The sequence below is a fragment of the Myxocyprinus asiaticus genome, chromosome 3 (assembly GCF_019703515.2).
Source record: "Myxocyprinus asiaticus isolate MX2 ecotype Aquarium Trade chromosome 3, UBuf_Myxa_2, whole genome shotgun sequence".
Taxonomy (NCBI): domain Eukaryota; kingdom Metazoa; phylum Chordata; class Actinopteri; order Cypriniformes; family Catostomidae; genus Myxocyprinus; species Myxocyprinus asiaticus.
Genome location: NC_059346.1, coordinates 32,182,851 through 32,708,519, shown reverse-complemented (window position 1 = coordinate 32,708,519; position 525,669 = coordinate 32,182,851). Strand labels below are relative to the sequence as shown.

Here is a 525,669-nt window from a genome sequence, read left to right as displayed (position 1 = left end):
AAATTTGGGTATTCTAGTCCTCCAAGCCTTTTTGGCAGTTTAAGAACTTTCAAATAAAAAAATCAAATCAAATCACTTTTATTGTCACACAACCAAATACACAAGTGCAATAGTGTGTGAAATTCTTGGGTGCAGTTCCGATCAACATAGCAGTCGTGACAGTGATGAGACATATACCAATTTACAAAAACATCAAATTAACACAGCACAATTTATAGTCTAATATACACATAATTACACACAACACAATATACAAATAATAACATACACTGTACAGTATACAATACACATATTATAGAATACACATTATACAATAAAAAAGTATATATAGTATATATAAAATGTACAGTAGGTTGTATTGTACTGTATTGACATTCAGGCTGTCGGTTGATAGTAAGTTGCCAGTGTGTTGTTAAGAGAGAATATAATATAATAATAATATAATTTATGACAGTCCGGTGTGAGATATAAGAGTAAGAGTAATAAAGTGCAGTGCTGATGTATTTTGATCGTGGGAGATCAAGAGTTCAGAAGTCTGATTGCTTGGGGGAAGAAGCTGTCATGGAGTTGGCTGGTCATGAGGATGTGGCGGTTCATTCCAAACTTCCTCAGCCATCTCAGGAAGAAGAGGCGCTGATGAGCCTTCTTCACAACGACTTCAGTGTGGATGGACCACGTGAGTTCCTCAGTGATGTGGACACCCAGGAACTTGAAGCTGCTGACTCTTTCCACTGGTGCTCCATTGATGGTGATGGGACTGTGTTCTCTGTCTTTTCTTCTGAAGTCCACCACAAGCTCCTTTGTCTTACTGACGTTGAGGGAGAGGTTGTGCTCCTGACACCAGTGTGTCAGAGTGTGCACCTCCTCTCTGTAGGCTGTTTCATCATACATCATTTTGGGCTCTCTAGAGCCATCTGTGGTTGAGACCTAAAATGGCAAATAAATTATGGTGGAACATTTTATGTCATTTGTGTTTCCACACTGCTCTTCTGTGTGGATGAATTTCATGGTTTGAGGTTAGCTGAACTTTGCCTGTGATCATCACTCGAATACATTCACCTGCAGAGCCGGAATCATAACGTGCTATTTTCACTTTTATATTATGTTATTCTATTAAAACATTTAAAATTGTGATATTGCTAGCTTTGTTGAAGATAAACAACACTTGTGTTTACATAATATGATTATTCAAACGTTTCATCCATCACACATTAATGTTAATATTGTACTACATATATCCCAAATTTAAGAGAGTACTTTTACACAATAAACCTGTAAACTAAAAACACAAAATGAGAATTCAAAATGATGAGGATGAAACATAATTAATTAAACATGAAAAAATATGCAATAAAATAATAAACTTACAATAATAAACAGTTTCTTTAAAGTTCCTTAAAGTAGTAAAGTTATAATAGAGAGATGGTTACATGCAAAACAAATTGATGGACTGAATTGATGTACATTACTGTGCTATGAAATCGGTACATTATAAACAACTTTGAGTTGAGATGAGAATACATTCATGGGCAACTACCTTGTAGTACCTTGTAACTAATGGCTTTTAAACAGACCATCTGCTAAAAGGGCTATAGAAAGTGAGAACATGATGTGCATTTCTGTGACTGGGGTAAAAGAAATGAGCAATGTTATAAAATACTCAGAAGAAGTTTTGAATATTAGTAAACATGTTACAGTAACTTCACTGGAAAATGTAGCCTATTAAACACATCGCGATCGGTATACACAATAAACCTCGGTAATGTTTGATTCATTAGGATGACAACAATTATAAGCTATAACAACCCTACCAGAAAACATATCCAAGCATTATAGCAAGTTTAATAAAAAAAAATCTTCCATAGTGTAGCTTAATTTTTTCTTTTTTCTTTTTCTTTTTTTTTTTTCTAGTTTTTAAAAGTACATCTCAATACACCTACATTCCATTATTTTCTGTAGCACTGGGTTTTTAAACGCAGTAACGCTTCTTTTGTGAACAGCCCCATACCCACATAATCAAATGCAATAAATGACTGACTCCCCATCTTTACTGGGTGTACTGGCTCTGCATTCTCTTAATAAACTTGCCTTGTGATTGAACTCACCTGGTTAGTGGCTGCTTTGTAGTTAAAGCGCAGAGGAATGTCTTTAGGTGAAGGAGTACTGGCTCCTCTAGATTATCTGCCCCTTAACACTCCTCCACCCCTCCTAGTTTGATTAGATCTCTTCGTGAGAGAGAGACAAGGAAAAGGTAAACAAGGAGGGACTTACAACCAATGAATCAGAAGTCAGTTATTAGGTACATTCACTCGACAGGTGCAGGTTTAGCATTTGGCAGGGAAACTCTCAGTGTTGAGCCAGATGGAGCTGTTCTTCGTCTTCAAAAAATGTCCTGTATATATTTTATATTTATTAATAAATTATCTCATTATTAACTCACCCTCATGCCATCCCAGATGTGTATGACTTTCTTTCTTCTGCTGAACACAAATTTAAGAATTAATATCCGAGTTCTGTAGGTCCATACAATGCAAATTAATGATGGCCAGAATTTTGAAGCTCCAAAAAGCATTTAAAGGGGTCACGAAATGTTCTTTTCTTTTTTATAGTTTCAATATCTTCCCTGAGGTTCCCTGATAATGTTAGTAAATATTTTCTATTATTTAAATTTTCCACCGTGTCTCTGACCATCTTTCTGAAAAGCTTGATTTTTGCCTCAGCTCCTCCTTTAAACTTCAATGTAAACGCCCTCTGTTATGATTGGCTAACAGTGTGCAGTCCCTCAAATTCAGCCATTTCTGAAACTCAGTCTGAAGAGAATAAACAAGCACCAAAAGATTAGAAATGTACATTTCATGGTTTACACATAACGCACATCCAACACATGTTATCCTCCACTGCAATCTCCCCCATCAACGTTCTCAGGAAGGCATACATGAAAACTCGTTCAGTGGGAGACGCTGATATAAACACAGAGAAGGTGTGCAATGGTTAAATCTGTCCGCTCTGACAGCTGATAGAGGCACAGTGAAACGTTAAGCCCCGGGGCCCTGGAGCACCTTAATACGGCCCTGTGTGCCCATTGTAGACAGTGTGTCAGCATCATAAACAATCATGACATTTGAAATATTAATGAATGGAACTGTTTACTTACGTTTTTAATCGGGTCCAATACTGTTTTTAACTGCCCCATATCCTTCAGTAACAATTCCTTCGTTTTATGATGGCTTCTCAAGAAGCACACATCCAGTTTATCATCCTGCACTGAGGTGCACATCACCAGAAACAAATCAAAACGGTCAAAGACATCCATCTAGTGTGTGTTTACATACACCAACAATTAAAAACAGTGCTGATAGGCAAACAAACAGTTTGTTGAGCAGTTTAACAATAAAACAACAGAAGCCACAGCAGCTGATGAAACGCATCTTCTTTTCAGAGTTGAAACTTGACACCGTGCCTTTTTAAAGCGTGCCAGAGAGATGACAACAGTCAAAGACATCTATGCCGTACATGTTTGTATACAAAAATAATTCAAAATAGTCCAGATGGGTCCCCTTTTGTGTTCAGGAGTAGTTTCGTCCTTCTCTCTGTTTACGAGCCAAGTGAGCACCAGAGGGCGGGACTATGGGTGCGATGATTTTAAAATAGGCCTTGATGTTGTTGCCGTAGAGGCCATCTTGAATTAGTGATTAATTAATGTGATGTAGAGAAGTAGAGAATGGGGTGTTTTGGCAGCTTGGTTTCAATAAATGCTTTCATTACACTGGGAATTAAGTTTTGAGTTCTGGAATTTACAGTATGTTTTTATAGTAGAATGGCCTCTTATATGCCAAAATATCAAGGAAAATTTTATTCCTCATGACATGACCCCTTTAAAGGCAGCATAAAAGTAATCCATAAGACTCCAGTGGTTAAATCCATGTCTCCTGAAGGGATATGATAGGTTTGGGTGAGAAACAGATCAATATTTAAGTCTTTTTATGCTATAAATCTCCACATTCATTTTCACTTTAACATTCTTCTTCTTTTGTTTTTGGTGATTTGCATTCTTTGTGCATATTGCCACTTACTGGGCAGAGAGAAGAAACCACTAGAGTAGTATGGATTACTTTTATGTGGCCTTTATATGCTTTTTGGACCTTCAAATTTCTGGACCTTCAAAGTTCTGGCCACCATTCTCTTGCATTGTGAGGACCTGCAGAGCTCAGATATTCTCCTAAAATCTTTGTTTGTGTTCAGCAGAAGAAAGAAAGTCATACACATCTGGGATGGCATGAGGGTGAGTAAATGATGAAAGAATTTAAATTTTGGGATGAACTATCCCTTTAATAATAAGCTGCAGTTGCCTAAGTGTGGTGCATCATCCTCTTCTCCTTGATGATGGAGAAGCTACACTGAGCATACCTTGGCTGCATGAAAATATTTTTGTGGCCTCTCTTTTTTGCTGTCAGTGTTTACAGTTAGACAGAAACCAAAGAGTTGTGATTGATTCCAATGCATTGGAAGACAAGCTCCCAGTGATGACTAGTTCTCATGAGTTACTGTTTCCGCCTGCACAGCTGTACCACTTCTCTTTTGCTGATTTTGGAATTGTGGAGAAATCTAAATCTTCAGAAAATACTTTGGATTTATTGCAACTCAGACTAAGTTTCTGGATTTTACTGGTCCTATAAGTTTGGATAAAACACAAAAGCACAATATTCATGAATTGTCCCCTCTTTAGTACTTAAAAGTGCTGCACTGGGAGTCAAATGTGAATCACATTTTAAGATTAAACAGTTTAAAACACAGGAAGGTGTGTTGAACCTGCTCAGTCTACCCCATCTTCCTCTACCTCATCCTCTGAACACCCCCCTTGATGTGAATGTGGTCTGATCAAACTGTCCACCTGTCTTTGACAAAGAGAGAGCAATCACAGTAAGAATCTTTTTTTTTTAAGTCACAGTATTAAGATAATAAAATTGAAAAACTCTAAATTTTCAATAACCTAAAATGTTAAACACAGAATCTTTCCGATGGCACAAACCATGGCACTGGCATCAGCTCTGTTCATTGCACCTCCTCTCGACACCATGCCCCTCCTTGATCCCCTTTGTCTCCGCAAACCTCTCATCCTGCCAGGCCCAGGCATGTGTTTATACTTAGTCACTTTTCCCTATTAAAATAGATCATACAAGCTTGATATTCGGCAGTAGTCAGATGTTCATAGTCTGAATTTATACAGTGGAAACATAGGACTTACAGTAAATTATAGATAAGACACAGAGATAACAAAATAAATGTATGGATAGATAAAGTGGATGTCCATTCCAAAGCAAACAACTCTTTCCCCCTCCGTTTCATCTACTCTCTTAAAAAAAAAAAAAAAACAACAACAAAAAAACAAACATTATATTGTCTTTTTCTCCAATTGAATACATTCACTAAGACTCTATAACATTGTTATCACATTTCACATGCTTGCCTTGGTTCTGCTGCGCCCCTCCATTGAGTTTCTACAGGACATTGTTCCTATTAGCAGCACGTTTAGTTTTTGCTCTGTTCGTTTTTTGCTCTTTTTTTATTCAGCTTTATGTTGTCATCTGTGGAAAGAAAGGAATAGATTGATTCAGCTTTAGTTCACTAACTTCAGTCTCAATAAGAGCAAACATCTAAAGCTAAAGTAATTTGGACACATTAGATTTAAGTTTAATATATAGATTTAGAGGTCTGGGCACACTATATAGTAAATGTGAACTCATTTAAGCAAAGTAAAGTCAAACCCATGGGTGGGGTCAATGAGCATCAACAGGTTAGGGTTATTTAGCTCTATGTGGATAAGTTTTGACTCAGTATTGGTGAATTATGAATAGTCATACATATCAAGTCAACTTTTAGAGACTTGATTGTTAACCTTATTTAACTGGCATGACACAAAACTTTAATTAAAATAATCAGCTCTTCAGATGGCAGTAATCTTGAAATAGTGAAGGTCAGTCTTAATATTGTGTGAACCAATATTTCTAGAAAGGCATATTTGTTATAACATTCATCATGTAGCTGGAGATTTGAGGGCATTAAAAGACTGAATATAATCAGCTTCTTGTCTCTTGTAAACACAGACTGAAGCCAGCCAGAAATAAGCAGAAAGAGTGTCTTCTTGTGTTTATCCGCACTCATGCCACAATTCAGCCGATAACATGTTTTTTTCTTCATTTGGTAAACCAGACTCAGCTCAGATCTCAGCAGATTTTTGTTGACCAGCCAATGTTCAGCCAAATTAATGCCTTTCTTTGCTTTGTTTCGTTTAGTTGACTGGACTCACACCAGACTTTAGTCAGATGCTTTTTCACACAAAGGCGTTAAAATTCCACTGCCAGAAACAAACCAGAAGTGCCAAATGAAAGACAGATTTGGCCCATATTCTGTTGCTATCTGGGTATAGTAGTATGACTGAAATTAACAAGTGTAAGTAATTTATTGTGGCTACGGATGGTTGGCGATTTAGTAAATCCAGGTTTTATTTTATTTTCACTATATTCACCGCATTCACAGTCACTTCATTTCAGTTGTATTATCCAGCCAAACCCAAATCAAACTTTTAATCTGTGGGCATGACCACGTAGGTCATCCATTTTTAAACATGAATGCGAAACTGACGGATCCTGTCAAGTGTGCCCACACATTCAAATCATAATGACTTGACAGCAAACTTAAAGTTAATGTGGTTCTCTCTTTGAAATTACTAATCCAATGACAAGTCGATTTTGTCCAGTCTGGAAGTGTGAGACTCCTGCATTTGCTCTGTACTCTCCATCTGCACTTCATTCTCCCCCATTACTTCTTTCAGCACGCCAACGTTTCACAGGCGTCGCTTGTCAGTAACTTAAAAACTTAACCCAAAACAGAAACACCAATGACAAAACAGACTGTGGAACTTTAAAAAGTAATCCGTTTTCAGTGCCCTTCTTCTAGAAACAGTGTTTATGTCGTTCAAGTTAATGGTGAGTTCTGGTTGGTGTGACCCACCCAGCAGCGCTATGAATCTGACGACCAGTGTGACAGCAGCCCGAAATAGCTCAGTCTGATTAAACTATCCACAATAGTCTGATGACACTTTGCGGGCAATGTGAGTGGAACTTCCGGTTAAGCGGAAGCAGGATGCTCATGTATTACAGGACTCAGGCGATGAGACTGTCATGTTGCCATTTTTCGGATAAAGTACAATTATTTTGCGGGAGATGAATGTGTAGTAAGCTTAATCTAGCTTTATAATTATTAGTTTACATACAATATCCGTATCTAAATGCTATAACCTACATGAAATGTTTTAGTGTTGACTGAACAACTGATCCTGTTGATAGATTGAATTTATTGTTCTAGTGTAGGAAATAACAATGTATTAGCAGCCACACAATAAACTGTACCATACAAAAATAACTACATGCAATACAAATAAGCATATTTATTTGGACATACATTATAAACATTGTACACAAAAGTTCAGTGTTCTCTGTAAAGCATCTATAAAACAGTATGTATTATTAAAAGCACTGTACAAATAAATTTAAGTGATACTGAATTAATGTCCACACTGTTTTCCAAATCACCATTTCCCCTTAAGGGAAGACATGCACATTCTGCAAAGACATCAAAAGAAAGTGAATTGCAGGCAGGAAAAATGCAGGAAAGAGGAAAATCAGAATACAGTTAATTTCAAATGTGATAAAACATCTCACTACTGTGCATCTAATGTCTCATCTAATAATTATGGTCTTCCACTGTAGAATTTATCAATTTAGAATCACAGCATTAAAACATGGTCACTACTCGCAGACAGTACAGGAAAACACTGTTCCTTTTTATACTCAGTAATAATGCATTTCAAAACATGTGAAGCATTCACAAAAAAGATACTAAATAGAAATGAACAAACTCGCAACATTTCTAATGAACTTTCAGCACATGTACACACACCTGTTAGCACAATAATGCTATCGTTTGTATGCAATTAATTGCGTTTCGTTTCTGGATGTCTATTGTAGCCGGACCGTAAGGGTGGATAATATAAGTAATCCCCGCTGTTGACTTCTTGCCAATAAAGTGAAAAGAGCACACAAACAAATTATTCCAAATCTTTTTCAAACAGACATTGCTAAGTCAATGCTTCTGCAGGCAGCCGATGGAAGAAGCAGCATGGGACAGGAGCGCTGTGCTTTGCGAGTGGTTTCTATTCATAACATGCTGTTTTAGATAAAACTTTAGTTTCGCTTGATTATTAGGATAACCATTAACTGTACACATTGTCCGGGAAATTTTTGAGGCATTCTACAACATTTAAAAAGCAAGAATATAACCGCATGACACGCAAGCAAGCAGTGACCGGCTACACACAAAACGCCAACCAATCGCACGTCCGCTAGCAGTGTTGGGGAGTAACGGAATACATGTAACAGGATTACATATTTAAAATACAAAATATAAGTAACTGTATTCCACTATAGTTACAATTTAAATCATTGGTATTTATAATAGTTACATTCAAAAAGTATTTTGATTACTGAAGAGATTACTTTGCATTTTATTGTCATTTGTTTCATTTCATATTTAGTCCTTTCAGTTGGAAAACATTTATACATATAAATGATGCGATCCAAAGTGCATTTGAACAGCGGTGAAACACTTTCTTATGATGTGTTACATTCATACGAGCAGACAGAGAAGTAAGTTTGAAGTAAGTTTGGAGCAGAAGAAATAGAAATTAACCTTGTGTAAATTGTCAGCTTTACGCTAAGCTAAAATGCTATTTCTAGCCATTTTACATGCACATGTTACCAGGCATGATCATATCTGTTTATCAAGAAAATTCACATTGGATCATAATTTCTTTTTTTCTAGTAAGACCTTTGATATTAGGGCAAAAATCATATTCTTGATAATAATTTTTGTATTGTTTTCCTGTAAAAATATCTAAAAAATAATTAAAACAAGATCAATTTGATTTATCTTGTTTTAGAAGCAACACTGCATAATATATTTAGGTTTTTCAGAGAATTTATTTTTAACATGTGTATTTTGTCTTACTGTACTGGCAGAGTTTTTATAGTCAAAACAAGTGAAAAAATCTACCAGTGCTGAAGAAGTAATCCAAAGTATTTAGAATACGTTACTGACCTTGAGTAATCTAACGGAATACGTTACAAATTACATTTTACAGAATGTATTCTGTAATCTGTAGTGGAATACATTTCAAAAGTAACACTCCCAGCCCTGTACGCTAGCTAACCGGAAATTCCGCCCACCTAGCGAAATACAGTGAACTCGGTGAGAATATTGTGGATATATTCATTTTATACAAAGGAAATTCATTTAAAAATTAAATGTAATCCAGTTTATCAAAGAATAAGACACAAATTATGAAGAGTCTTGCTTACTACAGCAAAGTTTTAATTGTTAACGTCTTCCTGAGGGCATCACAGCTGCTATACTCATTCCATTCTCTATGAATTATTAAACTGCTACATCACAGATAAAAAATACAGGTTAAATCCATTTTTTTTAATTGATTAATGCAGATGTCTTTCTTTCTTTCTTTCTTTCGTCTCTTGATTTTCGTTTCAGATCAGTATATTTCCGTATTCAAAAGAAGTACACTCACACACGTCACATAGCTACATTTATCCGCCAGGGGACGCCTCTGAGATCAGAAAACATTGCTCGTTCGTTGTGCCACAGTAACCACAACCTGAAAGACAGACACCACGTGAAACAAAATAAAACACTCCCTAAAAGCAAAGTCATTAACCTATATCTTTTTTTCCTTCACATATTTTCAGTCAGTGGTCATCCACTAAAACAAATGCAACAGTGCTTAAAGTATGACTAAATTAGATGTCAAGGTGGGTCATTCCGTTCCATCTTTTGTGTACGTCATTGACATTTTTTTTTCAAAGTCTTTCTTTGTGAGAATGCCTTTTGGCCTGTCCCTAGCCCTTTGTTTCCAACTTCTTGAGTATTAGCAAAATGCACATTTTGATTGACAAAACAAAAAAACATGTCATTGTCATCCCTGTTACCATGATTTTGTACAGAAAACAACTGATAATTAGGTGGTATTTCTAGAGATATCAGCATTAAATTCTCTTTCTAGTAAACACCTTTTAATGTCATGACCTTGAGCATAAACCTACTAATGGCTAAATTAACTGTAAAAATGTCAACCATGTTACCCTGTTAAGCCATATCTACAGTATATCCCAACCAGTGTTTGTTGTAATCTTATGACAAAGTAATTAGTTACTGTAATCTAATTATTTCAAAAAGTTTTTACTTCCATGTTCACTACAAGTCAAAAAGTAGTGTAATGACTTTCAGTTAAGTTAATTGCTTTTAAGTACATTACTTGGGTTACACATATTTCTTAAATAATATTATTTGTTTAGAATGCATTTAAAACATGAATTATGTTAATATGTACATATGTTTGTGTTTCCGTGACAACATCAATGAACTAGGAGGGAATATAGACATTATTTTGAATTTACTGAGGGAAAAAAAATCTTTCTGTGTTTTAGAAAGTAACGTTAAAGCAATTAGTAATGTGATTACTTTCCCATGAAGTTATCAGTAAAGTAATCTGATTAAAATTTTTGGAGAAGTAATTTGAAGTTAATTACTATTTTCGAGTAATTAACCCCAACATTTATATAAAAAAAAACATTAGCTTGAGATGGCACAGTTTAATTTAGCAACATGTGAATCAGTGGTGGGCCGTGCATTTAAAGTCTAGGTCTTCAGTGTGATTCATGCCATTAAAACAATATAGTTTCACCCTATGTCTTTGGGCATCATACATTATGTTGCAGATAACTAGTAATACCACTTTACATTTTAAAAACATGTCCACGCACAGAAGCCAGAACTTGAAATGACACTTAATGCTCAAGCAAGCCTAATTTTAAACTGCAGCATGACTGTTTTGTTAAATGAACGTCTTCCGAACAGACATTCAAAAATCATAATTTTTCATATGAATCTACCAAGGAGGTCTATAATACCTGGAAAAATCGTTCTAATAATATTTGCGATTTAAATGTTGCTTGCAATAAATTTCGTTTCATCAGGGTACACGGTTATGCTGCGTTCCATTCAGGTTGGATGAGGGATATTCATACTTGATATCTCCGACCATAAATGCATTCCATTCCCCGATATTCGGAACTGCAACACAGAGATGTCTCCTAGCAACCCAACTGATAAACAATTTGATACATTATCAAAAGAGATTATAATGTTTTATACACCTGTTTCTGCAGGCGTTTGTTAAACAAGCTTTAATATCATGTAATGTGGAAACAAACTCATTTATCGAAATTACTAAATAAAGTGAACGTTTATCACTTACTTTGTATATCTCCCTGAGTGTTGACATGTTTGTGTGACATCATGCCCCTGCATCTCGGTGAAATCGGAGTTGAGAATTTCTGCACGAGCCTACAAGTTGTAATTCTGACTTCAAGATGCATTCCATTGCACTTTTCCTAGTAGGAAGTTGTAAAATCTGACTTTCCGAGTTGAATGGAATGCAGCACTACTTTTCAAAACTTGATCCGACACTGAATGCTCCAGCAGCCTAATTTACACTTAGAAAACTCTTGATGTTGCTATAACAATGCAAAAAGCACTTACCAATTTACTTGAAGTGAAAATCAGTCCTCCTTTCCTGTTTAATAAATTAAGCAATCACACGGTCATGCAGAACATCTCTGGTGATTGTAAATGAGAACGCGCTGAAGTTGTTGACCGACCTGGGCAACTGCCCATGACACCCATGCCTGAATCCGCCACTGGCATCAAGGAATAAATTCTGACTGGATAAACTTTTCGTTTTATACTATTTGTTTGTAGATTAATTAAGAGTGGAAAGCGATTAAAAATACATAGGCATAAAGGTAAGTGAGAATGAAAGGATGGAAAATATTTATTTATTTGGCACGTTAGGCCGGCAGAGAAGGCTTTGCTGGCCCTGAGAATTCGCCACTGATGTGAATACATTCTATGTCTGATAGAGCGTTTAAAATTCTTCAGAAATTTACTTTACAAATCACCTTATTTAAAAATGGAAAAGGCACTGATTTCTCGTAATGACCTGGGTGCCGAATCCATCAAATAATAATGGTTTATGTTTTTAAAAATAAAATGTATTCCATTTGTTACATGATATGAGGTAATAAGCAAATTAAATGAATGATTTCTCTGCCGTATTTATACCAGCTGCCCCGCCCCATTCCTGAAGCCCATACCCTCCTATCTCCGTCAGCGTCCTCTGCGCATGCGCGTTGTGGCAGTCAGCCCCCTATTATTATAGTAAGAATAATATCACTTATGAAAATGGCGGCTAGTCAGGGAGGTGTGGGTCCTGCGGCGGCTCTTCGGAGCCAGCACTATCTGAATGTTGTTCACTGGAACCCGGGCGTACTGCAACAGCAGCAGCAGCAGCAGCAGCATCCATTGCACACCGCCCGCAGTTTGGAGCGCGCTCTGGAGGACGCCGTCTGCTCCGGGATGCTCAACATCAGCGGCAGAAAATTGCGCGAGTACCCGGGGCTGAACTACGATCTGACCGATACTACACAAGCAGGTGGGTCCCTCAGATGTGGTTCTAATCTCCTTGCATGCTCTACTGACCTGCTTCTCGCGATTCATTTTGTGGAAGGACAAAATAAACTGAAGAATCCCAGCGATTTTTGGTGTATTTGTACATATTGTCAGTGCATGTTGGTTACAATAGCACATGGTGCTGGTACAAGGAAACCCGTTATTATCCTGTCTTATCTCTCCTGTTTCTCATAGGCTGTCGTGTAAAATTTAAACACAAATGCTTGCTTCAGTGTAACACGCGCTGGTGTCACTGGTTGTTTTGGTTCCTCATCCCATTTTTGCCAGAGCATAATCCATGCATGAATCTAACTGGAGAGTGCATTTCATATGGAGCGATAGGAGACCATTTACACTAACATTTGGTCCAGTAATCTGGTTTTTAACGTACAAGCGTTTTGAAGGCACACGTTATACGTAATAACCACATTGCATCCCAGCTTTACTGCAAGCACGCGACAAAACTAGAATGCTCCCATTGTAATCGATAAAGCAGTTTCGTTGAGTATTATGGGAACATTCTAGTGTGTGGTGGCTGTGTAAAGCGATGGTGAAAAGCATTTTTAAATGTCGGTAAATGCAGATATGGCTACGCTCTCCTGTAATGCCAGACAAAAGATGCTGCCGTCCGTCTCTATAGAATCACGCGCCTTTCTTCATCCTCATACACATACAGAGCACTACAGTCTTAAGTCAGTGTGGCAGCAGGCAGCCGATATTATAATATGCATCACCTTCAACTGATGTTCATTATTAGGAATCAGATATTTATTTGTAATAAGAGTATAAGCAAATTTGTATCTCATCATGAGTAGTATACATTAAATGCATTGTTCTAGAAAGTACAGTATAAAGTGGGTTAGTTAAGTTTTAAATCGTTTATAGAGATAGTGTTAGGAATTAAATGGCTGCATCTTTTTCTGAGGTGTCTGTGGTGTGTAATGGTTGTCTTGCTGCAGCAAACAGCCATTCAGAAGTGATGCAGATGGTGGGAGGAGGGACACTAATCCATTCATTCATGCACACTTTACACATAGCATCATGTCTACACTCCCATTCAACTGTACTAAATTACACTACTGAATAGGTCTTTTATGCTGTGTGAATCTTTAGCTGTGTCTCAAAACCTAGTGAGCATTTTAGCTTTATAAATGGTTTGTTTATATCTAATCTTAGTTGCTCTCACACAGCCTGTAGGCGAAAAGAAGCCCATGGCTGTTGCGGACAACACTGGACGTTCAGTGATTTCACTGTTTCTTTCAAGGTAGTTGCATGCAGATGGCACCCTGATAATATTATAGGGCTCCTTTGTGTGTGCTTTTGTTTGTGTGCATGTGTTAGAAAGAGGAAATAGTTGGATGTGCACCAGACTGAGCACCTAATGCTGTATTTAAGAGGAAGTGAATTTATGAGAATGAATGAGTGCCGCTGACTCAGCAGGAGATTTGTGACTGTGTGTTTCTGCATAATGGGAAGAGAATCTGTTTTTAAATTTGTGAGAAGGCGAAAAAGAGATTGCTTGTGTGCTTTTTAGTTTTTGTGTGTGTTTGTTTCAGTTTGACACAGTATGTGACTAAACATATGTGTGTGGTTTGGGTCTGTTTGTGCTCCAGTTACCCACTTGGCAGTCCTCGATTTTAATATTGGCTGAAGGTTCAGCATGGGGATAGTGTTTGGCCACAAACATGACACTAGTGTATGAAGACACCCTGAAATCTCTGATGCTAAAGTGTGACAAACATTTTAAAAAGGAACTCTCTCTTTTCTTTCTCAAGCTTTCTTTTTGTTTATTGTGTGTCAGAGTTAACAATTAAAACTTTGCTGTAGCAAGCAAGACTATTCATAATTTGTGTCTTATTCTTTGATAAACTGGATCACATTTAATTTTGAAAAAAATTATTTGTATAAAATGAATATATAGTTTATATTGTGCTTTGACATAGGGCTTATAAAATTTTTATTACGTGACCATGGTAACATTTTTGCTAAATGAAATTATGTGCCTTATTACACGTTTGGTTACAGTTTCCCAGTGAAATGTCCAGTGGGAGGTGCCAAAAGTGAGTGAATGGTGTCTTAATCAGACAAGGCTTTTAAGGTGAATATAAGATGTAGGTTTTAAAATGTTGTTAACCGTACCTAAAACTTTAACCTAAACCTATCCAAAAGTAATTTAAAATTAAATGAGAGTTAGACACAAACAGACATCCTTACCCTTAACCAACACCTAAACCTAACCGACAGTTTCCAAAAAAAAAAAGAAAAATGAAAGCAAATTTTCTGAAGCAACCGCATTATTTTGTCTCATGTGTCAGCTTGTGTGCTTGACTGATCTCAAGCCTCAGTCTTCCGAGTCCATAGTCCAACACTCTATCAAGTGAGCTACCGCATAAGCTTATCACATTGTATTAAGTGTGTTAATATTAGGGCTGCCCCCGACCAAAGATTTTCCTAGTAGTCATTAGTTTAAGCCATTAGTCGACTAGTTTTCGCACATTTATGATATTTAATTATTTGAATATATTTTTTTATCAAAAAATGGTTTGAGTTCCAGGGCTGAGAAAGAATGTTATAAGTAACATTTCTAACACTGTTCTACATTACAGAGAGATACTAAACCATAATAATGAGCCTTTAAAATATACATTTTACAAGCACACGCGTGAACCTGCAAAAGCGGTAATGTGTCGTAAAAACCAGCAAGGAGACTGTCTGAACATTTTGTTAATTTATGGAGAGAAATGCACATTAAGTTAAACATGCAGTAAGCGAGGTACTAATTTAGCTTCCCCATTCCCCACGAACACTTGGATAAGCCTAATAGCACATATTTATCTAGGTTATCTAACATTAGAGTGAGCGGCCATTCTAAGTGACTAACATTAGGCTACTTACATGTTTCAAATGGTAAGCCATATTTAACGTTTGCCTGCAGAGTTGCATGTCACCTTCTTGGGGTCATCCTTTACCCTCTCGAAATGATCCCACACTTTGGATTTTCTGCCTAACATAATTAATTACCGCATGGACCAGCCATGTAAATGATCATGTCTGTTCGTCACTGACTGCGACTTCGCCACTTCCTGTGGAGTTTTTTTTTTGCTGTGACCAAACGACAAATCAAACTTGGTCAACCAAGACTCTTCTCATCGACTAACGTTTGGTTGACTATTAGGGGGCAGCCCTAGTTAATATAGGTGAGTCTATTAAACAAAAATTATTTCGATATCATAACATAGTAATATTGCAACAAATAAGTGTTCATAAAGTTATAATCAGAAAATGTAGTCGTGATTTGTGTGAAAGTGAATAAAACACACAGTTGTTGTAGCACCTCTACGAAACTGTGACGAAGCGTAGAAATCGGCGCATAAGTCAGTTTTCTAAAATGTTAGTGGTGCACCGATCAGGAAATTTGAGGCCAATTCCAATCTCCGATTTATTTAACAATAAGATTGGCCGATACCGATCTTTTAAAAAGTTTTTTAACTTTATAAGCTTTGCCACACTTTTGCAAGTTATATTGTGCAGTTATATGTTTATGCGCCACACAGTAAAATTACGGTAACACTTTACAAAAAGGTTCCATTTATTAACGTTATTTAACAACATTACTTTAGTTAACATGAACTAATGAACTTAATGTTAATTACAACATATACTAGTACATTTTTTAAATCAAAAGTTGTATTAGTTAACATTAATGCACTATGAACTATCATGAACTAACAATGAACAATTGTATTTTTATTAATTAACATTATGATTAATAAATGCTGTAAAAATAGATTGTTCATTGTTTGTTCATGATACCTAATGCATGAACTAATGTTAAAGAAATGAAACCTTTTTATTTATTAAAATTACATTATTAATTGCTAATAATTTTTTGTATTGAAAACTGTTATGAATAGTTCTTTTGTCAATATCAAAAGGTCATTGTGACATACTGGCAACCAAAAACCATGAGAGCATCACACACAGAGAGGTACTTTCAAAAGAGAAAATAAGAAAAATATATCCATTACAAGCTCTAAAACTGCTCCAGTGAGAATCTATGATTTGTTTACTGTCTTTAGCGTCTTGCAGTAACACATCACTAATTAATGCAAATGCGTGAAGACGTGGTGCTGTTATTGAAGGTTAAACAGTTACATCTGTTATTAGTGGCATTGTGACCAACATTAATCTGATTTAAATTGGGATCCTCACAGAATAGCGCTGGGATGAGTGACTGATGATGAGATATTTAGAGCACCTGGAGAGTTTGCATGTTTGACTGACACAGAGAGTGCTCCTGTTGAAGGGAGAAGCTCAAACAGTCTCTATCGCTCCACACAACGTCTGATTGTCATGACCCACGTTCACATGTACTCAGATTTATATATGCATGTTTATTTGTTGTTTAATTCATTTTAATAAACGTTTGCATCCTATTTATCCTCTTCCTGCTCACTGTGCAATGAGTCAGAATAACTACCGTAGTGGCTCTAGAAAATGGTCAACTTAATATTCATACATGTGTAATTCTTACACATTTTAAAAACAAAACGGCATATTCATGTGAATTACATCATGTATGAAAGTTTAAATTCATGAATGCTTAGAATTGTGAACAACTCACCCTCCAAAGGCCACTCTCATGCTTCAAGGAAGAAATCACTCATTCATTAGAGGAGCAGTGTATGTGTGATTCCCTGCATGCTGCAAAAAAGATTGGCCCTAAATATAGGCACGATCGGCCGATCACGGATTTAAGATTAATATCGGCCAATTTTGATCGGTGCCCAATCGATCGGTGCACCCCTAAAAATTTAGTTAATTTAACGTTCATTCTATGAGTCTAGGTTGACAAAAACCGACCATTGGCCTTTGTTTCTGGCAAAGACCACATGCATGCAGTGCAACAGAGTTTAACAGTAGCAGTAATGGTTAAAGTGTGTATAGGCCTATTTATGTCATTGTAGAAGTAAGGACTAAATGGAAAGCTAAAACTCTTTTCTGAACACAGATATTTAAGACACTGAATTTGATGCATTCATGCAACAGCGATTGGCCTGATGTGAGAGGGGTGGGTTTCACACGTTTGAAAAATGGTCACCTTTCTATTGCCCTACACATTTAGGCTAATTAAAATGTTGTGCTGAGAGAATGAATCACAATAAAGATATCCTGACACAAATGTTAGATAAAAATCTCCACAAAGATGTAAAGTACAAATTGACTTGAATGCGTGGAGATACACAAAGGAAATAAGATAAATATAGCTAGATAATTGATCAATGTTGTGCCATTGTAAAGCATCAGTGGGACTTGATATTGCACTATGCAATATACACATGCAAAGTTGTCTTTCATAAAAGAGCTTACACTGAGGAAGGATTGTTTGTAGCTAAGCAAGTACATGAATTTATGTATGTGTTTTCTGTACATTTGGTGTTAGCTTTTAAGATCCATGTGGTAAAGGCCGATTCAGATATTATACATCAACCTCAAGTGTACAGTGTTTCACCACCAATGAGGGAGAGTTGACAAGGATGTTTTACTTTAATGAGAAATGAATAAACAAAGCCTTATTTAGGCTAGAGACAAAAAGGGCTTCATAGTCTCCTACTTGTGTGAGAGTGTCAAAGGAATAGTTCACTTAAAAATTTAAATGTGGTCATTATGTTGTTCCAAATCAGTACTGATTATACACAAAACGGAAAAGGAGAAATTCTAAATAATGTACTGTAGGGCTGCAACTAACGATTATTTTGATAATTGATTAATCTAACGATAATCAGAAGAATTATTAGATTATTCTGCGATTATTGCAACGATTAATCATTAGCTCTTAACCGACTATTCAGCTTGAGCCCCGACTTAAAAGGTTGTATTAAACGTGCTTACTAACAATAAAGAGGACAAAATCATCTTCTCAAAATACCTCTAAATGACATTCACTGAATTAAAGGGAAAAATACTTTTTATTAAGTTTAATTTAGTAAAGAAATTCACTGCAAAAAATCATATTGTTATCAAGTGTTTTTGTCTTGTTTTCCATTTAAAATAGTCTAAAAATCCTTAAAACAAGATACATTTACTTGAGAAGCAACATATGAGATATTTAGACTTGCTTTAAGAGAATGTATCTTGAATATAAGTGTATTTTGTATATAAGTGTATTTTTTCACTTGGTTATACTTCTGCGAGTGCAGTAAAGACAAAATATACTTATATTCAAGATCTATTCTCTAAAAGCAAGTCTTAAAATCTTATATGCTGCTTCTCAGGTGAACGCATCTTTTTTTAAAGGATTTTTAGATATTTTAAAATATTTGTATTTTTTATATTATATTCAACATTCTCAGATAACAATTTTTTCTTCTGTAGTATAGCTGCTAAAGAAAATTGATGTTGTTTTAAAGGAGTTTTAGATATTTATATCTGTAAACAAGCCAAAACAAAAACAAATCAAAAACATATTTTGTTTCAGTGTATAATGGGGCGAAGACTATCCTCTCTCACCTTTGTTCACTTCAATTCATCTTTAACTCACAAAAAACAAACTCTCTCTTATTAATAAAGCTGCATATTGCCAATTTTCTTCACGATAAGAAATGCACAGTGACATATTATGATTCAAGAAGTCGCGAGCCATCATGTTATAATCTAGCTGCATGAAGCGTGCGTGCTCGAGGGATGAGCATCCCCACGACAGATTGTGCCTCAGCCGGGTGCAGTTTCAATCTTTCCCCGCTTAGATCGGGACATATTCAACTTATAGAAGAGGTGCTGACTGAACAGAGAAATGCCAATTTCGGAGTTTGTAGTTATTTACATGATCTGCTTCCATATTATTTGAACTTTAATAAATCTATAACGCATTAAATATAACTGCATTTAAGATGTAATGCCGGGGTGTTTCCTTTTAAAGATGCTCGACACGCAAGTTTTGGTTCAGCGTAGCGGCAGCTCCACTTCGAGAGTGCTTCTGTATTTACTTATTTTGGTATTTTTGCATTATAATTCCCTCATACTTTGTGATCTACATCGCCTGAAGCTGTTTGGAAAGTTTAGAGAGCATCTGAACTGTGAGCTCTGTAATTCTTCCTTTTCTCTGTCAGGCGCGAACTGCAGTGCTGCTCTCACACGTCATCATTAGAGTTTAATGTGATCTCATGTTACGTTAAATGAGATCAAACGACTGTTCGACAATGAAAATTTTTGTCGACAGTTTATTATTGTCAACGTTGTCGATAACGATGACTAATCGTTTCAGCCCTAATGTACTGGTCACTTTAAATTCAGATGGTTGTACTGGAATATCTGCAAATGAAAAAGCAAGATATTAATTTTACATGAATATTTAAATTTTTACAGAAGTGTCTTAACAGACACGAAATACACTCAATCTCTAAGCAGAACCCTTGGGGTCATGACATCATAGTGCTTTAGAGGAAGTGGTCAAAGTATGAAGATCTAATATTTGTAAAAGAAGTAACAGGAAGTCCCAGCCTGGGCTATTTATACCTGTGGCAGTGTGATGAGTGTATAAGCATGTCTATTTAATTCCTCTCTCTGTAAGGTTTTAAGAACAGTCGGGACATTTTTTTGTCCAGGGCCCTCATGCATAAAACATGGCATATATTTCATCCAAAAAAGTGGAGCTTTGATCCTGGTGTCCTCCATCTGTATTGTTGTTGTTGCTGCTGCTGTTGAATTGTGCGTGCAAATGTCAGAAGTAAAATGGTTGACACTAGATGATGTCACTATGGGGGTTCCTTTGTCTGTGCGAATGCAAGAGAGGGAAAAGTCTCTAAGTGTGCCGTTCCTCTTAATAGTTCTCATCTAGAAAGTTCGAGGGGGAAGTACCGGGACTGTATGTGGCGAAAGTAACTCAAGTTGAGCAGTGTTGCACGTGTTTGCAGCTGTACAGTACAGTGTTTCTGATAAGACCAATCAAGCCGATCACCTGTGTTTCCAATGGTCCGTTCGACTTTTACCTCAAAACGTGATTTCTATAATACAACACAATTCCAAACCGATGGCCTTTGGCAATCGAAAATATCATGAGCCAAGAAATCCTTGCTGTCATTAGAAGCACGCTCCCTCTGTATGATGCCACTGGAAAGTCTTTCAAAAGCAGCGTATCCATAACCATCATTTCCTTTTTAAAGACTGTAATTTAATGCATTTTCAAATTAGTTACGTGAAATTATAATAGCCTAATATTGGCTACATATCAAATACTTCTGATTTGAGTGCTTTACTCCATACTTTTTTTATTCAAAATATGGGTTATTATATGAAAAGCAGAGTTTATAATAAGTCTTTTCAGTTCATGACTTGGCCAGTTGGAGTCGCAAATTCGCACACACCAGTAAAAGAGTCTGTACGCACGGTGAATAGTGTGCGGACGGTGCGCACATGTAAATCCTGATGTGTGCATGGGAAATTGCATGCACACATTTCAATGCCCATTTTGTGCATACGCAATGTTTATACATCAGGCCCCTGGTCTCTGATAGTATGCTGATATTTGTGTAAAGATTAATATCTTGAAAATCAGTGTCTGTTTTAGGCTCAGCTTTTAAATCGTCATATACTTGAGCACCTCTGCTGCTGGAATATCTCAGTGGATGTCTATTATGACTCATTAAGTTGCATTGCTCAGCAAGTGTCTTGTGAACTTGGTCCACAACACTAAGATTATGCTCTGCAATGGCAGTTGAATGTGAGTGGCAAGAGTCAAGAGAGAAAAAAAGGTGTTTACAGGAACTTTTTAAAAAGCTTATAGTTGTGTTTAAAGGAATGACTCTTGTTTTGATATTTTCTTTGGAAAAGTCATTGGTTCAAAGAAACAAAGTTTTAGAGAGTAAGTTCTTATAATGCTGCAGACCACTACAGTTTAGTACAGCTACTTACTAAAAGTTTTCAGCATCCGTCTTCCATCCCTACCCCAGTAGGTGATAATAAACTCAGCAAAAAAGAAATGTCCCCTTTTCAAGGCAAAGATAATTTTGTAAAAATCCAAATAACTTCAATGGGTTGGGGCACTCCATAAAAAGAAGGAAGGTTATTACTTTACTTAAACGTAAGAAATATGATATTGTGTTTCGTCAAGAAACACATCTCTCTCCTCAGGAAGCTGAAAAATTTGGGAAGATATGGGGTGGACATGTTCTTTTTAGTGCTGGCTCAAGTAAGAGCAAGGGAGTCATTATATTGATTAATAAACATCTACAATTCAAATGTCTCAAACAGATTAAAGATAGATTAGTGAGAGTCATTATTGTTTTAGCTAAAATTCAAGGGCAAAGGTTGATTTTGGCTAATATTTACGCACCTAACGCTGATGATCAGGGCTTTTTTATAGATCTTGAAGGGATGCTGCAAACTGCTGGCACCCCTCATGATATAATATTGGGAGGAGACTTTACTCTTTTGATGGACTCAGTCCTTGATCATAGTGAAGCAAAAGTGTGTAAACCCCCTAGAGCAACATTGACGCTTCACAGGATGTGTAAAAATCTTGGTCTTATGGATATTTGGAGACTTTTGAACCCATCTGGTAGGAATTTTTTAGATCCTATGCTACAGAACTGGCTCCACTTTTGTTAGAAGTTTATACTGAATCATTAAAGAATGGAAAGCTTCCTCCAACCATGACACAAGCCCGGATCAGTCTGATTCTTAAAAAAGGACAAAGATCCAAGTGAGTGTAAAAGTTACCGTCCAATCTCCCTGATCCAACTAGATGTAAAAATATTGTCAAAACTGATTAAGTAAGGTTATGACATCTCTTATACATATAGATCAGGTGGGGTTTATTCGGGGCCGTTGCTCTTCTGATAACATCAATATCATGTGGTCAGTAGTGAATGATCAATCTTCGGTCGCTGCCATCTCACTTGATGCCGAAAAGGCATTTGATATGGTAGAATGGGATTATCTTTATATAAGATTTTGGAAATGTTTATTGGTTGGATTAAGTTACTTTATAGACACCCTTTAGCAGCGGTACAAACAAATGGATTAATTTCAGATTATTTTACTCTGGATAGGGGCACTCGGTAGGGCTGCCCTCTTTCCCCTTTATTGTTTGAGATAGTGAATTGGTGGGTTTTTGTTAAATGTGAGCCAAAATCATCACAATTAAAAGAACCAAAGACTTAAACTACTTCAGTCTGTGTGCATAGAATTTATTTAATACACGAGTTTCACAATTTGAGTTGAATTACTGAAATAAATGAACTTTTCCACGACATTCTAATTTATTGAGATGCACCTGTATATAAAAAATTGGGTTCTGACTGGCGTGATGATTGGTAGACAAATTATTTTAAGGGGATAGTAGCCAGACGGAGCACCACCATTTCCGGAGTGGTGTGCGGAGATGGGGAGGGTGGCGGCTTATGAGAAGATGATAGATGGAAGGCTGGGGCTGGAGGACTTATTTTTCAGGAAGTGGGGTAGGTATTTGGCAGTTTTGGAGGACTCTAGGGGAAGGGATGAGGAGGGAGACATTTAGTTTAATTATGCATGTTTATTATATATTTTATTTTTTATTTATTTTTATTTATTTATTTTTTTATTTTATTGTTTGTGTGTGTGTGTATTATTTTATGTGACCACAGGGGTGTTCTTTGTGGTAGGGTGGGGTTGGTGTTTGGGGAGGGATGTTAATGAGGGTTAAAAGTTAAATGTTGATTCGGTGTGTATATGTTGTGTTTTTCTCTGTTGTGTTTTTTCTTTGAATCAATAAAAAATGTTAATTAAAAAAATAAAAATAAAAAAATTAAAATAACTTTACAGATCTTTATTGTAAAGGGTTTAAACAATGTTTTCCATGATTGTTCAATGAACCATAAACAATTAATGAACATGCACTTGTAGAACGGTCATTAAGACACAAACAGCTTACAGACGGTAGGCAATTAAGGTCACAGTTATAAAAACTTAGGACAATAAAGAGACCTTTCTACTGACTCTGGAAAAACACCAAAAGAATGATGCCCAGGGTCCCTGCTCATCTGTGTGAACGTGCCTTAGGCATGCTGTATGGAGGCCTGAGAACTGCAGATGTGGCCAGGTTAATAAATTGCAATGTCCGTACTGTGAGACGTTTAAGACAGCACTACAGGGAGACAGGAAGGACAGCTGATCATCCTTGCAGTGGCAGACCATGTGTAACAACACCTGCACAGGATCGGTACATCTGAATATCACCAGTTACACCAGGAACGCACAATCCTTCCATCCGTGCTCAGACTGTCCGCAATAGGCTGAGAGAGGCTGGACTGAGGGCTTGTAGGCCTGTTGTAAGGCAGGTCCTTACCAGACATCACCGGCAACAACGTCGCCTATGGGCACAAACCCAACTTCGCTGGACCAGACAGGACTGGCAAAAAGTGCTCTCCACTGACGAGTCGTGGTTTTGTCTCACCATGGGTGATGGTCGGACGTTTATTGTTGAAGGAATGAGCGTTACACTGAGGCCTGTACTCTGGAGCGGGATCGATTTGGAGGAGGAGTGTCCGTCATAGTCTGGGGCGGTGTGTCACAGCATCATCGGACTGAGCTTGTTGTCATTGCAGGCAATCTCAATGCTGTGCGTTACAGGGAAGACATCCTCCTCCCTCATGTGGTACCCTTCCTGCAGGCTCATCCTGACATGACCCTCCAGCATGACAATGCCACCAGCCACACTGCTCGTTCTGTGCGTGATTTCCTGCAAGACAGGAATGTCGGTGTTCTGCAATGGCCATGTTCTGCCGAGCCCTGATCTCAATCCCATTGAGCACGTCTGGGACCTGTTGGATCAGAAGGTGAGGGCTAGGGCCATTCCCCCCAGAAATGTCCGGAAACTTGCAAGTGCCTTGAAGGAAGAGTGGGGTAACATCTCGCAGCAGGAACTGGCAAATCTGGTGCAGTCCATGAGGAGGAAATGCACTGCAGTACTTAATGCAGCTAGTGGCCACACCAGATACTGACTGTTACTTTTGATTTTGACCCCCCCTTTGTTCAGGGACACATTATTCCATTTCTGTTAGTCACATGTCTGTGAAACTTGTTCAGTTTATGTCTTAGTTGTTGAATCTTTTTATGTTCATACAAATATTTACACATGTTAAGTTTGCTGAAAGTAAAAGCAGTTGAAAGTGAGAGGACATTTCTTTTTTTGCTGAGTTTATATACCTTAAGGCTTATATAGAGTATAAACCCTGAAGATTTTATTATAAGGGTTATTCGATTTTAGGATAAAGGCATCAACTGCATATTTGTATTATGTGTCTCTAACAAATGTTAATGTTGCTTGAGTTTCCTTCCATGTCCTCATATGATGCATGCGCTTGTCTTAAGATTTCATGCAGTCAGACCTCAGCTGTAGGCAGGAGACCTCTCTGCCCTTCACAGATGAGCACACACATTAACACATACACACACAGGACTCTCCAGAGACTGACGTAATTACACTTGATCTGACATGCTGGTCCCATCTGTAGGGTGTCAACTTTAAAATCTGGTGCTCAGCATTTTGGTGTTAGTAATTCGGATTAGATCAGTGCATGGTGAACGTAAATGCTTTGCAGCATATTGTAAAAAGACATTCAGGGAGATATGATGAATTGAAAAGTAAATAAACTGACAGATTGATGAAACTGGATAAATGCAGTACAGCCATTAAGGCTGTTAAAATAAAAATTAAATATTAGTTGAACTGAAAATAAAAAAAGCACATTAAAATGCTAACATGAGCATTTGAATTTTGAAGGTGTGCCAAGCACTGATGATGACTTTCATTGTTGGGCTAGAACAGATGCAGTACAATGAAGCAGAACACGATTGATTCAAGACACGTTTTAAAGGTTGAAGTTACTTTTAAATTTTAAAAAATGCATCATTACTGCACAAGACGCTGAAAAAACAGCGAGACATGACGCAACGGTTAAAGATGTCGCAACGGTCAAAGATATATCTAGTGCATGCTTGCATAGAAAAAGATGTACACAATCGGAGTGAACGGCCCCTTAGGCGAAGGTCTTTGGTGGTTGTGTCTTGACTATGCCTTGCTCTGTTATCAGCATCTCACTTCATAAGCATTAGGAACGTAAATACAATTGTATTTTATGAAAAACACAGTGGTACTGCCGGTATCATTGAAGGGGCATTCAGTAGTTCTCCAGCAATCTTGACCCGCTGCAGTTTGCTTACCGCAACAACCGCTCCACTGATGATGCCATTGCATCTACAATACACACTGCTCTCTCCCACCTGGAAAAAAAGAACACTTATGTGAGAATGCTGTTTGTAGACTACAGCTCAGCATTCAACACCATAGTGCCCTCCAAGCTAGATGAGAAACTCCGGGCTCTGGGCTTAAACAGCTCGCTGTGCAGCTGGATCCTGGACTTCCTGTCAAGCAGACGCCAGGTGGTTAGAATAGGCAGCAACATCTCCTCATCACTAACCCTCAACACTGGAGCCCCGCAGGGCTGTGTTCTCAGCCCACTACTTTATTCCTTGTACACACATGACTGTGTGGCAACACATAGCTCCAATGCCATCATTAAGTTTGCTGATGACATGACGGTGGTAGGTCTGATCACTAACAATGATGAAACAGCCTACAGAGAGGAGGTGCACACTCTGACACACTGGTGTCAGGAGCACAACCTCTCCCTCAACGTCAGTAAGACAAAGGAGCTTGTGGTGGACTTCAGAAGAAAAGACAGAGAACACAGTCCCATCACCATCAATGGAGCACCAGTGGAAAGAGTCAGCAGCTTCAAGTTCCTGGGTGTCCACATCACTGAGGAACTCACATGGTCCATCCACACTGAAGTCGTTGTGAAGAAGGCTCATCAGCGCCTCTTCTTCCTGAGACGGCTGAAGAAGTTTGGAATGAACCGCCACATCCTCACACGGTTCTACACCTGCACTGTAGAGAGCATCCTGACTGGCTGCATCTCCGCTTGGTACGGCAATAGCACCGCCCACAACCGCAAAGCACTGCAAAGGGTGGTGCGAACTGCCAGACACATCATCGGAGGTGAGCTTCCCTCCCTCCAGAAAATATATACCAAGCTGGATCATCAGATCATCAGAGACTCCAGCCACCCGAGCCATGGGCTGTTCTCACTGCTACCATCAGGCAGGCGGTATCGCAGCATCAGGACCCGCACCAGCCGACTCCATGATAGCTTCTTCCCCCAAGCAATCAGACTTCTGAACTCTTGATCTCCCACGATCAAAATACATCAGCACTGCACTTTATTACCCTTACTCTTATATCTCACACCGGACTGTCATAAATTATATTATTATATTATGTTCTCTCTTAACAACTGACTATCAACCGACAGCCTGAATGTCAATACAGTACAATACTGTACATTCTATATATATATATATATATATATATATATATATATATATATATATATATATATATATATACTTTTTTTTTATATATATTTTAATTTTTAATTTTTATTGAATAATGTGTATCTATATAGTAAAAAAACAAACAAAAAGAAAAACAAAAACAGCGTATTGTATACTGTACAGTGTATGTTATTATTTGTATATTGTTGAGTGTAATTATGTGTATAACAGATGTTTAAATTGTGTTGTGTTAATTTGATGTTATTGTAAATTGGTATATGTCTCATCACTGTCACGACTGCTATGTTGATCGGAACTGCACCCAAGAATTTCACACACCATTGCACTTGTGTATATGGCTGTGTGACAATAAAGTGATTTGATTTGATTTGATTTGAGCTAGCGTTAGCATTGCTCTTCTTCTTGTACTTTAAGTACTGATATGACAGTGGTGTTAGATGCTGTGCTGCCATCTATCGACGTGGATCAGCACTCTCTAAAAAATTCTGGGTTAAAAATAACCCAAATTGGGTTGTTTTTAGCCCAGCTGCTGTTTAAATATGATATGATGCTATTTAAATATTTTTACAGGAGAACAATACAAAAATTATTATCAAGAATATGATTTTTGCCTTAATATCAAAGGTCTTACTAGAAAAAAGAAATTATGATTCAATGTGAATTTTCTTGATAAAAAAATATGATCGTGCCTGGTAACGTAAAATGGCTAGAAATAGCATTTTAGCTTAGCGTAAAGCTGACAATTTACACAAGGTTTATTTCTATTTCTTCTGCTCCAAACTTACTTCAAACTTACTTCTCTGTCTGCTCTTATGACACATCATAAGAAAGTGTTTCACCGCTGTTCAAATGCACTTTGGATCGCATCATTTATATGTATAAATGTTTTCCAACCGAAAGGACTAAATATTAAATGAAACAAATGACAACAAAATGCAAAGTAATCTCTTCAGTAATCAAAACACTTTTTGAATGTAACTGTATTCTAATTACCAATGATTTAAATTGTAACTGTAGTGGAATACAGTTACTTATATTTTGTATTTTAAATATGTAATCCTGTTACATGTATTTCATTACTCCCCAAACCTGAATATACACTATATGGCCAAAAATATGTGGACACCCCCTTCTAATTAAAGAGTTTGGTTACTCCGTTTATACCAGTGAAGATAAATCATAATTCTGCTCCAAACAATGGCATTCTAGGGTATTCGGTGCTTCCAACTTTATGGCAACAGTTTGGGGAGAGCCCTTTTCTATTTCATGAAAATAGGAAAATGCCCCTGTGCACAAAGCAAAGTCCATAAAGAAATGGTTTACTGTGTCTGATGTGGAAGAAATTGACTGGCCTGCACAAAGCCCAGACCTGAACCCCACTGAACACCTTTGGGGTGAATTGGAATGCCAACTGAAAGCCAGGCCCCATCGCCCAACATCAGTGCCGGACCTCAGTAATGCACTTGTGTCTGAATGGGAACAAATCCCTGCAGCCATGTCACTACATACAGCATAGTGTAAAGCCTTCCCAGAAGAGTGGAAGTTGTTATTGCACCAAAGGGGGAAATTGATGCCTATGGTTTTGAAATTGAAGGTTCATCAAGTACATATGGTGTCCACAAACGTTTGGCCACGTAGTGTATCTCTGTATACAGCCTGCAAAGGCAGCGTTTTTGAGCTTTCGGTTGTAGCCACTGTCACATTTGTTTTTAAATTGTGCCATTCATCAGTAACGGCTAAAAAAATGTCTGTGGTTCTCCTTGCTTTTAAAGAACTAATGATTTGAACTTTGTTCTTAGCTGTGCTTCTGTGCTGTGGGTCTAAAATGAAATAAAACCGATGAAGTGTGAGTTTGCTGTTCTCTGTTTCTTAATGTAGCTTTCAAGCCTCTGATAGCTTTAATAACATAAACACACTCATTCTGATATGTAGGCCTAGGCTTTTGTAAGGCATGAATTATGTCTTAAAGACACTACCACACTCTGTTTTTATCTGGCTGTTTTTCTTTGCCAGTTTCTCCCTGCAAAAAGATTGTGTAGTTTAACTATTGCTTAACAAAGTTCATTTTAAACTCAAACAAAATGAACATTTAAACTGAAAATCTGAGTTTGTCTTGTACTTTTTTGATACACATCAAAAACCTGCAAAGGTATAGTGCTTATGAGGTACCAGACTGATCTCACAGTGAAACTGGAAACAGTAGGTTGACTTCTGTTTAGTTAAATTGTTCTGTGCTTACCAAAATTAGAATCACTGCTCCCAGTGACCAAAGATTTAAAGGAACATTTGGGGTTCAGTACAAGTTAAGCTCAATTGAAAGCATTTGTGGCATAATGTTGATTAGCACAGAAAATAATTTTGACTCTTACCTCATTTTCTTTAAAAAAGCAAAACAGTGAGGCACTTACAACGGAAGTGAATGGGGCCAATTTTTTGTAGGGTTTAAAGGCAAAAATGTGAAGCTTATACTTTTATAAAAGCACTTACATTAATTCATCCGTTATAACGTATATTTTTGGAGCTGTAAAGTTATTTCAATCGTCGTTTTTACTGTAGTTTTAGGGTTTATGGTGTTACTTCATGGCAACGAAGTTGTCAGATTGGAAATTACTTTACACAAAAGGTTAATAAGTGATTTTATCACAGTAAAATCATGTAATTGCATATATTGTTTACGTCCTGTGCCTATACCTTTGAAACAGTGAGTATTGTAATGTTTATAGATTGGCCCCATTCACTTCCACTGTATAGTGTCTCACTGTAACCCAGATTTTTTAAATCATTTTTTAAGAAGAGGAGAGAAATTGATTTATTGTGGTAATCAGCATATTGCCATAAGAGCTTTTGATTGAGCTTAACTTTTATTGAACCCGGAATATTTCTTTAACTGTTCTTGAATGTATGGGCACGAGTGAGCTCTGTTTTCCAGGTGAGATGTCCATGGAGATGCGCCAAACTCGAGTTGTGAAGTGAGTTGTTTTTAGCTGCTGTACAGGATATAATACAGTGAAGAGGACTGCATATTTTATAAACTAAACCCATCAAACCTAAACCTAACCATCTGTGGAGTAAAAATTTTACGTTAGAGGGGAAAATTCAACGTCCGAATCGCGCTTGTCACTGAAAACTCAGTTACTTCCTGGTTTCAACGCGGGATCTGAACCCGGGTCTGCCACGTGCCACAAGGGAAGGTAAGCACTCTTGAGCTGATGCAAAAATGTCTGATGGGAGACAGAGCTTTTTTTTTTTTTTTTTTTATGCACAACAGTCTCTAGAGTTTACTCAGAATGGTGCCAAAAACAAAAAACGTCCAGTGAGTGGCAGTTCTGTGGACGGAAATTCCTTGTTGATGAGAGAGGTCAACGGAGAATGGCCAGACTTGTTTGAGCTGACAGAAAAGCTACAGTAACTCAGATAACCACTCTGTTCAATTGTAGAATAGTATCTCAGAATGCACAACACGTCAAACCTTGAGGCGATTGGGCTACAACAGCAGAAAACCACGTCGGGTACTTTATTAGGACCATAGTGTTCCCAATAAAGTGCTCAGTGAGTGTAATTAGATCAGATAAAAGCTTTTTATTTTGAGGGATTGTTGTGGTTTAAATCTGGTTTGCTAGAACTTGTCTTGTAGGGTTGTCTTGCAGAGTGTTCTGCATGAAGATTAATATATGCATGCACTACTGCAGCCCTTAGAAGTCCTTTCTGAAAGTCACACAAGTAGAGGTCGACCGATAGTGGATTTTACCGATACCGATAACTAAGTTGGGCTGTACCTGCCGATAACCGATTAATCAACTGATAGTTTTTAAATTGATACTGAACGAAAAAATAACACTCAAAGTAAAATAGTGCTGAACTTTATTACAAAAATAAACAGTACTGTCTGAACTATGAAAATGTATTGTACTGTTTAAAAGTAAATACATTTATAAATATTAATATATATGAAATAATATTTGAATTTTAAAGTCAGCTGATTTTTAAATTGACGTTTCCACAAGAGGGTGCAATAAATACATAAACCATTCAGCACTGTTATATTATTGCATAGAACATTCCTATCTTGGCTGTTAAAAAATAGCATTTCATTTTCAACTAATGTTTATAAAATAAATAAATAAAAAGTTTTAGACGGTCCATATTCTCAAATGTTAATTCAAAAGTAAGATGGGGGGGGACATGCTTCAATAGACAGTTCACATGGTGTTACACTTGCACTGATTCCTACTACTTAAGACTCAAGCTTCATAATAACAGCGAAATACCACATTGTTTTTTATTCAGTACAGTTGTATGTAGAGTAGCAATATTCACAGATAGCAGTGGTATTCGGCTGAACTCAGTGGTGAAGCGGCTCAGACTATGAGCCCAGGCCAGGAGCTGTTCAATCAATCTTGAGACACACATTTCCAAGTTGAGCATCTTTCCTGACAAAGAATTTAAACAACTCATTGCTTAATCTGAGAAACACTTATAAGAGAGCAAGACACAATGGCCAAAGACCTCCACCAACTGTAAGAGGCTGCTCACACCGAATGCTTTTGCAACCATCCATTTGTTTTTCTATATAAATGCGCGCTAGACGAACTTCTTTTTTTCCCTTTGTTTTTGTTTATTCAGCGTCTCGTGCAGGAGTGCTGTTTTTTTTAGATGATGTGTCTAATTAAAAAGAACTTTAAAAGCATATTGAGACACTTGCTTTCTGTTAAACCATATTTGTTGCGCTGTGTTTAGCCTTTTTTAGCACAATAATGTGATCGATCTGAAGTCATTGATTTAATTGAAATCAGATGCATTTCTGATTTGTTTATACATTTCTCTTGGCTGCATAAAGATATTAATTTGCTTTCTCACATCACTAGTTTTAAATGTGCAACTTAGCTGGCTAACAAATGCATAAACGTGACCAGCTGGATATAAACTAATGCAAATAGTGGGTAATAGATGGTAACAATTGTGACATTTAAACATCTGAGTAGGACTTTTTGTTACATTGTTCTAACTGATTGAGGTTAGCTTTAATGTTAGCATCCTCTCAGCCTTTTCGGCAAACATACTGCTGTTCTCATCTAATGCAGCATCTCAACAAATTAATTACTTTATAATGATATGACAATGTGTACTGTATACATACCTTTTCATTGTTGATGTTTTAAATCCGCATATGAAGTGTTCCGCTCCATGCAGATTGTAGTCTCGTGTCAAAACAAACACCACAAGGCATCAGTGAAGTGACCTACAGGTAACTAAATGTTTATAAAATAGGCTAATTGTGTTTTATGTGGTAACATCTAAATTAAAGACCTAATGAAATTCCTTTCATTTTCTGTGTTGACATATTTCCTATAGAGCTGTTCATTTGTCCTAAAACGCGCTTCTGGTCACTCCACAGGGGAAGGTAAACATTGCTGGAGCAGATGCAAAAATGTCTGATAGGAAATGGGCCTTGTCAATGAGTCAGTATAATGGTCATACCTATGTTACCAGAACTCTCAGAAACAACATTCCACCTTCTTTTGTGATCATGTCGTTATGTGTCTGTGATGAGGAGGAGGCAGGAACTGGCTGAACAGTCAACATAAAGTTTAATGGCCAACATAAGGACACACACACAACGCGGGCGCGGGCGTCTCACTCTCTCTCAAACCGGCGTCTCCGGCTGCCCCTTATCTCGCTCTCCCGCTGATTCAGCGCCGGCCGTGATCCATCATGGTCTGGCCATGCCCTCCTCCTCGTCACACTCCTTCCCCGCCCGATTCAGGCCGGGACCACTGCCTCCTGCGAACCTGGGGGAGAGACGAGGGGAGGCGTGGGGAGAGGGAAAGGGCAAGTGGAGACACACAGAGAGAGGAGATAGAGAAGAACTTGCTCGCCGGCTCCCGGATGTGCTGTTGCCCGGTCCTCAACTGCTCCTCCGCCCTCTGGCGGATGCCAGCTTGCTCCTCCCCCGGTGGATGGCAGCGAGTCCTCCGGCCCCTGGCGGACGGAACCGCTCCTCTCCTTCTCGGCAGACGGCCACGGTTCCTCTGGCTCTCGCCGGACGGAAGCAACCCCTCCATCTCTCCCGGGTTTCGGCACCCTGTAACAAGTAAAGGTTGGGTGAGGAGGAGGCAGGAACTGGCTGAACAGTCAACATAAACTTAACCACCATAAAGCATAAGGACACACACAACAAGGCCGCGTGCATCTCTCTCTCTCTCTCTCTAACCGGCGTCTCCGGCTGCCCCTTATCTCACTCTCCCGCTGATCAGCTGATTCAGCGCCGGCCGTGCTCCATCATGGCCCGGCCACACCCTCCTCCTCATCACAGTGTCCTATGTAAAGTTAACAGTTTTAAACATGCCACCTTCAAAAATCATCAGTCCCACTGTACTGTACTTTAAAATTGCAGCCAACTTATATATAAAATATATATCTTGATATTGATAAGTTCCAAATAAGAAAATATCTTATTCATTCTCAGTCTCTTAAAATGCAATCGGTGCATCACTGTATTTTGTTGTAGGGTAGTTTGGGTATTTGGGTGGATAGTGTTTTAGGTGTGTGTATGTGTTGTTTTCTACCACCAAACCTCTCCTTTGCCCTTGCATGTTGCATAATAAGAAAATCTGCATATAATCTTAAAACTGGTTAACCGGTTAACTCGCACCATGGCTTCCCTTATCCCTACCCCTGTGCATTTGTTGTGTTGGTTTTAAGTTCAAATATGCTGACAGCCAACATTTACTCAACCTTGAGTTCTTTTGGTGTTTGTGCCTGAAGTATTTTATACACAGTTTATCACTCTGGTCTTGGTGGAATATGTTTTACTACTTAAAAAAATAAATAGGAGTTTTTATGTGAGCTTGTTCATCCACATAAAGGAAATTCAGTGGAATTTCAGCAGTTAAACACAAACCACAATTAATCTGTTTCTAAAACAATCTGATGTTTCAGTTAAGAAATACATAAAAGTCAGAATAAATATACAGATTTGTGTCAGCAAGCCCATTATCATATTCATGGAACACATGGGGCACTGCCTGGGTTAATGTGTGTGTGTGTGTCTATGTGAGTGCCAGACATTTGAGTACTACCCCTCTGATGAAGACATTAAGAAAGCCTGTACCACCTCCATTGGCCTTAAATCCAAATGCAAAAAAAAAGCTCATTGATTTCTCATTTGTGTGTGTGTGTGTGTGTGTGTGTGTGTGTGTGTGTGTTGTGCAATGGGGGTCCGGTCCCTTCTGCTAAACAGCTGTGCCTCGGTGAAAATATTGTTTGAGTATAAAAGAGGGAGATCACAAAACGAAAAGAGAAATGAAGTGATCATAGTCGAAAACTATCAAACAGGATCTGAGACCATATACAGGGAGAACAGCATAATTTTTCCCCAGTTTTTTTTTTTTTTTCCCTTTTCATTGGTTTATACCAAAATACATGAGGTACACACACACACACACACACACACACACTGAATACTATAATACTGGCGATGCTGAACTGATATTAGAAATGTCGCTGTCTTGAGGAATTCCCATCAATTCATACCTCTGTTGCTTCCTCTCTCCCACTCCCTCTCTCTGTGTCAACAGTCATTTGCACACACATACACACACACGCACAGTTCCTAACAGTCTCGCTTTTTCTCTACACTCAATCACTCTCTTACTCTGTCTGTCTGTGTCTCTCTCTCTCTCTTTACAATCATGACTCAATCTCTCTTACAGCCTTGCTATCTCTCTCAATTCAGTTTAAAGATCTTTATTTCCATTGGCATGACAAAATAGTTTGGTATAGCAATAAGATCAAAATAGAACAGAGCACGAGAATCATAGAAATTGAAGAAATTAATAAAATACATAAAAATATGTCTAAACATAAAAATACATAATTATGTGCTAAATTAGGGGTGTGCGATATACTGGTAGACACGATAAACCGGTAGAAATCTGACAAACGATGTAGGAGGAAGGCGGAGTGGCTGCTTGTTCCTTAAACCCTGTGAAAGAGAAGATGAGAAGGAGATTCAATTTCACTGACTTTCATCCACCGAATCAAATTCAATGACATTCATCTAGTGTTCTAAATATGCTTCTCATCTGACATGCAGCTTTGTTTCACATTATTATCATGCGCTTGCTATATCTGGAGCATGCAAGTGCATGTGAGTCCAGCTGACTTCCCGTTTGTGCTTCAGAGACAGGAGAGCGCAGAGCAGAATCACTTGCGTTACTCAATCTGGTTTCTTTCGATATCATGGCACATACCACAAAACTTACTATATGCGACCCAGTTGAATTCAAGCGCTATGGAGGAAGTCAAACATCTCAAGAGTCTAGACAGCCCGACATTCTAACCAACACTGATGAGGAAAAGAGCTAAAACAATGTGTTATGTGCCAAGAATTATGTGGCATGCGGGTTTAAGTACACATCATCACCTTAATTAAATTCTGTTCGACTGATGTTAGATATTAGGAAACAAACCGGCCATGTTTGCCTTCAGATATTCATATATTCTCTATAGAGATTACTTAATGAAGTATTGATTTTCATATTATTTCTTTTGATGCATTGCTTTTAGAAGATAATGAGTTTCTTGAGGAAAGTTTATAATAGTAATACTAATCAACAACATCAAAAGTGGCATAATGTGAAATTTAACATTATGGTAAAGTTAATTTTAAAACCAAATTGAGTTTTTTGTTTTTTTGTTTACTTTGACAAACAAAGTAACTATGTTTGTCAAGTTGGTGGATTGTCACGGTTTGGCTGGTGACCTGGGCAGTTTCTGCTGGTAGATGCTGCAACTACACCATTATTCGGACAAAAGCCTGTCTACATTGATGGCCATTTAAAAGTAGTCGTGTATTCTGATTAAATAATTTTTTTCATTTTGTCAGTGACAAAAGCATTTTTTCCTTTCTGCTGCCTTTGATGTCACAACTCAGGATAGTTCCTAGTGAAGGGCTTGGGACTGCATATTTTTGTGGTGCCATCAACCGATCAACATTGTCAGCATGTCAGGATATAATTTTCCTGGCAATTCACAGTGGCATTTACAGCTCAGGTGATTGGTTTAAAAAAATCTCCAGGACAACGAGTAAAGATGGCAGCATACAGGTTGTGTAATTCTTGAAATGCATGCACCAGCTGAGCAACTGCCATTGATATATATGGGAATGCTAACGGATCTCTCTACAAGTATAGAGATCCTTGCTTATGACCCTATGGCTTTTGTATGATCAATGGTATTCTAAATATTGTCTGAATAATTATTTTGCACCTAACAGTGGAGACAGCTGGAAGGAGGTGGAATGGAAGAGGGATGCTGAAATTAGAGTGAGGCATGTGTCTGTTTTAAATGAGAAAGTCATGTAAATGGATTTGGCAAGGAATTACATAGGTTGCTGTTTGTGAGTTTTTATTTTTATTTAGTTATCAGGGCCTGAAATTCGGCGCGGATTGCAGGTATAGCGAACAATTTTAATCATTCCCGCAAGTTCTACGTTCATAGCGCGTGAAATTCCGCACACTTTTATTCACTTTACAGTCCAGCTGCAAATTATTAAACCAATAGATACAGATGAACAAATCAAATCAATAAACTTGTTTTTGTATCAAACTGTAATTCCAGAAGATGCGCGAGTAAATCCGCTCTGTCTCTCCCTCTCTTTCAAGAGCAGCTGTCAGCAGCACGTTAAGCGCTTGTTGAGTTTAGTGTGAGCGCGCGCAGTGAGAGAGTGCTTTGTCGCATAGTTACACAGTGTAAGATGTTACAGATGTATAAACCTTTCTAAACCTGTTAATTTGACATGCAAATGTCATTATTCTGTGTTTCCGTTGCAAATGACGTGACAAAACTATCACTTCTGTTTATAATTAACAAAGCTGCAACATTGCAAGCGTGTGACGTTGGAGCGATCTATAGGTTTGAGGCAGCACATTTGACAAGAAAGGCAGAAATTGCAAAAATGCTTTGTGTACCAGCTGCATGGTGAAGAGAGACACTTAAACACCTGTTACATCTCTCATCTCCATCTCTCTAGTGTTCCATCCAGGGTCGGAAATTAACGGGGGCTCTTGGCAAAAATGCCCCCTAAATTCAAAATATGGTTGCAAAAAATGCCCCCACAAAGAGTTCCTGTTGTTTTATTAATACAATCTGATATAGGCCTAGTCCAAATACATACATCGCGATCTTCATTTGATTTGTGTCGTCTGTTGTGCACATGTTGTGTCAGTGGCAGATGCTCACGCCATAAACGCACACAGATAAGCACTCCGCTTCTCATGCTCCGCATCAGTTTAGTGTCGTGCTCACGTGCTAAATTACGTGACTGTTCGGTCCTTTTATTCAAAACATATTGCCCTAGTGAGTAACACCTTCGCTCCCTGTGCTATAGCCTACATACCTGCCCACCATTTCATCTCACTTATGCATCTGTCTGTTTGAAAAGCCTCCTCACCAGCTAGAGGCCAAAAGTGCAGGACGGATGTTATATATTAAGTTAATAAATTCTGAGAGAACAAAATATAATGCAACCGAATGCTACAATGTAGTTAATAATAATAATAATAATAATAATAATAATAATAAAAATATTATCTGGATAAATAGCCTTGATGTTAAATAAAACATTATTAATGATACAATAATAACTTTACATTAACCACTTAGTGTATGAATCATGTCTTTGACTGATTTTCATTGTGAAATGTTTATTTTTGCATTTTATTTTTTTTATCAGTTGGCATGAAGAAGTTGCTACGTTTTTTTAAGCTCCTCATTCCAAATCTGGAGAAATGCTGTCATCTCCTCCTGTATGTTGGTGCCTTAGTTTTGTAGGCTATGTTAATTTAATTGCAAAAACATTTGGAAATATGTGAATGAGAAAAAAAGTTGTTTTAGTAACAATGCGCATATGCAATGTACAGATCAGTAATTTTGTAATTATTGAAACATGGCATTTTTCAAATTGAATTGTTTAAATTATAACATAAAATAATGGCAACATCATTTTATAAGGTTAGAATAAAAAAAAAAAGCCCTTGTAAAGGTAAAAAAAATGCCCATATAGGTCAAATATTGCCCATTAAAAAGTAGATATCTGACCCTGGTTTCATCTGACCTATACGAAAATTAAGAAAAGTGGCGCCCCCGTGAGATTTAGGTGAGTTTGTTGTAAAATTTTGGATGTTTTAGTGTTACGAGTTTCTCTCTCTCTCTCTGTGTGTGTGTGTGTGTGTATACATGTGAAGAAAGGGGCATATGTTGTAGAGTGGGGCCCTTATCTCTGGTACTTCTCCAGAGAGAGATAGCATACTATTCTTACTATTCCTGCAGTTTAAATTATGTAGCCTATACGGTGCATGCACAGCAGGCAAATTTCCTGTATGCATGGAATAACCAGATACTATAACTTACAATGCAGTGTGCTTGATTTTAACGTCCAATTCCAGTGTAATGAATGAAATGTAATATCAGATGATTTTTTTTTTTCTTGACTCATTATTTGATCTGTGTGGCAGAAGTTAAAGTTTAAATATGTTATTTCTGTGCCACTAACGGTTTGACATAACATTGAATGAACAATGAATGTTAAATTTATATAGCGCTTTTCTGACACTACACTCAAAGCGCTTTACACAGTGAATGGGGCACTCTCCTCATCCACCACCAGCGTGCAGCATCCACCTGGATGATGCGACGGCAGCCATAGTGCGCCAGTACGCTCACCACACACCAGCTATTAGTGGAGAGGAGAGAGTAGAGTTATAGAGCCAATTAGTGGATGGGGATTATTAGGAGGCCATGATTGAGAAGGGCCAATGGGAGGAATTTAGCCAGGACACCGGGGTTACACCCCTACACTTTATGAGAAGTGCTCTAGGATTTTTAATGACCACAGAGAGTCAGGACCTCGGTTTAACATCTCATCCGAAGGACGGTGCCTTTTTTACAGTATAGTGTCCCCGTCACTATACTGGGGCATTAGGACCTACACAGATGCAGGGTGAGCACCCCCTGCTGGCCTCCCTTATACCTCTTCAGGTGGTGCAACATTAATTGGCTCAACCTATGGCGTGAGTTTGAGACAGGACAACCTTTTCACCAAACAATGGAAGACCAGGGGTGTGTTTGGGAAACCAGTTTTTGCAATTCTGTTTGGTGTTATTAGTGGCGAAGATATTACACACTTTAACCTTTAAGACGTTTTTACAATGCAGAATAGCTGTTTTTATTTATTTTTCTGATTCTGATTCTTATTGATTCATAAAAAGCTTTTCTTTGTTATATATATATATATATATATATATATATATATATATATATATATATATACAGGTGCATCTCAATAAATTAGAATGTCGTGGGAAAGTTCATTTATTTCAGTAATTCAACTCAAATTGTGAAACTCGTGTATTAAATAAATTCAGTGCACACAGACTGAAGTAGTTTAAGTCTTTGGTTCTTTTAATTGTGATGATTTTCGCTCACATTTAACAAAAACCCACCAATTCACTATCTCAAAAAATTAGAATACATCATAAGACCAATAAAAAAACATTTTTTGTGAAATGTTGGCCTTCTGGAAAGTATGTTCATTTACTGTATATGTACTCAATACTTGGTAGGGGCTCCTTTTGCTTTAATTACTGCCTCAATTCGGCGTGGCATGGAGGTGATCAGTTTGTGGCACTGCTGAGGCGGTATGGAAGCCCAGGTTTCTTTGACAGTGGCCTTCAGCTCATCTGCATTTTTTGGTCTCTTGTTTCTCATTTTCCTCTTGACAATACCCCATAGATTCTCTATAGGGTTCAGGTCTGGTGAGTTTGCTGGCCAGTCAAGCACACCAACACCATGGTCATTTAACCAACTTTTGGTGCTTTTGGCAGTGTGGGCAGGTGCCAAATCCTGCTGGAAAATGAAATCAGCATCTTTAAAAAGCTGGTCAGCAGAAGGAAGCATGAAGTGCTCCAAAATTTCTTGGTAAACGGGTGCAGTGACTTTGGTTTTCAAAAAACACAATGGACCAACACCAGCAGATGACATTGCACCCCAAATCATCACAGACTGTGGAAACTTAACACTGGACTTCAAGCATCTTGGGCTATGAGCTTCTCCACCCTTCCTCCAGACTCTAGGACCTTGGTTTCCAAATGAAATACAAAACTTGCTCTCATCTGAAAAGAGGACTTTGGAACACTGGGCAACAGTCCAGTTCTTCTTCTCCTTAGCCCAGGTAAGACGCCTCTGACGTTGTCTGTGGTTCAGGAGTGGCTTAACAAGAGGAATACGACAACTGTAGCCAAATTCCTTGACATGCCTTGACCCCAGCCTCAGTCCATTCCTTGTGAAGTTCACCCAAATTCTTGAATCGATTTTGCTGGACAATAATAAGGCTGCGGTTCTCTCGGTTGGTTGTGCATCTTTTTCTTCAACACTTTTTCCTTCCACTCAACTTTCTGTTAACATGCTTGGATACAGCACTCTGTGAACAGCCAGCTTCTTTGACAATGAATGTTTGTGGCTTACACTCCTTGTGAAGGGTGTCATTGATTGTCTTCTGGACAACTGTCAGATCAGCAGTCTTCCCCATGATTTTGTAGCCTAGTGAACCAAACTGAGAGACCATTTTGAAGGCTCAGGAAACATTTGCAGGTGTTTTGAGTTGATTAGCTGATTGGCATTTCAAAATATTCTAATTTTTTGAGAGTGAATTGGTGGGTTTTTGTTAAATGTGAGCCAAAATCATCACAATTAAAAGAACCAAAGACTTAAACTACTTCAGTCTGTGTGCATTGAATTTATTTAATACACGAGTTTCACAATTTGAGTTTAATTACTGAAATAAATGAACTTTTCCACGACATTCTAATTTATTGAGATGCACCTGTGTATATATATATATATATATATATATATAACAAAGAAAAGCAAAACATATATATACAGAATCAACCTTTAATCCCACTTTTACCCCTCCCAATCCCCAACCCCACCCTGACCCTCAAAAACATCCCCGTGGTCACAAATGATTGCTTGAAATAAGAGAGGGGGGCATCTACAGGGAGATATATAATAATCACACAGATTTAAAACTAAACTTCTCTCTCCACTGCCCCTCCCCGAGAGCCCTCCAAAAACACCAAATAACTGCCCCATTTCCCATCAAATGAATCCCAACTCCCCAGCCTTCTACATGACTGTCATGATTCACTGTTGTGCTGCCTTGTGTTTATCCTCTGTCTGCTGTTTTCCCTGGACTACACTTCCCAAAATGCACTGCCCTTATCTCTGTCAGCTGTTCCCAATTGTTCTCACCTGTGTTCCATTCCCTCATTAGTCCTGATTATGTCCTAATGCACTGATTTCTGTTCAGTCTTTGTCAGTTGTTGTGTTTTTTCCTGTTCATGTATCGGTTCCCATCGTGGATGTAAAGTTTTTTTTATTTCCTAGTTCCTAGTTCTGCCTTGTTCCAGTGTTTACCGTGTTTATGTACTTTGCTTTATTTTCTATTAAACTTTAGCTGTATCTAGATGCTGCTCTCGTGACTTCCAAACATTACAGAACAACTGACCACCAAATGGATCTAGCGGCTATATTCATCCAGTTGAGCCGGGAGGATTTACCCATAAGGGAATACTCCCATCGTTTCAGTGCCATTGCCAGCTTCACTGGATTTGCTGATTCCCACCTTAAGTCAATTTAACGGATCAGTCTAACAGCTCACCGGTGGAGGGAATTGCTGGAGATGGGAGACTACACGTGGGAGGAATACGTGAAATTGACAGAAATTCTGGCTTCAGAGGATCCTCCTCTCCCTACCCCGATCCCGGCTTCCATGCCTTCCATGCCTTCCACGCCTGAGTCTGCTCCACGCCATGTCACAGCCATGCCAGAGCCTGCTCCACGCCATGTCACAGCCATGCCAGAGCCTGCTCCACGCCATGTCACAGCCATGCCAGAGCCTGCTCCACGCCATGTCACAGCCATGCCAGAGTCTGCTCCATGCCATGCCACAGCCGAGTCTCTGCCCATGCCCACGACCACAGAGGTCTTTCCTGAGTCTCTACCAGTGTTCACGACCACAGAGGTCATTCCAGAGTTTCTGCCAGTGTTCACGACCACAGAGGTTATTCCCGAGTCTCTGCCCTTGTTCACGACCACAGAGGTCATCCCCCAGTCTCTGCCAGCATTCATGACCACAGAGGTCATTCCCAAGTCTCTGCCCATGTTCACAACTACAGAAGTCGTTCCCGAGACTCTGCCCATGCCCACGACCACGGAGGTCATTTCCCAGTCATCCAGGACTCTTTGTCTCAAGCCTCCCAAGGCTCTGCCTTCCACGGCTTCGCCCCTCATGCCTGCCACGGCTCTGCCTTCTACGGCTTTACCCCTCAAGCCTGCCACAGCTCTGCCTTCTACGGCTTTGCCCCTCGAGCCTCCCACGGCTCCGCCTGCCATGGCTTTGCCCCTTGAGCCTGCCACGGCTTTGCCCCTCGAGTCTCCTGGGTCTCCTGGGTCTCCTGGCCATCCACCTGATTTGCTCTGGTCTCCTGGGACTCTGGGTCATCCGCCTGATCTGCTCTGGTCTCCTTGGTCTCATGGCCGTCCGCATGATCTGCCCTGGTCTCCTTGGTCTCCTGGCCATCTGCCTGATCTGCTCTGGTCTCCTTGGTCCCTTGGCTGTCCGCCTGAGCTGCTCTGGTCTCCTTGGTCTCTCGGCCTTCTGCCTGATCTGCTGTGGCCTGTTTGGTCTCCAGCTCCATCTTGGCCTGCCTCCCTTACCAGCCTTCCTTGGTGGGGGACAAGATGGAGCCGGATTGAGAAGGGGGGGGTTCTGACATGATTCACTGTTGTGTTGCCTTGTGTTTATCCTCTGTCTTCTGTTTTCCTTTGACTATACTTCCCAAAATGCACTGCCCTCATCTCTGTCAGCTGTTCCCAATTGTTCTCACCTGTGTTCCATTCCCTCATTAGTCCTGATTATGTCCTAATGCCCTGATTTTTGTTCAGTCTTTGTCAGTTGTTGTGTTTTCTCCTGTTCATGTATCGGTACCCATCGTGGATGTAATGTTTATTTCCTAGTTCCTAGTTCTGCCTTGTTCCAGTGTTTACCGTGTTTTTGTACTTTGCTTTTTTTTCTATTAAACTTCCTTCCAAATGTTACAATGATGCCTCCACGAAAGCCGCCACCCTCCCCATCTCCGTGCACCATTCTTGAAATAAGGGCACTCCAGCTGACTTCCATCCCCTTAAAAATGAAATTTGAGTGCCCAATACATCAAACATAAAACTCTGAACCCTCAACCACAATTCTTGGATCTTAACACACCAAAAAAAAAACATGGGTTGTGTCTCCATCTTCTGATTGGGATCGCCAGCAGGTGCGTGTGTCTTTAAGACTAAACCTATACAAGCTAGAGGAGGTCCAATAGAATTGATGTAAATTCTTGAATTGCATAAGGCAATTAAAGGCACACTTGCATCTCTAGATGCAGGCTTAATGTTTTTTAGAATCCTAGACCACACTCCCTCCTCCAATACTAACTTTAAATCTTTCCCCCATAATCTCTTGCGAAAAGTTGAAGTTCCATCCCCCAGACACTGAATTAACAGGGAGTAATACACTGATGCCTCATGACCTTTTCCAAAAGCAGTAATCACCACTCCCATAGTATATGCCACTTTAGGGGGGGTGTATGCTACTCCCAAAAATAGTACAGAGCAGGTGGTGCAGCTGTAAATACCTAAAGAACTGAGATCTGGGAATCTCAAAATGTTGAACCAAATTTTCAAAGGATCGCAACACTCCACTCTCGTATAGGTCACCGAGTGTATTAACCTCCCTCACAATCCACTCTGACCAGCGGAAAGGGGACTTATTAATACATAATTCTGGGTTTAGCCATATGCTCGAGGCGACATTTAAATAAATGTCTGAATTAAACACTCTGCAAATGCAAGATAATGGTGTGAAACTTAACTTTTCCGATTAGTTTGATAGAAAGGCTTTGCAATGGCGAAATAGGGGCAAGAACTTTCTGTTCAGTACAAAACCAGGGAGGGGCTCTCTCAGGTGGAAGCAACCAATGAGCCAAATGTCTGAGACTGAATGCATAATAATAAAACAAAATCTTGGGTAGGCCTAGCCCACCTTTGTCATCGGCCTGTGTAACTTACTAAAATATAATCTGGGATGTTTACCATTCCAAATGAAGGACTTCACTATGCTATCAGATTGCTTGAAATAAGAGAGGGGGGCATCTACAGGGAGAGATTGTAGCAGGTAGTTAAATTTTGGAATACAATTCATTTTAATAACATTAAGCTTCCCAATCATAGATAAATGTAATGAAGCCCACCTGTCCACATGTCGAAAACCTTTTTATTAAAGAGTCAAAATTGAAAATGCCCAAATACATAATGCCCTGTTTGGGCCATTACCGGGCAGTACGCTGTCAGAGCCAAAGCTTTGGATTTAGACCAATTGACTCTGTATCCTGAGAACTTATTAAAGGAAAAAATAATTATGTGGAGGCAAAGCATAGATCTAGTAGGGTCGGAGACGAATAATAAAATATCATCTGGGTAAAGCAAAGGTTTATGCACCACACCTCCCGCCACCACCCCTGGAAAATCATCCTCCTTTCTTATCGTGGCTGCTAATAGTTCCAGGGCAAGACAGAACAATAATTTTTCCTTCCAATTCCACGAGTCCTGGAAAAAAAGAACACTTATTTGAGAATGTTGTTTGTAGACTACAGCTCAGCATTCAACACCATAGTGCCCTCCAAGCTTGATGAGAAACTCCGGGCTCTGGGCTTAAACAGCTCGCTGTGCAGCTGGATCCTGGACTTCCTGTCAAGCAGATGCCAGGTGGTTAGAATAGGCAGCAACATCTCATCACTGACCCTCAACACTGGAGCCCCACAGGGGTGTTCTTAGCCCACTCCTGTATTCCCTGTACACACATGACTGTGTGGCAACACATAGCTCCAATGCCATCATTAAGTTTGCTGATGACATGACGGTGGTAGGTCTGATCACTGACAATGATGAAACAGCCTACAGAGAGGAGGTGCACACTCCGACATACTGGTGTCAGGAGCACAACCTCTCCCTCAACGTCAGTAAGACAAAGGAGCTTGTGGCGGACTTCAGAAGAAAAGACAGAGAACACAGTCCCATCACCATCAATGGAGCACCAGTGGAGAGAGTCAGCAGCTTCAAGTTCCTGGGTGTCCACATCACTGAGGAACTCACATGGTCCATCCACACTGAAGTTGTTGTGAAGAAGGCTCATCAGCGCCTCTTCTTCCTGAGACGGCTGAGGAAGTTTGGAATGAACTGCCACATCCTTACACGGTTCTATACCTGCACTGTAGAGAGCATCCTGACTGGCTGCATCTCCTCCTGGTACAGCAATAGCACCGCCCACAACCGCAAAGCACTGCAAAGGGTGGTGCGAACTGCCAGACACACATCATCGGAGGTGAGCTTCTCTCCCTCCAGGACATATATACCAGGCGGTGTGTGAAAAAAGCTCGGAGGATCATCAGAGACTTCAGCCAACCGAGCCATGGGCTGTTCTCACTGCTACCATCAGGCAGGCGGTATTGCAGCATCAGGACCCGCACCAGCCGACTTCATGATAGCTTTTTCCTCCAAGCAATCAGACTTTTGAACTCTTGATCTCCCACGATCAAAATACATCAGCACTGCACTTTATTACTCTTAATCTTCTATCTCACACCAGACTGTCATAAATTATATTATATTCTCTCTTAGCAACTTACTATCAACCGACAGCCTGAATGTCAATACAGTACAATACAACCTAGTGTACATTCTATATATACTATATATACTTTTTTTTATTGAATAATGTGTATCTATATTGTGTGTATTGTATACTGTACAGTGTATGTTATTATTTGTATATTGTGTTGTGTGTAATTATGTGTATATTAGACTTTAAATTGTGTTGTGTTAATTTGATGTTATTGTAAATTGGTATATGTCTCATCACTGTCACGACTGCTATGTTGATCGGAACTGCACCCAAGAATTTCACACACCATTGCACTTGTGTATATGGCTGTGTGACAATAAAAGTGATTTGATTTGATTTTGAGTTCTTGTGCTTTGGATGTTTTGGTGAATGAGGCATACTGTATGATCCGGTCCCTAAGAACCCCCTTAAGTGCCTCCCAAGCCACCCCACAGAGGATACTGAGGACCAGTTGGCCTCCATATAAACACTGATTTCAGCCTTTAGCATTTGTTGGAATTCAGGATTTTGCAAAAGGGATACATTAAAGCGCCAACTACATGATTTCTTTTTCTCCGTATGTGGCAACACCTCTAAACATGCCAGGGCGTGATCTGAGACTAAAATGTTTCCAACTGAGCAATCAACAACAGATGAAATGAGGGACTTAGATATAAAGAAAATCTAGAGTAAATCTTATTGACTGATGAAAAAATATATAGTCCCTACCAGATTGTTCAAAAGTCTCCAAATATCTGTAAGACCAAGATTTTTACATATCCTGTGAAGCGTCAATGTTACTCTAGTATTGTAGATGTTTACTTATCAGTGTAATGACTCCCCGGCTCTTACTTGAGCCAGCACTAAAGAAAACCTGTCCACCCCATATCTTCCCAAATTTTTCAGCTTCCTTCTTTTTATGGGGTGCCCCAACCCATTCACATTCCACGTGGAGAGAGACAATCCACTCATATTAACATCTGACATTTTGACATATGAGAAAAAATATATTGTGTGTCAAAAACAAAATTATAAAGACCACATTCCAACATTAGAGCAACAATCAAACCCTGAACTTCCCCCAGAACCAAACAAACAGAAAAAAGAAAAATGTGCGCATTAACCCCACGCACGACAGCGCCAACTGGCGTCCATCTCTCTAAACTCAAACAGTCCATGTACGCCTACGAGAGCCCCCATGACACTTTTGCCATCGGAATGCTCAAGTCTGGTGTTTCTATAAAAATTTTGTGAGATGGAATTACACAACAAAAGATCTATAAAACGAACTCCAGCCAATAGGCGGAATAAACGCAAAGAACGTGTAGAATCATCCACATAACTGTCCCGAAGGTGACAATAATAAATAAATAAATAAATAAAAAGCCGATCATTTTCCTTGGACAGTCAAACGAATGTTCAGTGAGCCAGCCCATTCGATTGCTACATGAGTGCAACAAATGACCTAATCACTCCAGTGTCTTGCAAGAAATACTCCACAAAACAAACTCCAGCCAATAGGAGGCATAAGCACAAAGAACATGCAGATTCATCCACAACACTGTCCTAAAGGGGTGTTATTCCACAAAACAAACTCCAGCCGCTAGGCAGAACCAGCACAAAAAGAAACAAAAAAGGCGCTCAGTTCCTTGAACAGTCAATTGAATGTTCAGTGAGTCAGGCCCACAATGTGAGTACCTCAAAATAACTTACTCCATTGACAATATGAAGGACAATGCTTGCTGTAGGCATGTGTGACGACTTGACGTGGCTACATGGCATGACGTGGTAACATGGTAGGGCAGTATCCTGACTTGGCCATGGTAGGCGTGGATGCTGACTCATTGGCTGTGGCAGGCGTGAGCACTGGCTCGTAGAGCGGAGGCGGGCCTGGACCGTGGAGCAGAGGCGGGCCTGGACCGTGGAGCAGAGGCGGGCCTGGACCGTGGAGCAAAGGCTTGCTTGTGACATGGCATGGAGCAGTCTGGGGCTTGGCTGAGACATGGCGTGAAGCAGACTGAGCCGTTATTGTGACAGGCTCAGGCGTTGCTGTGACATGGCATGGAGCAGGCTGAGGCGTTGCTGTGACGTGGCATGGAGCAGGCTGAGGCGTGGCATGGAGCAGACTCGGGTGTGGCTGTGACATGGAGCAGACTCAGGCGTGGCTGTGACATGGCATGGGGCAGACTCTGGCGTGGCTGTGACATGGCATGGAGCTGACTCTGGCGTGGCTGTGACATGGCATGGAGCTGACTCTGGCGTGGATGTGACATGGCATGGAGCTGACTCTGACGTGGATGTGACATGGCATGGAGCTGACTCTGGCGTGGCTGTGACATGGCATGGAGCTGACTCTGGCATGGCTCTGACATTGCATGGAGCTGACTCAGGGGCAGAAGGTGGCACAAGCTCTGCAGCCATGATGTGGGATCCTGGCTCGTTGACCGTGACGTGGACCCTGGCTCGTCAAGCGTGATGTGGGACCCTGGCTCGGCGGCAATGACGTGGGACTCTGGCTTGGCCTCCACCTCCCCCACAGTGAACGATGAACCACATATAAGTAGGGCAAGGTCGATAAATTGAGTCAGGCTGTAGGTACTCCAAGGAGATTGGCTCATTCAGCCCAAAGCGAAAACAGTCCTTGGGGGCAATCTCATTAAAATCGACCCTGCTGGCCAGAGCACAAAATTCCTCTACATATTCCTCCAGGGGATGATTCCCCTGACGTAGATGAAGAAGCTGAACTGCTGGGTTCATTTTGCGGTCAGGTATTCTATAATGTAGGCTGGCAACAAGGTAAATGAAGAGACGATGACGTGTGATGAACCCAAGTGCAGTTTTATTAACAACCGTGAAATCCAAAAACCCGTACTACAAACGTGAACAAAACTTGACTTGACTACCAAACAACATTACATTAACACAATACCTGACAAAGCACCATGGCAAACATGAGGGTATAAATACATGGACAAGGGTAACAAGACAACCAATGAACAGACAGAACTATAAACAAGATAAGACTAATAAACTTAAACCAATGACATACTAGAACTAATAATGAGTTAACAAGACAATAAACCAATGAAAACAAGACACATGAACATGGAGGGAAACAGGATGATCATATGACTTGACATGGAAACAGGGAATCACGTGACATGGCAGGGAAACAGGAAATAACATGACATGGAACCACATGACCTGAACAGGAACTAAACTTAAAAAAAAAAAAAAAAAAAAGACATGAAAACAAGAACAAAACACATATAAACGTGACAGCAATGACCTTCGTCAGCATTGCCGATAAGTTCAACAATTCTCACCGATTTTTCCGTACTTCTCCGGCCAAATCGTCTCCCTGGTACGCAGCCTTGTCAGGGGCATCAGCTTGAGCACGTAATTGTCTTTTAATGTCTCCAGAGCCCGAAGATTTTGAATTCTTTGACATTTTGTCTTCCTAGAACAGTTATAGAACAGGGTGGATCGAATCTCACCGGTTTATGACAATAATAGTGTTAAAACTAGCAAAGTGCACAGAGCTCGCCGTTCACACGTCCGAACCTCGCATGGCCTAATGTGACTTCTGCTGTTTTTATTTCTGAGATTTATCATGCACATAATGAGGTCATGTGTGCACAATTTTGTAACATACTACTGCTTGAAATGTTGATTGTTGTATAATGTATACTGTTCCACATACTTAAAAAAAAAATTAGACAGTATTCAGTGTATGCTGTGCACAAAGCAGTACTCTTATATTCCATTCCAAACATATCTCAGTCCTCTCAATCCTAATAGCCTACTTCTTGCACAATTACTGCACTGATAGCTCTCATTCTGGTGTTGACTTGTGATGCTGTTCCGGTTGCTGAATTATTATTATGGACTTGAGTTCCAGCTCAGTTCCTGCTATTTATTATTCATGTTTACTGCCTGCTTGTGTGACTTCTGTGGTCTGGAAGTTCATGCTGGTCTTTTCAGCTAGATGTGCCAGACTATAAATCTGAGCCACGAATACACTTCTCCATCCAAAGGAATTTAGATTAATGTTACCTGTCTTGCTACCAAGTGCTACAAACATGTACACACAACCATGAATGCAGTGGTGCATAAGTAATGGTTTTGCGGTTGGCTTATTGTTTCATTTTTGTGACAGGCTGTCTAAATGTGAATGCCACTGGTAAAGCTTTCTCTTTCTCATATGAACATTTGAAAATTATACTACTAAAATAAACATCTATAAAACAACTATATAAATTGAAAACTGGCTTGCTGATATTTCTAAAAAGCATGAGGATTTTACAAATGAAAAGTGCATTTGGGTGCAAATAATATGTGTTAATGGAAAGCCTCTGTGTTAATGTGTGTTTGTGTTCATGCATGGCTGCTGAATAAATGTGACTGTGCTCCTCTCTCTTAATCTGCTAACTGAAGGTTGTCCAAGAGGAATGTCTGAGGTGCAGTAAGCACAGTTTGGGTTGGTAACGGTTGCCAGGCAACACTGCTTCGGTCTGTGGTTGCCAGGCAGCACAGCTTCAGGTTGGCAATGACTGCTGCACAAATGTGGGTTATTGTGGTTTCTTATGCTTACCTCTCATTAGATAAAAAAGTGCCAAGCCCATATTAGTGTATGAATTCTTATTTGATGGCATTTGGCCTCCTAGGATGTGATATCTAATATGCCCAAAAAAAATCTGAAGTGCTAATGTATCATTCCAAAAGGAGATGATTTAATGAATATTTTCCAGTTCTGATTGGTAGAAATTCTAAACAGTTGCCTGTTTGAGCTTGATTTTGACGTCCATTAATTTTAAGGACAGTGGCTAAATAGGTTCAAATGGAGTTTGAAGATGAGTAAACATACAGTTCAGCATATTCTTGTTTTCAGTGTTGGGTGTAATCCAATTTCAAAGTAATTAGTTACTGTAATCAAATTACTTTTTAGTCAAAAGTGGTGTAATGTATTACTTTTATAATTCCTGTAATCAAATTAGTACTGACTTTCAATAAATTACTTTTAAGTACATTATAGGGTTATGCATATTTCTGATATATTATTTATGTAGAATACATGAGTTATGGCCCCGTAACGAGTTATTATGGAGGAGAAATGTTAGGTGCTGTGTAGGGTTGCCACGGTGTACGGTGTTACCGGTTTTACTCAGTCCAAGGGACAACACCAGTGTGAAATTTTTTTACCGGGTAAAAGGGGGAAACATTATAAATGGAAATTCCAATATCAATACAACAGCCTAATGAATAGAATAGCCTTAAATAAAGAATAGTTGCCTAATGAAGAGTTTGTGACCCATGATAATTAAACCTAAATAATGCATTGAAAGCCAGATGTTCTTTACCAACGTATCAAATTACACGGGCAGCAAAGTACGCGCACTGACAGAAGACGTTTAATTGCAGGTAGCAAATATAATGTGCATGGTGGGTAACTGTAAGATGTCTCGGATTCATAATGACACAAGAAATGCTGTTAGACACACAGACATGTGCTTGAAGAAACACACTTTATTATATTTTTAAGAACAGCAGGGCTCAAGGCTAAGTATTGTTTTCTACTGGCCCGGTTGGGCCAGTGCTTCAGATTTTTACTGATCCTGCCAAAATTTTCACTGGCCCCAACACAAAAATGAGAAATAGCTGTTTTACCATCATGGCTTTAAAAAATATGTCCAAAGATAAATATTTTTTCCATATCTTATGTTTTTAATACAATGCCTCCCAGGGGCCTGGGTAGCTCAGCGAGTAAAGACGCCGACTACTGCACCTGGAGTCGCAAGTTCGAATCGAGGGCGTGCTGAGTGACTCCAGCCAGGTCTCCTAAGCAGCCAAATTGGCCCGGTTGCTAGGGAGGGGAGAGTTACATGGGTTAACTTCCTTGTGGTCACTTGGTTCGCACTCGGTGGGGCGTGTGGTGAGTTGTGTTTGGATGCCGCGGAGAATAGCATGGGCCTCCAAACGCGCTATGTCTCCGTGGTAACGAGCTCAACAAGCCACGTGATAAGATGCACGGGTGGTTGGTCTCAGATGCGGAGGCAACTGAGATTCGTCCTCCGCCACCCAGATTGAGGTGAGTCACTATGCCACCACGATGACTTGGAGCGCATTGGGAATTGGGCATTCCAAATTGGGGAAAAAAGATTGAATCACATTTATAATTTGCAAGATATGATTTATGCCTTATGTAATCCCATATATGCGCTTTACAGATATAAATTCATAAATACATCATATTAACCTCAGCCGTCCTGCCATTTACACGTGTTTTTAAGCCAAGAGTTCTGTGGAGGAGATGATGGGTTTTCGGTCACCCGTTTAGTCATGCTGTCATGCAACTTTTGCCCAAGTGTAGTGTTTTCACACAGAGGATCAAAGATTATTCACTGAGTTAAAGATCTGATTATTGGCTGAGAGAACAGACTTGCTACTAAATCGGTTGTGATGTGTAATATACAGTAGGTAGATATTAGGCCTAATCTGTGAATTAACAATGTGTATATAACATGAAATCGGACAACCCAAACAAGACCAACACTGACTGATATACAAAGAACAAAAACAAAAATACCTGTATGGTCCAGAAATGAGACAGGTGTTTTATGAGGATGATATGAAGTAGACTGTTTCAAATATTCATCTTCACCCTGCAGCTGAACAGCTCTGATAATAATAGCCTAAAGCCATAGTGATCTTACTTCTTTTCATATCAAACGCCATTATCATGTCGAATTCATGTTTACGTTTTGAAACATTACCTAATTAAATGTATACTTACATTTTGGATACTGAGCAGCTTGTGATTTCCAGACACATGTATAACTGGGGTTTAACAAAGTTTATTACGTCTCATTCGGAGCTTCATCTCTAAAGGTGAATTAATGAGAGAAAACGATCGGGCAAGTGACAGTTTTAGCAACTGGCCCGAATCTTTCTCACACTGGCCCCGGGCCATCGGGCAGTCCTTATTGTCGAGCCCTGAACAGATGACATAAAAGCCGTCTATGCACGCGCTGTTTGTTCGGAGGCGTGCAGTCTCGTGGAACATGTGTAAGTAGAGTTCTCACTCTTTCTTTGTTTCAGTCTTCTGAAAATGTTTTGCAAGAATAGTATCTTCTATGAGTGCTGCAAATGACCTCAGACCATCTCAGCTCAGGAGGTGTTCTGAGTTCAGTTCACTTTATTTCCACAGAGCAAGTTTATTGTGACCACAACTCTGCATCTGTGATTAAAACATAAAATAATACAAAAACACGTTCACCTCGAACCATGATTTATATTTCAGTGATTTATTATCATCATTATAATTATTATGTTTACATTTATAATTGTTTTTAGATCTTAATTTGTATTAGTAATTTTCTGCCTGTTGTAATAGATGGATACTTGCGTGACGGTAAATGGAAAGGTGGTTATATATGATTTTTGATTTTTTTTTATCACTTTGTTATTTTAATTGCTTTTTAGTTTCGTTTGAAGTGCAATTTGAATTTAGAAATATCTTTTGGTTTAAGTTTTTCATTTTTTTAAATAAATTTATTTTCTTTGGAAGTAAATACATGACTAAAGTCTTTGAAGAATAAAAGCATGTTGAATTGCTCTAATCGAAAAAAATGCATTGTATTATCAGTGCTTGCATTTAAATGCATTGAATTTATAGTGCTTGCATTTTGGGAGGCTGAAATTTAACATGGTTGTATTTATAAGCACTGAATATTTCACAATTAATTTCATTATTAAAAATTCAACAATAAATATTCACCTTCCAATGGTCGAAAGATGATACATGAAACATTGCAAACGCACATTTGATGAACAAAGCATTGATTGTGTAAAAACAGTAGATCATAGTGTCCAGCACAAAAATTATTAAATTTGAGGGGGAGTCATGTGATGCCATGCAAGGATCAGACGTGTGAACGGCGAGCTCTGCACACTTTGCTAGTTTTAACACTTTTAATTATATAAACCAGTGAGATTCGATACACTCTGTTCCGTAACTGTTCTAGGGGGACAATATGTCAAAGAATTCAAAATCCTCGGGCTCTGGAGACACTCACGTGCTCAAGCTGACACCCCCGAGCAAGCCGCGAGCCTGGGAGCTGATTTGGTTGGAGAGATGCGGAGATGCGGTGAGAGATGCTGGGCATGTCAGCAATGCTGACGAAGGTTGTTGCTGACTTGGAGGATCTTGCTGTGATACATCGATCGATCACTGCCATTGAGACGAAGTTCTCTGAGGTGGTTACAAGAGTGGGGGATGTCAAGAAATGGATCGATTATCTGGAGTCATCGGAGAGGAAATTATCTGCTAATCCGCTAGCAACCAAGGTGGATTTGCAGCATGTCTGGGAGAAGTTGAAGGCCATGGAGAACCGCAGCCGGCGGAATAACGTCCGTATTGTTGGAATTCCTGAGGCCGAAGAGGGTCAGGATATGGTGAAATTCCTGGATGGGCTCCTTCCGAATCTGCTCGACATAACAGGCCACAAGCTGGAAATCGAGCGAGCTCACAGGGTTCCGGCTCGGAGATCCACAGAAGGAGACAAGCCCCGATTAATTCTGGCCAAATTTCTGAGATCATCTGACAAAGATCTTGTGTTACGCGAGGAGTAAAGGAAGGCTTTCTTGGAAAAAACCACAGCATTTTCTTGTTCCCAGACTTTGCGAATTCGATGAGAGAAATGTGATCAATTCAAGGAATGCAAGAAACTTTTACATCAACGGAAGGTCGCTTTTGCACTGATATTCCCGGCCAAACTGAGAATAGATGCTAAGGATGGCTGTAAAACATTCACATGCCCACAGCAAGTGATGTCCTTCAGTCAATGAAGTGAGTCAATTATCTTGTGGTACTCACATTGCAGCTGAGCCAAGAAATTCTATAATTTGTATAGAAACATCAGACTTCAGTAATCCGACGGCAAAGTTGTTGCGGGGGTTCTTGTAGGCGTGCATGGAGTTTGAGTTTGGAGGGATGGACGCCAGTTGGTGCTGTCGTGCGCGAGGTTAATGTGCACATTTTTCTTTTTTCTGTTTGTTTGGTTTTGGGGGATGTTCGGGGTTTGATGGATGCATTAATGTTGGAATGTGGTCTTTATAATCTTGTTTTTGACACACAATCAATTTTTTCTTATATGTCAAAATGTTAAATGTTAATATGAATGGATTGTCTCTCTCCACGTGGAATGTGAATGGGTTGGGGCACCCCATAAAAAGAAGGAAGGTTATTTCTCTTAAGCATAAGAAATATGATATGGTGTTTCTTCAAGAAACGCATCTTTCCCCACAGGAAGCTGAAAAACTTGGGAGGATATGGGGTGGGCATGCTTTCTTTAGTGTTGGCTCAAGTAAGAGCAGGAGAGTCATTATGCTGATAAGTAAACATCTACAATTCGAATGTCTCAAACAGATTAAAGATAAATTAGGAAGAGTCATTATTGTTTTAGCTGAAATTCAGGGGCAAAGTCTTATTTTGGTTAATATATATGCACCTAATGTTGATGATCAGGGCTTTTTTATAGATCTTGAAGGGATGCTGCAAGTTGCTGGCACCCCTCATGCTTTCCGCGTGCCTCTCATTGAAAATGAACTAGATACTCGTAAAAGCAAACATTTTAAAGGCTTGCTAGTGTGTAACAGCCTTTATAATGTTCGATTTGACGCATCCGGTGTAGACAGCTTCAAGCCATTGCGGCACATCGCGGACCCGGTGTAAACAGCAACATTGATTATGCCAGACAATCGTCCAGATGTCTGAAAAAAAAGGACAGGCTCAAGTAAAAGAGGATGCGGTCAGCCTATTACTGCTCATATGTGGCTGTTCTTTGTGTGTGGGATGTTAAGTAGCATACTTCGATAGAGACAAAATGTGATCAATTATCTGCTGAACGGAACAAACCGATTCTGTGAGAAGCGCGACACGTCCCATTTCAATTAACCAAAACCATATCAATTTTCTTATTTGAAATAAAAAAAATTTTTCTATATACATTTTCTAACAGGAATATGATGAATATCATGAATATCATGTGAGCTATTTAGCATTCGACAAAATGCAGTTTATTTTTATTTGCAAACTATTAGTATATTCTGGCAGATTTGATTGGGTGGATCAGCCGTCAATTTGGGTGGACCAGTGCTCGTCATAGGAACATCATTGGCTGTGTCTCGTTTGGAAGGCTGCATGCTAGGTAGGACATGTCCTTTGAAGGCTGCAGTATACAGAGTGTCCTCCTTTAAACAAGCCTCGTTTAAACGAGACGGACTTCCTAGGACAAATGGAAACGGAACTTATCATGGTTGCTATGACAGCATGCCACTCTTTAACAAGCGCGAGCGCTTTGAGTGAGAAGGGAACAAAGTCCCTTTATAAGGGAATGTATGAGGTACATTTTAGGAGAGTTATAATGATGTAAAGAGAAAAGAAAATAGATTTTACAGGGGTACTTTTAGTCTAATACTTTATTTTAAATATATATTAATATAATTATACATATTATATACTCTGCACCCATCTACTGAGGTACTTCAACTTGGGAATTAACATTCCTTGTGTTTGAACATCATATTTATGGGCAAATTGACGTAATTTTTTTTTTTAGACATATGATGTTAATTTCTGTTGAAGCAAAGAATTGTGGGTTGCGAGTGCCCACAAAGGATACACCTCATGTATCCTCCGAATCTCCGTGAAAGAAGGATGCATTCGAAGGCTGCATTCGGAGTGTCCTACTCGATTTTCTGAAACGAGACCGCCTCGATGATGTATGCGGCCGACAAATGCGACCTCTGGAAGGCACATCCTTTCAAACGAGACACAGCCATTATATTTGTGCATAACTTTATAAACATTTGTAATTTACCTCCCTGGAAATGTTTAAAGAGATATTCATCCTAATTAACTACATAATTACATTTTGTTTTGCAGTTGTTTTTTGCAGAACGATTGTGTATTTCTTTTACACAATTAATGCTTCGTTCATCAGGTGTGCATTTATGTGCATTTGCAATGTTTAGTTTTGACAAATTGCTCTGTGGGTCAAGATGAAAGCTTCCAGGATCAATGAATATCAGTGGAGGTCGTATAGTCCTGCCAAGGACATTAATTGATTATAACGTCATGGTTACTTGTGTAACCTCCATTCCCTGATGGAGGGAACGAGACATTGTGTCAATGTAGTGACACTAGGGGTCACTCTTGGGAGCCCGAGACACCTCTGGTCGTTGATAAAAGGCCAATGAAAATTGGCGAGTGGTATTTGCATGCCACTCCCCCGGACATACGGGTATAAAAGGAGCTGGTATGCAACCACTCATTCAGATTTTATGCTGAGGAGCCGATATAAGGTCCAGCCATTTCAGCGGGTAGTTCAGCGTTGTGGCAGGAGGGACACAACGTCTCGTTCCCTCCATCAGGGAACGGAGGTTACATAAGTAACCATGACGCTCCCTATCTGTCACTCACTCGACGTTGTGCCGATGTAGTGACACTAGGGGTCCCTATACGAAACGCCACAATTGGCTGATCTGTGTTACTTGAACTGGCAGTGTGTGGTGGGCAGACTACTGTGTGCCTCATAGCCAGCACACCAGGTTGACACGTAACCTCCCCCAACATAGTTATGAGTGTCGAACGGCCCTTTCTGGGGACAACTCGACTTCCCAAGAGATAGAGACAGGCTTAACCCAGTCGTGGCCTCTTTTCCCCTTCTCTTTTTTCCACTCCTTAAAAAAGAAGGGAGATTATCCATCTGGGCCGCCAGGTCTAGTCGGGGGTGTCCCTCCCAAGGGGAAGACACAGCGGAGACCACACCTCGCCCAAAGAGAGGGGGGGATATTTAAGTGGAAGGATATGTTACATGGTCTTTCCAACCATGTGGAGAGTCTTCAAGCTAGATCCTGCCCAATGGGGGAGGAGTTACTACAAACATGGAGACTGGGGCAGAAGGGCTCTGCCCAAGGAAGACGCAGTTTGCCAACAGGGAAATGAATTAGCGGAAGATATATATCGCATGGGGTTAGCCTTACAACAAACCGCCACATGCGGAGCACCTACCCCAGAACAGGACTCTTAGTTAGCACGTGTACTGGGCCGGCATCGAATCTCTCCAAAAACTCGACTGCCACAGGGCTCGGAGGAAATCAACCAGGGAACAAACTTGTGAACACTACTGGGAATTAATGCTGCATGTCTTCAGCTCAAAAGGAGGTGGAAGGCGCTATGTGCAAGCGATACACCCGGCCGGCTATCCCGGGCTTATCCACTTGTGTTGCGTGCCACTACCTGGGATGAAACCGGTTCCACCCGGAGGTTGTAGAACCTTGCAAAGGTGTTGGGTGTTGAGTGTTGCCCAGCCCGCTGCTCTGCAAATGTCTGTTAGAGTGGCACCTCTGGCCAGGGCCCAGGAAGCCGCTACACCCCTGGTAGAATGGGCTCGTAGCCCTACCGGGGGCGGCATGTCCTGGGCGAGATATACCATAGTTATGGCGTCAGTGAGCCAGTGGGCGATCCTCTGCTTGGAGACAGCGCTTCCTTTCCGCTGTGTACCAAAGCAGACAAAGAGCTGCTCAGAGATTCTAAAGCTCTGCGTGCGATCCAAATAGATGTGTAAAGCGTGCACTGGACACAGCAACGACAGGGCTGGGTCTGCCTCTTACTGGGGCAGGGCTTGCAGGTTCACCACCTGGTCCCTAAAAGGGGTGGTGGGAACCTTGGGCACATTGCCTGGTCGGGGTCTCAGGATCACGTGAGAGTAACCCGGACCGAACTCCAGGCACGTTTCGCTGACAGAGAATGCTTGCAGGTCACCTACCCTCTTGATGGAAGTGAGTGCAGTCAGGAGGGCAGTCTTCAACGAGAGTGCCTTAAGCTCGGCTGACTGCAAAGGCTCAAAGGGGGCTCTCTATAGACCCTGAAGAACTACAGAGAGGTCCCATGAAGGAACGAGGTGCAGTCTGGAGGGATTCAGCCTCCTGGCACCTCTTAGGAAACTGATGATCAGGTTGTGCTTCCCTAAGGACTTACCGTTGACTGCGTCGTGGTGTGCTGCTATGGCGGCAACGTACACCTTCAAGGTGGAAGGGGACAGCCTCCCTTCCAACCTCTCCCGCAGGAAGGAAAGCACTGATCCATCTGCGCATCTCTGGGGGTCTTCACGTGGGGAAGAACACCACTTAGCGAACAGACGCCACTTAAAGGCATACAGGCGCCTCGTAGAGGGGGCCCTAGCCTGAGTGATCATGTCTCCGCTTAGGTTAGGTCTTCCACGTCCCGTCCAGGGGCCAGACATGGAGATTCCAGAGGTCTGGTCGCTGGTGCCAGAGGGTGCCCCGTCCCTGAGAAAGAAGTTCCTTCCTCAGGGGAATTCACCAGGGGGGAGCTGTCGCGAGGAGCGTGAGGTCCGAGAACCACGTCTGGGTGGGCCGAGAAACCGAGAAAAGAGATGCTCTGAACCGGGAGGAGCTTGCTCTTTTCCCTGTTGACCCGAAGCCCTAGTCGGCTGAGGTGTGAGAGCACCAGGTCCCTGTGTGCGCACAACATGTCTCGAGAGTGAGCTAGGATTAGCCAGTTGTCGAGATAGTTGAGAATGCGAATGCCCACCTGCCCAGCCTCTGCGACCTTCGTGAAGATGCAAGGAGACAGGGACAGGCCGAAAGGGAGGACTTTGTACTGATACGCCTGACTCTCGAATGCAAACCGCAGGAAGGGTCTGTGTAGAGGAAGGATCGAGACGTGGAAGTACGCATCCTTCAGGTCTACCGCCGTGAACCAATCTTGATTCTGGACGCTCGTCAGAATGCGTTTTTGCATCAGCATCTTGAACGGGAGTCTGTGTAAGGCTCAGTTCAGTACTTGGAGGTCCAAGATTGGTCGCAACCCACCGCCTTTTTTCGGTACGATGAAGTAGGGGCTGTAAAACTCTTTCTTCATCTCGGCTGGAGGGACAGGTTCTATGTGGGGCCTCGCGGCGGGGCGGAGCACGAGGTGCCACACCACGTCGTGGTCGTGCTGAGTCTAGGGACATCGAAGCACTTACCTGGCTCCTTGTGATCACCCCTGGAACAGCCTGGGATGGGGGAGGAAGACACCTGTCCTCGTAACCCGTGGAGACTGCCACATCGGGGGTGGCTGTGTGCCACAGCTGGGCGTTCAGGGGCGGAAAGGTCACGGCTGGAGCGCCAATCCTGCAAGAAAAAACCCATGGACGGTAGTTGTGGTGATGCAGGTGATGCAAGCATGTCCGTCATTTAGGCATCGGCCTGTGTCTGGGCAATCGTCCCCGAAGGGGGAAGCCCAGCTGAGGTTTCTGCCCGGGGCAGACGAGCGTGCTGGGGAATGGGAGGTCTGCGGGGGGATACCCGGCGGAGACAATCCCATTGGGGTCCCCAAATCGCCCCCAGTGCTAGCTGCTCTGGCCTCATACCCGTAGGTAGAAGGACCGAGGCGTGGAGCCGCTGGGGTGGCTTGCTTGCTTACGAAAGCAAGCCATGACCGCAACGTTGCCATGGTCATGTTCTCGCAATGAGAACATGAACCATCCTCAAATGCTGCCTCCATGTGGGTTGCGCCCAGACATGAAAGACAGCGATCATGACCATCCGAAGTTGAGAGATAATGACCGCAACAGGAATAACACACAATCGGAAAGGCATCTTTAAAAAGACGCGTCTTTAAAAAAAAAAAGACATACCGTGTGCCGCTCTTTTTGAGAAATATATACTCTTTTGGAGGAGAAAAAAGCTCTTTTAGAAAATATACTCTCTTGTTTTCTGCCGAAGCGCCCAGGGGTGTTCTCTGCAGTGCACCAGTGCAGAGGAGGGAGAAGCCGCTGAAATGCGCCGTCAGATCCAGCAGAGGTGAATGAACAGTAGAATTCAGCTCAATGAGCTTGACCGTTCGGCTCCGAAGAGAAAATCTGAATGAGTGGTTGCATACCAGCTCCTTTTATACCCGTATGTCCGGGGGTGTGGCATGCAAATACCACTCGCCAATTTTCATTGGCCTTTTATCAAAGACCAGAGGTGTCTCGGGCTCCCAAGAGTGACCCCTAGTGTCACTACATCGACACAACGTCGAGTGAGTGACAGATAGGGAACTCCCCTTGTTATTACAGAGTGCCAAACAAGGAGACATGTGGAACCTGCGCTTTAGGGACATTCATCAATCGAGAGGTCTGCTCTTTACTCCTAGAGGTGATAACGGTGACAGAAATGTGGTGCTGCACAATGCTCTCTGATTTTATTTTATCTATTCAACCCTTTATCAATCTATTTTATGCATTATTGTTGTTTTTATTATTATTATTATTATTATTATTATTATTAACCATGGCTGGGTTTCCCGAAGCATGTTCACTTTGTAAAAACGTTTGTAAATTAACACCCTTGAACCGCTCTATTAAGTGCAAATTAAACATATGTTTCTGGCATCTTTCACAGTTTATCAAAGACAATGGGACATTTAATAAATTTTGTTAATATATTTTGATATTTGGAAAGCCATTGTAAACTATTTCAGAAGATAAAAAAGTGTTGAAAAAATCGCTATGAAATCAATAGGCAGTCTCTGCAGTCTGCACATGCGACGTGATAGGTCTAAATTACAAGACACATAATACAGTATAATGTTATATTAGCCTTCATTGATAGGCATAATTGTAATGGCAAAAGAAAAATGGCATGTTCTTATTAAACAGATTATTTAAGAAGACGTGAGTAATGTGACCACGCAGTTTAAAAATTAAATAAATATGCCTAATAAATAATTGAAATATGGTTAACAGAGGAGACTAGAGCAAGAGTGTGCAATGAGAGATTCCCTCTCTCTCTTCCTCCAGTGGATGGTTCAAATTGGCTCACCTATAGTCTTTTTACAAGGCAGTAACAAATTGCATGATGCGTATTGATGCCTAATTTCTTTATTTAAATTCTGTAATTTTTGGGTAATACATTATGGCACCTCGACAAGATTACAAACAACGTCCATGTTTGTCAGTATTTCCATCTTATTTTCATTTTGAGAAGACAAACACCTGGAAATGCTGGCCAAAGTGATCAGCACCTTTGCACTGGACAGCTCCCGTAATGAAGCACTTAAGTTCAACTTTATAACGAGCAATATACATGCTGGTTTGGGAAACAGGCGTTACTCCATCATAAAATAACAAGTGACATTAGTTAAGATGATCGTTAAAGCTTAAGTTGCAATGTTATCGGGAAACCCAACCCTTGTTTATTAAGATGCTCTTAGCTCTGTACGATTACTCCAGAGCACTAAATCTAGAAGCATTTTCAAGTACTACTTAAGTTATGATGGCTTTGGGAAACAGGAGGCAAAACTACGATGAATCATAAGATGTATTCTACGATCTAGGCTTATGATGCTTTTGGGAATTGAGGCCCAGAGCTGTGCAGTGCGCTCACATTTGCAATTAAAAATGTGTGATTAGAAATTTGAACCCATTCACATGTGAGCGATAAGTTTTGTTTCTATCTTGGAAAATCCACAAATTTAGCATATTGACAGCGTTGCAACAAAAAAACTTGTAAAATGCGTCTGACGTCTACTTTGCTATTGCAAAATCTCAGACATGTCTTCTGGGTGGAGGTAATGTTCCCTCTGCACTTTATCACACAGCCGTGCTCAAGAGACGCAGTCCATAATTTAATGAGCTGTACGCAAAAACAAGAGCAGGAGAAATTGAGAGGTGATCAAATAAAATGCAAAATATGATTCTGTTTGCCCAAACAGAATGATCTAGATGCGAGACTTGAAGAGAACAAGCGAAAAGATGTTGAACTTTGACACGGTACCACGGTTCTTGTAGAAACACTATGTCATGTGTTCCTCTAATAGACAATTCATATTAGTAGTTGACAGATAATGTATAATTAATATAATAACATTATAATGAATATAATGTATAATGAATGTTAATAAAAATATTTATTAAAATTGTTGTATTTATTCTTGTAGTGTTTACTACAAAGCAGGAAATAGGAAAATGCATATTCTTTGGTGTATTGGAGTTTCAGAAATGGCTAGAATTGATCTGAACATGAATATTAATATAAGTATGTCATTATTATTTCAAAACATGGTATGGCTATGGGATTGATCATTTTGCACTCCCTATATTTTCATTTTTGTACTTGTAAAACACTAAACAATTAAGTCAAGAATGTTTGAAGGTGAATTTAATTTGGTCAGTGCTTAGGGTTAGTCTCAGTCTCAGAGAGCATGAAATGGCCACAGACCATTCACAGCAAGCATGATGTAAATTGCAGCATAAATTGCAAGCTGTCAGAAAATCCATTCTGATTGGCTGGCAGCTCTTATGAGGTGCACAGGTTTTTATCATTTTATCAGATAACAAAATGTTGTTTAGAATTTACCAGGTTACAACAATGAGCACCTCTGTGGAAGAACTATAGTCGAAAACTACTTGACTTTTGATTAGATTTGCCAAAGCTTACAAAAATTAAAATAAAAAGCAGTTAAGAGTACTGCTTTAAACAGATTGTTCAATGATTATTTGAATGAGCTACCACTTTGTTGAATGTCATGCCGCATTAAATAATAAAAATAAGTTTAAAAAAAACAAAAAACATTCGGGGTGCCTCCAAAAGAAGTTGCCTAGGGCCTCTCAATGTATAGAACCGGCCCTGAATCTCTGATTGCTGTGTAGGTAGACATAGGTATAATGAAGTAGGGTGACCACAATTTATTAAATTAATATGTAAGATGAAATTATTCCATGAATATGATTTGCTGGAACATATATTGTTTTTTTTATTTAACATTGTACATGGTCACGTTCTTTGTTCTTAACGCCTCCTATTGGTTGGAGTTTGTTCCTTTGGAATGTTTCTTTCAAAACATTGGAGTGATTAGGAGAATTAAAAAAAAAAAAATTTTGCACTCTTGTAACAGCCAAGTGAGCCTGACTCACTGAACATTCACTGTCCGAAGAACTGAGCACCTTTTTTGTTTTTGTGCTGGTTCCGCCGAGTGGCTGGAGTTTGTTTTGTGGAGGAACACACCTTCAGAACAGTTATGTGGAGGAATTTACACGTCTTTGTGTTTATCCCGCCTATTGGCTGGAGTTTGTTTTATAGTTTATTTTCTGTTGTGTAATTCTGTCTCACAAAATTTGTACAGAAGCACTGAACTTGGGCAATCCGACAGCAAAGATGTCGCGGGGGCTCTCATAGGCGTACATGGACTGTTTGAGTTTGTAGGGATGGACGCCGGTTGATGCTGTCGTGCGTGGGGTTAATGCACACGTTTTTCTTTTTTTCTTTTTTGTTTTGGGGAAAGTTCGGGGTTTGATTGTTGCACTAATATGGAATGTGGTCTTTATAATTCTATTTTTGACACAATCTATTTTTTCTAATATGTCAAAATGTCAAATGTTAATATGGGTGCATTGTCTCTCTCCACGTGGGTTGGGGCACCCCATAAAAAGAAGGAAGCTTATTTATTTTCTTAAACGTAAGAAATATGATATAGTGTTTCTTCAAGAAACACATCCTTCCCCGCAGGAAGCTGAAAAATTTGGGAAGATATGGGGTGGACATGTTTTCTTTAGTGCTGGCTCAAGTAAGAGCCGGGGAGTCATTACATTGTAGAGGCCGACCGATATGGGATTTTTGAGACCAATACCGATTTTAGAGAGGGAAAATTCACTGATTACATATATGGTGATGGCTAATTTTTGAGCTGGAATGAAAACAGACCTTTCCTATGTGGATTTTTCACCGATTTTGCACCGATATGACTATGCAAAGGTACTCAGAAGGCTGCTTTCTTAAACAGATATTTTTATCAAAGAACATTTGACATTATTATTATTATACATTGTCAACAAATTCTAGAAATGATCACTGAGAAAATAAAGAATAAATAAAAAATACAATAAATAGCTTAATAAACATCAGTACTGTTAGTATAAGTCAATTGCTGACCACTTAAATAAAGAATAAATAAAATAAATAAATAGCTAAATAAACATCAGGGGCCGGTTGCACCAGCTATACGTAAGTTACAACTTAGCCTAGTTGTGGCGTAAATGGGCACTTAGTCACAATTTACGCACTACTAGGTAACAGCAACTAGGTAACAGCGAAGCGTGAAATCGACACTAAACAGACACAATCTACCACTGCACCGTTGTCTGCTGAGCTGCAAAAAGATGCTCTGATGTTTACCTTTCAATCTGCTACATTACTTACTGCACTGACAAAATATAGCTGGCAAACAGTTGTGATAAACATGGGTGACATGGTTGTCAAGGACAGGGTTAATGTTATATTAGTTATATAAAATGATGGGGTCATTTTTTATTAACTTTCCAGTATGTATTTCACAAACTAGTTAGCAATTTAAGGAAAAGAGGCCGCTCAAATCCACACGGTTTAACTCCGCCCTGTCTGCAGAGCCATGGTCAGCTCTGTAAACAATGGAGTCGGTGCGCGCTCTGCTGGACAAACTACGCTATGACACCAATTCTAAAGCATTGTTTTCTGCATTATATGTTCTGAAAAAAAGTTTTCATATCGGCGTTTATTGGTAAAATATACGCTGATACCGATATATCGTGAAAGGCTAATATATCGGTCGGGCACTATTACATTGGTAAATAAACACCTACAATTCAAATGTCTCAAACAGATTAATGATAAATTAGGAAGAGTTATTATTGTTTTAGCAGAAATTCAGGGGCAAAATCTTATTTTGGCTAATATTTACGCACCTAATGCTGATGATCAGGGTTTTTTATAGATCTTAAAGGGATGTTGCAAGCCGCTGGCACCACTCATGATATAATATTGGGAGGAGACCTTAATCTTTTGATGGACTCAATCCTTGATCATAGTGAAGCAAAAGTGTGTAATCCCACTAGAGCAACATTGACGCTTCACAGGATGTGTAAAAATCTTGGTCTTATAGATATTTGGAGACTTTTGAACCCATCTGGTAGAGACTATACATTTTTTTTCATCAGCCCATAAGATTTATTCTAGAATATTTTTTTATATCTAAGTCCCTCATTTCATCTGTTGTTGATTGCTCAATTGGAAACATCTAAGTCTCAGATCACACCATGATGAGTTTAGAGGTGTTGCCACATACAGAGAAAAATAAATCATATAGTTGCTGCTTTAATGTATCCCTTTTGCAAAATCCTGAATTCCAACAAATGTTAAAAGCTGAAATCAATGTTTATATGGAGACCAACTGGTCCTCAGTATCCTCTGTGGGTGTGGCTTGGGAGGCACTTAAGGCAGTTCTTAGGGGTCGGATCATACACTATGCCTCATTCATCAAAAAATCCAAAACACGAGAACTCGTGGAGTTGGAAGGGAATATTAAAAGTGCCGAGGCAGAGCTGAAGCGCCAAATGTCGTATGAGGACCTCGGAGAATTGACCCGGTTGAAATACAGATATAATACTATTTTGTAGCGGAAGGTGGAGTTTTGTCTGTTCAGGGCAAGACAGTCATACTTTGAGTCGGGGGATAAAGCAGGGAAGCTATTGACTAGATATGTAAAGCACAGAGAGTCTTTTTCTGCCATTCCTTCAGTGAAAACTGCTAGTGGTGAAATATTTACTTTGGCAATTGACATTAATAATGCTTTTAAAGAATTTATCTTGATCTTAACAGTTCCACGTCTTCGTCTGCTGATTAAGATATTAGAAACTTTGTGGAACCATTAGATCTTCCTAAACTGACGATTGAGCAAAATAATTCTCTTGATTCTGAGATAACCTTGGAGGAGCTTGACGAGGAAATTAAGGCCTTGCCTACAGGCAAGGCTCTGGGGCCAAATTGCTTTGCCGCTGAATTTTTTAGATCTTATGCTATAGAACTGGCTCCACTTTTGTTAGAAGTTTATACAGAATCAAAAAGAATGGAAAGCTTCCACCAATTAAGACACAAGCCCGGATCAGTCTGATTCTTAAAAAGGACAAAGATTCAAGTGAATGTAAGAGTTACTGTCCAATTTCCCTGATCCAGCTAGACAATAAAATTTTGTCAAAAATGTAGGCTAACTGATTAAGTAAAGTTATGAAATCTCTTATACACATAGATCAGGTGGGGTTCATTCGGGGCCGCAGCTCTTCTGATAATATTAGGCATTTCATCAGTATTATGTGTTCAGTGGTGAATGATCAGACTTCGGACGCTGCCATCTCACTTGACACCGAAAAGGCATTTGACATGGTAGAATGGGATTATCTTTTTAAGGTTTTGGAAATATATGGGTTTGGAAATACTTTTATTGAATGGATTAAGTTACTTTATAGACACCCGGTAGTGGCGGTCTTGCCCTGGATCCATTAGCAGCCGTGATAAGAAAGGAGGATGATTTTCCAGGTGTGGTGGCGGGAGGTGTGGCGCATAAGCTTTTGCTTTATGCAGATATTTTATTATTCGTCTCTGACCTTATTAGATCTATGCTTTGCCTATACATGATCATTAATTCCTTCTCTAAGTTCTCAGGTTACAGAGTCAGTTGGTCTAAATCCGAAGCTTTGGCTCTGACAGTGTACTGCCCAGTAACGGCTTTTCAACTGGGTGCCTTCCAGTGGTCCAAAGAGGGCATTAAATATATGGGCATTTTATTCCCAGCAAATTTGAGTGATTTAGTTAGAGCTAATTTGGACCCTTTAATAAAAAGGTTTTCGAGTGATGTGAGTAGGTGGGCTTCATTACATTTATCTATGATTGGGAAGGTTAATGTTGTTATAATGAATTGTGTTCCAAAATTCAACTACCTGCTACAGTCTCTCCCTGTAGATGTCCCCCTCTCTTATTTCAAGCAATTTGATAGCATAGCGAAGTCCTTTATTTGGAATGGTAAACATCCCAAGTTACATTGACAAAGGTGGGCTAGGCCTTCCCAAGATTTTGTTTTATTATTATGCATTCGATCTCAGACATTTGGCTCATTGGCCTCTTCCACTTGAGAGAGCCCCTCCCTGGTTTTGAACAGGAAGTTCTTGCTCCTATTTCACCATTGCAAAGCCTTTCTATCAAACTAACCAGAGAAGTTAAGTCACACACCGTTATCTTGCATTTGCACGTGGTTTGGACTAAAGTATCCAGAGTGTTTAATTTGGACATTTATTTAAATGTTGCATCGAACATATGGCTGAACCCAAAATTATGTATTAATAAGTCCCCTTTCTGTTGGTCAGAGTGGATTGAGAGGGGGGTTACTACACTCGGTGACATATATGAGAGTGGAGTGCTGAGATCTTTTGATCATTTGGTTCAACATTTTAAGATTCCTAGATGTCAGTTCTTTAGGTATTTACAGCTGCGCCACCTGTTCTGTACTATTTTTGGGAGTAGCATACACCCCCCTAAAGCGGCAGATACTCTGGAAGTGGTGATTACTGATTTTGGAAAAGGTCATGAGGCATCGGTGTATTACTCCCTGTTAATTCAGAGTCTGTAGGATGGAGCTTCGTCTTCTCTCAAGGGATTATGGGAGAAAGATTTAAATTTGGTATTGGAGGAGGGAGTGTGGGCTAGGATTCTAAAAATCATCATGATGATTTGTACATCATGATGGCGCCACGGATGGCCGCCTCGGTGTGGAGCGCTCCTATTGTTTTGTTGTTTTTGTTTGTTTGTCCTGTGTTTAGTAATCTTTTTCCAGTCAGTTTTACCAGAGACAAACTGCTGAACATTTGACAGCTTATACCAGACAGTCTTTTCCCGGTTTTTGAATATTCAGACGTTTTGCTAGACATTTTAGTTGGAGGCGCGGCTTTGTTGTTCAGGAGACGCAGGCGAGGAAGACGAGCCGATGCTCTGGTCAAACTCCGTCGGCGGGGCTTTCGAATAACGCTGCTGAGCATTCATCTTGCGAATCTCCACTCTCTTCCTAACAAATGGACGAACGTCATCTCCTCACCCGCACAAACAAGGACTTTTCAACCTCTGCTGCCTTGTGCTTCACAGAAACCTGGCTGAGTCCATTCTGGACAGCGTGCTACATCTGCTGGGCTTCCAGCTGTTCAGAGCGGATCGCGGAGTTAACGGGGAAAACGAGAGGCGGCGGAACATGCTTTTACATCAATGAAAGTTGGTGTACAGATGTTACAACATTAAAGAGGATGTGTTGTCCTAATTTGGAAGCGCTCTTTATTAACTGTAAGCCTTTCTGCTCGCCACGGGAGTTTTCCTCATTTATTCTGGTGAGTGTGTATATCGCGCCAAACGTGGAACAACAATACCCAGACTCAGTTATTATTATTCTTGGGGATTTTAACAAAGCAAATTTCACATGTGAACTGCCCATATACAAACAGCACATTACATGGCCCACCAGAGTCAGGAACATACTGGATCATTGTTACACAACAATAAAGGATGCATATCACTCTGTCCCTAGAGCAGCTTTGGGACTATCTGATCACTGTCTGGTTCATCTTCTTCCAACCTACAGGCCAGTAGTAAGGACTGTAAAGAGATGGACCAATGAAGCAGAGCAGGAACTACAAGCCTGCTTCGATTGCACAGATTGGAGTGTTTTTGAGGCTGCAGCCACAGACCTGGACGAGCTCACAGATACTGTTACATCATATATCAATTTCTATGAGGATATGTGCATTCCTACTAGGACTTATTTAAAGTTCAACAAGGACAAACCGTGGTTTACAGCAGAGCTCAGGCAGCTTCGTCAGGCCAAAGAGGATGCTTACAGGGGTGGGGATAAAGTCTTGTATAATCAGGCCAGGAACATACTGAACAAGGAAATCAGAGTGGCTAAAAGAAGATACTCGGAGAAGCTGAAAAACAAGTTTTCAGCTAACGACCCTGCATCAGTGTGGAGTGGTATGAAACAACTCTCAAATTACAGGACTCCTACCCCCAACCCTGTGGTGGATCAACAACTGGCTGATGACCTGAATGTGTTCTACTGCAGACTTGAAAGGCCCAATCTCACACCCCACACCCACTCTGACCTTCACTTCACACAAACACCAAGACCTCCTGCAACCCCCCTCCTGCTACTCAACCTGCACTTAAGATCTGTGAAGATGATGTGAGGCGCATCTTTTGGAAACAGGCCCAGATGGCGTCTCACCAGCGTGTCTTCGATCCTGTGCTAACCAGCTGGCCCCCATCTTCACACAGATCTTCAGTAGATCACTGGAGCAGTGTGAAGTCCCATGCTGCTTCAAACACTCAGTCATTATTCCTGTCCCAAAGAAACCAAAAATCACAGCATTTAATGACTACAGACCTGTTACCCTGATGTCTGTGGTTATGAAATCATTTGAGAGACTGGTGTTGGCCCACCTAAAGAACATCACTGGACCCTTTCTAGATCCCCTTTAATTTGCTTATCGAGGATGATGCAGTCAATATGGGATTGCATCATATCCTGCAACATCTGGACAGACCAGGAACATATGCAAGGATACTTTTTGTGGACTTCAGTTCGGCTTTCAACACCATCATCCCAGCTATACTCCAGAATAAATTACACCAACTCTCTGTTCCCATGTCTATCTGTCAGTGGATTACCAGCTTTCTGACGGACAGGCAGCAGCTTGTGAGACAGGGGAAACTCACTTCCAGCACCTGTACAGTCAGCACTGGTGCCCCCCAGGGATGTGTGCTCTCCCCACTACTCTTCTCCCTCTACACCAATGACTGCATCGCCAAGGACCCCTCTGTCAAGCTCCTGAAGTTTGCAGATGACACCACTGTCATCGGCCTCATCCGAGATGACAATGAGTCTGCATACAGAAGGGAGGTTGAACAGCTGGCTGTCTGGTGCAGTCAAAACAACCTTGAGCTGAACACACTCAACACAGTGGAGATGATTGTGGACTTTAGAGGAACACCTCAACACTGACCCCCCCTCACCATTCTAAACAGCACTGTGGCCGCAGTGGAGTCATTCAGGTTCCTGGGCACTACCATCTCACAGGACCTGAAGTGGGAGACACACATTGACTCCATTGTGAAAAAGGCCCAGCAGAGGTTGTACTTCCTTCGCCAGATGAGGAAGTTCAACCTGCCACAGGCGCTGCTGATACAGTTCTACTCAGCGGTCATTGAGTCTTTCCTCAGCACTTCAATAACTGTCTGGTTTGGTTCAGCTACGAAATCAGACATCAGAAGACTACAAAGGACAATTCGGACTGCTGAGAGGATTATTGGTTGCCCCCTGCCACCCCTTTTAGAACTATACACTTCCAGAGTGAGGAAAAAGGCTGGAAAAATTGAGCAATAACCATTGAGCAATAACTATGTGCAATAAACAGTTTAGTCTTTTTTATATTTATCCAACACATCCAACCTCTTCTGCCATTTCAAACATTTTGCACTGTTCATAACAGATTTGTATTTGCACTGTACCTAACAGATGACAGATTTGTATTAGATTGCACTATGTATGTGTATGTGTATATGTATGTATGTATGTGTGTGTCTGTGTGTGTATGTACGTATGTGTATAACTATTTTTTTATTTTTTATTATTATCTATGTCTTGCTGCTGTTTTTGTATTGTTGTACACTGGAAGCTCCTGTCACCAAGACAAATTCCTTGTATGTGTAAGCATACTTGGCAATAAAGCTGATTCTGATTCTGATTCTGATCAAGTCTACATCTAGAGATGCAAGGGTTCTTCCGATGCTATTTAAGATTTTGCATCGATTCTACTGGACCCCCTCTAGATTGTATAGGTTGGTTTTTAAAGACACACCCACCTGCTGGCAGTGCCAATCAGAAGACGGGGTCACAGCACATGTTTTTTGGGGTTGTGTTAATATCCAGGAATTTGGGTTGAGAGTTCAGGGCTTTATGTATGAGGCATTGGACACTCAATTTTCATTTTGCCCCAGACTCTGTATCCTGGGTGATGGGACGGCTGTTAATATTGGGGACAGATATTTAAAAAGTTGGGTCCTAGCCGGAGTCTTGATTGGCAGAAGGGTCATCCTCAGGAGATGGAAGTCAGCTGGGGCACCCTCGTTTAGGGAGTGGTGCGGGGAGATGGGCGAGGTAGTGTCGTTTGAGGAGATGTTTTTTAGAAGGCTGGGGAAATGGGATTTGTTTGTCAGGAAGTGGTGGGGGGGGGGGGGGGTATTTGGCTTTTTTGGAGGGTTCTCGGTGAGGGGCTGTGGAGAGGGATTTGCAGTTGGGTATGTGTATTATTGATGTTGTTTGACTGTATATCTTTTTTATTTTTTTATGTTCTAGTTGTTGGTGACCACAGTAGTGCGTGTTTGTGGGGGTTGGGGGGGAGGGGTTTAATGTGAATAATTTATTCCATTTTTTATGTTGTGTTTGTATGTTTTATGATTGGAATCAATAAAATTGTTAATAACAAAACATTGTACCATGGTGAAACTGAGCCTTTTTTATTTATTTATTTATTTATTATGTGTTTATTTGTGTTTCCTGAACTACGTCAATATCTGAGTATTAATGTCCGGTGCTGAAGTAAATAATTCCAAAAAACCAAGGACTTCTACACAGTTGAGGATTTTTAAAATCAGAAATGTAATTGACCGACAAAAAATGTAATAAACATTCAAATAATCTTATCTAGGCTAACAGTATATTAATTTCTAGCAGAGACATATCTGCCTATATCTGCCTTGTAAAAGTCAAAGCTCAGTTTTCAGCTTTTCTAATGTTAGAAAAAAAAAAAAAGTTCCTGGGATAGGCTCAAGTACCTTCGCGACCTTACATAGGATAAGTAGGAATAAATTCATGTGTATTTTTTACAACAGAAATGTGTATATATATATATATATATATATATATATATATATATATATATATATATATATATATATAGGCTGCAACTTAAACTTTTATGATCATCTTAATTAACGGCGCTCGTTATTTTATATAGAGAACGCCTGTTTCCCAAAACAGCACTTAGATTGCTCGTTATAAAGTAGAACTTAAATGCTTCGTTATGGGAGCTGTCCGGTCCAACGCTGAAACCTTGGCCAATATGTCCTGAAGTTTGTCTTCTCAACATGACAATAATGCGAAAATACCGACAAGCATGGATATGATATGTAACCTTGTTGAGACGCCAAAAGTTAATGACGATCAAAGCATTTCATTAAAGAAATAATGATGACTTTGGTAAGACGGGGTTTTGGAATTTTGGAAATGAACTTTAGAAGGTGAATATTTATTGTTTGATTTTTAATAATGAAATTAGTAGTGAAATGTTTCCAAATGAAATATCCAATGCTTAAAAATACAGGTGCATCTCAACAAATTAGAATGTCGTGGAAAAGTTCATTTATTTCAGTAATTCAACTCAAATTGTGAAACTCGTGTATTAAATAAATTCAATGCACACAGACTGAAGTAGTTTAAGTCTTTGGTTCTTTTAATTGTGATGATTTTGGCTCACATTTAACAAAAACCCACCAATTCACTATCTCAAAAAATTAGAATATGGTGACATGCCAATCAGCTAATCAACTCAAAACACCTGCAAAGGTTTCCTGAGCCTTCAAAATGGTCTCTCAGTTTGGTTCACTAGGCTACACAATCATGGGGAAGACTGCTGATCTGACAGTTGTCCAGAAGACAATCATTGACACCCTTCACAAGGAGGGTAAGCCACAAACATTCATTGCCAAAGAAGCTGGCTGTTCACAGAGTGCTGTATCCAAGCATGTTAACAGAAAGTGGAGTGGAAGGAAAAAGTGTGGAAGAAAAAGATGTACAACCAACCGAGAGAACCGCAGCCTTATGAGGATTGTCAAGCAAAATCGATTCAAGAATTTGCCACCACACACAGACATGTCAAGGAATTTGGCTACAGTTGTCGTATTCCTCTTGTTAAGCCACTCCTGAACCACAGACAACGTCAGAGGCGTCTTACCTGGGCTAAGGAGAAGAAATACTGGACTGTTGCCCAGTGGTCCAAAGTCCTCTTTTCAGATGAGAGCAAGTTTTGTATTTCATTTGGAAACCAAGGTCCTAGAGTCTGGAGGAAGGGTGGAGAAGCTCATAGCCCAAGTTGCTTGAAGTCCAGTGTTAAGTTTCCACAGCCTATGATGATTTGGGGTGCAATGTCATCTGCTGGTGTTGGTCCATTGTGTTTTTTGAAAACCAAAGTCACTGCACCCGTTTACCAAGAAATTATGGAGCACTTCATGCTTCCTTCTGCTGACCAGCTTTTTAAAGATGCTGATTTCATTTTCCAGCAGGATTTGGCACCTACCCACACTGCCAAAAGCACCAAAAGTTGGTTAAATGACCATGGTGTTGGTGTGCTTGACTGGCCAGCAAACTCACCAGACCTGAACCCCATAGAGAATCTATGGGGTATTGTCAAGAGGAAAATGAGAAACAAGAGACCAAAAAATGCAGATGAGCTGAAGGCCACTGTCAAAGAAACCTGGGCTTCCATACCACCTCAGCAGTGCCACAAACTGAACACCTCCATGCCACGCTGAATTGAGGCAGTAATTAAAGCAAAAGGAGCCCCTACCAAGTATTGAGTACATATACAGTAAATGAACATACTTTCCAGAAGGCCAACAATTCACTAAAAATGTTTTTTTTTATTGGTCTTATGATGTATTCTAATTTTATGAGATAGTGAATTGGTGGGTTTTTGTTAAATGTGAGCAAAATCATCACAATTAAAAGAACAAAAGACTTAAACTACTTCAGTCTGTGTGCATTGAATTTATTTAATACACAAGTTTCACAATTTGAGTTGAATTACTGAAATAAATGAACTTTTCCACGACATTCTAATTTAAAGAGATACATCTGTACAACCATGTTAAATTTCAGCCTCCCAAAATGTAAGCACTGTAAATGAAATGCATTTAAATAAGGGATGTATTTGCCTGGACAACGAAATACCAACTGGTAGCCCATGATGGAGAGAATGCACGGATGAAGTAGGTTCGTTGCCAAAGAGATGTTGCCCTTCACAACTGTTGAAAAGCCATCTTTCAAAAAGTTGAACAACACACATTTTAATTGCACTTCATTTTTTTCAGTTTAATTAGAATTTTCTGTTAAAATAAATAAAAAATAAAGTTCAAAGTTTGAATCAAGCTGCCTTGCATTATTTTGTATGCTATTGCTTAACAAAAATTACCCCATAGTACAACTTTGCATCCAACCAGCGGTAATACTGGTTTTAGTCGGTTTGAAAGTGAACCGCACCGGTGTGAAAATTATGATATCGTGGCAAGGATAGTGCTGAGGGTATGACTTGTGTGTAACAATGAACAAAAAAGAAATAGACATTATTTTGAATTTGTGAAGTAATTAGTTAATGAATTAATGAAGTAATTAGTTAAGTAATCTGATTACAATTTGAGAGAAATAATTAGTAATTTGTAGTGGATTGCTATTTTTAAGTAACTTACCCAACACTGCTTGTTTTCTATGAACTTTAAACCACTTAAACTGTGAAAGTGAATCTAATCTTTCACTTTAGACTCCAGGGGATCCCACTTTCAGAAAAAGTTGTCCAGAATCAGAGACTGTTATGATGCTTTGAATGTGTGTTCAAGTCTGTACTATATTTGTGGATGAAACATTTTGTGATATGTCCCAATCTGAGTGGTGGAACAGGGGAGATTATAACTAACTAACTAACAAACTAACTAACTAATAACACAGCTAATTTTCGATTTTGTAGGCTACATGTAGTCTGAATACTCTCTGAATAAATAAGTGCCAGAGTCTTGACTCTGGAGGTTGTTCTTCACACAAATACACCATTAGCACACATAAATTTAAATAGCTATGACATACTGTATACCATACATAATAATAATTATTTATCACACATTATACATTTGCACATATACAGTGAAATTCTTTTTTTTTCACATATCCCAGCTAAGCTGGGGTCAGAGTGCAGGGTCAGCCATGATACAGCACCCATGGAGCAGATAGGGTCAAGGGCCTTGCTCAAGGGCTCAACAGTGACATCTTGGCAGTGCTGGGGCTTGAACCCCCAACCTTCTGGTCAGTAACCCAGAGCCTTAACCGCTGAGCCACCACTGCAGTAATTTTAAGTTGTTGTTTAAAGGTGCATATGATTGTAATTAATGAATTTATTAAATTTATATAATTTTTTTAATAAAAGAATGTTAATGAAATAACTTTTCCATCTCCATTTATGTCACCCTTTCTCTGAACGGTTTGAAGGTGCTGACTGCATGCCACTGCTGTATACTCATTTGCCCAGTGAAAAACTTAGGGGGATGATTTTTTTTTTTAATTATTAAAAGTAAGGGCCACACATCCCCTTATTTTGATTTAGACCATGCCGACACACTATTCCAGCCATTTCATTGTTAGATGTCATATCAGGGATCAGGATAGGTAGTGACAGAGCAGTCTTTTCACTACATCCAGAATATGTAATGCCTTGACAAATCAATAATCTATCTATCTCTCTCCTTCTTTCTCTCTTGTGTTTTCTCTCTCTCTACTCTCTCTCTCTCTCTCTCTCTGCCTGTCTGTCTGTGTGTGTGGGTTGGGTTTTGCTTACATTGTGGGGAAAAAAATATCCCAACATGGATAGTAAAACCTAAAATCACCTACATTGTGGGTCCACACAATGAAAACGGTTTACATACATACAAAATAGTCATAATGAAAATCTAATAATGCTGAAGGTTTGTGTGAGGGTTAGGTTTAGAGGTAGGTTTAGGGGATATAAAATATAATAAGTTCTGTATAAAACAATAGAAGTCAATGAAAAGTCCTCACCATGATATAACAACAAACGTGTTTGTGAGTGTGTGCATTTTCGTATATGTGTGTTAAACTGAATCTCCTTTTATATATCTGACAAATCACTAACTTGGACACATTATCAAACATTTTTCCTGTTGTTGATCAGTGTAGCAGGGGCTTCACTTTTCCAGTTTGTTTGTATATACAGTACATTAGTATATAGACACTTAAAATTTAAATGTGTTATGGTATTTTTGTAAATTAGTAAGTATGTATATGTTTCTATATATCTGTGTGGATCTTTCAGTGGAAGAACTTTTCTGCTGCCTTAAGTTAACTTGATCTTTTTTTTGTTGTTGTTCTGAACAGACTTGTCAAGAAACCGTTTCTGTGAAATGCCTCCAGAACTCTGTATGTTTGCACCACTGGAGTCATTAAACCTCTACCACAACTGCATAAAAGTCATTCCAGAGGCCATTATCAACTTACAGATGCTCACCTACCTGAACATCAGGTAACACCAACACAATGATCTCTATTTTTTTTTTTTTTTTTTAATTCAGTTGTTGATCCATCTATCTATTCACCAGTCTTTTAATATGCCCATTTCTAAAAAAAAAAAAAAAATAAAAAAATATTTCTCTCAGGTTACTCTATTTTTTATTTTTTATTATATGCATACTACACCTGTATTGCATACTGAATTTCAAACATGGTGGTATGGTAGTCTACTTGAATTTAATCTCCCTTTAGTATATTACAGGGTCCTTTTGTTAACAAGCACACAGATTCCTGAAAGTTTGTGTTCACACCACTGTATCTTTTTCATGTCTATTTATCTGAACCTACTAACTACTTACTATAACTTTACGTTGAGCAGCTTTCTAGGTACATATAAAGTCCTGAGATAAGTTATAATTTCAGTAGCGATTCTCCAATGAAATCCCTTAATAGTCTTAGACAACATTACATTTCTGGGAAATCATCCATACAGACGGATTTTCGGAATACTTTTCATCAAATACCAGTTGTAGAGTAAAGCAATTAAAGACCGTGAGAATTCATCCACTACAGGGAATTTTACCATGGTTTAAGGTGCTCTAGGTCGAAGCAGTACAACCTAAAGTGGCTTATTGCTTTTATAAAATGATGGCAACAACAATACAGTAGATTGGGAGTGAACAGCTAAAATAGGCTGTTTACAGTTGCCAAGCAATGTTTCAAAATAACACATAAATCTAGAATGGGCCATCACAGATGTGCTTTTATCGGTATTTACTACACGGCTCATCTGATCAGAATTTTAGGGTGGAATTAGCTCCAGTGAGTTGTCTTGTCTTGCGATAGAATGAAACATTTGAAGCTGACAAAAGCACCCAAAAATGAACTCTTATTATTTACTTACCATTAAGCCATCTCAGATATGTATAACTTTCTTTCTTCAGCAGAACCGAAGTGAAGATTTTTATAAGCACATTTCAGCTCTTTTTGTCCATACAATGGAAGTATACAGGTGCCATCAGTCTGCTGGCTATTTGATGGTCCAAAATTCATATTTAGGCAGTATAGAAGTAATCCACACGACTCCAGTCGATCAGTTAATGTCTTCTGAGGCAAATCGATAGGTTTGTGTAAAAAATAAATAGATAATTAAAACTTTAACTTTAAAAAAATCGCTTCCTGCCAGCAGTCAATGCATCAGTGACGTAAGCACAATGGCACGTTCACATGAGAAGTCGCAAGCGCGCGCTTTGTATACAACAGAAGAACAAACGTCACGCGAAAGTTTGGTCATTTCAAACAGCAACTGGAAGCAACAGTTAAAAATGTTTTAATTATTGATTTGTTTCTTACACCAACCTTGCTTCAGAAGACATTCATTGTTTGACTGGAGTTGTGTTGATTACTTTTATGCTGCTTAAATATGACTTTTGGACTTTCAAGTAGCCAGCAGACTGATGGCACCTGTATTATTCCATTGTATGGACAAAAAGAAATGTGCTTATAAAAATCTTCTCTTCGGTTCTGCTGAAGAAGGAAAGTCAAACACATCTGGGATGGCTTAAAGTTAAGTAAATCATGAGAGGATTTTTATTTTTGGGTGAACTAACCCTTTAATTATGATTTATGATTAACTTTTATTAATAAGTCATTAAGAAACATCATAAAATGCGTAACAGATTAGAAGTTGATTCAGAAGAAAGCTGTAAAGGAGGAAACAGTGCTGCTCTATAGAGGGATCTGCCACTTACGACAACTGCAACAAAACAATAAATTGTCCAGCACAGATATCACAAATCATAATAATGCAAACTAGCGAAATGAAAACTCAAGCTCGACAATTCCTCTGTATTAGATACTACATCCATGCAGCTGCAAGTTGTTTTCCCCATTTCCAAAAAGAAGAAAGGCTTTCATAAAGTGTTGGGGACATAACTGCATAAATGCACAATCAAGTTCCTGCATTAGTTTGAATTAAAACGCTCTGAAGTGGCATTATACAAGGTACCCAAAAATGGCTCTTCCACGTGCAGCAGTTTAATAGTCAAATATGTGTTCGAGAAAAACGTAAAGCTAAAATTACATTTAAATTTCACTTATTTTGTTTTGGGAGGGCAGCTGGGCACTGTCATAGCCCACAAAGCTGGTTGACCAGCATGATCTCCCTGATGAAGCTGGTTAACCAAGAAGGTCTTAAGAGTTAAGAAGCCTGGTGGGAACAGCAGCACACCAGCATCCAGAAAGCCACATGACTGTTGACAAGTCATGCTGGTGTTTTAAGATGTGCACTACTCAACTTATAGTACCTGCTTCTAAAAAAAGGTGACAAAGTTTAATGGACTTCAATCTTTGTGGGGTTTCCTCATTAGAGACAGACAGAGAGACAGCAAGAGAAAGATGATGTTTAATGAGGATCGAAGGTAATCCTTGATGTTTTGATGTTTTCAGTCGAAATCAACTATCCGTGCTCCCCAAGTATCTCTTCAATCTTCCTCTGAAAGTCCTGGTGGTGAACAACAATAAACTCCTGTCTGTTCCTGAGGAGATCGGCAAGGCCAAAGACATTATGGAGCTGGTCAGTGTGTGTGCATGCATGTGTGATATTTATTTGTGTGTATATTACAGTGTTGTTTGGTGACATTTGTGTTTTCTCTTTTCAGGACATCAGCTGTAATGAGATCCAGGTGCTTCCTACTCAGATGGGGAAACTCCTTGCATTACGAGAACTCAACATACGAAGAAACTGCCTTCAAGTGCTACCAGACGGTACAGACAAACACAGGACACAAAAGCTTCAACAAACATACGCATCATTGAGATTAAAATTCAAAAGGTCCATTTGATTTAAATGTAAAAATAGATTCAGTGTGTATGTACTTCATTATATGTTATTTCTCATTCAGGGTTCCCACTGTCATTGAAAACCTAGAAATATCAGGGAATATTAAAATTGTGATTTCCAGGCCTGGACATTTTTTAAATGGTAAAATGCAATATAAAATTATTAGATATAACATTTTCAAGTTTTAAAATTTTCTCAGCTCTAAAATATGTATTTGTCTAGAAAGTGTTGTTTGACAATGGAATCCTTATTCTGTGTTCACAAGCGACTGGCAAAGTTTTGGAAATTGGTCAAAAATGTGTGGAAACCGTGCTTATTACATCTTGTAAAGAGATCAACTTCATAAATTGACTAAATTTTTTCCCTCTCTTCCTTTTTCCCTCTCTCCTTAACAGAGTTGTCTGACCTGCCGTTGATCATGTTGGATTTCTCTTGTAATAAGATTACTGAGATTCCCCCATCTTACCGCAAACTCAAGCAGTTACAACACATTGTTCTTGACAACAACCCCATGCAGTTTCCACCCGCGCAGGTGTGTCTGTACTTATTTGTTACTGTGTATCTGTTCAGACTGTATGGAGCTGAAGATTATCTTGGATGTTTCTACAATCTCAGTTCAATAGTTAATTATTGCATGTTGGCGCCATCCAGTGGCTGGCAATGTTTAAAACACTCTACAAGGCATATTGATGCAAAATTGAGCAAGATATTTAATGAATGATTGTAGTTTTTTCATGTTGTCAGTGAAAGACAATATACATTGCTTATAAAAATTATCCTATTGCACTTTTCCCACATTTATTATTTCCACATTTTATTCCACATGCATAGAATTATAAGGTTCTCTATAGTGTAAATAAAGACATACATACAGTTGTTTCTACTGAATAAAAATATAAATCAGAAATTAATGCAATTCACCCCTTCTCAGGAGCACCTTTGGCATGATCCTAGGCATGAGCACTGCTGCATGTTTTCCTCTGGGATTTTTCTGGGCACTTAGTCCATTTCCTTTTAATCTTTTTGACTTTTCTTGTTTTCTAATGAGAAACAATCACCAAACCATGTTGCAGGGGGTGCTGTGGTGCAGTGCAGTGGTTCAGGCTCAGGGCTAGTAACTGGAAGGTTGCTGGTTTGATCCCTGCATGGACTAAGCCAGGAGACATTATGTCCTCGAGCAAGCCACTTCACCCAAAAATGTTGTCATCATTCACTCACTTTCATGTCATTCCAACCTGTATGACTTTCTTTCTTCTGTGGAACACATTTACATTTACATTTATTCATTTACAGATGATTTTATCCAAAGTGACTTACAAAATGAGGAAGGATACAACACAAGCGATTCATCGTAAGGAGACAGTAACACGAAGTGCTGCATTACAAAGTTTCAAATGTATTAGAAAAGAATTAGCCAAGACAGAGATTAAAGTGCAACAATTTTTATTGTATTTTCATTTTTATGAATATGTTGTGAGTGTAGGGTCAAATGCTTATGAAAAAGTCTTCAGCCGTTTTTTGAAGACAGAGAAGGTGTCACGGCTTCAGTGAGTTTGTCAGTTTGTTTTGTATGTTTTGTTATTTTCTCTCCCTCATGTCTCGCAGGCACAGCCGGCATGCATGATCAGTGTTTCCATGTGAACACTGATTGTTCCCGGGGGAACGCTGATCATACCACTAATTAGCATGCCAAGCAACACCTGTTCTTCTCTAATTCACTCCCTTCTTAAGCCCTTCATGTTCTCAGTATCTTTGCTAGATTGTTGTTTGTTGTTAAGGAACTAGCCTCACTCTCTATGCCTAGTTGGTCCTGTCTCGTGTATCTGTTGGTTGCCCGCATGGTTTCCTTCCAGTTTGCTGGTGTCAGCGGATCTTTCACGAAGGATACTTTGTCTCTGCCCACATGTTGGGAGTGTGGATGCTTTCCAGTTTGCTGCATGTCAGCGGATCTTCCATGGAGGATACTTCATCTCTGCCCACGTGTCGGTAGTATGGATGCTTTCCAATGTGCTGTGTGTAAGCTGGTGTTACACGGAGGATTCCACAACTCAGTTACTACCCACATTTATTATAAATTAATCCTTTGAACTGTTCCTCTGCATTTGGGTCTGTTTGTCTTTCTGTCGCTCGTTACAGAACCATCTAGCCAAGTATGGACCCAGCGGAGGAATCCGCTCCGCCCTCTATCAGCAAGGATCTTTGCTGGGATGTCAGCAGGATCAAATCTCCGCATTTAACCGGGCTCTGGAGATGATGGCTATGCAGCTCGCTGAGCTCAGCTCTGTTGTGCAGCAGCTCCGCCTACCTCCCAATGTTGGCCCCTCTCAGGAAGCATCTTCACCTTCTTGCCCCTATTTCGCCATTGCAAAGCCTTTCTATCAAACTAACCGGAGAAGTTAAGTTGCACCATTATCTCGCATTTGCACGTGATATGGACAAAAGTGTCCAGAGTGATTAATTCAGACATTTATTTAAATGTTGCTTCAAGCATATGGCTGAACCCCAAATTATGTATTAATAAGTCCCCTTTCTGCTGGACAGAGTGGATTGTGAGGGAGGTTAATACGCTCGGTGACCTATATGAGAGTGGAGTGTTGAGATCCTTTGAAAATATGGTTCAACATTTTGGGATTCCCAGGTTTCAATTCTTAAGGTACTTACAGCTGCGCCACCTGCTTTGTACTATTTTTGGGAATAGTATAGCCCCCTCTAGAGTGACAGATACTCTGGGAGTGGTGATTACTGCTTTTGGAAAAGGTCATGAGGCTTCAGTGTATTAATCCCTACTAATTCAGTGTCTGGGGGACAGAGCTTCAACTTCTCTCAAGAGAATATGGGAGAAAGATTTAAACTTGATATTGGAGGAGGGACTGTGGGCTAGGATTCTAAAAAACATCAAGTCTACATCTAGAGATGCAAGGGTGCACCTTATGCAATTTAAGATTTTACATCGATTCTATTGGCCCCCTCTAGATTGTATAGGCTTGGTCTTAAAGACACGGCCACCTGCTGGCGATGCCAATCAGAAGATGGGGACACAACCCATATTTTTTGGTAGTGTGTTAAGATCCAAGAATTTTGGTTGAGGGTTCAGAGTTTAGGAGGCTAGGCAACTTAGATTTGTTCAATAAAAATGGGGCTGCTATTTGGCCTTTTTGTAGGACTCTCAGGGAGGGGCAGTGGAGAGAGAAGTGCAATTTTAAATGTGTGTGAATATTATATATAACTCAGCAAAAAAGAAATGTCCCTTTTTCAGGACACTGTATTTTAAAGATAATTTAATCCAAATAACTTTACAGATCTTTATTGTAAAGGGTTTAAACAATGTTTTCCATGCGAATTCAATGAACCATAAACAATTAATGAGCATGCATCTGTGGAACAGTCGTTAAGACAATAACAGCTTACAGACGGTAGACAATTAAGGTCACAGTTATAAAACCTTAGGACACTAAAGAGACCTTTCTACTGACTCCACCACACCAAAAGAAAAATGTCCAGGGTCCTTGCTCATCTGCGTGAACATGCCTTAGGCATGCTGCATAGAGGTATGAGGACTGCAGATGTGGCCGGAGCAATAAATTGCAATGTCCGTACTGTGAGATGCCTAAGACAGCACTACAGGGAAACAGGAAGGACAGCTGATCGTCCTTGCAGTGGCAGACCATGTGTAACAACACCTGCACAGGATCGGTACATCCGAATATCACACCTGCGGGACAGGTAAAGAATGGCAACAACAACTGCCTGAGTTACACCAGGAATTCACAATCCCTCCATCAGTGCTCAGACTGATCGCAGTATGCTGAGAGAGGCTGGACTGAGGGCTTGTAGGCCTGTTGTAAGTCAGGTCCTTACCAGACATCACTGGCAACAACGTCACCTATGGGCACGAACCCACCTTCGCTGTACCAGACAGGACTGGCAAAAAGTGCTCTTCACTGACGAGTCGCAGTTTTGTCTCACCAGGGGTGATGGTCGGACTCGCGTTTATCGTTGAAGGAATGAGCATTACACCAAGGCCTGTACTCTGGAGCGGGATCAATTTGGAGGTGGAGGGTCCATCATGGTCTTGGGCGGTGTGTCACAGCATTATCGGACTGAGCTTGTTGTCATTGCAGGCAATCTCAACACTGTGCGTTACAGGGAAGACATCCTCCTCCCTCATGTGGTACCCTTCCTGCAGGCTCATCCTGACATGACCCTCCAGCATGACAATGCCACCAGCCCTGTGTGTGATTTCCTGCAAGACAGGAATGTCAGTGTTCTGCCATGGCCAGCGAAGAGCCCTGATCTCAATCCCATTGAGCACGTCTGGGACCTGTTGGATCGGAGGGTGAGGGCTAGGGCCATTCCCCCCAGAAATGTCCTGGAACTTGCAAGTGCCTTGGTGGAAGAGTGGGGTAACATCTCACAGCAAGAACTGGCAAATCTGGTGCAGTCCATGAGGAGGAGATGCACTGCAGTACTTAATGCAGCTGGTGGCCACACCAGATACTGACTGTTACTTTTGATTTTGACCGCCTCTTGGACAGCTGTATTTGCTCTCGGCTCCCGAGAGGCAGACCATGAACAGGTATATCAATGATTCTCTGGCAGCCTCATCGCCGGCAGGGGTGGGATTCTTCTTTGTGGAGAATTGGGTGCTGAATATTTGGTTATGCCTTTCGGATTGGTCAACACCCCCGCCGTCTTCCAGGGGCTCGTCAGTGACGTGCTTAGAGACATGGTTGATCATTTATCTTGACGATATTCTGATCTTTTCCCAGAATATCCAGGACCGTGTTCAGCACGTCAGGCAGGTGCTTCAGCAATCGTCTGTTCGTCAAAGTAGAGAAGTGTGCTTTTCATGCACAGTCAGTTCCGTTCCTGGGGTTCATCGTTTCGTCCGAGGGAGTGCGCATGGACCCGGCTAAGGTTAGAACCGTCTCCAATTGGCCAACCCCAAATTCTCGCAAGGCATTGCAGAGTTTTCTGGGGTTCGCTAATTTTTAATCAGAGGTTTATTAGGAATTACAGCCAATTCACCGCACCTCTGACGGACCTCATCTCCACATGCCCTGAGGCCGCGTTTTCAAAATTAAAGGATCGGTTTTCTACCGCACCCATCCTCGTAACTCCTGACCCTGCAAGTCAGTTTGTGGTGGAGGTGGATGCGTCTGAGGTTGGTGTCGGAGTGGTCCTGTTGCAGCGCTCTTCCTCAGACAGAAAGATGCATCTGTGTGCCTTTTTTTCACACTGCTTAACATCAGGTGAACGGAATTACGACATCAGCAACCGAGAATTGTTGGCTGTCCGGTTGGCCTTGGGGGAGTGGTGTCACTGGTTAGAGGGTTCAGGGGTACTTTTCGTGGTCTGGACAGATCATAAGAACATATTCAAGAGTATATCCGTACCGCTAAATGCCTCAACTCTAGACAGGCTCGCTGGGCACTATTTTTCATGTGATTTAATTTTGTCGTGTCGTATCGCCCGGGCTCTAAAAACGTCAAGCCCGACTCCTTGTCTCGATGTTTTGAGGTCGAGACCTCCACAGTCCCACCAGATACCATTCTACCTGCCACTCACGTGGTGGGCATGATATCCTGGGAGGTGGAGGCTAAAGTCCGTGCTGTGATACGAAACACTGCGCCACGCGCTACGTGCCCAGCATGCCGGTTATTTGTTCAGTGATCTGTTCGGGGGTCACTCTTCCAAGGTCGCTTGTCATCCAGGGGCGACTCACATCAGACACTCATTAGACAGCGATTCTGGTGGCCATCGCTAGCGCAGGACGTACGTCGATTCGTAGCTACTTCCACTCCCCAAATTACCTTACCGTAGGGATCCAGTAAGGCCAAGAGGTCTTCGGGATTTCGCTTATTTAGTAGCTCTGTGGACGCTGGTTCATGGTCGCTGTGCGACACCCCCTAGATGATTTTTGCAGACACACAGTGCATTTCCGCATCGACCGGTGGGTCCCCTGGAGACGACCAGAGGTGACCCCAGTGGCCACGCTACTAGTGGTCAAAAACTGATAGTTTTTCTTGCAGTTCTGCAGCCGAACGCTGGGTGTCGCCACCACGTCCCACAGCAGGCTTATTGCAATGAGCTCCTTATCCATTCAAATAAACCACAGGCTTTTTTGGGGAAGGTGGGGGCTGACCATGAAAACCCTATCTGTCCAAATACCCACTATTTTACAGGACTTTGTCCCTGGGGGACCACGGACCCCTGGAGTGTGTGTGGTAGGGGACAGGGCTGACCACAAAACAACTATTTGTCCATTTACCCACTAAATTGAACAACTTCCTCACTGTTGGTCCAAGGAACCTCGGTGTGTGTCCAGGAGGCAGTGGGGCTGTCCAAGGACAAATTATTTGTCCACTTTGACCACGTTAAAGTATTTATGATTTGTAAATGGGTGCAATAGCACGGGGGGATGTGCTGAGTGCCGTACTGTTTTTCTCAAAATTACATTAGATTAGATTCAACTTTATTGTCATTGTGCACAACCAATTAAATGCAGTTAGCATCCAGCCAGAAGTGCAAATAGTAATATATTATAAAAAACAGATGCAGGTAAAGTGCAGTTGTGAATGAGGTAGATACAAAAACGACTGTCCATGAACCATGTATTTGCATCCATTAAATAAGCTGCAGATGGGACCTTCCTTTTGGACTTAGAATTTTTTGAGGAAAAATTGCCACACTTTTTATATATGAATTTATTAGCATTCAAATTAAATATTATCAGTCAAACATAATGTATGGCACTCAGGACACTGCATGTATGGAACTTAAAAAAAGTTTACTCTTAAAAAAAAGAACAACTCTTAAAAAAGTGTAATTAACTTAAAAAATGACTGTCAACAAACCATGTATTTGCCACTATTAAAATAAATTTTACGTGGGCATTTCCTGCATGACTAAGCAAAAAGACAGGAAGTGCCCACATGCAATTTATTTGAAGTGCAGCAAATTGGTGGTATATGGACAATCATGTTTATGGCTTTTCTTGCCATTTGCATGTAATATTATCATTCAAAAATCATGTATAACACTCAGGGCATTCTTATAAATGCATTTATGTAACTTATAACTTCTAAAAAAGTGTAATTAGCTTAAAAAATGACTGTCCACGAACCATGTATTTGCCACCATTAAAATAAATTGTACGTGGGCACTTTCTGCATGACTAAGCAAAAACACAGGAAGTGCCCACATGCAATTTATTTTAATGGTGGCAAATACATGGTTCGTGGACAGTCATTTTTATGGCTTTTCTTGCTATTTGCATGTAATATTATCAATCAAACATCAAATTTCACATGCTGACACGTCGAGTGCCCCTTGTCGACATACTAAGAGGACTAAGGCCTAGGATGCAAAAAAGTATTTTTCATTATTTTCAATAGATCATTCTGCCTGTCATAGAAACCTATGAGACAGACTGCCTGAGAGGCCTAAATGCACCAGTACATTCATCAGATAATTTATAGGTATTAGGATGAGTTTTGGGATTAAACCACATGCACGCGCTCAGGGCTTCCCATTGAACATGTTTACATAACCCACAAGTCTTAAAAATGTTGATTTTGCATGAAAAATGACTGTCCACGGACCACCTATTTGGCGGCCTTGAAATAGATTGCACATGGGCACTTCCTGTGTGACCTGGTGAAAATAACCTTAAGTTTTGTGCTAAGACCTGGTGGCTTTGAATGCTTCATCACTGGGCCATTAGAAACAACATATTAAAAAGCCGTGTCCGTCAGAGTTTGGGAAGTACTTTTAAAAAAAGAAATAAAACTATTATAGAAAAATAACTGTCATTTTTCATTCACAAGTCAGCCAATTAAGCACTTAACGAATTCATTCAGACTTCAAACTTTGCACACTGTCTAAAAGGCCCCTGAGAAGCTAGAGATTTCAAATTGGAGTCATTTGGAGCTTTCTGAGGGGTGTCCATGAAACACCAATAGAAATGAATGGAATAAATTGCTCACGGGATACGCCCTGGCAGCATGCCCAGAGGTCCCAGAGACCCCAAATTTCACAGAATGACCCCTCGTGGGCCTCTTGAAGACATACAGAGAGGCCTAACGATTTCGGTGAAGTTTTGGTCAAACATCAGAAAACACCTTAAAGGACTCTGAACTGGCACAGCGGGCACCCGCTGTGTACCCCATGATGAAATGGATTAAAAAAAAAATAAATTTGTGTCAGGAACACCTAAAACACAATTATAGGGGGTATATGGGATGCCTGGGTGCTGCCCGGCATGAATTAGGGTGTTGTATGGCACACTGGGGGCAAAGGCATGCCAAAGTTGTATTTAGTGGGTAAGGGGACAAATAGTGGTTCTGTGGATGGAAGGAAGACTATGAGTAAAAATAGTGGGTAAGGGGGACACAGGAAATGAGTTCGTGGACAACAGAAAGCCCATTTAGAAGAATAGTGGATAAGGGGGACACAGGAAGTGTGTTTGTGGACAAGAGGGAGACTATGAGGAAGAATAGTGTGTAAGAGGGACACAGGAAGTGAGTTTGTGGACAAGAGGAAGACTATGATGAAGAGTAGTGGGTTTGTGGACAAAAGGGGCTCTGTGGATGCTGGGCAGTAGTTGGTTCGTGGGCACGCCCCAAAGTGACCATGACAACTCGAGAGTGCCCCTAGAGGTGTCCATACGGCGAGTTAAGGAGGAAAATGAAACTTACCCCATAGTAATGGCAAAGTAACAGATGGCCACCAAGTTAGTGGGCAAGTGGGAGGGGGATGATCCATCGCCCCTACTATGGGTCCAATGGCAATTTAAATGAATAGGGCTTAATCCCAGGAACCACCTAGGTTCCCTTACTTAAGCGAGGGAGACAGCGGTAGCAGTCATTAACCACCTCTTCCGCGTTCATGGCCTCCCGGTCGAGGTGTTTTCTGATAGAGGCCTCCAATTTGTGTCATGTTTTTGGGCAGAATTCTGTTGACATCTGGTGGCTACAGCTGAGTTTGTCCTCTGGGTTTCATCCCCAGACAAAGGGGCATGCGGAGCAGGCGAATCAGGAGCTGGAAAAGGCCCTACGCTGTTTGGCCTTCTGTAATCTGTCTTCTTGGAGCGATCATTTAGTCTGGGTCGAGTACGCCCACAACTCCTTGCAGTCATCATCTATGGGGCTGTCACCCTTCCAGTGCAGCCTCGGTTATAAGCCCCCTCTGTTCCCCGCGCAAGAACCTGACGAACAGGTTCCATCTGCCCACACCTTCATTCAGAGGTGTCAGTGCACCTAGAAAGCCACCTGAGAAGCCCTCATGTGGACTGGAACTCTCGTTAAGAGATCAGCAGACCGGCACCAGTCTGAGCCCCCAGCTTACTTGTGCAGGCAGAAGGTTTGGCTTTCCTCTAAGGACATCCCGCTCTGACTCCCCTCATGTAAGCTGGTTCTCAAGTTATGTTAGGTCCCGGCTCGGGACATCCTGGACCGCACCCTCATAGATCAGTTTCACCTCCGGCGAGGCATCCCTGAGGGGGGGTACTGTCACGGCTCCGGTGAATTTGTCGGTTTGTTTTGTATGTTTTGTTATTTTCTCTCCCTCGTGTCTCACAGGTGCGGCTGGCATGCATGATCAGTATTTCCATGGGAACATTGATTGTTCCTGGGGGAATGCTGATCATGCCACTAATTAGCATGCCGAGCAACACCTGTTCTCCTCTAATTCACTCCCTTCTTAAGCCCTTCATGTTCTCAGTATCTTTGCTATATTGTTGTTTGTTGTTTAGGAACTAACCTCACTCTCTCTGCCTAGTTGGTCCTGTCTCGTTTTTCTGTTGGTTGCCTGCGTGTCGGGCGTGTGATTGCCTTCCAGTTTGCTGTGTGTCAGCGGATCTTTCACGGAGGATACTTCGTCTCTGCCTGCGTGTTGGGAGTGTGGATGCTTTCCATTGTGCTGCGTGTCAGCTGGTCTTACACAGAAGATTCCACAACTCAGTTACTACCCATATTTATTGTAAATAAATCCTTTGAATTGTTTCTCTGCATTTGGGTCTGTTTGTCTCGCTATCGCTTGTTACAGAAGTTGGGAAGGTCATTCCACCATCAAGGTACAGTGAAGCTGAAAGTCCGGGAAAGTGATTTGGTGCCTCTTTGTGTTGTTACCACAAGGCTCCGCTCATTTACAAACACTGCAGCCTTCTGGTGGGAACATGGCTCTACAGGAATGCTTGTAGGTAAACTGGCGAGACCAGACGTGCTGCTGCTGCATTCTGGATCATTTGCAGAGGCCTAATTGTACATGCAGGAAGGCCGGCTAAAGAGCATTGCAGTAATCCAGTCTAGATATGACAAGAGACTGAACAAGGAGTTGTGTGGCATGTTTAGAGAGGAAGGGTATTATCTTCCTAATGTTGTAGAGTGCAAATCTACAGGATCGGGCTGTTTTTGAGATATAGTCACAAAAGGAGAATTTTGAGAAATGGGTGCAATTACAACTAATGGAGACTGGAGCTTTCAAGCTTCAAAAAGGAAATAAAAGCACAATAAAATTATCATATTTGTGTCCATACATCTTGTGTTCTATATTTTAAATTCAAGTGCTTCAGGGGGTACTCTCCCTGTAATCAGCTCTTGGTACCATTCTATGGTGATATTACATGAAAGTGATGGAAACAAAGTCTACCAGACCTGGTTGTGTGGCAATAAATATATATCGTAAGACGCTTGTTTTACAGCTGGTATGGTGCTATGTGGTGTGATGTGCAGTGTTATACTACAGTTAGTTCCAGTTCCCTAATCTGATTGGACAAGCGGCATTCCAAAAGCTCTATTTAGTAAATAACAGCACTGGGACACTTCACTGTGTGTATCATTCCACTTGTCAGCCAGACAGGCTGTTGATCTTTGCGGTTTTTCAGCCGTGACATGCAACGGTTGATCCTACTTCATTTGAAACAATTTAGTTAGTGGAGGAAAAATAGACAAAATAACTGCTCCATATTTTATCTTAAATGTAAGTTAATTGATATTAACTTATTGCCTTGTATTCAACAGTTCTGTAAACAAGATCACACTCACACAATTTAGTACAACAGCACTTTTGCACGTGTGATATCGCTGAATTACGTTTGCACCAGTCATTACAATGTGACCTGAACATTCAGATATGATCTCATGCAACCATAATCTCCTTTACATTGCTGAGTCCTCGCATTCTGGGGGGAAAGTCCAACTGATGTGTGAGATACTGAGATTTGCAAGGAGTTTTGTTGAAATTCTGCAGATGAAAGCTATGATGTTAAAAAAAAAAAAATCCAGGTGTTCTGTGAGACAAACTGAGAACTCAACAAAAATTCACTTTGTTTACTCTTACTATCACTCTTCTTGCTCCAACATGCAGTTTTTGAGTTCTTTCCTTATTCTTCCCTTGACTGAAATTAACCTTGTTTCAGATTTGCTTGGAAAGTCCCTTGTTCCTTGTGTAGTTATTCCTTGGAAGTGCACTGTGGTGATGCTCCCAGACATAAAACAACTGTATCAGCAGCACACTGGTGGACTGCAATCAAGTGATTTTGTAGTACTTGGAAAAATAGTTGATTATTTAATTTGATTGTTTATGGTCAATTAAGGAGGTTTAATCAGGTTATTTATAGAAGGTGATTTGATCTTTGATTAAAAAAATGTGACTTGGTAATGACGTTAAGCACTTTGTTTTCTAGGATGAAAACAAACACACACACACACACACACCTTGGTTCTAAACAACACAACAAAATGTGGAAAATTCAAAGGAGGGTCAATACTTTATAGGCACTGTTATATGAATCGCAGGGTTTATTTTAATGTTGTTTTGTAAAGTTTCATTTTGTTTTTATAATTCTTTGTCTTTGATTACAGATCTGTTTAAAGGGGAAGATTCACATCTTCAAGTATTTAAACCTGCAGGCATGTCGCCTGGATAAAAAAACAGACACTCTTGACCTGCCCTTTCTAGGAAAACGCTGCTTACCACAGCAACTGACAGACAGGTACACCCCTTCCTGCATGTCACCCTATATGTTTGTCACCTTTTGCTTCATACTCTTGCAGCACACTTATATTTTCTCAACAAAGAATAACAACATGTTGTCCACAAGCTGTTTGTAACTGATCAAGTATTTCCTGCTGCAATAGTGATTCATATATAAATGTGGGTCACTGTACACTCACCTTCTTTTACCATGTTTTTCATCATATTCATTCACTGGCCTGTTGTGGTTTTGATCTGCATGTTAGTTTAAGATTTAGTGTTTTTTATCTGCAGTCATTTGTATGATCCAAAACAACGCATTAAAATAGTAACAATAATACAACCCCAATTCCGAAAAAGTTGGGACAGTATGAAAAATGCTAATAAAAACAAAAATGGGTGATTTGTAAATTATATTCACCCTTTGCTATATTGAAAGCACTACAGCTACACATTATATGATGTTTTATCCTGTGAATTTCATTGTGTTTTTAAATGTACAGTAATTTCAAATCAGATGATTGCAACACGCTCCAAGTTGGGACAGTCGAGTGTTTACCACTGTGAAACATCACCATTTGTTCTAATAACACTTATTAAGCATTTGGGCACTGAAGACACAAGTTTTTTAAATTTAGAAAGTGGAATTTTCCCCCATTCATCCATTATGTACACTGGCAGCCAAAAGTTTGGAATAATGTACAGATATTGCTGTTTCGGAAGGATATTTGTACTTTAATTAACCAAAGTGGCATTCAACTGATTACAAAGTATAGTCAGGACATTACTGATGTAAAAAAACAGCACCATCACTATTTGAAATAAGTTATTTTTGATCAAATCTAGACAGGCTCCATTTCCAGCAGCCATCACTCCAACACCTTATCCTGGAGTAATCATGATAAATTGCTAATTTGGTACTAGAAAATAATTTGCCATAATATCAAACACAGTTGAAAGCTATTTGGTTCGTTCAATGAAATTTAACATTGTCTTTGTGCTTGTTTTTGAGTTGCCATAGTATGCAATAGACTGGCATGTCTTAAGGGCAATATTAGGTCAAAAATGTCAAAAAAGAAACAGCTTTCTCTAGAAACTCATCAGTCAATCATTTTTTTGAGGAATGAAGGCTATACAATGCTTGAAATTGCCAAAAAAGATTTCATACAAAGGTGTACACTACAGTCTTCAAAGACAAAGGATAACTGGCTCTAACAAGGACAGAAAGAGATGTGGAAGGCCAGATGTACAACTAAACAAGAGGATAAGTACATCAGAGTCTCTTGTTTGAGAAATAGATGCCTCACATGTCCTCAGCTGACAGCTTCATTGAATTCTACCTGCTCAACACCAGTTTCATGTACAACAGTAAAGAGAAGACTCAGGGGTACAGGCCTTATGGGAAGAATTGTGTAACAACTTCACAGCAGAAGGGAAGGAGAACACAGGGAAGCGGGTTTTCCAGGCTCAGGTAAGACTTTTAATTGGCCACTTCAGTGCTTTACAACTTCACAAACTCATCAGCTTCACAGGCACGTAGTTACTTAAACACATCATCTTCACAAATACAACAGAACGAACGTAAAAGCTTCAGGTGCACCATGGCCTTCCTTGTGCCAAACTCTCTCTCCCCTCTGCTGGTGGCGTGGCTGCTTATATGCCGCTCTCCCCATGCTCACTGGAGTTAGAGACAGGTGTTACACATAATCTAGCTCAGGTGCAAGCGCCCTTACCGCTTTCTCTCTCTCTGGACGGATGCTTGACCACGCCCCCGCTGCCACAGATTGCAACAAAAAAAAGCCATTTTTGAAACAGAAAAACAAAAAGAAAAGGTTAGAGTGGGCAAAGAAACACAGACATTGGACAACAGATAATTGTAAAAGAGTGTTATGGATCTTAACCCCATTGAGTTTTGTGGGATCCGCTAGACTGTAAGGTGTGTGAGAAGTGCCCGACAAGACAGCCACATCTATGGCAAGTGCTACAGGAAGCGTGGGGTGAAATGTCACCTGGGTATCTGGACAAACTGACAGCTAGAATGCCAAGCTGTCATTACTGCACATGCAGGATTTTTTAATGAAAACTCTTTGAAGTAGTTTAAGAAGTTTTTTTTTTTTTCAAATTGTAATAGTAATTGATTACGGAATTAATGTCCTGACTGTGCATTGTAATCAGTTGAATGCCTCATTGGTGAATAAAAGTACCAATTTATATCCAAAAGAGCAAAATCTGTATATTATTCCAAACTTTTGGCCACCAGTGTAGGTCTTTAGCTACACAATTGTACGGGGTTTTCATTGCTGTATGGTGTGCTTCATAATGTGCCACACATTCTCAACTGGAGACAGGTCAGGACTGCAGGCAGGCCAATCTACCACCCACACTTTCTGCTTACACAGCCATGCACTTGAAATCCAGGCAGTATGTGGCTTGATGTTGTCCTGCTGGAAAATGCAGGGACTTCCGTGGAAAAGACGGTGCTGGATGGCAGTATATGTTGCTCCAAAATTTGTACATATCTGTCTGCATTCATGGTGTTCTCACAGATGTGCGAGTTACCCATGCCATGGGCACTGACACACCCCTGGCCCATACAGACACTGGCTTTTTTTCCCTCTTTGACCCGGATAACAAGATGGCTGTGTTTTTCAAAAACTTCTTGAAATGTGGACTCTTCAGACCTAAAAACACAGTTCCACTGTTCTGCTTTCCATCTAAGATGAGACCGAGCCCAGAGAAGTCGGCAGCGCTTATGGACAGTGTTGATGTAGGGCTTCTGCTTTGCATAGTAAAGTCTTAACTTGCATATGTGGATGCAGCGGTGAATGGTGTTGACTAACAAAGGTTCACAAAAGTTTACCCAAGCCCATGTTCATGATATCCATTACAGATGAATGCCATTTTTTAAAACAGTGACGTCTGAGGAATCAGAGATCATGCACAATATAGAAGTGGTTTTCGTCTTGCCCTTTACGCACCGATATTTGACAAGATTCCTTGAATCTTTTAACTATATTATGCACTGTAGAGGGTCAAATGCCCAAAATCCTTCCAATTTGTCTTTGGGGAACATTGTTCTCAAAGTGCTGGATTATTTGCTGAAGCATCTCTTGGCAAATTGACAAGATGAACGATCCTTGCTCTTTAAGGACTAGGCTGTTTTTGGAGGCTTGTTAAACAGTATATAGTACTATGATACAATTGCCTCACCTGTTTAACATCTCCTGTTTCACATCGCCTTATTTCAACTTGTCAAATTGTTATTAGTCTTAAATTGCCCCTGTCTCAACTTTTTTGGAGCAATCAACTGATTTGAAATTACTGTACATTGTCAAAGGTAAAACATCATATAATGTGTAGTTGTATTGCTTTCAATATAGCAAATTATGAATATAATTTACAAATCACTTTTTTTTTTGTTTTTATTAGCATTTTTCATACTGTCACAGCTTTTTGGGAATTGGGGTTGTACAAGTTTCAGAATTATTGGTGGTGATGACACAAACAACACAGTTCAACATGTATCCTAATTAACTCTCAACATAGTGCAGAGTGATGATGTTGTGTGTGTCCTTGTGTATGTGTTTTTGTGTAGTATGGAAGATTTCTATCCCAGTAAAAACCATGGCCCTGACTCAGGTATTGGCAGTGACAATGGTGACAAAAGGCTGTCAACTACAGAGGTAAACAAACAGAAACACTCACACTCAATACTTGCTCTGCAGACTCACTGTTAGTAGTAGGTCTTTTTTATTTGATTTTATTTATTTTTTCAAACTTTTTTTCTGTATGCATACAGCTGTCATTTGTAACAGTGTTTGGATAGTGATTGTTTAAGTGATGAGCTAGTTTATCGACATCATGCTTTGGATTTAAATTTGAACATATTACTGACTTAGGGGCTGTTCACCCCATACATGTTTTTGTCCATATGCGCTGTTTTTATTATTTTTTTTATATGTAAACATGCGCTAGACTGATTTCTTTGACCATTGCACCACTTCTTGCTTTTTCTTTCAGCCTCTCGCAACATGATCTGTGCATTTATTTACACGCAGTACAAGGTTAACAAGAACGTCAACTCTTAAAATCGAACCTTAGAGACATGTGGATTCGGTTGTATACGTTGCACTGTATTTAGTTTTTTTTTAGTGCAAGACATTTTTTGGTCTGAACGGCTCCTTACAGTGTCTCTGTTATGCTTTAAGAGAATTTCTTCTGAAAAACTATAACAAACCCAAAGATTTGGGGGTTAGGCATCATCCAAGCCCTGTGAAAAGGAGACACAGATCACCACATCCAGAACTTTAAAGACTTGAGTGAAACTCAAATATAGTACCTTGGGCAGACATGTTAATCCAGCATTTTTTGTGTATGAGAGTGGCTATAAATACTCAGACTGATAAGGAAACTTATATGCTCCACTCCCTATTGGACCTGTGTTGGAACACCTTTTCATGTACAAACATATACTAGAGACAAACTCAATATTATCCCCAATTGTACTCAACACACTGTTGGAAACAGCAGCACAGACCTGGTTCAGATGCATAAATGACTTTAGGGTCGAAATAAGCTTAGGCTGGTTTAAGCTGTTTTTTCCGGCAGAGATAGTGGATGATTGATGAATTCAGTCATTTAGGATTAAAACACAACTACATACATAGAAGTCAGGCATGTAAAAACTAAACAAAATGATACAAACGGACCCCATTTACACATGGTATTTAAATGCATCTCAGATGATCCGATCACATGTGGTCAGGGAAGACATATCGCTGTTTACTCCTGATGTCTCCTGTGACCACTTGTTTTCAGATTTCGGGGTAGTGTCTCTGATTTCAAATTCATGATGACATACATCAATCACCATGCCAATGTGCACGATATTAAGCCGCAAAAAGTCAGAGATAAAGAAAGTACTTATAAAACCAGAGCTCTGTTTCTCCCAAGTGTTTTTGAAATTCACTCTAAGCACAAATGCAACATTTCGAGCAGAATTATCCATTATTTTGGTGGAGTACCTGCATTAACCTGAGCTTTAGATGTGTGTGTTTGTCATCTGTGTCACTGCATGTTGATATCAGACACACTTAAGAAGTTCTGTGAAGTTCTCATGCTTGTATGTGTATTCGCTTTTTCAAATTTTCAGAACGGACCGTTATTTCCGGGTTTTTTTTCATCATAACCGGCAAAGTTTAAACTCTTATTGTAGCGCAGCGTTTAATTGACAGGTGAGGCGTAGCACTTCACTGCTGTCCAGGACGCATTCAGGACAGATAGCGTTTACACCTCTCCCGTTTACATCTGTATTTAACGCTGACCACTTGTGATCGGATCACCTGAAATGCATCTTAATATCAGATTTAAAGGGGGTCACAGTTGAGCAGAACAGCTTTGTTGATCTTTGTTCCTTCCTTAATCGCTGTTTTGTCTCCCCTTCTTAATGTTGACTTCTAGCCATCTGATGATGACACGGTTAGTCTCCACTCTCAAGTATCTGAGACAGCGTGGGCTGATGCACATATACTTCTCACAAAGTTGGACTCAAACAAAGGTTTGTGTGTGTTCAGTGTTGGTTTTTGCCACAGATGATTATTTGTATAAATATTGACTAATCACAGTTTTTTTTTTATTTATTTTTTTTTAGTTTTATTTATAGTAATTACTCCCCTCAAAAAAGTTAAATGAAAACACTGTTTCCATTGAAATATGGACATTTCTCACATATTTTCACCTATAATGTGTAGACACCAAATTGTAACATCTTGAGGCCAACTCATTTTTTTTTCTCTAATTATACAAGCCAGTAATAGAGCGTAACAGTCTGGTTTCCGGAAGTAAAAATCCCATTAATTCTTTCCATAGATGAATAGATTTTCAATAATAATTTATAAATCTTTAAAGACAGACCTACCTTGAGCTCTGAGGTTGTTCATCAATGGTATATGTTTCCGTTGAAGCCATCCATCTGCGTTATTTCAAATTCATTGTTTAAAAATCGTGTTTGATAGCGGAATTTGTGGTAAACAACAACATTACCCATGGTGCAGCAGAGGAAGCTTCACCAATCAGAGAACCGCGGCCAACGAAGCCTGCGAAACATGCCTCGGAGCGACCGTGCACTCCCGTGACACTGTGAATGACGAAATTGAGTTGGTGTCTCTTTACCCTTAAACTACTTATCTATATGTACATATCAGAATATATTGTCTCTATACTTATACAACGTAATCAACAACCTAAAATCAATAGTTTTATATATTACTTAATTTTTTTATTCAATGACATCATTCGCAATGCTTCATGGGATTGTAGTTTGTGCCCTCATGAAAGACGGTAAGAACACAGTCTTGTATCTTTGTCTTTTTATCTTATATTCAAATACTTTTTTGCTTTAAATTAAAGTTTGTAATGTTGTGGTTCACCTTGGAGCTGGTTGGGTTGGTTCATGGTTTGGAATTTTTTTGAAAGTCAGTGGGAAAAATTAACGGGAAAAATACTTTCGGAACTGACACAGCTGAAAAAGTGGGTAGGCAATGTTGTGCTCTATTGCCAGTTATTTGGACAGCTGAATAAAGCATAAGGAAACTACCATAATGACTTTACCCACAAAGCCAGTTATGTCACCAGAAAGGCCAGACATGTATCTCTGTAATTAAAGGATTAATTTACCAAAACAAGAAAATACTTTCATATTTTAATAACCCTCATGACTCATTCCAAACATGTATGACTTTCTTCAGTGGAACAGAAAAGGAGCAATTTTTAAGAATTGTACTGGCCTCTCATTTCTGTGCACTTGAATGGGGACTGAGGTATCTCATGGACCCACTGATCCATTCACAGCAGTTAACAGCCCACTGAATGGGAGGATTATCAGTGAATAACAACTTAAATTTAAGTATGTACTCACACAAAGCTTTTGACTTCAGAAGACTTGGAATTTAGCTCTCAAATCATATGGACCACTTCAATGAAACTTTTATGGTGCTTTTGCATCCCATTCCTCATGGGGACTCATTGCATGGAAAAGAGTGACCAGTACAATTTTCCTTTTGTGTTTTACAGAATAATTACAGTCATACGGGTTTGAAAAGAATTAAGGGTCAGTAAATAATGACAAAAAAATGTTTGTTTTGGGTGAATTAATCACAGTCATGGCATACAGCCATGTTCCTCCTATACACTGGAAATCTTACGAAAATAGTTACTTTGCTATGACATAGTTTGGTGTCTTTGCACTCAGTAATTTTGTTAATTGCTAAACATTTAAACAGAAAGTAGCAGTAATATTAAAAGAGTATTTTTTTAAAGTATGGTGAAAATGAATAACACTCGCATGAGATGAAGACTGTAGTCATATTAGTCTTAAAGAAAAAGCTGCTTTATTCTACACATGATGCTGTGTGCACATTCTTGAGCACCACCATGTTGATCATGTCGAGATAATATGACCAGTCGAATATAACTGATTCTATCACAGTAATCCCCATGTAATCAGACACTTTCGCTGAATCAATGAATCATAAATGACTGCTAATAGCAGATTTACGTTACAATGACCTCAATAACTGAGAACTTCTGTTTTTGTGTGATGCTGAATCTATGCTGTTAAGTGTCAATGAGCATAAACACAATTTTTACACTTAATTTTGCACTTTTAAAGTGTAAATATCTTGTCTTGGTGTTCTTATCTCAAATATTTTGCAATGAATATGCAGATCAGGACCTATACGACTTTATTGACCCAAATCCAGATGAAGAGGCTACACTTTCTGAGGGAGATATGCAACACAATGCACCCTTTGTGTCTTGTATAAAGGTATACATAAAAAGAGATGTTCACTTCCTTCACACACTAAACCATATGTTGTACATGCTTCATCTTTCCTACCAAGAAACAGATTACACGCTTGAGTACAGGTATATACACACGCTCACCCTGTTGAAAAGACCAGCATTGCCTTTCACCAGCATATGTTGTGTTTTGGATGCAGACCCAGGCTTCTTTTACCTTTGTCAGCCAGCTTCATCAGAAAAACCATTCTGGAAGACCAGCTTTTTTTGCACTAGTATATTTTCCACCAGTGAGATTAGCACCAGACCAGTATAAACCTGCTTGGACCAGCATGGAAATGTATGCTGGTCTAAGCTGGTCTTTTCAGCAGGACACTCAATAGTGCATTCACCCACTGCATACTGTAATAGACTACAACTGATTAGAGCTTCCCTTCTCTTGTCCCCAGGAGCTGGAGAGGGTTTTAAAAACACACCAAAGCAAAGACAAAGAGAACTGTAAAGAGGAGTCTGGGTAAGTCTGTCTCGTTCAGGGTGCATTCCTGTACTTTAATAGTATGTACTAAATTCGATGAAGAATGTCTTAAATACTGTATATAAATACATACTACGTCCACCATGTTAGCATTGTTCTTTGACCTGTGATTTTTGGACCCATGACATACTAACAGCAAGCGCAAAAATAGTTTGCTCTGGTGATGTTAAGCGAGTAGGATACATCCATGAAAAACATTTTTTTTTTTTTTTTTTTTTTGGAAAAGAAACCTTCCTCATGGTTCTGTATTTTCCCTATTTTTGAATCTGATGGCCCCTCTACTCTTGTGGCCTTATGAGATAGCAAAGTCCACATGTTGCAGGCTTCAGAATCTCAGAAGATGCAGTAGGTTATTTGGGTATCATTTCCCTATCAGTGTGAGGTCAGCTAAAAAATTTGCTTCATGTGGTAACATCTAAATAACTGGTTTTATTCAAGTAAAAAAATGTATTTAATCTGACTAAATCAACCTGAATACATTAGGTTACACTAACTAAAGTCATTTTTAAGGGTTAGATCACTCATTTGATGTACTGTGTTGCATACTGTGCAGCAGGGAAGCATGGACACAGGAATTGTGATAGGTACATTCCTGCAAACAAAATCAGTGTTGAGTTAATATCCATGTACAGAGTTCATTTAACACTTTATGGACAAAGTATGTGGACACCCCCTTCTAATTAACGTGTTTGGCTATTCCAGTAGTTTCTGTAAAAACAAAGTTAATGTTTCTTCACAAATGACATTCTTGCAAATTGTGTGCTTCAATCTTTGTGGAAACTGTTTGGGGGTGGGTCCTTTTCTGTTCCAGCATGACAGTGCCCCTGTGCACAAAGTGAGGTCCATAAAGAAATAAGGTATTAAGATCTTGACTGGCCTGCACAAAGCCAGACCTAAACCTCACTGAAAACCTTTGGGATGAAAAAAGTGGGGTTTACTTAAAAAAAAAAAAAAAATCCTAGGAAACAATTTCTATGCAGAAATTGCTAGTAAATTTTACAGGCCATATTTCCAAGTACAAGTAAAAATTTTCAAATTTATTTTGCAATACTCTGTTTCAAGTAAAATTTTCTCACTGTTGTATATTTTACTATGTAGCACTGAAATATGCCATGCTTTTAAAAGTGTAAAAGCATTTCATCTATTTTTTTACATACCTAGTCATGTACCACATGAGAGACAGAAGCCTTCCACAGGAAATCTTAATGCATGTTATGTTGTCTATTAGACAACATCACCTTGCTTTAATGGTGATAGAAACAAATTCCAGAGCTGTGCACGCAGACCTGAACACTTGGTACACAAAACACAATGACGGTAACAATAAACAGATAATTGTTTTGATTCTGAACAGGTAATTTTGAGTAGAATATGAACTTCAGACTTAAAAAAAGAAGTAACTAAACGTAACAACAAAATCAACAATAAAAACGGTGTTAATCAACTTGCAAATAGTGAAACCATGCAAGCTCATTAATTATTCAAGCCTGGTGCATACTGGGAACACCAGCTTTGAAATGTTAAGTAAAGTTTACTTATTTTATTTACCTATGAAATTTACACAAATTGGCAAATAATTATAACAAGGTTTTCTACTTTAGGATTAATGTATGATGACAAATTGTACATATAATAAACAATCACAAATACTATTTACTTATAAGCTGGAGCATTCATTGTTACATTTAAATTTAATGCAAATGTATAATTTACTTAATATTTTCAAGTTCACGCTTAAAATAACTTATTCAATATAGAAAGTACTTAATCTTTTCTGCTTTGTTGTTAAAAAATGTTTACTTCACCAAAAAAAAAAAAAATGTCAGTGTTTCCTAGAAGAGTAAAAGCTGTTATAGCAGCAAACGGAGGGACTAATGCCTTTGATTTTGAAATGTAATGTTCGACAAGCACTTATCGGTGTGGTGTTCGAGTGTCCACATACTTTTGAGCATTTACTGTAGTGTATGTCCATTATAATCAGTTCCTGCCTATAAAGAGTTCCTATTCATAAAATCCAGCTGTGTATTCAAGGTCAGTACTCATTCAAATAATCAAGTTCCTTTCATAAAGCCTTCATGAATTCCCACCCTCAAAGTCAGAGTGAAGCAGTTCCTATACTAACAAAATGAGTTCTGTCTTTCTGCATTTTTTTCTCCATATTATCATATTAGCCAAGATAAAGGGAAGTGAAATTTGTACTCTAATTGTCAAGCATTTGAGCTGCTGACGCCAAGTTGGGGTGACTCATGAACTGGTGTGTTACAGTAGGTTGCTTCAGGAAGACTTCCTGTAGATTGTGTGCTTAAAGTCACATCATCCAAAGCCTTTTTAGTTGCAAGGCAAATAACCATAATGAAATCATTAAGTAGAGATGAAAAGTCTCCAAATTTTAAAACCGCTTACAGCGTGATGAATTTTTAATGGTAAACAAAGTGTTCCAACCAAACTATTTAATAATTTAAATTAAAACAAACTATTTGTTTCTAAAAATAATCAGTCGTTTGGGTTCAGAAGAACTTTATTTGTCGAATGGAGTCGTGTGGATTATTTTGGTGCACCCTAAATATGCATTTTGGACCATCAAAAAAATACATTCACTTGCATTGTTTAGAGGAGGCCTGAAATGAAATCCTAAAAATCTTAAATTCTGTTTTGATGAAGAAAGAAACTCAGATACAGCTTGGATGGCCTGAGGGTGAGTAAATTATAAGCAAATTTTCATTTTTGGGTGAACTATTTCTTTAATATGAATAGATTCCAGACATACTTCATCCGGGAATGTGGGATTTGTCCCGTGACCCGAATATATGCTGTAATAACAACAATTAAAAAAATAATCTACTTTGGTTTTGATAAACAAGCACCATTTAAGCACAAGGAACAACTTTCTTGGTGTGTATATATATATATAAACTCAGCAAAAAAAGAAACGTCCCTTTTTCAGGACAATGTATTTTAAAGATAATTTAGTAAAAATCCAAATAACTTTACAGATCTTTATTGTAAAGGGTTTAAACAGTGTTTTCCATGCTTGTTCAATGAACCATAAACAGTTAATGAACATGCACCTGTGGAACAGTCGTTAAGATATTAACAGCTTACAGACCGTAGGCAATTAAGGTCACAGTTATAAAAACTTAGGACAATAAAGAGACCTTTCTACTGACTCTGAACTGCATTACAGGAAGTTTTATGTGCAACATAAAACAAATGCATGTGTCATTTAATAAATTCAGAGTTAAAGATGCTTGCAGTGTTGTGGTGCTCCTGCCGTGTGTGCATATGAATGGGTCTACCTGCTGCTATGGGAGCTGTCTACGGAATTTGGTTCATGATTTGTCTTTGCGGTTCTGGTTAGTCGATGAAAAGGTTCAATTTTTTATATGGTAAAAAGGGTGGAGTAAAAGGATGGACGATATGTGGTTTGTGTAATTTTTGTGTAATTTGTGTAATAACCAAATGCACCAGTCAGATCATTATTTCCTAAAGGAGAATTCTTCCCCATAAATCTTTTTTCCCTATTATTTCACTATCTATCTATCTATCTATCTATATATATATATATATATATATATATATATATATATATATATATATATATATATATACACACACACACACACACACACACACACACTTTTTACGCTATTAAATTCCAATCCCAAAATTGTTCTAAATAGATTAGATTTTTTTAAACAAATTTCAGTTATTTTAAGTGAGTATTCAGCATTGTTTAAATTAAAAAATAAGAGCCAGTCCCTTCAAAGCAGTTGTAATGAAGGAGATGAGCCTCTGTTATTTCTGTTTAGCCTTGATTTTTGTTATACCTCTTTGAAAACTCCAGATGTGAGAATATGAAGTGATTCTGGGCTGTGGCCAGAACAATTTTAATTCATGGGCAAGTGGTTTTCAGGGTTCTCACGAGCATGTAAAACCTAGAAAATGTCTGGAAATTTTTAAATTGTGATTTCAAGGGCTGGAAAAATCACAGAAATTACAGTTGTGCTCAAAAGTTTGCATACCCTGGCAGAAATTGTGAAATTTTGGCATTGATTTTGCCAAAGTGTCTTTTATTTAAGGATAGTGATCAAATGAAGCCATTTATTATCACATAGTTGTTTGGCTCCTTTTTAAATCATAATGATAACAGAAATCATTCAAATGGCCCTGATCAAAAGTTTACACACCCTTGAATGTTTGGCCTTGTTACAGACACACAAGGTGACACACACAGGTTTAAATGGCAATTTAAGGTTAATTTCCCACACCTGTGATAAAAAGATATCCAAAGCCTTGAAAATGCCAGTCAGTACTGTTCAATCACTTATAATCAATTATTATACCTGTGGGTAGAAAAACCCACAGGTAACCTCAGGAGAAATACAGGCTGCTCTGGAAAAAGATGGTGTGGTTGTTTCAAGGAGCACAATACGATGATACTTGAACAAAAATGAGCTGCATGGTCGAGTTGCCAGAAAGAAGCCTTTACTGTGCAAATGCCACAAAAAAGCCCGGTTACAATATGCCCGAAAACACCTTGACACCCCTCACAGCTTCTGGCACACTGTAATTTGGAGTGAGGAGATCAAAATAGAGCTTTATGGTCACAACCATAAGCACTATGTTTGGAGAGGGGTCAAAAAGGCCTAAAGTGAAAAGAATACCATCCCCACTGTGAAGCATGGTGGTGGCTCACTGATGTTTTGGGGGTGTGTGAGCTCTAAAGGCACGGGGAATCTTGTGAAAGTTGATGGCAAGATGAATGCAGCATGTTATCAGAAAATACTGGCAGACAATTTGCATTCTTCTGCACGAAAGCTGCGCATGGGACGCTTTTGGACTTTCCAGCACGACAGTGACCCTAAGCACAAGGCCAAGTTGACCCTCCAGTGGTTACAGCAGAAAAAGGTAAAGGTTCTGGAGTGGCCATCACAGTCTCCTGACCTTAATATCATCGAGCCACTCTGGGGAGATCTCAAACGTGCGGTTCATGCAAGACGACCAAAGTCTTTGCATGACCTGGAGGCATTTTGCCAAGACGAATGGGCAGCTATACCACCTGCAAGTCCCAAAGTTCAGGTATGGTAGACATCACATCTGAAACTTGGTTGTACCGCAGGGCTGTCTCCCAATACATACTGACTCCAGACATTTGAATTAGGCCCATCTTCAAGTAAATTCCAATCACTTTCTCGATTTCTTTTTTACTGGTGTTAACAGATCTTCCAGTCTTTTGAAAGCTGTACTCGTTTGTGTTTTGTGTCAGAGCCTGAAGCATGTCTTCTGACACGAACCTCTGGAAGTACTGCAGTGGTGTGTGGATGGAAACATCACCATTCCAGAAAAATCAGTATTGGGACTGACAAAATCCCTTTTCAGCCAGCGATACCGGTCACAGGGCATGGTCGGTTTCTTTGGTTGTAGCTCAATGTCCTCATAATCATCGTCTGGGCAGTCAGTGGGTTCAGTGGGTTGTTGGTTTTCTTTGTCCACTTCACTGGCATCTTCATCTGTTTCTCTATCACTTGCATCACTGTCGTCTGAATCCAAATCAAGGCCACTCTCTCCATTTTGGATGATAGCAAGAACATCCTGCACACTATACACAGGTCCTTTCCTTGCTGGTGGCATTCTGAAATCGGAAAGGTAGTAATTATTTAAAAACTATTCACACAATATTCACAAAATATTGTATTATTCACTAAATCATTCCAGAGCATTAATTCCAATGCAACAACCATCAGCTAATTATAACAAAGAAAACACACATTCTCACAAGCCCCAGAATTATGCTACAACTATCCTCTAAAACATTCAAAAACATCCAGAACCTGTTTCTGCCCAACTGTTTCTGACTATCAAACAAAGCTCAGGGCCAGTTCAATGTAATTTTTTACAACTAGAATGTAGTCATTTATTCAGTTCAGGTCTAAATTCAAAATGTTAATAAAGAAAACGCATTTAGAACTTAGTTGTAGTGAATAATCAAAGACATTATATCTCTATTAGTATTAGTTTTCCTTTTGGGCACATGTGAGAAGTGCAATGTGCCCCCCACCCATGAAAAAATGCTACCTGACTCAACCAGTTTTATAAAATAGCAACACAAATATAATAAGCTCAAAATCATTTCACAGTAGCTAAACATCTACATGTTGTACACATTGTAATAATCACTAAAAAAAATATTTATTGTGTTCTTACTTGAATCTTGAGCTATTCAATCCAGTAAAAACCGGTTATGTTGCTCCGAGAAAGTTCGCAGGTTGAGTGAGCTTTGGGTCAGATGGTCCGGCACCTTTATACATTTTAATAGCCAATAGGATTCAGAGGCTGACCAACATGACCCATTGATTATTTAAATGTGGTCTGGAAAAAATAAAAAAATAAAAAACGTAAAGATGTTTTTTTTTAGGATAGCTCAAAATAATTGTTGTAATATTACAACCATGGCCCTCACAGGGATATATATGATTTTCTTTTCTGCTCTGCTTTAAAATGCATGCATAGGCTAGATATAGGACAAAACTTATCCACAAGCCAGCAGGATAAAGTTGGTCTGTCTGTTGAGGGTCTTATTGAGACATGCAGTATGTACACTATCAAGTATAACTGAAACAGCAGTTACATTTCGTAAAAAAATCCTTATCCAGTAATCATGAACAACTGGAAAGTTCATAGTAATTTACTGGTTAAAAAAAAAGTGTGGAAACCCTGGGTTTTATGTTACTGTGGGAGCAGCTGCTAGTTTGCAACACCTAATTGCCTAATTAATGCTAATATTTTAGTTTTGAAGAGAGAAGTCATAAACATTATTTTAATTTAAGAGGGTTTTGAACAAGGTGTTTGAAACCAATAGACAAAACCACTGCTAGAGACACATTTATGTAAGTGGACTTTTGCCTCAGAACCTTATAGTTACTGACATATAGCTCTTGTGACAATTTCCTTGCCTAAAAAGTAGCTCCGGTTTCCCCATTCTTCTTTACTTAATTTCCTTCAGTTATTGTAATGTCAAGGTTACTGATTTCCTGGTTCCCTGAAAGGAGGGAACGAGACATTACTTATGTCAAATGACGACTAAGGGTCTGTTAGTAAAATACGATTCGGATTCTTTATTCTGCCCTCCTCGCAGTCACTTTTCAATCAGGAGATTAATTCACCGGTGGGAAGAAATACAAGGACACAGAATGTCACAAGCAGTTCTTCGATTTGTTAAAGGAAAGCATGGGGTTATATGGTTCTTGTCACCCAAGGCTGGTTACACCCTTAACCTTGAACCCCCCCCCCATCCTCCATATATGGGGTTGTTTCCTCTCGCTTACAGAAGTACATTCTTATCAAGTACATTTTGTGCTCAAGACAGTGCCGAAAACATACAAAGCAGATATGCAAGCATCAGCATAAAAAGGTCACGTTGTTCCATCTGAGGCCTATTTCTCACAGGGTCACTCCTGAGTCCCTATCTCTCTGATTAGTTTTCAATCACGCCAATTCTGATTGGCAGATGTCTTTCGAGATACCGCCTCCATGCTCAGCTAGCATATAAAAGGCTGGTAGAAAGATGGGCTCGTCAGGACCTTCTTCGACTGAAGCAACAATAAGATCTCAAGCAACTTTTCAGGAGTAATCAGTATCATGGCAGGAATAGGTAACGTCTCGTTCCCTCCTTTAAGGGAACCGGGACTACGTTTCAGTAACCTAGACGTTCCCTTTCAAGTCAGTCACTTGACGTTACTTATGTCGAATAATGACTAGGGGTCCCTATGAAATAATGGCATAATACTGATATCACAGACAGCCCATTGGAAGAGTCCGAGACAGCGAGTGAAATCTAGTGACACTGCCATAGACGAGGTTTAGCCAATCTTTTCCATTGAACTCATGTCCGTTGTGGTGACGAACTGTTGGAAGGAAGACTGAATCACTGTCTTTCAATCCTGGTTATGAAAGTGGGTGCCTTCTGGGGCACCTTAAACCAAGCTAAGGAAGAGTTTAATCTTCCCATATGAAATCTAGGAAAAATTCGCTAGTTAAATAAATGCCCTAACTGCCTAACTTTCCGTGAGGCAGATAAAAAGGAGTGACCCCTAGTCGTCATCCAACATAACGTCGAGTGACCGACTTGAAAGGGAACTTGTATATTTGGAGGAAAAAAATGAAATAAATAGGTTAAGGCAGACATCCAAGTGTGATGTTTGATAAGAGCCTTTATGGGCGATAAACTATAGTAATTTTAGTAGTTAGATTACAACATTCTTTCACTCACTAAACAAATATAAAAGTTTATCTCCTTGCAAAATGCATGCATCACATCAGTGTGAAGGCCTTATTAAAGTCGTGTTTTATGGGGCCTGGGTAGCTCAGCGAGTAAAGATGCTGCCTACCACCCCTGGAGTCACGAGTTCGAATCCAGGACGTGCTGAGTGACTCAAGCCAGGTCTCCTAAGCAACCAAATTGGCCCGGTTGCTAGGGAGGATAGAGTCACATGGGGTAACCTCCTCGTGGTCGCTATAATGTGGTTCTCGCTTTCAGTGGGGCTCATGGTGAGTTGTGCGTGGATGCCAAGGAGAATAGCATGAAGCCTCCACACGTGCTATGTCTCCGCAGTAACGCGCTCAACAAGCCACGTGATAAGATTGCGGATTGACGTTCTCAGACGTGGAGGCAACTGAGATTCGTCTTCCGCCACCCGGATTGAGTCACTACGCCACCACAAGGACTTAGAGCGCATTGGGAATTAGCCATTCCAAATTGGGGAGAAAAGGGGAGAAAAATAAATAAAAATAAAATAAAAGATATCCTACAGGATAATGTCATCAAAATTGTGTTTCCTTCCTGCCTTCGCGCAGTTGGTGATACATGTGACTGAAGGCAATCAATGCAGGGCTGCTAGCTAAGACTGCATTATCTTTGTTCCAAATAAAAATCAGTAATGGGTCACCTCAAATAAGATGTATAAATTCATTGATGCATATTGAAGGAAAATGTCTTTCCCATTTTATTATGATTTCCACTAATTTATGTATTATTTTAATCTTAACTTCAGAGGAAATTAATTCACCTGGTAGCTGAAATTGTTTTTTTAAAGCCAAGCAACAGCCAATGAAATTGCCAGAGATAAAAAGAGTCTGAAAGTGAAGTAGTTTTTTTAGCCAAAAAAGAAAGAAAAAAGAATGCTTTCATATTTTTTATAATAATAGTTTTCATCTGTTATTGTACTTTTTCCCACCGCAAATCACTGCAAAAATGACTACAAGCCCTTTCTTCATTTTGTTTGATGTCAAGAATCAACTCATTATCGTTGACGACCTTTAATAACTGACATACAGTCTGCGATTAGTTTTGTAAAATGCGCACCAACACGACAGAAAACAAGGAACTGTTAGGATGTCTAAACGGTTTACCGGAAAACCTTTATGCACTTGTTAAATAAGAGTGTGTGAGGATAGACCTTACTTAGAGTTGTGCCATATATAATTTTTGACAAGAATGAAAATGAGGGTGTGAGGGGTAGAAGGATCTTCAGTGGGTTGTACTGTGGTTTAAATTGTTTTTGATCATTCCTCTGACGAGACATTGAAAGAAATCTTTCCCCCAAAAAAATAAAAAATCAGTACATAAAAAAAACTTTAGAAAACATGAGTTGTGAAAATTGGATTTGATCTAAATTGCCTTTATTCAGTGCATGCCATAAGTCTATCCCTCACAGCCTTGTTTTCATTCCCATCAAAAATGTAATATGACACTACTCTGAATACAGCCTATATGGGCATGTTAAGAACTTAGAAACGGTCTCCATTTGTCTCTCTTTCTTCCCAGTTGAAAAGTCTATTGCTGGTCACCAGCTTGTTTTTAGATACTGGTATGCTGGTGTACCCACCAGTCTTCCTAACTACGTAGCTTAAAGGGATGGTTCACCCAAAAATGAAAATATTTTCATCATTTACTCACCCTCATGCCATCCCAGATGTGTACGACTTTTAGAATATTTTAAGAAGAATATCTCAGCTCTGTATGTCCACACAATGCAAGTGAATTGTGGCCAGAACTTTGAAGGTCCAAAAGTCCCATAAAGGCAACATAAAACCAATTCATACGAATCCAGTTAAATCCATATCTTCAGAAGCAATATGATAGGTGTGTGTGTGTGAGAAACAGATCAGTATTTAAGTTTTTTTTTTTTTTTACTATAAATTCTTCTCCCTGACCAGTAGGTGGTAATATGCATGAAGAATTCGAATTGCCAAAAAACAAAAGAAGAAGAATGTGGAAGTGAAAGATGAGATTTATAGTAAAAATGACTTAAATATTCATCTGTTTCTCACCCACACCTATCATATCGCTTCTGAAGACATGGATTTAACCACTGGAGTATTATGGATTACTTTTATGCTGCCTTTATATGCTTTTTGGACCTTCAAAGTTCTGGCCACCATTCACTTGCATTGTAAGGACCAAATGAGATGAGATATTCTTCTAAAAATATTTGTTTGTGTTAAGCAGAAAAAAGAAAGTCATGCACATCTGGGATGGTGTGAGGGTGAGTAAATGATCAGTGAATTTTCATTTTTTGGTGAACTATCCATTTAAGCAGCAAGCCTCCCTTGGTAAGACCAGCATTAACCAGAATAAACCAACTTGGACCACCATTCATGATGGTGGTCTTCTTTTTTTTTTTGTCTCTTTTTCTTTTCTTTGTCTCACTCTGTCTCTGTCCTTTTTTCAGGTCAGAGAAAGAGCAGTTAGCTGAAGAGGAGGAAGTGTTGGATCTGAGGAAGATCGCAGTACAGCTGCTACAACAAGAGCAACAGAACAGGTGATATGCATGCAAAATCACTCAAGATTATAGTCCATCACACATGTAGACAATTTACAGTATGTGAATGTACAGATAAAGACACTGCTTCCTTCTACCATCAGACAGCCTAGGGGTGTATATCTTTGGCGAGAAAGGGCTAGTTTACCCAAAAATACAAATTCTGTAATCATACTGGATACTAACCCTCATTTTGGTCTGTAAGAAAAGTGAAAGGTGGCTGAGGCAGTCACTTCCTAACATACGCCTAACATCTCTATTTGTGTTACACGGAAGAAATAAAGTCATAAGGGTTTGGAATGATATTAGGGTGAGTAAACATTATTTTGATTATTTAAGTGGCTTGTTGCCAAATCCTGTGGCAAGATTCTGCATTAAAATGGTTTTAAACTTGTGTCTGTTCTGACCTACCTGGAAAAAAGGTATTAAGGGGTAAAATAACTTATAATCAGAGGCAGCTTTGTGGCTTTTGTTCTGTGTAAATGGTACATCAGAGTGACCTTAAACAACCGTTGTCATTTTAGCTCCCTCTTATTTGGTTTTCTGTGGCTGTACATGTGGAATGATTAGCTTTCGAGCGTGTGATACTTGTGTCCAGCGGTTGTGATTCCGGTGTAAATACATTTATTCCCTTTAAATCTAGAGTTAATGATGCAGAACTAAGTTGTTTGTTTGGTTAAAATAAGGCTTATGCAGCATTTTTGTCTTTGGTGTTTAAACTTATCTGAAAGCTCCAAAACATGTTTCTTTGCACAGTGTATGTGAACATTTTCATGGAATAAACAGTTTACACATGGTCCTTAAAGTGCATAAATTTAGCTTTTTGAAATGTATGTATTGCAGTACCAGGAAAAATGCTTGCTTTGTTGAAAAGTGCTTAAATGAGCTTGAAATTGAAACGGAACTTTGCAGTTAGCATTTCTGAGAAATAAATTAATTTTCTACACTTCTTTGATGATATTCGCGATATCCCCAGTACACAGTGCAAAGACGCCACCCAAGATTGGAAGGGGGGCTGTCTGACCGACACGAAAAGCACACTCCATTTTCATTGAATAATGTCGCCATTAATATTCTTTTCTGTTCTTTATAGTCAGTTGTTCATCAAAAAGTAAATAGAAACCTTAATTCTAATTACACATAGCATGGACGCGATACAGAAACTGTGCGACTCCTCTCTGTGCACTCAACTGAAACACTTAAAGGCTTGGGATGCTCGCTGAACTGGAGCTTTTCCCTAAAAGAGAGTACCATTTTAACATTTATTATATAAACAGGGTTTCACACAAAGTGCTTAAAGTGTTTGAATTTAGCTATTAGAATTTAAGTACAAGAATACCTGGAAAATCGGCATGTTTTGTTAAAAAGTGCTTAAAAGTGGTTGAACTTAAAACCGCACATTACTATACATTTAGCCTGCCTGAGAAATACATTTTCCACATATCTTTAGATTGTATTTGTGATATCCCCTGCTCACAGTACACATACCTGAACCACCCAAGATTGGAAGCAGCTATCTGACTGACATAAAAAGCAACCAATCACAGCTCGATTTGATTTTAACGTGATGTGTGGGGCGGGTAAACAAAAAAGATTTGTGCTTTGTGTTTTTGCCAAATGTCAATGTGGATGCACAGACTTCTAAAGCTCACATATATGACCAGATTTTGCGCTCAGTGACGAAAATGTATGTCATTAGACACTGACTAGTGATTGAGTTGTGTAGTCGTGAAGAACTTTTAACACCAAAATCCTTTCATTACGTGTTTTGTCGCATGAACGCTTACTCTAATTAAATAACTGTACATACCCCTACCTTTCACATATATTACCACTTGCACATGTGCATACGCCATTCTATATCCTATTTATACTCCTATATACTCTTACCTTGTTTTATATTCTGTGTCTCACTGTAATGTTCTGTATGCACTTGCTTGTTTCTCCTATCACCATAACAAAAAAAACCTTGTGTACGTGGGCACACTTGGCAATAAAGCTCATTCTGATTCTGATTCTAAAGGAAATTTACCTCATGGAATGGCTATATGTAATGTCACCATTGCATTATGCTGGGTTCACACATCATCTGTGAGCGGCGCATGAGCGGGGCGGTCGCGTTGGACGTTCACATTGGCCACGTCTTTTCTGCAAGGAACAGCAGCACCTCTGCGCAGAAAATAAAGATATCTATGGGGTCCTACGCCAAATGTATTTCTTTAATATGGTCATAATAAGCTGAGGTTGTTGCTGCTTCAAGGACAACAGCGGGCAGTCACGTGCACTTCATCTTTATCAGCACACTTGGTTGTGATTGGTTAATGTTGTGTCTATACTATACATCTATATACACAGAATGACAAAATGTCTGGCAGTTTATTCATTATTTCCTTTAAGTTATTTTATTTAGTTTACTTGCATGCAGACATATAAATTGTAGTGCACTATAGGTTCGGTTTGAATAATTTTGACTTGCTTTTGTTTCTTTTCTATAATCTCCTGATTATTTTAGTGTTGTACTGCACCCATGAGCCGCGTGGCAAAAATAGACTCAACGCCGAAACAATCCGTTCACTGCCACCTCTGGGACGCTTCTGGAACGCGTCACCTCGCGACTCACGCTTGCAGTGTAAACGGTGTCATCTGTTAATATGGGCACCGAAATGAAAATGCGCCGCTCACGCCTCACTCACAGAGGATGTGGGAACCCAACATTAGTTTGAGGCATGATATGCCATAGTTACATTTACACTGCAATTAATGAGGTCAACTTTGATTTTGGTTCAACATTACCACATACAGGATTCACAAGATTCTCCCTTTTAACTTACATGCCTTAACAGACGAATGTAACATTTAGTATGTAAACATTTAATTTTACCTGCTCCATTTAATGTGTGTCCATCATAGATTAGATCCAAGCACTCATCATTTACACTGAATAATGTCTCTCTTAATATCCATTCTGTTCTTTACAGTCAGTTGTTCATCAAAAAGTAAAATGAAGCATTCATTCTAGTCAGACATAGCGCAGATGCGATAAAGAAACTGTGCAACTCTTCTCTCATTAATGTGCATTCAACCAAAAAGCGCTTCTGTCAGACACTCGCTCTAAAGTGCCAGTTTTCTTAAAGAGACAGTACCATTTTAGCGCTTGTCAAATATTTGCATATAGTAAATATTATTTCAAATAGTGACAGCTCATCATGGATAACATGACCTCATATGTCTTGACATCATGAAATGTCATGACATCATGTTAATTGATAAAATGTAAAAAAGCAAAAATGTGATTATAATAATGATGACAAGCAAATTCGAAATAAATATAGATACTAAGTAAAGAATATATATAAATAATTTATATGCACTGATGAGCCAAAATATTATGACCACTCACAGGTGAAGCGAATAATGTTGATCATCTCCTAACAATGCCACATGTCAAGGTCTGGGTAGATTAGATGGTAAGCGAACAATCATTTCTCATGGTCAACTTGTTGAATGCAGGAGAAATGGGCTGGAGTAAAGACCTGAGTGACTTTGACAAGGACCAAATGGTTAAGGCCAGATGACTGGGTCAGAGCATCTCTGAAACGGCAAGGCTTGTGGGGTGCTCCTGGTCAGCAGTGGTGAGTACCTACTGACAATGGTCCGAGGAGGCACAAGTCACAGAAAATGTTAATGATGGTTATGGGAGGAATGTGTCACAACACAGTCCATCGCATCCTGCAGTGTATGGGGCTGCGTAGCTGTCAGAGTGCCCATGATGACCCCGTCCACCATCGAAAGTGCCTACAATGAGCACGCGAGCATCGGAACTGGACCTTAAAGCACGTGCCACCTACCTAAACATTGTTGCAGACCAGGTACACCCCTTCATAGCAGTGATATTCCCTGATGGCAGTGGCCTCTTTCAGCAGGATAATGTGCCCTGCCACACTGCACACATTGTTTGGGAATGGTTTGAGGAACATGATGAAGAGTTCAAGGTGTTACACTGGCCTCCAAATTCCCCAGATCTCAATCCGATTTAGCATATGTGGGATGTGCTGGACCAACAAGTTCGATCCATGGCGGCTCCACCTCGTAACTTCAGGACTTGAAGGATCTTCTGCTAATGTCTTGGTGCCAGATACCACAGGACAACTTCAGGTGTCTTGTAGAGTCCATGCCTCGGCGGGTCGTTGCTGTTTTGGCGGCACGCAGAGGACTAACAGCATATTAGGCAGGTGGTCATAATCTTTTGGCTCAACTGTGTATATACACACTTTCACATACTATATATAGTAGGTTTCTTTTCTGACCAGTTACCTCCTATATGTTTGTTAATGTTCATGCCATGTTGGAATTACTGTAATTGCAAAGTTTCCGACTTGTAAATATTGTTCTCTTCACTCGTAATACAAGATGGGAAAGCTTTGAGTTCTTACTTCTGTAAAGTCCTTGAAAATTAAAAATTGGTGCTGGAAAGTACTTGAAAATCCTTGATTTTCATTCAATAACGCCTGTATGGACCCTGTAAAAATGTATGTAAACTAAATGTAAATACTTGTAAATTGTACAAATGATTTCAAACAGTGGCAGCTGATATCATTATTTGAGGTGGGAATCTTCACTCTTGCCTCACGATTAGATTACGATTCAAAGGGTAACGATTCGAATATAAAATGATTCTCGATGCATCACGATGCATCTTGTCCTTCAGTTTCTTTCTTTTTTCAGTTTCTTCAATTTATTTTTACTCTCTATTTTTTCCCTTTCAGCTTTTTATTTAACAGCTGTTTTGAAAAATCTGAACGAGTCACATTACATAAACTGGCCTCTTACATTCAGTATGAGCTGTGAACAAAACATGGAACATCCACAAGATTAAATAAATGGTTCTATAGTTTAAAAGAATACCTCAGTTTTTCAGTTTCTTTCTTTAGAACCTTATAAAAAATCTCTTAAAAGCACAAGAAAAAAAATATTGGTTCTCCATCAGAACACACTGAATACTATTTACTTATAATACTTCAACTGATTATATTATATTTTTTTAATTTTTGTTTAAGCATTGTATATCATTTAATAGTATTTAATTATTATTTAAAATTAATCTATGCCATGCTATTCATTTTAATTTTTAACCACAACTGGAAGTTGCTGGTCCAGGATGAGAGAGATATCTGCTTCTATGAGAGAGCAGCTGTCAGCTTCTCCTCTCTTCACCTGCACAGGTGATAGTAAAGCGGTTTAAATAGTGTAGCTGTTGCTTCAGAAATGTATCAAGTGTCTCGTATGCACTGTCCCATCTGTTTGCTCTGCGAGTAGAAGATCGCCCGATGGATTTCAAACCTTTATCATCAGGTGTGCGCACTGTCCTGACAAGCGAGTGACCAGCAATAAAGCAAAAGCCAATGAAATGGAGAGCACGCAAGAGTAGAGAAAGGCATCGGGGGAAAAAAAAATTATTAAATGAAAACATCACCAGCATCTCCCGAACCGTTGCCTCGTCATTATTTTCTTCTGTGTTTCCCCTGTTGTGTGCAAATCAGTGCAATAATGGGTGCGAGCTCATCTTTCATGTTGTTTGTTGGCTTCTTATCACGAATAAACTCTCCCGTTGCTATATGTGTGGGTTTGTAAAATAATTTCGGGATCGTAGTTTCATTCGGGCACAAATGGTCATGTGTTTGATACAGCTGGTCTGCAAACAGTCATGTTTGTGCACTTGACTTTAGTGTATGCACTTAACTCACGTCTTTGTTTCTACATCTGTCTTTGGTGCACACCACTGCTCTGCCTTAATTTAAACTGAACTCAGAATCGATTCGGATTCTTTTGAGAATCGATTCAGAATCGTTTGAGTATGAATCGCAATGCATCGCTGAATTGATTCCCCCACCCCTAATCTTTATTATATATACAATTTCATGACATCATATTAATTGATAGAACGTGGAATTTAAATACTTAAAAAAGCTTAAATGTGATTATAATAATGATGTCAAGCAAATTATAAAATAGAATAAAATATACAATTTCACATTCTGTAAATATATAGCATTTTAATTTTACTGGCTGGTTACGTCTTTTACACATTTGTTAATGATCCGTTTATGCAATGTTGGAATTACTGTGATTACAAGTTTCTGAATAAATACCGTTCATGTCACTCGTAATGCAAGTTGGACACTTATAATTAAATGAAAGCTCTGAGTTTACTTGCATGAAGTTCTTGAAAGTGAAAAATTGTCCTGGTTTTCATTTAGTGATGCCAGTATGAACCCTATAAAAAAAGGCACTGCAGATGCACCCTACATGTGGTTTCTGCAGTGTTGCACATCACATCGCATGCCAGTTATCTGTATCGCTAATGTTTTGTCCTGCTTGTTTGATCCAGAATTGTTTGAGAAAGAATCACAATGCACTTGTGAATCGAGGCCCAACGCCTATCTTCAAGCTCTATAATATACATATATACTTTTAATACAAGCTTCTCCTCTCCTCTGCACTCCTCTTTTTTCTTTTTCTTTATCATGGGTCTCATCCCAACTGCAAAAATGACTCTACTCTCTTCCTCCTCTCCATTTATTATATTAGATTTGTCTGTGAGAGATTCACAGATGAAAGCCAGTCTGTTCACCATTGCTTCTGTGGCAGAGAGTGGACTGCAAGTCTATTCTCTGTTCACTAACAGTTAAATCACCATATTCCTCCCTCTCTTTTGCTTGCATCTCCTTCTTCATCACCTCCTGCTTCGCCACCTATTCCTGGGATCTGATTGGTGCACACGTGACTCTCAGGAGGCGGTCCCTAATTTGCAGGGCAGAGAGTCTAATACATCGTAGAAGAGCAGCGGGGAGAGCTCACAGGTAGAAGGAGATGTGTGTGTGTATATGTGTATATATATTTTTTTTTAGATGGTGGATATGTATCTTCAAGTAGAAGGTCTTTAAATGTCCAGTCCATCTGGTCATGTGTTTATATTTGCGTTTTGGATGGTAGTAAGAATGCATGTTTTTATGATGTCTTTTTACTTAGATTTGGATTCTTTTTTAAATTGCATTTTGCTGTGTTGCCTTGTCATTTTAAATCTATGTTTAAAGCTTCTGAAATACTGATAGTAGCATGGCATGACGTTGCATACAGACACCACATAAACACGGTCCACAAGCATGCCACAGTTTTCCACAATAATTTTGGCCAAGACTATTGATGTGTAGATGTGGAAACAGTCTCCTACATTTCTTGGTCCAGAAAAAGAAACCGACTTAATAAACGTACTTGGAAGATTTTTTTAAATCCTATTTCAGAAATGGCTTTGTCAGCTGAAAGCTCAAAAGTGTAACTGATCACTCAAATCAAGACTGCAGTATTCCAAAACTCAGGCTGTTTTCTTTAATGTAACTTTAGCAGGGAGCAAAGACACACGTAGTGGGAAAATCATGTAAACTACCAGTAAAATGTCATTTTGTGACCTAAAAAAATAAATAAAATAATGCAATGTGTTGAAAGTTGCAAGCTGTCAGCATGGAAAGGGAGGATGGAAAACGTCTTGGTTACTGTCGTAACCTCCTTTCCCTGATGGAGGGAACGAGACGTTGTGTCGATGTAGTGACACTAGGGGTCGCTCTTGGGAGCCCCAAGCACCTCTGATCTTTGAGAAAAGGCCAATGAGTGGAATTTGCACGCCACTCCCCCGGACATACGGGTATAAAAGGAGCTGGCTCGCAACCACTCATTCAGGTTTTGTGCTGAGGAGCCGAGACTGGGTCCTGGACATTCCAGCGGGTAGTACAGCAATGTGGCAAGAGGGACACAACGTCTCGTTCCCTCCATCAGGGAATGGAGGTTACGACAGTAACCAAGATGTTCGCCTTCTGTCACTCACTCGACGTTGTGTCGATGTAGTGACACTAGGGGTCCCTATGCCAAAACGCCACAACAGCTGAACAGTGTTACGTGAACTGCCAATGCAGGTGCAAGCAAGATGCTGCATGCGTAATAGCAGGTGCATCAGTCTGCACGTAGCCTCCCCCAATGCCCCAGAAGACGTTATGTAGTTCCCTACACCCATGAGGGGGGGAAGCAATGTAACTAGCATGGGAGCAGGCCGCGCCAGCTGCGGCCTTTTCGCTCTGTTTTCTCTCCACAGAGTATTAGATTAGGCTGGGGCCATCTAATGTTATTTGTTGCGCCGGGGAAGGTGTTCTTTTCCTTTCCTATTCTTTCAGGGGGAAAAGACCCCGCAGAGACCACATCCTGCCCGACGGGGAGGTAACATGTGGCAATACGTCACGTGGAAGAGGCACGGTGGTAGGTCCTGCCTCGAAGGGGAGGAGCTCTACAAACACAGCGACCGGGGGCAGAGAGAGCTCTGCCCAAGGGAGACGCGGGTCTGCCGATAGGGAGACCATACCGCGGAATATACATCACAGGGTGTTACTGGAGTAACCGGCACCTGTGGAGCACCTATCCCAGTACAGGGCATATTAGCGCACGTACTGGGTCCGGCTCCAAATTCCTCCGCTGAATTTGCGAGCCACAGGGCTAGGGAGGAAGGACATCCAGGGTTCACGGGTTCGTAAACTCGCATGGGAGTAGAGCACACGTCTTCGCTTCATGGAGGGGAAAGGTGCTATATGCAAGCGATACACCCGGCCAGCTGTTCCGTATTCCCAAACTTACCTGTTCGTACCTGACAAAACACGGGACGAAACCACCTCAACCCGGAGATTGTAAAATCTCGCAAAGGTATTGGGTGTTGCCCAGCCCGCTGCTCTGCAGATGTCTGCTAGAGAGGTGCCATTGGCCAGTGCCTATGAGGATGTCACACTCCTTGTAGAGTGTGCTCGTATTCCCAAAGGGATGGGCACGGCCTGGGCCTGGTATGCCAGAGCTATGGCATCCACGATCCAATGGGCAAGCCTCTGTTTGGAGACAGTGTTCCCTTTCCGCTGTCCGCCGAAGCAGACAAAGAGCTGCTCAGAGCGTCTAAAGCTCTGCGTGCGATCCAAGTAGATGCGCAAAGCATGCACCAGACAAAGCAACGACAGGGCTGGGTCTGCCTCCTCCCAGGGCAGCGCTTGCAGGCTCACCACCTGATCCCTGAAGGGGGTCGTGGGAACCTTGGGCACATAGCCCGGTCGGGGTCTCAGGATCACGTGAGAGTCTACCGGACCGAACACCAGGCAAGTATCACTGACAGAGAACGCCTGCAGGTCCCCAACCCTCTTGATGGAGGTGAGCGCAGTCAGGAGGACCGTCTTCAAGGAGAGGGCTTTCAGCTCGACTGACTCTAGAGGCTCAAACGGGGCTCTCCGAAGGCCCAGGAGGACCACGGAGAGATCCCATGAGGAGAAGAGGTGTGGCCTAGGAGGATTCAGCCTCCAGGCACCTCTGAGGAACCTGATGATCAGGTTGTGCTTCCCTAGGGACTTAACTTCCACTGCGTTGTGGTGTGCTGCTATGGGGCCACATACACCTTCAAGGTGGAGGGGGACAGCCGCCCCTCCAGCCTCTCCTGCAGGAAGGAAAGCACTGACCCGACTGCACATCTCTGGGGGTCTTTGCCTCGGGAAGAACACCAACTCACGAACAAACGCCACTTCAGGGCATAAAGCTGCCTCATAGAGGGACACCCGGCATGAGTGATCGTGTCTACCACTGCCGGTGGCAGGCCACTTAGGTCTTCCACGTCCCATCCAAGGGCCAGACGTGGAGGTTCCAGAGGTCTGGGTGCGGGTGCCAGATGGTGCCAGGGGAATGGAATTTGCCAGGGAGGTGCTGTCGCGAGGAGCATGAGGTCCAAGAACTAAGTCTGGGTGGGCCAGTATGGGGCCACGAGGATGACTTGTTCCTCGTCCTCCCTGACCTTGCACAGGGTCTGTGCAAGTAGGCTCACTGGGAGGAACGCATATTTGCGCAGCCCCCAGGGCAAGCTGTGTGCCAGCGTCTGTCACAGGGGGGGCTTCTGTCAGGGAATACCAGAGGATTCCCGGGAAGCAAACAGGTCCACCTGTGCTTTGCGGAATCGACTCCAAATCAGCTGGACCACCTGGGGGTGGAGTCTCCGCTCTCCGCTGAGCGTCACCTGCCATGACAGCGTGTCCGCTGTGGCGTTGAGGCTGCCCGGGATGTGAGTGGCCCGCAGCAATCTCAGTCATTGCTGACTCCAGAGGAGGAGATGGCGGGCGAGTCGCAACATGCGACGAGAACGTAAGCCACCTTGGCGATTTATATAAGCTACTGTCGCTGTGTTGTCCGTCCGGACCAACACGTGCTTGCCCTGGATCAATGGCAATAGCCTGCGCAGGGCGAGTAGTACAGCCAGCAACTCGAGGCAGTTGATGTGCCAACACAGCTGCGGTCCTGTCCAGGAGCCAGCGGCTGCGTGACCATTGCACATGGCACCCCAGCCTAACTTGGAGGTGTCTGTCGTGACCACTACGCGCCTGGACACTGTGAGGTGAGCTGGTCTCATCTCGGAACTCGATGGGTGCAAATGAGCATGCTGGGGAACGGGAGGTCCCCGGGGATTTACCCGGCGAGACTACGCCCATTGGAATCCCCAAATCACCTCCAGCGCCAGCTGGGCCGGCCTCGTACCCATACGTAGCGCGGGGGGGTGGCTGGAGTGGCTTTCCCCCAGAAGAAGGAAAGCGCGACCGCAACGTTGCCATGGTCATGTTCTCGCAATGAGAACATGAACCATCCACGAACGCTGCCTCAGTGTGATCACGGCCCAGACACGTGAGGCAGCGCCCGTGGCCGTCAGAGGCGGAGAGATAACGACCGCATCCAGGAATCACACAAAGATGGAAAGGCATCTTTAAAAAGATGCGTCTTTAAAAAGATATTCACGTCAATGTGTTGCTCTAATAGAGAAAATATACTCTTTGCAGAAATATATACCATTTTTAGTGCTGTCGAAGCGCCCAGGGGCATATCCTGCACTGATCGTGCAGAAGGAGAGAAAGCTGCTGGAATGCTCAGTATATCCAACAGCATACACTTCTTCGAGGTGAATGGACTGGCAGTGGAATTCAGCTCGCTGACACACAACCGCTCGGCTCCGAAGAAAAAATCTGAATGAGTGGTTGCGAGCCAGCTCCTTTTATACCCGTATGTCCGGGGGAGTGGCATGCAAATTCCACTCGGCAATTCTCATTGGCCTTTTCTCAAAGATCAGAGGTGTTTGGGGCTTCCAAGAGCGACCCCTAGTGTCACTACATCGACACAACTTCGAGTGAGTGACAGAAGGGGAACTAGAAATTCTTCTCATCATAGTATCTTACTGTGATGATAAACTCGTGAGGTGCCTGATATTTAAAATTTGTTTTTGATGATCCGATCACAAGTGGTCAGCGCTAAATACAGGTGAAAACAGGTCCGAAATGTTTTGTAATCGGATCACTGAAACCAAATACGGAGGTAGTCAAAAACGCATGTGACCATATAGCATTTGAGGTGTGAAATGCTAATCAGTCCTGAATGTATCCCAGACAGCATTGAAGCACCACCCCTCACCTGTCAATTAACTGCTACACCAAAACAAGAGTTTAAACCTTGCCGGTTATGTGTGGCTTTAAAAGGAAATAACCGTCCGATCGAAAAATTTGAAAAAGCGAATACATTTACATGCTTGAGAACTCCACAGATCATCTTAAGTGTGGTATCAGCATGCAGGGACATAGATGACAAGCACACACATCTGAAGCTCGGTTAATACAGGTACTTTACTAAAATAATGGAGAATTCTGCTCAGTGTTGTGTTTGTGCTTAGATCAATTTTCCGCTGCATGTGGGAGAAACAGTGTGTCATTTTTTTCTGTGCTTTCATTGTATTTTATGACTTTTTTGCGGTTTATTAACACACTGACATAGTGATTGATATATGTCGACATGAAATCAGAGACCTTCAAATCTGAACACATATGGTCACAGAGACGCATTTGAGATGCATGTTAAAACCAGGTGGAAATGGTGATGCTTCTTGGCTTATCACATGCGGTCGGATCATCGAAAACACATCTACTAGGTAGGAAAAGGGCCTGAGACAGCATGAGCATTGGAGGCAGCACTGTGTTTTACACATACTGTATATACCGGTGTCTGAAAACACTCACTCATTTACTATTCACTGTATAGCAATGCCTCATAAAACAGAAAAAATCCCATAGACTTGCATTGAAAGAGGGACCTGAAAAATATAAAGGACAGAAAATCATTGAGACTTGTGTGTGGTCTCTTTGACTTGGGGCAGGAAGCAATCATCCAAAACACTCTTGCAGCCACGTAGCATAGGATTGCTAAGGACATCCTGTATTTTGGCTGAATAGGATGCCTTTCTCACAGGAGTGCCATCTTTTACCGGGAACACAAGAGGAGAGGAACAGCTTGTGAGTTTATATTTGGATGAGAGCATTTCAAAGAACATTAAACTGGTGCAAAAACAAGAACCAAAGTGCCTTTATTAAGGGGAGGGATTTTTACCAGAAGTTTTAATCTCAAGCATCTGTCTTTTTTACTCAATAAAACTTAAAATTAAAAGACAGAAAGTCCTTCAGTATGTCTCATACTGAGTCAGATGCAATGACAGCAGGATGTGATGAATGTGTGAAGTGCTATTAAAGACAGTATGGTTGTTCTAATCTTACAGATTTCTCAGCCACTCAGGAAGCAGCAGCAAACAGAGATCCCCATCTCAGACTGGTAGAAGGTATTATGACGGACACACACACACACACACACACACACACACACACACACACACGTTGGTGCAGCTATCATTATGAGGACTCTCCATAGACATAATGATTTTTATACTGTATGAACTATAGATTCTATCCCCTAACCCTACCCCTAAACCTAACCCTCACAAAAAACTTTCTGCATTTTTACATTAAAAAAAAAAACATCATTTAGTATGTTTTTTAAGTGATTTGAATTATGGGGACACTAGAAATGTCCTCAAACCACATTTATACCATAATACCCTTGTAATAACCAGTTTGTAACCTAAAAAATTGTCCTTGTAAACCACCCAAACCCACACACACATGTATACAAACACCTCCCCCAACCACACACACACATACAAATCTATTATAATAGATCTACTTTATAATAACTTTCTTTAATTAAATTAAAGAGATAGATCAACCCAAAACTTAGCCTCATATTGTTCCAAACCAGTATGACTTTCTTCCATTGAACACAAAGGAGGATGTTAGGGACTGACAGCCTCAGTCAGCATTCCCTTTCTTTGTATGGAAAATAACCTTTATTCTTTTTCTTCTTTGTATGGAAAAAAGGTACAAATGTGAATGTGACTGAGGCTTTTAGTTCCTAACATTCTGCTTAATATTTACTTTGTGTACCACTGAAGAAAGAACGTCTTAGAAGTTGATGGAACAACATGAGAGTGAGTAAACGCTGACAGAATTTTCATTTTGATATGAACTGTCACTTTAACAAACATTATTACATTATGTGTTGCTTAACAGTTTGATGATTAATGAATAATTAGAAATCTTATGAAACTTAAAAATTTTTTTTATTGTTCATTAGCAACTGACCTGCTAGTGACCAGTAAACGTTATTATAAAGCGCTATAAGTGACCTTCATACAGTACATGCAGATTTATAAAGATTTTTACAATGAGCATGTCTGGGGTGAAAAACCCACAGGACTTTTCAGATCTGTTGTTTGTGAAAACACCCTTATTTGATTTTTAAAGAAAAAAAGACTTGGAGGAGTTGAAAGGGTGGAGAAAGGTATAGATATCTTGACAGTTAAACAGGTAGCAACATGTATGTATACACCCAGACCTATGCTATTACATATTTTTAATCAGCATAAAAACAACACCTTCATATCCTTTTCTGTGATTTCTTGATAACAATAGCCTCCGATATGATTCTCGGAATATCTGCGGTAAACTGTCGGATTGTATTTTTTGTATTTGGAATGCCCATTTCCCAATGCATTCTAGGTCCTCGTGGTGGCGTAGTGACTCAATCTGGGTGGCGGAGGATGAATCTCAGTTGCCTCCACGTCGGAGACCGTCAATCCGTGTATCTTATCACGTGGCTTATTGAGTGCATTACCACGGAGACATGGCACGTGTGGAGGCTTCACGCTTTTCTCCATGGCATCCACGCACAATTCAAGCGCGAACCAAGAGTGAACCACATTATAGTGACCATGTGGAGGTTAACCCAACGTGACCCTACCCACCCTAGCAACCAGGCCAGTTGGTTCTTAGGAAGCCTAACTGGAGTCACTCAGCACACCCTGGAGTCGAACTTGTGACTCCAGGTGTGGTAGTCAGCATCTTTACTTGCTGAGCTACCCAGGCCTCTTTACTTGTTGAGCTACCCAGGCCCCCTGAAAATCTTAATATTGGCAGGAATGCAAACTGCTCGCCTTTCAGCTAAAGTCACCTTTTCTTAAGCTAATTTGCCCAAATTATTCGGTAGAATTTTCTACTTTTTCCTTCACATGAAAAGGTTACTTTAAGCTTAAACATTTCAAAAAGCTATAAATACAACAAAAAGCTTTAAATACAACAGCCAAAACACCTGAAAATATACTTCTGGAACACCTGCTATGATTTTCTCACCTTTTTCACCTCTCTTGAGTTTGCATCCCTGGGGTGGTTTCAGCTCCTCTTGACACCACATAAGCATTGTATCTGGATGTTAGACCAGAAACTGAGCTCTGCATAGTATCTGGGAAATACTTTGTTTACTTTTTTACCATCACATCTCATTATGATTGTGGTTTAAACATGCATTTTGAATATGCCTTAAAGTATTTAGACTGAGGATTATGTATTATCATGGACTCTAGGGCCGTTTCTGAGCAAATGTGGGTCCTAAGTGAATTTCTACTTGAATCGGGGCTAGGGTTAGGGTGTATAACTGCCAGTGGGGGACCAGGACACTGCACCGGCACTTATATAAGCACATATGGGCTGCCCTGTGAACACGCACAATAATTAACAGGCAGAAAGTCTTCTGATTGGCTAGACAAAGGATCTGACCATGGCCCACTGACATCTGTTTCTTTGCTGTTTACTCAGCTTAAGGACACGTGTGATATTTTTATGGCACCTATTTCAGTGATATCTGACAGGTGATAGGGATGTTTTATAAAAATAAAAAAAAATCACTTACAGCACCTTTAATGTGGCAAGTTGCTTTGTTGCTTGGCAACTGTAAACAGCCTACAGCTGGGAACTATTTCTTGGTTGAAGAATTGTTTACTCCGATAATCATTAATTAAAGCAATAAGCCAAGAGAGGTTCAAATCAAATCAAATCAAATCACTTTATTGTCACACAGCCATATACACAAGTGCAATAGTGTGTGAAATTCTTGGGTGCAGTTCCGAGCAACATAGCAGTCATGACAGTGATGAGACATATACCAATTTACAATAAACATCAGATTTACACAACACAATTTACATATCTAATATACACATAATTACACACAACACAATATACAAATAATAATATACAATGTACAGTATACAATACACACAATATAGAATACACATTATACAATAAAAATAGTATATATAGTATATATAAATATACAGTAGGTTGTATTGTACTGTATTGACATTCAGGCTGTCGGTTGATAGTCAGTTGCCAGGGTGTTGTTAATTATGACAGTCCAGCGTGAGATGATAAGATTAATAAAGTGCATTGCTGATGTATATTGATCATGAGAGAGCAAGAGTTCAAAAGTGCGTTACATTGATTTTACCATGGGTAAGGGATGTTTTTAAGGCATGACACAAAGCAGCAGCAAAAGTAATATGATAAAAGACATCAATCTTTAATTAATTATTATTATTCATTTATAATTGATAGTTATCTGAATAAATTATTATTGGAATAAAGATTCTTCCACCAAATTATGTAGTTAATTAACTCATCTAACTGTATGCTGTTTACAGTTTCCAAGAAATGTAGTAACTTAGCGGATTCATTAAGAATGTATGGTCACAGGTGTGCATTTAAAGTCTTGTGGCTCATTCAATCAGATTTTAGAGTTGGGACTATCCATTTTATAAATGTAAATCTTTTTTTAAAGGTGCTGTAAGCAATTTTTTTCATTGAAAATTATGCAAAAAATGTTACTACTCCCTTTAAGATATTAATGAAATAAGTGTCTTGAGATATCTCATCGGGCTCTGTGACAGCTGTAGACTTTGTAAACAGCAAACAAAAATGTGTCCGCGAACCGCGGACATTGACGCATTTCACCTGTCAATGATCATTGTTCTCATAGTGTTGTATTTGAAGCAGATCATTGAGACTATGATTCATAATGTTTGTCAGCTGAGGGCGCTATTGTGCCACTGTTGAATTTGACAGCCACAGGAACAAACAATGCTGCTCTTTTGCTCTGTTTTGGTCATAAAAATTATCTTTCGAGGGTGGGGTTTTGGAATGAGGGGGTGTGGCTGGCTCAGTCACATGAAATCTTCAGAATGCTAAAAAACGCTAAAATCGTATATGTATGATACAGTATGTCTGTGTCCATACAATGCAAGTCAACAAGGTCCAACACTTTCAAGCTCCAAAAAGGACATAAATTCAAAAGGTAATCCATACGATTCAAGTGGTGTGAAGCAATATGATCGGAGAAACAGAAAAAAATGACCTCCTTTTTCACTATAAGTCTTGACATCTGCTGTCTCCTTTTTCGGTCAATATTTGAATCTCGATTACACTTCCTCGTGCTTGGCGCAGAGCTGGTTTAACATGGGCTAGAGCGCGTGCATTAAGCTTGAGGAAGTGTAATCGAGATTCAAATCTTGATCACCAAGGAGACTGCAGATGGCAAGAACTAGGTCATTTTGGTCTGTTGCTCACCCAAAACCAATCGTATCGCTACAGAAGACATGGATTAAACCACTCGAGCCATATGGATTACCTTTATGCTGACTTTATGTCCTAATTAAAGCTTGAAAGTGTTGGTCCCCATTGATTTGCATTGTATGGACAAAAACAGAGATATTCTTTAAAAAATGAATTGTTTGTGATACACAGAAGAAAGTTAATTTTTTTCAAAACTCCTTTAATGTCACGGTGCCAGATGTGATATACAGTCATGGGAAAAAGAAAGTACACCCTCCTTGAATTCTGTGGTTTTACATATCAGGACATAATAAAAATAATCTGGTCCTTAGCAGGTCTTAAAATTATGTAAATACAACCTCAGATGAACAACAACACATGACACATTACACCGTGTCATGATTTATTTAACAAAAATAAAGCCAAAATGGAGAATCCATGCGTGAAAAACTAAGTACACCCTTACTGCTTCCATAGGAATTAAGAGGCTAAGTAGTAGCCAGGTGCTGCTAATCAAATGCCCTTGATTAATTGATCATCAGCTAGTGTGACCACCTCTATAAAAGCGGATGTTTTAGCAGTTTGCTGGTCTGGAGCATTCAGGTGTGTGTTAACACAATGCCAAGGAGGAAAGACATCAGCAATGATCTTAGAGAAGCAATTGTTGCTGCCCATCAATCTAGGAAGCGTTATAAGGCCATTTCCAAACAATTTAAAGTCCATCATTCTACAGTGAGAAAGATTATTCACAAGTGGAAAACATTCAAGACAGTTGCCAATCTTCCCAGAAGTGGACGTCCCAGCAAATTCACCCCAAGGTCAGACCGTGCAATGCTCAGAGAAATTGCAAAAAACACAAGAGTTACATCTCAGACTCTACGGGCCTCAGTTAGTATGTTAAATGTTAAAGTTCATGACAGTACAATTACAAAAAGACAGAACAGGTATGGTTTGTTTGGAAGGGTTGCCAGGAGAAAGCCTCTTCTCTCTAAAAAGAACATGGCAGTATGGCTTAGGTTTGCAAAGTTGCATCTGAACAAACCACAAGACTTCTGGAACAATGCCCTTTGGACAGAGGAGACCTAAGTGGAGATGTTTGGCCATAATACACAGCGCCACGTTTGCGAAAACAAACACAGCATATCGGCACAAACACCTCATACCAACTGTCAAGCACGGTGGTGGAGGGGTGATGATTTGGGCTTGTTTTGCAGCCACAGGGCCTGGGCACTTTGAGTCATTGAGTCGACCATGAACTCCTCTGTATACCAAAGTATCCTAGAGTCAAATGTGAGGCCATCTGTCCGACAGCTAAAGCTTGGCCAAAATTGGGTCATGAAACAGGACAATGATCCCAAGCACAACAGCAAATCTACATCAGAATGGCTGAAAAAAGAAAAGAATCAAAGTGTTGCAATGGTCCAGTCAAAGTCCAGACCTCAACTCAACTGAAATGCTGTGGCTGGACCTTAAGAGAGCTGTGCATAAACAAATGCCCGCAAACCTCAATGAACTGAAGCAACGTTGTAAAGAAGAGTGGGCCAAAATTCCTCCACAACAATGTGAGAGACTGATAAATTCATACAGAATATGATTACTTGAAGTTATTGCTGCTAAAGGTCATTCTACAAGCTATTGAATCATAAGGTGTACTTAGTTTTTCACACATTGCTTTTCCATTTTGGCTTTATTTTTTTTTTTAAATAAATCATGACACTGTGTAATATGTCATGTGTTGTTGTTCATCTGAGGTTGTATTTACCTAATTTTTGGACCAGATGATTTTTATTATGTCCTGATATGTAAAACCATAGAATTTAAGGAGGGTGTACTTTCTTTTTCCCATGACTGTAGACCATTTGTTTGCTTATGTAATGACCTGTTAAGAGTACTTTTACATTTATGCATTTTGGCAGACACTTTTATCCAAAGCAACTTACAGTGCCCTTATTACAGGGACAATCCCCCTGGAGCAACCTGGAGTTAAGTGCCTTGCTCAAGGACACAATGGTGGTGGCTGTGGGGATTGAACCAACAACCTTCTGCTTACCAGTTCAGTGCTTTTGTCCATTACACCACCACCCCTAACTTTTCTTGTGAAGAGTACTGTAATCATATGTGTGTGCAGGGTCACACTCATCATGAATTGGAAATAGCGCGAGAGTAGTGTGTAGTAGTTCTCTTTGAATGGGATGAAGGATTAGCATTAAACTGTGTTAGTGACTCACCTCATTTTCATCATCCAGTAAAATCTAGTAAAACCTGAAATCACCTACATTGCAGCCAGTTGTCCCCAGGAAAAAAAACACTTAAACACACAAAAAAATGTCTTAGTGAAAAATGTAAAAAATTGGTTTAGGCATAGAATATATCATTAGTTCAGTATAAAAATAGTTGCCGTCTATGGAAAGTTCACACTATGTTGAGGGGTAAAAAAAACAAATATTTGAATGTACAAGAGAAGTCTAGGTCCTCACATGTAATACTGTGTATTGTATGTATGTGTTTTGGGGTCTGTGTGACTCAATGTAATCTGTTCTGTTCTTTTTCACAGTGCATCACTAGATGAGGGAAGCAGCTCAGCCTCTGCCCTGAGTGGACAGGTACAAAGATACAACACATCTGTTCAAAATATACATACAAATAAGAACCCACAATCGCACAAACCTGCCTGCATTGATTATTGTAACATCCTTTTATCTCCCTTTGATTTGTATTTGAATATAATAGCAGAGTTTACAAAGTTGTTGTCACAGTGAATGATGAGGGATTAAAACGCATTAAGTGTTGAATCATAGGGACTGGCTTTGTCATGTTCCTAATAGGCTGCAGTAGCTGTGTTTGTACTGTAGTTGAATCTAATGATTCAGACTTTATTCATCAGCCTAAGACATTGATTCTTTTGTCCATTCATCACTGTGTTGGCTGGTTTCTGATTTGTTCACTCATCATTGTGTTTTCTCTTAATCCCGTCCTTCCTCTCATTCTGTTCTTTTAAATTTTATTTTCTTCTATTTATTTCTGAAGGAGACTGATCTCACTGATGAAGATGCAGCTTTCTCTGAGGTCACTCTTTATTTCATCACATTTCTCCTTGTCCTTATTCATTTCACTATCCCTACGTCATTGTAAACATTAAGAAACATTTGCACAGTAAACACACACAAACATCCAATGTAATATTGTGATTTGTCCCTCAGCCATCTTCGTCTTGCTCGTTTGATGGAAGTATGAAATCTGAAAGCAGTGATTCAGAACCGAGATGGCCAGAGGTTCCTCCTGTACTCAACCAAAATGAGGATCGCAGAAGAAACAAGTACCTGAGGAAAGATTACCTGAAGGTAAACACCCCCACATGCATATGCACTCAATATTTCTCAAGCTCGCATATTTTTTTTCTCTCTCACAAATATCTATTTCTCTTTCTTTCTCTCTCTCACACTTTTTCCTAAACGCAAACACACAAATTTAATTACTTTATGTAAGTGGTTCCCCAATTATGGTATGTATGACCAACGGTATGCGGAGTGCCGGCAGGTGGAATGCAAAAATTACAACAATAAAAGATTTAAATCTATTTATTTTTTAAATTATTTATTATGTTTTGTTGCAAATTTTAAGTTGTTCATTTTAAACTAAGCTTAATATAGGTTTGTATAATGCCATCTATTCATTGGAAAGGCAGCACAGAAGCTGTCTGAAGTGGCATATGCAGTACTGTATACTTTACCACAAAAAGGTGCATTTGCGCACTGTTAAATGCTGCACAGAGATGTAAATTTGCACAGAAATAAAAATTGCAGAAATTATGTCATACAATTAAAAGTCCTTAAAAAAGGACACAAAAGCACCATAAAAAGTTTAATAAAAGTGGTTCGTATGACTTGTGCACTGTATTTCAAGACTTCTGAAGACATTGTAACAGTTTGCTTGAAGTAAAAATGATCTGATATTTGAGAACAAATAAAGTGATATATGGTGGGAAAATGTCCTGGTTACTTGCATAACCTCCATTCCCTGATGGAGGGAATGAGACGTTGTGTCGATGTAGTGACACTAGGGGTCACTCTTGGGAGCCCGAGACACCTCTGGTCTTTGATAAAAGGCCAATGAAAATTGGCGAGTAGTATTTGCATGCCACTCTCCCGGACATAGGGTATAAAAGGAGCTGGTATGCAACCACTCATTCAGGTTTTATGCTGAGGAGCCGAGACAAGGTCCGGCCATTTCAGTGGGTAGTTCAGTGTTGTGCCAGGAGGGACACAACCTCTCGTTCCCTCCATCAGGGAACGGAGGTTACGCAAGTAACCAGGACATTCCCTATCTGTCACTCACTCGACGTTGTGTCGATGTAGTGATACTAGGGGTCCCTATACAAAACGCCGCAACTGGCTGAACTGTGTTACGTGAACTGGCGGTGTGTGACGGGCAGACAACTGTGTGCCTCATAGCCAGCGCACCAGGCCGACACGTAACCTCCCCCAACATAGTTATGAGTGTCGAACGGCCCTTTGGGGACAAGTCGACTACCCAAAAGATAGAGACAGGCTAAACAGTCGTGGCCTCTTTTCCCCTTCTTTTTTTCCACTCCCTAAAAAACAAGGGGGATTATCCGACTGGGCCGCCAGGTCCCAAGGGGAGGACACCGCGGAGACCACAACTCGCCCAAAGAGAGGGGGGATATTTAAGTGGAAAATACGTCACATGGTCTTGCCGACCATGTGGAGAGTCTCATGGTAGATCCTACCCAACGGCAGAGGAGTTACTACAAACATGGAGACTGTGGCAGAGGGGGCTCTGCCCAAGGAAGACGCAGTTTGCCAACAGGGAAACGAATTAGCGGAAGATATACATCGCATGGGGTTACCTTACAGGGAACCGCCACATGCGGAGCACCTTCCCCAGAACAGGGCTCTTAGTTAGCACGTGTACTGGGCCGGCAGCTAGTCTCTCCGAAAACTCGACTGCCACAGGGCTTGGAGGAAGTCAACCAGGGAACATAGTTTGTGAACACTACCGGGAATTAATGGCGCATGTCTTCAGCTCAGAGGTGAAAGGCGCTATGTGCAAGCGATACACCTGGCTGGCTATCCCAGGCTTATCCGCTTGTATTGCGTGCCACTACCTGGGACGAAACCGGTTCCACCTGGAGGTTGTAGAACCTTGCAAAGGTATTGGGTGTTGCCCAGCCTACTGCTCTGCAAATGTCTGTAAGAGAGGCACCCCTGGCTAGGGCCCAGGAGGCCGCTACACCCCTGGTAGAATGGGCTCGTAGCCCTACCAGGGGCGGCACGTCCTGGGTATGATATGACATAGCTATGGTGTCAATGAGCCAGTGGGCAATCCTCTGCTTGGAGACAGCGCTTCCTTTCCGCTGTGCACCAAAGCAGACAAAGAGCTGCTCAGAGATCCTAAAGCTCTGTGTGCGATCCAAATAGATGCGTAAAGCGCACACCGGACACAGCAACGACAGGGCTGGGTCTGCCTCCTCCTGGGGCAGCGCTCGCAGGTTCACCACCTGGTCCCTAAAAGGGGTCGTGGGAACCTTGGGCACATAGCCTGGTCGAGGTCTCAAAATCACGTGAGAGTAGCCCGGACCGAACTCCAGGCACATTTCGCTGACAGAGGACGCTTGCAGGTCTCCTACCCTCTTGATGGAAGTGAGCGTAGTCAGGAGGGCAGTCTTCAAGGAGAGTGCCTTAAGCTCAGCTGACTGCAAAGGCTCAAAGGGGGCTCTCTGTAGACCCTGAAGAACTACAAAGAGGTCCCATGAGGGAACGAGGCTTGGTCTGGAGGGGTTCAGCCTCCTGACGCCTCTCAGGAACCTGATGATCAGGTCGTGCTTCCCAAAGGACTTACCGTCCACTGTGTCGTGGTGTGCTGCTATAGCAGCAACGTACACCTTCAAGGTGGAAGGGGAAAGCCGCCCTTCCAACCTCTCCTGCAGGAAGGAAAGCACCGATCCAACTGCGCATCTCTGGGGGTCTTCCCGTCGGGAAGAACACCACTTAGCGAACAGACGCCACTTAAAGGCATACAGGCGTCTTGTAGAGGGGGCCCTAGCCTGAGTGATCGTGTCTACCACCATGAGTGGTAGACCGCTTAGGTCTTCCACGTCCCGTCTAGGGGAAAGAAGGTCCTTCCTCAGGGGAATTCGCCGGGGGGGGCTGTCGCGAGGAGCATGAAGTCCGAGAACCACATCTGGATGGGCCAGTAGGGTGCTACTAGGACGACCTGCTCCTCGTCCTCCTTGACCTTGCACAGAGACTGTGCAAGTAGGCTCACTGGGGGAAACGCATATTTGCGCAGGCCAGGGGGCCAGCTGTGTGCCAGCGCGTCTATGCCGAGAGGTGCTTCGGTCAGGGCGTACCAGAGCGGGCAGTGGGAGGATTCTTGGGAGGTGAACAGGTCTACCTGTGCCTGTCCGAATCGACTCCAGATCAGCTGGAACACCTGAGGGTGGAGTCTCCACTCTCCCCTGAGGGTAACCTGCCGTGACAGCGCGTCCACTGCAGTGTTGAGGTCGCCCGGGATGTGAGTGGCTTGGTGCTGCTGACTCCAGAGGAGGAGATGGCGGGCAAGTTGTGACATACAGTGAGAGCGCAGACCACCTTGGCAGTTGACATATGCTACCGTTGCTATGTTGTCTGTCCGAACTAACACGTGTTTGCCCTGGATCAATGGCCGGAACCTCTGCAGGGCCAACAGAATTGTCAACAACTCGAGGCAGTTGATGTGCCAACGCAGCCACAGGCCCGTCCATAAGCCGGCGGCTGCGTGCCCGTTGCAAACAGCGCCCCAGCCCGTTTTGGAGGCGTCTGTCGTGACCATGACGCGCCTGGAGACCTGCTCTAGGGGAACACTTGCCCATAGAAATGAGAAGTCGGTCGAAGGGCTGAAGAGACGGTGACAGACCGGTGTGATGGCCACGTGATGTGTCCCGCGGCGCCATGCCCATCTCGGGACTCGAGTCTGAAGCCAGTGCTGAAGCGGTCTCATATGCATCAACCTGAGTGGGGTGGCCACCGCTGAGGATGCCATATGCCCCAGGAGCCTCTGAAAGAGATTCAGTGGAACCGCTGTTTTCTGTTTGAACTCCTTCAAACAGGTCCGCACCGACTGTGCGCACTCGTTCGTGAGGCGCGCTGTCAATGAGACTGAGTCCAACTCCAAACCGAGAAAAGAGATGCTCTGAACCGGGAGGAGCTTGCTCTTTTCCCAGTTGACCCAAAGCCCTAATCGGCTGAGGTGTGAGAGCACCAAGTCCCTGTGTGCACAACATGTCCCGAGAGTGAGCTAGGATTAGCCAATCATCGAGATAGTTGAGAATGCGAATGCCCACTTCCCTTAACGAGGCAAGAGCTGCCTCTGCAACCTTCGTGAAGACACGAGGGGACAAGGACAGGCCGAAAGGACGTTTTTGCGTAAGCATCTTGAATGGGAGTCTGTGTAAGGCCCGGTACAGTACTTGCAGGTCCAAGATTGGCCGCAACCCACTGCCTTTTTTCGGTACGATGAAGTAGGGGCTGTAAAACCCCTTCTTCATCTCAGCCGGAGGGACAGGATCTCCGCACGCAAGGTAGCAGCGTTTTTGCCCTTCACCAAGGTGAAGTGGATACCGCTGAACCTAGGCGGACGCCTGGCGAACTGAATCGCATAGCCGAGTCAGACGGTCCGGACCAGCCATCGCGACGGATTGGAAAGTGCAAGCCACGCATCCAAGTTCCGCACGAGGGGTACCAAAGGGACAACGTCGTCGGACGTACCGGCAGGTTGGGCCTCGCGGCGGGGCGGAGCTCGAGGTGCCACACCATGTCATGGCCGTGCTGAGTCTAGGGACATCGAAGCACTTATCCGGCTCCTTGTGACCACCCCCGGAACAGCCTGGGATGGGGGAGGAAGAGGCCTGTCCTCGCAACCCGTGGAGACTGTCACATCGGGGGCGGATGTGTGCCACAGCTGGGCGCGCAGGGGCAGGGGAGACCGCCGCTGGAGCGCCAATCCTGCAAGGGAAAAAAGGTGGACGGTGGTCATCATGACGACCGTGCACACCGGGTATGTGACCCAGGGAAGGAGGAAACCGCTCTTTTGCTGAACTGTTGGGTACCGCAGCCACTTGGGCATGCAGCGAAATCAAATGAAAAGGCAACAAAATATTCTCCACCCGGCCCTTCACCGGGGGATGGAGTGGTCTTACTACCAGCTCCAATGCAGTGGGTTTTGTCGACCCTGGGTCACCCGTCTCAGGGGTGCTTTGACGACCTTCATGGGTTCTTGGCGGCCGGCCATGAGACGGGTGGTGTCTGCTTCCTGCGGTGGGCTCCACACCGGGGCCGGGCCGAAGTGGCGGGCTGCGGCGGAGCCAGTGCAGTCACCGCAGGGGGATGCTCTTGGCGACGAGCAGATGAGGTGCGGGATCTTGAGCCGCGCCGGGGCAGGATATGCCAGATAGCCTCCATCTGCTGCTTCACCATCGAGAACTGCTGGGCAAAGTCCTCGACGGTGTCGCTGAATAGGCCAGCCTGGGAGATTGGGGCAGCAAGGAACCGTGTCTTGTCAGCCTCACCCATCTCGACCAGGTTGAGCCAAAGGTGGCGCTCCTGGACCACTATGGTGGACATCGTCCACCCGAGAGACCGCGCCGTGACCTACGTCACTCGGAGAGTGAGGTCGGTCGCCGAGTGCAGTTCCTGCATCAGATCTGGGGCGGAACTACCCTCGTGCAGTTCTTTTAGTGCCTTGGCTTGGTGGACCTGCAGGAGAGCCATGGCATGCAGGGCAGAGGTGGCTTGTCCAGCAGCGCTGTAGGCTTTGACCGTCAGGGACGACGTTTACCTACAAGGCTTGGACGGGAGCTTTGGGCGTCCACGCCAGGTGGCAGCACTCTGCGGGCATAGGTGCACCGCGAGCGCTTTATCCACTGGGGGAATTGCTATATAGCCCCTGGCCGCCCCGCCATCGAGGGTAGTGAGGGCGGGGGAACTGAGAAATCGGGACAGGGCAGTAAAAGGTGCCTCCCGTGATTTTGTCAGCTCCTCGTGCACTTCCGGGAAGAAAGGCACTGGAGCGGGGCGAGGCTGCTTTGAGCGGCGCCGCAAGCCCAGGAACCAATCATTAAGCCACGGGGGTTCAGGGGAGAGCGGAGGGTTCCACTCTAGCCCGACGCTCGTGGTCGCCTGGGAAAGCATGTCTGTCATCTCTGCATCAACCTGTGACTGGGCAATCGTCCCCGAAGGGGGGAGCCCAGCTGAGGCTTCTGCATCCGACTGGACAAGCCCGCTCTCCGATGCTGCGCTCGAGAGCTCATCAGCTTCGCAGGCTCCGAAGAAGAGGTCGAACTTGCTGGCGGACTCATCCGGACTCATCCGGAAGCTCGATAGGGGCAGACGAGCGTGCTGGGGAATGGGAGGTCCGCAGGGGGATACCCGGCGGAGGCAGTCCCATTGGGGTCCCCAAATCACCCCCAGTGCTAGCCGTGCTGGCCTCAAACCCGTAGGTAGAAGGACCGAGGCGGGGAGCCGCTGGGGTGGCTTGCTTTCTTATGAAAGCAATCCGCGACCGCAACGTTGCCATGGTCATGTTCTCGCAGTGAGAACATGAACCATCCACGAATGCTGCCTCCATGTGGGTCACGCCCAGACATGAAAGACAGCGATTGTGACCGTCTGAAGTTGAGAGGTAATGACCGCAACCAGGAATAACACACAAACGGAAAGGAATCTTTAAAAAGACACGTCTTTAAAAAGACGTTCCATGTGTGCCGCTCTTTTAGAGAAATATACTCTTTCATGAAAATATACTCTCTTTTTTCTGCCGAAGCGCCCAAGGGCTTTCTCTGCAGTGCACCAGTGCAGAGGAGGGAGAAGCCGCTGAAATGCAGAGGTGAATGAACAGTCATGAGAATTCAGCTCAGCGAGCATGACCCTTCGGCTCCGAAGAGAAAATTTGAATGAGTGTTTGCATACCAGCTCCTTTTATACCCGTATGTCCGGGGGAGTGGCATGCAAATACCACTTGCCAATTTTCATTGGCCTTTTATCAAAGACCAGAGGTGTCTCGGGCTCCCAAGAGTGACCCCTAGTGTCACTACATCGACACAACGTTGAGTGAGTGACAGATAGGGAACTATTCATGCCTTCATGTTTGATTGACTAGACATATCCTTGCTGGATAATTCGAGTCATACCAGCTTAAGGTGGTCAAGATGGTTTTTAGAAGATTTGAGCTGATTTGGTACTTGTCTCAAATGGTTTTACCAGCAAAGCCAGGTTCCCAGCAGCTGATAGTCCAGCTGGTCAACTGCCTAAATCAGCTCAGACCACCTAATGGCCAGCTTGGACCTGTTAGAAACCGTGTAAAACTACCAATTTTAAAATGTGTTATAACCAAAAATGAAAATGTTTTCATCACCTACTTACCCTTATTTGTTTTAAACCCATGTGATTTCTCCTTTTCTATAAAACACAAAAGGAGTTATTTAGAAAAATTGCCTTGCTGCTCTTCTCCATTTAACCAAAGTGGAAGATAATTTGCTGGCCCAGTTCATAATATATATATACACTGGCGGCCAAAAGTTTGGAATAATGTACAGATTTTGCTGTTACGGAAAGAAATTGGTACTTTATTCACCAAAGTGGCATTCAACTGAACACAATGTATAGTCAGGACATTACTGATGTAAAAAACAGCACCATCACTATTTGAAAAATGTCATTTTTGATCAAATCTAGACAGGCCCCATTTCCAGCAGCCATCACTCCAACATCTTATACTTGAGTAATCATGTTAAATTGCTAATTTGGTACTAGAAAATCACTTGCCATTATATCAAACACTGCTGAAAGCTATTTGGTTCGTTCAATGAAGCTTAACATTGTCTTTGTGTTTGTTTTTGAGTTGCCACAGTATGCAATAGACTGGCATGTCTTAAGATCAATATTAGGTCAAAATGGCAAAAAAAGAAACAGTTTTCTCTAGAAACTCATCAGTCAATCATTGTTATGAGGAATGAAGGCTATGCAATTCTTGAAATTGCCCAAAAAACTGAAGATTTCATACAAAGGTCTACACTACAGTCTTCAAAGACAAAGGACAACTGGCTCTAACTAGGACAGAAAGAGATGTGGAAGCCCAGATGTACAACTAAACAAGAGGATAAGTACATCAGAGTCTCTAGTATGAGTAATAGATGCCTCACATGTCCTCAGCTGACAGCTTCATTGAATTCTACCCACTCAACACCAGTTTCATGTACAACAGTAAAGAGAAGACTCAGGGGTACAGGCCTTATGGGAAGAATTGCAAAGAAAAAGCCACTTTTGAAACAGAAAAACAAAAAGAAAATGTTAGAGTGGGCAAAGAAACACAGACATTGGACAACAGGTATCTGGAAAAGAGTGTTATGGATCTTAACCCCATTGAGCTTTTGTGGGATCAGCTAGACTGTAATGTGTGTGAGAAGTGCCCAACAAGACAGCCACATCTATGGCAAGTGCTACAGGAAGCGTGGGGTAAAATGTCACCTGAGTATCTGGACAAACTGATAGCTAGAATGCCAAGGTTCTGCAAAGCTGTCATTGCTACATGTGGAGGATTTTTTGATGATAACTCTTTGAAGTAGTTTAAGAAGTTCTGAAAACAATTTTCAAATTGTAATAGCAATTTTTCACATAATTTTTTATTTATTTTATTTTTAATATGGAGCGTATGGAATGCCCAATTCCCACTGCTTAGTAGGTCCTCGTCGTGGCGTGGTTACTCACCTCAATCCGGGTGGTGGAGGACAAGTCTCAGTTGCCTCCGCTTCAGTCAATCCACGCATCTTATCACGTGGCTTGTTGTGCATGACACCGCGGAGTCTCACAGCATGTGGAGGCTCATGCTACTCTCCGCGATCCACGCACAACTTACCACGCGCCCCACTGAGAGCAAGAATCACTAATCGTGACCACGAGGAGGTTACCCCATGTGACTCTACCCTCCCTAGCAACTGGGCCAATTTGGTTGCTTAGGAAACCTGGCTGGAGTCACTCAACACACCCTGGATTCGAACTCGGGACTCCAGGGGTGGTAGTCAGTGTCAATACTCGCTTAGCTACCCAGGCCCCAATATTTCACATTATTAATGTCCTTACTATACATTGTGATCAGTTGAATGCCACTTTGGTGAATAAAAGTACCAATTTCTTTCCATAAGAGCAAAATCTATATATTATTCCAAACTTTTGGCCACCAGTGTATATATATATTGGGGAGAGCGGGGCTAGTTGTCACACTTTTTTCAGCAGTGAATATTTTAATTTCTGCACAGCCACATATCTTCAAGTCTTGGCTACAAAAACTAAATGAACATTTTCACCATTCTTGCCCAGAGATACATTTCTCTGAACACACACTGAACTTTTGTGAGAGCATGCCCCAATAGCAGAGCAGATTGTCACACTATATGGGGCAAGTTGTCTCAATGGGGTTAGGGGGGAACTTGTCCCCATCATCATAACCCCTAAAACAAAGAAAAAAAAGTCTACACCTGCATTAATCGGCCTATTATAAGGTTGACAAAAATATGTTACATATCTCTATCTTGTACATGCTGGGTCTCTCTTGCCTGGTTTCATTAAGTGAGGAAAAACATTATTGAAGTTTCAGGGGGGAAAATACTGTATTAATTGCTTTTTTTAATCAACTTTTAGTTGTTTTGTGGTTTGCTAAAATAGTTCTGCGGTGTGCCAAATTCATTTTTAAAAGCGCAAATATTCCATGTACACTCGAAATATGAGGTCATAAAAACTGCATGTAAAAAAATTATTACATGGGTATTAGAACATTTTAAATGTAAAATAATTTTTGATTAATTATAGCATATCAAACTGCAAAACACAGCTGTCACTGCTTGAAATATCATGTCATCTCCACATTTAGTTCTTTATTTATGGCTTTTCTTAGCACCACTACATACAGAAAATGAGGAGGAGTTGACATGTTTTGGAATGTTTTTTGCTGCACAATAGAATTGCAGTACACACCCAGCAACACACCTACTCAACCACCCATCGAAGCATGCACACACACTCACACATACAGGTCTTTTGGAACATGCGTGTGATTGCCAACTGATGTTTGCACATCTTTCGAAAATAAGGCTCTTTTATCTCTTTAGTTGTATGGATGTTCGGCCGAGAGGAGCTTAGAAAGGTGGTATGCACGTACAGTAATTGGTCCTGATGCATACAGTTGATCTAATGTCATCAGTCTGTGAATTCCCAGACAATCTTAAGTAGGAACATGCAGTCCTTTTCACTTTCTGAAAAGTGCAGGGATGCCAGGTTGATACTTTTTTTATCTTGATTTGTTTTTTTTTATGTCATGTCTTTCTTCTCTAAATGGGAGTGGTGTTGCATGTCTGATCAAAGCGTGATTGTCATCATTTCGCAGGCGTACAATAAGTTTTGTTCCAATACTCACATGTTTGGATTGTCTTTGCAGCACAGCAAGGAAATGTCTAGTCAATCAAACATGAAGGCATGAATAGTTTTTCCACCATATATCACTTTGTAGTTTTAGATATGTGCATATTGGCACTAGCAATAATTAGTACAATAAACAAAACTAGAGAAGTTCATCAGGACAAACGTTAGGTTGGCTTGAAAAAGCTTTGTCTGAAAGTTTATTGATAGAAAGAATGCTTAGTTAGGCATTGCTAACATGTTTTAGCATGTTGCTAGCATGTTTTAACACTTAGCTAGACATTGCTAGCATGTTGCTAGCATGTTGCTTTGCTAGGTTAGGCTTTTGCATTTGGCTGCTAGGCAGTTACCAGGGTGATACTAACAAGGCTCCTTGCTAGCCTGTGTCAAATTACCCAACCCAGAAGTCTCTACGATGTTCTGGTGCAGAGATATGTTTTTGCTACTCAGTTGCTAGGGTAACCCCATCTGGTTGCTAGGCAATTACCAGGGTGGTTCTCAAAATGTTCCCTGCTTCCCTGAGACAAATGACCCATCCTGGAATTTTCTATGATGTTCCGGTGCTGAGATATGTGTTTTGCTACTCGTTTGCTAGAGTGACCCATTCTGGTTGCTAGGCAGTTTCTAGGGTGATACTAACAAGGCTCCTTGCTAGCCTGAGTCAAGTTACCCAACCCGGAAGTCTATATGATGTTCTGGTGCAGACATATGTGATTTGTTACTTGGTTGTTAGGTGTAACACTCCTTCAGGTTCAGGTATGGGAAAGGAGGAGATGGGGAGCAGTGACACGCTTCAGTTAGGCTTTTATTTTTCTGCCTTCCACAATCTCTGTGTGCGTTCTTCACAGTGCGTTTCTTATTTCGAACAGTTCAGTGTAACAAATCTATCAGTCAGCATAAACCTCTTAATCTTTAGCTTCACAAAACTCAGGCATAAACTACTTGAAATCTCAGCTTCACAATACTAAAAACATTAGAACACTCAAAATAAAACATGCCAGCCACTGCACATTCGTGTCCTTCTCTCTCTCTCTCTCTCAGCTCTCTGGCATGTTTCAGCTGCTTTTGAGGCCTCTCCCCGCTATCACTGTAACAAGAAACAGCTGTTAGAGATCATGTCAACCAGCTTGATGAGCCACACAACTCCCTCTCTCCTGCAAACAAACACACGACCACACCCCATCACCACACTAGGGTAACTCCATCTGATTGCTTGGCAGTTACCAAGGTGATACTAAAAAGGCTCCTTCCTACCCTGAGTTAAATGAACAAAACCGGAAGTCTCTACGATGTTCTGGTGGAGAGATATGTGATTTGTTACTTGGTTGCTAGGGTAAGTCCATCTGGTTGCTAGCCAGTTACCAAGGTGATACTCAAAAGGCTCCTTGCTACCCTGAGTCAAATGAACGAAACCGGAAGTCTCTACGATGTTCTGGTGCAGAGATATGTGATTTGTTACTTGATTGCTAGGGTAACCCCATATGGTTGCTAGGCAGTTACCAAGGTGATACTCAAAAGGCTCCTTGCTACCCTGAGTCAAATGAACGAAGCCAGAAGTCTCTACGATGTTCTGGTGCAGAGATATATGTTTTAGGTGCAGAGATATTTGTTTTATTACTTGGTTGCTAGGTTAACCCAATCTGGTTGCTAGGCAGTTACCAAGGTGATACTCAAAAGGTTCCTTGCTACCCTGAGTCAAATGAACGAAGCCAGAAGTCTCTACGATGTTCTGGTGCAGAGATATATGTTTTATTACTTGGTTGCTAGGTTAACCCAATCTGGTTGCTAGGCAGTTACCAAGGTGATACTCAAAAGGTTCCTTGCTACCCTGAGTCAAATTAACAAAATTGAAAGCCTCTACAATGTTCTGGTGCAGAGATATATGTTTTGTTACTTGGTTGCTAGGGTAACCCCATCTGGTTGCTAGGCAGTTACCAAGCTGATACTCAAAAGGCACCTTGCTACCCTGAGTCAAATGAGCGAAACTGGAAGTCTCTACAATGTTCTGGTGCAGAAATATGTGATTTGTTATTTGGTTGCTAGGGTAACCCCATCTGGATTCTAGGCAGTTACCAAGGTGATACTCAAAAGGCTCCTTGCTACCCTGAGTCAAATGAACGAAGCCAGAAGTCTTTGCGATGTTCTGGTGCAGAGATATATGTTTTGTTACTTGGTTGCTAGGGTAACCCGAACTGGTTGCTAGGCAGTTACCAAGTTGATACTCAAAAGGCGCCTTGCTACGCTGAGTCAAATAAATGAAACCGGAAGTCTCTAGGATGTTCTGGGTAGGGTTGCACCAGCTGTGCATAAGCTTTCATGTAAGATGGGATGTAAAGTTCACACTAAGGCCTTAGTAACTACTAGTTAGTTTGTAACTAAGTCAGAGCTTAATTTGGTTGCACTACCTGTTCTTAAGGCAAGACTTAACTAGTAGGTCATAAGCTCTACGTAAAGTAACGCGTAGTCGCATAATATGACGTTTACCCGTATTTATCCAATAAGCAGCCTTCAAATTTGTACACAGAAGTGTTAAAAAGCCCATTTCAGTTGATCTCGCTACGGTTGATGTTCAGACCTTGTCTGCTCATGTAACTGTCAGCTGTAATAAATCCCCATTAAAATACAATATGTAATAAAAGTAGATTTAATAAATAGTATATTTGCCCTGTGTAAATAACAATATATAGGAACTGTATCTAAAATAAATATGGGGTGATAAATAAATACTAATACATCAGGCTGGAAAAATAGACATTTATTCATTTTAATATCCTATATATATTTTGAATGTGTTGAAACTTGACACTGAGCAATGCACCCTGAAAACTGCACTGTTAGAACAGTTTCATGCTGAAGAGCCGTTTAAAAGTACGCTTTTTTTCTCTCTCGTAAATGTAAACGAGTGTAAATGCCAACACCATCATATATGTCGAAAGGACTGAAGCCTGTAACGCAAAACATGAGCTCATTGATGTCATAAAATATCAGTCTGCTTTTTTATTTCAACCGTTACTCCTGGTTGGAGGCTTCTGTAAATATTTAATTTATACTTAGGGTTACGTCCTACCTATAAAGAGTCTTTTGACACAGGTATTTGAAACAGATTTGTTTGACACAGAACATGTTTTCTTATTTAAAATAGTTTTTTGTTTTGTTTTTCAAATTATCATATTATCAGCATAACAATTTGAGTGAGAGATTGAATAAAAAAAAACATGAATTGTAGCATGTATTTTGAATGCCCCCTTTTGCTTTAATGAACGCATGCACTCGAGCTGGCATGAACTCTACACATTTGTGCCAAACATGGTGATCCATGGTATCCAACATGATTTAAGATTGTTCCAAACAGCATCTTTTGATGTTTCCCAAAGCTCAATTCTGGACCTGTTATTATTTACCTTGTATATGCTTCCATTAGCTGGTGTATGTAACCAATATAACATCTATTTTAACAATATGCAGATGATATGCAATTCTGTTGTCAGTTACACCAGACGCCCAAAAATCAATCAGCACCATGTTGGACTGCATACAGAGCATAAATATGTGAATGACAAAGAACCTAAACAACGATAAGACGGAGGCAATTGTTATTGGCAACAATGCACAGATAAAGTCTATTTTGTCTTATCTAGATTCCTTGCCTCTGAGGGCAAATAATGATGTGAAGAATTTAGGAATCACGTTTGACTATAAGCTTAGTTCTAAAAAACATATTAGCAATGTCTGTGAAATAGCAAATTACCACCTTTGCAACATCTCTAAAGTACATGATGTTTTTTCCCCTGCTTACACTGAGAAACTTATCCATGCATTTGTTACATAAAGACTGCAATAGTATTTTGGCCAGTTTACAAAAGAGCTCTATCAAACACTTGCATTGAGTTCAAAATGCAGCAGCTATAAAACACTCCACCTTGATAACTGCAACTTGCTGGTGTTACCTAAAATATGGCTGAAAAGTGGGGAGTCAGCCTTTTGTTAGTATAGTCCCAAGCTGTGGAACTGTGATAGCCTACATGGAATTGAATCAGTTAGCACATTTAAAAAGTATCTCAAAGCACAGTTATTCACTAGGGCTTTTCCTCAAACAATTGCATTTTCTTCTCTCTTTTTTTTTTTTTTTTTTTTGCATTTTGCATTTTATTTTCTTCTTTTAATTCTATTTTCTTCTCTTGTTTTTATTTTTAAATTCTATTTTTAATTTTTAATCTGGATCTTTTTCTAAGTATGTGGACATCTGTAAAGCACTTTTTAAATGTGTTTACATAGTCGTTATCACAAATTTGGTTATTTGATTATTGACCTAGAAATAGTGCAGAATCTTAAATATTTAATGGAATATGGCATTTTTTTATTTATTTTTTTATTTTACTTTACATTTTTTTTAAATCCTAAGACGTTTTTGTTTTTTAATTTTTTTATTATTATTTCCTGGATTTATTTAGATTTTGAATCCCAAATATTCAGTGCTGACTGGCACTTTATGTCAGGTGATTAATTTCATGTCTTCAGACAACTTTCAAAAACACTGCATTCCATGAGTCATGTTTTGTTATGTTGGATAATTTGTCAGAGGTGCAGAATGTGTATCAGATGTGGGCAAACGTGAGTTTTAGTAATCTGGTTGTGAGATTTTTAGTGTTAACAAGGATCTGGTTAAAAAAGGGCTTGAGGCAGAGTTGCCTCAAGGGGTGAGCCACACCTCTGTCATTGAGCTTGACATTAATGTTGGCTCAGCAAAGCCTATTAAACAGCATGCTTGCAGGGTAAACTCTAAGAAAAGGGAGTTGTTGGGGAGGGAGGTAGAGCACATCAAGGAAAAGGGTGGGGAAAGATTCAACCAGCTCAAGGACATCTGCCTTCTCTCTCTCAGACAGGTGTGAAAGATAGTTGGCTAAGTGGGCTCATTCATCTCTGAATTACGCAGACGTCCCTATACAACCTCTCGTGACGGAATACATAAACCCTTATCAAGGTTCAGATCACGGACATCTACCCGATGCAGAAATTGTGAAACGACAGTAGACATTTCTTGATCCACACCCTGAGCGGACAGAGAAGTTATCACACCAACCTAAACCAATGACACAGGAGAAATGTAAGATTTAAGTAAAGTAACATGGCAAATCTGCACCTTCTTCTTACGGTCAGGGGATTTTACCATGTAATTCTGATCAGAGAGACATCTTGCAATCGTATATGGGCCAGCAAACCTTGTTTGAAAGGGACTGTTGACTAAGGGTAACAGCGCCAACACCTGATCACCTGGCTTAAATATTTGGGACTCCACTTTCCTATTAAATAGATGCTGCATTTTACACTGGGTCTTCTGAAGTGATTTCTGAGCTGCAACGAAAGTTTCATAGAGACGTAATCAGAAGCCACTAACATAGTCAAGCACATTCTCTGGAGGCTGTGCAAGTTTCCACTCATCTGCAAGGATAGCAATGGGTCCCCGGATGACATGACCAAAAACTAGTAAATTTGGGCTGAAGCTGTGTGTGGCAGCGGGGGCGTGGTCAAGCATCTCTCCGGAGAGAGAGAAAGCGGTAAGGGCGCTTACACCTGAGTTAAATTATGTCTAACACCTGTCTCTAATTTCAGTGAGCATGGGGAGAGCGGCATAAATAGAGCCTGGGCACCAGAGAGCCAAATAAGAAGCAAGGAGTTTGTTATTACGAATGCTGAGAGTTTATTTTGTGAAGTGGTGTGTGTGATTATAGACTAACTTAGTGAACAACGCAAAGACTCTAGAGAGAAAATAAAAATCCTTACCTGAACCAGGAAAGCTGCTTCTCGCCTCTTCCTTACACTGAGACGTGTTACACTAGTGCCAAAACCCAGGAATTGAAGTTTGGGTTGAAGATGGATGGAAGTCGCCCCGTAGAGTCCTCCCAGTTGGCGGAGATCCTCCAAGCCCTCGCTGGCCTACATCAGAGCCACCAGCAGACGCTGCTTGAGCTCCGACAAGATCAAGATCGCCGGTTTGGCGAGCTCCTACACGCTCAAGCAGAGGACCGGCAGGCGATCCGGAGCCTCCTCAGCCAGGAGGCGTCCCCAGCCGCGACCCCGGACACTCACACGCTGTTACCCCCGCCCGCATTACAGACAATGGGGGCTGCGGACGACCCCGAGGCCTTCCTGGATTTGTTTGAGCGGACCGCCGAGATCTGGGTCTGGCCGCTCGGCCAATGGGCGGCCCGACTTATCCCACTGTTGTCTGGGGAAGCCCAGCTCGAGGCTCAACAACTGCCAGCGACGAGCCTCCTGGCCTACGGAGATTTAAAGAGAGCCGTCCTGCAACGGGTTGGTCGCACTCCGGAGGAAAGCCGTCAACTCTTCCGGAGCTTGAAGTTGGAGAGCTCCGACCGCCCGTTTGCCTTCGCCCAGCGGCTCCGTGACGCCTGCCGAAGATGGCTGCTAGCGGGGGACCGCGACGTCGACGGAATTATCAACCAGGTGGTACTGGAGCAATTAACACATCGACTGCCAAAAGGGATGGCGGAGTGGGTCCAGTGCCACCGCCCGGTGTCATTGGAGGAAGCTGTCCGGCTTGCGGAGGACCACATGGCGGCGATCCCGAGGGTGGAAGAGCCCTCCCACATTCTCTCTCCTCCCTCTGTCTCTTCCCCCTCCCCTCTCTCCTCTCGTTCTACTCTCTCTCCAGGTCCCGTTCCTGCCCCACGCAGACGAGGAGGACTTCAGCCCCTGAGACCAGTTCCCCGGGTGTGGGAGGTGACACCTTCCCCTATTCCAATGCCCCGCCGCTCTCCCCCTCGGGGGGGGGGTGCCCGCCGATGCAAGTGCGGGCGTAGCGCCTGGGCCGGCCTGCTGGAGGTGCGGAGACCCGGGCCACTTCCGAGATCAGTGCCCTCTGATGGAGCTGGGGATGGTGGTGTGCGTCTCTGACCTCCCACAGGCTGCCCCCGACTGGGCCGGAGTGTACCGGATACCGGTAAGTGTCAAGGGGGGGTACTCACCAAGCGTTGGTGGACACCGGGTGTAATCAAACCACTATCCACCAACGCCTGGTTCAACCCGAGGCATTGGTCACAACTAAAACGGTGAAGGTGAAATGTGTACACAGGGATATTCACAAGTATCCGGTGGTGACCCTGACGATTAAATTCCGGGGGAAAAGCATAGAGTGGAGGCCGCGGTTAGTTCCCGCCTCACCCATCCACTGATTTTGGGGACTGATTGGCCTGATTTTAGAGTTTTATTAAAGGGAATTTGCGCAGATGGGTCCTGTACGAAGTTAGGGAGATGTGTAATGTGCAATGCTCTGGCAGGGGAGGCGGAGCCGGGGCCGTCCTCGACAACTCCACGTCATAATGACGAGAGAGGGGGAGAGGCTGCAACCCCTCCCCTTCTCAGGGAATTCCCTGAGGAGGATTTCCCTTTGGAGCAGTTGCGAGACGAAACCCTCAAATACGCCTTCGACCAAGTGAGAGTCATCGATGGTCAACGACTCCAGCTGGACATCACCCTTTCATACCCCTATTTTGCGATTATAAATGAGCGGTTGTATAGAGTGACACAGGACACTCAAACTGAAGAGGATACAACCCAACTTTTGATTCCAAGGAGCCGTCGGGAAATGGTATTCCAGGCGGCTCATTATAATCCCATGGCGGGTCATCTAGGAGAAAGGAAAACACTGAACCGTCTAATAGCCCGTTTCTATTGGCGGCGATGTCCGCAGGTGGTGTGCGGCATGCTGCGAATGCCAACTGGTTAACCCACTGGCCACCCCAAAAGCGCCATTGCACCCTCTCCCTTTGATTGAGGTCCCCTTTGAGAGAATTGGAATGGACCTCGTCGGGCCATTAGAACGGTCAGCATGCGGACATCGCTTTGAATTGGTCCTAGTGGACTATGCAACGCGATATTCGGAAGCAGTGCCTCTTCGGAACATCTCAGCACGCAGTGTTGCGGAGGCACTCTTCAAAATAATCTCCCGGGTGGGGATTCCGAAAGAAATCCTCACCGATCAGGGCACGTTTATGTCACGTACACTACGCGAACTGCACGAGTTGTTAAATATTAAATCAATTCGCACCAGCGTATACCATCCTCAAACGGATGGCCTGGTGGAACAATTTAATAAAACCCTCAAAAACTTGATTCGTAAGTTCGTGCACGACGATGCTAGAAATTGGGATAAATGGCTCAACCCCCTGTTATTTGCAGTACGAGAGGTCCCGCAAGCCTCCACTGGCTTCTCCCCATTCGAGCTGCTGTATGGGCGACGCCCACGCGGCGTGCTTGATGTATTGCGAGAGGCCTGGGAGGATGGACCTTCAAACAGCAAAAATTAAATTCAATACGTTCTTGATCTTAGAGCAAAACTCCACACTTTGGGACAGCTAACACAGGATAATTTGCTCCAAGCTCAAGAACGACAGCGCTGACTGTATGACAGGGGAACTCAGCTAAGGAAATCTGCACCGGGAGATAAAGTGCTTGTATTGCTTCCCACATCGAGCTCTAAATTACTTGCCAAGTGGCAAGGACCCTTTGAGGTCACACGACGAGTGGGGGATCTCGATTATGAGGTTAAACAAACCAATAGAGGGGGCACACGTCAAATATACCACCTCAATCTCCTGAAATTGTGGAGGGAGGCGGTTCCCGTGACGTTGGCTACGGTAGTTCCCGAAAAGGCAGAGCTCAGACCGGAGGTGAGTTCAAAACATAAACAGTTCACCCCGGTCACTTGCGGAGACCACCTCTCACTGAGTCAACTCGCGGAGGTTGCTAGGTTGCAACAGGAGTTTGCAGATGTGTTCTCCCCTCTACCAGGACGTACAAACCTCATCCATCACCACATCGAGACCGAGCCGGGGGTCATGGTACGTAGCCGCCCCTATCGATTACTTGAACACAAGAAGAAAATCGTTCGGGAAGAATTGGATGCAATGCTCGATATGGGGGTAATAGAAGAATCCCACAGCGATTGGTCCAGCCCAGTTGTTCTAGTGCCTAAGAGCGACGGGTCTGTGCGATTCTATGTGGATTATAGAAAAGTCAACGCGGTGTCTAAATTTGATGCGTATCCAATGCCTCGCGTTGATGAGTTGCTCGATCGGTTGGGCACTTCTCGATTTTATTCGACATTGGATTTGACGAAGGGTTATTGGCAGATCCCCTTGACACCAATTTCCCGTGAGAAAACCGCCTTCTCCACACCGTTTGGATTACACCAATTTGTGACACTTCTGTTCGATTGTTTGGAGCCCCGGCTACGTTTCAGCGTCTCATGGACCGAATCCTCAGACCACATTCAGCTTACGCCGCTGCCTATTTAGATGACATCATCATTTATAGCAATGATTGGCAGCGGCACATGCAACATCTGAGGGCGGTTCTGAGATCGCTGCGCCGAGCGGGACTCACAGCGAACCCAAAGATGTGTGCGATTGGACGGGTGAAGGTACGGTATCTGGGGTTCCACTTGGGCCACGGGCAGGTGCTTCCCCAAATTGACAAGACAGTGGCGATTGCGACCTGCCAGAGACCCAAGACCAAAAAGGGGGTGAGACAGTTCCTGGGGCTGGCTGGCTATTATAGAAGGTTCATGCCTAATTATTCGGACGTCACCTGACTGATCTCACTAAAAAGGGAGCTCCAGATCCGGTCCAGTGGACGGAGCAGTGTCAGCGGACGTTCACACAAGTTAAAGCTGCACTTTGCGGGGGGCCGCTTTTACATTCACCTGACTTCTCTCTCCCTTTTGTTTTACAGACAGATGCTTCAGACAGGGGGCTGGGGGCCGTACTCTCACAGGTGGTGCAGGGGCAGGAGCGCCCGGTGTTGTACATTAGCCGTAAGCTCTCCTTGAGGGAAACTAAGTACAGCATTGTAGAAAAGGAGTGTCTCGCCATCAAGTGGGCGGTCCTCACTCTCCGATACTACCTGTTGGGGTGGGCCTTCACCCTCTGTTCTGATCACGCCCCACTCCAGTGGCTCCACCGCATGAAAGATACCAATGCCCGGATCACCCGTTGGTACCTGGCTCTTCAGCCATTTAAGTTCAAGGCGGTCCACAGACCGGGGGCGCAGATGGCTGTCGCCGACTTCCTTTCCAGGAATGGGGGGAGTGGTAGGCAGGCCGGATGCCGCCCCGGCCTGAGTCGGGCGGTGGGGATATGTGGCAGCAGGGGTGTGGTCAAGCATCTCTCCGGAGAGAGAGAAAGCGGTAAGGGCTCTTACACCTGAGTTAAATTATGTCTAACACCTGTCTCTAATTTCAGTGAGCACGGGGAGAGCGGCATAAATAGAGCCTGGGCACCAGAGAGCCGAATAAGAAGCAAGGAGTTTGTTATTACGAATGCTGAGAGTTTATTTTGTGAAGTGGTGTGTGTGATTATAGACTAACTTGGTGAACAACGCAAAGACTCTGAGAGTGTAATTCTGCTACAGAGAGAAAATAAAAATCCTTACCTGAACCAGGAAAACTGCTTCTCGCCTCCTCCTTACACTGAGACGTGTTACACTGTGCTATTGAAAGCCCTATTGAACTTCACTGGACATGAAGTTTGACCCTTGATCGGATTGTCTAAAACGAGGAATACCAAAAGTGGACATGAAAGCTGTTAATGCTTTCAATATAAACTTCATGGTAATTGACCAAAGTGGATAAACTGTCGGGTAACGAGTGGATTGACACATTACAGTCAGAAGGTAGTAATGTCCATATTTTGAGAGGGGCAAAGGACCAACACAATCAACCAGAAGATATTCAAAAGGGTTAGAGATTGCAGGGATAGGCTGTAGGGGAGCTAAAGGCACCTTCTGATTTGGCTTACCTGTAACCTGACAGGAATGACGTGCTTTGATATATTTTGCTTTGTCTTACTTTAAGCCAGGCCAGTAAAACCTAAAGACCACCTGATTAAAGGTCTTCCTAACCCCAGTGTGTCCCGCTAAACCATCATGAGACAATTTGATCACAGCATCTTTAAACTTGAGGGGAACTACAACCTGGATAAATGTTTGACAAAAAGCATCCTTCACCATAGTCCACTTCCTATACAACAAACCATCCTGCAAAAAGTAACAGAAAGGGGAGTCATAATCAGAGCTACCACTACGTCACCAGTGAAAACAAACATTTTAGGGTGGTGTCCTCAGCCTGTTCTCTAGCACGTTCCTCTCGTGAAACCTGAAAAATTTTGGTAATCAAAGAGACATCCAAATCCTCATTCTGAAAACCAGACTTCCCATCAAAGTCAACATCCTCAACCCCATCTTTTTGGCCTTCACCAACAGTAAACACCCTCTCACGTTGAGCATCAGCCAAACTCAGGGGAACATCAGGTGGACTGTTTCCAGCAGCAAACATACCAGCATTAGTATTATCTGAATCAGGTTTGCAACCAGGGACAGATTCAACTGGCCTTACCTTAGACAGATATTTTAAACTTTCCCTCTCCTGTATTTCCCCCTTAATGAAAGAGGCCTCACCAATCTGTCCTTCATTTTCTGGGTTTATTTTGCCGTTCTCTTCCAACTGAGCCCGTTTTTCATAGCTCTTGTGACAGCACATGCAGGGAACACATAAGGAAACTTCCGGATGCTCTCATCAGAACCATCGGACGGACAGAAGATTTTTCCCACACATTTCCCCCAGCTAAATCATTCCCCAGGATAAAGCTAATCCCAGGAACTGGTAAAATTGGGTGCACCCCAACCACTACACTTCCCGTCACTAGATTAGAAGACACTTTGTAATGTCAACAAACCCTAAAACGACTGTAAAACTAACTATTTAAACAACTTTACAGCTCAAATAATGCATGAATTTTAACAGAAGAATTAATGTAAGTGCTTTTACACAATTATAAGCTTCACATTTCTGCCTTTAAACCCTTCAAAAAAAAAAAAAAAAACTCTTACCCCTCAAATCCTGGATAAGACAGGCTTAAAGGGAGGAAAGACAAAATAACTACCACTAGTCATTATTCAACCACCAAGACACAAAATAGACTATTTAATTCCAACACAGCTGAATAATACTCAGCACGAGGAATAAGAAATCAACAGAAATTTTCCATTCACAATATGTAAGACAGGTTTTTTTTTTGTTTTTTGTTTTTTTTTGTGATTCACGTTCTCACGTGGTTCAAATTGCCCTAAGCTTCACCTCAACTAGGTTTACCTCAAAAACAAAAAATAATAAAAACATTAAAAAAACAGTGTTCAGATGGAAGGACAGAGAACTCATGCTGAGAGAGGAAAACTAGTATCCTTACAGATCGTATTCACACTCTTTCCTTAATCAAAACCTATTTTTGGTTTCAAATCTCAGATTAGAGTGCCCAGTTTATATTATGGCCCAGCTTATGATAGATAGATCATAAAATAAAGGAGGCAGAGACAAGACAGTTTAAACTCAGAAATATGATGTATTGATTGTGTCTAGGGTTTACATGAAAGAGTGAGCGTGGAGCTCCGTACAGGTGTGTGTGTTTGCCTGTGTGTATGATCGTGCGCAGAGCTAGAGATGCATGTCGAGAGAGAGCGAGAGGGGGAAAAGCACCTCCTTTTATGCTCACACCTATACAGGTGTAGGCAATGAGGCAATTCCATACCCCTCTCATCATTCCCAAAAGCACCGGTACTACCTGGCACTGGCCTGTAGGAGCACAGGGGGTCGTAACAGGCAGCCACTGGTTTTCCTATGTTGTGGCAACAGGACAGGGAAATTAGAACTGTGTGCTTAAGACTTCGGAATCTGACAGGTTGTTCACTGCCAAGAGAAAGATCAAGACGACGGAACACAACATGTTCAGGAACTTTCCACATAAAAGGGAGTGAGAAGGGCCTGCCATGTTTGATGTCAGAAGAGTTTAAATAATTGAGTTGTGGCGTTCTGCGGTCTATATTAATTACACGGCTAATCGGAGCATTGGCAAGAAAAGTGTGTAAGACTTGCAGAAACAACCTGGTTATGCAGAGACTTTGCTGGCAGACATACAGTACATAAATGTCTCCTGCAAGTTACAGTTGAAGTCAGAAGTTTACATACATTTAGGTTAACCCTCTGGGTAAAGAGCCTTTAAGTCCTTTTTTACTATAAATTTCAGTGGACATATATAGTTAAAAAAAAATGTTTTACTTAAATATTGATCTGTTTCTCACCCACACATATCATATAGCTTTTGCAGGCATAGATTTAACCACTGGAGTCATATGGATTACTTTTATGCTGCCTTTATGTGATTTTTGGAGCTTAAAAGGTCTGGCCACCAGCGTCCTGCTGGATTTTTTCCTCATAACAGTGGAAACAACTTAAAATACTCCGTCATTTTTGGACAAACAGATAAGTGTAAGACATCATTAGAGACTATAAAGGGTCTTCTTTTGTTTGTGTACACTCACAATAACAGCAAAACCTTGTGCTTTTGTAAAATAAAGAAAATAAACAGGGTGAGCCATCTCTGTCTCTGCGAGCATCTTTCTGAAACACATCACAAAAATGAACTGAAACTCCACGAATACTTATCACACAAACATGAAACATATGTCTAAAGAAAGCTTATTATGTCTACATTTAAATAAAACAATTCAAATTTAAAACAAATTTTCTCCTGCAATGTAATCTGTATGAAACAAAGCGATGTACAGTTTCTCCTGGCTCAGCTAATTATCGCTAATGTGATCACACCCACCAGCAGAGCGCGCTATTCATACGGTAATGTGCTGAGGCGATCAATGCAAACGGTAAACGCCCCCAACAGTGCCTTAAAAAACATCAAGTTCATTCACTTTTCTACACGTTTGGAAGATGGCATGCTACACAGGTGAGGAAGCTCCTGGATAGTGACGAAGAGTTCACATTTTCCTTAGAATAAGAGCGGGACTCCGATGAACGTTTGCATTTTGAAGAGCGACTTGATCCAGCCGAGGATACAATTTCGGATGAGTAAGTCATTTAGTTTTACTTACATATTAGTTGACATGCTATTTTATATAAACATGGACATATTTTACTTGCTGGACTATTTCCAGACTTGCCAGCCAGGATTCAGAGTATTGAAATTTGAATATGTCCTAATAGGCAAGTTTTAGTTACATTTAAATGTTGTTTCGGCTAAAGCAGGTATTTAAATTGTACGCTGTATGATATTAATATGATATAAAAATAATATGCATGTTTAGATTATATTTTAACTAGTGTTTATGCTGCCTCATTATCATCAACGAAGCTTGTGCTTGCACATATCTGTTCGGGTGTAAATGTCAAATGTGCTGAAAATATGCCCATATTAGAAAATCAACATATTAGAATGATTTCTGAAGGATCATGTGACACTGAAGACTGCAGTAATGATGCTGAAAATTCAGCTTTGATCACAGGAATAAATGGCATTTGACAATATATTCAAATAGAAATGTTATTTTAAATTGTAAAAATATTTCACAATATCACTGTTTTTGCTGTATTTTGGATCAAATAAATGCAGCTTTGGTGAGCAGAAGAGACTTCTTTTAAAAACATTAAAAAAATCTTACAGATCTAAAACTTTTAAATGGTAGTGTAGGTCTAAAGTTTTTAAGTAAAGTCTTTAAGTGAAGAAAATGTATAGTCAGAAGTTTAACTTAAACTTGATTTTGTGAATAAGCTACAAACAATACATTCAATCTTTAAGTCTCCTCACATTCATTCTCTCTCAGGGGAGGGGTCTTTGTCTCCTCAGGTGTGAATCACATCAATATTCATGATCATCCACGCTTCCTCGCATGTGGCCTTTCTAACACTAAAAGAGTCTTACAAAAGTTAAATGACTATATTGTTTTGTATGAATGAGTGATCATGATGGTTTTCACATCATTGTATAGCAAAAACTCTAGGCTATAAGATCCAGTTCTCAAAAGTCTTATGAACAAATGTTTAATATGTGTTATATGGCCTTATTTCAGTGACTTAAAATTTTTGTTTTTCAAAAACCACGCATAAACATGTACATACATGTTGTTCACATATTATTGTAGCCCAGTTTGTGCTGAATACAGTGTTATCAGACTTTAGCCATTAATATGTTTTTAAGCAACTGAAAAAAGCACAAATGTCAAGGCATGTCAAAACTTTTCCAGGGCCCAAAACACCCTCAGACCCCAAAGTCATTTAACCTCATTTTTAAACCACTCCACAGATTTCATATTACCAAACTATAGTTTTGGAAGTCATTTAGGAAATCTACATTGTGCATGACAAGTAATTTTTCCAACAATTGTTTACAGACTGATTGTTTCACATTGAATTGACTATATCACAATTCCAGTGGGTCAGAAGTGTACATACACTAAGTTAACTGTGCCTTTAGCTTGGAAACTTCCAGAAAATGATGTCAAGCATTTAGGCAATTAGCCATTTAGCTTCTGATAGGAGGTCAATTGGAGGTGTACCTGTGGGTGTATTTTAAGGCCAACCTTCAAACTCAGTGCCTCTTTGATTGACATCATGGGAAAATCGAAAGAAATCAGCCAAGACCTCAGAAAAAAAAATTGTGGACCTCCACAATTATGGTTCATTCTTGGGAACAATTTCCAAATGCCTGAAAGTGCCACGCTCATCTGTACAAACAATAGTACGCAAGTATAAACACCATAGGACCACGCAGCCATCATACCGCTCAGGAAGGAGACGCTTTCTGTCTCCTAGAGATGAATGTAGTTTAGAGCAAAAAGTGCAAATCAATCCCAGAACAATAGCAAAGGACCTTGTGAAGATGCTGGAGGAAACAAGTAGACAAGTATCTATATCCACAGTAAAACGAGTCCTATATCGACATAACCTGAAAGGCTGCTCAGCAAGGAAGATGCCACTGCTCCAAAACTGCCATAAAAAAGCCAGAATACAGTTTGCAAGAGCACTTGGGGACAAAGATCTTACTTTTTGAAGAAATGTCCTCTGGTCTGATGAAACAAAAATGTAACTGTTTGGCCATAATGACCATTGTAATATTTGGAGGAAAAAGGGTGAGACTTGCAAGCCAAAGAACACCATCCCAACCGTGAAGCATGGGGGTGGCAGCACCAGTTCTGTCTGGAGGAACAGGCCAAAATTTCAGCAACTTATTGTGAAAAGTTAGTGGAAGGCTACCCAAAACGTTTGAACCAAGCTAAACCATTTAAAGGCAATGCTACCAAATACTAACAGCGTGTATGTAAACTTCTGACCCACTGGGAATGTGATGAAAGAAATAAAAGCTGAAATAAATCATTCTCTCTGCTATTATTCTGACATTTCACATTCTTTAAATAAAGTAGTGATCCTAACTGACCTAAGACAGGGAATGTTTTCTACGATTAAATGTCAGGAATTGTGCAAAATTGAGTTTAAATATATTTGGCTAAGGTGTATGTAAACTTCTGACTTCAACTGTAGGTGTGGGAAGATTAAAAACATGGACATAAACAGATTATTTTAAAGTTGACATTTTGTAAATTTGGCACCAGAGTTGGGGTGGATAACACTGTCTTGACATTTTGGTCAGTGAGGAGGTCCACTGTCTAAGACTTTGAAAACCCCTGATACCACTGAAATACTGTAGGTAAATAAAGTATATCTTGAATATTATTTGGAATATTTACTGGCAATATCAGGAAATTTTAACATTGTCATGGGAATGAACAGAACTCTACTAAGTCATGGAAAAATCATGACAATTTCTGTTAATTAATATGCTTTGCTCTAAAGTATTTCATTAGCAAGATATTGTTCTTTGGCAGTTCTAACTCTGAGGTGCATTAAAATGCATTGAAGGTATACATTTTACCTAAGAACCAAGACCTTGGCATTGCTAGTGCCATGCTTTTTCAGTTGAGCGACAAGAATCAGAAAATATTATTGGAGATATTTGTAAATTAAAAAGTGTAACTGTTTAGATGAATTAATTTGGAAAGGACTGGTACCTGACATGCAAATGGGAATCCACCTTAGCAAACTCTATTTCATTTTTAAATATCTTTATCCAATAATCGCAAATGAGCGGAATTCATTGGTCAAAAAAGTGTGGGAACCCTGATCACAGATGTTTTTTTTTTTTTTTTTTTTTTTTTTTTTATGTGCTAAGATCTGATTGTGTGTCCTGTGCCTCTCTGTGTTTCCCATTTCAGTACAAGTGCCAAAGTGCTCGAAGAAACTCCAGTGGCCATGGCAATGGTTGTGAGGTGAGACTTTGTGTGTGTATCTCTGTGACTCCCTCTGCAAGTGTCTCTCTCAGTACAACTCTCTTTTGTACCACTGTCCCATACTACAGAAATACAATACAACACTACATTCGCAAAGCTTTTTAAGGAAGGAAACATCCATGCATATAATGCAGGCTCATCAAAATTACATTAATCCATATTAGAACCTCTGCACTGGTGATGGGACATTTCATGTCCATGGTAGTCCTGCTGTCAGCAGGATTTATAAAAGAAAGCTTAAGGGGATAGTTCACCAAAAAAAGAAAATTCTCTCATCATTTACTCACCCTCATGCCATCCCAGATGTGTATGACTGACTTTCTTCTGCAGAACACAAACAAAGATTTTAAGAAGAATATCTCAGGTCTGTAGGTCCATACAATGCAAGTGAATGGTGGCCAGACCTTTTAAGCTCCAAAAATCACATAAAGGCAGCATAAAAGTAATCCATATGACTCCAGTGGTTAAATCTATGCCTGCAAAAGCTATATGATAGGTGTGGGTGAGAAACAGATCAATATTTAAGTTTAAAAAAAAAAAAAACTACAAATGTACACTGAAAATTTATAGTAAAAAAGGACTTAAGGGCTATTTATTACTTTTATGCTGCCTTAATGTAATATTTGGAGCTTCAAAGATCTGGCCACCATTCACTTGCATTGAAAGGACCTACAGAGGTGAGATATTCTTCTGCTGAAAGCAAATGAAGATTTTTAGAAGAAATTAAATTAATAAATGTACATTTCAAATGTTTTCATATGGTGCAGTTGTCTACAACATCAACAGAGAATCATGCACGTCTTTGTTGTTGCAGGAGGGAATGTGTTCTAATGATTTCATCACAACCCTCACCGTTTTTGGCCTGAAACCTAGATCAGGTAAACCTTTCTCTCCTCTTCTCTTTATGTCTATTCATCACAAGTCTTCCAATGACAATGACACTCTTGCTTGTAATTTGGCTCCTGTGCAACGTGTTTGCTGTCCAATGCTTACGGCCACTGACATTTAGATAGATGCATTAAAAATAGTGATTTTCCCCCTAAAAACAATTTCTGGCTATCACACTTGAAGCATGGTATTGTGTCAAAATCATCAGTATTGTCAAAATAAATTCTAACGATTGCACTTGAAACATGCAAGCATTGTGTCTGAAGTCAACTGTAAGCTGTGAAGCTCTTAGAAACATACTGTATTGCTGAAAACCAGTTTTCTCAAACATTTTTATTTTTATTTATTTTTAATGGTACAGCATTTGGACCTCATTGTAGCCATAATTTAAAAAAAAAAACAATTAAATAATTGTATAGGCAGTAGTCAGCTTTTGTTTAACAGGAATTTAGAGGTCAGCAAGAGCATTTCTTTGGAAAAATTTCTCAAGATAATGGTCTGTAGGTTTTGAACTGTAGCAATAGAGTTTTGCATAAATATGTGTATTATCTTTTTATGACTCTGTAATTCAGTGGAAAGAATGAGGAAGGCCTGGACTTCCCGTCTCACAGAAATACAATTAATAAATGTGAAATATATGAACTACTTATTTTGCAAGCTTATCAGTCTCTCCAGTGCTTCCCTTTTTACAGTTTGAGCCAGTCATATTCATACAGTTCTCGCCAATAGTTTTAGAGGTAGTGCTACGAAAAGAACCGTTAAAAAATCATTTAAAGAGTGTTAATGTTTACTGTATCTCATTAGCTGTAGAAATATAAGTAAAGCATGTGTTTCTAAATTTTTCATGTTAAAAGTTTGTCTGCATGATCAGCAGTCTAATCATTGTTTGTTCATGCCAGTGGTTTAATGCCTGTTTGTTCAAAGTTTTCTTCTGTTTATTTGTAATCCTTAGAGCAATGAGAGTTAGATTTAGTGTACAAACTGCAAAGTGTTCCCAAACAGACAGGAAACAATACAAGAGTTAAAGGGATAGTTCACCCAAAAATGAAAATCCTCTCATCATTTACTCACCATCATGCCATCCCAGATGTGTATGACTTTATTTGTTTTGCAGAACACAAACACATTTTTTTAGAAAAATGTCTCAGCTCTGTTGGTCCTTACAATGCAAGTGAATGGTGACCAGACCTTTCAAGTTCCAAAAATTACATAAAGGCCACATAAAAGCAGGGTTGGTAGGGTTACATGAAACAAATGACAATAAAATGCAAAGTAATCTGTTCAGTAATCAAAATACTTTTTGAATGTAACTATTCTAATTACCAATTATTTAAATTTTAACTTTAGTGGAATACAGTTACTTATATTTTGTATTTTAAACATGTATTCCCGTTACTTGCATAAAAGTAATCCATAAGAGTCCAGTGGATAAATACATGTCCTCTAAAGTGATTTGATAGGTGTGAGTGAGAAACAGATCACTATTTCAATCCTTTTTTACTATAAATCTCCCCTTTCACTTTAAAAATGTGAAAGAATGTGCAAGTGGAGATTTATTGTAAAAAGTGACTTGAAATGTTTCTCACCTGCACCTACCAAATCACTTCTGAATACATGGATTTAACCACTGGACTCTGATTATTTTTATGCTGCATTTATGTGATATTTAGAGCTTCAAAGGTCAGGCCACCATTCATTGCATTGTATGGACCAACAGAGCTAAGATACTCTTCTAAAAATCTTAATTTGTGTTCTGCAACAGAAAGAAAGTCATACACATCTGGGATGGTATTAGGGTGAATAAACGATGATAGAATTTTAATTTTTGGGTGAACCATCCCTTTAAGGTTTGCACACTTTAATGGGAGTATTTTATACAGTAGCTCTACAATTACTTCACCCAGAAAGGTGTCTGGCTTGAACAAAAAGAAAGCGAAAACAGTTGGGGGTACAGGGTTTTTAACGCATATTTAATGTTTTTAGTAAATGTTTAATGGAATGTCTGTCTGAAATACTTTAAAAGACTATTCAAAAGACTATCAGAAGTACATAGAGAACCGGTACAGCAAACATCTGGGCAATGTTTTATTTGAGTGTGGAGAAATCAGTTGGACAAAGCAGAATGTCCTATACTTTTGTCCAAAGCTCACATCTGACCAGGCTCTCAATCTGTGTGTCTTCTACTCAGCTTTCCCCAGTGACAGTCGTCAAGACTTCTGCTCCACAGACCCAAGCTTCACCATGAGGAGAAAGATGGAGCACCTCAGGGAAGAGATGGAGCAGATTGGACTCCTGCGGCAGGTCAGCATTCCACCTTTATACCTCCTGGGTTATTTTACAAAGTATTGGCAAAATTATTAATTCATATCTCTAGGGTAAGCCAAATTCAAGTAATAAAAAACATACACACATACATGTCAAATCACTCTATATACTGTACGTCAGTCTTTGAAGATTTTAGCCCGAGTTTTGTAATAATTAGCATTCTCTTAAAAATTAATCGTTAGCACGTTCGTGTCAAAGCAGTCACCTTGTTATGTTCTGTTTTTGAGTCATCTATACTAATCGCAGCATGTTTCTACTTGGGAGCACTTATTAATAATCTCCCTTCTTGTTGACTTATGACCTCAGAGAGAGATGGTTTGTTTCAGACAGTGGTTAGTACCTTGTAGTCAGACTGTAGTGGAGAAAGGGAGGCATTTTTACAAAAACATTTATAAGTGCCAAAAGTAATTTTAGCCTTAATGGACTTAAAATGAGAAAGACTGGACTAGGCTAGACTAAACAGTGGTTTGGGGCAATTGACCACTTGATATTAGCCCACAATATGTCAAATAAGGTCATACAATGAAGTAATGACATTGCTTTAAAACATATTTATATTATACTGAATAGTTTTTGCCTGTTTGTGGTGCTGATTCTTTTTACTGTGAGGAATAATAAGTGTTTAAAGCAAAAGTCCAAGAGGTACCTGCATTATAATTATTAGAAATAACTTAAATCCATTCTTTTACTAAATAAACTGATTAGCTGATGAGAACAGTCTTCATTAAACTACGGAGCCCAGGAAGTCACCTGTAAGAGAAAAAAAAATGAGAACCGCAAATATAAAAAATAATATGCATGTTTAGATTATATTTTAACTAGTGTTTATGCTGGCTCATTATCATCAACGACGCTTGTGCTTGCAAATATCTGTTTGGGTGTAAATGTGTCAAATGTGCTGAAAATATGCCCATATTAGAAAATCAGCATATTAGAATGATTTCTGAAGGATCATGTGACACTGAAGACTGCAGTAATGATGCTGAAAATTCAGCTTTGATCACAGGAATAAATGGCATTTGACAATATATTCAAATAGAAAAGTTATTTTAAATTGTAAAAATATTTCACAATATCGCAGTTTTTGCTGTATTTTGGATCAAATAAATGCAGCCTTGGTGAGCAGAAGAGACTTCTTTTAAAAACATTAAAAAATCTTACAGCTCTAAAACTTTTAAATGGTAGTGTAGGTCTTAAATTTTTAAGTAAAGTCTTTAAATGAAGAAAATGTATAGTCAGATTACTTCTTTTAACTTAAACTTGATTTTGTGAATAAGCTACAAACAATACATTCAATCTTTAAGTCTCCTCACATTCATTCTCTCTCAGGGGAGGGGTCTTTGTCTCCTCAGGTGTGAATCACATCAATATTCATGATCATCCACACTTCCTCGCATGTGGCCTTTCTAACACTAAAAGTGTCTTACAAATGTTAAATGACTATTTTGTTTTGTATGAATGAGTGATCAGGATGGTTTTCACATCATTTTATAGCAAAAACTCTAGGCTACAAGATCCAGTTCTCAGAAGTCTTGTGAACAAATGTTTAGTATGTGTTATATGGCCTTATTTCAGTGACTTAAAATTTTAGTATTTTTAAAAACCACGCATAAACATTATTTTCTCAAAAATACAAACATGTAACAATTATTGTAGCCCAGTTTGTGCTGAATACAGTGTTCCCTATCTGTCACTCACTCGACGTTGTGTCGATGTAGTGACACTAGGGGTCACTCTTGGGAGCCCGAGACACCTCTGGTCTTTGATAAAAGGCCAATGAAAATTGGCGAGTGGTGTTTGCATGCCACTCCCCCGGACATACGGGTATAAAAGGAGCTGGCGTGCAACCACTCAGATTTTCTCTTCGGAGCCGAATGGTCGCTGTTTACTGAGCTGACTCTTCATTCACTTCTGCTGGATCTGACGGCACATTTCAGTGGCTTCTCCCGCCTCTGCACTGGTGCACTGCAGAGAACGCCCCTGGGCACTTCGGCAGAAAAAAGAGAGTATATTTTCCTAAAAGAGTATATTTCTCTAAAAGAGCGGCACACACGGAACGTCTTTTTAAAGAAGCATCTTTTTAAAGATGACTTTCCATTTGTGTGTTATTCCTGGTTGCGGTCGTTACCTCTCAACTTCAGACGGTCACGATCGCTGTCTTTCGTGTCTGGGCGTGACCCACACGGAGACAGCGTTCGTGGATGGTTCATGTTCTCACTGCGAGGACGTGACCATGGCAACATTGCGGTCGCGGCTTGCTTTCCCCTCCTCGGTCCTTCTACCTACGGGTATGAGGCCAGCGCGGCTAGCACTGGGGGCAATTTGGGGACCCCAATGGGACCGCCTCCGCCGGGTATCCCCCCGCGGACCTCCCATTCCCCAGCACGCTCGTCTGCCCCGATCGGGCTTCCGGATGAGTCCGCTGGCTCGTCTCACGACGAGTTCGACCTCTTGTTCGGAGCCTGCGAAGCTGATGAGCTCTCGAGCGCAGCATAGGAGAGCGGGCTTGTCCAGTCGGACGCAGAAGCCTCAGCTGGGCTCCCCCCTCCGGGGACGATTGCCCAGTCACAGGCTGATGCGGAAATGATGGACATGCTTTCCCAGGCGGCCACGAGCGCCGGGCTAGAGTGGAACCCTCCGCTCTCCCCCGAACCTTTGCAGCTCGATGATTGGTTCCTGGGCTCGCGGCGCCGCTCAAAGCAGCCAAGCCCTGCTCCAGTGCCTTCCCGGAAGTGCACGAGGAACTAACAAAATCGTGGGAGGCACCTTTTACTGCCTGGTCCCAATTTCTCAGTTCCCTCACCCTCACTACCCTAGATGGCGGGGCAGCCAGGGGCTATATGGCGATTCCCCCGGTGGATAAGGCGCTCGCAGTGCACCTATGCCCACAGAGTGCCACCACCTGGCGCGGACACCCAAAGCTCCCGTCCAAGCCCTGTAGGTTCACGTCGTCCCTGACGGCCAAAACCTACAGCACTGCTGGACAAGCCGCCTCTGCCCTGCACGCCATGGCTCTCCTGTAGGTACACCAAGCCAAGGCACTAAAAGAACTGCACAAGGGTAGTTCTGCCCCAGATCTGATGCAGGAACTACGCTCGGCAACCGACCTCACTCTCCGGGCGACGAAGGTCACGGCACGGTCTCTCGGGCAGGCGATGTCCACATTAGTGGTCCAGGAGCGCCACCTTTGGCTCAACCTGGTTGAGATGGGTGAGGTCGACAAGACAGGGTTCCTTGCTGCCCCTATCTCCCAAGCTGGCCTATTCACCTAATTCGACTTTGCCCAGCAGTTCTCGACAGTGAAGCAGCAGACGGAGGCTATCCAGCATATCCTGCCCCGGCGTGGCTCAAGATTCCACACCCCGTCTGATTGTCGCCATGGGTGTCCCCCTGTGGTGACTGCACCGGCTCCGCCGCAGCCCGCCCCTTCGGCCCGGCCCCGGCGTGGAGCCCACCGCAGGAAGCAGACGCCACCCGTCTCACGGCCGGCCGCCAAGACCCCACAAAAGGCTTCAAAGCACCCCTGAGACGGGTTACCCAGGGTCGATGAAACTCACCGCGTTGGAGCTGGTAGGAAGACCACTCCATCCCCCGGTGGAGGGCCGGGTGGAGAATCTTTTGTTGCCTTTTCATTTGATTTCGCCGCATGCCCAATTGGCTGCGGTACCCAACAGTTTAGCAAAAGAGCGGTTTCCTCCTTCCCTGGGTCACATACCTGGTGTGCACAGCCATCATCACGACCACCATCCACCTTTTTACCCTTGCAGGATTGGCGCACCAGCGGCGGTCTCCCAGCCCCAGCACGCCCAGCTGTGGCACAGATCCGCCCCTGGGTTGCGAGGACAGGCCTCTTCCTCCTCCATCCCAGGCTGTTCCGGGGGTGGTCACAAGGATCCAGGTAAGTGTTTCGTTGTCCCTTTGGTCCCCCTCACGCGGAACTTGGATGCGTGGCTTGCGCTTTCCAATCCGTCGCGATGGCTGGTCCGGATTGTCTGACTTGGCTACGCGATTCAGTTCGCCAGGCGTTCGCCCAGGTTCAGCGGTATCCACTTCACCTTGGTTAAGGACGAAAACGCTGCTATCTTGCGCGGAGATCGCCACCCTCCTACGGAAGGGTGTGATAGAACCTGACCCTCTGGCTGAGATGAAGAAGGGGTTTTACAGCCCCTACTTCATCGAACTGAAAAAAGGCGGTGGGTTGCGGCCAATCTTGGACCTGCGAGTACTGAACCAGGCTTTACACAGATTCCTGTTCAAGATGCTGATGCAAAAAACACATTCTGGCAAGCATCCAGCATCAAGATTGGTTCGCAGCGGTAGACCTGAAGGACGCGTACTTTCACGTCTCGATTGTACCTCGACACACCCTTCCTCCGGTTTGTCCTTGTCCCCTCGTGTCTTCACAAAGGTCGCAGAGGCAGCTCTTGCCCCGTTAAGGGAAGTGGGCATTCACATTCTCAACTATCTCGATGATTGGCTAATCCTAGCTCACTCTCGGGACATGTTGTGTGCACACAGGGACTTGGTGCTCTCGCAACTGGGAAAAGAGCAAGCTCCTCCCGGTTCAGAGCATCTCTTTTCTCGGTTTGGAGTTGGACTCAGTCTCATTGACAGCGCGCCTCACGAACGAGCGTGCACAGTCGGTGCTGACCTGTTTGAAGGCGTTCAAACAGAAAACAGCAGTTCCACTGAAACTCTTTCAGAGGCTCCTGGGGCATATGGCATCCTCAGTGGTGGCCACCCCACTCGGGTTGATGCGTATGAGACCGCTTCAGCACTGGCTTCAGACTCGAGTCCCGAGATGGGCATGGTGCCACAGGACACATCGCATGGTCATCACGCCGGTCTGTCACCGCCTCTTCAGCCCTTGGACCGACCTCACATTTCTACGGGCAGGCGTTCCCCTAGAGCAGGTCTCCAGGTGCATCGTGGTCATGACAGACGCCTCCAAAACGGGCTGGGGTGCTGTTTGCAATGGGCACGCAGCCGCCGGCTTATGGAGGGCCCGTGGCAATTCTGCTCGCCCTGCGGAGGTTCCGGCTGTTGATCCAGGGCAAGCACGAGTTAGTTCGGACAGACAACATGGCAACGGTAGCATATGTCAACCGCCAAGGTGGTCTGCGCTATCGTTGTATGTCACAACTCGCCCGCCGTCTCCTCCTCTGGAGTCAGCAGCACTGAGCCATATAGCCCCTGGCTGCCCCGCCATCTAGGGTAGTGAGGGCGAGGGAACTGAGAAATTGTCACCACTCACATCCCGGGCGACCAGCGGACGCACTGTCATGGCAGGTTACCCTCAGGGGAAAGTGGAGACTCCACCCTCAGGTGGTCCAGCTGATCTGGAGTCGATTCGGACAGGCACAAGTAGACCTGTTCGCCATCCAAGAATCCTCCCACTGCCCGCTCTGTTACACCCTGACCGAGGCACCTCTCGGCATAGACGCGCTGGCACACAGCTGGCCCCCTTGCGACGGCCCCCTTGCGACAGCACCCCCCCCCCCCGGCGAATTCCCCTGAGGAAGGACCTTCTTTCTCAGGGACAGGGCAACATCTGGCACCTGCGATCAGACCTCTGGAATCTCCATGTCTGGCCCCTGGACGGGACGCGGAAGACCTAAGCGGTCTACCACTCGCGGTGGTAGACGCAATCACTCAGGCTAGGGCCCCCTCTACGAGGCGCCTGTATGCCTTTTAAGTGGCGTCTGTTCGCTAAGAGGGTAGGAGACCTGCAAGCATTCTCTGTCAGCGAAACGTGCCTGGAGTTCGGTCCGGGCTACTCACACGTGATCTTGAGACCCCGACACAGACTCCCCCACATCTTGATGTGCCCAAGGTTCCCACGACCCCTTTTAGGGACCAGGTGATGAACCAGCGAGCCCTGCCCCAGGAGGAGGCAGACCCAGCCCTGTCATTGCTGTGTCCAGTGTGCGCTTTACGCATCTATCTGGATCGCACGTAAAGCTTTAGTATCTCTGAGCAGCTCTTTGTCTGCTTTGGTGCACAGCAAAAAGGAAGCGCTGTTTCCAGGATCGCCCACTGGCTCATTGACACCATAGCTATGGCATATCATGCCCAGGACGACCCGGTAGAGCTACGAGCCCATTCTACCAGGGGTGTAGCGGCCTCCTGGGCCCTGGCCAGGGGTGCCTCTCTAACAGACATTTGCAGAGCAGCGGGCTGGGCAATACCCAACACCTTTGCGAGGTTCTACAACCTCCGGGTGGAACCGGTTTCGTCACGGGTAGTGGCACGCAATACAATCGGATGAGCCCGGGATAGCCGGCCGGGTGTATCGCTTGCACATAGCGCCTTTCACCTCCTCTGAGCTGAAGATGTGCACCATTAATTCCCAGTAGTGTTCACAAACTATGTTCCCTGGTTGACTTCCTCCGAGCCCTGTGGCAGTCGAGTTTTCGGAGAGACTCGCTGCCGGCCCAGTACACGTGCTAACTAAGAGCCCTGTTCTGGGGTAGGTGCGCCGCATGTGGCGGTTCCCTGTAAGGTAAACCCATGCGATGTATATCTTCTGCTAATTCGTTTCCCTGTTGGCAAACTGCGTCTTCCTTGGGCAGAGCCCCCTATGCCACAGTCTCCATGTTTGTAGTAACTCCTCCCCCGTTGGGTAGGATCAACCATGAGACTTCTCCACATGACATACTTCCGACATAGTTCGGCAAGACCATGTGACGTATTTTCCACTTAAATATTCCCCTCTCTCTGGGCGATGTGTGGTCTCCTCGGTGTCCTCCCCTTGGGAGGGACACCCCTCGACTGACCTGGTCGGCCCAGTTGGATATTCCCCCTTTTTTTAGGGAGTGAAAAAAAAGAAGGGAAAAAGAGGCCACGATTGGGCTAGCCTGACTCTATCTTTTGGTTAGTCGACTTGTCCCCAAAGGGCCATTCGACACTCATAACTATGTTGGGGGAGGTTACGTGTCGGCCTGGTGCGCTGGCTACAAGGCACACAGTTGTCTGCCTGTCACACACCGCCAGTTCACGTAACACAGTTCAGCCAGTTGCGGCATTTCGTATAGGGACCCTTAGTGTCACTACATCGACACAATGTCGAGTGAGTGACAGATAGGGAACGTCATGGTTACTTGTGTAACCTCCGTTCCCTGATGGAGGGAATGAGACATTGTGTCCCTCCTGCCACAACGCTGAACTACCCGCTGAAATGGCCGGACCTTGTCTCGGCTCCTCAGCATAAAACCTGAATGAGTGGTTGCATGCCAGCTCCTTTTATACCCGTATGTCCGGGGGAGTGGCATGCAAATACCACTCGCCAATTTTCATTGGCCTTTTATCAAAGACCAGAGGTGTCTCGGGCTCCCAAGAGTGACCCCTAGTGTCACTACATCGACACAACGTCTCGTTCCCTCCATCAGGGAATGGAGGTTACACAAGTAACCATGACGTTATCAGACTTTAGCCATTAATATGTTTTTAAGCAACTGAAAAAAGCACAAATGTCAAGGCATGTCAAAACTTCTCCAGGGCCCAAAACACCCTCAGACCTCAGAGGGTTAAACCAACAACTTCAACATGAAGGCTCATCACAGCTGAGAGACACAACAGACTGATTAATTATACAAACTCAAGGCTCTTACCTCTTCCCGGAGTTTCCACATTGCAGAGGACATCCTGTTCAAAATGGCGGAGGACATTGCGGTTTTTATAGTGGATGACTCTTGCGCACCGGCTACTGCGAAATAGGGAGGAATACCCCTGCTTAGACGGCTATTTTTCCACAGAGAAAATAAGATGCATTTGACCAAAATGACATTGTCTTCAGAAAGCTGACTAACAGCTTTGTCATCTCTGCTTGGAAGTGGCAACAGGCAATCTCACACCACACACTCCATCTCTCTCTCTCTCTCTCTCTCTCACACACACACACACACACACACACACACACACACACACGTCCTGTTTCTCCAATAACTTGTTAGAAACAGCCCAAGATGTGATACTAGTTCTAAAGTGACGTTTTGAGAGGCTTGGACGCATCGTTTGGTTTAAACCAGTAGCGGCAGATTCTGATCCGTCATGTAAGACATTAGTTCCATGCACAAATGTGTTTTTTATGACCTTACTGCTGTGATTACCTATGGTACTCGGGCTGTGGCCGAATCACAACAGTGCTGATGTAGGGCCATATCGCACACTCACTCATGTGATATTGCTTAAATATACAATAAGATTTGTTAACCACATATATGGGAGCTTGTGCTTGTGTGGAGGGTCTGCACATATTTCCAAAATGAGAGAGGGACTACAAATCCGTGAGTACAGTTTGCAAAACCGTGGATACGGATTGTGAAATTGTGGGTACAGTTTAAGAATCTGAGAGTACAGATTAGTAAATTGAGGGCATGTTTTATAAATCCGTGGACACAATTTGTTAAAATTGGGAACAGTTTACATATCTGTTAGCATGGTTTATAAACTGAGGGTCTGTGGGTATGGATTTGCAGTTCTCATTTTTTTTCCCTTTTACAGGTATATAATACCTGTAAATAATATTCATTACATATTTTAAAGATAAAATGTTCAATTCAGTCATACAATTTTTATTTCATAACTAGTGTTACAGTTCCCTGGACGACGCAGCTAGGATAAAATCCTGAATGGTGGCTTCCAGCAACAGCGTAGGCATCTGTCATTCATGTAAACTTTTAACCAAGAACATAGAGATAAAATACTGTCACAGTATCAAAACTGTACACAAGAGACAAGAGATCTAATAATTTTTATTGCAAATTTCTCAAAAATCATGTTTCTTTTTCTCTGGCAGAGAGAGAAAATTACTTAGTATATGCTTATTTGTGAATGGAGACATTTAGTGTGTTACAATTGCCCCCGGTCTCCCCTTCTGCAAAAACGGTTTACTGTAAGTAAGGAAAGGAATGTTCAGACAGGAATGAAGATTAATATTAATTCAGGTTAGGTGTTGAAATCACTGTCTGTACCTAGTCATGGAAATCAATAAATCTTAAAAAGCCTTAAAAGGAATTTTTCAAGTTGTGCTCCACTCAAAAATATGGAAATTATTGATGAAAAGGTGTGGGAACCCTGAATCAAGTAACCAGTGGTTGTGTGTGTTTGCAGAACCTCGAGTCCAGGTTAAAGGTTTTATTGCCCGATGATGTGGGTGCTGCTTTAATGGATGGTGTTGTTTTATGCCATCTGGCCAATCACATTCGTCCCCGTTCAGTGACCAGCATTCATGTGCCCTCCCCTGCAGTGGTAAGTCCCATTTCACTCTTTTCTTTCTGGCTTGCTTCAGACTTTCTTTGATCCACTTAACTGCAGTCCATTTCATGAGTTCGTTTGCCCATATAATCTTTAAGCTATTAAGGTTAAACTTATTTGGCTTGCTGTCTACGGAGGAGGGGCTCGATGAAGTAGCTTCAACTCGAGCTCTGAAGTATCCCCCCCCCCCCCCCACCCCCGGACTATTAATAGGAGATGATTAAGTGTGGCAAGATGCCTAGGGTAAAGGTGGAGTTGGGGAGGTGGAGGGATGCTGGAAACAGCTGAGACCGAAGAGAGGTAAACAGCTGCTTATGTACTCTGACTGTTAATTGAAAGATTAGATGGACTCGCTCCTCCCGAACTTACATTTAGGAACTTCATTAATGAACAGCTGTGTCTCAGCACAGAATTCTGGTGAATTTTAGTCAAATTTGTGAGCACTTTAATTACCGTTCATTATTCCATATACTGTACTGCATGTGCAATAAAACACCAAAGACGGAAAACTACAGTACAGTTCAAATGTAGTACACAGTACATTGCTTTGAGGTTATGTTTGTAAAGTACAATGTGAAATGCCCAACCAGGTGTTGACACAATATAGCAACAAATATTAAACGATACAGTTGAAGTCAGAAGTTTACATACACCTTAGCCTAATACATTTAAACTCAGTTTTTCATAAGTCCAGGCATTTAATCGTCTTAGGTTAGTTAGGATAACTAGTTTATTTTAAGAATGTGAAATGTCAGAATAATTGGAGAGGGAATGATTTATTTCAGCTTTTATTTCTTTCATCACATTCCCAGTGGGTCAGAAGTTTACATACACTTTGTTAGTATTTGGTAGCATTGCCTTTAAATTGTGTAACTTGGGTCAAACATTTTGGGTACCCTTCCACAAGCTTCTCACAATAAGTTGCTGGAATTTTGGCCCATTCCTCCAGACAGAACTGGTGTAACTGAGTCAGGTTTATAGGCCTCCTTGCTCGCACACGCTTTTTCAGTTCTGCCTACAAATTTTCTATCGGATTGAGGTCAGGGCTTTGTGATGGCCACTCCAGTACCTTGACTTTGTTGTCCTTAAGTCATTTTACCACAACTTTGGAGGTATGCTTGGGGTCATTGTTCATTTGGAAGACCCATTTGCGACTGAACTTTAACTTCCTGGCTGATGTCTTGAGATTTTGCTTCAATATATCCACATCATTTTCCTTCCTCATGATGCCATCTATTTTGTGAAGCACACCAGTTTATGGCCAAACAGTTACATTTTTGTTTCATCAGACCAGAGGACATTTCTTCAAAAAGTAAGATCTTTGTCCCCATGTGCACTTGCAAACTGTAGTCTGGCTTTTTTATGGCAGTTTTGGAGCAGTGGCTTCTTCCTTGCTGAGCAGCCTTTCAGGTTATGTCGATATAGGACTCGTTTTACTGTGGATATAGATACTTGTCTACCTGTTTCCTCCAGCATCTCACAAGGTCCTTTGCTGTTGTTCTGTGATTTGCGCTTTTCGCACCAAACTACACTCATCTCTAGGAGACAGAATGTGTCTCCTTCCTGGCTGCGTGGTCCCATGGTGTTTATACTTGCATACTGTTGTTTGTACAGATTAACATGGTACCTTCAGGCATTTGGAAATTACTCCCAAGGATTATCCAGACTTGTGGAGGTCCACAATTTTGTTTATGAAGTCTTGGCTGATTTCTTTTGATTTTCCCATGATGTCAAGCAAAGAGGCACTGAGTTTGAAGGTAGGCCTTAAAATACATCCACAGGTACACCTCCAATTGACTCCAATTAGCCAATTAGCTTATCAGAAGCTAATTGGCTAATTGCCTAAAGGTTTGACATCATTTTCGGCACAGTTAACTTAGTGTATGTAAAGTTCTGACCCACTAGAATTGTGATATAGTCAATTAAAAATGAAACAATCTGTCTGTAATCAATTTTTGGAAAAATTACTTGTATCATGTACAAAGTGGATGTCCTAAACAACTTGCAAAAACTATACTTTGATAATATGAAATCTGTGGAGTGGTTCAAAAATGAGTTTTAATGACTTCAACCTAAGTGTATGTTAACTTCTGACTTCAACTAAACAACTTACTCTTTCATGTAAATCTGAGGGTAATTTGGCGAATGCTTGCCGTTGCAATGGATAGCCCTGTCCACATCTCTTTGGTCCAAAATCTCCCTTCACATAACAGTATATTAAATGTCAAGAATGTTCTGATTGGCTGTGAATGTGTCATGCAGTAGTTTCGCGTTCAGTGTTGACAAATTGCTTGTTACTGGAAAGTCATGCCTGGTTTGGCTACATGCCAGGTACTCATTGCCAGACTTCCTGAGAGTTTAAAAAATGTGTGTGTGTGTGTGTGTGTGTGTTATATCTCTCCTGTATCTCTCCTAAAGCCAAAGCTGAGCATGGCCAAGTGCCGGCGGAATGTTGAGAATTTCTTGGATGCATGTAAAAAGCTTGGAGTGCCACAGGTAGGATTAAGCTGCATTTTTTTGTGTTATAAAAGGAATAGTTCACCCAAAAAGGAAAACTGACCCTTCGCTAAGCCCCGCCCTAAAAGTGTTTTTGACCAATCATATCATTTCTCTGACAAGCATTCGCTTTTTTCCGAAGAGTCTATGGCAGTAATGTGTTTGAGTAGTTTATGCTGAATTTGATTGAAATTATCCAAAAAAAATGTACTGGGTCACTTGTAATAGTGACATGAGGAACCAAGAGAGGATGCACTCTGTTTTTTCTTTCTTTTTAATAAATCTTTAAATAAATCTTGGGAAGAGCATGCTATGGATTCAACTGTGTCAGCCCTCATTCCCAAATCAACATGTACTGTATAACATCAGCAAGGACACCTACATTTGCACCAAGGTAAATTAAAGCTAATAACTTAACATTATTTAATTTATGTATTGATTCAGGTCTTAATAAAGGCGATATAATTTCACAGCATCACAGTGAGTGTGTTGTGAGACGTTATGAGCAGTTCTGTTCACTTACACTAATGTTATCAGGTGTTTATTTGTCATTAAATTACACTTTTCTCTTTTCAAGTGACTGTGATAATTGTTTGCCTCAATTGTGTTTCACAGTCTCCACAATTTTCAATCAAATTATTGTGTAATTTAACAATTTATTTTACATAAATTGTAGATTTAAGAATATTATCAATTTCGTTTGAGAATATTTTGTCAAAAGACACACCGTTCACGGCAATCTCCCATTCATTCCTATGGGAAGTTCTGCCTAGCTTGTCGGGCGGAGCTTAGCAAAAGGTCAGTTCAACATAATTTACTGCCTCTCATGTTGTTCTAAACCTGTAGGAATGTCTTTCTAATGCGGAACACAAACTGAGGTCTTTTAATTAATATCCCGGTCCGTCTTTTCAATACAATGGCAGTTGAAAGTGACTCACTGTAAAGCTTAAAAAGGACCCAAAGTATCATAAAAGTAGTCCATGCGACTAGTACATCATATTCCAAATCTTCTGAAGGCAAACAATAGCAGGGATACCACACGTCATGGAAAACCTGGAATTTTGCAATGCAGTTTTCCAGTCATGGAAAATTCATGGTACATGAGAAAAATACCTAAATGTCTTGGAAAATAATTCTTTGTCCTGGAAAATACACAAATTTGTATAGTTTTGTCACTGCCGGCTGATGCACATTGTGAAAAAAAATAGCCCCTTTCACACATACAGTGTTTTCCAGAAAATATACAAACATTTTTAGGTTAGACGTCATGTGTGAACACGACCCTTTTGAATATACTGGTAAACTTTGCTCTGGCAATTTCCCTAAATGAGAAGTTGTGTCATTAAATGTCCATTTTGATGGTATGTGTGAACAGCACATGTGGTACATTTACCAGTAAAGGCAACTCAACGATTTTCCTGAAATTTACCTGGTTGCATGTGTGAAAGGGACTATTGTCAATGGTTGATCATCAAGAACGAAGGCCTGTACCGTACATTCGCTGCTCATCTTCTGTCATCTCTGCTTTGCTCCGACGAAATAGTTTAAGTATTGATATAGTGAAAAATATTGCTGTTGTGTTAATTACAAAAACATTTGAGTTGTACACCTTAAACAACGGTCAATGGTCAGACTGCAGATTTTTTTTGAAAATGAGTTCACAACACGTGTAAGGGGGTTTAGAGGAAAGGAGGAGGTGAGAACCGGCTTGACAACTTAATTTATTAAACAAAAACCCAACCAAAAACACACAACTAAAAACACAGCACAGCTGTCTGTAATTCTCTCTCGAACTGTCGTCCCCGGCCGCCTTTATCCCTCGCGCGCCCCATCAGGCTGATTGGGGACCGGGTGTGTCTCATTCCAACCCGGCCCCGCCCTCCTCGGCTCCACAACGAGGTAATAGCGTGGTGATGCAGCCTTTTCCTTTACACAATTTTCAATAATAAATGTACAATCCGAGTCCACTTTTAAAACAAAAGAATGTTTGAATGCACAAATAATCAAAATTGCGATGTCATAGTGTGATTTTTAAACTGGAAAAGGCTGTGAAATTAATTAAATAAATATATATCTGCATGTGCTGCATACTTTAAAATTAATATATGTAATTAATTCAGAAAAAATATGGCATAATGTACATCATGACCTCTCGTGTGTTTTTGCTTAAACATTACAACCGTTGGGCAAATAAAATGCCCTGGAAAATTTTGCCTTGAAAAGAGTGGAACCCTGAATAGGTTTTGGTGAAAAACAAACCAAAACTCATGAGCCACTGTGAACAAGCATCTCATAGCTTTTTGAGTGCACATTTAAACTCTTTATTTACTGTATGCTTGTGTGTTTTTCTATAGGACAAATTGTGTTTGCCACATCACATCCTGGAGGAGCGAGGTCTGGTGAAAGTCGGTGTCACTGTACAGGCATTGCTGGATCTTCCATCAACAAAACCCAACCATCTTTCCACCATGTAGCATTCACATCCTCTACCCCAGATCACTTCTTAATACTTTGATGGGGAGGTAATGACATCACTCAACTACGGCAATAAGGCCGGCTTCCCCCTACCTCTTATAACCCCTTATAAAGTGTTCTAGACATTTTAAAGCTTACTCTGGAGGAAATTGGAAGTTTAAGCCACACATTTCATTCTGAGGGGAGACAGGTAAGCAGACCAAAACCGAAGAGGGGTACAGACCCTATTAGGGCAAGCTTAATGCAGTAGACTACAATAGTATTGAATCCACCTTTTCTTGGATAAACGCTAAATATCTGTTTCTATTACATGAGGGAGGTACACCTTTTTTTATCTCCTCATCTCTCTCATTGTCTCTTCTCTGGGACCGGTGAGCCCTATGGGTGAGGACAGGAGAAAAGTACACATCTGTCTGGCTGATTATGGACCAGAGGGAAGGTGTTACTTAAGCACCAGATCAACCTTCACCTGTATGAAGCCACTAAGAGCTGTCAATCAACTGCAACATTTGTCATGTCCCATTCTGTCACTCCCTTGCTGTATGAGAAAAAATAAAAGGGCAGAAACATATGCATGTAATCTGAACCAGACCAGCACAGAGGACACTGGACGTGACAGATGAAAATGTGTTGACATTAACAATGTGTCCCTAACAAACACGGCTGATACACTTGGGTAAGGTGATTCAGTGCTGTGGCAGCGGGCTGTGCATTATGCAAAAACAATTTTTTTGCATGTCTGTGGACGGTTGTGTTTGAACAGTGAATACTCTCACTCATCCTCTCACATGCCTGGACAAGACGAAGACTTACATATATCGTTTTACTCACCTGCCAGTGTCTGCCAGTGTTTATTGTTTTCATTATTGTTTTCACTTTTATTTCCATGGGGGTTTTATTTAATACTTCAGTTCTTGTGAAAAATCAGTGCCTGCTTCAGCAACTTCCAGCATCAATTGGACATGTTTATGAACTTGTGTCCATGTAAATGTGGCGTGCACACATAAAATTGTTAATTTTATTGCGTGATGTGCAGGTGTGTGCAGGAATGCACTAAACATATGTCAATTAAATGTCCCTGTGGAACAATATTTTTTCCATACAGTTGAAACAGTCCATTAATAATAAATACACACTTGATTGTAATGATTGAAACTCACAATCACTTCAGTATACGATGACAGTTTTAAAAATATCTTTTGGAAAAACAAATCAAAGGAGGATGCTTAGAATATTCAATCAAGTTGTAAATGATTTGAAGTGAGGAATTTTGTTCACCACCGTAAACTGTGAAGATCTGTGTTACTATTTACCATTTACTTATTTTATATTTATTTGTTTGAGTCTTATTTACTTTTTTCATCAACCTCAGAAATGCATTAACATTTTTGTCCAAAAAAATTACAGTGCCAATAGAAGTTGAAAAAGGCTCAAGTGTTTTATGTACTGCCCTCCAATAGACACATGAAAAACCATCATAACATGTACATCTTTTGCTTTCATCTTTTCAGAACACTGAAAAAACACTGTAACAGTATTGCCATTCTTCTCAGATCAACTTCCCATTCTTTGCCTTCCTCTCACTTTTATCAGCCTGATCTGCATATTTTAACACTTTGGTTTTTGCAGGTTGATTTAGGTATCCTCTCATTCTAGTGATAAATTGAGTGTTTAAAGCGATTTTGAACACTTTGTTACCGTGGTGCCACTTTGGAACAAAACACCTTTGACTGTTCATGACTGTTAAATAGAGCAAAAATTGCAATGCTGAACATGCCATTGTTTGATCAAATATGTTTTCTTGAACAGATTAATGAGCAAATGTCATTCTATGATTTATGCTTTCCAAACAGCCACAATAAACGACTGACAGCTGGAGCTTTTTTGTGGAAAAAGCTTTATAGGACCCAGTTTGTCAATAATGAGTGATGCCCTCTCCCCTGTCATACTCCGCATGGAATTGCAGATTGCTTTGGTTCATTTCCAGAGCTTTGTGCTGGTATGATGACAACTGTTACTTAGGCTTGTTGCTTGACACAATCTATGCTAAGAATGTGAAAGGTACTTTTCAATTCATAACAAAATAAAATGTTAATTTTGGTTCTCTTTTAGTTATACTCGCAATTATATTTATTAATTGAGCTATAAAGTGCATGCCGAGTTATCGCTATATTGGTATAGCACTTGCAAGTACCAATTGTGTTGAATTGTGAAATATATAATTCCCAGAACATGAACTGCAATAGATTGTCAATTTCTGAAACATTCAAACATTAGTGCATTAAAATACTACAGAAGAACAACAGTATAGATCAGTGGTTCTTAATCTTTTTGACGCCAAGGCCCACCAAATTAGCAGACACCTCCTCCCCTTCATGATTTATTGGATTCCTGTTCTAAAAACTGTATTTCTTCAATGACAGTAACAGTTGTTGAGGAGACTAATTAATTTGTCTATTTGGTTTTCCAAGATTGCACACTCCACAGTACAGGTCTACATTGCAATAACAGAACCTAAGCATGACCGTGCAAAATCAATGTAAGCAGGGATATCTTAATACAAGTGATAAATATGATGACAGTTTATGTTGTAGACAGATTTAGCATTTTAATTTTTTTATTATTTTAAAGCTAAATTATGTAATTACTCCACATATCGGAATTGCAAAATGTGCACTGTTGCAAACAGTTCCACGTTTTGATAGCTCAGGCAGTATATTACAAATTTGGTGATTACAGTTTGTTGTTTCTTCTGAAAATGTGCATACTGTGATTACTATTTTTGCTGCATTTCAAATTTTTGTCAAGTTTAATGTAAGTTGTTTGATAGTATGCTGTTTCTATCACAGCCATTCTTACTGTGTTACAATATTTTTTTCTCCACCCATCAAACTCCATCCTGGCTCTCACTCATCAGCTCTTATTCACTTTTAATTTGATGAGAAAATGTTCAGTTTGTAAAAAGATAAGTGTTGATTCAAATGTAATGAATAGGCAAGATGCACCTCCTTTGCAGTGCATGTGTATGTATAGATGTTTTGTATGACACAACTGAAACTGCATGTCTGTATCAAACCACCATTCATGTACATAGTCCCTGTATAAATGCATTAGGATGTTTCTTAAAAAGGAAAACAAAACGTTTCAAATGTAAAAATACTGGAATAAAATGACCTTTTCCAGTGTTTCACTTTGTCATTTTGCATTGCTTTGAGCTCTGTCTTCTTTACTGTACAACGAATCACATAACCATTGCCTCAGTTACTACAAAACACCAACAACCCACAATTGTTCATGGTAGAATGAAATAATACTAAAAGACACTATAAACAAACTGATAGAAACAGGGCTATAAATATGATAAAACATGCAAATTACTTTTACATCAAAAAATATATTTGAGGTTTGCTCATCTGTATCAGATTCTGCCTAATGATTAATGAATTGTGGGAGTTCCTCATTTCTTAGGAAAGCGTTCTCTTTTCCAAAGAAAATGGGATGAATTCCATCTGTGAAGACATTTGGTTAGGAAGGAAGGGTTGTGGTCTCAGGTTACACTGATCAACCAAAGTAGTCAGACACTGTCAACTTGATATTGTTTTGCAGCTCTTGCTCTTTTTGGATCTATTTAAGTACAGTACAGTTTTGTATGAGCCAACAGTTGCAGACAAAAGATTTCATCAATGAACAAACTAGAAGGTATCCTGACACCTTTGAACAATATATATTTTATGTATAAATGTATAAAAACTATTTTAAAATCTTAGTCCACCTGAATATATTGTATGTAACAATTTACTTAATTAGAATTAGAATACCATCACATGGAACTTATACCATCTTCTGTTCAGTGGAAGAAAATTTGTCCACTGTCTTATAATGGCCTAGCTTATCTTTAGAAAACATTTACATAAAACGCTATCAAATAAAACATGCTCTGTGCAAATGCAGTTGCACTAACAATGGACTGTTGTATGTCTTTTCACATGAAATGTTATAGTAAACAGCTCATGCCAAAAATGATAAAACCACAAGTATTTCACATAAGGTTTTGTTTTAATTAAACTAGGTTACACCAATAAAAATGCTGGCAGTGACTTGTATGCTATACAAGGAAAAAACTTTAAACTGCTCATGTGCGCACACACTCGTACCCAATGAGTCACACTAGAGGGTACTGTGTCATACTTCCTACCCATACAAAATCTGAGACATTAGGTATGTTCACTCAGACCATCCTCAGGCAACTTGATGAGATCAAGAGCATTCAGTCACACAACAGTGAAGGTGAGTGTATTTGTTCCCTCTTTTGCACTGTTTTTAAAAATGTTTTTAAAAAAATTGCCTTGTCTGTTCAATATATGTGGATATATTGTTCTTGTCCTCTTCTGAATGAGAAATCGTCATCATATGTACTGTATATATGCAGGGTTGAGGAGTGACAGAATACATGTAACGGGATTACGTAATTAAATACAAAATGTAAGTAACTGTATTCCACTACAGTTACAATTTAAATCATTGGTATTTAGAATACAGTTACATTCAAAAAGTGTTTTGATTACTGAAGAGATTACTTTGCATTTTATTGTCATTTGTTTCATTTAATATTTAGTCCTTTCAGATGAAAACATTTATACATATAAATGATGCGATCCAAAGAGTGTTTGAACAGCGGTGAAACACTTTCTTATGATGTGTTACATTCATACGAGCAGACAGAAGTAAGTTTGAATTAAGTTTGGCACAGAAGAAATAGAAATAAACCTTGTGTAATTTGTCAGCTTTATGCTAAGCTAAAATGTTATTTCTAGCCATTTTACATGCACATGTTACCAGGCATGATCAAGAAAATTCAGGTTGGCTCATAATTTCTTTTTTTCTAGTAAGACCTTTGATATTAGGGCAAAAATCTTTGATAATAATTCTTGATAATAATTTTTGTATTGTTTTCCTGTAAAAATATCTAAAAATCCTTAAAACAAGATCAATTTGATTTACCTTGTTTTAGAAACATCACTGCATAAGATATTTCGGTTTTTCAGAGAATGTATTTTTAACGTGTATTTTGTCTTACTGTACTGGCAGAGTTTTTATAGTCAAAACAAGTGAAAAAAATCTACCAGTGCTGAAGAAGTAATCCAAAGTATTTATAATACGTTACTGACCTTGAGTAATCTAATGGAATATGTTACAAATTACATTTTACAGCATGTATTCTGTAATCTGTAGTGGACTACATTTCAAAAGTAACCCTCCCAGCCCTGTATATATGTATATGTATATGAGAAAACTGTTCATCACTTGTCCTGTAGTCTCTGTGTGTGTGTGCATGTGTGTGTGTGTACATGTTTATACTACATTGTGGGGACCAAATGTCCCCACAAGGATAGTAAAACCTGAGATCACGTACATTGTGGGGACCAGCCAGTGGTCCCCATGAGGGAAATGGCTTATACTAAATGATGCTTTTTTGAAAATGTAAAAATGCAAAAAGGTTTCTGTGAGGATTAGGTTTAGGGGTAGGGTTAGGGTTAGGGGATAGAATCTGTAGTTTGTACAGTATAAAATCCAAAAAATGCATGGAAGTCTATGGAGAGTCCCTACAATGATATAAAAACATAGAATGTGTGTGTGTGTGTACACACACACACACACACACACACAGACTACAGGACAAGTGATGAACAGTTTTCTCATTCAGAATCTTACACTTTAGTTTAGAACAGCACAAACACAAGTAGAGTGATACACACACAGTGAAGCATCCGAGTGCTGATGGAACGTCTCTCGTCCAATCAGATTCAAGGACTGGAAATAACTGGTGTATATAGATATATATAGGATGAATTCTCCCAGTATACAGTATTTTTTCTGTAGATATAGTGCATTATAGTTTGTAGTATATACATTTATAACAATGAATACTTCAATCAAAGTAACTGCTTTTATTTCAACATTTTGTAAAGCAAACATATGCTGAAATTGCATGTTGATTTATTATACATTAAACCTTAAACACTTAAGAGAACATGCTATAACCAACAGGGAAACAAAAAGGTAACAGTGTAAATAATAAATTATGTTATATTTATGCATTTGGCAGACACTTTTATCCAAAGCAACTTACAGTGCCCTGATTACAGGACAATCCCCCTGGAGCAACCTGGAGTTAAGTGCCTTGCGCAAGGACACAATGGTGGTGGCTGTGGGAATTGAACCAACAACCTTACGCTTATCAGTTCAGTGCTTTAGTCCATTACACCACCACTTATATTGTATGTTCTAAGAAAATATAATAAATAACCTTATTTTTTAACTAACAGAAATAATATTATTCACAATCTGCTTACCCTACAAATTTACTGTATTTAACTGTATCCAAATGTACTGTTAGTTTTATTTCATTTAATTTCATACAACTTTATTAATCCCAAAGGGGGCAATTCAGTTTGATGCATAAAACAAAACAAAAGACAAACAATAACATATATATAAAATTTAAAAAAAAAATTAGTAACATGATTATGTGAAAATATGTACTTCAAAATTACAATACTTTCTACATTAAGGATCCGTCTAAAGGATAAAATGGATAAATGGGTCAATATACACAATAAAATTGTAAATACATGACCTTTCCAACATTACACAGTTCTCAAGAATTTTTTCTGTAGATTAAACCAATTTGAGCACGCATTACCATCTTAGGCTAAGAACTAGTGATACAGGACAGAACAGCTGTTCTACAGCAGTTTCATAGTTGGTATGCCAAGGAGCTGACATAACACTGAGCAAGCCATAAATTAAATGACATCTGAGGATTCAAACTGAGACAAAGCAATCTGGGGAAATGAATGGTACACCCTTTGCATGAGCAATTCATGATTAAAGATAGCTATCAATTTTAAAATCACACAGAACAAAGGTTAAAATTGTGGGATGCAGGTCATGGAAAAGTCCAGTCGCTTTGTGAATAGAGATGACTTATATAAGGGTTTATATGATGATCTTTCCCACTCTAGACAGAAGAATATGTTGCTACTGAATAAGATTTCTGCATGGATTTCTGCTTTCACACTGCTTTTGCTGACTCAAAACCCTGTCTGCACATCTGCCGTCACGGCCTGTGGAGTGTTCGGTAAGCTTCCTGCCTGATTCCAGTAAAATGAGAGAAAGAGAGAGAGAGTTCTGTCAGCTCAAATTTAGAACAAACATTCAATATCTGCCTAAACATAGCATTTATAAAAGCTCTAGAAGATAAAGGAAACAAGCTGATGAACATCAAACAAGATAACAGTACACAATCAAACCTGACATTTCTCAAATATGCACTACAGTAGCCTCTATTTGTTCTCGCTGGAATTTGCGACAACATTGATATTTCTTTTGTTGCTATACCCATGATTGCTACACTTTACTGTATGTGAGTAATGTCAGAGGTTTTACATTGACTTTTAATTGAGATTAATTTGTGTATATTTTTGATTGTCAGTAAATTCTATACTAAGCAACAACAATGCATATGTCATAATTTACAGTATTAGTACAAACGTACACTCACTGAGCACTTTATTACGAACTCTATGGTGTTTTGCCTCAAAGTTCGACATGTTGTGCATTCTGAGATGCTATTCTATTCACTACAATTTTATAGAATGGTTACCGTAGCCTTTCTGTCAGCTCGAACCAGTCTGGCCATTCTCTGTAGACCTCTCTCATCAACAAGGTGTTTCAGTCCACAGAACTGCCGCTCGCTGCATGTTTTTTATTTCTGGCACCATTCGGAGTAAATTCTAGAGCCTGTTGTGCGTGAAAGCACGCCAGCCCGTCTGGCACCAACAATCATGCCACGGTGGAAATCACTGAGATCACATTACCCCACCCCTGCGTTGCACTGCTGTCACACGATTGGCTGATTAGATAATCGCATGAAAAAATAGGTGTACCTAATAAAGTGCTCAGTGAGCGTATTTTCAATTGTGATAAAGGTGTAATACCAAATAGTCATTCATCTTTCATAGACTTAAGTTTTTAATCACCACATGTGTAAAGTAGCAAACTTACTGTTCTATGTTAATTTCTCATAGTGGATCCACCTGCCAATATTGAGATAACAGATCCTGGCCTCCTGGGTCACCTTAGTATCCACTGGACTCGACCAGACAGCATTCAGAACCTGACAGACTGCACAGTACGATACCAACTTCGATACTATGACACCTTTGAGGAACGGTGGCGGGTAAGAATCCCCCACAAAACACACACATAGAACTGTATTTCTGTCCTTTGTACAACAGCATGAAAACGTCAGTTAACTTAAATTTCTTAGGCTTTGCCACAACAAAATGAGGTCAAGCTTATCAACTGATTTGTTTATTTGAACGCGTCTCAAATTTTTTTGTTGAGAGGATGTTCAGACCTGATAGTGAGACCACATTATTATCTCAGTACCGCAAAAGCATGATTGAGATAAAAGATAATCATTTTATCATTGTGACTAAAAAGCGAAAACATATTTCATTCAGGGATTTCATACTCTTTAGATGCTTACTTTGTGTTGAAAGCAAACTGGATTTGTCCTATATATGCCACTTGCTGAACTTTTACTCTTTTATAAAAGTTTGGAAAACAATGAGTGCCACACTGGTTTCAGAGCCAATCCAGTAAAGGCATGTTTCAGTTTCTATCTATGTATAAATCAAAGTTTAGCCAAAGTTTACGTTCAAAATGATAAAGCTGGACATCCACTGGTGAAATAAGATCTCGGTGTTCCATGGAACTCTTAAAGATTAAGTATAAAACTCCTTTAAGGCATTGCCAAAAGATATTTTTGTATTTGTTTTAATGGAGCCCTTCTGGGAATACAACATGCAGGCAGGATACTTGGCATTCAGAAGATTTATATGTATTCTGCATGTCATGACTTTTTCTTCCAAAAGCTATAAATTATTAGAGTCCCACACAGGAACACCTCACCCTGTTTGGCTAGAATGATTTGTGTCTCATCGCAAAAGAAAAGAAAAAACAACTGCTCTCACTTTGTATGTGTACAGAGTGTCCGAACTCTCAAGCTGAACTTTGCTGCCCAGTTTGACCTTGAGAAGCCAGTCAAAGTGAGGATGCTCACTTTGTTGAAGTGCCCCTGCACCAATGGGACAGAAGTCCAAGGGGAGGAGACAGAGAGAGTGTACACACCTGAACTTACAGGTAAAACTTTAAATCCATATTCTGTTCTTGTGGAGTCCTCTGAAATGACCCTTTTAAATTAATTGTGTATGAATTAACTTAATTAATGAAAACATTTGAAATTACACAAGACACTTTTAGTGCATGGAGCGAAGTGTGCAAACGAACAGCAACATATCGGGATGCAACACATTCGCTGTGACTCTTTTCGAAGGCTGCGTACAAGCTAGGATGCGTCCTTTGAAGACTGCAGTATACCGAGTGTCCTCCTTTAAACAAATCTCATTTAAACAAGACGGCCTTCGTAGGACAAACGGAAACGAAATGTAACATGGTTGCTATGACAGCACGCCCCTCTGTAACAAGCGTGAGTGCTTCGAGTGAGAAGGGAACAAAGTCCCTCTGGAAGGGAATGTATGAGGTACATTTTAGGAGAGTTATAATGGTGTAGAGAGAAAAGAAAATAGATTTTACAGGTGTATTTTAGTCTATATCGCTTTATTTTAATTATATATGACTATAATTATACATATTATATACTCTGCACCCATCCACTGAGGTACTTCAACTTGGGAATTAACATTATTTGTGTTTGAACATCATGTTTTCGGACAAATTGGCATATATATATATATATATATATATATATATATATTATCATTTTCACAAATGATGTCCATTTCTGTTGAAGCAAACAATTGTGGGTTGTGAGTGCCCACGAAGGATACACCTCATGTATCCTCTGAATTCCCGTGAAAGGAGGTCGCATTCAAAGTGTCCTACTCGCTTTTCTGAAACGAGACAGCCTCGATGACGTATGCGGCCGAGAAATGCGACCTCCGGAGGACGCACCCTTAGAAACGAGACGAGAAGGACCTGGCTACAGCCTGCAGAATGAGGCGGTGCTACATATGGGTCAGGGCTACACGTTTTGCCCTGCCCATAACATAGTCTCATTGGCTCCAGTGATGCAACTTTTAAGACTTCCCTGGCAACGTTTTCTTCAAAAAGCACCTAGCAACAAATTTAGCTACTTTTAACATTTATTTGGAACATTTAGCAACTTTTGAAAAGTGACTCAAACGCTTTCTGGCGACATAAAAAACATCAGATCTATCGTGAATGATGTCTCATTTTTCTCGGTTTTCTCGCGCCCCCGTGTGTTTAAAGTAATATGACAGACCTGCATGCCATTAGGAGTTGGATTTATGTGCGTAAGGGTGTTCTATATATAGGACTTTGTCATTGTTCAGTAATGCAGTTTAATTACAAAACAAAATAAATAAATAAAAATCCCCCTCTGTCTAAATGTTTGACAAGTTAAATTAGTGATGGCTAAATGATTATTAGTTAAATACTAATTGTAAAATCATTAGTTCAATTAAAAAAAAACAAAAACAAAAACAAAAAAAAAAACAGATGTTTTACACCTTTAAAGAATTGCCATAGCTCTTTATGCCAGTTCATACATATGTCAATTTTAGCTACTTTTAGCAACATTTCAGTGAGCCTTTGGCAGCTTCCCATGAGAAATTGTTGGCAACACTGACTGGCTCGTTCATCTTTCATAGACATACGTGATAGGAGATATGGTCGTCGTTGCTGGTGTGTAATCATTGTTTGAGAGAGATTGAATAGTTGAGCCAAACCAGTTGATTACTTGTACAGTTGTGCGCAAAAGTTTGCATACCCTTGGAGAATTGGTAATATATGTACCATTTTTAAAGAAAACATGAGTGAGCAGGCAAAACACATTTCTTTTATTTCTTATGGGATTCATATTCAACTGTAGGTTATAACAGAATGGCACAATCATAAAACAAAACATGGCAACAGTGAAAAAAATTAAATGACCCCTGTTCAAAAGTCTGCATACCTTTAGTTCTTAATACTGTGTATTGCCCCCTTTAGCATCAATGACAGTGTGCAGTCTTTTGTAATAGTTGTCTATGAGGCCCCAAATTCTTGCAGGTGGTGTAGCTGCCCATTCGTCTTGGCAGAATGTCTCCAGGTCATGCAAAGTCTTTGGTCGTCTTGCATGAACCGCACGTTTGAGATCTCTCCAGAGTGGCTCGATGATATTAAGTTCAGGAGACTGTGATGGCCACTCCAGGACCTTCTCCTTTTTCTGCTGTAACCACTGGAGGGTCAACTTGGCCTTGTGCTTAGGGTCATTGTCATGCTGGAAAGTTCAAGAGCATCCCTTCTGCTGCTTTTGTGCAGAAGAATGCAAATTGTCTGCCAGTATTTTCTGATAACATGCTGCATTCATCTTGCCATCAGTTTTCACAAGATTCCCCGTGCCTTTAGAGCTCACACCCCCCAAAACATCAGTGAGCCACCACCATGCTTCACAGTGGGGATGGTATTCTTTTCACTATAGGCCTTGTTGACCCTTCTCCAAACATAGTGCTTATGGGTGTGACCATAAAGCTCTATTTTGGTCTCATCACTCCAAATTACAGTGTGCCAGAAGCTGTGTGGCGTTTCAAGGTGTTGTCGGGCATATTGTAACTGGGCTTTTTTGTGGCATTGGCTTCTTTCTGGCAACTCGACCATGCAGCTCATTTTTGTTCAAGTATCTTCATATTGTGCTCCTTGAAACAACCACACCATCTTATTCCAGAGCAGCCTGTATTTCTCCTGAGGTTACCTGTGGGTTTTTCTTTGTATCCCGAACAATTCTTCTGGCAGTTGTGACTGAAATCTTTCTTGGTCTACCTGACCTTGGCTTGGTATCAAGAGATCCCCGAATTTCCCACTTCTTAACAAGTGATTGAACAGTACTGACTGGCATTTTCAAGGCTTTGGATATTTTTTTATATCCTTTTCCATCTTTATAAAGTTCCATTACCTTGTTACGCAGGTCTTTTGACAGTTCTTTTCTGCTCCCCATGGCTCAGTATCTAGCCTGCTCAGTGCATCCATGTGAGAGCTAACAAACACATTGACTGTTTATACACAGACACTAATTGCAATTTAAAAAGCCACAGGTGTGGGAAATTAACCTTTAATTGCCATTTAAACCTGTGTGTGTGTCACCTTGTGTGTTTGTAACAAGGCCAAACATTCAAGGGTATGTAAACTTTTGATCAGGGCCATTTGGGTGATTTCTGTTATCATTATAATTTAAAAAGGAGCCAAACAACTATGTGATGATAAATGGCTTCATATGATCACTATCTTTAAATAAAAGACAGATTTTTTGCATGATCAGTCATATTTTCAAAATCAATGCCAAAATTTCACAATTTCTGCCAGGGTATGCAAACTTTTGAGCACAACTGTATGTTATATTAAATCCTAAAAATCCATGGATTGTATCCTACGCTGAAAGTGAGGAACTCACTGTGTTTGGTGCTCATGCACCGGTACGTCAGTACAGTATTAACAGTTATAGCCGACGAGATAACGGAGCACACATTTTTGGAGCGAGGAGAAGAGATAATTGTTTGCAATCCTTCTAAGAAATGAATACGAATCAGTTTAGAACAAGAGTGAAAGCACCGCAACTATCTCAAGAATGGCATAACCATTTTCATCAGTTCATCAGCCTTCTTGTTTGCTATTGTTGATGGCATAAATTAAAATGACAAAATTCCTAAAATGCAGAGATGTCAACAGATCGAGTTGATACAGATGGCATGTATAAATCAAACTTGGTCAATGAAAGAATCTATTATTAATCATGCAGAATAATCACTCATGATGATGAGTTGTTATGGAAGAAACCGGGAGACTAAAAGTGCATGCATGCTCTCGGTTTTTTCGAGAATTGCCAGTTGCATACAAGCACATGCCTTATGAACGAATGATTGAATGAACGAACAACATGGGTTTTTGTATTTTGTCCCCCAGTATTAGGATATTTGAAAATAAGTTTATATTACATCTTTATAACTTTTGTGAGAATTGGAGAGTAATTTAGTTAATTTACAGTAGACGGTGCTGTTGGTTTTCATAACCATGTTGGGTTATAAATTAAAATATTTATATTACAACAACACTGATACACTTTTTCATATTTTTATAATTAATTAAATTCATAATTCATTTCTCTAACCATGCGTTATAATAAAAGCTTTGTGAAATTGCACAACTTTTTGATTTACAGATTTGAATGACAGCAGACACATCAACACAATTTGTTCATCAGTCCATGCCACTCAGTCCAACATTTGTTTGAAATGAACCATGAGGTACAACACAATTTCATATAACTTACGAGCCACAGCACTATAATACAAATTATCGGGCTACATTATTTTAAAATGCATCTCCTATCATGTACACCAATAAAAGATGACTTAGCCAATGCGAGTAAGTTATGGGTGGGGTGACTCGTGTAGCCATGCCCCAATGTGTTGACCCGCCCCATTCTGCAAGCTGCAGCCAGAGATACTTGAACTAGACAGCTACTGAAGGGGTGAATTGAAAGGGTTAATTCACCCAAAATGAAAATTCTCTTATCATTTACTCACACTCATGCCATCCTAGATGTGTATGACTTTCTTCTGCTGAACACAAACGAAGATTTTTAGAAAAATATCTCCGCTCTGTAAGTCTATACAATGCAAGTGAATGGTGACAAGAACTTTGAAGCTCCAAAAAGCACAAAGGCAGCATAAAAGGAATCCATAAGAATCCAGTGGTTAAATCCATGTCTTCAAAAGTGATATGATAGGTGTGGGTTAATTCCACCCTTTAATTTTATTTAGCTTTTCTCTGTGGTTCAGGATTAATTTAACAAGTTTACCAACAATCATTATGTATTTTTGTATGTTTTTATGCTATATAATGTATTAGATAATCACAAGCAATGTGTATATTTAATATCTGAGAAGTGACAGAGGGTCTGACCCATGTCAAAAGTGCAGCAACAGTGTTTACTCATTTAATAGGCTTTATCCAGCGAATAGATATGTACTGATGACTCATTATATCTTCGTTTAATAATGAATTAAAAAAATGAAAGTTTATTTAATTTTTACGCCTTTTTGTAGTATGTCCATACAAGCAATGTGAGACTTCCTGTGTGCTTTGAGTAAAAGGAAGGCCTGCAAGCCTAGGTCAAGTAAACACACCCTCTGGCATCAGTTATACAAAAGTGTTTCATAAGAATACTGTTCAGCTTACAAGGAGGATGTTTTGAGGGATGAAACAGCTGTTACACAATTTAGAGTCAGTCTTTCTAAGAAACTGATAGAATTGCAGAGGCCAAAGGCCCCCATAAAACACACTGTTTTTCGAATAGATTGTTATGAAAAATGTTGAAAGTGGGCTCACATTGACTGATCCAATCACAGTGGACATTACTTTGTATATAGAATACATAAGATGTTATGAAACGCCAAATGTGATTCAGTTTAACAGAAAATGTTTAACCCTTTTGTGAAGTGGTTATTTTGAAAAATTATTATATTAATTTGTTACTCAAAAGCATCTTGCTGTTTTAAAAGTATTTGCCTAAATTGACAAATTTTGCCTTATAACTATTGTCCCTATATATTTGCACAATATCACTTTAAACCCCCAGTAGGCCTTTTACCCTAAATGTGGGAGGCTTTTATCCTAAATGTGGGGCAAAAGGCTCCCTCTTCACCTTTAAAAAAAAAAGAATTTTAATCAAAACAAGCTTCCGTTATTATTTCTTGTCACAAAATATGTTGTTCCATCAATATTCCATAAAAAGAAATCTATTTTTTCAATACTGATTCACTTTCTGGCATAAAAAGCACATTTTCCTTAAGTTATGCTTTTAGCCCTGTTGTACCCTACCTATTTTTTAAGGATTCCCATTCCATAGCTCTACAAATGACTAAATATAGTCTAATGATTCTATATTATTTGTATTTTTATTATAGTAATTTATCTATGTGATTTTGTCCTAGGTGTGGAAGGATCAAGAATAAGAGAATTTCACTGTGTTTTCTATGGGAATGAGTACATGGACTGCACCTGGGAATCAGGACCTGCCAAGCTTCTAAATTCACAGCACCACCTCTATTACTGGTGAGGCTCCATGTGAATGCTGCACTCTCCATTTTAAACAAACATTTCAAACACTGTCACAGATGCATTCAGAGCTCTGGCACTGTGTCTCAGGGAGAGGAAAGGACAGGTTGAAGTTTACTTATATAACTTTGAGCATTGTGTTTAAATATAAAAGGTCCTTATTTATTCAAATGATTTGAAGTGTTTTGCCTTTTCCACGAAATAGGACAATGGTGTTCCACATAAACCGATTATCTTCTGAATAGATTCCACTGCTCTACAGGCCAGGACAGCACAACTCTTTACTACATTGCAAGACTGGATTTCTTGCACATATCAGTGCACTTATAATTTGTCTATTCATTTAAATTATCTCTGAAGATTTCTAATGATGCACAAATTACAAATACATTTTATACTGATATCCCACTTTTCTAATTGGCCAAGATAATTACAGACTAAATGAGTGCATGTATATCCATTTTGCAGGCACAGTGAAATGGATGAAACAAAGGAATGTCCAGAATACATTGTGATATCTGGAGTTCGGAGAGGATGCAGGTTTCCTCGAACATCTCTCACAGAGTTCTCAACATTTATTGTGTGTGTAAATGGATCCTCTCCAGCAGGAAATTTGAGAACTGCCTTTTTCTCTTTGGAGGTTCAAAACCACGGTAACTATCCTACACCTGACAAAGAATATCTCACACTGAGTCTAGATACTGCAAACATAGCTAACATGGGGCATATACAGAATGCTTGGGCACCTGATCTGACGCAATAGCTAAAGTTATTCTTCATTCTCTCCTCTATCTTTCTTGCTCTGAGCAGTAAAACCAGCAGCTGTCTCCTCTCTCCGACTCCAAGTCTCAGAAAAGAAAAGGCTGGTGAAGTTAGATTGGGCGCCACCCAGTGGTATGGTGCCAGAACACTGTTTGGAATATGAGGTGGAAAGTAACACTACGATGGCAGATGGCACTGATCACCAGGTATTTATATACATATTTTCTCATTATTCTGTTTAGTATAGATATAAATAATCTGACAGAAAAAAACGTGGCCTTATCGTAAACTCTAGTCTATAATACTATTTGCACATTTGTACTTCTTGATACAAGTTTTTGTCCTGTTTATGAACAAACGTGACTGCCAAATTTGACTACAAAATTTGATCATTTGGACTAATTTAGAGTGATGAAAAGATGACAATGATCAGTCTTTTTATTGCTCTTTAACGGCCAGGAATTTGTAAATTATACTTGTCGACATAAACAAGCTAGAAAAGCCAGAAAGAAATTCAGTCTGGCATAGCCATCCATTTTACCCTTTACTTTTCCCCCTCAGCAGAGGAAAGGTCTTGAGAATACATCTTTTGACTTCCTGAAGGAGGGAGAAAGTAAGAAAACCTGCTTTCGTGTCAGGTCAAAGGTGAACATGTACTGTGCTGATGCAGGATTCTGGAGCAACTGGAGCCAAACAAAGTGTACAGGTTAGACTGAACAGTTCTTTGCCTATTATGCTGCAACTTAATTCCGTTATGTAAGAAAATAATGCAAAATCAGTCATTTTGTGATCAAAATCAGTTTTTTTTATTTTTTATTTTTTTATTGAGTAACACTTATGAGTAACACACACACACAAAAAAAAAATGATTATTAAGATGACTTCTTAAACAAATCATGCCTATTAAATTAATAAATAAGGGGCATAGTAACCAAAATGCCTCTGTGCACAGTGAACTCACTGAACCATTACCTGACATTTGAGTCCCAATCCAATGTTTTAGAATGTCAGAAAAAACTGTGCTTTTTTGCTCCATAAACAAATTCACAAATCAAATATTTTATATACTTTTTTCTCATAAGCTTCACAAGAGACATACATACCTGCATGGGATCATCTCACTCTGGTGGGCCTCCTGGTTATCGCCTTTGTTTTAGTCCTTGTCCTCTGTCTTTCATTATGGATATTAAGGAAGATGTGAGTGTATGGTTAATTGATTTATTTATAGATCATACAGATTTAATTCATTAGTTCATTCTTCATTGATTGATTCATTTTAGAACATTTCTTTTTTTGCACAGCTGCATGAAAAAGACCAGCAAGAAAGGTGTTCTCTACACGTTATACAAGCAAAAATTCAACAAGAGCATGCCCACAATCCTGAGTCCTATTTTCCAGTGATCCTCACTGTAACCATCTACACTGTATTACCATTTAGCTGTTCTAGACTGCAGTGAAAGCCCAAACAAGCACAGGGGAGTGAGATTTGAAATAAGTTGCAGAGTTTACATTTTAGTGCTTATGCAGGGCTGATAGGACCAATAGTGTTGTGGATAAACAATGGTGGGCACTTAAAAGCACCACAGCATTGAACTGAATGTATTAATCACTTTTTTTACTGAACCACTATACTACTACCTGTTATGTTTACACACACACACACACACACGCGCACACACACACACACACACACACACACACGCGCGCGCACACACACACACACACACACACACATGTAACAAAGTTACTCATTTATTTTTTTAAATGTCAATCTTATTTTTTAAAAGATCTTTCCAATTTGCATTTGCTTTATTTTACTTATTTACATATGACGTTTTTGCTGTTTCAACAAGATTTATGACTTTTTCATGATTTGAGATTATTTTACTGCAAAACACAATGAATAAATCAATTTAAAGAATGTGTTCAGAGACCATTTAGCCAGAGACGGAGCACTTGTGTTAAAATTAATGGGAGAAGTAAGGACACCCAATATGCCGGTTGTAGAAGGGGAAGTCCTGAATTAAAGGTAGAAAATATCATTTCATTACTAGTTTATCTTTGGTTTATATTACAGTGCATCCGGAAAGTATTCACAGCGCTTCACTTTTTCCACATTTTGTTATGTTACAGCCTTATTCCAAAATGGATTAAATTCATTATTTTCCTCAAAATTCTACAAACAATACCCCATAATGACAATGTGAAAGAAGTTTGTTTGAAGTCTTTGCAAATTAATTAAAAATAAAAAAGGAAAAAAAAATCACATGTACATAAGTATTCACAGCCTTTGCCGTGACACTCAAAATTGAGCTCAGGTGCATCCTGTTTCCACTGATCATCCTTGAGATGTTACTACAACTTGATTGGAGTCCACCTGTGGTAAATTCAGTTGATTGGACATGATTTGGAAAGGCACACACCTGTCTATATAAGGTCCCACTGTTAACAGTGCATGTCGGCGCACAAACCAAGCCATGAAGTCCAAGGAATTGTCTGTAGACCTCCGAGACAGGACTGTATCGAGGCACAGATCTGGGGAAGGGTACAGAAACACTTCTGCAGCATTGAAGGTCCCAATGAGCACAGTGGCCTCCATCATCTGTAAACGGAAGAAGTTTGGACTCTTCCTAGAGCTGGCCACCCGGCCAAAGTGAGCGATCGGGGGAGAAGGGCCTTAGTCAGGGAGGTGACCAAGAACCCGATGGTCACTCTGACAGAGCTCCAGCGTTTCTCTGTGGAGAGAGAGGAGAACCTTCCAGAAGAACAACCATCTCTGCAGCACTCCACCAATCAGGCCTGTATGGTAGAGTGGCCAGACGGAAGCCACTCCTCAGTAAAAGGCACATGACAGCCCACCTGGAGTTTGCCAAAAGGCACCTGAAGGACCTCAGACCATGAGAAACAAAATTCTTTGGTCTCTTTGGCCTGAATGGCAAGCGTCATTTCTGGAGGAAACCAGGCACCACTCATCACCTGGCCAATACCATCCCTACAGTGAAGCATGGTGGTGGTTTTTCAGCGGCAGGAACTGGGAGACTAGTCAGGATCGAGGGAAAGATGAATATAGCAATGTACAGAGACATCCTTGATGAAAACCTGCTCCAGAGCACTCTGGACCTCAGACTGGGGCGAAGGTTCATCTTCCAACAGGACAACGACTCTAAGCACACAGCCAAGATAACAAAGGAGTGGCTCCGGGACAACTCTGTGAATGTCCTTGAGTGGCCCAGCCAGAGCCCAGACTTGAACCCGATTGAACATCTCTGGAGAGATCTGAAAATGGCTGTGCACCGACACTCCCCATCCAACCTGATGGAGCTTGAGAGGTCCTGCAAAGAAGAATGGGAGAAACTGCCCAAAAATAGGTGTGCCAAGCTTGTAGCATCATACTCAAAGACTTGATGCTGTAATTGGTGCCAAAGGTGCTTCAACAAAGTATTGAGCAAAGGCTGTGAATACGTATGTACATGTGTGGTTTTTTTTTTTTTTTTTAATAAATTTGCAAAGATTTCAAACAAACTACTTTCACGTTGTCATTATGGGGTATTGTTTGTAGAATTTTGAGGATAATATGGAATTTAATCCATTTTGGAATAAGGCTGCAACATAAAATGTGGAAAAAGTGAAGCGCTGTGAATACTTTCCGGATGCACTGTATGTTCGTGTTTATCAATAAATACAATTAATAGGAAATCTGTTAAACACCATAGGCACACATGCAGACAGATCATCAGTCCATTCACCAACAGTTACTGCACTCTAGGTTATGTCATGTCAGTGAATTTGGTGAACTGTACACAGTTTTGTTTCCATTTTCCATCATAAAAGCCAGGGTTCGCTGAAAAGTGGCTCAAACATTGTGACAAAAGTATAACAGAGAACTCCAGTGACAAGACTGAGAAGTACTTTAATTTGAGAATTAATGAAACTTCAATTCATTTGAGAATTGTGTCTCCCTTTAAAACCACTACCATTAAAAAAAATTTATTGTTAGTAGTCGACCCCACTAATCGACTAGTCAGTTGTTGGATGCATTTTCACATTTATTGCTAATATTAATAGCTCGTTTTTGTTCAAATTTGTCATCATTCAGCTTAGCCCAGCTGGACAGGCCACCCTCAGGTAGAGTCACTTTATGCTTTATTTTTTTTTTTTTTTTTTTTACTTGGCCATAGTTTTAATGCAATTAACCATGGTGTTACTCTGGTAATATGGTGTTAATATTGTAACCATGTTTAATTTTGTGGTTACTATGATTTTACTATAAAATATGGTGATGCTATGGCTACTGTGGTAAAACCATGGTTAATATTGTAGGGTTAGGTTTAGGGGTAGGGGTTTGTGTAGGGTCACGCTGCAGTGATGCCCCTATACTGTATGTTGTTATTTTAATAGTGATACAAATAGCATCTAACAGTATTTGCACTTAGTGCAAATAGCCTCTGCCAAAGAATTAAAACATGTCTATAATGCTGCAATGCCCCATAATGCCATAATTTCTCTTCACAATGTGACAGTGGAAAGGGTTGGCAAACAATATATCACAAACATATTGCTCATAATTATGACATTGAGAAAATTTGTGTTTTATACATAAGGACAAAGTATTATCTTATACTGTACAATCGCAAAGCACGACATGCGCAAAGACAGCAAAACACATCTGTGAATGCAACTCTATTGGGTACATCGAATAAATAATCATGATACATATCTGATGAGCAAAAGAAAGAATAAAACATCTTTAATGTTGCTTTGCCCCATAATGCCATTATTTCTAGGATGAATATACTCTCACTGAGCACTTTATTAGGAACACTATGGTCTTAATAAAGTGCCTGTCATGGTCTTCTGCTCTTGTAGCCCATCCGCCTCAAGGTTCGACATGTAGTGTATTCTGAGATGCTATTCTGCTCACTATAATTGTACAGAGTGGTTATCTGAGTTACCATAGCCTTTCTGTCAGCTCGAACCAGACTGGCCATTCTCCGTAGACCTCTCTCATCAATAAGGCGTTTCCGTTCGCAGAACTGTGGCTCACTAGATGTGCTTTTTTTTTTTTTTTTTTTGGCACAATTCTGAGTAAACTCTAGAGACTGTTGTGTGTGAAAATCCCATGAGTTCAGAGTTTCAGAAATACTCAGACCAGCCTGTCTGGCACCAACAATCATGCCATGGTCTAATTCACTGAGATCACATTTTTTTTCCCCCCATTCTGATGGTTCATGTGAACATAAACTGAAGCTCCTGACACATATCAGCTGATTTTATACAGGTGCATCTCAATAAATTAGAATGTTGTGGAAAAGTTCATTTATTTCAGTAATTCAACTCAAATTGTGAAACTCGTGTATTAAATAAATTCAATGCACACAGACTGAAGTTGTTTAAGTCTTTGGTTCTTTTAATTGTGATGATTTTGGCTCACATTTAACAAAAACCCACCAATTCACTATCTCAAAAAATTAGAATACATCATAAGACCAATAAAAAAAACATTTTTAGTGAATTGTTGGCCTTCTGGAAAGTATGTTCATTTACTGTATATGTACTCAATACTTGGTAGGGGCTCCTTTTGCTTTAATTACTGCCTCAATTCAGCGTGGCATGGAGGTGTTCAGTTTGTGGCACTGCTGAGGTGGTATGGAAGCCCAGGTTTCTTTGACAGTGGCCTTCAGCTCATCTGCATTTTTTGGTTTCTTCTGTTTCTCATTTTCCTCTTGACAATACCCCATAGATTCTCTATGGGGTTCAGGTCTGGTGAGTTTGCTGGCCAGTCAAGCACACCAACACCATGGTTATTTAACCAACTTTTGGTGCTTTTGGCAGTGTGGGCAGGTGCCAAATCCTGCTGGAAAATGAAATCAGCATCTTTAAAAAGCTGGTCAGCAGAAGGAAGCATGAAGTGCTCCAAAATTTCTTGGTAAATGGGTGCAGTGACTTTGGTTTTCAAAAAACACAATGGACCAACACCAGCAGATGACATTGCACCCCAAATCATCACAGACTGTGGAAACTTAACATTGGACTTCAAGCAACTTGGGCTATGAACTTCTCCACCCTTCCTCCAGACTCTAGGACCTTGGTTTCCAAATAAAATACAAAACTTGCTCTCATCTGAAAAGAGGACTTTGGACCACTGGGCAACAGTCCAGTTCTTCTTCTCCTTAGCCCAGGTAAGACGCCTCTGACGTTGTCAGTGGTTCAGGAGTGGCTTAACAAGAGGAATACGACAACTGTAGCCAAATCCCTTGACACGTCTGTGTGTGGTGGCTCTTGATGCCTTGACACCAGCCTCAGTCCATTCCTTGTGAAGTTCACCCAAAACTATGAGACAATCCTCATAAGGCTGCGGTTCTCTCGGTTGGTTGTGCATCTTTTTCTTCCACACTTTTTCCTTCCACTCAACTTTCTGTTAACATGCTTGGATACAGCACTCTGTGAACAGCCAGCTTCTTTGGCAATGACTGTTTGTGGCTTACCCTCCTTGTGAAGGGTGCCAATGATTGTCTTCTGGAGAACTGTCAGATCATCAGTCTTCCCCATGATTGTGTAGCCTAGGGAACCAAACTGAGAGACCATTTTGAAGGCTCAGGAAACCTTTGCAGGTGTTTTGAGTTGATTAGCTGATTGGCATGTCACCATATTCTAATTTTTTGAGATAGTGAATTGGTGGGTTTTTGTTAAATGTGAGCCAAAATCATCACAATTAAAAGAACCAAAGACTTAAACAACTTCAGTCTGTGTGCATTGAATTTATTTAATACACGAGTTTCACAATTTGAGTTGAATTACTGAAATAAATGAACTTTTCCACGACATTCTAATTTATTGAGATGCACCTGTACATTACACTGCTACCACACGATTAGCTGATTAGATAATTGCATGAATAAGCAGGTGTACATCTGTTCCTAATAAAGTGTTCAGTGAGTGCATGTCTGCATGCTTGCCACAATGAATAAGCCAATCAGCAGCGCTTTCCTGAAGCTAATCTACATGTTGATTGGCTGGAATTTTTGCCGGCAACACACAAGTTCACAACAGGTGGGTGACTTTACTACAAATTCACAAAGATGTCATCAGATATATGTCCATTCACAAGGAGAGATGCTTGAAATTTGCGTTCAAGTAGGCTAAAGGTAGGAAAACATATTAAAAATGAAAACTAGTCCATAGCGCTCGCTTGCATGGCATTTCTTCTGGTTATATTGGCTTTTTGAATTTGACTACACTATTGTTAAAGGCTCTAGAATATTAAAGTCCCATCCTGGCAATCATGTAGGCCTACTTGTTATGATATGCTCTGTTTTATCGTTCGAACGCCGACATCTTGAGATCACATGACCAGCCAAATGCAACTTGGCTTATCTCTGTAACCTCCATGTTAATGGACACTGGTGGAATACATTCATCACAGCTGGTTGGAAGCACATAGATAGCAAGAACCTTTGTGCCAAATGTAGAAGTTAGCTGTCACACATGGCCTAGATCTGGCATGGCTAAACACATGTTTTCTCTTGGGTCACATCTGGCATTAAGGAATATGGTCCAGATGACAACATAGCTGAGAGCCATATGTGGCTTGGCTATGGCAAGCCATGGAAAACATTAACTTGTGGTTAACATTTGGTTTATACTTGGAAAAACACATGTAAGCAGGTGTGGGAGTCCACACCTCAGCCTGTTCAACAATGCCATTGGTCGGTCTCATTGTTGTACCATCTTCTTTTAATTCCTATTTTTGGAGGAGTGAAACTGTCACTGCAGCAGCAACTTAAATACAGGACAGTGGCCATTTTTCCCGCTCTTTTCAGTCTTCACCACTGCCGTATCCTGACATATTTTAAGTAGCTTTAAGTAAAAGTAGTTTTGGCATTTTAAAATCCTATTAATATTACTATATATATATATATATATATATTCAAAAAATGAAAAGAACATTTATCTAATATTTTTTTAGCTTAGGACCAAAAGAGTTAGGTGTAGATGATGTGTGTAGTGTTTTTCAAGTTATAAAAATTGTCTGATATACGACTAATTCTATTATTTCTATCTAATTCTATTTTCTTCCTAACAGGTTGTGAGTGAAAAAGATATCATTCATGGGTGAGATTTTTCTAATAGGACTACCAACTTTAATACACTTCATGTGTTATGTTTAACATTGAACTTAAATGAAAAATAAAATGGTTTTAAGTATGCTCGCATCATGCATTAGACAATTCTAACCACTTCCAGTGTTACTACCAGCATCAACACACTTCTGTAATGCTTAACATGTTATTTCTTACTTCAAATAAAAAAGATTGTGATTTAATTTTGTGGTTTGTTTGATTTATTGTGCAGTAAATTAAAGGATTGAGTAGGCTTGGTGTTCTTCTGGTTAAATTCTGGGAAAATACTGGCATTTAGTCTATCAGCCAAATAGGGGCCGTCAGTCCTTAACAGAACTCAGCCAAACAAGAAATACATCTAAGGCCCATGTATGGGCTTTACTAATTTGGCTTTCTTTTGGTGGATTTATGGCACTGTTTTGGATCAGATCTGGCAAAACAATATCTGTACCAGATTTGGGCCGTCATTCACTTTCTGAGCTGGGCCACATTTCAGCTGTTTATACGGGCCAAAGCTGTGCCATAGGAAATTTGCTGACTAAAATGCACAGGATACCACTTGGCAGTATCTTGTGAGTGAGACACGGGGTGCGTTCAGTTCTGAAGTGAGCTTTGGAGTGCTAAAAGGTGTGGTGTTAAAAAAAAAAAAAAAAAAATTCATTAGGAATTCACTTTTTTTAGTCATTTTTATTGGAAATTCTGTTAGAATCGATCTTACAGTTTGACAATCATGATTGTTGTTTTCCCTTCAAAGTGCCCTTCGGAGGGTGATTTATCCCATTTGGAATGCAGAGACAAACATAAAGGTACATGATAAGGGGTGGGGGGATAGGAGTTTGGAGTTGATCTGTGTACGTGTACTCATGCATGTTTGACGACAACATCAGTTTTCAATTCCCAGAACAATTATTCACTGGAATTGTATTGTTTATTATAAAATAAAAAGTAGGCTAATTGCCGGAATATTGCTCAATCATTCTGTCCGTTTAGTAATGTGCATGCATCATTTCACTTTTTTCCATTGTGTTGTTTTGAATGACTTACCGCAGTTTTTAACCACGTTTATCTTGCAACATCTAAGCATGCCCCCCCCCCCCAAACCATTCTGAAAGCTTCAGGAACCAACCAATATCAATAGGTCAAATCTGCTAGTTTAGAGGTGGTATGGAGCATGTTGCCATCAGGTTGAGTTTGACACCAGAGGGCAGCAAGGGACAGATCATATGTTCATGCTTGTTTCACACCCTACCATCATGAACCGCTTTAGTACATTCTTGATTTCCACAATGAGAATAACAAGTCAGTTAGCTGCATGCAAATACTTTTGGTCTGTTTAATTAAGCTTTAAAACAGCAAATAATAATAGGCTAATCATGTTTTCTTTTTCATGTTTATCTTCTCAGGGCGTAGCTTGCTCTCGCAGTTGTTGTTGTTATTGCTGCAGCTTTTGTTTTTGTTGTTGTTTTTTTACAGAAATGCCATCGAAATGTAAAATTCTGGTTATCGAGCCACCAGAGACGTATAAAACTGACAGATCAGGAAAGAGCGAAGGCAGGATGAAGAGAGGGAAGGAAGGGAGGACAAAGGGAGGTTGGTTATAGAGGGAGGAGTTATGGTAGGCTTGCAGACATAGTGGTGACATTCCCTGAGCTTCTGAGGGTAATGTTGTTCTGTACTAGAAAATGTTAAACACTTGTCCTGCATCACCCTAAAATTCAACAACTTTCAGATATAAACCCAGGGTGGCCGCTCAACTTCGGTCAGCGATGCTTGTTAAGCACGAGCAGTTCAGCAACGTGATCTGAGCCAGTCTTGAGCTGTCACAGACGCTGCAATATTTTCAGGCATGTTTGATATTATCGGGGATGCCTCTTGGCCAAAGATCTTGTACTTCTGTTGTGTAGTATGTGTGCTGCTATGACAAGAAGACGACAGATGACAAGAAACTTTGTTGTGTAATGTGGGCAGTACAGTGATTAAGATTTAGTTTGACAGTCGTGTAATGAGAGCATGGCTTTAGGGGCTGTTCACACTGAACGCATTTTGTGTCTGTTCACCATGTTTTTCAATTGTTTTCCTATGTAATCTTGTGCTAGATGAACTTTGCACCACGTCTCGATGTTTTTACAGTGTCTCATGCAAGAGCGCCATTTTTTTTTTTTAGATATTTTCGTAGGTTGCTCTAAAAAAAATGTTGACGGCATGGGAAGATTAAAAAGAATACATTTGATTTGAAAAGTCAAAAGTTTAAATCTTTGCATCTATGACAAACTTCACTGTTATTGTTCAATAAACAGTAGATAAAACATGGGGATAATTTTGGGTGGCAACCCCACCACATCAACACCCCCCCCCTAGATCCGGCCCTGCTATCAGAGTCCTCAGGATCAAAATGACTGTAAGTACAGTTGAAGTCAGAAGTTTACATACACTTAGGTTGAAGACATTAAAACGAATTTTTTAACCACTCCACAGATTTCATATTAGCAAACTATAATTTTGGGAAGTCGTTTAGGACATCTACTTTGTGCATAACATGAGTAATTTTTCCAACAATTGTTTACAGACAGATTGTTTCCCTTTTAATGGACTATATCACAATTCCAGTGGGTCAGAAATTTACATACACTAAGTTAACTGTGCCTTTAAACAGCTTGGAAAATTTCAGACAATTATGTTATGCCTTTAGGCAGTTAGCCAATTAGCTTCTGATAGGCTAATTGGCTAATTGGAGTGTACCTGTGGATGTATTTTAAGGCCTACCTTCAAACTCAATGCCTCTTTGCTTGACATCATGGGAAAATCAAAAGAAATCAGCCAAGATCTCACAAAAAATTGTGGACCTCCACAAGTCTGTTTCATCCATTCATCTGTACAAACAATAGTATGCAAGTATAAACACCATGGGACCACACAGCCATCATATCGCATAGTTTGGTACAAAAAGAGCAAATCAATCCCAGAACAACAGCAAAGGACCTTGTGAAAATGCTGGAAGAAACAGGTAGACAAGTATATATATCCACAGTAAAACGAGTCCTATATCAACATAACCTGAAAGGCTACTCTGCAAGGAAGAAGCCACAGCTCCAAAACCGCCATAAAAAGTCAGACTACAGTTTGCAAGTGCACATGGGGACAGAGATCTTAAATGTCCTCTGGTCTGATGAAACAAATATTGAAGTGTTTGGCCATAATGACCATTGTTATGTTTCGAGGAAAAAGGGTGAGTCTTGCAAATGAAGAACACGATCCCAACCGTGAAGCATGGGGTGGCAGCATCATGTTGTGGGGGTGCTTTGCTGCAGGAGGGACTGATACACTTCACAAAATAGATGATATCATGAGGAAGGAAAATGACGTGGATATATTGAAGCAAAATCTCAAGACATCAGCCAGGAAGTTAAAGCTCGGTCGCAAATGGGTCTTCCAAATGGACAATGACCCCAAGCATACCTCCAAAGTTGCGGCAAAATGGCTTAAGGACAACAAAGTCAAGGTATTGGAGTGGCCATGACAAAGCCCTGACCTCAATCCGATAGAAAATTTGTGGGCAGAACTGAAAAAACGTGTGCGAGCAAGGAGGCCTACAAACCCAACTCATTTACACCAGTTCTGTCTGGAGGAATGGGCCAAATTTCCAGCAACTTATTGTGATAAGTTTGTGGAAGGCTACCCAAAACATTTGACCCGAGTTACACAATTTAAAGGCAATGATACCAAATACTAACAAAGTGTTTGTAAACTTCTGACCCACTGGGAATGTGATGAAAGAAACAAAAGCTGAAATAAATCATTCTCTCTACTTATTATTCTGACATTTCACATTCTTAAAATAAAGTAGTGATCTTAACTGACCTGAATGTTTTCTACGATTAAATTGAGTTTAAACACACACACACACACACACACACACACGCACACACTTTTCCAAGCTAAACCCATACCGAGTCCAAATGGTGGATTTGTATACAGTATTCTTTTGCGTTTTGTTACTTTGGGCTGATTGACTGACCATCCAGCCAATCACAGGTGAGTTTCATGAGCCGAAACAACCCTTACATAATAGGCCATCAGTCAGACAGTCTAATCAACACGGCTCTGTTCATTTCTACAAAGTTGCTTTCACCAATGCTCATTTATCCATGTTTTTTATCTACATTGATGTTGATCTAAAAAAAAGATTTCCTCCCCTTTGCTCCCAATTTGAAATGCCCAACTCCCAATGTGCTCTAAGTTCTCATGGTGGCAGAGGACAAATCTCAGTTGCCTCCTCGTCTGAGACTGTCAATCCACACATCTTATCACGTGGCTTGTTGAGCACATTAACGCGGAGACATAGCATATGTGGAGGCCCACGCTATTCTCTGTGGCATCCATGCACAACTCACCACGCGCCCCACTGAGAGCCACACATTATAGTGACCATGAGGAGGTCGCCCCATGTGACTTGACCCTCCCTAGCAACCGGTCCAATTTGGTTCCATAGGAGACCTGGCTGGAGTCACTCAGCACGCCCTGGATTTGAACTCACGACTCCAAGGGTAGTAGTCAGCATCAATACTCACTGAGCTACCCAGGCCCTGATGTTGATCTAAATGAATAATCTAGAGATGAGGAACACACAAATGTGAGTTATTTATTGGCATATCATTCTTTATTGGCAGCATTATGTGAAATGCACTGCAGAAAAAAAAAAACTTTATTGAAACTCATAATTATTATAAGACTATTATTGTTGTGTTTTGATAAAAGTCATGCTCAGCAGCTCACAAACTATAGGGAAATGATAGATTTTCTTTGTTCTTATGCTTATGCTTAAAACCTCTACTAAAGTCTCTTTGTAGGTCTGTAGACATACAAATTTTAAAGGATTAAAATATTCTTTTGATCGTTGATTCAGTGACTAACTCATTTCACACAAGACCCTTATTTGTCACCACCTTCTGGCATCACTAGAAATGGTCACTGAATCATTAAATGGATCTGAATGAATTTTGGTGAACTTAGTCAAAACATTCGAGCCACTTGAATGCATTTAAATCCCACAATGCACAAGCACAGAGTAACATTTTTTATTGTGCACATGCACAATTGTCATTATTGTAATTTATTAAATAATTTATTCAGGACCAGCTTGTGCTCAGTCTTTTATTGTCATGTGTGAAACAGAAGCAAGTGCTCCACAAGATGCTCTTTATTTTTGCAGCTAATTTTGCAATTATTTTGCAATACTTTAATCTTTAAAATTCTACAAATATTAAAAGTAAATAATATGTATATATTAAAATAATACTTATATCATACTTATATATTAATATATACTGTAATATATTAATACTGCACTGTAAGTGTTGGGTCTGTGCGAGCCACCTAATGACAGCTGTGCCCCCCCCCCCCCCCCCAGTTTTAAAATGACTGCTACACCCCTGCTCAGACTCCACCTCCCCTTTTCCACATGTTTAAAAGTTGTTCCATATCAGCACTTTAAGATCGGTCTCTCTCTCTCACGCCCCTCTTTTCCTTGTTTGCATTTCATTTTCTTTACATCTAAGACATGACTTTTACCAATGGAATGAGAAAAGAAGAAGAGATTAAGAGATAACCTAAAAAGTGGGAAAGAACTATGGTGGTAAGAATGGGAAGAGAGAAATACAAGGAGAAAGGAAGATAGAGAAATGGTTATCTGGCATCTGGAACTCCCAGCTTGTATAACTAATGTTTAGTAAAGGTTTGAACACAACTGAACACAATTACATTTCTAATTTAAACTGAATTTTATTAGCAAAATCAATTATTAATTACTCATGTACAATGTATAAACATATTGAGCTCTTGCAGTAAGGCCCTAGAGCCATGTAGATTTTAAATCAGGGTATGAGAACAGAACAAAAGCATACAAATTAAATCCACAGAAACATAAGACAAGACAAATACCTGACTGTGCAGGGCTACATTTTTACCTTACAGGCATTTTGTTCCCAAGGAGTGCAGCAGAATGCGTTCCTTTGGAATGTATGTAATAGAATAATGGAATACATAGATGTGTCCTTATAGTAGATTAAATTCTAATGGAATGTAGAAGAATACAATGCCAGCTCATATATTGAGAAGGATTGTTCCTGGAGCAATTTTTCAGGTAGAAATCACACTGCATTTTTCATGCGATGCATAAATTATTTTTTAATTACTATAAACTTTGATCATAGCTGTGTGTTCTGTTCACTGTTATTGTCTAGCTGGGCTTTACTGAAGGTTTAAGTCAGACTATGTGCCTGGTCCAGCATGGTGATGGGCCAATAAAGACAGATCACAGGTCATCAGGCCTTTATTGGTTGTTTAAGATCTGCCGAGGTCGACCGTAACCAGTCATGCCTGCCTGCGATGCCCCTTTGTTTGTGCCCATTTGAAGGCCAATTACACTTTGACCCTCTTTCAGCTGTTCATCAGAGAACTCCCTCTTATTCTCTTGCGATTTCCTGATGTAAAAATTGAGAATATATTAATCCAATATGCACGCAGTGTACACACACACCCAAACACATGTTTTTCAATTTAAAACTACTTTAACCTTTAGGTCCTCATGAAACATAATTTGTTTATAGCTGTTTCTCTCATTTGGTGTACATTTTCATAACTGCATAAGATTACAACAGTAACACAAACACACATATCTGAATTTGCTGGTCCCATGCTGTACACATTATACAATTTTTGAGCAATAAGTATTGGTATTCATGTTGCTATGACGATAAAGAAAAACTTCAAATCTGCCAATACAGTGGCTTGTTTTGTTATCTGGTTGCTATGGTGGCTGGCTAGCCAGTCAGTTCATTTTGAGTACAGGAAGGGAAAATTACAATACTCACTTGTGGAACCAACTGGGGTCACCACGGTAACAACCATCACTCTTAGTAACAGCCAGACTCCCTAAACACATCAGGGTCATTTGCACAGCTGCAAGGTCCTTACCTGAACACAAACACATAGATGTTTTAATGTGCTTACCTAATATCATAATTAAAGTGTCACAATTTAAACTAAACATCAGTCTTAATCTTAAATATAACTGTTCAGTTTTTCTTTGGTAGGTCAGTTGGTTCAATGCCAGGCATGGCTTGTCTATATGGGCAGGTAGGGCAGAGCCCCACCTAAATATTAATCCACTTGAAAACATAGATCAATACTATAAACTATCAATAATGTAATTTGTTTACCTGTAAATATGTTCAAAATGCTGACATATGTATTTAAAAGTAGGCCTAGTATAAGTTTTGATCCTATTTCTAAGTCGTAAAGTATCTTAAAGCTCCGTTACACAGTGTTTGATATAGATAATCAAGCATATAAGGCAGAGAGTCTTCTGCCCTACCGAACTTCACAACGTCCCAAGTTTTTCCAATGGAAATCTGTGTTCAAATATAGTACTGCAATGAGCCCTCATTGAGACCTATTAGGACATAAATTAATATGCACATACGTAGTGCCAAACCAAAGGTAACTTTAGTATTAGTGCACGCCTGAAATGTGACAGATTGCGAACATGGTGAGTACTATCGATGAACGTGTGTGTAACAGTGTGTCGTTTCCATTGCAAATTCAAGACAAATTGGCCAAACTTGGTACTGACAAGTCAGACATAAAAAATTGTTTGGCAATCACAAAATAAGGGTAGAAGATGTTTTGTATGTCAAAATTTTATGTCAAAAAGCCTTGGCTCTTGAAACATTCTGTTTTAAACAAACTGTGATTTAAAACATTATTATCATTATAAAGCATTTAGTTTTTTTAGTACTGTGAAAACGTGTAAATGGCGTGTAGATAATTCTGTTTCTCGCTGTCTCCTCCCTTGGGATCTTCAATAACAATTAACATAAAAAAATAACATTTGATTTAGATTATGATCTACAACATTAAGCATTCTTATTTAGAATATTACAATCAAAATTATGTTCTAAGAGTGCAGCCGTGTGGTGGAATAATGCAAAGACACCACATATTGTGTCAGCTCGTTTGTGTTTGAATAATGATTTGAACAAGTAGAATAATGTAAAAAAAAAAAAAAAAAAAAAAAAAAAGCAAGATCTGCCCCACCTAAATCTGTGGTCACGAGCTGCTACTGCTCAATGCGTTGATCTGTTTTATAAATGGGAGCTATGTACCCGGCCACTGTCACTCATTAAAGGAACGTTCACTCAAAAATAATGACTGACAATGACAAAATGATAAAAAATGTAAATCATCTTTTCTATTTTGAATGTTTTTTTTTTTTTCCTGTTCAAGTGGCTCTGTACTTAATAGAATATATTGTACACAGTGGGAACAAGGCAAAAGACATGTCAAGTTCATCATCATCAGAAATATGAAGGTGTTACAATTACACTGTTTCAACATGCCGTATGAAGGATGACGATAGGGAAAATAGGCACTCACCCTCCCAGAGGTCCACTGTTTGGAACATGTCGGACTTGGTGACTCCGTAGCGTTCGGCTGCCCCAAGAAACTGTGAGATCTGCTCCATCTGTTTAAAAGCCATTCCAGAACTTGCAATCTTTTTCACTGGCTTTGAATCCTTATAGAGACTGTTAATCAGCTCACATAAAATCTACAAGGAGAGAAAGGGAGATTAGCTGAATTAGCTCCATATGTAATATATAATGCCTCTTCATTTAATTTTGTATTTTTGTATTTTTGTATTTTTATCATGGAAACTTTGACTTACACATCCATCCTTAAGCCACTGCTGGAAGCCTTGTTTTCCAGGTTGAGGTCTTCCTACAGAATCCCCACACTGAGCAATGATCCACTCCACCAGCCGCTCCTCGAGCTCAGGATCGTACTTCTTGTCAATCTTACTCTGCACCTCACGGCTCAGACCATAAGATGGACCTTTATTTGCCATTATGACTGAGCAAACATACAAGCAGAACAGAAGAAAGTTCATTTAGAACCAATCTGTACAACATCCCTGCTGCAAAAGCTGTTATGGTTGGGAGTTGGGCTTTGGCTGGTTTTAACTGTGTATTTATATATTTATTTTGCAGAAGCATATCTTTTGACAATCTTTTTTTGAGCTGCCTTGCTTTTTAGCATGGGCTGTTTGGGCACGTTTGGCTTGAATGTTGAAAAGCCTGAATCTGTCTAGGTACAAGTTTTAGCTAAGCAAGGGATATCTAACTGTGACGAATGTTTTGCAAATCACTCAAGTCTTATGACAAACTGCGATGCAAATATTGAACGGACAATGGTTGCAACCTGAATCAACTGAAGTGTGTCCTTCTCTTTCCTAAACAGAGCATGTAGCTACAGCTACTCTTAACAAGCAGAGACAGATGTATTTGTGTGTGTGTGTGTGTTTCTCTAAAATGCTGAAACCTACTTGTGTGTGTGTGTGTGTCTGTGTGTGTGTGTGTCTGTGTGTGTGTGTGTGTCTAAAATGCTGAAACCTCCTTTTGTGTCAACATGTTCTTATTATGTCCTTATTTAAAAGAGAGAAAGTGTGTGTGTGAGACAAGCTTGAACAAGAGGCTAAAACAAATGAAAACGTCTATGGCACTTACAGGTTAACTCAGATATAGATTTGTCAATGTCCAACAACCAGTAAAACACAAAAAATAGTACACTGTCTGGACTCTTACCCAAAGAAAACTGTTTACTAGCCAGTTAGTTGTACAATCTTAAGGATTTCTGACTGCTGTTTTACATTTTGACTCATTTTGTGCAATATCCAAACACACAAAGAATACACTCTTTTTTTTTTCAATGTGGTCCAGTTTTGTGCATTTAGAAGTCAAAGTGAACATTGGCCCTATTCAGCTAACCTTTAAAATGATGTTATGATACAGTACCAAACATTCACAAACCTTTCATTCACAGACACACATACACATAAATACACACACAAGTGGAATTAGTCCTTGAAAATGAATAAACTGAGCTGCATGGAATAATATCACTGCTCTGGGTGTTATATCCAAGATAACAAGTAACCACCTGCCCTGCCCAGTGTTTGTAGAGGATGAGGGGTGGGTCAGGTTTTGCATACATTATGGAGACAATATAGATAGTAAAGGATAGTAAAATCTGAAATCACCTAGGCCTACATTTTGGAGACCAGCCAACATTCCCGTGAGGAAAAGGGCTAAATAAACATAAAAGGTGCACTCAGTAATTTTTTTAATATATTGTCTTGGACTTACACTGACACCTAGTGGCCTGGATGCAGCATCATTCAAATACAATAGTACAATTGTAGAAATTCCTTATTCACAGTTAGCCATGGTTAATGTAATCAGTGATTGTAAGTGTCCAATAACAGGGTGGTTACTGAGATTAAGCAAGTAATATTTGGCTGGTCATGTGATCCTAACATGGCTGCCCCCATGAGGGGACCCTCCCCATGTAGATTTAAAAAGCTTTTGCAAAGTTACTGATATGACTGGAGTCTTCATCTCATGTGAGTGCTCATGATTTTAGACATATGTGTCAAAATTACTATTCATTTTGTTAGAAGTATAAACCTTTTTAATGAGGAAAAAAATTACTGAGTGACCCTCTAAATAATGTCTTAATGAAAATCTAAAAATGCAAGGTTTCTTTTAGGGGATAGGATATATAATTAGCTCAGTATTAAACAATAGAGGTCAATGGAAAGTCCCCACCATGACAGAAAAACAAAACATGTTTTTTGTCTGTGTGTGCTTTGATGATATGTACTATAACTGTGCATATCACTGTCCATTTAGCTCACATCCGCTGAGCATTTCCTGTGTTTGTAAGCGAGAGAGCTCCATCCGTTAGGTCATGTACAAATACACACACAGATGTAAACACACCTGCATTCTCTGAGTTATAAAACTGCTCTTTCTCATACATGTCATCCTATCTCGAATTACATAAGAGAGTGTTAATGTTATCCGTTATGTGTAGGGTGGCCAGACGTCCTGTTTTTCCCGGGACAGTCCTGTAATCAAGCACTTTTTCTGGTGTCCCGACTTATTCTGAAAAAAATCATATTTCCCCTCTCCTAAAATTTCTCTATCACCTATGCGGCTTTCTCAGTCACATGAGTATTATAATCAAAGATAGCCCAGGATACGGCTTTTAAAACCAATAAAATCACACAGTGTTATTTGAATTACATGATTGGATTAAACTATCCAATCACAATCCCCTATCAATAGACATCCAGTTAGTGAACTGATTGAAAAGTCAGTATGAAAGAGCACACAGACGAAACTGCAGCTGGAAAAATGTCAAGGAAGCGTGCATGTACATTTAATGAGGATCTTCAAAAAGAGTTAAAATTTCTAAAAAAGGAGTCACAGACAGAGTCTAGTAAAGTGAGGTGTGAGATTTGTGGAGCTCGCTTTTCCATCGCCCATGGAGGCCGCACCGACATCACGCAGCATGTTCATATAAAAAAGCATGTGGATGCTGCAAAAAGTAAGTGTGCCACACTAAGTGTTAGCGATTTTTTTTTGTGAAGCAAAGTTCTGAATCTGACAAGGTGCATGCAAGTGAAGGACTTTTTGCTTATCATTCTGTTGTGCACGGCCATATCTTTGCACATTCATGACCTGAGAAAAGTCTTGCAGGCCAGGCTGGAGGAATCATTCATACCCTCTGACATTAAAAAACAGTTGGATGCCCTGGTTTAAGCTGGTGACATGCGAGCGGATGATTTCTTTTGTGCAGTGAGAAACTTTTATTCAGCATTGGTGGATTACCTCCAAAATCGGAGGTGCTCATTGGATAACACAGAAAAACTTGAGTGGGTCCTACTGAGAGACATCCCAGAGTGGAAAGACATTCAGAGCAGCCTCGAACACTTCTACTCCAGAATCCCCACTCTCAGTTTGATTGACGAAACCACGCTCTTTGATGAGTGGGCTTGCACAAAATATATTGTCACTCGTCGCATCTCTGAGTGGAACATGAACAAGACGGCCATGTCTGAGAGATAAACAGATGTTTTTCTTGAGCTGGAGAGCAAGACCATCATCTTTGGAGTCTTAGCCAAGGTCGTGGAGTTTGTTTTATGCCTGCCTGGGACATCTGCATCTGGAGCATGTGTTCTCATTAATAAATGCAGCATAAATCTTGACTCAGTGTAACAGTCATGTAGGCAATGCTTTTCGTACGTCTTAATTTTGGACTGGACTGCTCTGCTTTTTACGATAAACTCTTGAAAGACAAGCGCACAATGAGAAAAATAGCTGCCAGCGAAAAATAAAAGGTGACAGATGCGGATGCACCCTCTATTTCGCATCTGCGCCAAGGTAAAGATTTGTCAATTTCATTTTTGCTGGGAGGGGGCTGTCCCGTTTTCCACAAGCAGGAATCTGGTCAGTATAGTTATGTGGCTTCAGGCTTGGTATCGTGTAACACCAAGACTCCCTCTTCAGCTCTGAGTATTAGTGTCTGAGCGTGTGTAGATATGTGTGTAGATATGGTAAAAGTTAGACAAAAGCAAGAAAGAGATGTGTGTGTGTGTGTGTGTGTGTGTATGTGTGGGCAGGTTTGGGTGGTTTACGAGGAAAATTTTTAGGTTACAGACTGGTTATTACAAGGGTATTATGCTGTAAATTTGTTTATGAGGACATTTCTAGTGTCCCCATAATTGAAATCACTTAAAAAAACATACTAAACAATGTTTTTTTGAAAATGTAAAAATGCAGAAAGTTTTTTGTGAGGGTTAGTTTAGGGGTAGGGTTAGGGGATATAATCTATAGTTCATACAGTATAAAAATCATTATGTCAATGGAGAGTCCTCATAATGATAGCTGCACCAACATGTGTGTGTATGTGTGTGCGTGTGTGTGTGTGTGTGTGTGTGTGTGTGTGTGTGTGTGTGTGTGTGAGAGAGAGAGAGAGAGACAGAGAGAGAGAGAGAGAGAGAGAGAGAGAAAGCAGGGAGGAGAAGATCAAAATCATGCAACACACACAGTCCTTAACTTTCAGAACATGTGGAACAGGCAGAGGCATGACATAACATACAACAGTCTGATTAAACTAAAACCATGAGATTTCAAGGGAGTGAAGTTTAACCCTCATTCTCTGCCAGAGTCAATATGTACCACTCCAAACACATCTCTTTCTCTGTCTCTCACTAAGGCTTTCATTCTTTCTTTCTTTCTTTCTCTCTTTGTATTTGTACATTTTGCATATTTGTTCTTTACAAAACCATCTTAACTGAACAATACATAAGTAATTTTATATGTACTTACCAGTTTATGTGAAAAAAATCTTGCTCAGTAGGTTTGGTGTGGAAGTGTGTATTCTGTGGTGCACACAGCTGTGTGTGTAAGTGAGAAAGAGAATATCTTCCCCTTTATGACAGAGTTCAGGGTCCAAGTTCAGGGAGTGCCACCTTCAAGGAAATGACTTCACCAATTGCACAGAGTGAGAAAGCAAAAGAGAATGAGAAAGAGGGAGTGAAGGAGAGAGCAAGACAAGCAAAAAATAGGAGGTAACAACATCCATAAAAGGTCCCCCCCCTTCCAATTTCTGCCCCTCCTTTCCTCTCTCATTTTCCTGTTTTGCAATGTACGACCTTATTTGGGAGAGGGAAAAGAAGCGGTCAGTACAAAGCAAGAAAATTTTTCACATGCCTTCTTTTCCACTCCGCCCAGAACAGAGGAAAGAGGGCGAGAGGAATGACAGAGGCATGAATGAGAAAACGTTTTTGCGAGGTGTGGGCTACTGATTACAAGGTTTGATGAAACGGAAAGTTACAGAATAGATACATGCAAATATGACAGCTAAGAGAGAAATGAAAAAGACCTGGGATGGTAAACATAGCATAGGGACAGTGAAAGAAAGAGAGAACCTCAGAAAATTATTGCTTTTAACTTTTCGACAGACATACATGTACATGCCCCTTTTGCAACAAAAAATCATGTCCTCTAACATGAGTCATGACATTATTGAGCAAAGCGTCCTGGAATGATATGATCATTTGTGCTCTGTTCCCATAGTAACACCAAACTGAGCAACTTCCTTTGAGTTTTGTTAGCAGGGCTGGCACTTGGAAAAGATCTTTGGGGGGGGGGGGGGGGCATTTTGACCTTTAGGAAAGGAAAATTTAGGGGGGCTAACCCTACAGCTATGTTTGTTAGAGACCATTTTGTAATAGTTAACTTATCTATCCTCTGCAAGTTACACAAATGTTATATCATTTATTTATTTATTTATAATCATACCCATGCATTATCACAGCTTTAGTTCACTGTGTTCTGGGTATAATTTATGAAATTCATTTAATAAATGAAAGCTACGTTGCTATTTTTTGTAAAATAATTACTGTATAGAATATATTGTGGGATTTGTGTACGTTTGTCTGATGTTAAAAAAAATCAAGTAACTTGGACTATTTAAAAAAAAATAAAAAATTCTGATCAGTATGTGACGTGTGTTACCCACAATACTAGACTGTTGAAATCTGGGCTCAGCGGAGCCTGTTGTTGCTCGTGTTGTGATTCATCATGTGTAGAAGCCTCACAGGGGCGTGTGTGTTACTCACTGAGATGAGATAACACAGAGAGGCTAGGGGCTATGCGTGGGATTCCTCACTCTCTCACTTTCTCACACACACAGGGTGAAATTCCAACTGTGAGGAAAAACTGCTGTTTTAGATGTCTGTGAATGTCTATATCTGTATGTATGTGTAAAAGTATGTTACTGCAAGTGGGGAGTCAGAGATGCATATGTCTGTCTCTTGCACTGACAAGTAACCCACAAAGGGGCTTCATGTTTTAAAATTTTTATTAACTGGTTTTATTCAAGTCAAAAATACTATTTCATATTGTTAAACTTATAGTTTGTCAAACCAACAAAAGTAATTTTGATCATGTAGAAACAACTAACAACTGATAACAACTGCACTTTTCACTTTTTGCAGTGTGTGCATACAAGAAAGCAAAATTAGGTAGTCCAGAAGGGGGGTTGGGCATGCTACAAAGATGGTGGCACTTCCACCCAGGGATGGGATAGGGACTCCTATGTCTTTGCTGGCGGTTTGGAGCTCCCGCCCCTTTTTGGACCTTGGCCCACAGCTATACTTACTTGCACACAGTGGCCTCAGAGCACTCGTCTCATCAGTGCCACCTGGTGGTACAAACATTCTCCTTCAGAGAGAGAAGATGTGTGTGTGTGCAGAACTCAGTGCAGGGTTGTATCCATTGTTGGTGTTGGATTCTTCAGATCCTCCAAGTTCACAGAAACGAGAAACTCCTTATTGGCTAAATGCTTTTGAGACAGCTCCTCTGTATATCACTCAAACTGGCTTTAAAGTGATAGTTCACCGAAAATGGAAAATTCTGTCATCATTCACTCACCCTCATATTTTTCCAACCCCAAGTGAATTTTTAGCATCTTAGTAGAATTTTAGCATCAGTCACCATTAACTTTTATTGCATCTTTTCAACGTACAATGAAAGTGAATGGTGACTAAGGCTAACATTCTTGCTTGTTTTGATTCTACTCTTTGAATCTACTCTTCCGCATAGATTATTCTTTTTCTTTTTTATTCATTTTATTCATTTTAACTTTTAAAAAATGTATACTTATTTCATGTTAAAAATATATGTATCTTGTATTTTCTTTATCATTTTTATGTGATGCACTTTTAATTGCCATTGTGTATGAAATGTGCTATATAAATAAACTTGCCTTGCCTATTGCAGTTATGATGTCAAATCTCAAGGAACCACAAAACACTCTCAGATGTCTCCCATTGGAGTGAACTGATTAATGTGTATGTGATATGTGGAGATTCAGAACAGATAAAACAGGAGGACAAAAGCATCAGGAGGTCAGCTCTCTCGGGTGGTTGCACATTTGGGTGTGTATGTGGGTGTAGTCCTGACTGATCTAATCACTTGTCGCTAAATCACATATTACAAATGATTTATACTTTTGTGAGACTGAATAATGTAGGAGTGTTTGTGTAGTTTAAAGGAATATTCAGGGATTCGATACAAGTTAAACTCAGTCAGCAGCTTTTGTGGTATAATGTTGATTACCACAAAAATAAATTTTGACTTGCCCCTCCTTTTCTTTTAAAAAAAGCAAAAATCAGGGTTACAGTGAGGCACTTACAATAAAAGTGAAAGGGGAAATTCGTAAACATTAAAATACTCACTGTTTCAAAAGTATAGCCACAAGATATAAACAATATGCATGTAAACATGATTTAAGTGTGATAAAATCACTCACTAACCTTTATTGTGTAAAGTTATAGCCAATTTTACAACTTTGTTGCCATGACGATGTAATGTCAACAAACACTTAAACCCTAAAATGACTGTAAAATGATGATTTAAATTTTTTGACAGCTCAATTAATACATGAGTTTTAACAGAATCATTAATGTAAGTGCTTACATTAGCAAAAAAATGTGCATAAGCAAAAAATTAGCTTACATTATAAGCTTCACATTTCTTTGTTTAACCCCTCCAAAAATTGGCCCCATTCACTTCCATTGTAAGTGCCTCACTGTAACCATGATTCTTGCTTTTTTTAAAAAAGAAAAGTAGGTACAAGTCCAAATTCATTTTTGTGGTAATCAACATTATGCCACAAATGCTGTCGATTGATCTGAACTTGTACTGAACCCGGAATATTTATTTTAATGCAGTTCATCTCAGTGCTGTAATCCTATAACAGCATCTATGTTAAAAATGTAATCCACTCAACTGTATCTCTTATATCTGCATCAAACTGGCAGAAAGGAAGTCAATAGTGTGACTGGGATTTTGTGGTGCTTAGATTTTGGGTTAGAATAAGTTGCTAATGTCTCTTCGAGAAAAAGAAAAAAATCAGAGGAATGTTGTATAGGAAAAGAAGAGAGATTTATTGATAATTATTGATTAACAAATGATAAAATAAATGTAATGCCAAAAAATGTAAATTTGCCTTTTCACCCTAAACCCAACCAACAAATCTTTTCAGGGAACAATTCCACAAAATTCTCTACTCATTTAACCAACACATACTGTATACACAAACAGGAATCTGAGCTTTGTTCTTCTTAACATATTGGTAAATATGAATAGATACCTGGTTGAAATACTTAATATTACTATGGAGAAAAATATACTGTAACTTGAATATACTGTAAGATATGTTCAGGATCTTTATATTTAAACAGCACATAACTATGACAAATATCGAATAGAATCTAAGCCATTTTTGTAACTGATCTTTCCTTTTAATAGAAGTGTTTTTGTAATTCCAAAGTTTCTTACATGACAGTGTATTTATTCTGTGAGTTCAAAACAGGTTGCATTACATAAACCATTCATTAAACTTTGTACTTTCTTGTAAATTGCCATAGGCACAATCATGTGAGATATAAGCATGAGAGCCTGTGTGTTTGCCCTACTCTGTAGCATACAGCAAAAATCCACTAAATGTGTTATAATGGTTCTGATCATCACACAGCCAACAGCCAGCCTGTAGACTGACGGAAACATGGTCCCCAACGCGGAGCTCCACGAGTAAGACCGCAGTGGCCTGGTCTTCCTGGTCTTGAACATACATCTCTCTAAGTGCTGCTAGTGCCACACCATTCCGTCTGATACTGGTGCAAACAGCCAGTGGTGTGCCTGGTGACCCTGCATCGCTGAACACAGTTAGTGCCAGGTTGTACACGCCTGACTGTGGCACCGTAAACACACCAGTGGTAGAGTTATAGGCTTCTCCAATGTTGATAAAGATGCTCTGATAGACCACATTTATTGCCGTTGTCCTCACTGGACCAACACAGCGTCTCTTGTCGGTTAGACCCACAGAAAATGCCACCCGATTCTCTTAAGAGTTACAAAGAACATGTAAGCTGATTAAAATAATAATAATAAAAAATCTAAATAAAAAACACTTTATACAACAGTTAGTTCTGGTCCTAAAATTTGATTGGCCAATCAGCATTGTAAATGTGCTAATATTTAGTGTTTATATCACTGTTTGTACCACTCCACTTGTCTGTGTTCACAGCTATTGCAGTGATGGTGATTTTGATTCATCCCAGTGATTCAAGTCTTTTGAATCTTTTCACCAAAAAGATTTGTTTAGATTCCCTCACTAGTTCATTACACCGGTAGATGGTGACAAATAATTAAGTCATTCAATCATTGATTCAACTTTGAGTCGTTTACCAGCAAAACAAAGAAAATGAACCAGAACAATTTGTTTAATTTAGAGCTACATTCAAAAACACTGATTGCCTGCAGCTTAGTTCCAGTGGTCAAATCACAGCTGTGCTGATATTCAGAACAACAGCACTCTTGCTCATGTGATATTGCTTAAATATATACAGCACATGTATGTGGCTGTGTTGTTATAAATAGAGGCAAATTACATGTTTCTTTCTCACTAAACCATACAAAGTAACCACAGCGATCTTTAAAAATGGCTATTGAGATTCAAGAGTCAGTGCCCTTTGAGGTGATGTCTATGCTTAGAGATAGTAAGTTTGTTAGGTGAGAATCAGAGTCTGTGCATTCATGTAGGTAGTACTTCTGATGTTTCTGAGTGTAGTCTGTGCTTTTGCTCGCAAGTCCTCCAGTGAATTCAGACTGGAGTTTAAATACTGTTCTAACTGCCATTTTTGCTTCTGCATCACACAACAGCCACACGAGTCCTGGTCAGCAAGACACACTAGTGAGAGAGAAATAATAATATTAGTCCGACATTAAAGCTAAAGTGTGTACTTTCTGTGCCACTGAACGGAATTGTTTTCAAAAAGCTTTCTGGCCCTGTCTGCTGTTGATCTAACAAACAGATAGTCCCAACCCCAACTCACGCCAATGTTGTGTCGGGCTCTATGGGTCACTCAAAACAAACAGAGGAATTTTATAGCGCCACAGATACAGAGTTTACAGGTTTTTTTTTTTTTTTTTTTAGCAAATTAACCTACAAATTGCTTGCTTACAGCTGTCTCTACATATTTAGCTATTATACATATAAAGTATTTCAACACTGAAAAAGTTACACATTTCAGCTTTAATTAATAAAATATCCCTCCATCCAAATTCTGTGTATATTTTGTTTAGTTGTAGTTTATTTCTAAGCTGTTAGAAGGAGATCTGTAATAAATCTTATGGTTGCTGAGATCTGGAGCAGGAGCTTGTCCTGTTCCATCCCAGGAGTAGGTCCGTTGCTGCCCCAGCACCAGTGGCAACACACAGAATAGCACAACAACACCTTTTCCTGATTAAATTGTTTAGAAAGGGTATTAACATTGTCATTGTCACATTTCTGATGACACAACTAAACCACCTGTACAACTGCTCAGAGACGTCAGATATTTACATTAGGAACAGAGTGTAATGAGACCAAATGTTTACAAGTCTGTCACTAATAACTAACAAAATATAAATAAATTATATGAATATTGTGCCACTGACTCTTAAATATTAAAGAAGTGTATTCATTTTAATATATTATATATTAAATTATACATTATATTTATGATTCCTGGAATAAAAATACCTTGACTTTTAAATAGTTAAAATTGTTTCATTTATTTTTTTTATAATTAATAAGCTATTTCTAATACATCTTTTTTATAGACTTTAGACTGAGCCTTAGAATGGATTGCAATGAATACAATTTATATAAATAACTAAAATAAATATTTTATTTAAAAAAATAAATAAACAAATGTTACCTCTAACCCCAAATCTTACACACAAGCAAAACAACAAAAAAATAAATAATAAATTAAAAATAATCTGAAATGTGATAAGATTCTACCTACACTGAGAAGGTTATCTTCATACACTGCAAGGTTAACAAGTGCAATCAACTTTGACATATTAGCCTCTTACTTTCTGAATAAATCTACTACTTTCTGTATAGAAAAGTGATTTTCTCACCTTTCATGTCTCTCACCTTTCCCTGTTTCTGCTCTGCCTTGTTTGAGTGTCACTTGAGCGAATCAAATCTGTGTTGTGGTCTGCTTCATAGCCTCAGCACTCCACCTTCCTCTGTGTTCATTTATGGTGGAAGATTTAGGTTTGTGTGTGTGTGTGTGTGTGTGTGTGTGTGTGTGTGACTATTTGTTTGCAAAGGGGAGCTTTACAACAGTACTATGAATAAAAAGAAGGCTAATATTCTTTTGCCCTCAGTCAAGATGGAAATCGGCTCCTGTAACTGTGACTTACCTCAAACACAATGAAATACAAAACCCCACTGAGCTTCACACTATAATACTACACAATACAACAACACAATGAAATGCACAATGACAATGACAAGAATGAATCTCAGGTAGAACTGCTATCAATTCCAAGCAATCAAAAATGCTTTTTTCCCCAGGAAAGGATAGCTGTTTGTCTCCTCACTCCTGACCTGTTCAAAGGAACACACCACACTTCTGCCCACAACAATACCATGCAAAGTTAAAAATGATTCAAAGCATCACATAACATGTGTTGTAATATGTCACGTGGCATCTCTTAGAAAATACTTTATTTGAGTCGACTCCAGTCCAGAGATCTCAGTGCAACAAAGCTAAGAAGCGCAAACACCAAATAGCATCTAGCCAGCAAATATATTAACCTGCAGAGAAAGGGAGGGAAAAAAAGAATCTCTTTCCACATTCAAGCACTAATCTATTTTTATTTGGTAGTTTAAAATTGGAATGGCATATATATTTTGAGAAAGGCAAAGGTCAAAGGCAAAAGCGCTTGTTAGCACATGAAAATTAAGTAACATGATTACAGAAAACACATTTTTATCTCTCTTTGGAAGTAACTAGCAGGAATAGACAGGCAGATTGCTAAAATAGCTTTTTTATGATGATATGAAATGTAGAGACAGTAATTTTAAATCTAAATCAGTTTCAAAGTAGTTGTAGGTGTAATTCACTGCAAACACAAGGTTGTGAGAGGTTTTCATGCAAGGTTTGAGCAAGAGATTTGTTTTTGCTGGAGAGCTAAGACCTAGCTGCTAAATAAAATCAGAAATATTTCAGACATACACATTATGTCATGCATAAATAACTTTTCTCCTTTCATCCATTTCTCTCTCATTCATCCTCTTTAACTTTGCTGTCGTAGGTGTCTTGGCCTTTGTATGCTGAGACGTATCCACTGGTATCCGGGATGTCTTCCCTCCCCACACGGCCCTTTCCTTTTCCTGATGGATCAAAGCGCTCCTTATGAGAACCAGTATACTTACTGCTGTCCGTTAACCTGTCCACAGCTGAGGCTTTTGCCACTTTCTGTTGACAGAAAGGTGAAGGGTGGAAAGATTATACATGGCTGATTGGTTATTGTACTGAGGAAAACCCTTAGTAATTGCTTAGTCTGCAAAACAGACTGTTATGATTGGCTGTAACTCACAGTGACACCAATGTTGTCGGGCTTTTTGCCGGCAATGAGACCATAGAGAAGCTGTACTGCCTCCTCCTGACTTTTCCCTTTAAATCGTTTTGAAGCCAACTCAGACATGGCTGAAGTGAACTGCTCAAACGTGATGACACGTGCTGTCTTAGCCCTAAAAGACATACAAAGACACAAACACAAACCATTAGGCCATGCCATGCATACTGAATGTTTTTATGCATGCATGCACACATAAGATCCATTGTAATGCACAGGATGGCAAAAAGTTTATCACAAAAGTTAAAGCTGAAGTGTTTAATTTCTGTGCCACTGTACGGAATTGCAAAAATAAACATTGTTTTCAAACAGCCTTCTGAATACATCCCCTGTCTGCCGCTGATCAAATAAACAGATAGTGCCGCCCCCAAATCATGCCATTGGTTTAGTCAATGTTGTTGTGTCGGCTTGTCAGGTCACTCAAACAAACAGAGGAATTTTTGTAATGCCACAGAGGCACAATGTTTTCGAGAAAATTAACCTACGAGTGGCTTACTTATAATTGTCTCTGTATATTAAGATGGTATAGAAGAAAGTATTTTAACAGGGACATGCACAGGGGGGTGGCTTGGTGGCCCAAGCCACTGCCCCTTTGCCCTCCTGGGCTGAGGTGCCCCTCTGGAGAAAGTAATTTCATTTGCAAATATTCATTTTGCAGATGCTTTTTATTCACAGCGTCAAAGCAATTAATATATGATGAAGCACTTTTTTATTTCTATTTGACTGTTTATGTAAACATCCGCTGTTTTGCAGGGCAGCGGATCAGAAGCGACAGGGGAAGGGGCGCTTGACACTTGAGCGGGTCCAAATGTGTCAAAAATGTGCATTAATTAGTATTGACATTGCTTGAGCAGGCCCAAATGTGTTAAAAACGTGCATTTATTCATAAGGTGAACGATCAGATGCTGCACAGCTAAATCATAAAGTTATAACATAAATGATAAAGAATGATAAAGTGATCCCTTCAACTGTTGCTAAACTGAATATATAAAGCAAGATGTATTTTACAATTTTCGGTGTATTAAAGTATACGTACATATATAAAGCTTAGGTCAGTCCTATATATATATTTAAAAACAAATAAAAGTGAAATGATAATAACACTTAAGTAGCCGTGGAATTTAACTGCATAATGTTAAATATGTATGTATTAAATATTGTTTATGTTCAAAGTGTCTGTTGCACACTGTTTATTATGCCTTCACAAAAAAGAAGATTGAAACAGAAAGAAAAAGAGCAGAGGGAGGCTAATTAAGGGAGTGTTTCTTTGCAAAGCTGGAACACCAGCAAGCAAGCAGGTGAATCATGATGAAATTAAATAGCAAAGGATCTTTCAGACTGTGTCTACAGGAAAATAGTTTTTCCTCAAAATCATTTGCCATGGGAGGAAGTAATGTATATAAAGCGTATTTTAAGTTAAACTGATATTAATATTAGTATACAGAATAAGAAAATAAGTACAGATATATACATTATTCTTCATGAGTTATATATTTAGCATAATAATATATACTGTATGTAGACAATACTATTCTATATAACAATAAGTGAAAAGCGTAAATCTGGGGGAATTCCTTTTTCTCAGTTTAAGCCACTGCCCCTCAAAATGTCTGTGCACGGCCCTGTATTTTAACACTGTAAAAGTTACATACTTCAGCTTTAAACAAATAAGTGAAGCCTACCAACAGGAAAAAACTAATTAGATTTAATGAGACTGAATATCTTTTTGTTTCTCTTTGACAGCAATAAGATTAAATGGAGAGTAAATGGAGACTTAAAATTAAGTCTCCTGCTTCTCAGACATTTCTTCGGAGAGAAAGACTGCCGTTATCTCACAAGTGTCTCCTCTAGAGTCTCAGTAGAAATCTTAGGCTTTGCTCCTATTTGCCAAGATACCAAACTCTGCAATCAAAAGTCAGAGATTTCAATATGAACTCAAAGATTTGTCATCAATTTTTTTTCAAGACCAAATTATCTCATTTGTGCTATGCACATTAATTTGATAGCTTTATAACCATATTGTCTTATTTGCATGCATTTTATGTCTGTAATTTCAGGAGAAACATCTGAGTCAAAGTTAATACTTAAATAACTGAGATCTCCAATACATCTCCTGAGCTATGAAAGAACAACCTTTTGAAAGAAAAACATTTTCCTCTGGGTAGTGACTGTTAAGTGTCAGTTGAAGTAAGCATAATCGTACTTGACTTTGCTGAAGACAATGTCCACATCCGTGCTGGTTACATTTTTCCCGTCGATGACCTTGCAGTCCTTACACAGCTTAACAAAGTTTTTCCCATTCATCTCCTTCCCCGTTGCCTTGGTGTCTCCATGAACCGCAAATTTACGAAATGCTGTCTCAACATCTGTCAGTGTTACCTCGCCTGAACTCTCAGCCATACCGTCAGATTATACTTTATACTGTATCTAGCATAAGAGGGAGAAATAAAGTATTACAAAGAGAGAGAGAGAGTTGGGGGGGGGGGGGGGGGGGTGGGTGGTGGAGGGAGTTATTACTCGATATTAACTTCTTGTTTATAAAAATGTAGTATAAAATCCATATCACACGAGCAAGAGTGCTGTTGTAATGAATATCGGCACAGCTGTTATTACCTATATTTAGCACAACAGCACTCTTGCTCATGTGATATTACTAAATGATGGCAATAATGTCTGATAATTATTTGCATTGAAAGCTACAGTCCTGATGCTGTAATGCTCTTCTTGCTGTGTGATGGATACACCCATATTTACTGTCCCTCATTTTTCCATAATCTTCCATACTAACAAATATCTGCTCATTTTCTCCATTAAGAGCTGACACACACCAACATGCACACATCACAATTTATAGTACACACCCAAAATACACACACTCACACAGGCACAAATGTATATTACTCACACTAAAAGCTGTAATTTAGTGAAGTCCACTTTACTGAAGTTGGCTTCAGCTGGCTTCCTTTCTCTCTCTCTCTCTCTCTCTCTCTCTCTCTCTCTCTCTCTTTCTCTGTCATACTTTTACTCTCTTATACACTGCCTGGCCAAAAAAAAAAAAGTCACCATTTGGATTTAAATAAGCAGATACTGAAGAGCCTATGATTGGATCATTATTGCAGTGACTCATATGTTTCAGCTGGCAACAATTATTTGAACCCTAACTGATGTAGTGTGTAGCTTCTCATTTCTTAAACAACCATGTCGGAAGACGTATCCCGTGATCGTGGAAAAAATTTTACTGTGTTTCAGAAGGGGCAAATTATTAGCCTGCATCAAGCAAAGAAAACAACTAAGGAGACTGCTGAAATCACTGGAATTGGGTTAAGAATTGTCCAACGCATTATTAAAACCTGGAAGGATATTGGTGAACCGTCAACTTTGTGGAAGAAATGTGGTCGGAAAAAAATCTTGATTGATCGTGATCGGAGATCACTAAAACGCTTGGTGAAGTCACATCGTAAAAAAATCGACAGTAGAACTCATGGCTATGTTTAATAGTGAAAGTAAGGATTTACTGTAAAAAATTACAGGATTGGGACTAAACAGCTGATTGGCCACAAGAAAGCCAATTTTTAGTGACCTAATCAGAAGAAATTACTTCAATTTGCTAGGGAGCATAAAGATTCAGCTGCAGAGCAATGGAAAAAGGTCATGTGGTCTGATGAGTCCAGATTTACCCTATTCCAAAGTGATGGGCGCGTCAGGGTAAGAAAGGAAGTGCATGAAGCGATGCACCTGGAAGCAGGAGCATGAGGAATAATTTTCACACATGAACTGGCCACCACAGAGTCCTGACCTAAACCCATTGAAAGTCTTTGGGATGTGCTGGAGAAGACTTTACGGAGTGGTTCGACTCTCCCGTCATCAATACAAGATCTCTGCCAAAAATGTATGCAACGCTGGATGAAAATAAATGTTGTGACATTGCATAAGGTTGTCGAAAAGTGCCACAACGAATGTGTGCTATAATCAAAGCTAAAGGCAGTCCAATGAAATATTAGAAATATTACTGTTGTTTTTTTTTTTTGGTTTTTGGTTTTTTGGCCAGGCAGATTATTAGGCTATTTTTAATCAGAAAGCAAAATCTACAACTGAATGGAGCACTGCATTTACCTTTATAGACAGAATAATTAAATAAATTACATTAAATCAGATTACCCATAATACAAGTCATATATACCCATTATACTTTGCATAATGTAATGAAATTAAAAAGCTTTGGTAAACAAGTACATGCAGCCTATATCCCATGTGTATCATTCAACAAAAATATTTTGTTTTGAATATGTATTCAAAGGCTGCTTTTAAATAAATGTGCCATGTATTATTTTGAAACTCCTCAAAACCATACAAATAAGCTAATAATGTCTCATGCAAAAATCCTTGCTGCCTTGGCCTTATATGTATAACATAAATACTTCTGGATGGGTGTGCTTTAGAGAGAGAGTGAGAAAGCAGGAGAGATCTGGCCTACCTTACAGAGGAGTGGAGAGTCTTTGGTACTGATGCTAAACTGCCTCTTAAAGGATGCTGAATGTGTGTGTGTGTTTCTCCGTCGTCATTTCTGGTTCTCCTATGTGTGTGTATGTAGGGGACTTGTGTGTCCACCCTGTTCTTGCTCCTTCCTGTGCGGGTGTGTTTACAATGATGTGAGACAGAGGGGAGGAGAGAGCACAGCCCAGCACAAATGATGACATCAGCCTCTCTCTCTCTCTCTCTCTCTCTCTCTCTGCCATATGTCCCCTTCTCTTTTTTTTCTTTGCCCATTTGGTCCTTCTCTTTTTCCCTGTCCCCTCTTCTACTTCACTGCCTGGACAGTCCTTCATATTTTACCCTCTCTTCCTCCTCCTCTCCTCCCTCTTTCTTTGTTTTTGTCTCTCTCTGCTGCCACGCCCTTTCCCATCAGTCTCTGACGACAAAACTACAGGAACAATTAGCCACACACATAGAAACTGTCAACTACAATTCAATCATTCACCATTTCCAGTGACCTATGTATAAACACAACACACTCTCATGGAGAAATCGTACAGATTCGTAAGAGCTGGCTACGAGTTGGTTAAATCATATGAAATCAACAGCCAATCAGGTGACTCTCCCTCGTCTCCTACTAATATGCGACAATCTCTTTGCTCCATCATACAAAACAGACTCTACTCTGTGGTTATATGGGGTTTGGGTTAAGGCATAAAATTAATACGAATGTACACAATGTCTGACACGTCTGCATTACACATCCAGGTACTTGCATGTCTTAAATTCGTATGAATTCATATGTACGAATGAACTTTCATACAATTTCTTCTCAGCAGAAAAATAGTTTTTTTTTTTTTTTTTTTATCAAATCCAATGGCTACAGATATTTAACATTTCCAAAGACGTAAAGTTTGAAATATTAAAGTAACATGCATAAATCATTATTTGTTGAAGCTATAGATAACAAGCTGTACAAAGCTTTATAAATGTCTATGTAAATGCACATCAATCTCATATATAGAGAATGACAAATGGCAAAAAGTACCTACTCTAAAAACCTCAAAAGATGTTCATGCACAGTAAATGGTTTGCGTTCTGGAGGAAAGTACTGAAAGATCTGCTTTTAAATGAAAGCATTAATATATGAGTATCCAAAATATTAGTTTTACCGAATCAAGTTCCAGTATCAATATGCCCACATATGTTTGGTGAACATTTTCACTTACTTTTTCACATCACTGTAATAAAAACAAATAGGAGCAAAGAAAATAAATAAATATTCTTTTTTTATTTCACCTACCAATTGATTAAAAGAAAGACTGCAGTGGATACAAGCAATTCAGCAACAAGATGATATGGCTCACCTATCGAATCACACATTTGAACGTGTTCAGTATATGTTTGAATTAGACTTAATTACTTAATTAAAGTAATATAAGTAAGCTTGTTTAGTCTAATGGTACCACTTTCCCCCAAACTGAGCTGTTGCCCAGATATACTGTATATGACACATTGTCAACTCTATCATACTGAAAGGAATATCCGTCATCATCAGCAAACTGTTTAAATTGTTGAAAACTATTTTAAACTATTCAAACTATTTTAAAATTATGTTAAATTTAGTCATTTTGTCATTTTATTTATTTCTTTCTTACTTTCTTGCTCTAGTTTTCTCTTGTTGTTTTGCTTATTCCCTCTTTCTTTTATTTTAACTGACCACATCAAAGGTTCCCAGTTTGGTTTACATCTCCAACAAAAAGTTTTAAGTCTGATACTTGATTGCAGAACCATCAGGACAATTTGACCTTGACATATGTGTGTGTATTCAGGCACTGTCTACCTGTATGATACTTGGTCACTACCTGTATGTTACTGAGTGTTTACAGTAAACTCTGTGCTGTTCTGTCCCTCTAGTTTGCTCACACAGAAAGCAAGACTAGACAAATTTACTTCAACCATTTTCCATATTTACAGACAAAACACAGTTTCACATTTCCCTGCAGTGCATGTGTTCTTAGAGCTAAGACAGCCAAGAGAAAAGGCTCTTGGCTGTCTCTGCGATTTTATTTGTTAAAATTTGCTTGCATTGACATTTGCTATAATTCTGTAATTGTTTTTGTTATGTTAAGATAATGGCTAATTTTGGATGTGAAAATAAGTATTTATGCCATGTAAAACTGAATAAATGTAATGTTACAAAACAAATCTGTAATTGTGCTCTGAGTGACCTCCCGGAACAGCTCAAGATTCATGTGCTTATACAGCCCAATGTAACACTTAAAGTCCAGTTAAAGTCCTTACTATGACCTTTATAAGCAGTACTGACATGCTCATTACAGTTCAGCACCAAAGAGCCCCAACCTCCACCCTCCTGTTCTGAATCTATAAATAGAGGTGTTTGTGTTCCTGCCTCAGTTGCTTTTTCAATTCACTTGTCCTTCTCACCTCTTTCTTTTGGAATATGGCAGAATCAGACTACCTTGACTACACCTGCCCTCTCTGTGCAGACAGCCAGCGAGACCCTGTGACCATCCCCTGTGGAGACACTTTCTGCCTGGAGTGCATTAAAATCTACTGGGACCATTCTGACCACCTTGGTGTGTACAGTTGCCCACAGTGCCAGGCGACTTTCACTCCTCGCCCCATTCTAAGACGTAACGTACCCAATGTGGGCAATCCTGAGCCTCGCCCACCCTTGCGAGAGCTCACCCCATTTCCATACATCAAACGGGATACACTCTGTGATTTCTGTACTGGTCGGCGGAGCAGAGCAGTGAAGTCGTGTCTGATGTGTCTGGCATCTTACTGTGAGACACACATCAAACCTCACTATGAGTCTGCCACATTTAAACGACACAAACTGGTGGACGAGACAGGACATCTGGATCGGAAGATCTGTCCACAGCATGAAAAAGGGTTAGAACTTTTCTGCCGCTCAGACCAGATGTGCATCTGTGTTCTTTGTACGGTAAGAGAACATCGCAGCCATAACATTGTCAGCGCAGACGATGAACGTGCAGAGAAACAGGTGAGATGTAAAAGAGTTTATGATTTTTATGAAAACTAATGACTATCCTTAATGGGATAGTTCACCCAAACATTTCAATTCTGTCATCACCCTCTTGTTGTTCCAAACCTATATGATTTTCTTCTGGGGAACACAAAAGTAGATGTTAGTCACAATCACCATTCAATATAATTGCAATTTTGTTTTCCATACAAAGAAAGTGAATGGTTACTGAGGCTGTCATTTTGCCTAACATCTCATTCTGTGTTCCACGGAAGAAAAAAAATCATACGGGTTTGGAACAACATGAGGGTCAGTAAATGATGACATTCATTTTTGGGTGAACTTTCCCTTTAACATCAACAACATAAAACTGCATTTTATTGCTCAATATCACACTATTCAAACATTCTTATGTAAGGCTAACTCTAATTGAGAATGAACACTACTCTGAGTATTATTCATCTACCTGTGTAAATATTTCGTCAAGCATACTGTTCTTCTAATGAAGCAATGAACCCAAATCTCTCTGTTTCTGCATGTTTGTTTGTGTGTGTTTATAGAAAGTCTTGGTGGTGACTCAGACAGAGGTTCAGCACGTTATTCAAGATCGAATGAAAGAACTGCAAGAACTCACACACAACGTAGATGTTCTCAAGGTTAGTCCAATCAGGACTATGGAGAGTTCAGAGGAAGCTTTGTGACAATATATTTCTCACTTTGTGTAATTTAGGTGTAATTACAGCACTATAATTCTCACATTTAATAAATATCCTAAATTACAAACCAAACCCTAACCTGAACCCAAAAATCCAATCACAGTATTGGACATGGCCAAAACCTCCATAGCATTTTTTTTTTATTGCATTTAGCAGTGACTGATCCTTAAAATGTTACCTTTGGTCCCACCAGTATTGAATATTTGGTTACATCCTTGATATTAGCCAAATATCATCCATGTATAATATGTTGTTAAATGCAACAATTTAACAGTCTGTAGAATTGCATGTACTCAAGGTACCAACATGATGTAACTGTTATTGTCACAAATTCAAAGTAAACAAGCAGCTAACTATAAAAAATACAATAATAAGTACAGTAACAAGTTCTCAACTTTATCAAAAGCAAAACAGCATTGAGTATTTGTTGGTCAATGTGAATCTTGGTTAGAAATGCACCTAGTATTTATTTGCACTTTAAACATTATTTAAAGGAATAGTTCACCTCAGAATAGAAATTCTCTCATCATTTACTCACCCTAATGCCACCCCAGATGTGTATGACCTTATTTTTTCTGCTGAACACAAAGATTTTTAGAAAAATATCTCAGCTCTGTATAGGTCCATACAATGCAAGTCCAAAAATCACATTTAGGTAGTAATATAGTAATTCATAAGGCTCCAGTGGTTAAATCTATATCTTCAGAAGTGATATGATAAGTGTGGGTGAGAAACAGATCAATATTTAAGTCCTTTTTTTACTATAAATTCTCCTCCCTGCCCAGAAGATGCGATATGCACGAAGAATGTGAATCGCCAAAATCAAAAGAAGAAGAATGTGGAAGTGAAAGTGGAAGTGGAGCTTGATAGTAAAAAAAGGACTTAAATATTGATCTGTTTCTCACTCACACCTATCATATCACTTCTGAAAAGATTTATTTAACCACTGGAGTTTTATGGATTACTTTTATGCTGCCTTTATTTGCTTTTGGAGCTTCAAAATGTTGGTATCCATTCACTTGCATTGTGAGGACCTACAGAGCTGACTATTCTTATAAAATTCTTTATTTGTATTCTGCAGAAGAAATAAAGTCATACACATCTGGGATGGCATAAGGGAGAGTAAATGATAACAGAATTTTCATTTTATCCCTTTAAGCAGATAATCTTAGATTTTTACTTTAGTTGATAATGAATCATAACATTACACCTTTAACTTTAAATATAACAGTTATCTGTGTTTTATTTAATCTGCAACTCATCGCGGGTGTCCTCGGTCCTTTAAAGTAAATGGTCCTTTAGTAAACGCGGTAAGTGCAATAATTTTCTGAATAAAGGCTTTAAATGCATTAAAGTTATTTAAATGTGATTAAAATTTTATAATTTTTGGTTTTAAATTACATGCAGGATTGGGAGGGTTATTTTTGAAATGTATTCCACTACAGATTACAGAATACATGCTGTAAAATGTAATTTGTAACATATTCCGTTAGATTACTCAAGGTCAGTAAAGTATTCTAAATACTTTGGATTACTTCTTCAGCACTGGTAGATTTTTTCACTTGTTTTGACTATAAAAACTCTGCCAGTACAGTAAGACAAAATACACGTTAAAAATACATTCTCTGAAAAACCTAAATATCTTATGCAGTGTTGTTTCTAAAACAAGATCAATCAAACTGATCTTGTTTTAAGGATTTTTAGATGTTTTTACAGGAAAACAATACAAAAATTATTATCAAGAATATGATTTTTGCCCTAATATCAAAGGTCTTACTAGAAAAAAAGAAATTATGATTCAATGTGAATTTTCTTGATCGTGCCTGGTAACGTGCATGTAAAATGGCTAGAAATAACATTTTAGCTTAGCGTAAAGCTGACAAATTACACAAGGTTAATTTCTATTTCTTGTGCTCCAAACTTACTTCAAACTTACTTCTCTGTCTGCTCGTATGAATGTAACACTTCATAAGAAAGTGTTTCACCGCTGTTCAAATGCACTTTGGATCGCATCATTTATATGTATAAATGTTTTCCATCTGAAAGGACTAAATATTAAATGAAACAAATGACAATAAAATGCAAAGTGATCTCTTCAGTAATCAAAACACTTTTTGAATGTAACTGTATTCTAAATACCAATGATTTAAACTGTAACTGTAGTGGAATACAGTTACTTATATTTTGTATTTTAAATACGTAATCCCGTTACATGTATTCTGTCACTCCTCAACCCTGATTATATGTTTCTAAGTTCACACAGTTCAAGACAAACATTGTGTCTGTATTGCTAGCAATTTGCATATTTCAGTCATCTTTTCTTTCTGTTTTGTGCTGTCTCAAAGAAAAGAGAAGTATAATTTGAATTTCTTTTAATCACTGATGTATCCATAAAATTAAGTGACATCAGCTGGCTTACTAAAATATAATATACAAAATTATTTACAGTCCTCAAGTTGTCCCTCATTGTTATTGGGAAAAATATCATAAAAGTAGTCCATACAACACTAAGGTTTCTATGGCCCCAGAAAACTTGGAATATAGTGCACTTGTCAAATGGACTATTGTTATGATGTCTTTATGAACTTTTAATAACGATTTATAGTATTTGTCCTTTTTGAAACTTGACAGCTGCTGCTCACTATAAACTGTTATTGTATGGAATAGAGCTGCTTAAAATATATATTTTTATGTTCCAAGAAAAAACCCAGCATATGGGTTTTGAACAACATAAGGGTGAGTAAATGAGTGAGTAAAAATACATTTTCTATTTTTAGGTGAACTACTCCTTTAACTGGTGACTCTTTTTTGAGCACAAACCTGACAAGACATACTCAAAATAAAACGGTCTTTTTTAAAAGTAGACTCTTAGGAGATGATGTACAAAATTCAGAATTAATTAAATACATAAAGATAAAGAAATTATTTAGAAAATCTTAAATTGGTTGTTAATTATTACCTAATAATATTTGCACTAAAAATATATAACACTGTCCTTTTCACAACAACCTAAAAACTCAATGGAAGCCACAAGTCACAGTTCTAATCTGAGGATGAAAATGTTCTACTTTGTGTTTTATCAATAATTTGATAAAATCTGGCCATATCTGATTATTGGTAAATATATATTGTATATTGTAATTGTGAAAAAGATGAACGCATTAATTTTTCTTAATCATGATTACAGATTTACTGTTAATACAGCATAAACACTTGTTGGAAGGACGGAACCTTTGCGATGTGTCCGACCGGAGTCAAAACAAACACACACACAGAAGTGATTCAGTGTCAGTGATGAAGTGATGGGAAAAGGAGCTCTTAACGCCATTTGATGTACAAAACTAGCCTAGATGGGACTTTTGACAGAAATCAAGTATTTTTCAGCCTAAGTAAGGTGCATTTTAATTACCACAGAAGCACACCAAGTCTTAACTCTAACCAAAATGCAGAATGAGATGTTTTTGTCTGCTTTTCATGTGAAGTTCAAAGTGGCACTTGACCCTGGCATTGATGCCCTGATGCAAATCATAATCGCGCCTTTACGATTACTGTAACAAGGCGGATAGCCACAGACTACTGGCTGATTAAGATTGTGGAGGATGAGAGTGTAAGAAATTTAGTATCCATTGCAATGAATATGCAACCCATGTAAGGACTATTTCTTTCAATTAGTCAAACTCCCACTTATACTTTGGGAAACGTTAAATATTACTTATTACTATATAGTGCATTTTTTTTTTTTTTTTGTGGAAAATGTTAATAAAGCATTATATTGTTTTGTTTTCTTTCCTAAGAATGAAATAAATGCATTTTGACAGGAAAATAAGTATATTTAAAGTCAAATTTCAGCACTGCGATTAATCCTGATTAACTACGAAAAAGTATGCGATTAATCACGATTTAAAATAAAATTGAATTAACTGACAGCACTACTCAAAACATCAGCAGCTCTCCACACAAAATACCCCACGACAGATCTTTAACAACACAATGTTTCTTCTTCAATATGGTAGAAAGCATTGTAGGGTATTATAAATGGAAAGCAATGAAGATTAATGAATGAATAACAGTAAAAATGAAATGTGCATGTCATGGCAACTGTAATAGGATGATTAACAAGTCAGTGTACAGTGACAGCGTGCATGCAACAAAGTGACTGAGGAACCTTTGGTTTTTAAGGCACTATTTTTTTAAACTGATATTATGATGATATTATTTGCTGCACCTTCTCTTTAGGGAAATGCACAGCGGGCACAGACTGACAGTGATAAAATCTTCAGCGAGATGTTGCAGGCAGTAGAGCGGTGGCATACTGAGATAAGCCAGCTCATACAGGCAAACTTGCAGGCATCCATGGCTCAGGTGTGTGCACATTAGATTCAGGTGTGAATTCATTAAAATCAGTCAAGCATAAATTAATTTAAAAACTCACAGCAGAACTGTAGTCAGCTCCCCTTTTTTTCTAGTGGGAAAACATTTAATATTAATTGTTTTTATCTTTAATTAATTGTTTGTTATAGCCGAGACTCCAGTTTGAATTTCAATTCAATATACAATAAAGTAGAGCATAAACCAAATTTAAACACTGATATGTACAGTATGCATGACTTCTTAACCCCAACTTATTGGTGTATGGCCGGTAGAGGACAAACTGAACCAACTTTAATGTACCTACAGGCTCAGGGCTACATAGAAAGACTTGAACAAGAGATCATGGAGCTTCAGAAGAGAGATGCTGAACTACGTCAGATACTTGACACAGAGGACAACATCCATTTCCTGCAGGTACAGAAATTTAAGCATATATTATAGTCACTTATACACACATTTAAATAATAAATCAAATAGAAATATTTGATAGAAATATATAGAAATATTTAAGGGCTCAGATAGAACCACAAATGGTCTTTTCTATGGTCTGTGGTCCTCAGCCCATGTTATTACATTGAGTTTACGTATAGCCTTGATTAAATGTGTAGTTTTATCATTATTTATTATTATGTTAACAAGCTATTGTCTTTAGCTTGAATGTTAATTAGTTTCAATTAAAAGGCTAGTCTGACTGGGTGTTTAAATTCTGGACCATTAAACATTTTCCTGTGACATTAATGATGGGGAATTAACTTAACAAAGATTCTGTTTTCTGTTAATGTCTTCCTTATTTAAGTAGAATTTCCCCACACTGTCTGTTGCTCCGGAGCCCATGGTGCCCAAAGTGCATATAAACCCAGAGTTTTCCTTCAGTGAGATTACCAAGACTGTCTCTGACATGAAAGAACACCTGGACGACATCTGCAAAAAAGAGCTGGGAAACATTTCCAAACGAGGTTACTATAAAACTAACAACCTCATGAAATACTACAGCTTTTAACCACTGCGAAACGGAGGAAAAGACATGAATTTGTCATTTTTATTTTTTGTGTAGCTTTCTTAGTTACACAACACACACAAAACTTTGTAACAGTTAAGAAGAAATGGTATTACTCAAAGTATGTCCAAAATATAATAAGTACTACCCTTGTGGTTCAGAATAAATTATGTATGTGAAGGAAAACAATGATGGCCGTATCTTGCACATAAAGCTATGTGTTTTATCCACTGTTCATTCATACATTTGCATTGGTTTCATTGTAGTGAGTGACACCTCTGTCTTTATCCTGATTCCAAGGTCTGGAGGACGTTTGAATGGTAAGAAGAATTTCCTTTAGAATAAAATAAAGAGAGTAGAACAAAGTGTGCAACAGCACAAATTGTGGTCATTTATGTTCTGAGGTGATGATCCGCACACAGATGATACACTTCTAACACTTTCTAACACTTTATTATATGTTTGGGGAAAACACTGACGTTTTGGCACTTAGGCCTTCCTCATTTATGTACTACTTACTCTATATTTTTAGCTCCGCTAAGAGCTGACTTCCAAGAGCCTAAAACCAGATTGGATTTCCTCAGATGTAAGTCAATGGACAATTCCACAGCATTAATCTAATTATCTTTTTATAATATGATCATTCTCTCCACTTTGGAACATTTTAGATCCATTTCCCTTCTATATTTTTGTGTATTTTGAGCCTCTTTTCTCACTCTCTCATTTCACAGATTCTTGTAAACTGACATTTGATCCCAACACAGCCTATAAAGAGCTAGTCCTTTCAGATGGGAATCGCCAGGTGATCCGTAAACGAACAACCCAGTTTTACCCAGATCACCCAGAGCGGTTTGATGGGTTTTGCCAGATCCTGTGCAAGGAGCCAGTCAGTGGATTGCGACATTACTGGGAGGCAGAGTGGAGTGGAGAATTTTCCATCGGTGTTGCGTACAAGAGTATCAGCCGCAAAGGTAAGAACTCGAACAGCCTTCTGGGATACAATGATAAATCCTGGAGCCTCCTATGCTCAGACTCTGGATACTCTGCCTGGCACAATAAGATGGATAAAGATCTGCCGGGTGCAGTTCATGCCTCACGGATCGGTGTTTACCTAGATTATGCCGGAGGTTCTGTGTCCTTTTATGCTGTGTCTCAGACAATGGAGCTTATCCACAAATTTCAGACCAAGTTCTCAGAACCGCTGTATGCTGGGTTTGGCGTTGGATCATCTGTAACTCTGTGCGTGCTGGAGAAGATCTACAGAACATCCCACTGAACTCTGAACAGACCTTTGACCCAGAGCTCTGTAATAGTTTAATGAGATAGAAGCTTGGAAGTGTCAACAGGCCTTGGCAGAAATTGAGTAATCTATATTTTTGTATAGACTTTAAATCATATCTGAAAATTATATGAAAAATCATATTTTATTTAAGAACACACTTTATCAGTGGGGATGGTGGAGGGGGTCACTTAACTGAACTTGGTATTCCATTCTTAATACTCTCATCATGTTAGAACTGATGCATGGTGGGTAGTGCACATGCTCACAACAAATAAACAACAATTGATTCAGGTGATACAGGTTTGAATCTTGTCCCGATTGGATTACCCATCTCTCTCTCCAACAGTTTCTTATTTCTTTTAATTGGTCATGTCCTGGAAAGACAGTAAAAAGCCCATAATTATAACAGGCTTTATTCTTTATTGACTGTATTGCACTGCATTATTTATATTTATATCAATTTATGTTATGGTATAGTGCACCCAAAACTGAAAATTCTGTCGTCATTTACTCACCCTTATGTTGTTCCAAACTTGTAAGAGTTTCTTTCCTTTGTGGAACACAAAAGGAGATGTTAGGCAGAATTGCAACCTCAGTCAATATTCACTTTTATTGTATGGGGGGAAAAAAAGATGTGTAGTAAAGTGTGACTGAGGTTTGCTCCTTCACTAGCCAGTTTTAAATCGGCACTTAAATCTTAATTGTTCTCTCTGGGTTTTGATTAAGATTAGTTTAAGGGTTTTATGTTGAAGTTTTCTGATTGTATTTTATTTAATGCTTTCTTTTTATATGTTCAACGTTTTATTGTACAGCACTTTGGCACAACTCTGTTGCTTTTAAATGTGCTATAGAAATACATTTTGACTTGACTTGACTGAGGCTGTAAGCCCATAACATTCTCTTTCACTTTATTTCACATTTACAAAGTGAAAGTGGAGATTTATGGAAATAAAGGACTTAAATATTGATTTCTCACCCACACCTATCATATTGCTTCTGAAGATATGGATTTTACCACTGGAGTCTTATAGATAACTTTTAACCTTTATGTGACTTTTAGAGCTTTAAAGGTCTGGCCACCTTTCACTTGCAATGTGTGGACCAACAGAGCTGAGATATTCTTCTAAAAATCATTGTTTGTCTTCTGCAGAAGAAAGTCATACATCTGGGATGGCATGGGGGTGAGTTACTGATTAAATAATTTTAATATTTGGGTAAACTATCCCTTTAAGGTGGCTCAAAGTGTTCATTTAACAAGATCAATGATTTAATCAAATACCATTTAAGAATTGCATGTGTGTATAAAAGAGGAGACCAGATTGGTTTAAACATCACAAAGTAGGCCAATCTATTCAGGATGTTCTCTTTTGAACGAAGCTCAGAGTATATTACAAAAACTGCAACAAGCTACATACACTTTATTCTGCTATCTTAAGCTTTGTGTTCAGAAAAAACAGAAAATACATCAGCATTAAGAGGGGTCTGTTTAACTATGTGAGTGATAATAATCATGTGAAAATGATTCAGATCTTCTCATAATTTAAACTTGTCTGTTTATTGTACATTTGAATGGTTTCTAATTCGTGGTTGGAGTTTTTCAAACCACATCACTCATCACCAAGTAAAGAGAAATATGTACAGGAGAGAAAGATCTGTCACACTGCAGCCTGTTTCTTTATACATGGATAAGATACATTCAAATGTAAACCAAGATGCTTTCAAAATCAACTGCAAATCTCTACCTTTAAGACATTTATATCCTTGTTTAATCCAACATGAATTCTCCTTACTCTATGATCTCTCTTTTCTGTCTATCCCCGCTTGATACTCTGGCCTGGTTTCCTAAACTGAACAAGGTCAAGCCTGACCTTTTCCAATGACATGTTCTCAATGGACAAATAACCATCAATCTTTAAATTTAAAACAGGATTACACTTATTCTGTCAACAGTATATGGTCAACTCACAGAGGACAAGTACAGGCTGATCAGGACCCCTAATTTAAAATATCTGTACTAATTTGAAAAAAGCAGTATCAGCAGTAGCAGATACAATATCACCAACAGAGGGCACCAATCATCCTCAGCTAAAAATATCCTTTCTTACCCAAACAAAACAGAAAATAGGTGACTGGAAATGTCCACAATCATCATGCCATCACACAGATCCCCATTCACCACTTTTATATCAATTGCAAAAATTAGTTGTGTATTTTAAATCAAGTAATGTGCCAAAAATACAAACTCTGTTGTCATGTTTTTGATGATGTAATTTGGAATGTTTATTGGATGCATTACACTTCAAACAATATCATAGTTTGACTGTTAATTGAATCTCAGATATGAACACCCCATCATCTAGAATTTAGGTCTGATTCTGTTTCTTTGCATTTAAATTGTGAGTTTGTTATAAAATGGCTTGTTGTATTATGGGATTCAGTGTTGTTGTTAAGATGACTGTATCTCTTGAGGGTGCAGTAAACACTTTCATTGTAGTACATATTTATATTTGCGTTGGTACGCATAAAAAAAACACCGTCTCTGGTCTACTGTCCATCCAACATATCCACCTCTTGTGTATCTCATGTCTACCACCCCTAAGCCCCATTATAAGACAACAACAAAAATCCACTGTAAATAAACACAATGGATAGTTGGAAAGGTTGTCACCATAGAAATTGTGACACTGCACTTGATAAAAACAGCCAATATTAGGTACAAAAGTCATAAGTAATAACCAGTTTATTAAAAACCTTTCTTTTTCGCTTAATTTCCTCACCTTAATCCTGCTAATAAATTTGTTTTAAAAATAAAGAATAAAAGCCACTGTTTTATTCAGGAAGATCAACACATTTTGTGGCTATAATGAATCTTCCCACTAATCAGAGTATCACAGTCATGCCACTCATGTGCAGCGTGCAAGGAGTTTGGTATATTCTAGGGATTAGGTTCTTAATTATGCACATAAAATGAGCCAATGAGATGTTTTACTAAATGGAAAGCTGCCTCCATTTTTGTAGTTTTTATCTACTTTTAAAAGGCTCAAATAACCTGGATCCTCCATGACTACAGACTTTTAAAACAGAACAGCTCAATAGACTTATATCAGCCTGAATCCAAACCAGCATACGGAGATCATACTGTACCTTAAAACGAATAACACGCACAAACAGACACAGACACACAGTAGCATTTTCCACATACACTCAAACACCACAATCTTTCAGCTGGAATTAAAAGCGTCTAAAGCTAGAGTAGTGTCCGTTCCAGCTACAGCACCCGCTGTCCATTAATGATGACGTCATCAAACTCCTCCTATGAACAGTACAGAGAAACAATGAGCACTGAAGCAAACCATTTTTACACATTCTGTGTTGGTGAATGTGTGTTGATTTGCCTCTAACCTCCTCACTCACTCTGTACTCCTCTTCATCCTCCTGTGTGTATGTGGCACCATTGGCACTAAGTAGGGCCTGCACCTCTTTGTTAGGTCTGTAGAGGGCACAATAGAGTGGGGTGTGGCCTGCGTAAGAGCGCTGATTCACCACTGCACCAGCACTCAATAGTAACTCCACTACTGCTGACCTCTGACCTTCCACCGCCCAGTGCAATGGAGACCGACCTGACCCCAGATCCTAAGGAAAAACTCAAAGAGAATGACTAATTAATAGGGGCGTAACGGTTTATCGTGGCATGATATATCGCGGTTCAAAAATGTGACGATGCGCATTGTGGAGATGGGACGTTTGAAAAAAAAATTCTGTTCAATTCCATACTTCCTATGCCTACGTAACGCGGGTATTCAAATGGAAAATCGCTTCATTGCACACAAGGAGCTCTACAATATGATTGCACACTAGCAGGCACTAGTGTTGTATGATGAGTTCGGCTAAAACTACGAAAACTGAAACTGAAACCAGCAGCAATAGAGACACATGCCTTTTCAACGTGAGGGATTGAATGTCCGTTTGAAGCACGAGTGATCTGCTCTGACTGTGTGAGAGAAAATTAAAGTTTACAGAGGTTTAATGAGAGTGCCATATTAATCTACTATAAATAGGGGCCTGGGTAGCTCAGCGAGTATTGACGCTGACTACCACACCTGGAGTTGCGAGTTCGAATCCAGGGTTTGCTGAGTGACTCCAGCCAGGTCTCCTAAGCAACCAAATTGGCCCAGTTGCTAGGGAGGGTAGAGTCACATGGGGTAACCTCCTCGTGATCGCTATAATGTGGTTCGCTCTTGGTGGGGAGTGTGGTGAGTTGTGCGTGGATGCTGCGGAGAGTAGCGCGAAGCCTCCACACGCACTGTCTCCGCGGTAACGTGCTCAACAAGCCACGTGATAAAATGCACGGATTGACGGTCTCAGACACAGAGGAAACTAAGATTCGTCCTCCGCCACCTGGATTGAGATGAGTCACTATGCCACCACGAGAACTTAAGAGCGCATTGGGAATTGGGCATTCCAAATTGGGGAGAAAAAGGGGAGAAAATAAAAATACAAAAAAATAAAAAAATCTACTATAAATAATGCTAAATATTATGTATAATAATGCTACTGGACTATAATCCTAATATCAAATGTCATGTCTAATTTGATTTCATCAGTAAATTGTCATTATTTAACTGGATAAGCATGCACTTCCATTAAATATGCATTTTTGAAAAGAATATTTAGATGTAATCAGAGACAATATTATTTTAGAAAAATACCATTCTAATTTAAAATATTTTAAATGTATGTAATCACTAACAGTGTGTATGCAGCATATGTATCTTGTATTCTGTATTTTCAGAATTATTAGCTAATATTTCCAGTTGGTGTCACCACTGCCCTGTTCTGGGCTGATTTTTAGTCGCAGTACATCTCTGATGGATCATTTAGCAATTTTAAGAACAGTACTTTTAGCTACCTTTTAAAGGAAAGGATCTGTTTGCACATGTATTTAAAGTAGCCTAATAATAAAAAAAATAAAAAAAAAACTTTAAATCTTAACTTTTCTTGATTCAGGCTTAATTTAAAGAATAGTGAACCCAAACGAACCGTGAGTTCAGTATCGTGAACCAAACCAAGTCAAGTGAATCGTTACAGCCCTATTGATTAACCAAAAAAAAGCTCCAATAAAAAAAACTTTGAACAATTAAAAAGATATCATATGACTAAAGAGGGAACTTATATTCTGTTAAAAAAAGTGGCTTTATTTTTAGTTTAATGGTATTCGCCTCTCACCCGCTGATTGGCATCTGCCCCTGCCTCCAGCAGCATTCGGATGATGTCACAATTACCCTTCAGCACGGCCAGGTGCAGTGCACTCACACCTTAAAGAGAGATGGAGAGTGAAGAAGCCATTGGAAAAGATAGACAGGTACACTGATGAAAAGAATGAGATGAACAATATTAAACCAAGAGGGCCAAAACAAGTTTTTTTTAATGCATATTAGTGTTTGTACCTGCATAATTGGTGATGTTCAAGTGCTCTGGAGGGGTTCGTGGGCAGCTGGTCAGCTCTCTCACACACTCTGTGCGAAGCTCTCTTACAGCCAGGTGTAAAGGTGTGTTACCGCCCCTCTCTTGGAGCTCTGCACTGGCCCCACTCCACAAAAGCGCCCGAACACACTCACTCCGGTCTACGATGACTGCTAAATGTAGAGCGGTCTGGCCGAAGAAAGTAGAATGAGGGTGAAGGTGGTGAATGGATACTAGGGATGGGTAAAATATTGATTTTCCGATGCATGGCGATCTTCATTTGAACAATCTTGATATCGATTCTTAAATCCCAAGATCTATCTTTTACTCTATGTGCAACTCTTTACTACAATAAGAGGAAATCACTCCCATTTTCAACCAAATTTCACGCTATGCAACTAAAATGTATATATTTGGCAACTGGCTGGTAAATGTTTAGATTTCACTCACCGGTGATTGTGTAGTATAGTGGTGGAGTATTCAGCAGCGAGATCCTTTCACTGCATGTTGAGAGTAAAAGTTGTTCCATGTAATGTGTGTCCAAAGACGAGATCCACGTGACCCATTTGTCATTGAATAATGTCTCTTTTAATACCCTGTCTGTTCTCTATAGTCAGTTGTTGATCATAAACAACAAAAAATAAACATTTTTATAAACATAATTATAATCGTGCATGGCACAAATAAAGCCATTCGAGTCTCTCTCATGAACATGCGCTAATTAAAAGACGCTGTTTACAGAAATGCAGGGTTTTCTTAAAAAGACAGTACCGGTTTTAGCATGTGTAAAAATTTATATTTTCGTAATGTACCTAGTTAGAAGGTCCTCTGTATAAATTAACAGCATTAGCTGGGAGATCATTTCTTACATAAGCACGCACAAGGGACATTATAACTGAAATATATACCCATATGAATCGATATCAAATTGGAATCGAATCGAGAGCTTGCGAATCGGAATCGGGAAATCTGTATCAATACCCAGCCCTAATGGAAACGTAACACACATACGGACTCACACGCAGGTGTGCCATTTACCTGGCCAAGGTCATTTTGGATGTCCAGGTAAGGAGTCCAGCTATTGTCCCCAGCAATTTCTTCAAGCAGGTACTGAACAAAGCCCCACTGCTCATGAATCAGCGCCAAATGGAGAACCCTGAGAAACAAAAAGAAAGCAAACAGTCAGTCCAGGAAATTCCCAATAGCCTAAGAGTTGATACTGACACCTGAGTACATGCATTAAAGTAATACCTGTCCAGGTGATCAGAAAAACTGGATAAACTTACGTGTCACCATCCTCTGACAGAAAGTTGAGCGTGTTGAAGATCTCTTCCCTCCGCTGCCGACCCTCCTCAGGGTTTGACACATTAAGTCTATCTGTACCTGCAGGCTCACTCAGGATCATAGTACCGATCCCGTCGGACAGACTCCCCATGACCGCATCAACGTTAATCGAGTCCTCGATGGCAGAATCAAGCCTTTCTCCGCCGCCAATTGACAAACAGTCTACAGGTGTCTTCTTTTGGAACTCATCTGGCGGACCAGGTGTCCATATCTGCTCGCCCTCGGTGTAAGAAGTAAAGGGACCCTCAAAACCGAGTCCGACTCCGCTTAAGGAGTCCAGCCCGCTGTCGCACCAGTCCTCCGGGACAGCGTCCAAGGCCCCCCGTTTCTCCATCGTGTCGTAGCTCGGTCCAGGCCGTGCATACTGTCTACGAGGTTCATCGTGAATATCTTGCGTCCCCTCCATTTATATCTCAATCGGCCGTTTTTATTTTGTCAACCGCAGCGAGAGAAACTGCCTTTGCTGACAAACAACTATCTAAGCGACGAGGTGCACCGTTTTCGCTTCTATCCAGACGGATTCGGTCTGACACTGTTGATGTTTTCAGGGGAAGATGAGCTTTTTCTGGACGAATTCCCAAACAACAGCGGCACGCGCCGTAGCACAAGCCTCAGATTCCCTCCATGTCCGGAGCATTATAAAACTACAAATTGCTCACAATGTGAGCCGCTTGCTGTTGCCCAGTTTCTTCAGAAAAGTCCGTGTGTCTGCGTAGGTGTTTTCCTGGGGAATTCCCTAAGCCACTTTTGTAACCATACACCATGGAGTACACACGCACTGCGCATGCGTTTTGCTCACCGTCGCAGACACCCTAGGAAGATGCGCATGCGTTGTGCGCGCTTACTCTATAATGGGCCGTTTAGAAGTGATCATCCCTACGGCCCAATTCCTTTACCTACAACTGTGACAGTTTCGAAGGGCTGAAAGGTGTTGGGCTAAAAAATAACGTTAGCTAAGAACCCACCCCTTAAGTCATTTTTTTTTGGAAATTATTTTCGGAACGATTCTACAGCATGGCTATCATTATTGTTCTCCCTTCGAAGTGCCCTACGAAGGCATTAGTAATGCCGTTTGAAACGCAATAATGTATTCTGATGAGCTTGGTCCCATCCCGCTGGTTTATTTGGGAATTTTTAATTTGTTGAAAATTTGCCATCATCTGTCATCAATAACAAGGCACAGACACAGCATTGCATGTTGTAATGACACTGTGTTTTATTTTTTAGTACTATTTATGTGATGTTTGGGCGTGTTAGATTTTGGAATTGCCACTTAATATATATGTATTTACCATTGTTAGAGTATTTTATCGTGTACTTTAAAAGGTGAATTCTTTCTTTTGGTTGAGTCAGTCCAGGCTTTTTTCATAGATGCAGCTTTGTAAAGACAGTGAGTGGCATTTTAATCATATCAGACACCAGGTGGCAGTGTATATTGTAATTTCAGATCTGTGTTCTCTCAGGTAAACAAAGGAATTAATCTTCACCAATTGAAAGGGGGGTGTCATTGTTCATGTCTTCTTTGTCTACTTTTTGTTGTTGTTGTTGTTGTTGTTGTTGTTGTTGTATTAAAATAAGCTGCATTAAAATCTTTCTTTTTAGGATGCAGGGATAGCGGTACATATATTGTTGGAAATATCTTACACACTTAAAATGTGACTTTCAGAAAGTGTGTAGGTTCCTAACCAAGAAGCAAACTGAAAAATGGTTTGAGGCAAGGACATGTTTTCCTGTCCAAAGTAACTCTGCAGCTCAATGGAGTGATGCAAGAAAGAGTAATTGGATGTATAAAGAAGAGGTGTTTTTAAGTTGAGTGTGGGGTGTTATTGGGACTTGAAGGGATAGTTGACATAAAGGAGCTTTATAAAGTCTCTCTCTCTCTCTCTCTCTCTCTCTCTCTCTCTCTCTCTCTCTCTCTCTCTCTCTCTCTCTCTCTCTCTGTGTGTGTGTGTGTAGATTGCAGACTATATCTGCATTGCAGTTTTATTTTCAGCAGGAAAGACTCCTTATGTTATACCTCTTTTAAGAAATACACTCACATACCCATCCATCAACTTCAAGGAAAGAAGAGTGTGAGTGTGAAAGAAAATTTGTTGGATGAATCCCACGAAAACATGTCCAGGTCACATTTCACATTATACACAATCAAAAGAAGAAATATAAGAAATCATTTATTTGAATAATATATAGGAAATGAAGCCTATTTTTATTTTTTATTTTGTTATTTTTACCATTAAAGGAATAATTCACACAAAAATTAAAACGCTCTCATCATTTACTCAATCTCATGCCATCCCAGATGTGTATGACTTTCTTCTGCTGAACACAAACAAAGATTTTTGGAAGAATATTTCAGCTCTGTTGGTCCCCACAATGCAAATGAATGGTGGCTAGAACTCTGAAGGTCCAAAAAGCAGCATAAAAATAATCCATAAGACTTCAGTGGGTAAATCCATATCTTCAAAAGCGATATGATAGGTGTGGGTGAGAAACAGATACAATTTTAAGTCCTTTTTTACTATAAATCTCCACTTTTTTCAAACAAAACAGGCACCACATGTGACTTTCAGATGTGAAAGTGGAGATTTATAGTAAAAAAGGACTTAAATATTGATCTGTTTATCACCCACACCTATCATATTGCTTTTGAAGATATAGATTTAACCACTGGAGTCGTATGGATTACTTTTATGCTGCTTTTATCTGCTTTTTAGACCTTCAGATTTCTGATCACCATTCATTTGCATTGTATGGACCTACAGAGCTGAAACATTCTTCTAAATTTTTTAATTCTTAATTTGTGTTCTGCAGAAGAAAGAAAGTCATACACATCTGTGATGGCATGAGGATGAGTAAATGTTTTTGTATGAACTATCCCTTTAAGATTTTTGTATTGTGACTTTTTCATGACAACTAAACACATTTGCCACTTAAATTTGTTTTGCTGTTTCCCATTATTCTCAAAAGTGATTTTCATTAAATTCTCATTACTGTAATTCAGTCATTTTTACTTTTATTATGTAAAAAATTACTTTAATAGAATTTTGTTAAATTTAAATCAGCATAAATGAATGGCAGTAAAACATACCATACATTAACATAATGTGTCAATACTTTTACTGAAAAATATATATAATTATTTTCCCCCTATTACAGTAATCAGACTGATTTTATTATTATTATTATTATTATTATTGTTATTATTATGATAACAACAGTTTTGGGGGAAATGTGCCTAATTGTATATTATTTTATTAATTGTAAAATATTAATGGTCTTAAAAAAATAGGAAGTTGAATCTACAATTGCTTATTTTATTTTTTTAGATTTTGGGGTGAAATGATTTTATTATAACCTGTTCTCCCCATCCATATTCAAAGGTCCAAGTACCTCCCTGTGTTCCACTGCTCTGTCAATTGCTCATTGCTTGTGTCCTGCTGCCTGTGATCCCTGGGCTGTCTCTTCTCTGTGCTGTACTGTGATCTGTGCTTTGCTCTGTTCTCTGTGCAGTCTTTTGTGCTGTTGTCTGTAATGTGATGGATGTTTGCAGCCTTTGTCAAGAGCAATTAGGAAATAAGATTAGCCTTGCACTTAATTTATGCAGCCTACACAGAGCCCACCTATTGATCTCAGTACTGTGCTATGTGTGCCTCAGGTATTCCTGAGGGAAACATGAAAGATATATGAAAGAGTATCTATATGAAAAAAAAAATCAACAAATTACTAGGGTATTTGTTAGTAACTATTCAGTGTGTGAATGTGTGTGTGTTGTGTGTGTGTGTGTGGGCAGGATTAAGTGGTTTACGAGGACATTTTTTTAGGTTACAAACTGGTAATTACAAGGGTATTATGCTATAAATGTGGTTTATGAGGACATTTCTAGTGTCATCATAATTCAAATTGCTTAAAAAACATACTAAACAATGTTTTATTGAAAATGTAAAAATGCAGAAAGTTTTTGTGAGGGTTAGGTTTAGGGGTAGGGTTAGGGGATAGAATCTATAGTTCATACAGTATAAAAATCATTATTTTTATGGAGAGTCCTCATAAGCAAAGACTCATCAACATGTGTGTGTGTGTGTGTGTGTGTTTGTGTGTGTGTGTGATCACATCTTTAATTCCTAGTCTGACTGCATGCCCATGTGGGTGTGTGTAGGTGGAAAAAATAAGATTCATAAGATTGTGCATGTGTTGTGTGAATATAGGAGAGAGGGAGAGAGAGAGATGGGGTGGTCCAGGTATTATCCTGTCCTGTTCAAATTTGCTCAGGACGATCACACTGATTATTAAAATGGGAGGATGGAGCTGAAGGAGAATCCCTCTTGAGAGGTGGGGTTGGGGTTTGACAAGAGGGGAGGGAGGGAAGGGGAGTGCTGAGCTCCTGCAGCTGAGTTCTGCTGCCACTGCACTTTCCCCAGTCATTCCTCAAGACACATACACACACACACACACACCCCTTTACTCCCTCGCTATAAAGAGTCTCCTAATCTCAGTAACACTCTCCGAACCTGCACTGCAGAGAACTGCACTGCGCTGTATTGAATTAACATTCTCATGCGCACCAGAAAAATACAGTCTACATACAAAAATACATGCCTTCCCCATGTAACTAGAGAATTGTATGTTGAATGCACAAAAGTACATGTTTGTAAATAATATTTGCGTGATATATCATCTTATTGTCTTGTTTACAGCATAAAAAATTGCCTCTGGACTTGGAATAGTAAGGAAAAGAATATTAGCTCGGCCCACACATGCAGGTACCATCACAGTACTGCAGTGAACTCTGAATGCACAGCTGCAAATTAAACAGAATAATTCCACAGTGATTAACCTCCACTTTGCAGGCTGCAATCACCATTTTGTTATTAGACATCCTGATGTGTGTGTGTGTGTCTGTAGGTCAGGTTTTGCCAACAACAAAAATGTCCTCATAAAGGTAGTAAAACCTGAAATCACCTACATTTTGGGGACCAGCCAACAGTCCCCATGAGGAAAATGGCTTTATAACATACTACATAATGTCTCAATGACAATTTAAACATTTTCTGGTTTTCACGGGTAACTGTGATGGTTAGGTGTAGGGGATAGAAAATATATAATCTTATACTTAGGGCTATATCATACCAAGGCAATGAAAAAGTCCATACCATGATCCATGTGTGTGTACGTGTACGTGTATGTGCAGTTAGCCGCATCATGTAGCTGTTGCTTACCTGTAAAGTAACATTAACGTGAATCTTCAAACTGATGTATAAAAGTTACAACATTAGTTGCACAAAAGTGGCAGTAGTTGGACATTATCGGTTTCAGTTTTGTGTCTTTTAGTTTGTAAATGTGCAGTGTTTTCACATAGGCAAGGCAAGTTTATTTATGTAGCACATTTCACACACAATGGTAATTCAAAGTGCTTTATATAAAAATGCTAAAGAAAATACAAGATACATAAAAATATATTTTAAAACCAATTAAGAACAAGAAATGAGAATAAAAATAATAAAATAAATAAAAAAATATTAATGAAAATGAAATTCCTGGAAGATGGTTCCAGCTGCAGGTAGCATAATAGCTAAACACTGTTTCAACTTGTTTTGAGTGAACCCGTGGTATTTCAAACTGACTTGATCCTAATGATCTGTGAAGTCTGTTAGGTTTGTATTCAGCAAGCAGGTCCTAGGCCATTGAGTGATTTATAAATGAGTAATAGTACTTTAAAATTATTATTATTATTATTATTATTATTATGGTTCTGGTGAGAATTCTGCAAGCAGCATTCTGAACGAGCTGCAACTGCTTAATGGTCTTTAAGGGAAGGCTAGTCAGGCACCCATTGCAGTAGTCGACCCTTCTGATGATGAATGCATAAACAAGTTTTGACTGGATACAAAACATCTAATTCTCACAATATTTTTGAAATTATAGTAGGTTGATTTAGTTATTGCTTTGATATGGCTACTGAAACTTGGTCTGACTCCAAATTGACACCAAGATTCCTTACTTGATTTTGTGTCTTAAGACCCCTGGAGTCAAGGTATGTGTTCACCTTGGAAATTTCACCTTTGTTGCCAAATACAATGACCTCTGTATTGTTATCTGAAGGAGGTTTAGGCACATCCAACTGTTAATTTCATCAATGCACAGGCATAGAGGGTCTATGTGGCTGTAGTAATTTGGCGATAGGGCTAGGTAAATCTGGGTGTCGTCTGCATAGCAATGGTATGCAATTTGGCTCAATTTCATAATTTAGCCTAGTGAGAGCATATACAGGTTGAACAGGAGTGGTACAAGAACTGAGCCTGGTGGGACTCCACACGTCATGGATGTCACTTTAGATTCATAGTTGCCTGTGTTCACATAAACACAAACATTGTGATATAGTCACGACGAAGCTTGTATTTCTCTCAGTGAGATAAGGTAAGCTGTATTTGTGCTATGTAACTCTGTTCCAGCTGCTGTTAAACCTGACTGCTCCCACCCTCATAATTCACAGAGACGCCTCCATCTTGTGCTCTTTTCCTCTTTTTCTCCCTTACCTTGCTCTTTTAAACACACACACACACACACACACACACACACACACACACACACACACACACACACACACACACACACACACACACACACACACGCGCGCACACACTCACGAGGACTCTCTATAGACATAATGATTTTTATACTGTACAAACTATATATTCTATCCCCTAACCATACACCTACTGCTAAACCTAACCCTCATAGAAGTCCTTTGGCATTTTTACATTTTCTTTGGAATGCCCAATTCCCACTACTTAGCAGGTCCTCGTGGTGGCGCGGATACTCACCTCAATCCATGTGGCAGAGGACAAGTTTCAGTTGCCTCTGCTTCTGAAACAGTCAGTCTGTGCATCTTATCATGTGGCTCGTTGTGCATGACACCACGGGTCTCCCAGCATGTGGAGGCTCAATCATGATACTCTCCGTGATCCACGCACAACTTACACGTGCCCCATTGAGAGCGAGAACCACTAATCGTGACAGGGACACATAAATCATAAATCACATTTATAGCATAATACCCTCATAATTACTGGTGCGTAACCTAAAATTTTTTCCTTATAAACCACAAAAACCAACTCACACACACACACACACATTTCTCCTTTAGCTACACACCTTCTGAGTTTCTAATGTTGTGCTGCAGTTCACCTTTACCCTCTTATTTACAATGAGACACACACTAAAAGTCTCACTCCCATCCAGAGACCTTGGTAGAGATTAGAGATCAGTTTATTTCAGTCCATATATGACATCAGATTAAAACTATATGAATCTAAACTTCAGCCTAAATTTATCTCAGCGGTATCTTACAACAGTAGTCCAAATTTTAATCTAATCTCACCTCCTGGTTTACCCTAAAACATCAATTTCCATATCTTGTCTTCATGTTAACCTTTATGTAACACAGTGCTGTATAGAAATTCAATGAAGAGTGAGAATAAACACATATCTCTTCTGTGACCTGTTAATTATAAAGGTACTCTGAACACAGAGGTGACCTAATTAGGGCTGATTATGTGCCACACATCACAGTCCACTAGAGCTCCACTCTTCAACAAACTGGCCAGTCACATCATAGCTCACAAAACTGACTGTAACATGGTAGCAACTCTGTATCCCCATGTTACCTTGACCAGTGTCCTTGGGGTCAATGTCTGTTTATGTTTAAGTGTTGTCATACCTGTCAAAAGGGCCTCTGCATGTGTAGGTTAGTCTGCAGCATTGATAAATCAACCTAGCATTGAACAGCTAAGCTGATCTACAGGGAAATGGTTTACATCTGGAGAGAAAGAGGTTGAGTGGTAAGGTTTGTATACTGAAGTTTTGGGAGGATGGACATTTAGGTAGAATTCAAGACTCTGATAAACAAAGCATTTCTGCACATTTTCCAGTAAGAATTCACTGACTGTCAAATGGAATCATAAATACATTCTAAATTCTAAATACATTTAAATACATCTAAATACATTGTCAGTCTAAATACATTTTCATTACTTTGTGGTTCTCTATTTGCATCAGGTCTTACATCTTTCTGGTGTTCATATTCTGATCAAGTAAACTGCACTGTAAAAAGTGGTAAGCTGTGATCTTTACTTGGAACTATTTCTTTCTGTTCAAACCCAAAACATTTTGTTGGTGTAGCCTAATGTATTCAGGTTGAATCAGTAGTGTTAAATAATGTTTTTATCTTTTATGGAACCAGTTAAATTAGTTGTTACCAATGGAAGTTTGGAAGAGTGTTGAGGAAACCTGTTTGAAAAGAATCCCTATTTTTGCTATTCTTTTCGGAGATGCTAGTGATGTATAAATGACACAATTCAGTTTTAAAAATGTCAGAACTTATGAGATAGATTTTGAGAATTCTAGATTACTTAAAGCACTGAACCTGTGAACCCGATGTTATGCGCTTGTGTGTGTATGCATGAATGTATGACGGTGCATTTGGCTGGAAGTTGGACCACACCAGATCAGCTGTGAGCAGTGAGGTCTGTTTTCCTTCTCTGATGTGATTCTTTCTGATTGCCTTTTCTTCTTCTTTCTTCCTTCATCTCTCTCTGGCTAATCTTGTCTCCTCTCATGCCCTGCTATGTGGCAGTTATCTCTCCTGTTCTCAGACCAATGAGAAAGAAATTCCTTTTGGTCTTTAGCATTGGTTCTTTCAGATGCATTTTTTTTCTTCATCTAAATATTGATTGATCTCAATTTATTGATTTAGCTATTTTCTTTGGTTCTCTGTGCATTGATCTTTTCATTAACTGATTTTGAGGTCAGTTGTATTACAGCTCAAGACAAGCTTTAAAATCTCTTGTTTTATTTACACATGAATGAAACTCCGCCCCAGGTTTAACAAAATTTAGTTATTATTTATCATGAATTAACAATGTTATATGTTATTATAGATATTATTGAATAGCCTTTTGAACAAAATAATTTAATTGCTGCAGTGCATTAGTCAACGGCCCTCAATAATTGATTATTCTCTGGCAGACCGCAGACCTTTTGTCTACCTTTCGTAATTCTGTCCAATTTATTTCCTCCATTGTGTTTTAATCCTTTTCAGTGCACTCTCTTTTTCTGTCTCTCTTCCCTTTGTCTTTCTCTATGTCCTCCATATCCATTAACTGTCTGAACTGTCTCTCATAAAGTCATCCTCACTTCATTTGAGGATTACGATTAGGATTATAATACTATAATAACAATGAAATAATACAGGGAGGCTCAGTTTAGAAATATCCTTGCTTTTTGACTGAAAGAAATATTTAATTGTGTCACCTATCACTGTTTATGTTTGTATTGCATTGGTTTAGTATGTTAATTAACAAGAAAAAGATTTTGAATCCTTTGGATTTAACTGGATTTCTGAATTAATTGATCATAAAAGTTGAGCTAATCTTTAGATAAATCACAACAATAGACAAACACAGTCTACATACAAACAGTGTGTTTTCACGTCTTTAACATCCACAGTGCAGGGTGGACAAAGTATGTGAACCTTTGGATTTAATAACTGGTTGACCTTCTTTGGCAGCAATAACCTCCACCCAATGTTTCCTAAATCGTGGATCAAACAAGCAATGGCCAGAAGGAATTTTGCACAATTCTTCGTAACAAAACTGTTTCAACTGAGCCATATTCTTGTGTTGTATAGTGTGTATTGCTCTCTTGAGGCCATGCCAAAGCATCTCAATCGGGTTAAGGTCATGGCTGTAAGTGGGCCACTTCAGAAGGCGTATTTCCTTCTGTTGCAGCCATTCTGCTGTTGAGAATCCAGGTAAATCCAGGGATTCATCTACACTCACTGAGCACTTTATTAGGAACAGCTGTATACCTACTTATTCAAGTGATTATCTAATCAGTCAATTGTGTGGCAGCAGTGCAATGAATAAAATAATTCAGATACAGGTAAGGAGCTTCAGTTAATGTTCACATCATCCATCAGAATGGGGAAAAAATTTGATCTTGACCATTGCATGATTGTTGGTGCTAGACAGGCTGGTGTGAGTATTTCTGTAACTGCTGATCTCCTGGGATTTTCAAACACAACAGTCTCTAGAGTTTACTCAGAATGGTGCCAAAAACAAAAAACATCCAGTGAGTGGCAGTGCTGTGGATGGAAACACCTTGATGATGAGAGAGGTCAACGGAGAACGGCCAGACTGGTTTGAGCTGACAGAAAGGCTACAGTAACTTAGATAACCACTCTGTACAATTGTAGTGAGAATAATAGCATCTCAGAATGCACAACACATCGAACCTTGAGGCAGATGGGCTACAACAGCAGAAGACCACGTCGGGCACTTTATTATGACCATAGTGTTCCTCATAAAGTGCTCAGTGAGCAGTGTTGGGGGTAACGTGATAAAAGTAACGTGTGTTATATAATCAGATTACTTTTTCGAGTAAAGAGTAAAGCAATATTTTTTATTTTAGACCATGATACCAAAATATTTTTTAATAAAGTAACTTGTTGCTTTTGTACACCACTACTGTCCCAGTATTGCGAGAAATCAGGAGTAAAAGTGTGCAAACTTCGGGGAGGAGATGTAGTGCATGTTGGGTCTTGTACTTCTATAAAGTGTGAGGCCAGAGACTATTTAGCAGAAAGAGATGAGTCACTTCTATTTAAATGAATGGGAGAAATTGGAACGCCCAACCAAGAAGCTCTAGCACCCAACAGTAAATGGATGTAGAAAGGAAGTCCCGCCTTGCAGCTAAAAGAGCCAATCACCTTTTTGATACAGACATCACCTGTCAATCAACTCGCTAACGCACATGCGCATTTTGTGTTTTAGCGTAATATGAGGTCAACATTCGATTGAGTGAAACGTGGTTGATTCATATGTTAATACACACTGCATTAAAAAATCAGTAAACGCGTTTAGGCAGAGGGATTTTGAGACTAGTCTTCCACTGGCCACAACATGATATACAGGGTGAAATACTCACTCAATTCACTGACTTATGCAGCCGAACTGCTCCGTGTTACAGCTCCCCATAACTGGGAGAATGGTATGAGAAAAGACTCTGGATCTGTGGCTCCGAGCAATGTTCTACATCGATTGTGTATGCAGAGAAAATGTCTTAGTTTCTAAAAATATTCTACATTTTTGTTTTATAATAAACAAGTAGTTTGATTCACGAAACAAAACATTTTTATGACATTTTGGTAGCATTAAAAACAATTCCATTAAAGTCGTATCAACATGAGCCTTTGAAGTTGTGCCGTCTTTATGCACCGGAAAAATATTCATTTATTCATCAGACTTATTCCTTGAACATGTCAGGTTGGCATTCCCCACTGAATTTTATCCTGACTTTTGAAAAACATCTTAAGTTGACTCTAGCATTGTCGATGGGCACAGCATATGATGGCATATATGATGCAGGTTCAAGTGTTGGACTTTGCTGCTTTAGGTAAGACAGAGGTTATTCTTCATTATTCATACTGGCTGCCATATTGATGGAAAAACAAATCATGCATATTCATGTTATTGATTCTTTTTTATAAATATGGCATGAAGACCTACTTTCTAAATATCTGTTTGTTTAGTATGTTGTTTTGACATGAGTGTTGTACAGTAGCTAGCATGACCTGTAATGTCTCTTGTATGCAATGCATGGCTTACTTGTATGGAATGCATAGCATAGCAGAAGAGAAAGTGGCTGTGAGAAAAAAGTAATGCAAAAGTAATGCAAAAGTATTTAATGCTTTACTTTCCATAAAAAAAAAAAAGAAAACTTTTTAAATTAATTAAGTTACTTTTTTAAGGAATAACGCAATATTCTAACGAGTTACTTTTAAAAGTAACGTTACCCAACACTGTCAGTGAGTGTAGTTTTTTCTGCAACTGCATGATATTTTATACTATAACTAAAGAGAGTTTATACATTTAAGTACGTCGGAGGCACCAGAAAGGAACATAATAAAATAACATTGACAAACACCTTTCCATCATTCCAAAACTCCACCTCTCCACTGCTCCAATCCTGTTGCCTTCTGCTGCTTTACTGCTTCACTGTAAGTGACCAAAATAGATTTTGCTTTACTGTCAAAGGTTTACAAGATCAAAGGTCAGACAGGTTCATGATTGTACTGTGCATTTTTATTTTCACTTGTTTAGCAGCCAAATACACAGATTACTGTACTGCACTGCCCTCCCTGTGGTATCCTTAGAACATATTCAGCAACACAATCTCTCTCCCTGTCTTTCTCTTTCACTCTCTCTTGTGCTCTCACTCTCTCTGTAGGAGTTAATTTTTAATGCTGAGTCATTTGGTGTTCACAGGAAGGTGTGATTGCAGTATCACTGTTGCAATCTAAATTATAGATGTTTCTGGTATTATTGAAACACCAAGAGTTCCCCAACACAACCTGGAGCTCACAACAGCACACGTTTTTCAGCAAGTACTTGGTTCAACACAAAATAAATGTTTGTGTCATCTAGTAAATGATTAATATATTTTAAATATCTTTCTTTAAATTATTATTATTATTTTATTTAGCTGCTGGTTTCTTTTAGGTTTTGACTTTTTGGTTTTGACATTTTTAAAATTTGTCCACGCCTTGACAGGTTTTAATCTTTTAATGTAACATTTTACAATAAGGTTCTATTTGTTAACATTAGAAAATGTATTATATATCATGAAATGAACAATAATTATTCACAGCATTTATTAATCTTAAAAAGTTAATGTTAATTTATAAAAAGAATATTGTTCATAATGCATTTACTAATGTTAATGTACACAACTTTTCATGTTAAAAATGTATTAGTTAGTCTATGTTGAAATTAACATTAACCAAGATTTATAAGTGCTATAAAAGTATTGTTCATTTTTAGTTCATGTTAACAAATAGAGCCTTGCGAGGGTAAAGAGGGAAAACACTGAGATGTTCCATTTTTGTGACAGCATCCAATTATGACCCAGAAATGAACTTTGTAGCTTGGCTAATTCATGGCTCACAGTGTCAACCTATTTAGTGTGAGAATGCAATTCCAACTGGGTTAAGGTAAAATACACACCTACACACACAGTCTTTCTCTGTTTTGCCTGGAACTAGATCTTTGCAGCTGATCCAGTACTGTGTATTTGTTTGTGAGTGTTTGTGATTTGTGCTTTTATGGCTTCCTCACTTCAATGATTGCATTCTGGATAAAGATCCTTGGGCTACAGATCCACTTGGATGGAAACATGCACGCACAAACACACACACGCACGCATGCACACAAACACACACAAACACACATGGGACATTGCAGTATACAGTGCATTCAGAAAGTATTCAAACCCCTTCATTTCTTTCACATTTTGCTATGTTGCTGCCTTATGCTAAAATGCTCTAAATTATTATTTTTTTCATACCAACCTACACTCCATACTCCATAATGACAAAGAAAAAAACATATTTCTGATAACTGCAAATTCATTAAAAATTAAAAACTGAAATATCACATTGACACAAGTATTCAGACCCTTTGCTATGACACTTGAAATTTAGCTCAGGTGCATCCCATTTCTCTGGATTGTCATTGAGATGTTTCTACACTTTGATTGGAGTCCACCTGTGGCAAATTCAATTGACTGGACATGATTTAGAAAAGCACACACCTGTCTAGATAAGGTCTCACAGCTGAAAATGCATATCAGAGCAAAGACCAAGCCATGAGGTCAAAGGAACTGCCTGCAGAGCTCAGAGACAGGATTGTGTCAAGGCAGATCTGGGGAAGGCTACAAACAATTTTGGCTGCATTGAAGGTTCCCAAGAGCACTATGGCCTCCATAATTCTTAAATGGGAGAAGTTTTGAACAACCAGAACTCTTCCTAGAGCTGTCGGGGGAGAATGGCATTGGTAAAAGAGGTGACCAAGAACCCAATGGTCACTCTGGTTGAGCTCCAGAGATCATGTGTGGAGATGGGAGAAACTTGCAGAAGGACAACCATCACTGCAACACTCCACCGATCTTGACTTTATGGCAGAGTGGCCAGACGGAAGCCTCTCCTCAGTGCAAGACAAAAAAACACCTAAAGGACGCTCATATTGTGAGAAACAAGATTCTCTGGACTGATGAAATAAAGATGAAACTGTTTGGCCTCAATTCCAAGCGTCATGTCTGGAGGAAATCAGGCACCGCTCATCACCTGCACAATACCATCCCAACGGTGAAACATGGTGGTGGCAGCATCATGCTGTGGAGGTGTTTTTCAGTGGCAGGGACTGGTCAGATTTGAAGTAAAGCTGAACGCAGCAAAATATAGAGATATGCTTAATGAAGCACTCAGGACCTCAGACTGAACCAAAGTTTCACCTTACAATAGGACAATGACACTAACGGCACAGCCAATACAGCACAAGAGTGGCTTAGGGACAACTCTGTGAATGTCCTTGAGTGGCCCAGTCAGAGCCTGGACTTGAATCCAATCGAACATCTCTGGAGAGACCTGAAAATGGCTGTCCACCGATGGTCCCTATCCAACCTGACAGAGCTTGAGAGGATCTGCAGAGAAAAATGGTAGAAAATCCCCAAATCCAGGTGTGCAAAGCTTGTCACATCATACCCCAAAAGACTTGAGGCTGTAATTGCTGCCAAAGGTGCTTCAACTAAGTACTGAGTTAAGGGTCTCAATACTGAAGTCAATGTAATATTTCCATTTTTTCTTTTTAATAAATTTGCAAAGTTGTCAAAAATCAGTTTTCTGCTTTGTCATTATGGGGTATGGAGTGTAGATAGATGTGAAAAAAAAAAAAAAAAAAACATTTTAGCATAAGGCTGCAACATAAGATGTGAAAAAATGAAGGGATCTAAATATTTTCTGAATGCCTTTTATGTACTGATAGAAGTAATGGTTCATTGGCTGGTGAAAGAAAGGGATCTGGATTTTTGAACAGGGGTTGTGAACATTGTGGTGTGGACAATAAAGTCAGTTTTGATCTTTATGTGAGGATGGAGTCTCTCATAGGCAGCAAATGTGGGTGTGGCTTATAAGAAGATCAGTGTTTATTTCCTCTCCTTTCATTTTAAACTTAATATCTATCTATAAAATTATGCAGAAAGAGACAGAGTAAGAAGAGATTAAATGAAAGCAATTGGGGAGTGGGGTGTCTGTGTGGAGGTAAAATGTTATACTTTTTTTGGTGTGATCAAGGCATCATGCCCAGCCTAACATTAATAAAATACCATAGGCAAACTTTGAACACTCATTGACGAAACTGGATGGCAGAGTAGGCTCTTGGGTGAAGTAGACACAGAGGTCTTGATAGAGGAAGTGCTCATCGAAGGTGCTGGAGCTGCACCATGATGTCCTTCACATGGGCAGCGGTTGACTCCGAAGTCTGCTTGACAGGGGCGCATTGAGCTTGATGTTTTTCCAGCCAAATTCTACTCGTGTTGTTCTACCACTGTTCTCACCTGACTGATATCTGCCTAGGCCAAGATGGCCAGATTTTACTGTCAGAACGGGAAGTAGAACTTAATCCCTGTTCATACCAGTCTCAGCCTCTGAAGGCACGCCCAAAGTCTGTTCAATGACCATCTGATGCATATTACACAAAAAACTGGAGAGTGCTTTCTTGAGCTGGAAAGCTCAAATCTGTCTGACTAACTGCCAGTTTCCAGAAGGTGCCAATATCCAGAAGTGTGACATCATTTTGAACAAAATCTAGACAAACAGAAAGTGTTTTTGAGTTTGTTGTGGTGGTTCAAAACAGCTTGCCAGAAACTTTGTAACAGCTAGACACCTACTTAGCTAGACACCTACTAGTGCTCCATCTACTTTGACCCCAGCATCTTTTTCTGGTTGATTTGTTCACTTAGAGATATTTTCCAAGGTCATGTCATGTGATTTTTTTTTTTATTAAGTCTACAAAAGTCTATATAATACAATAACAGATGGCAACCGGTGCATATTATGGCCAAGTACAGTATAGTGTGTCAGCATTAGTGTCTTGAATGCATGAATATAAACATGACAAATTATACATTATCTACTGCATTTACACTCACTAAGGAATTTATTAGGAACATTATGGTCCTAATAAAGTGCCAGACGTGGTCTTCTGTTCTTGTAGCCCATCCGCCTCAAGGTTTGACGTGTTGTGCATTCTGAGATGCTATTATTCTCACTACAATTGTACAGAGTGGTTATCTGAGTTACCGTAGCCTTTCTGTCAGCTCAAACCAGTCTGGCCATTCTCCGTTGACCTCTCTTATAAACAAGGTGTTTCTGTAAATTTAATGTGACATTGGTTAATGTTTTTCATTTGTTGAAAGGACAGTGTGTGTCTCATATTTAAATGCTCCTTTAATCGCCCGCCCCAGCAGCATGGGCGGTGTCCAAATGTTCGCAAACAGTTTTCACCTTATGCGCCAGAGAAACTACGCTCAGCCAGCTTTTGTCTCGAAACTTCCATTCTAGTGGTTCTATATACACTACCGGTCAAAAGTTTTGAAACACTTACTCATTCTTTATTATAATTTTTTTCTACACATTTTAGAATAATAGTAAAATCATCAAAACTATGGAATAACAAATGGAACTATGGGAATTATGTTGTGACTAAACAAAATCCAAAATAAATCAAAACTGTGTTATATTTTAGCATCTTCAAAGTAGTCACCCTTTGCCTAGAATTTGCAGAAATGTACTCTTGACATTTTCTCAACCAACTTCTTGAGGTATCACCCTGGGATGATTTTTAAACAGTATTGAAGGAGTTCCCATCTATGTTGGGCACTTAGTGGCTGCTTTTCTTTATTATTTGGTCCAAGTCATCAATTTCAAAAAACTTTTTTTTTTATTTTTTATTACATTTTAGTTTTGTAATGAAATAAATTAATATGGTGGCACAATTATATTTTTGTTTACAAAACTAATTTCAAATATTTAAGCATACACCTTCAGATCAAAAGATATTTAAGATCATGAGAAATGTTTCAAAACTTTTGACCGGTAGTGTAGATATCTATGGTATTGATGTCAAATTGTATTTAGCTAGCGAAGTGGATTTACATATTATAGAGTTGTCAAAAGCTGTCATGAGTGAAGGGGTTAAAAGTGTTAAGGGGATGTCATGACATCAGAAAGCAGAGCGGGGAGATTTTAAAACAAGAGTACTTCATTCATAAATACACAAGATCCTACCTTCAAGCTGTGGATGTACTGATGTGCTTCTGTGCTCATTAAACTCCAAGAGACAACACAAAGTCATTAAAAATATCTCTGACCATATTATCATGTCATTTTTTGCGCGTTAAACCGGAACAGAGGGAGGGGAACAACTATATTTATACACACACACACACACACACACACACACACACACATGTTGGTGCAGCTATCATTATGAGGACTCTCCATAGACATAATGATTTTTATACTGTACGAACTATAGATTCTATCCCCTAACCCTACCCCTAAACCTAACCCTCACAAAAAACTTTCTGCATTTTACATTTTCAAAAAACATTGTTTAGCATGTTTTAAGCAATTTGAATTATGGGGACACTAGAAATGTCCTCATAAACCACATTTATAGCATAATACCCTTGTAATTACCAGTTTGTAACCTAAAGAAATGTCCTCATAAACCACCCAAACCCCCCACACCCTACACATGTGAAAGTGTATGTTTTTTTTTTATTTTCTATTAACAACCATTTTAATCACATTTAAGCCTCTAAAATATGTAGGGTGGCAAATTAATTTTAAATAGTACAATTGTAATTTTCTTTAATGTTGAACTTGCATGTGTAATAATATGAGCGTTCATTGTTGGAAATTTCATATCAACTACACATTTTAACACAAATTATTAACAAGTTGAAACCTAAAAATTAAGCAGAATTACACGTATAACAATTAAACGCTTGTATCATGAAAAAGTGCAGCGTATCGTAGCTGTCCGAATATGATCTGCCAGGTCCAATTTACCTCCGTGGTTGTCAAAAAAAACAAGAACAAAAAACATTTAGAGTGACAGAAAAAACACATCACGAGCATTTTCACATAGTAAAAGGGTGCTGTAGACTCACACCACTCTTGGTGAAAATACTTTCTGTGCTCCCACACGTAATCCATTTGGATCGACTCTTCTCAGTAGCTTCAATACAAACAGGAAGTTAGATGACAAAATTTGGAAGAGCGGAGCACAGAAAAGGGGTGGGGCTGAATAAGGTGAATACCGTTGTTAAAATGTGTCAACCTTCTTCTTCGCAAAAAACAAAGACAAACTTCACTGTTAGTGCATCAGAGCCTCAAGGGCACACAAGTTTTTATACAAGTCCTCCTGAAAATAAAGTCATGTTAACAAGGTATTAGTTTATACAAATCCAAAATTCAAAAATAGTTGCAGTACACAGGGTCGTTTGTTTTCCATTTAGAGGCAGACTCCACCAGCACAGACTATAGTGCTATGTTTAGTTAACAACTCTGACTCATTCCACATTGGTGAGCAACCATTCCACTGTCTTATCTCCAGTAATTTTCATTTAATTTCCACTGTCTTAATTTAGCAACTGCTATCATTATTGCTAATGTTTCAGGGAAGATATTGGATTAATTTGTCTAATTCATGGCTCACATTGTCAAACTATTTAGTGTGTGAATGCTTCCCAATGGGATTAAGGTAAAATACACACCTATTCACACACAATGTTTTTCTCTTTTGTGCCTGGAATATCTACAGGTATGAAAAAGATCCAGCAGTGTATTGGTTTGTGACACATACACACACACACATACACACATACACGTTTACATAAAAACACACACACAGAGAAACATCTAAAGAAATATTTTTTACACCATTTAATTTATGTCTATAATAGTTTATTTATTTTTTTTCACATATATTTATATACTGTATATATACTGTATATATATATATATATATATATATATATATATATTTATATACTGTATATATATATATATATATATATATATATATATATATATATATATATATATATATATATTATTGCTGCAATGGAGCCTTACTCAGTATATACTCTCTGCCATTCCCACTGAGCTATAGATCTCCTGCCCGCATGCTTCAGAATACACCTCCAAAATACTGGGTGCAAAAAAAGAAACAGTCTGTTTCTATACACAGCTCATAACACTATCTAGCCATTCTAATGATGCATCATAACATGCATTTTTCTGGAAATGCCCATAGTATAAAATCATTAATTTTCTTGTCCATTACAGAACAAATGCAAATAAACCACACAATTGTTATGACATCTTTCTTTTTTCTTTTCATATATATATATATAATGGCAAAAGCTACATTTCAGTGTGTGAAATACATGGACATTGCATTATTAATGTTATGAGATACGTACAATAATGCTTGTGGGCTGGTGAAAGAGAGGAATTTGGGGACTAGTGTGGACATTAAAGTCAATATTTATTCTTATGTAATAGTGAAGTCTCTTATGGCCCTCCAGCAAATATGGGCGTGGCTTATCAGAAGTTCAATGTTAACTTTCTCTTCTTTAATTTTATACTTAATAGCTACATCTATAAAACTATGCAGAAAGAGACAGAGAAAGAAGTAAGAGAGAGATGAAATGAAAGAAAGCAAGCGGGGAAGAGGCATAGAGGAGTCTGTGCTGAGGTACAATTTTATACTTTGCTCTTTTGTCATGAGGGATGTCTCAGCCTTGACCCTGGAGAAGATGTCATATTTTAAAATACTTCAGAGTCATTTGCTGAGCAGTCCCCACACTCTTTATCCCTCTATCTTTCTATCTCTTTTGACAACAAGCAACTTAAATCATTTTTTATTCCTTAAATGTCTCTTTGTCTGTTGGAAGACCTTTATTGTTCTTTGGGGGTCAAGTATATCTGTGTGTGTCTTTGTCTGTTTGCAGTGTAAAAGTGTTCATGTATAGAGTTTAAGCCCCCATTCTGTTCCACAACAGACATAATTAAAGTCTTAGTTTGAAAGAGCGGAATTTTACTCTCCGCAAACTTTAGAAAGCCAAATTTGAACATTATTACTGCAACATTAAACTGTAGTCTTTTAACCACATCCCTCTCTCACCCGGTCTGAACAATGCATAAAAATGGCAATGTCAAGTCTGCAGCACAGGGCGTGGCCGTCGCCTCATCAGCCACTCCCAACCTCGTCTAAGCCCCTCCCCTATTCGCTGTCAGACATAAGCTGATTCGCTAGACTGGGTGCGGCCCAAGTTGGGCACAGAGGACAGATGGGACACATCCTTTTTCCGGATCTCACAAATAGACTTTCTGCGAGCCTGGACGCCGCGGATCGCTGTCTTAATCTTCCGCCAGCCCAGGTGGTTAACCTCGGCCAAATTCAGCACCACACAGATCCCGCTAACTGCAAACATGAACACCAGGAAAACTGTCTTCTCTGTGGGACGAGACACGTAGCATTCCACTTCCTTCACACAAGGGTAACGGTCACACTCAAACATTGCGGGAACATTGAATCCGTACAAGAAGTACTGGCCAGCAAGAAAGCCAATTTCCAGAACATTCCGGAACACCACTTGTATGACGTAGAATCGAGAGATGCCCTCCTGCTGACGTATCTTGGCACTTTTGGAGTATGTGACCCCCTGCGGAATGTTGGGAATATCTTTTAAATCCAGACAATCCCGGTCATCTTTGCTTTCTGGGTGCACTAGGATACCATTGATGTTTCGGAGTTTGCGGTTATGGCCGTGTCCGTGATCAATGTATGGGCCATGCAAGAGGGTGTAGCTGCGATCTTTGTGCTTGGCAGACTGGTGCACAGAGTAAGTGATAAAACAGAGGCTGGGTGTGCAGACCAGGATGATCTGGAAAACCCAGTAACGGATATGAGAGATGGGGAAGGCTTTATCATAGCAGGCCTGGTTGCAACCCGGCTGCAGCGTGTTACATATAAACATAATCTGTTCATCCTCATACACCTTCTCTCCCACTATACCCACGATCAGGATCCGGAATATCACCACGACTGTCAGCAGGATCCTTTGAGGGAGAGAGAAAAGAGACAGGAAGAGATAGAGAAGAGAAGGGCAGTGATAGAAATAGGATTGATGGAAGAAAACAGTAAAAAGAAGAAAAAAGAGAAGAAAAAGGATTAGCATTGAGGTTTTATCCTGAGAAGGACTGAAGAACGGCACATTTTTAAACTGTCTTTCTAATTTCCTTTCTCTCACATACACAGCAAAACACAGCACAAAATAGCCAATGATTACTGTAAGAAACAGAGGTCAGCAGGTATTTATAATTTCTAAATTATTAGGTACTGATTTAAAGGAATATTCTGGGTTCGATACAAGTTAAGCTTAATCAAAAGAATTTGTTGCAAAATGTTGATTACCACAAAAATTAAATAAAAATGAAAATAAAAAAAATCGACTCGTCCCTCCTTTTCTTAAAAAAAAGCAAAAATCAAAGTTACAGTGAGACACTTAAAATGAAGGTGAATGAGACCAGTTTTTGGAGGGCTTAAAGGCAGAAATGTGAAGCTTATAATTTTATAAAAGCACTTACATAAGAATTAATGTATTTAAGAATTCTGTTAAAACTCATGTATTATTTTAGCTGTGAAGTTGATTAAATCATAATTTTTTTTTAGTGTTTGTTGTCATTACGTCGTCATGCCAACGAAGTTGTAAAATTAGCTAAACTTTACACAGAAAAGGTTAGTAAGTGATTTTTTAACACTCAAATCATGTTAACACACATATTGTTTATGTCTTGTGGCTATACTTTTGAGTATTTTAACATAAAAAAATTGGCCCCCATTCACTTCTACTGTAAGTGCCTCACTGTAAACCAGATTTTTGCTACTTTTTTTTAAGAAAAGGAAGGGCAAGTCTTCAACACTCTGTCTCTCTCAACAGAAGCAACCCGAACGCACAAATCATCCTCACTCTGTCGAACTCTCCTAGCACACACCTACACACACACACTTGTGCCGAGACTGTCCTTCACTCAGTGATAATAACCTTCCTCTAGAACCAGCCATGACATCATCCATTGCAGGCTGATCTTGATGCAGAAACACACACACACATGTTGGTGCAGCTATCATTATGAGGACTCTCCATAGACATAATGATTTTTAGACTGTACAAACTATAGATTCTATCCCCTAACCCTACCCCTAAACCTAACCCTCACAAAAAACTTTCTGCATTTCTACATTTTCAATAAAACATAATTTAGTATGTTTGTTTAAGTGATTTGAATTATGGGGACACTAGAAATGTCCTCATAAACCACATTTATAGCATAGCACCCAGTATTATTTATTATTTAGTATTATTAATTACCAGTTTGTAACCTAAAGAAATGTCCTCGTAAACCACTTAAACCCCCCCCCCCCCCCCCCCACACACACACACACCCATTGTGTGAGCTGTGAGCAAATGTTATTCATATGAATCATTAGGGGTATTATACTGTATAGGCCTATATACAGTATAGTCAGTATTGCACAAGACTTATAATCATAAAATACTTAATTTAGGCCTGTCCACCCTGTTAATCTATGAACCCTGCAACAAAGGTATATTTTATTCTGTTCAGCCTCACAGGAGTGATTTATATTGCCCTAAGTTCAAGCTTATTTTAGGATATTGTGATGGTGTGCCTTAGTGGTGGAGAATCTGGGATACAAAAAGGTTGCAGGTTCAAGCCCACAAGAGGTGATCCTTAAAACATTTCCATTGTGCTCTTGAGCAAGGTACTTAACCCCAGATTTCTCCACAGTGACTGTTCTTGTAACTTAACATAGGGCCATACTGTCATTCTATGACAAATTTGCGTGAATGTTGATTGGTGATAAATAAACAATATATTATTCTATTCTATATTTTACATTGTTGAGATTCAGTCAGAATCTAAAGCTGAAGTTTCTGCGCCACTAGCGTCACCAAAAGGAATTGCAAAATAATAAATGTTTTTAAACGGGTTTCTTGAACACTCCCCCTGTCTGTCACTGGTCAGACAAATATATATATATTTTTTTTTTATTCGCAATGTGAGTAACAAAAACAGACACTGCAGTTTTGTGATCTGGACACCCAACCTAGTGAATAATATCCCTTGAAATATTCCTCTAAACAAACACTTGTAATATCTAACTTCTCTCCCCAAATCTTCTCTCAGATTTCTCTCTCTGCCTATTTTAAAATATTTATTATTAGTAATTTAATATAATGTAATATAAATAATTATAAATTGAGATCTGAATCATCTATCAATGTTCTTAAAATTCGGAAAATGACTAAAACATTTTCGGGTTGCTTAAACTTTGGCGTGCTCCCTGGGGGGTTGTAAGGAATATATTTCTATTTTTAATATTTTCTGTAAAGCTGTAAAAAGCGCCATACAAATAAAACTGAATTTAATAGACTATTGTTTGAGTTGGCACGTTAAAATATTTGAGAGTGATAAAGGGGAACAGGTTTGGCTTGCTATCCATAATTGAGAGTCTCGAGCACAAGTTCGCCTTCCAGGACATTATTAATTATTAGAATAAAGGTGAGTTGAGGTGGTGGAGAATTCCAGAAGGTGTTCGTCAGAATGTCGCAAGCAGCCATTTATACATTATTAGCATTGTCATGGGTGGAATTAAATGAACTTGCTCCTTCTTTCAAATAAAGTAAGGTGTTTGGCAGTTATGCTAAGTGCTAAGACTATTAAGACCAACAATGACAGAGCTCTGAATAGCTGAATTAGTGCTGTTGTTCTGAATCAGTGGCTGAGAGGCTAATGTTAGCTCAGCGGTGTCTATGACAGTCAGTACTGTTCTGAATTATTGGACATATGGTAAATATTAGCGCTGTGCTAAGTAGGGCAGTTAAGACTCTTGATCACAGTCAATAGCACTTTACTGTAATAGAACAGCAAGAAATGTTCCTTAGTTGAATGATGGTGTAAACATAGTATTATAATAGTTAGCATAAGATAAATAAAGATTAGCATTAGCTTTTTAGCACTGTATCAATGGCTAAGGGCCCTGGTGGGTCTGTAAATTAGCAACACATCCCCCACTCCCTGCTGCTGTTACTATGGCAACCACACAGTGAACCACTCAGCACTCCACTGTACCAGATAGAAGGAGAAAGAGTGTGCGTGGGGGGGATTGGGGGTTGGGGGGGTGGAGAGAGAGGAATGATTGATGGAATATTGGGAAAGAGAGGAAAGTGTAAAGAAGGGAATGAGTGAGAAAGAGAGTAAGTGGACATACCAAGGGCAGAGGAAGGAACAAGCATACATGTGAAGAAAGAGAGGGGAAATAAAATAGGAAATAATTCAAAGCAGGTATAGGGACTTGAATAGAGAAAATTTGGTCCTCATTTACTCACCCTCATGTTGTTTCAAGTCCGTATTATTTCATTTCTTCCATGGAACACAAAATGAGATGTTAGACAGAATGACAGAATGACAGCATCTCACCTTCACAATGAGATGTTAGTCAGAATGACAGAATGACAGCATCTCACCTTTATTGTATGGAGAGAAAAAAAGTAGCCATGAAAGTTAATGGTGACTGAAGCTGCCAGTCCCCAACATTCAGCCTAACATCTCCTTTTGTGTTCCAAGGTAGAAAGAAAGTAATGCAGGTTCGGAACAATGTGAGGGTGATTAAATTATGACGGATTTTTGGGTGAACAGTTCTTTTAAATTAAACAAAGAGAAAGATATATAGACATGAAAAGAAAGAGATGAAAGGCAGAAATGGAGAGAGTGAATATGAACAGAAAAAGATGAAGAGAAGAGGAGAAAGACAGATGGGCAGAGCAAAGGCGGACTAGAGGAGCAGCAAGACAAATAGAGAGATACTGAGAGACAGATGGAGAGAGACGTCTGGGAGCATATACAGGAAATCACAGCGTATATGTTTGAAATAAAACCCAAGCCCACTGAAGTACTCGTTTTACTGGGCAGGTTTAAGTGGTTTACGAGGACATTTCTTTAGGTTACAAACTGGTAATTACAAGGGTATTATGCTATAAATGAGGTTTATGAGGACATTTCTAGTGTCCCCATAATTCAAATTGCTTAAAAAACATACTAAACAATGTTTTATTGAAAATGTAAAAATGCAGAAAGTTTTTTGTGAGGGTTAGGTTTAGGGATAGGGTTAGGGGATAGAATCTATAGTTCATACAGTATAAAATCATTATGTCAATTGAGAGTCCTCATAATGATAGCTGCACCAACATGTGTGCACCTGGTCCAAGTGTGTGTATGTGTATGTATGCAGAAATGCACCTCACATATTGCATTTAGCAGGTCAGTTTGCAGCAGTGTAATTTATACAGTGTGATGGTGGGGCATGGTCTGTGTGTGTGTGTGTGTGTGTGTGTGTGTGTGTGTGTGTGTGTGTGTGTGTGTGTGTGTGTGTGTGTGTATTTGAGCAAGCAGCTGGAAATATGTACGGTACACTGACTCTGTGTTTGGCAATAAGACTGCAGAGCATTCCGTGCTATTGTTGTTTCTAAAGGCCCAAAACATACTCTACACAAGTACATGAATGCCCGCACTCTTAGCTACACAAGTTAGTTTTCATCATGCTAAAACTTTAAACTCAGTTACAAATTCCATTGTAGAAATGTGCTATTCACAGTCAGCCATTATTAATTTATTCCATGAATTAAAGTGTCAGATAACAGGAGGGTTACCGAGATAAAGTGAGGAGCATTCAGCCGGTCATCTAAACATGTCCCCACTTGGCAAACCACTATGTGTAAAATAAAAGAGGTTTTATTTTCAGTAGCTACTGATAGTAGTTTCTTTCTTTTAGGTAGACTGACACACCTCAGTCACCATTAACTTTCAGTGACAACGTTTTCATGCCCTTAGGAAAACAGTTTATTCCAAGGTTGTTTGCAGAAAGCGGCTTTCTGAAACGTCATGTAAACGAGAATGCAGATTTCCTTACGCCGCTTAAAGGATTAAGAGAAAGCGGTTTAACACACCCAGTTTTCTCCTCGAGAGCGCGGCTTAATGTGGTAATTTAAACACATAAGTGAAGTTCTGATAGGTGTTTGAAGAGTGCGCATGTACGTAAACACACTGAATGACAAACGTTAAGATGCAGCCCAACAAAATTTCAACACAGCGGAAAGAATTCAACATTTCTGGGAGTACAGTGGGAAAAGCATATACATGATAAACTATACCAATTTATACACACTTATGTAAAATATTGACTGTCCCTCACGTTCACGTATATAAGCTCGTACATTGGGGAAACCCCACTATTGCAGGCAGTTCCACTGCAAATTGCGATAGAAAGTTAAGAAAACAAAAAGAGCAACAACTCTGGAATATCTGGAAATAAAGTGAAGCAACGGAGAATAAAATAGCAAAGTCTTCATTGGATGCCATGTTTGTTATTTACACAAGTGTCACAGGAAAATTACATTGCTGTGGAGAAAGCTGCTTACTGACCGAGATGCATGTATACGGGAGTACAGAGTATGCCTCTTATAAGCGCATGTAAACCGGAACACTGCTTTCTTTCAATAAGCCAGTGGCGGACTGGCCATTGGGAGAACCGGGACTTTTCCCGGTGTGCCAGCCACAAAATGGGGCCGCATGGGCCGCTGCATTATTCAGAACGCGCCACAAAATGCCGCCGCGATATGCGGAAGGGGGCAGCGATATGCAGAAAAGGACAGCAACCCAAACCCCCCCACCCAATAAGCTGTTTTCTTGGTTTCCATGTAAATGTAGTCAGTGAATGGAAAAGCAGAGCAGCAGCAACATTCTTCAAAATTTCTCCTCTTGTGTCCCACAAAAGAGGAAAAAGTTATACAGGAATCACATGATGACAGAATTTTCATTTTTGGTGGGAAAAATAAGACTGCAGGTTGAATAAGGGTGTATCAGAGAGAACAAGTGTACTATAACAGCCTTCTCTTCACAATTTGTCAATTATTCACAAACTTTAAGAGCTTTGCAGAGGTTTTCACTTACTTTCTCCCTCTCCCTCTCCATCTTCTCTAACCAAAGTCACTGGTAAAAACCATTTGCTAAAAACACAAATATATTTATAGCTGACAATCTCATCCCATTATATACAGCTGACCTCCGTTGTGTGTCTGAGTGCCCCTATGCCTCTCCTCAGACAAAGCTACTGAGCACATTAATTAACCATATCTTTAATTTGTCTTCTATTGCTTTTATATGGAGAAAATAATATTTTCTATACTTATCTCTAAACATAGCCCTCACAGAAACCTTTTTGCATTTTTAGATTTAATTAAAACATTAGTCCCTTTATTAAGTGTGTGTGTGTGTGTGTGTGTGTGTGTGTGTGTGTGTGGGCGGGTTTGGGTGGTTTATGAGGACAATGTTTTACTAAAAGATGTTTTTTTGAAAATGTAAAAAATGCAGAAAGTTTTTTGTGAGGGTTAGGTTTAGGGTTAGGGTTAGGGGATAGAATCTATAGTTTGTACAGTATAAAAATCATTATGTCTATGGAGAGTCCTCATAATGATAGCTGCACCAACATGGCAGTGTATTTTGTGCATTCTATTAGAAAATGCAGCTGTCTTGATTTTGTTTTGATCACAGTGTGGACACAACATTTCTTCCTGTGGCAGCCATGTTTTCCTGTGTCTGCCCGTTTCTGTTGTGAGGTTTTGTCCACTGAGTCTGTACCATGTCAAGTTGGCTCTCAGTTTTTTGTCTGTCACTGTGTGCAGATAGTCTGCCATGGTGTATTCTCTTTTTAGGGCCAGATAGCACTGCATTTTGCTCTGTTGTTGTGTTTGAGTTTCCCAATAAGTGATAGAATAATGTTTTGTTTGTGCTGTAATTTGGCTGTATCTAATTAGTTTAGCAGTATTAATCTGGTCCAAGTCTCCAGTGTGATCAGGGTTAGTAGATCTTGGTGAAGCATCAGGACTAAAGCTCTGGATCAGCTGAGAGAGGGGATTGGTTTCTAAGCTCAACTCTTGGTATTGCAGGGCTTTATAATCTCTCTCTCTCTCTCTCTCTCTCTCTCTCTCTCTCTCTCTCTCTCTCTCTCTCTCTCTCTCTCTCATGTTCGCGCTTTAGCAATAGATAATATGAGCACATTCTTTCTATCTCTCTCCACTGTAAAGGTGTTTTATGCGGCTTAAAACTGTACATTTGCGCAAGGTGTGTGTGTATGTTCTCACACGTGCAGAAGAAATTACAAAAGATAGAGACTGATGATGAGACTATTTGATGATTCTGTATTTAATCTGTAAAAGACTATGGGTGTGTCGGAATCAGCTCCCTAGATCCCTATGTCATGAATCAGTATATCTTGAACTCGCATTCGGGCACTGGCAAGGGTGTTCATCCACTGAACATTGGGAAACTCATGACTTAATCACCTGCGACACGATTATGAGCTTGCACATTAAAACAGCTGGTATTAATCAACATCATCGCTGTATAAATGACAATGTTGTGCATTTTTGTTGTAGATATTTAAATGTACAGTGTTATTATGAAAGATAAATGAAATAAACAAATACATTTTTTATTTTTTTATTTGCCCTTTAAGTCAGATTCACTCCATCAGTGTAACATATAGTTATAACAGTGTTACAAGATGTATAAATGCCTCCAAAAAAAAAATAAAAAAAAAATAAAAAGTCTAAAAATTAATGAATCACATTATTATGAAGGTTTAAAATACATCTTAAATAGAATGTTAAATACAGTCTGATGTTAAGGGAGATCCTTTATATAGTTCCAGAGGGGGAACCATACCTGCCAAAATTTCTCTGATTTCTGATGTATGTCGTAGGTGAGCTTGTCAAGTGGTAACAATGTAGCAGCCTGAGATGTCCGCATTTTAAAAGATGGTGCCTAAGGTGTGGACCAGTAAGGACTGTATTTTTAACCTTTCTCAAACAACTCTAATATTTTAAAGATTACTTCTCTTTCATGGTCAATCAACATCTCTTTTTAAGATAAAATATGGCTTTCACGTCATAAGAGACTTCAGAAGACATGACAACGTTTCCGGTAAGGGAAAAAAGTGAGCAACGATGTTCCCTGGTTTTTATGGTGCATTCTGGGAATTTTAAGGGAGTGAACGTTTCAGTGCACTGGAACAACTTTGCGATTGACATGACCATAGAAATGGCTGACTCACTCACCAGTGCCCTTACTACTGAACAGCAAAATCATTGCCTTTGACTTTAAACTACAAAAAGTGTTATTGTGATGAAATAGAAGAGGATGTGCTTTAAGTGCTGACCCATATGTTTCTCTGTCCAGACAGACAATGGTGAACAATATAGATAACAGTGTTGTGACCTCTCATATTATCAGGAGGAAACAAATATTGACTTGTTGAAGGCAAACAGATAAATATCAGTTTGCACACACACATACGCAAATGTAATTCAGTAAAGTGTTTGATTGTCTTTTTGCTAGGATCAGTTGGGTAAACGTGCTTATGATAGATTAGGCTGTTTGACAGAATTTAGACTCTGAATGGAGGGTGCATGTATCATTACTAAAAATGACTGGCACTAAAAGTGGCTGAAAACTTCACAGAGTGTGTTTGTCTTTATGTGTGTTCTGAGGAAGTGGGGGACTGTAGCAGATGATGATGAATGATAGTAGAAGCTTTATTCATTCATTTCATTCATTCATTTATTCTGTTTGTCGCTATGATTCCGGTCTCAAGTGTTTGATCAGAACTCATAGGAACAGAGAGAGGAACACGCTGATTACCTCACACTCTCACACTTATACACAGAGACACACACGTGTTTTCAACAACACAGCACCATGATGTAAATTTCAAAACAGTATATGAAAATTAGGAATAAACTTGAAAAAACTCTATTATTACTCTATTATATTTGCATCCCTTTGCTACTGTGTGTGCGTCAGTCTGAGCAGATCTCTTACAGAAGTGTTACATGATATATGTAACACAGTTAGCTAACCTGAGACAACCCCACATTAAGAATTCATGAAACCACAGCATTTCTGCTTCCTAGTATGTGTCCGATGTTTCGTGATCGATTGAAGTGGAGAAGTGACTGACTGCTGATTAAAGGAGTAGACTGATGTATTAAAGGGTTAGTTCACCCAAAAATTAAAATTCTCTCATCATATTACCCTCATGCCATCCTAGATGTGTATAACTTTCTTTCTTCTGCAGAAAACAAATGAAGATTTTTAGAAGAATATCTCAGCTCTGTAGATCCACACAATACAAGTGAATGGGGTCTAAAACTTTGAAGCTCCAAAAAGCACATAACAGCAGCATAAAAGTAATCCATATGATTACAGTGGTTTAATGCATGTCTTCAGGATCCAATTGGATTAAAGTAAGAACAGACCAAATGTAACTCATTTTTCAATATAAATCATGACATCTGAATTCTCCCTTGTGATCGTGATTTCAAGCTCGATTACACTTCCTATAGCACCATCTAGTGCTCTGCGCATGTGTCAAGCGCAAGAAAATGTAATCGAGCTTGAAATCATGATTGTGCCTAGAGTCTGCAATGGCAAGATTTATAGTCTGTTCTGACCCAAACCCAACTGGATTGCTTTAGAAGACATGGATTAAACCACTGGAGTCATATGGATTACTTTTATGCTGCCTTTATGTACTTTTTGGAGCTTCAAAGTTTTGGAGAGATATTCTTCTAAAAATCTTAGTTTGTGTTTAGCAGAAGAAAGAAAGTCATACACATCCGGGATGGCATGAGGGTGAGTAAATGATGAGAGAATTTTCATTTTTGGGTGAACTATACCTTTAACTTTAAATAGCGGCTTTTGGTGAATACTGGTGAAAACAGTATTCTTTTACAGGTTTGATGTTTGTTAGATAGAACCATGATTTAAAGCAGGGTTCTTCCCTTAGGGGGTCAGCGACGTTACTGCAGGGGGTCTGAAAACAATTGTTTGAACTTTAAAGTATTTTATTTTATTTTTAAAAGCAAATATGCGTTTAACAAAAATACAGTATTGTTAACTTCAACCCAAGCCGAAGTTAAGGAGCAAAAGTTCAGCTAAATGTTTAATTGTCCCTTTAATTGTATCAAGTAAAATAAAAGATGATCAACCACGGAAAATACACGTGTATGTTATTATAGGGCACTCTTCCAACACTGCAACACGCAGTTTTATAAAATAAATAACGGGGGTCCTGTTTTGTCTCTCTAACCACTAAGGGGTCCTCGGCCTGAAAAAGGTTGATGATCCTCTCTTTACATCCTCATAGCAAATATGTTGTCTCTGTGTAGAAACACATATACTCATAAACTTGAGTGCCCTGTACACACTCTCAGAGGCCCGCTGTGTCACAAATACACATACATACAACCACAGGAGAAGGACGTGCCCTTGATGTGGGGCTGCCTGCAGTTGAGGTTAATGAGCACAGCAGAGAGTAGTGCTTACTCAAGACTGACACACACTAAAAAACTACACGCACTCTGATATTTTCTTTCCCCTAACACTACTCCCATCCCTAAAACATTAAGACATTATTTAGTATGTTTATTAAGTAGTTTTACTCGAGGTGGCGCTGGCTGGCGACTACTCACAATATAGGTGAATTAAGGTTTTACTGTACTCGTGGGAACATTTGGTCCTCACAATGCAAAACCTGACCCCCACACACACATTCACACCAATACACACACTTTAAGCTCCCAATCTCAGCATACCTTCATGACACATTACAGTGTGAGTGTGTGTTTGTCTATTCATGGGAGTGTAACATTCTTCCCCAATGTTGAAAATATAAATTCATTCATGGGGGGAGAGAGAGTGTGTGTGTATATTGTGTGATGCCTTCTGTTCAAACTGATGCTCACACCTCTAACAACAACCAAATCTGCTTGAATGCAAACAAATTCATGTAAATAACAATTCCAAATTATTATGATTTTTCTATAATATCTTAAAGCCCCCCACCAAGCTCCTACACACAGGAACACCCTTTATGTGTGATACATGTATGTGTGTGAATGTGTGTACTGTACTTTATCTCTTACCTGCCGATCATAGTAGAGTGCTGCTGTACCGCAGCCTCCAGCAATCTCTCCAGGATAGTCCACTCGCCCATGATGCCACGCTTATGAGTCTCACTCCGCCTCTGACCTTCAGCCTTAGGAGTCACGACCTTTGCCCTCGGCAACTCTTCCAGTGTCCCTCTATTGACCTTTGATCAAAATCGTTGGGCTCCTCCTCAAAGCTGCAGATGTGTGCGTCTGTGCACACGTGTGTGTGTATGTGTGTGTGTCAAGGTAGCGCTCTAGTGCAGAGATGAGCTAGTGTAGCATCTGCAGCAAAAAAATCTGATGATGCTGAGGCACAGAGACTTTAACCATACTGCATCTCTCTCTCTCTTTCTCTCTCTCTCTCTCTCTCTCACACACACACACACACACACACACACACAAACACGCTGTCTGTATCTCCTCTTCCCCCTTCTCTCCTTCACTATTTTATCACTCTCTTTCTCTCAGGGTTAAGAGTGCTTTGTATGCTCTAGTATCCCACCGTATGCTTGTCTTCTTATAACCCTACAGGTAGACACACACACACACACACTACACCTATCTGACCCTTTCTGCCTAACCTCAGCATACACACTCCAATACACGCTCTCACACACATACACTCACTCACTGGATGTTCAATGCAGGTTCTGTTGTCCCATTAGTTAAGCTAAAGGAACGCACACACCGTAACAGATGATGAAGCTCTCTGAATCTCAAAGCAACGCCTGAGCGCACCCTCACACATACATACACTCACATACACTCTGCTGTGCTCCAGTGTGTGGCAGCAACAGCGGCAGACGAGGATCGTCAGGGTTATGTCCGGTTGAATGATGAGCCTGTGGTCATATCTGCGGCAAAGGGCTCAGTCCTCCTCAAACCTCAACCTCTCTTCTCCTCTCGCTTTCTCTCTCTACACCTACCCCTGTTCCATTCGTCTTTGTGCTGCACTGCTGCTGTTGCTGATAATGATACCTTTCCCTCTGCTCCTCCTCTATCTCTCTCTCTTTCTCTCTCTTTTCCTCTGTCACATGCCGTAAGCATGCCACCCTCCCTCCATTCCAGACCTGCTCTCCACTCCTCTCCTCTTTCTTTCTCTCTTCCTCCTCTGTGTGCTGACTGTTTCACTTGTGCTGCTGTTCAGGATGTAGGTGCTGCAGGAGTGAAACTGATTTAACCTTGTGCATTCAGAATCACTTTAATTCACCAGTATGGATCAGGTACAGGATTTTCTTGCTGCATTTGGATTTATTGGGAAAGACTAGACAAACAAGTGGGGAATAAGCAAACAGCAACCTGCAATTGTTACCTTAAAAGGGATTGTAATTCTGTCATCATGCAGTTGCCCTCATATTATTTAAAACCTGTATGACTTTCTTTCTTCAGTGGAACACAAAAGGAGATAGAATGTTAGACTCAGTCACCATTCACTTTCATTGTATCTTTTTTTCACACAATGAAAGTGAATTGTGACTGAGATTATCAATCACCTTTTGTTTTCTACAGATGACAGAAAGGCATGGTTAGGAACAACATGCAACTGAGTGAATTATGACAAAAACATTTTTTTTTTTTGGTGAACTGTTCATAAAATTAGTTTGGTGGGTGTAACCTAATGTAGTCAGGTTGATTCAGTCATAGTAAATCATATATTTTTTAATCGTTCGATTTATATGTTACACATAAAGCAATTTCTTTAAAAGTGTAACTTACAGGGGAAATTATACACAGGTACAATAAATACAGTGGCTCATAGAGACATTACAATATAATACACATTATACAACAGTCAGTTCTGGTCCTCTAAACCAGAGGTATTCAAACTTATGTCCGGGGACCCCCAGGGGCCCACAAGGGGGTTCTAGGGGGTCAGCGGAAAGAAAAAAAACATTTGATTTTAACAAATTTGACATTATTACTGTTTCATTCTGCTTTATAAAGACTGGTTGGAAATCACGAGATTTATCATGACTATTTTATTCTATTGACAGACATAGTGATTGTGCACAGTGTGTGTTTGTGTGTGTGTGTTGTAAATGAATGCGTGCCAGATACGCGGCGGGCAGTTCAGTCAAGAGTTGCAATTGGTGCATCAAATAAATGCGGAAGAAGTTCTGTTAAAAATTTAACTTGTCTCCGTTTCTTATTTTATTATATACAAGTGTTTAAGCGAACCCCATACGAACGCTCGGTTACAATACATTTGTTGCCATGGAGGAGTCAAAACAGCACGAAAAAATTTAAGAATCAAATTAGATAACACATTTACTTAACAATGATTTAATATTGTTACATAAGGTATGTTGAGGGAAAATGCTTGTTAAATGAGCTGATTCATAAATTTATGATTGTAAGTACATTTTGTTAATGCTAGTCCTGCCATAAATCAGTGATTACCTGCCACTTGAATTATGTAAGCAATATAATTTTGCTTGAATTTTATATGAATTCAGCCAAGGAGCTTTAGTTGTGGACTCATTGATATAGCTGTTTGTTCTCTGTCATTTGGATTAATAATATGCTCAATATGTTCTTTGTGTGTGTGTGGACAGGTTTAAGTGGTTTAAGAGGACTTTTTTTAGGATATAAACTGGTAATTACAAGGGTATTACGCTATAAATGTTGTTTATAGGACATTTCTAGTGTCCCCATAATTAAAATCGCTTAAAAAACATACTGAACGATGTTTTATTGAAAATGTAAAAATGCAGAAAGTTTTTTGTGAGGGTTAGGTTTAGGGTTAGGGTTAGGGGATAGAATCTATAGTTCGTACAGTTCAAAAATCATTATGTCTATGGAGAGTCCTCATAATGATAGCTGCACCAACATGGCAGTGTATTTTGTGCATTCTATTTGAAAATGCAGCTGTCTCGATTTTGTTTTGATCACAGTGTGGACACAACATTTCTTCCTGTGGCAGCCATGTTTTCCTGTGTGTGTGTTTGTGTGTGTGTGTGTGTCAACGGTTTAGAAATGCAGGTGTACATTAACTTTAAAAACTTGGATGAGTTTGATTAAGTTTTTCCGCTTTTGTTTGTTTTCTCAACATATTTTCAGGTTGTTATCTTGGGTTGCTCACTTTCTGTATACCTGTAACGAGCGATGCTGTGTTGCAGATGCGGGCATGATAGAGAAATGCCGTTTCAAACATTCATGAAGGTTGAACCGCATTCATCAGTCTGGAATCAATAATTCCGCTCATCCAAAGATTATCATATACATTTATTTGAGCACATCTTTCAGATTTTCGTTCTCACACCGCTCTTCTTCAGGGTATTACTACATTCGTATTAATTGTACTATCCTTGTCTTTAGTAATCATTTTATTTCTTTATTTATTTTTGGCAAATTTTATATATATTTTTTTTTACTATAGTAAAATTGTAACAATAATGATTTTACTACAGTAATACTGCAGTATTGTTATAGTAACCATGGTTTAATAAAATAATATTGTAGTAACTATGACTGTAGTAGCCTAATCATGGTTAATTTTGTGGTTCTGGCTTTACCTCAAATACCATGGGTTAATTATGCTTACTAAATCCTTGGGTAGTTTTTGCAAGACAGTCTTTTTTCTTTACTTAGACAAGACTTCTCAGTTTTGAATCCTGACTCCAGTTCAAAGCTCGAAGAGGCCTGGGTGCCTGTGTTTAAAGACAAGATCCTGCACTTTCTAACAGAGAGAAGTGGCTCTTCATCTGCTTTCCAATGTGGAAACTATGACAGCAGGTATTGGGGATAAAGAACATTATCTGTATTTAAGAGAACAGCAAGACTGTGCTGTCATTCAGGTTTAACTATTTAAATTACATAAAGGAAATAGTTTACCCCAAAATTAAAATTGTCATTACTTACACTCATGCCATTACGCACCAGCTTTTATGTCCATTTTGGTGGTTGACAGACTGGTCACTATGTCCTGACATCATATGGAAAAAATTAATTTGAAGAACATTAAAAATTGGAAAAATAACATATGAGTTTAGTATGGCATGAGGTTAAAGTAAATAATAACTAATCAAGAGTAGGATTCATACAAGAGATGATAGAACTTTCATTTTGGGGTGAACTATTCCTTTAAGAAACTTTACATAAATTAATTTCCCATCACACATACAAATATTTTCTTAACAAGACTTCAATTTTTTTAGTTTACATTGAACAATTGTACGTTCTCGTTTTATTTTAGACAAACAAGTTGACATCGCTTTTCTGGTCCCTATTGTGCTCTCAAAATTGATAAACGATTGGAAGGAAAATGTTCGGACCAAGCTTGACAGGAACCAGGAAAGCCTTCATTGACATGCAGCCTGTAAGTTAACACAGACATTTTTAAAATCATAGGATTAAATACTTACATGTACACATTTGCACGTACACATACCCACGCTCAGTTGCATGATGCCCCACAATCAAAACTGCCCTTAGATCTAGCAATATCCTGAAAAATGCATTGTATGTTTGCAAACAGTATGCCATTGCTCAGCTGTTTCAAAATTATTTTTGGCTTGGAGCGAAGATTAAAAAAGATCTTCTCAGTGAGTATGCCAGGGCCTTTAGGGAAGCCTTCAGAAGGAAATACAGTAACACTACAATAAGGTTCTAGGCCTATTTGTTAACATTAGTAAATGCATTTCTTGCCCTTGACCCATCTGCAGAGCACTGTACACATGCTGTATAAATGACGAGAGAATTAGTATTTTTTGGGTGAACGATTTCAACCACTGTTTGTTAACATTAATGCATTATGAACTAACTATGAACAAATTTCATAAATTTACATTAACCCAAAATATTGTTCATTGCTACTTGAATGTAGTTAACTAATGTTAATGAATACAAAGTTATAGAAAAGTGTTACTGAAAATAGTAAATACTTAAGAAGAAGCACTAGTAAGTCAAGAGTACTGTGTCAGATGCATAATGATTTTACTGCTCCTACAGATGTGTATTAAATGTTTTAAACTTAGTTTTCATGCATTGATACACAGTCATTTCTGTTTTCCCAGGTTGGTACCAGTGGCTGATTTCCTGCACTGTGCAAAAGATGCCATTTTACCATACACACCGATGCTTGGAGAAAACAATCAGTGCTTCAAGCATTTGCTGTCATTCACTGAGAAGCGCTTCAACTAAATACATTGTGGAGCACAGTGGACGTTTGCTTCAAAGCGTTCTACGTCTTAAATATTAATTAATTGATTTTATGCACTGCACTGCTGCCACACGATTGGCTGATTAGATAATCACATGGATGATTGTTGGTGCTAGCTGGGCTGGTTTGAGTATTTCTGTAACTGCTGATCTCCTGGGATTTTCACACACAACAGTCTCTAGAATTACTCCGAAAAACAAAAAAAACATCCAGTGAGCGGCAGTTCTGCGGATGGAAACGCCTTGTTGATGAGAGATGTCAACATAGAATGGCCAGACTGGTTCAAACTGACAAAGTCTACAGTATTTCAGATAACAACTCAGAATAGCAACACAGAATGCTATTCTGAGATGCGGGTTGGTGCTGTTTTGGTGGCACGAGGGCGACCTACACAATATTAGGCAGGTGGTTTTGATGTTGTGGTTGATCGGTGTATATAAACTAATAAAAAAAAAATATATATATATATATATATATATATATATATATTTTTTTTTTTTTATATAACTGTTTCGAATATTTCACTTAAAAAAAAGAAGGCAGTGATTTATGGCAATGTTCCTTTAAAGGCATATTGTGCTCAATACAAGTTAAGTTCAATCGACAGCATTTGTGCCATAATGTTGATTACCACAAAAATAATTTCAAATCATCCCTCATTTTCTTTAAAAAAAGCAAACATCTGGGTTACAGTGAGGTATCCAGTATTACTACAACTTCGTTGCCATGATGACATAACACCCTAAAACTACTGAAAAGCGACAATTTAAATAACTTTACATCTCAAATAATAGTGCTTTTATAAAATTATAAGCCTCACATTTTTGCCTTTAAACCCTGAAAAAAATTGGCCCCATTCACTTCCATTGTAAGTACCTCACTGTAACCTCGATTTTTGCTTTTTTTTAAACAATAGGATTGATGAGTTTAAATTATTTTTGTGGTAATCAACATTATGCCACAATTGCTGTTGATTGAGCTTAACTTGTATTGAACCCGGAATATTCTTTTTATAATAACACCTCTACACTTTCTGATCTCTCAGCTTGTGTTGCTGTCATGAGAATTATTGGGGAATAGTGATTCTGCACTATTTCTCCCCCCATCTCTTATCTCTCTCTTGCTGTGGTCAGCTCAATATTACACCTATTCTTCACTTCTGTTCTGCATCCTTTTTTCCTCCCTGTCATTCAATAATATTTCATTCTGTTCATTTTCTTATGTTCGCCATCTCTCTCTTTCCTCATTCCTCTCACCGTCCATCGCTGCCACATGACTGTGAGTGCTGCATTTATTTGATTAATATTTTGGGTTTATTCCCCCCCCCCCCCCCCCCCATACACGTTCCCTCTCTTTACCTCCACATGTGACTCATAGACTAGGGGTGAAGACAGAGAATAAGGGAAAGGGAGAAAGAAAGATTCAAAAGACATTGGTTGATGTACAATCATTTTGATAAAGCACCTACTTCTGCTCTGTAGCTGAATTTGTGTGATGACTGATGCAGTTACACGAAGTGTGCAAGCATGAGTGTGTGTGTGTGTGTGTGTGTGCGTGTGTGTGTGTGTCTGTCTGTCACTGTCATGGTAACATTGTGTATATAATTACATTAGTCTTATACTGTATAGAGAGAGGAGTGTGGTTCACTATCCACACAACCAAGCAGCCATTAACCTTTCTCGCACTCTCGCTCTCCCTGCCTGAGTGACTCTGAAATGAAATAGTTAATCACAGAGCAGCGAAGTCATTATCAGCGGGGCCTTGTGGGTAAGGACACACTGACTTTGGCTATGTCAGGTGCTTTTACTCTGATAATGCACACATGCATGAACACTAAATACATTGTGTGTAAGATGGCAGAGGAGGGCATGGCATACTGTGTGGTCAAACTGTCAGGACTATTATTTGTAGCTAAGTGAGGAATTGCGGGAAGGCACAGTTTCTGGAATTATTGGTTAGCAGATTTCGGTCGATGGGAGAGCTGGAAGGCAAGAGACACAGGTGTGTCGTCTGTGACCTAGAACAGCTATTTCTCTTTTTCATACACACACACACACACACACACACACAATCAAATTACATACACATGGACTCATGCCTGCTCATACAAACATGACACGTTTCACAGACACATCAGCTTGCACACACTCATACACACATTTGTGAAACAAACATGTATTTTAATGTATTTTCTCTCTATTCAGAACATGCAATAGGTGTCATTTAGAGACATTTCTTTCCAAAGCAACTTATAGTATAGAGACAATCTCCTATAGAGACAATCCATCCAGAACTATCTGGGGTTAATGTGCCTTGTTCAAGGGCACAATGGTGACTGCCGTTCAATGATAAGCCCTGAGCTTTAATCACTACACCACACCATCCACTCTGTGAAAACTAAGGTGTCTGTAGATCTGTACACTGTACAAATAATATAAATGCTTCAAAAATCATGACTCTATCATATCAGATTATGTGGAGTGTCATCAAAATTCAGCACACTCACATAAGTTACACTGTGTTCTTTCTGTTTTTAGGTCACTTTAAGAGCGTAAATAGAAATAGAGGGCACTCGTCTGCTGGGAATTTCCTGGGATGCTCCAAATTGTCTGCTGGAAATGCTCCAAATATTGCAGAAAAACACTCACATTGCCCTCTGAAAACAATACTTTTTGTGTCATTCAAGGAGTTTTTCTATCTAGCAAGCTGGCTGGCTGGCTGTTTGTTTTACTGTATTGATCTAATGTCGGTATCTAACCAAGAATTGGTTAGGTTCTGAATTAGAAATTGAATAAAGTGACCTTTAGACCTACCGACTCTGCTAAAAAGACCAGCGTAACCAGTATGCAATTCCCATTCTTGTCTAGGCTGGTTAGTGCTGATGTGGTGCTGGTCTATATGGTGGACCAACATAGCCATGCTTTTTATCAGCAAAAACTAACTGGTGAAGCTGGCTGACCAGCATGGTCTTTCTGATGAAGCTGGCTAAGCTAGTTTAAAAGCCTGGTGGACACACCTACACACCAGCAACCCATGCTGGGGGACCAGCACCCAAAACACAACATAAGCTGGAGACCAGCAATGGTCTTTTCAGCAGGAAAAGTCCCTTTCGAGGCAAGTCAGTCCACTCGGCGGCCATCTTTGGAAAGTTCCCGCGCAGCTATTTTCTATGGATACAAGTGGCAAAGGCCTTTGAACTTTTGCAATTTTTTTTCTTCGCCCAGCAATGAAATGCCCTGACCAATTAAATATGAGCTTTGGCTCACGTGTGAGCATGGGCAGCACTAAGGAGGGGCTTGCAGGTGCTTTAGCCTCCCCAAGAAAGTCCATAGCACCCCGGCAGCATCCCCAAGAATTTTTTGTTAGCCTATTCATAAAGATGAGAAACATTTTCACAGTTTTTTAGGAATCATGTCTTGTGTAGGCTACCGTATTTCTGTTGATTGTTAAAAATCTAATTTAGTCTGTGAATCACTTGGACAGGTTACGCATTGAAGTAGATATTTACATACAATAAATAGAAACTTGACCTGTAAATGCATCCAATTGTTTGCCAGCGATGAGGGTCTTTATTTTGTTCAAGACCTACTGTGCAGCTGTAAAACACATGGTAAACATTTTCCAAACAAAAGAGTATCAAAACATGAACAGTGCATGAAAGAACTTAAAGGGATAGTTCACCCAAAAATGAAAATTCTGTGATAATTTACTCACCCTCATGCCATCTGAGATGTGTATGACTTTCTTTCTTCTGCAAAACACTTTTGAAGATTTGTAGAAAAAGATCCAGGCTCAGCAGGTCCTTAGAATGGTAGAGGATGGTGATTAGATATTTGTAGGTCCAAAACGGGACATCTTTTTACTGTCATGGACACTTGCACTTCACGCCCATGTCCGATGTAGACAGGGTACCATAGTATTGCTATATGATTCCATCACTGTACTGGTACTGCCACAGCAGCTACTTTTTGAGAAATTTGAGAAAATTCAACTAGTGCTGCTTTGTTAGTCGTTTAGAGCCCATACATAAATGCTACTTAAGCATATGTAGAAATGCTGCTCCCAAAGTCACCAGAATTGAACGCTTTATTTCCGTTTTTCAAATGGGAGCATGCCCCTAGATCCCTTAGACAACAATAGTACACTATTTGTTTATGCAGGACCTCTTCCTTTGAAAATACATTGGCTGTTATACTGAGTGACAGATGGGTAGTGGCATAGCGATTTCTAGCCACCGTGTTCAAACAGATATTAAAATTGTCTGTCCATGCCTAGTTTAATTTGTGCATATTTAGTGATTGTAGCTCAGCTCCCCCTGTTAATGATCTGGAACCCCCATAGCACTGGCAACCAAAATTTTCTGGCACCACCCCTGCATGTGAGGAGCTACTGCAGTCTCCAAAACCAGCGCAACTGGTGGTGCTAAAGCACAGAAGTCTGTTTTGACCACTGACATTAAACGTTAAATTATCTTCTGAACGAGCAGTGAGGATGTGGATTTTATTTTCATCAAATGCCTTAAAAACTAAAAAAAAAAAAAAGAAAAGGAAAAAAAAATCTAATTTGGGATCTCTTAACATGATATTGCTGCATATCACTGCCTTTGCATTTAATCTCACATTTTATATCTCAAAAATATACAGTATATTTTGCGGCATCTTTGCCTTTGTATCACTTTTTTAAAATAACTTTACGGATCTCAAGTGTTTTTCTTCACCAAATAATAATAATATTAATACTATTTCTGTGACTTGCAGTGCACTCTTTTTGCATTTGTACACCAAAAACATGGTGGTTTCTCCACAAAATTGGTAATAATTGGTAACAAGCAGGGTTTTGAGCAAATGTATAACAAGTAGAAATACATGGTGGCAATAAGATACAATCAGTATTGTTCCAGCTGACAACATTTATTTTAACAGTCATTATGTGAGTGCATTACACAGTGATTTAAAAAAAAAATAATGTATATAGCACAAATATATACAGTATGTGTGGCAGTTGTATATAATCAGTATTGTTCCAACTGATAACATGTTTTTGACAGTCACTTGTTTAGACTGTGGTTATTCTCCTATAGCCATTGTTCTAATTAAATCACATTTAGGGATTTTCTGAGGGTTACAGAAACATTCAAGCTTAACGAAGGATCAATTGGGCTGTATGTATGCTTAGATAGCATGTGCTAATCTATAAACCATTCACCCTCGCATTTACTTTAGTGCAAGTGAGATTCATCTATAGCCTGCTACAAAGGTTACAGCAATGTGAAGTTAAATATAGAGCCAGTTTACCCTGCTGGGGTACCAAATCAGGCCACTAGCAGAAACGGAATTGGAAGGGAGTGGACCTGTGTGCAGAAGACTGAAAGGGGAAAAAATTGCACAGCCAGGGAAGATTTTTTCTGATTTTATTGCATTTAAAATGGGTTTATGAAGAATATCAGTTATATCATTTCCTGCCTTATGTTAGCCTATGAAAAATCTCATGAGGATGTCATGATGAATATCAGTGTTCTGTCACAGTAGAATATTGAAATTCTATTAACAAAATTAATGTAGCATAGAGCAAATTATGTAGTACACTAACTGTGTCTATTCTCTAGCAATTATTGAAGTTTAATTCATATTAATTGCATATCATCTTTACATGTTCCAGTTTAATTTTGGAAAAAGACATGACAATGACAAACTGCTGTTATTAAAGCGCATTACACATGTGCATTTGCCATATACACATTACTGTGAAAAGTCAAGGTTTACAGGTTCTTTCACATTGGTTCACAAGTCATGAACCTAATGGATAATCCAATACATAGAAGGTGTTTGTGTTTGCATATAAAGGGAACACAATAATACATTTTGACAGTTCAGAGATTTCTACGTATGGGTATGCGCTTCATCTTTAAATTCATCTAACTCAAGAGCTGCTTATGCATGCCTATGGTGTACCATATCACACTGAATGCTTTGATATCCCATAATAAAGCAATAATTTGTCCAAAAACTATTAATGGTAGTTTGTGTCTACTGGTTCCAGCAAACCAAACAATTAGACTCTGGAGTATATGGCCACATTTAAAGATGTAATCCACAACTCCACGAAAACTTTTGCAACCCCAATGTTTAGCCCTGAGACTAAGAACAAAGCTCTGTGTTTTTAAGATATATAAGTGCTGTTGGGAAAGACAGAAACAAGCATGAATGCTTCTTGGGGTTTTGTTACTTTTCTTTGCCATTTAGCTGATGCTTTTAATCCAGAGATACTTACAGTTCACTAATTGCAATGGCAGTCCCCTCTGGAATAACACAGAGCAAAGTGCTTGGCTCAAGGGCACAAGATCATCAAATGGCATCAAATCTTCAGCTTTTGTATTTGTGGACTTTTCCATTATGTTACCACCTCCTGAAACATGATTGTGCCATCATTTTAAGGGGAAGGGATTTGAACTCATGGATGCATAAAATAATGGATTAGCAGTTCATCTGTGTCATTTTGTTTCTGTAACGCAATTGTGTAATTTAGAGCAAAAAACAAATTCCACAATTAAAAGCAATGTAGCAGTTACATGTGGAATGGAAGTCATTATGTAATTTCATAGCTTCCAGGGATATGAAAATGTCAACTAGGACTGAATATGAATCTTCTCTTAGTGGGATAATGGAAATATTTTTTGTAATTTTTTAAGAAATGTCAGATGTGTGCTGAATGTTATTCTTCATGTTCTTTGTTAGACCTTTTCATCACACCAGAATCCATCTTTAGTAATAACTCAGGAGAAGTGTTATGTTTCCCAAAAACAACAGATCTTACTTCATATCTGTTTACAAAAACATTGTCCGTTGAGCATGTGACTTAGAGTTGCTTACAGTTGTTTTAGAAAACATCTCAACAGCTTAAATGAATGATTTTAAGAGGCCCATTGAACATCAGAGAAGATGGAAGAAACCTGGTCCAGAACCTGGTGGGGGGTGGCAAAACGTGCTCTGTGTGGAAGTAAGGACATATGGGCTGTAACTGGTTTCACACTGAGTCTCACCTTGCTGTGATACCTGGCTGACCTTTCGGTGGGTGGAAGATTGGGCAATATTGTTATTTGCTTCTTTTTTGTATTAAAGCTGCAAATGTTATAGCATGCTTATGGTGTATATGAAGACTAATGCGTAGAAACTCTATGGCTCACATTCTAAAGTATGAAACCCTACAATTGTGTAGCTCATTTGTATTTTTCATATAATATTAAGTTAGATATATGTATGTGTAGAGCCGAGGAGGGCAGGGCCAGGCTGGAATGAGACACACCCGGTCCCCAATCAGCCTGATGGTGCGCGCGAGGGTTAAAGGCGGCCGGGGACGACGGTTCGAGAGAGAGAGAATTGCAGGCAGCTGTGCTGTGTGTTTTTGGTTGTGTGTTTTGTTTGGATTGTTTATTAAATTATTATTTATATTATTAAGCCAGTTCTCGCCTCCTCCTTTCCACTGAACCCCCTTTACAGTATGTTTTTAATTAATTACAATTATATATTGCCATTGCTTTATAGCTGTTTAAGCTCATGTTTTTAAGGTTTTAACAGTAGTTTTGTGTTTCAAACAAGTAACTCATTAATATCTGTTTAGGTATTAACAGGTTTTTTTTTTTTTTTTTTTATGTGAAACGTCTCGGTTGCATGTAACCTTGGTTCCATGAAAGGAAGAAACTGTTGGAGCTCCTCAGTGGCGGGTTACGATTTCTGAGGCCCCAAGAACTGACCAACTGGGGGCCCCATTTCAAAATATTTTGCTTAAAAGATTACATAAAATTGATTTTAAATCATAATTTTAAATTCATCCTATCAGCCGTTGTAGCCAAGTACATTTAAAATGTTAAATGAAATAAAAATGTAGTTAAAGAAAATGAATGTATGTTTTCCAGTTTTTCCTCAATACAGTGATAAAAAAGCAATATTTACTTACATATATTTTTTACCAAACATATTTTTTATTTTTTTATTTTTTTTTATGAACAGGGTGTGTAAAACCTACTACTTCACTCTATTTATTATTATTATATCCCTACAATTATTTATTGTTGTCCAGTTTGTCATTATAATTTGATACAGTATTATTATAATTATTATTTTAAGGATTTGTTGTATACAACAGTAATATATTCTATCTTATTTACTTTCAGCTAGAGCTGATATTCTGACGCTGCAGTGTATTGTTCACCATGTTGCAAAAGGCTGTATTTTATGTAGGATAAGCATCGTAGGCAACATTCATAACAGTATTGTAGCAGTAAACATACAAGGCACAGCAGCCCCTCAGCACACTAGAGCAGAAGGAAAAAAACATTGCCGTTGTTGCAAAACAATCTGGAATAATGTTAAACATTGTAGTCACCTCCCTGCAACCTGAACTTAAATTAAATCTTTGTGACACCTGCACTAAAAGAATCTAGACCCAGCGTAACGATTGAAGCTGAACGTAAATGTCTCGACATGCGTTTTTGAGACCTGAAGTTATTTTTAACTTGACACAGTGTCTAAAAATGTGTCGGCCCTGCGTGAGACACAGAAGAAACAGCATGTGTTTACACTGGAAAACAATGGAAAAACAGAGCAGACGCACGCAATAATACATTCTGTGTGAATGGCCCCTTAGCCGTTCGCGCATATCTGTGAGTGAGAGCGCATGGGCGAAACAAGTTCGGAAGGCCTGTATGTTTTTCCATGAATTACAAACCCTCAAGTCCTACTTGAAAAACTGACCCGAACCTGGTGGACCTCTAATGTGAACTGCTCTGAGAGCGCTGACAACAGCGTATTCGTGTACCCAGAACAACATGTCACCCCTCAAGCGGTTTTTGCGGAGCTTTCCTACAGGGCGGGGGCCCCCCTGACGTCCGGTGCCCAAATGCAATTGTGTGGTGGTTAACTGCGCTACTGATAGCAAGAGTGAGAGAGAAAGGAATGTAGCCTTTGGTTAAGATGAGAGTTTCTGCATGGCTGGAGGATGATTCTGAATGTCAACCTGAAATAAGTAAAACACTGCGCAGAGCTCAACATTTAAGATTTTTTTCTGCTAGCCCGGTCAGGCTACTTGTACATGTCCGATTCTTGAACAAATCGTTCTTTTCAGCCGATTCTTAGCAAGTAACCGGTCGAGCCGGTACACAACATTGAACTGAATCGAACTTTAGTTCTGGGTTGATGATGCAAGATGCACAGCTGAAGCAAATACTGGCTACACAGCATGTCGAACTGTCCGACTAAAAAAAAAAAATGAATGAGCCGGTCCCACTGACTTTCGAAGTTTGCTGAGTATTACCAAGGACTTGTTATGTGTTGAGATGGTAATGGCAGTAGTCGAATAAAACATTTATTCATGCATCTAATTCATGCATTCCTGACCTCAAGATTAGATTATTGTAATGCATTACTGGGAGGATGTCCAGCAAGATCAATAAATAAACTTCAATTGGTTCAAAATTCAGCAGCCAGAGTGCTGACTAGAACCAAGAAATATGATCATATTAGCCCCGTTTTATCGTCATTATGTTGGCTACCTGTTAAATTTCATATTAATTTTTAAATTCTGTTAACTACATACAAAGCTTTGAATGGTCTAGCTCCGCAGTCCTTAAGTGAACTTCTACCACGCTATATTCCATCACATTCATTACGATCGCAAAATTCTGGCCTGTTAATAGTTCCTAGGATATCAAAATCCACAAAAGGAGGTAGATCCTTTTCATATTTGGCTGCTAAACTATGGAATAGTCTCCCTAACACTGTTCGAGATGCAGACACACTCACTCAGTTTAAGTCTAGACTAAAGACTCATCTATTTAGCCAGGCATACACCTAATTTATCAATCAACTCACAATTAGGCTGCTTTAGTTAGGTCTGCCGGAACCAGAAACAGTGATCATGATCTATAACTCTGCAATAAATTTAATGGCATCTATGCTAATATTATTTTATTTGTTTCCCTGTCTCAGCCTCGGGACTCTTATCCTGAGGTCACCAGAACCGGCTGGATCCAGCTCCGTTCCTGCTTCGTGTTGGACTCCACTGCTACATGTCGCTGTGTGACGATGACTAATAGCAGGCGGTTCCATCCAAACATCACTTCAGTCTATTATGATGGACTTCAGAGGATGAACTGATGCCAACTCCAACCATAAGACATGGGATACTTCATATGCCATTGCCTGAACCTTGGACTTAGGATAGACCTCACCGAAATTACCGGCCAGGTTAAACTGCGAAGCACCTAACTGATCTCTGCCTACATCACCTCGGTCTAATGATGGACTACACTCTTGAAATGGAATACATAGACTATCATTTAATTGCCAACAAAACTCTTCACCAGCCAACTAACAAGGACAATTGCATCTATGTGAACTTCTGCAGTTAATCCAGGATGAACTTCAAATACATTAGTCATTAATCTTACAGTTCTAACAAAATCTTTGTTTTAAACACTGACCCTTAACACTTACTTAGTTTAATAATTTCAAACCATGACTTGCACTATACATAAGTAATATTGGCATTATATTCATGATGTTAGCCAGAGGGGAACTGGCCCCCACAGTGAGCCTGGTTTCTCCCAAGGTTTTTTTCTCCAATAACCAACATTTTATGGAAATTTGTGTTCCTTGCCACAGTCGCCTTCGGCTTGATCACTGGGGTTATAAATACAATTATTATTTAATTACTTATTTTTAAACAATACACAATCGTATTTTATCAAACTACACAATGATGACTCTAAGACATTATAGACATTACAGTTTTATCTTCTGTTAATGCCTGATCTTCTATAAAGCTGCTTTGAAACTATGTGTGTCGTGAAAGGCGCTATACAAATAAAAATGACTTGACTTGACATTTAAAAACATACAGATGTTTGTTTCTGTGTTATTTTTTAATTATTTACAAATATTTGCAAATGAAGGTCTTGAGATTTAAGTAGCCTAGGCATTTTTACTCGATGAAGTTACTAATACAGGCAGGTGGCTCTTACGAGTTACAAGACCGGTTACTGAACCAAAGAACCCGTTTGAAATGAAGGAATCAAACCTACAGACAAAATCGAAAGTCAGTTCTTTGACCGTGTCCAACTCAAAAAGAACCGAAAGAGCCAGTCAACGAACTGTTGATGTTTGCCGAGGATTACCAAGGAGTCTGATGTGTGAGCTGCTGATCCTATGAGCATGCGTGTACCGAGGACATGAACGAGCATGGAGCAAACTGTAAGTTTTTTAATGACAACCAAAACGAACTGGAAATATTCTTATGACTAATTTTATTAAATAAAATGTAAGACATGTAGAACATATCTGCGTTTGTGCACAGTGTATGTATTAGTTGCTTTAGGTGCAAAACTTTAATGAATGAAACGTATCCAAAATGTAATCAATATCAGTCGTATTCGACATACAGGATCACAGAATGAAACACTGATGACAATAAATGCCATTATTATTATAACTTAATTGAATAAAAGGTAATAATCAGCAATGCGCATTCACATATGGCTTTATTTAAATGTTCGGGATGCTAGAATTATGTGCTAGAGACGTAATGACGTAAAAGAACTGCTGAATTGGTTTTTGAACATGGAAACGAACTGTCCGAAATGAATCCTTCCTTTTGAATCCGCCCTTTTAGGCGTGAAGCAGTCCGCTATAAAAGCAGGTGTGCAAACACCATTCCTCAGAATTTTCTTCTTTCAAGACAGCGATTCATCTCTCGTCTAGAAGCCCTCTACTGATCTGCCGTCAACTACACGAGTCAGCGGGCAGGATCTTCACGGCAACAAGAAGTCTCTCCGCTCCCCTGCAGTGCTCCAGCGAACATCACTGCGCCTCGCCGCTTGACGCTTCGCAAGCGAATCGGCCTCGTTCTGAGGGACGATTCAGCCTCCCACACCCTCCCACCCGCCTCTTCTGTGACACCCGAGGGATCACACGAGGAGGCACGGCAGGGCCGCAAGGTCGAGCAGGATGAATCTGAGGTACACCTCATGCCGGCACACACCCCTCGAGCCCCTCAATCTCCACATAACGCATCTATGCTGATACATTATGTGCGTGATGAGCTCCAGCCCTCTGCAGGAGCGCATGGCCTCTTCTCGTTCGGTGGTTCTGATGCTGGGGATGATGACAATGTCATGTCTCTTGCTGCATCAGGCAAGTGGTCAGTGAATAATGCTACCGCTCCTTCCCTCAGCGAAGGCGAGGAGCGTGTACGCGCCACTGACAATGAGATGCTTCGCATCCTTTCAGGGGCGGTCGAAGAGCTCAATATCGAGTGGACTACTCCAGAGGAACTTACACAATCTCGCCTTGATGAATGGTTCCTGCAGTCTGGATGCCGTCAAGCGACTGCGTCTTGTAGATCATAATGAACTGTCAAAATCCTGGCACGCACCCTATTCAGCTTGTCCACGCAGCGATTACATCCTCTCTAATGTGGATCACGGGGAAGAAAACGGTTATGCCTAACTACCCCCTGTGGATGCGGTGGTAGCAGCACATCTCTGCCCAGCGAGTAGAAGGCCGTGGAAATCATGCCCCATTCATCCTTCCAAGCCCTGTTGACTGACATCCGCACTGGCTGGAAAAGCATCCTCAGCAGCGGGCCAAGATGGTTCAGCACTCCACGCGATGGCGTTGCTCCAGGTCTTTCAAGCCAAGCTCCTCATGCAAATGGACGAGCAAGGCTACAATCCAGATACATTCAAAGAGCTCCACACCACAACAGACTTAGCGTTGCGTGCTATGAAAGTCACTGCACAGTCTATTGGCAAGTCAATGGGCAACCTGGTAGTTCGTGATCATCACATCTAGCTGATCCTCACAGAAATGCGTGACAAGGAAAAAGCCGCTCTGTTGGATGCTGCATTATCTCCAGCCGGCTTCTTCGGCAGCTCTGTGGATAACTTTGCCAAGCGTTACGTCACGACTCAGCAACACTCGCAGGCTATGAGACACTTTATGCCGAAACAGAGTAATGTGTCACAGCTGGTTCGCTCCCGCTCTGTTTCGAGCCAGCGCCTGGCCAAAAGCCCCATGCCCACTGCCTCAGCCCCACCACCTGCGAGCCACCAGTGAGCAAACAGAAGCAGCCATATCAGCGCACACCCCGCGCCGGCTGAAAGCCCCCCCGTGCAGCTAAAGCGCTCCTGACGGGCACAGCCCTTTGAAGCAGAATGCAGAGCTCGCTGTTTCTTATGGGTCTGCTCCGAAAACGATCGATTGGAGACACACAACACTGTTCCCCATCTCTCCTCTGTTGTTTGTCGAGAAAGGAATATTGCCATTCACAATATTGTTCAAAATGTTGAAAAAATTCATTCTCCGCCATTGATAAGACTAACGCGTCACCGCCTCCTGTGGAGCGAGCATCATCTCCTTTCCCTGAGAGTGACATATGTCCCAGGCCGTCTGAATTACGGTGCGGACCTATTGTCATGACAAGGGGTGATACTGGGCGAATAAAGACTTCATCCTCAAACTGTCCTGAGGATTTTGGAAATATTCAGCAAAGCAGAAATTGACCTATTTGCCTCAGTGGAGAATACCCACTGTCCCCTCTGGTACTCGAAGTCCCAAGCCCCGCTGGGAGCGGACGCAATGGCCCACAAATGGCCGGCAAAATGCAAATATGCTTGTGCCTAATTCACTCTGTCGTATGCAAAGTCCAAGAGGACAAGGAAATGATTCTATTGGTTGTGCTGAAATGGCTCACTCAGCCATGGTTCCGGAAATGATAGAGATGTTATACAGCTCGCCATGGGAAATACCGCTGAGGAGGGATCTCCTCTCTCAGGCGCAAGGCACAATCTGGCATCCCCAGTCCAAGCTGTGGAACCTGCATGTGTGGCCCCTGAACGGAGCGTGCTAAATGCGCCAGAACTGACACACTCTGTCATGAACACCATTTTACAGGCCAGAGCACCATCCTCTATGTGCTAAAATGGAATGTTTTCACTGATTGGTCTTTCACATGGCAAAGACCCAGTAAACTGCCCCATACATGAAATTCTCATATTTCTTCAAGAGCGATTAGACACAGGACTCACTCCGTCAATGCTCAAAGTTTATGTGGTGATTATATCTGTGTATCACGCACCTGAAGCCAGCGCCACTATAGGCAAACATGATTTAATCATAAAGTTCCTTAGAGGAGCAAGACGATTAAATCCACCTCTGCCAGCTACAGTCCCGAATTGGGATCTAACTTTGGTCCTAAAAGCGCTCACAAGGCCCCCCTTCGAGCCTTTGGACTCTGTTGATTTGCACATGCTCTCCATTAAGACCGCACTACTGCTGGCTCTGGCCTCAGTAAAACGAGTCGATGACTTACATGCACTATCAATTGACAATTCATGTCTGGAGTTTGGCCCGTCTTTCAAAAGCCACTATCAAACCCAGAAAATGCTATGTGCCTAAGGTTCTTACCACGCCCTTCAGAGCGCAAGTGGTTAACCTTCAAGCCTTTTTCCCTCCTCCATTTAATTCGGATGAGGAACAATCCTTGCATTTGTTATGCCCTGTGCTGGCGCTACACGCATACGTTGAGCGTACCCGCCAGTTCAGACTGTCTGATCAGTTCTTTGTTTGCTATGGAGGATGCACGAAAGGAATGTCCGTCTCCAAGCAAAGACTTTCTCACTGGATCGTTGATGCGACTGCCCTGGCTTACGAGTTGCAGGGTAAGATTTGCCCAATTGGTGTTAAAGCACGCTCAACTAGAGGCATGGCCTCCTCATGGGCATGGACGAACGATGTGTCTTTACAAGACATATGTTTTGCAGTAGGATGGTCTTCTCAAAACACATTTGCAAGGCTTTACAACCTAGACGTAATGTCTCTCTCTTCACAAGTCCTCTCTGTTTAGAGCGCTCACTATTTTGTTTATATATACTTATGCCCTTCCCTTTGAGTATGGGCTCCCCATCATTTTACACAACCGCCTGCACATTGTAATTTACCATAAAGTCACAAGCACTTTCATTATAAATAAACTCCCTTCCTGAATGGGTTTGTGAAGGGGTTAATTCATACTATATGACTATAGTTCATTTATTCATTCTGAGTGCTCCCCACAGGCCCAACATGAGGGTCATTCACTTCCGGCATAATCATGCTGGTCGCTGTCCTGCGGGACTGTGGCATCATCTTTCCTCTCTGGAAAGTTATGTCGTGTAGTACGGGGTGATGGGATTCTGTTTCCCATATGCGTTAGCAAACGCAATGTCAAGTGTACTGAGTCGTAAGGGAACGTCTCGGTTATGTACGTAACCTTGGCTCCCTGAGACAAAGGGAATGAGATATTGTGAACGCTGGCCGCACAACAAGACTCAGAGTTCTTTTGAGGTGCAAGCGATGTGCTCCTTGTCCCTCAGTCAGAAAATTCTGAGGAATGGTGTTTGCGCGCTTACTTTTATAGCGGACAGCTTCATGCCTAAAAGGGTTGGGCTCAAACACAATAGCCAATATTAGAATATGCACAATATGTGTGGAAGGACACTCCCCATATGTGTTAGCAAACGCAATGTCTCATTCCCTTCATCTCAGGGAACCGAGGTTACATACGTAACAGAGACGTATTACTGAAAGAAAATGGAATATAATGCAAAATCATATTTACATTACTATTGAATTTTAAACTAATTTTTTTTACTGATGTCTCCAAGACTATCACAAATCATTCGCACAATTTCAACAAAACCTTATCTATGTTTTTATGATAGATAATTTTACATTGGTATTACATTTAAATCAGCAGAATTCGCAACAACAATGTTCAACGCATTATTGAAATCCAAATGTTTAAGTTTGCAAGCAATAAAAACACATCTACAAGATCAATGAATATAACATTTAGCAACAACGCAGTACTGGGCCGATAAGGCAAGTGAAAGTTCTGTCAATTGGCCTGAAACCCATTCACACTGGTCCTGGACCAGTGGGTCATCCTTGAATGAGTATGAATGATCTAGGATTACAAATAGCCGACACACAAAGATACATCTGAGGCATACATTATGGCCCCAAAACTATTCTGTATACATAATCAAAGAACTGAAAATACCTCAGGTATAGGTGTCAACATGAAAATTAAAAATACTTTGTCAATTTTAGATAACAACCAAAAGCTATTTAATGAAAATAAATGGACAATGTGTGTTAATTTTCTTCTCTTTGCTCTAAACACTGGCCTTAATTGAGAAAGTATAAATATGTCAAATCAAATACGGTCACTTTGATTGACTAAACCAGATTACTACGAGTAATGGTGGATGAACCCATCAACCTGTCTTCTGGAAACTTGATGACCTCTCTCTCTCTCTCTCTCTCTCGATGGAACAAAATCACAAAAACAAAGGATTTGACGTAAAATTTAAAAAATATATATGCTAACACAGTGCTTCAATCAATAGTTAATATTAATCGTTTGTTGTTGTTGTTTTGTTTTTTGCTTTTATATTTTACTAAAATGAAACGGACCGTAATCGTAATATAATAGGGACTGAAAAAGTGGGCAATTTTATGTTTGCAGTTTTTTGAGGTGCATTCTGGGAGAAAATTATTGACATAGCGGCCATTTTGGCTCTGGCCGCCCGTTCTCATTGTGAGAGATAGTAAATACTGACACTGCCATACAAGCCGAGCACATATTTCACCGCGCGAATTAAAACACGTTCACCTGAGGTAAGTGGCCCAATGCATCACCGTCTCCTCTCTGATATACTTTTCCACAGCTTTGTGAAACTTTCTTGCAGAATAATGTTTGTTTTAAGCGTTAAAACATTAAAATCTCATCGTCTGAAAATGAGAAAGCCGATGGCGAGACGCGAGAGAAATAGACTCTCCTTTGCGTGTCGGAGGACACAGTGAAATCCGTCCCACTTTCATGTGTGTATATTTACTTCGGTGAAACGACGTAAATTCAAGGCAAATATTCCTTCTAAGCAGTTATTTAGTTACCCAAGGTTGCCTGTTACAGTATTGTGTTTTATTAGTTGCGGTGCGTGCAGTAGATTTTGAATTATATTTCAAAGTTTGCGTCCTCCCCTGTGCCTCAGTGCATGGACTCTCTCCAGTTGCTGTTCAAATTGCAGCCATAATCTTGCGGTTTAGGGCGGGGCTTAGACGCTCTGATCTGCCCCCACAACTGGCAGAGAAGTCTGTGATTGGCTAGTTTATTGGTGTCCTCAAATGTTACTGGGTACTGCTTTTATTGTTATTTTACGGTCTCCTTGGATTGTTTCAAAGGCTGTGTCAGCCTACGTTGAGTGGTTGCTTTTAATTATTCTGAATAATCTGACCTGCTGGAGGAAGTGGCCTGAAAGAGAAAATGGAACAGGGAGTCAAATAGCAAAACTAGTGTAAAAGTAGACAAATATTTTTGCAGAAATTTATGTAATTTATGGTTTACCCGGTTTGTGCGCAAGACTCAAAAATTAGCATTGAACAAGTAAGAGAAAGTACCATAGAGGATGTTAATTTAGTCCAAATAAAGTTATAGGGTGTTTTACATTCCTGGCTTGCATGTCATAAATCCACCAATGACTTCCCTTCTTGCAACTGTGTTCTAATATAGTTTTTTTTTTTTCCTCTCTATCTCTTAGGTGATATCAACTAGCAATGGCCCGTACTAAGCAGACTGCTCGTAAATCCACTGGAGGAAAAGCTCCCCGTAAGCAGCTGGCGACCAAAGCTGCCCGCAAGAGCGCACCCTCTACTGGAGGAGTCAAGAAACCTCATCGCTACAGGTGACATTTCAACAGTGACACACCAAACCAAAGCTTAGGTTGTTAGTTTGACACATGCATGCGGTCAGGCTTACAATTGCACATGGACTCAACAAAAAAAAAAAAAGTTTTTATTACTGGGATGACCACTGCATTAAGCCTCTTTCCTCTCTTTGTGTGGTCTACAGGCCCGGTACTGTGGCTTTGCGTGAGATACGTCGGTATCAGAAGTCCACTGAGCTGCTGATCCGTAAGCTACCATTCCAGCGTCTGGTTCGTGAGATTGCCCAGGACTTCAAAACTGACCTACGCTTCCAGAGCGCTGCCATTGGTGCACTGCAGGTGTGTGTGTGCATGTAGCTTGCATAAATATCTGTTATATTGGCTTGCTTTTTACTTTTATTTATTACATATATGTTTAAACTTTTTTTGCATGTATGTATTTTTGTTGGTCCTGTTTAAAGTCCTGTCCTGTTTATTTTTTTTAACATGTAGAAATATGTAATGCACTGATCAGTTTTGTGTGTTGGTTTTTTGCAGGAGGCCAGTGAGGCATACCTGGTCGGTCTGTTTGAAGACACTAACCTGTGTGCCATTCACGCCAAGCGTGTTACTATCATGCCCAAAGACATCCAGCTGGCACGCCGCATACGCGGAGAGCGTGCTTAGACGCTCCCCTTCTTTCTATTGGCCTCTTTATTTCTTTTCGTCTCTCCACTTGTTCTCCTCCTGCTTTTCTTGGTAGAGTTTAGAATATCAGTGATGGGGAGTAACTGTGTCTCAGTCTGCTAGTGCTGTCTAAATGACACGTAGGGTAACTATATGTGCATGTAACAGGTGCTGCTGATCACACACCCCCACATACACACACACATACACTTACACAAACACACACACACATTCACATTGGGAGTGTAAACGAGGTCCACTCATGCCCGGCTTTGGCCACACATTCAACATGTGTGTAATGAGAGTGAGTCTTCCCCCACACACATTCTTCACTGTTGAGAAAGAAGAACAGGGTGGTATCTGAGGTCAGTCTGCTTAAGGGGAGCGGAAAACTTCCACAGCAGGGTGCTACTAAAACTGCCTCAGTCCACCTTTACTGAAACCTATCCTTACCGGTCTACCTTAAAACCCCAAATTGCTTACCTTTTTAACACTTCTAAATCCTAGACCTGTCCAGCCCATACAAGTTCTTCCTCCAACTGTCTTGCCCTTACTTGTCCCCATCTGTCCTTCATAGTGGAGGTGAGTGTGGGGTTGGACCTGTTCTCTGTGTGAGTGTCTGTGGGTAATGTAATCAGCAAAGCAGAATCGTATTCAACTGCAAATCAGCATCTATTGGTTAAAAGATGTTACTTGTAATATTGATTATGACTATTATTGTTGATATGGTGTCTTTTTTTTTCTTCTTCTTTTTTACAATGCATACATCAATTGTTCTTACCACTGTTAGAGAAAAAAAAAAAAGTTAATCCGCTGAATCAGTTTGAACTGGTCTTTTTATTTGATTTGATTGTTTTTCATATTGTAGTAAAAGCCGATCCTGCTCCTCCTGTTATAAATTCAGGCAGCCACAGGGGGCGCTCTAAACCAGCCTCTCATTCATCCTCACTGTTCAACAAACATCCTACTCTCCTGTCTTTCTCCCTCTTACACTTTTGTCAGTTTAAAGATCGGCAGTAGAGTCACAAAGTGTAGCAAAAATAATCTTTGTTTAGAACTGTAGTACTGAGTCTTTCACCTTGTTTGGGTAGAACTTTAATCCTTCCCTCTCGTGATACACAATGTAACCTCATGTTTGTGCTCCTTTTTTTTATTTTTTATTTTTTTTTATTATTATTATTATTATTATTATTATTCGGAAATTTAAATAAGCTGATCTTTGTATTTTCCAGACTTCTCATATTCTGGTGGTAATAAATAGATGTTACACAAATTGTTTTTTTAGTGTCATAAACACACTAACACAGTTGAACACATGACCTAGAGGGTATTCCAGAAGCAGGTTTAGCGACTTATCTGGGTAAGTTAACTCCAAGTAAGTGGATAACCTCAACTTTCGGTTCCAAAAACCAAGGTAACTTCAGGGTTTGGTAGTAGCCATAGCAACTTGATGTTCCAGAGTTAGTTTATTTCAGGTAAATGTCAGTATGTTTCAAACATTGTTGGCACATGCATGACCATTTGATAGTGACAATGGGTGTGGAAGCTCAGAATATGCACAATATTATACTTTTAAAGCATTATTATTATATGTAGCAATCTGTACTTTACCTCACAAATATTCTTCTGCTCGGCATTTCTAGTTTCACATCACTGATTTGCATTCAAAAGTGAACAAATTGTGTATACTGTGCTTTTTTTAAAATGGGAAATATATAATATTGTAATACTGAAACACATGGGAAATGCCTCCACACTGTAAAGAGAGGGCTTTATGTATTTATATTTAGCCCTTCTAATAAATAATTGTATTTCATGAAATTAATAATATTAACATATATATAATTATCATGAAATTAAAGAACCCACATTCTTTTTACAGTTCTCTGGCCAATGAATGTTAATATGTTATAAAATTACATTCCATAGTATCAATATGCAGGTAATGTCTACCAATTCAAAGCTTAAGCAATACAATTCTTCACTCATTCTTCACTAACCAGATAATATGTGATCATTTCATGGACCACAGATATAGCATAGAGGTTAGAGATTTGATTTCTTATCACTTTAATTCATGTACATAAGAAATGCACAAATTTACAGACTTGTTCATTGTACTCTATTATCTGAAAATATAAATGAGACATACTGTCATTAAGAGTAACCTACAGCGTCCTCCTTTAGCTGATGGTCAGGTGATTCAATGACAAGATGTATCTTTCTGATGCTCAGCCTCCTCTACTCCATTAGAAACTGTATATGGTCCTTCTCTGTATTACAATTTTAATATGGACCTTTTACAGCTTCCTTTACAACTAGGAAGGGATGAGAGTTACTTTTCCCTAATGTTGAGATCATGAATATGTATATATAATGTATAACATGATATTCAATTAAAACAACATTTCATTTAGTACCAATATGTTGGAGTCAGATGGACCCAAAACGAGACTGCCCAGATATGGCCTTTTAGGAGACAAACAAGCTAGTTTTAATGACACACCAAAATAAGAAAAGAACATAAAGGACATATAACTCTGTGGGCCTCCCATCATTCTCCACCTCTGTTACAGCAGATCTTCATCTTAAAATGCACATGAATAATCATCTGTGGCCTACTGATAAGCATTAGATTTAATCTATGGAAAATGATGGTAACTGTGGGAGATCCTACAGTTGAAAAAGGGTCTATTAATACAATGAATCAATCAGCAACTGTGGGAAATGGAAGATGAAATGATGCTAATTCAAAGAAAGTTTCAGAAACCCCAATGGTATTAAAAAATAAATAAATAAATAAAAAGTTCACATGACAGCCTACAATAAAATAAAATTAGCATGCACAGTACACAGTAAATACCAGTAAAATTAACCTTAAAATAAAAAAATATAGGAATAGCCTATTATTATAATATGATATATATTATATAATATATTTTAATAGTGCAAACAAATAACAACGGTTGACCTATTAAAAATTAATGTTGAATTAAGCTTTTACAAGTATGGTAAATCTTTATATTTTTATAAATTCATGCATTGATTCAGTATACTTTCCATCAAGCAAACTCTCAGTCCTAAACCGATGCAGCCCCTATCGCTATTATGAATGTTGCATGGCCAAAGTTGGAACATGTTAATTAGCAATGAAAACTGTAGTTTAGTGAAATATGTAGGTTTAAAATCTAGAGCAGATATGTTCATATACATTTTTCTGGTCTTTATTTTAATACTTAATGTGTAGCTCTACCGGCTGAAGTAAATGTTACACAAGATGCATTCTAGCCTGTTTTGGTGTGCCAGCATCTGCAGGAAAATAGAAGTTTAGGAGAATCCATTATTCAACAGCTGTTGAGCAGTGTCTATATCTCAACAGCCTGATTGCTGTTTATTTAACTTCCTTTAACCAGAAAGTGAAACTGGTTACTACTCTGATTTATTTATTATTTTTCTGCGAATTTCGGTGGGTTGAAATTTGCAGGGAAAATTTTCCTTTGGAGAAGCAATATTTTCCACCGCAGTGTTTACACTCCTTAGGAAAGTTACGACTTACTTTTAGTTGTCTCTTCACATAAAAATAAGATAGGAGACATTATTGATTATAAGATCAATATTTAAAGGTGTATTTTTTTTTTTTCCTTATTAAAAAAGTTTGACTCCTTAAGTAATAAACAGAAATTTGAAACATATGTAAAAAATCATTAGCACTCCAGTCATACCAGTTACCTTATAAAAGCTGTTTTATTCTGCATGGAGAGGGTCCCCTCATGGGAGCTGCCATGTTAGGATCACATGACCAGTCAAATAAAACTAGCTTAATCTCAGTAACTGCCCTGTTATTGGACACTTTCACTCGTGAATTAAATTAATCATGGTTGACTGTGAAGAGTGAATTTCTACAATGGCATCAGTAACTGAAAACTAATGAGGGGGGGTGCTAATTTAGAAGACAGCAGCATGCACGTATAATTTGATCAAAATACAACAGGAAGAATGTTTCCCAGAGCACAGTACTCAGAGTCAAAAATATTAAAGTCCACTTTCTCCTCTGGTTCTCTCACACAAGGAATATTTCATTGAGCACCAGCATCTGATTTTGTCACTGAGGAGTATTAGTGGTTGTTCATGTGTTTGTGATATTTGTTACCCTAATAGTATGGCTACTCTAATTTCAAGGACTTTCACCATGAGACAGTTGTAGAAATTAAGGTTGAACTGAATTATTTGGTAGGAATATTTTGTAGTGATACATGGTTTAAATCAGACAAGGCTACTGTGGGGCCTGACACCAATTTAACTGATGTCTCTTCACTGAGATTCTCTGCCGATCACCGTTACAATGAAAATGTCAATAACCAGCAGAGGGGGCTATTTCTTTACAGCAGACTATATAAAGTCACAGAGAAATAGACATGCGCTTTATGACATATTAGACTTCTGAAGTTGTGTGATATGTTTGTCCTCCTCTGGCTCATAGGTGAGAGAATAGTGAATTTCAAGTGAATTTACAGGGATGCAAACACCTTTTTGAAGCTAATTTGCCCAATTGTTTGGTACAATTTTCTGCATTTTTGGCCTACTTATAAAATCACTTGAAATGGGCACTTTAAGTTTGAACTTAAGATATATTTAAAAAAACAAACCGAATAATTATTGTAAACGATAGCCCTATTTAATGTTTCTTTCTGTCTGGTAACTCCTGCCACAAGGTGTTTTTGGACAAACATGTCTAAGCTACTGTCTTCCATACAATAAATGTCAAAATGGGTTTTCAAGCTCCAAAAAAGCATAAAATCGTTGTAAAGATATTATATATATATATATATATATATATATATATATATATATATATATACACTGGTGGCCAAAAGTTTGGAATAATGTACAGATTTTGCTCTTATGGAAAGTAATTGGTACTTTTATTCACCAAAGTGGCATTCAACTGATCACAATGTATAGTCAGGACATTAATAACGTGAAAAATTACTATTACAATTTGAAAAAAAAAAAAATCAGAACTTCTTAAACTACTTCAAAATGTTCAGCGTGCAGCAATGACAGCTTTGCAGATCCTTGGCATTCTAGCTGTCAGTTTGTCCAGATACTCAGGTGACATGCCATAGATGTGGCTGTCTTGTTGGGCACTTCTCAAGCACCTTACAGTCTAGCGGATCCCACAAAAGCTCAATGGGGTTAAGATCCATAACACTCTTTTACAATTATCTGTTGTCCAATGTCCAGGGTTGGGAGGGTTACTTTTGAAATGTATTCCACTACAGATTACAGAATACATGCTGTAAAATGTAATTTGTAACGTATTCTGTTAGATTACTCAAGGTCAGTAACGTATTATAAATACTTTGGATTACTTCTTCAGCACTGGTAGATTTTTTAACTTGTTTTGACTATAAAAACATATGAATGTATAATGTCTAGAAATAGCATTTTAGCTTAGTGTAAAGCTGACAAATTACACAAGGTTTATTTCTATTTCTTCTGCTCCAAACTTACTTCAAACTTATTTCTCTGTCTGCTCGTATGAATGTAACACATCATAAGAAAGTGTTTCACCGCTGTTCAAATGCACTTTGGATCGCATCATTTATATGTATAAATGTTTTCCATCTGAAAGGACTAAATATTAAATGAAACAAATGACAATAAAATGCAAAGTAATCTCTTCAGTAATCAAAATACTTTTTGAATGTAACTGAATTCTAAATACCAATTATTTAAATTGTAACTGTAGTGGAATACAGTTACTTATATTTTGTATTTTAAATACATAATCCCGTTACATGTATTCCATTACTCCCCAACCCTGCCAATGTCTGTGTTTCTTTGCCCACTCTAACATTTTCTTTTTGTTTTTCTCTTTCAAAAGTGGCTTTTTCTTTGCAATTCTTCCCATAAGTCCTGCGCCCCTGAGTCTTCTCTTTACTGTTGTACATGAAATTTGTGTTGAGCGGGTAGAATTCAATGAAGCTGTCAGCTGAGGACATGTGAGGTGTCTATTTCTCAAACTAGAGACTCTGATGTACTTATCCTCTTGTTTAGTTGTACATGTGGCCTTCCAAATCTCTTTCTGTCCTTGTTAGAGCCAGTTGTCCGTTGTCTTTGAAGACTGTTGTATACACCTTTGTATGAAATCTTCAGTTTATTTTGACAGTTTCAAGCATTGTATAGCCTTCATTCCTCAGAACAATGATTGACTGATGAGTTTCTAGAGAAAGCTGTTTCTTTTTTGCCATTTTTGACCTAATATTGACCTTAAGACATGCCAGTCTATTGCATACTGTGGCAACTCAAAAACAAACGCAAAGACAATCTTAAGCTTCATTTAATGATATAATGGCAAGTGATTTTCTAGTACCAAATGATCAATTTAGCATGATTACTCAAAGATAAGGTGTTGGAGTGATGGCTGCTGGAAACGGGGCCTGTCTAAATTTGATCAAAAATGAATAGTGATGGTACTGTTTTTTACATCAGTAATGTCCTGACTGTTCTTTGTGATCAGTTGAATGACACTGGTGAATTAAAGTACCAATTTCCTTCCGAAACAGCAAATCTGTACATTATTCCAAACATTTGGCCGCCAGTATATCTATGTGCTATGCTATATCGGTGAACAATATGCTGGAAACTATGTTGTTATTCACTGAAAATCTTTTCTTGAAAATTGTGATCACCATTCACTTTCATTGTCTGGAAAAGAGCCGATTGGACATTTACTTCTTTGATGTGTAGACATACTGTATGTCAGGGGTGTCCAAACTTTTTCGGTCGGGGGCCAAATGATGAAAAAAAGTACAAGGTGCCACAGGCCGTATCACTATAATAATTTAAAAATGGCTAGAAGCTACTAGATTGCCACTATGCATAATATTTATATTGTATAATTAATATAATGCAAGGTTTAATCATAATTTGTGCTCTATGGTATGCTTGTAGGCCCTACAGGGCCCTACAAAGGATAGGGTATTTCACTCACAAAGAACTCTTATAATGGAACAGTGATGCATCTTATACAAAGTATTATACTCATTTATTTATATTTATATCTTTTTGACGTATTTTTGAAGTATCTAACCTGATGACAATCCTTTAATAAATGCATAATTCTTTCTGCGGGGCGCTTCATCCTTAGAAATAAGGAGTATTTCAAACTCCTGTTGAACTTTGCCAGTGGATGAAACTGGTGACGACACAGAATACACTAGCGGAGACGATGCGCTGTGAATAGCAGCTGCACGTGATAGCGATATCCAGTGCTCAGAATATGAATTTCATATAATTTCTCCATAGCGGGCCAAATTCTGTTCTATTTCTAAAGTATCTCACGGGCCGCCTCGGAGCAGTCGGAGGGCTGCAGATGGACTTTGGAGACCCCTGCTGTATGTAGACATATGCAGTATGATACTTAACCAGCACTTACCAGCGCTACCCAGAGCATGAACACACTCTCTCTCTTTCACACACGTGGATGTATACAAAAATGAATATGCTCCAGAAAAATGTAAAAGAGAAAAATAATAATAATAATTGAAATTGAAATTTAAATATGTATTGGGTGTGTGGTAATGTAGTTAAAAATGAGAATTCTGTCATGATGTACTCAGCATCATGTCTTTTAAAACCCATGTTACTTTATTTTTTCAGTGCGTTTGTGGGTTATATATGTGTGTGTGTTTATTTGCGTGTGGAATTTGTTAGATTGGAAAGCTCAGCAGTTTTTCCTTTTGTCTTCTTGCATGAACAACAGACAATCTGTCACAGAGTGAGAGATTAATATCTGGAGACATAGGGGAGGGTGAGAGGAAAAGAGAGTAGATAGATAGATAGATAGATAGATAGATAGATAGATAGATAGATAGACAGACAGACAGACAGACAGACAGACAGACAGATAGATAGACAGACAGACAGACAGACAGACAGACAGACAGACAGATAGATAGATAGATAGATAGATAGATAGATAGATAGATAGATTAAGACAAAAGGCATTTTGGACACTTCCACTGTCTAGAGTTAATGTGATAAACTACACCTGTGTTTCAGCTTGGAAACCTGTTTACATTTTTAGGGAACTGAATTTAAAAAATGGACTAGAAACCCTAAGATAGTTCTAAGAAAAAGTATATTATCATTTGTTTACAGATGCCACATGGTTTGATATTTTGTATCTAATGCAATGTCTTTCCGCCATAAGTGTGACTTAATTGTCCAAATGCATCCAAATACTTTTTGGGGCCACAGTGTCTATGCACTGTGACCTATACATAAATATTTACACACACACACGCGCGCGCACACACACACACACACACGCACAAACATGTTTGTGCGGCTATCCTTATGAGGAGTCTCCATAGACATAATGATTTTTATACTGTATGAACTATAGATTCTATCCCCTAACCCTACCCCTAAACCTAACCCTCACAAAAAACTTTCTGCATTTTTACATTTTCAAAAAAACATTGTTTAGTGATTTTAATTATGGGGACACTAGAAATGTCCTCATAAACCACATTTATAACATAATACCCTTGTAATTACCAGTTTGTAGCCTAAAATAAATGTCCTCATAAACCACCAAACCCGCCCATACACACACACAAACACACACACTCCTTGTCCTGTGCATGTGGTTTTATTCAGGTCAGAGTGGGATTATGAAGAGAGGTTGGGATGGGGGGGTGGATAGAGAATGATTGACAGAGGGCATGAAAGATGGCACTGAGGAGAGACAGAGGCCTGCATGTTTAGAGTGACAGAATTCCACATCTCCACTGTCTTTATACAGGGAAAGTTACGAGAGATGTAGGTAAAGAAAAAGAAAGAGAGATTGGAAGGTGGACTGTCAGGTAATAAATCTGATTGATTGAAGAAGGGTTTAGATTAGAGAGACTGACAGGAGTAGTCAGATTGAACAGATAATGCTCATATCTATCAAGAATGAACCATACAAGGTATCCAGATAATATTCTAAACCATGGAGGAGAAAACATTTGGTTGAAATTGACCTGCTGACTGAATACTAGTGCTATGAATACTAAAAGTTCCTTTGGCTGTGAGTTATATTTGTCTTCTGGTCGGCTGAGTCTGGTGGTAGTGCAAAACATTTAAATTGTTATGTTTTGTGTGATGCTGGGTGAAGGATTTCAAATGTGCTGATATTGTACATTTTATCTGTTGTAAAACTATTTTATTAACAAGTCTTCAGTAAATGTACATGTTGCTGTTAAAATACATACTGTATATAGCCACATCCCTTATAATGATTTTAATTCTGATTCTAATTCTAACCGTAGGGAGTGGTGCATGGAACTGAGAAGAAAGAATGATGGAATACTTATAGAAAAGTAATGGAGTCATAGCAGAGAAAGACAGGGAAATGGAATCAACAGGAGGAGATACAAGGAGAGGTGTGGAGGAAGGAGAGATAGAAAGAGAGAGAGGTTCAGTAATCCTGTTTAATTGCTTTAGGGTAGTGTTCTGGCAACAGTAAGGAGATTGAGGTGCTCTCTGGGTCATTGGCTAAAATAACCCCACACACATGGCTATATGGGCGGGGCCACACACCACACCATCACAGCAACACGATTACCGGACAACACCATCGCAACAACCTTCTGAACCCCCAGATGCCTTCACCATGTGGACCACCTGTGTTTCCGACCCTAGGGTGTCATGATAATACAAAGAGAATGTGGACGTTCTAATGAATCGTTGCACTTCACAGCCTGTTTATAGACCCAAAGTGCTAAACTTCACAAGAAAAGTTCATCTGCTTTCAATTACGTTTTATCTTTTATTTTATTTACGAATTAACTTAAATGCAATTATGAATTACGAGTCTGAATTTCCAGATGCTTTGTTGATACCAAAATATCCCCCTTTAAAGGCATGAAGGCATCTGCATAAAATATATCGTTTTGTGTTATAATTTATTTGGTACTTTATGATTAATTGTTTTTAAAAATATAAGTTTGTCCGTTTTTTTTTTTTTTTTTTAATATTGGGTTTTAAGTCTTAATCCAATGACCTTATGGGAATGCAGTACATTTATTTATTATAATGCTTATTCTGTGTGAGGGACATTCTACTTCAGATAAATTCGGACTAAAGTATATTTTTGGGGGAATTGTGTGGATCACTGTTGTCCCTTGTTGGCCATGTATTTCATGTTTTTATTAATTAAAATTGTACTTAAATTATTTTTCATAAGAAGTGAGAAAAAGAGTTAGACAACTTTCAAACATATCTCATTAAACAAAGACACGTTTAATTCTGTAGTTATACTAAGAGTAAAATTTTAAATCTTTAGTTCCCATCGTGAATGTATTCAGCCAAAGCAACATAACCACAGCTGTAAACACCAACATTTTTCAACACAAAATCACCCAGAAAGAAAATATATATCAACAGCACATAATGCCATTAAATGAAGTTTAATTAGTAATGATTAACTCAAACTAACAGAAAAAGACATTATTTGTTATAAGTTAACATAATTTAACAATACATAAATAACAGCAAGCTAAAAGCACAACACAGGGACTCCTAATGCCTCCCAGTACAGACAAACCAAACCAAACTTATGAAAAAGTCAAGAAGAAAGAACAACTTTGTCCCACAGAGAACAGTTTGTATCTGCAGAGAAACCAAGAAGTTCCCCTCCAATTATGTGCATGTCTTTGTCCCTTTGTGTAATTACTTGTGTGTGTGTGTGTGTGTGTGTTTATGTGTGTGTGTGTGTGTTTATGTGTGTGTGTGTGTGTGTGTGTGTATGTGTATGTGTGTACCCAGAAGTGAGCTAAATTGAACAAAACCTCCCTTTGGAGACATTTTGTGATGTCATTGTTTGGCAAAACAATCCATACATAAATTAAATAATGATTTTTAAAATTCTAATAATGCAAAAAGTTTTCTGTTAGGTTTGGGGTGTGGGTCACAGTTAAATTATAGTAATTATAGTTAGCTTTTATATGAAAACAATAGAAGTCTATGGTATTTCCCCATGTAGCTGTGTAAACGTGTGTGTGTGTGTGTGTGTGTGTGTGTGTGTGTGTGTGTGTGTGTGTGTGAGGTAAATGGTTAATAACGATGACTGATCAGTAGACTTGAGGAGTCCCTTCACTCTCAACCAATCACAGAGCAGATCTGAATTTCAAAGGAACAGCCTTCACCTGTTCCAAAATGGGCACCCCTTTTCTTCTCTTAAATCATATGAATCCTGCTGATTCAGTCCTGTTCATCATCAAAATGTCTCCGGAATTTCAAGCAATAGTTCTATTTCATTTATTTTTCTTTCTCTCCCACTTTCTTCTCCAATTTCTCCTTTCCTCTTGCTCTTGTTTTTCATTTCCTCACTCTCTCTTCTACAGCACCTGGAATTTATGGTCGAGGCAGTCAACAGTGCTGAAGTTGAGCTTCCAGGCCTGCTGGTCCTTGTAGTCCAGGCAGTCTACGGAACTGAAACCCAGTGAGGTGGAGCCGTATCCTTGGGAGGAGAGGGAGGGTGACTGGCTGAGTGAGCCGCCCATGGAGGGCACAGTGAGAGGAGACAGAGCACCCCCATTAGCTGACAGCTGAGTGGTCATGGGAGAGAGGTAAGGGCTGCAATCCAGGCCACTGAAATACGGAGAGGAGCTGTAGGCCTGGCTGTAGGCAGAGGGCTGACCGTAGCTCATGGGATAGGGAGCTGGGCGTTGCACACAGGGTGTGCTGGAGCCACACAATGGATCAGGAAGGGGGGATAGAGAAGTGGGACTCCACACAGAAACTGGTGCGGTGCCAGCGCTGGCACTAGAGAGCACGGCTGGGACAGGGGCAGCTGCCAACGAGGAGTTGGCGCCAGGATCAGAGGTCAACTCAGGTGCTGGGGAGGACTTCTTTTTGGGGGGACGGGGCTTGGGCTGGCCGCTGGACTGCTGTTGCTGTTGACGGCATTTAGCACGGCGGTTCTTAAACCACACCTGAGGGATAGAGTGAGAAAGAGAGAGAAATAAAAGAGGTGTTAAAAAAGGAAAATAACTGTTTCAGCCCATTACTCTCTTTTCTTTTTAAGAAAATTAAGAATTCTTTATATTCAGTACGGCTCCAACAATTTGCTAGTTTGAAATGGATTCAACCTCAAACTGTTACGCTATGCATATTTAGTTGCAGATGCATGGTTTACCTTCACATCATAGCAAGTAAGCTGGATTCTGGGATAAATGCATTTTATTTTACTGGCAGCACCTCATTTGTTACTCCTGAATCAGACATTAGGCAAGGTGTGATTAGATCTCACCTGTGTCACATGGGCTCACCTGAACTCTCGACTCTGGGAGGTTGATTTTCAGAGCCACTTCTTCTCTCATGAATATGTCTGGGTAGCGTGTTTTGGTGAACAGGGCTTCAAGAATGTCCAGTTGGGTGCGTGTGAAGGTAGTGCGCTCTCGACGCTGCTTCCTCGGAGTGGCTATATGTAAAAAACATGGACACCCAACAGTCGATGAGAAACAACTTCAGTTTTTCCAGTTGAAGAAAGTAATGTAATTTTTTTGTTGTATAAGGGAAAAAACTGTGTCTTTGTCTTTGAATATTTGCATTTTAGTTATTCAGTGTGAGCTTGAAACAGTCAGTGAAGTGACAGAGAAACAGACAGAATGTGTGACCAGTAGAAATCAGCACAATGGACAGCTCCCACTGCTAAAATTACTTAAACAATTATTGACAATGCACTGTATACTTATTATGTAGATAGATAGATAGATAGATAATAATTGAAATAAAATAAATCATAATTGACAATATAGCCTATGCAATTTAACCTAATAAAAGTCAAAGTAGCTAATAGAACAGATATTAATGAAAATAAATATGTAGGCTATATTAATGTCAATACATTCGACTGGTAAAATGCAACAAAAAATAAATAAATAAATAAAAATAAAAACAATCATTCTGATTCATGTTCTGCAGGGAACTATTAAGGTAAATTTAAAATAAACAGGACAATATTTGACATTAGTAGCCTACATGGGAAGTCATGTAAATGTGGCTATCAAAGGGTAAAATTTAACTCACTTAACAGTGCATAAAATTTAGAAAAAATGTAATGTAATGAAAAATGAAATAGGGTAAATGAGGCTACAGCTTGATTTTAGTTTTACTTTCCTCCTCTCTTAAATGTTTTGATATCTGTGTTTAACGACCAATAAAATTAATAAAATGCCTAAAGCAAAAATAATATATATTATTAATCAGAAAAACTAACCTGGGTAGCCGACAGCGGTGTGGAGCAGGTCCATTCCTGAAGCGGACAGTGTTAACCCGTTCACAGCATAATGGGGCTGCTTTATGTAGGACATCATTCTTGGGACGGCCGCGTCTCTCGCACTCTCTCTCTCTTCTCTCTCTCACTCTCTTTTTTTCCTCTGTGACGCTTTTTATGGGCCGGGGGTTGTGCTCTGCTTCTGTGGGCCTCTTCTCTTTGCTCGCGCCTGGCGCGTGCGGTCCTCCGTCAGTCTCGTGGCTCCTCAGACACTTGTAGATGCTCGCCCGCTTTTCAGTGTCTTCAACAAGTTTTCACTCTTTTGTTTAACTAGGTCGTTAACGTCGCACTGAATTAAGCTTTCTCTTTTAAATGTGATGTAATGGAGGTAAAAGTAAAATACTTATGTTTTAGACTCTAAGTTTGAGTTTTGGCGTAAGGCGCGTGTCCCTAGGGTAAGACCAGACAGGAGCGGGACACTTTGAGCAATAAGACACTGAGCAGCTAATCAAGGAGCACATCTCTCTCTCTCTCTCTCTCTCTCTCTCTCTCTCTCTCTCTCTCTCTCTCTCTCTCTCTCTCTCTCTCTCTCTCTCAACTTTTGACGTGTATTTTAACACGTGAATATGCCTTCCTTATTTCGATTTTCGAATATTTTGTTAAAATACTAACTACTGAATGTCACCTTTTATATTGGAAACCACTAAAATAACATAAATCGAAGCCGGAGATCTCGAAATAGCGTCGTGGACTTATAGGTACATTATCTATAGCCTAGAGTAAATAAATTACATGTATTTGTTGTTTTAGTTTTTGCAATCATTCTACTGAAGATTTTCATTTGGATGCAGCCATAGGCTTTTCCTAACGTATTGTGTCAGTTAACCAAATGTTCCACTTATGTTTTTGATTTAGCTGAATGATTTTTATTATTTCGTTTATTGGCATTGAGCAATATTTCCCTCTTTATAGAAACCGCAATATTTGTACGCAATTGTAATTTGAACCTCACAAATAAGACGCATTTGAATTTACTGGCTTTTTTGATCGAATGTGTCTGTTTCATCTGAATGGATACTAATCTAAAACATAAAATATAGCTGTTAGGTGCATGTCTCTGTTCTGTCCACTGTTAACAGTTTTGCATATTAACAGCATTTCATTTAGTTGTATAATTCATTGGGTTTATGTCTGTTTACTTAATATAAATAAATACATTTAAATGTACACTATATTTTTGTCATATACTTTCTTGTCTGAACACAAAACAGCATAATTATCATAACATGTATGGTCTGATAGATGTTTTGACATTATGTTTTACATCATGGTGGTTTGTAAAAGTTTGAGTTTCTCTTTACACATGATTTTTGATATAGATCTAAACACACACACAGACACACAGTCTCTGTGTTCACAGTTTTTATGTGAAAAGTCTCTTAACCCTGGATATAAAGAGGAAAGAGAGATTTCTCATCAGACTACAAGAGCAGAGGATAGACAGAATGTGTAAATTTCCCATGGAAAACAAATATCAGGACCTGAAACAGAAAAAAACAGGACACACAGAAGAACTTAACGAAGAGATATGTGGATAAAGAATTAACAAAACAGGACAAAGATGGAGAGAGGAATGCTATATTGACCAGTGATGGGAGCCCAGATGAAAGAAGAATGGAGAACAGCTATATGGATGGATGGCTGATCAGTTCCAAAGCAGCATCTCAGCCCTCTTTGCTGTAGCAGAGCTGTTTAATGTATTATATATTAGAAAGAGATCACAGTATGTTTTATTTGAAAGTGTGTAAATTGTATTGTGTGTCTAAGTGTATATGTTAGTGACATAGAGAAGGAGAAAGCGCGAGGCGAGAGAAAAGTGTCAAATGGTACTCAAGATGAACTGAATGTAATAGGTTGGCTTAAGACAGAGACAATGCAAACAGGGTTATTTGGCTGTGACAGAGGTGCATGTCATCCCTAAGTACAGCATAGTCTACTCCAAAGACTATGGGGGGGGGGAAAAATCTTTGGATTCCCCAAATTTTAATGTTACATGACAAATATACTACATTTATTTATTTTAGATATATGCATATGTAAAAATTATACTGAATTTATTTGTCTTGCCTAAACATTTACTGGTCAACATTCTGCATGCCAGCATGAGTAACTAAAATTAGAGCTCTTTTGTTTTTCACTGTATTTGTTCCTTTAATATAATGAGGGTGAAGGGGACACCTTGTCATTAGACATGCTGACAAACTCTTTGGAGGGTTGGGATTCTTTCAAACTGCTTTACCACATAACAAATAATGGTAATTTTAAAGAGGAATATATAATGGAACGATATGGCTCAGTAGAGAGGTCAAAACTCAATAGAAGAAATGCAAATTTGACCTTTCTTGTTGGCAGAACCAGGACTATTTTGCTAAATTGGTCTATTTTCAGGTTTAGGTTTACTGTTTAAGTCTTGGTAAAAAGAAAAAAGAAAACTCTTTACAATTGTAGAGAATGTAGTAAATTGTAAAGGAGATTAACAACAAGGCATGAAATGTTAATATGCAAAATGGAAAGTGAAACATGTATTAGTAAAACATTTAAATAGTTAATCATATAAGCTAAAATGATTTGGGAAAATATGTAAACGTTGAACAGAATAGTAGATTTTTAAAAATAAAAATTTAAAAATGTATTTATTATCACAAGATATAATTGTAATTGGAAAAGAGTAGAATGGTGAAATACACTTACACAATTTCAAAGGGTTTTAAAGCAGTATTTCTTTAATAATTTAATTTGTCATTCATAAGTATACCCACATATTAGTTTCTACATTTGAACATGGAATTAATGACAGAAGATAGACAATATCTTCCCAAAATAACTATTTACGATGTGACAAACTAATGATCAGGTTACTGATCTTTTTTCCTTATAATTCTGTTACACTTTTCTCATAGATTTTTAAACCACAGTACAAGCTTGTTTTTCAGCAGTTGTTTTTGTTGTTGTTTTATTTTAAAAGCAAGTAAATTGAATTATTTTTTTGTTGTTGTTTTTTTGTCAGTGTGGGATGTTTGTGTGTTTATGTGTTAGGATCTGAGCTGCTATGTTTGCAGAAGGGGAAGTTTTTGTGGAGGACGGCGCAGTGATGGTGGGGGTGGGGGGACCAGTCCGTCCATCTGGCAACAACCAGCTACGCAGGCACAAGAGCAATTATGGAAGTGGACTAAACTCTAATCCGCAGGCACACACACATACACACACAGAACACATTAGCACAGCAATACACAGCCAACACAGTGACACTGCAACAAACATTATATCTGAGTGGAGAGTTAAAGTAAAATAAAATAAACAAAATGTTGTATGTTAATAAAGAAACACAGGTAGGGGAAGGAAAAATGTGAAGATGGGTTGGGGTGAAGGAGGGCGAATGAGGTAACAGATAGAGAAAGAAACAGAGAAGGAGAGTGAGAGAGAGATGGAGGGATGGAGAGAGACGGGTAGTGGGGCGCATCATTGCGGGCACACTGCATCAGTTAATCCAGATTAGGCAGTCTAAAAAGGAGCGGCTTAATCTGCAGGCCAGCCAGTAATACACAGACCGCTGTCAGCACCAATCACTCACACAATTCTAATCCCCAAAGAAACACACACACACACACACACACACTCTCTCTCTCTCTCTCTCTCTCTCTCTCTCTCTCTCTCTCTCTCTCTCTCTCTCTCTCTCTCTCTGAACAATGTGAGCTAAGCATATATATATATATATATATATATATATATATATATATAAATATATATATATATATATATATATATATATATATATATATATATATATATATATATTAGTCCAAAGACTGTACACAATCGGACAATAAAGTCTTCATAAACTGTGAATATAAGGTAAATATGTGTAAGAACCAGAGGCTCTCCCTCTGACAATACAACTTTTCACAATCACTGTCACTGTAATCACCTTATCGTTCAGCTATTTGAAGAAGTGAAAAAACAACAGGTGGACAATTTCTAATGCAGTGTGTAAATGTATTTCTGTGGGGTTGTGATGATTTGTAGTTATATGTTGATAAAGACAATGTGCCCCAGTGTGGACAGATTTTGGGTCACAGATTAAAAGTGTTTTAATGTCAGTTGGGCTGTATGTCTGAAAGGGCCCCAGTAACCAATTGACAGCTTGTCTGGACCTCTAGCGGAATTTTTCTCTCTATTCATTTAAGAGTAGTTCAAATACACTAGTGATATGACAAACAAAAGTTTACATCTCAGAAGCATACATAATTTAAAACATATACACAATAAAAGTATTAAAGCTCCATATTAATTTTATTTATTTCTATGTATTATTGTGCAAAATTAAATGGACATGGAAATAAATGGTCAAAGCAGGTACAGGTCACTGATGTTTGTGTCCCACATTTTTTATGGGAGTTTCACCTGGCAGGTATTGGAGTTTGTAGGTAGATGAATTAAGGTAATCTGGAACACTTTTAGTATTTTTTAATTTCTAAAAATGTACATGTGATCAGAGTTTAGGTGTCCTGCATTATCCATTGTCCCAGATTACCCTAATTTTCTCTATTACAATTCTTTTGGAATTCATTGTTGTTGTTTCTAATTGGGGAAAGAATGTGTTTTTGAGAATTTGTGGTATAATTAATATCCCTCTTTTGTGTATAGGTAATGTTTATGTATCTTTCTACTAGATAGTTCAAAAGTAACAAGGTTACACAAAGCATGCATATTTAAATACATTCCTGTATTTTCAGGGTAGTAATGAATTACATGTAATATAGATTATGTAATCAGATTACAAAAATCAAGTACTTGTAATTGGATTAAATTACATATTGAAATACTCGTAATCAGACTACAGTTACTTTTCGACAGATTACATGATTACATATTAACAAGGCAATGGCAGTAAATTGTTAATAGTGTATTGATCATTTTCTTACCAATATCATCATATTTTTACCCATTTGTGCAATAGTCTCACAGATGAACATTTTGAGCATGTGCTCCTTTTACGTTACAACAGTAAGATATGCACCTCAGCATATAGGTGATGGACAATTACTAAGTATTAAGGGTTAAAAGTAAGATTGTCAGAGTTTTGAGCTGTATAGCTTTGACATAGCAATGTCATTGCTGTTGATTTCAGGTTCATTGAATGAAATAGATATGTTTCTTAAAAATATAGATTATTTCTTACTACCTCACCAATGGTGTGCTCACACATTGTACTTAATTGCTTCAAAGGTGGATGCCATTTCTAAGTGTCCTGCCCGCAGGGTACACAAGTTCAACTGCAAAATGTGCAGCAATATGGAACAAAGCCCATCACTCTACTGTTGCTGCTGATGCCACCGCAAGAAACTTGACATAAAACTTGACACAATTGTTCCTTGTGTGACTCAGTGGAACTCTGCTGTTTTAAAATATTCTGCTCTTTTAGAATATTCTTGCTGTTCAAAAGATAATATCTTTCACCTCAGTTTTGGAATAGGTGATGGACTATCAGTAAGCAGTAAGGGTTAAAAGTTTTTCAGTGTTTTTAGTGTTTTTTCAGTGCTGTTGATTGTATGGTCATTAATGTTTGAAATGCTGCTATTGTTTTATGCACTTAAAATGAACTTGATGTCTCAGTGTTGACTAAACTTTGGCCATGCACTGTCATTTCTGTTAGATTTAATATTTATTTCATTAATGTAATGTTTAATGCACTTTTTAAAAATCTCATAAGGAGCTCTTTTTGTGAGGCTCTTTATGTTATTAATAAAGAATGGAATACATTTCCTACAATACCTCTTTGTACTTTTATGTTAAAAAAGATTATCCTTCTCAAATGCATGTGAAATAAAATTAAAGTTGAAAGTAATCCAAAAGTAATTGGATTTAATTACCCCAAAAATTGTAATCTATGAGATTACTTTACTGATTGCATTTTTTTCATGTAATTCATCATAATCCCCCCAGCACTGTGTATTTTTTATTCAATAGTAATTCTTAAAGCTTGCTCATAGTTGTGTTTACTCCAGACTCCAGTGGTTTAATCAATATCTTCTGAAGCGATCCAATCGATTTTGGGTGAAAACAGACCAAAATGAAACTCCTTTTATTACTGTACATCTTGCCATTGCAGTCTCTAGGTACGATCATGATTTCAAGGTTGATTACACTTCCTAGCGCTTGACGCATGTGCAAAGCACTAGATGGCGCTAGGAAGTGTAATCGAGCTTGAAATCATGATAGCCAAGGAGACATGTTAATGCCAAGAGTTACAGTGGAAAAGGAGTTACATTTTAGTCTGTTCTCACCCAAAATCAATTGAATCGCTTCAGAAGACATTAATTAAATCATTGGAGTCTTATGGATTAATTTTATGCTGACTTTATGTGCTTTTTTGGAGATTCAAAGTTTTGGTCACCATAGACCAATAGAGCTGAAATATTCTTCTAGAAATCTTTGTTTGTGTTCTTCAGAAGAAAGAAAGTCATACACATCTGGGATGGTATGATGGTGAGTAAATGATGAGAGAATTTTCATTTTTGGGTGAACTATCCCTTTATTAGGTTGTCATGCAGCAAATCTGTGCGAATGTGGATGGGGATAGGACGATGAATCACAATCGCAAATCTTACCTCTTCAAATCAAATAAAATCTTTACTCTTTATATAATTTAAAGTTAACTTTTTAATGGACAAATATTAGCAAATAACAATTAAAAAGACCTGAGAGTTCAGTGAGGCTCCATTGGGGGTGCGCCTTTCAGAGTAGCCGAGCGCCCCCTCTAGGAAGCCAAAGTTCTCCCAATATTAACAAATAGCATTAGCATTTCAATGGTTTCAATGGTTAATGCATCTCACCTACAGATTAAAAAAATAATGAGACAAAAGTGCAACTTGCAAGGAAAAGGGATTGCCAAACTAGATCTGAATATTTGGGCTCTGTAGCTTCAGTTCATCTTGCGGCGACATCTGATGACGACAGCCTCTTTTGGAAAGCTCTGATTTGTCAAGAAGGACGAAAGCAGCAGATGATTGGTTACATGTACTCACAAACCCTCCCAAAGCCGGATGTTTACTGTTTTCACTCGCGTGACAGTCCAGCTGATTTTTTCTGGAGTATTTATTTTATTTTATTATTAATCTGTAATATGTTGCCGGACATAAAAGAATTGTGTCCATTTGTGGAAGACCGTTTTTGTCGTTTCCCCTCGCAAAGCAACATATACGGACTATGCCAAGCAGGCGAGCAGGAGTTGCTAGCAGCAACACTAAAGGGGAAAGTAGTGTGCTTCAGATATCAGGACATGCAGAATAAGATTACACCTGTGGCCAAAGAGATTCAGTTCACATACATACCAGGTGACACCACATTCCTTTGTGTATACGCATGCTTTATCTAGACACCTGCAGTTCTGTGCAAAATGCATGATTTGTCTTTTATTTTGATACAGTTGATGCCGAGATTGTCTCCATTGACGCCTTTAACAAATCAGCGCCAAAAAGAGGACTGGTCGTAGGAATCACCTTCATTAAGGTGTGCTTTTTTGTCCCATAACTACAACTACCTTAAAGTGATAGTTCGCCCAAAAATAAAAATTCTCTCATAATTCACTGACCATCCCAGATGTGTATGACGATCTTTCTTCTGCTGAACACAAACGAAGATTTTTAGAAGAATATCTCAGCTCTGTAGGTCCATACAATGCAAGTAAATTGTGGCCAGAACTTTGAATGTCCAAAAAGCAGATAAGGCAGCAGAAAAGTAATCCAGAAGCCTCCAGTGGTTAAATCCATATCTTCAGAAACAATATAATAGGCGTGGGTGAGAAACAGATCAATATTTAAGTCCTTTTTTTTACTATAAATATCCTCTTTCACTTTCACATTCTTCTTCTTTTGTTTTTGAATCACATTCTTCGTGCATATTGCCACCTAGTGGGTTGGGAGGAGAATTTATATATATATATATATATATATATATATATATATATATATATATAATTATTATTTTTTCAAGAAACTATTTCCACAAATAAGTGTTACAATGTAAGATTTCATTATAATGGCATTAACATCATGATGGGATTTAATTACATCAACCATAACCATTTACTCGCATGTTATTACATGTTATTGTAAATGGATGATGTATTTTCTCCAATGGTTTTCACTCTTTAATTTGTACTAAGTTATCCACAATCAAGAGTATGATGAGTATGAGTTAATCACCGTGGTGGAACCGATTCAGCTATTTTAAGGTTCAAAGAACTTGCCCCTGATACATGTAGGAAACACAAGGTGGATGCCAGCAGACAAAAGTTCACATATAAGTGAGCAATAGACAATATTGGCTTTACTTAAATAAAAATAAATGATAGGACGAGCGAGAATGGATGCAGATAGGGGGCGGAAGTGACGGATCAATCCCTGAACTGACCATGCGGCTCCATCACACAAGGTACAGATGGTGTAGCCCTCAATCTGTTTGCTGATCTCCCAGGTCATGTCAATCTCTGCTGACTGTGCATTGCCTTTCACAAAGCACCACATCATCCTATTCATCCTGTCCACTCCCTCCCTGCAAGGAGTGCACTGCCCACAGCTCTCATGCTTGCAGAATTAAATTAAGCAGGCAATAGCTCGGATTACATCAGTCGATTTATCCATAACAATTAGTGCTGCTGTGCCAAGACCAGTCTGAGCCTGAACGAGGGCATCAAAATCCATGAGAACATGTGAGATCAGTGGTGTGGAAGGCCCACCAGGAATAACACAAAGGAGATTATCCAAACCACCACGAACGCCACCTGAATGCCTTTTGATCAGTTCTTTCAGGGGAATGGACATTTCTTCTTCCACCGTGCAGGGGTTGTTGACATGGCCAGAAATGTTAAAGAGCTTCATGCCAGAGTTTCTTTTTCGGCCAAAACTCAGAAACCATGTGCCACCACGACGGCAGATGGTTGATGCCAGAGCTACTGTCTCAACATTGGCAACAGTTGTTGGACAGCCAAACACACACACGTAAGCATGGAAAAGAGGTTTCAGATGAGGTTTCCCCTGTTTGCCTTCAGTGGATTCGATCAGAGCCGTCTCCTCTCCACAGATGTACGCCCCAGCACCACAAAAACGTCAAAGTCATAACCTGAGCCACATGCATTCCTACCAATTAGCCCTGCTGCATAGGCCTCATTAATGGCCACCTGCAGGTTAGATGACTCATTGTAGAACTCTCCTCCGATGTAGATGTAGTGCGCGTGCTCCCATCGCCCGACCAGCAACCAGGCAGTCCTCAATCAACTTGTGGAGATCATTGCGCATAATTTCTCTGTCCTTGCAGGTGCCAGGCTCTCCTTCATCGGCATTCACCGCAAGATATAGGCCTGCCATCACTGGGCTTGTTCATGAAGCTCCACTTCATCCCTGTGTGGAATCTGGCACCTCCTCGGCCACGCAGACCACACACTTTGATCTCATTCAGGATCCAGTCCACTCATTTATCAAGAATCTCCTTGGTCTTGTTCCAGTCTCCCCTCTTCAGGGCACCCTTCAGTCTCCAGTCATGTCGCCCATATAGGTTAGTGAATATTCGGTCCTGGTCAGCGAGGGGCCCAAATTTTGTCTTTTTTGGTTTCTCCTTTTGGATGGTACTGTTGTACCGCACCAGTACCATGGAGCTTGGGGGACAGGCAGTGGTGGCAGTAGTGGCTGTTGGGCTGTGTGATGCACTGGCTACAGCCACGGCAAAAGGGGCTCGGGATGCTCCAGTGCTAAGCACAGGACAGCCGAGACAGGACAACATCCTTATCTTCATGATCTCGGTTCTGTTGTTATAAAATGTAGAGAGGAAGAGAATTTTTAGTTTTATTAGAAAGTCATACACATCTGGGATGATTTTATTGTGTGGAAACCATCTTATAAAAGCAATAAAGTGCTCAAGGCTGTGCCATATTGTTAATATAGTCATGGCTGAAGGCTTTGTAGGCATTCCACTTGTGTCATGTCTAACAACGGCCTTCAGCTGTGACAATATTTACAATATAGCATGCCCCCTCATGCCTTATTGCTTTAATATAACTCTTTGATCTTTGTTTTTATTTCTTATTCTCTTTTTGCTCTATCCTTTCAGGACTCAGGAGATAAAGCAACTCCATTCCTAAACATTTACTGTGATTATGAACCGGGGTCGGAGTTTAACCTGGAGTCTATAGCACGTGAGTTAGTCGTATTGTAAAAATATATATTTTATATGATCAAATCATTACTCTAAAGAATCAGCATTTGAGGAATTAACATAAATTATATTACATGCTACATATATTAGTAATTGGTTTATCTGGTGATTCAATCTACATGTGATGGTGTCATGGAATCATATGTTAAAGATAAACATATGATGTTGAAATTAAAGTAGATTAAATAATTACAGAATTAAATAAGATTATAAAATATTGGGTTGAAAATGAACTGAATGTGGTGTTGAGAGAATAGTGTACTGCTCGGTATTAGTGATGTTATGGTTTCATCCTGTTGACAGAAAGCTGTCTAAACCTGGAGCTCCAGTTCACTCCTTTCCAGCTTTTTCACACTGAGTGAGTGTAGTCTTTGTTTTTAAATTAAATGAGCAATATATATATATATATATATATATATATATATATATATATATATATATATATATATATATATATATATAAAATGAAATGATATGATGTGCATTTTTTGATGTTCATGTCTGATTTGCAGGGTGCATTGTGGAGATGGGTCCAGTGAGACTGTCTTTCTCCTCAGTGGGCATGATCAACACATACATCTTTACAAAGAGGTCAACCCAGCATATAGACTGTGACTTAATCAGTATAATTCTCATTCTTATTGTTGAAGGTTTTTCTCTGTCTCTCTTTGATACTCTCATACTAAAGATTTTTAATTGGTTCAATTGGTTCTTAAATTGGAATACATTTTCTGATTAAATAAATCTCTGATTAGTAGAATGCCTCTTTGCACCAGTTTGAGGAACAACCAGTAGAAAGACTCTTTCCTGAACTGCAGGAGCTGCCAAGCAAGTGAGTGTGTTTGTTTTGTGCAATAGTTTTAGTTTGATGTCGTGTTCTGTTTCTGTCATATTTTTGAGTATTTAGTATTGTACTTTGTGTGCTTTGCAGTGTGTTATGGTTAGATGTCCTTAGCATTGATGAAAATCGTCGCCTCACTGCATTTGGATGCCAGAACGGTTCTGTGGGACTTTCTCTTGTCAACCAGAAGGGACCTGGTGAGAAACACGCATTCACACAGTTCTGCGCTTCTGGTATTCTCTCCTTTTATAGGGTCATATAATCCACATTATTCAAGTTTTTGGCTTTCTTTGTACAATCTGCAAATTCCCTATGGACCACTGTAATGGATGTGTTGTGTGTAATGTGTGTGAATCAGAGATTCTCCAGAACTGGCGGGTTCAGCACGACAGTCCGATCTCCACAGTGTTACTGTTCCCTTTTCAAGAACAGCACAGCAACACTGACACAAACAGTGAGTGTTACACCACAAATTGTCACAATTATCAATTATAATGAACACCATGGGCATCACTCATGAAACTTTTGTAAATATATGAGGCAGTTTGCACTTAAAATTGACCTTCCCGAAAATCTTTCCTCCGGATTCACAAATGTCTTACCACAAACCATGCAATTATGCTGGAAAAATAATATAACATTTATGAAGCGGAGCTGGGAATAAACTTTACTTTGAAGAAATAAATGTAAGCATCAAAGAAACATGTTTAAATAAGTATATGGTTTAAAAAGAAAAGAACAAACTGCTTTTTTTTCTTTTTTTTTCTTTTTTTTAACTAATTTATGCCATTTTTTTTAAGGTTAATTATTAGTTAATTTTTTCATTACTTATTTCATTTCACTTCTATCAAAATGTAGTTATGGCAGTTTGTCTTAAAGGACACAAAATGTTCAGATGTCTTACACATGATTTACACGTGATCGGGAGCAGGTACTCAGAATTGTGAGAGTTTACAGAAATACATTACACTGCATTCAGATTTTACAGGTCAATTTTCTCATTAATGGTTTTAGCTTAATTATTACTCTTTAAACAGGGTTGTTAATGGATGTTTAGTTCTCTAGACTATCATTTTCTCTCTGTGTTTCTATTCACAGGTAGTCAACGGGAAGCATTCAATCTCTTGGTAACCAGTGCGATAGAGATGGCAGTTGTTTACAGGTTAGAGTCAATTAATGTGTTGCTTGTTCTGCACCATGTGTATAGTTGAGTGTCAGCATTTGTGTTCTTTGTAGTAAAGCATGTGTGTGTGTTCAGGGATGTGGAGCAGTATGGACTGAGCAGACAGCTATATTTACCAGAAAGTGACCAGTGCGATGCAGTTCTCTGTGCTCTGGTTGTGGATTTAGACTTTGACGGACAACATGAGTTATTGCTGGGAACATATGGACAGGTACACTGCTGTTTAAAAACAAAAACTTTTGAATGCTCAACACTTGCCAAACAATGGTTTGCCAGAACTAAGAGTTTATAACATAGTGGTACAACCTGTTTACCTGTATGTACTGTGATGTTTGATTTGTAACTTGTAGGATCTACTCTGTTACAAATTTCTCCAACCAATGGGAGCTGCTCAAAGACAGTTAAAGTTGCTGTGGAGACGGAATTTTAAAAGCCCCATCCTGTCACTGAATTATCTTGACCTGACAGGGGATGGACTGAGAGAGTTAGCCGTTCTTACCTTAAAAGGACTGCATATACTACAGGTGACTGACACTGCTGTATTGACAGAGCTGATTTTCTCTGAAACTTTTAGAATGTATTATTATTACTGATTTGATGTTTTTACTTAATTAGCTGTCTCTGTTTTCTATCCTCTTTTCTACCTACAGCACAGTCTGAGCACAACAGCTGATCTTGTTCTTCAACGACTGGCTAGTTTAGTATCAAGACTGCCTATTACCTCAGAACAGCCAATCAAAAACCAAGATACTGAACAGGAAACTATTTCAATCAGTAATGAACAGAGCGCAGCAGCCACCTAACACTGACTTGTATTTGAAAGATATTTATTTTTATTCAGAAGGTGGTTAAGGAGATAAATGTGTAAGAATCCATTGTAACCTATCTAATATAAGGTTATACATACAAGTAAGACTTCCTGAATGTGTGGTAAGTTGAGTGGTCTTGCCTGTAAAGTGAAGAAGTTGATATTCTTCTGTTTTGAATGGCCAGAACAAGCAAAGATTGGTGATAATAGCAGACCTGCTCTAGAAGTGGGAGGACATGTGCAGAATTCGAATTAATCCTTGAATCTAGCACCAACATCATGACTATGAAGTTGAATATTCTGAGTTCAATACAAGTTAAGCTAATTTGACAGAATTTGTGAAGTAATGTTGATTACCACAAAAAAATTTTTTTGACTTACCCTTTCTTTTCTTTAAAAAAAGCAAAAATCTGGATTCCAGTGAGGCACATTCAGTTGAAGTGAATGGGGCCAATCCGTAAACGTTCAAATACTAACAATTTCAAAAGTATAGCCACAAGACATAAACAATATGCATGTTAACATGATTTTAGTGAAATCAAATCGCTTAGTCACCTTTTCTGTGTAAAGTTAAAGCCAATTTTACAGCTTTGTTGCCATGACAATGTAATGTCAATAAACCCTAAAATGACTGTAAAAATTATGATTTAAACAACTTTACAGCTCAAAAAAATGAGTTTTAACATTAGAATTAATGCATGTGCTTTTATAAAATTATAAGCTTCACATTTCTGTCTTTAAACCTTCCAAAAATTGTTCCCATTCACTTCCATTGTAAGTGCCTCACTGTAACCATTATTATTATTTTTAAAGAAAAGGAGGAACAAGTCCTAATTATTTTTTTGTTGTAATCATCATTATGCCACAGATGCTGTCGATTGAGCTTGACATGATTTGAACCTGGAATATTCCTTTGAGGCCACACACAGAAAGAAAATGACTTGCTGTTGGCAGTTTTTAGTTGGGCTTTATTCAATCTTACATCCTATTGGTCACAAATGATTATTATTCCACAATGTGCCTTTCTCTGTGTGTCTACACACTGGGTAACTATCCCAAACTGTTCTGTTAAATAAAGTAAAAAAAATAAAAAAGATATCATAATATTGCCAGATGAACCCCATGAAATGGCTTGACAAATGATCTTTTCTGTGTTCACGTAGTTCCTATTGAGACAAAAATTTGGGGCAGGATATATAGAAGGACTTGTCCTTTTTTGTTGTGTTGAGCTGATGTAGTCGCTCAGAATCAATATTCCTATAATGAAACCACCACCCCAAATCTGTCGGACACCATCTCAAATAGTAGCTGTGTGAAAATTTGTCATGAATTTTGTAGTGAACCACCAAGAATTCAGCACAAAGGACAGTTCTCATTGTCTTCTCATCTAAAAATTACTTCAAAAATAACTGACAATGCATGTAATGCTAATGATATATGCATATATTTGTGTGTGTGTGTGTGTGTGTGTTTCAGGAAAGAGTAAATCAGTTACCAAAACGTTTTTCTTTACTTCATGGACACAGCTTTGAGTAACTTTGTTGCTAATAAACCAAAACGGCACACAGTATACTTTGCGCGTGCATGCGTCGTGGGGAATCTTCTTGGCGGGCCGGAGGAAGCGAGCTCATCACCTGCGCCACTGTATGTCCCTTGGTCTTGAAAGGAGGTTTCGAGGATATATAATATAGCCAGTAACTCTGATTTTATTATATCTCGCTATTATTATTTTTTTCCCCATTTAAACAGCGTATCGGCTAATCATTCGTATTAGAGGTTAAGATTTAGCACGAACTGTTTACATCTGCGAGTAGAAGTTTACTGAACAAAGTTTCCTGACGATTTACTGACAGCGAATTTGTGACATTAGTAAAATGTGTTAACTTCAGATAAACATATTTTACAATCCTATTATGTCATTTCTATAACCAGCAGGGGCGCTTTAAGGTACCTCTGCAGAGGTCCTTTTCCAGTTGTAAAGCGGGTTACGGATCGATCGATGCCTCGGAAGAGATTCTTTAACCTCCGTGAGTCTGTCATAGGAGAGCGTTTTAGAAAGTCCCGTAACGGTCAACTAGCGTGTTACGACAGTAAGTCACCGTTTGCGGATACCATACAAATTAATGGGGAGAGCCGTAAACTGAAAACTACCTGTCGCAAATTTTTCTGCGTCTTTTCTTATAAAACAGCAATTTTATCGTAGTAATCACCACACATAGTGCATTCCAAAAGGACTGTTTAGTGTAAAATATGTTGAAGATTAGCGGACAGGCGGTTAATTCATTAAGTGATTAGCTATTTCCTCACAAACTCAGTTTATTCAGTACACTGAAGCATCTCTTCAATAGACATCCATTTAAAAAAAACTGTCTAAGAGACCGCCGCGTTATGCTATTTTATTCTAAGCTTGTAGACACCCTTAGAAGGGCTCTGACCTCCCGCGATGTAGCTAGTGCCATAGAGCCATCCGTCTCTGACTAGACACTTCAACTGTAGGTTTTTCCTGAGCGAGCACACTCACTAAATGGAGCCAGTTGTGTGTTTACTATTTGGAACGAACAACCACTGGACTGGAGCATGTGCATATGGAATGAATTGACAAACAAACTGCCAATCGTTTTTCTTTTTTTGAATCTAAGGTGGTGAAAATGCCTATCAAGATGTGCTGCCAACATGGGTAGCATATTTTGAATGACCCACAACCCCTAACACTTACCCTAAAATGGCACTGGGATGGCCATCCTCAGAGGTAGGTAGGGGGATTGAGATGATAGACAAGGAGGCTGAAGTGCACCTAAACAGGGTGTAGAGTCACTACACTGTGAATTATAGTGTTCGTTTTGTAAGTCTGGGTCAGTATACATGTATTGGTTTTATTCTGTGTGTTTATTTAGTAATGCGGATGATTGTAGTTATGGTGCTCGCGCTGTCAGGAGTATCTCGCGCCGCAGAGTGCGAGTGGGGCGCGCGCTTGTGTAAACCCGAGCACATTTCCACGGAAGCCTGCAGTCTGTGGATTCCAGTCTCGTGGCGTAACGGGGCCATCGAGGTGCAGGATCTAGACCCCAGTGTACAAGCCATAATGGAAACTTTAACCGACCAGCCTGTGGATACACATAAAAACGTGAGCCCACATCTTCGATATTATACAGAATAATAATAAAAATTATATATATATATATATATATATATATATATATATATATATATATATATATATAATGGCAAGAAATAGTATTTGAACCCTTTTGAATTACCTGCATTTATGTATAAATTAGTCTAAAATCTGGTTTGATATTCATCTAAATTACAGTTACACAAAAAATTACTGTTTTAACAAATAACTACACAAATTATTGTATTGTTCTTGTATATATTGAATACATTGTTCAAACATTCACAGTGTACACTGGAAAAAGTATGTGAACCCCCAGGCTAATGACGTCAACAAAAGATAATTAGAGTCAGGAGTTGGCAAACCTGGTATCTAATTATTGTTAGAAGATTTGAGGTGTGGGTTAAAGCTACTCTGACTTATAAAAAGCACTCAAACATTTTGAGTTTGCTATTTACAAGAAACATCCACTGACACTCTCAGAAGACCTACGATCAAAAGAACTACACAGTTATCTCGCAGAGCTTAGATATTCATCTGTCCCCAGTTAGACAAACTGTCTATAAATGGAGATGATTAATTACTGTGGCTACTCTCCCTAGAAGTGGCCGTCCAGCCAAGATAACTCAAAGGGCACACCGCAAAATGCTCAATGAGGTAAAAAAAAACCTTGAGTGACAGCTATAAACTTGAAGGAATCATTGGAACTGGTTAACATCCCTGATCATTAGTCTTCTATACAGAAACATTAAACAGGTATGGTGTCCATGGTAGGACACCATGAAAGAAGCCTTTGCTTTCCATCAAAAACATTGCTACATGCCAGAAGTTTGCCAAAGACCACCTTGACACTCCACAACGCTACTGGGAATATGTTTTGTAGACTGATGAAACTAAGGTTGAATTGTTTGGGAAAACACACAGCACTACGTATGGTGTAAAAAGGGCACCGCATACCAACATGAAAAAATCATCACAACAGTTAAGGACAGTGGATGGAGTATCATGATTTGGGCTGCTTTGCTGCTTTGGGGCCTAGACCATCATTGAGGGAAATTAATTCCTAAGTTTATCAAGATATCCTACAGGATCAGGGTGGCTATGCGCCAGCTGAACCTCATTAGAAGGTGGGTGATGCAGCAGGACAGTGACCCTAAACATCGAAGTAAATCCGCTACAAAATGGCTTAAAAAAAAGAAAATCCACCTTTTAGAGATGCTGTGGAATGACCTCAAGAGAACTGTTGTGGAATGACCTCTCAGACATCATAAAAATATGGCTGAGCTGAAGCAGTTCTGTGAGGAATAATGGTCCAGAATTCCTTCTGAATGTTGTGCAGGTCTAATCCGCAGCTACCGGAAATGCTCAGTTGAGGTTATTGCTGCCAAAGGAGAATCGACCAGTTATTAAAATTAGGGGTTCGCTTACATTTTCCACAGCTCTGTGATTGTTTAATAGGATGTGTTCAATAAAGACATGAAAGATTATAATTGTTTGTGTGTTGTTAGCTTAAGCACATTATGTTTGTCTATACTTGTGACTTTGATTAAGATGAGATCACATTTTGACCAATTAATGCAGAAAAAAAGCTAATTCCAAGGGGTTCACATAATTTTTCTTGCCACTGTATAAATATACAGGTGCATCTCAATAAATTAGAATGTCGTGGAAAAGTTAATTTTTTTCAGTGATTCAACCAAATTGTGAAACTCGTGTATTAAATAAATTCAATGCACACAGACTGAAGTAGTTTAAGTCTTTGGTTCTTTTAATTGTGATGATTTTGGCTCACATTTAACAAAAACCCACCAATTCACTATCTCAAAAAATTAGAATATGGTGACATGCCAATCAGCTAATCAACTCAAAACACCTGCAAAGGTTTCCTGAGCCTTCAAAATGGTCTCTCAGTTTGGTTCACTAGCCTACACAATCATGGGGAAGACTGCTGATCTGATAGTTGTCCAGAAGACAATCATTGACACCCTTCACAAGGAGGGTAAGCCACAAACATTCATTGCCAAAGAAGCTGGCTGTTCACAGAGTGCTGTATCCAAGCATGTTAACAGAAAGTTGAGTGGAAGGAAAAAGTGTGGAAGAAAAAGATGCACAACCAACCAAGAGAACCGCAGCCTTATGATTGTCAAGCAAAATCGATTCAAGAATTTGGGTGAACTTCACAGGGAATGGACTGAGGCTGGGGTCAAGGTATCAAGAGCCACCACACACAGACATGTCAAGGAATTTGGCTACAGTTGTCGTATTCCTCTTGTTAAGCCACTCCTGAACCACAGACAACGTCAGAGGCGTCTTACCTGGGCTAAGGAGAAGAACTGGACTGTTGCCCAGTGGTCCAAAGTCCTCTTTTCAGATGAGAGCAAGTTTTGTATTTCATTTGGAAACCAAGCTCCTAGAGTCTGGAGGAAGGGTGGAGAAGCTCATAGCCCAAGTTGCTTGAAGTCCAGTGTTAAGTTTCCACAGTCTGTGATGATTTGGGGTGCAATGTCATCTGCTGGTGTTGGTCCATTGTGTTTTTTGAAAACCAAAGTCACTGCACCCATTTACCAAGAAATTTTGGAGCACTTCATGCTTCCTTCTGCTGACCAGCTTTTTAAAGATGCTGATTTCATTTTCCAGCAGGATTTGGCACCTGCCCACACTGCCAAAAGCACCAAAAGTTGGTTAAATGACCATGGTGTTGGTGTGCTTGACTGGCCAGCAAACTCACCAGATCTGAACCCCATAGAGAATCTATGGGGTATTGTCAAGAGGAAAATGAGAAACAAGAGACCAAAAAATGCAGATGAGCTGAAGGCCACTGTCAAAGAAACCTGGGCTTCCATACCGCCTCAGCAGTGCCACAAACTGATCACCTCCATGCCACGCCGAATTGAGGCAGTAATTAAAGCAAAAGGAGCCCCTACCAAGTATTGAGTACATACGCAGTAAATGAACATACTTTCCAGAAGGCCAACAATTCACTAAAAATGTTTTTTTTATTGGTCTTATGATGTATTCTAATTTTTTGAGATAGTGAATTGGTGGGTTTTTGTTAAATGTGAGCCAAAATCATCACAATTAAAAGAACCAAAGACTTAAACTACTTCAGTCTGTGTGCATTGAATTTATTTAATACACGAGTTTCACAATTTGAGTTGAATTACTGAAATAAATGAACTTTTCCACAACATTCTAATTTATTGAGATGCACCTGTATGTGTATATATATATATAATGAATCTTGATTTGAACTTGTGTAATGAATGTTTTGTGTGTAATGTTTTATAATGCTCTGCTGTGTCTCAGAAATTTATGGGATTTCCATATTACATCAGAGTAGACCTGCTGTGTGGTTCCAAGGTAGCAAAATCAACTTCTCTACATACATTATTTGTTACTAATGTGTACACTCATGCACACAATGCTTAAGTGTGTGTGTCTGTAGGAGTCTTCGGCGAAAGCCATGCTGGACGGTTTATTGACTGGTTTGACTCCAATAGTGATTGTGAGGTTCCAGGAGTCCACACACCCCACTCGCCTCAAACTACTGAGACTGGAAGTGGAACTCAAAACCGCCCCATTATCAGACAGCGGTTTGTATGTTTCAGTGCTTGCTTATGCTTGTAAATATAAACACATTTATTTATACTGAGGAGTTTGCTTGTGTTTGTAGCACCCTGTGGAAGTAAGATGTGTCCGTTTGGCTGGTACGCCCCAATGCCCATCATCAATGGTTCAGTGGTGTACAGGCTGAAGGTTAAATCTAATGGATTTGGTTCTCAGGATGTACCTGAGAAAAGGTGAGTGTATGAGAGAATATGTGGGTGTGAGTGTCAATTTTGTTTTCATAAATCATTATCGGCATATAATAGCCTTTCTCTGTTCATATGATGGTGAACCTGAGGGCAGCTTTACCATAAATGTGAATGGCTATGTGCGTGCTACAGAGAAAGGAAAGACTGAAACATCCTTTGGCAATGAGGTAAGGTCAAAGAGAATAAAAACTTATACTTAAAGGTGCACTCAGTAATTTTTCCCTATTAAAAACGTTTTACTCCTATAGAAATTAATTGTAATTTTGAAACATATGCATATTTTCATGATAACGTACATGAGATGAAGACTCCAGTCATATCAGTAACCTTATAAAAGCTAATTATTTTAAATGGAGAGGGTCCCTTCATGGGAGCTGCCATGTTAGGATCACATGATCAGCCTAATACTACTCCTGCTTAATCTCAGTAACTGCCATGTCATTGGACACTTTCACTAGTGGATTAAATTAATCATGGCTGACTGTGAAAAGTGATTTTCTACAATGGCATTTTGGAAACAATGGAAAACTATTGATTGAATGGTGCTGCATCCACACCACTAGGTGTCACTGTAAGTCCAAGAGGACATGAATAAAAACTTACTGAGTGCACCTTTAAACAAGCCAGTGCAGATTAACAGTATCTCGTTGCGTCTCAATCAGTTCCCTAGTTCAGTAGTCAGGGCACTGATCAGGGAGTTGGCCTTTTGTAGGGCTGTCCCAATTGCAAAATTGTTCCAGTGCACTGAAACTTTTGCTCCCTAAAAGTTCTCAGAATGCACCGTAAAAGTCAGGGAGCATCACTGCTCAATATGTTCCCTTGCCGGAAACGTCGTTATGTCTTCTGAAGTCTCTCAAGTCGTTAGAAGAAAAGCATAAGTGTTAAACTATGAAGTGAAAGCCTTATTTTCTCTTTAAAAGAGATGTTGTCTGTAATGTCTGTAATGGAAACAGTCTTTTAAATATTAGAGTTGTTAGAAGAAGGTTCAAAATACACAAAAAAGACATATATTTTAAATTTTTTGTCATTTATCTTTTATAATAACACTACATTTGAACATCTACAACAAAAATGTATAATAGAGTCATTTATACAGCAATGATTAATACCTATGTTTTAATACAGAACTTTTTAGCATATGTATTAGTGTGTTTTATTTATCTCTGAATAGATACAGGATCTAGAAGACATGCTGAGGGTTGGTAGTCCATCTCGTCCACTTTGGGCTGCAGTGGACCACACACCTGTTCTCTTGTTGCCAGGCATACCAGGCTTAAAAGCTGTGCTCATGACGGCTACGGAGTTTCAGTTCACATCACTCATCGAGGTAAACTTTGTGTGAATTGGTTGGCATGGAGCTGTGTGTGTTTAGCTTGCGCCTGTTTTCAATGCCTCTAAATGAATTGTATGTGCATGTTTAGGTGAATATAGAGAGCCACTGGTCAGGCTCTTTGAGTTGTCCGCAGGTAGAAATCTCTTCTATGATTCAGGAAGCGATATCTACAGAGAGCTCACTATTTGTCAGGCACAATCAACAGTTATACCGTTACCTTGGAAACTATTCACTTCTACCCCTCAAAGTGCCACCATCAGGTACAAAAGCTCTGTATGAGATTGTTATACATATCACTTCTGAAATAGAACATTGGTGATTGTCTATGTATTACCAGTAGAATGGAAAATATTTTAATAATGGGCCTATTTTCTTTACTCACACAAAAAAATCTGTGTAAGTGCAGCACTTAAAGGAATAGTTATCAAAAAAAAAAAAAAATCATAATTTTCTCACACTCATGCCGTTCCAGATGTGTATGACTTTTCTTTCTTCTGCAGAACACAAAGATTTTTGGAAGGATATTTGAGAAACAGATAAATATTTAAGTCCTTTTTAATTATAGGTTCTCCTCCCCGCCCAGTAGGTGGCGATATGCATGAAGAATGTAGAATAATTTGAAAGTGAAAGTGGAGAGTGAGGACTCAAATATTGATCTGTTTCTCACCCACACCTATCATATCGCTTCTGAAGACATTGATTTAACCACTGTAATTATAACGTGGAGGCAGGCTGAAGACACAGGAGAGACAAGGAAGTGTGAAAACCCAAGTGCAGTTTATTTACATGAGTGATATCCAAAAACGTGAAAACAAAACAAAACAAACATAAACGACTTGACTAGACTTGACACAATGTTACAATAACACAATATTTGACAAGTGACAATGGCAAACATGAGGGCTTAAATACATGAACATGGGTAACTACAAGACAGAGACAACCAATGACAAGGCTAAACTAATAAACATGAAAACAAGGCAATGAAACAAGAACCATTGATAAAACAGAACTGATAATAAGACTATTAAACATAGACTAATGAAGAGACAGGACTAAGAAACATAGTGTAACAAGAGGGTCACATGACAGTAACATGACAAGGAACCAATAAGAACAAAACACATGAAAACATGGCAGGAACAAGGAACCGAGTTTTCAAAATAAAAGACATGAAAACATAATAGTAATCATATGGATTACTTTTATGCTGCCTTTATGTCCTTTGGAGCTTCAAAATGTTGGTACCCATTCACTTTCATTGTGATGACCTACAGAGCTGAAATATTCTTCTACAAATCTTTGTTTGTGTTCAGCAGAAGAAAGTAAGTCATACATATCTGGAATGGCATGAGGGTGAGTAAATAATGAGAGAATTCTCATTTTTGTGTGAACTACCCCTTTTCAACTGTCCCTTTACAGCACTTGCAGCTTCTGCAACATTAAAAATTCTGTAACAGCAATTAACTACTGAAATGTCATGCATTTACAGTATGTGTGAAGCAGAATATTCGGTGGGAATATTAATTTTATCCATTGCAATTTTATTGGATAGTAGTAATGGTGTTATTGGTTAATATTATGCTCCCCCACCCACCTGGGTTATGTCAACAGAAAAGAAAAGTTATTTTGAATGCAGACTAAGTTTTTACTTTTTGGTGAAAGATTATGAAAAAAACATTTTCCTCTCTCTATCTCTTTGCTTACTGTCTCACTTTTGCTTCCTTTTCTCTCTTCCCCTCCCTATCCCCTCTCCTTTTTCTTTCTTTAACTGTCACTTGTCTTCTCTCTCTCTCTGTTTATAGATGCATGGGAACAAGTATTAAGGTCAGTCTGTGTGTCTGGTTTGGTACCAGCGAGTGTTCCTCATCATGGAAGAGAGTACTTCTATGTTTCGGGGGGAGGCTTGCAGAGTGGAACCCTCCACCGTGCAGAGGTTTTCGGTCAGATACTAAACTGTATTCTCTCTTTGTCTCTCACAGAATCCCTTATTGTGTTCCCCTCTCCCCTTTTTCCTCCAATATCATCATGATCATTACAAAGAGATTCCTCTTCATCTCATTCATCTGCTCTCTCTCTCTTTTTTTGCAATTAGATGGGGATGTGACCTTTACGGAGTTGGTGGATTCTTTCGGCCACACCGCATGCGAGTTTTTGACTTCTCTATGCTGTGATATGAATTGTGAAAGTGATAAGAATTGTGAGTGTATTGTTATAAAAAGTAAATGAAGTGATCATGTGTACACTTATTAAATGCTCTGCATCACTAATTATTTTCTAATATATTTTCTAATAAATGTTGACATTTATTTATAAGGAAGAATATGATACTGATTTAATCTTTTTCTTTAGGTCCCAGCTGCCAGGTGCGTTCAGCAGCCCTATATGCTCAACAAAATGTGACTGATATCATCCTAGTAGAATTGCTTCCACAACAAGACCACAAGCATTCATACATACTGCTCACACTAGGTATATACACGAACACAAACACACTCCTACACATTTCTAATCTTAGGTACCTGAACTCAAAGGGAAATAAACATACAGTATGATGGCATGGTTTCAGATCTTCTGACGCAGAGGCTTCAACACTCAAGCAAAGATGAATCAGGAAGTCGAGTGTTACTAACAGAGTTTCTAAAAGTTACTAACACTGCATGGCTTCAAGGGCTCTGTTTCTTGCATTTAGTATATTATCACTTCAGATGATAAGCCACTGGCAAATTTATAAAAAATAATAAATTAAATAAAAATTCACATATGTGCACAGATTTTTACTTTAGCTAATTTTCACCAACAAACATCCTACTCAAAGCAAAATGCCTTATATGAACACCTGTACTAGCACACTTTTGAACTGTTAGGTAGGAGCAGAGGCTGCCATCTGAGGTGGCTGTGTTATCATTACCACACTAGCACCACCTACTGGAATACTACAAAGTCACTACACATTTACAGTTATATTCTCTTCTGTTTTATCAAAACTCAGCCAATCATGTGACATAATTAAGTTCTTGAATGGCTCTGAGATAAACTGTATAACATGCTAACAAGCAACCACACTATTACTGATATCTCTATGTCACAGTCAGGAATGTCCCTGTTCTTTGTGTTTTTCTATAGACAGTGATTTTCACATGGGTGACCCTTTACCTAAGTTCATCCCTAATGGTGAGAATCAACATAAGCACAAAAAAAAAAAAAAAAAAAACACAAAAAAACATATCAATACTCTCATATGACTGGAAGCATGTGTATATACGTGTGTGTGTGTAACAGAGCACAAGGAGAGCAGCTCTGTAGAGCTGAAGCTCAATGGAATGACGTTTAACCCCAGCACAGGAATCCTGTACATCTGGGGCAACACACTTATCTGCTCATATGTGCTCACGTACGTAAACATGCATGTACTACACAACATGAATACTTACACAAGTATTTACATTATTATATTTAAAGAATAGTTCACCCAAAAATGAAAATTCTCTCATCATTTACTCACCCTCATGCCATCCCAGATTTATATGACTTTCTTTCTTCTGCAGAACATAAATGAAGATTTTTAGAAGAATATCTCAGCTCTGTAGGTCCATACAATGCAAGTTAATGGTGACCAAAACATTAAAGCTCCAAAAAGCACATAAAGGCAGCATAAAATTAATTCATCTGACTCCAGTGGTTTAATCCATATCTTTTGAAGTGATCCAATTGGTTTTGAGTGAGAACAGACCAAAATGTGACTCAGTTTTCACGATAAATCTTGACCTCAGCAGTCTCCTTGGGGATCATGATTTTAAGCTTGATTACACTTCCTAGCTCCGTCTAGTGCTCTGTGCATGGGTCAAGCACTAGGAAGTGTAATCGAGTGTTGCATTTTGGTCTGTTCTCACCCAAAACCAGTTGGATCGCTTTAGAAGACATGGATTAAACCATTGTAGTCTTATGGATTACTTTTATGTGCTTTTTGGAGCTTGAAAGTGTTGAACCACAGTCACTTGCATTGTGTGGACCTGCAGAGCTGAGATATTCTTCTAAAAATCTTAATTTGTGTTCAGCAGAAGAAAGAAAGTCATACACATCAGGGATGGCATGAGGATGAGTAAATGATGAGAGAATTTTCATTTACGGGTGAATTTTTGCTTTAAAATAAGTCTTGGTGTATGTAAGTATCAGTATGTTTATGTGTGTTTGTGCAGTTGGGATGTTGGGCAGAGTTTTCTGTTCTTCAGAGGATTTCCTTTGGAGCAGATGATAAAATATTTCACTCTGTCCTATGATGGAAAATTTGCCTTTGTCACTGAACAAGAGGAGGTGTGTTTATGTTTTAGAAATTCTTAAAATCAGGAAAGGTTACTGTACTGTACAAAGTATTACTGAAATATGAATGTGAAAATATGAGAAAATTCTTAATGGACCTTTCTAGTCGGTATTTGTAAAATTAGGTATGTGCTTCTCTTTCTGTTTCTCTCTGAAGCTGTGGTGGGGTCAGGAAAGAACAGATTCTGTGTTTCGTTTGCGACCATCTCAGGGCTGGCATGTGTTCTCCAGTCTGCAGGCTCTTAAAGGACCTCATTCTTACTCTGATGATTACAGCACACTCACAGTGTTTTACGACAGCAGTAAAGAGTTACAGGAGGTTTAAATACAAACACACACACACACACACACACACACACAATAGATCATGTTCACATGTACACACTCACCAGATCTATAGCCAGGGGGAATGTTCTGGAGGCCAGATCTACACATCAGTTTTTATTCAAAATAAACAAGTACAGACTATAATTGCAATATCTGTGTGGGTGTGCTGGTGTGTAGGTGATGTACATGGTGGACTTTGATGGAAAAGGTTCTATTGTGAAGAGGAAGCTTCCAGTGCCTGAGATTCTGTATTACAGTCATTTTGCTCAAGCACCACACCAAGCTCAATACTTGCAGTAAGATATATGCTTGCTCTGTCTTTTGTGTTTGTTAATTTCTGTTGACTCTGCTTTGATCTTTTTATCTGACGTCTCTTTCTCTGTTTTATAGGTCATACAGTCACTTTACATTTCTGTCTGCATGTCCCTTTGACTGGGATTACTTTGAGGATTTGCCCCATCTAGAGCGCTTTAACCGATTGCAGTGGTACCTGGCTAGCCCCCCCATAGTGACGCCCCCCTCTGGATTACACACCACACAGTCATTGGCTGTGTACCAGGGCCTTCTCTACCACCTGCTGCAGCTCCATGGGCAAAACATAATGGTATTTTACCAGCAGAATATACGTATATATGCTTGCAACCTGCTTACACATTGTAACACTTTTCCGTGGAAAGGAGGAGGCGAGAAGCGAGGTTTCCCGGTTCAGGTAGGCGTTTAATTTATCCACCCTGATGCTTACAGTTTCACAAACTCAACAGCTTCACAGGCAAATATTTACTTAAACACTAACTTTACACACAATCAACACAATAGCTTGTAGCACCGTGGCCTTCATTGTGCCAGTCTCTCCCCCAGCTGCTGGCGGTGTGGCTCTTTTATGCCGCTCTCCCCGTGCTCACTGAAATTAGAGACAGGTGTTAGACATAATCTAGCTCAGGTGCAAGCGCCCTTACCGCTTTCTCTCTCTCCGGAGAGATGCTTGACCACGCCCCCGCTGCCACACACATATACACTGCTGTTATTGTTCACATCATGTCTGGCTCAATTCAGATTACTGAACATAATAGCTCTAACACAGTTTTTACTGTAAACCAGTCTAGACTGGTAATTGTGGAGGTCCCCTGGCCAAAAAAAGAGTAAAGTACACTTAAGAAATACTATCATTAATAGGTTAATTATACATCTAAATATTTCATGGACTGCTTACCATCTTTCCTCCTGTGAGTATTTGACTGTTAAGATTACTCTCTGCTGCATAGAGGCTTTTTTTTTTTGCTTACCCTTGGAGAATTGGTAATATATGTACCATTTTTAAAGAAAACATGAGTGAGCAGGCAAAACACATTTATTTTATTTCTTATGGGATTCATATTCAACTGTAGGTTATAACAGAATGGCACAATCATAAAACAAAACATGGCAACAATGAAAAAAATTAAATGACCCCTGTTCAAAAGTCTTTTGTAATAGTTGTCTATGAGGCCCCAAATTCTTGCAGGTGGTGTAGCTGCCCATTCGTCTTGGCAAAATGCCTCCAGGTCATGCAAAGTCTTTGGTCGTCTTGCATGAACCGCACGTTTGAGATCTCCCCAGAGTGGCTTGATGATATTAAGTTCAGGAGACTGTGATGGCCACTCCAGAACCTTCACCTTTTTCTGCTGTAACCACTGGAGGGTCAACTTGGCCTTGTGCTTAGGGTCATTGTGGTGCTGGAAAGTCCAAGTGCGTCCCATGCACAGCATTCGTGCAGAAGAATGCAAATTGTCTGCCAGTATTTTCTGATAACATGCTGCATTCAACTTGCCATCAATTTTCACAAGATTCCCCGTGCCTTTAGAGCTCACACCCCCCCAAAACATCAGTGAGCCACCATCATGCTTCACAGTGGGGATGGTATTCTTTTCACTACAGGTCTTGTTGACCCCTCTCCAAACATAGCACTTATGGTTGTGACCATAAAGCTCTATTTTGGTCTCGTCACTCCAAATTACAGTGTGCCAGAAGCTGTGAGGCATGTCAAGGTGTTGTCGGGCATATTGTAACTGGGCTTTTTTGTGGCATTGGCGCAGTAAAGGCTTCTTTCTGGCATTTTTGTTCAAGTATCGTCGTATTGTGCTTCTTGAAACAACCACGCCGTCTTTTTCCAGAGCAGCCTGTATTTCTCCTGAGGTTACCTGTGGGTTTTTCTTTGTATCCCGAACAATTCTTCTGGCAGTTGTGGCTGAAATCTTTCTTGGTCTACCTGACCTTGGCTTGGTATCAAGAGATCCCCAAGAGATCAAGAGAATTTTCCACTTCTTAATAAGTGATTGAACAGTACTGACTGGCATTTTCAAGGCTTTGGATATCATTTTATATCCTTTTCCATCTTTATAAAGTTCCATTACATTGTTACGCAGGTCTTTTGACAGTTCTTTTCTGCTCCCCATGGCTCAGTATCTAGCCTGCTCGGTGCATCCACGTGAGAGCTAACAAACTTATTGACTATATATACACAGGCACTAATTGCAATTTAAAAAGACACAGGTGTGGGAAATTAAAATTTAATTGCCATTTAAACCTGTGTGTGTCACCTTGTGTGTCTGTAACAAGGCCAAACATTCAAGGGTGTGTAAACTTTTTATCAGGGCCATTTGGGTGATTTCTGTTATCATATGATTTAAAAAGGAGCCAAACAACTATGTGATGATAAATGGCTTCATATGATCACTATCCTTAAATAAAAGACAGTTTTTTGCATGATATTTTCAAAATCAATGCCTGCCAGGGTATGCAAACTTTTGAGCACAACTGTATATCTTGACTATATGGGGTTACATTTGATTACATTATATTAAATTCCTCCTTCCTTTTTCAGGACATTAGAGATCCTAATGAAAGCTCCATCTCACGCATGTGGAAGGATGAAGTGGCGTACAAGGTGTGAGACTCTTTTACCGCAAATGTACAGCTCGACAATATTCTGTAAAAATTAAGAACAAAATTTCGTATAACAGTTATTATGGTTGTGCTCTGGTATTTAATGTTAAGATCTATTCAACTGTTCCTTGAATTGTGACCAGGCTTTGGTGATGATGCTTCTAGAAATGTCATGTTATATTATTTGTTCTTGTCATGTTTCAGGACTTATATTCCTACCTGGCGTATATCAGTGAGTCCTCATCAGGTGTGATCGTGGACATGGAAGTCTTTTCACACCCTGACCTGAGCCCAACATCCACTCTGCCTGATAGAGTTTACCTAGACCGAACAGCCTCATTCTCATTCTCTCTTTACCTAAGAGCCCAGCAGCTCACTCAGGAGCCCATGGGTTAGGAATACACACACGTACATTCATGTTCATACAGTCTGACATGGAATGATGCAGACTTTTTATGACCTCTTAAGTTTTTTTAATCAGTAAATGTCTACTTAAAAACATATTGATTTATAAATTAAATCTAGATGGGGCTTTTAACAACAGTAAAGTCATTTGTAGTGTTTGTAAGGTGTAATAAAATTATCATCGAAGTACAGCATGTATGAAATATCACCTGCAAGCGAAACACAATGTTGCCACTGCTGAATCTTTGATGCATATTATTTTGTTTTCTTTCCTGACAAAGGAACATAATTCATATTTATACACTCACTGAGCACTTTATTAGGAACACTATGGTCCTAATAAAGTGCCCGATGTGGTCTACTGCTGTTGTAACCAATCTGCCTCAAGGTTCGACATGTTGTGCATTCTGAGATGCTATTCTGCTCACTACAATTGTACAGAGTGGTTATCTGAGTTACCGTAGCCTTTCTGTCAGCTCGAACCAGTCTAGCCATTCTCCGTTGACCTCTCTCATCAACAAGGCGTTTCTGTCTGCAGAACTGCCACTCACTGGATGCTTTTTGTTTTTGTCACCATTCTGAGCAAACTCAAGAGACTGTTGTGCGTAAAAATCCTAGGAGATCAGCAGTTACAGAAATACTCAAACCAGCCTGTCTAGCACCAACAATCATGCCACGGTCGAAATCACTGAGGTCACATTTTTTCCCCATTCTGATGGTTGATGTGAACATTAACTGAAGCTCCCAACCCATACCTGCATGATTTTATGCACTGCACTGCTGCCGTATTATTGGCTGATTAGATAATCACATGAAAATGTAGGTGTATAGGTGATCCTAATTAAGTGCTCAGTGAATGTATATTTAGAGGCAAATTTAAAATTGGAGAAGAATCATATTACAAAACATAATGTAATAATTAATTTACCTATTGACAACCCTAGGAATAATATATTTGTGCTTGTTTGATTCCGTTGCAGATAAGGGTGATTTAAATCATATCAGGTTGTCTGTGGAGGTCTCTGATTACCGATATCTACATGTGACTCTCAGCAGATATGTGATGTTAAACCATGAAGGAGTTCTGTATAAGGCACTTTATGCTACCATAAACACCATTCTTGAGATTTCCTTATGAGTATTTGTTCATTTGTGTTGTTTACTCACATCTACCTTTGCTGTGTTGTCTAGGTGACAGTAATGGACAGGGGGATGTTTCAAGGTCAGGTGTTTCCGGGAGAGTGGCTTCTGTCCTTCAGTGTGCTGGTCAGGGTCAGTGATACTACAATCACTCAATCATTTTATATTGTAACTTAAAGGTATAGTTCACACAAAAATGAAAATTCTGGCATCATTTATACAAACCTGTATTACCTTTTTCGTGTAACACAAAAGATGAAGCAGAATGTTAGGAACTCATTCACTTTCAGTGGAAAAAAGATGCAGTGAATTGCGTGAATAGTGACTGAGGCTGCCAGTCTTAAATCTCCTTTTGTGCTCCTTGGAAGAAAGACAGTCATACAAGTTTGTAACAACATGAGGTTGATTAAATAATAACAGAATTCTCATTTTTGGGTAAACTAACTAATTGAAGTAACAATGTCTTCTATTTATTATGAGCAAATTATTTATTGCCAATCAGATGGCGTTTGAATTTGGACTTTGAAGATTGAATTGATTTGATTGAAGTGATATTTTAAATGTATTTGAATTGTGTGTGTGCTTACCTGTCTGTTTACCTGTCTGTTTTATTTGACAAGATTGGCAATTCAGAGATGAGGTGTTTTCATCAGACCGACCATGGAATGGTTCTCAAGGTAATGCTCTCACTTTGTTTCTTTTACTCTCTCAATCTCCCCTTCTTGCTCTTAGAAATTCTCTCTTTCTTTCAGGGTTTGCAGAGTGTGCCTGTTTCTATTGGTTGTCCTCCTGGTAACCAACTGGTGTTTGATGTCAGTACCACTCTGCAGGAGTCTGTGCGTCTGAACAAAAGGAACTTTAGCTGCGTAAACCCTGACCCAGTAACACCCTGCTTCTACTATGACAACTGTAAGAACTTGTTGTCAATGTTTTAAGACAATAAGAGATGATTGAACTAATATTTATTAAGAGGTGAAACTGTATGATTTATTTTTTTCATAAATAGCTCTATCCAGCTCCTGACTATTTAAATATGCAAATCAGATTAACAATTATGACAACTGACAATAATGTTCAATGGAAATATCTGAGAATTTTGAAATCTTAAAATTCATGGAAATTTCCATGGTGAATATAAAGTTTTCTCTGATTTGTAAGCAAATTGTTCCTTTTGAGTTAGATATTTTTTATTTTTTATTAATTGTTAAAACTGCTTCATCAAGAGTCACGTGACGCCATGCGGACGTGTAAATGGCGAGCTCTGTGCACTTTGCTAGTTTATAATTATTTTTATGACATAAACTGGTGAGATTCGATATACCCTGCTAAATATTTGTTCTTTGAAGTCAACATGGCAAAGAATTCAAAATCCTCGGGCTCTGGTGACATTAAAAGACACTTATGTGCTCAAACTGATACCTCAGATAGGCCCACAGATCAGGGACTCGGTTTGGATGGTGCGGCAAGAGAAATCCAACGCCAAATGGCGAGCATGTCTGTGATGCTGACGAAAGTTGTTGCTGACTTAGAGGATCTTGCTGTAATACGTCAATCGATTACTGCGATGGAAACAAAATTCTGTGAGTTGGTTACAAGAATCGGGGATGTCGAGAGATGGATTCGATTATCTGGAGTCATCGGAGAGGGAATTAGCTGCTAACCCGCTAGTGACCAAGATAGACTTGGAACGCATTTGGGAAAAACTGGAGGATTTGGAGGATCGTAATCAGCGAAACAATGTCCAAATTGTTGGAATTCCTGAGCATGAAGGAGGCAGAGATATTGTGAAATTCCTAGACGAGCTCTTCCTGAGTCTGATTGACATAACAGGCCATAAGCTGGAAATCAAGCGAGCTCACAGGGTCCCGGCTCACAGATCTGCTGAGGGAGACAGGTCCCGATCAATTCTGGCCAAATTTCTGAGATCATCCGATAAAGATCTCGTGTTGCATGAGGCGAGAAGCAAAGGAAAGCTTTCTTGGAAGAATCACAGCATTTTGTTGTTTCCAGACTTTGCGAATTCGACAAGAGAGAAACGTGATTGATTCAAGGAATGCAAGAAACTCTTACATCAACGGAAGATCGCTTTTGCACTGTTTCTGGCCAAACTGAGAATAGATACTAAGGATGGCCTCAAAATATTTACATGCCCACAGCAAGCATTGTCTTTCATAGAGACAATGGGGTGAGTAAGCCATTTGGTGATTTACATGTGGCCCCTGAGTGAGCTCGTCTAGCTGAGCATACACTTGACTGACTGAGGAAGCTGGGCGCCATTTTATTTATTTTTGAGTTGGTTCTGTCTAGCGGCTGGAGTTTGTTTTGTGTAATAACACTCCTTCGGGACAGTTGTGGATGAGTCTGCCCGTTCTTTGTGCTTGTGCCTCCTATTGTCTGGAGTTTGTTTTATAGATTATTTTCAGTTATGTAATTCAGTCTCGCAGAATTTGTATAGAAGCACCGGACTAATTAATTTATATAACTGATTCTGTATTTTATGTTGTGTTTATATGACTTGTGATGGAATGAATAAAATATTTTAATAACAAAACAAAAAAAAAACTGCATCAATCGATCTGAAAGATTCATTAGCACATCGGTCTGAATCAAAATGATTTTTTTTAAATCCTTATCCTGTAATCATGGAAAATTCATTGAGTGGGAACCCTGTAATTTCATTTATTCTCACTTTCCCTCATCCCTTCTGCTTTTCCTCACCTCTTCTTTTTAGATTTGTGTCACCTGTTTTTTTTCTATTACTTTTCTGTACCCTGGCAAACTTTTTTAAATCTGTCTTTACATTTTAATGTCATTTTCTCTATTGAATGAATAAAAGAGTCTCTATCTTTCTTACTCTCCAGTGTTCTATCCATTCTTCCTGATTCAGGATCTGGTCTTGGAAAAGTCATGGAAGTTTCTGGGCAGGTGAGGCTCCTCTCACTATTCTATCAACTGTCTCAAATGCAAGTATATAGTCCCTTTTCATTATGAGTTCTTGCGTTTCTGTTCACCAGAAATCATAAAGTGTACAAGTGACTGTGCATTATACATCCTGTGTGTGTGTGTGTGTGTGTGTGTGTGTTCTTTAGCTTCACATTTAAGGTAGTAGGTGGTGGTCCTTATTCCAAGAAGAACATTCGTGAATACAGCTCTGAGGAGGTACTGAGGTATAACAGCCTCAATTACAGGTACAAAACTGCACTCTGATAAATGTAAAAAATTTTGCTTGGTATGGCATCACTTCCCAAAACGTCACTTTATGGTGTAGCACTATATTTAGAACGTATGACATCACATGGTCTGCAAGAATTAGGGGTCACTTATTACTCTCATTACTCCTTTCTTGCATAGAGTAATATTATCACTGTAATAAATGTAATGTGTTTGTGCATGTGTCAGTTCAGAGGAAGCACTGGTGTGGGCGTTAGAGGGCTTTTTGGAGGATACACACTCATTTAACCTGACTAAGGAAGGATTTGTTATTATGAATGGAACCTGGAACAATGGAATCAGGTGACATCTGTCATGTTTTGTATTCTAAGGTGGGGTTTCCCAGCTGGGGTTTATAAGATTGTGATTGAAATGCCAATGCCTAATTAAATTGGTTAAAAAATTTATAATTTTTAAAATATCAATGTATAAAATGAAAACTATCAAAACACATGATCTTACAAATAATAGTTGTTTTAAAGGAATATTTCATATAGTTAACAGCATTGGTGGCATAATGTTGATTACCACAAAAAATAATTTGGACTCTTCCCTCATTTTCTTTAAAAAAAAAAGAAAGAAAAGGCACTTAGGTGAATGGAGGCAATTGTTGGAGGGTTTAAAAGCAAACATTTGAAGCTTTATAATTTTATTTTTTTGTTAAAACTTGTGTATTATTTGAGCTGTAAAGTTGTTTAAATTTTATAAGCAGGGAGAAGTCAAAATTGTTTTAGTGGTAATCAACATTATGCAAAAATATGTTAAATTTGAAATAATACCCAGCCAGATTTTCAGAAAGTCTGATTTTTTAAAATCAAATTGTTTTATGTTTCCAGGAGTGTTGGTTATTCATGTTTTTGAGACGTTACAGATATTACATCAAAATTAGCATAATTAATTCTGATTCAAAGTAATGGCCAGCATCATTCAATCACTGCCAACCATGTTAAAATAATATTTTGCATAAAAAATTCTGAATCCATATACTGATTACCATTGCCCCATGTCTGACAATGTGTATAAAACCTCGCATCCATTGATTCTGAATGAGATAATACACAGTGAATATAGGATATTTTGGTCATTGTGTTTAACAGCGTGCCATTTCGCAATTAATCTATTAAATTTTTAAAATGGCATATTGGATGAAACTCTACTTTTTGAACGCAAACAGGTTTTAATGTAAAAACGTAATGAGGTTTCTTACCAGATGTAGTTTTGTTGCCATTTATCTTAAAGACAAACTTAGCTGAGATCGGCGCAATGTTTTGACGTGACAAAAAAAAAGGGGGAACCCTTGAACCAAAGCATATTTGGAGTCAGGGAATCAGATGCTCCTATTAGTGTTTCATGCTGAAACTCTGTGTATAGGTGGCTTTGTAAGAAGAACTCTCCCTGTGGTGATGTGGTAGCCCAGGATGCAACTGCTCCACATTTCTATTTCATCATTGAGGTCTCAAACAGGTGAACAATGTCTAACTGAATGTCAAACTTGCATTGTTATATTTTCAATTTAATTTATCACCAGTCTCATTTCACAGAAAGCAAAACTATCTACTCATACCCAACACTAAATGTTGAAAATAAGCATGCATCATGACATAGTGGTCAAGGGAGTTTACAAAGTGTTTGTGTGTAGGGATATGGATACGAGCACATACTGCGATTACACTTTTCGTTTTGAGATTCTTGTGCATGCACTCCACATTAGTGCAAACAGACAGCTCTTCAACTATCTGGTGAGCCCTTTAACACACCCACCCACACCTGATTGTATGATCTTGCACTTCCCTTCTCCTTTTCCCAATGCCTGAACACAGGAATGACCCTGAGACAAAGCAAATTGTTCCTAACTGCATAGATTTACACAATTCCAGCAACTTCCAGCGTGATGAATGTTTTCCATTTCAGATGGCTCTGGCATGCATCCTTGGTGTGGTGGTGTTTTATTGCATGTCACCACAATTCCTAATAACTGCAATTCAGAATTTTAAATGCCATGGACACACACATGGTAATACAAACTGTGAAATGCTCTTCACTTGTACATTGATAGTCAATATATAACCCTTGTTTTATCAGTGTATTTATCTGCTGGATTGCGTTCAGATTTGATTTGTTTTGAGTTTTGATTAATTCTCTGGTTGCAGAGTCCAATGCTCCAGCTGGCACGCCAGTGATCCAGCTGTTAGAGCACAGAAGTGAATGAGCCAACACGCATGCACAAGACACAAACGGTTCACAATGATGTCTTTACTCATTTAATATGTTTTTTCCCAAACAAATGTACTGTGTTATACAAGACAGGGCAACTGTAAATAAAAAAGTATTAATAACAATTAAAAAAAACAAAACAATGGAATGAATTTAAAATTAAACAATAGTACAAAACACTGAGTAGTCTTTTGGAAATAAAGATCATCTTAACGGTCTTGTTTCTTTCCATCTGGGGTCAAGAATTAAGAAATGAAATAGTAATGGGCTACCACATGGGGTTCAAATGGTCACCAAGAGTCAAAGGTTAGTGGTCATGTGCAGTTATGGGTTCAGTTTGCATGTTGTGCAGTTGAGAAACACAATTTAAGAGTGTATGGATAAGGCCCACCTGAGGGAAAAAAAAGTAAAGATTTAGCTCTGAAATAAGCTTGAATAATGATTCACAAAAAATATCAGACTAAGAATAGATTATCTGTTGTATAAGATGGCCAATTGTGTCTCCAGAGACAGCTGAACTTTGACAGCTGTATTGCCATAATCAAAGCAATAGGGTGTAGCCTATTACTGGGATCACAGTGAAGTAGTGTTAAACCTGGCTGTTCTTGTAGCAGCTCATGTAAGGTCCACTGTTTGTGTGGGGACTTACTAGGGTTCTTCATCTGGTAGTGGTTCATCATGGCAAGAGCCTCCATAGCGTCATTTACTGTTTCCCACTCCAACAGACCAGATGCACTTCTCTCACCTGGGGTTCCACCAACACAAGCGCAAGCACGCACGCACGCACGCACGCACGCACGCGCACACACACACACGTGTATTTACACAGAATCAAACATGCACCACCTTGACACTTTACTGTAATTTACACACAGTATATTTGACAGTATTCACATACGCCCATTAAACTCATTAGTAAACTCACTCTTGCCAGTGAACAGCTTGACACTGCTTGGGCTCTTGATTCCCAATTCATCACAAATCTGTAAATGAAGAACCAGAAAAGACCATTAAACTGGAGTCCAAACACACTATCAAAAATAAGACAATGGGAAATAACAACAAATTGTGATATCTGACCTGACTAAAAGCTTCAACAGAGCTGTCTGGTTGACTGTTGAAAAAGTGCAGTACATTGCTGGGTTGTTGTATGCGGTTCTTGGCTGCCTGCTCAGCAGTGCTAAAACGGTTGTTTCTGTTGCCATGAAAATCTTTAAAACTACAACTGCCATCCTCCAGCTGGTATGACTGGCCTGGCATTATGGCCTGTTGCTTGGATACACTGCAGACCAACAGACAGACAAACCGAAGGTAAACAACAGTCTTAGTACACATGGAAGGACAAAATAATGTAGCTTAAATGTGCACTTAGTAACTTTTATGTCATCTTGGACTTACAGTGACACCTAGCGGCTTGGATACAGCATTATTTAAAATCAATAGATTTCAGTTTCAGATGCCATTGCAGAAATTTAGTATTTACAGTCAGGTTACCATGATTACTTTAATCAATGAGTGAAAGTGTCAAATAACAGGATGGTTACTGAGATTAAGAGAGTAGTATTCGGCTGGTCATGTGATTCTAAAATGGCAGCCACCTTTTGCGGACCATCTCCATGTAAAATAAACCAGCTTTTATAAGGTTACATATATTGCAAAATTCTAATTCATGTCTTTAGGAGTTAAACATTTTTAATGAGGAAAAAAATGACTGAATGCACCTTCAATGATACATTTACGTTACGTTGGAATTATCATAATTTTGAGATTCCGACTAGTAAAAAGCGTTCACATTTTTGTAGAACAAATTCGGAAATTCAATGAAAGCTCTGACTTGACAGTTGCGACGTCATGTAAAAAGAACCAATATGGCAGCAGCCTCACAGTTAAAGATAATAGAGAGCACATTTCTGTTTGAAACGGCATTTTATTATGCCAATGATAACGTTTACATGGATACCAGAAAGCGGCTTATTGCAAAAAAGTAGCATTCCAGTTTACATGCCCTGTATAAGCGGCATTCTCTTTGCTCCTGTATACATGTGGCTCAGTCAGTAAGCAGCTTTCTCCACAGCAACGTAATTTCCCTGCAACGCTTGTGTAAATATGTCCCGATGCTTCACTTTATTTCCAAAGATGTTGCTATGTTTTTTCCTTAACTTTCTTTCGCAACCTGCAGCAGAATTGATCTGCAATAGTGGGTTTCCCTCTTCTGTAAAAGTCTGGGATTTCCCCCAATGTAAGAGCACATAAAAGCAAATGTGAGGGACAGTCAATATTTTTAATTTGTGTGTATAAATTGGTATAGTTTATAGTGTACGTGCTTTTCCCACTGTACTCCCAGAAATGTTGTGTTCTTTCCACTTTGTTGACTTGTTGGGCTCCATCCTATCGTAGTGTATGTTCACGCACATGCGCACTCCTCAAAAACGTCAGAACACCGCTTATGGATCTACATGGCAACATTAAGCTGCGTTCTCCAGGAGAAACCTGGGTGTGTTAAACAACTTTCTCTTAATCCATTAAGTGGTGCAAGGAAATCAGCGCTTGTTTACTAACGTTTCAGATCGCTGCTTACTGCAAAAACCCTGGAATAAACAGTTTTCTGAAGTGCATGTAAACATGGTCTTTGTTCTTTTTTTTTTTTTTTTTTTTTAATCCCCTTTTTCCTCCCCAATTTGTAATGCCCAGTTCCCACTACTTAGTAGGTCCTTGTGGTAGCGCGGTTACTCACCTCAATCCGGGTAGTGGAGGACAAGTCTCAGTGCCTCCGCTTCTGAGACAGTCAATCCACATATCTTAACACGTTGCTCGCTGTGCATGACACCACGAAGACTCACAGCATGTGGAGGCTCATGCTACTCTCCGCGCTCCACGCATAATTTACCACAGGCCCCACTGAGAGCGAGAACCACTAATCGCGACCACGAGGTGGTTACCCCATGTGACTCTATCATTCCTAGCAACCGGGCCAATTTTGTTGCTTAGGGAGACCTGGCTGGAGTCACTCAGCACAGCCTGGATTCAAACTCGCGACTCCAGGGGTGGTAGTCAGCGTCAATACTCGCTGAGCTACCCAGGCCCCTGTGCTTTCTTTGTGCTTAAACATTTAGCAAAAAAGTCTAAAGGTGAATTAATGTAATGTAGTGATAAATATTTTTTATGTTATCAACAACGCAGACATTTTGGCATTATGAGTGTTGCCATAGAAATGAATAACTTCCTGGAGATGTGAAAAGCTCAGAGTAGAACCTCCATCTCACAATTACGGTAATTCTGGCATGACGTGAACACGCCATAAATTTTACTTGCCCTGAACTGGGAGAGTTTTAATTAAATAATTACAGCAGAATCAGGTCTAGGAAGAAGCCAACACTGTGGTCTGGCCCATTATTTACGGACTACTAAATGCAAAGATATTTTAAAAAGGCAAAACATATTTTGACAAGGATAGACCAATTTGAAGTAAATGGAGGTTTAACTTTTGATACTTTTGTACACACCAGACATTGAGTTTTTGTCCAAACAGCATATTGTTGTTAAGGTGTGAAATGGCCCGATCCACAGCGTAACAGTCTCCCATCTCTACCATCGCAGCACCTGGTTTACTCTTCATAAACTTCACCTGAACACACACAGAATTGAACACAAAATAAGCCACACAACTAAACACATTAACCAAAACTTCACCTACAAATCGGACATTAATCCAAAACAGATTGTACTTGTGCTGAGTGAGACCTCGAGTTCACCTGACTGATTAATGGTTGAAAGCTTTGAAAACTCTGTACAACCTAAAAGTTTTTTCATTTGGGGTTTATAACTTCCAAAACACCAACAACCACTCACCCTTTCCACATTGCCGTAGAGACAGAATATGTTAAACACTCTGTCTGCATTGATCTTGGTGGGCTCAAGACCGTACACCATGACCACAGGAGAATCAGCATGAGCACTGTAGTCTGGTGGAGGAGGTCCATGTCCGTATTGCGCTCCACCATATCGGGGGGCGCCGCGGCCACGCCCAATTGGGGGCCCCATGCGCCTGCCCTCGAAATGTGGGGGTGGAGGAGGTGGTCCGTAAGTATCGTCATAGTGACCATAGCCACCCTGTGGACCAGCTAGAAAGGGAGAAAAGGGTATGAAGGTTTGAGAATCAACTGTAAACTACAAACAATTGTGCGTGTATCAAACTAACCATATTCTGGTGGATGATCTCCCAACAGTGCCGGCTGCCTCTGCCGCTTGTTTGGGTTAGCATTGGGGTCTGAGAGAGAGAACAAACAATACAACGAAACAACTGCGGTAAAAACCAAGCGCAAACACAAAGGAGAGGAAGGGCTGTGCAGTTCTGTGATTAGCATGCAGTGGGCATTGGGTGTTAATACCCTTAAATGACTGCAATACTACAGTAAGCCATAATGGAGATTCTGAATGACACACGTCAGAGATAAAAGTCCAACAAAAAGAAAAGCTTAAGCTACATTTGCATTATCCATTGTCAATGTCTTTCTTGCACTCTGACTTTACATCTACAAAACGGACACACACACGCACAACCAAACACACACCTTGTGAATTGTTCCAATTGCCATCTGCGTCGGTATCTGCACAGACAGGTATACACACATAAAATCAGATATACATATGCAACAAGAAGAAAGCTAATAAAATAATCATATTTTCAAAACTATATGTATAAAACTAAATGTATATTAGCTCCCCCAGCTGAGTCTGGTTCCTCCTAAGGATTTGCCCCTCTTCATCTAAATATCCAAGGAAGCTTGTTTTCCTGTTTAATCTGTGCAAGCAAGAACAAACTAATGTTTGAAGACTAAATGTCTTCTCCAATAAAATGATGCCAATATCACCCCAGTCATAATACAATGCATCACAGAACTAAAAAAAAAAAAAAAAAAAAACAAACAAACAAACAGGGCAGGTGGAATAAAGCCTTCGAGTCACCTTTGCCATGTGTCACAGAATGATCCAATCAGTCAGTACGTTAATAAGCACTTTAAAAGTTAGATTTCAGCTGAACTAAAAGAACAATTCGTCTTTTTAAAATGTCATGTAAATGTTTTAGTCCTATGGGAATCGCACCAGTCAGATATTTGTGAAGTTTATACACGTTAACCGAATTGGCTTCAGACGGTGCATATTTAACACTTCTTCAGCTGAAGTCCCTCCTTCAATTATTCGACTACATATACTTGGACAGAAAGATGAAGACTGTAGCTCGATTATGTAAAAACCTAGTGTAGCTCAATTATAACTGCAGCAGTGATCAATAACCAATCGTTTCATTTTTGCTTTAGTACATTGTTACTCATTACAGAAACTAAACAGTTATATATATATATATATATATATATATAATTTAATTCAATGCTTCTAATCCTAACCTAATGTCCAGTAATGTATAATATTACATAACCATGAGAATAGTTTATACAAAAGCTTCTACAGCATCAGGCAAACATTAAATTATGACTCAATTTGGATGCAAAATGAAGTTCAGGGCAGCTGTAATAGATTGATCTCTTGAAATCCTGTAACATTAAATGGGTATCAATGTTCCTGCTAGTCAAAAAGTTTGTGTAAAAAGTCAGGCCACTAAAACAAAAAATGATGTCAAGATGTCACATTCCTGTTAACACCTTAACCTTCAATAGAAGAGGACAAGATCGGGGCAAGAAAACTGCATTACTGGAGCAAGAACATTTTGACCAATTACTGCTTAGTCAAGAAAATGTGTGGGAACCTCCAAGCATACAAATTAGTTAACTGCATCTTTGCCCTCAGTGAAGCAGTTTGGATAACTTAAGGAGTTTCAGGGCTTTTAAAAAGAAAGTTTTTCAAATGTAATTTGTCCAAGAAAAGAGGAGCATAGGAATGAGGCAAGTTAAAGTCAAAACAAAACACTACGCAATACATTTTACTTTCGGAATCTGACGTATTTTCAAGCGAAACAATATTTAATGAGGAAAAATGTAGGGTGGGTCTTGGTTTTATTAACCAGCAATTGATTGGATTGTAAACAGTGGGCATTAATTATCAGAACTGAACCAGATGGTTAGAGGGGTAGGGTTGAATAAGAGCAATTCATGACATTAGCCGAAAAGGAAAGTAGTTTCAGAAGTCATTGCATTTCAGATAAGAGATCATAATTTCCCCCCATAATTTGTACAGATAAATCATGCACAATAGAGCGCAACAGTGCCCGCCCACTTTTTTAGCCGCCTGGGTTCCAGAAGTATTTTCCCCATTCATTTCTTCCATAGACTTTTAATAAAATCCTTCATAAGATTTGTGAGCCATGAACCAAACCAACCAGCTCAGAGGTGAATCACATCACTAACATTGTTTTGAGCAAAAACATATTTGAAAAACGAACATAGATGAAGGTACAAGGCTGTGTACTTACTGTCTTTCATGAAGGCACAAACTACAATTCCATGCATTGCGAATTATGTAACTGAATATAAAACTATGGAAATATATAAATCTACTGATTTTAGGTTGTTTATAAGTATAGAAACAATATATTTTATGTTTATTGCAAAATATCCTGATATGTGCAAATATATAAGTAGTTTAAGGGTGACAGGAGACCAACTCGATCACGCCATTTACAGTGCGTCATGGGAACGAGCGGTCGCTCTGAGGCACGTTTCGTGGGTTTCGTTGGACATGGTTCTCCGATTGGTGGATCTTTCTCTGACGTAGTTGTTTACCATGAATCCTGCTATCAAAACACTATTTTTAAACAATGAAGTTGACATAACGCAGATGGATGGCTTCAACGGAAGCATATAGCATCGATGAACAACCTCGGAACTCACGATAGGTCTGTCTTTGAAGTTTTATAAGTTATTTTTGAAAATTAATTAGTCTATGGGATAAATTAATGGGATTTTTACTTCTGGAACCAGACTGTTGAGCTCTAAGGCCAGGAACATGCATTAAAAAGTAAATAAGGTCAATTTTGATTGTGTTGACTAAAAGAAAAGGTAAAAAAAAAAAAAAAAAGATAAACCTTTAGGCTGAAAATTTGAGGTATCAGGTACTTAGTAGAGATATTCTGAAGACCAACAAAAAATAGCTTTCCAAAAAAAAAAAAAAACATCGCAAGCGGTGAGCCAGGTGTGGAAGACATACGGGCAAGCTGCTGTATCTCTTCACATCACCTGAAAATGCTCACTCACTGTCATCTGAACCAGTGTCAAAAACGAAACCGCACGAGAGGGACCCAGCGTGTGCTGGGTATTGACTGAATGACAGCCAGAGAAAATAATAGTTTTGAGATTTCAAACTTCAGCAAATTAAACTTAAGCATTCAATTTGTTTTATTTCTGTATTTATAGTGTGTTATAATGCATTGGAAAAGTACACTTAAGTTCATCTTGCCAGTAAAGCTTGATACAAATTAAATCTGCCCATTTGATTCTATTATTTAAAAAGTCCACTGGAAAACCGCAGGAGATTTCCCCCAACTTTTAATTACAGCATGTAATATGTATCAAACATATACTTGTATCAAAGATTTATACCTGTAAAAATGTCTAATTAACTCTTATTTTTTTTAACATTTTAACATGAACATATTTAAATAATTAAAATAAATGACGACTACCCAATTTCTTGCAAGTTCTTTGAGACAAAGTATAAAGTAAATATATCTGATTATATTTTAATGTACCATGATTAATCACAGAAAACTGTGCGATTAATTCATTTATAAAAATTCAAGTGATTCACCACTAAAATGGAAGCTATGTACATCCACTATTCAGAAAAATTACAAGATTCTTTATTTAGCCTTAAAAGGCCACAGCAGAGTGCTATTCAACAATATAAGGGTGCCAAAAGGGCATAAAATACCTTACCAACAATGTGCTAGCTGAATCAGCCAGGAATTAAACAATCTTATTAGATGAACCATTTGAATGAGCCGAGCACTATAAGCCCAACTCTCAGTTAAAAAAAAAAGAAATAAATGCACCAGGAACCGGGGTGGTAGCACTTAATCATGATATATTCTTTACCAGTCGCCCATTTCCCAGAAGATTCCACATTTATTCATTCTCCTGTTCTTTTAGGATACTCCTCCCAGTCCACTGCATGAGGTTTTGGTGTGTTCCAGGCACACTGGTGCTTACCGTAGCAAAGGTGGATAGCAGACAGCAGATGGCGTGCCGAGTTTAGTAGAGAGAGATGCCACACCAGCAGTCAGACTAATCCACACCTGCATCACACAGGGGGCGTAATACACGGATCAGAACACGGTCAGCCGTGCTCAATGAATTAAACAGATTCAACACAGAGAGGAAGAGGAGAAGGAGGGATGGAGAAATGAAAGAAAGAAAGCACTTCAGTCCACAAAGAGATAGGACTTGGGGAGGGAGAGCAGCGTGATCGGTGGGTGTGTCCCCATGGTTACAGTTGTGGTCCTTTCCATGTGTTAAGGCAGTGTATTGTCGTAATGTCGCCCATAGTGTCTTGTTGGGTGCATTTCACTATTGTTAGGGAGAAGGCGCAGGATATGTTCGTGACAATCTCGTGTTGATATCAGAGCAATGTGGATCATGCCGTTTTGGATATGTACAGTCGAGGTCATCTTTGTTCATTACATATAAGCAGTGTCTGCTTGGTGTTGTCATGGCAATCTTGACCGGGTGAGTAGTGACGATGTCAACTTGTGTTGTCTTTTTAATCTCTGTCAGGTATAAAGTCATGATGTTCTCTACCCATTGCGCGCTATGAGAACCCACGCGGCCACTTTGTGTCGGAGCAATCTTGACTTGTGTTGTGAGGGCAATGCCATGTTTTCATGATGATCTCTGCTTAAATATTAAGCGATATGTTTGGTGTGTTGCAAAAATCTTGACATGGTGTGTTGTCAGGGCAATGTCAGCTTGGCACCTCTGATCATGGCACTTGTGTTGTTGCAATCTTGGTTTGGTGTGTTGTCATTGTTATGTCAGCTGGGCATGTTCTCATGCTGTTCTCAGGAAAGAGGAGAGAAGCAAGAGCAAAAGTATCCCAAACACCCAAGAAATATGACGACATTAGGCAGGGAATGTGATGAAAATATCTGTATAATTCTTCTCTCATTCTGTGTATCTGTACCGCTTCATGTTGTGTTTGTTGTGGGAAGGTAGATCTTCAATGACTGCCTGTAATGTATTATCCAACGTGATTATCTCAACCCCCCAAAATGTGACATTAATTCCAAGAGATGGCAGCCACCTATGGAGATGTTAGCCGAGTGGAAGGATATCTTGAGTGTCGAGATGTTTCTATCCGTATGACGAATGAAATTGTCATCTTTGAAGCATTTAAGTTGTTGCGAGTTCATTATTGTTCCGTTTCATTGTTCCATGTGGCATGTTGAAGTGCTGTGATTGGACAGTAACTGAAATGTGTCTTGCACAGGACTGAGAATACTGACAATGTACAATGTGTTTAGCAGCTAGTTTAAGCGCATGAGCTTAAATGAATCACATCTCAGAGTAGAAATACTGATCTAAGAGTGCCTGCCTTCTAAGCCCTAGTATGTTTGTATGAAAAAATTAAAAAAATTAAATCAGCAATTTGACCCAGAGAAAATTTTTTTTCTTATGGACAATTACACGAACCATTGGACCAACGCTGGCGAACATTTTGTATGTGAAATCTACTATCAAACAGTACACAGACTGAAATGCAACAATCTGGGTAAAAAGTGTCCCAAGTTGCTTCCTGAGAGATCCAGTTTCTCCACTAGAGAAGACCAGAGTCCAAGGCTGAGCTTTATATGTACTTGCCCTATAGACCTTATTCAAAATAGCACCATATTAGATTTTTGACAGGAATAAAAACAAGTCTGAGAGGAATAGACTTAGTGTCTTTAATGGGTTGTACTTTTGTTTAAATTGGTGTTGATCATTCAGCTGGCAAAACACTGAAGGAAACATTCTCATTTTCAGCAAAGAAATCATTAATCACAAATTTCAGTTGCCAAAAATAAATAGAAACTCCAGAAATCACAAGTTGTGAGAATTAGATGTGATCTAGGACCTTTACACAATGCATGCCATTATAGAGACTAAGTCTATCCCTCACAGACCTGTTTTCATTCCTGTAAAAAATTTAATATGGTGCTACTCTGAATAAAGTCTACTGCACAACAAAAATAAAATCTCCATCATGTAGTATGCTGGATGCCGTGTCATGCTTAGTGAGAGTACAAGTGAAAGGAGTGCCTGCTTGTCAGGTTCTGTGTGTTTGAGAGAAATACTTGTGCTTTAACACGAGACAGGTGACATGCGCAACAGACCAGTGTACGTTTGTCACACATGTGCACCTCAGTTTGATCATCATGCCTGCTCAGGTGCATGTCTTTGCTTTAAATAAACAAATTTGTGAGTTTTTTTTTTAAAGGCGCATGTTCTTTTGTATGTGCAAGAGTGATGTTAGAACATGTCTATATGCAACTATAGCTTAATGAAACGTGTATTATAATCCAAAGAGAAGAAAGCAAGAATAAAGCAGCATCACTGAAGTGACGTCCGAGGGAAATGACCTGGTACTGTGGTTACTTCAAAGTTCCCAAGGGCGTCACTAAAGGAGGCCTGTCCACACCCCCCATCCCCATAAATCATAAAGAGCAGCACAGACAGAGTGCATGAGAAGTACAGTACCTTGGCCACTCAGATTGGGGTTGGTGTAGTCCCAAGTATCCTGATCGTTTTTGAAGACGTTGAGACGGGTTGGCTATAAAGAGTAAGATTTCATTAGGAATCAGTTTGTATGAGGTTTACATGTACTCCCAAAAGTCACTAATATGCCACTGTAACAGTTTACCCAAAAATGAAATCATTTACTCAACCTCATGTCGTTCCTATCCGTTTGACATACTTTCTTGCTTGGAACACAAAACACTGAAACCCCTTATATATAATTAAATCACACAAATTAGTTTAAATAAATGAACCTTTGAGTATTTAGAACTTTTTCTTTTGAGTTCACAAAACTGACACCTTTTAAGTAACCTGAATTGTTTTATTGTTTTTAGTTGAATAAACTTGTGTCTTACAATGTACAGGAACTTAAATTAACTGAAACATTGCAGGGGATTTCTCTTTAAAAGGGGGAGGGGGAATGCACGCACATACAACACAGGTGCTGGATCAAGGCAAAAAGCATTGCAATTTATCTTTCCCAGCAATTATCATACATTCAGCATGCTAGCATTCACTGTACTAGCTAGTTCTAGCAAGTATTACCTAGTAATGTTCCCTACTTGAAGTATTAAAGAGATAATTAAGCTGCTCTGTCACTGGTTATCATTCACTTTCATTGTATGGTAAAGAATTAATGTGAAAATGGATAATGACCAGGGACAGAGCAGCTTGGACATTCTGCTAAATTATCTCCTTTTGTGATCCAAGCAAGAATGTATGCCATATGGGTTTGGAATGATATGGGGTGAGTAAATGAAGATTTTTGGGTGAACTATCACTTTTACAGAGACTTAATGTTCAAAGCGTGAATTGAGTCAGCTCCATTTCTAATTAGCAAACTCCAAAGATGATTCACAATTCAAATTTTATGTGGTAGCCAATCATTGTGACTTTAAAGGAATAGTTCACCCAAAAATGAAAATTCTCTCATCATTTACTCACCCTTATGCCATCCCAGATGTGTATGACTTACTTTCTGCTGACCACAAATGAAGACTTTTAGAAGAATTTCTCAGATCTTTTGTTCCATTCAATGAAAGTGAATGGGTGCCAAAATTTTGAAGCTCCAAAAATCATCAGAAAATTCTCCTCCCTGCTCAGTCAATCTCTACTTTAACTTTCAAATTCTTCTTCTTGTGTTTTTGGTGATTCACATTCTTCAAGCATATGCCCCCTACTGGCCAGGGAGAAGAATTTCTAGCAAAAATGGCCTTAATTATTTCTCACACACACTTATCATATAACTTCTGAAGACATGGATTTAACTACTGGAGTCTTATAAATTACTATTTTGCTGCCTTTATGTGCTTTTTGGAGTGTCAAAATTTTGGCACCCATTCACTTGCATTGTAAGGACCAACAGAGCTGAAATATTCTTCTAAAAATCCTAATTTGTGTTCTGCAGAAGAAACAAAATCATACACATCTGGGATGGCATGAAGGGTGAGTAAATTATCAGAGAATTGTCATTTTTGGGTGAACTGTACATCTTCAACAGAATGACTAAGTTTGCCATATTGACTCCAGGCCTACAGAAGGCACTGTACAGTAAAAGCAGTGTGATATACACCGATCAGCCACAACATTAAAACCACCTGCCTGTTATCGTGTAGGTCCCCCTCATGCTGCCAAAACAGCTCTGACCCGTCGAGGCATGGACTCCACAAGACCTCTGAAGGTGTGCTGTGGTATCTGGCACCAAGACGTTAGCAGCAGATCCTTCAAGTCCTGTAAGTTGCAAGGTGGTGCCTCGATGGATCAGACTCGTTGGTCCAGCACATTCCATAGATACTCAATCGGACTGAGATCTGGGGAATTTGGAGGCCAAGTCAACACCTTGAACTCTTTGTCATGTTCCTCAAACCATTCATGAACAATTTTTGCAGTATGGCAGGGCACATTATCCTGCTGAAGAGGCCACTGCCATTAGAGAATACCGTTGCCATGAAGGGGTGTACGTGGACTGCAACAACCTTTAGATAAGAGGTATGTGTCAAAGTAACATCCAAATGAATGCCAGGACCAAAGGTTTCCCAGCAGAACATTGCCCAGAGCATCACACGGCCTGCCTTCTTCACATAGTGCCTCCTGCTGCCATCTCTTCCCCAGGTAAATGACACACATGCACCCGGCCGTCCACATGATCTAAAAGAAAACTTGAATCATCAGACCAGGCCACCTTCTACCATTGCTCCATAGTCCAGTTCTGACGCTCACATGCTCATTGTAGGCACTTCCGGCGGTGGACAAGGGTCAGCATGGGAACTCTGACTGGTCAGCGGCTATGCAGCCCCATGACACACTGGTTGTCCTTCCATGGACCACTTTTGGTAGGTACTAACCACTGCGCACCGGGAACAACCCACAAGACCTGCCGTTTTGGAGATGCTCTGAACCAGTCGTCTAGCCATCACAATTTGGCACTTGTCAAAGTCGCTCAGATCCTTACACTTGCCCATTTTTCCTGCTTCCAACACATGAAATTCAAGAACTGACTGTTCACTTGCTGCCTAATATATCCCACCCCTTGACAGGTGCCATTGTAATGATATAATCAATGTTATTCACTTCACGTGTCAGTGGTTTTAATGTTGTGGCTGATCAGTGTATGTAATGATGTGGGGAACTAACCTTGGCATACTCGATTTTAAGGGTGCAGCAGCCTGAGTAGATATCAGCTCCGTTGAGGGAGGCTTTTGCTCTTTGTGCACTCTGGACTGAGTCAAACGTGACTTTAGTCAAGGAGATCAACATTTCTTAGATTCAACAGGGCTATATCTTATACTCTAGGAGGGCTGAATAACCAAGGAATTATTAGAATATTCACCTTAAACTACACTTTGACTGGGTTTAATCTGTTAAAATAAGCCCAATTTATGGTGAAGAAATAATAAAACCACATTAACAGAAGATTGAAGTCATTTTGCTTAGGGATATTCAACCATCGCCTGAACTCCATTTTTCCTAAAGATCACGATCCTTTGCACAGGGCCGCAGTTATTACAAATGGTGTAGAGAACATCCTACAGACAAGAAATGACAATGTATCAACAACAGCACTGTATGTTTGTCTAGTTTAAGGTCCATGCATTAAAAATGTCAAATAGCAAGGAATTAAGAAATCACGCAATACCATGACAACCTCTCTTGAGGTTAATTAAATGGGCAGATAGAGTCAGACAGATGATGGCTGAATCTGCTCAGCATCCCATCATAATATGTCGCCATGGTGAACAATATTGGTACAACTTACCGTGGTAATGGGGTAGATAGGGTTCATGATGGTGAGGAGCAGTACATTGTTGACGCTCCGTGTGTCATCAGAGTCGCTAGGCCGAGAGATTTTCTGACTGGTAGAGTAATTGATGTATGATGGCCGGCCAGCGATGTAGATTTGATTACTGTTAGCATATGTCACTGCGTTACTGGAGCCACTCATGTCCTCATACTCCACCAGTGCCTGGCGCTTCTTCGGCATCAACACAACATAACTGAAAGACAATTTGGACATCATGTCAATGCCTCTTGCTGTATAGATTTGCATTTGCACCATTTCTGCAGAGCTGCATTACAAATTCAATAAAAAGCCAAAAGGCTATTCTCCAACAAAACGTTTGGCTTCCACTGCAAGTGTACTCTGGGCTCTATGCTAACATTTTTGTTTAGGTGCGTTTGTGCCCCTAAGTGAAAAATTTAAGGAGCATAGTCAGAGGTCAGTTTTTAAAGACTGTTACATGTAACTTTTAAAGAATTATTAAAGAATTCAGAAACAAAAGATGCTTGATGCATGACAAAGAACGCCTCACCTGATAAACATTTCAAACATTGTTATTTTTAGCGTTAATCCTAACAACCAAACAACATCAGACCTTTATGAGCATCTAATAAACTAAAAATATATTGATGATACTTCATACTTCCATTTGCCAGTAACAAACATTATATCTGTAATTCTTAACAGATTAATAGTTCCATACTTTCATGTCATGAAAGATTTCAATCAAACTTTCATGATATTCATAACTATTTGAAAGTATTATCAGTTGTATTTACCTCTGTTAAGCATTATATAATGCAATAATGCTTAATGTTCATGTCATTTATGAAAGTTACAATATATTTTCTATGACACGCACAAACTACTTCACAATTTTATTGAAGATGCCTTTCTGTGTCCGCATAAGGGATGGGTATTTTCAGGTAATTTTGTAGTCGAGCACTCTAACCCACAACATTTTTTTGCAATTAATTACTCACGAATTTAAATGTCGGTTAAACATGTCAAGAATGACACGTATGTGAAATTTATATTTTGTTTCATTCACAAACATTACCAAGGATGGTTTCAAAATAAGATAACTACTCGATTAGTAGATTACTTGTGCACATCGCTAATCCATATATGCCGTTTTTGAATTGATTTTCTATGAAAACCTGTGCTAGACAGGAGGTCTTTGACCATTGTGCAACATCTCACAGTTTTTCTCAGAATCTTACGCATGAGCACCATGTTTGTACGACATTCATCAATCAGTCATAATTAAAAACACTGTCCATCATTTTGACTTAAAAAAAAGAAAAAAAAAGAAAGAAAAACTCAAAGCAAGAAACTCTGCTTAAACCATCTTTACGTGGTATATCTGCCTATGCGTCTTCACTCTCTCTATGTGCGTGAAAGAGGAGAGCTCTCGCAACCATACGAGAGTTAGAAAACAAAACTCTTACAGAAATAGTCCACCCAGAAATGAAAATTCTCTCATCATTTACTCCCCCTCATGCCATCCCAGATGTGTATGACTTTCTCTTCTGCTGAACACAAAGATTTTTAGAAGAAAATCTCAGCTCAGTTGGTTCATTCAATCCAAGTGAATGGTGACCAGACCTTTCAAGGTCCTAAAAGCACAAAGTCAGCATAAAAATAATCCATAAAACTCCAGTGGTTTAATCCATGTCTTCTGAAGCGATGCAGTTGGTTTTGGGTGAGAACAGACCAAATTGTAACTAATTTTTCACTTGTATTGTATAAGATATTCTTCTAAAACTCTTTGTGTTCAGCAGAAGTAAAAAAAAACATCTAGGATGGCATGAGGGTGAGTAAATGATAAAAAAAATTTGAATTTTTGTGTGAACTAATCCTTTAATGCAAAAATGACACCACTTTTAACCCTTCTATTGCGCTTGGGTCATTTTTGACCCGGTAAAGGTAAATCCTAATTTTTAAATATAGTTTTTTGTATGGGAACCAAACTTTGTGACTTTGTCAAGACTACTAGAATGAACATCAATAATTGTTTTCAGATTTTTTGAAGAAATTAAGAGATATAACCATTTTTATAAGATTGTTACCTCTTTTGTGTTATCGTGTCAATTTTGACTTCAATTGTGGCATTACACATGATATTTTCACACATTTATGAATTTGATTTTTCTTAAAAATACTTACATTCAGCCTCTTTCCCATACTCTCACACACACTTTTGTCTAAAAATGGGACTGCATCTTGTTTACAATCATGCACCCACATACACACACTCACATAGAACTGACAAAACAGATGTAACAAACATAACAAATAAACTATATCAAATGAAAAACTGCCAAAAGGGAGGTGTGGCAAGAGCAAAAGTACAAGCATACATAGTCTGAATAAGGGTTGAAGGAAGAAAAGTCCACATTTTACTCTGCCGCTCTCTACTGACTGATCTGATAATGAACCAGCTTGCAGCATAATCACACATTAAAGGATCAGTTCACCCAAAAATGAAAATTCTCATTATTTACTTACCCTGATCCCATCCCAGATGTGTATGACTATCTTTCTTCAGCAGAACACAAATTAAGATTTGTAGAAGATAGAGCTCTGTCAGGTCCTTATAATGAAGTACATGGTTGCCAGCAATTTGATGGTCCAAAAGTCATATTTAGGCTGCATAAAAGTAATCGACATGAATCCAGTCAATCAATGAATGTCTTCTGAAGCAAATCGATACATCTGTGTAAAAAAGAAATCGATAATTAAAATGTTATTAACTTTTAAAAAGCGCTTCCTGCCAGAAGCTGACACATTACGAGAGTTCGGCCATTTCAAAAAGCATCAGAATCCTGGATGGAAGCGCCGATTTAAAGTTAAAAACGTTTTAAATATCGACTTGTATCTTACATAAACCTATCGATTCGCTTCAGAAGATTCATTGATCGACTGGAGTCACATGGATTTCTTTATTGCTGCCTAAATGTGACTTTTGGACCGTCAAAGTGTTGGCACCCATGTACTTCTATTATAAGGAACTGACAGAGCTCTATCTTCTTCTAAAACTCTTAATTTGTGATCTGCTGAAAAAGACACAACTGGGATGGCATCAGGGTAAGTGATTGAGGAAATTTCCATTTTTGGGTGAACTATTCCTTTAACATTCAGCAGTTCATGCACTAAACCGAATAAATTTTGTTTAAAAAAATTGTATACAAATACAGATGTTGTGTAGCTGTGTTGTATAGTTGTTTTGATGTTTGGTTGGCAAAAAAAAAAATTTATTTGGTTTGCTTAGATTTTGACTACTGAGTTGTTTTACAGCAGTAATGAGTAATTAATGAATATGGACGTTAATAGTAGAATTACTATAAATTCTCATTTTAAATATTTATATAAATTTAATGCAATGTTTCATTAAAATGAAATTTCATATAAACCTTGACAAAAAATATAGCTTCACATGTATCACACTGGTTTAGCTGAAGTTAATGTATATTTTGAAATGTTAAAGAATTTCTAAATTAAAAAAAAAAAAAAAAAAAAAAACATAACATTTATATTTTTCTGTTAACATGCCATAAATATTGATCTTTTACATGTATTAACAGTAAGTTAACAAGGAGTTACAATATGGCTTTTGATGAAAACAATTTGATTATGAATATTTTATAAGCTTAAATCTCAACCGGGTCAAAACTGACCATGAATGCAAAAGGTGTATGCAGATTTTGAAGGCAACAGGAGGGTTAAAAATACTTTGCATATGAGGTTAGATGCATTAGGGAGTTTTTATTCTGATGGTGGACTACAGTATAAGTTCGGGTGTTAGATCAACTGTCACTCGCACCAGTACGCCCAAATAATTTTTCCCATTTGCACGCAGTAATGCTCGCACTGTAGAGCCCAGAGTAGTACTATAATCATCATTCCTGTTAGTCTAATGTCTCACTAGCCACTAGGGGATTTCAAATCTACCGCCTGTTTTTGCTGAAATCTCACCCTATTCTGTGCAAAGTCTGTCACACTAGCAAATTAAGAATGGAAAAGGGGCAACAGACTAAACTTCCTCACAAATTTCTTCACACAAACATAAGAAATTGTAATAAACTGAATTATGATGTAATTCATGGAATAATTGTGTATTTGGTTCCTTAAGGGTAGCGTGTAGACAGTGTTGACATATGATTACCCTTTAATTTTCCTCGCACTAGAAATTGCATTTGATGGGTTGGATTTTTATTTATTACAGGTGCCAATCCTTTTATTACATTGAAATGAATACACTTTTCCCCCCAGCTTCCCCTAAAATTAATTTAATTCACAGGGTGGACATTACCTTATGGTGCCAAACTCCTGTAGTGCCTCCACCAGGTCAGCCTCGGTAATGCCGTCAATTAGCCCCCTTACATGCACTACAAGCGAGGGCATGGTCTTGTGCGGGTCATCGTAACCCTCCTGCATATAAAAAGGGCAGGGTGAGAGGTTAGGTCAACCCATGGTATAAACAAGATTCCTCATGAATGATAAAGCCAAAGAAAATACAACAACTACAATAGCAGATTTGGTCCCAAATCAACAACTTCTTAGTATTTTATTTACTCGATGTCTTACAAAGTTCCCGACTGCGGAACTGCGAACAGACAATGATCGACAATATTGGGAAATGGCAAAACCATGGATCTGGGTAGACACCAAATATATTAAACAGTGGCCAGGGTGTGCAAATAACACCCGCCAACCGTAAAATGCAACGAGACTGAATCCAGTCCACAAGCTCCTCATCCAAATCCATGTATTTCATGCGCGGGTAATTTTGCTCACCTACCCGCAACAGATAATAATATCGTCAAATAATGTCGTCTCTGAGAATGCTGCAAATTATTTCTGATCATCTCGGGAGGTGCTTTGATTTTAGTCCGCTTTATTTCCACGTGGTTGTCATGCATTGTGAATGCAGCTCTGCAGGTTCAGTAATATATATCTTTGTATTAAAGAGACTAAGGCGAAAGTGATTAAATCATAAAGTAATACAAGACACATTCACCTTGAACCTAAAATTGAGCTCTGTTTTATTTTATTTTGGCAGCATTAACTGTATTACCAAGACACAATACAAACACAAATTCGATAAGAACACACATGTGGCAGCATTATTTTGGGAACACAAGGGAATTTATTAGGCTTTATTATTATGATTATTATATCTTTACATTTATGATTGTTTTTACATTTACATTTATGCATTTGGCAGACGCTTTTATCCAAAGCGACTTACAGTGCACTTATTACAGGCACAATCCTCCTGGAGCAACCTGGAATTAAGTGCCTTGCTCAAGGACACAATGGTGGTGGCTGTGGGGATTGAACCAGCAACCTTCTGATTACCAGTTATGTGCTTTAGCCCACTACGCCACCACCTCTCCTTGTTTTTAGTTCTTAATCCGTAGGCTATTAGTAATTTTCCACCTGGTGTTGCTGACTGATGGTTGCGTAATGTCAAATGGTGCCGTTGGAGATGGTAAATGTTTAAATAAGGTGGTTAAAAAAAATATATTTTTTTTGATCTCTTCGTTATTTTATTGCTTTATTCATTTAGTTTAAAGTGCAATTTGAAATAAGAAATGTCTTTTCTTTATGCTTTGTGTTTCAATAAACGAATTACATTTTTAAAGCAAAATCAATAAAGCAAAAAAAAAAAATTTATCGACCCACGGCAGGGGGGTTGACGATGTAATTGGATATCACAATGTTTAAGGCGATTATCGATAAAATAATTTTTACATATCACCCAGCCCTAATTCACACACACACACACACACACACACACACACACACAGCCTGGCTAGGAAAAAAGTTACATACTCTAATATTTCATTGTACCGCCTTTAGCTTTGATTACGGCATGCATTAATCGTGGCATTGTTTCGACAACCTTATTCAATGTCACAACGTTTATTTCCGTCCAGAGATGCATTAATTTTTGGCCAAGATCTTTTATTGATGGGGGGTTGAACCACTCCATAAAGTCTTCTCCAGCACATCCCAAAAACTTTCAATGGAGTTTAAGTCAGGACTCTGTGTTGGCCAATTCATATGTGAAAATGATTCCTCATGCTCCCTGAATCACTCTTTCACAATTTGAGCCTGATGAAACTTGGCCTTGTCGTCCTGAAACATGCCTGTGATGTCATGGAATAAAAAAATCCATTGATAGGATAACCTGGTCATTTAGTACATTCAGGTAGTCAGCTGACTTCATTTTATTGCTGCATAATGTTGCTGAGCCTAGACCTGACCAACTGAAGCAACCCCAGATCATAACACTGCCTCCAGAGGCTTATAAAGTGGGCACTATGCATGACGAATGCATCGCTTCATGCACTTCCTTTCTTACCCTGAAGCGTACATCGCTTTGGAATAGGGTAAATCTGGACTCATCAGACCACATGACCTTTTTCCATTGCTCCACAGTTCAATCTTTATGCTCCCTAGCAAACTGAAGTCATTTTTTTCCGATAAGCCTCACTAAAAAGTGGCTTTGTGGCCACACAGTTTAGTTAAAATCCTGTAGGTTCTCTTCGCATTGTGCATGTGGAAATGCTCTTACCTTCACTATTAAACATAGCCGTGAGTTCTATTGTTGATTTTTTACAATGTGACTAAGCGTTTTAGTGATTCCAATCACGATCATTCAAGATTTATTTCAGACCACATTTCTTCCGCGAATCTGATGGTTCACCAATATCCTTCCAGGTTTGAATAATGCACTGGACATTTCTTAACCTAATTCCAGTGATTTCAGCAATCTCCTTGGTTGTTTTCTTTGCTTGATGCAGGCTAATAATTTGCCCCTTCTGAAATACAGTAATATCTTTTCTACGACCACGGGATACGTCTTCCGACATGGTTGTATAAGAAATGAGAAGCTACACAATGCATCAGTTAGGGTAAAATAATTGTTGCCAGCTGAAACATATGAGTCACTGCAATAATGATCCAATCATAGGCTCTTAAGTATCTGCTTATTTAAATCCAAACGGCGACTTTTTCTTTGGACAGGCAGTGTGTGTGTGTTACCACGACTTACCAAAACTATAGTTTTGGTAAGTCGTTTAGGACATCTACTTTGTGTATGATAGGGCTGCCCCCTAATAGTCGAACAAACATTAGTCTATGAGAAGAGTCTTGGTCGACTAAATTTTGATTGGTCGGTTGGTCACAGAAAAACGACGAACACCGGTATTAGCACTGGTTGGACAATAGTGGTACTATGGGGTAATTTCCTTAAGCAGGGTTAGGGTTACGCCTACACGATAAAGCAAGACACCTTGATTTCAAACTTTGAACTATTTATTTATTTATTTAAACTAAAAATTCTAATGAAACTGGAAAAAAAATAAGTGCAATTAAAATGTGTGTTCAACTTTTTGAAAGATGGTTTTACAACAGTTGTCAACATTTCTCTGGCAAAGAACCTGCTTCATCTGCGCATTCTCTACTGGTTGGGAAAATACATCATGTGTGTGAATACATTATTTTTGTTCCCTCGTTCACGATATATATATATATATATATATATATATATATATCAATATCCAATTACATCGGAAACCCCCGGGCTGAGGTATCGGTGAATATTTTAGTGATTTAGCTTTAGTGATTTTGCATTGAAAATTAAATTAATTTATTTAAAAAATGAAAAACTTAAATCAAATACATTTCTAAATTCACTAACAAAGAAAAATGTTTTAGTAAAAATATATGAAGTAAGATTTTTATTAAGCTTCCATATATGATTGTGTTAAATATAAGTATAAATGTGCAAATCAATGAAAATGCTTACATTTTACTCTCCCTTGTGTGAATTTATTGAAAAACTGTGGTTAACATACCTTCAGCATTTTTTAATAGATTTTTTTATTAAATGCCTTTGAAATATTAATTCTATATGACTACATTGGCTGTTTAGATGAAATGATGGTTCCTCTGATTAAAAACAACAACAAAAAACAAAAAAACAAAACACATGCTATTTCAGAGCAAAAATATAATTATCGAGATATATATAGAATATCGTCAATTTGCTGAAAAATATCGAGATATAAATTCTGAAGCCATATCACCCAGCCCTAGTTCAGGTCTGGAGAATGGGCTGGCCATGACAGGGTCTTGATCCGGTGGTTCTCCATCCACACTTTGTTTGGCTGTGTGACATGGAGCATTATCCTGCTGGAAAAAACAATCCTCAGAGTTGGGGAACATTGTAAGAGCAGAAGGAAGCAAGTTTTCTTCCAGGATAACCTTGTATGTGGCTTGATTCTTGCATCCTTCACAAAGACGAATCTGCCTGATTCCAGCCTTGCTGAAGCACCCCCAGGTTATCACCGATCCTCCACCTGGTCGTCTAATGGTTAGACAGAGACCTGGAGAGGCCTTCAAGCCACAGTGTGAAGTTTAGTGGAGGATCGGTGATGACCTGGCAGTGCTTCAGCAAGGCTGGAATTGGGTAGATTCGTCTTTGTGAAGGACGCATAAATCAAGCCACGTACAAGGTTATACTGGGAAAAAAAAACTTGCTTGCTTCTGCTCTGACAATGTTTCCCAACTCTGAGGATCGCTTTTTCCAGCAGGACAATGCTCCATGCCACACAGCTAGGTCACTCAAGGTGTGGATGGAGGACCACTGGATCAAGACCCTGTCATGGCCAGCCCAATCTCCTGACCTGAACCCCATTGAAAACCTCTGGAATATGATCAAGAGGAAGACGGATGGCCACAAGCAATTAAACAAATGAGCTGCTTGAATTTTTTGCACTAGGAGTGGCATAAAGTCACCCAACAGCAATGTGAAAGACTGGTAGAGAGCATGCCAAGATGCATGAAAGCTGTGATTGAAAATCAGGGTTATTCCACCAAATATTGATTTCTTAACTCTTCCTAAGTTAAAACATTAGTATTGTGTTGTTTAAAAATGAATATGAACTTGTTTTCTTTGCATTATTCGAGGTCTGAAAACACAGCATCTTTTTTGTTATTTTGACCAGTTGCCATTTTCTGCAAATAAATGCTCTAAAATGACAATATTTTTATTTGGAATTTGGGAGAAATGTTGTCAGTACTTTATAGAATAAAACAAAAATGTTCATTTTACTCAAGCACATACCTATAAATAGTAAATCCAGAAAAACTGATAATTTTGCAGTGGTGTCTCAATTTTTTCCAGAGCTGTGTATATACACATTTCTTTCATCACATTCCCAGTGGGTCAGAAGTTTACAAACACTTTGTTAGTATATGGTATCATTGCCTTTAAATTGTTTAACTTGGGTCAAACATTTTGGGTAGCCTTCTACAAGCTTCTCACAATATGTTGCTGGAAGTTTGGCCCATTCCTCCAGACAGAACTGGTGTAACTGAGTCGGGTTTGTAGGCCTCCTTGCTCACACAAGCTTTTCCAGTTCTGCCTTCAAATTTTCTAATCGGATTGAGCTCAGGGCTTTGTGATGGCCACTCCAATACCTTGACTTTGTTGTCCTTAAGCCATTTTGCCACAACTTTGGAGGTATGCTTGGGGTCATTGTCCATTTGGAAGACCCAATTGCGAACAAGGTTTAACTTCCTGGCTGATGTCTTGAGATGTTGCTTCAAATATATCCACATAATTTTCCTTGCTCATGATTCCATCTATTTTGTGAAGTGCACCAGTCCCTCCTGCAGCAAAGCACCCCCACAACATGCTGCTGCCGCCACCCCCATGCTTCATGGTTGGGATGGTGTTCTTTGGCTTGCAAGCCTCACACTTTTCCTCCAAACATAACGATGGTCATTGTCTAAACAGTTAATTTTTGTTTCATCAGACCAGAGGACATTTCTCCAAACAGTAAGATCTTTGTCCCCATGTGCACTTGCAAACTGTCTGGCTTTTTTATGGTGGTTTTGGAGCAGTGGCTTCTTCCTTGCTGAGCAGACTTTCAAGTCGATATAGGACTCGTTTTACTGTGGATATAGATACTTGTCTACCTGTTTCCGTCAGCATCTTCACAAGGTCCTTTGCTGTTGTTCTGGGATTGATTTGCACTTCTTGCACCAAACTATGTTCATCTATGAGACAGAATGCGTCTCCTTCCTGAGTAGTATGATGGTTGCATGGTCCCATGGTGTTTATACTTGCGTTCTGTTGTTTGTACAGATGAACGTGGTACCTTCAGGCATTTTGAAATTGCTCCCAAGAATGAACCAGACTTGTGGAGGTCCACAATTTTTTTTCTAAGGTCTTGGCTGATTTCTTATGATTTTCCTATGATGTCAAGCAAAGAGGCATTGAGTTTGAAGGTAGGACTTAAAATACATCCATAGGTACACCTCCAATTCGGTACACCTATCAGAAGCTACTTGTCTAAAGGCTTGACATAATTTTCTGGAATTTTCCAAGCTGCTTAAAGGCACAGTTAACTTAGTGTATGTAAAATTCTGACCCAGTGGAATTGTGATATGGTCAATTAAAAGTGAAACAGTCTGTCTGTAACAATTGTTGGAACAATTACTCGTGTCATACGCAAGGGCTGCCCCATCCAAAGATTTTCTTAGTCGTCAAGTAGTCGTTAGTTTAAGCCATTAGTCGACTATTTGTCGGATGTTTATGATATTAATTTAATTACTTAAATATATATTTTTTGGGGGGCATCAGAAAATGGTTTGAGTTCCAAGGCTGAGAAAGAATGTTTTAAATAACATTGCTAACACTGTTCTACATTACAGAGAAATACTAAACCATAATGAGCCTTTAAAATATACATTTTACAAGCACACGCACAAAGCAAGCCTCAGCCACACTGGCAAAAGCGGTAATGATTATGAATGTGTCGGAAAAAACCAGCAAGGAGACTGTCTGAACATTTTGTTAATTTATAGAGAGAAATGCACATTAGGGTTGTGCTGACAGACGATGATCTCGAGGATCGACAATGGTCAGAGTGATCGCCAATAGCAGATGCCTTTGACGAAGGCAAGAAGATATTTGGCATGTTTTTACCCATTAATGTATTCAATTATTATTATTAGGCTATTATTTTTATCAAATTAATATTACAAATAATTTGCCCGTAGACACACAGACACGCGCTTGAAGAAACACTTTATTATATTATTAAGAACAGATGACAGAAAAGCCGTCTATGCGCATGTATGACACGCTGTTTGTACGGAGGCGTGCAGTCTCGTGGAACACGCACATGTAAAAGGTTCTCACACTTTCATTGTTTCTGTTTTCTGAATTTCTATTTTTTTTTTTTTTTTTTTTTGCAAGAACAGTATCTTCTATGAGTGCTGCAAATGACCTCAGACATCTCAGCTCAGGAGGTGTTCTGAGTTCAGTTCACTTTATTTCCACAGAGCAGTTCATTGTGACCACAACTCTGCATCTGTGATTAAAACATAAAATAATACAAAAACACGTTCACCTCGAACCATGGTTTATATTTCACTGATTATTATCATCATTATAATTATTATGTTTACATTTATAATTGTTTTTATGTCTTCATTTGTGTAAGTAATTTTCCGACCTGCATGTTTAGACAGATACTTGTGGTAAATGGAAAGGTGGTTACTTGTATATAATTTTTTTGATCTTCATTATTTTAATTGCTTTATCGTTTCATTTGGAGTGCAATTTGAATTTAGAAATGTATTTGATTTAAGTTTTTCGTTTTTTAAATAAATTAATTTTCAATGCAAAATAATAATAATAATAGCCTAATAAATATTAATTATTAATACATTAATAGGAAAACATGCCAAAAATCGTCTTGACATCATCAAAGGCATCAGATATTGGCGATCCCCAAGATCATCGTCTGTCAGCACAACCCTAATGTGCATTTCTCTCTATAAATTAACAAAATGTTCAGACAGTCTCCTTGCTGGTTTTTCCGACACATTCAGGATCATTACCGCTTTTGCCGGTGTCGCTGCGGCTCGCTTCGTGCGTGCGTTTGTAAAATGTATATTTTAAAGGCTCATTATTACGGTTTAGTATTTCTCTGTAATGTAGAACAGTGCTAGAAATGTTACTTATTCTTTCTCAGCCCTGGAACTCAAACCATTTTCTGATGCCCCCCCAAAAATATATTCAAGTAATTAAATTAATATCATAAACGTGCCGAATCATAGTCGACTAATGGCTTAAATTAACTAATACTAGTCGACTAGGAAAATCTTTGGTCGAGGGCATCCCTACAGACTTCTGAGGCTGATCTGAATGACTGAACAAAGAATGTAACGGGTCCGAAGAGCAAATTTCAGTCTGTATCGGATCCGGTATAGGACGTATGACGTCCTATAGACAATTACAATATAATTTCCAATGTAGTTGCATAATAGGTTACAATATCCTCCACAATCATATCATTTTTTTATAACTGAACAGCCTAAAAAGAGCGTTGGCTAATAGGCTAGTAAGGTAGCATCACATCTTTAAACAGGAAAAACGAGTTTTTACTCGAAAAATAACATCTAGCTCTACAAGCATGCAAAATGCTATAAACTCAATAAAAATAGATTACCGTGGCCATTCCGTCGCTCTCTGTTTTCTGTCTTTTTGTTGCTCTGCCTCCGTCGCCGTAATAATGGCCAGCCGCAGCAGCCATGTTGTCTCGAATGAAACGTTCTAAAATGGAACGCACTACGGCAGCTCGGAGGAAGGGCGAAATGCAGGAGGGAAAGGAACGTTTCATGGGAACGGCTGTATCTCAAAACTTGAAGAGCTGCCTACCTAGACGATATTTTGAGGCATCATGCATTCGAATGCAACTGGAGGCCAAAAAAATTTCGCAGATTTTAAAACATAATTACCTTATTATTCCTGCACTGTAAAAAAAATATATATATATATATCTAAAGAAGAGTAAGCCTTTATTCTGTCACACATTACACATTTTTGCATATATACAGTGAGAATTTTCACATATGCAGGGTCAGCCATGATACAGCACCCCTGGAGCAGATAGGGCCTTGCTCAGGGGCAGCTTGGCATTGCTGGGGCTTGAACCCCCAACCTTCTGGTTAGTAACCCAGAACCTTAACTGCTGAACCATTTTTTTTTTTTTTTTTTTTTTTTGTATATCCCAGCCTAGCTGGTGTCAGAGTGCAGGGTCAGCCATGATATGATGTCCCTGGAGCAGATGGGGTCAAGGGCCTTGCTTAAGCACCCAACGGTGGCATCATGGCAGTGTATATATATATATATATATATATATATATATATATATATATATATATATATATATATATACACACACACACACACACACACACACACACACACGGTCAAAAAAGTGTTTTGAACCACTTACTTATTCTTTATTATAATTTTATTTTCACATTTTAGAATAATAGTAAAGTCATTAAAACTATGGAATAACATAAATGGAACTATAGGAATTATGTTGTGACTAAACAAAATCCAAAATGAATCAAAACTGTGTTATATTTTAGCATCTTCAAAGTAGTCACCCTTTGCCTAGAATTTTCAGACATGTACTCTTGACATTTTCTCAACCAATTTCTTGAGGTATCACCCTGGGATGCTTTTTAAACAGTATTGAAGGAGTTCCCATCTATGTTGGACACTTATTGGCTGCTTTTCTTTATTATTTGGTCCAAGTCATCAATTTAAAAAATGTAATCTTTTTATTTTTTATTAAATTTTAGTTTTGTAATGAAATTAATATGGTGGCACAATTATATTTTTGTCTACAAAACTAATTTCAAACATTTAAGCATACGCCTTCAGATCAAAAGATTTTTAAGATCATGAGAAACATTTCAGTCAAGTGTTTCAAAACTTTTGACTGATAGTGTATATATACACAGTACTGTGCAAAAGTTTTAGGCACTTGTGAAAAACTTTCAAAGTGAGGATTTCTTAAAAAAATAATGACATATTAATCAATTAACACCAAAGTCCAGTAAACAGAAAAAGAGCTAAATCATATTTAGTGTGAACACTTTTGCCTTCAAAGCAGCACCAATTCTCCTACTTACACCTGGACACACTTTTTCTTGCTTGTTGGCAGATAGGATGTTTCAAGCTTCTTGGAGAATTCGCCAGTTCTTTTATTTATTTAGGCTATATCTCAATTACTTCTGTCTCTTCATGTAATCCCAGACTGACTCGATGTTCAGTGGGGGGCTCTGTGGGGGTCATGCCACCTGTTGCAGGGCTCCCTGTTCTTCTGTTCTATTCTATTTGCAGAAGGGATGTTTGGGAGTATAAAATGTATAATTCCTATTGACACACTAAAGTAACAGATATAAATAATAATCTTAAGACAAATGTTTTTGTGAAACATCTTATGTGCCAAAGACTTTTGCACAGTACTGTATATGGTTAAATTTACAGTTAAAAGTGGCAGTTGTAGTCGGCAAAAATTAACCGTAAAAATTACAGGTAGAAACGTAACGCCTGTACATCATTAACTGATTTTGTGTGTGTGTAACAGCCTACTTGAACTACTTCAATCAGTTTTGAAACTTAAAATATACTGTATTGACATCCACCATAACAATACAGGTGGCACATGATGTTCACAAAAATTTACATTTACATTAATTATAAACGTGTAGACAGTGCAGTGTATACAAAGCTAAAACACCAGAGTAACAGACATGGGATTAAACATTAGCTAAACAAAATAAAATGAAGCAAAACTTAATGATCAAAATGTGATATTAAAAACAATTTAAATGATAAATTGTGATGTCATACAACTTCTAAAATTTCGTTTTACTATTGTTCATCATACTTTCAGGGCCTAATACTGTTTACAATTACTTACAGTAAAAAAACAATAATCACATATATCCCTGTTAAAATCTGTGTATATGGTAAGGTGACTTAAGTTTATGGAATAATTGTTTGGCTTTGATTCAAAAATCAAACGGAATCAAAACATTAACAACTCTTATGTTGAAGTACCGAAAACAGCTGTACAGACAAGTGTGGGAATTGTATGCTATACAACTGTTAAACAGTCATGACACAACCAGTCAGGAGTGCAATCATACCTCAAGACTAAACGTTGTACAAAACCTTTTTAATCCATGTTGTAAATGAATTTGCTGCCAGTTTTATGTTTGAATGTATAGTATGCACGAACAACATTTACACATTAAGTTCCTAACAAAGTCCCCCTAACGGAAAAACTCAGGTCAGCAACACCACACACAGAAACAGTTGAGTTTGTAAAGCTTTACTTTATTAAAAAGATCATTGCCATTTTCAATGTAAAAGGAAAACAACAACAAAAAAAAAAACATTCTACAACAAACAAAAATCACAGCATATACTCTTCATCTCATACAATACACTGGCTAATCACAACACAGCTCATTCACCACCTTACCTACAATCCACTGACCACAGGACATTGGCTCAACACTGAAATAAAACAATGGAGCTTAAAATCCTTTATAAAAAAAAAAAAAGTGACAAGAGGGATACATGAAGAAAATGACACACAAGCTTTCATGAGATGATAGTGATGCTTTTACAAGGTGTGAGGAGCTTTGTCAACAAAAAAAAAAAAAGAGCTTTGTAGCTACAGTAAAACAAGGATTGAAATCATGGAGGAAATAAAATACATAACAGCCCTGAGGCAAAGGTGGGGAATGGAGGTGAAACACCAGTATTCAGATCAGTCAGCATCTGGGGTTGGACTTCTCCTTGGGCTGGCAGACCTGGAATGACTAAGACACACACACACTGTCAGCATCTACACATCCTCTGTACATATACACAGAAGCACATTTCAGACATTTACCTTTCTTTCTTATGACTGACTGAACGAGACCGAGATCTGGATACACTACGTTTCCTTTGTCTGGAACCAGAGCGTGAACGGGAGCGACTTAAAGAAACACATGAAGATTTAAAATGAGATGGCATGTTAAACTATCGAACCTCATTTCATGTGTGTTTGAAGCCCAGATAATAAATATGGATGGGTAAAATATGGATCCTTCACCTGTCTCTACGGACAGGTGTTCGGGACCTGGATCTTCGGACAGGGCTTTTTGACCTGCGGACAGGGGAACGAGAGCGCCGCACAGGGGTTCTGGAGCGGGCTGGAGAGGCAGACCTAAACAATACAAGTTAAAGTTTAAGCAGCTACCCAGAGACCAACCAGAAAGATAAATTACAAAACTGACACAGGGACACATACTACAGAAAGAGTGCTGCAAAAGCACTGTGTAAAACCAATGTAGTACTTAAAATTGCTTCAATTAGAGTAGGTAAACAGGGCCGTGGACTGATAGCACAACTGACCTGCTTCTGCGTTTTGAGTATGAAGGTGAACGGTACCTCCTGTGAAAGAGAAAAAGAACATGAAATTACGACTGATGCGAAACCCTTTTCAAACACAGCTGGAGCAGTGCGAGGTCTTACTTTTCATTGCTACGGCTACGAGAGCGGTAGCGCCGGCCACGAGATCTGGACCGAGAGCGAGATGCTGACCTAAAAAAAAAAAAAAAAACAGCACAAAATGGGGAAAATCAAACAGGAATATTAGCAACCATTCATCACAGGGGTCAAGTAATAGGGGAATGGAAATAAAGAGTTAATACATCAACATTTACCTGCTGCGTCGGCCACGCCTCTTATTGAAGCGATAGCAGTCGTAGGCATAATGGCCGCTCTCTCCACACTGGTAGCATCGGTCATTTGGGTCAAATTGCCTGCGGTTGGGACGCCCAAATCTGGACTTTCTGGACATACCAGTTGACAGCTCAACTCTGACGCGGGCTCCACAAAGCACCCTGGAATATTATAGATCACAAGGTTAATAGTTCCTCTCCGTCTACCAATAAACCAAAGAGATGTGCCCATATTGTGACCCAGCTGTTTATGCAACCAAGACCGCTCATGATAGTCCTGTTTTTTTTTCCTTCAATAACTGAACTCAACAACAGACTATATTTAACTTGAATCCAGGAAAATGCCATATAAAGTTGGGGCCTTTGTGAGCGGAAAGAGATCAGTGATAAACCGCCGACACTCACCCCTGCTTCCTGAAGAGGTCAGGGGGTTAAATGTGCTGCAGTAGCATCATGGGAAATGTACGCAGGTAGAACTCAAGTTGACTCACTTTCCGTCCATCCCCTTTACGGCATCCTCTGCATCTCTGGCATCCTCATACTCTACGAAGGCGAAACCTGGTGGGTTTCGGGCGACCCATACACTCCTCAGTGGTCCGTAGTAACTGAAGGCTCGTTCAAGTTCACCTTTGGCTGCACCGTTGCCAAGGTCACCAACATAGACCTTACAGTCAGAGGCGCGAGAGGAACTTCGGGATGAGTAAGACATCTTGCACCTGTAATGTGGAAAAATGTATTTAAAAGAGAGAAAAAACAAACAAAAACTACTGCCTCCACTACAATTAAAAGGAGACTACTTTTGATACACAGTACAAGCAACTGATTGCCCCTCACCCTTTAGCATCCAATTACATAAATGGTAAAGAATTTTTTAATATCTCAGTCTCTAGAGTGCATCTTCATTCAACAGTTCTGCAGTAAGTGATTTGGTCTTCAAGTTTATGTTGTGCAGTCCTGCATGAGCAAAAAACATCGCAGCTCAGGACCACTTTTTCCCCTCATCATGAGGACACATCAAAATCGGAAAAGCTAAAGATGTGAGACTGTTACACCAATGTTACTAGATGGTGTACACTTAAATATTTGCCCAAATAAAGTGCTTTAGATACGTTTTGGTGTCTGTAATATTCGCTGAAACAACTGAATCACGGCCATGACAGATCGATCAATCACGTTCATCAATACATTACTAAAACAAGTACGACTCAAGCGTTTAAGTCCACGGAAGACTTATTACTTAGGGCTTATAAGCATAACGCATGTAAAAATGTAGCAAGCGGTTTGTATGTTAGCCACTAAACAAGATTAACGCAATTTATAAGTGCGCAGGAGTAGCAGGCCGCTCTTTGTTTGGCACGTTTCACATTAAACGATTCACCTACCGAAACAAAGACCTGCCAGCTGGCACAACCGTTAAAAACACGTTCAAGATTTCGGAACACGCGTGAAGAGCATAAGCGTTAAAATAACATTAGATAAACAACACCGTCTCCCGCATGCGGACTTACTATGTGTGACTCGACGTCCTCGGTTCCGTGCGAGGGCGCGTGGACGTCTTCTTCTTCCGGTTGATTAAAGGCGCTTCAACCAAACCTTGACCGACATGAGAAAACAGCTCATGAATACAGTCATAATCAGATTCACTAAAATGGCAGTAATTGAGTTCTAAAATTCCTTTGCTGCTTCTGAATATATTCAACCACAAAGGAGCTCTTACCAGCTCTCTTATCTTACGCGCCTCTTATCCCGGAAGCAGCCTCGCTGATTTCTCTTCTCTCACTTTCCATGGGGGAGGGGGCGGGGACTTCAATGCCTAAAGATGATTGGCTCTTGCAGATGACACTCAAACTAAAGGCGCATTTTCTACTGGGATTCCAAACATGGATGGGATGCTGCTCGTGCTGTTCGGTTGAATCTCACGAAAACAAGTCCAGGTTTTATTTCACCCCCAAAATTAAACAAGGGAAATGAAGCCTATTTTAGGGTGACTGAGATTTTTGCATGGTCACTGCTGCATAGCACAATGTGTTAAAGGTATAGTTCACTTAAAATGTAAATTATATTAGCTGGGTTTCAATCCAAAATGTTTCGCTTTTTTTTTCCTTTTTAAAAATGTTTTTTAAATGGTTTTTTTTTTTTTTTTTTTTTTTGCGCATTTCTGAATATTCGACTAAAGAAAATGGTCAACACACACACCTTAATGCGCATTTTAACTAATGCGAAACTCTAGTCTAGAAAATCCGCCTTTTCCTATCGTATTACATTTCTATGCGAATTTATAAAGTTTATTCGCATATCAAGCGTTTCCATTCCGGATAACTTATGCACATTTTCGAAATGCGCATCAAAATAGTTGGATGGAAACCCAGCTACTCACACTCATGTTGTTCCAAACCTCAAATGACGTTCTTCTGTTGAACACAAAAGGAGATTCATTGGAGGCAGAATGAAAGCCACAGTCACCGTTCACTTTCATATGGGAAAAAGATGCAAGGAAAGTGAATGTAACATTCTGTCTACAGGCCGATTTATACTTCTGAGTCAAACATACAGCGAAGGCTCTGCGTACTGTGGCCAACGTGTTGGTTTGCATTTATAGTTCTGTGATTACAGAGACAAAATGCTAATAATACATTCATAGATAAACAAATGTAATGTAATTCGTGGATTCAAAAGTATTTATTAAATTATTGTAGCATTAAAAACGAGTTCAGATTATGTGAACATGTTGAAATTTAGGTAGGCCTATGCTACATATTATTTATTATACATGTTGCCTGTATTGTAGGGAGCAGATACATGAGAAAAATACTGTATGCTTGCTCTCGAGTCGCTTAAATAATAATAAACAAATATTTTGGCATACTTTTGATGTTCTGTGCTGAAAAAGAAATCATCAAATTAATTAATAAGCATACATCGTTTGGCGAACTCTAAATGGGTGTCGTTTTAAAGACTTTCCAGTGCATACAGGCAATATAACCAACTCTTACCAGGTGCTTTTTAATTTGCTTACAATTATATAACTTGTGAAATATGATTACTGTACACAATACTGTCAAACATACAGTCAAATCATCGTGCAGATCAGAAAGTTCTCGAGTAGACAACGCATTATTTCACTCACATATATACAGGGTTGGGAGGGTTACTTCTGAAATGTATTCCACTACAGATTACAGAATACATGCTGTAAAATGTAATTTGTAATGTATTCCGTTAGATTACTCAAGATCAGTAACGTATTATAAATACTTTGGATTACTTCTTCAGCACTGGTGGATTTTTTCACTTGTTTTTACTATTAAAAACTCTGCCAGTACAATAAGACAAAATACACGTTAAAAATACATTCTCTGAAAAACCTAAATATCTTAAGCAGTGTTGCTTCTAAAACAAGATAAATCAAATTGATCTTGTTTTAAGGATTTTTTGATATTTTTACAGGAAAACAATACAAAAATTATTATCAAGAATATGATTTTTGCCCTAATACAAAGGTCTTACTAGAATTTTCTTGATAAAAAAATATGATCATGCCTGGTAACATGTGCATGTAAAATGGCTAGAAATAGCATTTTAGCTTAGCGTAAAGCTGACAATTTGCACAAGGTTTATTTCTATTTCTTCTGCTCCAAACTTACTTCAAACTTACTTCTCTGTCTGCTCGTTTGAATGTAACACATCATAAGAAAGTGTTTCACCGCTGTTCAAATGCTCTTTGGATCACATCATTTATATGTATAAATGTTTTCCATCTGAAAGGACTAAATATTAAATGAAACAAATGACAATAAAATGCAAAGTAATCTCTTCAGTAATCAAAATACTTTTTAAATGTAACTGTATTCTAAATACCAATTATTTAAATTGTATCTGTAATGGAATACAGTTACTTATATTTTGTATTTTAAATACGTAATCCCGTTACATGTATTTAGTTACTCCCAACCCTGTATATCAAATAATATCAAGTAACAGCTCTGAGAAAAAAGCTTTTAGAGTAGAAATCAACCTTAACTTCTATTTTTGTGTTCCACAGAAGAAAGTCTAAATGGTAAAGGTGAGTAAATTATGACAGATTTGTGAAATTATTTTTTTTTTTTTATTGAAAATAAATGTTAGGGGTAAAATAATATAATAAGGTTTGGGGTGAAATATGACCCATGTTTTTGATGGCTTTCATTTGATTCCCCCTATAACCCTATATAGATTTTACCAAAATAATCTGCACTTTAATTCCATTTTGAATTTTTACCAAGAGCACTGTAAGAACTACAAAACATTCAACTTGTTAATGATTTTACTTAAATACTGAGATATATATATATATATATATATATATATATATATATATATATATATATCTCAATTTTACATTTGAGTAAATTTCATAAAGTGACAAATATTACATATCCTCATTTGAGTAACTATATTATTAATGTGAATTATGATAATTATTATTATCACTTAATACAATATTACTTCGATCAACTGTGCAAGATAGGTCCCATAATGTCTTAAAATCAGTGTTGCGTCTCACATTCTTCAGTGAAACTAGCAAAAAAAGGTCAGTCTCACTTGTCAAAGTGTTCTTTGGTAAACCGCTGTGGAGAGTCAAGAGCACCTTCTCTCTTAGAGAGATACACATGACTTCACAGTTACATCAATTACCAGTCACTGAGTGAGAATATAAAATGACATAACTGTTCTGGAAAAAGTGCTACATACATGATGCATGTGTTAATGTCCTTTGTGTCAGTGACGGTCTGGTAATATAAAAAAAATCAGTGTTAATAATACCTTCAATGTGCTTTGAATGTATTTGAAATGCTTTGAGTTGGAGACACCAACTGCAGTGCAGTTATTTGTGCTTTTTTCAAATGTTGCAAACATGCAATCGTACAATCTTGTTATCTCTCACTCACCCTTTTTCTCTCTCACTCTCTCACTCACTCACTCTTTTTAGGTATGTTTGTGTGTACAGAAAGTGCATACCTATTTCTATGGACACATTACCACAGACAATAGTCAGTACCACCATAATTAGTGTACATTTCTCTCACAGCTCAGTTCTCACATAACTTAACCTTAACTTAACTTCTGTATGCCATTAGTATCAGGGTGTATCTGTGTTTATTGAGTCTTTCTCTCTTTCTTTGTATTCAGAAGCCAGTGATGTGACAGTAGGCCTCTAGGCTGGAGAATGTGATGTAGAGAAGCCACAAACCAACGAACAACATTGAAGTCAGAACCTTGATCATTTTTGGCCCACCCAGTTCTCCGCCCACTGATGGCCGACGCCGTAGCATCAGCACACCAATGTTGATGAAGGCAAAGATGGTGAAGAGTGTGACCGAGAAAGCAAGTGAGCCAGGATCTACATAAAACACCTGACCTTTGACCTCCCAGTATATGGCTGAAATGGACCAGGCCAAGCCAATCCCCAGGAAGACATTAACGCCGTTGCTACCGGTTACGTTTCCAACCGAAGCATCTGCATATTGATCCTGTACGGCAGCAAACTTACTTGCAAATGTATCTGAAAGATGAAGGGGAGTTAAGAGATGCTGTTGGTAATTATGTTTCACATAATAAGACACAAACACACAAAAAATGAGACACTCACCCGGTATGGAAGTTCCTAAGGCAACAAACACTACTGCAGTCACAGTGTCACGGAGGCCCACCGTGCAGCCAAAATGAGATGCCAAGTCTCCAATGACGGCGGTAAGTAGCCCAATGGCCAGAATGGACACAATGAAGCAGGCCCAGCCGTTCCAGTACTCCGTGGGTGGAACAAATGCAAACAGAATCTTCCAGAACACTGTCATCACATGCATGAAATAATCACAGCAAGATGGTTGCTGAGGCTCTCCTCCTTCCTCATCACCTTCTCATGAGAGGAAGGAAAGAAAGAGAGAGAAAGGTAACAATAGGTCATTACCTATGATAATCTTTTACTTACAAAGGTTATTATGCACAGACTCACACAATATAATTAATTTCACATACAGTTAGTACACACTCAAATGTTTTCATTCTACCTGCACTGACTGTTACTGCCTCGATGAACTGCTCTCTCCAGGAGTGTGTGCCAATTACTTCTGCAAGATTTGTGTCCTTCAACAGACGGTCTACTGTATTCTAGACACATATGCATACCATAGTGTTGCTAAGTGATTCTTATAGGAGAAATCTATCCATTTATCAAACAATAATCAATCAGACTTGATCAGTTGTTCAGTGTTCTCTATAAGAAATACGACAGTACAGTACAAATAATAAAAAGGTAAAAAAAAATCTGTATCCTGATCAGTAATATTGACAGAATTCCTGATTAATGTGCTGCAAAAGAATGTTCTCGCAGCTAGAATGGAAAGTCATATAATAGGGTGTGAATAGGGCTAGTTTTAATCTGTGTTCAAGCGTTCAATTAGAGAACAAACAGATTAAAAGAAAATCTTGGGATTTGGAAATGACAGAGAAGATTATTTTAAGCGGTAAACTACCATAAGTAATAGTTTTAATTAAATCAAATTATAAATCTTCATGCATATAGATGTGATTAAACATCATCCAGTCAGAGAGTATGTTTAAAATTTTAGATTTAGGGCAATCCCAACACACACTGCACACTGAGGTGAAGGGTCTACTATACCGCATCTAAGACTCCATTAGGGGCCATTTCCTGTCGGACCTACACGAGAGGGAAGGAATCACAGCTTATGTAATTTCTACCTGAATGTGATGTACTAAATTGGGCACTATGTTTCATGTGTTTGTTCATATATAAATACATCTAATCAGTGTGAGTACCTTGAAGGCCATATTCTCCTCTATAATGACCTCAAGCCTGCTCTGTTCTCCCAAAATGGGCTTTCCCTTTTCGGCTATACGTCTGGCCTCCTCCACTTCTGGACCAGGGGTGGCTGGGAAAAAGAGAGGATGAGTAAAGGATACATATGTTCAGATGTGAGGTGTGATAAATCATTTATTGTAGTGTAGAATGACAAAGAGAGTGATATACACAGCAGAATAATGCAGAGACTGTTAACATGCAATATCAATCAGTTATTCATGTTATAACATTACATACGATATACAATATTTACATACAGTATTCTGTATTCAATATACGATCAAATACAGTACATATACAGGTCATGAAATATACAGAATAAATAAAATGTATTAAATAAAACTGAAGATCCGATCTGATTTTGCAAGATCATCTTACCTTGATTTAACAGCAGATCTGTAGCATGCAAGTTTAAAATCAATCAATCGATCCAGTTATATTATTGTCAGAAAGAGAAAGCATTTCCTGCATTATTCTAAAACAGGACTTGGTTAATTATTAGATACATGATAGAGGCCCAGAGTATCTAATTATCTCACTAATGAACCTGGTGTTAATTCTCTCTTTAACATTCACTTTCATTCGCACACATAGGGCTTTTTCACACCTAGTTCATTTGAGCACTCCAAGCACTCTCAGAGCGGTATAACGTGTATGTGTGAACAACCTAATTGGTCTCAGACCCCCCTAAAAGGACCTAAAAGAGAACCGTACTCAGATCACCTCAGGAGATTAGTTTGTGGGTCCTTTTATGAAGGTATTTTTGGAGCAAAACAACTGAGCGCCTGTGACAGTGGAATTTGTAGTTGTAGAGATTAGCCACACATGTGTATCAGTAAATTTGAAGTCATAGAGAAAAATGTTTTAAGAGTTGCAAACTTGTAGATTTTTTTCTCTCTCCCACAAACACAACACAACAGTTACACCTTCTCAAATTCTTCATTGCAGGTGCACAATTCCTATTCTACGAATCACAAATTAAGAAACGCATACGCTCACATTTTTGCTACAGTTGCTGCAGTGAATATGGTGCAAAACCCATTCACGCACCCGCATCAAAAAATGTGAAGTCACGGACAAATTTTGCTCATCTGCAAATCAGTATGTGAATTCATCCAATGAAAGCTGCACACTTGTAGAATATTTTCTCACAAATAATGTTTTTTTTTCTTTGGATATTGTTCTAGCACAAACACAAGTACATAACTACAACTGCTTGAATCTGCTGCTACGAGTCTCAAACACTGTTTTTCGCTTGCAAATGACAAGATTTGTGCGCTCTCCCTTTTGCACCACATATTTGTGTAAAATATGGAGCAAAAGTGATTTGTGCATCTGTAGAGGCAGCGGCGGGCACTGTTCAGAGATCAGATAATTTTGGCCAATCAGAAGAGATAGTTTGGGAAACTTGACGACCGAACGAGTAGAAAAAAAAAAAAACTTCCATGAGCATCTTCCCGAGCTGGCAGTTGCAAATACCAATAAAGGTATATTTTTTTCTTTTTCTGAAATCACTCACCATTATACATTTGTTTATAGTTTAAATATGTGCGCTGGTCAGCTACGTTGGTAATCAGTGTTTCTTAGTTAGGTTAGCCTTTCTTGTTTCAAGAAAGGTAAGCTAACGCTAGACTACCTGCACTTTTAAGTTTGCTATTCAGTCGTCTCATATTAAATGATACCCTCATATTAAATGATTTATTCCTTATATTCTCTTCTGCTTTACCTTCTAGAAAAATGACAGAACAGGGTGGGTCTTCGCAGGTGAGTATCATATCATAAGTATGCACCCTTATGAGAATTTACCATGGTCAGAAAACCATGGGTACCATGTTTTTTTATTTTTGTTTGTTTTGTTTTGTTTGTTTTTGGTGGATAATAATTTTTATAGGAATTCCATAGTAAAGTAAAGGGATGTCAAAGTTTGCACTACAATAGGCAATTTGCCCAGTAATAATTACTCCCATAGGGAAGCAGTCCCGAAATTTGAAGCTGCAGTGAGTCACAATTGATTTGAAAGTGAAGAGGTACCAGTCCGCTTTGCATTTTATGACATAAGTACCTCGTGGCTTGCCATACATAGCTGCATTACATACTTCATATTCCAGTCACAATTTACTGTCCACATATGGGAATTTGAAGCGAATATAGATATACCATGATTACCATGACGTGTTTTTGTGTCTCATATTCCATTCTTGTTGTATTATTTGAGCACCTAAAATGAACGCACTGGCTGCATTCAGAGCAGAGCAGCATGTTAAGATGAACTGCTTTAAAGTGCTCTGATGGGCGTACCATCTACGGAGGTTCGTGCCAAACTCCCACGAAAATATAAGCAAGGGTTTTTATAGTTTCACTTTAATTTTATTTACACACAATGTAAATGACACGCAGGAGGAGATGCTTGCTTGCTCCATTACTCTCGAGATGATAGGCACAGAAATATATTTTCAAACACACATAGTATTTCAAATGTTTTCCTTCATATGAAACAAGGGCTTGTAGGTTTTATTGGAGAGCCTTAACATAATGTGAGAGAGTGAAGAATTTAGGACAGAAATACAGTATACCTTATTACTATTGCATAATGTAATATAATTGGTGGTGTTGTCTGTTTCATAAACGATTTAACATATAAAATATTACCTTTATGTAATACTATCCCTGTGCAATAATTTTGAATTAAAAATTCAATATTGTTTAAAGCCTTAAAAGTAATCATATAGCCCCATTTTATTATATGATTTCAAGTTAAATATCAATAATTTACTACTTAAGGTGTAGGCCTGTCTGTCATAAGCATACGTACACCTTAACAAGTATGACAATTTGTATGACAATTGCTTGTAATAATCACAATTATTTATGAAAAATTATTGTCAGCCAAATTTCATAATCGTGACAGCCCTAGCTGCATGGGGTCTGAGTTCTTAAGGAGCTGTGGTGTGAACAACAAGGGATCTGAGACCACATTAATGTGAGATGGACCAAAAAAGAAACTGGGTCCTCTTTTAAGTCCACTTACATTGTGAACACCAAAAGCACTGAGGTCATTTGTGGCTGGTTCCCTTTCTGGTCCACTTTAACCGAACTGGGTTTGGTTCACTTAAAACGTACTATATGTGAAACCACCCTTAGGCTCATATTACGTACAGACACAAATGTGAGGCTAAAGTGTGTGCGTAGGTGAGTTGGATTTTGTTACTGTGAGTGACGCATGTCTAGTTTGTCCCCCTGTTGTGCTGTTGTTATTGATCTGAAATTGGACACTGGTCAAAGAAATGTGTGTGTGTGTGTGTGTGTGTGTGTGTGTTAGAAAGCTCTCAGTAGTCTTAACAAATGAAAATATACACACGTATTCACAGAAATCTGCCGCACACAAACAGAAAAATTATGAAAATATAATTTGCGATGATGAAAAGAATAGACATCTCTCACTTACTCTGGTTGTCACACACAAACAAACACACACCTGAGATGCCTCTCTTGAGCCATTTGGGTTCTTTGAGGACAATGTAGAAATTTTCTCGCTTATCATATTCTTGCATGTTAATGATGCGCACCTGTAGTGTCTTACTGCAGACACAAACACAGAGAAAAGGACAAATAATCATTTCCTCTTAGTTTTACCTCTGAAATATTAAAAGGAGACCTCAGCATTTAAATCACATCAGAGTTAGGCCTACATGAATACTTAACAAACAGTGCATTAATAATTAACCCACAGGCATAGACACAGATGAACTGAGAGGAGCTTTCAGTTGTGTACATGCTCCCTTTTTTTTAAAGCCACTTCTGCATTAGCTATTGCAGACTAAATATTGCTCTACTTGGTTTTACAATAAAGGTAAATGTCAGCTTGCACAGTGTGTGTGTGTGTGTGTGTATGAGTGTGACATTCACCTTTTTGACTGTGTGTAATGTGCTCTCTGAAGCTTCGCTGTACTCTAGACAGCACAGATTTTAACCTCATCAGATTTCACATACACATGCTAACTGAATTTAATAAAAAATAAAATCCTGTCAAAAGTTGTTCTAATTCTAATTTTCACAAAAATATGAAAGATCTTAATGTAAATTTGTGCCACATTGATTTTGACATGCTCAATAAGAGATTAAAAAAAAAAAAAAAAAACTCAGTTCACATCCTCTGATTGCATTAGCCTATAATCTAAACATCAAACCATTTTTAACCAAACTGATATTCAGACAGAATAAATTGCTTTCTGTCTATTTGGTGAAACAAAACATATAGAGACAATTGGGCAATTTCTGATAAAATTACAGGAAAATAACATGCAAAATGTCACATAACGTCATGTCAGCTAATGTTTTTTGTAAAAAAAACAAAACAACATAAGTTATGCATATATGCCAGAAAAGTTTCAGGTAAAACCCTTACTACTAATCCGCTGTACCACTGTAGTTCTTTTTATTTTTCCATTTATTTTTCTCTATGTAAAAGTGTTCCTGACAAAGACAAAATGATAGTACTCAATCAGTTTATTTTCATATTTTAAAAACATCTAAGGTTGCTTTAGGAGGAGTGCCTCTGTAATAAGTGAACTATGAGTTGCTTTGGGTTAAACGGTCAGCTAAACAACTAATAAGTACTTTATTGATCCCTGCTCCAGATGACTCTGCCTATAAAGGTTCCCCAAAGGTACAACTAAAGAACCAAAATGGTTTCTAAACAGACTTGTTAAATGAGAGTACAGAGACTGGTGGGACTGCTCAGAAATGCTGTGGTACACATTCATGTCTTTTCAGGTTCTGAAAGGAGACAGAGCAAACAGTATTACAGATAACGTCTTGGTTACTGTCCTAACCTCCGTTCCCTGATGGAGGGAACGAGATGTTGTGTCAATGTAGTGACAATAGGGGTCGCTTTTGGGAGCCCAAACACCTCTGATCTTTGAGAAAAGGCCAATGGGAATTGGAGAGTGGAATTTGCATGCCACTCCCCCGGACATACGGGTATAAAAGGAGCTGGTTCGCAACCACTCTTTCATGTTTGCGCTGAGGAGCCGAGACAGGGTCCCGGCCATTTCAGCGGGTAGCTCAGCGTTGTGGCAAGAGGGACACAAAGTCTCATTCCCTCCATCAGGGAACGGAGGTTACGACAGTAACCAAGACATTCCCTATCTGTCACTCACTCGACGTTGTGTCGATGTAGTGACACTAGGGGTCCCTATACGAAATGCCACAACCATCTAAACTGTGTTATGTGGACTGGTGGTGCAGGTGCAGGCAGACCACTGTGTGCTTCGTAGCAAGTGCACCCGGCCCCCACGTAACCTCCTCCAATGCCCCACGAGTGTCGTATGGCCCCTCGCACCCCGGGGACAAGACGAACTCATAGTGGGGAAAGGCCGTGTCAACCATGGCCTCTTCTATTCTTTTTTCTCCCACAAAAATGGAAAATCATTCAGCTGGGGCCATATGCGTCCGTGTTGGGGGGGGGGGGGTCCTTTCCCAAGGGGAAAGACACCGCAGAGACCACACCCTGCCCGAAGGGGAGGTAACGTGTGGAGAATACGTCACATGGACTTACCGACCGGCAGTATCGCATGTGGAAGAAGTCCCACGGTAGGTCCTACCTGGAGGGGAGGAGCTCTACAAACATGGCGACTGGTGGCAGAGGGAGCTTTGCCCAAGGAAGACGCAGATTTACCAACAGGGAAACTACCGTGGAAAATACATCACACGGGGTTACCCATGGGCAACCAGCACATGTGGAGCGCCTACCCCAGTACAGGGCATACTAGCACATGTACTGAGCCGAATTCGCCTGCCACAGGGCTAAAGAGGAAAGACATCCAGGGTTCACCGTCTCCTGAACTTGCATGGGGAAAAAGCGCACGTCTTCCCCTCCAGGAGTACACCCGGCCAGCTGCCTCGCATACTTACCTGTTCGTACCTGACAACACACGGGACGAAACCGGCTCAACCCGGAGATTATAATATCTGGCAAAGGTATTGGGTGTTGCCTAGCACGCAGCTCTACAGATGTCTGCTAGAGAGACGCCTTTGGTCAAGGCCCAGGAGGCAGCCACACTCCTAGTGGAGTGTGCTCGTAGGCCCAAAGGGGGTGGCACGTCCTGGGCCTGGTACGCCAAAGCAATGGCATCCACGACCCAGTGGGCGATCCTCTGTTTGGAGACAGTCCTCCCTTGCCGCTGTCCTCCAAAGCAGACAAAGAGCTGCTCAGAGCATCTAAAGCTCTGTGCATGGTCCAAGTAGATGCACAAAGTGCGCACCGGACACAGCAACGACAGGCTGTGTCTGCCTCCTCCTGTGGCAGCACTTGCAGACTCACCACCTGATCCCTAAAAGAGGTCGTGGGAACCTTGTGCACATAGCCCGGTTGGGGTCTTAAGATCACGTGAGAGTATGCCGGATTGAACTCCAGGCAGGTGTCGCTGACAGAGAACGCCTGCAGATCCCCAACCCTCTTGATGGATGTGAGTGCAGTCAGGAGGGCAGTCTTCAATGAGAGAGCCTTTAGCTCAACTGACTCTAGGGGCTCAAACGGGGCTCTCCGCAGGCCCAGCAGGACCACGGAGAGATCCCACAAGGGACTGAGGCACAGCCTAGGAGGATTCAACCTCCTCGCGCCTCTAAGGAACCTGCTGATCAGGTCATGCTTCCTGAGGGACTTACCGTCCACCGTGTCGTGGTGCACCGCTATAGTGGCCACATACACCTTCAAGGTGGATGGGGACAGCCACTCCTCTAACCTCTCCTGCAGGAAGGAAAGCACCGACCCGACTGTGCATCTCTGGGGATCTTCACCTCGGGAAGAACACCAATTTGCGACCAAATGCCACTTCAAGGCATACATGCGCCTTGTAGAGGGAGCCCTGGCCTGAGAGATCGTGTCTACCACCGGCGGTGGTAGGCCACTTAGGTCTTCTGTGTCCCGTCCAGGTCCCGTCACGTGTGCCAGATGGTGCCCCGTCCCTGAGAGAGGAGGTCCTCCCTCAGGGGAACTTGCCAGGGAGGGGCTATCGCGAGGAGCGTGAGCTCCAAGAATCAAGTCTGGGTGGGCCAGTAGGGCGCCACCAGGACGACCTGTTCCTCGTCTTCCCTGACCTTGCACAAAGTCTGTGCAAGCAGGCTCAATGGGGGAAACGCATACTTGCGCAGCCCCCGGGGCCAGCTATGTGCCAGCACATCTGTGCTGAGGGGAGCCTCGGCCAGGGAGTACCAGAGCGGGCAGTGGGAGGATTCCCGGGAAGCAAACAGGTCTACCTGTGCTTCGCCAACTCGACTCCAAATCAGCTAGACCACCTAGGGGTGGAGTCTTCACTCCCCCTGAGCGTAACCTGCCGCAACAGCGCGTCCGCTGCGTGGTTGAGGTCGTCGGGTCGCCCGGGATGCCCGTGACTTCAGTCGCTGCTGACTCCAGAGGAGGAGATGGCGGGCGAGTTGCGACATGCGACGTGAGCATAAGCCGCAAGCCTTGGCAGTTTATATACGCTACTGTCGCCGCGTTGTTCGTCCGGACCAACACGTGCTTGCCCTGGATCAACAGCCGAAGCTTCCGCAGGGCCAGCAATACTGCCAGCATCTCGAGGCAGTTGATATGCCAATGCAGTCGCGGCCCTGTCCAGGAGCCCGTGGCTGCGTGCCCATTGCACACGGCGCCCCAGCCTAACTTGGAGGCGTCAGTCGTAACAACGACACGCCTGGACACTTGCTCTAAGGGGACCCCTGCCTGCAGAAATGCAAGGTCCGCCCAAGGGCTGAACATGCGGCGGCAGATTGGCGTGATGGCCACGTGATGCGTGCCGTGGCGCAATGCCCATCTTGGGACTCGAGTCTGAAGCCAGTGCTGGAGCTGTCTCATATGCATCAACCCGAGCGGCGTAACCACCGCCGAGGATGCCATATGCCCCAGGAGCCTCTGAAGCTGTTTCAGTGGGACCGCCGTTCTCCACCTGAATGACTTCAGGCAGTTCAGCACCGACTCGTGAGAAAAGAGACGCTCTGAACCGGGGAGAGCTTGCTCTTTTCCTAGTTGACCCGAAGCCCCAACCGGCTGAGGTGCCTGAGTCTGTGCCGAGGTAAAACCGAGACATGGAAGTACGTGTCTTTCAGGTCTACTGCCACGAACCAATCTTGATGCTGGATGCACGACAGAACGCACTTCTGCGTCAGGAGCCTCACTTCCTGAGCCCATGGCTGTGCTGAGAGAAAGGTCAAAGCACTTACCTTGCTCCGTGTGTCCACCATAGGACCGGTCAGCGACGGGGGAGGAGAGTGAATGTCCTCGTGACTCGTCACGACCGCCTGGGCGTGGATGTGTGTGTGCACAGGTGCACCGCAACCGCCTTGTCCACCTGGGAAATCGCCGTGTACCCCCTGGCTGCCCCATCATCGAGGGTAGTGAGAGCGGAGAAGCTCAGAGGTCAGGTCCGGGAAGTAAAAGATGCCTGCCCCGACTTCGTGAGCTCCTCACGCACCTCCAGCAAGAATGGAACCGGGGCGTGATTGGGCATGAGTGGCCGTGAGCGGCGCTCTGAGCCCAGGAACCAATCATCAAGCCGCGAGGGCACAGGGCAGGGTGGAGGGTTCCAGCCCGGGCAAGCATGGCTGCCAGCTCCGCGTCAGCCTCAGACTGGGCGACCACACACAAAAGTGGGAGCCCAGTCGAGTCCTCCGCGTCCGACTGGATCAGCCCGCTCTCCGATGCTGCGATCGAGAGCTCATCCTGCTCTCAAGCCCCGAATGAGACATCCAACTCGCCCTTGGGCGGGCCGCCTGTCTCATCCCAGAACTCAAAAGGGGCAAGCGAGTGTACTGGGGAATGGGAGGTCCGTGGGGGATTACCCAGCAGAACCACTCCCATTGGGGTCCCCAAATCACCCCCAGCACTAACCGTCACGGCCTCGTACCCGTAGGTAGATGGACCGGGGCGGGGAGCGGCTGGAGTGGCTTTCCCCCTTGAGAAGGAAAGCCGCGACTGCAAAGTTGCCATGGTCATGCTCTCGCAGTGAGAGCATGAGCCATCCACGAACGCTGTCTCAGGGTGGCTGTAGCCCAGACACGTAAGGCAGCGATCGTGGCTGTCAGAGGCAGAGAGGTAACGACCGCAATCAGGAACTATACACAGACGTAAAGAAAAAATCTTTAAAAAGATGCTCTCCATCAGTGCCACTCTTTTAGAGGAAAATATACTCTTTTATCAGAATATATACTCTCTTAGCTGTAGAAGCACCCAGGAGCGTACTCTGCACTAGTCGTGCACGAGGGGGAGAAACCGCTGTAATGCGCCGTATATCCAACAGCATACAAATCGTGAGGTGAATGGAACGGCAGTGGAACTCAGCTCCGAAGAAAAAATCTGAATGAGTGATTGCGAGCCAGCTCCTTTTATACCCGTTTGTCCGGGGGAGTGGCATGCAAATTCCACTCGCCAATTCCCATTGGCCTTTTCTCAAAGATCAGAAGTGTTTGGGGCTCCCAACATCGACACAACGTCGAGTGAGTGACAGGTAGGGAACTACCTAATTCGATATACCTGCAAAAACTAGTGATTAGTACTCGAGTGAGAGAGACCTCTAGTGCTACAAATGAAAAGTGAGGGCATAGATGAGACAAGTGACACTGAGGATACCTATTGGCCTATATGGGTTTGAATGGATTATGATGATTACCAAATTCCAGATCAGTATATTATGCATATCAGACTTCTTATTGTGCTTTTTGAAAAATAGCCATTAATCTAACATATTACATGCATTGCATGGAAAATACTGTGTTAAGTGGTGTAAGCAATTTTTTCATGGAAAGAATGTTCCTACTCCCTGAAAGATATTAGTGAAATAAGTGCCCTGAGATATCTCACCGGTCTCTGTGACAACTCTAGACTCTGTAAACAGCAAACAAAAATGTGAAGCTTTCTGCCTGTCAATCATTTTGCGCGTTCTCATAGTATTGTAGTTGCAGCAAATTATTGAGGCATAATGCATTTTTATGCCATGTTGTTCATAACAGTTATCAGTTGAGGGCGCTATTTTACTACTGTTGTTTTTAACAACCGTTTCTGCTCTCAATAAAGCTCATTTTGGTATCTTTGGAGTTCAGGGTTTTGGAAAGAGGGTGCGTGGCTAATTCAACGGCTCAGTCTTGTGGAAGTAGAACGGCTGAAATCGCTTACAGCACCTTTAATTTATAACACCTTATAATGCATCATAAGTGCAAACTTATGTTGGTAATGTATAAAAATGGTTGGTAATGCCCCATAATTAGGAATTTTATGTGCTACTACCTGACTGCTTATAGATATACTTAACCAAGATACTCCACAATCAATAAAACACAATCTTAGGCATCATTAAAGCGCATTTACACACAGTTCTGGTTTAATTATTCTTTTTTAAATGTGAGTATATTTGCATAGCTAATTCACCAAGTACTTTCCAGAAAGCATTTTTGTGTGAATGTGCCAGGGTTTTGTGTGTATGTGAGAAGTAAACAAGAGTATATACCAGCATTTCGTGTGTAAAATTAAAATAACAATGTAAAGTTGAATATTGGCCGTCAGTGTGTTTAGTGTGGGCTTTTACCTAGTCTGCTCATTGGTAAACTCCAGCTCTCCTTGTGTTTTTTCATAGTCAACACCGTGTCGTGCAGAACCGTCCTCTGTGTGATAGGGAATCATAACGGTCCCGCGCACACCTGAGGTTCGGTTCACCAGCACCTCCACCACACCTGAACATTCACCCACGCAAAGCTCCCGTTGAGCAAATGAGAACATTCCCGCATGGTCATCGTCCAGAATGGTTACTGTGGTTACAAAAGGTTCAACCAGTCGAGCACCATCAGTGTTCGCCCCGGCCTCTCCCTCTCGCAGGCTTGAGAGACGCACAAAGAAGTGTTCATCTTCCTCAAACACATCATCATCAATAATGCCCACCTATAAAACACACACACATGCATCTGTAGGCTACAGTCAAATTCAATGCAAACACTCATTTGTGGTGGGGGGAGCTCGAGCTCGAGTTGAAGCAGCTTCCTCGAGTCCCTCCACCGTGGACAGCAAGCCAAATAAGTTTAACATTAATAGCTTAAAGATTATATGGGCAAACGAACTTGTGAACTACAGTTTTGCAAACTGAGTTTTACTTGCTGCTCTCTACGATTTGTTGCAGTTTCCTGGTAAAATGAACACTAGAGGTGCTATAACAACTGTGCGTTTTAATCACTTTCACACAAATCACGACTACAGCAGTTGATTATGACTTTATTAACACTTATTTTTCACTCTATTACTCACACTCTGCTATGTTATGATATCAAAACACTTTTACTCTAATGCATCATTTGAAAAACGATACATTTTAATACTGGTATTACAGATCCACCTACATTTACACACTTATTCCAACATGATTAGCTTACGCAGTAGCTCACCTGATATAGTGTTGGACTTTGGAGACTAAGCCCAGTCAAGCACGCTAGAAACAAAAGTGAAAGTGAAGCGAAAGCGCCATGGAAGCGACACGAAATGTGCTTTTAATGTCGATTTGCTTTTAAAACACTATTGATTAGGTGTAGGTGTTGGTTAATGGTAAAGATGTCTGTTTTGTTCACCTCATTTATATTTTTGAACACTATCGGTTAGGTTTATGTGTTGGTTTAGGGTAAGGATGTCTGTTTTAGGGTAAGGACGTCTGATTTATTTACCTCTTATTTGCTTCTAGTACACTGTTGGTTAGGTTAAGGTTAAAGTTTTAGGTTAGGGAGGTATGTTTTACTCATAAAATATCCTGTTATGTTGTCTGATTACAACATAATTTCACTCACTTTTGGCGACCCCACTGGACATTTCACTGGGAAACTGCAGCCAAACGTGCAATGAAGCACATCATTTTGGTTTGCAAAAATGTTGCCATTGTCATGTACATTTTATGAGATCAGGCTGAAAATAGATTATGTTATATCGACATTGTGTTTATTGCAATTTTTTATTTATGTGGAATTATTTACATACAGAAATGTGTGGAATTTGTCGGTCAATAAAAATATGAATATGAGCTCCCACATATTGCCTTCTTTACAGAATGCTAAGCAAACACAGATATTTAACTTTCACAACACAAATACTTTACGTTATTCATGATCTTTATCTTTAGCTACATGAGAAACGTATTTATAGTAGCCTTGATTTAGCTAATTTCCTGAATCAATGTATTATCCTACAACCTTAAATTATCAGTTTTCCCTATTTACGATAAATAAAGGTTAAAGGTAAATGGAACACAATACCACTTAACAACTTAACTGGGCCTTACAACAAGCTAAACAATAACCAAGACGATAACCTTCTTATCTTTGAAATCAGTTACTCAGAAAAACACCCCAAAACTCTCAATTTGATTAATTTCTGAGCCAAAGGTTGAGGAGTTACATCTCTTGTCTACAAAAGCTATTTTTCTGATTAGACCTCAAATCTTTATAACACCATGCAGCTCTTGGGATCACCTCATTAAAAAAAAGATTTGAGTCACTTTGAATCAAATATAACCAAAAACAATGACATTGGATTCAGCTAGTGATTCACTCAGCAATCAATTCAAAAGTTTGAGTCAGTTCAGTCTTCGAACTGTTTTAAATGATTAACTGAAAAGGAGCCATTCAAAAGAACATTTTGTTGATTGATCAGACATCACTACTCTCACCTTTATTTCTTTGCGTGTCTCTCCAGGCTGAAATACGATCGTTCCCTCACAATAATCATAATCAGCTCCAGCATTAGCAGAGCCGTTCTCTGTCCTGTAATCGACATGGAAGGTTCTGATACCTGTTCCCCCCTGCAGGCAGACCCACAGACTGACAGTCCCGCAGTTCTCTCTGCACTGGTACTGTGCCTGCTCAAAAGCGATGTGAGCACAGGTGGCCAGATCATCACCTGAATCTGCAGCTGCCCTTTTTGCCTGTCCGGCTGCTGCATGTTTCTTCAGTACATTCCCGGCACCAATCATCATGCGTGTTGCCTGCACCCGGTAAAAGGCCCGGCTCTTGTGCTGTTTCTGCATGGTAGCATAGTTTGCCATCTCAATCAGCTGGTCCAGGTCTTTATCCGGATGCTTCTCCCTGAGGTCTTTTAGCATACGGATCACCTACAATCACAGAGAATCTTAGCAATATCTAAAAATCATTCATTTTAAATATCAACTTAATATACAATATTTATACACTACTGTTAACACAATGCTTTACAAAGAACTAGAGCCTTAACCTTCTAGTTAATAAGTTTGTGGCTGCACATTGTAATCGGAAGCTGATGTCTAAACAGAAGGCCAATGCATTCTTTTTAAAGATGGCAAAACATAGTAACTATTCCAACAGTGAAACTGAAAAAAAAAAAATGGCTTCAAAGTTACTTGGTATGGATTTAATAGATACTACAGTTTTCACAGTCCGTTTTCTCTGAATCTGAGCATAGTTAAATCAGACTTTTCTGTCATAACTTTAAAAAAAAATGCCGTTGCTGTATGGTAAGGTGTATTTAAGTTGGGTAATTTGTTATCTATGATGTAGAAAAACAGGCCCCCTAGAGCAACTTAAGGTTAAGTGCATTGCTCAAGGGTATGAATGTAACCCTTGAGCAATGCCCAGATCATTTACTATTCCACCACTCCATCATAGAAGAAACATTTCATAACTTTTTCTTTTCACTCAATCTCTCTCTCGTTCCCCCTCACCTCCTCTCGGTCCTGTTCAGGCACTTTATTTTTATCCATATTGACGACAGTGCCAGTAGTGTTGTTTTGATATTTTTCCCCCATGATGGCATCAATGCCTCTGGGTGCTAGCTCACCCTCCATCTCCACAATGATACCATGACGTTTGTCAGCACGGTAACGTCTATGCAAGTACTTGTAAAAGAGCAGGCGGCGGTCAGCAATCCATGCCATGAGTACACACACTGGGAAGAAGAAGAGTGTGACCAGAGCCTCCCAGACCTCACGCATGCACACACACACACACACACACACACACACACAAAGAGAGGTTAATTAAATTTGCCAAGATATTTGCATACACAGATAAACAGCTACATAAATATTATGCAAACCCTCAAGCCTCAACAACAGAGATAGCTGACTGCTGTCCACAGAACTGTCACTTGCCCTATCAGGCCAGTGCTGCATTGTTACTATGTCTTACTACATTCACTGACAATGTACTTGTGTTTTTATGCCATGCAAACTCGTGTGTGTGTGTGTATATATATATATATATATATATATATATATATATATATATATATATATATATATATATATATATACACACACACCGGTGGCCAAAAGTTTGGAATAATGTACAGAATTTGCTCTTATGGAAAGAAATTGGTACTTTTATTCACCAAAGTGGCATTCAACTGATCACAATGTATAGTCAGGACATTAATAACATGAAAAATTACTATTACAATTTGAAAAAAAAAAATTCAGAACTTCTTAAACTATTTCAAAGAATTCTCATCAAAAAAGCCTCCATGTGCAGCAATGACAGCTCTGCAGATCCTTGGCATTCTAGCTGTCAGTTTGTCCAGATACTCAGGTGACATTTCACCCCACGCTTCCTGTAGCACTTGCCATAGATGTCGCTGTCTTGTCGGGCACTTCTCACTCACCTTACAGTCTAGCTGATCCCACAAAGGCTCAATGGGTTTAAGATCCATAACACTCTTTTCCAATTATCTGTTGTCCAATGTCTGTGTTTCTTTGCCCACTCTAACCTTTTTTGTTTTGTTTTTGTGTTTCAAATGTGGCTTTTTCTTTGCAATTCTTCCCATAAGTCCTGCACCCCTGAGTCTTCTCTTTACTGTTGTACATGAAACTGGTGTTGAGCGGGTAGAATTCAATGAAGCTGTCAGCTGAGGACATGTGAGGCGTCTATTTCTCAAACTAGAGACTCTGATGTACTTATCCTCTTGTTTAGTTGTACATCTGGGCCTTCTTCATCCCTTTCTGTCCTAGTTAGAGCCAGTTGTCCTTTGAAGACTGCAGTGTACACCTTTGTATGAAATCTTCAGTTTTTTGGCAATTTCAAGCATTGTATAGCCTTCATTCCTCAAAACAATGATTGACTGACGAGTTTATAGAGAAAGCTGTTTCTTTTTTGCCATTTTTGACCTAATATTGCCCTTAAGATATGCAATTCTATTGCATATTGTGGCATCTCAAAAACAAACACAATGTTAAGTTTCATTTAACAAACCAAATAGCTTTCAACTGTGTTTGATATAATGGTATAAATTAGCAATTTAGCATGATTACTCAAGGCTAAGTTGTTGGAGTGATGGCTGCTGGAAATGGAGCAGTGGGGAAATGTCTAGATTTGATCAAAAATGACATTTTTCAAATAGTGATGGTGCTGTTTTTTACATCAGTAATGTCCTGACTATACTTTGTGATCAGTTGAGTGCCACTTTGGTGAATTAAAGTACCAATTTCCTTCCAAAACAGCAAAATCTGTACATTATTCCAAAATTTTGGCTGCCAAAGTGTGTGTGTGTGTGTGTGTGTGTGTGTGTGTGTGTGTGTGTGTGTGTGTGTATATATATATATATATATATATATATATATACAGTACTGTGCTGTGCAGAAGTCTTAGGCACATAAAATGTTTCACAAAATCATTTGTCTTAAGATGGTTATTTATATCTGCTAGTTTAGTGTGTCAATAAGAAATATACATTTTATATTCCCAAACATTCATTTTGCAAATAGAATAGAATAGAAGAACAGGGAACCCTGCAACAGATGGCATGGCCCTCACAAAGCCCCCCACTGAACATCGAGTCAGTCTAGGATTACATGAAGAGACAGAAGTAATTGAGACTAAATAAATAAAAGAACTGGCGAATTCTCCAAGAAGCTTAGAACATCCTATCTGCCAACAAGCAAGAAAAACTGTGTCCAGGTTTAAGTAGGAGAATTGGTGCTGTTTTGAAGGCAAAAGTGTTCACACCATATATTGTTTTAGCTCTTTTTCTGTTTACTGGACTTTGTATGATGTTAATTGATTAATGAAAACTATTTATGTCATTATTTTTTAAAGAAATCCTCACTTTGAAAGTTTTTCATAAGTGCCTAAAACGTTTATATATATATATATATATATATATATATATATATATATATATATATATATATATAGACAGTATATATACACTCACTGAGCACTTTATTAGGAACACCTGTACATCTACTTATTCATGCGAGTACCTAATCATCCAATCATGTGGCAGCAGTGCAATGCATAAAATCACACAGATACGGGTCAGGAGCTTCAGTTAATGTTCATATCAACCATCAGAATGGGTAAAAAAATGTATTTCAATGATTTCGACTGTGGCATGATTGTTGGTGCCAGACGGGCTGGTTTGAGTATTTCTGTAACTGCTGATCTCCTGGGATTTTCACGCACAAAAGTCTCTAGAGTTTACTCAGAATGGTGCCAAAAACAAAAAACATCCAGTGAGCTGCAGTTCTTGCTTAACATTGCCATCATTTTCTAGCTCAAGTATATTCATTTTTGGCTCTCATGAAGTTACATTACAGTTTTTTTTGTAATTATCCGTGTGCTTACATACACACCTGTACAATGCCAGGGCTGATGACTGCCAGGATGAGGTAGAGCCAGATGTATGCAAAGATGCTCCAGAATGCAGTAATGAAGAAGACTCTCAGGTGTTTGATCTTCCTCACCTCTCCGTCAGGTATCACCCACACACACACTCCGATTATCACAAACATGTTAAATGCAGCGCTGCCCACTATAGTGCCGGGGCCCAATTCTCCTGACTCAAAACCGTGTCCACACACCTGCCACACACACAGGCCAGAGAATAATAATACTATGTAAACATATTAAGCATTAATAACTTATTAATGAGACAAATGAATTGAGTTATAAGCTATTAATGAACAACAGAGCAAAAACAGAGAAATACAGAGATACAATATGTTAAAATCAGCTGTTTTCAAACACATCAAGAGAAAAGTTCAAATAAAACCACCTTTCAAAAGCAAAATAAAAATGCATTATATGAAGGGAACTTTAAAAATGGAATGCCTTGCACCTTATTTTGAGTGTTCCTCAAAACCATCCATCCATGCAGTGGAAGCTATATGTCTACAGTACACAAGGTTATTAACACATTAATAGCAATCTTATTAATATACATAAACTATTATGAACCATGAAAAGTCACATTGTTAAAGTGTCATGATCCCATAAATAAAACTTAGAGAGAAAAAAAAAAGAAAATTTAGCATCATGAAACACTAAAACAATAAAACACTTTTCAAGGGTGGAAAAATATGTTGCCATGCGTTGTTTCTACATTGCAGGGAAAAGTAGCTATTTTAAGGACTTTTTTCTAATTTAAGGACTACTTCGCCTGGAATTAAAATCAATAATGGTTAAATGTCATTGGATATGATATACGGTAGTATGATTTGCACTACTATTTGTTTTCCTATGGTTTTAGGAGAGTGAATTCTTGTAAAAATGAGTTGACCGTTTCTGGAGACATCACATGAGCCCTGTCCATTTAACTGACCACCCCTGTGTCAAACTACATTGAGTTAAAGGATGTCTTTACATGGATGAACTGGGGTTGAAGTCAACACTGTAAAATGATCAGGTGTGTGTGTGTGTATGTGTGTGTGTGTGTGTCAGTCATTTAATAATTAACCTAAAAAAGAAAATTCTTCTTTCTAAATGTTTGTGTTTTTATCTGTGAGAAGAAACTAGGCCTTGACTTCTATGTTCTCACATGATAACCTCTGAGTAATGTGAGTTACATGACAGTAATGATGTGTTGTGAGATGATGTGTGTGTGTATACCTCTATTACAGACAGCAGTATCTCAGGGGCTGATGAACCCAGGGCCATGAGTGTGAGATTGGAGACAGTCTCATTCCAGATTCTAACTGTCATTACAGTCTTCTCTCCATTTGCACCTGTCACAGTCACCTCTTTCTCCTACAGGACACACAAATTTACATACCAATATTTGGGTTGGGCAGCATGACCAAAATCATATATCATGGGATGAGTAATTTTATATTATGGTAATGGTATATATATATATCACAATATAGTTATATTTGCTGGATATTGAACAAAAAATAACATACCAATTTTAAATACTTAACAAATAAAAAGTACTTCATCTCATTTGATTATCTTATCTTTTAATGATAAGTCTCAGTGCAAAAACACTTGAATTAAAACAAAAGACTCAAAACAGTAAAAAAAAAAAAATACTATAAAACAGATTTATCTGGCTCTAAATTCTGATTGGATGAGCCACATTCAAAGCCATTGTAAACTATACCAGAGTGTCTATTTACACTAAAAGCAAATAGCCCATCTTGTTGGCAAAGGCTATTTACTATATTTAACTCCGCCCACCATTGCTGAGACCAAGCTCAAGACAGCCATGACAAATTTATTTGGGGTGAACTGCTGGTCAAATGAAGGCGGGCATATTTGAATTTTTCAGGATGGGGCAGAGACGTTGAACTGGTTAACGGGTTAGATGTTTAGTTGGTTAAAACAACGGAGAACGGAGTGACTTTTTGCTCTCCAATAGTCTGGTGGAAACACATGAGTTTATGACAAACTGCACCCTCATGTGCCACTGTAGTAGCTAAGGGTGTGAACGGTTTCAACGGTGTGAAAACGCATTATCATGCTGACTCTCCGGGTTTCGAATCCCATCTTTTGTCATTTTTTTCCCCATGTCTCCACTCTTAATATTTTCTATAATACTTTTTATAATAATAAATAAAAGTGATTCCTCACAGTGATTTGGTCACAGTGAAGGTCGGGGAGTTGAGAAAAGGGTTTGGTCCAGATAAAATTAACCATGGTTTTACTGTAGTGATATTGTAGTAACCATGTTTTTGGGGGGAAACCATAGTTTTGATGCAGTTAACCATGTTAATATAGTAACCATGTTTAATTTTGTGGTTACTATGATTTTACTAAAAAAATACGATGGTGATACTATGGTTACCGTAGTTAAACCATGATTAATTTTGTAAAGGAAGGTTAGGGTTAGGTTTAGGGGTATGAGTTGGTGTAGGTTGTCTGTGGGACTCTAAATAAACACAATAAAAACACTGCAGTGATGCCCATATACTTTATTATAGTATTTAAACAGGGGTGTAATAGTATCTGCCACTATTTTCACTTAGTGCAAAAAGCCTCTGCCAAACTACATATACACAGTCCTTTAACTGCTTTGCGTTACACCCATTAAAAACAAGTTCTTCCTCATCTTGACTTGTTTTTGGTACACAACTCACTCTGTATTTTCGAATGTTACTTTGTAGCTCTCACGTGTAAATAACATAAAGCAGATAGCAAAATCTGTATCACTTGACACATTTCTACCATCACACATCATATATACCAACATGTCACCCGGCTCTGTACTATAGCATACATACATATACTGTATATTAAACATTATCTATATTAACAACTGTTAGTTTATTATTTATGCAAAGTGTGATAGAGGGGTGAGAGTGGATTCGCAACTAAAAGTGTTGCCGTCGCACCTGTGATGTGATGACCTCAATGGCAGCCATGAAGCGGTCAGCAATGATGGACACACCCAGAAACATGTAGAGAAGTGATGAAAAGTAAATCACTGCTCTTATGGCCTGCACTGCCAATGAGGGGTCCTGCGGCAGCCATACAGGAAGTAGAATCCCAGGTTGACAATGGACTTTCTCAAAACAGGATCTCTTGGGGCCATCTGCACTACTGTTGCTGTTCCTATGAGCACTGCCACCCTCACACAGCTGTGCCAAGAGGAGGAGCAGGAGATGTTGGAGGAGTGGAGGAGGAGCCATGACCATGAAGGGATATGGTGAACAGAGTGGCTCTCCTTCTGAGGTTGACAGAGAAAGAAAAGAAGAGGGTGGGCTTACTTGGACAAACCTTGATAAATTCTATATACTGTAATGTCATTTACATGTGATGTATGAGTTTAATATGAGTATATATAAACAGCTAGTTCCGGTCCTCTAATCTGATTGGACAAGAGCATTCCAAGAGTGCTGATATTTATTATAACAGCACTTGAATGCTTCACTGTTTATATTACTCCGTTGTCTGTTTTTGATTCGTTCTATTTTGTGCGTTTGGCCAGACATTTTTTTTGTAAGTATGTGTATGCAAATGCAAGCACTTGGAAAATGCATTGCCAAACGCATGGTCTGGTTGAACTTACAGTACATAACATGCATTCCTGCACTACTCAGGTGGTAACAAACCTCAGCATTTAAAGGGGTTGATAGATTTACCTACAAAAGTCTGTGCAATTGGATAGGATACTGGATGTATTATTTTTCAGGTAAGTTGCTATAAAAATATTGACTTTCTCTTACTTGCTCAGCAGTATTCTCTTCAAACTGTTGTTCCTTCATGACCAGGGACTAAAAACTAAATGTTTTTCATTTCGGTTCGTTCTGAGCAAAAACTGTATTTTTTCGCTCCGGTTAAGACGTTCCGCAGCCTCCCTTCCAAATGGAGGCTGATAGAACAAAATAAAAGAATGGTTAATAACATTATTTTTTTAAATGACAGTTTTTATTGTTTTAGCAGGAATTCATGGGCAAAGGTTGATTTTGGCTTATATTTATGCACCTAACGTTGATGATCAGGGCTTTTTTATAGATCTTGAAGGGATGTTACAAGCCGCTGGCACCCCTCATGATATAATATTGGGAGGAGACTTTAATCTTTTGATGGACTCAATCCTTGATCATAGTGAAGCAAAAGTGTGTAAGCCCCCTAGGGCAACTGTGACACTTCACAGAATGTGTAAACATCTTGGTCTTACAGATATTTGGAGACTTTTTAACCCATCTGGTAGGGACTATACATATTTTTCATAGTCCATAAGATTTATTTAAGAATAGATTTTTAAGTCCCTCGTTTCATCTGTTGTGGATTGCTCAATTGGAAACATCTCAGTCTCGGATCACGCCCTGGTGAATTTAGAGGTGTTGCCACATACGGAGAAATAGAAATCATATAGTTGCCACTTTAATGTATCCCTTTTGCAAAATCCTAAATTCCATCAAATGTTAAAGGCTGAAATCAGTGGAGACCATATGGAGACCAACTGGTCCTCAGTATCCTCTGTGGGCGTGGCTTGGGAGGCACTTAAGGCGGTTCTTAGGGGCCGGATCATACAGTATGCCTCATTCATCAAAAAATCCAGAGGACGTGAACTCATAGAGTTGGAAGGGCATATTAAAAGGCCAGAAGCAGTGCTGAAGTGCCGAATGTCATCTGATGGCATCAGAGAATTGACCCGATTGAAATACATATATAATACTATTTTGTTGTGGAAGGTGGAGTTTTGGCTATTCAGGGCAAGACAGTCATACTTTGAGTCGGGGGACAAAACACCCTATTCCTTTAAAACAAACCAATTCTCCTAGGCACACTTTTGCACAGTTTTTTCAAGGTTGTTGGCATGTAGGTTGCTCCAAGTATCTTTGAAGAATTTGCCCAAAGTACCATTCACGGCAAGTCAGTCCACTGGGCGGCCATCTTTGGAATGCTCCCGGGCAAGCTGGGCAGCTATTTTCCATGTAAACAAGCAGTGTAAAAGTACAGCTCCTATCTAATTTAATGGGGACAGACCAGAATCTCCAAAACAGTTTGTCAAGATTACAATAAAAGAACAAAGAACATATTTCAAATCAGCAGTAAAATCTGACAACAATGACAATACATTGTGCTACTTTAGCTCAGGTCACGCTTAAAAACACTATTTTTTAGGCTAGTCCAGCTAATGCGCATGCACGTTTTCAGGTTGATTGACAGGCAAACTCGTTATATAAAAGCTGATTGGCTCTTTGAAATGTAAGGCAGGACTTCTTTTTCTACAACCGTTGGGTGTTCTAAATTCTAACATTTATTTTAATATAAGTGATCTGTCTCTGCTAAATTGTCTCTGATTTGCCAGATTTCTGTGAATTTAGACTCAATGGCTTCTGTCTCTTCATGTAATCCCAGATTGACTCAATAATGTTGAGATCCGAGCTCTGTGGGGCCCATCACATCTGTTGCAGGATTCCTTGTTCTACTTCTATACTAGACCTTATTCAGAGTAGCACCATGTTTGAGATTTACAGTTTCTTCAATGGGTTGTAATGTTGTTTAAAGTGCTTTGGATCATTCCACCAATGAAACATTGAAAACACATCTTTCCTAAAAATTTCAGAGGACAAAACACTCCAGAAAACATGAGCTGTAGAAATTCTAGGAGCTTTATACAGCTTTATACAGTGCATGTCATTGAAAAGACATTAAGTCTATCCCTCACAGCCTCGTTGTCATTCCTGTCAAAAATTAAAGATGGCGCTGCTGTGAATAAGGTCTATTCTATTTCCAAAAGAGATGTTTGGAAACCTATATTGGAGTGGTGTGGCGTAGTGGGCTAAAGCACATAACTGGTAATCATAACTGGCAATCCCCACAGCCACCACCATTGTGTCCTTGAGCAAGGCAGTTAACTCCAGGTTGCTCTGGGGGGATTGTCCCTGTAATAAGTGCACTGTAAGTCGCTTTGGATAAAAGCATCTGCCAAATGCATAAATGTAATCACTGAATTAAATAGTTCTCATTCCATATTGTATTCTTGGATCTTGTCTATAGAACTGTTGTATAAAAAGCAACATCACACTCACAGTTGTACAGGCTCAAGACTGCAGAGTGCTGCAGGTAATCACAGCCATGCTGATATTCTGTACAACAGCACTCTTGCTCTTGTTATATTTCTTAAATCGGTTGCACTGTTTGGAACAGTGTTTGTATGCAGATATGTGTACGTGGGAAACAATGTGAGTCAGTGTATGTGAGGTCATCTCAGTCCCACTCTAAACCACAGGTCTTATCAGTAAATCATTAATCATGCCTGGCCTGCACTGGGCACAGGGAGACCAAAGTAAAGGATTCAGCAGACCGATATTGAATTTGACTGGCGGTGGTGGAACATGAAAATGAAAGAGTCATAAATACAACATAATTTCATTTGAAATGAATGATTTATGAATATAAGCATACCAAATGCTCTTAATATACTACAAGCTCTTGCAGAATGCATAAACACATTTTTCATCTTAAATATCTCTCTCCCGTTTTTCTTGATTATCTCTTCTTGTCACCAGTGTGTGTAGTAGAGATTGAGAGTGACGTGCTGGACTGAACAGTGTGGTCATATTTCACTTTCTAAGCTGTGCTATGGTTACCTGGACTTCAGCTTCTCTGTGCTACTCTACACCACTGTCCAAAAATAACCTGGGCTTACAACATGTATGTGTATGAATGTGCGTGTCTGTGTTTGTAAACATTAGGTGATGTTGTGTATTTTAATGTGTGTCTCTGTAGGTTTGTTTTTATGTGCATGTGTTTTTTGTGTGTACAATTCTGTGCATGTGTCTGTGTGAGTATGTGTGCATACACATGGTTGGGAGGGTTACTTTTGAAATGTATTCAAAATACTTGCTGTAAAATGAAATTTGTAACGTATTCCATTAGATTACTCAAGGTCAATAACGTATTCTAAATACTTTGGATTACTTCTTCAGCACTGGTAGATTTTTTAACTTGTTTTGACTATAAAAACTCTGCCAGAACAGTAAGACAAAATACACATGTTAAAAATAAATTATCTGAAAAACCTAAATATCTTAAGCAGTGTTGTTTCTAAAACAAGATCAATCAAACTGATCTTGTTTTAAAGATTTGTAGATATTTTTACAGGAAAACAATACAAAAGTTATTATCATGAATACGATTTTTGCCCTAATATAAAAGGTCTTACTAGAAAAAAAGAAATTATGATCTAACGTGAATTTTCTTGATTAAAAAGAAAATCGATCGTGACTGGTAACATGCATGTAAAATGGCTAGAAATAGCATTTTAGCTTAGCGTAAAGCTGAAATTTTACACAAGGTTTATTTCTATTTCTTCTGCTCCAATCTTACTTCAAACTTACTTCTCTGTCTGCTCGTATTCATTTACTAAATATTAAATGAAACAAATGACAATAAAATGCAAAGTAATCTCTTCAGTAATCAAAACACTTTTTGAATGTAACTGTATTCTAATTACCAATTATGTAAATTGTAACTGTAGTGGAATACAGTTACTTATATTTTGTATTTTAAATACGTAATCCCGTTACGTGTATTCCGTTACTCCCCAACCCTGTGCATACAGTATACCATGCAGGTATGTGTGTGTGTGTGTGTGTGTGTTTGTGTGCAGGTGCATGAGTGTTTGTGCTGAAACTGAAATGTCTCTTGTTACCACGATGACACTATTTCAGTCTGTCAGTGTCGCTGATAAGTGATTGGCCGGATTGGCTTACACACAGAGCTCTGACTGCTTAATAGGAGTTAGCACCTTTTAGTGGTTAAGATTACCACCACCAGAGAGAGAAAGTGACAGAGGGAGACAGAGAATGAGATAGAGGGAGAAAGGGAGATTACATTCTAGGAAATCTGAGAGTGAGAAAAGTAAATGAGGGTATTGGGAAGATAGTTTGGATAAAGTGAAAAATGTTAGTAAATGCCTCATTAGTTAACTGATAAGCTAAAAAACGTATTAAATAATTAAAGGAAGCATATACACTGGTGGCAAAAAGTTTGGAATAATGTACAGATTTTACTCTTATGGAAAGAAATTGGTACTTTTATTCACCAAAGTGGCATTCAGCTGATCACAATGTATAGTCAGGACATTAATAACGTGAAAAATTACTATTACAATTTGAAAGAAAAAAAAAATTCAGAACTTCTTAAACTACTTCAAAAGTTCTCATCAAAAAATCCTCCATGTGCAGCAATGACAGCTTTGCAGATCCTTGGCATTCTAGCTGTCAGTTCGTCCAGATACTCAGGTGACATTTCACCCCACGCTTCCTGTAGCACTTGCCATAGATGTGGCTGTCTTGTCGGGCACTTCTCACTCACCTTACAGTCTAGCTGATCCCACAAAAGCTCAATGGGGTTAAGATCCACAACACCCTTTTCCAATTATCTGTTGTCCAATGTCTGTGTTTCTTTGCCCACTCTAACCTTTTCTTTTTGTTTTTCTGTTTCAAAAGTGTTTTTTTTTCTTTGCAATTCTTCCCATAAGGCCTGCACCCCTGAGTCTTCTCTTTACTGTTGTACATGAAACTGGTGTTGAGCGGGTAGAATTCAATGAAGCTGTCAGCTGAGGACATGTGAGGCGTCTATTTCTTTCCTTCCACATCTCTTTGTTGTGTACACCTTTGTATGAAATCTTCAGTTTTTTTGGCAATTTCAAGCATTCAGAGCCTTCATTCCTCAAAACAATGATTGACTGATGAGTTTCAAGAGAAAGCTGTTTCTTTTTTGCCATTTGTGACCTAATATTGCCCTTTAGACATGCCAGTCTATTGCATACTGTGGCAGCTCAAAAACAAACACAAAGACAATGTTAAGCTTCATTTAACAAACCAAATAGCTTTCAACTGTGTTTGATATAATGGCAAGTGATTTTCTAGTACCAAATTAGCAATTTAGCATGATTACTCAAGGATAAGGTGTTGGAGTGATGGCTGCTGGAAATGGGGCCTGTCTAGATTTGATCAAAAATGACTTTTTTCAAATAGTGATGGTGCTGTTTTTTACATCAGTAATGTTCTGACTGTTCTTTGTGATCAGTTGAATGCCACTTCGGTGAATTAAAGTACCAATTTCCTTCCAAAACAGCAAAATCTGTACATTATTCCAAATTTTTGGCCACCAGTGTAGATTTTAAACTAAACAAACCAGCAACTCAAAACATGAGTTTACATTAAGACTGTAAATATATACTGTATGATACATAATGAGGACAAGATTCAAGAAACTGAATTCAAATTCTAAGCAGACATGATGTGACATCCTGCACATTGACCACGACTGAGCTGTTGCCCTGTGGAATGTTTAATGAAGTCCAAAGAAAGAGAGAGATCTAATGTTCAAATGTACTTTAAGTTAACACCTCTTCTCTCTATTGTACTCGTCACCCAATACTGATTACACTCACTTGTGTACATTATAGCAAGAGGACAAAGTGGAACAATTGACCTACAGTTATTATGTAATGTGTTCACACACACAAACACTAGCCTAACAGAAATAGTTATAGGCCTTTAAGGAGTAAATTATAAAATCTATAATTCTAAAATATCAACAATGCTCTAATTTATGCACTCTTATCATTGCATGCCCCACTCACATATAATAATAATAATAAAAATGGAACTCTAATTTTATGGACAGTTAGACTTTATTTCTTTATTAACTGATATTGTGGATTATCGTAGAAAGGTTCACAGCTACTTCACAGAAAAATATTTTAACCCCAAAAATGTGCTTCATGTTGTAACATCTAAATTAGCCCACCAAACAGAATTGCAAAAATAAACATTGTTTTCAAAACAGCTTTCTGAATACACCCCCCGCCTGCCGTTGGTCAAACAAAGAGATAATCCCGCCCCCAACTCATGCCATTGATTGAGTAACATTGTTGGGGTGGGTCTAAGTGAGTCACTCAAAACAAACAGAGCAATTTTGTTTGCACAGCAGAAACACAGTGCTTTCATTTTATTTTGTGCTATACATTGCTTACTAATAGTTGTCTCTGCATATAAAGCTGGGATAGGAGAATGTATTTTAACACTGAAAAATTTGGAGAGTCACGTGACGCCGTGCGAGGTTCAGACGTGTGAATGGCGAGCTCTGCACACTTTGCTAGTTTTAATACTTTTTATGTCATAAACTGGTGAGATTCCACACACCCTGATCCTTAACTGTTCTAGGAAGACAATATGTCAAAGAATTCAAAATCCTTGAGCTCTGGAGACATTAAAAGACACCTACGTGCTTAAGCTGACACCCCTGAGCAGCAGGCCACAAGCCAGGGAGCCGATTTGGCCGGAGAAGTGAGGGAAATTCGCAAGAATTGCTGTTCATGTCGGCAATGCTGACGAAGGTCGTTGCTGACTTGGAGGATCTTGCTGTAATACGTTGATCGATCACTGCCATGAAGATGAAATTCACTGAGGTGGTTACAAGAGTGGGGGATGTGGAGAAATGGATCGATTATCTGGAGTCATCGGAGAGGGAATTAGCTGCTAATTGCAACCAAGGTGGATTTGGAGCACATCTGGGAGAAGTTGGAGGATTTGGAGAATCGTAACCGGCGGAATAACGTCCAAATTGTTGGAATTCCTGAGGACGAAGAAGGTCAGGATATGGTGAAATTCCTGGACAGGCTCTTTCCGAGTCTGCTTGACATAAAAGGCTATAAGCTGGAAATCGAGCGAGCTCACAGGGTTCTGGCTCGGCGATCCACTGAGGGAGACAGGCCTGATCAATTCTGGCCAAATTTCTGAGATCATCCGATAAAGATCTCATGTTACGTGAAGAGAAAAGGAAGGCTTTCTTGGAAGAACCACAGCATTTTGTTGTTCCCAGACTTTGCGAATTCGACAAGAGAGAAACTTGATCGATTCAAGGAATGCAAGAAACTCTTACATCAACGGAAGGTCGCTTTTGCACCGATGTTCCCGGCCAAATTGAAAATAGATGCTAATGATGGCTGTAAAATATTTACATGTCCCCAGCAAGCGATGTCCTTCATAAAGTCAATGGACTGAGTAAGTTATTTTGTGGTACTCACATTGCAGCCAAGTGGACCGACTCACTGAACATTCACTTGACCATCCCAGGAAACTGAGCACCTTTTTTTTACTTTCTGTGCTGGTGCCGCCTAGGGGCTGGAGTTGTTTTGTGTAGTGGCACTCCTTAGGGACAGTGTTATGGATGAATCTGCACGTTCTTTGTGCTTATGCCTCCTATTGGTTGAAGTTTGTTTTGTGGAGTATTTCTTGCAGGACATTGGAGTGACTGGGTCATTTGTTGCACTCATGAAGCAGTCGAATGAGTCGGCTCACTGAACATTTGACTGCCCGAGGAAACTGAACGTTTTTATTTGTTGTTGTTTTTTTCTGGTTCTGCTAACAGCTGGAGCTTGTTTTGTGGAGGAACACACCTTCAGGACAGCTATGTAGATGAGTCTACACGTTCTTTGTGTTTATTCTGCTTATTGGCTGCAGTTTGTTTTATAGATTATCTTCTGTTGGGTAATTCTTTCTCACAAAATTTTTATAGATAGTGAGCAATCCAACGGCAAAGTTGTTGCGGGGGCTCTCGTAGGCATACATGGACTGTTTGAGTTTAGAGGGATGGACGCCAGTTGGCGCTGTCGTACGTGGGGTTAATGCACACGTTTTTCTTTTTTCTGTTTGTTTGGTTCGGGGGAAGTTTGGGGTTTGATTGTTACACTAATGTTGGAATGTGGTCTTTATAATTTTATTTTGAAACACAATCTATTTTTTCTAATATGTCAAAATGTTAAATGTTAATATGAGTGTATTGTCTTTCTCCACATGGAATGTGAATAGGTTGGGGCACCCCATAAAAAGAAGGAAGGTTATTTCTCTTCTTAAACGTAAGAAATATGATATAGTGTTTCTTCAAGAAATGCATCTTTCCCCGCAGGAAGCTGAAGAAATTGGGAAGATATGGGGTGGACATGTTTTCTTTAGTGCTGGCTCAAGTAAGAGCAGGGGAGTCATTACAATGATAAGTAAGCATCTACAATTCAAATGTCTCAAACAGATTAAAAATAAATTAGGAGGAGTCATTATTGTTTTAGACGAAATTCAGGGGCAAAGGCTGATTTTGGCTAATATTTACGCACCTAACGCTGATGATCAGGGCTTTTTTATAGATCTTGAAGGGATGTTGCAAGCCGTTGGCACCCCTCATGATATAATAGTGGGAGGAGACTTTAATGTATTGATGGATTCAGTCCTTGATCATAGTGAAGCAAAAGTGTATAAGCCCCCTAGAGCAACACTGATGCTTCACAGGATGTGTAAAAATCTTATATTATCAAATATTTGGAGACTTTTGAACCCATCTGGTAGGGACTATACATTTTTTCATAAGTTCATAAGATTTATTCTAGAAGAGATATATATATATATATATATCTAAGTCCCTCATTTCATCTGTTGTTGATTGCTCAATTGGAAACATTAGTTTCTTAGTCTCAGATCACGCCCTAGTGAGTTTAGAGGTGTTGCCACATACGGAGAAAAATAAATCATATAGTTGGCACTTTAATGTATCCCTTTTGCAAAATCCTGATTTCCAAAAAATGTTAAAGGCTGAAATCAGTGTTTATATGGAGACCAACTGGTCCTCAGTATCCTCTTTGGGCGTAGCTTGGGAGGTACTTATGGCAGTTCTTAGGGGTCGGATCATACAGTATGCCTCATTCACCAAAAAATCCAAAGCACGAGAACTTGTGGAGTTGGAAGGGAATATTAAAAGTGCCGAGGCAGAGCTGAAGCACCGAATTTCATCTGGAGGCCTCAGAAAATTCACCGATTGAAATATAATACTATTTTGTCGTGGAAGGTAGAGTCTTGGCTATTCAGGGAAAGACAGTCATACTTTGAAACAAAGTTTCTAATATCTTCATCAGTAGATGAAGACGTGGAACTATAGAGATCAAGATAGAATTCTTTGAAAGCATTATTAATATCAATGGCCAAGGTAAATATTTCACCACCAGCAGATTTCACTGAGGGAATGGTAGAAAAAGACTCTCTCTGCTTTATATATCTAGCCAGAAGCTTCCCTGCTTTGTCTCCCTACTCAATGTATGACTGTCTTTCCCTGAATAGCCAAAACTTTTGGCTATTCAGGGAAAGTATGACTGTCTATTCAGGGAAAGACAGTCATACTTTGAGTAGGGAGACAAAGCAGGGAAGTTCTTTAGGTATTTACAGCTGCGCCATCTGCTCTGTACTATTTCTGGGAGTAGCATACACCCCCCTAAAGCGGCAGATACTCTGGGAGAGGTGATTACTGCTTTTGGAAAAGGTCATGAGGCATCAGTGTATTACTCCTTGTTAATTCAGAGTCTGGGGGACGGAACTTCAACTTCTCTCAACAGATTATGGGAGAAAGATTTAAACTTAGAATTGGAGGAGTGAGTGTGGGCTAGGATTCTAAAAAACGTCAAGTCTGTATCTACAGATGCAAGGGTGCGCCTTATGCAATTCAAGATTTTACATATATTCTATTGGACCCCCTCTAGCTTGTATAGGCTTGGTCTTAAAGACACACCTACCTGCTGGCGATGGCAATCTGAAGATGGAGACACAACCCATGTTTTTTGGTGGTGTGTTAAGATCCAAGAATTTTGGTTGAAGGTTCAGAGTTTTATGTGTGAAGTCTTGGGCACTCAAATTTCATTTTGCCCCAGACTCTGTATTTTAGGCAATGGGGCGGCCATCAATATAGGAGATAAACACATAAAAAATTGTGTCCTGACCAGTGTTATGTTAGACAGATATATTATTTTAAGGGGATGGATGTCGGCAGGAGCGCCCTCGTTTCGGGAGTGGTGTGCGGAGATGGGGAGGGTGGCAGCTTTCGAGGAGGTGTCATGTAGAAGGCTGGGGATCTGGGATTTGTTTGATGGGAAATGGGGCAGTTATTTGGCATTTTTAGGGGACTCTCGGAGAGGGGCTGTGGAGAGAGAAGTATGGTTTTAAATGTGTATGATAATTTATTTTTATTTATTTATTTATTTATTTTTGTGTGTGTATATTTATACACCACAGGGATGTTCGTTGGGGGTCAGGGTGGGGTTGGTGATATGGGGTTGGATAATAGTGGGGGTTAAATGTTGATTCAGTGTATATATGTTTTGTTTTTCATTTTTATATGTACGAATCAATAAAAAAAAATGTTAAGTAGAAACACTGAAAAAGTTACATAGCCTACTTCAGCTTGAACATCACTGAATCAACATGAATATGAATTATTAGGGTTATATCAGGCAGAAATTGCTCCTTAAAGGTGCACTCAGTAATTTTTTCCTCAAAAGTTTAACTCCTAAAGACATTAATTGCAATTTTGCAATATACTATGTAGGAAATCATGACTCCAGTCATATCAATAACCTTATAAAAGCTGTTTTATTCTACATGGAGGGGGTCCGTACATGGGGGCTGCCATGTAAGAATCACATGACTAGCTGAATACTAGCTGAATACTACTCGCTTAATCTCAGTAACCGTCCTGTTATTTGACACTTTCACTCATTGATTAAAGTAATCATGGCTGACTTTGAATACTACATTTCTACAATGGCATCTGAAACTGAAAACTATTGATTTTAAATGATGCTGCATTCAAGCCATTGGGTGTCACTGTAAGACCAAGATGACACAAAGACAAAAGTTACTGAGTGCACCTTTAAGGTACTTGCAGGTTACCACTTTTTACAGTGTAAAGCGGTTTTCCATTAGCAATTTCACAGTGCAGAAATTGAATTTAAAGTTAATATAGATTTTTTTATATTTGTGATTCCCAGCCAGGTTATGAATGCAGCGGTCTTCAAAAGATCTTGATTTTTGTTAAACCTAGAAAACAGAAATTATAACTTTATATAAAAAAAAATAATTAATTATAAAATTAGTTGTGATTAATTTAATTATTTTTTCAGTTCATTTTAATAATTTTAATGACAGTGCTTAATGATAACCAGTATAATTTAAGTTAAAAGGAACACACTTCTGGTTTGGCCTGGTTTTAGCCTTACTGATGTGGCTGTGGGGGACCATAAGACAAAAGGTTGGGAAACACTGTTTTAAACCAGTCATAGAATTCTCTCATAATAGCAATCAATCACAATAGCACTTAACTACTTAACCATAGCCAATCAACTTCACTTGAACCTGTCCATGTGAAGCACCCAAACAAAACACTACTGAGCCCTAGCACACAGTGTTCCCGTTGTCTCCAAGAAGCACCTGCCAATGAGGTACACATCCACGCACACACACACACACACACAAACACACACACAGACACAGGTTAGACCAAACCCCAAACAATCATAATGTTGCAGTTATATAACCACAGCACACTACACCCAAACAAGACAACATTTTGACATTAGAAGCCACTGTAACAACTTATCAGATTACAATAGCTACTCTATTGGACGTTCATCAAAACCTGTGTAGTTTCAATTATAGACATACGATACCACAAAATGTGGAATATGGAGTTTTTTTTAGTACAAAGACTCCACATATTCCCCTAATGGAGCTGCACACATAACTACTGTAAAGACACAAATTGTACAAATTTGAATGAAAGGGCAATTAATTGGGCAAGATTACATGATGTTAAAATAAACGTTTTAACGAGAACATTACTGGATGCTCTAGTCTAGGGTCTAACTTGGTATTTTAAACAAAAACACACAAATAGTCACATGTATGCACTCACCGGGCCACAGACAGTGCAAGTGACTGACACACTAACATCAGCATTTAGAATGAGAAACTCTACTCTTGCTTTCATGCTCTCCATCCATGCATTGAATAATGAACATGTTGCAGAGCGATCTAAGATCAGGTGGTTAACTAATGACAGGTTTAGATCAAGTGCTTTGATCGGAAACTGTGTGATCATTTGACCTGGAATCAGATGATCAGCCCGTTGCAGTTTTGCATGTTGCATGTTCCTCCATAAATGGAAAGTACTGAACTGAGACCAGTGGATCACCTCACAGACTTATGACAGGACAAAGACGTGGCAGACTGAACAAGACAGGGACAGAGACAGTGAGCAAGAAAGACAGGCAGTTAGGAATCACCTGCATCACTACTATTTGCATATCGTATAAATTCCTGTAGTTAGTGTAGCCAGTTCTATCAATAATACTGTGTGGCTGGATTACGTCAGTTTAAATGAACATTTCTGCATATGTATGTATGTATGCTTAAAACAATATGAATTGTGAAAAGTGCTATAAAAAATTGAATTGAACAGATATGCACACACATCAGATTGCAGTAGTAAGGCCAAGAGCTCAGGTCTTGTGGTGTGTGTTACGGTGGCCTCTCATCCTGGCAAGCGTTATTCTAGAAGGATCCGCAGTCTAAACTTCACCTGCCACTCATCACGACACTGCCGTTATGCAATATTTAGCACTGCACACACACCAGATACACACTCATGCTCAGCCGAATGTTGTCTAAATCACATTTTGTCTGACCAGCACATGCACATAAACTAGCTAAATTTAAAATCATACAGAATATTTGCAGTACTTTGTAGTGAATAACAAATATAACCATAGGCTGATGAAATCTGTGCTTGCTTAAATGTGTGATTTGTGCTCAGATGCCTTGATTTTTACAAATTCAAGGAAGACATTTGGAATACTGCATGTAAATGAGGCTTAGGTAGCTCAAAGTCAAAACAATCTCAAATGACTTACTAGTGCCTCATGGGGTGGTGGGTGGACTTAGGTAACCTCAGGAGGGCAAAGTCAGGAAGAGCTCTGTGTGAGAGCCAATGCGATGGCAAGACTTCAGCAGCAGCTGCAGATTTTCATTATCTCCCCACACTCTGAGTGAGAGAGATCGAGAGAAAAAGAGAGATAAATGTATAAGAGTGTATATGTAAGAAGCTGTTGCAGCATCACTAGGGATGTGCCCGAAGCCAAATAGCTTTAGGCACGAATATGGGCCTCATTCATGAAACATGAGCAGAACAAATTTTTGTTTAAATCGTTCGTAAAGCCGTTCTGACGTAAATTCTCGGATTCATGTAAGTTTTCGTATTTTCAAAACCTTAGTTGTTACGAACTAAATTTACATCTGCTCCCGACCATGCGTAAATCGTGCGTAAGACATCCGAATGTGTTGTCTTCTTTCAGGCAAACTGTCATGACTATATTTTGATAGAAGTGAAATTAAATAAGTAATGAAAAAATTACTAATAATTAAATGAGTGAAATTAACCTTAAAAAAGATTACATAATTAGTTCAGTAATTCGCAATTAATGTAATCTTGCTTAGAGGATAGTGTAAACGTTTGTGGCTCGCTGTCCTGGGCGAAGGGCTTGAGGCTCGAGGCTTGACCTTAGCATGAAATTGCACACACAAACACTGAAAAAAAATTTTTTTTGTCAGATAACCTAAAAATGTGAGCTAAGAAGAACTCAATTAATTGGTTTTATTAGGTTACACCAACAAAAGGTATGCTTAAAGGTTAGATCAAATCAGAATCAGAATGATCTTAATTGCCATGTGTGCTCACGTACACAAGGAATTTTTGTTTGGTGATAGGAGAAACAAGCAAGTGCACACAGAACTTTACAGTGAGACACAGAATATAAAACAAGGCAAGAGTATAAATAGTATTGTGTAGAACCACCATCAAAGTGCTCCCATAAATGCATAATGTCTCAACCCTTTACTACATATTTCCTCCACTACAAATGGACTATGAAGAGCTCCATTTCAGTCTTACTTCACTCCCAGAGTATCACATTCTGCAGGCAACGCAAACACTGCATTACCTGTCCAAAGAGCAGAACACATGCCGGTCTGGCTGTGTTCAAGACTACTTAACAAACTGCATCCTACTTACAAGCCTGAACAGAGAGAGAATGAGTGCGTAAGAGAAAGAGAATATGCTGGATTGGTTTCGTGAAAGCTCCAAGTAGTGGTGGGCAATATCCCCAAAATATTATAGCATGATATAAGTAATTTGATATCACGATAACGATATATATCATGATAGAAAATGTTTTTGGAAAATCAATAAAAATTGGTTAATATATTAAATGAACATATTTTATTGCCTATTTTTTGATAATCTGATCAGTGAAATAAATACTTCTTATATAATTTTCTCCTTTTTTGGAACTTGACAATAGTCCAAGTAAAAAAAATAATTAAAAAAAAACACAACTTGTTTTTAAATAATTCTTACCATAATGCTACTAATGCTACAGTCTGATGTTGTTAAGCAATATTATAATTATTATAAAATTTCCTCAAGAAACTCTTTAATAAACACCTCTATCCAAAATTAAGTATACACTTCTTGCAGAAAATAAATATAAAATAAATATAAACACTTCTTGCAAAAAAGTTTTTATGACCGAATTAATGTGGGGTGAATTTTTTGTGTATGCTTCATTTGAGGAGGTAATACAGATTGCTTGTATTACGAATGATTATCGTCGTGTGATACAGTTTGCAGGTTACATTTTTCTGCTCTGTGTTGGTTTTTGTGAACCTACACCACAGATGTCGCACCTGTTTTAATAACAAGCTCCTCTTCATTTTCTTGATTCCTTTTGGAGTTGTCCCATTCTGTGGAGATGTTTTTTCAGGGGTTTTCTTGGGTCAAAAATGAATTTTTTTTAATGCCATAAAAACCCTGTCTATATTTCCTAAATTCTCTCAGTCTCACGTGAAGCCCTGCCCACTGATAAGCCCACGCTGCGCACATAGATATTTACATATTGCGATATACAGGATATAGCAAAATCTCTATCGATTGACACTTTATATTTTCGCCACGATATATATCGTCATATCGCCCAGCCCTAGCTCCAAGTAGGTACTCAAGTTATAGAATCTTTTAAAATCTAACTAAAGCAAAAATCAACTAAACAACCAATGTGGGGAATGTGGAGTGTGTGATATTTAGCTATTACATAAAAAAAAAATAATAATAAAAAAAAAACACACACACACACACACACACAGTAAAAAAGGAAGGCAAAGGGACTGCCCAGTGGGTTTCTTTTCACTCATTTTCTGTTATTTTCTGAAGCACATCGGTTCCTGGTGTTTCTTTGCAGGTGTACCTTCTCTGTTTTTGAAGCTACAAAAAGTGTTGTATGTTGTGGTACAGGGAGAAAGGGATGGATGTACTTTTGAGATGCTAAACCTAAGTGTTTCGTCTCAACACTCTTCCAGCAGTCTTACATATATCTTATATATCATATATCTTATATATCTATATGCTGTAAAGATGGTCTACCATGCTGGACAAACACAGAGTCTCATGTTTCTATCTCTTACAGTACTTTCAGATTCTTATTAGTGCCCCTCCATCCCAGAGAGGTTAACCATTAATCAGAGAGTGTGTGTGTGTATGTGCATGCACATGTGACTATGTGGGAGATACTGACTGTAGATACTGTCTGCAGTGCATGCATGTCCATGTGAGAGCTCTGTAGAAATTCTTGAGAAGCACAGAGACAGAAAATGAGAGAACAAATGAAAATAATGGTCAGAGAATGCAGATTCTGACCCTGAGACTAGTGAGGGTAGGATATTAAATGGAAAGAGTAGGTGAATGGATAACTGATTGTGAGAAATGTTTTTGCATACACTCTTTCCTTAAGTTCTAATATGCAATTTGGTCTTTACATTCCTACAGAAACACTGTTCTGTTATCTGAGCCCACACCTTCTACGCAGAGAGACAACCCTCAGGACAGATGCACCTCTGTTTAACCCAAATACAAACATTTAAATTCACATACAGAAACCCAGCAGCATCATTATCATCATCATCATCATCATCCTCACCGCACCATACAGTGAGCCTCCACGCATGACACACTTATGTGCAGTCTCCCTACAGACACATGTATCCACGTTCTTAACTGACCGCATTGAGGATTGTAACTAAATATTTAGTTTCTTTTTCCATTTCGAAAGACAACACCTTTTCAAGCTAGACGGGTTACCATTTAATCAGTTCCACTTTGACCACACATAGATTTCCACCAGGCAATCGTGACTTTCATGTAATCCAAGACTTTAAGTATTACTCTGCCACAGAAATTTTTAACTGGTCACTTTATCGGTGTGAGACAGTATAATAATCTACTGGGAAAATCCAACAGAACACAAAGTACCTTTTCTGCTAACAATGTACAATAACATCATCGTAATAATAATGATAATAACTCAACATATTTGGATATCGAGGGTGTTATGCTGTAAAGTTGTCTAAAACTGTCACATAACCTAACAATGTGCTTCATGTAGTGACTAATGGTTTTAAGTCAAAACTATAATATTATCACTTAACATGGTTCTATTTTTTTGAAGGAAAGGTTCACCCCAAAATCCCAGATGTGTATGACATTCTTCTGCAGAACACAAATGAAGATTTTTAGAGAAATATCTCTTTGTAGGTCTATACTATGCAAGTGAATGGTGACCAAAACTTTGAAGCTCCAAAAAGCACATAAAGTAATCCATACAACTCCAGTGGTTTAATCAATGTCTTCTGAAGCGATCCAATCAGTTCTGGGTCACAACAGACCAAAATGTAACTACTTTTTCATTGTACATCTTGACATTGCAGTCTCTATGCATGACAATAAATTCAAGCTCGATTAAACTTCCTAGCGCTTAACGCATGTGCAGAGCGCTAGATGGCGCTAGGAAGTGTAATCAAACTTGAAATTATGATCGCCAAGTAGACTGATGATGTCAAGCTTTAAAGTGAAAAAGGAGTGATATTTTGGTCTGTTCTCACTCAAAAACTGATTGGATCATTTCAGAAGACATGGATTAAACCAATAGAGTCATGTGGGTTACTTTTATGTTGCCTTTATGTGCTTTTTGGAGCTTCAAAGTTTTGGTCACCATTCACATGCATTGTATGGACCAACAGAGTTGAGAAATTCTTCTTAAAATCTTCTTTTGCATTTTGCTGAAGAAAGAAAGTCATACATATCTGGGATTCTTTAATTAGGTATCATGAACTAGCAATAAACAATGTATTTTTACAGTATTTATAAATCTTGGCTGATGTTAATTAGTGAAAGTACAATTGTTAGTTCATGTTCATAATACATTAACATATACAACTTTTCATTTAAAAAATGTTTTAGTATATGTAGAAATTACCATTAACCAAGATTAATAAGTGCTGTAAAACTTAATTGTAAGTTCAAGTTGACTAATAACTAATGTTTCCAAAAAATACAACCTTATTGTAATGTGGTTGCCACTATTATTTAACATGACTGAATCGACTGGACTTCATTAGGCCAAGGAAATATTTTTTTTATATATACGTATCAGGTAGAAACAGCTCTGCAAATAACAACGGCACATTTTCACTTTTACAATTTACTTTCAACATTTTTCATATTACCCGCAGTAAATTTGTTGTTTCAGTCCTACACGTCCAGTTTTAACACAGCAGGCAGGAATGGGGAAAAAAGTCTTCAATCAATATATATATATATATATTAACAGATCAAAACACAAGAAGTGTGTGGCAGAGGATGCAAAGAGCGCAGCGCTGGTAATCCATTCCAATGCGTCTCTCATGGCATCCTTTGGTTTGAAGGGTACCACAAGGGGGGCTGCAAGAAATATACCCACACATGGGGTGAGAATGACTCTCGAATTTAGCTTTCATCGACTCTTAAATAATACAAAAGACACCGAGCAGACCCAAGGTTGAGCGGCTCATTAATAACTTGTGTAAACCAGCCCGAACAGAATGAACCTCTGATGCGACTGCTAACAGGTGCACCTCAGTGAGGTAACGGCATAAATTCAGATAAATGGCAGCGAAGATATAATGGGTTCATTCTTTTGGTATTACTCTGCTATTTAATTTAAGATATCAAATATATACAGTGAAGCTGTCGATGAAAAGACGGATAGCTGTTGTTGTTTTCAATTACTTCTAGTACTAAAACGACTGTTTGGAAACTATAACGACGGGTTAGATGCAAGTTCCAAATGACGGGTAATTTGTGTTACTTGGTATTCGGTCTTTTCATGTGCAGTGGCAATTAATGAATCAATGTGCATGCGTTACTCAGTCAAGACTTCAAAAGATGGACCGACAACAAAGTACTTTAAAGCCACTCTTTTAACGTACATAACTTACCTTAATGTCTATGGCAGAACTCAAACTGGAACAGTCATGACTTGCAGGCGGTAGAGTATTTTTTCCAGTGCTCAGGAAGGACAGTCGCGCTATCAGTTTTCGTGGTCTATCTCTTTCTGTCATGAAGTATGCGAGCATCCTAAACAAGCGCGCATCTTCCTCACGCACAACACGCGACAGACTGCGCAACAGCGCAACCCGACACTCTGATTGGCGAGTCAGAACGTTTCACCCTCAAACTAACTGAAAACTGCACTTTATACACATACAGTTGCAATCGAAATTATTCAACCTCCCCAAGACAGTAAGGATTTACAAAGGTAAGCTTTTCTGATGACCCAACATTTTTAATCTTTACATCTATATCAGTTGAGTGACACATTCATAGTCAAAGTGTGAATATATAACCTAATATTCCTAAATAGCAGGATTTCTTTTTAAATACAGCCATGTCATAATTATTCAATCCCTATTGCATGTAGCTGTTTCTTAAATATATACACAAGTAATTGTTTTAAAACAAAATTAAGTCATCAATCTGCAATGGGACTTATTTAAGTTTTAAAATGTAAGTTTAGCGTTGTAAGCAAAAATGTATTTCTATGCAAAAAAATGCGATTAAAAATAAGCTGTCTCAAAAGCTAATAGATGAGATTATTTCATTACACAAGAAAGGTCATGGCTAAAAGTACATTTCCAAGGCACTTCAATTTCCAATAGACAAAGTTGGCAGCACCATTCATACATTTTTTAAATATGGTACAACAGCAACCTTCTTGGAGTGTGGAAGAAAGCAAAACTTCACCAAGGGAAATGTTGACTTGAATATTCAAGAATTAGGAAAGACCTGTGGAGTCCTGGAAGAAGGTTTTATAGGCATATGACACTAAACTGAAAATGAGTTTTAGACCCATGTGTCAGCAGTACGTCTGGAGTAAGATGACAAGGTGATGGCAAGAATGACACCATCCCCACAGTCAAGCATGGAGGTGGGTCAGTCCTGTTATGGGGGTGTTTTGTGGCTGCAGGAAACGGCTATCCTGACTATGTGACTGACACCATGGATTCTTTCAGGTATCAGGCCATTTTGACATAAAAAATGTGATGCCTTCATTGTGTAAATTGAAGCTCGGTGATCACTGGACTTTCCAGCAAGACAGTAACACCAAGGATACATCCAAGTTATCCAAAATCTGGTTCAGGGATAGGTCGTGGAATGTCCTTAAATGGCCCATTCAGTCCATCATTAAAATCCCATTGCAAACCTTTGTTGGGATTTCAAGGAAGCAGTGGCAGCACAGAAACCAAAGAATGTCAATGAGCTGGAAGCTTTTGCTCATGAGAAATGTGTAAAAAATTCTAATAGAGAGGTGTCCGAAGCCTGAGAACACTTACCTGAAACATTTATTTGCTGTTATTAAGGATAAAGGATGCTCCACAAATTATTGACTTTGGGGGTTGGATATTTTTGACATGACATTTGTGGAGAATTTGTGGAGAATTGTGGAGAATTTGAACTCGTTGTTCTCAAAATCACTCAAATGCGTATTAAAAACTTACTTTGACTGTTTACTGAGGTTTTAGTTGATGTGTTTTAATTCACATCACCAGAATGTATTGCTGGTCAGGGGGGTTGAATAATTTTGACTGCAACTGTTGACAGTGGTGGCTCAGCGGTTAAGGCTCTGGGTTACTGATCAGAAGGTCGGGGGTTCAAGCCCCAGCACTGCCAAGATGCCACTGTTGGGCCCTTGAGCAAGGCCCTTGACCCTATCTGCTCCAGGGGCGCCGTATCATGGCTGACCCTGCACTCTGACCCCAGCTTAGCTGGGATATGTGAAAAAAAAAAAGAATTTCACTGTATATGTGCAAATGTATAATAAATAACTATAATAATAATAAAAAAAAAATAATAATAATAATAAACTGGGACCGAAGCCAAATGGTAGAACCACCTTAAAACCCCAGGGGTTTGTTGAGGGGGAAAAATTAGCAGGTTTTCGAACATTTTGATGCCAAGAGCCCCCGAATATGATGATCCCCTTGCGAGGGACCCCATGTGTGAAACAAATGTAAACATGATATTATAAAGACATATTGTTTGCGAAATTAAAATGACTGGCTTTTATAGTGCCATTGTACTAAAGCACAATTAATTATTGAAATGTAATATGCAAAATATATCAGCTAATATAATTTGACAGTGGATTTTTTTTCCTATAGTAATGCAATATGTTTAAACAGGGAGAGAAACATTTTCATTTCAATACAAATGAACTATTCACAATAAATATAGTTTCAAAGCAGCTTTAAATAGGATAGTGAAGAACAGCCATTATTTCTTACAAATAAGATTTTATTATATTTTTTTTCATAATATATGAAGTTATATGCAGATTTGTTTTTATTTCTTATGGTTTAAAACTATGGCTGCCAGTGGAATAAAACAATCATGATTAAGCTCATGGTTTCAGAATGAAACTGTAAATGTATAACAATTTTTTCTCTACATTTTTTCGCAGACCCCTTGCGGCTCTCTGGGGGTCCCTGGACCCTAGTTTGAAAACCCCTGATCGAATGCACAACAAAACACACTGTTTCCGGGCAATCTAATGGATGCTATAGTCTTACATTAGAGCGCTCACACAACTCTAGAGGACTGAATAAAATATAATGTGACATTAATATTATTGAATGAATGAGTAATAATGTTTTAAGTCTCTATAAGATTTACTGAAGAATAAAAAAATAAAAAAATATAAAATACAATTCACAAGGCACATGCTGAACTACATTTCTCTGCCATAATCAAGAATAAAATGACTTGGTAGTTGAAAGAAATGCTATTACATTCTACCGCAGTTAGTTACTAGAGTTATTGTTACTATACCACAACTGGTCTCAGCCACACTGTCATCCAAACAAAGAAATGCATCAAAATGGCAGAAAGATTCTGAATTAGAGAGGTGTTTGCTTATTTATATATTATGATTTTACAGTTGTAACAATAACTATAGTAACTTTGGTATTTTGATAAAAACTACGGTTATCGTGGTACATCTTGTTTCTCCTATCACCAAACAAAATTCCTTATGTAGGTGAGAACACTTGGCAATAAAGCTAATTCTGATTCTGTCATGTTCACAGCATCTTTTTTGCCATAAGGACTTGTTCAGTGAGCTATAGCGTCATCTGCTGGCCTACAAATACTATAACAGGATGCCAACAGTGCATCTATCCCCATTACAAATTAACAATATGCACCCTTTTCACACAAATAAAAACAGTCACAAAAATAAATGAGGAATGTTTTATTACACTATAAAGCTGCTAGATACATCTTGTGATACATCTTAGTGCAGTCAATTAATGAAAACATTTTAACATAAGACAATAATTCTTTGTTCCAAAAGACAGAGAGACATCTATGGAGTGCATCACTTCCCACAAGTTTTTTTTGACCGTGATGGATTATATCATACTGATTTACATTTTGGTGGCTTTGATAGTAATCGAGCTGTCGGTAACCTTGGTATTAAAGAATTCAATCATGAACTTGTTCTTTAGTCTGTGGAGGAAGTGAATGTACCTCACCCCGGGCCCATAGTTGGAGAATGCATGGGAGACCTAGTTGCAAACACATATATCATGTTGGCACACAACTATAAAATACTTATGAAAATGATTATAGGCATGCATATATGAATATAGATGTATATGCATGTGTGTACTATACCTTTTTCCAGGTGTGTGAGTAGCACTGCAGGTTTTCTTCAGGGCTACAGATGTGTTCCTTGATGACCGTCTTACCATCAGCACCCAAAAGCTTCACATCCAGCAGATAGATTGACTTATGAAGCTGGCTTTCCTCATACCTATAGATGAAGAGACAGACCCATAAAACATTGCAAGTGAAAGTAGTATATCATAGCTAAAATGTGATTGTGGAGAAGGACAGATATCAGAATAATGAAAAAGTACTTTGACAACCAAGGCCATGACATGATGTGTAGATAAATACGGCAGATGAAGATCGTGTAACACAACATTTTTGTTTCATTTCTGACTCTTCTTTAAAGATCAGTTTGCTTCTAGTACTTATAGCAGAGTGCTTAAACGGCAAATACCTCATGTTATAAGCAATTCATAACTCACCAGTCCTCAATGACTATCTCAGGTTGGAACTCATCCAGCAGTTGGTCCCACAGACCCTCTGCCTTCAGGTCCACACGCTGCTCTAAAGAAAACCATCTGAGAAAAACAAGAACAGAGGCCATACAAGACAAATTATATTAAACTAATATGCTAAAACAAATCTCATACTGAGCTAAAGGGTCCCACATTCCGAAGTTATGATTAAATTTTAATTAAAAAAATGATCTTGTCATGTAATAGAGCAAAACTACCCTTTATAAAAGAGTTCTAAGCCATGCACCAAACCAACCAGCTCTGAGGTGAATCACACTATTACAAACTTTAATTTGATGCAAAAAAGTATTTGAAAATCGGACAAAATGACAAAAGGTTCATCCATGAACTACAATCTCATGAATGATTGCAAATGATGTCATCGAATTAAAAACGATGAAAAAAATACTGATTTATAGTTTTTGTTTTTAAGTTATAAGGACAATATGTTTTCATTTTATTGCAAAATATTCAGATAAATACAAATATGTAAGTAGTTTGAGAGTATTGGGAGACTTGGTTCATGGCATTCACAGTATGTCATGCAAGTGGGCAGTCGCTGCAGCACTTGCTTCACGTACTTTGCAAGATGCGATTCACTGATTGGAGGAACGTTTCTCTTCAGGATTATGGGTAATGTAGTTTTTCACCAGGAATTTCACTATAAAATAATTTCGAAAACATTTTGAAGTTGAAATAACGCAGACTGAGGGCTTCAAGAGGAGCACATACCATCGATTAACAACCTCTGAGCTCATGGTAGGTCTGTCTTTGAAAGTTTATAAGTAATCGTTAGAAACTGATTTGTGGGGCCTGGGTAGCTCAGCAAGCAATGATGCTGACTACCACCCCTGGAGTCGCGTGTTCAAATCCAGGGTGTGCTGAGTGAATCCAGCCAGGCCACCTAAGCAAACAAATTGGCCTGGTTGCTAGGCAGGGTAGAGTCACATGGGATACCCTCCTCGTGGTAACAATATAGTGGTTCTCGCTCTCGATGGGGTGCATGGTAAGTCATGCGCGGAGATCACGGGGAATAGCGTGAGCCTCGACACGTGCCAAGTCTCCGCGGTAACGCGCCCAGCAAGTCACGTGATAAGATGCCAGTGCTGATTGTCTCAAAAGTGGAGGCAACAGAGATTTGTCCGCCTGGATTGAGTTGAGCAACTGCGCCACCACGAGGACCTAGTGAGCACTGGGAATTGGGCAAGCCAAATTGAGGAGAAAAGGGAATAAAAAGTTTCTATTAAATGGCAGTTAACTACAACCCCAATTCCAAAAAGTTGGGACAGAATGAAAAATGCTAATAAAAACAAAAAGGAGTGATTTGTAATTTATATTCACCCTTTGCTAAATTGAAAACACTACAACTACATATTATATGATGTTTTACCTTGTGATGTTGTTTTTTTTACTTTTTTAAATGTACAGTAATTTCAAATCAGATGATTGCAACACACTCCAAAAAAGTTGAGACAGGGACAATTTAAGACTAATAACAATTTGACGAGCTAAAATAACAAGGCAATGTGAAACAGGAGATGTTAAACAGGTGAGGCAATCATGTTACAGTTGTGCTCAAAAGTTTGCATACCCTGGCAGAAACTGTGAAATTTTGGCATTGATTTTGAAAATATGACCGATCATGCAAAAAAACTTATTTAAAGATAGTGATCATATGAAGCCATTTATTATCACATAGTTGTCTGGCTCCTTTTTAAATCATAATGATAACAGAAATCACCCAAATGGCCCTGATCAAAAGTTTACATACCCTTGAATGTTTGGCCTTGTTACAGACACACATGGTGACACACACAGGTTTAAATGGCAATTAAAGGTTAATTTCCCACACCTGTGGCTTTTTAAATTGCAATTAGTGCCTGTGTATAAATAGTCAATGAGTTTGTTAGCTCTCACGTGGATGCACTGAGCAGGCTAGATACTGAGCCATGGGGAGCAGAAAAGAACTGTCAAAAGACCTGCGTAACAAGGTAATGGAACTTTATAAAGATGGAAAAGGATATAAAAAGATATCCAAAGCCTTGAAAATGCCAGTCAGTACTGTTCAATCACTTATTAAGAAGTGTAAAATTCAGGGATCTCTTGATACCAAGCCAAGGTCAGGTAGACCAAGAAAGATTTCAGCCACAACTGCCAGAAGAATTGTTCGGGATACAAAGAAAAACCCACAGGTAACCTCAGGAGAAATACAGGCTGCTCTGGAAAAAGACGGTGTGGTTGTTTCAAGGAGCACAATATGACGATACTTGAACAAAAATGAGCTGCATGGTCGAGTTGCCAGAAAGAAGCCTTTACTGTGCCAATGCCACAAAAAAGCCCGGTTACAATATGCCGACAACACCTTGACACCCCTCACAGCTTCTGGCACACTGTAATTTGGAGTGATGAGACCAAAATAGAGCTTTATGGTCAAAACCATAAGTGCTATGTTTGGAGAGGGGTCAACAAGGCCTATAGTGAAAAGAATACCATCCCCACTGTGAAGCATGATGGTGGCTCACTGATGTTTTGGGGGGGTGTGAGCTCTAAAGACACGGGGAATCTTGTGAAAATTGATGGCAAGGTGAATGCAGCATGATATCAGAAAATACTGGCAGACAATTTGCATTCTTCTGCATGAAAGCTGCGCATGGGAGCTCTTGGACTTTCCAGCACAACAGTGACCCTAAGCACAAGGCCAAGTTGACCCTCCAGTGGTTACAGCAGAAAAAAGAGAAAGTTCTGGAGTAGCCATCACAGTCTCCTGAACTTAATATCATCAAGCCACTCTGGAGAGATCTCAAACGTGCGGTTCATGCAAGACGACCAAAGACTTTGCATGATCTGGAGGCATTTTGCCAAGTAAAAAGGGCAGCTATACCACCTGCAAGAATTTGAGGCCTCAAAGAAAACTATTACAAAAGACTGCACGCTGTCATTGATGCTAAAGGGGGCAATACACAATATTAAGAACTAAGGGTATGCAGACTTTTGAACAGGGGTCATTTCATTTTTTTCTTTGTTGCCATGATTTGTTTTATGATTGTGCCATTCTGTTATAACCTACAGTTGAATATGAATCCCATAAGAAATAAAAGAAATGTGTTTTGCCTGCTCACTCATGTTTTCTTTAAAAATGGTACATATATTACCAATTGTCCGAGGGTATGCAAACTTTTGAGCACACCTGTATATTATATAAGGAGACTCCAAAAACAGCCTAGTCCTTCAAGAGCAAGGATCATTTGAGACTTTTCAATTTGCCAACAGATGCTTCAGCAAATAATCCAGCACTTTGAGAACAATGTTCCCCAAAGACAAATTGGAAGGAGTTTGGACATTTCACCCTCTACAGTGCACAATATAGTTAAAAGATTCAGGGAAAATGGTAAAATCTCGGTGCGTAAAGGGCAAGACGAAAACCACTTCTGAATGCACGTGATCTCTGATCCCTCAGACATCACTGTCTTAAAAAACATAATTCATCTCTAATGGATATCATGAACATGAGCTTGGGATAACTTTAGTAAACCTTTGTTAGTCATCACCATTCACCGCTGCATCCACAGATGCAAGTTAAGACTTAATGCAAAGCAGAAGCCCTACATCAACACTGTCCAGAATCGCTGCCATATTCTCTGGGCTCGGTCTCATCTTAGATGGAATGTAGAGCAGTGGAACCATGTTTTTTGGTCCGATGAGTCCACATTTCAAATAGTTTTTGAAAAACACAGCCATTGTGTTCTCTGGGCCATTCAAGGAAAAGGACTATCCAAGCTGTTATCAGCGTCAGGTCCAAAAGCCAGTGTCTGTATGGGTCAGAGGTATGTCAGTGCCCATGGCATGGATAACTCGCACATCTATGAGGGCACCATTAATGCCGACAGATATGTAAACATTTTGGAGCAGCATATACTGCCATCCAGCACCGTCTTTTCCAGGGACATCATGGAATTTTCAGCAGGACAACTTCAAACCACATACTGGCCAAATAAGCAGAGAGTGCAGGTGCTAGATTGGCCTGCCTGCAGTCCTGACCATCTCCAACTGAGAATGTGTGGTGCATTATGAAGTGCACAATACGGCAACGAAGACCCCGTATAATTGTGCAGCTGAAGACCTGCATGATAGATGACTGGGGGAAAATTTCACTTTCTAAACTTAACAAACTTGTGTCTTCAGTGCCTAAATGCTTAATAAGTGTTATGAGAAGAAATGGTGATGTTTCACAGTGGTAAACACTTGACTGTCCCAACTTTTTTGTAGTGTTGCAATTATCTGATTTGAAATTACTGTACATTTTCAAAGGTAAAATGTAATATAATGTTATGTAATATGTTATAATATAGTTACAATGTTTTCAATATAGCAAAGGGTGAATATAATTTACAAATCACTCCTTTTTGTTTTTATTAACATTTTTCATACTGTTCAAACTTTTTCAGAATTGGGTTTGTAAATAAAGTTCCCACTTTTGTATTGTGACATGACTTTAAGATGGATGTTTTATGATTTTGAAACATTTTCTCTTCACACTACTGTCTAGGACTCACCTGTACTGAGGCATGTGGCAGACCACAACCCCAGGTGGTATTCCACTAGTGTCATATGGCAAAACCTCTGTACTAGTGTTCCAGCCAGAGAAATTACCTATGATCAAGATCCAGATATGGTATTTTGTCATGGTTAAACATTAATAACAGAGATTTTTTTTTTTTTTTTTTTAAACATTCGATCATCTTTTAATTTAGCAACATACATTAAGAATTGCAAATGTTTTGTGTGTACATTGCATTTGTTTAAACTGTTAACATTAACAATCCATGCTTTAGTCAATGAGGTTATACATGGCATGACATTGCATTGCAGTGGGTTTAAAATGTATTAGTGGTGATCTCACACCATGGATTTACAGAAAGTAAACCTATTGTTTTGGTGGATGACTCACCATCTGGCTCAAACTTGGGTGGTTGATTTGCAGGGGGTCGTTTTCCCGTAACATGGAGTTCAGGTGGTGGGATGGTGTGGTTTACACCTGACCATTGAGCAAGAAAAACAGATGAGTTCCACAAAATCATGATGCAAGGAAGGCATGACACACCCTTTTAATTTGAAATTGCCTTGCACAAGTAATGTTAAAGGGATAGTTCACCCAAAAATGAAAATTCTGTTATTATTTACTCACCATCATATTGTTCCAAACCCATATGATTTTGTTTTTTATTCATGGAACAACAAAGGAGATGTTAGGCAGAATGTTAGCATCGGTCACCATTCATTTTCATTTTACTGAACAAAAATGAAATCACAGTGAATGGCGACTGAAGCTATCACTGGGTCAACATCTTTTGAGTTTCTCAAAAGAAGGAAAGTCATACAGCAATAACAAGAGGGTCAGTAAATGATGACAGAATTTACATTTTTGGGTGAACTATCCCTTTAAGTCAGTGTTCCATTGGGACAATTCTGTCATGTAGACTGTGGTGGTCTTAAAATTAAGTTTCAACAACCTCTGGGAAATAACATCTCACAGTTAAAATAGTCTATTGATAGTGAAGCAAGACAGAACAATGATGATCAAAGCTCAACAGTAAAATGTGGCTTGCAAGTGAACTAAAACACGCACTGAAAACCAGTTTGCATACCACCAAGTATCTAAACATTAGTGACATGATTACTTTACCCACCCAGCTACAAGTTAAAGCAAAGACTTTTTCAATTTTATGCTGCAGTGCAGCACGTAACGCATATACGTTTTTATAGGTCTGACGTCATTACCATATGGCGAAGGGTTCTGGAGAAGGTTTCGCTCAAACGGCTTCTTCTCGTACACCAATTTCCAGTCCACGCTGTCGGGCATGGGCACGCCATGTGTCCCCAAACTCCACTCCGAATCGCACTTCTGTTTCCATTCATCCGCCATTTCAGACTGTTAGTTTCACGCGCTGCAGAAACTAGAGGAAGTGTTTTATAATCACCTGCCCCACCCCAGAAACTGATTGATAAGAGATTTACGCAAGATACTTTTCTACACTTTAAAAGAAGTTTGAGTCACTGTTGCTTCATTTGAACCTATAGTTCACCTCTCGTTTCAGATCTAAAAGGACTTTTGTACTTTCTGAACACAAAAATGACATGTTTTTGGCCAGTATGCAGCATGCACGGGGCAAATGACATAATAGAAGAAAGCAGTGATTAATGAGTATTTGAACCGAACACTATATCGGGTATTCCTTGATCCGTTTTACACAAAACAACACCGAGACCTTCAATAATCTAGTTTAGTTAGAGATATGAGGTCTCGAGGAGAAACTCTTTTACGATTCACGAGCAACAGACAGGCAAGACGAGTGAACTGAGCACGACAACGGCCTATCAAATAAAGTTCAGGCATGAATGTGGCTTAGTCAGATGGGAATCTTAACATTTATGAGGGCTCGAAAAGTATGTTTGCTAAGAGAGTTTATATTTTTCGAAAGTTATATTGATAACTTTTTGCTCACGGACCTCCATTAGAAGGAAAAAAGTTTATTGTTAGGTCACTTGTAAATATAAATTAATATTAATTTAATAATTTTATTTTATTTAAAAAAAAATTTTTTTTAATGTTAAACGTGTTTCTGTTAAAATAAAATAAAGACGATGATTAGGGTGGTAACTGTTGTTACCATGACTACAGCGAGTGAAGCTGGTGATACAGAAAACAAGTGATAAAGGTAATAAGGAATATTGCAAATCTATACGTGCATTATCCAAATGTTTTGTGTATGTTAAATGTGTAAAAGACAGTAGTTTGTTTACAATAATTTAGTAACAAAAGATGAACAAGTCTGCTATGCAATGGTTACAGGGGTCGATATGTTTAGTAGGCCTCAACTTCGGTAGGACAAGGCCTAAACACCGGCTGAAAAGATATAACATCTTAAAGTGATGATTCACCCAAAAATGAAAATTCTTTCATCATTTTACTAGCCCTCATGCCATCCCAGACAGTGGTGCCTGCAGCCTGACCTGAGAAACATTTGCTCTCAGAATATTTCACCAATCATGAAATGTGTCCCATATTTCTGTTGGCTGTTTAAAAGAACTAGCAATGCCCAATGTGAATGAATCATTCTTTTGAGTCAGTTCTTTTCAGTGAATTGGCCAAACGGGCTTGCTAAACGGTCTGAATCGATTCGTGATTCAGTACAATGCGTTTGGACTGCGCTCTCACTGAATCATTTGGAGCAGTTTCTCACACAGTATCGGGATATTTACAAATACAGAGAACAAACAGCGCTGGATACAGTGTACATTTACCTACAATCAAATGACACAAAAGGCTGTGTTTTTGAGAGATAACTTTGAGAAACTTCAGCTAGTTTGTGTCATGTGAACAAGGGGCTGTTCAAACTGAACGTATTTTTGCCTCTGCTTGCGCTGTTTTTCAATTGTTTTCAATGTAAACATTCACTAGATGGATGTTTCAGCAGAACAAAGAAAGCCCATATACATCTGAGATGGTATTAGGGTGATTAAATTATGAAAGAATTTAAATTTTTGGGTCAACTATCCCTTTAAGAAAAAATAAATAAATAAATTATATATATATATATATATATATATATATATATATATATATATATATATATATATTGTTTTGATTAAAATTCTTTTTTTTTTTTTTTAAGTGGCGTGAGAACATTTTACCCCACACTTGGCGCCCCACATTTGGGGTAAAAGGCCCAAAGGCGGGTTAAAGTAATATTGTGTAAATATAGAGACAATAGCTAAAGTAGCTTTTCTGCTTAGGTAAACACTTTTGAGACAGCAAGATGCTTTTTTGAGTAACAAATTAAGATAATACTTATTCAAAATAACCACTTCAGGAAAGGGATAACCATTTTCTGTTAATTTCAAGCACATTTGGCATTTCATAACATCTGAAGTATTCTATAAACAAATTAATCTTCATTGTAATTGGATGAGTCAATGTGAGCCCACTTTGAACAAATCTATTCCCCCCACTTAAGAAAAACAATGTTTTTATGGGGGACATTAGACCCTTTTTACCCCAGATACTATCCTTTTACTTATTGGACAGTTATTGAAAATGTTTGTTTTAATCACCTTGAACAAAACTGAAAATTATAAATAAGTATTTTGTCTAAAAATACATTTGATAATTTCAGGAATTTTCATTAGCTACATAAATTTGCAATATTTAAAAAAAATATTAGATTAAATTACCTCAAAATCAAACTTTAGACATTTTACACAATGATTTCATGGATCAGGAATATTGACAAACAGGTGAAAAGTACTGAGGTTGTTTTTGTTGCTGTTTGGTGTTTTGGGAGAAAATCAAATCAAAAGTGCCTTTAGCTCCATTGTGCCTTACTTTTTATTGAAGACTACGACAAACCGATTGTACAAGTAATTCACAATAATAACTAGTGTAGGAATAAAAATGTATTTAATATTTATAAATTATTGTTTGTATTGACCTTAATCACATCACTGATGAAAAAAAGACAGTACTGAGATATCTATGGGCGCAATTTCCTTAATTGCTGCTATTATAATTAGCCTATTGCAGTGAATTTGTGAAAGCAGTTTTTTTTTTCTTTTAATACACAAAATACTCAGTTATTCCCAACAATATTAAAACATAATGAATTGTAATTTTTTTTTTCTTCAGTGTCTTGTTCATCCTCAGTTTGATCCGGTGATATTGCAAAAGGATAAAGAAAGCAACAGAGAAAATGTCTCAACCCAAAAACTAACATTACAAAAACGCTTCTGTAACCCTCTCAACCTCAACCCTAGAGTGTCATAACTACTGACCGCTTTTGATCTTTCAGACTGATTCCGCAACAGCTGACAACTTAAGCTCTGACTTCCTGCCAGCTGAAGACAAACAAAGCCCCACTTCTTGAACGGTCTGAGGACAAACACCAAACCGGCTGCTCCCACAGGCATCCGCCCAGTACCTCCTACTGACTATAACAGGGAGTGGAGAGTGAGCTCAGCCAGGAATGCAGATATGAGTGATGACACAGTAAACATGAAGCAAAAAACTGAAATCCTGGGTCCCCACCCAGTTGTACGGGAGACTGTAACACCAACATATGTCAGTGCTATACATCACAGACCACATTCACCAGCTGTGCCACATTACAGCAATGGTATGATGTTTGTGTGAGCACATAAGATTCAGATTGAGACAGTAGTGAAGTTGGGGTTCAGAGCAAGATATAGGAAACAAATAGAAAATTCTCACAAAATTCATCACTGTTACAAGTACACACACTGAAACCCTTATTCACACTAGATTAGTCTTTCAGGCTTGATCATTTTAACTGTGTTCTTGCATTTCCTTTGCAATTCCAGTGCTAAAGAGACAAAAATCACATGAACCACAGACACGGGCTGGTCCGAAACCCAATAACTCAGAACAGAAGAGCGCCTCCTGTGGAAACCAGCTCAAAATAATCTGCGATAAGTTTAATAGAGTAATTATTGACGCAATGGCAAATTACATTGTACTGGTACTGTTGGAACTTCATTGATTTGAAGGAAGAGAAAGATAACAATATATAAACTGTGACCTCAAATATTGAGAAAAACAAAGTTATTGTTGATTAATTCATTATTGATTATGTACTCTAGTCTCATTGGTATCATTCTCATAATCTTCTCATCTTACTGTTTTCTCTTTTGCTTTCTTGCTTTCAGATTGCAGTGTCGGCAGGAGGCCACTGGGGAGAGTGGTTGGTTGTTCTGTCTCTGGTGATCAGCAGTTCTGGAATTTTGTATCTGAAACACAAACAATAACATCACTTCAAAAACATTTGACACGGTGTACCCTGCACCCATCATTCTACACTCATTTATTTCCTGTGCACATTTTAACACATCACATCACATTTTAATATTCACAAAATTCTACATATAACTACATGCACAAGCGTTAATAAAATCACTGATGTGGTGAACAAGCAATCATGACTCGGTAATTCACTCAACAGATGTTAAGTTTGGGGACTAATGAAGATGAGGCAAGATTTTTGGGACAGCTTTGCTGCCATTAAAGTCATACTGCCTGTACATAATCATGGATAAAGAAAGACAGAGAAAGAATGCAAATGAGAGGCAGTCAGAGAACCTGTTTGTCACAAAAGGAAGAAAAATCAATAAAGATATTAAAAACACATTAATTCAAAATAAATTGCAATAAAAAATTGAATAAAAGGGGAAACTAAACAATTTCTTTGAAAAGGGGAACATTTCAGATATTGTAAAGATTATATATCTACAGTGTATTATATAGTATTATTATTATTAATAGTGAAAACCTCTTGTGTGGTCTCTTATTACAAAATAATTTAATATCTATTTTTTGCAGAAATAGACAGCAATATAATTGTCAATAAATACATTTCATATTGCTGATTACCTTATTGCAATAAAAAGAATAAAAATAAATGGCCTATGAAAATGTTATACTCTTTTGTTGGAAATGGAGAAATTCCTCCTGGTTTATATGTAAGAGCTTTCTCTCTGTGAATGGTAAAGTAATCTTTGAAAGTTTTCATATTAATAAAATTTATACACATAAAAAAGATAAATATGAAAAATAAAAATAAAGACAAGTATGTAAAATGTTATTTCACTTCAACTTTCAACATAAAGTGATAGTTCACCCAAAAATGTAAATTCTCTCATCATTAACTCACCCTCTTGCCATCCCAGAGGTGTATGACTTTATTTCTTCTGCTGAACACAAAGAATTTTAAAAGAATATTTTTAGAAGAATATTTCAGCTCTGTAGGTCTTCACAATGCAAGTGAATGGGTGCCACAAGTTTTTAGCTCCAAAAAGCATATAAAGTCAGCATAAAAATAATCCATATGACTCCAGTGGTTAAATCCATGTCTTCAGAAGTGATACGATAAGTATGGGTAAGAAACAGATCAATATTTGAGTTCTTTTTTTACTATTAATCTCCAATCTCACTTTCACATTCTTCTTTTGTTTTTAGTGATGCACATTCTTCATGCATATCACTACCTACTGGGTAGGGAGGAGAATTTACAGTAAAAAAGTATTAAATATTAATCTGTTACTGAACCACACCTATCATAAAGCTTCTGAAGATATGGATTTAACTACTGGAGTCTTATGGATTACTTTTATGATGCCTTTATGTGACTTTTGGAATCTCCAAATTTTGGTATCCATTCATGTGCATTGTGAGGACCAACAGAGCCGAAATATTCTTCTAAAAATCTTTGTGTTCTGCAGAAGAAAGAAAATCATACACATCTTGGGTGGCATAAGGTTGAGTAAATGATGAGAGAATTTTCATTTTTTGGTAAATTGTTCCTTTAATATTATATATTTTATTTAATAAATTGTATTATTAATTTCATAATATTTAATTTTACAAGATGTATAAAATATATAATATATAATAAATATAATATTAGTTTTTAAAATATGCTATATAATTATCTAGAGAGAGAAATTTCTCATAATGATTAGAATGGATAACTCTGCTAGGCACACTGAGTACTGGCTGGCTTACTAATATTACCTTAATATGGTGAATCATATTACATTTCATGAAACACATGCCAACCGTAAAAATGATACTATTCTTGTAAGTGGCTAGACTGCAGTCATAGACCTAGAGATGTGAAACAGTATAAACCAGTGTGTCAGACTAATTGGTTTTGGGTTGATTTGCAGACTAATACTACTACCATGGATGTAAAAGAGAAATTGCTCTCCTTCAGCCCAGCTTTGCTCTTCTCAAGTTAATTTTGTGGCAGCTTTAATTGTAATCTTGGTTATTTATTTGAGAATTTATACAGTCCTGTATGAGGTACAGTGTTGGTGTGACATGGGCAATGTAAGTGCATGGTGAGACTGCGTCACAAAAAGGGATATTATGGGGGTGTAAGAGAAATAAGAGAGAAAGAGAGAAAAGAATATCTATCTATCTATCTATCTATCTATCTATCTATCTATCTATCTATCTATCATTCATACATACAGTAAAGGAACAGCACAATTCCTAAAAACAAAAACGAAAAAGTTCAGCCCTAAGGTGGAAAAGCAGCTATTGTATGCAGTACTGTGCACATTACATATTACAAGTTACTGTTGCACACAAGTACACATTTAGTCAAAATAGAGTTATGAATGAAACTGGGTCTCTTAGACTATGATCTGTCCTGTGACAGACGGGTTTGGCTCAGTTATGTTTCAGAAAATCAACATTTGGATGGACAATCAAAAAACTTTGAATACATTTTTCTCAGTTTCTCAATTGGTGTTATCCTTGTGATTTTGCTTTGTAGGACAGTTTAACTCTATTATCCTGAAAATTCAAAGAAGTAGAGAATGCAAACTGCAGCAACTAAAGGAAATGTTCTTAATTTCAGTGTTGGCATAGTTTCTGCATTTTGCCTTTGTAGGGCAGTGTTATATTACATTACAATATTTAGATGTTTTTTTCACCATGGCAGTCAACCCTTGAAATGTTTGTTATATACAAATTTAATTTTTGTTCTACTTTTTTGTTGACACTGACTGCTTACTGTACTATACAAGAATGTCAGTTTTGTCTAGCTGAATGCTACTGTGTATCACACTGAGCTTTTTAGATACCGATTTCAACAGTGGGTAAAAATTTACTGGGAAAGTCAATACTGTTCAATACTGTAGTACACAGAAAAAGGATATGCACTATTGTATGTATACAGTAAATGTATTTTTGTAGCAATGTGTTATATGTAAACAGAAAATTCACATTTGCATGTCCATTTTTACGCATTTCTTACATGTAAAGTCATACATAGTGAAGAGAAAATTGCCACAAAATGACATCCATGCAAAAAAAAAAAAAAAAAAACCTGCAACAATGAAAAAACCTGTGGTAGTTCTGTAAAAAACAATATACTTCAACTCCTCACAGTACGTAACACTACAAGATCCCATCTCCTTGGTGGACATCCTGTCGCACTTGTTGGTCTGGCCAGAGATTTAGCAGACATCACAAACATTCCACGTCATAGATATTTATAGATACATATATGTCTGATAGATTTAGATAATTGAAGAGATTATTTTACATGTGACGTCTCACACGATGAAAGAATATTTAGAAGTTGTGAAGAGTATGACAATTTCACTGAGAATCAACTCCGTATCTGCATGATTTTATGCATAGCATTAATGTGCTATTTGTTCTATAGCACATTTAAAAGCCATGTGTAAATTGTAGACAGTTGTTATTACTCTTCTGCACACATGTGCCAAAACACGTGCAATTGCTTAAATGAATAAGAAATTCAAATCTGGTGTGAACAAGAAATGAATTGTTCAGAGATTTGAACTTATTGTTTTGAAAAAAAAATGATTCTCGTTCGAGAATTGAGCCAAAGCGATTGAGAAAAACTGTAATTCAAATATTAAATTCCACACCACTCCAGGTGACCTCTGAGACCTCCTAAACTATCCAACACTCAACCCTCTGTACAAGCATGCAAGCATACATGTAGCACACACACATGAACACATGCACATTTACATTTGTTTATTTAGCAGATTTATCCAAGATTTATCCAAAGGGACTTACAAATGAGGAATGTCACAACATATGTTATTAAGAATACTTTCAAATAAGAAGTGCTGCAATTCAATGTAACAAAATTGCCCAGAAAAAAACAAAACATGCACACACACTCTATGAGTATCCCTTAAAACCAGGCTTGGCTGAAGGTCATATGAAGTGTTTAGACTCAGGTTACCTGCTACTTTTCCAAAGGCCAAGAATATTATTAGCATCTGCTACTGCTTGTTAACTTGCTACGTTCACCAAGACTACAGAGCATTATGGCATGGCTTCCCGTGGATATGCACACACAAACAGAACATATACAATAATTCTCCATGGAGATTCCATGCAAGAGATTCTCAAATCCACATCTCACTTCCACTTCAACGTTGTATGTATAAATATTTATGTGTCTTATAGGACTCAGCCCCTGCTAGAATTCATTCTAGTTAGTTAGCAGCCAAGACGGAATCTGCAGGCTTATTCACATTTTCTGCCTTGATTTTGAGGGACAATCTATAGAGTTCTGTGGAAGGAATTTGAACATTGTAAAAAAGTGTTAAAACTGAGCTGACTGTATATAAATTTATAAACTGGGTCTGTGTTAAACATAACTTGACAATACGTGGACGTTTTGTTCGACAACATAAATTACACACAGTCATACCTCAAATGTGAATTTTGAAGCATCTGTGTGTTTTTTTTAATTTATTTTTTTAAATAGTGTGCAATTCAATATGGCTTCAAAATTCACATTTGAGGTATGAAAAAGTGTAATTTATGCTGTAGAACAAAATGCCACGTATCGTCAAGTAATGTTTACCAAAGACCCTAATTTACTTATAAGTTGAAAACCCCGAATATAACAACCTATAGGAAAATCCATAGGGAACCCATGGCGAATTCTCTTCCAGGTTTTCGGACAACAACCTGAACGCTCTATTAGCCAAAAATATTTGATAAACAAACATTTCAGCATGTTCCCGATCCTTTTGGGAACCATCTTCATGTCTGTTACTTGTGATCTAAAGCCCAAAGTACACTTCGGTTGTCCACATCGCTGATCACTCCGCGCACAGTATGCGTGACATAAATTTCGTCATCAGCACAGTCCCCAAGCGGCCCAGATTTCATCTGTGTGCATCATCAACGCATGTGCCTGCTGTTGACTGTACTAAAAGAGTATCACAAAGCAGTCATAAAAACGAAGTATACCTGGGCCTTAAGAGGCCCTAAGCACTGTTACATATATTCATCTCACTGCTCAATGACTACATTTCTTAAAGGTGCACTCAGTAATTTTTTGTTTATGTTGTGCTGGCTGATATGGTAATTAACATAGACTTACATTTACACCTAGTGGTGTGGATGCAGCATCATGCAAATGCCATTAAAGAAATCATCTATTTGTAGTGAGTCATGAATAATTTATTCAGTGAGTGAAATTGTCCAATAACAGGAGTTTATAAACTTATTTTTCAAGAGTACTCTTCATTTTCATTTGACATAGTGTTCAACATAGTTCCATCAGGTTTTGTAACACAAGACATGCTGTAAATTTGTCATGCTGTCTCCTCACTTTCTTTGTGTTGTATAACTGTCTTGTGCAGTAGCTGGAGCTGTAATGAGATTTTGCTCTTTCATCGTATACGCTAGCAAACGGATGTTACACAATCTGTTCCCCCCTCCCATTAGCACACAATTCTGACAACACCCCACAGACCTAGAAAGATAAGTCACAACTCTTACACAATTAACTGAAAGGACTAATATTGCATGATTGCATGGCATTTATCACACCCCTTTAATAATAATAATAAACTTTATTTTATAGAGTGCCTTTAAAAACAGCTTCTCAAAGCACTGTACACAAAATAAGCAGTACATAGCACAATAAAAAACATCAGCAAGCAAATGCTAGTTTAAAAAAGTATGTCTTGAGTTGAGCTTTAAAAATGTCATATGTCTGAGCCTCCCTAAGTTCTAGAGGAAGAGAGTTCCAAAGGGTAGGAGCATAGACAGAAAAAGCCCTGTCACCCATAGATTTTAAGCGGGTTTGTGGAACAGTCAACAAATTAGACTGTGAGGAGTGCAGTCTGCGATTTGGGGTGTAAGGGATTAACAATGCAGATAAATAACGAGGAGCCAAGCCATGTAATGCTTTGTATGTCAGCATCATAAATTTAAAATCGACACGGAAACTGACCGGGAGCCAGTGCAAGGACTCCAATACAGGAGTAATATGATTGCATGTCCTGGTCCCAGTCAGGATCCTGGCGGCAGAGTTTTGTACATATTGGAGCTTATTGAGTGTGGATTTATAAACTCTGCCTAAAAGGGCGTTACAGTAATCTGTCCGAGAGACAACGAATGAGTTTATCAGTTTTTCAGCTACAGAGAAATTTAGCATATGGCGCAATCTTGCTATATTTCTGAGGTGAAAAAAGGATGCTTAAACAGTACTCTGTACAAAAGAATCAAATGTAAGACTGGTATCAAAAATGACTCCAAGGTTCCTCATTTTACTCTGAGTCTCCAAAACAGAGCCATCAACAAACAGAGACAATGAACCAGCTTTGAGAATTTGATGAAGGGAACCTATAAGCATAACTTCGGTTTTACCGCTATTCAGGCAAAGAAAATTATTATTCATCCATGTTATTAATTTCAGAAATACAGTCAGAAAGAAAACAAACATCTTTACTTCAATTCTTCCAGATGACACCGTAACTCAAGACGTTTTCTTATCACCTTTGGTTTTGTGATAATTTGGAAAGATGTTACAGTATCTTATGAAATAACACATGCATAACCAGAGGGGACAAATTTGGTCACCATACTATGTGTGCAGGGCAAATAGAAGACAGCTATGTGAGTGTGGTTTGTGTGAGGGGTGTCACCACAGGGCAAGGGCACAGTGAAAGACCCCTCCCTCTTATATATCCAGTCCTGATCATAGATACTACACCCTCCCCCAAGCAACCAGCCTTCAAATACTAAACCGCTTGAACCATTTGGCTGAAGTCACACAAAATCTTAGAGTTGGAGTAATGAATTGAGCAATTAATTGACACAAGAAGCAAAAGACATACAAAACTTTTGTCTATATCCGAAAAGCTGCGTGTTTGTGTGAGTGTGTGTGTGTGTGCGTGTGTGTGTGTGTGTGTGTGTGTGTGTGTGTGTGTGTGCGCGTGCATGTTTGACAGGTGCTGAGACTGGCATGCTATTCACACTTTGTGGCATGTTGGAGACTGTAAGACTAGCATTAATGTCCTTCATTGAGTCCTCCTGTGAAACCTGAAGCCATGAGGGACAAAGGGACAATTAAATAATGAATTTCAGTTTAAAGGAGTTAACCACAAAATGAAAATGATGTCATCATTTACTCACTCTAATGTTGTTTCAAACCCATAATACTTTCTGTCTTCCATGGTACACAAAAGTATATGTTTGGTAGAATGACACCCTCAGTCACCATTCACCTTTTTTCCATACAATGAAAGTGAATAGTGACCATTGTGAAGCCATGTCCACATTAATCCATTTAAGTTTTTCAGTTTTCTAATGTTATAGTTTTCCAAAATACTGTATGTGATTATGGAGAGCCTTTTCGAAAGTCACCATTTCTGGTGGAGGAAAATGCTGCTCGAGTGAGGACGAGAGGTGTAAACGTAACAAAATCAATGCGTTTTTAAACAAAAACGTATTAGTGTGGCCGTGGCCTGAGGCTGCCATTCTGCCCAACATCTCCTTTTATGTTCCACAAAAGAAAGAAAGTCACACGGTTTGGAACAACACAGGGGCAAGTAAATGATTCAGTGAATGAGAATTTTGAGTGGAATTTCACTTTAAATCTCAACATGCATTCATTAAAAAAAGTGTGTCAAACAACGATTTTCAAAATCAGGGGGACATGTTGAAACTGAATGAAGGGGGATTGCTAGACAGATATATGGGGGGAGGGGAATACTCATTATATACTGTGAGACTCTAGTATTGGGGACAGGGCCTCCCTGAGTGAGGACATGGGTGTGTATACTGTACGTGTGCGCGTGAGAGAAATTGGAAACACAAGAGTGCCCGAATACTACAAACAATAGGAGCTTTATTTTGAGTGTGCACAGCGCAGCGCTATACACTGCGACCATGCGCAAGTTCTTATCCAATTTTCGTGAGACCGCAAATTCTAAGTGCAATTTTCATGCCAGCAAGTGTGTTATACAAACTGAATGTATTGTATGTTAATGAAGTGGCGCAAAGAGCAATTAGAGTAAAATGTTTGGATTTGGCATGTTTTTTACCACTTATATTTTATACCACATTATTTTGATTATATTTTAGTTTTGTTTGAAGTGTAATTTGAATTTTGAAATATTTTTGGTTTAATTTTTTCGTGTTTCAATAAATTAATTACTTTTTTCAAAATTAAATATGTGAAGTGAAGTGCATTCTGATAAAATCACTGTTAATACTTGTCATGATTTGTGTGTCATTAGATGAAAATGATTAATAATACTTAAATTCTCTATAATTAAACCGAGCATAAATCCAGATCCTAACGAGAACCACATTTTCCCACTTAAAAGGAGCGTGTCACTAGAAATGTTCCGGAGACAGTATCGGAGAAGAACATCAGAATTAAATTGAACTTGACCCAGCCCATTAGTGCTTTGCGCCAAACCCACTTACGCCTAAATTTAGTGCAAGCTTGCACGAAAATACTAAAACTTCATGGCCATGCCCACTAACTTTGCGTGCATGCCATAAAATAGGGCCGTAAGTGTTCGCTGAATTTTGTGATACTTACGGTTATCAAATGGGACACCCACTGTGTGCATCTGTTGTGCGTCCATCAATTGATGACTACTCAATCAAACTCAGAGGTTACTCTTTCATAGAGCAAGAGACATACTAGAGTTCTCAGTTTTGTTTATTTTATAGTAAGTATCAACTTTGTCTCAGATGTTTTTCCTAAAAATCCTTAGGTGAAATAAAATTAGAAACAAATTAAACAATTGTTGACATACATAATATGGAGATATCAAGCTACGGGGGATAGCAGAGCTGACATAATGTGTTCTTGGAAGAATTTAATGAGAAATGTTTGAGTTTATATTGAAATACATTACTTTTGGTTGCAGACTTTGGTTTCTTGGTAAATGTGAGCACAATGTGAGGAATTGTTAAGATCTCTTGTGAAACTTTAGAGGAGACATGTAATTACTGGGGCCTTTATCTCAGTAGAAGCATCTGAGGAACAGGAGACTTATGTGACTGTCTCAATCAGCTCTTTGCTTTCTAGGATTAAAAACTGAAATATTAACGAAATCTGATTTTTTACTCTTCTTTCCTACTGGCAACCACCAAACAGTTTAGAATGCAAGATAACTTTGACTTTAATGCAAAAACTAGTGTGCCAATTAATATTCCAATAACATTAAAATCTAAACAATTATATCTAGGTGAAACATGTCAGAGATACACAAATCTAACCAAAAGCAGTAGGTCTGCAATTGAGAGTTCATCAAAATAATTTTCACAACAACTGTCTTTCTTAGATCCAGTTCAGAGGGTTTAAAAGTGGCAGCTGATGACCTTTTACCCCTCATATGCATAAATTAGTCCTCCAACATGACAGATAAATGAAATAAAACTGCTCAGATACTGTGGCAAACTTCACCTGCAAAAGTGCTAAGTGAATTTGCACTGAGAATCATGATTAAGCCTACCGGGTAATTTTTTCCTAGGCCATCTGCCTGACGTGAGCACTTCTGATATCCATGGTATGTTTGGCAAAAGTGCTGCTCAGCCTTTTTAGCATGTGCAGACCCACCATGCCCCTTCACCCACGCCTCCAACCTCCACCCCACTGAAAAGCTATGTATGGAGCGGGAAGTGTAAATGGATATGGGAGGGGAGGGGGGACAACCCACAGCTGCTATCTCATCTAAGATTCCTTGGATATAAACTGAAGCCTTTCGTAAACTAAACAGGGCATAAGAGACAGGGATCGACCAATCAGAATTCATCTGTCTCTAAAATGGGCCAGCCAATGGCTGCAGGGTTCAGTGGTATATAAACCCAAACTGGACTAATCTTGCTTGGGTGACCCCTATTTCGGCTTTGGTGAACAGGATCTGATCCCAAGGACTGTTACCTCTTTTGTTGTCTTGTGTGCAGGTAAAGATATCAATATTCTTGAACGACCGACATTCATTGGGAGGAGAGAGTAGAGAAATCTCAGAAAAATATAGCTAAAAATAATTTCATGCAATAACTGTGAGAGGATGTAAGATGCATCCTTGTTGAATAAGGAATGACAAATAGATCTGGTCAGACTAAAGCAGAATATCAGTTATTTATGAGGCTGCTGGAATTTTCCAGATATATGAATCCTTTAAAAATCTTGTTAGGCATAAGTACTTTGCTTAATGTATTTATCATTATTATGCACACCAACATTAGAGCAAGTTACAGTGAAGGAAGTAAGAAAAGTTCATTGTTGTGACAAAAGTAGGAGAGCTGGAGTATTTGTGAAAGGCATTTAGATTTACAACGGGTGAAAATATTGAAATTTGAGGAAATTTTGAATGTTAAGGTTCAAATATGATGGGTAAGGCACACTTGGTTTGTTTGATTTTAAGCATTTGTTAAAATGAGGGAGCACATTGGCACTTTTGTATGGCAGATGTCAAATTAAACCTCATCTAAGTTCAAAAGGTGTAACATGCAGCTGCTCTGAGAGCATAATCGGATACAGCTATAAAAACCTAGGGACGTACTACTGTTTCTCCTACTGGAGCATTTGGGACAGGTTCTCTCTTGTGGCTATTTTTAAAATATGAGCATGGGGTGAGCATGTGAGAAGTTTCTAGCAGTTGTATTTCACAGATCAACTAACACATAGCAACAGCCATTATATATCAATTCTAATGGTACTTATTAGGTACAAAAACTTTTTTTTTTATCCAAATGGACAATGAAATCGCATTACCAGGATGTGAAGAGCATGTCTGGCACATACCATTTATTTGATTCTCAACCCAGTTATGTAATCTGAATACATTCTGTTGAATCCATCTGTGCAGTTATGTGAGTACATACGTGGAATATACAGTTTGTGACCAGTATGTTCAGAGTTTTTCGGGAGAGGTTCGAGATCATCTGAAAGCAATTGGGAAGGAGTGGACACCATAGTAAAAATAGATCAGTCTACATATAGACATGAGAGTGTCTCTCCCCTTTCTGATCAAATCAGTCATATCCTGTTACAAATGAGGACCTCAAGTGGAGGTTGCTAGGATACCAGACAGACAGAAGTTTTATGTTTGCAGCTGTGTTTCACAGGTGTATCATTCATCACAATCCAATGGAGATTAAATTCAGATGTAATATCTGATGTTTTACTAGAGTGGTTATGGAATGTATATTGTTTTATTGATCTCAGCATTTTATGACTAGTAAACACAAATAAAAACAATAGGTGTCAAAGGGAATCCATTTCAAATCCTCTGGCTATACTAAAGTTTAACTTTTAATCTGAATCTTTAACTTGTGTAATATCTGCAGCTGTTTATGAGACGAACAGTTATTCTGTAAGCCTTTACATGCATGGTTGGAAAAACATCTCTCAGTCCACTGATTACTGACAAAGATTAGAATTAGTCAAATTAATGATCAAACACTTTGAGGTCAGAGACCATGTTAGACAGATGACACTGGCCTACACGCAAATTCCTTTTCTAGGAAGTATTTAAATTAATATAACAAATTCAATCAAATGTCAATATTCTTTACCTCTTTCTCACTTCTTCTGTGTCCAAACCTCAGTGGTACAATCGCAATCATGCCTTTCGGAAACACTCACAACAACTTTAAGCTGAACTACTCAGTTGATGATGAGTATCCAGACCTTACCAAGCACAACAACCATATGGCCAAGGTGCTGACTAAGGAAATGTATGCCAAGCTTAGGGACAAGCAGACACCCACTGGCTTCACTGTGGATGACGTTATCCAGACTGGTGTTGACAACCCAGGTAAGCGTTGATGTCTACAAACTTACCACATATTCACCTCGAACTATAGTATACAGACCTTATTCATTTTTTAATGGGAATGACAATGACGCTGTGAGTGACAGACTTGCATCTCATCAAAAAGCTCCTAGAACACATCTGATTTTCCACAACTCATGTTGTCTGGAGTTTTTTTTTTTTTTTTTGTCTACTGAATGTTATTAAAAATATGGGGTTTTTTTTCAATGTTTTGTCCGCGGAATGATCAAAAAACACTTTAAACTGCAGTACAACCCATTGAAGAGAATGTACGTCTATCCCTCACAGCCTCGTTGTCATTCCCATCAAAAATCAAAGATTTTTGCTGCTGTGAATTAGGTACGGAGACCATTAACACTTTAGTGTACATGTTATTTTAGTGACATGAGAAATCTTAATCTATTGATAATTAGCTGATTTTTTCCACCTTTTAATATTTTTTCATAACTGATCTCTGCTATCCAATTGATAGTGTTTTTAATGTTGTAAGTTCTGCTAAATAAGCTTTTCTAACATATAAATCACCACAGTAGTTGTGCATCATTCCAAATTGTATTTTTTTTCTCCAGGTCACCCCTTCATCATGACTGTCGGCTGTGTTGCTGGTGATGAGGAGTCCTATGAAGTGTTCAAGGATCTCTTTGACCCAATCATTTCTGACCGTCACGGTGGATACAAAGCAACTGACAAGCACAAGACTGACCTCAACTTCGAGAACCTGAAGGTACAATCTATCATTTTTAAAACGTTTTATATATCAATAGATAGTCTAACAAGGAAATATTGGGACAACCGTATATATGGTCTCCTTGACTTCAGTTGTTTATTTAATGAGTAGTGTATGAGTAGTACTGCATGCTTCGGCTAATAAATACATCTGAAAATTCATGGGTATACTAAACAAATTAGGCTATATTGTAAACTTGTTTTAAAGGTATAGTTCACCCAAAAATGAAAATTCTCACATGAATTACTCAATTTCATGCCATCCAAGATGTGTATAACTTTCTTTCTTCTGATGAACACATATAAAGATTATAAGAAGAATATCTCAGCTCTGCAGGTCCATGTAATGCAAGTAAATGGTGACCAGATCTTTCAAGCTCTAAGAAGCACATTGAGACAGCATAGAAGTGTTCCATAAGACTCCAGTGGTTAAATCTGTCTCCTGAAGCAATGCAATCCCTTTGGGTGAAAAACAGATACATATTTCAATCCTTTTTTACTATAAATCTCCACTTTCACTTTTACTTTCAGAATGTGAAAGTGGAGATTTATAGTAAAAAGGACTTAAATATTCACCCCCACCTATTACATCACATCTTAAGATATAGATTTATCCACTGGAGCCTATATGGATTACGTTTATGCTGCCTCAATGCGCTTTTTAGTGCTTGAAAGGTCTAGTCACCATTCACTTGCATTATAGACCTACAGAGCTGAGATATTCTTCTTAAAATCTTCGTTTGGGTTCTGCAGAAGAAAAAGAAAAGTCATGTACATCTGGGATGGCATGAGGGTGAGTAAATGATGAGAGAATTTCATTTTTTGGGTGCACTATCCCTTTAAAAATAATAAACATTTTGTTCAGTTTTGAAATTACTTTTGAAATAACTTTGAATTTTAAAGATAAAATCTCAATTTTTAGGGTGGTGATGACCTGGACCCAAACTATGTTTTGAGCAGCCGTGTGCGTACTGGCCGCAGCATCAAGGGATACGCCCTGCCCCCCCACAACAGCCGCGGAGAGCGCAGAGCTGTGGAAAAGCTGTCTGTTGAAGGTGTGTAGTCATTAAACATACATGTGTGCACAAAATACAAACCTGTCAAGCACTGTACACAAAGTAGTACTAGACCCATATGCACTTAGTTGTATTGGCCTAATTGAAATTACCCTTGGGATTATAACACAATAGTAAGGGTGGAAAATAATGTGAAACATTAAAACAATATTAGCATGACAATCCAATAGTAACAATGAAATTTGTAGACTTGGAATGAATCTGATCTTTGCACTGAGCACTGTGGTTTTCTTTCTACAGCTCTGAACAGCTTGGACGGAGAGTTCAAGGGTAAGTACTACCCCCTGAAGTCCATGACTGATGCTGAGCAGGAGCAGCTGATTGCTGACCACTTCCTCTTTGACAAACCCGTCTCCCCCCTGCTGCTGGCTGCTGGTATGGCCCGCGACTGGCCCGATGCCAGAGGCATTTGGTGAGTGAAATGTCGGAATGTGCATAAACATAATATATTTGTTGCAGAGGACACATATATAACTTATAATATAGGGAATAAGTGGTCAAGAATCGACCATACATTAGTTGAATTGGGTTTGAAGGGGTCTAATTTGGGCCTGTTCAACTAATTACTTCCCACAGGCACAATGAGAACAAAACCTTCTTGGTTTGGGTGAACGAGGAGGATCACCTGCGTGTCATCTCCATGCAGAAGGGTGGCAACATGAAGGAGGTGTTCAGACGCTTCTGCGTTGGTCTTCAGAGGGTATGGAGAACACGTGCGCATGCACACACAAACACAGACAAATACTTTGGTATTACTATAATTATGAGGACTTTACTTTTACTTCTATTGTTTTTTATATTGACCTAACAATATTTTATTTACTCTAACCCTAGCTTTTGTCCTCTTTAGATTTTAATTAAATCCTTATTTAGGATATTTCTTAAGTTAAGCCATTTGAATTGTTGGGACAGTTATGAGTGTTCTCACAATGTTTGTCAAACAGAAACAGAAACCTAAACACACACGTAAACCTCTATACTCCCCCAGTGAATGTGCATGTATATGTTCTGCACTAACAGATTGAGGAAATTTTCAAGAAGCACAACCACGGATTCATGTGGAACGAGCATCTTGGTTTCGTTCTTACCTGCCCATCTAACCTGGGCACAGGCCTGCGTGGTGGAGTCCATGTCAAGCTGCCCAAGCTGAGCACACACCCCAAGTTTGAGGAGATCCTGAACAGACTGCGCCTGCAGAAGCGTGGCACAGGTATCCAAACACCTAACGTACACATATTCAGATATGTGAGCTGACATTATTGATTTGATCACACTAAAACCATATAAATATTCAATGGCATGATTACAGAGTTGCAGATATGCAGCACAATAGTGCAGCTAAAGCATGACTTGAAGGGATAGTTCATGCAAAAAAAAAAAAAGAAAAAAGAAAAGAAAATTCTGACATTTACTCAACATCATGCTGTTTCTTCTGAACACAAAAGAAGGTGTTTGGTAGAATGTTAGTCTCAGTCACCATTCACTTTCATTTACTATTTCTCCAAGCAATGAAAGTGCACAGTGACTGAGGCTAATATTCTGTCTATTTTACGAAAGAATAGTACATATTAATTTTGGATGAACTATCCGATCAACGTCAAGCAGTCAGAAAGTATGGTTAACATCTGCTCCATTGGTTGTCCTCCACTTCCACAGACTCATTTATTCTTCTACGTTTCTCTCAGGTGGTGTGGACACCGCTTCCGTTGGAGGCGTGTTTGACATTTCAAATGCTGACCGTATTGGCTCATCTGAGGTTGAACAGGTGCAGTGCGTGGTTGATGGCGTCAAACTGATGGTTGAGATGGAGAAGAAGCTGGAGAAGGGCGAGGCCATCGACAGCATGATCCCTGCTCAGAAGTAAAGCGGAAGTCCTTCCTCTTTTTTCTTCTTGTCTTTGTCTCTTTTTTTTTTACAGTCCATCATGCAGTCTGACAGCAATGCGGAGGAAACTGCTGCTCGAAAAGACAGCCTTGACTTTGCATATGTCTTTGCATACATCATTATCTTTTATGTCATTTCGCCATCACTTTTTTCCACTTTGTTTCCTGTTCAGTCGGTAACATCTTGGGATCAGATTCCCGGCACAGGTGTGAGAACCTGTCGTCGAGGCTTCACCTCACTTTGGTTGAAAAAAGTGAATCAAGTCAATCAAGTTGTATTTAAATAAAAATACCTCATAAAAACATACGTGTGAGCACAGGCCATTATTATTTGTTTCTTCAGTTATTTCTTGATAATTATTTGCAAATTTCTATGTAAAAGGTGCCATTTTAAAAAATTTGTAATTTCTGCACCACTAGTGTTTCAAAACAGGATTGCAAAAATAATGTCTGTTTATAAACAGCTTTTCCGAACACTCCCATCTTCCATTGGGCAGGCAAAAAGATAACTCAAACTCACACAATTGGTTGAGTCAATGTTGTTGTGTCGGCCTGGACGGGCCGATCAAACAAACATAGGATTTTTTTTATAACATCACAGAGACACAGTATTTACAGTTTTTGAGAAAATTAACCTATGAATGGCTTACTTATAGTTGTCTCTGCATATTAAGCTGGGAAAGTATTTTAACACCCAAAAAAAGTTACTCACTTTAGCTTTAAAGTTCAGATGAAATTTAAATGGATAGTTCACCAAAAAATCTATATTCTCTCATCATTTACTCACCCTCATGCCATCCCAGATGTGTATGACTTTCTTTCTTCTGCTGAACACAAACAAGGATATTTAGAAGACTATCTCAGCTCTGTTGATCCTTACAATGCAAGTGAATGGTGATCAGGACTTTGAAGCTTTGAAGTGTAAAATGAATCATAAGACTCCAGAGGTTAAATCCATGTCTTCAGAAGTGATGTTATAGTGTAGGTGAGAAACAAATTTTTTTTTTTTACTATAAATCTCCACTTTCACTTTCACATTCTGAAAGTAATCGGTCTCTAAGTGGAGTCTTATGGATTACTTTTATGCTGCCTTTATGTGATTTTTGGAGCTTCAAAGGTTTGGTCACCATTCGCTTGCATAGTAAGGACCAACAAAGATGAAATATTCTTCTAAAAATCTTCGTTTGTGTTCAGCAGAAGAAAGTCAAACACATCTGGGATGTAAATGATGAGAGAATTTTCATTTTTGGGTGAACTATTATGAAGTCTAAGCAGTATAAACAGTTTAGCCAACAAAACACAAGACTACATATTTCTTTCTTTTTTTTTGGATCCCTATAAATCTGCATCTGGAAAACCATATAAACATACAAACAAACGCAATAACTGAACACAAGCAAAGATGCCAACATCAGTAAACTTTATTCCTCTCAAGATCTTTTGTTTCCATTTTAATATTTGGCCAGAGGTGCAAAGAACTCTGAGAAAAAAAAAAGAAAGAAAAAAAAATCACTTTCTGCAGCATCAAGAATTTAATCTCTCTGTCTCTCTCTCTCATATACACAGTTTGTACACCTAACTTCTCTCTATCATATTGCATATTAGCTAAATGCATCATGAGAAATCCAGTGTCATAGCTGAGAGTTTACGTCACAGAAAGCACAGCACTGGAGGGAGCTTACCATTCAGACAGGACACACACACACCACACAGACTCAAAATTCCCTCACTTGATGATATAATACTCTTTTTAATGCCTTAATGACAAATAAAAAGCTCATTCATACCAACACACTTTCACTCCAGGTCAAGTATGGCTGCCAAGGCAAAGGTCTGCCCACACAAATATTTTCTCCCAGGAGAGAGAGAGAGAGAGGAAGAGAGAGATGGTGCCAGGAAAACAGAATAGTAGACTAGGGCTAATGCTCTTGCACATTCATGCACACTCATCCGCAAACCAGCAAACACACACTCTCTCCCCCTTTTATTCTTTCGCTCTTTCTGTTATTTGCATGAATCTTCTCTCTCGCTTTCTCCATATCATGCAGGATTGCAGGTTAGTGTTTCAGTTCAGCACACATAGAAATATCTGGAGAGCTAGCAGAGGGTCTCTGCTCTAGATATGAGTTAACCTGGAGTTCTAAGATACTGTATATACTATACTCACAATATTATCATCAGTATCATTATCTTATATACAGCCAGAGTCTGACTGATATAAACCATGTATTTTTTTTTCTCCCAAGATAATTACTCTAGAAAATAAATTAAGTACCTGTGCAAATATACACAAATCGAAGTGTTCACATTTAAGACATTGGCGCCCTCCGGTGGCCAAACATGGGTGCTACCCACAGAGCCGTAGGATGCAGCTGATTCAAGTCAACATGAGTGCACAGAGGTCGTAATGGACATCTAACAGATACAAATCTCAGCAGTCCAAACCAGACAGAGTCAGACTGGTCCAGGACCTGCACTCTGTTCAGTTTGAAACAAGAAGTGTCTCCACAACAGGAGTCCAATCACAGAGCAGATAGAACAATGACAAATATTTGCAGCAATCAAACGAGAAGGAACTGGGTGTCTTTCTGAACGTGTAGCACAAAGGAAGAGAATAAACTGAACGAGACAACAAAAAAGTGGATCAGTGAGAGGATGCATGAAGAGATGGCGGAAGTGCAGGGATGGAGGGCTGAAGGGAAGCGCCACCGTGAAACAAGTTGGAGTCAGTCAACTCTAAAACTAATTGTGACTCTTGGTCAGCCTTCGACATACTTGCTGCAGTCTAAACCATCAAAAGCAAGAACCAACCTTGTTGTCCACACCATAAACTAGAACCTCGACCCAATTTAAAACCCTCTCGAGAACAGAGAGAAATGCCATTATGAGCATGGAGAATGTCAACAAGTAATCTTTCAGTATCTATGAAATACTTCACACATGACAGCACAGTGACCACCTCAGCCAATCAAAGGGTCTCTCACACACCAACAAAACATTGCTGAGTGCAACATAGAAAATCACTGAACTAGCAAGAACAATCCTGTACACCTTAATGCATTGCTGTACGCTTCCTGACCGGAAATCTGTGTAATTCTGCAGTATCTTACTGGTCATGGGCTGGCAGCACCAACAGGGCCAAAGCATGGCTTTAAACAGAAAACAGACTTGTAGACAAAACAGTAACAGTAACCTATTGCTATTGCACCATTACCACCACTAATAATTAAATTTTTGATCCATTAAATTGTAAATTTACTTGTAAGTTTTATGCTTGGCAAATTGACAATTAACACAATTGCACAACAAATGACCAAAACTAGTTTTAAAAAGCAAGCAAAGTGCATTATTTTAAAGAAGGAACAGGTGAGCTCATTAAACCTTATTCTGCCCATAAAAAATAATAAAAAGCAGCATATACCTTAAATTCAGGTGCCAGACCTGCACATAAAATCATTATGTTTATAATAACATGCTTGTAGCGGAGGGCTCCAAAAGCCATCATGATCCAGATAACACATGACCAGTCCATGAATAATTGTCATGTCAGATAGAATGCTGGACAGAAAGCGAATGGTCTATTCTTAAATTGCAACTCTGTTCATGTTACATAGCATTGTTAGGAGAATTATTAGCCAACTTATTTAAAGTAAGCTTGCAAACTTGCCTCATACAACACATATACACTCTTTTCTAAGCCCTGTTGGTGCACTTGCCCCCCAGAATCTATTCAGCAGTAAGAGAACTAAACAATTTCCGGCACTCCTGCATTGTAGATATATGGTGCATTGAGGTACAGTATCTGATTGTTGGTTAAGGGATCAAAATATTTTTTTCAATACAAATATAATCATTTAAATCCCTGGAAAAAAGCACTGAATTGTCTGAATTAACTGTTGAATTTATAATAACTGACAAAGTTGGCAATCACTATGCTGATATCCTGCTGGAGGTGCAGGGAAACTTTTTTTGTTTAGTTTTTTGTTATAAAGACCACGATTCTCCATTGAACACATTGATCATTACTTCTTAATTCTTAAATGTTACACTTAAAATATAGTTAAAAAATTACATTAAGATGGGTTCGACAATTGAATAATATCCAATAGGAAAGGTGTTTTTTCTAGGCGTGAAAACGTTTCAGATATCTACAATGCAGGACGTGTGTCTTTAACACTGATTGCTTAGATACAAACCTAAATCATATGCTCTGAAACCTTAACACCACTCTGATTGGATAAAGGGATAGGTAACTCTAATTGCAAGGGATCATGGAACAGGAGTCATCATCAAAAAAAAAAAAGAAAAAAAAAAAAAAAGGAATATCAACTGATCAGAGAGCCTGTTTGAAAATGGTCAGGCAAAGTCATTTGGCATTTAATGTCTCTTTTCTATATCTGGATAATAAACTAATCAGCGGTAGGTAATACGTAAACTGGCACTATACATCAGAATAACACATTTTCTAAGGAACAAAATCCTGCTTGGACAATTTTAAGAACAAAGTGTAGTGTGTTCCACGATGAGTCTGTGATTGGTTGGCTTATAGCCTCATCAAGTTTGTGGTCACCAGCAAATCTGATTTAGATTTGTGTGGGCACTGTGAGTTATGATGATAGGATACGTTTGCCAACTTCATATTTGTGCATATAGTTCATTGGCAGCTACAGTTCTACATTTTCAGTGATTCAATGAGATTATGACTCTGTAATAACAAATGTAAGACACAATAATCACAAAAACATAAAACATTATGACCCGTTTAAAATGTCAAGACTTGAAAACATACAAAAGTGGTTAAAAAAAGAATGACATCAATTATTGAAGTAAAAATTGTATGACTAGAATGAGAATAAAAATACTAAACTGGATTCAATCCAGATCCAGTGAATGAGGCTGCTCAGAGTGTGTGTGTGCATTTGTGTGTATCCATGTTAAGAAGCACTCCTGTTTATGTTGCGCATGATGGGATGTTCTTGTTTTTTTTAGATTTACACATGTCAGGGATATTAGTGCTCCGTGCCTTTAACGTGACTGTGTTTGCGTATGTGTGTGTGTGTTTGAAGTTTTGGTGTATGTTGAATCTTGACTGGAGGAGGGAGCAGATGTTGCTTTAAGTTTGTTACAAATAGGTGGGCAGGTCAAAGTCAGTTCGCTTTAACAACTGATATAGTGAGGGGGCGTATCTGAGTTAAGTCTCCACCCCTGTCCCCTCAGAGCTCCACCTCTTTAGAGATCTGCGATGCGATGTGCCTGAAGGCGAGGGGGGCCCCCCACAGGCGTGTGTAGCGTACTCCATTTGCCTCTGCAGGACCCACACTTAGTTGGCACACCTCAGCTTGGAATGCGACCATTGACCCTGCCACCCCATGACTGCAACACAGCAGAAACGGGCCAGCGTGCCGGACCTGGCAGCCACACCCCCTGGCTGCCTCACGCAAGGCCAGTACCACTTCTGCAGGGGCCCGGGGGGGACGGGAGAGATGACTACTTACATCCCAGCCCCCTCTCCCGCCCCAGGGCTTGGACGCTTTCTGATCCCCAGATAAATGGCCACTGGTAGAGGGAGAGAGAGAGAGAGAGTATTTGAATGAGATACAGCAGTACTGAAAAAGATGATTGTCAGAAAAATATCAAATGCAAGTGTTACTGGGGAAGGACATTCTTTTATCCACAGCGAACTGTCAACAAAGTCAGCTCATAAAGCATAAATTAAAATTCTGTTGTCATGTACTCACACTAAGATCATTTCAACCCTGTATGATATTCTTTCTTCCATGGAACAAAAGAAGAGACATTTTTAAGAATGCTGATGCTGCTCTGAGGCTGTCAGTGTCTAAGACCCTGTTTACACCTTAAGATTAAGATGCAGCTTGGGTGATCTGATCACATGTGGTCAGGCGAGACACATCGCTGTTTACACCTGGTCGCTAAATGCGTGTCCTGTGACCACTTTTGGAGGGGAGGGTCTCTAATCATGACGACATACATCAATCACTCTGTCAGTGTATTTCTGCATGATATTAAAGCGCAAGAATGTCACAAAAAAATCGGAGCACTGTTTCTCGAAGATGCAGCTGAAATTTCATCTAAGCACAAATGCAACATTTCGAGCAGAATTATCCATTATTTGAATTTGATTACCTGTATTAAAGGAGTCTCGTGCATGTTGATATCAGACACTGAAGAAGCTCCGTGAAGCTCTCGTAATAGGTGAGGGGTGGAGCTTCACTGCTACCGGGATGCATACAGGACAGATTACTGTTTACACCTCAAATGTGATGTGGTCACATGGGTTTTTGACCACATTCATGTGTGGTTTTTGCAATCCAATCACAAAACATTTTAGACCCTGTTTAGACCACGTCTATCCGGATGTCATCCGAAGCGCATCTTAATCTGGAAACGGGGTTGTGATATGATCGGTTCGTAGGCAATGGGGGAGACACGAGACAGCGAACAGTTGAGTGTTTATTCACACACACTTTAGGTTCACACACACTTTAGAAAAACGGCTCTAAGTGGCCAACTCAAAATAGCATTTTTAATAACAATCTCTGGCTTTAGTTGCAGGTCTTTCCTCTACTAATGCTCTGGCGACTCTCTCTCTCTCCTCTGCCGCTCTGGCGAGCCTTATCAGGTCTCCCTCTGCCATCACTATAATGAGAGACAGGTGTTAGAGTAATTACAGCCCAGGTGACGAGCCTTACCGCTTTCCCTCTCCCGCAGACAGACACATGACCACTCCCCCCCATGCCACAGGGGTCTAACATTCCCACATTTTTCTTTTTTGTTCCACGGAAGAAAGAAATTCATACAGGCGAGTGAGTCAGTGATGACAAATTTACATTTTTAGGTAAATTATCTCTATAAAACTTATCAAGTGGACAATCCCTGATCATAACATGTAGTATCATGTGAGGACTCACCCTGTGACCGAAGATCTGCAGACTCCCTCAGATTCATTTGTGACCCTGCAAAGAAACACACATTTTGAGATATTCTGCTTTACTCCAGCAGGGTCAGATCCATGCAACAAAAAACTGACTTTGCCATAACCAACATAAAGGACATACTGTATAAACATATCTGGATCTCTCGGTCCTGTCTGAAGATGACCCAACAAATCTAATCTGCTAACAGGTCAATATAACTAGCTGGCCTGATGTTGACTTGGGCTTTGTGTAATGAACTATATAATACTTTAAGTAAATATTTGTTGTCTGTGCATATGTTCTTAGATGCAGTGAAGGATCCATGCAAACCAACAAGGGACAAAGCCTCCATGCACCATCATCCAGACTTTCCTCACCCTTACATCCAGTTTACTAGCAGCTCAAAGGTTCACACTGTTCTGAAAAGGAGAGTGCATGCAAACGGGCATGCCATGTGCAGAGACAGACGGGCGTGCAGCAAGACAGGGCAACAGACAGGCAAACAGAGGCAGATAGGGGAACTTACTAACTGTTTTGGATCCCTGTGGAAGAGTACAACCCGACACTGATTTATTAGAGCCTTGCCGTTTAGAAGGGTCAAGATTGACCCTAGGAGAGAGAGGCACACACAATGAGGAGAGAAAGAGGTGAAGAAAGTCAAAGACAGAGGAAGAGTGATTGAGTGATAGTGAGAGCAAATGCAAGACCAACAGGGAGAAAGAAGAGAAACACAGAAATAAGAACAAAGAATGAAAGTTCAGGAAAGGTATACATTTGAAAAAGAGAGGGAACGAGAATAAGCAATGGATCGGTTTTGAAGCAGTGAAGAGTGTAAAACAAACTCTTAAGCTGAAAGATTTTTTCAGGGGGTTCCCAGTCTTATTGGACAGACAGCATTCTACCAGTAAAAGGCAGCTCTGTCAGATAAAAACTGTTTTTTCTAAAGACATCCAATCTGGATGTCATCCAGAAGACATCCAGACTTTTTGATGCAGTGATGTCCTAGATACTATCCTAGACACTCACTTAAAATATTTAAGTTCCCAAAGTGTGGCACAAGTCTTAGAGGGCCAATCTTTTCTTTTTTTTTTTTTTTGCAATAATTTGAATTTGTGACGCAGAATAAATAATTGTATTTAGTGTCTTTATGCCATCACAAGCTACTTTTAAACAGTCAGAAGTTATTTAAATATAAATGAATACAATTCTTAGGCCACGTCCACACTAATACATTTTAGTTTTCGTTTGAAAATGCATCTTTTTCTCTATGTTTTGGCCTTCCGTCCATACTGAGATGGCAATTTTGACAGCGAAAACTGAGCTTTACAAATAGTTCTCCCAAGTGGATAAATTTGAAAACACCGTCTTTGTGTAGTAGTGTGGACTGGAGAAACTGAGATATCTGAAAACAATGATGTATTTGTTGTCATGTCATCCATTCAACCCAAAACAATCAAGATGGCGGCCCATGTTTTAGTGGCATTGTTATGCCCATTATTCACTTTGATAGCGTTGTTAAAGATAAATGTCACTTTATACAATCTTCAAATAGCATTCCTTCAAATGCAACAGGAAATTGACTCGGAAATGCTGTACGGCGATGGAACACGAGGACGATTGTGTTTGATGGAGTGTTTCGAAAACGAATATGAGTTTTTCGAATGCATCCCAATTAGGGCTGAAATGATCAGTCGATGTTTTCGACAACGTCGACAAAAATTTCGTTGTTGAATAGTCATTTGATCTCATTTACACAGAATTACACAGCTCACAGTCCAGATGCACTCCAAACCTTTCAAACAGCTTCAGGTGATGTAGATCGCAAAGTATGAGGGAATTATAATGCAAAAATACAAAATAAGTAAATACAGAAGCACTCCCGTTGTGAAATACAGCGGAGCCGGAGCTGCCGTTTCACTGAAGCAAAACTTGCATGTCAGAGCATCTTTAAAGAAACACCTCGCCGTTATATCTTTAATGCATCCTTTATTAAAGTTCAAATAATAAGGAAGCAGGTTATGTAAATAAGCATAAACTCCGAAACTGGCATATCTCTGTGCGGTCAGCGGTGCTTCTATGAGTCATGTGAAGCGACCCGATCTAAGGGGGAGAGATTGAAACTGATGTACACTCTGGGGCGGGCAACGTGATGGCTCGCCACAAAGTGAATCATAATACATATGTGTTGTGGTGTGTATCTTATCGTGAAGGAAATCGGCGATATGCAGCTCTATTAAGAAGAGAGAGTTCGTTTTTTGAGTTAAAGATGGATCAATGTGAGCAAAAAGGTGAGAGAGGATAGTCTTCGCCCCATTATCTACACTGCAACTTAATACTTTTTTAATTTGTTGTTGTTTTGGCTTGTTTTCCAATATAAATTTCTAAAACTCCTTTAAAATTAAGTACATTTACTTTAGGAGCTATACTGCAGAAGACAAATTTGTTGTCTGAGAATGTTGAATATATAATAATAAATATTTCAATATTTTCTAAATATTTTACTGCACTGGCAGATGAATAAACAAGTGAAAAAATACACTTATATCCAAAAAAAACTTATATTCAAGATACATTCTCTGAAAGAAAGTCTAAATATATTATATGTTGTTTCTCAGGTAAATGTATCTTGTTTTAAGGATTTTTAGATATTTTTCAATGGAAAACAGGACAAAACACTTGATTACAATATGATTTTTTGCAGTGAATTATTTTACTGAATTAAACTTAATAAAAAGTCATTTTTTTCTTTAATTCACTGAATGTCATTTAGAGGTATTTTTAAAAGATGATTTTGTCCTCTTTATTATTAGTAAGCACGTTTATTACAACCTTTTAAGTCAAAGTACAAGCTGAATAGTCGGTTAAGAGCTACTGATTAATCGTTGCAATAATCGCCCGAAGAGTCGAATAATCTTTCTAATAATCATTAAATTAGTCGATTATCAAAATAATCATTAGTTGCAGCCCTAATCCCGATTAATGTGGACTTAGCTTTAAGGCCGATTCATACTTCAGCGTCAACTGAGCCTCGCGTTGGCAATGCGGTGGCCAAGTGATCTCATCTGCGTTCACGTACTTGCGTAGAGTATGCTTCAGCCTTAACTGCGTGTCATGTCGACGCAGACGACAACAGCTGTTATTGGTCTGCTGTTTTATAAGAGACCGCCCACAGCATGATAAGAATTTATCTATGGTAGACACGCATTTTCTCCAAGATTATTTTATATATGCATCTATATCCACTGATCTGTAATCGTGTCACATTGTGTTTGGACCTGTTTCATTTTTTGTGAGCATATGCTGTTTTTACATTCTGTTTTATATGAACAAGCAAAAACACGACAAAAAGACATCTGTTACATCTAATGAACTCTGTGCTGTTTTCTCGGGTCTTTTACTCTCCATATATAATGTATTTGAGTGAAATAATACTTGCCATATTCTAATCCAGAACTTTCTGATCTGTATGATCATATGTTTGACAGTATGGTGTACAGTAAATAATAATATTTCATAAGTTATGAAAACAAAACACTTCTAGTTTGTCAGCAGATTAAAAAGCACCTGTTAAGAGTTGGTTATTTTGCCTAAATGCATAGTAAAGATTTTAAGCTTTAAAATGACACCCATTGCATGTTGGTCAAGCAAGCAGTTATTGATTAATTTGAGGGAATTCAAATATGCCACATTATTTATTTGTCATTATTTAAGCTAGTCAGAAGCAACATGTCTAATTTATTGTCTCTCTGCATTGCAGGCAACATATACAGTATAATAAATAATATGTACCTAAATACATACTTTAATAACTTTTGAACGTTTTTAATGATTCAATAATTTTATAAATACTTTTGAATCAATGAATATCACTGCATTGCCTTTTATTTTAATTACGAAATGAACAGTTATTTCAGAAATCAAGGCATTTTCACTCAATACAATAGCATTTTGGCTGTGTACTCACAAAATGACACAGACACACTAACGCAGAACTATAAATGCAAACCAAAGCGTTGGCAGCTATACGGAGCCTATGTCGTAGGTTCAATGCAGAAGCATAAACTGGCCTTAAGTTATCAGTACACACTGAGGATATTTGTAAATAAATCATTTTGTTTTAGATGGACCGGAAAAGTAAAGTGGCAACGCGACATACATAGGAAAGGTGTCGACTGAACGCATATCTCATCACCTTTTCAAGATTTGCCATAGACAGTTACATTGTTTATAATATGAGAAATATAGTTTTGAGTGATCTAGTTTGGTGTGATGTGTTTTGTTTTGACTGGTTCCTTGTTCAAGACAAGAAGATCAAGAATGATTTTAAAAGATTTCCTCCGTATTTTTAATTGTTGAGATCACATGTCCTGTGTCCTGTTTGTTTGAATGTGTGACATCAAAAAAGAGAGCATAAATTACATGTTTTTGAGTCAGATAATTCACATAAAAAAGCATTTGATATGCGTACCAGTTTTTTCCTTGATTACACTTAAGTTGGATTTTTGTCATACTTTTGCTAGAGAAGCAGTGGATCATTTCTATCTGGATCGGAAATACCTTTTCCATTTAAATTAAGCTTTTTTATCATGTGATTTGCCATGTGTGCACTGTAATTGTATGATGAGTGTGTGTGTCTCCTCTTACCTGCGTGTGAGTTTGGAGGTGAGTTTGCTGAACAAGTTAGAAGTGGCCCGGCTGCGGGCGTTGGGTGGCAGGGCTCCAGCGTCATGGCTGAGAGTGGGAGATGTGGGTGGAGGTCCATACGTAGGTGGTACACGGTCACGGAGTTGACCACCGTGGAAGGTGCTCCGGATGGTGGAACCACGTGTCAGCCGACAGCGCTCACCTGAGGAAGAAGAGGAGGAGGCTCCTGCTCCCACAATACTGAGAGTGGACGGAGAGGTGGGGGGGAGACGGTGAGACAGAGAGCTGAGTAGAGACAGAAACCCAGAGAGAGAATGATAGACAGTGACCTGGGATATACAGTATAACACAGTGTGCATTTGTGTTTGTCTGTGTGAATGCGTGTCTTTGTCACCTGTTGTCTTTGCCGTTCTGCAGCAGCGATTGTCGGTCAGTGCTAGAACGATCTGTACATACATACGTGTTCCTGCGTGTCATAGTACTTCCTGGGATATTATTCTGCAACAAAGATGACACATGAGATTTCATAAACCCCCCACAAAATATCTCATTAACTACATATGGACACAAAACACACACCCTTACTAGGGTTCCTTCTCTTGTTTACCAATGAATTTCCATAGCTTTTTAAGTCATTTGTGATTACAAATCATTTTGATTTATTCAGACCACTTTGAGAAATGGCCCGATCTATTCATTGAAGATATACAACTCAAAATAGATCACTATGCCTTGCAAGCAAGTTTTACAATACACATGAGTAATATCTAGTCGATTAAATATTCTACAGCAGAGCCTAACCAGAAAAATGTATATTCACTATATACATAGAAATTTCCATTACTTTTTCAAGCATGTAAATCAACATTTTAAAATTGATGTTTCCAAAAAAGACAACATCCCACAAACTGAAACCATTCATCAGTTAAGAGCTATTACAGAAATCAGATGATTTTAACATTTTCCCTCTCTGAAACTCTCATTCCCCACCCTCTGTTACCCCACCCTCCACCCTATCTCCCTCTCTCTCACAGTGGTGGCAGTCATCTCCTTGCGTCGGTCAGGTATCTCCGCCTTGTTTGGGTTGTTGGCGGTGCTGACCATTGGACTAGATGGGGGGAGGGTCCGACTGCCCATTACGCTGCAGCTGGCCTTCCTCGGCGGCATGCGGCTCTCACGCAACTCACGGTCTCCACCACTGGTCGGGCTACGCTTAGGGTGCATCACAGGCATGCTGGGACCACCTGCACAACATACAAGCATAATTATTATAATTAACAACTTTAACTCGACTAAGTTTGTGTTTAGAGTTCATGCTTAATTAAATGTTTCGTACAGAAGTCACTGTGCCGTCGCTGGCGATGGTAGGTAGAAGCGCTGCGTTGAGTCTTGCTGTGTGATGATGAAGAAGATGATGAAGAGGGGGAGGGTTTGTTGGTTCCGTTGGTAATTGGGCTTGGACGCACCCGTGGCAACGTCATATTGCCACTAACTCGTGACTCAGCGCCATCCTATAACCATAATAACAATGTCACATGGCCATTGCTTTAAAAAATAAATAAAAACAAATTAATTGGCGAATTCCCAGTGGAGAACTACACTACCTGCCAATGGATATAATCAATGGAAAATACACTTGAAGAAGTGGGGGTCACTGTTGAGCTCTATTTCAGCTAATAACAATGTTTTTCAAGCAGAATATTGTAACAAAATCTGTGTGTGTGTGTGCGTGCACATGTACACAAGTGTTACCTCAGTCTTCAGGCCCAACAGTAGATATGTAGCCGTGACTTCATTATATTTCTGATTTAGTAAAGAGTCCTTAATCTCTTCTGTGGTAAAACCCATCCCGACCATAATCTCTGTACAAAAAAGAGAGAAATCAGTGAGAAAAGAGAGAAATCTTTTCAGATACAATTAGTCTCTTCTTTTTATGGAGAAATGTAACCTAACAGTGAAACTGTAACACCAAATGCTTAAAAGTTCAGACTTTAGCTTGTTTCCTGCTGGTTTACATGCTCACCTATGCGGTTGGGGTCACTGTAGTCCTCCGCTGGCTCAATATGAGGCTTTAGCTCATCACTCTCATACCCTGCATTCATCCACTTATCCTTCATCACTTGCTGTGGAGGGAATAGAGCATACTGATTACACAGAAAATTCACAGCTCAGTCATTTAACTGCATAGACTTCAAAGCTCGAATTGTACATCAATAAAAGTTTGCAGCGACTTTTTTAAGCTAAAGCTATTCAACACATACATTTTTAAGCATCTTGGGTTGCAGGTCTGTTCTGATAGGATCAGCACAGCAGAGAAAAACAGTTATAAATGTAAATATTAGAATGCAATTAACTATATAATTGTGGGCATTTATTAAAATAGAAAAACATAAATGATAAACTTCCATATCTTTTGTTCTTGACATCAAAGGCTGTATATCCAATGAACTCTACTGTATTTTGGTGCAAATTCACCTTTTATTTGGTAGAAGTTAACCAAATTGGGCAGATGCCAACATGGGCAGGTTGCATAACATGCCCTCATCCTCAAATACCATGAACAAATCTATGCGAGGTGAAAGAAAATATGACCCAGCATAAATTAAATATGGGTTCACTTGTATCGAGGATAAACATACACTCACTGAGCACTTTATTAGGAACACCTGTACACCTACTTATTCATGCAATTATCTAATCAGCCAATCATGTGGCAGCAGTGCAATGCATAAAATCATGCAGATATGGGTCAGGAGCTTCAGTTACCATTTACATCAACCATCAGAGTGGCGAAAAAATGTGATCTTAGTGATTTCGATTTCGACCGGCTAGTTTGAGTATTTCTGTAACTGCTGATCTCCTGGGATTTTCACACACAACAGTCTCTAGAGTTTGTCTCCAGAATGGTGCCAAAAAAATCCAGTGCGCACATCCGTGGCTTGAGGCTGTCTACACTGGAAGCATCAAATTAAACATCCTAACTAACGTGCAGGAAGCACGGATCAATCAGCTGTGAGCTCAAGTAAACTTCAGCAATGGTTAAATGGCTGAATAACCTGTGTCCTTCTTTATTTAACAGAAATCTACTGGTATAAACATTTACTTATTATATCATTTTTATTTTAATGTAATTGTTGCTAAAACTGTAAATACATAAAAATAAAAAAAAGCTTTTTTTTAAATGAGTAGAGGCCAGAAACATCACATGCTGGCTTTAATGCAATAGTCGTTATTTTTTAAATATGTAATGAATAAAATTCATGGCAGAAAGATTCACATGTATGATTTTTAATAAGTAAAAACATTTTATTTCAGACAGACAGAATAATAAAGTTGCTGGAGAAGCTCTGCAGTGTGTTAGCAATAGAACGGGAGCTATTTTCTTTTCTTTGGACGTGACACGACGCATCACTCAAAGTGTCTGTTGTAGACAGGGTGTTAGGTCACCACTGATGTCATATATAAAATCTTAGTCCTGAAGCAAAACCAGTTTAAAACCACTGTTTAAAAGCACAGACACTTTACAGAGATATAATATAGCACAGATGCATCATATTATGTAATCTGCTACCATGTTAAGGGTTTGGAAAGGTAGAGTGTGTCTGTGTATGTGGGCACCTCTAGAGTGCAACGTTTGCTGGGATTGAGCACAAGGAACCTGCGCAGAATCCCCTCACAGTCTGTGGACATGTAGAAGGGCACACGATACTTCCCCCTCAACACTCGCTCACGCAGCTCCTGGAAAACACACACACACACACGCACGCACCACCGCACAGTGTGGTAAACAAAGATCAGTCACTAGAATTTAGAATAAGTATTAAAAGTTAACAAACATGCTTAATGTAAATGGAAATAGAGCATCTTAAATTTATAGAGTCACGTTACAGTCAGTACGTTAACATGCACAGTTATAGTCAAGCTAAATTTTTCATCTGTCTGTCCAAGTATACAATGCATAATCGAATAATTGATTGAATAATTGTTAAATGTAGGACGCCACTTCTGTCTTTCTGAGCAAATGGATCACGCCGAGGCCAGTCGTGATCTGATTAACATGCATACATGCTGGATGAAGCTGAGCTTCGATCGCATTACCTATTGTAGGACTGTTAGTCAGTCTTTGCAAAAATATGAATTCGAAAAAAAAAAAAACAATCATTTACATGACATTTTAAAAAGATTACGCTTTGTTTTAGTTTGACTGCAATAGAATTTTTAAAGTGCATGTTAATGTACTTAATAACTTTTACCAGTATTCTAATCTCAAATAACAGGAGAAAAAGATAATTTCACAATCTAACAAATGTTAGAGACAATGCACTGTTTCTTTCCACCCAAATAAGTAGTGCTGAAAGCAATTTATTTGCGGAAGAGTTGACCATCTTGTGGGTCGATTCTGAGTGCTAGATTGTGGAGGATGCAGGAAACTACAGCTATCTAGCATAGCTACTTTACTGCTGAACAGACACCTGAATTGGCCTTTTATGATGCTGAAAGAGTGCACAAATGCACGGCACATATTGATACCAATGACCAAACAATGTTAAACATTGTACCAAACAATGTTAATGTCCATGAAAGGTATAGAATTGATGTTAATTTTCTGTTTTAATATCACAACCAAAGAGCACTGCAATATGATACTGTATTGATTCTTCCCCAACTCCATTAGACAGGGTGTTAATGGGTTTGGAAAGGATAGTAGTGGGTTTAAGAATGAAGCAACTGAACCTTGAGGTTCTGTCCATCAAAAGGCAGAGACCCGCTGACCAGCGTGTAAAGGATGACCCCCAGACTCCAGATGTCTACCTCTGGCCCATCATACTTTTTGCCTTGAAAGAGCTCTGGGGCTGCGTAAGGCGGGGAACCACAGAACGTGTCCAACTTATTCCCCAATGTAAACTCATTACTAAAGCCAAAGTCTGCTATCTTTATATTAGCATCTGCATCCAACAGCAAATTCTCTGCCTACAAAAACAGAGAGAAAAAGAGTGAAGGAGAGACACAGAGATTTAAGTTGTATAGATCTGAACTGTGTGAGGCGGAAAAAACAAAGAGAAAGAAAAAGGACACAAAGTGATACAAACAGCTACTAGAAAAACAATTACTTCATTACACATTTATACATATTCTCCTCATTGTAAAGATTCCAGCTATACCTTCAGATCTCTGTGAACTATATTCTTCTGATGACAGTAATGAACAGCTGACACAATCTGAAACAAAATGAAAAAGAACACAAACCAGTAAGTACACACGAAACTCAAACTGGAGCTGAAAATTTGAACTGGAGGTTTAATGTGGTGTACCAGTGAAACATCCTGATTATTCAGCCCAGTGCTGTATGCAGTATAGTGTTGAGGTAAATGTCTCACCTGTCTGAATTTGGCTCTAGCCTCAATCTCTTTCATTCTCCCATGAGACACCAGGTAATCAAACACCTCACCTGGAAATCCACACATGAAAAGGTTACACAATATTATGCAAAGAATAATGACTTTTGTTGCATTATGTTGCAGAAATCATCCAAATATTGGTTTGGAGCCTTGACTGCAAGCACTATGTAGTAAAAGTGCAAACTCAAATATGGACAACTGAGCTCACCTCCACTTGCATATTCCATCACAAGATAAAGCGATTTCTCTGTTTCAATCACCTCGAAGAGTTGCACTGTAACATATAAGAACATCAGAGTTTAAAACGCATCTATCTATCTATCCATCCATCTATGATTTGTTGTATTTCAGTGAATCTTACCAATATTGGGGTGACGGAGGTTCTTCATGATCCTCACTTCTCTGAACAGCTGCAAGAGAATACAGAAAAAGAGAGAAAAAAGAGAGAAACACACCACTGTGAGAAAAGACACACTGAATATTCAGTGGTTAACAAGAGGGACAAAACATATGGATGGAATATATGGATTATGAAACTGAATATCAACATGAAGCTTTCCTGTGGAACACTAATATCCAGATACAGAAACACAGAAACATTATACAATATTCTTCTGTATTTCGTTCTCTCTATCCACGGGGAGTACCCAATACACCATTCGTGTTGCTGTGGAAACCCCAGTATGGAGTCCTACACCTGCTCCAGAGGGATAATCTGCATCTGTCCCATTATACATCTAACAGATGTGTGTTCTGTGGTAACGGCTTTGAAAAAATTACAACCCCACATTTTCCTGCTTCTTATTCTCAGAAGACACATTTACATGTTAACACAGAGAGAGAGAGAGAGAGAGAGAGAGAGAGAGAGAGAGAGAGAGAGAGACAGATACTGTATATATTTAATACATAAAATCAACTCAGTCATGGAGTTTATACAGAATAAGTGGCTGTTTACCTAACCCCTGGGATTCTTTCTGCATACCTCCACCAACCCAACTCCACCTTTGCTTGAAATACTGTATATGTATAATTTATTAACCACTAATATTTATTATTATACAACAGTTAGTTCTGATCCTCAAATCTAGATAACATGTGCAGATGGGGTGGAGGAGGGATGTCAGGAGAATTATCATGGGAATCAGGTAAGCAGCGGCTTATATACTCCTACTCGCGGGCCGTGATTTGTCAGATTACAATTAATATGCTCCTCCTGAACCTCTGTTAATTAACTCCATTTAGTGAAGTAAAACTAGACAAAACAACTTGCCATATTGTGTCTAAAATGTAAAACACAATATATATAAAGTTTTGAATTCTATACCTTCTTGTTTATAGAACAATAAGTAATCTAACCCTTGCGATTGTGCTGTTGTAATGAATATCAGCACAGCTCTGATTACCTGTGCTGATTATTGTGTAATGTGCTGATATTCAGTACAACAGCACTCTTCTCTGTGTAATATTGCTTAAATATCTCCATCTTCATTTAATTAAGTAGTCCTTGAATGGAGTTTTGAGCTCAAGCCCTGAACAGCAAGCCAAATGTGTTTACCTGTATCACTCTTTAGAATTATATGAACATGTGAACTTGTGAAAATACCCATTGTACATGTGAGATCAGGGGCACAACTACCCATTTTCGAGTATGTATGCGGCACCAAATTTCGCGCCCCTTATAACTGCTGAGCGGGTGAGCTGCCCTTTTAGTGAGCCGCCGGTGCCCCCCTTCATATGCCACCCCTATGTGTTGAATACATTGCATATATGGTTTTTGCACCTCTGCGTGAGATCAAGAGACCCACATCTTCATCAGTCTGACATCACACATAACATGCAGTCTAATTAAATTTTTAACACATACTCTCCACCCATGCTCTGTGCTTTAATGTCATCACTTCCTATGTGCCCCACAGTCTTTTCCTCAGCCTTTCTATCTTTCTCATCAGGAGACTGTTATGTTAATATATGTTAATTAGATTTTTTCCTGCTTTTGGGTTACTGATGCTTTTACTGACCACATTCTCTCACAGTGACTAAGCACAATATCTTGTTTAACCAAATCCTTTGCAAAAACACAAAATCCATTACATAAAACTGCTATTGTCAGTTTAGAAGTAGAATAAACATGTTTGTTGTAAAACAGCTTTGTTGACATCAGAAATCAAGACATATTGTTGAACCAAGTGATTCATTTATTATATACTGCAAAAATATTCTATCAGAAGACAGATTTGAAATGCAGCATAGTTAACATACCCACAGTAAATGGTGCTGTAGTGAGCAGGAGTGCAGTCACGTAGAAGATAAGTTAGAAATGAATTACAGTTTAGTTTAGTGTGTCATGTTGTCCACTCAAGCCAACATTTGATTCACATTTGATTCACATTACTCTGCATCCAACGGTCAAGACAGATATGACTTTTTATTTGCTGACTTTTTGGACAGTCCAGTTTTGTTGTGAGAGCAAGTCATACCTGAAATATTTTGCCTAATCATATAAGGGCTTTCATATGATTATTCATATGCACTTTAAAATCATGGTTAAAAGAAAATCAACAGGGTGATCATACTTCATAATTGTCATTGATTGTGAATCAAATATGCTTTTAAGATATTTTCATTTTTTGTGTATGTACACTATATTGCCAAAAGTATTCACTCACCCATCCAAATAATTGAATTCAGGAGTTCCAATCACTTCTATGGCCACAGGTGTATAAAATGAAGCACCTAGGCATGCAGACTGCTTCTACAAACATTTGTGAACTGTAATAGGATGCCACCTGTGCAACAAGTCCAGTCGTGAAATTTCCTCGCTACTAAATATTCCACAGTCAACTGTCAGTGGTATTATAACAAAGTGGAAGCGATTGGGAATGACAGCAACTCAGCCACGAAGTGGTAGGCCATGTAAAATGACAGAGCGGGGTCAGCGGATGCTGAGGCGCATAGTGCGCAGAGGTCGCCAACTTTCTGCAGAGTCAATCGCTACAGACCTCCAAAGTTCATGTGGCCTTCAGATTAGCTCAAGAACAGTGCTTAGAGAGCTTCATGGAATGGGTTTCCATGGCCGAGCAGCTGCATTCAAGCCATACATCACCAAGTGCAATGCAAAGCGTCGGATGCAGTGGTGTAAAGCACGCCGCCACTGGACTCTAGAGCAGTGGAGACACGTTCTCTGGAGTGACAAATCACGCTTCTCCATCTGGCAATCTGATGGACGAGTCTGGGTTTGGCAGTTGCCAGGAGAATGGTACTTGTCTGACTGCATTGTGCCAACTGTGAAGTTTGGTGGAGGGGGGATTATGGTGTGGGGTTGTTTTTCAGGAGCTGGGCTTGGCCCCTTAGTTCCAGTGAAAGGAACTCTGAATGCTTCAACATACCAAGAGATTTTGGACAATTCCAGCTCCCAACTTTGTGGGAACAGTTTGAGGATGGCCCCTTCCTGTTCCAACATGACTGCGCACCAGTGCACAAAGCAAGGTCCATAAAGACATGGATGAGCGAGTTTGGTGTGGAAGAACTTGACTGGCCTGCACAGAGTCCTGACCTCAACCCGATAGAGCACCTTTGGGATGAATTAGAGTGAAGACTGCGAGCCAGGCCTTCTCGTCCAACATCAGTGTTTGACCTTACAAATGCGCTTCTGGAAGAATGGTCAAAAATTCCCATAAACACACTCCTAAACTTTGTGGAAAGCCTTCCCAGAAGAGTTGAAGCTGTTATAGCTGCAAAGGGTGGGCCGACGTCATATTAAACCCTATGGATTAAGAATGGGATGTCACTTAAGTTCATATGCATCTAAAGGCAGATGAGCGAATACTTTTGGCAATATAGTGTATGTATGTATGATATTGTTTTATGATGTCTATTTTCACTTGGGTTCTAAGAATTATATCCGTTTTTATATCTGTTTTTAAATAGAATACCTACCCAGGGACTACATTTGAAAATTAGCTGTAATAGCTAAACTGGCACATATACAGAAATGTTTATTGATGTGCACTGTCCCTATAAATCTAAATTGAAGAAAGAAAGAATAAGATGTTAGCCTCAGTCACCATTCAATTTTATTTATTTATTTCTAAATGAAAGTGAATGGTGACTGAGACTAACATTCTCCCTAACATCTCCATTTGAAGAAAGAAAGTCATATGGGTTTGGAACAACATGATGGCAAGTAAATGACAGAATTTTATTTTTTGTGTGTGCGAGTGAGTTGTTTTTTTTGTGGTTTACAAGGAAATTGTTTTAGGTTACACACTAATTATGAGGGCATTATGCTATAAATATGGTTTATGAGGACACCCCTAGTGTCCCTGTAATTCAAACGGCTTAAAAACATACTAAACTCATACTAAAAGGGGTCGGCAACCTTTTTTACATGGAGTGACATTTTTTATTTTCCTGGTCAATGTCTCGTTACATTTTAACTTTTTGTTTAGCCTCCCATTCAGCTCATGAAACACGCTGTATGATCATGAGAAGGATTACATCAAGATGTAGATTGGAATGCAGGAGCAGGATTTATAGAAATAAAATAGTCTACTCCTCTCTCGCCATTGCTGATGTGCCAGTGATTACCCCTCTGCGCCGACCCCTGGTGTAGGGTTAGGGGATAGAATACAAAGTTTGTACAGTATAAAAATAATTTTGTCTATGGAGAGTCCTCATAATGACAGGAGTACCAACAAGTGTGTGTGTGTGTGTGTGTGTGTGTGTGTGTGTGTGTGTGTGTTTGTGTGTGAATATCCCTTCACTACACATTAAATGCATAAGAACATACATGCATCAAACCACATGACACAGGACCAAACTTAAAATTGTTCTCTAATATGTGCAACACAAAGGGGTAATATGATATGTACAATCAAAAATACAGATTTCTATCTGAGCAAAACAATTACACAACTATAAATTCTAACCAAAAAAGAAGGAATGGGACCAACACTTGTTTAGTTTATCAAATGGTCCACTGAACAGTGATTCTAACTTACTATAACAACAGAGTGCAATATGACAAACGTGACTTATGTTCAATAAGGGTGGTTTACAGTTTGTGTAAAGTTAATTGTGTGTGTGTTACAAGCCTGGGATTAAATCACAGTGGGGCATTCTGGGCCTGTGGAGAACCGCAGCTGTCGACCTCTCCTCTCCAACACATACACTAACCACACAAACAAATGATGCATTTTGAAAACACGGCCAGACTTAAAGAGATACTGTAATAAGTCAAAAGACTCTGGAATACAATTAACATAAATAACTAAACTACAGTCCATGAAAATGCTCACAGGAGATATTTGGGGGGAAATACACAAAAGATTACTGATTAGTAAATCGAACTGTCTCTCTCTTTTTTCTCTCAATACACATTTGATATAGCCTATATTTTGAATTTAATCATTCCAACATTTGAATTATTTTATATTCATAATCATATATTATATATTCAGAGCATTACAATATAATACAATAAAAAAATAATCTGGAACAGGATCCACATTGAAGCTTCTCTCAGATTTAATATCTACAATTCATTTATAAAAAATAATAAATAAATAAATAAATAAAACATCTTAAGCAAACAGATCCGGGTGCAGGGTCAAAACCAACAAATCAATAGTAATAAAAAGCAAAAGATGCACACACCTAAAAAGCTCCCATAAGCAGGACTTCATTAAGTGATGTTTTGAGCATATAGCTCTTTCTTAGATATTGCTTTGTGTGTGTGTGTGTGTGTGTGAGTGTGTGTGTGTGTGTGTGTGTGTGTGTGTGTGTGCTTTTTTACATTAACAAATATCCCCATCACCTTTACAACCACTCTATATTTCGGACTCCACAGAGAAACACACCAATGATTCACAATAAAAGAGAAATAGCGTCTGAAAATCCTCACCTGACAAACAGCATATTTTATTTTGTTTCAAATATTACATTATTGATCAGGTAGAACTATTCTTTCCACCACTAAAGATAGCTTCAGTAATAATCTTCCAGATCTGTCTCAAATACTCAGTATGCCAAAAAGTTTAGAAAATTAGAATATAGATAGAATAGTTTAGAATATTAACAGAAAATATAGTCTTTTTTAGCACTCTAGATAGTGTGCCAACTTTGTTCATTTTTACAGAGAAATGGTATCTGTGAAGAATTTCAGTCAGAATTTAGGCCCCATCGTAGTACAGGGACTGCACTTATCAGAGTTACAAATGACTTATCATCGCCTTTGGCTTGCTCACCAGGGGCCTAAAGACAAATAATTTTTAAAGCATAATTTTCAATCATGTGTTTCATTTAAATTGCATAATTTTCTGTTACAGCAAAATTCATGCTGCTTTGAAACTATGTGTGTTGTGAAAAGAGAGAATGACTATAAAAATTACTTGACTTGACATTTGCTATGTGCCTTATACCTGTCTCCCTCTCAAGACTTTATTTGGTTAAAATCTAAATCTGTCTGTCTCTATAGCCCTTCTTTAATGAAAATCCATTTCTGTTCAGTATCTCTGATGTCTGCTGTTTAATAAGTACGTTTATTTAATTCAGCACACAAAAGGAGCTGTTTTTTAGACCCGAACCATTGAAATATAAGAGCTGAACACTGCAGTGAGAGCTGGGATTCAATTTAACATCCATCCAGATGATTGAAAATCCCTGATTTCAAAACTGTTGTTCAAAGCCAGAAGGATGAAGTTTATACATTTTCATAACTTGATGTATGTTCGACCTCAGTGGAATGTACATGACGAGAATTATAAAGTGGTTTTGGAGTGGTGGGCTTCAGTTGGAGGACTGAAGGCTGGAGATAATCTACTGCGAGACAGATGAGTCACTGGTGCACAGCCGAGAGCTCAGACTCAACAGTGAATCTAAACACTCACGCAGCACAGTCATTACTGCAATGCTTTTAAACTAGGTATAATACTGAAGGCCTCTAGCACTAAAGGCAGTTGCAGTACTGCCCTGGAAAACAGTGTGTTTTCACAGTTGTTTATTTAACATACACATTAATAAACAAGAAACTAAAATAAATGAATAGTCTTAAAAATACCACATAAACCAACTCTATCTAGTGGCCACATAACTGTTTTTTTAATAGTAATTTTTAACACCTAATTTAAACATTTTTAAAGTACTACACTCTCTCATAGTTCTTGGCAGGGAATTCCAATATGTATATAAAATGGTCTTACCTTTTGTAGGCTGGTTGGGTTCAATTGAGTTTTGTCGATAATCTTTATTGCAACCTAAATATACAATACACAATTAGAGATTTGATAAAGTCTGAGCTCCAAAACATATTTATTTTCCCCTACTCCAGGTAGACAGGAAACCTCTAGATTGTTTTTAATCAAACCTGATATAGGGTCATTTTACATTTGTTCATTAAGAGATGCTACATTACGGCAAATGAAAATATGTCTGTATTAGGCTTCCAATATTAGAATCCTAAATAGTAAAGAAAAAAGTTTATCCATCTGATTTCACCAACCATTCACTAATCAATGGCAAACATTTATATAGTATTATTCAACTAGCCTGTTTCTAGCAACTAACATGCAGCTAATGTCTCTGAAAGCCTCTATTCAGTAAAAAGGCTGGACTTGGTAACTATAGTCATGGTCAAATTTGCCAGAAATCATATTTATATGCATAATAATATTACATATGAATAGATATGAAGAGAAATATATCTCAGAGTTTTAAGTGTTCTTAGCTTCACTATGGCTATGTACACACTATAGCTAAATATGTTTGTGACTCCTCTTCTGAGTGCTTTATATCTCTGTGTACACACAGAGTTTGGTTATCTATAGAAGTGACAACCAAATTCACTCATACATAGTGTGTATTGAATGCAGTAGTCAATGCAGTAGTAGTGCAATTAAAAGCACATATGAAATGTGCCTCTCTATTCTTCTGATGTGGTGCTAGCAGGTCCAAGACGGTTGCATGTGTCTATTATGGAGTTGCAATTCTAGAATTAAACTTTTAATATTCTAACACTGTTTGCCGACCTGCTTCTTTAAACATCTCCAAATGTATTATTGCCAGTGATTCTTAAAGCTTTCTGCTGCCCACTAAAATCACAATATATCAGGTTTGGTTTATAAAAAGTAAATGTGGGTGTGGAAAATGTCACACTTGAGTTGGACCAGTTTAAAAATATACCCAAAGAATTACAGCACACAACTGTTCTTTTGAGAGTGAGGCATAATACAACAACTCAGGTTTGAATATCAGCAATAATTGTCCTGTACCAACATCTTATCATAAAGTTGTTGTTTTGCCTATTTAAACTCTCTCTCTCTCTCTCTCTCTCTCTCTCTCTCTCTCTCTCTCTCTCTCTCTCTCTCAGTCTTGCTCTCTCACCTCTTTGCCTGTGAGGATGTGGCGAGCTAGTTTGACTTTAGCAAAGTTTCCCTTGCCAATGGTTTTAACAAGCCAATAGTTTCCAATGTGTGGCAGCTCGTCTGAGCAAGAGGCCATGGAGTTACGACATCTTGGACCCAGTGAACGACTCGACACATTCGTCCCCTTCTCTGAACGACTCGCCACCAGAGATGCATGCTGGACAGAGAGCAAAATGTATTAAAAAGAGTTTCACTGGTAACAAATGGATAGCATTAAACAAGGGAACACATTTTGGTAGTGAAGCAAAGATAACTGTCATTAAAGAAAGATCTCTCATACAGAACCAGACTTAAAGAGGCAGGCCATCTGCCTGTGCTTCTAGGCAGACAAGTAATTAGCTCAGATCTGAGAACGTATATGTAGAAATTGAAAGAAGAATTTTAGCTTTAGAATAGGAGATTTCTATAAAGGGAGACTAGTGAAACAGGATATGGCTAATGCTACAGCACTGACTGACTGCACCAGATTTCTGAATTAAATCCTCATTTACTGATTAAGCCTCTTATCACACACAAAAATCAGTCTACAGTCAGATTTATGCAAATGAGCCATCTTCACAACTAAGTAATGAGTAATTAGTATTTTATTTTTACCTCTGTGTTGCCTGCTTTGGCCACTGCAACACTATTACTGTATTTTCTGATTGATTAAATTATGGTGTGTATTTCCAAAGAGAACAATGTGAGAACAAATGTTCGCACAGTTACAGAGTGGGTTTGTCCTCAACCAACGTTCTTAAAGAAAGGAGTTTATCACAGTCAAGTAAAATCATAAAACAACACATCACAGAGGCACACAAACAAACACATAGACAAAAACACAACCTCACAAATGATGACTGACGTGGATGATCACATGAATTATCATATTGATCGCTGGTGCAATGACTGTATCCGTGCAGAAGAGTGTGCAGGCAAACAGAGGTCACTGTTAGTATGCGTGAGTAATTCTGCACTATAATACAGGATTAACTTACTTTGCCATGGAGGGTTTACTCTGACTGACTACATCGTTGCAGAAACTAAACTTTTCATTTACATCAGCAAATTTAAAGTTGACCTGAGCCCAGAACACTCAGACAGTTCCAACTGCCCTACTTAGAGGCGAGAGGGAAGAGCTGAAATGAAAGCATGCCCAGGACCCCATCTGCAATGTTGACCACAGGATTAAAGTTCATGGATTGAATAAATTACTAAACATGCCCTGGCCTATTCTTAATGTGCTCTACCTCACACACACACACTGTGCCCTACTTCACACCACTGTGCACTACCTCATACCGATACACATTATGCCCCACATGGGTGGGCGTACCACAAGCTCAGTCTAGTCCCAGCACAGGGGACCCAAGTGATTTACCTAAAGCATTCAGAACAACAATCTCACTTTTTCAACACCTCTAAAAACCACAAACCAACTTTCAAAAATATATGGCCAATTACGTATCACAGCCATTATCCAACTGTGTCCCACACCACAAGAGGCATTAACTGCTACAGAGTTACCAATAATAACCACCAGATTGTTCTCCAAAAGAACAGAGAAGAGATCCTCACTAAAAGGTCAACAACATAACCTTCATTCTAAAATCTGGTTTTATATATTCTGAGTGAAAACTTTTTTGACTTTAAGGGAGAGTTCACCCAAAAATAAAAATTATCTCATCATTTACTCACCCTCATGCCATCCCAGATGTATGACTTTCTTCTGCAGAACAGGAATTAAGATTTTTAGAAGAATTTCTCAGCTCTCTTGGTCCATGCAATGCAAGGTAGCAAAACTTTGAATCTCCAAATGCATATAAAGGCAGCATAAAAGTAATCCATATGACTCCAGTTGTTAAATCCATGTCTTCTGAAGCGATATGATAAGTGTGGGTAAGAAGCACATCAATATTTAAGTCCTGTTTTACTATCAATCTCCACTTTCACATTCTTCTTTTGTTTTGGCGATTTGCATTATTTTGCATATCTCCACCTACTGAGCAGGGAGTAGAATTTATAATAAATTAGGACTTAAATATTGATCTGTTTCTCACACACACTTATCATATCGCTTCAGAAGATATAGATTTAACCACTGAAGACTTAGGATTCCTTTTATGCTGCTGTTATGTGCTTTTGGGATCTTCAAAGTTCTGGCTACCATTCACTTGCATTGTGTGGATGTACAGAGATGAAATATTCTCCTAAAAATCTTTGTTTGTGTTCAGCAAAAGAAAGAAAGTCACACATCTGGGATGACATGAGGGGGAGTAAATGATGAAAGAATTTTCCTTTTTGGGTGAAATATCCCTTTAATTTACTTGTGTGCTGGCAACTCTGCATATTAATTTCAGTGATAAAAGTAGGAACCTTAAATGAACAAACTCTATATGCTCTCGTGTAGGCTATAAACTATTTTAGTGCTATATCATCCCCTGAGTTAGTTACAGTTTTACTTTATTTAACAATTATTTTTATTATTATTGAAAAGGTTTCAACAATCACTCTTTTTGACTCTTCATGTCAAATCAAGCAGAGTCTGACAGCAGAGAAATTGAATCTCTACTGATGTGCATGTTTACATTAACAGGACACTTACATACTAGTCAATAAATAAAACCCTAGTTGTCCTTTTTAGATTGAACTGGGTTGTTAGAGCAACAATAAATACGTCTAGACAAGCTCATCTAGCTGGCGCAGAACTGGTAGGCCACTCCGCCAAACAGTGCGTGTGTTTATCGTGCATCCAGCTAAAACACCATTGTAAGGGAATGGGGATGGCAGATCACAGCAAACGCTAAAACCTCTTTCTCTGCCGGGTAGTAATTTGCATTTTCCACTCCACAGAGATATCGCGTTTCGTTGATTTTCAACTGCAAATGTTGCCAATGAAGCCAAATTGCTTTCTGTGTAGGGAGTGCGCTATCAATCCGTGCACTGAGCTCCGCTGAGCGCGCCCGTGTGCGGATGATGCACTGATGTCTACACTATGCGGATGGCCTGCGCGTGGCTGTTTTGCACATTCAAGGATGCGGCCCGTATTTGCCAAATAACCTGCTACGCTTACATGGGCCACTGTCTACTGCCTCTCCATCCTCCCATGAACAACATCAGGCAATGAAGGCCTGAATTCCATCACGGGTGCAAAAATAACCGTGCACCTGAAATCCTCAAGGTTTATAGGATATCTGTTGAAGCGAAGCGTCGTTATAATAAAAATAATTCATTGAAAACGATGACACTTACATGATCTGTGCTCCGGTCGTTCGTAGACGGTAAAGCAGACCGAGAGGACATTTTCCCTGAGATTGCAAACGATTAGAGATGAATAACCCGAACAGTATTTACAGATTTATTCTCCCCCGGTAAAGGCAGCCCACATCGGCCGTGCTGCTGCAGCTGGGGCCGTGCTTCTCTCACACCGCCTGCTCGGTGACCGGTGGAGCTGGAAAGCCTGCGTCTGTCATGGCAGCGGCAACAGCAAATCTCACAGATGTCCTCGAGACAGCTGCATTATTTTTCTGTTATGCAAACCGTAACGATCTAAAGGGTATTTTTGTCGATGAAAACGTACGCGCGGCGGGATATATATATATATATATATATATGCTAAAACCAAGTAGTGCTTGGCCGGAGCCCAACGATTTTGTAGCGACTCGCTACCCCCCGCCTCATCTCCGCGAGCAAAACAAATACGGCTCCGACAACCTCGTCCTCTTTTCTCATAATAATACCGATTATCTCTCCGCTCCTCTGTACCGTCCACTCACTCGCGCGCTCTCTCTCTCTTCTCGCATCTGCTTGTCATGGGAAAACAGATGCTTTGGCCGGAGACGGGGCCGAAAATTGTTCACATCCTACAGCAGCCGTTATATTCCAGCGGCGGATATGTGAGATGCGCCACTGCTGCCTCCGTTAGCGCTCACTGACTGACTGACACGCGTGCGCGCGCACTGCCACTACTGATGGAGAATCTAAAGATCAGGAGCCGGTAGCTATACGTACGTTACAACTTAGCCTAGTTGTGGCATAAATGGGCACTAAGTCACAATTTACGCACTACTAAATATTTGAGCGTTGCACCATTACATTTAGGTAGGACGTAACCCTAAGTATAAACTAAATATTTACAGAAGAGTCCGACCAGGAGTAACGGATGGAATAAAAAAGCAGACTCATTTTATGACATCAATGAGCTCATGTTTTGCGTGATAGGCATCAAGCATTTCGACATACATGATGATGTTGACATTTACACCCGTTTACATTTAGGACAGAGAGAGAAAAAACGTGCTTTTAAGCGGCTCTTCAGCATGAAACCGATCTAATAGTGCAGTTTTCAGGATGCGTCGCCCGGTGTCAAGTTTCAACACGTTCAAAATATATATAATAAGATTTTAAAATGTTTTTTGTGTTCTATCCAAGTTTACTTAATCTAGTTGGGAATACATGAATACTATTTGTGGTATGGAACTAGGCAGCGAATTTCCATTTCCCAGCATGCTTTGCATGGGACTGGATATAGAGAACAAATGTTGAAATTTAGGGCAAATTCCAGTGGAAAGTGATCATCATCATTATGCATACACACTCTGAAGGACAGAACTCTTGGTGTGGGCACTCTGAAGGGAGCATGGAATTATTTTTTATTATTATTACTGTATAAATGAACCCTTCGCTAATAGTCTTGTGGAAGGGCCCATTGTGAAAAAAAAAAAATGTCTTACTTTCCTTTAAAATGACACATCGAGTGGCGTCCTGGAGATTTGTTTATGTTTAATGTTGTGTTACATAGGTATTTAAAAACAGTGTCCGTTATGCTGGAGTTTTAGGGGTTACCATTGTGGTGAAGATTGGCGCCTATGCTTAAAGGAATAGTTCACCCAACTTGTACTAAAAATTCTTCTCCCTGCTCGGTTAATCTACACTTTAACTTTCACATTCTTTGTTTTGTGTTTTTGGTGATTCATTCTTCATGCATGTGCCCACTAATGGGAAAGGAGAAGAATATCCGGCAAAAATGGATTTAAATATTGATCTGTTTCTCACCCACACATATCATATTGCTTCTGAAGACGTTGATTTAACTACTGGAGACTTATGGATTACTTTGATACTACCTTTATGTGATTTTTGGAGCTTCAAAATGTCAGCACCCATTCACATTAAATGGACCAAAAGAGCTGAGAAATTCTTCTAGAAATCTTAATTTGTTTTCTGCAGAAGAAAGAAAGTCATACACATCTGGGATGTCATGAGGGTGTGTAAATAATTAGAGAATTTTCATTTTTGGGTGACCAATCCCTTTAAGTTGAGGATAGACATTCACTTTCATGTGACACTTGATTCGAATGCATTTTAGCTCTATTAGCAGTTGCAAATTAATTGATAGTGCAATAGTTTCACTGTCCTTATACTTGTTCACCTGGTATATAATAATGATTAATAAAATAAAGTTAGTCCAAACATAAGAACATTTATTAAATAAAACTTAGTAAATTGAGTTTGACGAACCTAATTGAGTACTATAGTACATTAATTTGACCTAATCTAAGTAAATTATGTTGGCCCAATGAAACAGACTTAAACTGAATGAAATACATTGCATTTCTTGAAAAACTTTCTATAATTCAATTAAGTGATTATAATAACTTAATTTTTTGAGTGTAATGCAAATATTTTGAGACAGCATGATGCTTTTTTGTGTAACAAATTAAGATAATACTTTTCAAAATAACTACTTCAGAAATGGGTTAATCATATTCTGTTAAAGATGAAGTTTGGAATTTTGATACAGCCACAGAGACACAGTGTTTAAAGTTTCTTTTAAAATTAACCTCTGAATGGCTTTCTTATAGTTGTCTCTACATATCAAGCTGGCATAGAAGTATTTTAACACTGAAAAAGTTACATATTTCAGCATTAATTTCAATCACATTTGGCATTTCATAACATCTCAATTATTCTTTTAATTTATTCACCTTTTCGAAAACAAAAAAGAAAATGACAAATAAGTATTTTATCTCAAAATAAATTTGAAAATTTCAATTTTCATTAGCTACATACAGTAAATGTGCAACATTAAAAAAAATTGTTAAATATGAGATCAAATTACCTCAAAATCAAACTTTAGATATTGCACTCAGTGATCTCATGGATCAGGAATATTTTGCAGTGTACAGTGACAAACACTTTACATTGTTTAGTAAAGTGTTGTGGTAGTTTTTGTTGCTGTTTAGTGTTTTGGGAGAAAATAAAATAAAATATGCCTTTCACCCTGGTGCCCTTTAGTCCCGTTATACCCTATTTAAGATCTACAGTATTGCACCTTTTCTCTTATATATCTTTATCGATACCAGACTTTCCAGATATCCAATATTATGGGGTAAATTGTTTATAATGAACCCTTTACTCCTTATTTGTATAATAAAATGCATATAAAAACACCTAACCCTGTTCCATATCATATTACTCAAAGGGGTTTTCAAACTCTGGTCCTGGGACCCACAAAGGGCCATGAGGGAATGCTAAGGGGTCTGTGGGAAAATTCAGGACAAAACTAAAAGAGTAAACCATTTATTTATTAAAAAGTTAACATAGGCCTACTGAATTTGACATTATTACTTTTTCCATATACTTTCTAAAGACTTGTCGGAAATCATTAAATTTATACAGATTATTTTATTCTGTTGACAGCCATAGCTTCTCACCACTGTTGCCTTTAGTTTTAGAATTTGATGCATACTGGTGTGTTGTAACAACCTTTGGTCAGTTGATGGCGACAGTTCCCAATTAAAGTCCAAATTTCATGGGCTAGGAAAACTGAGAAAAGCTATTTTGGTTGAAAAAGTAATCTTTTATGGCCTATATTTGGACACCAAATTCCAAAAAGATATTACCAGCTGATTTAAACTGATTTTCTCTTTAAATTAAAACCTTCTGTACCTTCTGTAAAGGATACAGTGTCTTCCAAAAGAGAGGAAGCACTGATGTCAGTTATCAATGGAAAAAACTCCAAGATCCATTGTATTATTTTGGTGTCTGCAATGCAGTGGCAAAAGAAAATATTAGTTTTAAACAAAAAACGAAATGCACTACATTAAAATAAATGTGTAGCAGTTAATACTTAAAGTTGCAACCATGGTGTCTGCACCACAGTCTGTACCACCAAACACTACATTTGACTGAATGAAATGCAATCGTTTTTTAATTTTTTATTATTATTATTATTATTTCAAACACTGTCAACCATGTACATCAAGTCAGGAGGTTTGCAGCTTATTCCGGCCTAGTACTGCCCTCTTAGACAGATAGGGGCCATTTGAATTTCATGTAAAATGACCAAACAGTTCTTTTTCTTTGTCTTGACTTCTGAAATTGATGTAAATCTTAACAGTAATATTTCAGCATGTAACCAAGTGATAACTCAAATTAATATAATGGTGCAACAGGCTCAGCGAAAGGTTGCACAGACAAAATTAAATTAGTGAAAAATGTGTGTAGGTAATCTCAAACGGTTTACAGCCTTCTTGGGAAGAACAGCCTATAGTTTTTACACTGTAGCCTATAAATTCTCCTATGTCACATTACTGCTCAAGTCTTGCCATTTCCTTCCAGAATTATGTTCAAGACACTGTTTACACAACTGCCAAAATTCTTGCCCCACAATACATTCAACCCATCATTAACCACAAACCCCAGCCTGACCACTATGATCAGTTACATCTGGTTGACGAGCCTCCATTCTTTTCACATGGTCCTTCAGAGCAACGCCTTTAACCTCAGGATGCCCATTAGATACTGAGGTAATTTTACAGCATAATCCCAGCACAAATGTAACCATCTTCTCAGGCAGCATCCCCGCCAGACTTGGAAACTGCACATCACAGGACTGCAAAGCCCTGCAGAGAGTGATAGGCTAAGCTGAGGCTGAGCACATTATCAGGGATGCTCTCTTCACCTTACAGGACATTAACATCCAAAAGCATGTCTCTGTTGACTGCTGCAGTCAGGAAAACGCTGCCACAGCTGTAGACTAAAGGCTCAGAAGAAGTTTTTTCAAGCCATCAGATTGCTTACTAAGGAAGCTGCCCAAGCACTGGCCATAGCCTGCAGGCAACAATGTTCTTAATACATTCTTGCTAATACTAAAAGTTTGATTAATTCACTTGTTTTAGACATTCATAGCTAATCTGTAAAACTGTGTTTTGTAAACCTAAACACATGCTCTTGTCAGTATTGCTGACTTCATTTTGACGCCTGACAATAAAGTGGATCCATAAAGTTTTTATTTATTCCCTTGGTCGAATTGGAAAACTTGGTGGCCTCCAGGAGGGTGCAACCCACATTTTGTCGAGAAAAATAGACTTTTTTGGGCCACTGATATGACTGGATTCTTCATCTCATGTGAATGTACATAACTTGTACTTGTACATGTATTTGTTAAAAGTTTATTTATTTATTTATTTATTTATTTATTTTTTATTAGTTTAAGAGTAAAGCCTTTAAAGGGGAACATTTCTTGTTACATCTTGTTCCAATAGATTGACAGAATGTTTTTAATCATCAAAACAGCACTAGATGGCGCTCTAACATAATTTGGGAATCTAACATCAGATGAATTTTGGATAGCACCTCAAGCCATCTGTTCAAAGATAAAAACGGTCACTTTCTGTTTCTAGACGCAGCAGTGCTCATTGTGCTAATCTCATTTAGCAAATTCCTGTAATATGCACAGTGACACAAGTTACATGAACTGATTAAAGGGATAGTTCATCCAAAAATGAAAATTCCCCTCATCATTTACTCACCCTCAAGCCATCCCAGATGTGTATACCTTTCCTTCTTCTGCAGAAGACAAACAAAGATTTTTAGAAGAAAATTTCATCTCTCTAGGTCAATACGCTGCAAGTGAATGGTGGCCAGAAATCTAAAGGTCCAAAAGCAGATAAAGACAGCATAAAAGTATTCCAAATTGGAGATTTATAGTAAAAAGGACTTAAATATTGATCTGTTTCTCACCCATACTTATCATATCGCTTTTGAAGATATAGATTTAACCACTGGAGTATTATGGATTACTTTTATGCTACTTTTATCTGCTTTTTTGACCTTCCGATTTCTGGTCACCATTCACTTGCATTGTATGGACCTACCGAGCTGAAATATTCTTCTAAAAATCTTCATTCGTGGTCAGAAGAAGAAAGAAAGTCACACATCTGGGATGGCATGAGGGTGAGTAAATGATGAGAAATTAAAATTGTTGGGTGAACTATCCCTTTAAGTGGCCTATGTCTGAGAAGAAGACATAAATATGTCATTTTCAAATACATTTTAGTGGAAACCATGTAGTCTTAAAGGTTCACTCAATAATTCACTTCAAAAGAAATTAATAGTAATTTTCAAACATGTATAATATCATGACCACTCGTGAGATGAAGAGATAAGTCAAATCAGTAACCTTATAAAAGATCTTTTATTTTACATGGGTCAGGGGTGCTTCATGGGGGCTGCCTTGTGACCAGATGAATACTACTCACTTAATCTCAGTAACTGCCCTGTTACTGGACACTTTCATTCATGTACTAAATTAATCCTGGTTTACTGTGCATATGAATTTCTACAGTGGCATTCATTGGTAACTGAAAACTACTGTGTTTGAACAACGCAGCATTCAGGCCCCTAGGTGTCAGTGTAAGCCACTTACGCCAATGTAAGCCACTTCGTCATACTTTAAAAAATTACACCTTTAAAGCACCTTTAAAGCAGTCGCCACTGTTGAACTAATTTTAGAATGGTTGAAGTTTCTCAACTGGTTTTGCTTCAGAACCAGGATTTTACATTGGACAGTAGTTGGCGAACCAACACACTACCACAATTGATTATCATACAAAAGTAAACAAAATGTCAATGTAAAAATGTTTAATGTATACATTTTTACCATGAACTGCCCAACAATATGCAACATTATTACCATGACTTGTCTGTATAGTTTGAGTGGTTGGTTTATAAATGTCTCTTGACTTCTGATGGTTTCATAAGCACAGCAGCCAAGAATTGACTGCTCTAAACACATTGTAGTTGGTTTGTTGAAAATGTACCTGTATGCAAATTTTGCCGTTCTGGAACTTCCTTGTGACTGAGCCATTAAATTAGACATGCCCCCTGTTCCCAAAGCCCCGCCCTCCATTGAGACCAAGTGCGTCTTCTCAAGCTTGTCAAACACAACAGTAACTATAAAGTGCCCTCAGTTGACAACTGTTATGAGCCTGAATATGACATTAAACCTGAATTTTCTGCTTCAACTACTGTACTATGAGAACGTGCAGAATGACTGACAGGCAGAAAGCACATCAAAGTATTCTGACTGGCTGATCAAAGAATGTGTCAGAGAGAAGGAACATTTTCTGCATACCATTACATAAAAAAATTGCTTACAACACCTTTAATGTAGTCTGGTTAATAATTTATTTTACCTTCCACATTTTTGTTCATGGTTTTCGAGGATATCACACAACCTGTCCATGTTGGCATGCATCTGCCTGCTTTGGCTAGATTCAACAAGTATTATTTACGACATATTTTATTTGTTTATTTTGCGTTTGTTTGCATTGTTTATCCCTAATCAAACCTCTGATTTTTGGGTCCCCCCAGTTGAGAACCACTGCTGCCAAGGACTTCCTTTCTCCAGTGAAGGCAGGAATTTGTAATACCCCTGCACCACCAGTGATTCATTCTCGTTTTGATAACTGCATGAGCATCAAAAAAACCTGAAATATCCAAGACGGTACAGTTATCGTTTTATCCTATCTGTTTAATATGCAGATTACTTCACAATAAATGGGAAGAGGGAAGATGAATAATAATAATAATTATTATTATTATTTACCTTTTATTACAGTAAAATTCCAATAAGAACATATTTTAATCCACTTGTCTTGTTGGGTTACTAGGATGATTAATGGCTGTTCTGCAGGAAGGCCTCTTAAACATCCAAAGGTTAAGTGCCCTGCTCTTAAGCACAATGACAGTGAACAGAGGAAGGGCAGTGACATTAGAACCGGCTGTTCTTGCCTGCAAATCCAACATCTTTATGGGCACACATTGTCAAAATCCTCAAAGGCCCCATTTGGGACTCAAACCAGCATCAACCCTTTGATTACTGGTGGTGAGACCTGCTGTTAAATGTATGTTTTTACAGGCAGAGTGTTAGATCAGATAATGAAGAGAGAATGATAAGTGTAATTGTGTGTCCTCTATACCTTCGTGAAATCAACTGTATATTTACAAGTGCTATGAAGAGCATGCCATGCCAGTTGAATACAGTAGCCGCCAGCATATGTTGTTTTTTGGATGCTGGTGTGCTTTTTAGTATAGTTTAAACAGAAAGCCTCTCTTGGTAAACCAGGTTCATCAGAAAGACCATGCTGGTTGACCGGCATTTATTGCTAGTGAACAACATGACTATGCTGCTCCACCAGCTAGGAAACCAGCACGAACCAGAATAAACCAGCTTGGACCACCATGGAAATTCACGCTGGTCTTTGCAACAGGAATGTCTGTTTGTAGTAGTAATTTTATGTGTATTTTGGCAGTTTACTTTTTTTAATGTTTTCATGTGTTTAGTGTGTTGATGTGGTGTGTGTGTGTGTGTGTGTGTGTGTGATATGTCTTGAGTTTTTGTCCTGTTTCAGACCCACGCTACTGTTTCCTGCGGGATGTCCTCCTGACTGGTTGGCTGATGAAGCAAGGCCCTGTTTGCGTAAAGTCCTGTGTGAAGGGGACAGGGGTCAAACGCCCAATGCAATATTTCAGCAAGCATGCTATTGTTTCTTTTTCTCGTTTACACTCTCTCCTTCTTCCCTGTCCTCCCTGTTCCTCTCTCCCCTCACTTCTTTTCAGGAAGGCTTTCCTTCTCCTTCTACCCTGGAGACACTATAAATTAGTGCACAACATCACAGACATGTTTTTGGCTGTGCTCAGCTCTCAGGTGGACTGTCAAAAATAATGAAAACGATGTGTTTGTTTTAGAGCGTGTGTTTACATGCAAGGTTCAGCCTCTTGAAAGCAACCTAACAAAAGGATTCTGTCAGAGTAAGAGCTATTCCAAGTTTACTCTTGTTTATTTACAATATTGGGCCATAGAATGTTCTAAGGACAGTACAAAAGATCCACCTAAAACACAAAATCCTCCTGCTGACCTCACTCAGAACACAAGTTCAACTATATCACTGCCTACAGGTGAGTGAGGGCAAGGGTCAGGGCACAGAAAGGAAAAAGAAGGAGTGTATGTTGTCTGAAAGACTAAGATTGAGTTATTAAAAGCACAGTGCGCTGTCCTCACTGAATAGGCCTGTATAGTTTCCTGTTGACTTTAAACAAATGTGAAACTAACTTTAGAATGATTTATTACTCAATTATATAATAGTAAGAGCATTTTGTCTGTTCTAAGAAAGCTCTTCAGTGAGAATTTCTGTCCACCCTTAAAACTCCCAAACAAACAGGCCCTCACCTTTACTCATCAACTAAACTATATATAAAGTCAAGTCGTTTTTTCCTGGAGTCCTTCAGTTACTCTGCAATAAGTCATACACTCTGACATCCTATACTTATAGTGTTTATACATTGTTGTACATTTGGTGTGTGCATTAAAATAGAATATACGCTGCAATTTTCAAATGAGTGTTTTATGTGACCTCTGCTGTTGCCCATCAGGTTGACTTAAAGAGGAAGGGATGTGTTGTTGTAAATAAAGCACTTTGTGCGCACACAGAGACATAAGCCATCTGTGTGCTGTATTCCCATGGTTATTCAAATGTCACAAATGTTTATTAAAAGGAAAAGACACATCAGCCACCTCGTCGTCTGTTTATGCTGTCTCTGACATCACTGTCAGTATTTTTGGAGTTCTTTTCTGTTTTAGGCTCATACAAGACGTTCTGATGTTAGTCACTGATATTCCTGCCATTCAAAAATACATCAGAATGTGAAGGGATGTAGCTAACTCAAGAGCATTACATGATGAATAAAGGAAGTACTGAAGAATGGATCAGAATCAAATGGTTTTCACATCAGAAAACAGAACAATAAAAAAATACAACCATTTTGTTCAATTCATATATATATATATATATATATATATATATATATATATATATATATATATATTTTCATTGGTGTAACCTTGATATCAAGTTAAATAATGTATTTGACCTGAATTAAACCAATTAATTTAGATGTCACAAAGCACATTTTTGGTTATTGGACAAAATATTTTTCATAATTCATAATAAGAAGTCTTTTTTAATTTTGATGAAATAGGTGTTGCTGGGACAGTATATTCAAAACAGTCAGGATTCTTGATTTACTGTAGATAAAGAATATTGTGGGATGAGTACATTATTTACACAATTACTTAGTTACAAAATCCAAAAATGTGGAAATAGTGTCAAATGTGGAAACATGACTGGGACTTTAATGATAGAGTCTGAGTCGCTGTGAAATATTTGTCGTCTGATGTACTGTATGTATGTGTAAATGTCAAAAGCATTAATTCTCAGAAGACTTCGTACAGCAGTACCTCAGAACATAATACACAACAACGTCCATGTGTGTATGTGTGTATGCAAGTGAATTTTTTAGTGATAAATAAGGATGTCCTGTTTGCTTGAATACACACCTCCATTGTTCAACATTAGAGGTGCCACAGAGGTGAATGAATGACTGACTTTTTTTACTTAGGAAAACACAAAAGTGTGTGTGAGTGTGTGTGTGTACATGCATGTGCTTTCAGTTATGTTGTGTTATGTTATGTCATGTTACAATATGAAGCATATTTTTTTACGGTTGTCTGAAATGTTTTTTATTATTATTATTATTATTATTATTATTATTATTATTATTTACAGTGCATGTGTGTGTCTAGGGCTCTGATACGAATCTATTTCCAAAACATTTAAACAGACACCTAAATGTGTGTGTGTGTGTATGTGTGTGTGTGTGTACATGTTTATACTACACTGTGGGGACCAAATGTCCCCACAAGGATAGTAAAACCTAATATCACCTACCTTGTGGGGCCCAGCCAGCAGTCCCAACAAGGGAAATGGCTTTTAAATGTACTAAACGATGTTTTTTTGAAAATGTAAAAGTGCAAAATGTCTGTGATCACTGGTGTCAAGTACTTGTTCTTTATCACTACTTAGGTATTTTGGGGATAACAGTACTTTACTCAAGTATTAAAACAGATTACTTGAACTCAATTACATTGCAAAAGCTCGTTATAATTCCATTTAGACCTTAAATATTGTGCATGCAATCATGACTTAAATCTAATCAAATCGCATTAATCAAATTTCCCTCCTGTGAATGTTAATGCCAATTAAATCTGTTGTAGTTTAAAATGCAATTGGCCACAACTATTGTTATTTTTCTTGTAAAGAGACATCTCATCATTCATTACAACACAGAGGGTATGTCCGAAACTGAAGGCAGTTGCCTGACAACTTGCTGCCGAATCAATGACATAATAGTCTGGACTAATATGTAATAGTAATAGACTTAAAGGAATAGTTCACCCAAAAATGAAAATTTGCTGATAATTTACTCACTCTCAGGCCATCCAAGCTGTATCTGAGTTTCTTTCTTCATCAAAACAGAATTTAAGATTTTTAGGATTTCATTTCAGGCCTCCTCCTTTAAACAATGCAAGTGAATGTCTTCCATTTTTTGACGGTCCAAAATGCATATTTAGGGTGCATCAAAATAATCCACATGACTCCAGTCGACAAATAAAGTTCTTCTGAAACCAAACAATTGATTATTTTTAGAAACAAAACAATGCTTATATAGTTTTTAACTACAAATGTTCGCTTCCGTACATCTCTGCGACGTGCACTCATAAGAGGGATGACGTAAGCTCATTGGTAAGGTCACGCATCACGTAGAAGAGGAGGCAGGAAGCCATTGTTTACAAGAGGAGCAGCACTGTACAAAAGTTTAATTGTCTTTGCTGTAGATTTTTATTTGTATAAGTGTATTGTTCAAAATGGTCATTTGGTGTGTGTATCCTGGATGCTTCAACCTCCAGAAACCCCAAAGATAATGCACGCCGGGACAAATATAAACTTTTCATCGATTGCCTATACATGATCATGAGCGATTGAAGCTCTGGCTTATCATGCTGAACATGGATATCAGTACACCCCTACATTCTCTCAAATATTGGAGGATGTGCAGTGAACATTTTACCCCTGAGGATTTCAGACCATCAAAAGAAACAAAAGGTCGATATCTGAATTCATCGGCTGTGCCCGTGGTGTTTTTCCAGCGAACTCAGGTATGTGTGAAAACTTTGTCATTGTCACGCCTCCCTCGGGCTCTGCACCTCCCTCAGCGCTCCGCTCCTCATCACCCAATTTCTAATTCACTGCACCTGCACTCAATTCACTCGCTCATCACTGCCTGCATAAATACATTTGTGAAGCTTCTCTTATGTGTGATATCACCTGTACCATTGATCTCACTGTGTAAACCCTGTAAGTCCTGTGAATCTCAATAAACGCTCTCGCACTTGGTTTCACTATCTACAACTAGTGTGGCTTGAATTCCTGACAGTCATATAGCCTATAAATTTATGCTAAAGAAAAAGCATAAGTAGATAACGCAACGGTATTGCTCCGAAATAAAGGATGGCTATTTACTGCAGTAATGTTTTATAATTATTATTTGGAAATTATTTTTTTTATTATTATTTTATATTGTTTTGAATTGTTTTGGTTTGTGAACAGCGCTTGGTCTGTGCAAGATTCTCTTGTAAACAATGACAAGCTTCCTGTCTCCTCCACGTGACGCGTGACCTTACCAACGAGCTTACGTCATCCCTCTCATGAGCGCGCATCACAGAGATGTACGGAAGCAAAAATTTGTAGTTTAAAAAGTATATAAGTATTGTTTTGTTTCTAAAAATAATCAATCGTTTGGGTTCAGAAGAACTTTATTTGTTGACTGGAGTCGTGTGGATTATTTTGATGTACCCTAAATATGCATTTAGAAAAAATGGAGTACATTCACTTGCATTGTTTAAAGGAGGAGGCCTGAAATGAAATCCTAAAAATCTAAAATTCTGTTTTGATGAAGAAAGAAATTTCATTTTAGGGTGAGCTATTCCTTTAATAGTTTTTTGTTTGTAGGTACCTCTTAAGGCTAATCACTCTCATGAACAAATGTCTCTAGGGGGTCTTTTTGCATGCACTATTAAAATGTCACTTAGATGCCGTAAATTCAACATATCACTCAAATACCATTGGCTCTTGCATATAATATGACCGATTGTGACAATCTAATGTTTGGATGTATTTTCACGGAGAGAAACATTTTCAGTGAATAAACCTCCAGTTTCACTCTGTTCCTCACACAGAGCTATCGTATGGTTTCAGAAGACTTTAAATAAAAGCATGAATTGTTTGGTAAGTTATTGTGACTGTATTGTATCTGTGTGTTATGTCTTTCATTCTGTTAATTGGTTATATACTTGTTAGATTAGTGGTTAGGTTTAGGGATGGGTTTGGTTTTGAGGATCTAAAATATTAATATGTTTGTATGATTTAAGTAAAATTATAAACACACGTGATAAAACCGAAGATTGCCAAGCCTGTGCTGTGACGGAATCATCTGAACTAAAGTGAGAATGGCATGACAATGACATTTTATTGATGAAGGCAAAAAGTCAGTATGGTGAAGATTTGGTCATGAGACCTGCCCTGCTTAAGGAAACTGGTTTTAAATCAGCTTCCAACTCACCATAACGTCACGACTGATGATTTAGAACAGTGTTTCCCAACCCTGTACCTGTCCTGAAGGCCCCCCAACAGTACACATCTTGGATGTCTCCCTAATCAAACACAACTTGATTCAACCCATCAGCTCATTAGTACTCCAAGATCTGAATTGTGTGTGTGAAACAAGGGTGACATCCAAATTATTGGGGGACAGGGTTGGGAAACACTGACCTAGAACAAGTTAAAAAGAGCTTTAGACATAACCAAGCAAATATTTAATGACTACACTAGTTATTTACCTTTATTTAACCAAAATAAATAGTAATTGAGATACAATCTCTTTTACAACATTGTCCTGGCCAGGAAGGCAGCAAAAACACAGATAGCATTTAACAAAGAAAAGAAAAAAAGAAAAAGGAAAATGATAAATGAATCAAACAAAGGTTAATATACAGGTGCATCTCAATAAATTAGAATGTCGTGGAAAAGTTCATTTAATTCAGTAATTCAACTCAAACTGTGAAACTTGTGTATTAAATAAATTCAATGCACACAGACTGAAGTAGTTTAAGTCTTTGGTTCTTTTAATTGTGATGATTTTGGCTCACATTTAACAAAAACCCACCAATTCACAATCTCAAAAAATTAGAATATGGTGACATGCCAATCAGCTAATCAACTCAAAACACCTGCAAAGGTTTCCTGAGCCTTCAAAATGGTCTCTCAGTTTGGTTCACTAGGCTACACAATCATGGGGAAGACTGCTGATCTGACAGTTGTCCAGAAGACAATCATTGACACCCTTCACAAGTAGGGTAAGCCACAAACATTCATTGCCAAAGAAGCTGGCTGTTCACAGAGTGCTGTATCCAAGCATGTTAACAGAAAGTTGAGTGGAAGGAAAAAGTGTGGAAGAAAAAGATGTACAACCAACCGAGAGAACCGCAGCCTTATGAGGATTGTCAAGCAAAATCGATTCAAGAATTTGGGTGAACTTTGCAAGGAATGGACTGAGGCTGGTGTCAAGGCATCAAGAGCCACCACACACAGACGTGTCAAGGAATTTGGCTACAGTTGTCATTCCTCTTGTCAAGCCACTCCTGAACCACAGACAACGTCAGAGGCGTCTTACCTGGGCTAAGGAGAAGAACTGGACTGTTGCCCAGTGGTCCAAAGTCCTCTTTTCAGATGAGAGCAAGTTTTGTATTTCATTTGGACACCAAGGTCCTAGAGTCTGGAGGAAGGGTGGAGAAGCTCGTAGCCCAAGTTGCTTGAAGTCCAGTGTTAAGTTTCCACAGTCTGTGATGATTTGGGGTGCAATGTCATCTGCTGGTGTTGGTCCATTGTGGTTTTTGAAAACCAAAGTCACTGCACCCGTTTACCAAGAAATTTTGAAGCACTTCATGCTTCCTTCTGCTGACCAGCTTTTTAAAGATGCTGATTTCATTTTCCAGCAGGATTTGGCACCTGCCCACACTGCCAAAAGCACCAAAAATTTGGTTAAATGACCATGGTGTTGGTGTGCTTGACTGGCCAGCAAACTCACCAGACCTGAACCCCATAGAGAATCTATGGGGTATTGTCAAGAGGAAAATGAGAAACAAGAGACCAAAAAAATGCAGATGAGCTGAAGGCCACTGTCAAAGAAACCTGGGCTTCCATACCACCTCAGCAGTGCCACAAACTGATCACCTCCATGCCACACCGAATTGAGGCAGTAATTAAAGCAAAAGGAGCCCCTACCAAGTATTGAGTACATATACAGTAAATTAACATACTTTCCAGAAGGCCAACCATTCACTAAAAATGTTTTTTTTATTGGTCTTATGATGTATTCTAATTTTTTGAGAGAGTGAATTGGTGGGTTTTTGTTAAATGTGAGCCAAAATCATCACAATTAAAAGAACCAAAGACTTAAACTACTTCAGTCTGTGTGCATTGAATTTATTTAATACACGAGTTTCACAATTTGAGTTGAATTACTGAAATAAATGAACTTTTCCACGACATTCTAATTTATTGAGATGCACCTGTATATATTCATTAAAGTGCTCTGTTGTTGACATCATTTCTAATCTTTCCATCAACTGCCAAACCAAATAAAGGCAGGCAAAAATAGGTGAATTGAGAAATGGCCGAACTTGATAGGAGTGTGATCATCAATCTATAAACAGCTATTCAAATGTCAAACAGAAGCCAGCAGCTGAATTTAAAGTGTATACATTTCAGAACACTGGTTTAAATTTATCATCTGGTGTGTCCTAAAGCCTCACACAGTCAGGACATTGTGAAAATTGTGAATAAACAGGTTGCTTTAAACAGTTTGTGCCTCGAAGATACTTCAAAATCTCCTCTCGCTCTTTATTTAATCATGCACACTTCAAAAGCTGAGAAAATAGGTTTAATTTGTGCTTTAAAAAACAAACAAACAAAAAAAGTGCTAACAAAATAACTTAGATAAACTAGATGCACCACTGCAATGGCCAATTTACATTTATTAGCAGTGAAAGGGTCATTTCATTGTTGACCTATGTACTTACAATAGGACTAAACATATTGCATCATCTAAAAGGTTTTGTCATTCTAAGATCATACACAAGTCCAGATAAACCTTTTTTTTTTTTCTTTTTTTTGTATAGGACAACATTGCCACAAATCTGTAAACCTGGTGTTGTGTGTCACCTAAAATAAACTGCAGAGTAGAGAATTTATGGGTTACCTTGTTTAATTATCTTGCCTAAATTGATGCTTATGTCAACTGTTCCTCAATTTTTAAAGGGTAAAATGAAAAAAGACACTTAAACTGCTCAGAAAATGGTGTATTTATAGATATTGCAAGGCTTCAGTCTTGTGCTTTCAAAATAGATGAATTTCCATTTGTTGTGATGATTTCATCAGCAGGAGATGAAGTCAAATAATATGGGCAATAACACATTTTCATTTGGGAGCCCCTGTTATCTCATATGACATTGACTTTACAGTGATTAAGCTATTTCTGAGTTTATGTGAAAAAAGAAAAAAAAAATCTTGGTTTAAAAAAAGTCTGATTTGTTTGCATGAGTGTGTGTGTGTGTGCGTGTGTGTTTGTCCGACAACAAGTTTGTTTGGAATAAAACAGGGTTATTGTGTTGAAAATGAAGTGGCTGCCTGTGGGGGTGTGTATACTTCGCTCTGATAATTGGATTAATTTGGCATCTCTCAGAACAGCAGGAACAGACCAATTACCTAAAACATTCCTTATCTTTTAGGGTGCAGAGCTTAACCTCAATTCAACCCAAACCACAGAAATCCCAGGCTGAATCCACCTGGGACTACTGTACAAGTCTTCAACTGATTATTGGTTTAAAGTTTACACTTATTCCTGGAAGACTAAAGCAGTGAAGTATATGGAATAAGATGTTCTAGTTTTATATATATATATATATATATATATATATATATATATATATATATATATAGTAAAATAATATTAAAAAGAAACTTTTCTACTTTTAATACATTTTTACTTAATTTCACAGTCAATGTGTCTTTATTTTTTTATCTGAACTGAAACAATATCACAAACATTAATTTTCAGTGTTTGATTTTTTCAATAATCTCAATAGCACAAATCTGAGAGAATCCTGAACATTGGTACAAAAAAGAAGATTCGTGTTTTTTAAATGAAACAGACCAACAATGTTTAAACCATTTAAATGATTGCTCTTCTCAATATAACAAGAAATTCCAAAATTGTATATGAATTGTATGACTGTACCTGGTGTTCTGATAACATCATATACTGTACATGCCTCTGCTCTATAATGTAATTTAGAGTCAATCTTAAATGAGTAAAAACTGACATTCTCAATTTCTTCATGTTCAAACTCTCCTGAGGGGAGGTTCCTGCCATTCCTCTCAAATCTTCTGGCTGCTCACATGACAGAGATCCAGCTAGTCAAAACAAATCAGCCACTAACAGCCTGTTTAAAAGAATTATAGCCTTTTTCCTGTCTTTTGAAGTCACTTATTTGGCTGCAGCTGTGTTCTGAAGGACAAGCATTGTGATTTTACTTTTACTGCCATAAACTCATCTTATTCTCCCTTTTGGCCACCATGTTCTGTCCACATTGACCTAGTTTGTGACAAACATATGACTAACAACAGAATGAGCAAAAGATTTGCATCTTGTGCCAACTTATTTTGTTGTAACCACAAACCTGCAGTCTTTTGGTGTTGTGTGCTCATTGTTCCACTGATCTGACTGTGTTGTATGTGTTGTGATGTTGCTTATTTATGTTGTTTAAGATGCTCTGCATTGCAGTCACTGTATGTTGCATGTCATTATGTTTAAGACTCAGTAAAACGCTTTGTACAGTTTGACTGCAGTCTGCTGTTTGCATGTTTTTCATTCCGGTTCCTTGTGCTGCGTTTACGGTGCGGTCGGGCACTGGCGACCCATGATGACACAGTCAGAGCGCACCGGATCAGAACCAGCCCCAGACAGGGCATGTCTTTGGCCACTGCAATTTCAGAGAACAGGGCGTGATCTCTGGGCAGATTAATGGAGCTGTCACTAGTCTCTAAGTCGCGGACAACAGCCAGAATCTCCTGACGATCTGTCTGATGCACCATCCCACGGACATTCAACACAGCAGAGATATGTCTCCTCCTGTGAGCAGAGAGGAAGAGAGGGACAGAAAATAATTGTGTATTACACACATACAGTACACACAGATTTGACAATACTAACAAAAAATATTCTGCATGTTAATATCCAGCAGAGCTATGATAAGTTTACATCTCCAATACTTTTCTAATGTAACACCCTGTTTTCAATTAACGCACTATTGCACGATTACAATTAGTGCAAAATGCTACAGCTAGACTTTTGTCATGAACAAGGTCTGCACGTCATATTAGTCCAGTTTTAGCCTTTTTGCATTGGTTACCTATCCACTTTGATTTTAAGATTTCATTAATTACATTTAAAGCATTACATGGCTTGGCAGCTGAATATTTAGCAGAACCACTGAGACCTTGCAAAACAGCTAGACCTCTTAGATCTTGTTTTTAACTGTTGGCTGTTCCAAAATCCAGATGTAAAACTAAAAGTGATAGAGTGTTTGTTGTGAAGGCCCCACGATTATGGAACAGCTTGCCCTGGGTTATTACAGTAGATCTGCTGAATCTATGTCTGTTTTTTAAGTCTTTTTAAAAACACATTTGTACAGACTTGCTTTTAATACTACTATGTGAATGTATCATGTTTTATGTATTTTGAATGTTATTTTATGTGCTAAGTTTCTAAAAGGTGCTATACAAATAAAAGTTAATTTTATTTTAATATTACTTTTCTAATTACTAGCTCTGAGCAGTTTTACATAAAATAACCTGATTTTTTCTTCATCCTGGAACCCATATTAAGCTTTATTAGATAGAAAATACAAGGATGTTCTTTCAGAAAATCATTCAGGATATAATATTTTGTTTTTTTAACACCGTGCAAGCCTCTATGCTATTTTTATTGCAATGTGATCATTTTGTGTGTCTATACAGTTATAGTGTATAACATAAAATTTGTATATAACATTAAATATATTTATTTTAAATTCATAAATGGTTAAAACTTAACTAATACAGACTACAGCATGAACTAGCATTAAACAATACTTTTACTGCATTAATCTTACGGATAGATTTCTAAAACTAAAACTAAAAGTTGTATACATTGTCATTAGTTAGTGCGTTATGAAATTGTAATTTTTTAATTAAAGTATTTTAAATAATAAATGAACAAATGCTGTAAAAATATATTGTTCATTGTTAGTTCATGATACCTCATGCATTAACTTATGTTAACAAGTCCAACATTATTGTAAAATGTTTCCCATAAATGTTTTTGTCAAGTCAAATATGCAGATCACGGATGGTCCACTGTGGCGACCCCTAACGAGAGCAGCCGAAAGTAGTAGTAGTTACCCATACATGTTTTTAAATTAAAAAATAATTCAATTTCATAACACAACAGAAGTCACTCTCCCTCCCTTAAAATAAAAGAAGGAATATACTGGCCCACACTTGAAATTACACCATGCTTAATTAAACAAAAATAAAGTGATTAGTAAAGGAGTCATGTCAGTTACTTTGATCAATTGATAGTGATGATGTTTGGTGAGCAAATCATTCTGTTGATTTGGTTGTTTTTAATAAATTAATTCCAATCAGTTGAATCACATTCCACGAAGACCATTATCCAAATAAAGGAAGTAGGCGCAACAATCTTTATGATTTAAACAATATTCAAAAACAATGTTACTGAAAATAGTAGTGCCTAAATTAATTCAGGGAAAACTGAGGACTGTTGGCCAAAAGTATTTCTTTGTAATGCGTCTCCCTCGAAACTGGTAATGCCTCATAAAGTAAACTCAAAGTCAGCGCTCTAAACTCTGTGAAGATGGCATGTCCTGCTTATAGATAACAATGTGACAGGCTGTGACAGCCTTTAACATAGACAGTCAGTCAAAAACAGGAAACAACAGTGCTATACACAAAGAGAAGTTAACTAGCCTCTACTTTCTTGCTTTTGATCTTTAGTTGGTGTGTGTGTGTGTTTGATAGGAGTGTGGCACCAGTCAGTCTCCTGTGACCTGGCAGGAACAGGAAGTACTCCACAGCCACTTCCTGTCTGCTGAGGAGGGCTGTGCGTCAGCAAGCAGGAGCACTGCCAGCCAGTGACTTAACACACACACACACACACACACACACATACTAATCCAAACAAAAACACTATAGGCTAAAGTGAGGTCACATCTCACCCATTCCCCTGTTTACTGTCGACTCTTCCCTCCCATGCACTGGGTGCTTTCCACATAAAGGAAAGCTGGCACAGAGATGGAGCACCACAGTATCTATTTTCAGTCAGACATTCTTAAAATGACCTCAGGAAACGGAGAGGTGTTGTGAAAAATAGTCCTCAACTGGACAAGGAAGTGAGAGGGGAACATGTCAGATTTTTCATGAATGAAAGCACTTTAAGACAGCACTTTTCAGGTTCTGCCCTTCAGCAGGTCTAAAAGTGTTCAGCAAAATTGTATAAATGAAATGTTTCATAAACTGACAAAGTACTGTAAATTAAAGTGCTGACCTGTTAAGAGCTAATAAAACACTTTCCTTCCTTCTTCAGTCTCATGCTATGTAAAATCTACATCCTGTTCTACATTTTGCTTTTATGTTATATCATTTTATAGTATGTGATTGTAAATCAAAGGGAATGGCCTATATGTCAATAAATATATAGGATTTGCAAAGAGAAAAAAAAAAGTAGGGAGTAGGCACAATATTCCTCTATTTTATATCATTTTATTGCTTGTAATTGTAAATCGTTCCTTTCCTCTCCAGTTTTTAGGATTCATTAAGGGCCCACTGCCCTGGTGGTCTTACCGTATATCTGGAAACTCCTTCACTAAAACCCCAACTTCCATCTGAATCGAGGGAGTGTCCTCCAAAACTATGATGTCAGCCAGATGAATAATCACACTGTCTATCCAGGAGGCAGTTGACTCCTGAAAAGAATAGAGAGATTATCTGTGATTAACTTTCATTTAACTGTGGTGTAGATTTTTTGGTTTTTGTTTGTCTACCTTTCTCTTGTTTTGGTAAGACTTTACAATAAGGTTCCATTCATTAACATTAGTTAATGCATTAGGTATCATGAACAAACAATGAACAATATATTTTTAACAGCATTTATTAATCTTTGTTAATGTTAGTTAATACAAATACAATTGTTCATTGTAGTTTACAGTGCTTTAACTAAAGTTAACTAATACAACTTTTGATTTAAAAAATGTATTACTAGATGCTGAAATTAATATTAAACAAGATTAATAAATGTTGTAAAAGCATTGTTCATTTTTAGTTCATGTTAACTAATATTGTTAATTAATGTTAACAAACAGAACCTTATTGTAAAGTGTTACCCTTGTTTTTTGTCTCAGTGTCGAACACTAATGCTGTTATATGGTGCATTGTCCCTTATTCACCTGCACTGTACCTGTTCCCCTTTGTTCATTGTGAAGTCTCATAGTTATCACAGTATTTTTGTTATCTTTGTATATTATTATTTACTTATTCGTTGGATTAATCTACACTGATATTTGGAAATCTTCTAGTGAATTCGACTTTGTGTGAGGAAGAGACCATCATTATTCATTTAAATCTAACAAAGCACATGAAATGTACCGCAATTTAGTGTATTTTAAGAATATAATGACCTTTTGGTGGGTTTTTGTCATTTTTGGAGTTTAACAGCTGTGGTCACTATATTGACTGTCATTGTATGAAAAAGTCTTGCCAAATTAGACCCAGGCCCACCCAGAATATTAGGGATTATTCTTTGACTTGAAAAATTTCATAAATTCTGATTTCTGAAAGTGTGCAAGGACTGCTTGAATCCGCCTCTTCTCTGTTGTTAATGGAATTTTGGTAAAAATAAAAATTAAAAAATGGACATCCATTTTTATTGAGGCCCACCCAAAAGTAATTTTCTGGCTACGCCCTTGCTTAAAATTTCTTTTAATTAAAATATCAATTTTTTTGTTCCACAGAAGGAAGATAGTCATATGGGTTTAAAACAACATGAGGGTGACTAAATAATGTTAGAATAATTTTTTTTTTGTGCCCAGTGATTGCATAAAATAAAATGAGGTATAATTTTAATGGAATAATTAGAGCCTATTAGGGTACTTTCACACTTGGTTTGATTGCTTGGACCGAACCAGAATTAATTTCCTCCCCCTCCCACTGCCCACGCTGATCTGTGTTCACATGATTTTATTTGGGTCCGAACCACGGTCCGATTACATCATCAATGCGAGTAAAATAGTCTCTGGTACAAGTGGTAGCTGTTTACCACTTTAACTAGGTAACAACTCGAGAAGACTTCACTGTGTTAAGTGAAGTATTAAAGTTTGTCTCTTTGGATTTACCATGAAAACTTGCCATGCACAGAACAACACTTGTGTTTGTCTCCCGTGGATGCATTGAATGTGCAATGATGTGATGAATATTAGAGTTTGTCTGCCGCGAGCCCGCAGACGCGTTGCAAGAGATGTGAAGAATGAGAGCTGCTCTCTGATGGCAGTGTATTTGGACACAAGCAGGTATGAGAAATGCATTATACCATAATATTTGCGATCAGAAGCCTGCAAAGACGCAAATTAACATCATCACAAGCGGTTCACTTCCACGATTTGGTACAATTGTGTTCATATCAGCAGCGAACCGTACTGGAGTTCACATGAACCGTACCCCAGACCACCTTTTCAAGCAGACCTGGGTGCAGCGTTCACATAATCCAAACGAACCGAACTCTAACGTCATTTGACCCCAGGTGCACACCAACAGTGCTAGTGTGAAAGAACCCTTAATGACACTTACCAGATCCTCAAAAAGAGTCTTCAGCTGTTTGGCCTCATCCTGCAGCCGGAATGCTACTCTCTTCCTCATTTTGAGTGACGTACAGATGATCCGCCCCCTCATGATGGCACGAACATATTCAACCAGTACCCGCCTGTGCACCTCATTCACCAATGTCTGTCAATCAGTGACACCAATAATCAATCAACCAACCAGTGCATCTGTGTCTGAGTGTGTGTGAGTTGGTTTTTTTGGTTTACGAGGGCACTTTTTTAGGTTACACACTAGTAATTACGAGGGTATTATGCTATAAATGTGGTTTAGGAAGACACCTGTAGTGTCCCTGTAATTCAAATGGCTTGAAAAACATACTAAACAATGTTTTTTTTAAAGGGTTAGGTTTAGGGGTAGGGGGTAAAATATATAGTTTGTACATTATAAAAATCATTAGGTCATGGAGAGTCCTCGTAATGACAGGAGTACCAAGATGTGTGTGTGTGCGTGCGTGTGTGTGTGCATGCGTAGGTTGTACCTGATAAGGAGGGCAGTCCATTCTGCGGAATTTTTTAAAGTGCTGTTTAATGGTTGCCTCAATGCTCTCATAGGCCTCAGTGTTATCCAGCCACTTCCTTTTCACCAGCTTATCAAAGAATGGCTGGTATCATGCCATAAAACAAATGAATTATTTAAAGCATAAAAAAAACATAGTATGTGGGCAGAACGTGAGTGTGTGCATGTACGTGTCTCACCCTGATGTGTTCAAACAGTATGTCAGTGAGAACTCGTACTGACTGGTTGACAATTCTCTCCAGAGAGGAATGAGCTCGCTGGGAGACGTCCTCACTGCCAAGAGTGTCACACAGACGACAGCGCTCCACAAAACTCCTACACGTGTCAACACAATGTAACATTTATATCTACGCAGTTCAGTCATCAACTTTGTCGTGAAATACACATGATTATAATATACACTCACTGAGCCCTTAATAAGGTACACCTGTACACCTACTTATTCATGCTATTATCTAATCAGCCAATCGTGTGGCAGCACTACAATGCATAAAATCATACAGATATGGGTCAGGAGCTTCAGGGTTCACATTCTGATGATCAACCATCAGAATGTGAAAAAAAAAAAATTCTCAGTGATTTTGACAGTGGCATGGGTTGAGTATTTCTGTAACTGCTGATCTCCTTTACTCAGAATGGTGCCATAAACAAAAAACATCCAGTGAACAGCAGTTCTGCGGACGGAAACGCCTTGTTGATGAGAGAGGTCAATGGAGAATGGCCAGACTGGTTCGAGCTGACAGAAAGTCTACGATAACTCAGATAACCACTCTGTACAATTGTAGACGAGATGGGCTACAACAGCAGAAAACCATGTCGGGCACTTTATTAGGACCATAGTGTTCATAATAAAGTGCTCAGTGAGTGTAAGTCAGCTTAACTTTCTCTATAAACTTTTAAACTGAACAAATGATGTTGAGATGTTGAAAAATGACAGATGGTCATGTATGTGAATAGAATATTTTTTGGTAAACACCAATGCATTTACATTTTTTTCAAAGACACATGCAGAGCAATTTAGAATATTACATAGATATTTTGGGTAAAATCATACAGATTTTTAAAAATGTATAATTACACTTCTCAAATCAACCCGATCCCCTGCAAACTCCACAAAATTTTGGGGGGTGGACCCACCAGGTTGGGAAAGGTTGCATTTTACTAATACTGTATGTTGAATAAGATGAAAAACCTGAATGGTGGAACACAGTTGACAAGAGCGATCGTCCTGGAGACATATCCATCCCCATGATCCCCGAACTCTGACTGTGTGTCGTGGAACATCTCAACTTTTCTCTGGAAACTAAATACCACACACACACACACACACACACACACACACACACACACACACAAAAACACACACACACACACACACACACACACACACACAAAAACACACACACACACACACAAACACACCCAAACACACACACACACACCCAAACACACACACACACACACACCAGTAGTTTAGATTTATCCTATTTAAATAGGATTTGAAAAAGACACTTATGTCAAAAATTTTAAAGTGAGTGTATAATTCAGCTGCAATTTGATTGTTTCAGTTGTAAAAGCAGCTTACTGTATCAGAGCATCTTATGAGATATTTAATGAACAGTTTGGGAGTCTGTTTTGCATGACACTAATTGTTGTGGTGAAGAGCAGATCTTCATTTTACTATAGCATAATGCAGTGGTTCTCAAACCTGTCCTGGAGGCCCCTCAACAGTATACATTTTGGATGTCTCCTCAATCAAACACATCTGATACAACTCATCAGCTCATCATTAGTGGAGACTACAAGACTTAAATTGGGTGTGTCAGAAAATGGCAAAATGCAAAATGTGCAGTGCTGAGAGGCCTCCAGGACCGGTTTGAGAACCACTAGCATAATGTATGAACTAAAATGGTTTAGATTATCACTGGCGAAGAGAATCTTTAAAAAATCGTAATTTTTGATCATCACTGTTGCTGTGGCTTTAGTCGTCATCACTGTCTTTGTGTCTTATTTTCTCCATCTCACCTGTACAAGAAATCTGCAAGTCCATTCAAGGTGCAGCGAGCAATACGAGCCCCTAGTGGCTGGCTGACAGCTGTTGATCTGTCCAAATCTACCTTCAGCCTCTAGAACACATACAGACACAGATAGAGGAAAGGACATCCACAAAGAGCTTCTAAACACAATCACACACACGGCAACTTACATCAAGGCAACATACGGCATGCATAAATAGCACAAGAATTTATGCTACATGTGTAGGTATATTACCTGTATAATAGAACGAGCAAGGCCAGACTGATACTCTTCAATGTGCAGCGTCTGAGCCCATCGCTTCTCTTCATCATCCAAAACCTGAGAGAGCTCTGTAGTCACCTTCTCCTACACACATACACACATAGGTTGAACTGTGTGCTCCAAGAGATTGATTCATAATTTCACTCAGAAGGTGTGGTGTTCAGATTGTTACCCAAACAGTGTCAACGCAGCCCTCTTCCAGCCGGTCTATGACATCTTCAGGAAGAAGAGGATCTAAAGCTTCACAAACTACGGTGCCCATTGCTCCAACTGTAGCCAAGATGTCCCTGTGACACACAGAGTCGAAACTAGTGTTTGTGTGTATTAAAAAATGTCAAGTGTCAGCATTCACTTGTGGAATAGTGTTGTGTGTATGTACAGTAACTCCCCCATGTATTCAGTATCCTTGTTTTTCATACCGATAAACAATACATCTGTTATTAATAGAACAAAGGTCATTCTTCCACTGGGTGATTAAAATAGCACAGTGTTTGCTGCTGTGCAATGGCAAAACACGGTAACTACTGGTACACATTTTGTCAAAACTGTGTTATGACCAAAATGGGGTCCCTTAGACTATGATCTGTCTTGTGACAGACAGGTTTGGATCAACTATGCTCAGATTCAGAGAAAACTGAGTGTGAAAACTGCAGTAACTACAAAATCAACACTGAAACAGAGTAAATTTGGAGCAATTTTTCAGTGTTGGCTTAGTTACTGCATTTCAGCTTTGCAGAGTAATTTAAATGCGCATCACATCACATTCACCTCAGTGTCACATGTGTGCATGTACCTGTTGTAAATGTTGTAGATCCAGTCCAGCAGTGAGTATGTGTCAGTGATCTGAATGGGTCCACTAGTGATGGTCTTCAGTCTCTTGGCAACAGCCCTGTGATAACTCTGCATGTAGACCTGAAACACGCAGAACTCCTCGGGATAAACAGCCACCACATTTCGACGTGCTGCATCCATATCCTCCACCACCCTGCCCCGCAAACGCTCCAAATACATGCTCATCTGCCCAGCAGCGATGCCCCCTGGATGAGGAAGACACCAGTCTGCTGCCTCTCCGACAGCCTCCACCCATCTTTGACGCAGCTTCCTGGGTCTCTTTGAGGGTCGTGCACCCTCATGCAAGACAGAACGGTCTTCGGAATAGTCACCAGCTTGGAAGTTGGACTGGGCCTCTTGGTGTAGGGCCCAGACCTTGTCAGCCTGCTCCTCCTGTTGTATGACCAACACCACAAGGCCAAGCTGCGGCCCGGTGCAGGGCTGACGTAGCGACTCTCTCACCACATCCCACATCTCTCTCTGAAGGGCCTCGTAAAGCAGCTCTACATCTTTCACTTTACGCAGACCAGCATCCCACATGCTTGGACCAGAATCCTCATTGCCCAAACCGGCCAAAAAAGGGAGCCAGGGAGGCGAAGTCAGTGTGGGAGGAGTTATATTGCTGGGTGTGGTTTGGGTCAAGAAGGAGGGATCAAGTTCACACTCCCTCTCCAGCTCTTGGATGTGTGTGTCTGCAAGCAGCAGGTCTCTCTGGTTGACTAACTGCAGGATCTCCAGCACTGAGAGAGAAAGATATTAAAGGTGTTGTAAGAGATTTTTAATGGAATGACACTCTGAACATATATGTCCCATATATGGGAAGCAGGAAGCTGAGAACATGGTAATTGAAGTGATTCACGTTTTAAACGACATTTTGTGATTCATAAGCATTTTGTCAGTTGTTAGTTTGTCGTGCGAAAACGCTATTTTGCTACCATTGCTTTTGACAATTTTGACAGCAACTTTGAGGTGATGTGCTGATGCTCTCCTTCTCCATCTCTTAATGGTGGAGTCGGTCCAACGATCTTAATGGTACAATGGTATTTTGTAGGGCGTGGTTTGTAAAGAGGGGTGTGTCTAATTAAGTGGTGAAGCAAAGTCTGGTGAAAGTTCCAGAACGGATGTCATCACTTACAGAAGTGTTCATTTTTTATGCTGCCATGTGTTAATTCACTTAAGGTGTTCACTTGTCTGTTGTTGTCTTTGGAACAGGCTGTATAATCACACAGTTCCGATTTTCTCTCCTTGCACTGAGCTTATCAGGTAGGATCTGCAGCACAAAGAAGGTATGTCATTTCCTGTCTCTGTGAAAGTGTTTGTTGATTGGCCAATGACTCACGGGAGTCTTTTGGAACTTGTTACCGCTGATTAAGGTATTATGGATCAAACATGAAGACCTCTGACTGTGAGCATAATAAAGTTCCTTTTTGTATGTGCTTGCAAAAGGTACAAACAAGTACAAACATAACCAAAAACAACCCCCCCCCCCACCACACACACACACACACACACACACACACTCAATTTTACCTGAAAGTGGCTCCCTGCGTTTGACTGGCTGTTCTTCCTCTACAATCTCTTGCTCGTCCTCCTGGGAGCTGCGGTTTGTTAATGAGTCTCCTCTGAGCTTGCTCAGACTGACAATACGTAGGAATGAGGGCTGTCTTCGAGTGTCTTCGTCATTTTCAGCAGTCAGATCCCCTGCAGGCAGACTATCTCTGCGTTCACTCTCCTTACGACGACCTGCCAGCCTGAGAAGATGCATTAAAAAAGTTTCAACTGTCTCAATAACTTCTCACAACAATTGCAGTATTTACTTAAATACAAAAATAACATTAGAAATCCTGGTCCTGGAGTACCCCACCACTGCACTTTTGGATGCCTCCCTTATTTAACACACGTTTCAACACATCATTAATCAGTTACTGTAATCTAATTACTTTAGTAAAAAAGTCTTGTAATCAGATTAGTTACTGACTTTAAATTAATTTAATTTTATGAACATTGCTTGGTTTACACACTTCAAAAAGGATATTATTTATGTAAAATACATGTGTTATAATAATTCATATAATATATACTGTACATCTGTTTGTGTTTCTGTGACAGTTGGCGTGTGCCCCCAAACAAGTCATTACTTAGGAAAAATGTGAGGTACTGTGTGTATGACTGAACAAGGAGGAAATACAGACTTTATTTTGAATTCGTTGAGTGGAAAAGTGTTTTAGAAAGGAACTTAAAATTATAGTTGTCAATCGATTAAATCAAATTAATTACATGATGTGCTGGTTAATCAAATTAATCGCAATTAATCGCATACCAATATTTACTGAGAAAGGCCCACAAATAAAGGTAATGTAGAATAATTAAACTAATTATAAATAGAATATATAGCCTTATAAATATTATAATTCAGATAATTCATATACATTACACCATATTGTGGCAATAGACAAGTAAAGCATTCAGACAATACAAAAAGTAGCATTAAAAGTGAATATATTGTTTAATTTTCATATGATTGAACACATTCCTGTTATTGGCCTCCTTCCCTCTGCTCTATTTTTAATTGTTGACAACTCATCGTCTCACTAGTTTTCAGCATCTCTAGTCATTAGCACTGTGTTTTTAGATGCTGTGTCAAGTTATACGTAGTTTGAAACTTAAAAAACCCGTCTCTAGATCCCTGCATTTGGTTGTGTTCAGTCCAGCTGTTTTAAGTGCAAGAGCGCGTCATCTTTGTAAGGCTGTGCTGCCTGTTGCTCTCGTTGGTTTGACAAAATGTATGGCCTGTACAGCTGGAGTACTGACTGCCCCATATTGCCACATCAAGGTAATACAACAGCTTGAATTGCTCTGATAGTAGGACCATTCCTTATTATAGAATACATGCCTAAGTACAGGTCGTGGGATGATTGATTTCACACATTTTTTTATGCATTCTTTTTTATGTAATTAAACACAGTAAATTAGCATGTTAAATCAATAGCCCTACTGAAAAGAAATGTAAAAATAAATCAAAGAAATTACATTTTTCAGTGAAGTATTCAGTACAGTAATCTGATTACAGTTATAGAGAAGTAATTAGTCTTTGGTACTGTATTACTTGTTTTGAGTATCTTACACAACACTGCTCATTAATAGAGGATTCAAGACCTGAAATGGGTGTGTTAGTTAAGGGAGAAATCCAAAATGTGGTATATGTGCTGGGGTACTTCAGAACCAAGACTGAAAACCCCTTCTAAATTGAATCAGGTGTGTTAAATAAATAAAACACTTTGACTTTGCTATATAACATTAAATTATGCTTGAATCTATAGCTGGGCTTCAATAGGTGCCTTTGGAATGTACAGTATAATGATGACCTATTATGTACAATGATATGTAATTAATTAGTGATATTATTTGTGGAAAACACCTTTATCTAAATGAATATGTCATGAGCAATGTCAAAATATTTTCCATTTTCACCTCTTTGCAGCTATTTGATATAGGTTTTATTCATTTTCTGGAGCTTGCAACTATCCCAGACTTTCTTACTTGCACCTACACCCCAAAAAGTCTCCACCTTTGACCTAAATGTTAATGTGTCAACAAGCTTGATGCTTGTGTATTTCTTCTGTGTATGTGTACAGTAATTCCCACAGGTATTCAATACCAGTGTTGTGGTATTGTTATAAACAATGCATCTGTTATTAATAGACTTAAGAAAATTCTTCCACTACGTGATTAAAACAGTACAGAGTGTATATCGGATTACAGGGAAAATATCCCTCCCCCCAAAAAAGGAAACTGACATCGAATTACATTCACCTCAGTAAGGTCATGATCTCCTCTGAGGCTCGTCGATAATTTTTTTTCTTTCCTGAGGAGGGTGTTGCTGGGAGGGTGGCACTCCGTAGTGAAGGCGTAGCGCCCCACACATTTCTTCCAGTCATACGAAGCCCCTTTCCTAACTTCCCAAGGGTCTTCAATGGTGATGAGCCACAAATTCGTTCCAGAGTTCCTCTCTTTTCTTTTGATCCCTCAGTGACCTTTGAGCCTCCAAGCTGCTCTGTGTTTGCCTCATTCTCCAGTGCCTCACTCACCTGAGGTGATGTTTGGTAGTCCTGTCCATTCTCCCAAACCCCACCATCTTCCTTACTCCACCCCATACCTGCCCATGCCCCCTCAAACGGATTGAGATCAGATGGTGGCAGAATGAGTTCCCCATTGCTATGGTTACTTTTTAGGGTGAGTTCACCGTTTGTAAGGTTACTCTTTTGGATAAGATCACCATTGGTGTGGTTACTTAGGAACCTCCTGGGCAGTTTCTTGAAGATGGGCATTCTGATGCTGGTTAACTACAAGACAAAATAGTCAATGTTACATTGGTCAGAATCATCTCTCTGTTTGCAGTTTCTGATTTCATTTACACTTAAAGTGCCCGACGTGGTCTTCTGCTGTTGTAACCTATCTGCCTCAATGTTTGACGTGTTTTGCATTCTGAGATGCTATTCTGCTCACTACAATTGTACAGAGTGGTTATCTGACTTACTGTAGCCTTTCTGTCTGTTCGAACCATTCTGGCCATTCTCCATTGACCTCTCTCATCAATAAGGCGTTTCCGTCCACAGAACTGCCGCTCACTGGATGGTTTTTTTTTTTTGGCACCATCCTGAGTAAACTCTAGAGACTGTTGTGTGTCAAAATACCAGGAGATCAGCAGTTACAGAAATACTCAAACCAGCCCAACTGGCTCCAACAATCATGCCATGGTCGAAATCACTGAGATCACATTTTTTCCCCATTCTGATGGTTGATGTGAGCATTAACTGAAGCTCCTGACCCGTAGGTGCATGATTTTATGCACTGCACTTCTGCCACACAATTGGCTGATTAGATATGTAGGTGTACAGGTGTTCCTTATAAAGTGCTCAGTGTGTGTCCATGAATAATTGAGCTATACATTGATTTTGGAAATCTGTTTGCTTAATGAGTGCACAACCCTCCAATCCTCAGTACACATCACACAACAGCATAACTTTATATTTGATCCATTGCAATATATTTTTGGAAGAAACATCTAACAGTACAGTTTTTGCCAAACAGTTTAGTTATTTTGTGCCATAGATTTGCTAAATTTAACTCCAGTGAGGTCAGCACTTAACACACTGGATGGATGGTGCCCCGGCCTGAATCGGCCTGAATGGGGCGGTGGAGTAGTGTGACGATAAGTTCAAAGAAATGTAATTGAATTAGACTAAAATAAATTAGTTTTATCAAATGCATTTTAGTCATTTTTTTATTCCTATTTAAACTATTTTTATCCTTCATACTTTGTATTGAATACTGTCAATAAGCACATCTATAGTCCACTATGTGTCCTGCTGAAAGTTATCTACAGTTGAAACCTGTTCAAACTGCCTTTATCAGGTCTCTCTTAAATGACTTTGCCTTGTTGCACTCTCATTGTTCAGTATTCTAGTGAGCTAAGTGCATTAACAGCATATGTGTATGTGTATGTGTGTGTGTGTGTGTGTGTGTGTGTGTGTGTGTTTGTTCTTTGTAGACGTTAGCAGTTTTAAGATCCTTTAATGGAATCTCACATCCAGATGTGTCAGAATAGTTTCCTGTTTCTCAGAACATACACACTCTTTAATCATGCAAGCAACACACACACACCTTCTGGAATGTTTCTCATGGGATTAATAAAGTATCTACCTACAAATTCAACATGTTACAATCTACAGGTTAGAAACTGACAATAATGTAGTATGCCATATCAACAGGTTAACACTGAATTTTTTTACACATTCCTCCTGCAATTTGACAATGAGGTTTTATCAGCCTCCTTAGGTATAGGAGGAGAGAGAGGCCAAGAGAAAGAAAAAGTAAGGGAGAGGGAGGTGCCGCTGTGTAGTATGCAGAGGTGGAGATGTCCCTATTGCAACTGTGCTTTTCACTATTTCTGAGCAGAGTTCCCTTGGTGTGCTGGTTAAACATCTGGGCTGGTAACCAAAAGATTTTAGGTTTAAAATCTAAATCGGGCAATTAGGAGCCATCACCACTGTAGCCTTGAGCAAGGCACTTCTGTATCAGCTAAATTACTACTTACACTCACTGAGCACTTTATTAGGAACACTTGTACACCTACTTATTCATGCAATTACCTAATCAAACAATCGTGTGGCAGCAGTGCAATGCATATAATAAATCAGATGTGGGTCAGGAGCTTCAGCTAATGTTCATATCAACCATCAGAATGGTGAAAAAATGTGACCTCAGTGATTTCGACCATGGCATGATTGTTAGTGCCAGAAGGACTAGTTTGAGAATTTCTGTAACTGCTGATCTCCTGGGATTTTTACACACAACAGTCTCTAGAGAAGCGGTCTCCAACACGTCACTCGTGAGCTACCAGTAGCTCATAACCTGATTATAGGCAGCTCACAAATGGATTCTGAAAACTTTCTCATTTAATTCAATTAGGGTACAATACAATATACAACTGTCCCGCCTCCCTAATGAAAATGCACCATTTGCCATATCAGCTGCCAAAATATAGCACGTTATCTCCCTTATGACTATGAGACTCATTTCTGTTGAGTTCGGAAATTGAGTTCAGATAATTTTAGCTTGCTTTAAGATGAATAAACACCGTTCAACCAAAGAAAAGGCAGAAAACATACTATTTCCATGAAGAGTTTTTCTTCACAAATGTAAGAGAAAGATGTGTGTGCCTCATCTGCGGTGCCAGCGTTGCTGTCGGTAAAAGGTGCAATGTTGAGCGCCGAGGTAAATATAGTTTGCAGTTTGAAATTCAGACTTTGATTGGCTATAAATCCGCTATGCACTGTCATAGACATGGAAATAATGTTGCATGTTATTCTTCATGATTTGTGAATTCAGATAACACAATCCTCAGCTCTGAGATCGGTCGTTTAAATTTGACGACTCTTCATTTTATTATGCAAATAGCTCCAAAAGTTGAACACCTAGAAGACTGAAACCACTCTCATCTTGACCAGTTTGTTTTCCTGTCAACCCTTTTAAAGGGTTTTAAGGCTCTTCACTTTTCCAGCAAACATGCAGGCTGGGGTCATGCAAATTTAGTTGTTTTAGATATTGCCTGATTTGTGAAATCTTTCACAATCACATTTGGTCACATTTGATTGCGTTTTACTGCTCTACCCCTTGATGATTTGTGAATTTTTTCACAGATCAGTTTTTGTCTCTTAATCATTTTTTGAGTCAACAGTTTACCTAAAAAATCTGTGTTATAGGCTTTGAGAGGTTACATTCTGGAAACATGATAATTATGATGGGAAAACAATAGTTTCACACAAAACTTGATTTGTGAAAAATTTCACAGATTGATTTGACTCAGTTTGATGGCTTAATGCATATTGGCATTGGGAAAAATGAAGGATATAAGCCAAAAAAGTAATAAAAGGCTTATAATTTTAAAAAGTGAAATCTAGATGGGTCATAGTTGGCTCAAAATTATCTTTCTGATGTGAATTTTTTCACAGTCCAGTTAATATCAGTTAACTAATTGTTTAAGTTTTTGATTCAACAATTCTTCAGAAAAATGATTATTTAGGCCTTGGGAGGCCATTTTATAAAGCACATTGCTTATAATCAGGGAAAAACACATTGTTTCAGACTGTCATATCCTCTCAATCTGTTCCCACAAGATCCTCTTTCCCGGAGTACAAACCTCAACCTGGACTACACTTCCCAGAATCCCCCTCTTCCCACCATTGACTCTCACACCTGATCTTCATTCACTAATCAACTCCCTGTGTATATAAACTCTGCTCTCACCACACTTCTCCCTGAACTCTTGCCAATTCACCCTGTAGTCTTGCATTTCTTAGGGTTATCGTTAGCCACTCCCTGCCTGTTATTGATTACTGCCTGTCCCTTGGATTACCCCTTTGTTTACCATCTTTGTTTTGTTACTTTGCCTGGATTGCTTACCTGGTTTTGACCTCTGCCTGCTTGATTACAATTGTTCTTAAACTCTGCACATGGATCTTCACTCCGAGTCTGACTCTGACTCGTTACCCAGACAAAACTGGATTTGTGAAATCTTTCACAGATCTATTTGACTAATTCTGATGGCTTTATGCATATTGGCATTGTGGAATATGAATAAAATAAGCCATAAAACCAATAAACCTCTTAGAATTCTACTAAATGAGCACTTAGACGTGTCAATTTAAATAGACTTAAATAGGCCATCTTGATTTGTGAATTTTTTCACAGATCAGTTTTTGTCTCTTAAACCTTGTTTGAATGCTTGAGTCAACAGTTTACCTGAAATATCAGTGTTATAGGATTTCAGAGGCCACATTCTGGAAACACATGATAATTATGATGGAAAAAACACTAGTTTCACACAAAACTGGATTCAGATTGATTTTAGTCATTTTAATGGCTTCATGCATATTGGCATTGTGAAAAATTAAGGATGTAAGCCAAAAAAGTAATAAAAGGCCTAAAACTCTAAAAACAGTGCAAACTGAACAGACTCAAATTGAACTCCATGATGTGAATTTTTTCCTTTTTTTTATTTATTTTTTTTCAGTTTTTGTTATTCAACCCATTTTTTGAGTTCTTGGGTCAACAGTTTTCCTGAAATATCAATGTTATAAGTTTTAAGAGGTCACATTCTTGAAACATGATAATTATGATGAAAAAACACTAGTTTCACACTGTGATGAGGATGAGGAGGGCGTGGCCGGGCCGAGAGGATGCACGCCTGGTGCTGAGTTGCCCAATCAACAGGAGAGAGATAAAAGGAGGAGCCGGGGACTCCAGAGAGAGAGAGAGATATGCATGCAGCAGTGTGTGCGCGCGCGCACGCTTTTGTTTATGTTAAGTCATCGTCAGTTTTATTATAAGTCTGTTTATTGTTATCCGGTTCCTGCGTCCTCCTTTCCCGAACAAGTGGAGATCTGTTACACTGGTGCCGAAACCCAGGAAAGGAGGAAGGGCACGCTGTCCAGAAGAATTTGCTGCTGCCATCTGCCAGGAGGAGGAGGAGCCATTGCAGTCCACCAGGGGACAGATGAGTTGCTGCCGTCCGCCAGGAAGCAGAGGAGCTGTTGCTGTCCGGCAGGGGATGGAGGAAATGCTGCTATCCGCCAGAAAGTAGAGGATCCGCTGTCATCCGCCGGGAGCCAGAGGAACTGCTGCTGTCCGCCAGGAAGCAGAGGAGCCATTGCCGTCCGGCAGGGGATGGAGGACCCACTGCCATCCGCCAGGAGGCAGAGGAACCGCTGCCATTTACCAGGGTGCGGAGGAGCGGCTGAGGACCGGGTGGGCAGCGTGCACGCGGGAGCCGAAGAAGAGCGTTTTCTTTTCTCTCTCTCTGTATCTCCTGCTCGCTCTTTCTCTTTTCTCCTCCCTCCCCTCTCTGATTTTCAAGAGGCAGGGAGGACCATCGGGTGGCGGAATGGCTGGAAGGGCAGCATCTCCCCTCCAGAGATGGGGGGTGGGGGGTAGGGTAGTAAGCCAGTCCGGATGGTGCCACAGCCGTGAGGATGCACGCCCGGCACCAAGTTGCCTAATCAGCAGGAGGGAGATAAGGGAAGAGCCGGGGACACAAGTGTGTGTGAGAGAGAGAGAGAGAGAGAGAGAGAGAGAGAGACACACGCGGCCACTCTGTGTGTGTTTGTTGCTGTGTTTTCAGTTTGATGTTCTGTTAAAGTCTTGTTGAATGTGGATTCGGCTCCCACTTCCTCCTTTTCCAGATGAACAGAGATCCGTTACACACACACAACTGGATTTGTGAAAACTTTCACAGATTGATTTTACCCAGTTTGATGGCTTTGGTTTATTGTCGACAAATTACATTTAGATAAGGATGATGCGTCAACTAGCTAGTCATTTTGTTTAACCCATGTGAAGTGTTCAGGAAATGTTTTACTCATTTTTTATTTAGATACAATTTTTATTAAAGAAACTATCACGGTGGGCCAAGGCTTGGTCACTTTTCCTACATTTGCCATCTGAACACACAAAAAAATTGGACTGTATTAAATGAATTTAGGTTGCGTGACAAAAGTAACACTGGTGTTCCAGGTCAATTTTTGACCAACCATAGGAAATGAATGGGATAGACTAAAACACAGAGCAATTTACATTTAGCAGATGCTTTTATACAAAGCGAAGGTCAATTTGAGCCCTTATTACAGGGACAAACCCCCTGGAGCAACCTGGAGTTAAGTGCCTTGCTCAAGGACATAATGGTGGAGGCTATGGGGATTGAACCAGCAACATTCAGATTACCAGTTCAGTGCTTTAGTCCACTATGCCACCGCCACACCATAGACAAAAGTAACACTCGTGGTGTTCCAGGTCAATTTTTGACCCACCATAGGAAATGAATGTGAAAGACTAAAACACAGAGCAGTTACAACACTAAGCCTGTAACACTGATTTTTCAGGTGAACTGTTGACTCAAGAACTCAAATAAGGGTTAAGAAACTAAAACTGATCTGTGAAAAAATTCACAAATCATGAAGGTCAATTTGAGCCTACTATGACCCATCTAGATTGTCAGTTTTTAGAGTCTTAGGCCTTTTATTACTTTTATGGCATATATCTTTTTCACAATGCCAATATGCATGAAGTCATTAAAATGATTCAAATCAATCTGTTAAAGTTTTCACAAATTCAGTTGTGTGAATCTAGTGTTTTGTAGAATTGTAAGCTGATTTACTATTATTACTCAAGGCAATGGGGGTGAGCAGTAAGATGCAATCAAACGCGACCAAATGTGATTGTGAAAGTTTTCACAACTCAGGCTCTATATAATATACGGAAGCTCTGAACCGCAAGATTTAAAAAAAAAAAATAAATAAATAAATAAATAAAAAATAACAGTGAAAAAAAAATTAAAATAGTGTCTCAGTTCTTTCCTAAGCCTAAGTCTTAAATTTTTTTCTCTCTTCCTAATTTTTTTTTCTCTTCAAATAAATAAATAAAAGATAAAAAAATTATCTTCCAAAAAAAAGTTTTTTTCTCTCTTCAAAAAAATCCATGCGTTACTAACTTTGGCCACCAGGTGCCACTATCAGTAAACATGTAATCTTATGCTTTTAATGCTTTCTCTGTTGCTATATAGCTGAATAATACATTTATTATTTATTTAAGGGTTTTCAAACCTTAAGACAAAATCAGGTTATATATGTTTGATATGGCATTTGTTGTCGTGTAACAACTGGAGTTTTTTTTAATTTTTATTTTTATTGTTGGTCTTTATAAACCATCTATGCCATTTGCTCAGTGTTACATGGTGGAAGCGAAGGAATTTATTGAGGAAAACAGGAAACATGGGGAAATTATTATTATGTCTGTCCTTTTGAAGTGTTAGGGGTACATCTGGTACTGTTAATATTGTTGTAAGTAATCTTATTTCTTTCAATTACATTACAGAATGCATATGGAGAGATGAACAACCTGCCCTCATACCTCCACTCACTCACACGCTCATGATAATAAACGCCGGGGGACGAATAAATAACATTACACATAACATTCAATGAGGCCTCCCCGGAGAAAAGAAACCCACAAGCATGTAAAACAAATAACCCAACAACAAAATGTACTGCTGGCTTCCTAACCCGCTACCGGACGTGGGATGCAGCATTCGTAGATCACATCAACAGCGGCCGCCTAAACCTCGAGTTCAAGATTACCCCGAAGTCGCAAATAACCCCTCCCAATTTACTAACAGCCAGCCCACGTCCCAGCACGGCAGCTCCAGCAAAAAAAATTAGCAGTACCAAAACCACAAAAAAAATTTGGAAGAGAGAGAAAAAAAAAAAAATGTAGGAAGAGAGAAAAAACAATTTTAGGACTATTTTTACACTATTTTTTATTTATTTATTTATTTTTTCCACCTTGCGGTTCAGAGCTTCCGTAATAATACAAGTGAATCTGCATGAACCCAGATTGTGTGTTTACTGGAAATAGCCGATAAAAGTGAAGAGTGCTTATTTTTCACCTTCCGACTCATGGACTTAAAAAGGGTTAACAGGAAAACAAACTTCTGTGAAAACATTCACAAATCAGACTGGTCAAGATGAGTCAGGTTTCATTCTTCTAGGTGTTCAACTTTTGAAGCTATTTGCATTAGAAAATGAAGAGTCGTAAAATTTAAACGACCGATTGCTGCGTGGAGGATGATGTCATCTGAATTTACAAATCATGAAGAATCACATGCAACATTATTTACATGTCTACGACAGCGCATAGCGAGTTTATAGCCAATCAAAGTCTGAATTTCAAACCGCAAACTATCTTTGCCGCGCTATGTTGATCGCCATTTCACTCAAGTTCACGGCAACTTCGCACTGGACTTTCCTGCCGGTAGTGCGCTACGAACAGAAAAGGTGAACCAATTTAAAGCAAAACCGGTCAAAAAATGAAACAGTAACTGAGGCACATTTAAAGTGGCGCGCATATTGATGAAACACAAAAACAGTTCATCGATGGCGCCATGGTGAAAGAAGCGATGACTGCATTGGCTGAAACTTTGTTCAGGGACCATAAAAGACAGAGATTATGTCAGCGATCGCCGATGTCCAGCTCAGTGCCAACACAGTGGCAAGGAGAGTGTCCTTGCTTTCTTCCGATGCAATGGGACAACTAGAACGGGACATGTCAACATGCAAATGGTTTTCAGTGCAATGTGATGAATCAGTTGACGCAAGTGACACACAACTCAGTTGGCTGTTTTCATTCGGATGGTTTTTGATGAACAGATGAACATTTAAATGACATGCATAAGAGTAAACCTCAGTGCATACACACCAGCATACGCCTCTCTCGTGGAATCCATGCAGTGTCACTCAGCGCATTGACTGTGTGAATGCACTTCAATTCATGTGGCATACATTTTTCTTTTAAATTTAGACCAAATTTAGAGTATATTTTACATAGTTTGAACTTGACATAGTTTGAACTTGACTTGAATTAATGTATATACCTATACAACTTTCTATACAAATGTGTGGACAAATTTAAAATAAAGGTTTTCGATTAATGATTGTTCTATAATATTCTCTGATTCTGTTCTCTGGTTTTGAAAGACCACACACACACACACACACACACACACACACAAACAATGTACAACACAAGTAGCTCTCAGCCACCTTTATTTTTTTTAAAGTAGCTAACAAGAGTAAAAAAGTTTGGAGACCCCTGCTCTAGAGTTTACTCAGAATGGTGCAAAAAACATCCAGTGAGCAGCAGTTCTGCGGATGGAAATGCCTTGTTGATGAGAGAGGTCAACAGAGAATGGTCAGACTGGTTTGAGCTGACAAAAAGGCTACAGTAACTCAGATAACCACTCTGTACAATTGTAGTGAGAATAATAGCATCTCAGAATGCACAACATGTCAAACCTTGAAGCAGATGGGCTACAAACAGCAGAAGACCACGTCTGGCACTTTATTAGGACCATAGTTTTCCTTACATTTCTCACCTAAACTAAACCGACTAGTATTTTCCTGTCTCGATTCTAGGTGGAACTTCTGCCAGTATTTTTGTTCTAACATACTGTAATTCCCAGTAGCAGAACAGAAGCTATCACTTATAATCTTGTTGGTTGAAAATAAAAAAGAGTTGTGTATCTCTCTAATAATACGTGATTTTTAGAGACAGACAAACATTCAAAGATTTAAAAAAAAATCCCTCAGTTGTCTCTATCAGCACTGCATTGTAGAAGAGTAATAGGCAGATCTAGATCTTGCAAACATCAATACTGGAAATTAAAACATGATACATTTCTGAGCTTTATAGAGGCATTAATGTGGTTGGATTTCATTGAATCAAGTGCAGACGAATATTTGTACTGTTAAAAGAATTAAAAAGTAATTAGTAAAGTTATAAACTAACCCGACAAACAACAAGAAAAGTCTAACAAATCAATCTAATAAAATAGTAAGTCAAATAAGTCTGATTTTCAGTTTTAGGTTCTGAGTGAATTTCTGTAGCATTACTTTCTTGGTGTCTGAAGACCCTGCAGAGTGGGGGCTGTGTTTATCGATGTCAGCAAATAGGGCATATAGAGCAGTGAACAGGGCACTGTGTGCATCTTGTCTGCAGTGGGTTGTTTTTTATTTATTTTTTTATTATTCCTGGGGTTAGTGTGTTTGTTTACTGGAGCTAAATAGCGTACTATATACCTAAATTACAATAATAGTAAGGTAAAACAGGGAGCCTTATGCAAGGAAAGAACAAAGAAGCCTCAATTAACCCATCCGTGTGTAGAGGGATACCTGGAGTCATTGGGCATTTTGATTTAAAATCATTATTTTAAGAAACTTTTGTGTCACTTAGTATTAAGTTTCAGAGGAAAGAAAACTGGTGGTGTTCTACTCAATGCATAGATAAAAATTGTATGGATATTAAAGTGAAGCTTTATACTTCGACAAGCACCTAGATTGCAGTATGTTTATTTTAATACAATGCATTTTCAATTAACGAAAATTTAAACTGGTTATTTTCTCTGCTAATTTAACAGTAATTAATTAATTCCTTTAAAATTAATAATCATAATCATAATAAAATATGAGTTAAATAATTTAAATAAATGATTACCGATTATTCCTTTTCTGGGGACCTGGGTAGCTCAGCAAGTAAAGACGCTGACTACCACACCTGGAGTCGCGAGTTCGAATCCAGGGCGTGCTGAGTGACTCCAGTCAGGCTTCCTAAGCAATCAGTTGGCCCGGTTGCTAGAGTGGGTAGAGTCACGTTGGGTTAACGTCCTCGTGGTCACTGTAATGTGGTTCTCGCTCTCAGTGGAGCGCGTGGTGAGTTGTGCGTGGATGCCCCGGAGAATAGCGTGAAGCCTCCACACGCACTATGTCTCCGCGGTAACGCACTCAACAAGCCACGTGATAAGATGCGTGGAATGACAGTCTCAGATGTGGAGGCAACTGAGATTCATCCTCTGCCACCCAGATTGAGGTGAATCACTATGCCACCATGAGGACTTAGAGTGCATTGGGAATTGGGCATGCCAAATTGGGGAGAAAAGGGGAGAAAATCCACAAAAAAATATTTTTTTATTCCTTTTCTATTCTCAGTTTCATAAGTGTTTGAAATCAGGGAACAACTGTAAAGTTTATATGAAAGTAATTCATTAAAACTGGAGAAAAAGATTATTAATATTAAACATCAATAAATGTCAACTAGAGAAATTACCTAATTCAGCTTTGTTTTCTTGTTTTTCCCTCCATTTTTTGTGTGGTGACCTATACATTCCCTTGTTTTTTAAAAGATTTGATAAATAATGGCATGTGCAAATCTTACAAGTGAGATGGTCGTATGATTAATACACCAGATGGATTAAGAAAACCGTAAAACTGAGTTTATTGTCTAATATTTCACAAAAATACAAATAAATAATCTGATTTTATCCTGAAGAAACAGATATGTCTTACCTTACCCTGCAGTGCGCAGTCAGCTCAGGGCAAATCCATTCCAGAGTCTGTGTGACAGAGAGCCAATCAGTAAGAGTATGTGTGCGTGTTCCTCTCTCCAAGATTTTGGGCCCTTCTGTTGGAATGTCGGAGGCAGCAATTCAGTTTGCTCCCAGATGATGATGCACCTTCCTGAGGAAAAAGAGACACCCTCCCTAAACAAACACAGACACACACAAACTACACATATAAAACTTTACACTCACACACAATAATACATACGCAACACATGTGTATTCCTTCAAATGCACAGGGACTGGTACACATGCACCCACAAATGTAAGTGGCTAAGGGGGATTTCCCCTTGCACACACAAACATAGACAGAAATAATAATGTTTTTGGTTATGTGGGGCTTGACAGTGAGGACCCCACACATGCAGTGTCAATTCCATTACACAATTCAGTTTCCAAATGTCAGTATCATGCAGTATTGCTAGTATAGCGGTCACATCATGCTTAAAGTCAATCATTTTAAACAGGTAACATAGTAACTGAAACTCTTAAAAGCTCTCCTATTCTCCAGTATTTCTGTAAATCTCATTCTTTACATTTAGAAATGTAATTCATCGTCAGGAACAGTTTTGCTGATTCGGTAGTTCAGCAGCATCTTTCAGTGTACAGAGCTCTTCTGCTTGAGAGCACAAACACAATGATAAAATAAAATGTAAATTTATGTGCAATGACGCTTTCAAAACAAGGTTGACCAGAAAACCATGACAAAAAAAAAACAAAAAAAAAACGGGACACACAAACTCTAGCAAGGCATAGTGAGTGTCCTTACTGGTTCTCATGTATATCATCAATGCAGTAGATTTGAAAGTATGACCGTGAACAAGATTTGAGAACAAGAAAAGTCTCCCGCACACCCTTGTGATACCTCCGCACACTTTGAGAACTACTGCAATAAGCCATAATAGAGCAGTCCCCACCTGCTTTTTCAATGGTCTAGGTTATGGAAGTATTTTCATTTAATTTTCTTTATAAGGATTGCAAAAAAAAAAAAAAAAAAAAAAAATCCTCATTCAAGAG

The 525,669-nt window shown here is 39.1% G+C and overlaps 19 protein-coding genes, 2 long non-coding RNA genes and 1 pseudogene across 33 annotated transcripts; 9 read left to right on the top strand and 13 right to left on the bottom strand.

Annotated features, from left to right (window-relative positions):
* Positions 1–4,371: 4,371 nt before the first annotated feature.
* Positions 4,372–5,356, bottom strand: LOC127428027 (uncharacterized). Its single transcript, XR_007895012.1, has 3 exons — positions 5,246–5,356; positions 4,991–5,158; positions 4,372–4,895 (listed from the first exon to the last, which is right to left on the bottom strand). It is a non-coding gene; the product is annotated as an uncharacterized LOC127428027 (long non-coding RNA).
* A 7,010-nt stretch (positions 5,357–12,366) lies between these two features.
* Positions 12,367–179,168, top strand: LOC127427858 (leucine-rich repeat and calponin homology domain-containing protein 2-like). Its single transcript, XM_051675718.1, has 22 exons — positions 12,367–12,622; positions 76,914–77,058; positions 79,494–79,620; positions 79,706–79,811; positions 80,283–80,419; positions 91,752–91,882; positions 95,459–95,546; positions 97,324–97,420; positions 99,588–99,688; positions 100,113–100,177; positions 110,929–111,018; positions 117,810–117,878; positions 123,668–123,727; positions 130,441–130,489; positions 130,914–130,952; positions 131,087–131,227; positions 158,486–158,539; positions 159,375–159,438; positions 161,637–161,749; positions 170,885–171,022; positions 173,447–173,524; positions 175,879–179,168. The coding sequence occupies exons 1-22, from the start codon at positions 12,367–12,369 to the stop codon at positions 175,996–175,998; spliced, it is 2,268 nt and encodes a 755-aa protein (XP_051531678.1). The 3' UTR covers positions 175,999–179,168.
* Positions 146,921–151,924, top strand: LOC127427948 (uncharacterized). The gene is made up of 2 exons (XM_051675906.1): positions 146,921–148,313; positions 151,106–151,924. The coding sequence occupies exon 1, from the start codon at positions 147,224–147,226 to the stop codon at positions 148,265–148,267; it is 1,044 nt and encodes a 347-aa protein (XP_051531866.1). The 5' UTR covers positions 146,921–147,223; the 3' UTR covers positions 148,268–148,313; positions 151,106–151,924.
* A 986-nt stretch (positions 179,169–180,154) lies between the features above and the next one.
* LOC127427904 (interleukin-13 receptor subunit alpha-2-like) lies at positions 180,155–193,697 on the top strand. Of its 4 annotated transcripts, none has more exons than XM_051675853.1 (10): positions 180,155–180,286; positions 183,025–183,140; positions 184,090–184,241; positions 185,056–185,209; positions 191,080–191,200; positions 191,672–191,856; positions 192,014–192,171; positions 192,527–192,671; positions 193,048–193,162; positions 193,246–193,697. In XM_051675853.1, exons 2-10 carry the CDS (start codon positions 183,035–183,037, stop codon positions 193,364–193,366), a joined length of 1,257 nt encoding a protein of 418 aa, XP_051531813.1. In that variant the 5' UTR covers positions 180,155–180,286; positions 183,025–183,034; the 3' UTR covers positions 193,367–193,697. The 4 variants fall into 4 exon arrangements, with proteins under 4 accessions (XP_051531813.1, XP_051531823.1, XP_051531797.1 ...); XM_051675863.1 differs by lacking the exon at positions 180,155–180,286 and adding an exon at positions 181,927–182,240; XM_051675837.1 differs by lacking the exon at positions 180,155–180,286 and having other exon boundaries at positions 181,927–183,140.
* Positions 193,698–205,843: 12,146 nt separating this feature from the next.
* LOC127420497 (transgelin-like) lies at positions 205,844–213,494 on the bottom strand. Its single transcript, XM_051662843.1, has 5 exons — positions 213,315–213,494; positions 208,808–208,992; positions 208,519–208,690; positions 206,955–207,057; positions 205,844–206,564 (listed from the first exon to the last, which is right to left on the bottom strand). Exons 2-5 carry the CDS (start codon positions 208,985–208,987, stop codon positions 206,414–206,416), a joined length of 606 nt encoding a protein of 201 aa, XP_051518803.1. The 5' UTR covers positions 208,988–208,992; positions 213,315–213,494; the 3' UTR covers positions 205,844–206,413.
* A 3,814-nt stretch (positions 213,495–217,308) lies between these two features.
* On the bottom strand, positions 217,309–219,972 carry LOC127420592 (complement C1q-like protein 4). Its single transcript, XM_051663006.1, has 2 exons — positions 219,966–219,972; positions 217,309–217,898 (listed from the first exon to the last, which is right to left on the bottom strand). Exons 1-2 carry the CDS (start codon positions 219,970–219,972, stop codon positions 217,468–217,470), a joined length of 438 nt encoding a protein of 145 aa, XP_051518966.1. The 3' UTR covers positions 217,309–217,467.
* A 718-nt stretch (positions 219,973–220,690) lies between these two features.
* Positions 220,691–226,122, bottom strand: LOC127420505 (tubulin polymerization-promoting protein family member 3-like). The gene is made up of 4 exons (XM_051662855.1): positions 225,949–226,122; positions 223,678–223,901; positions 221,436–221,589; positions 220,691–221,314 (listed from the first exon to the last, which is right to left on the bottom strand). The coding sequence occupies exons 2-4, from the start codon at positions 223,872–223,874 to the stop codon at positions 221,120–221,122; spliced, it is 546 nt and encodes a 181-aa protein (XP_051518815.1). The 5' UTR covers positions 223,875–223,901; positions 225,949–226,122; the 3' UTR covers positions 220,691–221,119.
* Positions 226,123–228,382: 2,260 nt separating this feature from the next.
* Positions 228,383–237,301, top strand: LOC127420473 (tripartite motif-containing protein 16-like). Its single transcript, XM_051662798.1, has 8 exons — positions 228,383–228,978; positions 229,521–229,616; positions 233,913–234,038; positions 234,354–234,461; positions 234,847–235,003; positions 235,311–235,364; positions 235,577–235,630; positions 235,776–237,301. The coding sequence occupies exons 1-8, from the start codon at positions 228,412–228,414 to the stop codon at positions 236,318–236,320; spliced, it is 1,707 nt and encodes a 568-aa protein (XP_051518758.1). The 5' UTR covers positions 228,383–228,411; the 3' UTR covers positions 236,321–237,301.
* A 372-nt stretch (positions 237,302–237,673) lies between these two features.
* Positions 237,674–243,939, bottom strand: LOC127420481 (NF-kappa-B inhibitor beta-like). Of its 2 annotated transcripts, none has more exons than XM_051662820.1 (6): positions 243,076–243,939; positions 242,828–242,945; positions 241,774–241,978; positions 241,553–241,641; positions 239,741–239,959; positions 237,674–239,639 (listed from the first exon to the last, which is right to left on the bottom strand). In XM_051662820.1, the coding sequence occupies exons 1-6, from the start codon at positions 243,537–243,539 to the stop codon at positions 239,595–239,597; spliced, it is 1,140 nt and encodes a 379-aa protein (XP_051518780.1). In that variant the 5' UTR covers positions 243,540–243,939; the 3' UTR covers positions 237,674–239,594. The 2 variants fall into 2 exon arrangements, with proteins under 2 accessions (XP_051518780.1, XP_051518771.1); XM_051662811.1 differs by having other exon boundaries at positions 239,729–239,959; positions 243,076–243,936.
* Positions 243,940–262,156: 18,217 nt separating this feature from the next.
* On the bottom strand, positions 262,157–276,257 carry LOC127420492 (gap junction delta-2 protein-like). Its single transcript, XM_051662829.1, has 2 exons — positions 275,168–276,257; positions 262,157–264,161 (listed from the first exon to the last, which is right to left on the bottom strand). Exons 1-2 carry the CDS (start codon positions 275,236–275,238, stop codon positions 263,333–263,335), a joined length of 900 nt encoding a protein of 299 aa, XP_051518789.1. The 5' UTR covers positions 275,239–276,257; the 3' UTR covers positions 262,157–263,332.
* Positions 276,258–296,919: 20,662 nt separating this feature from the next.
* h3f3c (H3 histone, family 3C) lies at positions 296,920–300,034 on the top strand. Its single transcript, XM_051674406.1, has 4 exons — positions 296,920–297,049; positions 297,970–298,113; positions 298,281–298,434; positions 298,633–300,034. Exons 2-4 carry the CDS (start codon positions 297,986–297,988, stop codon positions 298,759–298,761), a joined length of 411 nt encoding a protein of 136 aa, XP_051530366.1. The 5' UTR covers positions 296,920–297,049; positions 297,970–297,985; the 3' UTR covers positions 298,762–300,034.
* A 9,030-nt stretch (positions 300,035–309,064) lies between these two features.
* On the bottom strand, positions 309,065–321,871 carry LOC127428100 (NADH dehydrogenase [ubiquinone] flavoprotein 1, mitochondrial-like; annotated as a pseudogene).
* Positions 319,135–326,263, top strand: kptn (kaptin (actin binding protein)). Its single transcript, XM_051676194.1, has 12 exons — positions 319,135–319,428; positions 319,521–319,603; positions 322,199–322,283; positions 322,607–322,661; positions 322,816–322,894; positions 323,062–323,135; positions 323,235–323,341; positions 323,503–323,598; positions 324,243–324,306; positions 324,403–324,538; positions 324,678–324,851; positions 324,978–326,263. The coding sequence occupies exons 1-12, from the start codon at positions 319,218–319,220 to the stop codon at positions 325,128–325,130; spliced, it is 1,317 nt and encodes a 438-aa protein (XP_051532154.1). The 5' UTR covers positions 319,135–319,217; the 3' UTR covers positions 325,131–326,263.
* A 1,252-nt stretch (positions 326,264–327,515) lies between these two features.
* On the top strand, positions 327,516–348,020 carry LOC127422563 (cation channel sperm-associated auxiliary subunit gamma-like). 2 transcript variants are annotated; one of them, XM_051666205.1, is made up of 30 exons: positions 327,516–327,884; positions 328,030–328,259; positions 331,557–331,610; positions 331,696–331,843; positions 331,924–332,050; positions 332,160–332,232; positions 333,237–333,392; positions 333,487–333,658; positions 335,204–335,341; positions 335,494–335,598; positions 335,751–335,870; positions 336,525–336,572; positions 336,681–336,792; positions 337,598–337,712; positions 337,876–338,037; positions 338,223–338,341; positions 338,436–338,649; positions 340,906–340,968; positions 341,172–341,358; positions 342,353–342,465; positions 342,564–342,644; positions 343,133–343,189; positions 343,265–343,421; positions 345,374–345,437; positions 345,602–345,700; positions 345,912–346,025; positions 347,094–347,186; positions 347,362–347,461; positions 347,634–347,736; positions 347,873–348,020. In XM_051666205.1, the coding sequence occupies exons 1-30, from the start codon at positions 327,869–327,871 to the stop codon at positions 347,929–347,931; spliced, it is 3,399 nt and encodes a 1,132-aa protein (XP_051522165.1). In that variant the 5' UTR covers positions 327,516–327,868; the 3' UTR covers positions 347,932–348,020. The 2 variants fall into 2 exon arrangements, with proteins under 2 accessions (XP_051522165.1, XP_051522155.1); XM_051666195.1 differs by having other exon boundaries at positions 338,436–338,754.
* Positions 347,956–374,596, bottom strand: LOC127422575 (heterogeneous nuclear ribonucleoprotein L-like). Of its 3 annotated transcripts, none has more exons than XM_051666216.1 (14): positions 374,480–374,596; positions 366,253–366,371; positions 361,917–362,154; positions 361,601–361,686; positions 361,295–361,391; positions 358,622–358,694; positions 352,508–352,543; positions 352,135–352,203; positions 351,786–352,057; positions 351,440–351,561; positions 349,017–349,218; positions 348,862–348,919; positions 348,586–348,693; positions 347,956–348,327 (listed from the first exon to the last, which is right to left on the bottom strand). In XM_051666216.1, the coding sequence occupies exons 1-14, from the start codon at positions 374,561–374,563 to the stop codon at positions 348,269–348,271; spliced, it is 1,623 nt and encodes a 540-aa protein (XP_051522176.1). In that variant the 5' UTR covers positions 374,564–374,596; the 3' UTR covers positions 347,956–348,268. The 3 variants fall into 3 exon arrangements, with proteins under 3 accessions (XP_051522176.1, XP_051522186.1, XP_051522195.1); XM_051666226.1 differs by having other exon boundaries at positions 348,586–348,681; XM_051666235.1 differs by lacking the exon at positions 374,480–374,596 and adding an exon at positions 364,449–364,655.
* Positions 374,597–377,151: 2,555 nt separating this feature from the next.
* Positions 377,152–380,363, bottom strand: LOC127417890 (serine/arginine-rich splicing factor 7-like). The gene is made up of 9 exons (XM_051658152.1): positions 380,290–380,363; positions 380,081–380,165; positions 379,064–379,288; positions 378,555–378,734; positions 378,364–378,432; positions 378,244–378,282; positions 377,942–378,055; positions 377,738–377,824; positions 377,152–377,663 (listed from the first exon to the last, which is right to left on the bottom strand). Exons 3-9 carry the CDS (start codon positions 379,279–379,281, stop codon positions 377,612–377,614), a joined length of 759 nt encoding a protein of 252 aa, XP_051514112.1. The 5' UTR covers positions 379,282–379,288; positions 380,081–380,165; positions 380,290–380,363; the 3' UTR covers positions 377,152–377,611.
* A 2,339-nt stretch (positions 380,364–382,702) lies between these two features.
* LOC127417790 (sodium/calcium exchanger 2-like) lies at positions 382,703–418,973 on the bottom strand. Of its 3 annotated transcripts, none has more exons than XM_051658036.1 (12): positions 418,898–418,973; positions 405,039–405,373; positions 403,315–403,452; positions 402,060–402,287; positions 399,153–399,413; positions 398,127–398,567; positions 396,012–396,361; positions 388,910–389,013; positions 385,392–385,504; positions 385,234–385,272; positions 384,620–384,719; positions 382,703–384,465 (listed from the first exon to the last, which is right to left on the bottom strand). In XM_051658036.1, the coding sequence occupies exons 2-12, from the start codon at positions 405,339–405,341 to the stop codon at positions 383,738–383,740; spliced, it is 2,805 nt and encodes a 934-aa protein (XP_051513996.1). In that variant the 5' UTR covers positions 405,342–405,373; positions 418,898–418,973; the 3' UTR covers positions 382,703–383,737. The 3 variants fall into 3 exon arrangements, with proteins under 3 accessions (XP_051513996.1, XP_051514005.1, XP_051513987.1); XM_051658045.1 differs by lacking the exon at positions 418,898–418,973 and having other exon boundaries at positions 382,703–384,114; positions 384,202–384,465; positions 405,039–408,103; XM_051658027.1 differs by lacking the exon at positions 418,898–418,973 and having other exon boundaries at positions 405,039–408,103.
* Positions 384,323–403,461, top strand: LOC127417917 (uncharacterized). The gene is made up of 5 exons (XR_007893343.1): positions 384,323–384,501; positions 387,168–387,198; positions 402,074–402,181; positions 402,956–403,111; positions 403,326–403,461. It is a non-coding gene; the product is annotated as an uncharacterized LOC127417917 (long non-coding RNA).
* Positions 418,974–427,645: 8,672 nt separating the features above from the next.
* LOC127417897 (F-box only protein 50-like) lies at positions 427,646–434,497 on the bottom strand. The gene is made up of 6 exons (XM_051658163.1): positions 434,316–434,497; positions 433,486–433,572; positions 433,091–433,187; positions 428,505–428,600; positions 428,086–428,224; positions 427,646–427,976 (listed from the first exon to the last, which is right to left on the bottom strand). Exons 1-6 carry the CDS (start codon positions 434,458–434,460, stop codon positions 427,836–427,838), a joined length of 705 nt encoding a protein of 234 aa, XP_051514123.1. The 5' UTR covers positions 434,461–434,497; the 3' UTR covers positions 427,646–427,835.
* Positions 434,498–448,161: 13,664 nt separating this feature from the next.
* LOC127417883 (creatine kinase M-type) lies at positions 448,162–454,193 on the top strand. Its single transcript, XM_051658138.1, has 8 exons — positions 448,162–448,326; positions 449,977–450,185; positions 450,773–450,927; positions 451,852–451,984; positions 452,246–452,417; positions 452,582–452,705; positions 453,026–453,215; positions 453,691–454,193. The coding sequence occupies exons 2-8, from the start codon at positions 449,993–449,995 to the stop codon at positions 453,867–453,869; spliced, it is 1,146 nt and encodes a 381-aa protein (XP_051514098.1). The 5' UTR covers positions 448,162–448,326; positions 449,977–449,992; the 3' UTR covers positions 453,870–454,193.
* A 1,098-nt stretch (positions 454,194–455,291) lies between these two features.
* Positions 455,292–483,184, bottom strand: LOC127417803 (MAP/microtubule affinity-regulating kinase 4-like). 4 transcript variants are annotated; one of them, XM_051658071.1, is made up of 18 exons: positions 482,518–483,184; positions 479,246–479,443; positions 478,066–478,119; positions 471,228–471,276; positions 471,075–471,140; positions 470,846–470,916; positions 470,630–470,686; positions 470,202–470,438; positions 469,086–469,205; positions 467,491–467,590; positions 467,220–467,329; positions 466,804–466,978; positions 466,500–466,711; positions 465,862–465,965; positions 465,468–465,752; positions 461,346–461,432; positions 460,818–460,862; positions 455,292–459,444 (listed from the first exon to the last, which is right to left on the bottom strand). In XM_051658071.1, exons 1-18 carry the CDS (start codon positions 482,566–482,568, stop codon positions 459,102–459,104), a joined length of 2,364 nt encoding a protein of 787 aa, XP_051514031.1. In that variant the 5' UTR covers positions 482,569–483,184; the 3' UTR covers positions 455,292–459,101. The 4 variants fall into 4 exon arrangements, with proteins under 4 accessions (XP_051514031.1, XP_051514018.1, XP_051514021.1 ...); XM_051658061.1 differs by having other exon boundaries at positions 459,247–459,444; positions 461,350–461,432; XM_051658068.1 differs by having other exon boundaries at positions 459,312–459,444; positions 461,350–461,365.
* A 16,324-nt stretch (positions 483,185–499,508) lies between these two features.
* LOC127417785 (tumor necrosis factor alpha-induced protein 2-like) lies at positions 499,509–524,702 on the bottom strand. The gene is made up of 13 exons (XM_051658013.1): positions 524,605–524,702; positions 512,961–513,490; positions 510,678–510,898; positions 509,110–509,887; positions 508,489–508,603; positions 508,290–508,400; positions 508,044–508,144; positions 507,211–507,321; positions 506,198–506,333; positions 505,981–506,103; positions 505,470–505,625; positions 503,472–503,593; positions 499,509–500,700 (listed from the first exon to the last, which is right to left on the bottom strand). Exons 2-13 carry the CDS (start codon positions 513,473–513,475, stop codon positions 500,379–500,381), a joined length of 2,811 nt encoding a protein of 936 aa, XP_051513973.1. The 5' UTR covers positions 513,476–513,490; positions 524,605–524,702; the 3' UTR covers positions 499,509–500,378.
* Between the last annotated feature and the right edge of the window lie 967 nt (positions 524,703–525,669).

Excerpts from the sequence above, each read along its gene's own strand:
- LOC127427858 (XM_051675718.1), top strand. The coding sequence starts at position 12,367 with ATGAAAATGGCGGCTAGTCAGGGAGGTGTGGGTCCTGCGGCGGCTCTT. Across the intron at positions 99,689-100,112 it reads CCTTTGTGTCTTGTATAAAG|GAGCTGGAGAGGGTTTTAAA; the intron begins GTATACATAAAA and ends TCTTGTCCCCAG. Across the intron at positions 123,728-130,440 it reads CCATCTCAGACTGGTAGAAG|TGCATCACTAGATGAGGGAA; the intron begins GTATTATGACGG and ends TCTTTTTCACAG.
- LOC127427948 (XM_051675906.1), top strand. The coding sequence starts at position 147,224 with ATGGATGGAAGTCGCCCCGTAGAGTCCTCCCAGTTGGCGGAGATCCTC.
- LOC127427904 (XM_051675837.1), top strand. The coding sequence starts at position 182,942 with ATGCAGGTCATGGAAAAGTCCAGTCGCTTTGTGAATAGAGATGACTTA. Across the intron at positions 192,172-192,526 it reads CAGATGGCACTGATCACCAG|CAGAGGAAAGGTCTTGAGAA; the intron begins GTATTTATATAC and ends TTTCCCCCTCAG. Across the intron at positions 193,163-193,245 it reads TTATGGATATTAAGGAAGAT|AACATTTCTTTTTTTGCACA; the intron begins GTGAGTGTATGG and ends GATTCATTTTAG.
- LOC127420497 (XM_051662843.1), bottom strand. The coding sequence starts at position 208,987 with ATGGCAAATAAAGGTCCATCTTATGGTCTGAGCCGTGAGGTGCAGAGT. Across the intron at positions 207,058-208,518 it reads AACAGTGGACCTCTGGGAGG|GTAAGGACCTTGCAGCTGTG; the intron begins GTGAGTGCCTAT and ends GTTTGTGTTCAG. Across the intron at positions 206,565-206,954 it reads GACCCCAGTTGGTTCCACAA|GAAATCGCAAGAGAATAAGA; the intron begins GTGAGTATTGTA and ends TTTTTACATCAG.
- LOC127420505 (XM_051662855.1), bottom strand. The coding sequence starts at position 223,874 with ATGGCTGAGAGTTCAGGCGAGGTAACACTGACAGATGTTGAGACAGCA. Across the intron at positions 221,590-223,677 it reads ATTGTCTTCAGCAAAGTCAA|GGCTAAGACAGCACGTGTCA; the intron begins GTACGATTATGC and ends TATGTCTTTTAG. Across the intron at positions 221,315-221,435 it reads CCGACAACATTGGTGTCACT|AAAGTGGCAAAAGCCTCAGC; the intron begins GTGAGTTACAGC and ends TTCTGTCAACAG.
- LOC127420473 (XM_051662798.1), top strand. The coding sequence starts at position 228,412 with ATGGCAGAATCAGACTACCTTGACTACACCTGCCCTCTCTGTGCAGAC. Across the intron at positions 228,979-229,520 it reads ATGAACGTGCAGAGAAACAG|AAAGTCTTGGTGGTGACTCA; the intron begins GTGAGATGTAAA and ends GTGTGTTTATAG. Across the intron at positions 234,039-234,353 it reads TGCAGGCATCCATGGCTCAG|GCTCAGGGCTACATAGAAAG; the intron begins GTGTGTGCACAT and ends ATGTACCTACAG.
- LOC127420481 (XM_051662811.1), bottom strand. The coding sequence starts at position 243,539 with ATGGAGGGGACGCAAGATATTCACGATGAACCTCGTAGACAGTATGCA. Across the intron at positions 242,946-243,075 it reads CTGTCAGAGGATGGTGACAC|GGTTCTCCATTTGGCGCTGA; the intron begins GTAAGTTTATCC and ends TTTGTTTCTCAG. Across the intron at positions 241,979-242,827 it reads TCCAAAATGACCTTGGCCAG|ACCGCTCTACATTTAGCAGT; the intron begins GTAAATGGCACA and ends TTCTTCGGCCAG.
- LOC127420492 (XM_051662829.1), bottom strand. The coding sequence starts at position 275,238 with ATGGGCGAGTGGACTATCCTGGAGAGATTGCTGGAGGCTGCGGTACAG. Across the intron at positions 264,162-275,167 it reads CACTCTACTATGATCGGCAG|GATCCTGCTGACAGTCGTGG; the intron begins GTAAGAGATAAA and ends TCTCCCTCAAAG.
- h3f3c (XM_051674406.1), top strand. The coding sequence starts at position 297,986 with ATGGCCCGTACTAAGCAGACTGCTCGTAAATCCACTGGAGGAAAAGCT. Across the intron at positions 298,114-298,280 it reads AAGAAACCTCATCGCTACAG|GCCCGGTACTGTGGCTTTGC; the intron begins GTGACATTTCAA and ends TGTGGTCTACAG. Across the intron at positions 298,435-298,632 it reads CTGCCATTGGTGCACTGCAG|GAGGCCAGTGAGGCATACCT; the intron begins GTGTGTGTGTGC and ends GGTTTTTTGCAG.
- kptn (XM_051676194.1), top strand. The coding sequence starts at position 319,218 with ATGTTGCCGGACATAAAAGAATTGTGTCCATTTGTGGAAGACCGTTTT. Across the intron at positions 322,284-322,606 it reads TAACCTGGAGTCTATAGCAC|AAAGCTGTCTAAACCTGGAG; the intron begins GTGAGTTAGTCG and ends TCCTGTTGACAG. Across the intron at positions 323,136-323,234 it reads CTGCAGGAGCTGCCAAGCAA|TGTGTTATGGTTAGATGTCC; the intron begins GTGAGTGTGTTT and ends TGTGCTTTGCAG.
- LOC127422563 (XM_051666195.1), top strand. Across the intron at positions 332,051-332,159 it reads CAGGATGTACCTGAGAAAAG|CTTTACCATAAATGTGAATG; the intron begins GTGAGTGTATGA and ends ACCTGAGGGCAG. Across the intron at positions 347,462-347,633 it reads GACAGCTCTTCAACTATCTG|ATGGCTCTGGCATGCATCCT; the intron begins GTGAGCCCTTTA and ends TTTCCATTTCAG.
- LOC127422575 (XM_051666216.1), bottom strand. The coding sequence starts at position 374,563 with ATGGCTGCTGCGGCTGGCCATTATTACGGCGACGGAGGCAGAGCAACA. Across the intron at positions 352,058-352,134 it reads AGATCATCCACCAGAATATG|CTGGTCCACAGGGTGGCTAT; the intron begins GTTAGTTTGATA and ends CTCCCTTTCTAG. Across the intron at positions 348,328-348,585 it reads CTACCAGATGAAGAACCCTA|GTGGGCCTTATCCATACACT; the intron begins GTAAGTCCCCAC and ends TTTTTCCCTCAG.
- LOC127417890 (XM_051658152.1), bottom strand. The coding sequence starts at position 379,281 with ATGTCTTACTCATCCCGAAGTTCCTCTCGCGCCTCTGACTGTAAGGTC. Across the intron at positions 378,283-378,363 it reads CGTAGCCGTAGCAATGAAAA|GAGGTACCGTTCACCTTCAT; the intron begins GTAAGACCTCGC and ends TCTCTTTCACAG. Across the intron at positions 378,056-378,243 it reads TACTCAAAACGCAGAAGCAG|GTCTGCCTCTCCAGCCCGCT; the intron begins GTCAGTTGTGCT and ends TGTATTGTTTAG.
- LOC127417790 (XM_051658036.1), bottom strand. The coding sequence starts at position 405,341 with ATGGTCATGGCTCCTCCTCCACTCCTCCAACATCTCCTGCTCCTCCTC. Across the intron at positions 385,505-388,909 it reads GCTCAAGAGAGGCATCTCAG|CCACCCCTGGTCCAGAAGTG; the intron begins GTGTGTGTTTGT and ends TCTTTTTCCCAG. Across the intron at positions 384,720-385,233 it reads CTAATGGAGTCTTAGATGCG|AATACAGTAGACCGTCTGTT; the intron begins GTATAGTAGACC and ends ATATGTGTCTAG.
- LOC127417897 (XM_051658163.1), bottom strand. The coding sequence starts at position 434,460 with ATGGCGGATGAATGGAAACAGAAGTGCGATTCGGAGTGGAGTTTGGGG. Across the intron at positions 433,573-434,315 it reads CCAGAACCCTTCGCCATATG|GTGTAAACCACACCATCCCA; the intron begins GTAATGACGTCA and ends CTCAATGGTCAG. Across the intron at positions 428,225-428,504 it reads GAGATAGTCATTGAGGACTG|GTATGAGGAAAGCCAGCTTC; the intron begins GTGAGTTATGAA and ends CTTCATCTATAG.
- LOC127417883 (XM_051658138.1), top strand. The coding sequence starts at position 449,993 with ATGCCTTTCGGAAACACTCACAACAACTTTAAGCTGAACTACTCAGTT. Across the intron at positions 451,985-452,245 it reads GGAAAAGCTGTCTGTTGAAG|CTCTGAACAGCTTGGACGGA; the intron begins GTGTGTAGTCAT and ends TTCTTTCTACAG. Across the intron at positions 452,418-452,581 it reads CCCGATGCCAGAGGCATTTG|GCACAATGAGAACAAAACCT; the intron begins GTGAGTGAAATG and ends TACTTCCCACAG.
- LOC127417803 (XM_051658071.1), bottom strand. The coding sequence starts at position 482,568 with ATGTCCTCTCGGTCTGCTTTACCGTCTACGAACGACCGGAGCACAGAT. Across the intron at positions 471,141-471,227 it reads CCTCCGTCACCCCAATATTG|TGCAACTCTTCGAGGTGATT; the intron begins GTAAGATTCACT and ends TATATGTTACAG. Across the intron at positions 466,979-467,219 it reads TGTTGGGCCTGAAGACTGAG|GATGGCGCTGAGTCACGAGT; the intron begins GTAACACTTGTG and ends TTATGGTTATAG.
- LOC127417785 (XM_051658013.1), bottom strand. The coding sequence starts at position 513,475 with ATGCCCATCTTCAAGAAACTGCCCAGGAGGTTCCTAAGTAACCACACC. Across the intron at positions 508,145-508,289 it reads TTGCTCGTTCTATTATACAG|AGGCTGAAGGTAGATTTGGA; the intron begins GTAATATACCTA and ends TATGTGTTCTAG. Across the intron at positions 506,334-507,210 it reads AACTGTGTTCCACCATTCAG|GAGTTTTGTGGAGCGCTGTC; the intron begins GTTTTTCATCTT and ends TGACACGTGTAG.